The sequence below is a fragment of the Polypterus senegalus genome, chromosome 11, assembly GCF_016835505.1.
Source record: "Polypterus senegalus isolate Bchr_013 chromosome 11, ASM1683550v1, whole genome shotgun sequence".
NCBI classification, from domain to species: Eukaryota; Metazoa; Chordata; class Cladistia; order Polypteriformes; family Polypteridae; genus Polypterus; species Polypterus senegalus.
Window position 1 is genome coordinate 94,304,241 of NC_053164.1, and position 576,716 is coordinate 94,880,956.

The 576,716-nt window shown below is 38.5% G+C and overlaps 4 protein-coding genes, 1 long non-coding RNA gene and 1 other non-coding gene across 10 annotated transcripts; 5 read left to right on the forward strand and 1 right to left on the reverse strand.

Moving 5' to 3' along the window:
- Positions 1–19,277: 19,277 nt before the first annotated feature.
- On the reverse strand, positions 19,278–19,385 carry LOC120539852. The gene has a single exon (XR_005635708.1). It is a non-coding gene; the product is annotated as a U6 spliceosomal RNA (small nuclear RNA).
- Positions 19,386–111,185: 91,800 nt separating this feature from the next.
- On the forward strand, positions 111,186–376,428 carry eml3 (EMAP like 3). Of its 3 annotated transcripts, XM_039769278.1 has the most exons (24): positions 111,186–111,439; positions 271,552–271,728; positions 277,503–277,620; positions 283,340–284,029; positions 288,139–288,261; positions 296,991–297,016; positions 309,423–309,452; positions 318,073–318,193; positions 320,198–320,347; positions 329,063–329,132; positions 331,047–331,157; positions 333,075–333,170; positions 339,606–339,740; positions 341,512–341,650; positions 350,504–350,655; positions 351,891–352,016; positions 352,819–352,950; positions 353,736–353,803; positions 362,158–362,246; positions 362,760–362,857; positions 365,156–365,243; positions 366,521–366,619; positions 371,598–371,728; positions 372,859–376,428. In XM_039769278.1, the coding sequence occupies exons 1-24, from the start codon at positions 111,415–111,417 to the stop codon at positions 373,054–373,056; spliced, it is 3,192 nt and encodes a 1,063-aa protein (XP_039625212.1). In that variant the 5' UTR covers positions 111,186–111,414; the 3' UTR covers positions 373,057–376,428. The 3 variants fall into 3 exon arrangements, with proteins under 3 accessions (XP_039625212.1, XP_039625213.1, XP_039625214.1); XM_039769279.1 differs by lacking the exon at positions 309,423–309,452; XM_039769280.1 differs by lacking the exon at positions 283,340–284,029.
- Positions 376,429–397,275: 20,847 nt separating this feature from the next.
- mta2 (metastasis associated 1 family, member 2) lies at positions 397,276–464,925 on the forward strand. Of its 2 annotated transcripts, XM_039769281.1 has the most exons (18): positions 397,276–397,601; positions 412,966–413,033; positions 418,984–419,077; positions 430,428–430,545; positions 430,624–430,687; positions 432,500–432,617; positions 438,366–438,468; positions 439,372–439,471; positions 439,800–439,988; positions 440,996–441,070; positions 441,642–441,700; positions 442,623–442,723; positions 442,881–443,020; positions 443,143–443,371; positions 443,492–443,581; positions 444,480–444,598; positions 447,884–448,029; positions 462,579–464,925. In XM_039769281.1, exons 1-18 carry the CDS (start codon positions 397,574–397,576, stop codon positions 462,730–462,732), a joined length of 1,995 nt encoding a protein of 664 aa, XP_039625215.1. In that variant the 5' UTR covers positions 397,276–397,573; the 3' UTR covers positions 462,733–464,925. The 2 variants fall into 2 exon arrangements, with proteins under 2 accessions (XP_039625215.1, XP_039625216.1); XM_039769282.1 differs by lacking the exon at positions 447,884–448,029.
- A 7,254-nt stretch (positions 464,926–472,179) lies between these two features.
- On the forward strand, positions 472,180–477,826 carry cth1 (cysteine three histidine 1). Its single transcript, XM_039769283.1, has 2 exons — positions 472,180–472,464; positions 475,581–477,826. The coding sequence occupies exons 1-2, from the start codon at positions 472,447–472,449 to the stop codon at positions 476,544–476,546; spliced, it is 984 nt and encodes a 327-aa protein (XP_039625217.1). The 5' UTR covers positions 472,180–472,446; the 3' UTR covers positions 476,547–477,826.
- A 3,089-nt stretch (positions 477,827–480,915) lies between these two features.
- taf6l (TAF6-like RNA polymerase II, p300/CBP-associated factor (PCAF)-associated factor) lies at positions 480,916–507,628 on the forward strand. Of its 2 annotated transcripts, none has more exons than XM_039769285.1 (12): positions 480,916–481,053; positions 487,092–487,266; positions 490,533–490,619; positions 490,837–490,987; positions 491,205–491,255; positions 492,378–492,472; positions 492,803–492,877; positions 497,119–497,339; positions 499,839–499,971; positions 500,367–500,495; positions 502,475–502,977; positions 506,745–507,628. In XM_039769285.1, exons 2-12 carry the CDS (start codon positions 487,120–487,122, stop codon positions 507,043–507,045), a joined length of 1,893 nt encoding a protein of 630 aa, XP_039625219.1. In that variant the 5' UTR covers positions 480,916–481,053; positions 487,092–487,119; the 3' UTR covers positions 507,046–507,628. The 2 variants fall into 2 exon arrangements, with proteins under 2 accessions (XP_039625219.1, XP_039625218.1); XM_039769284.1 differs by having other exon boundaries at positions 480,926–481,053; positions 506,709–507,628.
- A 66,047-nt stretch (positions 507,629–573,675) lies between these two features.
- Positions 573,676–575,614, forward strand: LOC120539323. Its single transcript, XR_005635587.1, has 2 exons — positions 573,676–573,996; positions 574,115–575,614. It is a non-coding gene; the product is annotated as an uncharacterized LOC120539323 (long non-coding RNA).
- The last annotated feature ends 1,102 nt before the right edge of the window (positions 575,615–576,716 follow it).

A 576,716-nucleotide genomic window follows, 5' to 3' on the forward strand; every position in this document is an offset into this window, starting at 1 on the left:
CTGTGTGCGCCATAGGTGTCTTACTTGTCGGCAGCTTAGTGAATCCACGCCCCTTCCGGCGTGCTTTCCATGGGTGTCTTGCCTTTCCATGGGTGTCTTGCCTTAGTGAATTATATACAGTACAGGCCAAAAGTTTGGACACACCTCCCCATTCAATGTGTTTTCTTTATTTTCATGACCATTTACATTGGTAGATTCTCACTGAAGGCATCAAAACTATGAATGAACACATGTGGAGTTATGTACTTAACAAAAAAAAGGTGAAATAACTGAAAACATGTTTTATATTCTAGTTTCTTCAAAAGAGCCACCCTTTGCTCTGATTACTGCTTTGCACACTCTTGGCATTTTCACGATGAGCTTCAACAGGTAGTCACCTGAAATGGTTTTCACATCACAGGTGTGCCTTATCAGGGTTATTTAGTGGAATTTCTTGCTTTATCAATGGGGTTGGGACCAGCAGTTGTGTTGTGCAGAAGTCAGGTTAGTTGGACGATCATTTATTTTTCAACAGGACAATGACCCCAAACACACCTCCAGGCTGTGTAAGGGCTATTTGACCAAGAAGGAGAGTGATGGAGTGCTGTAAATGGTTATGAAAATAAAGAAAACACATTGAATGAGGAGGTGTGTCCAAACTTTTGGCCTGTACTGCATATAGATAGTATACTAGCAGGAGTACCCGGCGTTGCCCGGGAATGTATAATGAATTTCCCAAATGAAAAAAACACAACATAGAAATAGAACAAACATTTTTCTGATTCACATTTTATTGTGATAGGTAATACAAGTGGTTTTTCCAGAGCCTTTGCATAAACTATATTTTTTGTTTTCCCTTGTGGTGCGAAAATGAACAAATTCTGAGGATTGCCCACTCTAGAACATGCTACATAGAGTTGTCCGTGTGAAAAGCATGGATTTTCCAAATTGATGCCTGCAACTTGCAGTGATTGCCCTTGATCCTTATTAATTGACATAGCAAAAGCCAAACGAACAGGAAATTGTAATCAAAGGGTAAATCATTCGGAATCACCAGTATTCTTGGTATGAAAACATTTTCATGTCTTGCGCAACCTGTTTTGATAGTTGCTTCAATAATATGTATTGATGGAAAAGTTGCCGGCATTTCAAGATGTGATTCTCTTCAGAAACTCTACTCATTAGTCGGTAAGCATAAAAGTCCATTGCACAAAGTAATACCCATCTTCGCCTTGCCAAACAATTTATGGATACTGAAGGGCATTATACGACTTGTGTGTGTCTGCCACACGCTGAAGACTTTTGCTCCTTTTCTCAAGGATAATGTCCCACCTCCCAAAGTCATTGCCTCCCATTACAATGGCAACCTCATCAAGTGTTGGAGCATTGAATCGTCGGTGATGCTCTCACTGTGGCATTTTGTCAGCTCTTATGACAACTTTATAATCATCTGTTGACATACGTTCAAGTGCAGTCTTGAAAAGGGTGACATATGCGATGTTCTCATGAAGGAATTGTTCTAAATCCATCACAATGTCCAGTTTCACGTTCGATATTCTGCTGTGTCTATGATGTGCTGTTGCGGAAATATCTCCCATGAGGAAGATCTGAAGGAACTCAATTGTCCCATCAGTTAATGGAAGTAATGATCCTATTGTATGATAAACTTGACCTTGCACTTTGAATGTGGGCATGAACCCATCCTCTCGTATTTGTTTAGTTGCACCAAAAGAAGTCTTTTGAAAACAGGAATTGTACTTCCTGATGTTGTTCAAGAAATGCTTTGAAATTGGTGTTGATCCTGACATCAAAGAGTGTAGAGGTTCAGGTGGATGAAGTAGAGATGGCAGATTCTCCTTCCCATTTGAGCAACACAATCCTGGTGACTCTCCTTTCCATTTTAGAGCTCTACAATGAACACAGATATGATCCATTCGGCCAATAACAGCGAAAGGATGTTCATGATATGCAACTTGTTGGTTATATGCGAAAGCCATATTTTTTAAACATGCTGCATTTGTCTACGTGTTGCATCAGCAGCCCTTTGCCTGTTGGCAGACAGCCTGGTTTCTCTTTCTTGAGATGTTTCGTCCGCTCTTGCATCAGACATTTTTCCCAACCAAACATACCCCATGACCTCCTCCTGGTCACAAAGGAGCCCCATGCCCAGTTTGGTGGTGATTGGATGCCCAGTGCAGATTTGTATGGCGGACAAACAAACATACATTGACTCTGCTTTATATATAATAAAATAGTGATCATGCCAGTAGATGGTGCTGTTTGTTTCGTGTATACTGTATTTCCAATAGAGTTTTTTTTCTCTTGACTCATCTTGTTGTTTTTTTATGCATGTTTTGGTGCTAATTGTAATCCATAGAGTTGAGAAAATAAACTGAGTCTTTTTCCAGGATATTAATTTGAGTGGAAACTTGCTTCAGTACATAAAAGTGGCGGTGAGGAGGGCATCTCAGTGAGTAATCTGGCATGCTGCTACAAAAGAATCATAACTTTGATTCGGAGAATAAATCTATATCTATACTAATAAAAGGCAAAGCCCTCACTCACTCACTCACTCACTCACTCACCACTAATTCTCCAACTTCCCGTGTAGGTAGAAGGCTGAAATTTGGCAGGCTCATTCCTTACAGCTTACTTACAAAAGTTGGGCAGGTTTCATTTCGAAATTCTATGCATAATGGTCATAACTGGAACCAATTTTTCTCCATATACTGTAATGGAGTTCAGCTCGATGGCTGTGGGGGGCGGAGTTTCGTGTGACATCATCACGCCTCCCACTTAATCACGTGAACTGACTGTGAGCGCAGTACGTAGAAAACAAGGAAGAGCGCCAAAAAGCGCTGAAGAAAACATGCATTATACAATTGAGAAGGCAGCGAAACAATAAGAAGCGAGCTAGTGACACATACAAGCACATTCATAAGTGCATACTGCAGAAACAAAGCACGGTGTAAACCGTAAGTTTAAATTAAGTTTATAGACACGCTCCCACTGCCGTTTGTCATGCACAGTGACGCATACAAGCATTTCCATGACTGCAGCTACTTTGGAAACAAAGCACGGTGTAAACCTAAAGTTTAAATTAAGTTCATAGACAGGCTGCCGCTGGCGTTTGTCATGCCCACGACTAATGCGGGATACAAGTTTAATGAGAGGACGCAGGGTATAAACGAGAGTTTTGATCACTTTGTAACTAATTTAAAATTGCTGTTGAAGGGCTGTGCTTATGCAAATTCCGAGAGACTGTATTTGTGGGGGGATTGACAGTTGAGGCGGGTTGGGGAGTCACGTCATCCTCTCCCCTCCCATTCACCTCATTTCGCTCTGAGCTGAGCTCCGCAGCTAACGCAGTCTTACGGTAGTGACTTTGTAACGCTGCCACCAAATACTCACAGAAAAATCCACAAGTTAATACACACGCTATCTCTAGAATTTCTCCACACTCAATGTATTCCTCGCATCTCCATTACACCATCTGATCTCCCATTTCAATTCAGATGCCTCCAATTTCCAGTAAGGCTCTGCTTCGCGATGACAAGTAATAAGTCTCAGGGACAGACCCAACAAAAGGTTGCCATTGATTTCAGGCAAGATTGCTTTTCCCCTGGACAACTAAACGTTGCATTCTCAAGAGTGAGCTTGTGCAGCTTCGCCATATTACAACCAGAGTGCTGAACTGACAACGTGATATACAAAGAGAACTATAATAATCGTAATAAACAAGCAATAAAACAGCGGAGAACCCGTGGATTAAATAAAAAGGCAGCTTTCTTGGCAAAGCAAGGAAACAGGATGGCTTTATATGTCGTTCGTTTATAAAACAGCGGAGAAGCTGTGTAAACTCTGCTTCACAAAAAAACAGCGGAGCGTCTTATATGAGCAGGCAGTCAGCTAAAGAAGAGAATCAATAAATATCTCTAATCGTGATAAACAAACAAAAAATAGCGTACAAGCCGCGGATTAAATAAAGGAAATGGGTACCTGAACAGTACAGTAAGTCTCGAATAGCTACACAATAGCTATAACAATTGTAATAAACGAACAATAAAACAGTACAGAACCGCGAAGCAAGGAGAAACGACAGCCTTATATGGCATTCGTTTATAAAGCAGCGGGGAAGCTGTGTGAAGGCAGCTACACAAAAAAACAGCAGAGCGCCACACTCTGAATGTATTCCTTGCATCACCGTTATACCCTCTGATCTCCCATTTCAATTGAAATGCCTCAAATTTCCAGTAAGGCTCTTCTTCACGATGACAATTAATAAGTCTCAGGGACAAACCCTACAAAAGGTTGCCATTGATTTGAGGCAACATTGCTTTCCTCCTGGACAAAACTATACGTTGCATTCTCAAAAGTAACCTCAGTGCACAGCTTGGTCTTATTACAACCGGACTGCTGAACTGACAACGTGGTATACGCAGGGATTTTGCTATATGCAGTATATATATATATATATATATATGTAGATATATATGTATGTATGTAGATCTGTATATATATGTATATATGTGTCTGTGTTTATATATATATGTGTGTGTGTGTATGTATGTATGTGTGTATATATATGTATGTGTATGTGCGTATATATGTATATTTATCTGTAGATGTGTATATGTATATATATATAGATATGTGTATATGTAGATATGTTTATATGTATATATGTATATGTATATATGTTTATATGTGTGTGTGTCTGTGTGTGTGTGATATATATATATATATATACTGTATATATATATATATATATGACAGCAACACTCATAACAGTGACAAAACAATTACATTGTCAATCATGTTACGTTATTTTTAAAATGTTTCCTTTTCCTTTTCATAACTTCTTTAACACACTACTTCTCCGCTGCGAAGCGCGGGTATTTTGCTAGTATATACATATACAGAATGGCATTATTAGGCAATGTTGAGGAGTTTGACATTTCAAATCCGGTCTCATGGGACTCGTATGCAGAGAAACTTCTTTCTGGAAGCTAACAAAGTAACAGACGCTGACCAGAAGCACACAGTGCTGCTGAGTGTGATTGGAAGTCAAATGTCTGAAATTGTTAGGTTGCTCATTTTTCCTGCTAAACCAAGTGGCAGGTCTTACCAGGAAATTGTATCATTGTATCATCATTTTGCACCCACCCCTTCAGAAACAGTTCAGCGATTTCACTTTAACAAGAGGAATCAAAAGCCAGATGAAAGCATTGCACTTTACATTGCAGAACGTCGAAGGCTCTCTGAAAATTGCAGTTTTGGTAACAGTTTGGATTCCTTGCTGAGAATCAGACTCGTATGCAGGGTCAGAGATGAGGCTCTTTAGAGGCAACTCTTAGCGAAATCAAATTGAAACTTTGCCTTAGCTCAGGAAGAAGCACTTGCAAATGAGGTTGAGGTTGTACACACCCAACAGCTCAAAAATAGAGACCCAAAAGCAAAATCGTATTCCCTACACTGAGACACTTTGGACCCTACTCAAGGAAATTGCAGTAGTTATGGGGGGAATCACAGACATGATGTTTGTCGTTTCAGAGAAGTTGTGTATCATAAATGTAAGTGCCATGGGCATTTAAAGAGAGTATGTCGCCAGGGGACTTATCCAGTGAAAGGCAAGCCAGCAAGTGCATCTCACAAAGTAAAACAAAGAGTCAGTACAACTGAAGAGAGGTTTGAAGATGGATCTGATACAAGTGTTTATTCTGCAGAAATCATCAACAGTATGGGAGCTTGTACAACCAGACACAAGACATACTGTATACTCTTGTCATATTACAAGGAGTGCCATACAGGATGGAAGTAAACTCAAGATATGAGTATTCATTAATCCCAGAGAAGACCTACACCGCATTATGGCGAGTGAATGCTCCTCCTATTGTAACCTGTGATATTCAGCTTGAGGATTATAACAAACACAATGTTACAGTGCTGGGTCCCTGCTCAGTCAAGGTACATTATAGGAAGGACAGAGGTTATTTACACCTTATTATTGTTAAAAAGACAAAAGGCCAGCCTACTTAGTAGAGAGTGGTTTAAACCCCTAGGTATTCAGTTAACAGGAATAAACAGCCTTTTTTAGATTTTAGTTGTGTGTTTGAAGAGGGTTTGGGCAAATTTAAGGGTGCACCATTCTCTTTTCAGTTGGACCCCAATGTAGCACCTATACATTTAAAACCAAGAGCTGTTTCTTTTGCTCTCCACCCAAAAATAGAAACAGAGCTCAATTGTCTAGTGAAGCAGGGTGCACCAGTCTCAGTAACTAACACCATTTGGGCCACCCCTATAGTTCTTGTATTAAAACCAAATGGTGAGGTTTAAATATGTGCTGACTACAAATCCACAATTAATAAGACATTTCAGGAGCACCCATACTGGACTCCATCCATCAATCAGATATTTAATACATTAACAAAAGAAAGAGTTTTTGCAAAACTAGACCTGGCACCAGCATATCAGCAATTGCCAGTGGATGATGCGGCTGCAGATGCCCAGACCGTAATTATTAACAAAGAGGCATTCAGAGTTACTCGCCTGCAGTATACAGTTTGTATTGCTCCTGGGATTTTTCAGAAATTGATGGTCGGCCTCCTTTCAGGCCTCATGGGAGTGGTTCCTTATTTTGATGATATTTTAATTGGAGCAGAGACCATGCAAGCCTAGGCTGAAAGCTGCATTTATTATTACAAAGATTTGCCAATATAGACATGAGGCTAAAAAAAGACAAATGTGTGTTTGGTGTACCCAGTGTAGAGTTCCTAGGGTTCAGAGTTGATGCTGAAAGAATTCATCCAACTACCACAAAAGTTAAAGCGATCCATGAGGCTCCAACACCAAGTAATAAACAGGATCAGCAAGCATTTCTGGGACTGCTAAACTTTTTTTATTAATTTCTAAAAGATAAGGCCACTGTGGCAGAGCCACTTCACAGACTGCTGGATAAAAATGCTGTTAGGAAATGGTCAGACACCCATGATAGAGCTTTTAATGAAGTTAAAAAGTTGCTATCATCACATAGTTTTTAGTGTATTATGACTTGGAGAAACCACTTAATCTCACTTGTGATGCTTCCCTCTGAGGATTAGGAGCTGTTCTGAGTCACACAGTAAGTGGTGGCTGTGAAGCTCCAATTGCATATTACTCAAGGACTATGACCAATACAGAAAGAAATTATTCACAAATTGATAAAGAAGCATTGGCTACTGTTGCAGGAGAAAACAATTTATAAGAACCAATATGATAGGTGTTTCACAATCATCATAGAACACAAAATATCATTGTGGCTGTTTAAAGGAAATCGGCTTACACCAGGGCCATCTTAACACATGGGCATGCTGGGAAGTTGCTTGGGGGTCCCACAAGCATAGGGGCCCCATGCTAATCTATGTACAGTATGTTGTGACTTGCTGAGTGGTTGTGTAGGTAGGGGCCCCAGTTGGGCCTGGTGGCCTATAATGCTGTTAAGATGGCCATGGCTTACACCACAAATAATTTCACCTCGCATGCTCAGGTTGTCATTACTGTTAAATGCATAATACTATGAACTTCAGTATTGGCCAGGAAAATAAATTATTAATGCAGATGCATTAAACCATTTACTACTCAGGACCCCAGAATTTGAAATTTCTCTAGTATCAGAATTTCTTATGCTGGAATCTATCTCCAGATTCCCCTTGCTGGCATCTGGTATCACATGCATGATAGCAGCAGATCCAGTGTTAGCCCATGTTCTGAACTGGGTGTGAAATGGGTGGCCGAAGGAAATGTTAGAGGAGGACTTCAAGCCATTTCAAAGGTGTCAGCATGAGCTCTCTTCAAACAGGTGCTTTCTCCTATGGGGAAACAGAGTAATAATTCCACAGAAGGTGCAAACCTTAGTGCTTGCTGCTGTACATGAAGGTCACCTTGGTATGGTAAATATGAAGGCTCTTGCTAGGAACTATGTGTGGTGGCCTAAAATGGATGAACAAATAGAATGATGGGTGGCTAGCTGTACCTCATGTCAAACTAGACAGCATGTTCCAACCCAAAGTGTTAGTCACCCATGGGAGATAACCAAGACCCCATGATCATGACTGCATATTGATTTTGATGGACCTTACCCAGGACACACTTTTTTCTCGTTGATTACTTCTCGAACTGGTTAGAGGTCAGCCCTGTTTTTTCTGCAACTTCAGCCACTGTCATTCAAATATTGAGGAAGTTGTTTGCCACAAATGGACATCCAGATACAATTGTGTCTGCTAATGGTGCACAGTTTACTTCGGAGAAGTTTCAGGTTATTCTTGGGGCATAATCTCATTCATCATCACAAGAGCTCCATTTTACTCATCATCAAATGGCCTAGCTCAATGCATGATGCAAACTACTAAAGACACACTTAAAAGAATTGTGGTTGGAGACTGGCATTTTAGACTGTCAGACTTCCTGCTGCAACAGCATGTAACTCCTTGTTTCAGTACAGGATACAGTCCAGCAGAAATATTGATGAACAGGAAACGTAAAACATGCTTAGATTGTCTCCACCCGGATTTAGCATCATATTTGCAAAGAAAGAAGGAGTCTCAGTTTTGTAAGGTAACATGCAGTCCAACAATACAATTTAAAGCATGGGATTGTGTATATGCAAGAAATTATGCAACAAGGCCTCTGTGGATAACAGCAATGGTGGTGAGAGCTATGAGGTCAGTATCTTACAAGGTTTAAAACTGATTATGGACAAATCATTTTGAGACACACCAACCAGCTTAGAGGGTGAGTAACTAACTCAATGCCTCAGGAGACTAACAGCAACCTGGAAAATCATGAGGAGCATTATAACAATGGGCACGCTGGGCAGTTGACCCCATGAGCATAGGGGCCCCATGCTAATCTATGTATGTTGTGAGTTGCTGAGTGGTTGTGCAGGTAGGGACCCCAGTTCACTGCTTTGCCCCGGGGGCCTATAAAGCTGTTAAGACAGCCCTGCTATAACACACTGCCAACAAGCAAGCTAGCGATAATCCCATGACACCTGATCAGATTCAGGAGGAGCCCACTGAAGTTACTCCTGACGAAGGCCTGTCAGAGGTTGAACTGGAGAATCCTAAAAGAATAACTCGCCAGCCAGCCTCTCAGAAGGATTATGTTATCTGGGAGGGGAATGTGATATCTTGCCTTGCATTAGTTCATGCCAGTAGATGGTGCTGTTTGTTTCGTGTATAATTCCAACAGGTTTTTTCTGTTGTGTTTTTGTTGTTTTATTTATGTTTTAGTTCCGAAAATAAATGGAGTGTTTTTTCAGGATATTCATCTGGGTGGAAACTCACTTCAATGTATGTATATATATATATATATTATACATATATATATAATTCATGAATTTATAATATTCATTTGCCTAAGCATTTGTGACGCATGCATAAACTATCTCGCGCGCAGCCTTCTCAAGATTGCAGTCCTGATACAGCCTTATATATCCACAGTGGTGGAAAAAGCATTTAAATAGGAGAGTACAAGACTACAGGATTTGAAGTCCGAAATTTGGTGGTCATTTTCAATTGTTAGAGATTAGCTATGGCAACCAAGTGCCATTTGCTTGTTGCGATAAATGTGCTAACATACTGTACACTGGATACAAGTCAGGCACCTCAGGTTTAAAACCACGCGTGTGCAGTAGCGAATTATCAAACTAAACTAACAATTTTTGCCAAACCTATCTAAAATAATAACTAACGCTAAAAGCGAAGCACGGAATAAATGTGCGGATTTTGTTTGCAAGGATATTGGTCATTAGATCAGGGCTATATCCATCTTGAGCAATACCTTGTCACGACATTCAAAATTGAGAAGTCTTTAGTTTAAAGAGAGTCAGATTACATCGCGACATGTGAAAGAAAAAAAAACAACAACTAAGAAAGGATATTGATTATGACAAGCTAAAGACATCAATAATTATGGGTGCTCTGTCACAACTGATATTTGGACCGAAAACTTTAAGAAATCCTCTTTCATATTTTTTACCGTCCATTATATTAATGACAACTAGAATTTTGTGTTACGGGTGCTCTTTGCGACCTCGTTTGAAGCAAGCACAATGGGTGAAAATATTCGCGCTTTACGGTTTGAAAGCTATTAATATGAAAATGTTTTCAGAATTGACTGTTACTGACCGAGGAGCAAACACGATCGCTGTTTTACATGGCTACAGCAGATTAAACTGTTGTGGCCACATTCTTAACACGATTCTCTCAGCGTTTTAAACATGCAGGGCAACAAGGCAACTTTACGAGGTCACTCAAAACAGTCTGTGAAGTCGAGATATTGTGTTGAATTTAGTGCTGCAGCAATTTGACAAATGACCGCATCAAATAAGAGATACTCACAACTGTGGTCTCCTTTCTGAAACCGTTCGATAATGTGATGACTGATTTAGAATCACATATAACTTGTCAACAAACTGTTCAGCACCAACTCTTATCCACGTGCTCTACAAAGGAGCAACATTTCTCACTCCAAAGCTGTCTGTTTATATATCTTTTATTTAAGAGGATCGGAAAGGCGCAGGAACAAGAAGAGATTTGTAATAATTTGTAATAATTTGTAATAATTGCAATTTAAAGCAAATGCGCTAAATCAAAGAGGGCAGTAAAGTTCATAGGTTAGCTGTTAGTTTCCTCACAGAGCGTGCGAGCAGAGGTGGAGATGCCAGTAAATTCTTAGTGCTTTGCTTGGTTAAAGTGTACTTGCATAAATAAAAAGTACTGTGAGAAAGTGCGTAATGTTTGTTAAACTGACAGTAATACAGTAATTAGAAAAGTGTACGTACACTTACAGGTAATCTAACTTAGACACCATTAAAATATCCGAATACGCCACACAGTTTTATTAAGTGACTGGGAACTCCTGAAATGTACCGATAATACCACACAGGTTTCTTTAAACTGGGCGGTGAGCAAACACACAATGAAAGGCACAACAGTAATTTCAGGAAAAGCAACATTAACTTCTATTACATCAGACAATAATAAGTACATTAAAAAGATAAATGAACATTAAAAAAATCTAACAATATCAAGAATGAATTTCCTTTTTTTAAAAGGAAAACACACAGCCTACACTCTAAAAGTCCGTCAAAAACAGAATCGGAGGATACAACCTTTAGTGGTGCAGAGTCCAGTTTGTGCACTGTTACCCCAACAATTAATCGTTCAACTGTCCACTGATGCACTCTGTTCACTGGACACTCATTTCTCAAAAGAAGTTTTGTCAAATTGTTGAATCCCTGTCAGCATCTCTTCATCGTTCCTTTTTTTTCACTCTGGGCTCCTTGTGTTGCTGTGACCTAAGCACGCCTCATTTCTCGTCTGCCAGCTTTGCTCGGTCCTTTCATGCGCCTTCCCTCTCTCGCTGGACCCACAACTGGCGTCTCCTTGTGGAGTTGTCTCTTCCTCCCTGGAAGTAAGTGTTGCTGTCCTTGTGCCTCACGTCGTGCCAGCCAGGTACCCTCGTCTGCCTACGAGCCCCTGTGCTCTGTCCGAGTGTCTTGGCAGCGTTCTTAGTGGACTGTCCCGCTCTTGCCTTCTCCTGCCCAGAAGCTTAAATCTCCTTCAGTCCCTGCAATTATCAGTTCTGGACAATCGGATTAAACAATGGCACATCTACATTTCCTGGGTTTAACAAATAATGAAAACACAGGTTAACAAAATGTATTGTTACCAACCATGAATAAGTACAGATATGCTGATTAGAAACCAATAATTTCAGACATGTAATCTACAAGTCAGGTAAATACAAACATCCTCCAAGGAAGGAGCAGGTCTGTTATCACAACTTTGTATACTCAACCAGCCAAACTTCAAAGCGGTGACTCCTTTGCAAGACAGCAAATACCTACATCCTGCAGACAGCCAGAACAAAATCAGTAACTGGATTACCCAGGAAATTGAAAAAAGGTCCCCTTCTGACAGTATGTTTTAAACAAAACTTAAAAATGCGATTTATACGTAAGCAGCACCTATCGTCCATGTCCGTTCCACATTTTTGTGGAAGGAATAGCAATTATTAACATAGACTGTACTTTATTTCAATATATAATAATAAGTGTTTGCATACTTACAAAGTTTAAACAAAATATGTTGCTTAGGCAGTGTTCATTGTTTTTCCTTTCTGTGAAAAAGAAGTGCGGACTTGTGCTCAGAAATTATTATTTAAGTACCATCATCCAGAGATCTGCATTAAATACAGATACAGTAGAGTCGTCCCAAAATAGTGAAAAGCACAACTGGGCCGAAGAGGGGAAACCTTCAACCACCACCTTCAACAAGATCATGTTAAACAGGCTTATCAACTATACGTGATTTTTTTCCTTAATGTGTTTCTGCGGAAGGGAGTGGGACAAAACCATTAGGGTGCGGGACAAATGAGGCCTAGAATATGCGGGAGCGGGGCGGGTGCGGGTTTAAAAAAATGAGTCCCACGCAGACCCTTATCCCCTACTACAGAAGCGTATTAGGGCCACGGTGAAAAAAAAATACGGACACAGTGAAGAAAAAAAAAATCTAAATGTCGAGATTAAAGCCGACATGCTGACTTTATTCTCGACATTTCCACTTTATTCTCGACATTTACGTTGAGATTAAAGTCGACATTTCCACTTTATTCTCGTAGTTTATTTTGTCAGTAGATTGTCGCAAACTAAACTTCATCTTAAAATGAATGTTTAATTAACTAGATTTTCTCAAACCCCGTCATAAATTAATGTAGCACATTAAATGCTTTATATTAACTTTTCCCCGACCCAGTTGTTAATCTCTACGAGCTTCTTAAACTGACTTCCTCTTGCACTGAGGAGGCGCAGGCAGCGATCGCTGAACATTCACTTCATGATATTCCTGCTCTATGAACATTCAGAATGCTAAGATAAATACTTGATATCTTTTTCACGATGAAATGCATTAAAGCATGTATTAAACATGGGTGGCAGGGGGCACGGTGGCGTGGCTATAGTGCTGCTCTCTTGCATTAAGGGGTCCTCAGGTCTACGTTCAGTGTAGAGAACATTATGGCAGATGTGACAAGGCTCCAAAAACTGGATGTATGAATGGGTATCGCACAGGTTTAACTGAAATATTGTGTAAATGTTGGGTTCGTGATGTGGTGGTCATGAATGCAGAATTCAATGGATGTTCTTCTGAGCGGTCTTTCTTTATTGCATGCGTGCTGTCTCTATCTGACGTACTAAACCCACAGTTCCTATCCTTCCTTTTTCTTTCTCCATATAACCAATCACCATGCAATAAACGTCATTGTGAAATTAAAACTAGTTATAAACCTAGACCTCAGAGTTTTTAGAACTTTAAAAAATCTTCATTATACATGTTTAATTATGCCATACATTCAGGGTTGCTCCCATCCCAGCAAGCATTGTGTTCGAGGCAGGAGCAAATCCTGCCGGCGCCTCCTCAGTGTAAGAGGAAGTCAGTTTAAGAAGTGCGTAGAGATTAACAACTGGGTCGGGGAACACTTAATATAAAGCATTTAATGTCCTACATTTACTTATGATGGGGTATGAGAAAATCTAGTAAATTAAACATTCATTTTAAGATGAATTTTAGTTTGCGACAATCTACTGACAAAATAAACATACAGCATAATGTTCATGATTTCCAATTAAATCAAAGTTGTATAAACTTTTAAAAAAAGTATTACCCTTATAAAAATGATATGGAATGAAATTAATTGTGTCTTTCTAACTGGATACATTTTAGCAACAATCAATGTGTTCATCTGTTTTCTAACATGCTCATCTAATTCAGAGTAAGGTCAGGTTAAAGCTGGTTTAAGAATTTAATTTATTATGTTATGCTGTACTTAGATCATTAATTAAAGTTTACAAATCACTACATAATGTGTTACCATAGAAAAATGTGAGATTTAAAATTAGAATGGGGTCAGTCAGTGAAGTTGTCCTTACTTTTATGTCGACAATTAACAGGAATATGTATTATGGTCTCTCTCTTTTTATGTGTATGGCAAGTAGCATAGAAAATATGCACATCAATTATTTTAACCTTCATTGTGAGAGAAAATACAGCATGCTTACCAGCTGACATTAACAATACTGTCAATACTTCTTTTCTTTTATACTATTGAAAAAAATCTCATCTTTTTTTAGGTAAACTTTTTTTAATAAACCACTTAGCATCGTATATGTAAATATATTTATGAAAGCATCTTCTCTTTACTGCGGTGGCCTGGCGCCCTGCCCGGGGTTTGATTCCTGCCTTGCGCCCTGTGTTGGCTGGGATTGGCTCCAGCAGACCCCCATGACCCTGTAGTTAGGATATAGCAGGTTGAATAATGGATGGATCTTCTCTTATTTGGACTTTATAATTTATGTAATTTTTACAATATATCTGAATTTTATAAATCATTTAGAATTTGGTTAATATTTATTTATGTCTTTATTTATTTATTATTAATGGATTCCCTTATTTATGTCATGTTTATCATAGGGAAACAGACCTATCATTTTCAAACCCATTTAATCCAGCTCAGGATCATGGGGGCAGCATGGGACAGTTTTGCCAATCCATTACAGAACACACTCATGAAGGCTCACAGAGTCCGTTTGGAATTGCACATCACTCTAACCAACATGTCTTAAGCCGGGGCTCATTGATTGATGTGTGAGGTGGCAGTGGTACCTCTGCTGCCCTACAAATAAGCAGTCGACATGTGGGGTGTGGCACTTTGTGCAGTATGGCATTTTCATTAAAGAGTTTTTTTTTTTCTTAAATTACCAAATAATAATATACAAATGAGAATTAGGTATGAACCATAAGAGTTATATACACATCACGTGCCTAATTTATATATTGCCTTTAAAAAGTGTTAAAAACATTTTCATATTAATAGCTTCAAATACCTCAGAACCGCAGTTTGCTCTGCTTCTCCATAGTGCGGTTATCCAAGCATCAGCACATTGCATGCACATTTGAGAGCCACATGTCAGTAACTGATACTGATGTTAATTTAACTTTAACTTTTAATTGCTTTTCCAAACAATTTAACTGAGTTGATAAATAAGAAAACAAACTTTGGATGTTATGTGCTATAAGTGAGGGCCCTCATGGCAACTCTCCACTCAGAGAATAACAAATGGAAAGGAAACATTAAGCATTAACAGTGTCATTAAATAAATTCAAATTACTACAGGGAGATGAACAACAACTACAAACACACAAAGGTAAAATAAAACCTTCTATCCCTCTGGACGGTTCACCGACAAAAGCACGATAGACATATGAGCCCCGACTAAACCGTGACGGACAAATGAGCGCCGACAAACCCGCTAACCGGTTTTCGACAAATGCGTGCCGACAAAATCGCGAGAAAGACCAAGAAAGTGGGCCAAGTACGTGCGCATTATGTACACATTATGTGCTAGGTTATAACTGTTATAACTGCTGATGGCATGCCGCGAACAAATAACTCAGTCGAGGGTTGGCATAATGCGTCGTATACAAAGCGGAATTACCAGCAGTCAGGCAGCCAGCAAGTCTAAATTATAAAGACGTCTTGCTGCAATTCTTCCTACATATGCAGGGCGTGATCTTAAGGACTATCTGCGTGCCGTGTCTCATAATATTGACTTCTAAAATAAACATTATTATATATGCTTTAAACTAGTAATTCATATTTAATGAAACTTTCGCGATTTTGTCGGCGCTCATATGTCTATCACGCAAATTTCGGGTCGCACTCTGGACTTAGCAAACAGCTCTTGTATGTGCCCATTTGCCCATTACTGTACTCCAGTACCTTCAAACCTCTGGCCTCTCTTTTATGCACACTCTGCTCCTGCTATTCAGTAATTTTTTTGCTGTGAGGAAAACATCTCAGAATAACTTCTGGTCAAGCCCTGGGATCACTTCTGGTGTCACTGCAACCCTGAACTTTCAGTTGGCTTTAAAAATCGGAATCTCTAAGTCAGCTTTCTAGATGCCTTCTCCATTTGAGGGACAGCATACTTCCTTCTGCTGCCATTTCACTGTCACATTAGCCTCATATTAAACTGACTGGTCTGGCCCCAGTTACTCGAGGATGTATTTCATCACTTGTCCTGTTAGCTCTCCTAATGCAAAGTCAGGCAGCTCTGTCCCTTGTAAGCTTGCCTGTCTTTTAGTACTGTGGGACTAGGGTGTTGTCCAATGTTAGCCATTATGAATGAAGTGAGAAGCCAAGCAAAATGACACCTTTTATTGGCTAACTAAAAAGATTACAATATGCAGGCTTTCGAGGCAACTCAGGGAAAATTTTGCCTGCTTTGGCTTCAACTCTGTTTCTCCAATGCTAGTGTTCCTATCTGTCACCATTCTGGAGCAGCTGGCACACCACAGGGTTACTACTCCTTACAGTCTTGTGCTGCCATACTGGTATACTGTATACAGGACCACTCCCAATTTCCTAGAGGCTGTATGTGAAATCCAAAGTCCACCCTATGCCAACCCAGTGGTGCTCTTGCCTCTGTCAAAGTATTGCAAGAGAGGGACCCCTCTCCATGTTGTTATGCACAAGAAATAATAAATGAACATAGCAGAGGTGTACATTTTAAATATTTTTTGCAACAGTTTACAATAAAGTGAATGTGTTAGTTTGTGGCAAGGCCTCTGCCTTGTAAGAGCTTGTATGCCACTCCAATGACAGCTTACGCTTGAGTAATTGCATCCCACTTTTACTTTCAGATCACACTGCTAGTGTAATATGAGAGGGATGCCATGGTGTTTGTGCACACATGAACTAATGCAAAGACAGTTTCAAATATCAAAATGGCACATTTATTTTTAAAAATTAATTATTCTGTTTTAATTTATTCCACGAAATGCTCATACTTTAGTTCTTTATGTTCAAAATGTGTGCTATGCACATTTTTCTGGTTTTAGGTCAATTTCCCAATCATCAATGAAATAAGGTAAAGATAAAAATATACACTTCCCTATTAAAATTAGTCTTTTTAATTGCTTAACATTTTTTGTTAAGCCTTCTGGGTCGCCTTATAAAAGGGACACCCAGGAACAGCCCAAAACATGCTGAGTGGTGCCAAAGGCTGTTTCCTGGATATGCGGTTCTTTATTTCTTGTTCCAGGATATCAAGCAGGGTCAGCATCACCGGGCACTCCCAGGAAATGTGCAGTGATGTTTCCTCCTGCAGGATGCACCATGGACAGTATTAGTTTTGGCAAAGCTTCCTGAAGGACTGAAGTGGTAATCCTCCCTGGAAAACGTTCATGCCATGTCCTTGTGTCTGTCGATGAGGATGTTGGAGGCCATATTTCTCAGTGATCTTTTCCATGGTGGCAAACATGGTGAAAACCTGGCCACCAGGTTCCATGGAGTTAATGGTCATGGATGGATTTTTGGTTTCTAATCTGATCTGACTCCTTCCAGTAGGTGTTTCCTCACAAACCGTCTGACATGCAGGTTACAATCACAGAGTGTCTCACTTGTAAGTGTATGAGCTGTTTCATTTATCACAGCCAAAACTACTTCCAGAGGGACTGGAGGACATAGTAGAACATGAAGTTCTCTGTGGGCTTTTACAGATGCAGTTGCACATGTAGTGAGTTTTTGCCAACCTCTCAACCCAGGACTTTGGAGTCATGCTCTCTACAACTATACCAGATGTCTTGGATCTAGATGTAGTCTAGTCTAATGATCGTTAATGATTAATGACAGATGTCACAAGCTGACGAATGCCATGACACCGATCAGGGGGAGATCACATCAGCTTTACAGTGATGCCTCATATCTCTGGGTCCCCCTGATGTGTTCAGACAAAATAAAAGGTGGGAAATGGCAGCCTTGTCTAACCTCAGAGAGGCCAGAGGAGGATTCTGTTTTCAAGCTGTACACCAGCTCCATGCTGAAGATGTCATGACACTGTTTAGACTTTCATACAAGCAGAACATCACTTCCATCTTAAATCTGCAAGGTTTCTGGTCATGAACATGTGATCAAAAGCTGTCTCCTGGTCAATGGCATTTTATTAGAAACAGTCTTTTAAATAGAGTTTGAAGTATTTAAAAAGGGCTTTAATCTAATATTTGGGGATGAGTATACTGTATATGGGTTTGGAAACTAAATTTGGGATTAGGCACGATTTTAAAATCAACTGTTTCATTATTTGTATATGTATTTTACTTTGTTTTTGATGATGGGAATGGATATCTATGGTAACACAGACCACTCCTAGAAGTAATAAAATTACACTTTTTTACTTATCCCAATATCCATAATACATGTATCAGGCAGCATCACTCAGTATTGGTGATGGGTATACCCAACCACCCACAAAAGATTAATAGATCTGCCTTTATTAAAACATGAGACATTAAATTAACTACTCCAAACAGTGTTAACTGACTATCCAGAAAACTCGATTTGAAAATGAAGTTAATAAATGAAGCATTGCAGGGTAAGCTAGGATGGCAAGCTTTCTGACATTACACGATATTCTTGGATCCTGCTTGTTATTATCTTCTGTAACAAACAAATTCCATTGTTTATAAATTTAAGTAAACATCTCCGGATCTTCTGCAATTTTAAGAATACAGTTTAAGTTGTGGACTTATGTCACATACTGTATACCACAAATGTTTGATCCATATTCCTACTAGAGGTGTGTAAATAGATTTAAACCTCTGGTTTTATATTTACACAATATTTTTGTTATTAGATGCAAATTGAAAAACTGCCATTCACAAGTGCTATTTGTGCCTTTAAAATAACAGACACATTTAAATCAGTGAAAGTGATAGGTATTGTTTATGTGTTACATCATTATGTGTGAGATACATTTTGTAGATTTTAATTATTCACATTTTCTTATTACCTTGTATTTAGTTTTTGAAACATTTCATTTAATAAGAACTCTGTTCTTTGGTATATAGTTAGTGGAGTGAATTGCAAGACAGCATTCCTCAAAAGGAACAAAAACCTTGCACTGTGAAGTGTGTTAAACTTGTAATTCATTGCAACTAGCTGTTATGTATGTATGTATGGTAAAAAATACTCATGTTTGAGATACTTGTATTTGGATATGTTAAGTCAAGTAAAAGGTGTAATGCTGGCTTTTTGATAGATTTCGATGCGTTCACGACCGGAAGGAATTCTGATCAGCTGAAAAGTGGTGCTAGCTGTGTGTCGCACGGCTACAGAATTTTCATATTTTGATTTTGTGATTGATAGGTTTTCCTTTTATTTTTAAGGTCAAATTAATAAATTATTTTCAGTTTGAGACGAAAAAATTGGAACGCTCCACGAATTTGCGTGTCATCCTTGCGCCAGGGGCCATGCTAATCTTCTCTGTATCGCTCCAATGTTAGCGTATGTGTTGCCGAAGCAAACACATTAATTTTTACGGATATTTTTCATATTTAAGCCTAGGGGGTAAAATATCCTTTTACTGTTTGGTGTAATGATTATTTTTATTTTAAACTTTATTAGAACCAGTAAGTATCGGCTTTAGCCATATTTAGAGCATGATCGTTTATAACTGCTATATGCTCTCACACTTGTCTGCTATAATGATAAGCTGAAGTACTGTATTGCAATAATGTGTATTTGTGTGGTAATATTGCGCCTTGTGGGGGAATATGCAAATACTAAGGCTTGGTTGCATCATCCAATAAAATCACGTCCCGTTACTACGCTCTTGTGAACAGTTGAAAGATCGAGCCAATCACAACCCGAATTTGTCGTACGACTTGACCGCCCAATCCCGTGACGTTTGTTTGTGTCATTCAGTACTTCTGTCGACTGTGTTTTCACTCGTTATTTATTTATTTATTTTGCTTTTTGTTCCGTAAGTATATTTAAGCAGTTGTTTAACGTCTGTTGCGGTCATAAATTTCTTATGTCATCATTACGCATACTTTTATTTATTTATGTGCTTATTTTATCCCTAAAATATGTCATTTTTAATATTTAGATAGTATATAATAAGTATATATGTAATAAATATAATCATACTTAACAACTATCCATTATCCAACCCGCTATATCCTAACTTAAGGTGACCAGCCATCCGTCCCCGTTTTCCGGGAACAGTCCCCTTTTTCGGACAACTGTCCCCACTCAGAAACATGTCCCCGTTTTGTCCCCGGTTTCAGCTGGTTCACTTTTTTGAATGTATCTCATCACCACGATAATTTGAACTCGGCACGCGTGCGCGGTGTTTTGACGGCGGTTAAGCTTTACCGCATTCTGCAACTTTGGCGGGAGATCACGTGATAAGCTTTCGCTTTGTACTCTGTAGTGACCAGCCCCCAAACTTCGGATTAGCCCAAAAAATTCAGGGTCACGGGGGTCTGCTGAGCCAATCCCAGCCAACACAGGACGCAAGGCAAGAAACAAACCCCGGGTAGGGCGCCAGCCCACCGCAGTCATGCTTAACATTTTCCAACAATATGAATAATAAACTACAATATTAGGCTTATGTTATTGTATGGAAGTATACAGTAACGTTCTAAGCATCAATCATACAATATCTAAAAAGGACACAGCATGCTACATCTGAAAATGGCTAGTTATATATAGTTTTTTGCCACTGTTAGTTTTCTGACATATTGTTACATGAATTAAATCAATTTCACGATTCTGCCTTGTTTGTTAACTCAAATATAATCTACGTAACACTGCATTCTCAGTTCATCATAATCTGGTTCAGATTATGTGTGCAAGACAGTCCTTCATGCAACAGTCCATCACAGGGCCCACTCATGCACATAGTTACCATAACATGAATGTCTTTGTGATTCCATGCATTTGGGATATGGTAAGAACAAACCTGGGGAGAACATGAAATCTCTGCACATATGCAAGGACTGATATCGCCTTTGGTTTCCTAAGTATAAGTGTAATCTCACATAGAAAGTAGTGTCTCTTAATCCCTGCGTTCTAACTATAGAAGTAAGATAAGGAGATCACATTTTGTTCATCAGTTCTTTTAACCATCTTCTCACATGCTTATCCAGTTCAGGTTTGTGGGCTAGGAGAAGATAATGCATTTAATTTTCTAATTTTAAATTCAGAACATGAGAGGATAAAGTTATTCCTTTCTGACCTGCTCCTGCACAATTATTTATCTGGGAGAGTAAATATTTCACTCCAGTTTATACTGTATATCCATCATTAATATTTTGGAAATTTCTCTGTTCTTTTATGTATTATCGCAACAGCTGTGTTATCCATTATCCACAAAAAGATAACAATACAAAAAATAAAATAAAAAAGGGACTCTAATTACTACCAGAGATTATACAGCCTCCTTAATAAAAGTATGGGTGTATCTATGTGCCTGTCCAATTGCTATGTCTCCTTCATTCCAACAGATAGCGCACCACAATTTTTTCTTTGTGGTGCTGCCTGGGAAAGCCTTTGTTGGAGTATTTAAAGGGAAAATCCATCCAATTGTTCAACCTAGATTCAAAGCTATGCACATTTTTACATCTTGCCTGAAGAAGCGGCCTGAGTTGCCTCAAAAGCTTGCATATTGTAATCTTTTTAGTTAGCCAATAAAAGGTGTCATTTTGCTTGGCTTTTCTCTACATTCATAATGGCTAACATGGTACAACACCCTAGTACCCTGGGTACAGAAAGAATAACTATTTATTTTTGTACAGATACTTGAGCCGTTTTGAGAGTTTGTCAATCCTATCCACATGCACTTTGAGGACTTAAAAGCACATATGTCCAGTTGTATATTGTGATATGTGTTACAAGACTGTGGAGCTCTGGGGCTGCTACTGTGTCCCGTTAACTCTCTGCATTTACACAGCAGGAGTGGAGCTTCCATTTATGGTATTACTCAATATGGGTGTGCCGAATGCCGAAGGTGCATATTGTCTCCTCTCCCGTACATGGATTTCATGGACTAGATAGAAAAAAGTATCAAAGGTTTGGAGGGCATACAGTTTGGGAATTTAATGGCTGCATCTACTGTTCATCAGACGGCAATCTCCAGTGTGCACTGGAATGATTTATGGCTGAGTGTGATACAACAAGAATAAGAATTACAAATCTGTGGCAACTGGCCTTGAGAAAGGGAATGAGGCGTTCAAGTACCCTGGGGTCTGGTTCATAAGTGAAGGTAGAGGTGATTGTGACATTGATCAATCAGTGTAATCATCTAACTGGACCGTGTTGATGAAGAGGGGACTAATCTTATGTATGGGTTAAGCTGTTTATATACCGCTCAGACTACATCATCATTTTCAACCTATAGTCAAAAGCTCTGCTTAATTACTGAATGAAGTGAATAGTATTGTTAAAGAATAATATTCTTTAGTGAATAAGGTCCCTGTGCTGGGTTTCTGGGCTGACTCTCCATGACTGTGTCACGAGCTCTGCATTACAGTAGGACCACAGCTTTACAGATCAAGACGACATACTTTGTGAACGTACTACAGATACTCAACAGACATCTCCCACAAGACATGCACAAGACACAGCCCACTGGGAAAAAGGTGAGGCGAGTTCACAGAACATAATGGAGGGATTCTCTTCATTGCCCTGGGAGTATCTGGGTGTACCCGCAGGAAAATCTGGAGAAAGCTGCTGGGGATTGAGTGTCCTAAGCAACCTGTTTCAGCCTGCACTAGGAACAGTGAAATGATGATGAGGATGAAAATGATGTTACACAGGGGTGAACTAAATAATGGGAACATCACATGAAAAAATAGTTTAACTTTAATTCAATCATAATTATAAATGTAGCTGCAAAGGTAAGTTCTTTTAAGATGATAAAGATAGATAGATAGATAGATAGATAGATAGATAGATAGATAGATAGATAGATAGATAGATAGATAGATAGATACTTTATTAATCCCAAGGGGAAATTCACATAATCCAGCAGCAGTATACTGATACAAAGAAACAATATTAAATTAAATAGTAAAAAAAAATGATGTTAGCATTTACTCCCCCGGGTGGAATTGAAGAGTCGCATAGTGTGGGGGAGGAACGATCTCCTCAGTCTGTCAGTGGATCAGGACAGTAACAAAAGTCTGTCACTGAAGCTACTCCTCTGCCTGGAGATGACACTGTTCAGTGGATGCAGTGGATTCTTCATGATTGCCTGGAGTTTGCTTAATGCCCGTCGCTCTGCCACAGATGTTAAACTGTCCAACTTTACTCCTACAATACAGCCTGCCTTCTTAACAAGTTTGTCCAGGCGTGAGGCGTCTTTCATCTTTATGCTGCCACCCCAGCACACCACTGCGTAGAAGAGGGCACTCACCACAACCGTCTGGTAGAACATCTGCAGCATCTTATTGCAGATGTTGAAGGATGCCAGCCTTCTAAGAAAGTATAGTCTGCTCTGACCTTTCTTACACAGAGCATCAGTATTGACAGTCCAGTCCAATTTATTATCCAGCTGCACTCCCAGGTATTTATAGTTGGTTTATAAAGCCTTAAATAATCTCGCTCCATCTTATATATCGGAATGCCTGACACGTTAAATTCCAAATTGTAACCTTAGATCTTCAAATGAGTATCTCCTTATAATTCCAAAAGCTAAACTTAAAAGAAGTGGTGAGGCGGCCTTCTGCTATTATGCACCTAAAATCTGGTTCTGGAATAGCCTGCCAATAGGAATTCGCCAGGCAAATACAGTGGAGCACTTTAAAACACTGCAGAAAACACATTACTTTAACATGGCCCTTTTATAACTTCACTTTAACTTAATACTGATACTCTGTATGTTCAATTCATCATAATAACTATTCACAGTGGCTCCAAAATCCGTACTGACCCCTACTCTCTCTTCTGTTTCTTTTTCCGGTTTCTTTGTGGTGGCGGCCTGCACCACCACCACCTACTCAAAGCATCATGATGCACCAACATTGATGAACTGAAAGCCAGAAGTCTACGTGACCATCATCATCAAGTCCTTCCATGAAAACCCTAAATACAAAGAGGACTGTTTGATTTATGTTAGGTAGATTGCCCAGAGGGGACTGGGCTGTCTCTTGGTCTGGAATCCCCACAGATTTTATTTTTTTTCTCCAGCTTTTGGAGTTTTTTTTTGTTTTTTCTGTCCACCCTGGCCATCGGACCTTACTTATTCTATGTGAATTAATGTTGACTTATGTTTATTTTTTATTGTGTCTTCTATTTTTCTATTCTTCATTTTGTAAAGCACTTTGAGCTACATTTTTCTGTATGAAAATGTGCTATATAAATAAATGTTGATTGATTGATATAGGTCTGCACCCTCTGCACACAGTCACCTCTGATGATCACAGGGTTAATGAGGGGCCTGGGCCTCCTAAAATCCACCACCAGTTTCTTGGTTTTGCTGGTATTAAGATGTAAGTGGTATGAGTCGCACCATTTAACAAAGTCTTTAATTAGCTTCCTGTACTCCTCCTCCTACCCACTCCTGATGCAGCCCACAATAGCAGTGTCATCAGCGAACTTTTGCATGTGACAGGACTCCGAGTCATATTGGAAGTCTGATGTATATAGATTGAACAGGACCGGAGAAAGTACAGTCCCCTGCGGCTCCCCTGTATTGCTGAACACAATGTCAGACCTGCAGTTCCCAAGACGCACATATTGAGGTCTGTCTGTAAGATAGTCCACAGTCCATGCCACCAGGTGTGAGTCTACTCCCATCTCAGTCAGCTTGTCTCTAAGGAGCAGAGGTTGGATGGTGTTGAAGGCGCTAGAGAAGTCCAAAAACATAATTCTTACAGCACCACTGCCTCTGTCCAGGTGGAAGAGGGATTGGTGTAGCATATAGATAATAGCATCCTCCGCTCCCACCTTCTCCTGGTATGCGAACTGCAGAGGGTCGAGGGCGTGACGGACCTGTGGCCTCAGGTGGTGAAGCAGCAGCCGCTCCATGGTCTTCATCAGATGTGACGTCAGAGCCACAGGCCGGAAGTCATTCAGCTCACTAGGACATGATACCTTTGGGACTGGGGTGATACAAGATGTTTTCCAAAGCCTTGGGACTCTCCCCTGTTCCAGGCTCAGGTTGAAGATGCGCTGTAGAGGACTCCCCAGTTCCAATGCACAGGCCTTCAGCAGTCGTGGCGATACACCATCTGGACCCGCTGCTTTGCTGGCACGAAGTCTTTTCAGCTCTCTGCTTACATGGGCTGCTGTAATTGTGGGTGGGGATGTCTCTCCTATGCTGGTATCAGCAGAAGGATGGTTGGAGGATGCAGTACTCCGAGGTGAGAGTGGGTTAGGGTGATCAAAACTATTAAAGAAGTTGTTCATTTGGTTTGCTCTCTCCACGTCTGTCTCAATGGCGGCACCCCGCTTCGAGCTGCAGCCAGTGATAATCTTCATCCCATCCCACACTTCCTTCATGCTGTTGTTCTGCAACTTCTGCTCCAGCTTTCTCCTGTACTGCTCTTTCGCCACCCTGAGCTGGACTCGGAGTTCCTTCTGCACGCGCTTGAGCTCATGCTGATCACCACTGATTGCCAGTTTGCAGAATATGTCAGTTGTATACAGTGGATTGAGACAGTATTCAGATCCCTTCACTTTCTGCACACTTTATTTTGTTGTAGAGTTCATTTTAAATGGCTAAAGTTACCTTTTTTTCTATCAATCTACGCTCAATAACCCATAATGATAAAGAAAAAACACGTTTTCAGAGAGATGTGCAAATGTATTAAAATCAAAAACTGGATTCTTTCATTCATTAAACTATTCAGATAATTAAATCAGTGCTTTGTAGAAGCCCCTTTTGCAGCAATTACAGCGCTGAGTCTTTAGGGGCAAGCTTTGCACATCTGGATTTAAGCAGTTTATCCAATTCTTCCTTCAAGATCCTTTCAAGCTCTGTTAGGTTTGATGGGAAGCATCTGTAAACTGCCATCTTCAAGTCTCTCCACACTATGTTCTGTGGGGTTTAAGTTGGGCCTTTGGCTGAACTACTCAGGGACAGTTAGACTTGTCACAATGCCACTCTAGAGTTGTCTTGGCTGTATGCTTGGGTCACTGTCATGCTGAAAGGTGAATCATCACTCCTGTGTGAGGTCACTTACACTCTGGAGCAGGTTTTCTTCAAGTACTTCTCTCATTCATCCTTTCCTCAATTCTGACCAGTCTTCCTGTCCCTGCAGCTGTGAAACATCCCTATAGTATTATGCTGCCACAACCTTGCTTCTCTGTAGAGGTGGTATAGGGCTGGTGATGAGCAGTGCTTAGTTTTCGCCAGTCATAGTGCTTGGAGTTCTGGCCAAAGAACTCAATGTTTGCCTTGACAGACCGGGGAATCTTTTTCTTCGTGTTCTCAGTGTCCTTTAAATGCCGTTTACTGAACTCCAAGTAGGTTGTCATACGTTTTATACTCAAGAGTAGTATATTATGGTGAAGTTTGTGAGACATACCAGGTATGTTTATCAGGTTCATCTTCTCCCACACTTGAAGATCAACATACAGATGCACACAAATACACATAGCAGTCCTATCCAGACAAAGTCTCGGGTGATGCCAATTGCCAGTCACTTCTCAATATTCCATATAGAATTTTCTTCCCAAACATACATATAGAGATCCTGACAAGACAAGGGCTCTAGTGGTGCCAATTGCCAGTCACTCTGCAATACTCCTCATAAGCTTCTCTACATAGGGACTCACTATCACCAGCACTAACAAACATGTGTGTGTCATTGTAAGACACATAAAATTGCAACACTTTTTATTTTACACACTTACTAACCAAATTATGGCTTACATTTACTGTAGTTGTTCTAATTATTGAGGAGCAACCTCAATAAACTTGATAAACCCCACAGGCAATAAAGCAGCCATCTTCCCCACACTAGGTGTCCTCTTATTATTTATATCACTCCAGATCAGTGATTCGTAACCTTTTTTGAGTCACAGACCCCTTTAAGAATCTGATGAAAGCTATGGACCCCCTTCACAGAAATATTCACATAAACACAACTTTGCATGCAATGAATATAAACTATATATACAATTCACTAAGGGCACGAAAGACAGTGAGTGCAAAAGCAAGACAGAGAGCGCATGCAAGACAGAGAGCCCCGCCCACCAACTCTAACTTAGGGCAAGCAAGACAAAGAACCACGCCCGCCAACTCACAGAGCCCCGCCCACCAACTCTAAGACCATGAGATATGCTCGACAGAGCCCCGCCCACCATTTCTAATCCTACTTCCGCATCCACCGTCGCTCTCGATCAAACAGCAATAATTAGCAAACAAACAAAGATAACTGGCAGTAACAGTGCAAAATTCACAATTGGTATGCCAGTTTGAAAAGACAAATTTTGAGTGCAGTTTTAAAATGTGTTATTGAATCAAGCTGATGTGTATATGAGAGAGAAGAGAATTCTCGAGTTGAGGAGCACTATGAGAGACACTCGAGCTCCCATAGCACAGAGTTTGATGTGTGGTACAGAAAGTACAGCTGCAGATGAGAATCTGAGTGAGCGAGAGGAGTGTTGGTCTGTGGGAGATCAGTGAGGTTGTGGAGAGCTTTAAATGTTAAGAGCGGTACTTAGTATTGTATTCTGTAGTTAACAGGGAGCCAGTGAAGTTGAGAGAGAATAGGTGTAGTATGTTCAGTGGATTTAAAACAGCAGATTATTATCCTGGCAGCAGAATTTTGAATAAATTGTAAGCGATGGATACGTTTTTGTGGGATGACAGATAGAATAGCATTACAGTTATCTATACGTGAGGTGACTCGGGCATTAACCAATACTTCAGTACTGTGTTGTGTAAGAACAAGGCGAAGTCTAGAAATGTTTGAGATGGAAGAAAGCAGTCCAAGAAATGTTACTTATACAGGAAGAATTATTTAATAATTATTATTGTATAAATGGATATACTGTAAATAATTGCTTGTAAACTAATCGCCAAAATCTGTTGTATGTTAACGATACTGTTTAAAACGTTATTGTTTTTTCATCAGAAAACCCAGTTTTCACGTCTGCCTGTATTAGTTTAAATGGCACTTTTACCACTCGCCACAGTGCAGATGCGCTGACTTATCGCGTCGACTGGGCAACACGGTGAATGCGGCGTCTATCTATATATGTCCGTTTTCTGTAGCCTGCTACAGGAAGGTACTCTCTCGACCATTGGCATTGGTTTCGCTCCTTGATATTTTCGTTATACTGCGACGGTGGTTTCCTAAGCCTTTGTTATACTGAATTCCTTTCCTTCCTATTCTTACACCACCGTATGCTATGGCAGGCTTCGGCTTGTGTACTTTGTAACATACACAAAGTATTATTAAACTTTAAAGTAAACAATCTAAAAAAACACTCCTTTTTATGTTAAAAGTAACGACCACTCATTATAATTATGAAATACAATCCTCGTGTTCAAATTAAAACAGATCTACTACTACTACGTTTTCTACTACCATTACTACTCTCTAAATCAACATTACCAGGCTGTATAGTGAATATAAATGTTAAGTTTTATCTGACCCTCATGGACCCCCTGAAACCCATCTATGGACACCTTAGGGGTCCACAAACCTTAGGTTAAGAACTCTAGATATAAGGCAAAGTAAAGAAAATATGAAAGTAATGGGGTATAATAACCAGAGGCGTAGCTCGGGTTCTCAGAGCCAGGGGACAACTGAAGATTTCGCACTCCCTCCTGTTTGCCAAAATGCAATGGGGAAGGGAAAGAAAATTTTAAAAAATGTATTTAAAATAATTTTATTTTAAGAAAAAGAATTCTTATTTTTTATTTTAAATAGTTTTACATTTTTAAATATTTTACATTTTTAAAGCACTTTTCTGTGTATATATATAAGGTTTCGCTAAATTAATAAAGATAGAACGAAGTAAAATAATTAACACAACAATGAATGCATGAGGTCCTGATTATTTTATTATAATTAAAAAGTCAAATGTTTGTCCGTGTTTGTATAATTTAATGAATAAAAAGTCTCCGAAAATGATAATGCCGCCTTGTGTTAATATCTAAATCCGTTATTAGTTTTTGTAAGAAAAAATTCATTTTCCGCATTTAAAAATGATTTTAAAGAAAGTATATGGCAAATTATAAAGCAAAATAATTATTTATTTATAAAAACCATTACTTACAATTTATTTGTATGAAAATATGACGGCAAAACGACTAGACTTTTGCAGACATCTACTAGAACACTTGACCACAGCCCAATCAATTTTCTATTAAACACATAAACACAAATCATTTGGCACACAGAAATGGTGTTTGCAATAACTTAGACAATGATACACTAATGCCTCATGTCAGTCACGCGACCTGTTTAAGAACGTCAAAAATGTTTCTGGCTGGGTGTCAAGCATGTTAGAGTAGTGGAGGGGATAAAGTATTGTCTGTTGGGTATATAGAACTAATATACTCAGCAAAAAAAGAAACGTCCCTTTTTCAGGACTGTGTACTTCAACAATAATGTTTTAAAAATCCAAATAACTTTACAGATCTTCATTGTAAAGGGTTTAAACAATGTTTTCCATGCATGTTCAATTAACCATAATCATAATAACATGCACCTATGGAATGGTCGTTAAGACCTTAACAGCTTACAGAAAGTAGGCATTTAAGGTCACAGTTCTAAAAACGCAGGACACTAAAGAGACTTGTCTACCGACTGTGAAAAACACCCAAAGAAAGATGCCCAGGGTCCCTGCTCATCTGTGTGAACGTGCATTAGGCATGCTGCAGGGAGGCATGAGGACTGCTGATGTGGCTAGGGCAATAAATTGCCATGTCCGCACTGTGAGACACCGAAGACAGTGCTACAGGGAGACAGGAAGGACAGCTGATCATCCTCGCAGTGGAAGACCACGTGTAACAACACCTGCACAGGATCGGTACATCCGAATACCACACCTGCGTGACAGGTACAGGATGGCCACAACAACTGCCCGAGTCACACCAGGAACACACAATCCCACCATCAGTGCTCAGACTGTCCGCAATAGGCTGAGAGAGGCTGGACTGAGGGCTTGTAGGCCTGTTGTAAGGCAGGTCCTTACCAGACATCACCAGCAACAACGCCGCCTATGGGCACAAACCCACCTTCGCTGGACCAGACAGGAGTGGCAAAAAGTGCTCTTCACTGATGAGTCACAGTTTTGTCTCACCAGGGGTGATGGACGGATTCGTGTTTATCGTCGAAGGAATGAGCGTTACACCGAGGCCTGTACCCTGGAGCAGGATCGATTTGGATCGATGGCTAGGGCCATTCCCCCCAGAAATGTCCAGAAACTTGCAGGTGCCTTGGTGGAAGAGTGGGGTAACATCTCACAGTAAGAATTGACAAGTCTGGTCCAGTCCATGAGGAGGAGATGCACTGCAGTACTTCAAGCAGCTGGTGGCCACACCAGATACTGTCTGGTACTTTTGATTTTGAGCCTCCCTTCATTCAGGGACACATTGTGAAACATTTTTAGTTTATGTCTTATGGTGTTGACTCTTTTAGTGTTCATACAAATATTTACACATTAAGTTTACTGAAAGTAAAAACAGTTGAAAGTCAGAGGGCGTTTCTTTTTTTGCTGAGTATACATGCTTCAAAATCAGAAAGACAAAAAAAATAGGAAAAAGATATCCTTATACTGATGGAGTGATGGACCGAGTATGCGAATGTTTATTTACTTTTTAGTGCATTTAAGAATGGAAAACATTTCATTCTAAAATTTTGTAACATCAATTTGGCGCCCCTTGGATGCTGCGCTCAGGGACAGATGTCCCCCCTTGCCCCCCCCACCCAGCTACACCACTAATAATAACCCCTTTCCACTAATATGCATCCATAGCTGCAGTGCTAGATGGGTGACTGCCATTAAGGTCTCCCTTTAGTTTTCTTATCATCTATTAGCTCTCTCAGTTCTGTGATTGGCCATCTTTAACACTCTCTAAACCAACCTGTAATTTCTCCTTTACCTGTAATGTACCAGCACCAAAGAAGTTAAATGTTGCATTTGTCAATGACTACCTCCGCCATAGCCCTCACTCCAATTACGATGAAGTGCTTTGAAGGAACGGTCAGTGTCCACATAACATCCAAATACTCTCCCATACTGAATCCTCTGTAGTTTGCTTACTGTCTTGTCTGCTGCACCAATGTCACCATATCCACGACACTCCACCTAAGCTTGGCACATCTGGAAAGTAGAGACACGTATGTGCTGCTGCTATTCTTAGACTTCAGCTCTATATTCAGTACAATTATCCCTAAGCAACTGGTAGACAAACTTTCTCTCCTGGGCCTGGGAATATCCCTCTGCAACTGGATATTAGACTTCCTGACAGATAGAGCCCTGTCAGTCTAAGCTGAAAACAATACATTGAAAACTATTCTTCATATATTTTTATTGTATGAAAAAACTGCATATTTCACTGGCCAGCATTGTTATTTTATCCAAAACCCAGAGCTGGCTAATATCAATATTTTTGATGTTTCCATGCTAAACCATTTCGCCTTTATATGCTGAAAGAAGGAAAAAGTGCTTTGTTTTTTACATTGACAGAGGCTGTGTGGCTCATAGATTGAGCTGGAATTCCATCAGGCAAATTAGCAGCTTCAGTGCCATTCAAACCCCGCATTTTGTATTCAAACCTACCATTTTTACTTCCATTGTGTAATACTTTACATTTATTGGCATTAAACTTCATCTGCCACATATCTGCCTAGGCAAGTGTGCTGTCCAAGTTCCTCAGTAATGATTTAACACATTTCTCATTATCTGCCAATCCACCTATCTTGTTATCATCTGCAAACCTAACCAGCTTGTTACTTATATTCCCATCTAAATCATTTCTAAATATTAAAAACTATTAACGGTGTACTGCACGATAACATGCAGTGAATACACTTGACTTGACCATACTCCACACCTGTATGCATCCGGCACACAGCCGCCCTGCTGCCCGCTGCCAAGAGTTGATTCTATAATAAAAAAATAATAAAAACAAAAAGAGTAATAATTCCAAAACTCTTTTCTTTTAATATAAAGCTGTACTGCAGAGTTTCAACGTAGCATATGTGCACCGAATTTCAGGCTACAGGTTATTTGATTTTTGACCTTGACCTTCCTGGATTGATCTTTGAACTTAGAGGACAATCATCACCACGAAAGTGGACATTAGACGTCACGTAGTATATGTGTACAAAATTTCAAGTCAATAGGCGAAATGATTTGCAAGCTACAGGTGATTTAAAATCCTGGACAGACAAACGGACAGCCACGGTAGCGTATTATATAAGAAGATAGCAGTGGCCCTAGCACTGACCCCTGTGGAACACCACTCTTAACATCGGCCAGTTCTGATGAGGTTCCTGGCACCATCACCCTCTACTTCCTGTGTCTGAGCCAATTCTGCACCCATCTGAAAACATCACCCTGAACTCCCACTTCTTTTAACTTGATGCCCAACCTCTCAAGTGGCACCTTATCTAAAGCTTTCTGAAAGTCCAGATAAATAATACCATAAGCTCCACTTTGATCATATGCTTTTGTTGCCTCCTCATAGAATTTCAGCATGTTAGTAAAACACAACCTCCCTCTGAACCCATGCTGACTGTTCAGAATAACTCTTGTCCTTGCCATGTGTTGCTCAATCTTATCTTTCATAATTCCTTCCATTAATTTTCCTGCGATGCATGTTAAGCTTACTGGCCTATAGTTGCTTGGATCTGCCCGGTCACCCTTTTTATATAATGGGATGATATTTTTCATTTTCCAGTCCTTCAGAATCTCGCCAGTGTGCAGTGACTTCCTAAAAACATGTGTCAAGGGTTTATATATGTACTCACGAGCCTCCTTAAGAACACGAGGATAAATATTGTCTGGTCTACATTCCTTTAATGCTTTCCTATCTCCAATAATGTGTCAAAGAAAAAAGTGAATGGGAAAATGAGTAGCACAAATATTATTTTTAAAATTACAGTTTTAACAGAGATCTAGAGAAGATGGGCACGGTGTGAAACTAAAGCCAGGAGGGGCACTGCAACACAAAGAAAATGTACTTCAACCTAAAGCTGTGCAGTGTAAGATTAATGCCAGTAGGTGGCACTGCTGCACTAGTCAAAGGCAAGTAGCCAATGGTTTGTCGAAAAAATAAACTTGAAGACTTCTTTTTTCTTGGAAAATTGCTATGACCAAAAGGAATGCAGGACTTTCAGGTTGGTTATTTATTTATTATTGGTATTTCATTGCCTTTCATTTTAGTATAATGACTTTCACTCATAACCTGTTTTAAAGCTTTACTAGATGAATAGCTTCATCTTTAGATTAGGTACTACAAAAAGGTCTATAACTAATAAATTATTTGTAAAAATATCGAGTTGTTAGTATTACCACTATATGAATTACAGTGCACTTGAATGTGGAACTATTTGAATGTACATGAACTAATCATTTGTTTGGCCTTATATAATGTTTGCTCATGGCTTGTTAATGAAATGTCCATATGATAAAGTGTTATCAGTTAGTCAGAAGGCAGCAGATGTTTAATGTCATAGGAATGACGTGCAGACATTGTTCTGTTTTTTTTTCAGTCACATGAACTGAAACAGCTATGGATGGTTTTACTTGCTTTTATATCTTTTCATTAACTTTAATAACATCAAACTGTTTCTGCTCAATTGGTTGTCATGTAAATAACAACCTTAATGTATAGAAAACCTTTTTCTGGTAAGAGTGAAGGTTTGTTTTCAACTTTAGTGGTTACATTTTCCTTAAGAATAAATGGTTGGTTTTGTATTTAGTATGCTTACATTAATTATAAATTATCATAGTAATTAATAATAATAATCCAAGTAAAGGTGGCATATCTTTGTTTTTTTATTAATCTGTGGAAAGCACCTTGGGTTGCATATAAATGTATGCTAAGGTGCTATATTAATAAAGTTATTATTATTATTATTACATGATTGGTTCTTTCATATTGGGTAGCGCTGCTGCCTTGCAGTTAGGAGACCCAGGTTTGCTTCCCAGGTCCTCCCTGCGTGGCGTTTGCATGTTCTCCCCGTGTCTCCCACAGTCCAAAGACATGCAGGTTAGGTGCATTGGCGATTCTAAATTGTCTCTAGTGTGGGCTGGCACCCTGCCTGGGATTTGTTGGCTGGGATTGGCTCCAGCAAGCACCCGTGACCCTGCAGTTGGGATATGGCGGGTTGGATAATGGATGGATGCTTCTTTCATGTAACACATGGCAAAACAATATTTTGTCCAAAGTGGTCATATTATATGCAGTTTGATCCATAACTATTTGGTCACTGACACAATTTTCATAATTATGGCTCTATATGCAAACGCAATGGATTTGAAAAGAAGAAATAAATACAAGTGCCAGCTTTCAGCATTAATTCAAAGGGTTTAACAGAAATATCATAGGAGCCATTCAGGAATGACAGCCATTTTTAAACATGCTCCCCAATTTTCAGGGGCTTAAAAATATTTGGACAATTGACTGATAAGCTGTCCCATGGCCAGGAGTGAGCAGGTCCCTTGTTACTTCATGAACTATTAAGCAGGTAGAAGGTCTGCAGTTGATTCCAAGTGTGGAATTTGCATTTGAAAGCTGTCACTGTCAACTCTCAATATGAGGTCCAAAGTGCTGCGTATGCAAATAAAAAATGGTCAGCCATTCGGCCGAGGAAACAAAACAAACCCATTGAGAGATAGCAGAAACACCAGTTGTGGTCAAATCAACCATCTGGTACATTCTTCAAGTGAAGTAATGCAATAGTGAGCTCAGTAACAACAGAAGGACTTCACAACCATGGAAGACAACTGTGCTGGATGATCACAAAATTCTGTCCTTGGTGAAGGAAAAAAACTTCACACCATTTCGCCAAACCAATAGCACTCTCTGGGTAGATAGGCTGATCATTGCCAAAGTCTACAATCAAGAGCAGTCTTCACAAAAATAAATACAGGGGGTTTACTACAAGGAGTAAACCATTGGTAATACTCAAGCATGGGAAGGACAGATTAGACTTTGCCAGAAACTACTTTTAAAAAACCAGTCCCGTTTTTAAACAGTTTTCTTTGTACAAATGAAATTGAGATCAATATGTACCAGAATGAAGGACAGAGAAGATTATAGAGAAGAGAATGAACGGTTTATAATCTGTAGCATACTACATCATCTGTGAAACATGGTGGAGGCAGTGTTATAGCAGGGGCATGAGGGACTGCCAGTGGAAGTGGGTCACTGGTGTTTATTGATGATATGACTGCTGACAGAAGTAGCAGGATGATTTCTGTAGTGTTCAGGGTGTCAGAGATGGCTGGGGTGGCGACCTGGCCGGGACGCCTGGGAAGATCGGAGGAGGGCTTACGCCTTCCCCAGACCATATGGGGGCGACCGCCCTGGTTCCTTTGGGGGCCACGGGTACAGAGCTTTGAAGCTCCACCCTCTAGGGGGTGCCCCCATGCCTTTGGAGCCCTGGACCTCAGCACTTCCGCCACTCCCGGAAGTGCTGGGGGGAAGACGAGAGGGGACACCCGGAGTGCTTCCGGGGATGCAGCTGGCACTTCCGCCACACAGGGGCGTGTCCGTGGAAGATTGCCGGAACCCACCTGGAGCACATCCGGGTGGCTATAAAAGGGGCTGCCTCCCTTCAGACAATGGCGAGAGTCAGGAGCGGAGTGGACTGAGCTTGCTGGAGGAGGCAAGGAGGCGGCCTGAAGAGAAGGCAAGGCATTGTTGTGACCAGGACTTTGGGGACTTGTGGGGTTTGTGTGGCACTTGTTGACATTTTATTATTGTAAATAAACGTGTGGTGGGAAAATGAACGTGTCTGCCTGTCTGTGTCCGGGCCAGCTTCCACAAGGGCTAAACTGTCTGCTCACATTCATCTAAATGCTGCAAAACTGATAGGATGATGCTTCACAGTACAGATGAACAATGACCCAAAACATACCGTGATGACAAACCAAATGCTTTTCAAGTCAAAGAAGTGGAATATTCTTCAATGACCAAGTCAATCAACTGACCTCAACCCAACTAGACATGCATTCAACTTGCTGAAGACAAAACTGAAGGCAGAAAGTCCAATGAAAAAGCAGCACCTGAGGACAGCTGCGGTAAAGTCCAGGTGGAAAACCAACATTTGGAGAAATCCATGGTTTCCAGACTTCAGGCAGGCATTGACTCCAAAAGATTTTCAATGAAAATATAAAAAATGATCATTATATTCATGATTATGTTAGTTTGTCTAAATACTCTTGAGCCTGTGAAAATGGAACAAGCCTGCATAAAATATCTGTCTTTTCTAAATGGTTCATACAATGTTTTTGTTAAATTCCTTAAATTAAAACTGCAAGTCTACCCTTCAATTACATTATGATTGCTTCATTTAAAAATCCATTGTGGCGGTGTACAAAGACAAAATTATGAAAACTGTATCACTGCCCATATACTTATGGACCTAACTGTACGACTAATAATTTAGCACACAGTGTCCTGTCTGGAATTGGTTCTTGCTATGCACACAGTACTTTGCAGATAAACTCCCTTCCTTCATAGTCCTATATTTAACTAAGCAGGTTTGATAAATGAATTATTTGCATGTTATTTTTACCTGCTGCTTATGTTTTTTACTTTTCATTTTCAACACAAATTTCAACAATAAATTGGCTTTTGATGTTTCAGTACATCATGGCTCCTCTCTGCATCTACAATCACACCAAGACATTTGATGCCTTCCTCTTTCTCTTCAATAAAAAGCCAATGTTTGGTGACACCAAGTAGATGATCACTTCTGAAGGTACAGATGCTAGGGGAGGCAATCCTCAGAGACAGCTCTACTGATTGTAGTTGGCACAATACGACTGGTTAGAGCTACCAACATTTCATCTGTCTTCATCCTTCTAGAGCACTCTAACTCCTATAACACAGTCAACCATCAGATCCACCTGGCCACCATCTCTGACCGAGTCATCACTGGAACTGTACTGAGATGGTCTGAATCTCCTATATCATAGTATATGACAAAAATTGCTTTATAAAAATAAATGATTTACATCTAAGTACTGATACAAATAATTTATCAGTTCTTATTCTCCTGAATTGAAAGGTTTTGTTGTAAATCCTGATGAGTGTATTTAAAAAACACATAACATTGAATATGGTGTCCTGCAGGGATCAGTTCTAGGTCTGTTACTCTCTTCGCTTCAAGTTCCTTTTGGGCAGAGTATATCAAAACACAATGTAAATTACCACAGCTATGCAGATGACATGCAGCTTTATTTATCAAGGGTCTGGACTGTCTAAACAGCATTACGCAATGACTTAAATTAAATAAGGATAAGGCTGTTGTCGGCCACATTAAAAAAAGTATAGAAATTTCAAAATAAATAGAACAAGTTAGAAATTAGCAGAAAACTCAACTTATGAAATCTTGGAGTTATTTTAGATTTATATTAATTATGTCATCAGAACTGCATTCTTTCTTTTAAGAAATACAGTGGAACCTCGGTTTACGAGTAACTTGGTTTACGAGTGTTTTGCAAGACGAGCAACATTTTTTAACAAATTTTGACTTGATAAACGAGCGATGTCTTGGAATACGAGTAGTATGGATACACTTTGTCTGCTGAGCGTCATGTGATCACAACTGAGCTGATGGCACGCGTCTCTCTCTCTCTCCTTATTTCTCTCGCTGGCACACTTCTCTCTCTTATTATCTCGCTCGCACGCGTCTCTCTCTCTCTCCTTATCTCTCTCGCTCGCCCGCGTCTCTCTCTCCTTATCTTGCTCGCGCACGCTTCTCTCTCTCTCTCTCTTCTCTTGAAGGCAATTGTCTCCTATTCTCCATCTGAGTCTGTGTGCCTCACTCATATAGTCAACATCCGTACGAGCGTATATTGTTTACTAAAGTATTGTGACCGTGTGTGTGTGTGTGTACTGTGAAGTGCAAGTCCCCATCTTGCTCCCCAAAACACGAAGCTGAGTCTCAGTACTTTAACAACACCAGCTTTATTCAGCTTGAAACAGCAACAGTGCTGTTATTTATTGTAGCGGATCTTTATAATGTTCCTTGTATGACCCATCGACGGCAGGCGCTTATAGCATGTCTGCGATCTTTTTGAATGTGCTTATACGGAGAACTGCTACAGCACTGGGAGACTGCGATTGCTTTGGGACACTCTTCCGCGTGTCGTCCCATTGGGTGGAATCCTACAAGTGTTTAGAAACTCACTCACACCAGCCATGATTCTTTTTAAAGGTAAAGTGCAGATTAATTTGTTTTATGTATTTTTACTTTATATTTTGTATTAATAATTTTTATATGAATAGTTTTGGGTTGTGGAAGGAATCATCTGAGTTTCCATTATTTCTTATGGGGAAAATTCGCTTTGATATACGAGTGCTTTGGATTGCGAGCCGGAAGGAACGAATTATGCTCGCAAACCACGGTTCCACTGTATAGCACATGTTCAGTCCTTTACATCCTTAGAGGAAGCAAAAAAGCTGATACATGCATTTGTCTTTAGCTGTTTAGATTATTGCAATGCACTGCCAAAAAAGATTTCAATTGATTACAGTTGATTTTGATTCCAGCTGCAAGAATCCAAACTAAAATGAAAAAATCCAACAATGTTACACTGGTTTTAGTGTCTTTACACTGGCTGCCTGTGTCTTTCAGAATCAATTTTAAAATACTGCTAATGGTTTATATAAGGCTTTGAACAATCTTGTACCTTCATATTTGTTGGAAAGTTTGCTCCCTTGCATTCTCAATTAGAACCTTAGAACCTCAAATTCCACTTCTTTTAGTTTCTATGCTTCAAAAATATGGAATTATCTGCATATAGACATACAGTACATCTGCCAGGCACTGTGTAAATCACATCTTAACATATACTTTTTTAATGTGATGTTTTGCTGAATATGCAACTAATTGCATTGTTTCTGTTTTGTTTTCTCTGATTGATAGCCGGCTTCTGGACAAAATTCACTAAGGGTGGTGGAAGGAAGGAGGAAAAAGTGGGTCCAGTCCCTAATTATATCAACACTTGATGACACTCTTTTTTTTTCTTCTTTTTTATATCTTAGATATATGAGCGGGACTTGGTCAGATGTTTGCTTGTGGAACCCCAGAGGTTTTACTCCCAATTGACCATCACAATTAGCTTATTTTGATTATTGTTTTCCTTTGGTTCCACTTAGTACCATTTGTAAAGTACATTGAATTATACTTTCTATGGGAGAGTACTATATAAATATGTGTTGTTGTTGTTGTTATTGCTGGCAGATTTTACTGTGTGCCCTGGTATAGAGAGATGTCAAGGGTGCATCCAAAAAATCCCATGGATCATTGCTGGGTGCTGGCCACACCACACCACTACATCCTGTTAACCAATTCTCATATCAGTTCTGTGCTGATGATACATACCTGTACCTGTCTTTCCCTCCAGAGGACCACATGGTATCAGCAAGAATCTCTGCATGTCTTATAGATATCTCAACCTGAATGAAGGAGCACCATGTCCAGGTCAACCCTGCAAAACTGGGTTTCCTTGTTATTGCATCCAACCAATATAATCAACACCTTTTGTGTTTTCATTTTGGTTCATTATCAGAAGCACCTACTTAGTTAGTATGCAGCCATGGGGTCAATGATCGATGACCAGCTATCCTTCACAGACCACGTTGCAACTGTCTCTCAGTGTTGCAGATTAACTCTCTATAATATCGGCAAGATCATATCTTTATTTTTCGTGAGCTGTGTAAGACCAAGTGTGTTACTAGTTTGGTCTACTCCTGCAGTTTAAGATTAACACACACAGACACACACCCACTCTCAGACACCTAAGGATTCAACACCCTTCTGATTATTTGCCACTTACCAATAAACAGGGTCTTATTTCTACAGCATTTGTTTTCCTATAGAGGTGCAATCTCTCAGCCTTAATAAATCCTGTAGGAAAGAAAGAAGCAATCTTCCTACACCAGGTAACCTAATATTTACTTAAATCACTTAAAATATAGATAAATCTATTAAAGTATAATAACACTAATAGAAGAAAGTATAATAGAAAATAAGATGGACTGCAAAATTTCTGAAATTGTCATAGAAAAGCTTAATGAAGACCAGCAATGTCAAGGGTGGATGTTGTCCTTGGTGCAAACAATTCAATGCATCAGTTTAAGTTTGCTGACATTCACACGAAATAGTCTCTCTCTTTCTCTGATGTGTCTTAGTCCCTCAGGTTGCTTCCTATTTTAGTCTGCTCCTTCTCCTTGGTCGTTTAGATGTTGAAATTCCATGTGGAGGCTCCAGGACATGTGACATTACAAATATTTGATTGACTAGCTTTTCTTCTGATTGATGGCTCTGCTCAAATTCTTTGATCCTGAGTGTATCATTTTTACTATTAAATTGTAAACTGACTGAAACAGCTGTAGTCCTATGTGCATCTGCATTGCTTTCCGTTCCCAAGTTATAAACTGACTGAAACAGCTTTTTATCCTGTGGCATCCGTTCTGTTTTCTGTTCTCTCTACCATTGATTTATAAACTAACTGAAACATGTGCATTAAAGTTACAAATTACTGGTGCAATATAGGAAGAATGTGTCAGAAAGAACTGTGGTGGACCGGCGCCCTGCCTGGGGTTTGTTTCCTATCTTGCGCCCTGTGTTGGCTGGGATTGGCTCCAGCAGACCCCTGAGACCCTGTTGTTAGGATGTAGCGGGTTGGATAATGGATGGATGGATGGGTGTCAGAAAGAAGGCTTTCACGTGAATTGCTTCTGTAGTTCATCCTGGTTAGTTTGAGCAAAATTAAAGTTTAATATAAGCAGTGTGTAGTTTCAAAAATATGGCAGTTTTTCACTCCATGGCAGTATCTGACAGAGTTGGTAGCACAAGTCCTGGTCCAGGCTTTGGTCTTGTTACAAATGGCTGCAGAGGGTTATGAAAGCATGTGATCTGAACTGTGAGACAGCAGTATTAATCACTGCACCACTGTGCCTCAAACAGCAAAAGACTCAGACCCACCGAGTACCACAAACAAAATACAACAAATGGTACCAAATTAGCATTAAGGAAATAAAATATTGATCATTGTGCCTTCAGAGTTCCAATCTTAGAGCACACATTTATTGTGCCATGATGCGGTGAGGTGAAACTGGTTCATTCTTTTGTTTGAAGACATTTCTCCATATCCAGCTGGAATGTCTTTTTTGTTTTCCATGTATCTGTGCAGTTGCTTCAGACTTTTTTCTACTATTAAGAAGAAATGTCTTGTTAATCTTAATAAATCTTTCACTATTATTGTTATCTAACAGGGCCTTATTCTGATTTGAGGAGTGAAAGGGCTCCTTTAAGGCTTATTTTTGAGATTGGCACCTGGGCATGTGGCTAATTATACATGCAAATTAGCCATGCAGTGCTAGGTATAAATGTTATATATTCAGTGACAGTGCTCATTGTAGTTAGATAATGCACCCCTCACATGAAAATAAGTTTCTTTTTTTAACAACTTACTGGGTGGAAATCGGTCTAGAGAACTGATTGGGTTGGGACATCATGTATGCCTGAAGCAGAAAGGCAATGATCTTACAGTAGGCAAAGTGTGGACGTTCTGTACATGGCTGTTATAGTTTCATGTGGGACTGTGGGCTTGGTACAATTTGATGTTTTTTTTTTTTTTATTAATTGCACCCATTGTTGCCAGGATTGACTCTTGACTGTTGTGACCTTGAATTAGATTAAGAAAACTTTGTGTCTTCTTCTTTCGGCTGTTCCCGTTAGGAGTTGCCACAGCGGATCATCTTCTTCCATATCTTTCTGTCCTCTGCAACTTGTTCTGTCACACCTATCACCTGCATGTCCTCTCTCACGACATCCATAAACCTTATTTTAGGCCTTCCTCTTTTCCTCTTCCCTGGCAGCTCTTTCCTTAGCATCTTTCTCCCAATATACCTAGCATCTCTCCTTTGCACATGTCCAAACCAACGCAATCTCGCCTCTCTGACTTTGTCTCCCAACCGTGCAACTTGAGCTGACGCTCTAATGTACTCATTTTAAATCCTATCCATCTTTGTCACACCCAATGCATATCTTAGCATCTTTAACTCTGCCATCTTCAGCTCTGTCTCCTGCTTTCTGGTCAGTGCCACCGTCTCCAACCCATATAACATTGCTGGTCTCACTACCATCCTGTAGACCTTCCCTTTTGTGTAATATGTTTAAATTTCCCCTCATTGCATAAATTTGCATTAACAAGCAACATGGTTGGTATAAGCCATTTGTATGCCGAGCTACAGCTTTCAAGTCCATTTAAATGTATACATTTCATCCAATTTTCTTAGGTTTGGACTGAATATATATTTGGTTTTAAAAGGAGAAAGTCAAAAATTTGATACCACAAGGTCTCCAGATGTAATGTGTAATTGCTGAAATTTGTCAAAGCATCTGTTGCAGTGAATATGCTGTGTTCACCAGTGATTGAATATTTTCCTGGAAAGGCAAGCGTTTTTTTCCCAGCACACCATGATGTTTTGTAAAGTCAGCGTGAAACTGCAGGGCTATAACAGCCATGTACAGAATTTCCATACTTTGCATACTGTAAGATCATTGCGTTTCTGCTTCAGGCATACATGATGCCACATGGAATCAAATTTTAATACAGACTCTTTATTTGTGTAAATTTCCACTGTATCTGGTGGAACTGACCTGCCTAACTGTATCCAAACTGTTGTCTCCCACAATGTTTTTATTTAGCCCTTGAAGGCTCTCTTGTTCTGTGAATATCGCTCTAATTGATAATGGCTTTGATAGGTTCTTGTAACTAAGGAGAGACCCTTGTGTTCTGTTTGCTTTAGTGCTCTACACCTGTGGTGATCAATTTTGTAACCTTATCCTGTAACATTTGTTCGTAAACAGTACCTGATGTTTACTCAATTATGCTGACCTTTTTTGTAAGTCAATTGGAAAAAAGCATCTGTTAAAAGAATAAATGTAAAATGCAAATGTAGATGGGTGGCAGACTGCTAACAATAAGTCGGAGCCAATCTGAACTACTGTAGCTAGCAAATGCCTTTTCCATTAATGTTCACAAATGACTTGCTCAGTTACTCTGAGGCTGCATAGGTTAATGATACTTTCATCTTATCAAGATGAATAGCTAAATGAAACTGATATCTCTTTGGGAAACAGAGTTTTGATATGCTAATTTGTAGTAACAACACAGATACATTGTAGTCAGAAGCAGATACCAAGAACAAAAAAGAAAGCTATTGACTTAAGGACCCAATATGAGAAACTGAATCAAAATAAATCGCTAACAACAGAAGGAGATCCAGTCTATTACAGGGCACACCCACAGTGCACCAGTTTAGAGATGTCAATTAATTTAACAGGCGTGTCTTTGGAATGGAGCGAAAAAACAAACAACAGCCGTATCCAGAGAAAAGCCCACAGAGACACGGTGAGAGAATGCAGAGACTTCATACAGGCAGTATTAAGGTTTGGGATTTGAACTCCAGAACTCAGTAAAACGAGCCATTACGTCTTTTAAAATAATTAAACTCAATTATTATTTTATTATTATTGCATAAAATAGCACTCTAACACCCACTTAAATTAATTCTGGCTCACAGCAAAACTAGGACTATCCTGGCAGTAAGTCAAGAAGCAGCCCTGGACATGATGACAGTCCGTCGAATAGCACACACACATTCTCAAACAGGACCACTTTAGAGTTGCCAATTTAACTACTAAAGACGTCTTTGGTGACATGGGAGTAAAACTCACGTTTACATGAGCAGAATGTGCAGACTATGCATACATAGGTCATGACTGAAAATATCTTAATATCCTATCTGGTCTCTTTGTATGCAGTTTGCACAACTGTTCTGTCTCTGTCTGATATTCCACTTGATCTCTGGCTTCCTCTCACATTGATTTCAAGTTAACTGGTGACTTCAGATTTTCTCAGGACGTGTGTGTGAGTGAGTATGCTCTGTTATAGGCAAGCTGATCCTTGTAACCTTCTGAAAGAAAAAGCGGGCTGAAGAAAATATTTATTATGAGGAAAGTGCTTGGTCTGTTAAACGTACAGATGGTAGGAATGTGTCAGATAGTGTTCTGGTTCTCTGCTTCTTTTAGCCTCTTTTTTGAAACATTATATATTTTTGTTATTTATATTTATCGCTATTGCTATTTTGTGCGCTTGCTCTTTTAGGCACACTGCCATTTTGTGTAGCTATTTCCATAGGCACTGCTATTTTGTGTTTCTGGTTGCTTTGATGTTGCAAGCACATAATACACATTTCATGTGACATACACCATCATGATGGCCGTGATATAAAAGATGGCTGTGCATAGTAACATGCTTCTGAAATGGTTACAGAAGAAGATCCCATGAGAGATGAGCGGTTTAGCATCTAAAAGACATTAGGAAAAAAAAAATTCTGGTTTTGATTTCATTTTGGTTTTGACTCTGGTTAGCATTTTTGATCTGTAGAAGGAAATAACAATCCTACAATTTACTGACCTTAACAATTTCACTGACTGTTCTCTTGCCAAACTCATTAAAGAAACATCTGCAGATCTCTGCCACTCATTTATAAAATTTTGCTCAGTTGGACTTACCATCTTATTCAATTTCAATATATCAACAGTAAACTTTATATGTTGAATTTATAAGGGAAAATCTTTACCTTTTTCGAGTATGCCATATCTATATTTCTTTCCTCGTGGACCTTTTTTTTTCTCTGATTTTCTCTAAACACATTGTGTTACCTTGATTGACAGCTCTAATTAAGCTTGGTGCATTGGAGTGATGCCTCAAGTCACCCAGCATCCCATCCAACAAGGCCAGAATCATGACAATGGCTTCCTTGGGTTAGTGTTTAGCGGTCTACAGGTGGTAGTAAGTCAGGTCATATAAGATTACAAGCAGATGTCTCAAATATATAAATGATCTTTCTGTTGTGGATAATCATGTTACTGTACCAAAGAGTGATGACAACAGTCAAGAGGTGTTCTGTACTCCAGTAGTTCAAAAATCAGAACGTTACACTTAGTTGTGGCTCACTTCCTCTCAGATACCTATGCAAATGGAAGTACTTCAGCATGGCCTTGATGGCAGTGTGCAGATTATTGTTGATCATCTCAGTTATTGTGGTGTCATCAGCAAATCTGCCAAATGCATTTTTGATATGTACAAAACAAGTACTGTTTAAAGGCTGTGTGGATGAGATTTTATTTCCTATCCATACAACATGTGGCATTTATGTTACAAAATCCATTATTGAGTTCAAGATGAAAGTGCTTAGGCCCAGATGCCTAGGTTTCAAGAACAATTGTGCTAATGGCACAGCTATAATTCTTATTCAGCATTCCCAAAGGGAATTTGAAGGTCCATGGAGATGGTGTCATCCACTGACAGTGACGTGCGGTGAGGTTCATGGCTGGTGAGGCATTGACTCCTTCAGAGTCAGATTTACAAATATATGAACCCAAAAGAGTAGCTTATTCACTACTCAGCTGGCAGCCTGCACATTGACTACTGGTTATGTTTGATATCTCATCAGTATTCTTTACACACACATACTGTAGTTAAGGTGCATATCTGGATAAGAAAGAACATTACCTTTATAGTGGCGAGACAGCGCAGAGAGAGCTTTTTTTTTCAGTTTTTTATTCTGATGCTTTAAGCAATTTTAATACAGACTGTTCAACAAAAGGATAACAAGAAAAACAAAAGAATATTTTATTTAAGGACAAAATATTGGATTGTTTTTTTCTTAGTCTGATCCCATTTGTTTATAAAATTGAAAACCGTTTATGGTCTTACCTTTATTTGTAAGTCCATGTGCCTAGCCTTCTCCATGAAAATCTCCATCACTTTCTTCTAAAAGTCCCTCACTATTTTCCTTTAGTTTTAAAAGTCTTGATCTTCTATTTTGGCAGTCAGCTGGAACAAAAAATAGAAATAAACGTGCCGCTGCAGTGCACTTGACTTTCTGATATTGTTAACTTATTGGTGCTGAGAGCCTCTGCATAGAAGAACAGAAGCAACAAGCACCTGTTGGGCTCACATGTGCTCCCGTGTTAAGTCCGGTCAAGCAAGACAATATGTCACACACATTCATTAAAGATATTGGCCAGACTGTGGAGAGTCAGGGTGTATAATAAACGTGTCTTCAAACATTATATTGGTGACATACAGAGAGACAGCAACAGGCATGTGCCAATTGCATGCATCAACCCAATATGTCAGGGACAGTGCAGTCCGAGGTAAGGTTTGCCCCGTCGCTGATGCACCTCCTCGTGTTTCTCCCCTGTATTTGAACAGAAAATGCACAAATTCAGCGATTTTGACTATAAAAATCAAAATTATTGGAATCATACAGAAAACACATTTATAGCACAGACCAGTGGACAAATTTATTTTATGTTATTATTGGTTTTTTTACTTTTCATGATGACAGGTGAGCCCTCCCCTGACCGCACATCCCTGTCCACTGACCTGTTAATTTTAAATTCAAACTAGAATGGGCCTAAAGAGTGAGAGGTGTTGCTCCTTATTACTTTCTTAGCATCTTGTCTGTTACTTAAGATGTGGTAGTACAATAAAACAAGTATTAAATATTCCATTGTTTTGGTGATATTTTCTTAATCTGTACTATTTATCTTTTAATTCTTACTTCTAGGTTTATCAGTATTCCTTATTGGACAGTGTTCATTTGCAAAATGTGCAAGTACACAGCATTGCATTTATTACAAACAAATTACAAATGAATTCAGTGTTTCGAGGTTGTTATGTGGCCAGGTTGGTTACTAAAGAAGACTGTGTGCACTATGATCGATTTGAATGGACTGAATTTATTTGTAGTGCGGAAGAGATGAACTGATATCACTTTTTAGTTGGATCAGCTAAGCATTAGTCAATATACAAGCAGAGTGTGTTTCACTTGAAGTAGGACAGACCTTAAAACCAGAATACGTACAAGATTTAAAGTCAAAAAGCAAAACAAGAATCTTAACCAGACATGTGCCTTAAAGTAGATTTTGTTTTATTATCATGTTATTGTAAAAGTAGCGTCTTAAAGTACAGACACTTTGCAGAGTCCCCTGCCTTATTTTAAAGTGCAATAGCACCAAAGACACATGACAGGTACTGGTGACCAGACTCTAAGACTACCTTCCATTCAAAAAAGGCCAGCTGAGTTGCTTCTCGATGCAGTGTCTGCTAGAAAATGGTGTCCTCACCGCTACACTGTGTGCATGTGGCTTTACAAGTGAGGGTGCCATTTTATTATTATTATTATTATTATTATTATTATTTAAAGTCCATTATTAGCACAACCCATTACTGTTAGGATTGTATTTATGATAATTTGGTGAGTCATTTGAATTATGTCTGTGACTAGGATAGGATAGGATTAGAAATGAGGTCTTTAGAGGATCAGCTCAAGTTGGACAGTTGGGAGACAAAGTCAGAGAGGCAAGATTGCGTTGGTTTGGACATGTTCAGAGGAGAAATGCTAGTATATTGGGAAAAGGATGATAAGGATAGAGCTGCCAGGGAAGAGGAAAAGAAGAAGGCCTATGAGAAGGTTAATGGATGTGGTGAGAGAGGACATGCAGGTGATGGATGTAACAGAACAAAATGCAGAGGACAGAAAGATATGGAAGAAGATGATCCACTGTGGCGACCCCTAACGGGAGCAGCCAAAAGAAGAAGAAGAAGATGTGAATTCCATTTTTTAAATGTAAATTTTCCTATTTGTACTAAAGAAATATAGGAACACAACATTCATTTTAATGTACTTTTGCTTCTATAAGGAAATTGTTTATATCACACTTATTATTATATTTTAATTCTTCACGTGGTGTTAAATTGCATGGTCCCATGTACACATAAATCTGGTTTATGCTATGTTTTAACCCATAGATAGATTTTAGTGAGAGCAGAGTATTATTATTCAGGAGACATTTTTGGGTCAAAGCTAGACATGTTACACATGGTTTATCTGGACAACTACAACAACACCAGCATGTTTGCATTCATGAAGTAGCTCGCAGTGCTTACAATAATAATGGCCAAACAGAGTTACAAAAGAAAATAAAAATTAGAGACCAAATATTTTAATCATCTGAGAATCACAATGTCTGACTTAAAAATAAATAATGGTCAGATGGCCAGGGAAAACAGAAGAATAAAAACTCCAGTTGGTAGGATTTTGGAGAAAAAAATAAACCTGTGGAGTTCCAAGGCCAAAAGACCACCCAGCCACTCTGGGTATTCTAGTGTCCATGAGTTTGTCACCATTAACAACATACTCTTGTGGTGCTCCCTTCTTCTTCCCAACATCTCTGGCAAGGGGCAGTGGTGGCACCAACAGGGTCCTAAAAAAAAGGAAAACACACACAAGTAGTGAGTTTAGTGAGCAGGCCATAAAGCAGCAAACAAAATTACATTTTATGAGAAGCATTATGAAGAGATGCTAGTGATGACAGTAATTTCTTACGTGAAAGATTAAAGTGGTGGGTTTTTCACAGTTTATTGAAGTTTTCAACTGTACTGGCCTGGTGGATCTCTAACAGTAGAGTATTCCAGATGTTTAGTGCATAGAAACAGAAAGATGCCTCATCAGCTCTTGTATAACTCAAACAATATAATGCAGAACCTTTTATTTGTAAATTGTTTAGAAGGGCAGTGCTAACACACTGAGCAGACGGAATTTGGGAAGGACCAGAACGGTGTCAAAACCAAAACATTATTCCAAACCTGTAATCTTAAAGAGAATGACAATAATTCATAACCAAAACACACACTCAAATCACAAACTTATTTTATTTTCTTTGTATCTGCAATCACGGATGCTATGGAAGCTGCAGTGCCAGTATATAAAGCGATGCGCTAATGATGTCATGATGTGTGACCTAAAAGCCATGCCCATGATAATCAGATGTTGCAGAGTGGCAATGGAACTCTAAATTTTATCGCCCAAGACAGAAACAAAATAGCATCGTGGAAATTGAAAACATTAGAAAAATAAGTTATGCATAATTCCATAGATTGGATTGGCGATTCTATATTGTCCCTAGTGTGTGCTTGTTGTGAGGGTGTGGGTGTGTGTATCTTGCGGTGGGCTGGCGCTTTGCCCGGGATTGGTTCCTGCCTTGTGCCCTGTGTTGGCTGGGATTGGCTCCAGCAGACCCCATGACCCTGTGTTCGGGTTCAACGGGTTGGAAAATGGATGGATGGATGGATAATTCCATAGATGAATAATGACAAAAATATCAATCCATAATCATTTCCTGTTGTCTAAAAATTCAAAATTGATTAAAGTAATGCTGGAAAAAATCTGTTTAAAGAGAAATACCTTTTTAATGCAGCCAGTATCTTAATCGAGAACATGTTTTTGTGACCAAGACAGTATTAAACTATGTATAGAACTTCAGTTATAACCTCCATGTTTTCATATTAGTTGAAGTTCAAGTTACTTCAAGGGTGTCAAGATGTCTTTGTATCCTAGAATAATGACTGTTGCTTCTGTTGTTGTTTAATGTGGATCCTTTAAAAGAAGACAGCAACATATGTAAATGCAAAAAAAACATTTAAAACAGATGTAGGTTATGTGGTAGATAGGGGGCGCTCTTGCTCCCTTGAACCCCTGTCCACGACTCCAAACACCAGGTAAAAGTCCAATACTTGACTTTATTAATCTTCCACAGTGCACAAAGCACCCTCTCCTCCACAATACTCATAAACAAATCACAAATACTACAATAAACAATTCCTCTACTCCCAGACGTGTTGCCACCCTTCCACCCAGCTCAGTTCGCCGTCTGGGAGCTCTCACAGTCCTTTTATTTTCCCAGACACGGAAGTGTTCCCAATCCCAGTCCATGTGATCCTGTATCACTTCTGAGTCAGGTAAAAGTTCTTTTCTTCACCCCGGAAGCCCGACGCTCTTCTTATGACGAACTTCCGGGTCATAGGGCACAAATAAGTCTTTGGTCCTCCCTGCTGCTCCCTCTTGCGGCCCCTGTGGTATCCAGCGGGGCTGAGGATAAAAACTACAAAGTCCATGACTCCCTGTTGGTCTTCGGGGCACCTCCATACTGCAGGGAGGGCTCCATCTGGCGGCGTGGGGGTATTGGCCGGGATGACAAGCCGGCCACATCTCACAGTTGGTACACACAGCACAATGAACAGAATCACTAGAGAAAGACCAAATTGTGATCATAAGGAAAGCACAGAGCTGGTTAGCAAATAAATAGCATAAAAGCACAAAGGTAAAGCAGAAAAGATATTTGAACAACAGGGTAATTAAGTGAAACAATAAGAGGTCAAGAAGAGAAAAACAGCCAAGAAGAAAATCTAAGATTAAGCACAGGGTAGTGCGTAATTCATGCTGTACAGTATATAATACTTACTTATTTAGGAAGAGTGGATGAGTTGAGTGCATTGTGGACACTTTTGCCATTGAACTTCAGGCTTGGTGGGATAATAGTCACTACAGAAGAGAATGTCTATCTTGTGGACTCAGACCTGGACACGCACAGACGGACATCCACCACACACCGTTTATTTACAATATTTACAAGTAAATATACGTGCACACAATCCCCAGTGCCTCTTGCATCGTTCCCCCAATGTCCAGGCCTCACAGTCTTTGTGCCTTCCTGGCACAATAGGAACCCGGATGGGCTCCAGCTGCTTCCCGGCACTTCTGTGGCGGATGTGCCGGCTGCGCACCCGGAAGCCATCCGGGTGTCCCCAGTCGTCTTCCCCCCAGCACTTCCTGGTGTGGCGGAAGTGCTGGGCTCCAGGGATATTCAGGCACCGGGGCACCGCCTGGCGGTGGCCACGGGTCCCTACAGGGCTGGACTTCCAAGCCCTTTACCCGAGGCCCCCAACACAACCAGGGCGGACGCCCCCTCGCGGTCTGGAGGAGGCACAAGCCCTCCTCCAGTCCTCCTGGGTGTCCCGGCCGGGCTCCAGCCCTGGCCGGATGCCATAATCTGTATTTTAGAGTATCCTCTCTCTTGCCCTATACTTTAAAAAGTAAATACAATTATTTTCAAATTGCTGGAAATCCATTCAGCATGTCTACTGAGTGTGCTCGTGGTTAGCAAAGTTCTCAGATGACTTGATTCTTTGTTCCAGATTTCAACAGCATTTTGTGTGAGGTTCTTCCTGGATCCTGTTTTAAATGCATTGTTCAGCCCATAAAGATAGGAACCCAGTAAATTAAAGACCCACAACCCTGGTGATTAACAGGCCCAAACTAGTTTCAGGAGTTGATACAGTCTGAACCCAAAGTACAGTTCATGTCCAATGTGTGTTTAGCACACGTAATTAATTATTTCAGTTAACCTCTGGATGACTTCATGGAAAATTAGCAAGAAGGCAAAAACACTCTTTAGTTGTGCTGGAAGAATTTATCGGATTCAGCTCCCCCACATTTTTTTTCATAGAAGGAGATGCTTCAGGCAAATGCTGGCATAGCTGAAACAAGTTACATTCCATCTGATCTGTTTTTCTGCATTCTCTGGGTGACACTGAAACTGTTCAGGTTCTCACTGATGTTGTTTTGTTGTTTTCCAGCTCAGCTTTCACGTGTGCTGGCTTGTACGTGTTATTGACTCTGCACTTTTACTATTACATCATTTGTATCATTTGCCTTGGTCTTTTGTGTGTGAGGTGATTGGCTTAGTAGTTAAAGAATTAGATGTTAAATCACAATATTCAGCCTCAGTTACCCTGTGTCTGATGCTCCATGTGGCAATCTGTTACATACATCAGATCAACCATTTATTTGCTGGTGTGTCAGCCAAGTATTGAGCAAGTTTGCAAAAAGACTTAGCCACAACAGAAAAATAGGAATGAACATCTTGATATCTTCAACACATTTCACTGTTCTTTTTTGATTAATGCTATCACGCTTGCTTTTCACTTTCAAATAAGAATTGGTTTGGCTGGGACATGTTAAACAAACAGCAAACCGAAGGCATGTAATTTATGTCTATTGTGCCTAATATTTTGACTACATCTGTCACACCTCAGCTCCCATCTATCAAAATCTAAAACCAGTGAAACTTTGGTCCAAATGTTTGACATTACACCTTTTCTTACTGTGCCTTACTGCATGGTTTTTGCTTGTCCTTTGCACATCTGCCAGCTCCATTTTCTCAAAATACTTTGAATATCTGGCAAACGGAAATGACATAATTAAAATATCATCAGTTAGGTTGTTTAGTACATAAACAAGATCTTTTAAAATCGGGTGGTTTCTGCTCCTGTTCAAAGCAATTACATTTTTACTAGAGTTTTAATGCATATTTAGGGTTGCCAGATTAGAAAATTAGATCTTAAAATCTCTCTCTATATTACTATATACAGTATATAAATTTATACACGCCCCCTACACACCCAGACCAATATATTAAATAAAAGTAGAGACATCTCTCTATTATAAAAAAAATCCTGAAAAGGAAAAGCAGGGCGACAATGCATGATCTTATCGGAAGTTCTCGGAAGACACTTAAAAGGCGCAAACAATATCAAATAACACTCAGTTGTGTAAAGGGACGTAGCACACATAGATCCTGTGCTGTCAGCACATACAAAGTGTATAAGGACAATGCGTTCTAGATGAAACGTCAACAAAAGAAGAAGAAAGAACAGTGCAGAGAAAAGGGTCCCAAAAGCGTTGGAGAGAAAAAAAGGCAGATAAAAGATTATGAAAGCAGTGGACTTCGAAAGGCTCAAACAAATGATGGCGCGATACACATGCAGAGAAAGGTAAAGAATATGAAAGCAGTAAAATTCAAAAGTATTGTAGCGTCCCAGCCAGGTTGAAACCTGTTTTGTTTTAAGTGACTGTTAGGTCCGATTGAGGGAGGGCGGAGTACAGCACGGAAGACCAATAGTAGCGCGACGGCACCTCCTTAGCATGCGTTCAGCTGCCCCCTTCACAACATGAGCAGCGTTATGCGTCCTGAGAAAGAGATTTAACCATGCCTGGGGCTGGAAATAAAGGACAAGTATTGTAAAGCAGTGAGACATCATTTAAAACAAGTCCTTAGACATCTAACCTAGCAGTTGTTGGATTGCTGTTGGCGGACACGCTTCATGTGCTCACAGCTCTTAAAACAACGACAAGAGACAAGCAAAACACGTAGCTCGCCAGCAGCAAGAAGCCTGCAGATGATCAGAATGATTCACCTTAGTGTGCATTCAGCCAAACTAACCCTCGCCCACCACGCCCCCCCCGCCCCCTTCACAACACGAGCAACAGAGATGCGAAGTAGCAAAAGGATAGCTGCTTTACAGGCTTTGAAATGATCGGGCAGTGAGTCAAGCAGAACAGGCAGCTCGCCAGCAGCAGAAAGACAGCAGATGATCCGACGGCATCTCCTTAGCATGCGTTTAGCCGCACCCCCTTCACAACGTGAGGAGCGTTATACGTCCTGCGAGAAAGAGATGTAACCATGCCCGGGACCGGAAATAAAGTATTGTTTTTACAAAAGTTTTAAAATAAAAGTGAAAATAATGCATATGTAACAATTCCCATGAAACAATCTTTTTTAATTGTACAGTACAGGCCAAAAGTTTGGACACACCTCCTCATTCAATGTGTTTTCTTTATTTTCATGACCATTTACATTGGTAGATTCTCACTGAAGGCATCAAAACTATGAATGAACACATGTGGAGTTATGTACTTAACAAAAAAAGGTGAAATAACTGAAAACATGTTTTATATTCTAGTTTCTTCAAAAGAGCCACCCTTTGCTCTGATTACTGCTTTGCACACTCTTGGCATTCTCGCGATGGGCCAACAAGTGCTAAACACCTTTGGGAACTCCTTCAAGACTGTTGGAAAACCATTTCAGGTGACTACCTGTTGAAGCTCATCGAGAGAATGCCAAGAGTGTGCAAAGCAGTAATCAGAGCAAAGGGTGGCTCTTTTGAAGAAACTAGAATATAAAACATGTTTTCAGTTATTTCACCTTTTTTTGTTAAGTACATAACTCCACATGTGTTCATTCATTGTTTTGATGCCTTCAGTGAGAATCTACCAATGTAAATGGTCATGAAAATAAAGAAAACACATTGAATGAGGAGGTGTGTCCAAACTTTTGGCCTGTACTATATATCCGGTAAACAAAACCCGGGGGTGGCCGAGTTAAGCGGACAGGGGGTGGAGCCCCCTAGTAAGTTAAAAACATAAAGCAAGGATTTTAATGGGTTATTTGGAAAAAAAAAGTAAAATCATTTGAAAATTATTTAATACAAGCTAAAAAAATTCTGTAAAAGTAAAATCATTTGAAAATATTTATTTAATACAGACAACAGAGAAATATTATTATTATTTAATACATGGCAGGTAGTAACAACACACTTTGTTGACAGTGTATGTTGCAATGCTGATACAGAATTGCACAGCATCCTGGCTGGAGAGCAATACAGTAAGAGTGTCACTGTCCTCCGCCAACCATAGCAACTGAACAAGTTGCAAACAGACAGCAAACACTAGAGTCCTCGTTACGTATGGGTTATTTTCATCAAGAGAATCTGAGAAAAGAAAGTATAATTGCTTATAAAGTTACTACAAAGTGCTGTAAGAAGGTAGTAAAAATATATTTTTATTCTGAAATTTGAAAATGAACTAAATACAGGACATTTGGGTGTCCCTGAAAGGTCAGTACAGGACAGGGGACAAAATGATCAAATATGGGACATGTCCTGTATATAAGGGACGTCTGGCAACCCTAAGCATATTACACGCATCCCACAATTCTGAAAAACAAAATCCTGCTCCTGCGACTTTTATTTTGTGTTCTGCAAGTCCTGTAGGATCCCAATCCCAATGCGCACTTCCAGTCACACCTTACTCTTTAACATTCCCATTTTTTCTACTTTTACTGTTCTAACTATACTGTACAAATGATAAATAAGTAAATATGTATAATTTCTGACTCATATGAAGATTTCACAGATTATACTGTACCATAGGAATTTGCAAGTTGTCAATAGAAGTGATTCTTTAAAAGGAATCAAACAAAAGTATAAAAATCTGTTAGTAATACTCACTTTACAGTATATGTAACGTATGCCGTATTTTCCAAAACAAAATACTAAAGCAAATTTAAATACTTTAATTTCTCATTTTCAGTGATTAGGACTTGATACAGTATGCTAGTTTACATTGGGTAAACAGCTAAATTGTCCTTTTTTATACATTTATTTTAAAAACCTGTTCATTCCAATAAAGGGCCATCACGTTTTGAATGTTACCATAAAAGCACTGAGCAGAAAGCAGGAAACCTGATTTGGACACAACAAAGAAATTGGTACATAACATCTTTTTTCTGATTGTATTGTACTGTATTTAATGTAATAAAATGACACCCACAAGACAAAACAAACAATTTAAAGTTCATGGCAATTTACCTAGTTCATCAGGGGCCTCATGCATAAACAGTGCATACGCACAGAAATGTTGCATAAGAATGTTTCCACATTCAAATCACGATGTATAAAAGCGTAAAGCCAAGCACATTTCAACGTTACCTCATACCCTGTCGTAAGCAAGTTCTCTGCTCGGTTTTGCAGACTGGTGGCACCCAGCGTCAAAGCAGTACTACTGTTCCTGTGTGGTTACTCTTTATTTTCCTGATGCAGCTTTATAAATACACTGAAACTAACTGCATATTGTTTATTAGTGTAATGCATCTGATTGTAATTAATCTGTAACAATATAATGGCCCAGGAAATAGCCATAGTATTCCAAATACCATAACTGCTTTAGCGTTGTTACTCTCACTGCACATTTTTCTTTCAGCTCCTCCCGGTAGGAGTTGCCACAGCGGATCATCTTTTTCCATATTACTCTCACTGCACCACTCGGAGTATTTATATCACTGTATCTGAGTGGGGAATCACAGCAGCAGCTGATCGGAAAGAGAATTATTGGTATACAGCATCAAGGACACGCTGCCTCAGCCATGTCAAAACGCTTCAGAGACTTTCCTGTACGGACCTCACGGTTCAGAAACAGTTTCATCCCAAGAGCTATAAACAATCAATCAGTCCATCAATTGCTCCTTGTAGAACTGCTTGTACCTATAAGTACAATTACCCCACTGTAAACTTGCACTACAGTTATAATATTGCACAACCTGTGCCACTTTATAAAGCGCGTATTTACATATGATGACAATATCATTTTTAAGATGAAATGCAGCAAAATATGTTGATTATATTATATAGATAAAACTTTATCTTCATTTAAATAATCTGTATTGTTAATAATTAAACATGTGAGGACACAGTTCCGCAGCACTAGCAAGTTCACGGATTGATCCTACCTTGTGCTGTATTCTTTCTGGGGCTGACACGACACTGAAAGGACAGATGGATAGAATAATTAAACACGTACTACAAAGATATTTCAATGTTCCTTAAAAGGAATTGTTGTTGTAAGCTTACAGATGGCTTAACGTCTATTACAGAGCTGATTGTGTGGCGATTGGGTATTTGAAGAAGGAAAAATAAGGACAGGAATTGGAGATTAGTATGCTTGAAAGAGACAGTACTGCTACAATAATTTCGAAGGTCGCACACAATCACGCACCGTGTTCCCCTGTTTAATGACATGCTTTAACTCCTATCATCATGAAAAAGATATCATGCATACATCTCAGTATTTTATTTATTCAGAGAGCTGTAATATCACGAATGTAATGGATTCTGTGTCCAGTCGGAGAAAGAGAAAGTGGAAGCACGTAGTGATTCACACACATAGAGCAAAAGATCAAATACAAACAAAGCATTTAACATGCTACTTTAGTTACGATGGGATTTGAGAAACTAGTAAATTAAACGATTTTAAGATGAAGTTTATGATGTTCTACTTTAATGACAACATAAACTATGTGATTAAAGTGGAAATTTCGACATTGAAGTTAACATTTCTTGCTTTTTTCCAATTGTGTGCCTTTTTTTTTCCTCTGTACCCTAATAAACTTTCATATGACACTCAGATGGTGGGCTACGTCTCGCCTTTTCAAGGCGACTCTGATATGTGACAACTTTTTTTTTATGTCGGGCACTGTGCGACTTTGTGAACTTGAGCTTTCGAGTTTCTCCAACACGCTATGTCACTCGATCAACTTCCTTTTGCTGTTTAATCCAACAAATAGTACTTTTTTCTTTGCCTTCACTTGGTATTTACTGAATTTATTATATTTTCCCTCTTGCTTTTGCCATTGCCTTTTCACAGAACACTGAGCTTAAGGGCTATTTATATTGATTTGCTTATTCAAAGAGGCATAATTCTGGGAGGAGATGGGGTGAGACAGAAGGCACATGCACGTGCGTTACTTTTCACGCTGATCAGGATTTATGGAGCGGAAGAATGCAGAAGTGGGCGAATGCACAAATTTATGCATCTGGATTTTTCTGTGCGTAAGCACATTTCGCCTTTTTGTGCTTACGTCATGTTACAGTGCGAATTCTACGCACGGTGTTATGCATGAGGCCTCAGGTGAGACTGCTAACCTTTCCCTCCAACCAGTCCTGTCATAAGATGGAGTCTTCACAAATACAAAATGAGTGGGAGGCCTGCAAAACATTAGCCGAGAAACAGGCCTGGATCTTTTAACTGCTCGCCATAACGGAGCCAGGCCACAAATGCTACCTTCTGGCTTGAGCCGGAGCAGGAACAAAGAACGGGGAGCTGGCCAAATAACACAAATTATCCACAAATCTTTCAAAACGTTCCACAAGAAAGAGGATTACCATTAACCCCCAGCTTGTGCACATAAAGGACAACAAATAATTTAAAAGATGTAGGTATAATTTTGCTTAACTCCTCTTAGCAAAAATAGAAAATTAGGCAAAAATGTTAAAAAGAATAGAAACCAGGGCAAAATTAGTTGCTTAAAAGGCAATACATAGCAAACAAATTACTGTACAATACAGAATTCATAGGCAGAAAAACAAACAAAAATTTCACAACAAAACTGTTAATCCAAACAGAAAACAGAACTGCACAATGAATAACTGCGCAGCAGACTTTGCATGACAGGGGGAGTTTCAGTTATGCTGCTCCTCAGGTCTGGGATTCCCACGTGTATTATATCCATACTCTTCTTCCTCTTCATTTAATAAAAACACCTTAAAACTTACCTTTTCACAATTGCCTTTTCGAAGCCATAGATTCTTTTTAATTGTTCTGATGACTTGTTTTATTATATTTTTTATTATATGTGTGTTATATTTTATTTATTTACTTAGTTGTACTACTTTAAGGTTTTTTCTTGTAACATGCCCTTGAATGTCTAGAAAGGTGCAATTGAATACAATGTATTATTATTATTAGATAACCAGAGGGAGGGCTCAGGAATGGTGACATTAGGGTGGTCCTGCTTTCTGGGGCTCCAGTCATAATGAACAGGGAAAAGAGGTTTATTCACAAAGACAGTACATAATAATAGACATATTGTAAAATACACAAAAATATGATACACAATAATCCAAACCAACAAAAATACATAAACACACAAGTGCAACATTTGCACTGGACAATCCCCCAGACCCAATGAAAGGTGTCAATTCATGTTTCCTTAAAAAGTGTTATGCTGTACAGTAGAAAAGCTAGATGGCAAATGTTATTAGAAGTCAGATCACCTTGGGTAAGTGTAAAGCAGAGTGTCTGGTAAACAAACATACTTAAGAAGAGATTCCTAAAGTTGACTTGCTCTCTTGTCAGTTTGCTATTTATAGAGAAGAATATTATAAGTAGGAAAATCCACTAAGGTCAACATTGACAGTTACAATATATAGAAACAAAAACCCAGCAACTCCTGCTTTCTTGAGTTTAAATACACTATATTTACAGCTCATTGCAGATAGATAGATAGATACTTTATTAATCCCAAGGGGAAATTCACATAATCCAGCAGCAGTATACTGATACGAAAACAATATTAAATTAAAGAGTAATAAAAATGCATGTAAAAAAAGACAATAACTTTGAATAATGTTAACGTTTACTCCCCCGGGTGGAACTCAAGAGTCGCATAGTGTGGGGGAGGAACGATCTCCTCAGTCTGTCAGTGGAGCAAGACAGTGACAAAAGTCTATCACTGAAGCTACTCCTCTGGCTGGAGATGACACTGTTCAGAGGATGCAGTGAATTCTCCATGATTGACAGGAGTTTGCTTAATGCCCGTTGCTCTGCCACAGATGTTAAACTGTCCAGCTTCATTCCTACAATAGAGTCTGCCTTCTTAACAAGTTTGTCCAGGCATGAGGCTGCCTCCCCAGCACACCACCGCATAGAAGAGGGCACTCGCCACAACTGTCTGGTAGAACATCTGCAGCATCTTATTGAAGATGTTGAAGGATGCCAGCCTTCTAAGAAAGTATAGTCGGCTCTGTCCTTTCTTACACAGAGCATCAGTATTGGCAGTCCAGTCCAATTTATCATCCAGCTGCACTCCCAGGTATTTATAGGTCTGTACCCTCTGCACATAGTCACCTCTGATGATCACGGGGTCCATGAGGGGCCTGGGCCTGCTAAAATTCACCACCAGTTCCTTGGTCTTGCTGGTGTTCAGGTGTAAGTGGTTTGAGTCACACCATTTAACAAAGTCTTTGATTAGCTTCCTTTGGGATTTGGGAGATATGGACGATGGACTGCTAACTGTGAAACATGTGATGTTTAAATTAACAGGTGATAGCATGTATCACTTTGTTAATTATTCTTTTTTGGCAGTTTTAATAAATATGTCCTGGGGAAAAAATTTTAAGGTAGGCGTATGGGTGACTCACAACAGTCTAGACACAGACTTGATCCAAAGACTGGCTCATTCCAGAACATGGCATTGATATGGTATATAAGTTATGTGTGCAAAAATATATCATCAGGTACAGATAAATTACATGATGGTGAGCCAAGTGTAGCACAGTGCAAGAAACAGCCAAGGTGTAGTGCATAATTAGAACTATAACAGCATGGAAGTAAGAATTTCATGGTACTCTGTACAGGCGACAATGTTGACCCAATGAATTCATTAACCTATAATTTAAAGTACTCTCTAAATACACCCAAAATATATAGATGAGACAGCCACCCAATTAATTCTAAATTGTACTGAACTACTTGTGGATTAATAAAAATACAGAAATATAAGAAATAATAAAACTGAAGTAGTGGAATCATTTAATGGCCTCTTGAGTGCTGGGCATTAGCCTATCAAGCTACTTCATTAGACTGAAGGTGCTGGAGTTGTTGTAAGAGGCACAGCTATAAAACTGACTTTGGTAAAGTGATTTGTTACACTGTACACCGAACTGCAAGAGTCACATAAACTATTGTCTGTATAGCTTATTTCAACTAAATAGCCTTCATCAGGTGTGTTTCATTGATGATCTTTTCTATTTATTTTAGTGTGGAAATAACATTTAGCTCTATTTGTTCCCTTTTGTAGATACTGTATACTGTACATAAATGAGTAAGGATAAGAAAACCTTTACCACTGCATCTTTGGCCTCTCATTTGAAACTTTCAACATGAAAATGAATTGGGTACCCTACCAAAGACAAATGCCCAACAACAGCTACATAAATCACCAATTATGGTAGCACTTTTGAGTTTATTTTGCCAGTTACAGTAACTGCCTATTGCTCCAATACTAGAGCTCTGCCACCCATGGAGCTTTGCCTGTTTAAAAAGAATACAAATAGCAATCCTGACCTGAACTAAGTGGGTTTAGAAAATTAATAAATAGCTAAGTAGCTAAGTAGTTTGATCATTAAACAAAAAAATGCCGTATTTGCAGTTCCAACCAAGAACTTAATCTATAGACCTGTGCATGAGCAACTTGTTTGTACTTCAACTTATATTGCAAGTTTTAAAGGAATAGTGGGGTGTCATGCAGAAAGATTCATGTTTAATTTCCATTTTGCAAGGGTAATGAAATTAACTCATTAAAAGTAGTAAACACATGGTTGACACCAATGATGTTTCTTCCAGTGCTATGACAACCCTAACCCTAACCCTACCTATGGTAGGATTGCAAAGCCTGTAGCTTGAAGGAGATTATCTCCTTAGGGCTTCTCTTTGAATCTAAGGGCAGGAGTGGAAAAAAGGTTCAAAACTGAGCAGCATTCATTTCCTGTTCCCCATACACCAATAAAAATCCGTTGCATTAAAAGGCTCAAGAAGGCCAAATTAATGATAATCTATTTAGCAGTTTGGTGTATTATATTTTACAATGTCTCATTCAAATCACGCATTAATTGTCTTGAAAAAGCTGTACAGCTGGAAAATAATGACATTATACACTGAGTGTAAAGTTTAGATACCATTGAGCCTTTATGCAAAACCCATGGGAGCTGTACCCTAACCTGACAGCATCCAGTACGACTGAAACCTTTGAAACCCACACTCACTAATGATAAGCTCCTTATTAGACCATCAGAGTGGATCTTTGAGATGAAGAAGGAAACTGATGAGAAGTCAAGAATGTAAGCAAAAGAACAAATAAATTCATAACATTTAGAATTGTTTACTGTTATAATTTTCTTTTCAGGCACTTCAGATCATTATTTTGTCTTAGCAAAAATAATTGAAGATGTAGCTCTGTGGATAGTAACAAGAACAATAAATAGGATTACATTATTACTATATTGGATTATTTTGATTATACTGATTGTATGTGATATGACTGGTACAATTATATTATTTTGACAACAGGATTATGTTCTTACTGAGGCAATATGTTGTAATAATATGATTGTATTGTTATTATATTTTGTGAAGCTGTTTTACCAAACTGCAAATTACATTTAGAAATGATTTGAAAACACTTCTTATAATTTATACAATTTAAACACCTATGAATCATTTTCCTGAATTTATTTATACCTTAAATGACCTGAATTTCCTAGCTACAAAATTCAATAATTAGTGGATTCTCTTTTACATCAGACTCACCTCTGTACAACTTGACATCATATTGAATATGTGCTGCTTTGTTTCTTCTCCATCACCTCCTGACCACAACACCTATATGACCCCTGATCCAAATGTTTACTGGTTGGAATATTGTACGGCAACTCTATCTTGGTGGAACACCTTGGCGTCAAATACCACTTGACACCTTTGGAGGAGTTGTGGAGTCCATGCCTTAAGGGTTCAGAGCTCTTTTGGTGGCACCTACACAATATTAGGTAGGTGGTTTTAATGTTGTGGCTAATGTACTGTATTGATCTAATGTTGATATACTACATATATTGTTTTCCATGTTCAAAGTACCATTGCTACATTTCTTATTGTATTGCTGAAAAGTATCCCGAAAAGCTATTCCAGATTTTCCTGTTCAGATTCAACCTGAAGAGAGGGAGGTTTGGAGCATGTGCTGATACAACACAGGAGGTGATCGTCTAAATAGGGATTCTCACGTTTCCCAGCAATTGCTTTAAAACTGTTGTTTACTCTCTCTTACTTTGCTGAGGCAGCTGTGCCACAATCAGCAGAACAAAACCTGACCAATGTCACGCTGAATGTGCCTGTATATTGTATTTTTCATTTCTTATTTTCTCATAGTTAACTGATTTGGAGACCAGAAACTGTTTTCATATTAGAACATTTGAACAATATGGACGAGAAGAGACCGTTCAGCTCAACAAAACTTGCCAGGCCTATCCACGTAATTCTTCCAAAATCACATTAGCTCTACTGGCTGCCACACTACTTGACAACTTATTCCTTGTGTCTATGATTCTCTGTGTGGTATGGTCCATACAAAGTATGTAGCCACCACAGTGTACCCTCATTCTTCCTAATGTGCCCTCCAGGGAGCTGAGTGGCTGCATGTTGAGTTGTTCTTAACACCTACTCAATATTTTGAATTTAGAGTATGTTGTATCATCACATTTGAGGCACACTGTGCTGCAGGCTTGTAGAGGTCAGGCCAAATGAAATTCTCCCACCTGTAGGTTCCTGTACCTGTTAAAAAAATCAACACTTGGACAGCTGCCAGTACCTCTGGTTTCCTGTCAATATCTGTAATCAGATCTCTGTAATGTAGATGGTTTTGTAACATTTGTATACAGTGAAGATGATATGATATTTAAAATGCTGGCGGCCAACCAATGCAGCATAGAGATGCAGCCTATCTGAAACGTTCAGTTGTAAGACATTTTTGTACACACATTTTTTATCTCAGAACCCAGTCTCATCTTGTAGGCAAAAGCTAATCTTAGTAACCTAATGTTAATGTTAAATTCAAATTACCATAGTTTAGTTAGGACGAGATTAGACAGGAGTCCCCGTGGACTATGATATTTGCTGATGACATTGTGATCTGTAGCGATAGTAGGGAGCAGGTTGAGGAGACCCTGGAGAGGTGGAGATATGCTCTAGAGAGGAGAGGAAAGAAGGTCAGTAGGAACAAGACAGAATACATGTGTGTAAATGAGAGGGAGATCAGTGGAATGGTGAGGATGCAGGGAGTAGAATTGGCTAAAATGGATGAGTTTAAATACTTGGGATTAACAGTACAGAGGAATAAGGATTGTGGAAGAGAGGTGAAAAAGAGAGTGCAGGCAGGGTGGATTGGGTGGAGAAGAGTGTCAGGAGTAATTTGTGACAGACGTATATCAATAAGAGTGAAAGGGAAGGTATACAGGATGGTAGTGAAACCAGCTATGTTATATGGGTTGGAGACGATGGCACTGACCAGAAAGCAGGAGGCAGAGCTGGAGGTGGCAGAGTTAAAGATGCTAAGATATGCATTGGGTGTGACGAGGATGAACAGGATTAGAAATTAGTAAATTAGAGGGTCAGCTCTAGTTGGATGGTTGGGAGACAAAGTCAGAGAGGGGAGATTGCGTTGGTTTGGACATGTGCAGAGGAGAGATGCTGAGTATATTGGGAGAAGGATGCTAAGGATAGAGTTACCAGGCAAGAGAAAAAGAAGAAGGCCTAAGAGAAGGTTTATGGATGTGGTGAGAGAGGACATGCAGGTGATGGGTGTAACAGAACAAGATGCAGAGGACAGAAAGATATGGAAGAAGATGATCCGCTGTGGCAACCCCTAACGGGAGTAACCGAAAGACGAGGAAGAAGTTAAGATAACTGATTAATTCTTTTGCCTGGATACATTGAATATGTACAGTAAATGGGTAATAAAGTTCTGGGTTACCCTTATTATCTAACACGTGACTGGAGCACACCTGTTGCCTTGCTATAATTCTGATGTAATAGCAGAATATGTTTTCTGACTTTACTAGGAACACTCAGACCTACAAAGAACCACCTCTCATGAAACACAGCAGTCCAGGTACCTCTGATGAGATTGCTGCACTGTCCTTCACTGCGAGCCAATGTCGCTTGAGTGTACAATGCTTGCGTTGTCTGGATGACCTTTCACTTTGGTATACAATATGTATGTTTTGCAATTGCAGTGTATGACTTTTGGTAATCAGCCAGCCTGTGTAATGCACTTGACTGTCAGTGACGTGTTCACACGCAGCGGCTATTGTGCTGCAAATGATCAGTTTGCCTGTGCAATGCATTTCGCCATCAATGCAACATGAACCATTTCCTGTCAGCTACAGTGCACCGTGAGAAGGACCTGAAGCCAACTTTTCTGGCTGAGGTATCCCTCGTGTCTTGGCTTAAACTCTTAATTGAGACCTTCTCCTCTGCTGAATAATAATTCATTGGCTGAAAGCCCTCAGTGTTAGTAAGTCAGAGGGAGGATGGACCACTCAGTTTGGTTTTAATTCTCTCCTTTGCTACTACCTCCAGGGGGTCCAGAGTGTGTCTTTTAACTGAAGCTGACCTTTTAATTAGCTTGTTAATTTTGTGGGCCTCTGTTGAAGTGATATTACCAGCCCAGCCCACCACAGGGTAGAAAATTGCACTGGCCATCACAGAGTTATAGAAAATGTGAAGGATGTTATTTCCCACATTAAAGGAACACTGTCTCCTGAGGAAAAGGAGCCTGCTTTACCCTTTCTTATTTACAGTAGTTACTCTGTATTCCGAGACCAGTCTCACCTGTCACTGATGTGGACCCCCCTTGTACTTGTAGCAGTAGACCACCTCTATATACCCTCCCTGAATAATGACCAGACATAGAGGCTCTACTGTATAGTGCGGCAATAAGTCACTAACTAGTTTCTTAATTGTGCTGATGTTAAGGTCCAGACAGTTCTCTTTCCACCTGACTCCTAAACTCTCATCCCCCTCATCAATACATCTCGTAAGGGCAGAATCCTCTGTGAATTTCTGCAAGTGACATGAACTGGTGTGATACTTATAGTTTGAGGTGTAAAGAGTGAGGAGTGAGCAGTGCTCCAGTGTAACATACTTGGTTATTTAGTAAAGTAGTAACTTAAAAAATAATAAGATACAGAAGCCAGAAACTGAAGCATCATACTGTAGAAAAGAAACATTTTTTTCCTTTTCTGTGTATGCTATGGATTTTTTTCTTTTTACTTTGAATTTCATTCAGTCAGTCAGTCATCGCCCAACCCGGTATATCCTAACACAGGGTCACGGGGGTCTGCTGGAGCCAATCCCAGCCAGCACAGGGCGCAAGGCAGGAACAAACCCACTGCAGGGTGCACACACACACACCAGGGACAATTTAAGATTGCCAATGCACCTAACCTGCATGTCTTTGGACTGTGGAAGGAAACCAGAGCACCCAGAGGAAACCTATGCAGACACGGGGAGAACATGCAAACTCCACGCAGGGAGAACCCGGGAAGCGAACCCGAGTCTCCTTACTGCGAGGCAGCAGTGCTACCACTGCGGCACTGTGCCACCCACTTTAAATTTCATTAAAACGTTTAACTTTAAGACACTTAATGAGTGGAATTTCTTGTGCTATATGTCATACTCAATGTTTAAACCTTTGCCATCTCAGTAGTTGCAAAATTTGAAAACATCAAAGAAACTCCCAGCGGAACTTGGCTCATGACGAAAAGAAAGAACTCTGAGGAGGCATACGGTATTGTGCTTGTCTTGCTTGCTTGTTTGTGCATGCAGACTAGCCGATCAGAACTGAACATAAGATAGGATACAGAGGAAGTTTTAAGCTGTTAGACATAAAAAGGCAGCATGCTAAAAGGAGCAAGAATTTTCAGTCATTCTGTTGTTTTTGGATACTTTTTTACTTTGACAAGGAGTTGTTGCTATGAAGCACTGGCAACTAGTTGTGTATTGGCTGCAATTATGGTGCACTTTGGAAGTTAGGTTCTCCAAAAAGAGAACAGAGTGTATGTGTAGTCACATAGTGCATGAACTTCAATTTGATCTGCTTGCTGGCATTATGAAAGAAATCACAAGGCTTATATAAGATGAAGCAAATAGAGAAACAAGATGATTGAGGCAGAGTATCATAAAGTGCAGCTAGAATCGGAGTGGCACAATGAGAAGATATTACCTTTATTATATAAGGAAAAGGCACATAGAAGCCTGCACAAATGGCTTTGTCTAGCGTCAAGATCTTAAAAGAGTTTGTTCGGAAGACAGTTATGTTGGCTTTTGAGAACAAACCAGCAACAGAAGAACCACAATGTATTAGAAGTAGTGGTGTTTCTGCATTAAGGGGCAGTTTGGCATAGCTCCATCAGAAGTTGTGCAAAATAATAGCCTTCCGTCATAGTTCACCTTATTATTAAAGTGATTATAGAAACTTTGTCTTTTTACAGTAAGCATTTTTTCTAGTTTTCCATGATATGCTCAATGTTATTTTTTATCCATAAAAAAATATCGTTTTGAGAAATTGTCTTTGTGCCAGGACTGCAACTGACAGACTGATTCCAGCTGATGGGGGCCAGCTTACTTGGCCTACAGTGTTTTAAGTTTAGGCTTGGGTATACATGCACATGTGTAACCTGAAATTTCCAAGTTAAGTGATGCCTTTCATCATCTTTTTCAACATTAAAATGAGAACTGCAGCTTTTTTTTTTGCATGGTTACTCTTTCAGTTCAAGCTTTTCTAAGTCAAGGCTAGGCAGCACTAGTCAGCATAGACGTACAAACAGTCCAGTGCCACACTAATTTGATAAAAAGAAAGCTGATCAAAATCAAGAATGCACTGAACACAGGACATTATTCCGGTCAAAATGGGCATTTACAGTGTCATTGATTCTTACACAGTAGCAAGCAGGACCGCCTGATGTAGTTACATTTGAAAGAGCCACCAAGGAAGTCTTATATGTGCTCCTTCCATCTTATGGATGAGAAGCCAGCTGTATGATGTCACTGTTTCAAAGATGCACAGAAAACTGGTGTGGAAAGAAAAGGTAAGTCAAAAACTATTTTTCAAATGTTTCCCAGACTCACGATGTCCAGAAAACACCCAGCCGTCTGGTGGGTAGCACTCTACGAAGTCTTTTGTTCAAGTTGTGCAGTGTGTATAGTGTTGTTCTTTTTTTCTTGATATTGTAACTTGTCGTTTTTTACTTCTGAATTGTTCAAATCTAAACTTGTGTTGTTGCTGTTTCAATTTAAATAGTTCTTAGTGAATATACAGTATTTTCTTTGGTAGTGGGTGGTTAGGTGGTTAGTTTTGTTTGTTTCATTCTGTGTTTAGCCACCTAGGAATAAATAAAATGTACTGTATTATTATTATTATCTTTATTGCTGTATTTTGTCAGATGATGACAATGTCAGAGGCTATCAATGATCTAATGCCAATCGAAACAGATCAGACACCACCTTCCCATTGTTAATCTATCCATCCATTTTCCAACCCGCTATATCCTAAGTACAGGGTTACGGGGATCTGCTGGAGCCAATCCCAGGCAACACAGGGCGCATGGCAGGAAACAAAACCCGGGCAGGGCACCAGCTCACCGCAGCCATTGTTAATTGATATTTAAATTATATATATATATATATATATATATATATATATATATATATATATATATATATATATATTAGTCATTAGCAAAAGTGGTACAGATAAAATTAGTTAGGTAAGTTAATGTTAACGTTAGGGAAGTCTGCACACAAAAGAAAATTGGCCTCCATCAGGATTTTCCTCCCAAAAATATCAAAGTGTCCACTGATGCCCTAAATCAACAGCCTACAAAAAACAATTTAGCAAATTCAAATTACAAAATAGTGTTAGCTCAGAGGACAGTGTCTCTTATGTTTCTATAGCTGACCCAGGCCAGGAGTGAGAGATGGCTCTCTTAATGTCACAATGTCCTGCAGCATCACCAATCACCTCAGCTCTCCTGGTGTTTGCAAAAAGTGAAGTGCTTGCTGCAGCAATGATGAGCTTGAGATAGAGTCCGGACATCAGGTGTCTAATGTTGGTGCCAGTGCTCATACTAAAAGAAATGATCAGGACTTCTAAATTTGTGCAGTAGGAAAATTACAAAGAGTCAGAACACAATCACTGAAACATTAGTTATGCAACAAAACAAGTCCGTTCTGCCACAGAATGAAGTACCAATATTGAATGGCTTCCCATTTACCTATCTCTCTTTCATTGGAGCATCTGACCAAGCTGTCTGGAGCAAGTTTGAAAGTGATTGAGATCAATTATTTTACATGGAGCAGTTTACCAGAGGTTGGCCACAAATTGAGCTGTGGATGTAGACCACAGTAATACAATGCAAATGAGCGGTATATAGGTAGTGCACATATGAAAATAACATTAAAGAGGCTTCAAATCAAGTCAGAGCAATTATGCACGTTTTCTCATTAGCTCTTTGAATGCCATGTCTGATGTAAAGTACAAGTATAAATTCGACAATGATGTAAACATGCTTGTTGTTCTCTCAAAGCTTCCCTTCTAATTGCAGAACAACTGGAGAACAATAACTTACAGCATTGAAGAAAACGAAGTAAGATGGACAGGAATTTGTGATTTTGCTGTGTTCCTAGATCAACAGATTGAAATATCCTTGCATCCTGTGCTTGGGAGCTTTAAATCTGCAGAGAGTGAATGAAAAAGTTTCCTCAAATGAGTGGGCAGAGATAAAGCAGTTTTGCTACAAGTGTTACAGCCTTGCAAGAAAAAAAAATATACAAGACACTGCGGTGAAAAAGAATGCAGTTTTTTTTGCATTCAAGAAATTCCTGTGCTTTCTGAAGTGATAATCACATTCTCATAGAATGCAGTAAGATCAAAGAACTACCAAAGAAAGGTGGAACTGATTTTTACATGTCTAAAAGCTTGTGCTTTTGATGTATTAATCAAGGGAAAGGAGTCGTAAAGAGTAAATGCAATGCCAACTATGTTGTCAGCAATAACCAGACATTCTGCAAATGTATAAAAAGAGTGGAATTTTACCCTCTAAAGAAGATAGAAGATATCAGCAGTGATTTTGTTTCAATGGAGACAGAAACATAGATGGTCATCAGGGCCAGTGAAGTAAATTTGGTACCAGTCAAGGTTAAGAGTTAAACTGGTGAGAGGTATGTGAAAACCTGTGCTTTTATAGATACTGATAACTTTTTGCGTAGAACATCTTCAAAGACTGCTCGAGCTTCAAGGAAGAGTAACTCATATTTTCTTTAACACAATGGAAAAAAACACTGATATTCAGAAAGTAAAAAATGTTCTGTCTTACCAGACTCACAAATTTTTTGAATTGCAGAGAAAATATACATCAATCTGCCAAAGGTTAGATTAGATATACTTAATTTGTTACCAAGAGGAAATTAAAAATTTACAGAACCTCAAGAGAAGAACAAAAGTATATCTAATGTATATATATAAAAACCTAAGCCTAAAAGTGTAACGGAAGTGCAGTGATGACGTTTTTAATATCCCGTTTTTTGTCATGCTTTAAATCAGGCTTATTTTAAAACCTACATATATATATTTGGTATCATTCTTTTCATAATTTATCGAACTTTAATATGATGTTGTTAGATTTTCAGATTCTTATTCCATTTTTAAATTGTAAACTAAAAAATGTCAAGAACTCACATCCCGCGAGATGAGACTTTGTGCCAAGAGATTTAACCACGCCACACAAAGAGATTTCTTCCTCCTTACTACCTTCCGCTGAGTGTTAACCTCTGCCTCCCGACTCTGACTCAAATGAAGTGAAGCAGCGGACTCCTTTTAAGTTGGACCCAGCAATGCTTCCGGTGTTGTGTTATGTCTTCCTGGAAGCACTTCTGGGCCATACTGAAAGTAAGAAGGTTCTCTCCCGACAGCATCCTCCATTGGCACCCAGGGATGCACTTTCGAACTCCAACTCCCAAGTGCCAATGAAGGAGTTCAGATTGGGTTACCATATGAGGATTATTGTCACCCAGTGTATGGGGATGGAACCAATCCGAATCCTCGACTCTCCTCAGTCGATCTCTTAAGACATTCTGGCTGGGTAAAAATTAATTTCAATGTCCCGTCCAGCTAATGAATCATCTTCTGTCCTGGCTGGGATGCTGTTCTCCTTCTACAATATATATATATATATATGTATATATATATATATTGTGAACCCGGCCCGGACACAGACAGGCGGACATGTTGTTTCTCAACCACCACACGTTTATTTACAATATTATTTACAACTATGATGTCACTAAGACACAGTCCAATGGTCACTCAGACCCCAGTCACGTGCACAATTACCCCAATCACACAATCCTGGCCACAATGCCTTTTTTCGAGCCGCCTCCACAGCTCTCCTGAGCTTCGTCCTTCCACCTCCTGACTCCAGCCTCGAATGAATGGAGACGGCCCCTTTTATATGGTTCCCGGATGAGCACCAGGTGTTCCCGGCATTCCTCCTCTGGCCACGCCCAGCGTGGCGGAAGTGCCGGCTGTCCTCCCGGCTGCTCTCCAGGCGTCCTAAATCTTCCCCCCAGCACTTCCTGGTGTGGCAGAAGTGCTGGGGTAACAGATCCCCAAGGCATTGGGGCGCCTCCTGGCGGTGACCACGGGCCCCTACAGGGTGGAGCTTCCATGCCCTGTACCCGTGGCCCCCAGAGCAACCCGGAAGGCAGACCCACATCCGGTCCCTCATGACGTCCCGGCCGGGTCATGGCCCCTGGCATCCCTGACAATATATATATATAAATATAAAATAAACAAACAGAAACCCTCCCCAAAACACATATAATAACTTCTGACTTTGATAATGAAGAGCTACTGCTGTCAATAACAGTCATGAAAGTGAGAATAAAATGGACCTATTTAGACATATCACACACAGGTTTACATTTAAAGGCAGAAACATTTGAATACAACTAGTGCTGTGTCCACAAAGGAAACATGCTGTTTAGAAGTCAGTTTCATCCAAAGTTGCCTGGCTGAAGACACCGGCATCCCAGTGGACAGAATATTTAAAGGTAATGAAAGGTTTTCAAAGGTACACAGTATATTTACCAAATACAACAGCAGACATTGGTCTGTTATTAGGTCCCAACACCGCTAATGTAATGAAGATGTATAGATTGCAGGCTCTTTATGCTGTGAAGACTATCCAAGGATGGATGTTTAACGTGCTTCTAAAAGAAAGAGCAGATCTCGTGCAGATAGTGGAAAGCTGCAGATGCATACTAATAACTATGTGCCAATAATAGACTTAGAACAGACGTTACATCAGGAGTATATTACAAAGTTCCCGGAGAAGAGAGCTGTGGAGAGAAAGAAGACATTTCCTCAGGAGGAGATCAAGTTCGTGTTTACAGCCACATAGTCTGCAAAGCTAGTAGATGTACATTAATGCATAAGCAAGCACACCCTACAGAGACAAGATGATTAAAATGCCAATCGGGCTTCCAAAAAGACTAAAAAACCAGTCAAAGTATCCAAAAACAGCTAAAGTAGAGTGATTGCAGAATATGGAACTTTATTCATAATGGAGTATACTGTGTCACACACGTGTGCATGGGAAGCAGCTGAAGGGCTTAGGAAATACTGTTTATACATCTGCCCGGGGGGGGCGGGGTGCACTGACGCTCTTTCTGAGTTCTCTGCAGGTCTTACCCGGGAAATCCCACCAGGAGCCGCCATTTCCAGGAAGGACACATCACTTCGGTTCCGGCCCCAAGAATGAGGTCACTTCCGGTTCCGGCCCCAAGGATGATGTCACTTCCAGTTCCGGCCCAGAGGACGACATCATTTCCGCCCTCTGTGCTATAAAGCTCACTGCCTTTGCTTAGGCAGGCAGTTCTGTTTTGGACTCTGTTGTGTAAACAACTGTTAACAATGCCTCAAAGACTTTTGCAGCCGGGAAACCGTAATAAACGGGTGGCTGCCCCAAACCTTTCCACGTCTCTGGTCTCCACTTATTACAGTGGCGTAGTCGGCAGGATGGTGTCCCCGATGAACCGGGACACGAACTATCACGGAACCAGGTGGGTGAGTACCGGGGCGAGTTTCGGGCGGGAGTGCGCCGAGGGTCAGGAAGGACGGTGCAGGCTCTGCTCCATGAGCATAACCGGTGGGGACCACCCATCTCGTGGAGAACGTAGAGGGGACCCACAGGCGTGGGCTGGCTTCTGGGGAACACACACGAGTGGCTCAGTATGCTCTCCTTGGCAGGAAAGCCGAGCTGCCCATCGGGACCAAGGTCCCAGTTAACGATGGGTTGTCCCCAGGCCGGCAGGTGAAGGAAATCATAAACTGGGAGTTTAACCCAAGCAAAGGGCTGTCAGAGCAGGCTATGGCTCTCTGGCAACAGGTGGGTGAGTGGCTACGGCCATTGAGTTAACCCCTTACAAATAGTGCAGCAAGTGGCCTGTTTTCTGCTGCTAAAAGACTACCCCAGGAATTTGCCCAGCCGGCCTGGGGCGAATTCCATTCTATGGACGAGCTGCTGCAGCTCTTGCAAACCCAGAGGCCGGCTGTGAAACCTGGGAGGGCAGAACAGCCGCTCTGTGGACTACCGGGAGCTATGTCCCACTAAAGCAGTCCCTTCCACGCATTCCAGAGCTTGTTCGAAGTCGCGGGCCGTCTGGCTTGCGACCTGTCGAGGAACAAGGCGGACCGTAGGGGACAATGGCGGGGTTGTTTGTGTGCCCTTAGCAATCCCTGGCGGATAAACATACGGGGAGCTTCTTATTAATGGACATAAGATAACAGCGCTGTTGATTCCGGCAGTAGCGTGTCTGTCGTTGCTCGCCGTTTTATTCTACCGCAACAGTGGATTAAAAGAAGACCAGTCTAAAATGTATACACGGAGATATCCGCACATACAATACCGCCCGGTGTTACGTATGTCTCGGAGGAACCCTTCGACAGCTTACCGTGGCGGTGCATCCGGATCCTCCGTTTCCCGTAATCCTCGGGCGAGACTGGTCTGATAGTAACGGCGGTAGTTTAGAAAGCATTCCCCGAAAAACTTATGGCCTCGTTATAGATGACAACGATTCATCTCAAGTTGCTTCCACACCGTGTAATCAGCCGACAGGGAGTGGGGCGGTAGGCCAAGAGAGTGACGAAGACACTCCCGGACCGTCGCGGGCTACTACGTCACCCAATAAGCGCCCGCAGCGAGGGAGGAATCTCCGCCTTGAGGTCAGACCGACCCGCTCTCTGAGTTGCACTTTCAGTTTAGAGCGACGCCGGCTTCTTTCAAGAGAGAACAGTGGAATGACGACTCTCTGAAACACATAAAGAATGCAGTGGTTCTCGTTAACGCCAACGACGCATTTGCCCATGCCACAGGGACCTCACTTTGTCGTTGATAATGATTTGTTGTATCGGGTCGCTGAACATGAGGGAAGGTCCGGAAGTTGTTGCTAATCCCGCGGACCTACCGGCGGCAGGTTTGCGAAGTTAGCACACTCCCACCTTCTTGGAGGCCATCTCGGCTCCGATAAAACATTAGAGCGAATTAAGCTCCGTTTTTCTGGCCGGGATTAATGAGGAGGTTAGCGCTTTTGCATTTCCTGTCCGGAATGTCAACTGCGGCAAATTCCTAGGAGGACCGTGCTCCTCTGGTTCCCCTTCCCCTTATTGACGTTCCCTTTGATAGGATTGGGGTTGACATAGTAGGACCCCTAGAACCCTCAGCCCGAGGATATAAATATATACTCGTCCTCGTGGATTATGCTACCCGATTCCCTGAAGCCGTTCCGTTGCGCTCGGCTACCACAAAAAATATTGCACGGAACTAGTAGGAGTCTTTTCGCAGTAGGCATTCCTAGAGAAGTCCTGACGGACCAAGGAACGCCTTTTACCTCGGAAACGCTCAAGGAGACTGCCAAGTTACTGAAAATAAAGCATTTAAAGACCTCGTGTATCATCCTCAAACCGATGGCCTAGTGGAGAGATTTAATCAAACTCTCAAGCAAATGCTACGTAAGGTAGTCAGCAAGGATGGGAGGGATTGGGACCAACTCCTCCCCTTGTCCTCTTTGCATATCGGAAGTTCCTCAAGCCTCTACGGGTTCTCTCCATTTGAATTACTGTACGGAAGACAACCCCGGGGTTTATTGGATATTTTAAAAGAGGGCTGGGAAGGGGAGGCACAGCCCTCCACTAATATTTTGGAATATATCGCCCAATTGCGCGTAGATTTGATGCAATAAGACCGATTCTAAAAGTCATATAGAGGAGGCAATCAGCACAGGCCCGCCTTTATGACCGTGGCACGACTCTCCGGGAGTTCCAACCGGGGATCGCGTCATGGTATTGGTACCAACTTCTCACTCTAAACTGCTCCCATTGGCTAGGCCCCTGAAATTAAGGAAAGGAAGGGATTGGTTGACTATTTGGTGAAACAGCCCAATCGCCGACCAGCTGAGCGAATATATCATGTAAACCTGCTGAAACCGTGGAAGGAGAGGGTCCCGATCCCTCCTCCGGACAGCCCTGCTCTCTTCGCTGAAGTAAGTTCCCTTAATTTCGTGAGCAGCTATCCCCAGGCAGAAACAAGAGCTCGAAGCAGCTATCCGCTCTGTCCCAGAGGTGGTAAGTGAAAACCGGTCGGACCTCTCTGATTGCGCGACATATTGACTGACCGGGGTGATCGTCCGTGGCGACCCTACAGACTCCCGGAGGCAAAGAAAGTAGAAGTGGAACTGGAAATCAAGCGAATGCTGGCACTAGGAGTAATCGAGGAAAGTAGTAGTCCCTGGTCCAGTCCCATCGTCTTGATTGCTAAGCCTGACGGCAGTTGGAGGTTTTGCAATGACTTCCGTCGGCTTAACCAAGTTTCCAGATTGATGCTTATCCCATGCCTCGCGTGGATGACCTCCTCGAGACTGGGACCAGCCAAATTCTTGACTACACTTGACATGACAAAGGGGTACTGGCAGGTTCCTTTAACGGAGTCCGAAGGAAAAACGCGTTTAGCACTCCTAGCGGACACTGGCAGTATCGTGTCCTTCCATTGGTTACACGGGCCGCGACTTTTCAGCGTCTGGTGGACAAAGTGCTCCGGCCCCATAACTCGTTCTGTGCTGCCTATCTGGATGGCGTGTCATCTATTCCAGCACCTGGAAGGAACACATACAGCAGGTCACAGCAGTATTACGGACACTGGGAGAGGCGGGCTCGAATCAACCCCAAGAAATGTTTCTTTGGATTGAGGAAGCCAAATATTTGGGCTACCTAGTGGGCGGGGTACTGTGAGGCCACAGTGTTCCAAGTTGCAAGCCATAATGGCCTGGCCCGTCCAAACCAAGCGGCAAGTCCAATCCTTTCTCGGTTTGGCGGGTACTACCGCCGGTTTGTGCCTCGCTTCTAGAGAGCGGCGCCCTTGACCGATTTGACAAAGAAAAGAGCTCCTAATACGGTGGTATGGTCTGATAAAGCGGGGGCTGCATTCAGTGACTTAAAAAGGGCTCTGACTTCAGCACCTATCTTGATCTCCCCTAACTTCTCTCTCCCTTTTATCCTCCAGGCGGACGCCGGACACAGGCTTGGGTGCGTGTTGAGCCAAAGCGCCGACGGTGTTGAACACCCGTTATGTACCTGAGCCGGAAACTGTTGGACAGGGAGACCAGGTACGCGGCGGTGGAGAAAGAGGCTCTGGCGATCAAATGGGCGGTAACTCAGCTGCGGTACTACCTCTTGGGTGGCGTGTTCACTCTGGTGACGGATCATGCACCTCTGAAGTGGATGGCCCTTCACAGGGAGTCGAATCCACGGGTCACGAGGTGGTTTCTTGACCTGCAGCAGTACAAGTATACGCTCGTTCATCGACAGGGGTCTCTTCATGCCAACGCCGATGCCCTCTCCCGGGCCCACGACCTCTCGGTGCAGGTCGCCCGACCCGACGGGTCTGGGCTGAGGGGAGTCTTGTCACCTGCGTGTGCATGGGAAGCAGCTGAAGGGCTTAGGAAATACTGTTTATACATCTGCCCAGGGGGGGGCGGGGTGCACTGACGCTCTTTCTGAGTTCTCTGCAGGTCTTACCGGAAATCCCACCAGGAGCCGCCATTTCCAGAAAGGACACATCACTTCCGGTTCCGGCCCCAAGGATGATGTCACTTCCAGTTCCGGCCCAGAGGACGACATCATTTCCGCCCTCTGTGCTATAAAGCTCACTGCCTTTGCTTAGGCAGGCAGTTCTGTTTTGGACTCTGTTGTGTAAACAACTGTTAACAATGCCTCAAAGACTTTTGCAGCCGGGAAACCGTAATAAACGGGTGGCTGCCCCAAACCTTTCCACGTCTCTGGTCTCCACTTATTACAACTGTATCACCCAAAGAGAAAGAAGTGAGGTTTTAGAGTGGAAGGTATGATTGCACAGACACTTTGCAAGGGTAACTGCTTAAAGGTCCTAACCTAACCATCATAGTTACTGGTGTCCTAAAGAAGTAGAGAGGAGCCAGTGATAGTAATGGCAGACATAAAATCAATGTTTTACCAAGAAAAGGTCTCAGAAGAAGACACTGACCTTTGCTTCTTGTGGTGGCCACATGATAATCTGAGTAAATGCTTGGAAGAATTGAAAATGAAAAATGTTGGTGCTACATTTTTACACAGTTTCATCTCTTATGCTTCTTGAGGAATAGCTGAAGATGCAAGGGAAACCATTTCTGCAGAAGTTTCACAATTGCTATGTTAATGAGTATGTTTAAGGTCATGGACAACAGGACAATAATTAATATATTTGGCAAGAGACCTCCAAGTTTTATGTTTTAGAGAGGGCTTCCACCTAATCAAGTGAACAAGCAACAGTGTAACAGTCTTGTTATCAATACATGAAGGAAAATAACTTAAAGTATAACCTGCACCTAATAGAACACATTCTGGGTGTTCAATGGCAAACAGTAACAGACATTTGTAAGTTCGAGATTAAGGTACAAGACATACTTGTCACAAGAAGTAGAATTTTGTTTGTTGTTAGCTCAATATATGACCTTTTGGATTTTTGCCACCAGGTATTCTGCCACTGAATCTTACTGTACGTTATAATAATAGATTCCATTTCTATAGCATCTTTCTCATGCTCAAAGCGTTTCACAGAAGTTCAAAATGAACAAAAGGGAATATTCAACACTGGATACAAATAATACCACACAAAACACTAAGTAATGATAACTGCAGAAAAAGCAAAGCTTTGAATTAGAATAAGAGACACTCATAAATAAAAATACAAAACATACAAAATACTACAAGAAAATCCTGAACAAATAATATAATTTGAGATAAAAATACAAATCATCCTGTGGATCTGGACAGAGAGAGTAACTGCAAGAAGGATTAGAATGTCATGACAAGTTAAATGCCTTCCTGTACAGATGAGTTTTAAGTTGTTTTTTAAAGAAAGAACTGAATCAGCTAATCTCATTCATTTAGGGAGATAATTCCAAAGTCTGAATGCTATAGAGCTGAAGGCTCTGTCACTCATAGAATGCAGGTTAGTTTGGGGCACAATAAGATTGCCAAATCAGTGCAATTTACTTGGTGGACAGGAGCATAATGATGGAGGCGATTACTGGTATAGTTTGATGCAAGGCCATTTAAAGATTTGTAGGTTAGTAATATAATCTTATATTTAATCCTGTAAAACAGAGGGAGACAGTGAAGGCAAAGCTGGATGGGTGTTATGTGCTCGCTGTTGCTGGGGCTGTTTTTGGTTTTAAACCAGTGATAAATGATTAGAAGGGGCACCTGCCAGCAGGAGGTTTCAAATGTAATGAGTGAACACGTGATTTGCTATGGAGGTGTAAGTAAGAAAGTTTCATAATATGGGCAGAATAAGAAAGGGAAGAAACAAAAATGTCACCAAGATTCCCAGCAAAAGAAGAAGGTCTGATGATACCACCACCACAGGTGTTGATATATGAACTACACGCCACGGTGCAGCGTAAAGGGACTTCGTCTCTGACGCTGACATCCGTGGTTCGATACCCGCAAGGGGAGCAGTGAAGTGTGTATGCCTGATGAGCCCAAATAAGGGCGAAACACGTGTTGTGTACTCTTTGCATTATTTGACAGTAAACTGTAACATATATATATATATATATATATACACATATATATATATATATACACATACATATATGTATATGTATATTAATACATGTGCGCATGGTAGGCAGCTTGAAAGGGCTTGAATGAGAGTAATTCCGAGCCAGGCGAGGAGGTAGTGGAGTGCACTGACTCTTTTTCTCGATTTTCTGCAGACCATTCATGGAAAATTCAGGGGCCCTGATGACGTCATTCTGATGCAAGCCTATGGATAAAGACCCTTCTAGTTCCTGCCCCTTTGATGTCACTTCCTCTACTGGCTGTTAAAGCCGCCACCTTTCCTCCATCTCCTCAGTTCTATTCTGGACTCCAATCTGTACACATCAGTACAAACCTTTAAACCAGCGTTTCTCAACCTTTAAGTATTTTCAACCCGAGTTTTCATAACAGTTTTAATCGTAACCCCCCTAACATTTTTTGAAATGTAGATGCATATTTTATTATACCTACTTAGCTTTTATCAACATTTATCTAACTCTATATTTATTGTTCTAGCATCAGAATGTAGTTTAATTTGTTTTGGTTTTAACAGATTTTTTTTTATATTTTTGATTCTTGTTTTTTTTTTTAATCTTTGCGCCCCCCTTTTTGTTACTTCATGCCCCCCTAGGGGGGCCCGCCCCACAGGTTGAGAACACACTGCTTTAAACCATTTTGCAGCCAGGGAATAATATACGGGTGGCTGCCCCAAACCTTTCAGTATTTTTTTTTATTTTTGATATATATACAGTATACTAGCTGTGTAAGCTTGTGCTGTAAAAAGCCTAGGGTCCTGGAAACTAGTGAAATTGTCAGAAGAAAAATTGAAATGCAGAGATGTCAGGTAATTAAAAGGAACTACTTTGGGCATCTCTCTCCTAGAAGGTTCCGTTTTGCTGATGTGCTGCCCTCGCTTGTGTATATGCGGCCAAGCAAGTTTCTGTTTCCTTGGAGGTGGAGCCCTTACCCTGACTCCACCTCTCACTTCTGGGTCGGGCAGACAGACACACACACTTCCATGTGTAGATATTTATATATGCTATATATATATATGATGGGTCCAGCTCCTGTTCCCTTACCTGGCCAGGAGGCCATGGGCAAAGAAGGACCACTAGGAAGTGGAGAAATTCCCCTGCTGTGCCAGGACACAGCACAAGATGTCTCAGTAACCCTAGAATCACACACTAACTGGGCTGGTGCACCAGGTACAACAAGACAGTGGGTAACCACTTATTATAAACTCAGCATCCCCCTGTACACTGGGTTGCAGCACTCTGTCTGGAGGGCCTCAGTGTGGACACCCACAAGGCATAATGGGACTTGTGGTCCTGTGGGTCTGCCCTGGCAGGTTCTGTGGGAGCCTCCAGGGAGAGTTGTGGAATATTAATGGAACAGTTACTATTGGGGTCCTGTCTGACCTGAAAGTGCTTCTTTGTGTAGTGTATTGAGCACCAGAAGTACTCCCAGGGTCCAGGTTTAAAAGCAAGCCCTTTGCTCGACTCAGGAGAGGGAAGACTCAGTAAGAGTTGGAGTCAGATGTGAATGAGGGAATGGAACAGAGTCTGTTGTAAAAAGGTGTTGTTGCTATTAAACCTCTTTAATTGCACCTGGACTGTTGTGTGTGTGTAGTTGTGTCTGGGGTTTGGGGAGCTGTGGTGCCCCCTACAGTCCACTATATATATTTGGGTTACTTGCAGCTACTTGAAGGTTATAATATAAGCAAATCCATCAAACCAACAAGGTCTGGATATTTAAATGAAAAGTTTGGTATTTTTCAGGTAAAAGTTCATTTTCACAATCATGGCATGCATTAATTTGCCACAGGGAATTGTGTTCTCACTTGAAGCATTTTTCATGCATTTTAAAAAATAAGGCCTAGTTTTCTTATTAAATCCAGAACATGAATGACCAAAGAGACCAAATCAAATGGGTTTACTCACTGATGATGATCCAGAAATTAAAAAATGTATAGTTTGCATGACAAGTGCAGAACTCTAAATCAGTTGGTAATCTACTTGTCAAAATGGTTACATGATAAGAAAACAGCGTCATGATTTCCCAGATTAAAAGAAGTGCTGTTACACTTGAAAGATAAAAGAAAAGCATTCCAATTTAAGACTAGACAATTTTAAATATAATCCAGAAAGGCAAATGAATTTTAAGAGTATCCAGAAGCCTTGAAGCTCTACAGAAAAATGCTCATATGAAGACAAATAATCAAGTCTTCAAATTAGATCCACTCCAGCAAGCTGACACACTGAGAATTGAAATTGGGCTCTGCTATTGCATAAGAAATTAAGCTCCCCACACTACTTCACAAAAACTCACATGTCACTTCTGTTGTTTTGCTACATATCTACAAAGAGGTAGAACACTGGGTGCAGTTATATGTTTGCATAAATACTTAATTCATCAAGCTAATTCAGCCATCAAAAGAATTGTTTCTAAGTACGCAATTTAGGGATGCTCCAATACTAAAGTGGCGAGCAAAAAATGTCTGACAGGAGATCATATGTTACCTCACCAGTCACCTTACACTAATGTTAAAGTTAATTATTTAGGGTCCTTCAAAGTTAAAAGAGACCAAAATTTAGTCAAGAGACAGGGAGCCATGTTACTGGATTAACTATAAGAGGGATGCATTTAGAAAGTGCACACAATATGGACACTAATTTCTACATCAATGCCATCCATTGTTTCCTTTGCAGAAAAGTGAAACTCGTGCATTCAGTCAGTAGGATAAATGGAGCTGAAATAGAGCTATTTGAAGTGGTTAAATATATCAGCCAAGAAAAGATAAGCAACACCATCATGAAGAAGGAAATCAAATGGATTTTCAGCTCACTATTAGCTTTTTATAATGACAATACATGAGAAAAAGCAAATCAGAACAGTATGGAGATCATGGGTTTGTGTCCTGTGTCCTCTCGGTGTGGAGTTTGCAAAGCACTTTGAGTATTGAGGAAAGTGCTACATAAATGTAAAAAAATATTATTATAAAAAATGTCTAAACTCTTAACAATAACCAGATAATGAAAGCCTTCAAAAAGCAATGTGCAAAGCTGAATCCATCATCAACAACACACTCCTCACAAAGAGTCAACCACAATAGTTTGGATAGAACAGGGGTGGGCAATGTCGATCCAGGAGGGCCACAGTGGCTGCAGGTTTTCATTCCAACCCAATTGCTTAATTAGAAACCAATCCTTGCCAATCTCAGACCTTATTTAATTTTATGGCTTGTTAGTCTGCAATTCAAGGTTCTTATATCATAGATTTTTTCCTTTCCAAAGAGATCATCCAAATGATTTGAAGCCTTAAACAGATAATCTTCAGTCTGTCACATTTTTCCATTAAATGTTTTATTAAATCAAACACACACAGATGTAAATGGAAACAACTTAGATGGAGAACTGCTGGCTCCTTTGTTTTTACATCTTATTGCTAATAAGGAGCCATTGAAACAGTGAATGCAGCTGTTTAAGATTGAAATAAGCAATTAAGGTTGGGGAACCTTAACAAGCAAGACCACCAAAATGAAGAATCAAAATGTTACTTGAGCAGTGCTTCATTAGCAATAATTGACTTGTCATTAAGAAGGTGGGTTGGAAGAAAAACCTGCAGCCACTGCTACTCTCCGGGACCGACATTGCCCACCCCTGGGACAGACCCAGCCATTTGTTTCTATTGAAGAAACAGCACAACATCTCTCCATGAGTCTTTTCCAAACACATTCAATATACATGAAGACATTTGTGAACAAGCACAATAATTTACCAGGCTTTTTTGGGAATGATGGATTTGCCAGTTCTTCAAGTGTGGCCTAGACCGAGAAGGAATTAAAATACCAGACAAGTTGTTTTAATAGTAGATGAAGCTGTTCCTCAAAATTTGTGGATAATGGGTCGAGAAGTAAAGACAGTACCAGATTCAAAACTTGTAGTCAGAATACATGTTGTCACACACATGCGAATAGGAGGATGTTGTGTGGACCAAGTAAAGGTAATTCCACGCCAGGCCAGGGGAGGGCGGGGTGCATTAAACCTTCTCCTACTATCTCTACAGACCAGCCGCGGGAAAACCTATCTGAATCAAGAACGTCACTTCCAGTTCCGGTGCCTAGAAGAACGTCACTTCCGGTCCCGGCTCCCAGGCTGATGTCAGAGAAACATCACTTCCGGTCAACCCACATCACTTCCAGTTAACATACGTCACTGCCTGTCTGACCATTTAAAACCGCCATCTTTTCAAACCTTCACCAGTTCTGTTTTGGACTCTGCACTGTCATCATCATTGAATGAACTTAAAAGAATCCTTTGCAGCTAGGAATATTATACGGGTGGCTGCCCCAAACCTTTTCTACGTGTGTCGAGTCGCTTCTTTTTACAATGTACAGACTTTAACCAGCCCAGGAAGACCTGCGAATAAGCTGTCTGTTACTAAAAACAACAAGTAAGATAAATCTTTATGAAAAATTCATTTTGAGCCAGGAGGCAACATTTTGTGTGAGTACTACGCAGTTTCAAAGAACAGGGACCTCTCACTCAACCACCCATCTCTTTTCTGTGCCTGATTTTTTTCAAGTAAGAAACTGCAACTCATCCAGAGTGCAATGTTTTTCAATAAGGCTTTCTAAAGTAGGTGCTGTCACACTACATGAGTCCATCAGCGTGCTGCTGGCCATTTAACTATTGCTGTCTTTGAATTATTTCAACTTTGAAATCAAAATTGCACACAGATAGTCATTGGGCCAGGAAACAATCCCAGGAGTTGTACGTTTGTAACCCTATCTACTGCATCACCATACTGCTCCTCGGGGATTATGGTCATTTTTATATAAAATAAAGGCTGAAGCCTGTGTTTAGATTACCTGTGAAGTTTCAGCCTTGCATTGGTTCAATCTTTCTGTATTATCAATTGGACACTTAATCCTGCTCTTCCCCTTGAGACAGCCCTAAGATGAATGTTTGTACGATTTTTAAAAATACTGCATGAAAAGTTCTGACTCAGGGAGTAAAATCTGTAAGTTTGCATTTTAAAATACAGTTAACAGCCTTTAAAAATGTTTATAGTGTGAGACTAATAGGCCAGCTAAGAGCTTGGTTAACCAGCAGGAGTCATCATCATCATTCATCTGTATATGAAACATGGATATGGAGTTTGGAATTGGAAAGGGAATGGAAAAAGATACAGTGGAGCATTTAAAATTAAAAATTAAAAATCTTTAAGGAGAGGCTAAAGAAGTCAGGTTTAAAGCTGGATGCCACAGAATTGTTTTGATGACAATAGTGAAATCCCCAAAGTCCATTTTGTCTTTGTTCTTCAACTGTGAATCTGTTTGTTATTTCCTTTTCAAAATGTAGTTTGTGTTTGAGAAAACAAAGTGTGCTTTGGGCACAGATGTGTTTCAAGAGAGAAACACAATAATCTTAAAACCACAATAGCAGAAATAAATTTCATATGGGAGCCCCCACTATTCACCGTGGAATCAGAAATTAGGTGACAGAATTCACTGCTTGGTATTGTGTTTGCCTCCTCCTCCATGGTATTTTCTGTACTTGTAAAATTGCTGGGGAATCTCCAGATCAGAATATTTAATTGTTCAAGATTGCTACATTGCCTGTAGGATAGACAAGGACATCAAGGCTAAATTCTTTAAAAGACAAGAATAATTTTAGAAACAAATACCTGGCCAAAAATAGCACTATACTGGACAGCCTAGTCCATTAAATATATGTTATTAGATTCCTGTAGATTGACATTGTCTTTAGGCAGCCATACCTGATTCCCCAGGTATTCTACAGGTAGGCTCAATTTTACAGTCTCCCATTTGTCAATTCCATCAATATACAACTCTACAATGGTACTCATTTTACATTTACTGTATATTTACTCATCTAGCAGATACTTTTATTCAAAGCAGCTTACAAAAGAACTGAAAATAAACAAGTAAACATCAGTCTGGAGACTTTTTTATCAAGTGTTGCAGAAGAAGGTTACAGAAATGACCATCATAGGGGAAGACTAGTGATGAGTGAACCCCACTGAATTCTCTTCACCTCAAGTTTGCAGAAAATGAGGAAATCTTCATGGATGTTGGGAGACTCAGTGAAATGCATTCAAGTCAATGGGGAAGGAGAAGCTAAACTAGTTTTGAGCAGATTATATACAGTAGGTGCAGTAGTCTTTCAAGTGTTCCTGAGAGTTAGGTAAATATCTGCCAAATAGGCCAGACTATTTATTACAGTTAAAAATGTGAGCTGTGAGACAGCAGTGCTAGCCACTGCACCATCATACCTACTTGAGATAAAATTATACTCTGAATCCACACTCTTTTGAGTCCTGTATCGCCCTCTACATCACCCAAGTCCCTAACACTACAACTAAGTAACACCCACTGTACCAGTGATGTAATATACTAGCATTCTAGACTCAGGGTCTGTCCCTGTCACTATCTGTGCTGCACAGCAAGGAGCCTAACATGCTTAATCCATTAGTGAAGACCACAATGTACAATTAATCTTTGCAAAACAATCAGATATTCTCATAATATTTTCATTGTGGACTGCTAATGTAATCCTCAAATGAAAATACTGTTTTGTTTTTTTTTAAACTCAGGCAGGGTTCAAATCTGGCTCAAGTACTGATTGGTAGTACACTTATACTTACAGCACCCATGCATGAAAGTTCTGAGAATGTGTGATGCAAATCTGGCAGGTAGCACAGATCGGGTGCAGGTCCGGTTCTGCCGGTTGTGCAAAGGGTGCATGCACGAAGGTGGCCGAACACAGAGGGCGGCCGTGGCCATCCTCAACAAAACGCAGACTCGGCGTGGGGCTTAGCTTTTCCCGTTGCATGTTGGTAACTTGGTTCAAAGAAAAATGGGCAAGTCACAACACATGAATTGTGGCAGCTCAAGTACACAGCACATCAATCAAAAATTTTTGTAGTGTTAATCGGAATTTTACTGATTAATTAATTAAACTTGTTGCTGATTCATTAAATGCGTAAGTCAAGTTTTCTTCTACCTACGAAGAAATTTTCTTTTTTTGACATTAAGGAAATTGAGAACATTTTTAATTTTAAACACAGTTGTTTAGAAAACGATTGAAGGTATTATAGGGTGAGGGGGCGGCTGAAATTAAAAGGCACGATGGCGGCTTCGCCCCTAGAACTGGGCCTGATCGGGTGGTAACATTCCCATCAACATGGCTGCTGCAGCTCTGTGATGTCATTCTGGTCTTACAACAACAACAACAACATTTATTTATATAGCACATTTTCATACAAAAAGTAGCTCAAAGTGCTTTACATAATGAAAAACAGAAAAATAAAAGACAGTAAGAAAATAAAATAAGTCAACATTAATTAACATAGAATAAGAGTAAGGTCTAATGGCCAGGGTGGACAGAAAAAAAAAAAACTCCAGATGGCTGGAGAAAAAAAAAATCTGTAGGGATTCCAGACCATTAGACTGCCCAGTCTCCCACAAAGCATAATGGGGCCAAGGCAATCTTAACATATAGGCAAAATGGGCACTGGCTGGGGACCCCAGAAGTATATGGGCCAAAGATGTCTCTAATGCCTATGTATGTTTCTGTTTTGCTATCAAAACAGCAGCCTCAGTGCACTACTTTGCCCAGTGGCCTATGATGCTAGCAAGACAGCCTTTCATGGGGTACTGGGAAAAAAGTTAATTAAGGTGATCGCATGGTGAATTTAGGTTAAAATTTGTTAAACAAGGTTGCTGATGAACCAAGCAAATTTGCTGTAAAAAATGTTTAGGAGAATTTCACTGATCAACACTAGTGAGGAGCTCTACACCAAACAGAACGACACAAGGATAGTTACCCTTTTCTTCTAGCTGCTAAGGCTATATCCACACTACTATATTTTCATATAAAAACTGCAAACAATCTCTGTCCACACTACCGTTTTCATATCATTTACAAAAATATCTCTGCTCGTATTAAAATTACTGAAAACATATATGATGTAGCTGTTTGTCTACAATGAGCATACATGTGTGGGTGGAAAACTCCTTTAAGAGACAGTAACAGCTCTAACCAAGGGATAGATCACATGTGACTACTAAATTATTTCACTGCATATAATTAAGCAGCACAACAAGTGCCATGGAAAGCAACCCTTTTATGTCCCCTATGTTGGAAAATATCTTCCGTGAAGAGTGACCAATCAAGGAATAATATGTTGTAATGAGCAGGATGCAATCAGGGAAGGCCCACAAACACAGACTTGAGTCTGCATTCTTAAAACTCTGCATTTTCACTTATTCACATTATAATGGTGAGTCAGCGTTTTTTTAAATCTAGGATTCTAGAGTTCATTTTCAAAAGTCTCCATTTTTGCCCATTTAACTAAGACTAACGTCTGCATTTTTAAAAAAAGCAGTATGGAGGTAGCGTAAGTCTCTAGCATCAAAACCAATATCAGTTGGAAAAATATTTACAGAACAAGACAATATTCAAATGCTTCTTGAAAAACAATTTTCTAACTAAGAACAGTGAGTCCAAAAGAAGATAAACATCTAGTCAAAATTAAGGTTAGCACATCTGGCAAAGATTTGCTAGAGAAAAGAAGGTTTTTTTCCCTAGGGTAGGACAGGACCCTCAGGGCAACACGGAGACAGAGAAACCCACATTGGTGATTAGTGCGGGCACCCTAATAGCCAGTTTGTTATAGATGGAGATCTCTGGGACAATAACCCCTGTAACAGCACATCCTCTAGAACTGTTCTTAACTTGAGGTCCGTGGACTCCTAGGGGGTCCATGGATAGGTTTCAGGGGGTCCATGAGGGTCAGATAAAAATTAACATTTCTATTCACTATACAGCCTGGTACTGTTGATTTAGAGTAGATGATGTAGTAGTAGTAGTAGTAGTAGCAATGGTAGTAGAAAATGTAGTAGGAGTACATCTGTTTTAATTTGCACTAGAGGATTGTATTTCATAATTATACTGAGTGGCCATTACTATTTGCATAAAAAGGAGTTTTTTTTAGATTGTTTACTGTAAAGTTTAATACTGGTAATACTTTGTATATGTCATATATGTATGAGAAAATCAAATTTAGATAAATAAAGTACATTATCTTCATTGCATGCAAAGTTGTGTTTATGTGAATATTTCTGGGGAAGCTTTCATCTTAAAAGGGTCCGTGACTCCAAAAAGTTTAATCACTGCTCTAGTAGAAAATACACTTGGGCTGCGGAGAACTTTAGTAGATGTTCCTGAGCCTGGAAGTGGTTCCTCAAAAAGATTTTCGGTAAACTTAAGATTATGATTTAGAAGGCTGTTCCTTGTCAGTGAGAAGAACCATAGAGATAATGAAACTGCAAGATGAAAGGAAGAACATGATTAGTGCTTTGATTAGGATGGGAAGTGGAGAACCTCGACAGATAAAACCAAAACCTGTGATATGTGCACCCATTGGAGATCTTAGGTTTTGTTTTCATGTATTCATTAATATTATGTATAAAATCTGAATAAGATGTAGCAGTACAAAGAAAAGATGAAGGCAGAGAGTGCAACCTTTGTTTGTAGTGTGAGAGGTTTGCAATATTCTGATGAAGTAAATGTAAATTTATATATCAGCAATGGAGTTGTTTTCAAGAAAGCAGGAATGTTCTACTACAAAGGTGACATGTTGAGTGAAGATAAAAGTATGTGATAATGGGGTTGGAAGGTACATGGAAGAAACTGTGGAGGTTTGCCCTGATTCTGACTTCTTTAACAGCCTCTCTAGCATTGAAGGTATGCTTATGAAAGCAGTGGGATTTAGTTTTGGCTGATGAAGGCCGAACATGAAGCAAAGCTGGAAAGATAAGAGATGAAAATGATCAGGTGGATGTGTGACAGAGTGACAGGAAGCTGAATACTGAGTTAAGAAGACGAGTTGGTGTGGCGGTAATAGGTGTTGCATTGAAGAAAAAGACAGAGAATGACAGAGGATGATTTAGTAAAGAGATGCAAAATGGAGATGGAGGGGCTGAAGCCCAGAGGTCGGCAGAAGATGATATGGTTGAAGGTAATGTTGGATGATATTTAAAAGAATGGGGCTCACCTTAATGGATTCTCAGGACCAATGAGAGCAGAGGTAGACAGTTTGGCGGGACCAATTAACCTGGGTTGATGATGATGATGAGTCATGATGATGAAGAAGATGATAATGTACTATATTTGTTACTTGTACATCCCAGCTTTGTTCAACTTCCTTTGTGTTATTTTCTATTAAAAGGATATCATTTTTGAATGCAGGTTATCACTCTTTTGATATCAGTCTTAAGGAAAAGGTAACATTTGGTAAAATGGGTTGCCTTAACTTATTCTGCGAGTGGGCTCTAAAATTTGTTTGCAGTTTAAATTCTCTTGTTTTCTAGCCAACACTGCAAATAACCATATGAGTCATATGTGAATGTAAAATGCTCAGGTTTTCACTGACCTTCTTGTGTGGTTGTCATAGACTACTGATGGTCACTTTTATTCTTTGAAGACCACAGCTTTAGTTTTTAATACAACTAAACGATTAATCAGTGGCATTTTCAGGCCACTAAATGAGGTCTGTGGCTTACAGGTTTTCCGTATTTTAATTTTCACATTGACATTTTTCTTTGCTTAAGGAACACTATGTTGGTTTTCTAGCATTTTAATCACAGGGTTGTACTCAGCCTTTTAGGTTGGAGGGCGTACTCTTATTTCTGTTTAAAAACATATTATCATGCCAAAAAAAAAGACTGGCAGATATAAAATCCTGCAAACACTGCAGCCCTCCAGACGTGAAGTTGACCATTTCTATTTTAGACACTGTTGTTTCTTACGTCTGCACAAAACCTTTTGTATACTCATTCACTTTACATTTATTTTTATATCTGCAAGAATTTCAGAGTGAGAATATTAGTGAGGGGCGGCACGGTGGCGCAGTGGTAGTGCTGCTGCCTTGCAGTTAGGAGATCCGGGTTTGCTTCCCCGGTCCTCCCTGCGTGGAATTTGCATGTTGTCTGCGTGGGTTTCCTCCGGGTGCTCCGGTTTCCTCCCACAATCCAAAGACATGCAGGTTAGGTGGACTGGCGATTCTAAATTGGCCCTAGTGTGTGCTTGGTGTGTGGGTGTGTTTGTGTGTGTCCTGCGGTGGGTTGGCACCCTGCCCAGGATTGGTTCCTGCCTTGTGCCCTGTGTTGGCTGGGATTGGCTCCAGCAGACCCCCGTGACCTTGTGTTCGGATTCAGCGGGTTAGAAAATGGATGGATGGATGGATGAATATTAATGAGTTGCCCCTATGTTCAAATGGCATCTTGCCACAGGTTTTCATCATCTTTATGCTCATTACCGTCATGATAAACTCTGGTTCCCTGCAGCCACTTTCTGTAAAAAGCAGAGTGAGAAAATAGATAGGTGAATATATTTGAAAAGACTGTGTGGACTTTTAGGTAAAGAAATGGAGCTTGAAAACGGTAGGTTGTAGTAATTTTTGACTCTTTACGAGACAAAGACAACAACAGTCAAATAGTATATAATACTTAAATAAGATGTAAAATATACATACTTTTTTTATGAATGTTTTATATAGTACTAGTACTACTAGTAATGATATATTACAGTAGTATATGTATAAATATAGTACTGTACAGTACATAATACATGTTCTTATACATACAGGGTGTCCATAAAGTCTGTGTGCAATTTAAAATAGTTGTAACTTTGTAAGTATATGTGATAGAAAGAATCTGTAAAAAGGATCAGAAAGAAGAAACGCTTACATTTTTTATTGTTCTTGTTAATTTTCAACATGTCCACCATCATTACTAATACTAAGAAGGGTAACATGATTCTGTAGTTCTTGGAAAACATTTTCAAGCTGATTTTCAGTAATACCAGCAATCACATCATTTATCCTAGCTTGCAAGTCTTCTAAAGATCGAGGTTTGGTTGAATAAACATTAGTTTTCACATGTCCCCATAAAAAGAAATCCAATGGAGTCAAATCTGGTGAACGTGGAGGCCAAGAAAATGGTCCACCTCTTCCAATCCATCTGTTTGGGATTTTCTCATGTAGAAAGTGTCTAACATGCAAAGCAAAGTGACAAGGAGCACCATCTTGTTGAAACACTGTATTCTCTATCAATCTTAATTGTTCAAGTTGAGGAATAGAGTAATTTTGCAGCATTTCTAAATAGCTATCACTATTAACAACACACCCTTCAAAAAAGAATGGCCCTATGACTCGATTTTTTCCCCAAAGCACACCACACATTTACTATGGGAGAATCTCTTTCATGATCAACAGACTCATGTCGATTTTCAGTTCCCCAAATACGGCAAAAATAAAACTTCTAAAGACAAAAAAACTAGATACATCAAGCTTTCTAATCCTTTTTACAAATTCTTTCCATCACTTATACTTACAAAATTACAACTATTTTAAATTGCACACAGACTTTATGGACACCCTGTATATACATATACTATATATATTTTTACTACATACTGTAAATAGTGTTTGAGTGAGGTACAACACGAGTACAAAGAATAACTGTTAGGGTGACACTGTTTAATAATTGGTGCCAATAACAAAAAAATAGCATATTATGGTGCAAACAAACAAAATCTAGCAGGCTGCAGTATCTTCTCATAAATGCTCTGCTGTGCAGTCAGTCTGGGATAGAGCATAGGCATGTGCTAGGTCTATGTCAAATGAGATGCCATATTTGGGATGTGCCTTGGATTTATGATGCTTCAACTGGAAGGGACGAGCCATTTGCCCTTATTGGGCATCTTCACGGAGGTTTGGTAGAGAATGAGACAACGCCATTAGCGACAGCACCCCTTTGTGTCCCGGGGTGGTATTGCTTATTTTGGATGAAAATGGAAAAAGATCATCCGACATTCTTATGTGACTATATATTGTCACACACGTGCGATTAGGAGGCAGTCAAAAAACCTAAAGGTGAGTGAAATATCACGAGACAAGGGGTTGTAACGTGGTACTTACCTGAATCTCTTCCCTCTACAGAAAAATAATTACTTCTACCTCCGGGTTACAAAATGGCCACCATGATGTCACTTCCACTTCCACATCTGGCCCTCTCAACTGACATCACTTCCGGTCCCATCTAGATGACGCTGTTTCCGTCTCCTGCATTCAGTGTCACTTCCTGTCAACCATTTCCTGTCCCATAATACAATACTGTATATAAACACCATTTTGTTCCATAAACTGTATCAACTTTAACCTTTCAGGACTCTTGAAAGACAATATACGGGGACTGTCCCCTAAACTTTATTTTGGTGGAGTTTCTTCTTTTACTTTGGATAATTTCCACAATTGGCATAGCTGGCAGGATTGTTTTGAACAATGTCTGAAGAACAGGACCTTAACACCGTTTTGACAATGATCATGAGCAATTTCTGTACTGTAAAGGTGCAGATGGGCGAAACCCGGACACAACTAGCAGAGTCCAAAGCTTGTGCTGCCACGGCAGTAAGGACGGAGGCCGCTCGGTCACTACCAATGCAATTAACTAACCTAACTGAAGATGATGATATAGAAACCTATTTTTTGAACTTCGAGTGAACCTTTAAGAGGAACGCATGGCCGAGGTCGGAATGGATGTACCTACTGGCTCTCTACCTGAAGAGGATAGCGCAGAGAGCCTATTACGATCTAACTGAGGAGCAGGCCGCTGATTATGACGCTCTAAAAATAGAGGTGTTCAAATGCTACGGTATATCTCCAAAGCATCAGGCGAGAGAATGGAGGGAGTGGCAGTTCGATCCAGAACGGCCTTTACGAACCCAAGCATTCGAGGCTTGGAGTAAAGTTTGTCGATGGCTACGGCCCGATATCAACAACTCTCATAAAATGGCCGAGTTGCTGGCGTGTGAGACCTTCGTTCATGCCTTTCCTGACAACATCCAGAAATCCAGAAACAAAACTACGACAGCATGGACAACTTGATCAAGGTGGCTGAGCATCACTGAGCAGCTTGTAAATCCGGGCGATCGGAACGGTTCTCTCGACGTACCCAACAGGCATGTGGGGCAGCTCCTGAGCCCACCCAACAAGCTCCCGAGCCTGCCGTCCGTAAAAGGGATAAACCATTTAACTTTCCCCGCTGTTTCAAGTGTGGGGAGGTTGGTCATCTGTCACCTAACTGCACCTACAAACCCAAGGATTGTTCATTGGTGAAGGGAGAAAGGTATTGTGCCACTGTGATTAACCCTTTGGCTCTTCCTTATACAGATGCAGTTATTATAAATGTCCGCAAGGTAAGGGCAATGTTCGATTCTGGGAGTAACATTTCTATTGTTGCATCCCGATTCATTTTACCGCAACAGTGGTAAAAATAAAAACTAGCCGAAAATGTATTCATGGGGACATCCGGTATTATAAAACAGCTAAATGTGTGATCTCGGTGGATCACGTCATAACTAGAATGGCCATGGCTGTATTACCGGATCCCCTTTTCCAGTCATATTAGGGAGAGATTGGAAAGAAATTAACAGCGGTAAAAACGTAACTGCTCCTGAAAAGAGTTTGGGCTTAATAATGGAGAGCTCTTCTTTGACTGCCTCCACGCCGTGTTCCACAATCACTAAGACCCATACAGGTACATAATGCGAAGGAGTTGACGTCCCATCGTCCTCTGCGGGAGCTAGTACAGTTAACGTGGTGGCAGAAGCCCCTCCCATTGAGGTCGATAGAGACCCTATCCAAAATTTATCAGCCGAATTCCTAATTACTCCTTCTTCTTTTAAGAGAGAACAATGGAACGATGATTCCTTAAAATTTGCAAGGAATGCCATATTATCTACCGTGGGTCATACGACTCTAGATCCCATGCCACCGATGCCTTTCTTTGTAATATAAAATGAATTATTGTATAGAATGGCACAGGGGTGAAGTGTGAGCATTGCTGCTAGTACCGTGTAGTTTTCAGCGACAAGTGTGTGAACTAGCGCATGCTCACCTTCTAGGAGCCCATTTAGGCTCTGAGAAAACATTGGGGAGAATAAAAGATTTTATTGGCGAGGAATTAATGAGGAGGTCTGATGATTGAGCTCCTCTCTTTCCCCTTACCCTTATTGATATGCCCTTTGAACGAGTTAGTATTGGCCTCGTAGGACTGTTAGAACCATCGTTAAAAGGCTTTAAATATATTTTAGTTCTGGTAGACTATGCCACTTGGTTTCCCAAAGCTGTTCCTTTGTGCTCAGATACTTCAAAAAACATCGCACGGGAATTAGTAGGGACTAGCCAACCCGCGGCGTACCATACGCCGCATAATCAGGCCGCTTTTTAAATGATTTTTAAGCACAGAGGAAAAAATAAACATTTGAAAAATCCGTAATTTAATAATCCACCAAGAAAAGTAACATTGCAACAATGCACTCTACGAACCAACATACAATTGTCCGTGACTGAAAACCAGAGGAGCACCGTCGCGCTTTCTCCTTCCAAAGCGAAGGACAGGGTTGAATGGCGCTCGTTCAGTATGCACTGCCCGCTTATGTGCCCGCCCCCAACTCCCTACCTGAGTCGCTTTCGTCTGTGTACAGTCCACACGCACCTGTGAGTCACGTTGACTGTTAATTTTCCAAACACCGCCTCAGTCGGTTTCCACGTTGATTTTTTATTGTTCTTTCCGGTTCCAGCTGCTTTTTTTATATATATATAATCCACCAAGTCACCCGACCATGGGGGGCTTTACAAAGGGCAGGGACGTAATCAGTGCGAGCGTATGACCCACACGTACTGGGAATTTCTCGTTCGAGGGGAACAATTGAAAGCCACGGTCTCCATCACGAATGGGGTTCAACGGCTTACCCACGCCGGGTAGACACACGTTGATCCATTCAGTGTAGCGTGCGTGCAGTACCGGGCATACAAGTGCATCACAGACCTGTTAATGCTCAATCTCACGTGGCTGAAAGCCACTTGTCCCTCTAAGAATTTGGACGCCGACCGCTGTTGGGTCGTGTAACTATTTAGCAGGCGGAGTCTCGTTCGTTTTCGGAAATAACCAGCCAAATCGCTCCACCAACTAAGAACTGCCATGCACCACCACCCACAGAATCGAGAAAGAGCTATCAATCTGTCAATCCTGTCCGTGTCCGGGCTGGGTGAGGTTTCCTGTGTTGAGTCAAATGAAGCGAAAGGCTCCACACCTGGTGGTGCCCTTCCATCAATTCCTTTAAGTTTCAGCTTTGTAACCATACTCCCCCCTGAACCCAAAGACTTTGGTTACCCGGTTGGCTGCCCGGCGGATCATGGGAATGATGCCTCCGGATCGCCTGTTGCGGGGCCTGCATTGGTGAAGCAGGTGAGATGGTAATGAAACAGAGGCACAGGGCTTATTGGTTTTTAAAGACTGCTTTCTTCATTGGGTTTTAACCAATGCACGGAACGAACCAACACACAATCGTCCGTGCGGCGCTCAGGGTGGAACGGGAGGAGAGGAGAAGGACATCCACTCCGTTCCCTCCGTCATGCTAGTCTGCTGGTTTCTCGTTCAGTATACACTGCCTGCTCATGTTCCCACCTCCAACTCGTCACTCGAGTCTTTGTACAGTCCAGATGCACCTGTGACTCACGTAGACATTTCATTGCTCTGTGCGGTTTTGGCTGCCTTTCTATATACAGTATAATCCACCAAGACACCCGACCACGGTGGGAGGGGGGTGTGTACAAAGTGCAGGAGCATCTAAGAAGACGCATGTTTGTTGTGGATGCGAATTGCTGTATGTAGCGTGTAAAACAGTTTGCTATGGTCACGCGGTCGTGCGTCATAACCGAAAACTCGTTTTTTAAAAACTGCTTACTTCATTGTGTTCTAACCTCAGTTGTAAAGGAATGTTTTAAGGATCCCATGGGATACCCCTCGCAAACCATTTTACACTCTGCATATGGCGATTCACCTCCGCGAGAAACATGCCTCTGTAAACAGTCAGCGTGGGTCGGAGCTGCATGTTCCCTCTACGACAGATGAATATAAATGATGCCATTTTTTCTGTGTCGTCGCGTCTGAGTTGGTGGGCGTGGCTCTGTAAGTTGTCATCGTATCCAATGGTCTTGAGTTGGTGGACGTGGCTTCTTCCTGTGTGCGCCATAGGTGTCTCACTTGTCGGCAGCTTAGTGAATCCACGCCCCTTCCGGCGTGCTTTCCATGGTCGTCTTGCCTTATTGAATTATATATATAGATATTCGCTCGTGCAGGGATCCCCAAAGAGGTTCTGACAGACCAAGGGACTCCTTTCACATCGGAGACGTTCAGGGAGGTGGCTAAATTACTCAGAATAAAACATGTGAAAACATCCAACTGATGGATTGGTAGAACAATTTAATCAAACTTTAAAACAGATGTTGCATAAAGTAGTTAATGAGGATGGAAGAAACTTGGATCAGTTACTCCCCCTTGTATCGTTTGCCCATCGGGAAGTCCTACAGGCCTCTACTGGTTTTTTTCCCTTTGAATTATTATATGGAAGACAACCCCGTGGGCTATTAGATATGTTAAAAGAAGGTTGGGAAGAGGAGGTCCTTCCTACTTCAAATATACTTGAATATATCGCGCAATTACACAGCAGATTAGAAAAAATTAGACCTATATTAAAAGAGAATTTGGAGAAAGCTCAAGCAGCGCAGTCACGTTATCACAATAGAAACACCACCTTTCGGGAGTTTGTTCTGGATGATTGTGTAATGGTGCTTGTTCCAACTTCCCACTCTAAATTGTTGGCACATTGAAAAGGCCCTTATGAAATTAAGGAAAGAAAAGGACTTGTTGACTATTTGGTTAAACAAACAAATCATCAACTGAGTGAGCGAGTTTATCATATAAATCTGCTGAAACCGTGGAAGGACAGGGAAATTGATCCCTCCTCCGGACAGCCTCGTTCCCTTTTTATATCACATTCTTGCCATAATTTCTGACCTGATTTGACCCCAGAACAACAACAAGACCTAGAGATGGCTATCTTGTCTATACCGGAAGTTGTAAACGAAGTACCAGGACGGACTGCTCTGATTGAGCATGACATCATTACTGAGCTGGGGGTAATTGTCAGAGACAGACCTTATAGGCTCCCGAAAGTAGAGTTGGAAGTTAGATGAATGCTGGAATTAGGGGTTATTGAAGAAAGTTATAGCCCCTGGTCCAGTTCAATTGTCTTGGTTCCTAAACCAGATGGGTCGTGGAGATTCTGTAATGACTTCCGACGACTTAATCAGGTCTCTAAATTTGACGCGTATCCAATGCCGCGAGTAGACAATTTACTCGATCGGCTTGGGAACGCGCAATCAGCTACTCTCGACATGATCAAAGGGTATTGGCAAATTCCCTTAATAGCCTCCGCAAAAGAAAAAAACGCTTTTTTTAGAGGGTTAGTAGCTGACATTGGACAGTGGACATTGGCAATATAAAGTTCTTCCTTTTGGTTTGTATGGGGCACCAGCAACTTTCCAACGTCTGGTAGATACACTGCTATGGCCCCACAATTCATATAGTGCCGCCTACCTAGATGACGTAGTCATTTATTCCGGCACATGGAAAGAACATGTATTGCAGGTTAAAACAGTGCTCTCCACACTGGCGTTGGCAGGTCTTTGTACTTAATCCAAAAAAATGCTTTTTTGGATTATGTGAAGCCAAATATTTAGGCTACCTGGTGGGTGGGGGCACTGTTAAAACACAGTGTTCTAAAATTGATTCCATCATACATAAATTGGCCCCGTCTGATGACTAAGAGGCATGTTTAAGCATTTCTGGATTTGGTGGGATACTATCGCCGTTTTGTACCGCATTTCTCCGAAATTGCTGCGCCCTTATTTGATTTAACAAAGCAAAGAGTACCTATAAATGTGGTATGGAATGATAAGGCTGATAAGGCATTCAGTGACTTAAAATTAGCCCTTACGTCAGCACCTGTTTTAATTTATTTTTCTTCTCCTTTTACTCTCCAGACTGACACATCAGACACAGGATTAGGTGCCGTGTTGAGCCAGTGCGTCGATGGTGCTGAACACCCCATAATGTACCTCAGCCGAAAACTGCTGGACAGGTAGACCAGGTATGCCGCGGTGGAGCAAGAGGCCTTGGCAATTAAATGGGCTATCATGCAGTTAAGGTACTACGAATTGGAACGCGAATTTACTCTGGTGACGGATCATGCCGCTCTACAGTGGATTTCCCTTCACTGGGAGTCTAATCCCTGTGTGACTAGGTGGTTTTTGGTCCTTCAACCTTATCGTTTTAGTGTTATTTATTATAAAGGTTCCTTGCTGGCCAATGTGGATGCTCACTCTTGGGCCCATGACCTATCGGTGCAGGTCGCCCGACTCAATGGTTCTGGGCTCATATCACACACGTGTGATTAGGAGGCAGTCAAAAAGCCTAAAGGTGAGTGAAATATCGCGAGATAAGGGGTTGTCACGTGGTAATTACCTGAATCTCTTCTCTCTACAGAAAAACCGAGGAAAAATAATTACCTCTATATCTAGGTTCCAAAATGGCCACCATGACGTCACTTCTGGCGAGTCGAGATGACGTCACATCCAGCCCTCTCTGGATCCGCCGCTGTTTCCATCTCCTGCATTCAGTGTCACTTCCTGCCAACCATTTCCTGTCCTATAATACAATACTGTATATAAACACCATTTTGTTCCATAAACTGTATCAACTGTAACCTTTCAGGACTCTTGATCATTTATTTTGCAACTCTGCTTTATTTTGTCCACAGGACAATATACGGGGACAGTCCCCTAAACTTTAGTTTTGTGGAGTTTCTTCTTTTACTTTAGATAATTTCCACAATATACATAAATATATATATATATATATATATATATATATATAATATATATATATATATACTAGCCATGTGCGCCCAACTATGTTGCGCGTGTTAAAGTTGTCTGTGAATGGCTCCCTGTTTAAACGCAGCTATCTGTCATGAACTGGGCCCTTCGTCGCACAGCATTATGACTTTTTATAAGGGAAACAAAATTACAAAAGAAAACCCTTGGACATTGATCCGATAGGAACGGCCTACTTGGAATCACTGTCCGAATAGTAATTATGTGGTGGTGTAGGAGCATTTCTGCTTCTGTCCGTTCACAGTCCGTCTCGTTTTCACAACGCTATCGTTTCCTCTCACGATCTCTTCTCAACCTTTCTCCAATCTCGCAGGTTGCTTTGTGGCAATCCAAAGAGTAAGGCAATATACACGGAGCAATGGTTATAAAAGGAGGACACATAGGTATCCAGGCTCTTTAAAGCATAAATAGGAATCACCTCACTGACATGTGAGAAAGCCACATTACAACTGTGAGACGCGCAGCACTCGTCGGCTACAACGTAACAATAATAATTTCCAGAACGTGCTGTTACGTTGTCATTCATTTTACCCACTGTCTTTCTTGCGTTCATATGTTTCGTAGGCACGTACCTTTTATCTTCGGCAATCTCATTCTCTAACCAGGCCTCAGGAGCTAACCAGCATAAAACTGTCCACCACCCCTTTTGTTATTCTGGCACATTGTTGACATCCTTGAGTAACAACAACGTACTAAACTGGAAGGTGGTGTACGCATGCGTGGAATTCGCGGACAAACAAAGATCAAGATCTAAATGAAAATTATATATAAAGATTCGTTAATTTAAAGCACAACAATTTGTTTAGTTTGAATGTCTGTGTTTTGAGGTGTGACTGGAGTATTATAGTACTATATAGTATAAGTCTGGAGGAGATTCTTAATGCAATGCCTATGTTTTAGCAGTCTCTCTACTGCCATCTAGTGCTTCTCCTTCTAATTCAATCGTGGACAAACAAAGATCAAGATCCAAATGAAGATTATATATAGAGATATTATAAAAAAAAATCCTGGGAGGGAGACTAGGGAGATGAGACGTGATCTTCTCGGAAGACAATTTGACGTCGGCGCAAGAGACACTTTAATGTCACGCAAAGACAATTTAACGTCCTGTGAGACAAGGCAGTGAGAACACATTTAAAACAAGCTCAAGGACATCTAATCAAGCAGTTGTTGGAATGCCTTTGACAGACAAACATCATGTGCTCCCAGCTCTTAAAACAATGACAGGCGACAAGCAGAACATGCAGCTTGCCAACAGCAGCAGGAAGCCAGCAGATGATCCGACTGTTTTTCCTTAGCGTGTGTTCAGCCACCACCCCCCCTCACAATGCGAGTGGCAGAGACGCAAAGTGGCAAAAGGACAGCTGCAGTACAGTCTTTTGAATAATCGACGTGCAGCGCGACAAAAAGAACACACAGCTCTCCAGCAGCAGCAGCAGAAAGACAGCAGATTATCCAACGGCATCTCTTTAGAGTGTGTTCAGCTGCCCCACCCCCCCTTCACAACACAAGCAGCGTTATATGTCCTGCGAGAAAGATTTAACCATGCCCAGGTCTGGAAATAACGGACAAGTATTGTTTTTACAAAAGTTTTAAAGTAAAAGTGAAAATAATGCATATGTAACAATTCCCATGAAAATAACGATCTCTTTAAATTGTATATTTGGTAAACCAAATCCGTGGGTGGGTGAGCAAAGCGAGTAGGGGGCAGAGCCCCCTTGTATATTGTGGCATCTGGCCGGGACGCCCAGGAGGACCGGAGGAGGGCTTGTACCTCCTCCAGACCGCGAGGGGGCATCCGCCCTGGCTATGTTGGGGGCCATGGGTAAAGGGCTTAGAAGCCCAGCCCTGTGGGGACCTGTGGCCACCGCCAGGCGGCGCCCCGGTGCCTAAATATCCCTGGAGCCCACCACTTCCGCCACACCAGGAAGTGCTGGGGGGAAGACGACAGGGGATACCCGGACGGCTTCCGGGTGCGCAGCCGGCACTTCCGCCACACTGGGGCGTGGCTATGGAGGAGTGCCGGGAAGCAGCTGGAGCCCATCCGGTTTCCTATTTAAGGGGCCGCCTCCCTTCAGTCGACAGTGGAAGTCGGGTGGAAGTGGACATAGCTGGTGAGAGGACTGGAGGCGGCCAGGAGAGAGAGGCACGAAGGACTGTGTGGCCTGGACATTGGGGGATCGGTGCTGGAGGCACTGGGGTTTGTGTGCACTGAATATAACTGTAAATAAATGTGTGTTGGGTGAAATAAGATGTCCGCCTCTCTGTGCCCGGGTTCAAGTCCTCAATATATATATATACTAGCAAAATACCCGCGATTCGCAGCGGAGAAGTAGTGTGTTAAAGAAGTTATGAAAAAGAAAAGGAACATTCATGCCCTGTACCCGTGGCCCCCAGAGCAACCCGGAAGGCAACCCCCACGTGATCCAGGGTGGGTGCAGACCCACATCCGGTCCTTCATGTCGTACCGGCTGGGTCATGGCCCCTGGCATCCCTGACACTACATATACACATATATACATATACATATCTACATATATATATACATATATACTGTATATACACATAACATATATATACACATACATATACACACATACTTTGTACATACACACACACATATACATATACATATACATACACACACATAAATATACATATATATTGTACACACATACACATACATATATATATACAAATACATACATACACACACATATATATATACATATCCACATATATACAGTATATACACATATATACAGTATATATATCTACATATATATACTGTACACATACATACTTATATATATACATATCTACATATATATATATATACTGTATATAGCAAAATCCCCACGCTTCGCAGCGACGAAGTACAACAACAACAACAACTTTTATTTATATAGCACATTTTCATACAAACAGTAGCTCAAAGTGCTTTACATAATAAAGAATAGAAAAATAAAAGACACAATAAGAAAACAAAATAAATTAACATTAATTAACATCGAATAAGAGTAAGGTTCAATGGCCGGGGGGACAGAAAAAACAAAAAAACTCCAGACGGCTGGAGAAAACATAAAATCTGTAGGGATTCCAGACCATGAGACCGCCCAATCCCCTCTGGGCATTCTACCTAACATAAATGAAACAGTCCTCTTTGGATTTAGGGCTCTCACGGAAGGGCTTGATGAAGATGGTCACGTAGAGTTCTGCCTTTTAATCCATCCATCATTGTTGGAGCATCATGAAACTTTGAGTAGGTGGAGGTGGCGCAGGCCACCACCACAAAGAAACCGGAAAAAGAAACAGAAAAGAGAGTAGGGGTCAGTACGTTTTTTAGAGCCACCATGAATAGTTATTATGATGAACTGAACATATAGAGTATCAGGATTAAGTTAAATTAAGTTAAATTGAAGTTATAGAAAGGCCATGTTAAAGTAATGTGTTTTCAGCAGTGTTTTAAATTGCTCTACTGTATCAGCCTGGCGAATTCCTATTGGCAGGCTATTCCAGATTTTTGGTGCATAGCAGCAGAAGGCCGCCTCACCACTTCTTTTAAGTTTTGTTCTTGGAATTCTAAGGAGACACTCATTTGGGGATCTGAGGTTACGATTTGGAATATAAGGTGTCAGACATTCCGATATATACGATGGGGCTTAGATTATTTAAGGCTTTATAAACCATAAGCAGAATTTTAAAGTCAATCCTGAATGACACAGGTAACCAGTGTAGTGACATTAAAACTGGAGAAATGTGTTCGGATTTTCTTTTCCTAGTTAGGATTCTAGCAGCTGCATTCTGCACTAGTTGCAAACGATTTATGTCTTTTTGGGTAGTCCTGAGAGGAGTGCGTTACAGTAATCTAGTCGACTGAAAACAAACGCGTGAACTAATTTCTCAGCATCTTTCAGTGATATAAGAGGTCTAACTTTACTTATGTTTCTTAAGTGAAAAAATGCTGTCCTAATGATCTGATTAATATGCGATTTAAAATTCAGATTACAGTCAACAATTACCCTAAGCTTTTTACCTCCGTCTTGACTTTTAATCCTAATGTATCCAGTTTATTTCTAATAGCCTCATTGTATCCATTATTGCTAATCACTAAGATTTCAGTTTTCTCTTTATTTAACTTGAGAAAGTTACTATTCATCCATTCTGAGATACAAGTCAGACATTGTGTTAGTGAATCAATAGAATCGGGTCATCAGGTGCTATTGATAAGTACAGCTGTGTGTCATCAGCATAGCTGTGGTAGCTTACGTTGTGCCCTGAGATAATCTGACCTAACGGAAGCATATAGATTGAGAATAACAGCGGACCCAGGATAGAGCCTTGTGGAACACCATATTGAATATCATGTGTCTTCGAGTTGTAATTCCACAACTAAGAAAAATTTTCTCCCTGTCAGGTAGGATTCAAACCAATTTAAGACACTGCCAGAGAGGCCCACCCATTGACTAAGGCGATTTCTAAGAATATTATGATCAATGGTGTCAAATGCAGCACTCAGATCTAAGAGGATGAGAACAGATAAATGGCCTCTGTCTGCATTCACTCGCAAATCATTTACTACTTTAACGAGTGCAGTTTCTGTGCTGTGATTTGTTCTAAAACCGACTGAAATTTATCAAGAATAGCATGTTTATTGAGGTGGTCATTTAACTGCATAATGACTGCCTTCTCCAGAACTTTACTTAAGAAAGGCAGGTTAGAGATGGGTCTAAAATTTTCAAGAGCCGAGGGGTCAAGATTATGTTTCTTAAGAATGGGTTTAACTACAGCATTCTTAAGACAGTCTGGGAAGACCCCCGTATCTAATGACGAATTTACTATGTCCAGAACATTATCAGTTAGTACGCCTGATACTTCTTTGAAAAACCTTGTTGGTATTGGATCAAGGATGCAGGTGGAGGATTTTAATTGAGAGATTATTTTTTGTAAATAATAGTACTGCTTTTAAATTTTTATTAAGAAGAAAAGAAAACCTTTTTAAACTGAGGGAAAATATACCAATAACTATATGTTAAGGATTTCTTTGTATACCATGTTGTCAGTTCAGCACTCCGGTTGCAATATGACCAAGCTGTGCACTGAGCTTACTCTTGAGAATGCAACGTATAGTTGTCCAGGAGAAAAGCAATGTTGCCTCAAATCAATGGCAATCTTTTGTAGGATCTGTGCCTGAGACTTATTAATTGTCATCGCAAAGCAGAGCTTTACTTGAAATTGGAGGCATTTGAATTGAAATGGGAGATCAGAGGGTATATAGGTAATGCAAGGAATACATCCAGAGTGTGGCGCTCTGCTGTTTTTTTGTGTAGCTGCCTTCACACAGCTTCTCTGCTGCTTTATAAACGAACGCCATATAAGGCCGTCCTCACTCCTTGCTTTGTGGTTCTGTACTGTTTTATTGTTTGTTTATTACGATTGTTATAGTTATTGTGTAGCTATTTGAGACTTACTTTACTGTTCAGGTACCCATCTCCTTTATTTAGTCCGCGGTTTCAACGCTATTTTTTGATCGTTTATTACGATTATAGATATTTATTGATTCCCTTCTTTAGCTGACTGCCTGCCCATATAAGGCACTCCGCTGGTTTTTTGTGAAGCAGACTTTACACAGCTTCTGCGCTGTTTTATAAACGAACGACATATAAGGCCATCCTTTTTCCTTGCTTCGCCAAGGAAGCTGCCTTTTTATTTAATCCACGGGTCCTCCGCTGTTTTATTGTTTGTTTATTACGATTGTTATAGTTCTCTTTGTATAGCATGTTGTCAGTTCAGCACTCCGGTTGTTATATGACGAAGCTGCGCGAGCTCACTCTTGAGAATGCAACGTATAGTTGTCCAGGAGAAAAGCAATCTTGCCTCAAATCAATGGCAACCTTTTGTAGGGTCTGTCCCTGAGACTTATTACTTGTCATCGCGAAGCAGAGCCTTACTGGAAATTGGAGGCATTTGAATTGAAATGGGAGATCAGAGGGTATAATGGGGATGCGAGGAATACATTGAGTGTGGAGAAACTGTAGAGACAGCGTGTGTATTAACTTGTGGATTTTTCTGTGAGTATTTGGTGGCAGCGTGACGAAGTTGCTTCCATAAGACCGCGTTAGCTGTGGAGCTCAGCTCGGAGCATATTCTTTTCCTACCTTGTCAATTGTGTAATGCATTTTTTGAACAGGTTTGATGCATGGAAGTGATCACTCGTACTGCGTTCAGTCAGTTAACGTGAGCTGCTCTCTTGTGTGATGTTGCGATGTCCATGGCTTTATTTAATGTTAGCTAAGACCCTGCACTTAAAAGTTTCTCGCTAAAGCAATTTTAACTCAGCTACAAAGTGATCCAAAGTCTCGTTTATACCTCATGTCTTCTCATTAAACTTGTATCTCGTGAATAAAGTATTCATTGAAGGCATGACAAACGGCAGAGGGAGTGTGTCTATAAACTTAATTTAAACTTACGGTTTACAACGTGCTTTGTTTCCGCAGTAGCTGCACGCAGTAGCTGCACCTATGAATATGCTTGTATAGATTTTTTCTTCAGCGCTCTTTGGAGCTCTTCCTTGTTTTCTACGTACTGCATTCACAGTCAGTTCACATGATTACGTGGGAGGCGTGATGATGTGACATGCAACTCCGCCCCCCACAGCCATCGACCTGCAGTCCATTACAGTATATGGAGAAAAATAGGTTCCAGTTATGACCATTACGCGTAGAATTTCAAAATGAAACCTGCCCAACTTTTGTAAGTAAGCTGTAAGGAATGAGCCTGCCAAATTTCAGCCTTCTACCTACACGGGAAGTTGGAGAATTAGTGATGAATGAGTGAGTGAGTGAGTCAGTCAGTCAGTGAGGGCTTTGCCTTTTATTAGTATATATATATATATATATATATATATATATATATATATATATATACACAGTACATACTGTATACAGTATATTTATTTATATATATTGTATATATATTGTGGAACGGGACCTGGACACAGACAGACGGACATTGTAGTTCACCCAACACACGTTTATTATTTACAATATGTACAAGCTAAGTTTAGCGCACAAACCCAGTGCCTCCAGCACCGATCCCCCAAAGTCCAGGCCCCACAGTTCTTTGTGCCTTCCTTTTTGGCTGCCTCCAGTTCTCTTTCCAGCTCCGTCCTTCTTCCACCCGACTTTCGCTCTCGACTGTTGGGAGGCGGCTCCTTTTATCACACCCCAGATGGGCTCCAGCTGCTTCCCGGCATTCCTTCGCCCTCCGGGTGTCCCCTATCTTCTTCCCCCCAGCACTTCCTGGTGTGGTGGAAGTGCTGGGCTCCGGGGTTCTTCAAGCACCGGGCGCGCCTGCCGGTGGCCACGGGCCCCTACAGGGTTGGGCTTCCAAGCCCCCTACCCGAGGCCACCAACAAAACCAGGGCGGTCACCCCCTCGTGGTCGGGAGGAGGCACCAGCCCTCCTCCGGTCCCCTCTGGCGTCCCGGCTAGGCTCCACCCCAGCCGCCTGTGACAATATATATATACATATATATATATATATATAGAGAGAGAGAGAGACATACAGTACATATATATGCATGTGTCTTTTTTTGTGGTGCATGTCAATATTCTAAATGGGAATGTAACTAAGTATTGCCTTATACACTGTGCACACAAGAAAAAACTTGTATTCAGTAAAAAATATACAGAAAAATGTGCAACATTGTAAATACAAAATGTTTGAGGATTGCATTCATTACTGATTTTTTAATGGCTACCAGAATAGACCACGTTATAAAGTGTGTGTTTGTTTTTTTTTTACTGTACTTTAGCCAAAACCTCAAGATTCAGTTCTTAACATGCTTTTCCCAATATGGCTAAAGGACGTGGCTTGCGGGCCCCTCTAGCTTCTTCTCAGGCAGTATTTAATTTAAACAAACTTTTGTTGGTAGTTGGACAGCGTGGGGGATTTATCTCATTTTCTGCTTCCTCGATCTGAGGATGTGTGCATGACAGAAGAATTTAAAAATAAAACAAATGCATAAACAAAAGAAACTCAGTAATTGCATGATTTTTATGTTTAGACATAAAGAGGAACATGAGACTTATTCCAAAGCCATCTTGAATTTACAGTATAGATCTATTTTTCAATCATTGAATTTGGTTAGCAAGTGAGTTCAAATGAGCATTTGATTGAATGAGTATGCATGGAAACTATTTTTAGATTTACTGACAAAGGATATCTGGCTGTAATTTGTTTCTTAAAAGCTTATTTGATGCTTCTGAAAGGAATCGCTCAGATATGCAACACTTTCCCAAATTGATGATGCTGATTGCCTAAAATTATATTCAGCACTACAAAACTTAATATAGACTTGGCAGATGGTAAACAGTTTTCTGAAACATAAGCAATGCAATCAGGCTGTATCCCATTTTAGGCTGTGATTCAATTCAATTTACAAAGGTAAATTTTCAGGCCAAAGTGGCGGCACTGTTTTGTCTTTAGCTCAAGAAGCTAATGGTCTGCAGTAGTTACTGAGGTCAAACAGAAATCTGATCAATTTTGGGTTTGATAACTGGGTAGAACACAATTATTAGCAAAGATTGAACAATGCTAATTGGGTAAAGTTTTAAACAAACTCAAAATAATGTTCACTTAATATTATGAAGATATAGCACATTTTTTATACTGAAATACTATATGTAATAAAATATAACACCCATATGTTATAAAGAGTAGTGGCGTTTTGTAATAAAATATCAATCTGAAATTAATACTAGTTGCTATGACTGTTGAGAGCATTCCATAAAAACAGAGAGAGAGACTTAATAAACTAAGTGGTAGAAATTTACTGGATATTACAGCACATAAGGGAGATGAGTTTTAACTGAAGTCAGAAATACTAAATACTAAAGTTTAATGGAGATGTCAAATTTAAAGTCATAAACAAAATTAGAGTTGTAATCAAAAATTTTAATCAAGATAAGTGTTCAAAATCTATTTTTTTTAAAGCCATCATTTTATTTTGCAATAAAGTTCAGATGCATTTCTAACTGTGCAGCCAACTTTTTAAACATGGTACCCATAACATCAAATATCACAAAAACTATGTCCAAAATACAGTACATCAAAGGCTATTTCAAATGGAATAAAAATAAGCAAACTAGGAAATTGAAAGAAACAGTATGAGTATAAAAATGGTACCATAAGTCAAAAAACAAATCTAGTGAAAGTACCCAAAACACACAAAAAAGTCAAAGTCTCCAAAGAAATAGCAAATGGTTCCAAGTCAAAACTATACAAAGAATCTCCAGACAAAGGTTTGTAGAGCACATCATTTGTTTTGGTTTATTCAAACAGTTGGACACTAGTTACTGTGAGTTACATGATTTCTTAATCACATGACGGAAACCAGCCTAAATTACATGCAGCACGCCATGAGAAAACATCACAAAATGGAAGCAAATACAAAAAATAAAAATGAAATGCAAATTCAAAGTGTTTGCTGTTTCACTGACTAAATGTTCTAACTCAACTTTACCATTCGTAATACTGTTCACTTCCTATTTGATTTTTATTTTACAACTAAAATATTGATACATCTTTAGATCATCTTTTGCCTTTTTTGCAATATTTCTCTCCAGCTGCCTTTTAGCCTTCCTAATATAATTTTTGATGGCTGCTGTCATATGCCTTATGGTTAGCTATGGAGTAACTAGTCATATATGTCTAATACAGCTTTTTTTATTATTTCATGTTTTTGTTAGCACCTTATTTTTTGACCAAGGGGTTCTCATTAATTCCTTACTGTTTATAAATTTTGGAATAACGTGTCCTGCTATTATATGTAAAACACTTTTAAACCTGACCACCGTCTCCTCAAGTGTTTCCACTCTTAAAAGCTTATTCAAATGTATCCTATTTAGGTGTTGCCAAATAACTCTAATTTTGCCAAAGTTTAATTTAACTGTTTGAGTTCTTAAATATGCACTATGCTATAATACTGCAAAAATGTGTTGCACTTATATATTATGGTTACAAGACCCAAATCACATCTATTCCCTGAATGCTATCCTGATTACTACAGCAAAATGATTTGTAGTGAACAATAAATAATGTGAGTTGATTAATAACCCAGAGTTTGCAAAATCTTCACAGGGAGCCCAGGGAAGAATTCAGACTCATGTAAATATTAGTTAATGAAGTTTAAAGTACTTTACACCTTAGCTACTAAACATAAGAATCTTGTTAGGCATATATGTCAGTCAACCTTTAAATTCTACTACCAAGTCCTAACAGGCATCCTTTATTTTGTTGCAATAGAAAATACTGTAAACACGGAAACATATTGGGAGCCAAAACTTGAATCTAGGTCTCATCTATTGTTCAAAAATCTTCCACAACACCTAGCCTTCACATCTAAACAAACATTCATACGTAAATCAGTGGTGTTCTCTTTCACAACTGAGAATTTGTTATCTTACAGTATATGCCACAGTGGCTACAAAAACACTTATTCACTTGGGACTTGTTCACACTTTATTATCTTATAATATGGAATACTGTATTAAATTAGTAACACAAAAATTCTAAAATGGAAGGGTGAACAGAAAAGTTTTCTGCCTCTAACACATTTTTAATAAAACATAAAAATGACAGATTCTGTGAGTATACACCCTCTCAAAGCTTTCCCACATTCTGTTATTTTACTATATGGTATTTTAATATATTTTAGGAAATATTAGCATTTATTGATAACAAAAAATTTATATAAACGTGTTAATGAAACTTTTCAGATCCTATTAACTTGATTATATGTATAAAATGAGTAAATTCATAAGTATTCACTCTAATTGCAAATTGTATGTGTTTTATTGTTTTACAATGTCAACAATTCCAATCCATTAATTTCAGATTTTAGTAGGCACTGACAGGTTGAAAACCTCTAATATCAAAGTGAAAACAATATATGATTGATATTTGCAAATTATTGAAGGCAAACAAAAACAACTACATGCGTATTAAATCCTGTTATTCAACTTTCTCCTACTTTATTCTGTTATGATAAAGACCGTATTTAATGCATTTACTGAGGACATCTTTGGCATTGTTTAAAACAAAAAAAATATCAAAATGAATATTAAATAATATCAAAGTGAAAACAATTTTGCAATTGATTCTAAATTATTTATAAATAAATATTATTCAAGGAGACGCCCACATAACACCTGGCTGCTGCAGATAGAGGGACTGGACCGTGTGTCTGCCTGGGGGGCTGCCAACCAGGATCCTGAGCTGTTTCGTCATGTGGTGGGTGTGACAATGCGCTGTACCAGTGCATGCTCCCCAACCTGACCTGACTTACTCTGACTTTTTACATTTGCATTGCTTTACAATATGAAATCTTTGCATTTTTAATTGGGATATTTTGCCATTTATGAACCCAATAACTGTCATGTCAAAGAGTACATAAAATAGACAAATACACACTTTAACACTACTACACATAGATAGATAGATAGATAGATAGATAGATAGATAGATAGATAGATAGATAGATAGATAGATAGATAGATGCTTTATTAATCCCAAGGGGAAATTCACATAATCCAGCAGCAGTATACGGATACAAAAAACAATATTAAATAGCAATAAAAATGCATGTAAAAACAGACAATAACTTTGAATAATGTTAGCATTTACTCCCCTGGGTGGAATTGAAGAGTCGCATAGTGTGGGGGAGGAACGATCTCCTCAGTCTGTCAGTGGAGCAAGACAATGACAGAAGTCTGCCACTGAAGCTACTCCTCTGCCTGGAAATGACACTGTTCAGTGGATGCAGTGGTAATGTATATATATGTGTTTCTGTTTTGGTATCAAAACAGGGGCCCTAGTGCACTAGTTTGCCTGAGGGCTTTTGATGCTGTTAAGATGGTACAGCCAAGCCCTGTAAACCCTGTATGCCTAACCTGGAGTTTTCTCCAAGTGCACGGAGAAAACTCCACATTTTCATAGGGGAAACATGCAGATTGCACAAGCATTGTGGCCAGACTGAAACTCAAACCCATCTTCTCTAAGCTACAGCTCAGCAGTGTTAGCCAGTGCTGACTCGGGAAAATTTCTGCGTCCAATATACTAGCGTCTGCCCATGAAGTCCAGAAGGAATCCATGTTAACTGAAAAGAATACCATGCAGCTCTCCATCTACATAATTTAACAGCAGATTTCACCCCCAACCCCCATTTAAATCAACGCTCAAGACTCATTGCTATGTTATATTGTTTTTTAAAATTCTATTAATGGTTTTGATTCTACACTGTTACGTCTTGTTTATTTCCTTTCCTTTTTTTTCAATGTTATTGGACGTCATCGGACTGGATGCGTTGTAAACCTGTATGTGAAACTCGTTTTCAGAGTTTTGCTATCCAAATGAACTTGTGTGCCTACAAAAGTATCCTTGTCTGACAATAAGTGACCTGGGTGTGTTGGTATTTGTACTTAAACCCACCCTGTATACGTGTGCGTAGTTGTTTGCTTTTTATACACTGCATGATATTCTGTTTATGTTTCAGTATTATTCAATGCATTTATGTTTTTTTCATACAATACTTAAAAGTGGCCTCATAAGTTAACTTCATATGATAAACCGATAAGAAGTGAAACTTGTTGAGATGAAGAAGGTGAAGTATGCTCCTCTCTATGCAGGCTAAAGGTGCACCAAGGCGCGACGTGACTTGCAGTCTCAGAAACAACCAAAAAACAGCAAACCTTTTCAACGTGCATACTTTACCAACAGAACGACAACCCAGTCTTTCTGCCACTTTATTCTCTCACCAGAGGAACGACCGTTTCGTTTGCACACCACCCCCTTCCTCACCAACCCCCGCCGCTTTAAACGAAATCTTTCCTCTCAGTTCCTGGACTCAAGCGTATTTGTGAAGGCGCTGCAGTAACAGCGGACGCATCGCGGTGGCGTCTACTTTCTGCGCACTTTCGATGTGGCGAAACGCGGGTTGGCAAAAAGCAAGCTTTACTTCAGGGAAGAGCTTCTGCCTGGAAAGTTAAAAGAGAAAGCAGAAAACTAGATACTTGGGAGATATTAAGCGACCCGAATCGCATTGATCGGGTGCATCCGGCGCTGCCGCAATGGACGGACTGGGAAACAGCTTAGGTGAGTACACCAAACGAATGCATTGCACCGTACGGCTGCATGTTGTTTTCCTTTTTAACGAGCTCGAGTTACTTAATGCTAGCAGGCTCGGTGCCAGCTAAAACGTGTTCGCGATCGACTTCCCGGCTGTTAGGGTTACTGATTTGAGTGTCGCTTTTGAAGCTCTGGTTTGCCGGGTGTCGGGGAGCAGTGACATTTGAAAGGGGCAATACACAGTGGCACGCCGTTCCCAACTAAGGGCGCCAGCGAAGCGCTGGTTTTGTTTTGCCGCTCTGTGAAGGGCGCGGGGGCGAGCAGTCGCGCCTGTGTCCCGCTAACCTTTGGCCGCACTCTTCGCCTTGTCTTCTTTTCGACCCACATTTTGCAGCGGAAGATGAATCACCTGCTGTTGTAAACCGCGGACGGGCTTCGGTGCTGCGAGCGCGCACTGTTGTGTAAACGCGAGTGTTCGACTCACTTCGCGCATCGCATGAGTGCCCACGCATCTCTGCTGGCTCAGCCGTAATCTGTCAGTTCAGCTTTGCACTTTTCATTTGCAGGTGTTGGGATAACGCCTAACAAGCCTTTCTTTCTTTCTTTCTTTCTTTCTTTCTTTCAGAAAATGTCAATATTTTTCTGTGCAGGGGCACATCCCATATTTACAATTTCAGACTTAAGAAGTTCATTAGATTTTCATTAAATCTTGTAAAGATGGGACAACATGTTTATTGTGGGGAATGTTTTTGACTATTAATACTTTTGGGCGCAATATAAAATCAGATAGGTAAGGTTTGTTTTTTCTTTTTTTGGGGGAAGGGGGATTATTTCATTCATTCTGTTCCTAGCCTGCTGGAATATCACTTTCTATCCTGGCACCACTGGCTGCAAGCTGGGTGCCCATCCCGGACAGCACCCCAGGGTATTAATGCACACTTACGTTGGTCCAGTTTAGAGGTGCCAAGTAGATAGATAGATAAATAGATACTTTATTAATCCCAAGGGGAAATTCACATAATCCAGCAGCAGTATACTGATACAAAGAAACAATATTAAATTAAATAGTAATAAAAATGAAAAGAATAAAATTAATGTTAGCATTTACTCCCCCGGGTGGAATTGAAGAGTCGCATAGTGTGGGGGAGGAACGATCTCCTCAGTCTGTCAGTGGATCAGGACAGTAACAAAAGTCTGTCACTGAAGCTACTCCTCTGCCTGGAAATGACACTGTTCAGTGGATGCAGTGGATTCTTCATGATTGCCTGGAGTTTGCTCAGTGCCCGTCGCTCTGCCACAGATGTCAAACTGTCCAACTTTAATCCTACAATAGAGCCTGCCTTCTTAACAAGTTTGTCCAGGCGTGAGGCGTCTTTCATCTTTATGCTGCCACCCCAGCACACCACCGTAGAAGAGGGCACTCGCCACAACTGTCTGGTAGAACATCTGCAGCATCTTACTGCAGATGTTGAAGGATGCCAACCTTCTCAGAAAGTATAGTCTGCTCTGAGCTTTCTTACATAGAGCATCAGTATTGGCAGTCCAGTCCAATTTGTCATCCAGCTGCACTCCCAGATATTTATACGTCTGTACCCTCTGCACACAGTCACCTCTGATGATCACAGGATCCATGAGGGGCCTAGGCCACCTAAAATAAATAAAAGTTATAAATAAATAATAAAAATAAATATAAGTAAAAGGATAAGTTAATAGTTTTTTGAGCCAAAGTTATTTTTTCACAATCCTGATTTGTATAAATCAATCACTGGAAATTTGTGATCTTAAGTGAAGCATTTTATATAAATTTCAAAAATACTGTGGATGTTTTGTGCGGCAACGTGGCGCAAGGAGACCTGGGTTCGCTTCCCGTGTCTTCCATGTTCTCCCTGTGTCTGTGTGGGTTTCTTAAATACACACTGTGAATGTTTTGTTAAAAGGCAGAGATATTTAGAAAAAGTATGCCGGAAGAGCGACACAGCTGAGTTTTGTGTAACATTAAATTTAATATTATACACTTGTATTGCAGCGGTGGGCTGGCACCCTGCCTGGGGTTTGCTTCCTGCCTTACACCCTATGTTGGCTGGGATTGGCTCCAGCAGACCCCATGACCCTGTAGTTGGAATATAGTGGGTTGGATAATGGATGGATGGACACTTGTATTGTTTTTATTGTGTATTTTGTGCTTTATTGTTTTAATTCTAATCTATCAACTACTGTGTCTGTGCCTTCGCCCCCAGCCCTCGGCACCAGGACTGTTGAGTCAGTACACAAAACATTTGACTCTAACTACTCAGTTTATGTTACCACCAACTCCTCCTCAGACTTTTAAGTTTATGGTATGAAAGACTCCAACTTGTCTATTTGTGATTAGACTAATATATTTACTAAGTTGATAGAAAATGCACAACATACAAGACACAAGGCATTTTATCAGTGCCACCTCTAACCTGTTAAAAGTTTGGGTTTAAAGGTTCCAGTGATGCCATTGTGGCTTTTTTATATTATTTTTAAAATAATACTTACAGAATAAACAAATAGGCTATATTTTTTACCAAAAGGCTGTAAGAAAAAACAGTTTAATTGAATTCTTATATGTGAAATTGGATATTTTAACACATTATATTACAATTTACATTTAGTCTGACTCCAACTCCATAACCCTGCTTGGTGCTTCAGGTAGTCATTCCTGCTTTACAGGGAGCCAAGATCTGCATGAGTTTTGCATGTTCTCCCAAAGTGTTATGTGTTGATTGTTATTTGTACAAAGTGCAATGAAACTCTTACGTGCTCTTTTCACTATGCTGCCACTCAGTGTGAATCTTGAACTGTAGGCTATGTAAAATAACAATGAAGATTGTAACTGGTAAAAAGTAAGGAAATGTTTGGGGAAAAAAATTATATGATGTGAGCACACATGTCTATTATTGCAAGGCATGGCAGAACATAAATTTAGAAAAAAAAAAAATATAGAATTGCAGAGGGAAATCCGGGGTTACAAACAGAATATAACCTGGTGCTGGGGGCTTGTCATGTTGTCATAGCTCCACCTACAATGGAGGCTGTGAGCAGACAAGTGAAAAGGAAATGTATTCTTACCTAACAACAGCAGCAACATTTATTTATATAGCACATTTTCTTATAAAGAATGTGGCTCAGAGTGCTTTATAAGAGGTCAAAGAGAAACTTACAAGTAAAGAAAGAAACAAATAAGATTAGGTAAGAATAGTAATGAGTAATTTGCAAAGGAAAAAATGCAAATAAATAAATTAATACGATCATATCAAACATAGAAATATAATGAGTGGCATCCATATAAAGAATATCATATTGTAAGACTCTATAGATGAGTCTGATGAGAGATAAGATCAGATGGTTGGGAGGACAGAAAAAAACATAAACAAAACTCCAGTTAATAAGCTGAAAATAAAGCAAATCAGCAGGGGTTCAAGGCCAATAGACCACCCAACCCCCACTCATCATTATATCTAATGAAAATGTCTTTAAGTAATTCCTCATTGTTTCTAGGCTTGGTCCCAGATGATTCGCCATAGTAGGTCTCTTGGACATCAGGGGCACCTGCACAGTACTCAATAACATCAAAAATGAGTGTATTTATTAAGCTTTACACATTTTTTATTAACCTATGGACCTGTGTATCCATCACTCCCTTTTTAAGTTGCGTAGAGACAAGGCAATAATAAAATATATAAAAAACACTTTAGATTAGAATACAATTTTATGTGGCAAATTAATATATGCCATGATTGTGAAGAAATAAGATCTATTTGAAAAATACCAAGCTTTTCCTTTAGCTGAACATCATCTGGTAGGAAAACATACATAGATGTCGGGCAAACACAGGCTGGGGACTCCAGAGCAGTGAGGCAGGTAATTGTAACCACTAATTGTTTCTGCAGGAATGTTGCCAAATTAACTTGTAGAACATATTAAAAAAGGTAAATTAATCATCTCAGTTTACACATTATGAAATAACTCTGGCAACTTAAAAGTGGGTTGTTGGTTCACTTTCAGAATGGAACATTAAAACAAATTTAATAAGAACAGGCCATTCTGTCCAATAAAGCCTATATACTGTATTCCATTCCCCAAATTTTTAAAACATACAGTAACTAGCCGTGTGCGCCCAACTACGTTGCACGTGTTAATGTTGTCTGTGAAGGGCTCCCTGTTTAAATGTGGCTGCCAGTCGTAAACTGGGCCCTTCGTTGCACATCATTATGATTTTTTATATGGGAAACAAAATTACAAAAGAAAACCTTTGGATATTGATTCGATAGGAACGGCCTACTCAGAATCTCTGTCTGAATCGTCATTATGTGGTGGTGTAGGAGCATTTTTGCTTCTGTCCGTTCACAGTCCGTCTCATTTTCACGACGCTTCCTTTCTCCAATCTCGCAGGTTGCTTTGTGGCAATCCAAAGAGTAAGGCAATATACACGGAGCAATGGTTATAAAAGGGGGACACATAGGTATCCAGGCTCTTTAAAGCATAAATAGGGATCACTTCACTGACATGTGAGCAAGCCACGGTACAACTGTGAGACGCGCAGCACTCGCCGGCTACCACATAACAATAATAATTTCCAGAACGTGCTGTTACGTTGTCATTCATTTTACCCACTGTCTTTCTTTCATTCATATGTTACGTAGGCACGTACCTTTTATCTTCGGTAATCTCATTCTCTAACCAGGCCTCAGGAGCTAACCAGCGTAACACTGTCCACCACCCCTTTTGTTATTCCGGCACATTGTTGACATCCGTGAGTAACAACAATGTACTAAACTGGAAGGTGGTCTACACATGCGTGGAATTCGCAGACAAACAAAGATTAAGATCTAAATGAAGCTGTCTTTAGTTAATTTAAAGCACAACAATTTGTTAAGTTTGAATGTATGTGTTTTGAGGTGTGACTGGCGTACTACAGTCTTCAGTAGTATAAGCCTGGAGGAGATTCTTAATGCAATGCCTATGTTTTAGCTGTCTCTCTACTGCCATCTAGTGCTTCTTCTTCTAATTCATTCGCGGACAAACAAAGATCAAGATCCAAATGAAGATTTATATATAGAGAAACAGAGTTGAATTTTGAAGGACTACAGAGTCATCTGCAAACCACACTATTTGCTATCTTACTTCATGTGTCCATGGTGCTCTGTGTAAAGAATAAACCTTCTAACGTTAGTGTGAAATCTACCATTAACATGTTTCAATCTATGTTCCAGTGTGCTTGTTGAAGAATTTATTTAAAAGTAACAACTGAGATCCACTGTTTTAACTCCCTTCGTAATTTTAAGCACTTCTGTCACAAATTAAACTAGTGACACACTACAAGACTTTTGAGTCTAAAAGCATGTCAACCTTTATGACTGCATTTGCCAAATGTACAGTAATTACCTTGAGGATGTCAGATTACATGATTTCGAACTGCGGGGAATGACGAATTTCGTAACTAATGAGAGAAAAGTTTCAAATTTCCAAAGTTTCACAAAATGACCACATTTTAAGAAATAATCAACATGCAGAAAGACAGGGCTGGTGGCTGTATAAATGTTTTCCAGGTATGAGTTCAACAACTGTCTTGGCCCATATTTTTGTCTCCCCATGTTGTGATACGACAATCTTGAGACACTGGGCAAATGAGCCTGTTTCTGTTTGCATTATCCAAACCACCAGTTTTTCTTGCGGCTGCATTTAATGCATTGTACTTCCAGCTGAGGACTCATAGGTGGATTCTCACACTCAAAGTCTACCTGTAGGACATCAGACAAAATCAAACCTTTTAGATTTTGTTGTGTTGAATCAGATACACTATGATAGAGTTGCTAAGGATGTCACATTTTACAACTGACGGTCACAGTTGACTCCCTGGGATTTTATAAATGAAGGCAACATTTTATAAATTGCTGGAAAGGTCATTTTATCTCTGCTTGCTTAAGCTGAAAATGGTCAGCCCCTTAAATTCTTCTTAATCGCTCATATTTCATGGTTCGGCAATCTGTCATTTTACTCTTCTCCTTACTTTTTCTACCACTGCTATGTCTTTTTTGTAATATAGAGGCCAAAACTGCATATAGTTTGATAATGAAGCCTCACAAGTGCATGACATAGCTGAAGCAGAACCTCCCTTCACTTGTACTCCACTCATTGGGCCATGTAACCTAATGTTCTATTGTCCTTCTTACTGGCTTCTCTATACTGCATGGATTTGAACAGTGATGAGTCCACAGTGATTCCTAAGTACCTTTCATAAGCTTTACTTTCAAGTTTCAAACCTCCTGTTGTGAATTCAGATTTAATATAATAATATCCTGTTTATTTACATTGTCTGAAGGTCAGTTCCATTTACATGCACGCTCCAGCTTAAGGTAATGAACAGTGCTCCGGAAGGTGTCTTTTGATAGAAATAGAACCACACCCAGCTCACAACAAAGCGCAAATCAATCAAGTGTGAAAATGCCCTCACAAATCAGATACTATACTTCATAAATTATTTTGGTTTTCCTCTCATATCCCAAAGACGCACAGGATAGTTAGACTTTTGACTTTAAATTGGCCTTGTTTGGGTGTATGAACATTTTTTATGATCTGTAATAGACTTTATCCTGGCCAGAAGTGACTCCTCCCTTGCGCCAGATGAAAAATGGGATATGTTCCAGCACCCCCCCACTTAATTAAAGAAATTGATGAAAATAATTTTAGACTGCTTTTGTTGTACTCTGAATAGTTAAATGCCATAAAGGAGGAAGTAAAACCTGGTAAACCAGAGGCTGAATTTCTGAAAATAGTCTTGTTACCTTGTCATTCAAACTACCGTATATACTCGAGTATAAGCCGACCCGAATATAAGCCAAGGTACCTAATTTTACCTAGAAAAACTGGAAAAACTTATTGACTCGAGTATAAGCCTAGGGTGGGAAATGCAGCAGCTACTGGTAAGTTTCAATAATCAAAATAACTACCAATAAAATTAACGTACATTATTTGAGGCATTAGCTCATTAATTGAGCACACAGTCTGGAATGAGTCTCACAGAGGCTGCATGGCACCACACAGAGCCCGCAGCAGTTTTTCTACCGCCCACAGACCAAACCAGGTGAAGTGGAACCTCAGGTCATGACCGTAATTCATTCCAAAACTCAGGTCATAACCCGATTTGGTCGTGACCTGAAGTAATTTACTCCATAGGATTGCATGTAAATACAATTAATCCGTAGCAATAGTGCTACGAACCGCTCGCTAAAAACACTTTTTTTTTAAGGAAAAGGAAAAAAATGAACATTTGAAAAATCCGTAATTTAATAAACCACCAAGAAAAGTAACATTGCAACAAAACAGAAGTGAAGTGGAGGTTAAAATCCAATAGAAAAAAGTCTTCATTAAATACAACAAGATTAAAACAATGCTCGAATCTGTCTCTTTAAAAACAAGCCTGGTGCATTTTTTAACTGCCTTCTCTACTTGCCAGCTCTCTCTCGCTTGCTCGTTTGTGTGTGTCTCTCTTGTGCGCGCGTGTGTTTGTCTCTCTCGCGTGTGTGTGCCTGTCTTGTGCCCTTGTGTGTCTCTCTCTCGCATGCGTGTGTGTCTCTCTCTCTCACGTGTGTCTCTCGCGTGCGTGTGTGTGTGCGTGCGTGTGTGTCTCTGTGTGTCTCTCACACATGTGTATCTCTGTCTCGCGTGTGTGTGTCTCTCACGTGTGTCTGTGTGTGTCGCTCTCTCGCTTGCTGCACAGGGAATGTACAGGGAGAGACTGAACACATGAAGGTTGGCGGGGGCAGCGGGACCTAACTTGAATATAAGCCGAGGGTGACGTTTTTCAGCACATTTTGGGTGCTAAAAAACTCTGTTTATATTCGAGTATATATGGTAGTTATCAGGTAACACGTGTTGGTGCATATGTGCTGTGACCAGTAGAGGGCATATCTACACCCCCCCCCAAACCCTGAACACAACCTCACAGATACAGTTGTGGGTTTCAAATATTGACCAAAGTACCTTTAACAAGTTTCTTCTGTTCAAAACACAACACAGCACAGTAAAGCAATCTCTTGCTTTTTCTCTTTCCTCGACTCCCCCCAGCAGAGTGTTGTCCAACTCCTCTCCCGACTCTGACTCGCTGACTCAAGATTAAGTGACTCCTTTTATCTATGATTCGGGAGCACTTCTGGTCCTAGGGCATAGCCTGCTGGAAGCACTTCTGGGTCAAACTGAAGTCCCTGAAAGTAGGAATTGTGAATCCTGGCAGCTCCTACTGGCGGTGACCCCCACAGAACCCAAAAGGGCTTCCCTGTGGGACTACAGATCCCTGCATGCATTCCCTGTGGGAGTCATTTGGGAATCCTGACCCAGGGATGCTGTCTTCTAGCGTACTGAGAGAGAAAATATTCACCTGTTATCACCCCTCCAGGTACTTCCATTGCACTGGCCTCCTATTCAATCCTAGCAGGGATGCCAGACTGTGTGTGCCGTCCATTACAGTGCATATTTTTACACTACAAAAGTTGACTTATATTAGAGGGGAGAGTATAGCTATTATTTCTAGAGCCTATCTTGAATATAATTTTACTAGCTAACCTGCGGCGTAACATACGCCGCATAATCAGGCCGTTTTTTAAATGATTTTTAAGCACAGGGAGAAAATTAACATTTGAAAAATCGGTAATGTAATAAATTAGCAAGAAATGCAACATTGTAACAATGCACGGAATGAACCAACACACAATCGTCCGTGACTGAAAACTGGCGGACCAATCTTGTTGATGTGAGCGAAGGTAATGTAGACGCGCGCCTTCTGTTCTGACATATGCGTCGACGATGTATTGCTGGAAGAGTTTGACACTGGAATGCAAGACACTAAATGAAGATCTCATGGCAAGCCTGAAAGCATAAAATTGGAGCTGTGTGACTCGCGTTCTTTTCGCGGTTCGCTTTTACTCATCATGGGTTAATTGTATGTGCCAGCCTGGATCTCCGAAAGGGAATAGCAGTGGAAAAACCATGGGGTCACAGTTCATATGGAGAACAGAGATACGCTTGCAAGCATCTCCCTTTGGATATATGCAAATGTTGCGTTGTGCAGGAGGTTCCCCGTCTTCACCTACAAAGCAGCAACATCAGTTTGACAGGACAGGGCGTTATACCTTCTCATATCCAGACCTGGATTTTCCATGAACACCATTCGTACAGCAGTAACAGAGTAAACGTGAGTGATAATGTCATGCATTTGCATGTAAGACTTTGCGAAGGGATTAACCTGGCGTATCATGTTGTCTAGTTGAAGCAACAAAATGTCGCTGCAAGCGCTATTACATTCCTTTTGCAAACGTTGACTGGTAGCCTCAGCAGAATCTAAGATATATAGATGACCGTATTGTGGTGACGTGGCAGGATTGTAATATAAAGGAGAGACCTGGTGATAAATTTGACTGTGGATTCTGAAAGCATACGGTCCTTGTCCAGATGGTTGAGCGATGTGTGCGCACATTGACGCGAAAGCTAAAGCAGAGTTGTATTCCCTGATATGATCACAGTAATTTCGGGACAGCAGGTTCTTGCCAGTCAAGAGGTCTTCAAATAAAAGAGGGGGCTTGGATAGTGGTGGCAAAGACACTTTGCCGGCATGACAACACCTAGTGTAATTTCCAGATTTGTTGACCTCTGCTGGCTAATGAAGAGCATTGCAAGAAGCACATAGTGCGGTAGGTAGGCCAATGTTCTTGGACGTGAATGGCGGTATCTTCTTGAAAAGCTGCAGAAAAGTGAATACGATGTTTGTGCATGAACGATTTAGTGCTGTGTTGACAGTGAAGGGAAATGGAATGAGTTGTGTCGAAGCATTGCTGGCAATGTTCACATTGCATAATTCGTTCAGTGGAGTGTGTTTTTAAATGCATGTTGAGAAATCTCTGCACTTTGAACGTTTTTGAACAAATCGTGCATTCAAAGATCTTTTTGGAATGCTTTCATTCAGCGGAGCGGGTGTATAAATGTGCTTTGAGATATTTCTGGCATGTGAAGGTTTTGGAGCAGTGTTGATACTGAAAAGAATTCATCAGGGAATGTGTTTTGAGATGGTTAGTAAGGTATCTGCGTGCGTGAAAGTGTTTGTCGCAAATTTTGCATACAAATGTTTGCGTTGAATGGATCTGCAAATGGTTGTGGAGATCCATCTCACCTGTGAAGTCCTCGTTACAAAATGTGCAATTGAAGGTGAGAGTGGAATGAGTTCGTAAGTGTTTTTTGAGAGCGCGAGTTGTCTCGAAGCATTGTTGGCAATGTTCACATTGCATCATTCAGTTAGTGTTGTGTTTTTTCAAATGTGCGTTCAGATATCTGTGCACTCTGAAGCTTTTGGAACAAAAGGTGCATTGAAAGTCCTGTTTGGAATGCGTGTGTTCAGAGGAACAACAACAACATTTATTTATATAGCACATTTTCATACAAATAGTAGCTCAAAGTGCTTAGTGTTAGGAGGGTGTCTTTAAATGTTTTTCAGGAAGAGGAGAGTGGGCAGGTGACGTCACATTAGTGTGGCGAGCAAGTGGGTGTGAACGCTGTGTACTCATACCGACAGAGTCAAAAGATGTCACCAGAAGGTAATCACATGGTTATTTGAGAGGCATGAGAACCTCGTAATGCCCATGATTCAAAGGAACGCTAAAGAGCAGGGATATGAAGAGATGCTGGGCCGGATTGTAAACTCGAGGAGAGGCATGAGGACGTTCTTGAAAGTAAATGCTGATAGTAGCTGGAAGGATTTGGGACATTGCCACAATTTCAGCCTCACCATAGACTCCGAACGTATTCATGTAATCAGCGTATTGTTGAGCAGTCTGTATAACAATGCCTCTGTGACTAAGAACAACGGACACCACGTCACCGAAGTTATCCCAATGTTTCCAAACAAAGCTAACAGCCATGTTACGAAGTTTGAGAGCAACAGTTTCGTCAATGACATTTCTCCAAAAAAACCCGACTGACAGAAACAAAGTTACCTGAAGCAGGAATTTCTATAACATTGAAAGAAGTGTTGTTTCCATAAAATACATTTGAAACGGTAGCCATGGAGGGCAAAAGAATAGTCAACGTGGCGCAGAGCTGGGTTTGGACCGCTGCACAGACCAAAGAGAGTGATTATGTGTTTGATGAGCTGTTTGATTTGGCGGGCAGTGATCTGAGGGGTGTTCCTGAGCACGTGGGAGGAGGGGTAGAGTTTCTGGGCGGGGCTTCGTTGTTCCTTTCACATGATTTTTCATGGTGGATGCGGTCGGTTGTCGAAACCGAAAAGAAGAATGAAAAGTCAACGTGGCTTAGACGTGCATGTGGACTTCTAGCACAGACGAAAGGGGCTAACTGGGTCGTCGGTGAGTTTTTGCGTCCGGGCACATGGGCAGGCAGTGTGAATGCCTAGAGAGCAAGGGTAGAAGCGGGCGGTGAAAAGGAGTGTTAGTGGGCAGGGAAAGCGTCTTCCGTATTTCTGCAGGAGCATCTAAGAAGACGCATATTTGTCGCGGATGCGAATTGCTGTATGTAGCATGTAAAACATTTTTGCATGGTGCACGCGGTCGTGCGTCGTAACCGAAAACTCGGTTTTTAAAGACTGCTTACTTCATTGTGTTTTAACCTCAGTTGTAAAGGATTGTTTTAAAGATCCCATGGGATACCCCTCGCAAACCGTTTTACACGCTGCATATGGCGATTTACCTCCGTGAGAAACATGCCTCTATGAACAGTCAACGTGCAGGTGCATGTGGCCTCTACGACAGACGAATATAAATGACTCCGTTTCTTCTGTGTCGTCGCGTCCAAGTTGGTGGGCGTGGCTCTGTGAGTTATCGTCGTATCCAATGGTCTTGGAGTTGGTGGGCGTGGCTCCTTCCTGCGTGCACCATAGGTGTCTTACTTGTCGGCAGCTCAGTGAATCCACGCCCCTTCCGGCGTGCTTTCCATGGTTGTCTTGCCTTAGTGAATTATATATATAGATTTTTAATATGATTCTGAAAAACAGGTCAACATCTTTAAAGTACATTTTTTGCTGTAATACCAAAAAAAGAAAAACACAGTGAAGGATGTAATAGTAAATGTGAATGAACACAAAATTACACTTGCATTTCATCTTTAATCAGGAATAAAAACTGCATCCTATCCTAAGGAAAAGACAAGATGTGTAGACAAGAAGTGAAGCTGTCAGACTGAATAGTAATAGAAAACTACAGTTTGAAATGACAAAGCTGTGAACCCTCTGTCGAACACCAATCTACATAGTTTAACACTTCATTATTGTCATTTTAAAATATCTCTAAATGTTAATTTGGCTTGCGATAGGCCGTTTTTTTCCACTGTTGCAGTATTTAATGTAAGCATATGTTTACTTTCACTTTAATTAAAACAGATTTAACATTGTCATTACACAGCTTTACACATTTCTCAATCCACTGTTTCACTTACTTCCTGTCAGAGTCTGAGTCTGGATTTGTATTCCATGTTTGTGTTTAACCTGTGGTCCAGTGCTATCCCAAAAATGTTTTAAAGGGATTGATTCCATGCGAGTCTTATAGCTCTTTCTGTCCAATGACTTGTATATTGAGGCTTAAAGGCTATAACATCCGGAACATGCAGACAACTCCACAAGAGAGAGATTAATATGTGAATGAGTTTCTAGTCTAAATCTGTAAAATGCAGGGAGGTGGAATGTTTCTTTGATGAGTTGGAATGCACAAGGAGGAATATGGCCATCTATAGCCACAAGCTCTATCTGTATTCATAAACATTTCAATTACTGCACAAGCTTACTTGTGTGTGTTGTCATTGTGTTCTGTGGCTTGATGCTCATTTCATTGTGGTTTCACAATGTTCCTGTGTGCTAAATGCTTATCTCTAATTTTTAACACTAGCAAAATACCCGCGCTTCGCAGAGGCGAAGTACTGCATTAAAATTTTTATTAAGAAGAAAATTTAACCATTTTAAACTGAGGGAAAATATGCCAATAATTATTTGTTAAGGATCTCTTTGTATACCATGTTGTCAGTTCGGCCCTCCGGTTGTAACATGACCAAGCTGTGCGCTGAGCTTACTCTTGAGCATGCAACTTACAGTTGGCCATGTGAACAGTAATCTTGTCTCAAATCTCACAGCTTGGATTGCTACTGTCATAATTGGTTTGAGTTTCATGGTTTGTTTCAATTACAACAGTATTTGCAGGATTTGTTGTGTTGAAGTAACATTCGGCATCTGTCAAGCGTTGTAAGCACACAACCGGTTTCATCGATAAAATCACATCCAGCTTTTGAGAGTTTAAACATTCATAAACATCAAAGTGTCCACTACTGAAATTGTCACCTGTGAATCTAAGATGTTTAAGAGGCATTGGCAGTTGTCGAAAGGTGTAAAATATTTGGCCATTTCGGTATACTTGAAAGCAACAACCGAACAATTCAGCGGCAGCCATCAACTCACATGCAGAACCATAGGCGAAGGGCTTAAGCATTTCACTCTTATAGTGCTCCTGTGTAGTATAAGCATCTCCTGTACCGTCATCAGTCCACACCTTGAACCTGTCCCAGTCATTCAATACATAAGACACAATGTTCCTCCGGATATCAAGAGTGAGCCTGATATGGCCGTACAATATGTAACAAAGAGAATGGAAAAGGTAGGTGCCATCTCCGGGCATGGAAACCACTCGGTAAGTGACAGTTCTTTGATCGATGGTGATCACCTCGATAGACATGGTAATAGTGTTTGGAATGATAAAGGAAATGGGTACCTGAGCAATGTAAAGTAAATCTAAAATACCTATACAATAACTATAATTGTAATAAACAAACAATAAAACAGCGGAGAAGCCGTGGATTAAACAGAAAGGCTGTAGTTATCAGTAGGGAGACGTGAATCCCATGGTGAAGCAAGGAAGGGAATGTAGAGACCGGAGCGACGGACGGTCTTATATAGGCAGGCAGCCAATAATGTGGGAGACGTTGGGATGGGGGACCCAATGCCACCTCACATGGTGACCGAGCTGCAGGCTATGGACGGATATATATGCGTAAGTAGGATTCAGTTAGCGTTGGGAACCCGTGTACCAAATTTCTTGAAGATGGGCCCATAAGTAACAAAGACTGTTGAAAAGTTCAATATGACCGTTATGACTATTACGCATAGAATTTCGAAATGAAACCTGCTTAACTTTTGTAAGTAAACTGTAAGGAATGAGCCTGCCAAATTTCAGCCTTCTACCTACACGAGAAGTTGGAGAATTAGTGACGTTGGAAAGTTCAATATGGCGGCCAACAGTGGTGTTATACCAACAAAATAAGTATGTACATTGGTTTCGGTTAGCGCAGGGAAGCCGCCTACCAAATTTCGTGAAGATGGGGCCATGAATAAGAAAGTTCAATACGTACATCGGTTTCCGTTAAAAGTTTAATATGGCGGCTGACAGTGGCATCATACCATCGAAATAAGTACCAAATTTCAGCCTTCTACCTACACGGGAAGTTGGAGAATTAGTGACGTTGGAAAGTTCAATATGGCGGCTGACAGTGGCGTCATACCACCGAAATAAGTATGTACATTGGTTTCGGTTAGCGCAGGGAAGCCGCCTACCAAATTTCGTGAAGATGGGGCCATGAATAAGAAAGTTCAATATGGCGGACGTTGTTGACCGTTATGACCGTTCTGGCGTAGAATTTGAAATGAAACCTGCTTAACTTTTGTAAGTAAGCTGTAAGGAATGGGCCTGCCAAATTTCAGCCTTCTACCTACACGGGAAGTTGGAGAATGAGTGACGTTTGGAAAATTCAATATGGCGGCCGACAGTGGCATCATACCACTGAAATAAGTACGTACATCGGTTTTGGTTAGCGCAGGGAAGCCACCTACCAAATTTCGTGAAGATGGGGTCAGCCTTCTACCTACACGGAAAGTTGGAAAATTGACGACGTTGGAAAGTTCAATATGGCGGTGGACAGTGGCGTCATACCATCAAAATAAGTAAGTACATCGGTTTCGGCAGTAAGGCAAAATAAGTAAGTACATCGGTTTCGGCAGGGAAGCCGCCTACCAAATTTTGTGAAGATGGGGTCATAAATAAGAAAGTTCAACATGGCGGACATTGTCGACCGTTATCGACCGTTACGTGTTGAATTTTGAAATGAAACCTGCTTAACTTTTGTAAGTAAGCTGTAAGGAATACGCCTGCCAAATTTCAGCTTTCTACCTACATGGGAAGTTGGAGAATTAGTGATGAGTCAGTGAGTGAGTGAGTCAGTCAGTCAGTGAGGGCTTTGCCTTTTATTAGTATAGATTTGAACAGAAGCTTCTGTATGTTTAAAATGCATCATTCTAGCGAGAAGCAACTTGTTGCTGGATATGTTCAGTGATTTATTGACATAGGGATTGGCATATCATAGTAGTTTACTTGTCCCCAGATGGAAATTTGCCATTTTACCGAATAAATAATAAAATTCTTAGTTTTATCTAGACTAGAATTTCCTAACCTGTTGGGCATTACGGGTGATCCGTGGTCGACACCAGACATAAACCTACCCTCATTCTTCACTCCAATATATGAATTACAAAGGCAGCAGCATCACAGGTGGATTGCGACCAATCCTGGATGACCTCTTCAACCATCACTTTGATAATCCTGCTTGATTCACCAAGGAGAAAAAGTATTGGCAATCACTCCTGATTCATTTAACACTCTGAACATCTGGTGATCACACATAAAACCCATACCCCAGTTTTGACAATCTCGCTTATTTCACAGTGGGGGACCACCCCACTCGCCTCACTCAGATGATCGCTAAATTGAAAACACACTGGCATGTGAAAAACTGGGTTTTGACACCAGAAAGGTTGGGAAGCTATGATCTAGACCAAAGGTATTAAGCTTTAGTTGTGGAGTGCAGTCATTTGTGTTGCTTTTTCTGGCTTTCAGTTAATCTTTTTTGTAATTAGGCTACTCGATTTTATCCCATTACACTCAGAATGTGAGTGCAAAATTACTCCATGGTTTGTCATGTCTTTTGGAACACACATATAATTTGTCCTCTAGCCTGATCATTTTCATTGATTCATTTACCTATAAAATAAATCTGATCAAAAATTGATATTTTTTTAATTTTAGGTTCTAGATGAAGACCTGTTTTTGTTTGCCTCAAATTTGCAGTCTGTCCTACATGCTCATTCTTGTACTGCTTCAAAATGTACCTTTCTTTTAAATTTTGGTTATCTTGTAATCAGCTATATAGATATTCTTCAGTGAAGAAGTTATACTGACAATAGTTCTCCCTCAGTTCAGTTGTTTTATCTGATGTGGACTTTGTACTGGTTCTGTGTTTTTAACGTTTTATCATATGCTTGCCTTTTGACTGGGAAACATCAACAAACCTCACACTGAAAGTTTTGCTTTCAAAACTTTTTAAAATTATACAATATATGGGAGAAATGAGAATATCATAGTGCAATGAGAAAATGCATTATCATGAGCTTGTTAAATCTCTCACAGTGTTTGAGCTATGGCTTTATAACTGCTTCCTGCAGAGTGTTTATTTCACTGTGAACTTGAAAACTGTCTGAAATTATATATTGTTTGTGAAGTTCAGTTTCATACTGGCTTTATACTTTTGCTTATAAGTGGATAACTTGTACTCATTCTTTCATGTGTTTTCTATTCATTTTTGGTCTATTATTTTGGTGCAGTAGTAACATTTTAGTGGTTCATTTGCATATTTTAGGAACACCATTTTGACATGCATTGTTAGGATGGTATGTTTTTTTGAAGAGCATAATTAAAAACCCTGTTGAAATTAATTTGCAAACTCATAAGTCAAAGAAGAGTACAAGGCGAAGTTTACAATGTTCATACTTAGGTTATACAGTTCCTGAGGAGAAAAATGACTGTCCTATTTTAAATCTGCACTGTATAAATAAAATCATAGTCTGTTTGTTTACCATACATGCAAAAATGACTAAACCAATTTTCACAAAAGTTTACATGTGTGTTGCCCTTGGACCAACTTAAAATATAGGCTATATTCCATATAAGGTTTAGGGGTTGTAAAGTACACAGGCAACCTAAAAACCAGTGCCAACACAGGATCTATAGTTCCTATTTTGCAGCAGGAGTGTGCTGGGGCTGATGGGAAGACACTTTTACAGTGTGCACAAGGTTTTGTACCAAACAAATCAGGATCTCATCTAAGACTTCAGATACAGGTTTTCTTGTCAACTAATTTCAATAACATTTTCATTGCCTTGCTGAATTACGGCTTTTGTGTAAGAATATATATCATTTTGTATTATCGTGAGTTTTATTTAGCCATTTTGAATTTGTAGAAGACATTTTTCCCCATTATTTTTTCATCCAGACACCTTTCTGAGAAAAATACGACTACAAAAGGAATGTACAGTGTTGACCTCCTTTAAGAAGCAATTGTCCTTTCTATCAACCACCGAAAAAAACTTTTAAAACTCCAAAACACACTGTTTTGCAGTGCAATATAACATTTAGTGTCCATTTCTAAAGCTGCATGTGAAAAGAAAGGTGATTGTTTTGCTTAACACTACCTATTTTTAGTGATATTAAACATAATCAGCAGAGAAAAATTCGGGCTGCTGGACAAAGACATTGGCAGCGTGGTTCATGTTGGTCAAACGTGCGGGCAGGAATTTCATTGTACAGTGTACATGTGACAGTAACCTTTACGTTTTTGAAAACGCCAATGCTAAACCTATATATTGCTACTAAGTGCAATAAAATAATCCACAATGAAAAAGAATGAATTACAGTTTTTTAGCACATGATGAGTTGAGATGTTCAGAATATGGTAGAAAGAGAATGACTGAAGATGGCATTAATAACTTTTATTGTTTTTTGATGGTAAACATTTATTCAAGTCGGTTTTATGATGGAACAGTCATAATTTTAGGCTTTGATAACAGAACCACTTTGTGATTCATATTAATTTTAAATCAATATTGAATGAATCAACTTTGAATCATCTTTATAACATTACTGGATACTGTCACAGGTGCTGCCCCTGTAATAATACAGAGACCTGCAGCGATGTTTGTGAACCCTTCCCCAACCCCCACTACTGTAGATGCTTAACACAGTCTATGGATTCAGTTTTTCAAGAAGCCATCCTGCTTATTAATGTGGGATTAAACATGTATTCATAAAACTACACTAAGTGAGGAAATACAATGGAAGTAGTATTCATAGTTCCACCTAGAAAAGCGTTACCACAATTATGGAGTCCAGTCATGCACAAAAAGAACAAATTCTAGATTCATGGGAGAAAAGAAATTGATAGATATTAGAGATGTAGCTTAGACATGGGATGGGACACTTGCTTTTTAGTCAGCATTGACAAGAGGGTCAACATTTAAAAAACACTCACATTTTTACCTTCTTTTTTTAACCCATTTTACAAATAATGCCAGGCGTCACGTTTGGAGGAAACCAGGCACCACTTATCACCAGGCCAATACCATCCCTACAGTGAAGCATGGTGGTGGCAGCATCATGCTGTGGGGATGTCTTTCAGCGGCAGGAACTGGGAGACTAGTCAGGATAAAGGGAAAGATGACTTCAGCAATGTACAGAGACATCCTGGATGAAAACCTCCAGGGCGCTCTTGACCTCAGACTAGGGCGACGGTTCATCTTTCAGCAGGACAACGACCCTAAGCACACAGCCAAGATATCAAAGGAGTGGCTTCAGGACAACTCTGTGAATGTCCTTGAGTGGCCCAGCCAGAGCCCAGACTTGAATCCGATTGAACATCTCTGGAGAGATCTTAAAATGGCTGTGCACCAACGCTTCCCATCCAACCTGATGGAGCTTGAGAAGTGCTCCAAAGAGGAATGGGCGAAACTGGCCAAGGATAGGTGTGCCAAGCTTGTGGCATCATATTCAAAAAGACTTGAGGCTTTAATTACTGCCAAAGGTGCATCGACAAAGTATTGAGCAAAGGCTGTGAATACTTATGTACATGTGATTTCTCAGTTTTTTTATTTTTAATAAATTTGCAAAAACCTCAAGTAAACTTTTTCACGTTGTCATTATGGGGTGTTGTGTCTAGAATTCTGAGGAAAAAAATGAATAATCCATTTTGGAATAAGGCTGTAACATCACAAAATGTGGAAAAAGTGATGCGCTGTGAATACTATCCGGATGCACTGTACTTTTAAATTGCTTTCAACAGGGGCTGTGCATTGCCATCTTTTTAGAGCATCCTTTTTCATGTGCCAATGACCCACTTGTATTCCTCTACTGTCCTCATACTTGTAATATACCCTTTGGCTGTTAGCTCAACCCTGCTAGCTCATCTGGGCCATTGAAGCAATTAGTATGGTGTGCACTTCTTTATTCATAGTACAAAGACTGAAGAGGTTTAAGTATTGCAAATATTAAAGAAAAAAAATGACAGCATGGTGGTGCAATGGTAGTGATGCATGCCTTTCAGTAAACAAACCAGACTTCACATCCTGTGTCCTGCCTGTGTGGAGTCTGCATGTTTTCCCTATGTCTATGTTGGTTTCCTCCAGTTGCTCTGGTTTCCTCCCACAGTCCAAAGACAGTGAATCAGTGACACTAATTTTGCCTTGGTGTGTGTCTTGTGTGTGTGTGTGTGTGGATGTTCGCCCTGTGTTGGACTAGAGCCATATCCAGAGTTTGTTACTGATCCTAGCTAGGATAGTCTCTAGCCTCCCTTGACCCTGGTTTTGATTAAACAGGCTAGAAAATAACATGACAAAATATTGAAGAAAAAAAAAATTAAACATCATTTCTGAGTGAAAGAATAAATGGATCAGAAACTTTATAATTAAATCTTTCTTAACACCAAAGATGATGATAAAGAAATACATTTGACTTGATTTTTTTATTTTTACCAGGGTTGTTTAAATGATTACACATGATTTCATATTATTTTTAGTCAATTGACTGCTTGTTGCAGATGAGTGAACATTCATACACAGAATACCTTTTTTATTTCGTTGTGAAGTTCTGTGACAGTGAATTAAATTCTCCCAATTCTGTTAAGGAGTTCATCTGAACATCTTCAGCCTACTCTTATTTTTAAACATTACCTAAATCATGTCATTTTAACTTTGGCGGTGAAGAATTTCATTTACATAATCTTAGCAGTTGATGAACCGCCACACACAGGCCCATCACAGCCAGCCATGTAGTGTGACATTGTCAGCTGCTTAGTCATAGGGCACTGCAACATGGTTTGATTGTTTTTAAGTCATAGGGGTGGGCTTCTGTGTGTGAAGGATGGAAGTACAGCACATACATTGCTCCCACAAGGAACAAAGCAGGTGTTTTGTGCCACACAAACAGAAGAGAGACTTGTTTCTCTGTTGTTGCATATTTGTTGTACCATGACGGAATGGAGATGGGCCAAGACAGTTTTTTACCTGTAAACTTGGAAAACACCAATGTTGTCAGGCAGCATGCCAATTGGCAATTGTCAAAATCCAGTGAACTTGAGAAAGCTGCACTGAAATTAGGAGGGAATCATATAAACCTTCTGCAGTTCATAGTTTTGTAATGTGAAATTCTCAAGAGAATGAGATCCAGCAATGCTAGTTGTTAAGTGTGTCGTGCTGCCTGTACTAAAGTTGTGTAGAGTGTCAGTACTTCTGTTATTTTTCTCAGAAAGTGTGGAAATATGACAACTAAAGTTTACTTTTTGTCAAATATAACACCTAAATTAAAGCCAAGCTCATTAAAAGATGATGTGAGACAGTGTGCATGAAAGTCTCTGGGTCCCAGCCACCCTAAAATTAGATGTAGCAGTTCCAATCAGTGGATTGATGCTCTCTTTTTGCAAAATTATGATTGAGCTACAGCCAAAATGACGGTCTATCTATTGTGAGATGCAATTTCTCTCTCACGTTAAACAGATGCCTGCACGCATAATTAAAGTAAAATTGAACTAATAATCAAATCAGAATTGACCATATAAACCTACTCTACTTGTCAAAGGTTTTAGAACACCTTAGTTTTTCCAGTTTTTCTTCAACTTTTCTTCTACAGATGTTCTCCAGCAATTAAAGTAACAATTAAAGTAAGTAATTGAAGCAAGTAATTTGCACAGGTGTCCCAACTTCTGTTGATTACTTAAAAACCTCGTTTCGGTCTTAAAACAGAGGTCGAATAGACTGTGTTACAAGACCCTCTCCTCTGAAGTACTACTTGGACAATATTCCAGTGGTAATGGCAAGAAAACAGCAATTAACAAATGAGACAGAGCATTATTACCCTTGGAAGTGTAGGCATTTTATTTAGAGAAATTCCAAAAAAAATCAAAGTGTCAGTGAGTATGGTGTTTAACACAATCCTAAGGCAATTGGAAACTGGAAGAAACTCTGATATGAAGAGATCTGACAGACCCAAAGTCATAACCCAATCAGTAAACAAGTTTCTGAGGGTCTCCAGCTTGCGTTATAGGCACCTCACAGCACAACAGTTTCAAGCACAGCTTAACAATTGTTGAAAAAAATCAAGTCTCAATTTATACTGTAAAGAGGAGACTTTGTGCTGCAGGTTTAAGAGGGCAAGTGGCACTAAGAAAGCCATTCCTTAAAGGATAACATAGGGCTTTGAAATACTGGCTGTGGACAACTGCAGACTTGAAGAAACTCTTATGGACCGATGAATCAAAATCTGAAATCTTTGGTCCACCACACAGGGTGTTTGTACACCATTAAATTAGTGAAAGGATGGTTCCTCAGTGTGTAACACCAACTGTCAAACATGGAGGATGAAGTGTGGAGGTCTGGGGTTCTTTTGCTTGCACAGAGTGACTAGCATTCTAAATGAAATCGGTTAACACAGTTTGGCACAACACAAGGTGGCAACTTCATCAAAAATTTGAATAAAAGCTTGTATGCTTAATGAGTCTTTGACTTATTTTTTTATTTGCCATTGTTTATTTGTGCTGTGCTTTGATTTCATGAAACCTTAAGACATTAAACTCTTTTAATTTTCATAAAAACTGAAAAAACTGAGGTGTTCTAAAACTTTTGACCAGTAGTATATATACTGTCTGATTTGATACTAATACATTTGCACTTACATATACTATATTGTGAATATTTTATTAACCTAGTGTCTGTCCATTTTCTGAATCCTCTTATTTTATTGAAACATTTGCTTACTCTGTAGTTTTATTTATTTGCTTGTCAATCTTTGTTGAGCCTCCAGGAATTATTCAGAAATTCATTAGTTGATGTCTGTAGGCAGTAGATCAATAAACTGAATGCCATTTCTGTTTGAAAAATTTGAGTATGCTTCATCTGTTGGCTGTTCCAATCATTATTTTCCACCGAGTGCATTGCCAGCATGTTTCAAAATACTGAATGGAATTATTTTTCCAACAACCCGAACTGATGACTATGGTTGATATGCATCTTTCATGACATACTAATAATAAATTAACATGTTGCACTGCATCCAAAAGTAAACTGGCTTTGATTTTTAGTTTCTGCTGCCACATTTGTGAAGAGGTTTAAACCAGCTACTGCTAGCAAATGATCAATTCTTATTTTGTAGGCCCTTCAGTAAGCACTATATCCTCGAGTGTGTTAGTCATTAAGTTAAAATTAATCATCAGTAAAATCTTTGTAGAGAACATTTAGTTTTTCTTTGCTCATACTTAAAAAGCCATCCTTTTACTATTTTAGCTGCCTTCAAAATCTTTTGCCTCCTGAAGCCGGATGTAGATCCTGCAGACAGGCTTGCCAAAGCTACCACTTAAAGGATATGTTCAGTATTTTTGAAGCTAATGTCATTTTATTCACATGGGCATATTGTCATTGCCGCAGACACTTCCTTTGTTGATTGAAGCTATAATTAGTAACTTCATACATACTTCATTTATCTTCTGGAGGAGCTTACAAAAAACTCTATTGGGGTATTAGACCAAACATGAAAGAAAAACTTTAAAACTTAAGGCGGATAATGTTCATGTACATTCATTCACATCTTAATGTTGTGCATATGTTAAGTAAATGGAAGCAATAGGTGCTTTCACAAAGATACATTCAATTTTTGTAAGACTTAACAATAATTCAAAGAAGCCCAGATTTCCTCATAACATGTCTCCTAAATGTGTGCCACGCTTCCATCCGTCCACACTTGCTCATATGGGGTCATCACGTAATCTAACCTGTTTGTCTTTGGGATTTGACTGGAAAACTGCAGAATCTAAAGCAAACTCCACACAGACAGTGCCAACTGCAGTTGTACCAAGTAAAAACTAAGGCATTTTTCAAATTAAGTGACTTATTCTTTACCTGTAGATAGGATATAGCGGGTTGGATAATGGATGGATGGATGGATAGTCTACAATGGTGACATATTGAACTGCTGCATATATAAAATAAAACTTCTTTAGACATCCGTGTGGCTCAGCTGATAATGAGACAAATCTGCATAATGATATGATGTGAAATGTATTAACCAAAGCTCATAAGCACCAGTTAATGGAGCTGCTAAAACAGCATACTTACATATCAGAAACAGTAAATTTGTTTTTCAAGCCAAAGTAACATTATTAGTATAGCAGCTAAATTGTGACAACGTACACATACCTCACATATTTGAATGGTATGAGAGTGAATGGGATACAGTTACAAGTAATTACTTCAGCTCAATATACACAGACATCAGCAATAACAAAATGTAATCACTTATATGAGGCACCATGAAAACAACAGAGCTTTTAAAAGTGGTGATCAGCATGAGCTCAAGTGCATGCAGAAGGAACTCCGAGTCCAGCTCAGGGCGGCGAAGGATCAGTACAGGAGAGAGCTGGAGCAGAAGTTGCAGAATAACAGCATGAAGGAAGTGTGGGATGGGATGAAGATCATCACTGGCTACAGCTCAAAGCGGGGTGCCACCATCAAGAGAGACGTGGGGAGAGCAAACCAAATGAACAACTTCTTTAACAGGTTTGACCACCCTAACCCACTCTCACCTCGGAGTACCAGCATAGGAGAGACATACCCACCCACAATTACAGCAGCGCAGGTGAGCAGAGAGCTGAGGAGACTTCGTGCCAGCAAAGTAGTGGGTCTAGATGGAGTATCACCACGACTGCTGAACGCCTGTGCGCAGGAACTGGGGAGTCCTCTACAGCGCATCTTCAACCTGAGCCTGGAACAGGGGAGAGTCCCGAGGCTTTGGAAGACATCTTGTATCACCCCAGTCCCAAAGGTATCAGGTCCTAGTGAGCTGAATGACTTCCGGCCTGTTGCTCTGAAGTCACATGTGATGAAGACAATGGAGCGGCTGCTGCTTCACCACCTGATGCCACAGGTCCGTCACGCCCTCGACCCTCTGCAGTTTGCATATCAGGAGAAGGTGGGAGTGGAGGATGCCATCATCTATATGCTACACCGATCCCTCTTCCACTTGGACAGAGGCAGTGGTGCTGTAAGAATTATGTTTTTGGACTTCTCTAGCGCCTTCAACACCATCCAACCTCTGCTCCTTAGGGACAAGCTGGCAGAGATGGGAGTAGATTCATACCTGGTAGCATGGATCGTGGACTATCTTAAAGACAGACCTCAGTATGTGCGTCTCAGGAACTGCAGGTCTGACATTGTAGTCAGCAACACAGGAGCGCCGCAGGGGACTGTACTTTCTCCGGTCCTGTTCAGCCTATATACATCAGACTTCCAATACAACTCAGAGTCCTGCCACGTGCAAAAGTTCGCTGACGACACTGCTATTGTGGGCTGCATCAGGAGTGGGCAGGAGGAGGAGTATAGGAAGCTAATCAAAGACTTTGTTAAATGGTGCGACTGAAACCACTTACACCTGAACACCAGCAAGACCAAGGAACTGGTGGTGGATTTTAGGAGGCCCAGGACCCTCATGGACCCCATGATCATCAGAGGTGTACAGACCTATAAATACCTGGGAGTGCAGCTTGATGGCAAATTGGACTGGACTGCCAATACTGATGCTCTGTTTAAGAAAGGTCAGAGCCAACTATACTTCCTTAGAAGGTTGGCGTCCTTCAACATCTGCAGTAAGATGCTGCAGATGTTCTACCAGACGGTTGTGGCAAGTGCACTCTTCTACACGGTGGTGTGCTGGGGAGGCAGCATAAAGAAGAAGGACGTCTCACGCCTGGACACACTTGTTAGGAATGCAGGCTCTATTGTAGGAATGAAGCTGGACAGTTTAACATCTGTAGCAGAGCGACGGGCGTTAAGCAAACTCCTGTCAATCATGGAGAATTCACTGCATCCACTGAACAGTGTCATCTCCAGGCAGAGGAGTAGCTTCAGTGATAGACTTTTGTCACTGTCTTGCTCCACTGACAGACTGAGATCGTTCCTCCCCCACACTATGCGACTCTTCAGTTCCACCCGGGGGAGTAAATGCTAACATTATTCAAAGTTATTGTCTGCTTTTATATGCATTTTTATTACTCTTTAATATATATATTTTTTGTATCAGTATACTGCTGCTGGATTATGTGAATTTCCCCTTGGGATTAATAAAGTATCTATCTATCTATCTATCTATCTATCTATCTATCTATCTATCTATCTATCTATCTATCTAGAACAAAGGATGTTTTACATGAATTCTGAAAAATGTGGATTCATCTTCAATTGACAAGTTTAATTTCACAAAGGTGGTCTAATTTAAAAGAAAAAATGGGGATGAGTGATTAGAAAAATGAAAGCATCATTAGTTTGTAACATTTTAAGCTTGAAATAATTTGTCTATTAAATAATACTGCACAGTAAAGGTTATTAACAAAATAATATCACTTTCTTATACTGAAAAACACATCAGTCTCACTCCAGCAAATATCCCATATATCAGGTATGTCAAACTCACTACCATTGGTGGGCCGCTTCGACTGCCATATGTGTGTCAGCAGGCCGCACTGTAACAAATGCTATTATACTATTATACAAAGTTACTGTAGCTTTCTTTCCAATACTGAAAACTTTAAAAATGTAACACTTAAAGTTTAAAGAAAAGCAATTTATTTCCATACAATTTCTGTACAACAGCGTACAATTAGAGTCTTAGCCTCTTAGCTAAGTCCTTATATTATTATATTATATTCATTATATTATATTCATTGCTTATATAGGAGTCTTACAGTGTGAGATTTATTTCTTTTGTCCCGACACTTGGCATCTCTTGTTAGTAACCAGTTCGTCAATATCAGGCTTGAAATATTGTGCAGCTGCAACTTTTATGAGGGATGAAAGGTGCCTTGCAGTAAGTCTTGAGCTATGTGGGACTTTGGTAGCTTTCATTAAAGAAAACAATTACTCACAAAGGTAAGTGCTTCCAAACATAGACAGTACTCTCGATGCCAACTTACGGATCTGCACATACGAGGGTGGCAGGTAAGCATACAAGTGTGGCACACCAACTTCGTTGTATTTTGCCATCAAAATAGAATCTGACTGCAGTTCAATCAATTCCATTTGGATATTCACAGGCGCATTCTCAACGTTGTAAGAGTATGGTGACGTAAACAGCGCAAAGTCCTCTTTGTGTGAACTGAAATCGCGAAAACGCTCACTGAATTCATTGCTCAGTAATACATGTTGGAAAACAAATCCTCCAAAAATCTAATTTTACTTTACTAAGTTTACTTCAAAGTTTATATTGTAAAATAAGAAGATATGCAAAAAGCCCCCTGACCTACACTAATTTTACAAACTCAAAATCACAAAAATCCATTAATAAACAACTCACCACCTTTCTTGTAACTGTTCGTTACAATACTAGCGCAAAAATACATAAAACTAAAAAAAAATGTGAAAATATGCGAGCTATTACTACTCGTGATGGTCAGTTCTGCCTAGTGGCCAGTCTCAGCAGCCCAGCCAGTAGTGTAGCCCAGTGGTCCACAACCTTTTTGACACCAAGGACCGCTTTACTAGAAGCAACTTTTTCCAGGGACGGATGGGTTGTTGGAGGTTGGAGTTTGTGGGGTGATTATAGGAGGGTTAGTTGGGCAGATTTATATACAATTTACATTACATTTTTATTATTATTAAGTTATAATATAGTAATAGAAATTATACAGCTTACCATAATGCAGAATCAGTGAGAGCCCTGAGCTTGTTTTCCTGCAACCAGACAATCCTATCTGGGGAGGATGGAAGACAGTGACACGCGAAGTGTGTTGCTTATGTTCAGTCTACTCCGTAATCTTGTCTTGGTTGCTGTCACTGCAGAAAACATGCATCACAAAGATAGGATGTTGGAAATGGAAGCAGCTTCACTAGCTTCTTTCGCTTTAGTTTAATCTTCTACTGTCTATAAGTTATGATGACAAGATTTTTTCTCAGCATTTCCTTGTGATAATACACTTTCAGGGTGTGAATGATGCCCAAATCCCATGGCTGAAGCACTGCCGTGCAATTGGGCAGGAGGAATAAAACATTATCTAAATGTGGAAGCATGTTGTGGTCAGCACAGTTATCAGTCAGAAGCCAAATTATCCTTTTCTTCTTCTTCATATTGTGAGGTTTCTGAACTCTTTTGGGATCTGGGATCCCCCCCCCACCCAACAGGAACGACATGCTGAAGTGCGTCCCGAAACGCTATTGCCACGTGTGAGATTGTTTGTCCGGGTCCCAAGAGAGTTTAAAAACCTATTTTCTTGAAAGAGTGCAGCATTAATTGGAATGTTTCTTGAACAAGCATCACTGCAACCACATAAAAACGGCTTTTTCGGCGTCTTCAAATGCAGCAGTTCGCATACGTTTGCAACCCGAGATTTTTCTTCTTTTTTGCATATAGCAAGTATGCCATTTCTATAGAAGGGTGACAATGAGTTAAATTCCAATGGATGTTTTTCAAATGTTGATGAGCAATAAGGAAAAGGTATCACTTAAAACCACATAAAACAAAAACAGCAAAAAAACAGTACGAGGAATGTTCGAAGAAAGAACATTTTTTTACAGTGTTTCTGTTTGGGGATCGTTGTGATAATGTCCCATAGTGACCACAGAACTAACTGCTCTGTGGATGATAAATTCAAGCATTTCACGGTCACTTCGTTGTAATGAAAGTATCTGCTGCTGAATGTACTTCGTAGTAACAAAATTTCTGTGGACTCGTGTCATATGGGGAAACTGTCAGAAACATAAAAATACTTTGTTGTATTCTCTCACCGTGGTCTCTCTCCTCTTTCTGCGCTGCTGCAAGGCCCCGCCCGCCTAGCGTTCTGAAAAGTGTCCTCAGTTAAGAGGGCAGTCTTTTTGCTGTAGCCCTTCACTGAGTGAGTCTTGCTGGCAGTTCTCTCACGGCCCAGCCTAGCACTTCAGTTGCGACTTCGCGGCTGAAACTATACTAGCAGATGACGTTTCCGGTACCGTAATGCCATGGGAAAACGTGCTTTTGTCAGAAGGCAGAAGTAAGAAAAGTCAATAAGTAACTCCAAAGATGCAGAATGATTCAATCACAAATGATAGTAATCATTTTGTACAAGTTTAGTGCTAACTAGGATCTATCATGCGGGCCGCACAGATTTCTGTTGCGGGCCGCGTGTTTGACATGCCTGCCATACATGACAAAGTTGACTTGCTGACAAATCTGATTTAAAAATATCCTGTTAACAAAAATGTCTTAAAAGAGTTAGTGCAAATAAATATTCTGAATAATCTCTGCGTACATTGATTCTTTTGCCTTTGTTATAATAATGCTTGAATTTTTATTTTTAGTTTCGATTTTAAGCAGTTCGTTTTTGTGACTGTTTGTATATGTACTGTATCTGGAAAGGAATACAGTATTTAGTGTAGACTAATGTAGGTGTGAGCAGACAAAAAGAAGTATTTTATGTACTTTACCAATATTGCCCAGTGGTAACTTTGCCTGATTTATTCCACTATGACAAACATTAAGTTGCATGTTATTTTAATATATTAAAAGGCTGTATATTAATGAAATGTATTTCTAAATACTGTGTTTTCTCTATGAAAATTTACATATTGCTATAGCTTAATCTTTATTTAATAATTTTATTTCAAGAAACCAACATAGTATACAATCAAATTTGTACAATCGAATTTGCAGAATTTATATAACAAATAGCTTCTAAACCGAACAAAGCAAGATTTCAACGCCCACCCGAACCCGGAATATGTTGTGCATGTTTTTTTACTCAGTTTGCTTTGGTTTTCTCCGGGATCCCTTAATTTGTTGCACTGTTCAAAGATACTTTCCCTAAAATAAGTCCAAATTGCCCGGATGTTGATGTGTGTGATGTGTAATCCTGCTGCTGGAATAGACCTGTAACCAGGGAAAAGTGGATTTTGAAAATAAATGGATAGACATTTGGTTTAAAGTATGCAATGCCCTGTGTCTTATTTTATAGTTATGCATTTTACTTAGATAGATAGATAGATAGATAGATAGATAAATAACATGCATAATTTCTTATTTGGCTTCATAAAATACATAAAACAGCAATAGCATATAATATTTAAAGACTGATATGTAGTTTCAATTAAAAAGCAACACAGAAAATTGAATGTTTATGTATTTTTATTAAATACTAAATAAAAAAAAAACACTTCTTCAACATGAATAGTAAACATTCAGCCTGAATCATTTTGGTACAGAGGGCTGCTTTGCCATCATTATGAATTTTCTGTATCCCTTGCACAGCTCCGGCAACTCCTTCTCTGCAGCTGCCTAATGGATTCATGAAGGAAACAGCAACATAGCCTTATCCTACACCTAAACTCTGTCCCTCCCTCTTCGGAAATGGTCTTAACTACAGCAGAACTATTCAAAGCACAACTAATAATTTCCAGTGATAGTTATATATCATGTCAAGATTTCTACTAAACCGTTGAACTTAGAAGTGTAAAATATTTGAACAATCCAAACAAATTTAGATTGTTATTTAATATTTGATGTTTAACACCAATATACTTCACAACTTGTTTTAGAAGCAATTTAAAACTTTGCTGTAGGGACATGGGATTAAATAAATGTCAGTTTCCTTATACCATTACCACTCGTGTTACCCATGTGAATTGTCTGGGTGTGGTTCAGTTACCTGAGATGAGAAATCAGAAATAAAAAAAAAAACTTTCATTTCAAAAATCAGGTAGGAGTGCAAAACTGGAAACTTGCTAAGTGTAATTCATAAGTTGGAAATTTGGAAAAGGGAACAAAATGGACAAGTTATCAGAATCCAAGGTTCAAGGAAAATGAAAAATTCTTAATTTCTACAAGAGTTGTGTGCATAAATGGTTCACATTTATTTAAAGAGGAATAGCTATAATGATGAATTATGTAATTGAGGGGGAGCTTGTAAACATTTAAGTTAAATAGCCCTAGATTCACAATATAGGACGGAGAGGGAGGGAAAATATTTTCAAACTGGTAGAAACATATATAGGGTTGTAGATTCTAGTGGTACCAAAATAACTTGTCTCTTGGTTTGAGAGATAGTGTAGTTATCTAGAAGTAAAGGCATAGTGACTGATCTAACATTAGAGTGTAGTAATTAGTAAAAGAGTGAAGGATACTTTAGCTGTGGTGAGATAGATAGCTAGGGAAGAGTCAAGCAAATGTTTATTGCTTAGGTGTTGTTTTACCACTGAGAAGTCAATATGGTTTAACACAGGAGAAAGTTTAACAGAGTTAGGATAAACATTACAGTAGATGATCTGTTTCATTTCAGGATGAACTTTTGCATGATTTATACAGTATTTGTGGTGAAACTTAGTGTAATTTTAAGAGTCTGGGTAAGATATTTATAATGAAAAGAGCATTGTCAGTCCATTGAGTATACCAAGACTTGAAAAGAAATGTAGGTAGAGAACCAGAAACCAGGTAATGGATCCTGAATACAAAAATCAGCATCAATAAACAAAGACACAGGCAGAAAGTAAGAGTGATGGGCAAAGTAGTAAGTTGTAAAGTAGTAAGGAAAAAAGTAGTAATAAAGTAGGGTTAGAGAAAGTGTTAGCAGAATTGGTCTTTCCTTGAAGAAATCTGCAAAGTTCTGAAATGCTAGATAAGAGGATGTAGGACTTGTCCTGTTCACAAAGTAGCACGTCTAGGTGAGTTTCTTGAAGAAAACATTCAGGTTGAACTTTATGAATTTTTTTCTTCACATCTTTTCATAGATGTCATGGTTGTCCCCTCTCTAGGTGCGGGCCTGACTTGAGAATGCTTTCACTTAGGTAAACCAAATTTTGCATACAAGTAATAGGTACAAAATGAAGATTTCTATCAACTTTTGGGCTCTTTCCGCTAACTGGAAGTGGTACATTACCTTTTATTCATGCAGCTGCAGAGTCCAATTTATTCAACTTTACTTTTATAATAATTGTTCAATATATTATTAATTTGATTTGATTTGATTTGTTGTTGATGGTTCTTTAGTGTACATAATATAAAAATATAATAATTGTCTTGTGGTTTACTCCTCAAATATCCATCCCCATATCTGAGTATATGAGAAAGTTTAGGGGAGACCACTCCTGATGTTTTTATTATATTGTAAGTCAGTTTGAATTTTGGCCAGTTTACATATACAGTATGTATACATGAGTATACAGTCCAATATATGAACTCCTTTCAAGAACATTGTGGCCAAAATATTTGCATTTCCAATTATTTTGGAAAAAAAAAAGAGATTGTATGTGATCACAGTGCGAGCAGCAGAGACACAAAGTAGCAAAAAGGAGAGCGGCTGTACAGGCTTTAAAAAGATCGAAGGGCAGTGCGATAGCAACCCACCCTCCCTGCCACACCACGAGCAGCGTTATACGTCCTGCAAGAAAGCATTTAACCATGCCCCGGGCTGGAAATAAAGGACAAGTATTGTTTTTACAATGGCACGCGAGACCAGGCAGTGAGCCATCATTTAAAACAAGTCCACAGACATCTAACCTAGCAGTTGTTGGATTGCGTGTGGCAGACAAGCATCATGTGCTCCCAGCTCTTACAACAACGACATGCGACAAGCAGAAGAGGCAGCTCGATTTTTTCCCTACAAGGAATTTTTTTGGGAGTTTTTTCTTGTCTTCTTACAGGGTCAAGGCTGGGGGCTGTCAGGAGGCAAGGCCTGTTAAAGCCCATTGTGGCACTTCTTGTGTGATTTTGGGGTATACAAAAAATAAATTGTATTGTATTGTATATCCGGTAAACCAAACACGGGGGTGGGCGAGCAAAGCAAGCAACGGGTGGAGCGCCCTAGTATATATACACTCACCTAAAGGATTATTAGGAACACCTGTTCAATTTCTCATTAATGCAATTATCTAATCAAACAATCACATGGCAGTTGCTTCAATGCATTTAGGGGTGTGGTCCTGGTCAAGACAATCTCCTGAACTCCAAACTAAATTTCAGAATGGGAAAGAAAGGTGATTTAAGCGATTTTGAGCGTGGCATGGTTGGTGCCAGACGGGCCGGTCTAAGTATTTCACAATCTGCTCAGTTACTGGGATTTTCACGCACAACCATTTCTAGTGTTTACAAAGAATGGTGTGAAAAGGGAAAATCATCCAGTATGCGGCAGTCCTGAGGGCGAAAATGCCATGTTGATGCTAGAGGTCAGAGGAGAACGGGCCGACTGATTCAAGCTGATAGAAGAGCAACTTTGACTGAAATAACCACTCATTACAACCAAGGTATGCAGCAAAGCATTTGTGAAGCCACAACACGCACAACCTTGAGGCGGATGGGCTACAACAGCAGAGGACCCCACCGGGTACCACTCATCTCCGCTACAAATAGGAAAAAGAGGCTACAATTTGCACGAGCTCACCAAAATTGGACAGTTGAAGACTGGAAAAATGTTGCCTGGTCTGATGAATCTCGATTTCTGTTGAGACATTCAAATGGTAGAGTCAGAATTTGGCGTAAACAGAATGAGAACATCAATCCATCATGCCTTGTTACCACTGTGCAGGCTGGTGGTGGTGGTGGTGTAATGGTTTGGGGGATGTTTTCTTGGCACACTTTAGGCCCCTTAGTGCCAACTGGGCATCGTTTAAATGCCACGGCCTACCTGAGCATTGTTTCTGACCATGTCCATCCCTTCATGACCACCATGTACCCATCCTCTGATGGCTACTTCCAGCAGGATAATGCACCATGTCACAAATCTCGAATCATTTCAAATTGGTTTCTTGAACATGACAATGAGTTCACTGTACTAAAATGGCCCCCACAGTCACCAGATCTCAACCCAATAGAGCATCTTTGGGATGTGGTGGAACGGGAGCTTCGTGCCCTGGATGTGCATCCCACAAATCTCCATCAACTGCAAGATGCTATCCTATCAATATGGGCCAACATTTCTAAAGAATGCTTTCAGCACCTTGTTGAATCAATGCCACGTAGAATTAAGGCAGTTCTGAAGGCGAAAGGGGATCAAACACTATGTTAGTATGGTGTTCCTAATAATCCTTTAGGTGAGTGTATATTGTGACAGATTGGGGGTGCTCTCGCTCCCTTGAACCCTTGTCCAAGACTGCAGACACCAGGAAAAAGTCCAAATATTGACGTTATTTAAATGCCACAGTGCACAAAGCACTCTCTCCTCCACTATACTCATATACAAATCAATAATCACTAATAAACAATCCTCCCCACTCCCAGATGCGTTGCCACCCTTCCACCCAGCTCAGCTCTCCGTCTGGGAGCTCCCACAGTCCTTTTATACTCCCTGACCCAGAAGTGTTTCCAATCCCCAGTCCATGTGATGCTTTATCACTTCCGGGTCAGGTACAAGTCCTTTACTTCACCCTGGAAGTATGTCACTTCTGTCGTTGCTCTTCCTTCCGGGTTATAGGGCACATATGACTCTTTGCTCCCCCCTGCAGCTCCCTCTTGCGGCCCCTGTGGTATCCAGCAGGGCTGCAGATTAAAACCTCATTGTCCATGATGCCCTGCTGGTCTTCGGGGCACCTCCACACTGAAGGGAGGGCTCCATCTGGCGGCCTGGGGGTATTGGCCAGGATGACAAGGTGGCCAAAGACCACACTATATATATATATATATATATATATATATGTGTGTGTGTATATATATATATATATATATATATGTGTGTATATATATATATATATATATATATATACAGTGTATATATATATATATATGTTTGTTTGTGTGTGTCTATCTACTGTATAATAAAACACTATGTTCTGTGTATCCAGACCCTCTTATCAATATGAGTTTGGCTGTGTTGTGCTTGGTCAGTTTGGCTTTGGCGATGTGATTGAAAGAGGAAGTTCAAGTGTGAGATGCACAAGGAGGAGAAAAAGCGTATAAGGCAAGCTAGCGTCACTTTCATAGACAGCAAGTATACACTGGGCAGTTGGTGAGAAAAACACCTTGAAAACAGTGACAGTGTCTAAGAAATGGGCCTTAAGGGAACATACTTGAGACTGAGCACCAGTGAAAAACCATTCACACATGCAAATACAAAGAAAAGATGCTGAAAATATGCATAGAACAAGAGATATCAAATATTTTGTAATTACTCTATTACCTGTCTTTGACGGATACCATGCCTAATGTATATATAAATGTATTTCATATGAAAATATGAAACATTAGGAACAATGGATTTTTGGAGCAGTGGACACTGCCTCCCCCCCATGTAGTCTATAGTGTGTTGTTTTGAGGATGGACTATACATTACAATATATAAATATACATGTGTATATATTTATATAGGGCGGCACGGTGGTGCAGTGTTTGTGCTGCTGCCTCGCAGTTAGGACACCTAGGTTCGCTTCTCGGGTCCTCCCTGCGTGGTTTGCATGTTCTCCTTGTGTCTGCATGAGTCATGCAAGTTAGGTGCATTGGCGATCCTAAATTGTCCATAGTGTGTGTGCCCTGCAGTGGGCTGGCGCCCTGCCCGGGATTTGTTCCTGCCTTGCGCCCTGTATAGTGGGTTGGATAATGGATGGCTATATATATATATATATATATATATATATATATATATATATATATATATATATATATATATATATATATATATATATATATATATATATATATATATATATATATATATATATAAAACTGCTCAAAAAAGTATAGGAACATTTTGAAAACACCTCAGATCTCAATGGGAAAAAAATCATGCTGGATATCTCTACTGATACAGACTGGGTATTGTGTTAGGAATGAAAGAATGCCACATCGTTTGATGGAAATGAAAATTATTAACTGCAAAGGGCTGAATTGAAAGATACTCTGAAAATCAAAGTGAAAAAATGATGCAGGCTAGTCCATTTTACTGAAATTTCATCGCAGCAACTCAAAATCGTACTCCGTAGTTTTTATGGCTTCCATGTGTTTGTATGCATGCCTGACAATGCTCCTAATGAGATGATTGATGGTGTCCTGGGAGATCTCCTCCTAGATCTGGATGAGGGCATCACTGAGCTCCTGGACAATCTGAGGTGCAACCTGACGGCGTTGGATGGACTGAAACGTAATGTCCCATGATGTTACAGGCAGGGTAACATACTCCAGACCTTCATGAAGTCTGTTTCTGGTTGTTTGATCAGAGACTTTCACACCAGTGGCCTGCTGGAAGTCATTTTGTAGATTCTGACAGTGCTCATCCTGTTCCTCCTTGACTGAAGGAGCAGATACCTTCTATGGCCCTGTCCGTCTCTCCTAGAGTAACTGTCTGTCTCCTGGAATCTCCTCCATGCCTTTGAGACTGTGCTGAGAGACACAGCAAACATTCTGGCAATGGCACGCATTGATGTGCCATCCTGGAGAAGTTGAACTACCTGTACAATCTCTGTAGAGTCCAGGTATTGCCTCATGCTACCAGTAGTGCCACTGACCATAGCCAAATGCAAAACTAGTGAAAAACAGTCAGAAGAGATTAGAAGAGAAAAATATTCAGTGGCCTCCACCTGTTAAACCATTCCTGTTTTGGGGGTCATCTCATTGTAGCCCCTCTAGTGCACCTGTTGTTAATTTCATTAAAACCAAAGCAACTGAAACTGATTAACAACCCCCTCTGCCACTTAACTGACCAGATCAATATCCCAGATGTTTCATTGACTCGATGCAATACTCTGATTAAAAAGTGTTCCTTTAATTTTTTTGAGCAGTACCATACAAGGTATAAGAAGAGCAGAAAGTAGAGGTTCATTGGAAGGTAGACTGGAATATTCCCTACTTTGTTAGAAGGTCCTGAAATTGTGGCAGTGTGTGTTGACAGCTGGTAGAGGGCTGTCTTACTTGCATGATTGATTACTTGATTGCAGGTCTGCTCATGCCATAAAGTCATTCAGAGAACCTGCTGTGATTGTAATGTTGTATTAGCAGACACTGGAGACCTGCCTTCTCTTGGTACTCTACAGCAGGGTCGTTAGAGTGTGGGCAGGCAGCTACAGGAAGGCTATCTGATTCAGAAGTTGGTGTGCTCCCAAACTATCTATTACTTGGGCCAGTTACAAAGCACCTGGTGGAAAGTCAGGAAATAATTCACAAACTATCAAAAGGCTGAAGATGGCTCCAATATGGTGAAGATATGGGTACATTTGTGCCCATAAGTTTACATACCCTGGCAAATTTTGTGAAATATTGGCCATTGTTTGGAAAATATAAGTAATCATGCAGAAAGCTTTCCTTTTAATTTGGGAGTTCGCTCAGGCAAAGCAATTTATTATCACATGCTTAGGTTTGCCCATTCTTAAATTATAATGATAACTAAAATACCCTGGAATGTTGGGCCTGATAATATACACGGACTTTGACACACCAAGGTTCAAACTAAGGGTACTGTAGGGAGAGTGTCCACACCTGTAGCTTCTTTGATCGTAATCAGTGTCTGCGTATAAATAGTCCATTTAAATTCATGCAGAGCCCCACTGACTTTGCTAGATACTAAGCCATGAGGAAAGCAAAAAATCTGTGAAAGGATCTGCGAGAAAAGGTTGTTGAATTGTATAAATAAGGAAAAGTATATAAAAAAGATATCCAGAGATCTGAAAATGCCTGTTGGTGGTGTCCAAACTCCAATAAAAAAGTGAAAAGTTAGGAGTTCTTTTGTTACCAAGCCACAGTCAGGTAGACCATCCAAGATTTCAGCCACACCTGCCAGGATCATTTGTCGAAATGTCAAGAAAAACCCACAAGCCACCTCAGCTGAAATACAGGCTTCTCTGCAAATAAATGGTGTTGCTGTTCCAAGATGCACAGTAAGGAGGTATGTGAACAAAAATGGGCTGCATGGTTGAGGTGCAAGAAAAAAAAACTTTATTGTGAGAACTGCAAAATACAGCCCACTTACAATATGCCGAAAAGCACAAAACGTCTGCAACAAAGTCCTTTGGAATGATGAGACCAAAATTGAACTTAATGGGCACAACAATAAATGCTGTGTTTGAAGAAGACACAACAAGTTCCATGATGAGAAGTATGCCATCTGTACTTTGAAGGGCCTATAACTAGTTTGATTTCCCCAGAAACAGTCCACATTTGGAGTATAAAGCTTCTTTGGACCAAAGGTCAAGTGCACTTAGATTGGAAGAAGAGTTTAGCATGTAATTATTTAGTGGTACAGCCAAAGTATATGGACAGAAAAGTCTTCATGCTTGTGGCTGTTTACTTTCTTGAACTTTAAATTAGTGAAGAAGCTAACCCACCTAACGGACAGATTTCAGAACCTTCCACTGAGGCAATAAGGATTTTATTTACATTTTGGAGGTTTCCCAAAGATGTGTTGGTTAGGTTATTTGCAGAATCTAAGTTGTTTCCTGTGTGAGTGAGTGTGGGTGTAAACATTCAGGGGCCTGTGGTGTTATGGGTCCACAGCTCACTCAGCAAAGGCCGTTTTTAAATAAATAATCACCGCACTCGCGGCGGCTTAGTGAGTGGGTGTGGTGGCCATAGCAAGCCACGGGGCGATCTGCGGTGTGGGCGTTTCTCACCGAGTGCACAGGTGAGGAACTGCCCACATCCGTGATTGTTCCTGTGGCTAAGGTGCTGCAGCTGCTATGGCCCCTCGCTGTATAAAAGAAATCGGTTGTCAGAGAGAACAGATCGGAGAAAAAAGAAAGATCAGAAAAACTAAAAGAGAAGAAGATGGAGGTTACAGGAAGCGAGCAGGTCAGTGCAGCATGGAAGTGGGCGAGCGAGCGCTTGTAGGCAGCTGAGCAGACAGCCTGGGTGTTAGGTGACTCCGCGTGGGGCTGCGGATGGCAGCGGGAGTCAAGATTTGGGATGTGGTGTCCTCCACGTTAGAGCCTTGGCTGTGAGAGGAATTCCCAAGTCGCGGTCTGGAGGGTGTGGAACCGAAGCCAGGGATCGGGATGCCTCCAGACCAGTAGTGGAAAGAAGGTCAGCTGCAGGTAGAGTGGCTCCCCTGTTGCGAAGCCTGGACAGGGAGAAGCAGGGGAGTCACCAGTTAAAAGAAGGCACCGGGCTTGTTGTTGATTTTAAAGTCTGCTTCCTAATGAACGTTTTAACCTCGATTTTAAAGGATTGTTTTTTTTTTGTGTATTTTTTAACCTCCACGTGTTTTATTGGATTATTTATTTAATGACTCTTTTTGAATCACTGCAATTTATGGACACTTTGTTTTTGTTGGATTTTTAATAAAAACACTTTTGCACATCTTTACCATTCTCTTGCTCAATTGTTATTGCCTCAACTGTCTAGCTCATTGGTGACATTACCGACGGTGTTGGGTTGAAGGGCTCTCGAACAGCGATGGGAGCGTGGAGCCGAACCTGCATCGTCACAGGGCCCAGCTGTGGACTGACTGCCCACCCATGATTGTTTCCCACATAGTGCTGGTAGGATTGGCTTCAGCCTTTTAAGACCCTAAAATGGAGCTAAACTGAGACATTTAGAATATCATAGTTATCTTTTTCTGTTTAAGAAAAAATGCAAATTCAAAATTATGCTCAAAAATGCTTAACAAAGCAACAGATAAAACAGTACTTTACTGTTTCCATACTATATTTGTTAAGCCTAATTAACAAAAAGCAGATATTGTAAGGTAATTACATTAGCACAGACTGGAGGTCTATCTATATGTGTTGGGTACTTTCCCAGCACAGGAACTTTTTTCTGGACTCAGTGTCTTTTTGGAAGCTCTGGAACTTTTGTAGCATTTTCAACACAGAAATGTAGGCCATTTGTAGTTCCTGGTACTATTTTTTTAGCTCCTACTCCAAGGTGTTTACAACATTCAACCAGGTACTATCATGGGTAAAATGATGGCTCATGCTGATTGGTTGACCACCAGCACTGATGGAATCTTATAAATATGTTAGAAGTTTGATGTTTGGAGAATTATTGATGGAGTGGCTCACTTTACACTGCATCACTCTTCTTTGCTTGTCACACATTTTGCATAAAGGTTACAGTTCCTGTTATGCGGTGGGAATGCAACACATGAAAGTGGCCAGGGACCCCAAGTAGCACAGGGCCTGCATTGTACAAAAGCTCATTGGCTCCTGAAAACAAAGTTCCTGTGGTGTGAAAGCACCTATAATTACTCCAGAACTTCATTTTGAACACAAATTTAAAATTCAGCCTGCACCAAAAGCATAGCTTTAATTATAGATAGATTTATAATGATACATGAAAAATAGCTTGTTCTTGTAAAAGAACAGATCTAAAAGAAAACTACTTACACAGCAGTTTTCCTCAGTGTTTAACATTACCATCTGTTCACAAGCACTTTTCATAAAATGTGCCGTTAAGGACACCAAAGGAAAATAAAAGGAAATGCATTAAATTACTTATTTACACAGCCGTCAGAACCAACTATTCAGTGACGTAGCTGAAGTGGATGGTTTTAACAACTTATATTAAGAACAATATTATTACTGTATCTATGAATGACAAGACGTGGAGTGAATGATCTTCCTGTTTTCTGTAAACTTTATGTACACTCTTTGTTGCAACAGCAGTCTTTTCACAACATGCAACTACAGTATGTCTGTAATGACACAACCATATCAGGTCTTCGTGGTCCTTTGAGAAGTATCCGTTTTTTTTCTTTCTATAGGTATCCATCAGTTTCAAGGAGATTCATTTAATCTATTACAGCTCCCAAAGCACTCAAGCAATTTAGAAATAATGACATTCATTGTTCTCTTGTTTTAACAACATTAGTATCTTGTTCTCATCATAACATCAATATTCATGTGTGTGCAGATTGCAGTGCTTCAGACGTCATGGCATACATACAGACTTTTTCCAGTAATATGTCAGAATATTTAGTTGCTATTATGAACTTATCCACTCAATCTATAACTGAGTTTATTTTCCCACATAGGATTTTTAGCCATTTAGTGTGTTTCCTCTCCTTTTACTTTTTCAAACAGCTAAACACAACCAGTGGCATTCTTCCCTGTGTCAGATTGAGTTTAATTTATTTTGTCATTTTGCGCTATAATGTTTATTTTAGTTTAAAATGTTATTGATGTGTGATTCACCTGCCAGTTTTTCTCTTTTTAATAAAAAACAAACCAGAACTTTCTCCATACCTATTGTTTAAGGAACACAGTATTTATGCAATAATTTATCAGTTATTGGTAGCATATTTCTGTAATAAAAAATTACATTTCTAACTAAACAATGACATTTGAGCGTATATCTGTACAAATAAAAAAACTGTTCAAAACTTGTAACATCCACTAGGCAGGTAGCACAGAGGCACATAGTGGTTTCCCCTATTCCTAACATCTAGAAACTGCTGCATTCAAATACTGACCTGGTGACTGTGAGGAATCTGCTCATTCACTTGATGTCTGTAAGGATATTTTTTCTTGTACTATTGTGTTCCTCCCACATCCCAAAGATGTTGTAATACACTGATTGGCAGCCCTGAACTTGCCTGTTATGAGTGGGTACAGGCATGTGCTCGAGTGTGCTCCACAGTGATTTGGTGCCCTTTTCAGTGCTCTTTCTACATGCTGCAAGGATAGTCTCCAACCGTTACAACCTGGAGCCAGATTCACACATGAAAAGGTGGCTTTTGAGAGAATTTTAGAACAGGTTTTTTACATTTAAGTATGAGAACGATCCAAACAAAATACTATAATGCATTAAAAAGGTATTATTTTATTATTTTTGTAGTCTGATCTTTTTCTCTTTTCTCTCAGGCACTGTCAAGGACAAATTTTAATCAATGCTGGAAACTATGTGTTGGTGGAGGTAAAGAGGGTAAAGAACATAATGTGTTGTATTCACCAATAGTAAAGTCACTTACATATCTGACCAGGCACTTCCAGTATCATTATAAAAACACATTAATGCAATGGTAAACATACCTACTTGAGAATATGAAAATAATTCATAATACATCTTAAGTTAACTAAGCTGTGTGAAAATACTTGTGTTAATTTTGATTTAAAAACAGTGTGTCACACAAAATTGCTTGTTTACGACAGACACAAAAGAAATAAAAAGATACTGAAATGTTGCTCAGTCTCAGAAATATTGTGTTTAACTTTATTTAATATTGTAACTTAGTTTTACATATTTTCATATTACTTTTTTTGATATCAGCCTCACAGTGTCATAAATAGTGGTGGCCATCAAAAATCCAAAATTATGTGATCAAAATCAATGTACAATCTCAGGCTTAAAATCTTCCAAAATTAATTTTTTGCATTCTGAGCAATGAATTAGAAAATGACTGACATTGGGAAAGAAAAAGATTAGTTTGTAATTAAAGTTTGTTAGATTATAATGGTAGAGGGACCGTGTGCTCGCAGGAAAAAGAAAGATAGCTCTAAAGTTTCAGGAGGCAAATATATATTCATTGAGGATAGGAAGAGGAACAACACACAGAGAAATGGCGAACGACAGAGGAATAATTGATGTTAGAATTTGGAAATTCATTGAAGCTAGTGAATGACAAAAGCATACAGTAAGGCACTGGTGAAAAGCTTAAGTTCAAACAGTGCATCAGCATGTCCATGTTATGCAGGGAGACCAACACCAATTACAGCTAAAGTAGAGTGAGTGGTGAATGAGTTCAGGTCAGCAAATCACAAGTACTGGAGAAGCAATGGTTAATAAGGTAGAAAGTGTCAAAAGATGCTAATTTTTAAAAAAGCAGGAGGGGTTCATTTAGTTAGATATTAATGGCTTAGTCCTGCAATAATTATTACATTATATTACACTGCATACATTTCAAGTACAAAATGACTGTATATTATGTTGTGTATAGTGACATACTTTACATATTGTGTTGTATATGTAAGTTTGAATAGTTCATGTAAAGAGTTTTCAGAGGTAAAATATTATTGGGAAGTGGAACACTACAGTTCATTGTGTAGGCTGATGTAAAGTGTTCACTTAACTTTACAGTGTCTGTTGATATGCATCATTTAACACCTTGTTTAGGAAATTGTACATATTTTTCAATAAAGTACAAACCCACAAATGGCTATTTTGATGCTTGATTATTTGTACTAATAAAAAAATAAGTAGTAATTTACAGGTCAATTTGTGTTGCCGAATAAATCAGCATTTCTTTTTGGGATACATACCAACAGTGTTGTTATTGCTGTGAGATGTGTTTCTTTAAAGTGAGACTCATGCAAGACTCTAACCTGAGATTATTTAATAAGTCATTTCCCACCATAGGAACTTTGGTTTTCAGGAACCAGTGAGTTCCTGTAAGATGTAGGCCCCTTAGCCACTTGTGCTGTTCCTTGGCCAATTTTTTCACATGTTGCATTCCCACCCCACAACAGGAACTAATATCCACAATATGTGATGTGAAAAGAAGAGTGATGTGGTACGAAGTGCAGTGCTCCATCTTCACCAATAACTCTCCAAAGTCCAAACTTCTCTAAGGATTGTGAGATGGCTGCAGCTCTTGCGGTCAACCGATCAGCACAGTTCATTATCTGAGTCCCACCCGTAATAGTTCCAAAAGTACATACCCTAGAGCAGGGGCTAAAATAAAGTACCAGGAATTACAAATCACCTGAGTTCCTGCAGTGGGAATGCTACAAAAGTTCCTGAGTTCCTAAAAATTCCTTGGTTCCTAAAAAGTGCTGGTGTGGGAAAGTGAGTTACACTTGTAGTCTCCTCATGAACAGAGAAAGGCTCTCATTCTTTGCTTAAATTACAAACTAGGTATCAGATTTTAGCAGTATGATGTACATTGAAGAATCTTTTTTTTTTATACAAAATCCAGTTTTCATCTTATCATATGTACAGACCTATCTTAACTCGTTTCCTTCTTGTTGCATTCCATTTTGCAAGTGTGCATTCATAGGCAAATTAGGTGGCAGCTCCTATGTTACAGTTAAACATCAGTACCATATATACAATCCTGCTGTTTTGTCCTAAACACATTTTGTTAAACAAAATCACTCTCAGCATAGGTCTACTTGTAGTACATTACACATTATTATAGGTAGCATTGTACACTGTAGTTTTTGTTTAGTGAAATTTGTTGCCTTAGTCTGTTAACAAAGGTTTTGTTTCAACAATGGCAGCTCCCAAATCACTCAATCAATCTAGCGAGAATGACACACATTGTTCTTGTGTTTTTGCACCATAAGTATGTTGTTCTTATTAGATAGCAACAATATTTATGTGTATACACACTGTAGTGCTTAAGATTTCATGGCACCACGTACAGCAACTTAACTTTACTTTGTAGGCTGTGATGATATATGAAATTAATATCATCTAACTAGAATTGCAGTATCTGCTTGTGTTCCTAGGCCAGCCAAGAGATTTGATTTGTTCAATGTGTTCTTGATGCTCACCATGGTCCCATTGGGCTGGGTGGTAACAATATGAAGATATCTAATTTTTACCACTAATACTAACAGTATTGTTCTTTGGCCCATTACTAACAGCTGCCATGGCCTGAAATTTAGTAATTACATAATTAAGTAATTCCCACAAATTATATCTTTTAATGAACAGATTTCCCATGTATATTTATTTGGTAAGCAGTCTTTCTTGGTTGTTGCAAGAATATTCAATATCTTTTTAAAATCACTATTTTATAATTGTACCAAATGTGTTACTAATGTATTAATATACAGTATTTTTCATTATGTATGTTTTGTTGAGCTCACATGCATAGGAGGTTAGCTTACCTGTTGCAGTTGCTCCACACTAAAGGATGGAGTTGTGGAATTTGTCTGTTCAGGAGGAGGAGTCATGGTTTAAAGTTTAACTTTGTTAAATTGAAGGCTAAAAGTATTTTCTTGTGCTAAAATCAAAACAAAAATTCTAGAAATTGACTGGTTTCATTTAGTGAATTTGTATTCAGTTTTGTTCCTTTTTTGGATAAATCGACCACTGTCAAATTGTGGCTTAATTTCTTTAAAATGCCTTTATCTTGAATCTGAAAAGTACATTCACTGACATATACAAATAAATAAGAAAGAATGCTCATGGAGAGCTTTCAAGATATACCCACAGCTAAGGCAGCCACATAACTCTAAAAATAAAGACGTTTCAGCAGAAAAATAAGGACTTTGTAGGATGCCTTATAATATCACAATTTACCTTTATTTTCTCTTAATGTCTTTTAGAAGCATCCTTTGGTTTTGGCAACAGTTCATGGTAATCTCAAAGAAAATGTGTTATGTTCACTGGCAAATAATAATAGTCCTAGTAATTTTCAAACTCGCTTACTCCAATTCAGAGAAGCAGGGAGCAAGAGTCTATCCTGGCAGCACTTGGCACAGTGCAGGAAAAGGGCATGGACAGGGTACCAGTTTATCACAGGATCTACTTACACACTTACTAACTCTTGCACTGGGACCATTTAACTGAACCTGCGTGGCCTTGAGTATGTAGAAGGATAACTGGAGTCACCGGAAGAACAGCACAGAGAAACATGGAGAACACGCAGTCTCCATGTAGACAATAATCCATCCATCCATCCATTTTCTAACCCGCTGAATCCGAATACAGGGTCACGGGGGTCTGCCGGAGCCAATCCCAGCCAACACAGGGCACAAGGCAGGAACCAATCCTGGGCAGGGTGCCAACCCACCGCAGGACACACACAAACACACCCACACACCAAGCACACACTAGGGCCAATCCACCTAACCTGCATGTCTTTGGATTGTGGGAGGAAACCGGAGTGCCCGGAGGAAACCCACGCAGACACGGGGAGAACATGCAAACTCCACGCAGGGAGGACCCGGGAAGCGAACCTAGGTGTCCTAACTGCGAGGCAGCAGCACAAACACTGCGCCACCGTGCCGCCCTATATAAATATATACACATGTATATTTATATATTGTAATGTATAGTCCATCCTCAAAACAACACACTATAGACTACATGGGGGGGAGGCAGTGTCCACTGCTCCAAAAATCCATTGTTCCTAATGTTTCATATTTTCATAGCTACAGATTATTTATATTCTATAGGCTGTTTTGTATTACTCTACTGATGTAAATTTTCCATGGCAAGTCATGGAAAATATCTCTTCTAGCTGTTGTATCTTCTAATACATGCTGACAAATTTTCAGAGCTCACTGTGCTGGCACAAAGCCTTGGTTGATACTCATTGTTGCTTATTTGAAATGACACAAGAGAAGATAAAGATCCCATAAAAAATGATGATGTAAATACACAGCAGCTTGACATAATTGCTGGGTCAAAAAGTAAAGATTCCTTAGTCTCAAGGCAGCTATTTTCAACCTTCAAAGAACACTCTGTTAACTTTGATAATACCTTTGAAATTTGATAACTTCTTTAAATAATATCATCCTAACTGAAAAAGGAGAGTAGCTGTGATCCAAGAGATTGTGTGCATGTCTTATCTGTCAGGGTCAACACTGAACACGCTTCTTTACTTGATTAAAAAGCAATGTTTGTTTCTACAGAGAAAATTTATGAAATTGTTTTAGTTCTTGATAATCAACATTTCGGGTTGGTTTATGTTTCCCACGGTTATCTCCATTAGAAAAACGATGTCCTCAGGACATTCACAGTTGCGACATGCGACTTGGAAATAATGAAATATAATGCCCCTAGAACAAATTTCTTAAGTGTATCTCAGGATACTTTTGTGTAACCTTTGCAAATGTTTTAACAACATCATCTCTTCATAGTAAAAGTACTGTACATCAAATGACCTAGAGAATGTTGCAGTATAACACCCCATTAATTGTTATTTTGTAGGGTCCCTTAAATGTAACATAGAATGTTTTGTACATTTATGTTTCATGAATCTCCAGGGAACACAGCAAAGAGGTCTCCTTGTAATGTTTTCAGGATGTTCCTTTAATACAGTCAGTAAGCACTAAGGCATTTGAAATGAAGTCTTATTATCTCTCTGTAGTTATGTCAGCAATCTACTGTTTTAACAAGTTGAGTTAAAGGAGAGTTGTAACTAACATTCTATTTTTGAGCAACTCTGGTCATGTATTTTACCTTTTTATTAATTTCTGAAATGAGTCAGAGCTGTCCATTCCTTTGGCCCTGGCTAAGCAAAATGGTACAGGTGGTCATGAAAGTCTTGTGTTTTTGGCGGATGGATAGTGTTAATGGTGTCACAGTTTATGACTTGACTATGCCTCCTGCATGACCTTTCGGTGTTCATCAAGTATCTCTCCTGTTGTTGCTATCGCTGTTCATCAAGTATCCCTCCTGTTGTTGCTATCTACAGGATTTCCTGTGCCTGTTTTTAGGACAGTCTTTCTTCTGTCTTCTGGTTAAAGATTTGCATCAACCAAAACACATATGAAAATGTTGTTCTGCTTTGCAAATATTAGATTAAATGGCAAAATCTATTAATCCTTGATTAAATGTCAGCATTAACAAACAACTGGGCAATGGTTTGTACATTATGTTAAAATGAAAGATTTTATTCCCTGAATTAAAGAAGAAAATAACAAATGTGTTTTGCTCTCTGTAGTTACTGACTATCAAAAAAAAAACTTGACTGATCTCTGAAAAGGTATTTATTCTCTTTGTGGTCAAGTAATATACTCTTATTAATCTTTATAGCAGATATATGAATGGATCTGAATTTTTAATAAAATTAATTATAGCTGGAAAAACTGAAATTTACCTAAATGTAGTGTTGTATAAAATGCATTGGTTTAGCTTTTGCCAATGTGCAGTGTGTTTTGAAAAATGCTTGTAACTATATACAATTACTATGTATTCCACTTTCACATTTATATTTGTTTTTGTTGATTATTGGAAAACATCACAATTAAACTTTATTCCTAAAATGATCAAAGTACAACATGAAAAAGTCAAAATGGGTGAACACATTGTATGGCCTATATGTTTGCCCTGTTAAAGAGTCAGGCATATCAAATCATATTGGCTATAATGAAAAACAGCAAATACCTTTACTTGTGGATGTCTGCTTAAGTCTTAGAATAATGCAGGATTTAATGTCCTTGAGTTTACAGCATTGTGTTATATTTAGGAAGTACTTTGGCAAGCAAAACAAATATTACGTTGAGCAATAACATAGGGACGATATTTTTGTCAAGACATAGACAGTATGTAGTCACCAACAAATATTTATCCAGTTCAGCTTAAATAATTTTATTGTCATTTTAAATAATAGTACAATAAAAAGCATTACCAGTCCAATCAGTGTAACCATAATACAGTTAATACAGATCAACAACCCAGTAGACACAAATTACTAAACAAAGCAATGAAAGTTAACAGTTCATAAATATATATGTAGCCATTCCAAATTAACAAGTTCAGTAATGCATAAAAGTAAATATCAGATACACTGTAAATATATAACAGGTGGCAGACAGAAAAAAATCCAATAAATTGCTACTGTAAACTTATTTGTACAACAGGTTTTGGAATCTTGGTCCATAGTGTTGCAGATGATGGTATCAAAGGTAATTGTTTTTATTGGTCCAGGGACAGAATCTTTGTGAAGGTCTGGTGGTACAGCATTGATGTCTAGATTGCCATCAACTAGAGTGTGTTCTCAACCATTTTCAAATGTAACAACCTTAGATGTGTTTTGCCATTGCATTGATGCTTATATTTAGAGCATATTCCTTTATCTGTTACTATTATATAGTTTAGATGATTATTAAGTTTGCTTTTGACGTTGCGGGTAATCCCACCTTTTTCACATGAATCCCTCACATTTAATTTTTTTTATTTTAGTTAATATTGCAACTGCCATTTTTAAGAAGTTGTGTTACTTCAATATCCTTCCATATCTCCAATATCCATTAATTATATCCACTTAGCCTATTTTAGAATGGTGATTTGAACTGACATTTCATCGCTCCATCATTTTACACCAAGAGAAAAACTTGCAAACTACAGTGAGTGGGCTAGTACTTAAACCCTGATTTCTGGACCACTTTTTTCACTATGCGACCTTAATGTCCCATTTCATTTTGTCCTAATGGCATTGACTCCCTCCTATGACAAATAGCGTCATGTCTAATTATTACCCCACCATACATTGGCTCAACTATGTTCCTTTATCTTTGTTTATATGAAATTGTACATTGTACAATGTTCTGGCTTGGTAAAATTCATTCATAGATTGTTGTGCAAACCCTTGAATTCTATTGCATAAAACTTTTGAGTAAACATGGTCTTTTCTTTGACATAAAATGAAAATTTCAACTGATATAGGACAGAACAACTACTACATAAGAATTAAGTTGTTGATTATGATATAAAGCTGTCCTCTCAATTTGAAGTAGTTTGCATTTTTGGAACCAATAAACACATGGAACTTGTAAAAGCACTCTTAGTTTTTTATCTGTTCAATAAAATGAAAAAAGTGCAGTACAGTATAACAAAAATGTTGAACACCAGCTACAAAAAAGCATTTACTTGCAAATAATGAGCTATAAAAATGAACATTAAACTGTTAGAAATGATGTTACTGGAGAATTGATTTTCGTTAGTATATGTCCATGCTTAAATTCCAGCTCCAATATGCATAACCCACTTTACATTCATCAGAACTGGTAAATAACATTCTTTATAGAAATTATAGCCTTCCTAAATATTTTCTTCACATAGTTAAATTAATTCATTTATTTTAAAGAGAAGTTGGCAGCATGTCAACCTGTGGGCTTTGGTTTTATTGATTTCTTACTAGAGGACTTTCCACAAAGAGCTTGTGTTTTCTCCCTATGTTTATATAGGTTTAACTCCGGGGAATTTGGATTCCTCTGAAAATCCAGCTTCATGCTGTTAAGATGTGTGGTGGGACTCTATTCAAGTTCAAGTTCAAAGTTTATTGTCATGTGCACAGTAAGGAAACACATTTCCCTGTACAATTAAATTGTTTCTTTGCTGTCCACACCAAATGACAAAACCAACATATAAAGATAAACATAAATAATAAGTAGCAGATAGATAATAAGTAACAGAGGCAGCATAAAGTATAAAAACAGAATAGAAGTATAAAGTGTAATTGTGCAGGTAGGTGTATGGTGGACAAGTCAAATACAGTTGTGAGAGGTAGATAGAATGAGGTGAACCACAGTTATAAACTCCAGTCAGTTATTTAGGAGTCTAATGGTCTTGGGAAAGAAAGAGTTCTTTAGACTGGAAGTCCTGCATTTCATACTTCCTGCCTGAGGGTAGAAATGAACAGTTTGTGTTGTTCCCTGAGGATCAAGGCAGTTCTCCTGCAGACTCTGCAGTTGTAGATGCTCTGCAGAGAGGGCAATGGGGTCCTGGTGATCTTCTCAGCATTCTTTACCACTCTCTGCAGGCGTTTGCGGTCCATAGCAGTAGTGTTGCCGTACCACACGATGATGCAGCTGGTCATGATGCTCTCAACAATGCAGCTGTTGCCGAAGATCTTAATCGACATACCAAACTTCCTCAGCCTCCTCAGTAAGTACAGTCGCTGTTGAGCCTTCTTGACCAGCTGTGTGGTGTTAAGTGTCCAATTGAGGTCCTCATTGATGTAGACACCCAGGTAATTAATGCCACTCACCCTCTCCAGCTCAAGCACTTGGATGAACAGTGGCCGGTGAGGTCTCCTCTCCTTCCTCATGTCCTCTATCATTTCCTTCATCTTGTCTGTGTTGAAGGTGATGTTGTTGTCCTCACACCATGATGCCAGACTGTCCACCTCCCTCCTGTAGGCTGCCTAATCCCCACCAGGGGGTGAGGATGCATCCCTGTGGGGTACCTGTGTTTGTGATAATGGTGGCTGAAATCCTATTACCAATTCTGACAGACTGGGGCCTGCCAGTCAGAAAGTTTAGGAGCCAGTCACAGAGGGTGGGGTGCAGGCCAAGTGCAGACAGTTTATGGGTGAGTTTATGGGGGATAACCGTGTTAAAGGCAGAGCTGTAGGGAGAGGGAATAATGTAGTGTGTTTATGGATTTGAGCATTTGTCCATGCTGTGCATTTTATCTCTCTGTCTATTTTTCATCTCCCTTATGTTTTTGGGTTTTGTTTCTGTTGAAAATTAAAGACTTACATTAAAAACTTAATCACTTGCATTTATTTAGGGTGGTAGTCCATTGCAAGGCACATACAGTGGAACCTCGGGTGACCCGAAGTAATTTCCCCCATAGGATTGTATGTAAATACAATTAATCTGTTCCGGACCATACAAGCTGTATGTAAATATATTTTTTTTAAAGATTTTTAAGCACAAAAATAGTTAATTATAACATAGAATGCACAGTGTAATAGTAAACTAAATGTAAAAACATTGAATAATACTGAGAAAACCTTGAACAGAGAAAATTAAGAGTTCACGCTATAGCCTTACGAACCGCTCTCTGTAAACACTTTTTTAATGAGTTTTAAGCACAGGGAAAAAAATGAACATTTGAAAAATCTGTAAGTTATACAAAAACTAACCATAAACAACCAAGAAAACTAACCTTGCATGAGTCGAGTTCTGGCATGAAGGAAGTGAGAAGGAACTGGGTGGAGAGATTACAGTTTTGCGGTAAAGTCTGTGAAGATGTGGGTTCGCTGCATGCTCCCATCTCGCTTCCGGGAGCCCTTAAACCCGTCACCGTTGGTAATGTTACCGATGAGCACGACAGTGAGGCACTACAGTGGAGCAATAGGATGGTGCAAAAAGTGCCAAGTGCTTTTATTAAAATCAACAAAACAACAATCAAAAGCAAAGTCCAAATTAAAGAGCAGTGCTTTCAGAATCCTTCAATAAATAAATGATCCCATAAAAACAGAAGTGAAGTGGAGGTTAAAATCCAATAGAAAAAAGTCTTCATTAAATACAACAAGATTAAAACAGTGCTTGAAGCAGTCTCTTTAAAAACAAGCCCAGTGCATTCTTTAACTGCCTTCTTTAACTGCAATCTTGCGCTCTCTCTCTTGCTCGCTCTCTCATGCACTCTCTCTCGCTCGCTCGCTATCTCTCTCTCTCTCGCGCTCTCTCTTTCTCTCGCTCGCTTACTGTCTTGCTGCACAGGGAGAGACTGAACATATGCGGAAATCATCGGCACGTCTGAACCGGAAGGAAAACTGGCCTGTTCGTCACCCGAGTATATGGTCGTGAACAGATGCAAAAGTTTGGCAAACTTTTTGGTCGTAACCTGATTTGTACGTGGTCCGAGACGTTCGTGACCCAAGGTTCCACTGTACATGCAAACGGTCACTCATTTTGAAGCAGTATAGTGTTGCCAGTTCACCTAACACTCAGATCCATAGTGCCCAGTGTTCTCCCTAACATCTTTTAGCCAGGCGCTCTGCCCGGCTAATTTAGTTGAGCACCCAGCTGTCATCTCACATGACATTGTGAGATGACAGCCAAATCTACAGGCACAGGTAGATCTAATGATCTGCACAGATGGCAAGGGATGAGTGGACAGGTGGGCAATATTTTAGAAGGAGGATTGCAAGTGGCGAGGGGAGAGGCGCGGGATGGGATGCTATCACTCAATGCTGAAGCTAATAGCGGGGATGAGGCAGAGCGGTATTCACAAGCAAGGAGTATGGGGAGGTGGGCTTTCGAGAAGGGGGTGTACATGGTAATAGCGGAGGCGGAGCAGCTTAATACAGTAGCAAAGAGTATGGAGAAGTGGGCGGGCGAGAGGGGGCTGTACATGCTAATAGCGAGAGCGGAGTGGCAGTTCACAAGCAAAGAGAATGTGGAGGTGGGCGGGCGAGAGGAGGACTAATAAAGTAAAAAAAGACTAGTGGAACCAGCCTGTCAGATATCAGAAAGAGGGTGTCAGGAAGTGACGTCTCTGTTTTCAGTGTCAGTGCAGTCTGTGTAGTGCTGCTAAGCGTACAGCTGCTCTCTTCTTAGCAAACCAATATATATATACAGTTGTTTAAGCATTAGGTGTGTTCTATGTGCAAAAATCCTTGTAGCACTCACTGTGGTTCCTGTTAAAGTGACTCCCTCTGCCGTTTTTATATTTGCTCATACTGAGGGTTGTGTTCAAGTGACCCCATCTGCCGTTCTTATATTTGCTCATATTTATACCTGCGTCCATATTGCAAAAAGTGTGCAGAAACCCTTGCAGCACACCCTGTGTCCTGAGCAAAAGTTTTGTCACCGAATAGCTGGGGGTTTTGTTAAAGTGACCCATCTGTCATTCCTGTTTTGTTCATAACTTGCCCTGCCACAGTGCAAGTGTGCATTGAATATCCAACAGGCTCTCCACTTTCCCACTCAAAAGTCTTATTCATAGGTGCTTTTAATTTTTTCCCAATGTTTTACCAACATGAGCAAAAAAATGTGTTCAGACAACAACACTGTTCAGTGTCACAAGTGGCTGGGGGCCAGACCCAGCCGGGACACCTGGAAGGACCGGGAGGTGGCATGTACATCCTCCAGGCCATGAGGGGGCAACCGCCCTGGATCAGGAGAGGACCATGGGAGAGGAGCAAGGAGGCTCAAGTCCATTGGGGCCCATGGCCACCGCCAGGGGGCGCCCGAGTCTCAGAGGGACCAGGAAACATCTACTTCCGCCACACCCGGGAACATGGAGGATGATCCTTCCAGGGACGCCCTGTGTGCTTCTGAGTGCTCTCCTGACACTTCTGCCACACCAGGAAGTGTCGTCAGATGGAGCACCTGAAGCACATCCGGGTGGGAATAAAAGGGGCCGCCTCCCTACAGTCTGGGAGCTAGAGTCGGGAGTGGGAGCAGGATGAGGCTCCCGTGGAGAGAGGAAAGGCGGCCCACGGACAGTAAGAGAGAAGCCCGGAGTAGGGGTGATTGGTGCTGGGAGCACAGTGTGCTGTACGGGACTGTGTTTATTGGACCTTAATAAACGTGTGTGTTTTATAAGATGTGGTCTCAGTGTGGTGGTGTCCGGGCATGTCTCACATCAGTTATTTCAGAAAAGAGATGCCACAAAATAATGAAGGTGTGGCGTCAACTCCTGATGTGGTAATTTCAGACAAAGACATTGCAGAGGCTGGTCCATCAGGGGAAATCTCTTCAGCACACACTCTGCCAATTGATAAATCTAAGCATTGCTTATCCGGCATAAACAAACAATGGTTTAAAAATTTTGATTGGCTAATGGTCAAAGAGAATGGTATGTGGTGCTCATTGTGCATGAAATATTCAAACAAAAACACCCCAAGGAGGAAGTTACCTTGGGTAAACGTGCCATGCACAAGAATTCGAAAAGAAAACTTGCTGGACCATGAAAAAAACATTGAGTCTTCTGCTGACCTTTTAGGAAAGCGTGTACTAGAGCAAACTGGAATCGGTCAAGATGAAAGATCTGTCTCATCTCAACATCTCAATGTTGGTAAAAATGCACATTACACCTCTGAAAGAATAATGCAAGAGCTGCTGGATGTCTTAGCATCAGAAATAAAGTCTAACATATTGAAAAATATATACGCTGAAAATTTTTTCAGTATTCTGTGTGATGAAACCACAGACATCTCAGTTGTAAACCAATTAATCATTTACATTAAATATGTTTGCCAGGTCACTAAAGAGGTCAGAATTAGTTTAGTATCAACCCACAATATGATTGATGGCAAAGCGGAGACTATAACCAACACACTGAGTGAGACTATGGACACTGTAGGCTTGAAAACTGCTAATCTGGTTGGACTAAGGCAGTGCTTCTCAAATAGTGGGGCGTGCCCCGTGGCTCCGTCAAGGGGGGCGTGTTTGACCTCGGGGAACATGCTTTTTTATACTTGTACTTGTACTTATAACAATTTTATAGACAAATGATACTATTTATAGTCGCGCGGGGGTGCGAGATATTTTCTTCTTCCTAGGGGGGGCATGACAGAAAATAATTGAGAAGCACTGGACTAAGGTCAGATGGAGTGGCTGTTATGATTGGGAAACAGAAAGGTGTGGCAAAACTGCTTAAAGATAAAACATCTGGACTCTTGGTCAACTGCCATTGTGTAAACCATCGACTGGCCCTTGCAAGTGCCCAAGCAGCAGCTGCTGTACCTTATTAAACAGAACTGAACAACATCTTAAAGCAGCTGTTCTATTTCTTCCAAAATTCTTCAGTTAGGATGGCTGGTTTAATAAAAATTCAAAATATTCTGAACATTCCCCAGATTAAGCTGAAAATGGCCAGTGACACTAGATGGCTGTCTCATGACTTTGCAGTACAGTCACTACAACAGGCCACTGAACGAAATGACATCACAGCTGAAGGATTAAGCAGATGTATTAAAACGTACAATTTTGTTTCCTCTCTGATGATGCTTTCAGATGTATTACCTTTGTTGTCCAATTTATCTAAGGCTTAGCAAAGGCAAGATGTCAATCTTACCGAAATTGAGCTAATTTTTCCAGAAAATGTGTCTTTCAGCTCCACAAAATTGTCCATCATGGAGTTGAAAGACACTCCTGGGAGATATTTTCAAAGCCTTCATCATTTTCTGGCAGAAGAATGGTCAGTTTATACACAGAGTTATGTAATGTCATTCAAAACTGCAATATACTGTATAATAAATACCTAGAGACAGTTGTCAAGCACCTATTTGCAAGATTTCCTGACATGCCAATTATTTCCAGCTTTTCAAAAGTTTGCAATGCAGAAACTCACGATTCAAGTGAGTCTGCTAAAATTCTTTTTGATCATTACTACAAAAATGGTAGCCCTCCAGTTTTAAAATATGAAGGTAGCAGGCAAGAATGGACAGTTGAGTCAAAAATGATCAGAAGTCAATCATACAAAGACTTCAGTCCAAAACTGATTTTACTAAAAATGACAACAACATTAGAGCTCAAAGAGTCGTTTCCAAATTTAGCCAAACTAGCTCATATTGGGCTAGTGATCCCAGTGAACACAGCTGAATGTGAAAGGGGGTTTTCTGCCCTTAAAAGGATCAAAACATGTTTGAGAAATCGCATGAATCAAAGCAAGCTAAATAATATCATGCTGATCTCCTTGGAGGGTTCAGATCCTGGGGACTTTGATTATGGGAAAGCTGCAGACAACTGGGCCTCTAGGAAGAAAAGAAGAATAAATATTTAACTGAAGACACCTTCTGCATATGCAAGTTGGCTTTGAGGAATATTTTTTAATTTTTCTTTATTAGGTTTCCCATACTTTTTGTCATTGTTTTCACTTTTCTTCCCGACAGCGACAATACTCGTGCTTCTTGGTTTATGTCATAACAATTGTTATTTAAATTTTTTGTTAGGGTTGCAGGATCCTGAATGGGATACTTCTTAAATTTAATAAAAATATTCTGGCAAGTCTCAAACCTTAAAAAAGGAAGTCATATTGAGCATTGGAAGATAATTAATAATAATTAACTAATAAAAATAGTGCACATTTAATTTTCCCTACCACCAAATTTCCCCGTCCTGTCCTACCCAGCTACTTTTTCATGCCACCCGGCTAGAAAAAGTTCTGGGGAGAAAAGGTGCCCAGAGAAAAATTCCAAGCAGATACAAGAAGAATATGCAGGCTGCACACAGATGGTAATCAGAATGAAAATGTTGCTTTCTGGATAGTGCTTAGTGCTGCTAGTACAGTATAGGCTGGATTAGGTGGGCTAAGCAATGAATGATAGGTGGTTGGATGGATCTCAGGCAAGTTTTTTTTTTATTTTCAGTTGTGGCTTAGTAGTTGCACTAGTTGTTCACCTTAGTCCTTGCTCAAAATATGTGTTGTGCTGCTGGTAAAACATTGCTAAAAGTTGTTTGCTTTTTTGTGCTTTTTATTTTTCTTTCAATATGCTTTTGTACAAATAACAACATAACAATTTTACACCCTGTTAATCCAGTTCTGAATTTGGTGGGCCAGAGTTTATCTTGGCATGATCAGGTGCAAGGACAGAACCAGCCCATAGCAGTGCCCACTAACCTACTGTATATACTCTGCAGGGGCCAGTTTAGAGTAGCTGTTTAAAATAAATACCGGTCTTTTGGAATGTGCAAGCAAATATGGAGTGCCCAGAGAAAAATCCATGCAAACACATGAAAATGCACAGACTCCACATAAACAGTATCTGGGAGCACACATTGAGCTTAAGATACCAAATCTGAGGCAGAAGTTCTGTGATCAGTTTAGTTCTGATCACATTTATTCTTTAATTAAATATTGTTGGTTAGAAGGTCTTAAATGTAAAAGAAAATCTCACAAAATTTGACTTAATTTCAGCCTTAATATTGGCAAATGATGAAAGTTTAATAAGGGTGTGCCAACTTTTGATAACAATTCTGCATATGTTGTACAGTATCTACAAATTCAATTTTTTTAAGCCAGAGAACATTCAGTCCCAGCTTTCCACTGATCTAGGCCAGTCAGCCGCACTTCCAATGCCATGCACTTTACTAGCTGTCACATCACAGACACTTAATGATGCATTTAACAGTTTCAAAAGAACGGGTCTCTAAAAGAAGAATGAGAATAAGAAAAAACTAGTAACATTAAATTAACAGTTTCCAGGACTTGTAGAGCAATATGAAGGTCCTCAACAGCAGCAGCTCAAAGAAGAGTATGCTAAGCTAAAAAAGTGTTCTTAATGCACACACTGATATAGCCTTGTTTCTAATGTAGATGGTAAGAGCTTCTGTGGTCATTCTCAACACCTGACTCTGTTTGCTGCTACTTTTAAAGCTGGACATGGTAATATAAAAAGCAAATACAAAATGAAAACAGTGCAAATTTAATCTCTACATATCTTGAACAGCATACTCAACTTCTCAAATTGATTAATCATAAATGACTATAACTATTCAGTAGTAAGAAGTATCTGTCATTTTTCCCTTACAGGCAGGAACCCGTAAAATAAAACATATGACACTGCACTTCTTAACCTTCCTATCTTACACTTTTTGCTGCCAATACCCTAGAACTGACTTAGATTAAGTGGGAAACATAAAGACAAGTCTAGTTGTGAATTGCAATATATCTTAGTGAAATCAGACAACTGTACATGAAAGACTAGGAATACTAAGGCTGTCCTTGAGTATAAATCATGCTTCTACTATCCATCCAAAACCTTAGATACATAGATAGTCCTGAACTGGCAAATATCACACAGGTATTACAAACAAAATAAATAAATGACAGTATAGTTTTAATAACTTAAAAAAATATTATAATATCATGAAATAAATTATTAACACTTAAAAGTGATGTATCCACAGTAGAAGGCATGAAACTTAAGATGGATTGTGAAATTTGCAAAGAGACATTTATTTTCTTATTGAAACCAATTTATATTCAACAGTTGAAGAGGTAAATTTGGTATTTTGAAGTTTTGGGTATTTTTTCAGAATTATGGCTTGATATCTGTCCATAGAAATGCTTTGTTAAGTGAAACTGTATTTAGTCGTTTTATTAAGAATAAAAAGATCTCACAAAACATTGACTATTTAGTTTTGCTGAGTGTGGATTTACCTTGAGCATTTGTATTTGTTATTATTGCGACAGTTGGTTCACAGTGGGCAAGAGAAGATCCTGTTACAAGCTGAACCCATGACCTTTGATCTAAAATGTCTATGGTGACATTTACGGGGTTTTTATGTTTGATTGGCTCTGTGCTTTAATGAATAGTGGCAAGTGGTTAAACAATTCCAGCAGGAGAAAACATCTGTGGGTGTTGCAGAGACTGTGTGCATCATATGTTTGTCACAAGGTTTTCTCAGGAGTGAATGGCTTGGCTCTGGCAGGCTGTCATATTAGGATGGTTATGTAATTTTCCCATGTGAGTCTAAGAATTTTTTGTGTATGTGCTCTGTTGCTGCACCCTACATAGAAAATAATAGGGAATGAAAAAAAAAGCATTCACTTCTGCTTTGATAGCACGGAAGGGAAATATAAAACTCTGAACGCACATGAAAGTAGTATGTTTGGTTTATTGGGTGATGGTCTGTCTCTTTCTTTTAGACATTCTTTAGTAAAGTGAGGGAATCAACACAGATGTCTTTAGATCCCACCTGTCCACCGTTGCTGTAAATGCATAAGGTCATAAACTGTAAGCAATTAAAAACACTGCACATACTGTAAATAGTCAGAGAGTTTGTTTCCTAAAATTAGACAAAACAGTTAGACTACCATTCATACTGTAAATCTTTCACATTATGTAAATTAAATAATGACATTTATTTATTCTGTTAACTATTTTGTAAAATAAAGTATTTGGAATACTGACATATGAGAAAATAATTGAGATAAAACACACATTATTCCCCATTTTGGTTTGAAGTGAGCTTGGATGATAACATGTTACGTTTTCCGAAAAAAGCATGCATTTTCAAATCCTCAGAGACCTGGGTTTTGTTTTCTGTGTACTGTATGCAGAGTTGGTATATTCTTCATGCTATTGTGACATTTCTCCCACATCCGAAGACCTGCATGAGTTTCTCCGGTGATTTGCTGGTATATTGTCTATGTTTGGTTACTTCTTTGCATTTAATGCTGCCAGGCTAAGGTTTAGTTGTGTGTAAACATTTAAAAGAAGAATGTATTCAGTAAATGGAGAGATAAAAAAGATTTGCAGTTTTATTGAAAGATTTATTAGCATTACCCAAATTCTCAAACTGTGACGATAATACATTCTTTTAGTAAGTCTGGTAAATATTACACAGCAGTGCAAATTACCATCTGCATTAGAGACAAAAATAAAGTGACACTTGGCGGTTGAAAAGAAAGCTTGTAGTTAGATGGTTCTATCATTATTGCCCTTTCCTATTTATGATCTCTGAAGATGAACAGTTTATTGGTTGTGATTAACTATCCATCCATTTTCGGTCTCGTCCGATCACGAGATGGGCGTCTGAAGTGGAGCTCCGCTAGCAGTGGTGCTATTTTTCATATTATTTGCTTATTATTCTGAGATATCCTGTATTTATTCAACCCGAGAGGGACGCTACAGTATATGTAAACACATATAAACATGGCCAACAAGAAGGGGGTCGAAAGAATCGAAGACTAAAGCTACATCCAAGCTGCGATCAGCAAGCCCTAGTTCGAGATCGGCCTCTCAGAGACAGACCTGGATCAGATGGGAAAGTACAGACTCCTCGGGACCACGGTCCGCTACATCGTCGCCTGCTGAGGCGAAAAGGGGCGAAGGTGCGATCGTGAGTGCAGATGTGGATAGCTCGCCGATTGGAGAGGATTACCTGAAACTGGAAAAGGCGGGAGGTCCGCGGCTTCAGTTACGCAATCACGCGGGACTGGAGCAGCGGGACACCGGCTTCAGCAGAGTCTGCTGCTTCATCTACGGTACAAGAAGGCACATTTGAGCTATCTGAACTGAAAGTGTTGCTCGCTGACCTCAGGCAAGATATAAAGAAAAGCGAGAAGGCTAATGAGAAAGCAGCGGCAAAGGCACATGAGAGACTGAAACAGGAGATGAAACAGGCCAATGAATGTCTGCGACAGGAAATCCAACAGGCAAATGAAAGGCTCGTCAAGAGGTACAGCTTGAACCGACAGGTGCTGGGTAAAATTGAAGAGCGCATTGAGAAAAACTCGGCTAAACTGAGCACGCTTGCTGATCGATTGGAGCATCTTAGTGAGACATTCACGAATCGGATCGAAATAGCGAACATCTAGCTGCCAGTGCCGAGGAAAGAGCAGTAAATGTCAGTTGAATGTAAAAACTCGGAGAAAAACTTGGAGACAGACTGGCTGCTTTAGAAGATGGGAATAGAAGGTATAATGTCAGAATTGAAGGCTTGCGGAGAATCGAAAGTTTAAACCGGTGAAATTCGCAACTGAACTTTTTCTAAAATAATGGGCGACTTTAAAGCAGAATCTGAGATAGCAGCGGCTTACAGCGTCTGGATCAAACACCGTCAGACCCGACCAAGATCTTTTATAGTCCGTTTTGAGCGATTATCATTTAAGTTAGAGGTGATGGAACTCCTCAGGAAAAAAGGAAGATATTATATATGAAGATTGCCAATTAGCGTCTTCCCTGACTTCTCTCCAGCAACAGCTATCAAAGCGCCGCCTTCTATAATATTAAACAGCGGCTACGGCAAGCCAATGTCAAATCGGCCTCCTGTATCCGGCAAAACTGAAAGTGGAATGGCAGGGGCATTTCTATGTTTTAAGCTAGCAAGGAGGAGGCAGAAAATGAGTTAAGAAAGCTGATCCGGGACTATTCTGATACATAATTGTGAGTCATGGCGGTAAATGATAAAGCTAGGATTAATAATCTACTGTCTGATCTATTTGTTTTAAAATACGGGTTTTTATCAGCATATATTCTCATATTCTTATATTATTATTACTTACTTATTACTTATCATTACTTAGTATTACTAGGGCTAAATGTTTGTGTTTTATTGTGCTTAGTTACGTTTTCCTCCTCTTTTTTTTTTTTCTTTTCTAATTATTTCATGTGTACCCTAAATGAGACTGTTCAATATCATACCCTTGGTTTGCTGTTATTGCTATTACTGCATTAAGACTTGTTATGCTTGTTTTGGACACATCTTTAACACCATCACCTGGGTTTATTATCTGGGGATATCATCTTAATGCACTAAAATTGATGTATGTATGTATGTATATATATATATATATATATATATATATATATGTATATATATATATATATATATATATATTAAGTGCAAAATTCTTTTTTTTTTTTTTCCTCTTTTAAAGACTATATTGGTAACAGATATCTCTATCTTTTAACCTTAAAGCGCCACTGCATGGGGGCTTGATGTGCTTTGGGCGTGCTCTGTCTCTGGGTATGTCAGAGGACTGGGACTGCATGAAGTGGGTTTTAGCCTCACCTGGGGAGGCAAAAGGGAGGGTGGGGGTTAAGGGGAAGAGAAAGAGAGCAGGCTTGATCTATATCTAATCTATCATCTCAATCTTTATAATTATAACTATCAGCGTAATAATAAGCTGCATGGCAACAACTCTTGGGGAATAGGAAATTAAGACCTAAACTATTTCACTTCCAGTTAAGACTATAATATGACACCAAAAACTCAGAATCAGTGTCTCCATGATGGGACAGTTAACCGTAAGCTGGAATGTTAAAGGCCTGAATCACGAATTAAAGAGAAAGAAAGTACTTTCTCACCTAACAGGTCTAAATGCTAAAATAGTATTTTTACAGGAAACCCACTTACTAAGTAAGGATCAGTTCCGGCTGCAAAAGACTGGACTGGCCAAATGTTCCATTCTAGTTTTACAAAGAAAACTAGAGGGGTGGGAATTCTCATACATAGAACAGTACCATTTGTAGCATCAGATGTAGTATTGGATCCTGAAGGGAGATATGTGATGGTCATGGGAGACTTATCTAACTGTAAAATGATTTTGATAAATGTTTATGCACCTAATGTTGATGATAAGGAATTTATACAAAATTTATTTGCATCCATTCCCAATCTGAACACTCATAAACTTATAATGGCTGGGGACTTTAATTGTGTTCTAAATCCACTTTTAGATAAGACTTCCTCCACAGGGGGAGCGGCAACTAACACCGCAAAGATAATTACAAAGTTTATAACTGATCACAACTTATCAGATCCCTGGAGGTTTTAAACCCAAATTCAAGAACATATTCTTTCTACTCACCAGTACATCATTGCTACTCAAGGATTGATTACTTCTTTATAGATAATAACTTCTTGCCTAAGATTAAATCTTGTAAATACGATGCTATTGTTATTTCAGACCATGCTCCGATGATCTTGGAGCTGAAATTACTAAGCCCCATACACTCACCCGCAGATGGCGTCTCAATCCGCTTCTATTAGCTGGCGAGAATTGTACTGAATTTATATCCAAACAAATTGAATTCTTTCTAGAGACAAATACATCCCCTGAGATCTCTGCAGGAACACTCTGGGAAACTCTTAAGGCCTTCTTAAGAGGACAGATTATCTCATATCTTTCCCACAGAAATAAATCCGAGCGAAGAAAGTAGCAGAGATAAAAGCGAAATTACTAAAATAGATGAAGAACATGCCAGACTACCAAGCGAGACTCTACATAAGAGGAGGCAGGCTCTACATTCAGAATTAAACCTCTTGACAACTAAAGAAACCGAACAACTAATTTACAAATCCAGACATCATTATTATGAACATGGAGAAAGCTAATAAGCTTTTAGCGCAACAAATTCACAAGCAAGAAGTGCATAGCGCAATCTCGGTAATTACTAACACGAATGGAGATAAAATCATGAACACAAAAATATAATGTACACTTTTAGAGACTACTATAAATCCCTATATACTACTGAGTTTAAAGAAGACAATATACAATCTAATGCATTTCTGGATAAATTACAGATACCACAAATTGGCGCTATTAGTGTGGAGGAGCTCGATAAACCTCTGTCATTATCAGAATTACTGGATGCTATAAAGTCACTCCAAGGTGGAAAAGCAGCAGGCCCTGATGGCTACCCTGCAGAGTTTTACAAGAAATTCTCCGCTCAGCTAGCTCCCTCCTATTAGCAACATTTACAGAAGCCAGAGATAACCAATCTCTTCCACAAACCTTTAGCCAAGCACTAATCACTGTCTTTCCAAAACAAAATAAGGACTTATTACAATGTGCATCATACAGACCAATTTCACTTCTGAATAACGACGTTAAAATACTCTCTAAAATCATAGCTAGAAGGATGGAGAAAGTGCTCCCCTCAATAATATCACAAGACCAAACTGGATTTATTAGGGGCCGACACTTATCTTCAAATCTTGACGCCTGTTTAATGTAATATACTCACCAACTAAATCAAACACCCCAGAAATATTATTATCATTGGATGCAGAAAAAGCATTCGACATGATTGAATGGAAATACCTTTTACTATTTTGGAGAAGTTTGGGTTTGGCCCGAACATTTGTGCATGGATTAAATTACTGTATACTAACCCAGAAGCTTCAGTTTGCATCAATAACATTTGCTCAGACTACTTTAAACTAGAGCGTGGCACAAGACAAGGATGCCCTTTGTCACCACTGCTGTTTGCAATTGCCATTGAACCACTGGCAATACATTGTCGAAATACTGATCAGATAAAGGGGATTAGCAGAGAAGGACTGGAACAGAAAATCTCATTATATGCAGATGACATGGTACTGTATATATCGGACCCAGAAAATTCTGTGCCTGCAGTCTTAGCAGCACTCACAGAATTTCAAAAGCTCTCTGGTCTCAGAATTAATCTGAATAAAAGTGTACTCTTTCCGGTGAATTCGCAAGCATATAATATTAGATTAGACACCCTTCCTTTTATCATTGCAGAACAGTTTAAATACCTCGGGGTAAACATCACAAGTAAACATAAAGCTCTTTATCAACAAAATTTCGTCGTCTGTATGGAAAAAATTAAACAAGACTTGCATAGATGGTCAACCCTTCATCTCACACTAGCTGGAAGAATTAACACTGTTAAGATGAATATTCTTCCTAAGCTCCTTTTTATTTCAAAACATACCAATATACATTAATAAATCGTTCTTTAAGCAATTAGATTCAACAATAACCTCATTTATTTGGAATTCTAAACATCCACGCATCAAAGAGCGACCCTACAAAGACAAAAGGCAGAAGGCGGCATGGCTCTACCTAACTTCCAGTTTTATTACTGGGCAAATATACAGTCGATAAGAACCTGGACACAAATAGAAGAACATACACAGGCATGGACCGCAATAGAAGTAAAATCCTGCAGTACTTCTTTGTATTCCTTGCTTTGTGCTCCAATAAACACACGTTATCGGCAATACACTAATAACCCAATTGTGCTCCACTCACTTAGAATCTGGAACCAATGTAGAAAGCATTTTAAGGCGGAGAAGCTTCTTTCTGTGGCACCTGCAAAAGAACCACCTCTTTCAACCCTCACAAACATATGCAGTTTTAATATCTGGAAAAATTTGGAATTAACTTGCTTAGAGATCTTTATATAGACAACGTCTTTGCATCCTATGAACAATTACGTTCCAAATTTAACATTCCAGCTACAAATTTCTTTCACTATCTTCAAATCAGGAACTTTGTTAAACAGAACCTTCCAGATTTTCCTCATCTTGCACCCTCATCCACGCTGGAAAAATTATTGCTCAATTTCAAGGAGTTAGACTCCATCTCTACAATATATAAAATCCTTTTACAATCCCTTCCTTTCAAAGATCCAAGAGGACACTGGGAAAATGACCTCTCAATTAATATATCAGAAAAGGAGTGGAAAGTAGCAATGCAGAGAATTCACTCAAGCTCCATATGCAAAGCATACAATTATACAACTCAAAATTATATATCGAGCACATCTGTCTCGACTAAAACTCTCAAAATGTTTCCAGGGCATGATCCAACCTGAGCGTTGCAACCAAGCCCCAGCCTCACTAGGTCACATGTTCTGGGCCTGCTCCAAATTAACATTATTCTGGACAAAAATTTTTAATTACCTCTCAGACAGTCTTGGACTCACAATCCCTCCTAACCCATTAACAGCTGTGTTTGGGGTTCTTCCAGAGGGTCTTAAAGTGGAGAAAGACAAACAAACTGTGATTGCATTCACTACACTGTTGGCACGCAGACTTATTCTGATAAACTGGAAGAACCCAAACTCTCCTCTTTTAAGTCAGTGGGAAACTGATGTGTTATATTATTTAAAATTGGAAAAAATCAAATACTCAGTTAGAGGATCTGTGCAGACTTTTTCAAAACATGGCAGGATCTAATCAGTAATATTTTGAAATGATTTTATAAAGCACAGAGAATTTGTTGATTTAGGTATTTTTAAAAGCCTTAAATTTTACACCGTTTGGCTTGCTCTCTCTCTCAAGGGTGGGGATCGATCTGTTCTTAGCATAATTCTTTTTTTTTTTTTGTAAAACTTGATTGCTATGTATTGATTGTAATAAAATTAATAAATAAATAAATAAATAAAAAAAAAAAAGAGTTGAAGGTTTGTTTAGCTATTTGATGTTAGAAATGGGAAACAAGTTGACATTAATCAAATTGGGTATTTCGTGCTGTTTAAAATATATTTTATACTTTACATCTTACTCTTAAAAAAAACTTACAATTCTAATCTTACTTGATATTTATTTTACTTGACATCTACATTGTTTTGACTGATATTATATGTGTGTATATATATACATATACATATATATACATACTAGCAGAATACCCGTGCTTCGCAGCGGAGAAGTAGTGTTTTAAAGAAGGTACGAAAAAGAAAAGGAAAAATTTTAAAAATAACGTAACATGATTGTTAATGTAATTGTTTTGTCATTGATATGAGTGTTGTTCTCATATCTATCTATCTATCTATCTATCTATCTATCTATCTATCTATCTCTATCTATCTATCTATATATATATCTCTATCTATCTATATATATATACCTCTATCTATCTATATATATATATATCTATCTATCTATATATATATATATCACTATCTATCTATCTATCTATCTATATATATATATATATATATATATATATATATATATATATATATATATAGCAAAATATAGCAGCAGCGGAGAAGTAAGGTGTTAAAGAAGGAAAGAGAAAGAAAAGGAAACATTTTGAAAATAACGTAACATGATTGTCAATGTAATTGTTTTGTCACTGTTATGAGTGTCGCTGTGATATATATATATATAGCAAAATACCGCTTAGCGATGTCATGTGTTAAAGAAGTTATGAAAAAGAAAAGGAAACATTTTAAAAATAATGTAACATGATTATCAAAGTAATTGTTTTGTGTATTTGGTGGCAGCGTCACAAAGTTGTTTTCGGTAGCTGCATCAGAAAATGTACCACGAAGTCTGACACGCCTCCTTTTTACTGTTTTCTCACAGCTTGGATTGCTACTGTCATATATATATACACACACACATACACACATACATACATATATATATAATATACATATTACTCTGTTCAGTGCTTGCATGGACTGGGTGTTGGACAAGGTTGTAGGGTCCAGTGACTCTGGGGCATCTGTTGGTGAACAAAGATTCACTGATATGAGTGAGTGAGGAGTCTGAATATCTGGGCTTGCGAGAGTCCTGGATAAAAGCCAAGATCCAGGTCTTTAATGACCTCTTAGGCACAGCCATCAGCAGTGTGTCTGTCTGCAGAGAGAGTGTCAACCTTGTCGAGAGGTTTACTTACCTTGGCAGTGAAATTCATGTCTCTGGTGACTCTTCGTATGATGTCAGCAGACAGATTGGGAGAGCATGGGGGGTCATGAGGTCACTGGAAAGGGATGTGTGGAGATCCTGATGTCCAAGTTTTTAGAGTCCTGGTGTTTCCTGTCTTGCTATAGGGTTGCAAGCCATGGACGTTATCCAGTGACCTGAGACAAAGACTGGACTTCTTTGGTACTATGTCTCCTTGATGAATCCTTTGGTACCGCTAGTTTGACTTTGTGTGGAATGAGTTTTTGCTTACAGAGTCCCGAATGACGCACATTTCCTGCATTGTGAGGGAGCGTCAATTATGGCAATATAGTCATGTGGAGTGATACCCTGAGGGTGATCCAGCTCAAAGGATCCTCATTGTTGAGGACCCGAGTGGCTGGACCATGCCAAGGTGATGCCCACGTAACACCTTTTCCAGAGGGTGGGACTGGGCTGTGTGCCTGCCTTGGGGGTTGCAAACCTGGATCCCGAACTGTTTCTTTGTGTGGTGAGTGCAACAACGCACTGTACCAGTGCATGGTCCCCAACCAGACCTGACCTGACCTGTGATGAAACCAATTAATTATTTATACAGTGGTAGGAGAGAAACTATTATCAGATTTCTGCTTAAGTAGAATTCTGAATTAATATGTTTGTCAGATATTTCTGAAAATGTCACTGTATTTTAGTATAACAGTGTCAACAGTGCAGTACTTATAATTTATTGTTCATCATGACAACAGTAATTTTAGCAGGTTGCACTTTTGTTAGATTATGCATGTACTTTATTTTTGTCTTAATGGAACTTTAATGTATAACATATTTTTCTAACAAATGTAGTAAAAACAAGGGTAAGACCAAAATGATCATTTCTGCTACATAACATTTTATCAACTTTCTACATAAACAATGTGGTTTTATTGATAGTTTATTCCCAAAAATACAGTAAATCTATTTATTATTCTCCATTGTAAAAGAAGCATTGCCAGCTACTGTATATCACTTTCACCATGGTTCTAAAAAGTGATAGAATATGGGCATCAAAAAAGTTCAGTCAATATAATTACATCGCATTGGCCTGTGTAATTTAAAATGCTTTGTACTCACATATATAAGCTGCTAATGAAACATTATCTTTCATATACAGCATACTTTGTTTCTAGTTATTATTGTTATTATGCAAAATAGCTTGTTACCGTAACAACAACAACCTTAACAAGCCATGTTACCTTAATGTATTAAAAAGTATTACCTGACTTTAGAATCCCCACATCCACTGAACCTTGGACACTTTGGCGCACTACAGCCACTGACTTGTTCTGTAAACTTTTAACCACCAAATTCTCTGTAGACTGCAGCAGCACAGAGATGACTCAGAGGAAGATAATCATGCAGCTGATGCTCATTGAGTGCTTCTCGGCAGATTATGTCATGGTCTGCTAAATGATTCTTTAATACAAGCTAAATATAAAATTATTATTTGTGTCACAATTGTTTTATGTTGTTGTTTTGGCTATTTGGTAGTAGTTGTAAGTATGAGAGTGCACTTTTAGCAGAATTACTTTTCCACCATATATTTTCCAATATTAAACCTGTCCCATTTAAAGAGATAATGGTTAGTGCTGGATATACTGTCATATAAACTAGCTTATAGGAATTAAACATGAGTTGTTTGTGGTGACATACATATTTTTATTGTGTTCATTCATAAATTAAACAGTGTTTGTGGAAATTCTCCTTTTCCTGTAAAGTAAAATGATATATCATATTTGCCATCAAATAAATGGCATTCTCTTTACAGCCTGGGGACCCTTGTTTTTATTTTTAGTTTGGCAGAAATCTTTGACTCAAGCTGTTGATATGGTCAGCATATATTATACCTGTGACCGAAGAAACTAATGGAAAATGATCTATGCTTTCCTTTGAAACCCATTCCAAGCACTAGTTCTCTGCTCTCTGCCCCTTTTTCTGCCTGCCCATAACTCCTACTCTATAGCAGGGCCCCTACTGCCTTATGGTGTGGCCATAACAATGGCTGGCTCGAACCTTCTACTACAAGAAGTAATCTAGTACTTGACCTTAAGAGCACAAGACTTCTCATAATTGTGTTGGGCATGTGTGCCAAATTGAGTCCAGAGTTTCTAAAGGAGAAAAAGGTGCACAAGCAAGAGAGACAATACAGTCATGGCTGAAATTATCGGCACCCCTGGAATTTTCCCAGAAAATGCACCATTTCTCCTAGAAAATTGTTGCAATTACAAATGTTTTGGTATACACATGTTTATTTCCTTTATGTGCATTGGAACAACACAAAAAAACAGAGAAAAAAAGCCAAATCTGACATCATGTCACACAGAACTCCAAAAATTGCCCGGACAAAATTATTGGCACCTTTTGAAAATTATGGGTAAATTGTTTTATTTTAAGCATATGATGCTTGTTTGAACTCACCTGTGGCAAGAAATAGGTGCTGGCAATATAACAATCACACCTGAAGCCAGTTAAACTGGAGAAAAGTTGACTCCACCTTTCTGTTGTGTGTCTGAATGTGCCGCACTAAGCATGGAGAACAGAAAGAAGAGCAGAGAATTGTCTGAGGACTTGAGAAAAAAAAATTGTGGAAAAATATCAACAATCTCAAGGCAACAAGTCCATCTCCAGAGATCTTCATGTTCCTTTGTCCACTGTGTGTAACATAATCAAGAAGTTCACAACACATGGCACTGTAGCTAATCTCCCTGGACATGAACGAAAGAGAAAAATTGATAAAAGACTGCAACAAAGGATAGTCCGAATGGTGGATAAACAGCCCCAATCATCTTCAAAACATATTCAAGCTTTTCAGCAGACTCAGCGTGCAACAGTGTCAGCTTGAACTATCCGTCAACATCTGAACAAAATGAAACGCTATGGCAGGAGAGCCAGAAGGACCCCACTGCTGACATAGAAACATAAAAAAGCCAGACTGGAGTTTGCCAAAATGTACTTGAGGAAGCCAAGATCCTTCTGGGCGAACATCTTGTGGACAGATGAGTCCAAGGTAGAGCTTTTTAGTAAAGCTCATCATTCTACTGTTTACAGAAAACGGAATGTGGCCTACGAAGAAAAGAACACAGTACCTACAGTTAAACATGGTGGAGGTTCTAAGATGTTTTGGGGATGTTTTGCTGCCTCTGGAACTGGATGCCTTGACTGTGTGCAAGGTATCATGAAATCTGAAGACTACCAAAAGATATTGGGGCGCAATTTAAGGCCCAGTGTCAGAAAGCTGGATCTGCGTCAGAGGTCATGGGTGTTCCAGCAGGACAATGACCCCAAACATACCTCTAAAAGTATCCAGAAATGGTTGAAGACAAAGCGCTGGAGAGTTCTGAAGTGGCCAGCAATGAGTCCGGATCTAAATCCGATTGAACACTTATGGAGAGATCTGAAAATTGCTGTTGGGAGAAGGCGCCCTTCAAATCTGAAAGACCTTGAGCAGTTTGCAACAGAAGAGTGGTCGGAAATTCCAGTTGAGAGGTGTAACAAGCTTGTTGACGATTATAGGAAGCGCTTGATTTCAGTTATTTTTCCCAGAAGGCGTGCAACCAAATATTAAGTTGAGGGTGCCAATAATTTTGTCCAGCCCGGTTTTTGAGTTTTGTGTGAAATGATGTCAGATTTTGCTTGTTTTCTCTGTTTTTTTGTGTTGTTCCAATGTACATAAAGGAAATAAACGGGTATACCAAAACATTTGTAATTGCAACAATTTTCTGTGGGAAATGGTGCATTTTCTGGGAAAATTCCAGGGGTGCCGATAATTTCGGCCATGACTGTAAAAGCAACGTGTTCATCATGCTGAAGAAGAGAGTTGACTGATCACTGACTGCCTAGTAGATATAATTTTTATGCTAGCAGCAGAGGACCACAGTAACCTGGTGTTGTTTTACAGCATGTGGTGTGTTTTGCTTCTGAAAAATGACTTACATAAGCAGTAGTTGAGTGCTAGTGCAAAATAACTATTGTGTTTATGACAATAAATGGATGAAAGCAACACAACTCTTTGTTTCATAGTATTTGTGACTGCGTAATCCTGAAACGTTTTATTTCCATTTTGAGGTCATTGAATATAGACAATGTGTTTCTGCACATACTCAATATTTCCAGCATTTGACATTTCTGTTTATCTGAGAGACTATACTGTTTGATGTCCTGCTTAATTTTCTCATCTTATTGTTAGAACATTATTGTTATTATTGTTATTGTTGGTAGAACAAAAATATAATAGTAAACTTGAAATATTGAAACTGCATTTCCATTTCACTGCACACATTTTTATTAGAACCTAACAGGTGAATTACCACCAAAGATTCCTGTATTTTACACTTTCCCTCAAAAATCAATCTTTTTATGAAATACAGTGCTTTAGCAATGGAGCAAACTATGTATTCTGTCCTGTTAAGAATTGCAGTTATTAGGGTTCACCTCTTACTTTTCTAAATGCCTAGCAACTATTTAGTATTAGTATTTAAAGTTTTATTATAATTCTGTCCTTCTCAGGCAAGAGCAGACTATAAGAAATTGTGAAAGCATTTTTGAAAATTTATGAACAATGACTGACATTTTGAGCAAAGATGTGGGAAAATAATCAGAAGTTGGTGTCCATCATCCAATTAGTGTTTGAGAAACTAATTTTTGAGAGGAAATTTGTGTAAGAAGAGGAGACCAGAGACGTAGAAAGGTTTGGGGCAGCCACCCGTTTAATGCGGTTTCCCGGCTGCAAAAGTCTTTGAGGCATTGTTAAACAGTTGTTACACAACAGAGTCCAAAACAGAACTGCCTGCCTAAGCAAAGGCAGTGAGCTTTATAGCACAGAGGGCGGAAATGATGTCGCCCTCTGGGCCGGAACTGGAAGTGACATCATCCTTGGGGCCGGAACCGGAAGTGACCTCATTCTTGGGGCCGGAACCGGAAGTGATGTGTCCTTCCTGGAAATGGCGGCTCCTGGTGGGATTTCCCGGGTAAGACCTGCAGAGAACTCAGAAAGAGCGTCAGTGCACCCCGCCCCCCCCTGGGCAGATGTATAAACAGTATTTCCTAAGCCCTTCAGCTGCTTCCCATGCACACGTGTGTGACAAGACTCCCCCCTCAGCCCAGACCCGCCGGGTCGGGCGACCTGCACCGAGAGGTCGTGGGCCCGGGAGAGGGCATCGGCGTTGGCATGAAGAGACCCCTGTCGATGAACGAGCGTATACTTGTACTGCTGCAGGTCAAGAAACCACCTCGTGACCCGTGGATTCGACTCCCTGTGAAGGGCCATCCACTTCAGAGGTGCATGATCCGTCACCAGAGTGAACACGCGACCCAAGAGGTAGTACCGCAGCTGAGTTACCGCCCATTTGATCGCCAGAGCCTCTTTCTCCACCGCCGCGTACCTGGTCTCCCTGTCCAACAGTTTCCGCTCAGGTACATAACGGGTGTTCAACACCGTCGGCGCTTTGGCTCAACACGGCACCCAAGCCTGTGTCCGGCGTCCGTCTGGAGGATAAAGGAGAGAGAAGTTAGGGGAGATCAAGATAGGTGCTGAAGTCAGAGCCCTTTTAAGTCACTGAATGCAGCCCCGCTTTATCAGACCATACCACCGTATTAGGAGCTCTTTTCTTTGTCAAATCGGTCAAGGGCGCGCTCTCGGAGAAGCGAGGCACAAACCGGCGGTAGTACCCGGCCAAACCGAGAAAGGATTGGACTTGCCGCTTGGTTTTGGACGGGCCAGGCCATTATGGCTTGCAACTTGGAACACTGTGGCCTCACAGTACCCCGCCCACTAGGTAGCCCAAATATTTGGCTTCCTCAATCCAAAGAAACATTTCTTGGGGTTGATTCGAGCCCGCCTCTCCCAGTGTCCGTAATACTGCTGTGACCTGCTGTATGTGTTCCTTCCAGGTGCTGGAATAGATGACACGTCATCCAGATAGGCAGCACAGAGCGAGTTATGGGGCGGAGCACTTTGTCCACCAGACGCTGAAAAGTCGCAGGCCGTGTAACCCGAATGGAAGGACACGATACTGCCAGTGTCCGCTAGGAGTGCTAAGCGGTTTTTCCTTCAGCGGACTCCGTTAAAGGAACCTGCCAGTACCCCTTTGTCATGTCAAGTGTAGTCAAGAATTTGGCTGGTCCCAGTCTCGAGGAGGTCATCCACGCGAGGCATGGGATAAGCATCAATCTGGAAACTTGGTTAAGCCGGCGGAAGTCATTGCAAAACCTCCAACTGCCGTCAGGCTTAGCAATCAAGGCGATGGGACTGGACCAGGGACTACTACTTTCCTCGATTACTCCTAGTGCCAGCATTCGCTTGATTTCCAGTTCCACTTCTACTTTCTTTGCCTCCGGAGTCTGTAGGGTCGCTCACGGACGATCACCCCGGTCAGTCAATATGTCATGCGCAATCAGAGAGGTCCGACCGGGTTTTCACTTACCACCTCTGGGACAGAGCGGATAGCTGCTTGAGCTCTTGTTTCTGCCTGGGGATAGCTGCTCGCCGAAATTAAGGGAACTTACTTCAGCGAAGAGAGCAGGGCTGTCGGAGGAGGGATCGGGATCCCTCTCCTTCCACGGTTTCAGCAGGTTTACATGATATATTCGCTCAGCTGGTGGCGATTGGGCTGTTTCACCAAATAGTCAACCAATCCCTTCCTTTCCTTAATTTCGTAGGGGCCTAGCCAATGGGCGAGCAGTTTAGAGTGAGAAGTTGGTACCAATACCATGGCGATCCCCGGTTGGAACTCCGGAGAGTCGTGCCACGGTCATAAAGGCGGGCCTGTGCTGATTGCCTCCTCTATATGACTTTTAGAATCGGTCTTATTGCATCAAATCTACGCGCAATTGGGCGATATATTCCAAAATATTAGTGGAGGGCTGTGCCTCCCCTTCCCAGCCCTCTTTTAAAATATCCAATAAACCCGGGGTTGTCTTCCGTACAGTAATTCAAATGGAGAGAACCCGTAGAGGCTGAGGAACTTCCGATATGCAAAGAGGACAAGGGGGAGGAGTTGGTCCCAATCCCTCCCATCCTTGCTGACTACCTTACGTAGCATTTGCTTGAGAGTTTGATTAAATCTCTCCACTAGGCCATCGGTTTGAGGATGATACAACGAGGTCTTTAAATGCTTTATTTTCAGTAACTTGGCAGTCTCCTTGAGCGTTTCCGAGGTAAAAGGCGTTCCTTGGTCCGTCAGGACTTCTCTAGGAATGCCTACTCGCGAAAAGACTCCTACTAGTTCCGTGCAATATTTTTGTGGTAGCGGCGCAACGGGCGGCTTCAGGGAATCGGGTAGCATAATCCACGAGGGCGAGTATATATTTATATCCTCGGGCTGAGGGTTCTAGGGTCCTACTATGTCAACCCCAATCCTATAAAAGGGAGCGTCAATAAGGGGAAGGGGAACCAGAGGAGCACGGTCCCTCCTAGGAATTTGCCGCAGTTGACATTCCGGACAGGAAACGCAAAAGCGGCGAACCTCCTCATTAATCCCCGGCCAGAAAAAACGGAGCTTAATTCGCTCTAATGTTTTATCGGGCGAGATGGCCTCAAGAAGGTGGGAGTGTGCTAACTTCGCAAACCTGCCGCCGGTAGGTCAGCGGGATTAGCAACAACTTCGGACCTTCCCCTCATGTTCAGCGACCCGATACAACAAATCATTATCAATGACAAAGTGAGGTCCCTGTGGCATGGGCAAATCGTCGTTGGCGTTAGCGAGAACCACTGCATTCTTTATGTGTTTCAGAGAGTCGTCATTCCACTGTTCTCTCTTGAAAGAAGCGGTGTTGCTCTAAACTGAAAGTGCAACTCAGAGAGAGGGTCCGGTCTGACCTCAAGGGGCGGAGATTCCTCCCTCGCTGCCGGGGCGCTAGTGGATGGCGTAGTAGCCCGCGACGGTCCGGGAGTGTCTTCGTCACTCTCTTGGCCTACCGCCCCACTCCCTGTCGGCTGATTACGGTGTGGAAGCAACTTGAGATGAATCGTTGTCATCTATACGAGGCCATAAGTTTTTCGGGAATGCTTTCTAAACTACGCCGTTACTATCAGACCAGTCTCGCCCGAGGATTACGGAAGCGGAGGATCGGATGCACCGCCACGGTAAGCTGTCGAAGGGTTCCTCCGAGACATACGTAACACGAGGCGGTATTGTATGTGCGGATATCTCCGTGTATACATTTTAGACTGGTCTTCTTTTTAATCCACTGTTGCGGTAGAATAAAGCGGCGAGCAACGACAGACCGTTACTGCGGAATCGAACAGCGCTGTTATTTTATGACCATTAATAAGAAGCTCCCCGTATGTTTATCCGCCAGGGATTGCTAAGGGCACACAAACAACCCGCCATTGTCCCCTACGGTCCGCCTTGTTCCCGACAGGTCGCAAGCCAGGCGGCCCGGCGACTTGGAACAGGCTCTGGATTGCGTGGAAGGGACTGCTTTAGTAGGACATAGCTCCCGGGTAGTCCACAGAGCGGCTGTTCTGCCTTCCCAGGTTTCACAGCCGGCTTCTGGGTTTGCAAGGTTTGTAGCAGCTCGTCCATAGAATGGAATTAAGCCCCAGGCGGCTGGGCAAAATCCTGGGGTAGCTTTTAGCAGCAAAAACAGGCCACTTGCTGCACTATCTGTAGGGGTCAACTCGAATGGCGTAGCCACTCACCCACCTGTTGCCAGAGAGCCATAGCCTGCTCTGACAGCCCTTTGTTTGGGTTAAACTCCCAGTTTATTATTTCCTTCACCTGCCAGCCTGGGGACAACCCATCGTTAACAGGGACCTTGGTCCCGATGGGCAGCTCGGCTTTCCTGCCAAGGAGAGCATACTGAGCCACTCGAGTGTGTTCCCCAGAAGCCAGCCCACGCCTGTGGGTCCCCTCTACCTTCTCCACGAGATGGGTGGTCAACCCCGGGTTATGCTCATGGAGAGAGCCTGCACCGCGTCCTTCCTGACCCTCCGCGCACTCCCTGCCCTGAAACTTCGGCCCCGGTACTCACCCACCTGGTTCCATGAAAGTTCGTGTCCCGGGTTCATCGGGGACACCATCCTGCCGACTACGCCACTGTAAGAAGAGGAGACCAGAGACGTAGAAAGGTTTGGGGCAGCCACCCGTTTAATGCGGTTTCCCGGCTGCAAAAGTCTTTGAGGCATTGTTAAACAGTTGTTACACAACAGAGTCCAAAACAGAACTGCCTGCCTAAGCAAAGGCAGTGAGCTTTATAGCACAGAGGGCGGAAATGATGTCGTCCTCTGGGCGGAACTGGAAGTGACATCATCCTTGGGGCGGAACCGGAAGTGACCTCATTCTTGGGGCCGGAACCGGAAGTGATGTGTCCTTCCTGGAAATGGCGGCTCCTGGGGGGATTTTCCGGGGAAGACCCGCAGAGAACTCAGAAAGGCGTCAGTGCACCCCGCCCCTGGGCAGATGTATAAACAGTATTTTCTAAGCCCTTCAGCTGCTTCCCATGCACACGTGTGTGACATTTGATAATCATGGAGTCAACTAATTAGCATTTTCATTAAATGTAGCACTGTTTATTGAGACAATTCATAATTCAAAAATGTTATGTAAAGAAAGAGTGGCTAGGAGTCAGTACACTAAGTTAGGGACTATAAGATTTTCTTGCCAATATGTACATTGTTTTTTTAAGTTTTTTGTCTATTAAATGGTAAAAAGTCAGGAAATGGATGAATTCTGCATTGACCATATTGAATTATATGCACAACCCCAGGTAATTAAAATTGCTATTTGTTGCATGTTTTATAATAATACAATACATAGAGTAGGCCTTGGAAAATAGATGTATTGTATATTACCAAGCATTTTATTATTTGTCTACTCAGTTTTCCATATTATTCTGAAAAGTGCAGTTTTATGTACAAAAAGACTTAAATGACCAAAAAATAAACAAACTTAAATAATTACAAGCAGAATAAATGAGAATTAGTTTGCAAAAGAATTAGGTTGTCCCTTAGCTTGCTGTGCTTAAAAGATTGGAATCACATTATAAACATTAATGAAACTCTCCCTAGTGGGCTTAAATATAATGGAAGGTAAACAGGGCATTTGCGTTGTGGATTGCAGATTAAAATGTAGTTACAAAACAGAAAAAATAAGAAGAAAGCAAAAGAAAAGACTGAAAAATAGCAGAAGAAACTTTCCTTTGTAGTAAATTCATTCCCAGTCACAATGTCTGTCTCATCTCAGGAACATTTTTAATTTACTGTAGTAGATTTTGAGTGATTCCTAATGAAATGATCATGTTTATAAGGAGGTTTCCTTCAGATAAATTGATATTATAATGCAATTATGAGGGAGGTACTTGATATTCTTTTCATTAACAATTGGGCAGGCCAAGCATATTTTTTCAGAGTCGTATGTAACATTCAAAGATGGATCAATACCATTGACCTTGCATTTCAAATCAGACTCCAGTGATACCTTGCTAGTGGAGATTTCTTTCAAATCATACTGTACTATACAATTGCTTTATCAACTGAGTGAAGTTTCTTAGGTAAGTCCTTTGTAAAAGATAATGAACTACTAATTATAAATACATTACTCTATTCAAATATATAGGATTGTCTTCACAGAATGTTTTTGAAATAGTGCAGAAATGACAATAATAATACATATCTTTAAAGTAGCACGATGTAAGTCAGTTTTATTTTTCATATACTCAGTTATTAAGTTATTATTATTTACACCCTATACCTTAATTAGTAATAAACGGTAATGTTTATGAGACAAAAGCAGACTGCTGATTCAAAATAAAATGGGAAGTCAAGCCTGTGCATATTGTTTCTGGGTAAGCTGAAAAAAAAGCGTGGGAGGCTGTGCACAAAAAGAACAGGAAGTTTGGTGGTTTGGAGAGGGGTCTTGTTTGACGACTGCATTATGTACCTGTGGGACTGTATTGTCTGAAAACCATGTTGACAACTTTCATTTTTAAGATGACATACAGGGCTTCATTTTTATTTTTTTGCAGAGTGTTTACTAGGCCATCAGATCTGTTCTTTAGAATATTGTGAACTAAACTGATCATCTGTATGTATAGAAAGAATAAGAGAGAGTTAGGCTCTGTCATTAGTGACTTTTCAGTTTGAAAAGTGAGAGCACTAGACTAATAATGTTGTTGAGCCAGGAGGGTGGCCTTAATGCAGTGAGTCAGTCTTCAGTAAGTAAGGGTGATAAAATAAAACATGTGATGAGAGGCCTAGTGAACACAGGGAGATTGCAGGCAGAATAGGAGGAGCATAGGGTAATGGCAGAGGCAGGGACCATTAAAACTTTGGGACAGATAGTAAAGCAGATGTTGGCAGTAGTAGTATATGCTGTTTTGCCAGTGCAGAAGGACCAGGCATTGTCAGGAGGTAGCACACCCTGTACAGCATATGGACTGAATGCTCCATAAATGCTAGGGTCAAAAAGGTTACCTGGAAAAAATTTGCATCCACGGGCTAGATGACAGGCAGTCTAGTAGGTGCCAAATGTACCTGACACTGCTCCTTATGGTTAGAAAAAAGCCATGGTGGGCTAGTAACAGGTAAAAGGATTTTCAGACAAAGTGAAAAAGTGACCAGGTTGCCCTTTTAAGTATTTGATTGTTGTAAAGGCTGCCCTGGAGATGTTGCCTGTTTAAGAAAAGTGAGGGCTTGGGTGTGTAGAGAAGCTGGGCAGCTAGAGAAAGTTCTGTTCTTGAGTCTCTGTTTTATAAGCAATAAACATCAGGACAGAGTTTAAAACCTCCTTAAGCCCACAGGCTCATTTTGTTTAGTGTTTGGAGGTGGGTTCAACTGTCAGGGGTAAGAAGGAGGCCAGCTTATTAAAACAGAAGCAGAACGAGAGACAGAGAGATGACAGGTGAGATTTGGGGCCTCCATATACTACATTGATGGGCAAGTGAATGGCCACCAACATAGACTAGGGCCAAGAACATGCCAAGTCAGGCCAAAAGATGCTGGAGGGGTGTTTTCTATATATTTGAAAATAATTTTCTCTTTGTTCATCCTTAGCCTGATTTAGTTTTTTATTAAATCATCTATTTTTGTATATTTTGACCTCATTTGGTTAATACAGTAGCTTGTGTTTTTTTGGCATATTATATGTATAGCTGCTAAATGTAGTCTTTGATGCAGAGAAAGGAGAACAGAAATGACATGCATTTTGTGTGTTTTCCTTTCATAGATTATCTATGCATATTTTCTCCAAACATTCTTATTATAAGGTATTGTTAATTTTATTTGTGAATGTATTTTAAGCACTTTTTCAGAAGGAAGTTATTATAATATGGCAGAGTTATGGTCTCTCTATTTGCTCCCTTTGCCTTCATTGATTGTGCTCGTGTGGTTATCTGTGCTTGAGCCTCTTCTGCTTTATCTGTACGATTAGCACAAGTGTCGACACTGCATTAATGAAAAATACATATAAGTAGAAAATGCAGAGACAGACGCACTGTTCATCATCAAACATTTTCCAGTAGATGGTAGTATCCCTTATTTTCCTCAAATCTGTTTTTGAAAATAACCAGCCTACCTCATCAACTTGGTTGTCATTATCTCACAGAAAACAAAATGTGTGGAGCTATTTATAAAATAAACCAGGGTGTACTGGTCCCGAATTTACTGGAAATATCTTTTTTTATAGAACTTCAGCTTGCCACTGCTACACTGGAGCTGTAGTTGTTCATGCAGCATTAATTAGCATTTCTTAACCCAAACCAATGTATTGTCCGAATTAGTCTACTCTTTTGAAAGGCCAGATCTGTCAGCAGCTTATTTGAACCTACAGAAACTTGAGCCACTTTAAGAAATTCTTGTTTATGTCGTGTTTATTTTGAGTAACACTTTCATTTAAAAAAAATCAAAGTAGGATGTCTTTATGTTTACTTGTGTAAAAAACAGCTGAACAACAGCTACCTCATTAGAGATTACATTTTACTTTTCCAGTAAAGTAGTAGTATTTTATGTAAAGCATCTCATTATCTGTGGACTTCTTTAAATTAAAATGCATTTAATCTGCCTTGAAACCTGGGCTAAGTAAGGGTGCCTTTGTCAGAATATTGTTTCATTTAATTATATTGTAGAGAATGGTGAAGCCTTTATCTTTATTTGCAGTGTTTATAATTTTGGAGGCCATGGTCAGGCTAACATGAGACCTGCCTTTTCTCAAAACCAGGTAGAATTATATTTCTGACTTGCATTCATTCTCCATAAGGGTCTAAGCTTTAAAGGTAATGGGGCATTCTTTTGACAGATCATATTAAGAGAAATGTGTTTTGGGTATCCTCTGTCATCTATTCTAGTAGTATTGCCAATACTGTTGTTGGAGGGACTCTTAACTGGCTTATATGTAATATTTAAAAAGATGTTTTTGTAAACCACAACTATCTGACAAATACAGTATATCAATCTGTGAGAATTGCAGTTACTCCAAATCTTCAAAGAGTATTATTTGGAGTAACACTAGATAGAATAACACTCTGTTAAGACAAATCAGTAGTTACATTTTATGCTACACTGCTTGCTTCTCATCTTATCCTAAGAGGAAGAACCCTATATTTAGTATAAGTAAGTAAGAAAATGATGCCTTATTTTACTTAAAATTAGATAAGATCACATATCATTTTGAGGAGAAAGCTTATTTAGAAAGCTTTTTTGGAATCTGCCATGAATTTGTCAGTGTTGCAATAAAGTAAAAAAACACGCCAAGTTTTTTTGATGTCTCAACATTAATTGGTTTTTGCTCACATAGCTCTCAGGATTATGCAGGGGTTGGAGGCTGATATTAATTTGATTTATTTTGAAATGAACATAAATGTGTGTAAGTAGTAATTATTGAATTCTTGTATGTTCTGTGTGTGATTCATTCTACTACTTATATTTACAGAATGAATACAATTTGTTAAACTCTCTCTTTTTGTTGGGAATGATGACCACATTCTTTAAAGAGTCAGGTTTTCTAGGTTGCAGGTATTGATGGGTTTTGCAGTTCTGGGTGGTTGCACCTAACAGTGCTTAAGAAATTTGACTTTAGCTCTTTCTCACAGCTTTTTGTGTTTGCTGGCTTGAAATCTCAGACACAATCTATTTATTGTGTATGTTTTCAAATCAATGCTGATATTATCTGAATCAAATGAATCATCAGTTTAAGTTCTACAAAGAGGCTGCCACAAATTGTCTGAACAATTTCAAAAGAGAATTAGAAAATGGAGCAATTCTGGCTCACGTCCACCGTCATGCCCATTACTTCCTTCTGTGTGTTTAATGAAGATTAGTCATTTTTAAAACATGTTGGCTATGACACAGTGCATTTTCTTTGATGTCCATTAGCACTTGATAGCTTGGCAGATGTGCAAAAAGAGAAAAGAAGTATTTGGCAGTAATTCTGCTTTTCAAACTCAACCGTCAGTTTTGGGAAAAAAAAGACCTTTACCCGGATGTTCTTTTTCCTTACAAACACAAGAGCTGAGAAACCAAAGGGAGACAATTCAGTCCATAGCTAATAACTGAGTTGTCCTAAAATTTAACCCAGGTACTTAAAAACATCACCTACGTAACTTACTAGCTTGTTTAAGATTTCATACTCTTTTGTGTGAAGAAGTGCCTCTTGGTTTCAGTCTTAAGTGTACTTCTCCATAATTTTTACCATCATCTTCAACCAGTATTACATTTACAATTTAACTTTAATCTGGTAAATCGATTTAATTATGCTTTCTTTGCTTAGGCCTGTCAGAGGCTTTTTTCTGTTTTATATGCCATGGTGGTGGGCAATTACATACCTAACCTGGCATGGAAGGAAATGCTGAATTAGCCTTTGGATTTTTGCATATTTTAATGTGTCGAGTGTTATTTTTAAGGGTAATTCTGCTACAGATGCAGCTAAGCAATGTGTGAGGTTCTTGTCAAAAACTGCCCTGCAACATTACATTTAGTTTGAGTGTATTTATTTGGAATTGGTTGTGCAAGTTTATATGTATTTCAGTTTAAAAAGTGAATATCATAGCTGACAATGAGAAATAAACTTTTTATATAAATACAGTATGTACTGCATTAAATATACAGTATATGTTATTTTCATTCTTTTTTATGTCAATTGACTGTGATTTTGTGCTGATTTTGGTATTTTTTAAAGCAGTTTTCATTGTTTATTTTTGACACAATTGATATTTTGGCACTTATATGTTGTGGTATATCAATGATGTCATTGAGAAATGCATGTTATTCCATGTGCATTGTAAAAGCATTTATGGACAGATAGTGCATTACAAACATTACCTATGATTCAGAGTTTCCTATTTCAAATGTTCTATTCCTATTTTGTGTAAGTTTTTGGAATCATTTTGGCTAAATTATTTTCTATACTCTAACATTGTAGTGTTAACTTATACAAACAACTTAATAATGTAAATGAACTAGGGGGCGAAGCCCCCTGCTCGCTTCGCTCGCCAACCCACGTGTTTGGTTTTCCAGATGCACACTTTTAAGATTTTTTTTCCTTTGAATTGTTGCTATTTCATTAGTTTCACTTTTATTTCAGAACTTCTGTAAAAACAATATTTGGAATCTTTCTAGTCCCAATATGCCGAATCTTTTAAATAAGGTCGGTGAGACATGTGTTTAATGACTTTGTACCATAATTCAGGATAGGTTTCTCTGTTTGGAATTTCAGCACAGACAAAACGATCAACATCATCAGCAGTTAATAATTTTTTTTCAAAGTAATGAATAAATACATGTGAGGTAAACCACGTTTTTGAAATTCTCTGACTTAAACTTCAAAGCCTTACAATATTTACATACTTCTGACATATCACCTTTGTCCATATATTCGATCTCTATTCACCTTTTCTTATTTCTCCGAGTAATAATTTCTCTTTTTTTGTGCTAATGCGATGTTTGCTTTCTTTGTTTTGACAGTGTCGTTTTTTTCTGTTTTCATATTCTGTACCTTACTCAGCATGTCTTTCGCGCCTACTTTTTTTTTGAGTCTTTTGAATTCCAGTTTTAATTATCTCTTACCCACTCTGCATGTGTTTGGCCCCCTTGTTTTTTAACCTCTTTATGACGTTTAAGTAAGTTTTCAACTCTGTCTTTTATTTCTGACCTCGCTTTGTCCTGCTTTTTTTCAATGACACCTGGTCCATGGTGATTATTTTCCCTTTTTCGAGTAATAATTTCCGTTTGTTTGCGATACTGCAAACTTTACTTTCTTTTTTTTATACTTTCTAATTTTCCTAGTTTCATATTCTATAACTTTCTCCACATGTGTATCACGCCAACGTTTTGTTTTTTGAGCCTTTCGAATTCCACAGCTTTCATAATCTCTAACCTGCTCTGCATGTGTATAGCGCCAACGTTTGTGAACGTCTTTATGAAGTTCTACTTTGTCTTTTACTCTCTCTTTTAATTCTGAGCCCGATTGGACATGCTTTTTTTCAATTCCACTTTTTCCGGGGTGATAATTACTTTCCTTATTTTCTGAATTTGCACCTAGATTATTCTTTTTCTTTTTTTCACTTTTTTCTCTCCAATGCTTTTGAGTCTCTTTTCTCCACGCTACTTTCTTCTCCACTTAGTCGTCGACGTTTCATTTATAATGTATTGTCCTTATACGCTTTATATGCGCTGATCTGTGTGTGCTCAAAGCATTTACACGACTGAGTGTTTTGCTGCATTGTCAATAAAAAATCAAGTGCTCCAGCATACTACAAAGTAGGACTGGATTTGACTCTAACTCACAGGAGTACATGAAGACTATACTGAATCTCGGAATCACAATCAAATCAAATAAAAAATAGAGAACCAAAAATTCAATTTATTCGTGTTATCTGTTTTAGTCTGACTTTATAGTTGACTTTCTCTTTTACAATTTAAATTTCTTCTGTTATCAACTGGCCACAGCTCATCAGTTAATTAATGTTGGTTTCTATTTAATCAGTTTGCACCTTGTTTTCCATGGGTTTTAACAATTATGTATTTTTTTATGTGTACTAATTTTATATTTAGTAATGAGTATAATCCGTATTTGTATTTTAACAGAGAATTGTTCACAGAGCTTTGCTCCTGCACTTAGTGAAGAGCGCTATGCAAAAATAAGTTGTATTGTGTTGCATTGTTATATTTAGCTATAGCATTTGTAAGGTCCTCTGTATGCTTTTTGCTTCCATCATGACTGGTCAGAGTTCATTCTCTGGGCGAGCTTTAATGAAGCTCTGCCAACAAAAAAACACAAGACTAATTTCCTTATAATCAAAAAGTAAGTGGATGCTAGGTATTATGGATTTTCCATTCCACAAACCTTTTGTCAGAATTTGAAAACTAAATATTGCACAACATGTTCATCTTGTATGAAAGTTTAATAATTTACAGAACAATTACCCAGTTCATTGTCTACATTTCCCTCATGTACATTTATGTAGTCCAAGAATTTGAATTGGCCATTTGTATATATTCAAACCTATGCTTTGAGTATGAAATATTATGGTTGACACTACAGACTTAAAGGCTCCTTTAAACACTACGTGCCCAGAGATTAATTTAGACAGTGTACTGATGTGTGTTTATGTACTATAACTGAGTGTTCCCAGTCTTTCTATGGAAGTTTGTGAGATTAAAAATGGTTTAAGTAGGATGAACTGAGTGAAAGGATTTACTTATTGAATGAAATAAACTGATACATTTTTGCCTATCAGGATACATTTTCAATTTTAACTTCAGTAAACAACATTGAAATAAAAAATACAGTATTGTTGTAGCATTGTATGAAACCTAGGATTGCCCACACTAAAAAGCAATGATTCAGTATTCAGTCTTTTCCATTAATTGTAATTCCATTTTAAAACAGTGTTAATATATTAGTGTGAACACAACTCTAATTTTCATCATCTTCAGCAACATATACTGTATAACAATAAATTTGATGTGCACATTCCTACATCTCTGGGTACAACATTTTTCTTTGCACTATTCAAAGATGTGTCTGTCAATTAATGGTGTTTAAACTGTCCCAATGTAAACTAATGTGAATGTATGTGTTAGTGTGCCCTGATGTGGACCAGCATTTCATTTAAATTTTGCACGCTAAGATTTGGGGTGGACTCTGGCTCTTTGTGGTTCTAAAATAGGACTAAGAGATTAGATTTAATTAGATAAGCATTATTAGTCCCGTGGGGAAATTTAAATGTATACAGCAGCAGAAACATAAAAAACAAGATTACAGACTCACAGGTCAGGTAATGCATCCAATCAATCAATCAATTAATAAATAAATCAATAAATAAATAAACTTAATGAGTACATTGAGTGGCAGCCTTGAATTGGCAGATAGCAGTGGGCAGAAAAGACCCCCAGAGGTGCTTCTTAGCACATACTGGTGGAATAAGCCTGTGGCTAAAAGTGCTTAAAGGGAGTGCCAGCTAGAAGGGATGGAGGCGATTTTTCATGATGGGATCCAATTTTGCCATCATTCTCTTTTCCACCCAGCTTCCAGTGTGTCCAGGGTTTGCCCTGTGATGGAGCAGGCATTGTACTTCTGTTTTTCTTCATTGCTGTAAAAGGATGAATGGAATGAACTGAAAATCATATTTCTTGGTGTAAATATGCCCTGAAAAGTAATCACTTTTTACACCTTCAGTTATTTTGAAATATCATTACTATTTCCATGTTTGACATTCTGCATAATTTCAGAGAAAAGAAGTTTAAATTAAGAGAGAAATCAAGGGGTTCAACTAAGTATCATTCGAAAATATTGTTCAGGGTTCAGCTTTATCTGTAAACCTTTGACCTTTACTCACAAATCACTATTTATGCTATTTTAGGTATTTTATCTATACTAATAAAATGCAAAGCCCTCATTGACTCACTCACTGACTCACTCACTCATCACTAATTCTGCAACTTCCCGTGTAGGTAGAAGGCTGAAATTTGGCAGGCTCATTCCTTACAGCTTACTTACAAAAGTTGGGCAGGTTTCATTTCGAAATTCTACACGTAATGGTCATAACTGGAACCTATTTTTCTCTATATACTGTAATGGACGTTAGCCCGATGGCCGTGGGGGGCGGAGCTGCGTGTGACATCATCACGCCTCCCATGTAATCACGTGAACTGACTGTTACCGCAGTACGTAGAAAAGAAGGAAGAGCCCCAAAAGAGCGCTAAAGAAAAACGCTGAATACTTTACTTGTGAGATACAAGTTTAATGAGAAGACACGAGGTATAAACGAGACTTTGGATCACTTTGTAAAGGAGTTAAAATTGCTGTAGCAAGAAACTTATAAGTCACGGGTCTTAGCTAACATTAAATAACGCCGTTTACATCACGAGATCGCGCGAGATAACACAGGCACAGCTCAGAAGCTTCGATGCATGTACTCCGAGCGGCTCACGTGAACTGACTATGAACGCAGTACACAGAAAAAGCAAGACCTCTAAAGAGCACGGAGAGTTTTGCTCACCTGAACGTGTCTGCAAAAAATGACGTTTCCTGCACTGCAAAAATACTACAAAAGTCTGGCAGCCAGCGCGCGCGTGTGTAGCTGTGCTGGCCTTTGAGATGCTGACTGCGCTTCTGCCTTAAGTGAAAGTAAACACTTTTAATTTTTTTCCCCCTTCCCAGGAGCTATAGCCCAGACAACTGTAAACACGGGATCCCATTTCTAGACCACGGCAAACTAATATTAAGGCACTTAGCACTTTCTTTTACACGTATACGATTATGAGGTCGTCAGGTCGGATTATGAAGACACGCACAGGAGTGGAGGACCAACAGTGCCATCCCGGACAGTTAATGGCAGCGCCGTCTCTCCAGTCTACACGAGACCGACCCACCGAGACACTGATATCATCAGCAAAGACCTCTCTCTACACTATATTAAAGAAAAAGGCAAGTTTCCTTTCTTTACACCTTTTTTCCTTTTATCCCAAACCAAAGCCTTTCTCTCTTAACACTGCAGAGGACACAAAACTAATTTTCTTTAATTGCTGGTAATGCCGGTAAGGCACATAACCAGAGGCAGAAATTTGGACGTTCACATAGAAAATGTAATTTCTATACCACAGCCGTCGTGTAGCGCCTTTCAAAAGGGATCAACTACCCAGAGATGATCCATATACATTTTACCTGCTGTTAGTACTACTTACCTGTTATATTACACCGTCTTTAAAATTTAGTTTACCCGAAACCACTCCAGTAATGCTCAATGTAGCTTTACTTCTTAAAACGTTAATGTTTTACTGTTTAATAACTTATAGGCCAATTGAAGCTTTATGAATAATCGATTCGCTATCAATAATTGTTTTGGTAAAGCCATACTCAGTGTAATCCTATCCACAAGTTAATACACACGCTGTCTCTACAGTTTCTCCACACTGAATCCTCCAAGCACTGCTTACAAAAGGTTACATTGACAATCGTGTTACGTTATTTTTAAAATGTTTCCTTTTCTTAGCACAAGCACAGCTGAGAAGCTTCGATGCATGTGCTCCATAACGCATTAAAAAATCATGCATTTAATCACACTTTGCAATACAAGCAAAGGGGAACTTCTGTCAATGCATGATTTCCTGGTACACCGATTACATTGATCAGCATTTCCCGATTCATTTTACCCTCGCACCCCCTTGGTTTGAGAAGAAGTATGAAAAAATATGAGGTTAACACAGAAAAACAGATCACCAATTGAAGCTTTATGAATAATCGATTCACCATCAATAATTGGTTTGGTAAAGCCATACTCAGTGTAATCCTCCTTCCATTTTATAATTTTTCCGCCACTAGCCATGATTAAATGAACGGTAAAAAAGTAAGAGCGAAGCGAGGGTGACTTATTCAGGCAGGCAGGCGATGGCTCAATAGCTCGAATTTGGATATAAGTAGGTTCTATTTAGTCGCCAGAAATATCTTTGTTAGGAATGGAAGTTGAATTTAGTCTTTAAATTTCTATGGTAAAGAAAAAGTTATGCAATGATGACTAAATTTAACTATATAAAGTCAAAAGTTTAATATATAAAGTCATTCCCGAATATATAAAGTCAAATCGTGATTATATAAAGTCAGCGCTGGAATATATAAAGTCAAAACTTGAATATATAAAGTCAGCGTCGAAATATATAAAGTCAGCGCTTTATATATTCTGATGCTGACTTTATACATTCAAGTTTTGACTTTATATATTCCAGCACTGACTTTATATACTCAGAAAAAAGTTTTGACTTTATGTATACCAACGCTGACTTTATATATTAAAGTTTTGACTTTATATATTCCGACAGTGACTTTATATATTCAAGTTTTGACTTTATATATTCGGGAATGACTTTATATATTCAAGTTTTAACTTTATATATTCTGACGTCGACTTTGATTCAATGATCAATGTATTTGCCTGTTTGGCACCCCATAGCATATGTGTGTGTGTATATATGTATATATATGCCAGCAACACTCATGACAATGACAAAACAATTACATTGTCAATCATGTTACGTTATTATTAAAATGTTTCCTTTTCTTTTTACTTCTCCGCTGCCAAGCGCGGGTATTTTGATATATATCTATACTAATAAAAGGCAAAGCCCTCACTCACTCACTCACTCACTCACTCACTCACTCACTCACTCACTGACTCATCACTCATTCTCCAACTTCCCGTGTGGGTGGAAGGCTGAAATTTGGCAGGTTCATTCCTTACAGCTTCCTTACAAAAGTTGGGCAGGTTTTATATCGAAATTCTACGCATAATGGTCATAACTGGAAGATGTTTTTCTCCATTTACTGTAATGGAGATGAGCTTGAACGCCGTGGGGGCGGAGTTTCGTGTGACATCATCACGCCTCCCACGTAATCACGCAGTACATAGAAAACCAGGAAGACCTCCAAAAAGCGCTGAAGAAAACATGCATTATATAATTGAGAAGGCAGCGAAACAATAAGAAGCGAGCGAGTGACATATACAACCATATTTATGAGTTCTGCTACTGAAACAAAGCACGATGTAAACCTACACTTTAAATTAAGTTCATAGACAGGCTGCCGCTGGCGTTTGTAATTTAGTGCCTGCCCATATAAGGCCGTCCGTCAGCGGCAATCCAATAGCAAACTCCCACTAAATATTCACGGGTTAAGGACTGTGCTTATGCAGAGGAAGATGAGATGGTCAGGGTGGTGTTTGACACAAACTCAGCGAAACTGCGAGAGAAAGTTTTAAGTGCCAGGACTAAGGTAACATTAAATACAGCCATGGACATAGCACGAGATGGCACCAGCACAGCTGGGAACCTTCGATGCATGTACACCGAGCGGCTCATGTGAACTGACGCAGTGCACAGATAAAAAGCAACAGTTCCAAAGAGGGCTGAACAAAACCAATTACACAATTGAAAAGGCAGCAAAAACATGAAGCGCCTGATACATACAAGCATATTCATAAATCCAGCTACTGCGGAAACAAAGCACACGTTGGAAAAGTCAATGTCCCGCTAAAGGAAGACAGTGTAAAAAACCCGTGCATGCAGTGTGTCAGGTCTCAGATAAAGAAGAAGACGAGCTGTTTATTGATGCAGTAAGAAACGAATCAATGAATGAAACCTGTCATCTTTACAACGATTGACAAACACGGAATGTAACTTGAACACAACACATCCTACAAATACTAACCTGATTGAAAGAAATAATGATAATCAAATCCTTGATGACAGCAATACTCAGTAACACTCACAAAACAAATACTGTATATTGACAGTCATGTTACGTTATTTTTAAAATGTTCCCTTTTCTTTTCTAGCTTTTTAACACACTACTTCTCTGCTGATACGCTGGTATATATATATGTATATATATATCCCGATCTACATACTCGAATAATGGATACTTTATTCGCCATCAATGATTGTTTTGGTAAAGCCATACTCAGTGTATTCATTAGATGAACGGTAAAAAAGTAAGAGCGAGGGGAGGATGACTTATTGAGGCATGCAGGCTGTAGTGCGTCAACTCTATCTGAATTGCGCGATCACATTTGAAAAATATATCTTTTCAAGTTCTATTTAGTCCATATGTGTCAAACTCAAGGGCGCGGGCCACATCCGCCCGCGTAATTATATCATTTTATATACTGTATTATTGTTATTAATGGCCGGGTATATGAAGCGCTGGTAACACAATAAACTACAGATCCCATAATGCAGCGCTTCAGCTGCCTTGCCAACACTTACGCGTTAATCAAGTCTAGCTTATGATGCTGCAAGTTATTGCGAAGCTAGCTCACACGATGCTGAAGAGAAAAGTTGATTCTGAAAATAGAGCCTTTAAAACCGATGGGAGGCTGAGTATATGTTTACTGAACCCGTGTGTCTCATTTGTGGAGCTAATGTGGCTGTAATTACAGAATTTAATCTAAGACGGCACTATGAGACAAAACATCAGGGTAACCTGAATGCAATGCAGAAAATACAGAAAGCAGAAGAATTAAATAAGAATCTGACACTTCAGCGGACGTTTTTACCCGTGCACAATCACAAAGTGATTTCAAGTGAAGCTGCTTTTATGGGAGACACAAATGCACCAGTACAACTTGCCCCACTTTCCCTGTTGCCAAGTAATGTTGAACCAAGTCGTCACTACGGTGTTCCCAAATACGCACTTTGCTGATAAACTGAGCGCACTGAGTTTGCACGGCGCTTTGGTGACTTTGAAGAACAAAAAAAGTCCGTCTACATGCGGCTCGAACCTTGTGCATGTTTGGTAGCACATATCTGTGTGAGAAGCTCTTCTCAGTGATAAAGACTAACAAAACAGCACACAGGTGTCGCCTCACTGATGAGCACCTGCAATCCATCCTGAGAATCTCCACAACACAGAACCTCACACCAAACATAAACGAACCTGTTGCCAAAAAAAGATGCCAGGCGTCCAGCTCTAAAATGACATATGAGCAAAGACAACTGAATGATTTGATTTGTTATTGCTGAAAGGAACACATTTTATTTATATTTCCAGGTTTTGTTATGCAGCATGTTCATATTTGAATTTGTATAATTTTGACAGGATATATTTTTATGGAGAGCAAAATCTTTTGGGATATTTAAAATCTAAGTTTATTTTTATATAAAATTACATAAGAGTAAAGAAATTTGAATGTTTGTTCTTTTAACGTTTACTTTATTTCTAACTTGTATAATTTAGACAGGATATATTTTTATAGAGAGCAAAATATTATAAGTTGTTTAAGGTTTGAGTTGATTTATTCACGAATAATATTCCTGTCTGTTTTTACCATTCCTACCAAAGATATTTCTGTCGACTAAATAAAAATTCCTTCTATTTAAAATTTAAATAGAACTTGAACAAATCGATAGTTCATAATATCCACGCAGACTTGCACATAAGAGCGGAGTTATCCGTTTTAACAAGCAGCGTATTGCACTGATCTGAAATAGCTGTGTGTGTATATATGTAGATATGTATGTATATGTATATATATGTTTATATATGTGTGTGTGTATGTATATATATATATGTATTTGTGTGTATATATGTGTGTGTATGTATATGTATGTGTATATATGTAGATATATATATGTGTTGGTGTATATATATGTGTATATGTATAGATATGTATATATATATGTTTATGTGTGTGTGTGTAAATATATATATATATATATATATATATATATATATATATATATATATATATATATGACAGCAACACTCATCACTCACAATAGTGACAAAACAATTACATTGACAATCATGTTACGTTATTTTCAAAATGTTTCCTTTTCTTTTCATTGCTTCTTTAACACACTACTTCTCCGCTGCTGGTATTTTGCTAGTGTATATATATATATATATATATATATATATATATATATATACATATATATAGATATATATATACATATATATAGATATATATATATATAGATATGAGAACAACACTCATATCAATGACAAAACAATTACATTAACAATCATGTTACATTATTTTTAAAATTTTTCCTTTTCTTTTTCATACCTTCTTTAACACACTACTTCTCCTCTGCGAAGCGCGGGTATTCTGCTAGTATATATATATGTAGACTCAAACCGATTATAACAGCAGCACTCCAAGCTGTGAGAAAACACTAAAAAGGAGGCGTGTCAGACGTTGTGGTAAATTTCTGATGCAGCTACACGAAAACAACTTTGTGATGCTGCAGGCCAAATACACAAAACAATTACTTTGACAATCATGTTACGTTATTTTTAAAATGTTTCCTTTTTTTTCATAACTTCTTTAACACACGACTTTGCTGCGAAGCGCGGGTATTTTGCTATATATATATATATATATATGACAGCAACACTCATAACAGTGACAAAACAATTACATTGACAATCATGTTACGTTATTTTCAAAATGTTTCCTTTTCTTTTTCTTTACTTCTTTAACACACTACTTCTCCGCTGCGAAGCACGGGTGTTTTGCTAGTCGTCCAAATAAATAGCTTATTTTTAGAAAATGCTATTGGATCTGATGTTTAAAGAATTTGTGATTGTATGAAAATGCGTATTTGTGCATACTTATCTCCATTTTTATTGCAGAATACTGACAATTGCCCTTTTATGGTATGGGTAGGTTGGCAAACGGGCATAGTAGATAATGCAGCTATTTCACAGCTCCAAGAATAAACAGTTTTTGGTCTTTTTCTGGGTGCTTTGGCTTTATTCTTGCATTGTATGTTAGGTTAACTGGTTTTCTAAATTAGTATTGAGTGCCTGTGGGTATTGCTTCTATACCCGGTGATTTACAGGTTTCAGGGCTGGTTACTGCTTTGAGCTAAGTTCTGCCAAGAGAATTTCTGGCTTCCTAAGAGTATTGGATGAATCAGGTTAAGAAAATAGATGGTTTTAATTTTAATAAGTTCGGTTTTTAGAAAACTTAGGAAAGTGTGCATTTCATGAGCACTTTTTATACACTGCAGAAATGCATTTCATTACAGTGAATCAAATCAAAGTTAAAGCAAGTTTAAACACATTCCTGGTCCATGGTATAACCTTTAATGATATATTCAAACATTTATCCATTTCCTGCCTGAGTTTGTATACTCTCAGCATGATAATGCAGTACAATTTTTAATATAAACCCACTCGTGATTAATGTTTCCGTGCCATTTCCCTGCTATTTACTTCAGGCATGGATGAGCATCCTAGAAGTGTGCAGAAGTACATCCCAAACAGATATACATACCTTTTGACAACAGTAAGTTTTTGTCCTGTGTTTTTGTTTTGTGTTAGTGTGTATGTGTATTTCAACTCACTGAAAATAAATGGCAAAACCAGAAGTACAAAAATGCTTTGGCATGGTGGTGCAGTGAAAGCAGTGCCATCCATCATCCTGGAGAGCCTGATCTTTGTTCTTGTAGTGTTTGCAGTTTTTCTCGTCTCTGTGGTTGTCCTTTCACATCTTCAAAGACATGCTGCATAAGTTGAATGGTGATTCCAAATTCCACTGATTGTGGACCCAGTGACAGACTTCTGTCCTGTACAGGGCTGTTTCTGCCTTGCAAATAATATCATTTCTGATTAAATCAGGAAGGGGGCGCTGGCGCACACATGCTGTTGCCGCTCCTCCTAGGTAACAACACTTTTCAAGTGCCATGAGCATGGGAAAGGCGCTAAATAAATAAAATGTATTATTATTATTAGCAAGAATTTCTTAGTAGAGCATGCTGCAAGGCTTTTTTTTTGTTTGTCCTTTTGCTTAATTTTTTTTTTTTTTCAGTTTTGGCACAAAGAAAAGGCTCATTTCGTGTGGTCTCTTGGTGTGTCTTGTTTTACAGTATATGCAATCTCAATACAGCATGTCTTCAGATAAACAAGGGCTGATTAGCCAAATCTACTGATGTTATTGTAGTATAAACTGGTACTTACAGTAAATGAGAGTCTGATAATTGCTATGAGTTTTTCAGCTTGAATTTTCAAATAGAAAACTTTTAAAAGATTTATTAATTGTGATTTTGGACAAACAATGATACATAGTAAGAAGCAAGCGAACTATAAACAGCCAATGCCGCTTTTCATTCTAAACATCATATTATGCACTTTATGTGTCTTTCATGTCATGAAAATTTCTCTCAATATTATATTAAAGTAATTACTCCTGGCACTTTTAGTGTTGGGGAAACAAAATTAAAAAGTCTTTCAAAAGTAAAAACAATGAAATATTAAATTAACAAACACATAATATTACTTTCAGGAGTAAATATAAGCAAAGTGAACAGAAACATTGCACATTCCTAAAAGTGATTCTGATGTAGAAGCGATGCATTAAATAAATGAGTAACGGAGAATAAACAAGCTTGGATAGTGAATGGAAGAAAAGATAAATATTCAGCTAATGAAGGAAGTTGTGTTGTGAAAAATCCATATTAACACAAATACTGCCTGGAGAACACCATCAGTGACTTTGTCAAATTATGGTGTAGGCTATACTGTGTGACAGAATATGGCTTCATTTATGTTATAACAAATCTTATAAAGATATAGACAAATAACTTACTAGGCCAATGCAGATTTCTTTCATAGTAACAGCCTATTGTGATATTTTTGTAGCTGGTGTTAAAGTTTGCTGAACACCGAACATTTACTGAATGTGATAATGTTTATAAAATATATGACAACATCAAGAGCATTTTTCATGCCAAAGTATTTTTTGGTGTATAAATCTTCACAGTGTGGTGTTCTGTGAACCATTTGGTCACATTTTTACTTACATTGGTTTTCAATTTTACATTGTGTGAAGGCTCCTGTGTGACTGCTCTCCTCCAATTAAATGTTTCCTAATTCCTCCCAGCTCTGACTCTGGTTCATCAATGTGAGGCAGGCAGCTCCTTTTATCTAATTCCCGGGGAGTGCTCCCGGTGATATCATGCTGCAGCTATGGAGCACTTCTGGGTGAGGTTGGAGACCCACAGAATAGGGACTCCCAAATCCTGCAGCTCCCTCTGACGACCCCTGTATGTCTTTTGGGCACCCGTGTTGGGATCTGAGCCTGGGCTTGCTGCCATCTAGGGCTCTGGGGAAGATAATGCACTTTGCACATTCTCTCCCCAGTACTTCCATTCCAAGGGTGTCCAGAGTTGGGCAAGGACCCAGCCGTCCATCACAATTGCTTTATCTACAGTAGTGAAATGAAATATTTGCTCTTTCCTTTGTTATACCATAAATTGTTTGTCTAGGGATTTTGTTTTGTTATTTGCTGTCTTTAAAATTATTTTTCCCAGCTTTTCAAATTAGAGTATATTATTAGAATGTATAAAAATAATATATTAAAACAGTTAAGAGATTTTCTTCAGGTATGCTTCAGTAGGTTCCTTTTTGTAATTCCACTGATAATTGTCTGTTATGGCTACTTTAGTTGAGTCTGCCTGAAACATTAATGGAATTTGACAGAGTATCAAAGTAATACAAATTAAGGATTACATATGAATGCTATGAAATCACTGTAGATTTTTTGTCTGGCACCTTTTGACTCATTGGTACAAGAAAAGCCCCACATATGATATATTGTTCATAATGTCAAGCTATTCAGGGATATTATTATATTTTTTTTTATTATATTTTTGACCCTGTAGACCAGAAAAACCCTAAGTATTAGGCCATTTTTGGAGCATATTTTGTGCAGGAAATTGCACCCTAATGATAAAGAACAGGCCAATAGCTGTCTTCAGTAAAAAAGATCAGAAAGTCTTGTTGAAGGAAAGTTGAGCATGTCACACCTGTGGATGGCAGGGGTTCACCCCTTAATGGAATATGAGGGGTTAGAGTTACTCCTTTTCTGAAATGATTGAAAAACTGGTAATCAGTATTATAGACATGTAGAGTGTTGCTTTCTGCTGTTTTGAGGTTGTTGATCATGAAAATATTTTTGATGTGATGATTCTTTATCGGTGGTCCTAGCCCTCTAAAAAGCCACTCCCACAAGTTTAAAAATATCAGATTTCAAACATAAACATATGGGGTAACATTTTGGACTATTTCATTGTCAGTGATTACAAATATGTTGTTATTTATGATTTTTGATCCTTTACCAGGAATCTAGCCCCCTATGGACCTCTATCAGAGGATGAAAAAGACATATTTTTATTATAATCAAAAATAAAAAAAGCAACAAACAGATATCTTTTGTTCAAAAACACCAGAAGAATTAAATGTAAACAAAAACAAGAACCATAAAATGTTAAAGCAGTTTAAATCAAAGTAAAAATCAAGGTTGTGAAACCCTAGTTATCAAGTTTTCAGACCCCTGAAAGCCTCAGAATTAAACTTGTAGAGGGTCCCTGAAAATTGATTTTTAAATACATATTTTGGTGTTGTATATCATTCAGTGCCACATTTCTGGATTTTTGTGAAAACAGCCTAAAATATACAGGGAGATTCACTCGAAAGAGTCCCCAAATATTCTGTAGTAACTCTCGCTAGGACGAAGCAATCTGAACCAAACAATGTGCAGTGTGCTCCTCATTATATGGAGCTTCGAACAAACCAGGATGCCCCTGTGTCAGAGCGATGAGGTAGGCGCTGGACAGCCGTTGAGATGTTTAACCTCCGTTTGCAACTTCTGGGTGCATAATGCCCATACTCAGTCACTCGACTTCTCATCAGGATGGTGGAGTACAGTATTGAGTAGCACGTCTTCATGGTGCGAACCTATTAGTCACCAATTCATTTAAGTGAATCAACTGGATGATTGTGAGTTAACAGAAGGTTACTTCCTGCAAGATGGAGCAACGTGTCACACATTGGCAAGGAGCTTGGCAGAGTCCTTCTTCAGCAACAGGGCAATTTCAAAGGGGCTTTGGCCACCACGGTCGTTGGCTGTGAGACCATCAGACTTCTTCCTTTGGGGTATACTGTACTCAAAAGAAAAGTCTATCGGGACAAGCATCACAAGATTTCGAAGATTTGAAGGAAAACATCCAACGTGAAATTGCTGCTATTTCCTCTGAGACGCTTGCTGGTACGTGGAGCGACGTGTCGAAATGTGTCTGGCAGAAAACGGAAACCACTTTCAGCATCACATATAATGTAATCAATTATACATACGTCAAGTTATATAGCATATTTTTTTGGTTCAGATTGCTTCATCCTAACAGGAGTTACAACAGAATATTCGGGCCTCTTTGGAGTGAATCTTCTTGTAGTTTAGAAGAAGATCATTGTTAGGGGCTTTCTTTGTATTTTAGTCTCCTTTAATCATGAAATGATGTGCCTCTCTCATCCTTGGTCTTCACTAACTGTTGTAGATCTGCTGTGTTTGTTTAGCCTAAGAGGAAAAAAAAAAAACCAAAGTCCTGTATCCATACTTTTTGGATCTACTTTTAGAAATTTTAAATAAAACTATGAAAATATTTCAATTGGTGAAATTTCAACCAGAAGTAAGCTTAACAACAGTTGTGGTCAGTGAGCTGGTGGTTACTACTATTTTACACACAATTGTGCATGTGTCATCAAAGACCATTGCAGATTGTATATCCGTGTAGGATGCAGTTTGTCCAATTAAAATACATATATCCTAATTGATAGCATTATGTAGAGCTCATTGTGTATCTCAAAGTATCAGAGTATGTTTACAGACTTCAGCCAACAAAAGAGCACTAATACAATTCCCCCAATTACCAAGAATTATTTTACACACCAGTTTAAGTGTTGAATAGTGCATGTATTATGCAATACAGATTTCCATCAAAGACAAACACAAATCCAACTATAAAATATTCATAAGTAAACTGAATCTATTCCCTCAATGAACTGAATCTGTACCATGTCTTTTGCAGTTTTCACAGAGCCCTTTTCTTTGGCTAATGCTGCCTGAACAAGTTTTCTGTACAGTTGATTTAGGGTTCGCAAGACAAGATGAAAAATTAAGCCTTTCATATTCTTCATATTTTTTGCAGTTGTTAACACAAAGATGGTGAAACAAACTGGTTGTTGAATTTTTTTTAACTGCCACAACTTTCAGCATGTTTAAAAAATCTCCATTTGTTTTTTAAAACCTGTTTAGAAGCCAATCCATCTGTATGAAGGAAAACTTTCCTGTGTCGGGCAATTAATATTATAGTTATGGATTCTGAGCCAGAGTATTTTTGTGTCTTCATCTAAATTTTGTTACTTGTTGTTTATTTTTCATTTTACAAACACGCTGTTAGTTATTTTGCCACTAGGAAGACAATTTGTGGACACAGTAATTGAAAAATGAATCACTAAACAAAATTGACATTCAGACTAGTAACTACTGTTGTTCAAGTTGCATATTGATCTTGAGCAAATGCATTTTATTCTACAGGATAAATACCTGTAGAGCCAGTATACAACTAGGGAAGGTATTTTGAAATTACAGCTTTATGCAGGAGAAGTTATGTTCCGGACATAAATGGCACATGCATCTCTTGAAAAATAGCACCCCAAATCACTCAGCCAGTCAGTCAGACTGTGCAATGTCTTGCACTGCCGCCTGATGATGGCTACAGCTCTTTTCCTGACAGACATGTCGAATGCTTGTGTCATTGTTCTTTCCTTATCAGCCATGTTGCATGGCCCTGTCAATGCTTGCCATGAGAAGGAACCAAAGCCCAATAATGTGACAGAGGAAGCCAGTACCTCCAATTCATGGGTCATGTTACGCGTATCATGTCATAAGCTCTCTGTTAAGACTAAGATCAAAATTCAAGTCCCAGTGGCTCACAAGTTTTGATGCTCAATAGGAAAAAATGCTGGATATCTATACTGATATGGATTGAGTAATGTGTTAGGAATGAATGGATGCCACATAGTTTGATAGAAATGAAAATTTTCAACCTACAAGGGGCTGAATTCAAAGACACCCTGAAAATCAAAGTGAAAAAATGATGCGACAGGTTAGTCCATTTTGCCGAAATTTCATTGCAGCAACTCCAAATCATACTCAGTAGTATGTATGGCCCCCACGTGCTTGTATGCACTCCTGACAACGTCAGGGCATGCTCCTAATGAGATGACAGATGGTGATCTGGACCAGGGCATTACTGAGCTCCTGGACAGTCTGAGGTGCAACCTGCCGGCGTTGGATGGACCGAAACAATGTCCCAGAGGTGTTCTATTGGATATAGGTTGGGCGAGTGTGGAGGCCAGTCAATGGTATCAATTCCTTCATCCTCCAGGAACTCCCTGCATACTCTCGCCACATGAGGCCGGGTATTGTCATGCACCAGGAGGAACCCAGAACCCACTGCACCAGCATAGGGTCTGACAGTGGGTCCAAGGATTTCATCCCGATACCTAATGGCAGTCAAGGTGCCGTTGTTTAGCCTGCAGTGGTATGTGCATCCCTCCATGGATATGCCTCCCCAGACCATCACTGACCCACCACCAATCTGGTCATGCTGAACAATGTTACAGGCAGCATAACGTTCTCTGTCAAACGTGATCGGGGTGAACCTGCTTTCATTTGTGAAAAGCACAGGGTGCCAGCAGTGGACCTGCCAATGCTGGTATTCTATGGCAAATGCCAATTGAGCTCCATGGTGCCAGGCAGTGAGCACAGGGCCCATTAGAAGACGTCGGGCCTTCAGGCCACCCTCATGAAGTCTGTTTCTGATTGTTTGGTCAGAGACATTCACACCAGTGGCCTGCTGGAGGTCATTTTGTAGGTTTCTGGCAGTGCTCATCCTGTTCCTCCTTGCCCAAAGGAGCAGATATCAGTCAGAAAAGATGAGGAGAGAAAAATGTTAGTGGTCTTCACCTGCTAAACCATTCCTGTTTTTGGGGTTTTCTCATTGTTGCCCCTCTAGTGCACCTGTTTTTAAATTCATTAATACTAAAGCAGCTGAAACTGATTAACAACCCCCTCTGCTACTTAAATGACCAGATCAATATCCCAGAAGTTTCACTGGCTTGATGTGATACTCTGATTAAAAAATGTTTTGAGCAGTATTGAAAACTGGCACTGTGGACAGAGCAACCTATGTGATACAGTATTGTATAAGAATTCTGCATCCCACTTTTGAAAGGAGGATCTTTTTTTAGTCAGTATGTAAGTATAGTGTTCACAGTAGTGACTGTGTGGCAGTAAAGTCATATTTAGCTTAATCAGTTTTCTGTACATGTATATTCAGCAAAGTCAGTCTAGCATTTGATGTTCACGTATAAGTTTATTTTAGGTTTGAGACTGTGGAAATAGACCTGGACAATGCCCATAATTTGTACTCTTCAGCAGACCACACCATGAATAAACACCACTGGTCATCATAATATTTTAAATCATTCAAGCATACAGTCTAAAATAAGAAAAAGATGAGAAGAGATTAGAAGTAATTTGTTTTGTGTAAATTGTGTTTCTCTGTTAATTTTACTTCAATTTTATCCATAACCACAAAGTAAAATGTAGTACGTTTGACGGAAGCATTACTGAGCAGTTCAGTCAGGTACCCCTGTTCAGACTGCATATTCCATTGAATCTGTAAGTGAAAAGATGCTCACACAACATGGGCTATGCACTTATTACAGTATAAGCACAACTTAGAAGATAAAAAAATCAAACTAAACTTTTGGCTATTGTAAGCCATTACTTAGTAACACATACTTATGGAAAAAAAAAACTCTGCTTCCAAATGTTTTTGTTGTCAGCTAAAAGTCTTTCTGTTTATGCTGTGGGATTTTTGCTGTTCTTCCTTTCAGAACTCCTCAATCTCAGAAGTGTGCTTTAGTCTTCTTATATGCAGTGCAGGTTTGAGATTTCTCTGTTAATTTAATGACAGGGAGTACTGCAGGAGGAAGGCAGAGTACAGATTGCAGCAAATTAACATCAGTGAGGTGTGGGATGGTATTTCCCTTGGGATCAATAATAAATCTATCTATAAATAATAAATCTATCTATCTATCTATCTATCTATCTATCTATCTATCTATCTATCTATCTATCTATCTATCCAAGGAGGATAGAGAGCAGTAAGACTATAAGACATCCTGTAGTCATATTTTTTCCTGCAAAGTAATTCATGGTTGATTTTGATGTATATTTTTAAGTAGTGTTTTGATGAAATAGTCATCTGTTAGGTTTCAGATTCTTCACATTTGGTAGAAGATTATGGTACATTTGGTTCAGAGTGGTACTGATATCTAGTAAAGTCCATTTGCACTGGCAATGGTCAGCCTATAATAGATATGCTGTCACACTGGATAGTTCAGCTGTGTATCTGCAGATATATAGCTTTGTTCAAAAACTTATTTTTATTTTATCAGTTGATGACACTTTGCTACAAAATCTTTTTCATTTAGGCAAGTATTTTTTCATACTTAAGTTGCTGATTTTTATGATGAGATCATAGAAAAGATTTTCTTCTAGCAGCTCTTACATGCAGGCAATTCTTATGTAAGCAACATAATACTATGGATCTGTGAACCACTATTCTGTTATCTTGCCTTAACTTCAACATTTTACTTTAACCTGTTATTTTGTTTGCAAATTCCAAGTTGTAATTATTTAGATGTCTATGTTTAACCTATATCTTCCTTTGAGATGTAAACTACCTTTATTTTCAAGATCTCAGTCAGCTGCATAAATTAACACATGACTTGAAGATTTATTCAATTTTGAAATTGTCCTTGCCTGGTTTAGCTTAACCTCTAATGAGTCAATCAAGTATTGAGACCTTAAAAAGATATTACTGAATTAACCGAAAGGGCACTTAAACCTTTGGAAATGCGTCATTTACTGTTTTATGTCTTCAGTCTGCCAATTTTGGTAAATATATAGTAATTGTGTAATAAAATGTGCAGAAATATGTTATGTTTTAATACAAAGTACAACACCCTGTGGAGCACAAACTTAAACTCTTTTCAGTGAGAAAAGAAATTTGATTAAGGCCCTTAAGAGTTTGTATACACATGAGTGCTTCAAAATATGAAAAGGTTACCAGAAATGATCTGCTGTGTTGCATGGTTGTCTGTGTAGTTCAAGTGGATATTTGTTTGTTTTGATACTTCTTAAAAATAGGGACAAGTCACATTTTGGCTGTTGGTAATGTGATATTGAATGCTTGCAGACAGCATAATCATCATTTTTCCAGAGTACAAATGTACTAAAGATTTTTTCTGTACTCTGTGCACATGATATAAAATTGAACATAGACTTGAAATGTATCAAATGTACTTTTATGTGTTTAGAAGAAGCCCTCGATGTCACTTGCATGCTTCTGCCCTGTCAGGAATGTAGCCAAGATTTCCCCTTTAGACTCTGATGATTGTAGTTTTTAATAGCAAAGGCATGTGTGATTATTTAAAGTTAGTTAAAACTCCATCTATTACTTGTGATTATTTAAAGTCAGTCTAAAGTATTTTATTATGTGGAGTAATAGTTCTGGCTTCTAGATATTCTAGAATTTTGTAAGGGGGAAGGAACACTTTTGGTGCCAGCAATGGTGACTCATTTTCAGCATTGCTGAAGTTTTGTCCATGATTGAAGGGTGAGATTTTTGTTTCTTAGTTATGTATTGAACTGGGGAAACTGATGGAACACTGACGAATTATATGTGGCTGACAAGTGTGTTATGTGTTTTAGTGTTAGGTTGTGCATTGTTAAAGAATTAGCACAGAGCTACAAAGCAGCTAGTGTAATTTTGGGGTGACCTGCTGATCACTGAAGCTTGATTTGGATTACCCTCTTCTCAAAAATAAATGCACTATATACTGTAGCTTCAGTCACTGTGCTAAATACTGGAAAACAGACAATAGCTTGACTCATTTAAACACTAACACAAGTCAATTGATTAGTTTCACACTATCTTTTAAAAAGGCAGGTTGACAAAGAACACAAACAAATGCACATTTTTGCTACATTGTCTTTTTATTCTGGCAGTAGGAACCTTTTTTTAATTGAAAGTGTAGTAAATATCAATTGACAGGGCCCCTAATTATCCAGAAATATTTTTTCCTTTGCTTTACTTACCTCTGGTACTCAGTGATGGTTTTATTATATAAGCTTGTGAAAACCAGACTTTCTTGAACACATTTTATATCTATTGTTCATTTTTATGTAGCCGTCCAAGATACATAATCTTTTGAAATAAGTAGATAGATAGATAGATAGATAGATAGATAGATAGATAGATACTTTATTAATCCCAAGGGGAAATTCACATACTCCAGCAGCAACATACATAAAGAACAATATTAAATTAAAGAGTGATAAAAATGCAGGTATAACAGACAATAACGTTAACATTAACCCCCAAAACCCCCCGGTGGAATTGAAGAGTCGCATAGTGTGGGGGAGGAACGATCCCCTCAGTCTGTCAGTGGAGCAGGACAGTAACAGCAGTCTGTCGCTGAAGCTGCTCCTCTGTCTGGAGATGATCAGTATACTTTAGAGATATCAGACTGGTGTTTTTAAAGCATTTGAGTTATGTTACCATTAATAGCATTAGAGGGTTATGTTCTTCGTGTATTTCTTTTTGACATTAAAAAGTACATTCCATGAAATCTTCTGAAATTTTGTAGGTTGGATGGTTAGTCTGTCAGTGTTTTTTCAACATAATATGCTTCCATATTCATACATATGTTGTATTAATGGATAAGTTAGACATTTTACTATTTTCTAATATGCTGTCATTTGCCTTAGACACTTACAGTATATTGTTAAATGAATCTGTATTTAGTAATTTTAAGTGAAGAAATCCATCTCCAGAAGAATTTACAATTGAAGCCAGTTGGAGAGTATTCCAGACATGAAACCAGATTCTTAAACATTTTCAAATGTGTCCTGTTTTTAGCAACAAGGCTCCAGGTTTCACAAAAAATGAGTATCACTTCCTCAGTGAACTATGTAGCCGTACAACATGAGATTTTAGAATATGCCTTGTGAATTCAATGAGATCCCACATCTAGGAAGCCACATAGTAACAAGCAACTAACCAGGTAGTCATGCTGTAGCTAACATCAGAAGCACAAATCATAGTGGTGTGGGTTAAACTCCTCCAGCTGTGGTGGTAACTTAGAAAATATTTTTTTAGTAGTCATTGTTTAGAAGAGCTAGAGTGTACATTACAAGCTATAGACTGCAAATTTTCTTTTATCTGCCTGTTTAATAATATATCTTTGTTTATATTCTTGGCCTCAGTTGGCTGCAGCTGCTTCTCATTTTTCAATAAAGGTAAGGCCCAAAGGGACTGAATGTTTTGTCATAGGCACTTTCACATCAAGCTTATTATTTGTGCAAGTCAAAATTTGTTTGCATTAATGCTTAGAAAAGTAAAAAAAGAATTTTACTATATATATAGCTAAGGGGAAGAAGCACTTTCAATGGAACTTTGTAACTTTAGCCTCCAGGAAACTAGCTACCAGAAACAGTGTCTGTGAAAAAGAATAGTGCAATTCTGTGATGAGGACACCGGATCTTCTTTTAGTAAAAGTGGAGGCTCATACCATACACTTTGTGGAGTGCATTTTTATGAAAACCAATTGAATAACCACTTATTTAATATGTGTGCAATTTCAAGATGGTAATCAATATATGTGAGCATTTTCCCCTTTAGACTGGACATATTGTGTACGTTTTAAAGTTTTAGACTGATACCCATGTGGCTGCAGTTGTAAGCCATTCTGGGAGTTTAGTTATTTAACAAGATTTATAAATGCATTATCAATTTACAACACAAATATCTGGAAAAAATGACAGAGAATTACTATTGTGAAAAGTAATCCTAGCTTGGAAAATACCTAGTTTATTAGTCCTACAAGACAATAAAAAGATTATCCTATTATTAAAAAAGAACTGAACAAAATATAATTTCTTCTTGTTGTTTGCTATACTGTACATTAATATATTACTAAGGTGCAGAATAATAAAAGTAAACAGTGACAAAAATCAGCGTAACAATGTTCAATGTGAAAGCCTGTTATGATGGAGTAATTTCATTGTTCTAACAGATAGCAGTTCTTCTAACAAATTTGTATTTTCAGCTAATTAGGATTCTTGCATGTTAGCTTAGTGGCTGGAATGTGAGCATGAGGCCCAAGAGCTTAGTTTAATGTTGAAGAAGCTTTCACTAAGGGTGAAACTATTTTTCTTGAAACATCAACACTCTATACTTTATATTATCTATCCATGTTAACTAATGCCAAAGAAGTGAGTCAGAAATACCCTTCTGTCTTACAGGTTAAGTGCTTTAACACAAAACTAAGTTTTTAACCCTGCTAAGTAAGAAGCAACATAACTGTCTGTGTTATAGTCCTGTGTTGAAAGGGACTTTGCTAAAAGTCTTTGTTTTTATTTTTGATTTGATGGAAAATTTTTTGGTTTAAAGAAAGTTTAATCATCTCCATACTTATTTTAAATTATGTTGGTAACCAGTCAGGAACAGCCATTAGTAAGTACTGTTATTTAGTTATTTAGTATTTTTTAAATTATCAAAATATCAATAAGTTATCTGTTGTAGCATTTTAAAAATGGCCTCAATACTCATTTTTCATGGTATTGATTGATTATACAGCCTGCATGACAAATGCATTTATGGTTTTCACTGGCCTTTGACATTTGAGCCCCATAGGCTACCAATGGTCATGACCAGAGTTGCAGCCCTGTGTCCACCCACTCACAGGTGTTAATAAGGTGGCAACTCTAGCAGCATCAAAGCCTTTACTAGCATGCTTAACTGACAAACAGGGCAGCTGTAGTGGCATCTGGAAATACTTCAACATTGTACCAAATGGGGACAGAAACCACAAGATTCATGCAGGCCTGTATGCAATATTTGTTACCACACAATACCAATTGAAAGGGAGAAACACAAACAATTTAGCTAAATACTTAGGATTAGCACGCAAATCAAAACAAAGAATTTAGCAAGTTATATTTCTTATTTCTAATTTACAGAAAAAATAATCAGTTCAAGCAGAGTTATATATCCATCCTTTATCCATCCATCCATTATCCAACCCGCTATATCCTAACACAGGGTCACAGGGGTCCGGTGGAACCAATCCCAGCCAACACAGGGCGCAAGGCAGGAACAATTCCCCAGGCAGGGCACACACACACACACCAAGCACACACTAGGGACAATTTAGGATTGTCAATGCACCTAACCCGCATGTCTTTGGACTGTGGGAGGAAACCGGAGCAGACACGGGGAGAGCATGCAAACTCCACACAGGGAGGACCTGAGAAGCAAACCCAGGTCTCGTAATTGCGAGGCAGCAGCGCTACCACTTAGCCACCATGCCGCCAGAGTTATATACAGTATTTACTCGTGTACCACACGCCGTCGTGTAAGACGCGTACCCAAATTTTTACAAAGAAAATTGCGAAAATCGTTTTGCCACATGTACGACGCGCATTGTAATTCTATAGGAAGCGTTTAGAGAGAGAGAGCGTGAGCAAGCGACAGAAAGAGAGAGCGTGAGTGCGCAAGCGAGCGACAGAGAGAGAAAGAGAGAGAGAGAGCGCAAGCGAGCAAGAGAGAGAGAGAGCACAAGCGAGCGAGAGAGAGAGCGTGAGCAAGAGAGAGAGAGAGCGCGAGCAAGTGAGCGAGCCCAAGCAGAAGAAGTTAACATTACAGAATTACATTTCCTCATGTATGACACGCACCTGATTTTCTAATGCTACTTTTCAGGAAAAAATGTACGCGTGGTACACGCGTAAATACGGTATTTAATTTGTAATTTACAGAAACAATAATCAGTATAAGCTATTAAACTTTTGCGTTTGAAGTAGGGATGTAGTTTTTTTTTTCTTTTTTCTAAAGGTCAAAACGTTCCTTGCAGTCAGTTAAATGTTTAACACATTAAGACAAGAGTCTGCAACAATTTTTACCTGCAGCCAGTTTAAATGTGTGGTATTCATTCTGGGACAACGATCTTTACTGCTAGGGCTCCATTGCTCCCTTAATTTTTAAACCCTTGTCACACAGTGCGCTGCCATAGCACATAACTTTATTTTATTTTAATATGTGCTTTTTTAAAATTACAGTATATTTAATCACATTTACTACATAATGTAAGGTGCTATAACCTTTAAGTGTGTGTTCTCATATACTTGGTGTATTATGTATTACAGTAGAAGTTGAATTATGTGATTGAGACTAAAGTGAAAGTGGATTGGATTTGGCTGACTGTGCTGATACTGTATTGGGTATCAAAAGTGGTATTGAATTTCAATATTTTTCTTAGTATTGTATCAAAGTTTGAAATTTTGTTATTGTGACATCCCTAGTGTAATAAGGTTTAAAGTTTCTTATGTCAGGCTATTTTCAATACAGATCTTGTTAAAGTTATAGAATTTTGAGAAACTTGGTGGAACTGTGTTGCAGTGGGTTTGCACATGATATAAATTAACCAGAATAACTCAGTCGGCAATTGACTGGAGCCATTTTTTAAAACTACTAAATGTTTAGTATTAGTTTTTCAGTACAAAAGTGATAATCAAAATGTAAGCATAATTTAAGTGTGTTCGCTTTGTAACTCTATTAAATGTTTGTATGCAGATTTTACATTATTTTCACTAAGCCTATCAATGTTCTGGAGAGAGTCTTTCAAAAGAAGAGAGTATGTGTTTAAATGTTGTTGGCTAGAAACAGTCTAACACTGACACCCCACATCACATTTCTCCTGCTATTAGTTATCATCCAACCAGGTAGCCTTGCATTTTTGAAAATTACTTATTCCATTATAGGGTCATAGGAGCTTGAACTTATCTCAGTAAATTTGTGAATCAAACAAGGACCATCCTTAAATAGAATGCCAGTCCATCACACGATAAACACTTAGTCACTTAGAGGGGCATTTTGGATTTCTCAATCAACCTAACCTACATATCTTTGGGACAGAAAAAGTGGCGTCCAGGAAAAGGCCAGCACAGAAAAAAATTAGAAAGTGCAAACTACGCATATATGCTTACCTGGCCGGGAATTGGATCCAGTCTGTGATGCAGAAGTGGCAATTACAGTACTGTCCTGCTGTTATAAATAACAGTCTAATTATACTTTAAGAAGAATCATCCAAGAGGCACCACAGTGGACTAAATGTGTGGGAAAGATGTTGTTTTGAATGCAAACTTGTACCAGGGCACAGATGATCTCAGTGCACGATTGGTGTCTTGACTTCTTAGTTGGGGAATGTTTCTTTAGGCTGTTGGGTTTATGTCCTCATGCAAGAATAGAATATAGATTCATTTATTGCTCTTAAGGTTACTGCCAAGATTCAGCACAACCCCCTTCCCCCCCAAGATTTGTGTTCAAAAATGGAGAAGTTGCTTTTCAGACTTCTGACTTTTGTAGTTGCTTTGCCAGATGTCAGTGGCCACATATGACCTATGTTACATTGTTTTTAGTTTACATAAATGTGTATTAAAACAATCTGGGAAGGTGGTAATTTCCAGTTTATATAAATAATTCTGGCAAAGTTTTTTTAGCTTATTAAAAATAGAAAGTAAAGAAGAAATGTTTCTGCTGCTTAAAATATTTTCTTAGGCAATTTTATTTATTGATGTAGCTTTGCTGAGACCAAACATACCTGGGGGAGTGACAGTGAGTTAAGCTTTTCATACGTTGTTTCATCTTTTTTTACCAGAAGTGGTAATGTAAATGAAGATTTTTTTTGTATACTGCCATTGCTTGACATTCAGCATAGAGCTGACCTTGTGAAACATAAACATGCCATTCCCGTATCTTAATAAAGCGGCTCTCTTTGCAATTTTTGTATATTCGTTAATGGACTAAATGTCATGTTTTGCAACATCGTAGCTAATGTGTTGGTGTTGAATTTTTTTCCTAAAAAACAAATAGGAATTTTTTTTAATACGTTGATAATCAAAAAACCAATTTAATTAACTTATCAAAATCGAAGGTAAAGTATAAAACAAATATAGCTATGATATTTAACTTATAGTTGAAGCAGTGGTTTAACATAGGAGATAAACCCTGCTAAGTATGTAACTGATTATTTTTGCATGTCTGTTAGGCTCACAACAGCTACTAGATAGCTATATATTTGCCTCACTATAATAGACAAATGTTTGGCATTTGATCATGGTGATTTTGACATTCTTGTACTGCCCCTACCACCTAGCAATAATACCCCAACAATGCAGTCTTTAGTTGTACTGCATTATTTGTGAAACCAGGTAGATAGTCTTATGTGTCACAATACTTCTTTCCTGTTCATATAGTGTGGTAGAGTGCAACCCATTAGGAGGTATATGGGAGGCCACTGCACAGGAAATGGCAGACCCAGGGCCGTTTGAAGGAATTTGGGGGCCCCAAGCAAAATGGACATGGAGGCCCCCCGCACGCATGCACACACGCAAAGGAACCACAGCATAGCCATACTGTACATATTTCTGCTAGCCTACCTGCTGCAAAATTGCACCATTTGTACAAGACAAGTAGAGCTATTTTATGTGTGTAATTTATCACTTACCACTGTCTTGTTTTTTCTTATCCTCCTCTTCCTTTCTCTTCTTTCTTTTTTGGCTTCCTGAAGCATAATTCCGCTTCATGACTGCCGAGGAAGTTTTGTATTTTGCCGGCAGCAAAGATCGCGTGGTTGGCTGGCTGCTGTCTGCGAGGGGGGCCCCCTTGAGGGGGATCCCGATAACAGTGTCATTGCACTTTACTGCATTCACTATCAATGGGGCGCTCACACAGTTTGTTGCTGCATTTTATTCTTAACCAGTCGTTGTCTTGGGGCCCCAGGCCAGCTCGGGGCCCCAAGCAATTACTTGGTTTGCCTGCCTTGTCGCGACGGGCCTGGGCAGACCATACCACTATATAAAGATCTTAGGGTTGGCTCCAGTTAAGGCACACAGTGCGACATTTATTGTTGTTCATCAGCCATCACCAGGTGCATCTGGATTAGTGTTAGATATAAACCCGCTGCACTGCTATGTACTGGTGTTGGGTCAAGCTTTTTGTTTTGTGACCATGCCTTAAAGGATACGTTTGGTATTTTTCCAGTCAATTTTTTTTTCTTCACAAACATGGTATTTATGCATTTGCCACATAAATTTTTTTTCTAAAATTAAGTGTTTTCTATAAATATTAAAAATATCTTGCCTGCACGGACACATTACAAATAAAAGCTTAAAAACTTACCGAATACTTCAAGACAATTGTCAAGTATTGATTTGCATCTTTGCTAATACACACACATTGTAAAATAGTATTCTTGTCATTTTTGAACATATAAACTTTAATATTATGAGATTCGACCATTTGAAAGAAGGCCAGCTGTGCATGCCAACTCAGCATTTGTCTTCCTTCGCAATAACCTTTCACCTCCTGGGATGTAATTTCCTCTTGAAAAACAAAATCACAGTAAACTTTTCATGCCACGTGGTTGGATTTGTTTTGATTTACTTCTGTATTTATGTAAGAACTCACACAAACAAATAGACAATAAATCCTTGCCTGGAGAAAAATTTGTTTTGATTTACATCTGTATACTGTATATGTTAGAAGTCACACAAGTGAATAGAAATGTATGCTTGCCTCAAGAAAAATAGTACCAGGACTATGCATTAAAATGATTATTTCCAGATACCTTTTGTTGTCATAAACAAGCATGGGAAACATGAAAAGCATGTTTTTTATATCAAAACTTCTGCTGCTTCATCAGCAAATGTTTAGGCTTTTATTTTCCTGTGATAACCCATGCCCTATAGTCTCCATTGTAAAGCACTAATGTGGGCAAGATATATATTTTTTTAATTTATAGAAAACACTTAACTTTAGAACTCAATTTCATGTGGCAAATGCAAATATACCATGTTTGTAAAGAAATAACTTTGACTTGAAAAATACAAACCTTAATACTTTAAGAATATTCAGTTGCCTATCATCCACACCTTTGTGTCAGGCCTGTCTTTTGCATTTTTCAACAGGATAATGTCTGACCACTTAGTGCTGCCTATATGATATCAGCACCCTTCCTTTCTCCAATAAATCATGAGTGGAACATTCTAAGATTCTAGTTAACCTGCAAAGACAGTTAACCCCCTGTGGGAGCCATTTTACTCAGAGAACACCATTTGGCTCAAGTCCTGGAATCATTTGTTACTCATGTGTCTTCCATTCTGTATGTTGATTTCCATTTAAGCTGGATCACTGCTGGGTACAACAATTTTTTTGTCACAGAGCGTGTTTTATTAGGTTTCCCTGGTGTGGAAATTGTGACACATAAAATATGTAAAATGTATCTTTCTTTATAGCAATAGGTTATTCGTGTATCTGACAGATGCCAAATTATTACTAGTTTTTTGATGGCATGTTGCCATTTTGTTTTCTTTCCCCCAAATTCTGAGATCTTTGCAGCTGAAAAATGATTTATTGCAAGCTGTGTGCTGAAATGAATGATGATATTGGAAAACAATTATTAAAATATTTCATTTTTCAGTTTGGTTTCTTCCAGAATATTTTTTGTTTTTGCCAAACACCACTGTGATAAAATGCATCATTTGGGTATATAATGCAATCTTGTCTGGCACAGGTTTTGTAATATTTTTGGGACAGTCAGTGAGTACTGGTCCAATGTGATTCTTTTTTAACTAACACATTAACTGTACTAAAGTTTTAATAAATCTTTGTTTTATTTTACATGGTATTTAGTAAAGTGTTTTGAGGATTTGAGAATAGGTGGGAATGCAATTTAAGTTTATTTGACTACTCAGAAGAAGAATAGAAAAGTAAACATGGAAAGAAATTCAAGCAATAAACAATTATAGCTCTATGTCCAAATCTTTTCCTATGGGCCTAAATGCCAGTCAGTTTGTTTACTCTTCCAGCATTCTAGATTTTTACACCAGATTAGACTGTTTCAGAATTCTATATTTAATAACTTCCTACCCTCAAATCCAAAAATAAAGGACTCATCAGTTACATTCCATCATATACCTTCACAAGGTTAATGGAAAGTTTCAAAACTAGCCCCAATGGGTTTTTAGTGAGCATTAGTTTACACTGCACTCAGACATTTCAGAAATTTAAAAGAGAAAACAACAAAGAAACCTTTATGGTTTTTTATAATTGTCTATATTTTCTTCTTGTTTGGAAGGCTGCAGTAGTTACCTAAGCATCTTCTCTCCCTGGTACTACCTCTGTAAATAGTAGGCTATTACTCCTGTTTTCTTTTTCACCTTCACACTTTCCTGCTGCTTGTATCTCTACTTTTACTCTGTCTTGTGTTCCTTTCTTAACCTCTGTTGCTTCTTTCCACTCACAGAACTTAAGGAAAGTGACCTTAAATCAAACAAACAAACTCTGAGTACATGAATAAGTAAATCAGATATGCTTTGTTTTCATGTTATTGCCAAACCATCTTTCCTGCTTAAAATACTTCAGAAAGAAAGTAATATCCATGTGCTAGAATCTGTCCAACTACCAGTTTGTTTTCATAACAGCATTGATTTTTTTTTCACATTTTGTATTCTCAGACTAGATTTTATCTCAGAGTTTATTATTATTATTATTATTATTATTATTGACCTCACCATTGCTTTTGGTATAGTTAACCACATAAACACTTGCCACAAAGGAACAGTATGTTCTGTTTGTGTGTGTCTTCACTTTTCTCCAGCTAAACACAAGTAAATGTTTGGCAGATAATTTATTTCCCTACATCCTTTTTCCTGCAGAGTAATGTACTTTCAGGTTTACTTTTAAACCAGCTTCCCAGAATATTCATGATGCTATTGGCCACATATTTGCCAACTAGATGCCATGTTCTTCCCATCTTTGCACTCTCCTTGAATAAAGCTTGCGTTCTGACTCTGTGGTATCAATGTGTGGGTATCTACCCTCTTTATAAAGTTAACCAAATTGAACTATGTGCTATGTTTCCTCAGCAGTGACATTAATGTCTGTGGTTACTCTTCCTATGAAGTCAGTAGACGGATTGGGTGAGCATGAGGGGTCATTAGGTCACTGGAAAGGGGTGTGTGGTGCTCCTTATATCTGTGAAAAAGGACAGAGGTTCAGGTCTTCAGAGTCCTGGTGCTTCCTGTTTTGCAATATGGCTGCAAGACATGCAGTGACCTGAGACAAAGACTGGACTCATTCAGTACTGTGTCTCATCAGAGAATCATTGGGAACCACTGGTTTGACTTTGTGTTGAGCGAGCAGTTGCTCACAGAGTCCCAAATGAGGCATATTACCTCCATTGTGAGGAAGTGACAGTTACGTCTCTACGGCCATGTGGCACAATTCCCTGAAGGTGATCTGGCTCATAGGATCCCCACTGTTGAGGATATGAGCGACTGGACCAGGCCAAGGGGACACCCATGTAACATAATTTCCGGAGGGTGGGACTGCACCATGCCTTGGGGATTGCCAACCTGGATCTTGAGCTGTTTTGTTGTGTGGTGAGTGCAGCAATGCACTGTATCAGTGCATGCTCCCCAATCTGACCTGACTTGTTATGGAAGCTGTAATCCATAACAACATCATAACAACTACTGTGAACAGTAAGCACCCAGTTGCCTTCTATTGAGGACACACAGAAAGGCAGGCAGTATAATTAAAGGCCTCAGCCACCCTGCACAGCCCCTGTTCTCACTTCTCCCTATATGGTGCAAGCTGTGGTGGTGGTAGTGGTAGGGAGCATGAACTAATAGTGTGTTGCCACACCCACCACTTCACAGACCGTCTCTGGATCCCAGTTAGGACCAAAGAGCAGCCGTGCAATGGGTGACACCTTAGCACCACACTAGTTCGAATGGAATGAAAGTTTTTTACAGAGGCTAGAGTGCCAATCCTGCACAATTCTTAGATGAAGGACAGTGACCATACTGTAATTGAATGGCTACTCTGTTAATAAGTATTTGTAAATTCCATTCCGTTTATCACAGGAGGAACTGTTTGAAATTTATTGCTTCCTCTAAACAATACCAGCCCTCCAACCCTGTAATTCTTGTTAAAACAGCCTCACAGAAGGTCATATTAGTGAGAGGCATCTGGATGGTTAAGGTGACATGAATGATTAACAAATTTAGGGTGACTAATTTCGAAAAGATTCTTAATCTTAATGTGGGTGTGTAATGTCCTGTTATAAAAATCTCTAATCCTGCCACTAACTGCTTTGGTGTTATACACTTATCAACCTTAATACAAGTGATTCCCAAAGTGAATTAAGTAATTTAAATGAATTCAATTCAAATTTCTGACATAATAGTAGCAAGCCTTGATATTTAAAGGAAGCTTTTGGCCCAAATCCCATGCAACGTAAATGAAAATGTCACACAGTTTTTTATTACGTGGTAGCATTCTAATTGTCTTTTTTATAAACAATTTTTGTTGGCAAGTAAACTGAGGAGCATTAAAAAAATACAATACCACACACACAACCACGCCTTGTTTTTTTAAAAATAAAAAGCATAAAATATATCAGCACGATCACTGTCATGATCACAGTCAAAAGTGGAGGCCAGCTGGGGTGCTTACCCTGAGGTCTGAATATTGAACTCAATGCCCCAGTGCTGTGATGATGACACTGTGCTCTAAAAATGACACTGTCTTTCGGATTAGATGTAAAATCGAGGTCCAAACTCTCTGTGGTCATAAAAGATCCCTGGGCATCCTTTGTAAAAAGAAGGGTTTTTCCTGATGTCCTGGCTAATTTGCCTGTCACGGCTTGTCATTCTGGCCCTATAATCATCCTCTGTCTCTTATTGACTAACTGTCTCTCACTCCTTCGCCACCTAACAGCTATAATGTGTGGTAAGTGTACTGGTACAAAATGGGTGCCATTGCATCATCCAGGTGGATGCTGCACATTAGTGATGGTTGAAGTGTCTCACCACTCACTGTGTAAAGCACTTTAAGTAGAGAGAAAAGTGCTATATAAATGTAAACAATTATTATTATTTTCTAATCGTAATTTAAGCGTACTCTAGACCAGGGTCACAGGGTATGCTGGAGCCTATCCCAGCTATAATATGATACAAGGCAGGAACAAACCTTGGACTAGGTGCCAGTTCATTGCAAAGCGAGTACACGCATATACTCCAATCGCACACTAGGACTAATTTAGTGTTGCCAGTTTACCCAACTTGCGTGTCTTTGGTAAAATGATTGGGAAGAATTTATCTTGCATTGTCTTGATTTTGAAGCACTTTTCTCAAAGTCAGAGAACATTATTTTACCATCTGTATTGGTAAAATGTACAGATTTAATACTGTATTGTTGGAACACATAGAGTCAGTACGTCATTGCTTCAATGAAGTCATGTCATATCCTTAATAGCTGCATGTAAAGAACCTGTTTTATTAGCAACGGTACATTTTACCAGTATTTGAATGAAAGTATTTCATAATTGAGACACTTAACTCTTGTCAAAAAAACGGTATGTGAAATCTTTACACTAAACACATTGTTGCATGTGCCTTTGTTTAGGTATTTCTTTTACATTTGCAGTAGTGCAGGACAATAAAAATACATGGCTAACCAGAGGTTTAGTTTTATACCTATTAATATTACAAGTTTTTGTAACATCTATGTTTAACAGGTGGTTTAAAAGACAACATACTGTATGATACACTTATCAAAGTATTATTACGAGTGAAAGATAACAAAACTTACAGAGATGATTTTTCTCTTAAAAAATTCAAAACAGTCTTTATTGAAAACCTCTTCTTTAAGCCTAGGTTTAAAGAAAAAAAGCATTTAGTATAATAAAATATTTAGGTTTATGACATAAAGAATCATGAATTTCGCCAGAACCACTAGATGGCTGAATAGATGGAAAGAATGAAAGATACATCTATCAACAAATATAATTTGAAAAGCACATCATTAAATTAACTTATATTATAATTTGTCTTTGTCCTGTCATATCAGGAACAAAGCATTTTACAAGCAGTTCTTTGTTTTGCAGTTTCTTCTTGACTCCTGTGATAAATGAAAGCCAAGAGTCCAAGTCAATGCAATTGTCAGGAGCATCTGTCTGAATTGACATTTATTTTTTAAGGATCTTTGCCTACAGTTGTGAATATTTGTAAGTGTGTGACATTTTTTCTAACTGACAAACCTTCTTCAGTTAGAACACTTTCCATTGTTAATAGCCAATCACATGGTGTGACAGTGTAAATATTTCCCTTTATTTCTGTGTTTCTCTCAAACTTTAAGCTCAGATTTGCTTGACTAGTGATCTTGAATATTTCATCTAAGTGCTATTACTCTGGGTCATTTGAGTTTTCCTCTCACAACCCAAAGATGTGCCGACCCACTATGAGTCAGTATAGGTCAGTGCATGAGTGTGACCTGTGTGTGACTAGTGTACCACCCTGCGGTGGTCCAGCTTTCCAGGAATGGTATTGGTTTAAAAAAAAAAACAAAAGCAGTGGATGTCTTCCGTTATGCTTATATGGTGGCTAAAACATGGAAGGTAGTAGAGATATGGTATACTGAACAATACAACAACAACCAGCATTTATTTATATATCACACTTTCATACAAGAAGTACAGCTCAAAGTGTTTTACAAGACGACACAAGGATAGTTGTATGAAATGAAAAACAAAAAAGATTATGCAATATTATTGAAGGGTAAAAAACAAAGGAAAAATGTAAGATTAGATGGCCAGAAGGACAGAAAAAAAAAACAAACAAAAAAAAAAATTAGGCTGGAGAAAAAAATAAAATCTGCAGGGTTTCTAAGGCCAAAAAGACCACCCAGCCCTCAATGGGTATTCTGCCTAACATAAATTGTCATAAATCAGTCCACTTTGTTTTCAGGCTGCCCAAGGTAGTATTTGATGATGTTGGTCTTGTGGACAGCTGGGACACCCACCTTCAACCCATTAACACAGGGGGCTGTATAATGCTTTGATTAGGTGGTTGTAGTGCAAATTGCCACCACAAAAGTACCAGAAAAGACAGATGAGAATATTAGAGATTAGTACAGATTGCAGAACCTTGAAGAATATGATAATTCTATGCCCTTGTATTCTATCATGAAATACAACTAAAATGTAGCTATTAAAAAGCCATATTAAAATAATGGGCTTTTAGAAGTTTTTTTTTTTAAATAATCCACAGTATTAGCCTGGTGAATTTCAATCAGTAAAGTATTCCAGATTTTGGGTGCATAATAGTAAAAGGCCACCTCACCACTTCTTTAAAGTTTGGTAGTATTTTAAAATCAATTCTGAATGACACAGGTAACCAATGTAACAGCACTAAAACTAGTGAGATGTACTCAAATTTTCTTTTTCTTGTTAAGATTCTGGCTGCTGCATTCTGCACTAATTGTAGCTGATTAATGTCTTTCTTAGGCAGTCCTGTTTAGGAGTGCATTACAGTACATCTAGTCGAGGAAAAACAAAACTGTGAATTAATTTTTCAGCATCTTGTAAAGTTATAAGAGGTATAACTTTTGTTATATTCCTTAAGTGAAAAAATGTACACTTAGTTATCTGGTTAATATTCGATTTAAACTTTAGGTCAGAGTCAATAACTACCCCTAAATTTTTTACTTCTGTCTTGACTTTTTTTGGAAGCTCTGAACCGCACAGTGAAAAAAATTATGGGATAACCCTTATCTCGTACATTTGTGAAAATATCTTGTACGTATGAGATACTTTCATGTATGTACGAGATGTTTTCACTTATGTACAAGATACTTTCACATAGGTACAGGATATTTTCACGTACGTGTGAGATACTTTTACGTACGTATGAGATGTTTTTACGTTTGTACAAGATAGTTTCACATACATACTAGATAAAGTTAGATTAAAAAATTACAAAAGTGTGCTTCGGGGCTACCTAATTACACCTTTACCAAGGCTGACGTCACTTCCATCCCTTGTGGTGTGGTGTTATAAAAAGCAGACGGGGGGCTTTAATTATATTAATGTAGTGTGAGATGGTTGGAGATGGGTTTAACTGCAACCTCTAGTACCTACTGTATGATGTTCGTCAGGTAATGCCCCATTACACTATGGTGAAGATTAGGGCCGTGGGATGGTTATATGACTCAAAGGGTTTAGGTACGTGATTTATGTTTACAGGCACTCGCATGGAGCTCCTGAGGAGATATGGTGGTTTTTTTTTCTATTCTAAAATAATCTGAAGTTATGGATCAATACAAACATTCTCTAATATGAAGCCTATTTTTTAGGATCTTGGTTCGTGTTTGTCCTGCAACCAGATTAGTTGGAATTATAAATTGTATTCAAGGGCCTTTTGTTTTATTTATTAAATACAGCTTCACTTAACAAAAAGTGTTTGGTTCACAACAGTAAAAAAATAACCTTTATTTCAGAAATTCTCAACTACTCCATTAAGTGTATTATTATAACTTATGTTATAATATTTACTGTAAGCTTAGGCTTCAGTAATATCAATAGAGATATCTAGTCTATTTTATTATAAAAGATAAGCTTTTTATTTTTATTGTCTTGATCAGACTGCAAAAAGACTGATAAGGCATTGCACAATGTGGCTTTTTCAGCTTTTGTATGTGTTTTACACTTATTTTTAAATTAGTGGACATGTATAGTTTTTGTTTTATGCTCTGTGTATGTGTACAGTGGGGTGGTTGATGTTTGGTTGATATTGTTCTTTATTATTTATTTATTTTTTTTGGAAATGTGCTTTTCATAACTATATACTTATTTTTCATTGTCTTCTTTCCTGTTCTCATTCAGTTAATGTTATTGAGAACCTGTATATGCAGAAGGAGAGTCTAAATTGTTGATATTGTAGTGGAGTTACTATTTTGTCCCAATGCCATAAAAGGCTTTGTAATAAGCAAATATCAGATGTAATAAAATTTCTGGGGTATAGAATTTTCCATTTCTATTTTTTAACTGTCTAGATCAGTGGTTTTCAAGTTCAGCCCTAGGAGTCCCCTGTGGCTATGGGTTTTGTTCTGACCAGTTTTTCAATCAGTGCATCATTCTAGCTTTCAAATGATCTCATTCTTTGCTTATTAGATTAGATTGCATTAGATTAGATGAAAACTGTTGCATACAGCAACAGAAACACAAATACATACTGTTATGACAGGTAAAACACCCAACCAATCAATCAATCAATTAAAATACATTTAACAAGTGCATCAGGAGGAAGCATTGAATTGCCTGATAGCAGTGGGCAAAAAAGACCCCCAAAGGTGCTTCTTAGCACATTGTTGTAGAATGAGCCTGTGGCTAAAAATAGTCCAAGAGAGTGCCTCTATGAGGCGGATGGAAGGGTTTTTCATGATGGCATCCAGTTTTGCCATCATCCACTTTTCTGCAACAACTTCTAGTATGTCAAAGGTTCACCCTGTGATGGGACAGGTTCTCCTGATAGGTCTGTTCGGGCATTGGTGTTCTTTTGAGCTTAGGTTGCATTCCTCAGGAGACAGCAGTATAGATAACCACACTGGCTACTATGGACTAGCCTAATGGCCTGGAAATATTTCTAATACATTCATACATATTATTTTTCTTGCCCAGGCTTTCAATGCATACTTTTTTCCATTTTTATTTGCAATTTTCTGCAGAGTTTATTCCCTTAATTGTATCCAAATACAGAAAGTTAGCATTGAGCAGTACAGGCACCCCTGCAAACAGCATTAAATGCTAAATTAAAACAATTACTTCACTGGAATTTTCAGTTTCTTGCTTGTTAAGAAACATCTATATATATAATTTACTAAGGCAAGACAACCATGGAAAGCACGCCGGAAGGGGCGTGGATTCACTAACACGCCGACAAGTGAGACACCTATGGCGCACGCAGGAAGGAGCCACGGCCACCAACTCGGACACGACGACACAGAAAAACCGGCGTCATTTATATTCGTCTGTCGTAGAGGTCACATGCAGCTCCGACCCACGTTGACTGTTAAAAGAGGCATGTTTCTCGTGGAGTTGAATCACCATATGCGGCGTGTAAAACTGTTTGCAAGGGGTATCCCATGGGATCCTTAAAACGTTCCTTCACAACTGAGGTTAAAACACAATGAAGTGAGCAGTCTTTAAAAAACGAGTTTTCGGTTACGACGCACGACCGCGTGTACTATAGCAAACTGTTTTACACACTACATACAGCAATTCGCATCCGCGACAAACATGCGTCTTCTTAGATACTTCTGCACTTTGTACACACCCCCCTCCCACTGTGGTGGGTGTCTTGGTGGATTATATATAGAAAGGCAGCCAAAACCGCACAGAGCAATGAAAAGTCTACGTGAGTCACAGGTGCATCTGGACTATACAAAGACGACAACGACTCGAGTGACGATTTGGAGGTGGGCACATGAGCAGGCAGTGTATACTGAACGAGAAATCAGCAGACTAGCATGACGGAGGGAGCGGAGTGGATGTCCTTCTCCTCTCCTCCCGTTCCACCCTGAGCACCGCACGGACGATTGTGTGTTGGTTCATTCCGTGTATTGGTTAAAACCCAATGAAGGAAGCAGTCTTTAAAAACCAATAAGCCCTGTGCCTCTGTTTCATTACCGTCTCACCTGCTTCACTAATGCAGGCCCTGCAACAGGCGATCCGGCGGCGTAATTCCCATGACCCGCGGGCAGCCAACCGGGTAACCAAAGTCTTTGGGTTCAGGGGGGAGTATGCTTACAAATCTGAAACTTAAAGGAATTGACGGAAGGGCACCACCAGGTGTGGAGCCTTTCGCTTCTTTTGACTCAACACAGGAAACCTCACCCGTACACGGACAGGATTGACAGATTGATAGCTCTTTCTCGATTCTGTGGGTGTTGGTACATGGCAGTTCTTAGTTGGTGGAGCGATTTGGCTGGTTATTTCCGAAACCGAACGAGACTCCCGCCTGCTAAATAGTTACATGACCCAACAGCAGTCGGCATCCAAATTCTTAGAGGGACAAGTGGCTTTCAGCCACGTGAGATTAAGCATTAACAGGTCTGTGATGCACTTGTATGTCCAGTACTGAATGGATCAACGTGTGTCTACCTGGCGCGGGGAGGCGTGGGTAAGCCTTTGAACCCCATTCGTGATGGAGACCGTGGCTTCCAATTGTTCCCCAAGCGAAATTCCCGAATGCGTGCGGGTCATACGCTCGCACTGATTACGTCCATGCCCTTTGTAAAGCCCCGCATGGTCGGGTGACTTGGTGGATTATATATAAAAAGCAGCCGGAACCGCAAAGAACAATGAAAAATCAGCGTGGAAACCGACTGAGGCGGTGTTTGGAAAATTAACAGTCAGCGTGACTCACAGGTGCGTGTGGACTGTACACAGGCAGCGACTCAGGTAGGGAGTTGGGGCGGGCACATAAGCGGGCAGTGCGTACTGAGCGAGTGCCGTTCAACCCGTCCCGCTTTGGAAGGAGAAAGCGCGACGGCACTCCTCCGGTTTTCAGTAACGGACAATTGTATGTTGGTTCGTAGCGTGCATTGTTGCAATGTTACTTTTCTTGGTGGTTTATTAAATTACGGATTTTTCAAATGTTTATTTTTTCCACTGTGCTTAAAAATCATTTAAAAAGTGGCCTGATTATGCCGCGGGTTGGCTAGTTTCTTATAAACAAATAGACAAGAGAATGTGGCCCTGGGTGGTTGTGCCACATAACATTTAGTATTGTCAGCATTTGTATATACAGTAATTGGTGGAGTATGCTCTATGCATGAAGGTAGATTTGCATGAAAATGGCAAATCCAATTTAAGAATTTACAGTTTTCAGAATTTCTTGGATTAAGGGAGTAAAAACGGAACATTCACTAAACAGTGGCATCAATTAGGACTTAACTGGAGAATTACTGCTCTAGGTAAAAAGAACATATTACAGAACTGTTAGAAGTTATCAGCAAAGTATTATTTTCAAATAATGCAACTATTTTAGAATGCTAAACTAATCTTTGACCTGTTGTCACTAGGTGTTTTATTTTTGTCTGTTTTGGATGCCGTTTCTTGTTTAAACATGAATAATTAAAAATATTAAACCTTAAAAAACTATTCTCATTATGAATTTAATGTAAAAGAGTTCACATTTTTTTCTCTTGTTGATAGTCATAAATTTTATTTGAGGCATAATGTAAAATAACAAGTAGAAGATGATGTCATTTTTTAATGGGATTGCAGTTCAGAAAGTTTGAGAGAGGTGTGCTTTTCACTTTTAGATTAAGATACAATGACATTTTAGACACATATTAAGAGGTAATGTCTTAGTTTTTCACATTGTTTAAATGAGTAGAATAAATCACTTTTGCAGACAACAGGAAATTCCTACTACTGGTAGATATCCACAGCTGATATTATAGTTGAGAGAGCCATACATTCTAGAAGTTGGTGGCTTATCACAACAATCGACAATCAGCATTTAGCCATAGTGTCTTTCTAGATGGTGCTGCTGCATAACCACTATGCTCTATTGATAAGTCTGTTAATTTTTTCATTGTCAGCCACCAAATGTATTTCCTTCAGTGTGAAATGCTACTGAACAATTGACACTTTTTCCACTTTTTGTTCTGGCACACATCAATGCTTTGGTTGCCTCCTGCCATATTGCTGATTACTCAAGGTAATACTGTAGCTCTTATGCAAGTGGGTGCTGCATTTACTTGCTTAATCAACAGTCTATTAACAAGTATGATATAAGCATCTAAATGAAATGTGTGTAAAAATATTAAACCTTTTATTTTAGTGGAAGCTGCTCAGTCTTTTTATTATCCATTGCTGAAGTGCCATAAGAAATGTATCTGACTCACTCAGTGTCTATCAGCTTTTCCTAGTAGCATTCATGTTTGAATGTCATGCATACTTTTTAATTGTTAGAGGCTGCCTGGCTGTTTCCTGGGTTAATAGCATTGACACAGAAAAGTTTAATCTTAGGCATCCTGAATGTTGCTTAAAAGGTTACTATTATATTGTCTTAAAAATGCTTTTTTATGTTTGATGTGTTTATTGAATCAATAGATTTTTCAGTGTATTCAAATCACATAAATCTATTTGAGACATAAACAACACCATGAATGGTAAATTGAAAACAGCTGTACCAAATATGAAACAACAAGGTTCCAAAGGTGAATGCTAGTAAAAATTTTTATTGTTGTTTAAAGGTGGACAAAGCTTAGCTGATACCCAAAGCTCTTCCTAAGTCTCAATGGTGCTCTACTGCCATTCACATGCCTTTCCATTCACAGGAGGAAAACAGCATATGTGAAATTCAGTATGTGGTAGCATCTGGAGGTAACCTCATTCAGCAGTTTCCTTTTTTTATCTTGTATGAAGTCTAGTTCCCTTGTTTCTAAAACCCATTCAATTTCCAGACTCTTTGGAAATTGATACACTTAGAAAGGAGCTACATTGATTTTAATTTGTGATTGTTAAGTACCTTATAATTAAACTAATCACAAAATTTTTACAAGAGAATATCTTGACATTTTGCATGATTTACTCAGTAGTTTGATTGCAAAAACATTAATCCAGGAAATTTCCAGGAAAAAGAGAAAATACCAGAATTGCCAGTGTGAACGCTGGCCCGGACACATCGTTAGTTCACCCAACACACTCATTTATTTACACTATTTACAATAAATACTCATGTGCACCCCCAGTGCCTCCAGCACCGATCCCCCAAAGTCCAGGCCACACAGTCCTTCGTGCCTCTCTTTCTGGCTGCCTCCAGTCCTCTCTCCAGCTCTGTCCTTCTTCCACCCGACTTCCGCTCTCAACTGAAGGGAGGCGGCCCCTTAAATAGGAACCCGGATGGGCTCCAGCTGCTTCCCGGCACTCCTCCGCAGACACGCCCCAGTGTGGCGGAAGTGCCGGCTGCGCACCTAGAAGCCCTCCGGGTGTCCCCTGTCTTCTTCCCCCCAGGGTTGTTCAGGTACCGGTGCGCCGCCTGGCGGTGGCCACGGGTCCCTACAGGCCTGGGCTTCCAAGCCCTCTACCTGTGGCCCCCAATGTAACCAGGGCGGTCGCCCCCTCGCGGTCTGGAGGAGGTACAAGCCCTCCTCCGGTCCTCCTGGGCATCCTGGCCGGGCTCCAGCCCCGACCGGATGCCACACCAGTAATAGGCTCATCCTGGCAGGTCTTCAGTAGAGTTTCTTAGGCATTAGTGTTGGGGTTTTAACATTTCTGTCTATTATAAAAGAAAATCTTGAAGACAAGACTTTTTCCAAGATATTTTTTCAAGTCCCATGAGACAAGACTTTTGCTAAGAGATTTTGTCAAAGGGCTGCATGGTGGTGCAGTGGGTGGAGTTTGCATGTTCTCCCCGTATCTGCGTGGGTTTCCTCTGGGTACTCCGGTTTCCTCCCACAGTCCAAAGACATGCAGGTTAGGTGCATTGGTGATTCTAAATTGCCCCTAGTATGTGCTTGGTATGTGTGTTTGTGTGCGCGCACCCTATGGTGGGCTGGCGCCCTGCCCAGGGTTTGTTTCCTGCCTTGTGCCCTGTGTTGGCTGGGATTGGCTCCAGCAGACCCCATGACCCTGTACTTAGGATGTAGTGGGTTGGATAACGGATGGATGGATTTTGTCAAGTCCAGCCCTCCACTCAACCATTTACAACCACACCTACAGTCCACTCACCTCTCATTCATGTCAATGCTTTTGTCAGACACAGTTCCTGTGCTCTCAGCTCTTATAAATTTTTTATGTTTTCCTCGCTGTAAGTTCCCAATAAAATAAGACTTACTATGTCGAAATCCTATTGATGAATTTCATCCCGAAGGGTTATCGACAGTAAAAATGAGTACACGGGCAATCCTAGCACCGAGAAATGATGAAGTCAAACAAATGAACGATCGGTTACATGGCGATGACATGTAAAATTTTAACAGGCAACAAGAAAGGTAATGTACTGTAGTACATCTTATGTGGATAACATTAGACACCAAAGTAGATCTTGATATGCCATTCATAATAAAACGTTCACAGTTTCCCATTACAATAGCTTTTGCTATGACAATTCACAAATCACAGGGTTTTTTTATTAAGAGAGAAAGAAATGATATTCACTCACAGGCAGTTATACGTTGCGTTGTCACGATGTAAGTCCAAACACGGAATCAAAATTCAATGCGATATTGCCGAAAAGTTAATTAAAAAAATTGTTTTTGCTGATGTTTTACAGTAAAAATGTACGTTTAAAAAGTATTTCCATGTTAATGTTGCAGAGCCCCCTAGTCTTAATTTATAATAGAAATATGAGTTAATTATCAAATATAGATTTTCCTTGATGTGAGTGAGCATCAGTGTGTCTGTATGAGCTGGACTGCTGTCCCATCTTCTGTTGACTAGCGTCCATTTTCCTGCAGTAGGTTCCCTTTTCTTTTCTTCTGGAAAAAACAAGAAAATGTACTGATGAAAGAATAGACTTGAAATTTCAAGAGTGCACTAAATGACTTAGTAAATCTTTAGACATAGAAGTAATAACTGAATGCTATTTTCATACCAAGAAAAATATTTGGAATATATTTTAACATAGTCATTTGCCAACAGTACCATTAACAATAAAGGTGTAATGCATGTTTTCTATATTCCTAGCAGCAGCAACTTTTTACACAGAGAGCAAAGGTTTCTGGAACAGTTCCTAATGCTGAAATGTAGTCCCTTTCATCATTTAAGAAGTAAGAAGGTGATGTACTATTTAGCTATTAGCTATTTGTCATCAAGAGGGGTTAATATAGATGAGGTTAATGATCCTCTCTAATTTTCAGAATGGAGGTGCCATTTTAGCACTGCTTGTATGCATATTTGTGTGTATGATCTTTTATCAAACTATAACTGGTCAGTTATAGTAGAAAATAAAAAAAAAAATCAAAAGAAAACTGTCATCTACTGTATTTCTCTCAAATGAAAGAGAGGATGCTGGAAGTTTTTTTTTTCTTTTTTTTCTGTTTCACTTCACTGAGGTCTTTAATTGTGTGGTTTCATACTGATCAGAAGTGGGTTGCTGGACTGGATTGTGCTTGTTTATAAAGGAATTCTGGATTTGATTTCTACAGCTTGCTAACATATTGCAGCTGTTTCTTTTAGTTCCCCTGTCAGTGTATAATAAGTATGTGAAAGGATTTACAGAATTTAGCGTGGCTCTAAGACATAAAAGTAATGTGTATTTATTAAATTCAGCTTTATAAACTTGTAGAAAATTATTTAAAATGCACATAATCATTTGTGTCCAATGGTAAGAGATGAATAGATCTTTTGTAAGCCAAGAAAGAATCGACAAATATTAAATCCTCTACTTCTAAGCAGTAATGAAATGTTGGGATGTATTTCATTTTTCATATCTGACAGTCTTTGAGCTAATATTGCTAAAGTCTGAAACTCTTTGCAGATTTTGGGGTATTTCCAACATATCCTGCTCCAACAGCACAAATGAGCACCTGAGTGTGACAAAAACACATGCAATTCACTGTTTTGCAAGCACAAAGAAAATACATATGTGACTGGAAAAGTAACTGTTTTCATATTTAATTTTGGGAGTTACTTTTGGGCTTTGGAAACTGAAATGTGGCAAACGTGTCTTCAAAAAGAGAGAAATGCGTTCTTGAGGACAATGATTTCATCATTTAATACAATTATAGGCTTTGTATAAACTGACTTAGCACACCATGTTACAGGTTATGCAAGCACAGAACCAGTTTGTCCTGTTTGCAAAGTTATTGCTTACAGTAAATCTGAGAGTTTTAGCAGCACTGTCTACGTTTACTGTTAGTAAGGATTAGTGCTTTCATGGTTTAATTCTCATTTGATTTAAGGTTTTATTTACTGTCTCAGCTTAACACAGAGGCTCGTGATGTTCACCTTAAGGTTCACAGAGCCAGTTATCTTAGTAAAGAATGACAGAGGTGCAGAAGTGACAAGGAGCTTGAATAGATTTATCTGGGAAATAAATCTACTTGCAGCTGATTTGTAATATTGTATAAAATGTGTATGTTTAAGTCTTCATTTACTGATTTAGTATTTGATGGGAAAACCTTGCAAAGCAGGCTGTGATCTTGGGAAAAATCTATTTAAAAAGTTTTTACTCCATATTTAATGGGACAGCAGTAATCTCTTGAGAGGAAGCCAAATAAGAGACAGTGAAAATAAGACAGTTTCAGAAAATAATGTGGTGTACCAAAGTGCTGGAAAGCCTAAAGGATGTAGTTTGCTTGCTTAATTAAAAAGGTGTCAAACTCGTTCTGGGTGAAAAGAGCTTTGTCAGACTAAATGTGGGAACACTGTGAAGCACTTTTTCTGTGTGATATCTGTGGTTTGTGGGACGTCTCTGCAGCAGGGCGCAAACACAGTAATAGTCCGTTTTGTTCCAGGTTCTTTCAAGATATTTGGCTTGGGGTCTGAGAAGCTGGCTGGATCCTCTTGCCCCTGGAGTATAAGTCAGGCTGTTCACAAGGCTACGCTTTTAAATGAGCATTCCAGAGCTTAGAAAAAACTTTTGAAGGAATATTGATGCATGTTATGCAAAAAAAGAGAAGCAGTCTACAGTAAAGGCTTTAAAAATTTCAGAGTGACCCAGCCATTTAATGGGCAATATCATACTGACCATTCATTCTTTACTACAAATCATATTGCACAAATGTAAACTTGGTTGGCATCAAATACAGAAATAACAGATGATTTGGCTCCTAAAATGGTTTTCCCTCTTAATATTGTCTGTGTGGTTAAAAAGGCTTCTTAAGAAAATAAGTGACATATTTGGCCTGAAAGGAAAGTAAGGATAGTTGTGATTACTTGAGAGAAGCTTCTTGGTCTTAGTCATTAACTTGTAATAGCCATGTGTTTTCTCTCCTCACCGTTTTCTTTGTAGTTCCTCCATTTAAAGTGCAGTTTGCTAAAATGATACAGCCTGCAGACTAGATTCTCATAGTATTTCATGTGTGTTTGTGTTGTTAGTAAGGAAAAGGAAAGTGTAGACTATTTTCCTCCTATAATTCCGCAAAAAACTGTATTAACTAGTGCCAACACTAGAAAACAGAATTGACTGAAAGAATTAGTTTTGGGTATTTTACCCATTTTTAGCAAGAATGCTGAAGGTGCATTATATGTACATCAATTGCATCAAATTAAAGTGATGAACATTTGTTTACTTACACATACAAGATATAGAAGACATTGGTTGCTATCACATCTTGTTTTTGTTGCTTTTTAATACCTTTTTCTGTTTTTCTTCAGTAGTTTCCTGTCAAGCATGATACCTACAATTTCCAGCTTTTGTTATATTTATCTGTATAGCTTCTCATCACAAATTTTAGTTTCCTGACACACTTGAGATTCTTAACAAATTGTAAAATGTGCTTGCTCTCCATTTGCTTGTCATGATCTGGTATTTGTTTTTAATTTTATTTTAATCCTTTATCAGGGTGGCACAGTGGTAGCGTTGCTGCCTCGCAGTTACGAGACCTGGGTTCGCTTCCCGGGTCCTGTGTGGAGTTTGCATGTTGTCTGCATGGGTTTCCTTCCACAGTCCAAAGACATGTAGGTTAAGTGCTTTGGCAATCCAAAATTGTGTGTGTGTGCATTGTGGTGGGGTGGCGCCCTGCCTGGGATTTGCTTCCTGCCTTGCGCCCTGTTTTGGCTGGGATTGGCTCCTGTAACCCGGTAGTTAGGATATAGTGGGATGGATGGATAATCCTTGGTCTCAAAGAATATTTGAAATTTGTTATGGGAGGTTTGGAGACCCAGAAATTTAGTGGTTACATTTGTTTTATAATTTGATGTGTGTTCAGAATCATTAAAATTAATTTATGTTCTCCTACAGTGCAATCTTGTTTTTCTTGTAGGCTGTGATGTTAAGATGCTTCCTGACAATTATAGGTTTCACATCCTGAGTATGTTTTTCTTGATTCATTATTGTCTCTAATTGAGGCAAAGTTTTGCAAAGAATCATGTTATAATATCCAAAGCTAGGATACATCAAATAGTTTGTCTCCATCTTGCACTCCAGCAACACAATAACTTTGAGTAGCATTGTTACAAAATAGCAATGACCACTAGGAAAATAGGATTTATTTATTTTTTCAGTGTCAGCATTAGCGAATTTTTAAGAACAGGTTCAGATTTATTATCAACTTTTGCAGTTTGTTAGTTATAGAGTCAGTAGCTGTCCCCTTGTTCATGTCAACACTTTAGCTTCGGCTTTAATCTACAACAACTTTAACTCATGGAAACATGTCACGTTACCCTGATTCTGTGGCAGTGCTCCTAAAAATCTTATCTGTCTGTCTTATTGTGAAAATCACTTTCCACTATATGTTAATTTTCAAAGTTATATGGTTTTATAGATATTTTATTTATTAATTTAGTTTAGTTAAAATGTACTTTTCATTTTGAAGAATGTGTATTTTCCTTACCATTTGCATTCTGCACATGTTCCTTATATTAGAAACTGTTATAATTATTTGTCAAAAGTTATGCACGTCGTAGCTAACAGTAAATAAATATTAGGCTTAACCTTGGCTAAAAGACAAAGCTGGAAAAAGCAACTTTTGACCATAGAATTTATCTGTTTCTCAAAAGAGAGGTTACTATCAAAAATAACCCCAAAGTTCCGAACATGACGTTTACAAAAGTCCATGAATGAGCCACAGAGTTCAAAACCAATTTGAGCTTTGACAGGAGTACCAGCTATTAGCACTTCCGTTTTATTTTGATTTAAGATTGAGAAAACTGTCAGCCATCCAGGATCTTAGTTCTACAAGACAATTGTGCAGCCGATTCATTGCAGAGTTACACACAGGAATATTTAGACCCGCATGTCATAAGCATAACAATGAAAAGAAACATTAAACTTCCTACAAATAGCTCCTATAGGATAAAGATAAATAGAAAATAAAATAGGACCAAGAATGGATCCCGGGGGAAACACCACATTTAACAGGAGCAGTAGATGAAAAAGAGGAATTGAAAGTCACTGATAAGAGCCAACCAGTAAGATATGACCTTAACCAGTTAAGAGCAGCCCCTTTAAGCCTCACCAGATGCTTAAGCTGCAACAGCAAGATGTCATGGTTAATAGTGTCAGAAGCTGTAGAAATGTCTAGGAGGACAAGGACTACTAACCCACCTGAGTCACTAATAAGAGAGATGTCATTAAATACTTTCAAGAGGGCTGTCTTAACACCATGATAATGCCTAAATCCAGATTGGTAGATCTGAAATAAAATTACTGGATTAAGGTGATCAATCAATTGATTATAAATAATTCTTTGTAATATTTTAGCCAAAAAATCAGGCAATAATTAGCTTACACACTAGGATCTAATTCTGCCTTTTTAAGACAGGGTCACACCACAGCATGTTTAAAAAATGTGTGCACAACGCCCTCACTAATAGAACAATTTATAATAGCCAACAATTCTGGACCCAAGATATCAAAAGCTTCCATTAAAGGCGTGGATGGACAACATCAAGAGGACCAAAAGTAGTTTTAAGTTTTTCAATAGTACTTTTTAGCTGTGAAAATGCAGCAAAATTAAGGAATTCCAAAACAATGCCTTGATTAATAACAGGAAGTACATAACCTGTTGGAACAATACCAATGCAGATAGTATCGGTTTTGCTGACAATGAATGAAAGAAACTGCTTACATAAATGAACAATATTATTTAATTCCATCTCTGAATGGGGGTAAATAGCCACATTAATTGCATTAAATAAGGTTATGGGTTTCTTAGAATGAGAAAATACCAAATCTGAGAACTAATCATATTTATATTTCTTAACTGCCTCCTGGCAAATTGAACAGAGAAGTCCTAAAAATCTGCTTAGATACAGTCATCCCATCTTTCTTCCACCACCATTCAGCAATCCTGAAGGTGTGGTACAGCTGCTGTGTGGTGTCATTAAGCCATGGAGCAGGTCTTCCCTTTCTATTGTGTATTTTGAGGGGAGCAATTGAGTGTAAAACCATTTTACATGATGAATTTAAAGTTAAGACAGAATCATCAATACTATTGTACTGGCCTTGTAGATCAAAACTGGAAAACATGGTTTTAAAATATGATAGAAGAATTTTAAAAAGCAAGAATAGGCATGGAGCACAGCTTGCAATAGCAATGTGAACAGTAATATTCAAATCCATCATTCGAGAAAAATGATCAGTAAAAGGAACATCACATATATCAATATTATTAACTGAAATACCACGTGTAACAATGAGATCAAGGGTGTGACCAAGAGAATAAGTTGGGGCATTTAATATGCTGGATAATAATAATAAAGTTATTAATCAGATATTAGATTGACACCAAATGTGTATGTTAAAATTGCCAACAATAAGTACTTTATCATAGAAGAGCGTAAGAAATCAGAAAATTCTGAAATGAACAAATTATTAATTAAATAGGTGGCCCATATACCACAGCACGAAGCAAACAGGAAGAGCTACACACTTTGAAAGTTGCAGTTCAAAGCTTCAACACAGAAACACTTTTAAAAACAGTGGCAAGTCCCTCCCATGATGAGACAGTCGAGGAGAGTTGAAGGGTGAAGAATCTGCTGGTACCAAGTCAGTAAAACAAGAAGAGTCCTCATTAACATTCCAGGTCTCAGTGATGAAAATGAAGTCCAGTTTCTTTGAGGCAATAAAGTCTTGTAGGATAAGAGTATGCTTTTTGCAGATGATGTTGTCCTGTTTGCTTCATCAGGCTGTGATCTTCAGCTCTCTCTGAATCGGTTCACAGCTGAGTGTGAAGCGGCTCTGATGGGAATCAGCACCTCTAAATCCGAGACCATGGTCTTCAGCCGGAAAAGGGTGGAGTGCCCTCTCAGGGTTGGGGGAGAGATCCTGTCCCAAGTGGAGGAGTTCAAGTATCTCGGGGTCTTGTTCACGAGTGAGGGAAGAATGGAGCTTGAGATCGACAGGCGGATCAGTGTGGCGTTTGCAGTGATAAGGGTTCTGCATCGGTCTGCCGTGGTGAAAAAGGAGCTGAGCCGTAAGGCAAATCTCTTAATTTACTAGTTGATCTACGTTCCTACCCTCACCTATGGTCATGAGTTATGAGTAGTGACCGAAAGAACGAGATTGCGAATACATGCGGCTGAAATGAGTCTACTCTGAAGGGTATCTGGGCTTTCCCTTAAAGATAGGGTGAGAAGCTCAGTCATCCGGGAGGGGCTCAGAGTAGAGCCGCTGCTCCTCCGCATCGAGAGGAGTCAGATGAGGTGGCTTGGGCATCTGGTCAGGATGCCTCCTGGACACCTCCCTGGAGAGGTGATCCAGGCACATCCGACCGGGAGGAGGCCCCGGGGAAGACCCAGGACACGCTGGAGGGACTTTGTCTCCCGGCTGGCCTAGGAACGCCTCAGGATTCATCCAGAAGAGCTAGAAGAAGTGGCCGGGGAGAGGGAAGTCTGGGCATCTCTGCTCAAGCTGCTGCCCCCCGCGACCAGACCTCAGATAAGTGGAAGAGGATGGATGGATGGATGGAGGATAAGGGTTTTATTAAACGCTAACCTCACTTTAAGGAGAGCAGCTTTGATAGATGTGGAAAAGATTGCCATGGGTTGATCTCAAATGAGACTACAAAGATTAGCAGCGTTTACTCCATTAGAACATGCGGAGAAAAAGTTATGTCACCTTGAGCTGGGAAAATTAAATCTGGTTTTCAGCTTACGAGGGTCAGGGCCACCGTCCTATAAAGGAGAAGATTGGTCAAACTCGACTCTGAAGCATTGACAATCAAAGCCTGGCAAGATAAAATTGTGCTGGTGTTGTTTAACAGCAAAGCTGGCAGGCCTTCCGCATCGGCATCGGGAGTGTCTGTGTCTCTGAGGGGCACTCAGCTCACCCATAAAGGTGAACACTGGCATCCAGATAAAGAAGTCAGGAGATGAATAAAACAAGGATGGAGTTTCAAATACAGTCCAATCCGAAGAAGAAAATTGAGTGGATAACATGCCAGATAAGATATTAAGTAAGGAAACACTGTCATAGGCTGCCACACCAGTTAATGCCATCTTTCTTTTTGCCTTGTGATTTCCCCCATTTTCTTCCCACACTCCAAAGATGTCCATATTAGGTGGATTGTTGATGCAAAATTGGTCCTTATGTGTGTGTGCGTGTTCACCCTTCAATAGACTGGCACCCCATCCAGGGTTTGTTCCTGCCTTAAGCTTCATGATTGCTGGGATAGGCTTCAGCTTCCCTGCAACCCTCCTGTGGATAAGCAGTTTTGGAAGATGGAGGAATAAATAGGATGTATTAGTCACAGGTTTTCTTTTTATCAGAGTTTGCTTTCTTTTGAGTAGAAATATTGGACATAAAACTGAAAGTTACGAATCTTCAGCACAACCGACCACCTTTATGTCCACACATTCATGAAAAGTTTAATAAACAGAAAATTCTAACCCTTGAATAAACCCTAAATAACTCTTGCAGAAAATGTTTGAAAACATAATCCAGATATTCACCACATCTGTGGAGATGAATTGGGCTAAGTGAAGGTTAACTGCACGGCACAAGTTTTGCCACTGTCGTAAGAAATGTAACCCTATTTGATGAGACATCTTTAAGGGGTGTAGTAATATATAGATATCCGTAGCATGTTTTTCAGTTAATGTTTAAAGGGCTCATTAATGCCTGAGCTTTGTAAATTTTCTGAATTTGTTTAGTGCTTTTCAGGCTCTTTCAAGGCTTTTTCCAAGCATTTTCAGGCTTTTTTGGGCATTTTTCATGTGTTTTTCAGGTGTTTCTCACATGTTTTTCAAGCATTCTTCCTGGATTTTCAAAGAAGTGTTTTACAGGGAAAATATACTTGAGATCATTTCCATTTTGTATGTTGTTAGGTGTTGTTGTGTTGTGTGCGGTTATTGTTGTGTTTCCAGAATGTTTTCTGTAACTTTAGTGCTTTTAATCCTGGCAATCACAGTACTGAAGAGCAAGTGTCATCGGCACCATGAGCGAACATATTGGGTTCAACCTGTCCTGTAGCCAAGGTCGTGTTGAGAAGGCAATTCTGGATTCTCTAAGAAATAGGCAGCATCCTAAAAAAGTGCAGAATTACACTCAGGTATGAATCAGCATGTAAATGGTGGTATGTAGGGGAAAAAAATCATAGCATTATTTTGCCAAAAATAAAAAAAAATTACTTGCTGTTGTGAGTGATACATCATGCAAGCATGTGATCCGGTCATCTGGTAACAGCTGGTGAGGAAGGGGTTATTGTGCATAGCGGTATTCAACTGAAAAGAACTGAACATATATTGTACTGATTCATATACATTCAATCCTGCATGTGCTGAGGGGTACATTTAATCTGCAACTCTGGTTGTAAGGCAGAATAGAAAAGAGTGGGTTGTGTTCAAACTGGTAATAACAGAAACATTTTAATAAAGTAGCTGTTTAGATTTAATTCAGTCATTTGTGCAACATATTTTGAAAGTGTGATCTGATGGCAGCAGGCAATATTAACTGGGGGTAAAGATTGGGGATGGATGTTATTTACTTCAAAAAGGACTAAACAAATTTCCTTAATTGAAAACTATTACTGACACATATCCAATATCTAGTGTTAACCACACTAACTAATACCAATCAATCCAGAAATGCACAGACACATACAAATCCCATATGGTGTGCTGTGAGGAAGAGCTGTATGCTACCATTCTGCCAGTTTGTTAAAACATACTGTATGTACTAAACTTTAACCTGCTTAAAATTAAATGTTTACCTATAACTTTTGTTGAATTCTTGTCACATGATTGCAAGCCAAGTACTTTAATCTGTTCCTCAACAGCTGTCACTATAAGGCCGATGCATGCATGCATGGCTCTAGAATGCTGTCCTGGCCACTGTCTCTGTGGGAACAATCTAAGCCCCATCTCAGTTTCTGAATGGCTTGTTCTATGGCAACTTGGGCTTTACTCCACTGCTTTTAAATACATGCTGACTAAGTTTATTGGTAACTTTAAACTGGCATGGCAAAATGAATGTGGGTGTGTGTGTAAATTTGCCAGACAGACGATTGGTGCCCTATTCAGACTTTTTTTGTTGATGCCCAGACAGGCTACATTTCCTTCAAGTTTAAAGTTAGATTAGGAAAGTTTAATAATGCACAGTATAATGGAACGGAATTGCAGAGTTTTGCATAAAATTAAATGTTTACCTATAACTTTTGTTGAATTCTTGTCACATGATTGCAAGCCAAGTACTTTAATCTGTTCCTCAACAGCTGTCACTATAAGGCCGATGCATGCATGCATGGCTCTAGAATGCTGTCCTGGCCACTGTCTCTGTGGGAACAATCTAAGCCCCATCTCAGTTTCTGAATGGCTTGTTCTATGGCAACTTGGGCTTTACTCCACTGCTTTTAAATACATGCTGACTAAGTTTATTGGTAACTTTAAACTGGCATGGCAAAATGAATGTGGGTGTGTGTGTAAATTTGCCAGACAGACGATTGGTGCCCTATTCAGACTTTTTTTGTTGATGCCCAGACAGGCTACATTTCCTTCAAGTTTAAAGTTAGATTAGGAAAGTTTAATAATGCACAGTATAATGGAACGGAATTGCAGAGTTTTGCATATTCTCTTTGCCAACATTCTTTAATCAATTGTAACATCTGCAGCATAAGCAAAAAAATAAAATGTTTAGCTATTACAGTATGCTGGTGATCACTTAGTAGTCTCTTTTGTAAGTCACTTTGGATAAAAGAGTCTGGCAAATAAATGTAAATCACTCATCTTAACCGTTAAATGGGTGCCAAGTCAGATTAAAATGAGTTCTTTATATTACTCATGACAGGGTTTGTCTGAAGTAATAACTGTTCAGATTTGCATTTGGAGATTTACCAACCGATTTACTTTTTGGCAGCTTCTAATATGATATTTCATAGAATTTAAGCATCGTTTGTGCATTATAATTGTTAGCCATGTCATCAGATGGATCATCATAATCATTTAGTTTACTGCTTCCCTTTTGGCGATTGAATCTAATTTTGTGGCATTTTTCCAGTTTTCAGCCACTTCAGAATCAGTTTTGTATGTTTGTGAAAGGGAGCAACCCAGCTGCTATGCCTTGGCCAGCTGGACTCCTGCATTACTCTTATGAAATCAGTTTTTCAGAGCTGTGAAACTGTAAAGGATAGAAGACTATTGTGTCTCAATTGGATTTTTTTTTTTATTATATAAAATTTGTAAAGCCAGTACACAGACAATGCCAGCTGCCAGTATTTGAAACTGGGAATCTGGAATTATGAGACAGCAGTACTAGTCACTCTCCTACCATTCTTCACCACTAAAGAAACAGTCCTGTGAAATATTAATGACATACACTGTACATACTTAGATATTAATGACAAATAAAAAAACAGCAGACACACTAAGTACAAGGCCAGATTGCCAAGTCAGCAGCTCTTCCCCAAGTAAAGTCACTTTGGTCAATAAAATTGTTTTGTATACCTCTGCTTTCCCATATTTTCATAAACCCTCTCCACAACTCAACCTGTAACTTTCAACCTTTGAACTGAGTATAGTATATAGTAACTCAAAAGTGTAACTGCCTAGCTTTTGATACTGATTATGCATTATGTATAAGCTTTTCATTCATTCATTCATCATTTTCCAAACCCATTTACTGCATTCCAAAGTCATGGGACTTACTCAGAATATTTAGATAAATTGTCTTTCACTGTTGTTAAATAATAATATTATGATATACTGTAGCATTCTTAAATCCTTTGATTCTGTTCAGGTCTGGACCTATCCTGGCAGTGTCAGCCAGATCTGAAACTGATACAAGTACATCAAAGGGCCCACTCACGCACATATCCTCACAAGGGCTCTTTAGTGTCGCTGGTTAACCTACTGCATACTTCTTTGTGAGTGAGGGAGGAAAACCAGATTAATCACGCAAGTAAAACATGCAGACTCCACGCAGACAAAAACAAGTTGGAGATTCAAATTTGGGATACTGGAAACAGTGCACCACCCATGTTGCAGCATAATGTGGAAGTGATGTTGAATATTAAATATTGTAACAAGCTCTAATATTTTATTTTTTCTGTTATGGATGTAACACTAAGACATATTTATAGTAACTGGTACATAATTCTAATGTTTTCAATTAAAAATCAATTACAGTCATGGCCGAAATTATCGGCACCCCTGGAATTTTCCCAGAAAATGTACCATTTCTCCCAGAAAATTGCTGCAATTACAAATGTTTTTCATATACACATGTTTATTTCCTTTATGGGCATTGGAACAACACAAAAAAACAGAAAAAAAAGCCAAATCTGACATCATGTCACACAGAACTCCAAAAATGGGCCGGAAAAAATTATTGGCACCTTTTCAAAATTGTGGGTAAATCGTTTTATTTCAAGCATATGATGCTCGTTTGAACTCACCTGTGGCAAGAAACAGGTGCTGTCAATATAACAATCACACCTGAAGCCAGTTAAAATGGAGAAAGGTTGACTCAGCCTTTCTGTTGTGTGTCTGAGTGCACCAAACTAAGCATGGAGAACAGAAAGAAGAGCAGAGAATTGTCTGAGGACTTAAGAACAAAAATTGTGGAAAAATATCAACAATCTCAAGGCTACAAGTCCATCTCCAGAGATCTTCATGTTCCTTTGTCCACTGTGTGCAGCATAATCAAGAAGTTCACAACACATGGCACTGTAGCTAATCTCCCTGGACGTGGACGAAAGAGAAAAATTGATAAAAGACTGCAACGAAGGATAGTCCGAATGGTGGATAAACAGCCCCAATCAACTTCAAAAATTATTCAAGCTGTTCTGCAGACTCAGGGTGCAACAGTGTCAGCTTGAACTATCTGTCAACACCTGAACAAAATTAAACGCTATGGTGTATGGAGAGCCAAGAGGACTCCACTACTGACACAGAAAAATAAATAAACCAGACTGGAGTTTGTCAAAATGTACTTGTGGAAGCCAAAATCCTTCTGGGTGAACTTCTTGTGGACAGATGAGACCAAGGTAGAGCTTTTTGGTAAAGCTCATCATTCTACTGTTTGCCAAAAACGGAATGAGGCCTACGAAGAAAAGAACACAGTACCTACAGTCAAACATGGTGAAGGTTCTAAGATGTTTTGGGAATGTTTTGCTGCCTCTGGCACTGGATGCCTTGACTGTATGCAAGGCATCATGAAATCTGAAGACTACCAAAAGATATTGGGGCACACTGTAGGGCCCAGTGTCAGAAAGCTGGGTCTGCGTCAGCGGTCATGGGTGTTCCAGCTGGACAATGACCCCAAACATACCTCTAAAAGCACCCAGAAAGACAAAGCGCTGGATAATTCTGAAGTGGCCAGCAATGAGTCCAGGTCTAAATCCGATTGAGCACTTATGGAGAGATCTCAAAATTGTTATTGGGAGAAGGCATCCTTCAAATCTGAGAGACCTTGAGCAGTTTGCAACAGAAGAGCAGCCGGAAATTCCAGTTGAGAGGTGTAAAGCTTGTTTATGGTTATAGGAAGTGCTTGATTTCAAAATATTTTTTCCAAAGTGAGTGCAACCAAAAATTAAGTTGAGGGTGCCAATAATTTTGTCCAGCCCGGTTTTTGAGTTTTGTGTGAAATGATGTCAGATTTGGCTTTTTTTCTTTTTTTTGTGTTGTTCCAATGCCCATAAAGAAATAAACGTGTATACCAAAACATTTGTAATTGCAACAATTTTCTGGGAGAAATGGTGCATTTTCTGGGAAAATTCCAGGGGTGCAGATAATTTCGGCCATGACTGTAACAGTATATGTAAGGACAGTTCAAAATAAATTTCAAATATGGGATGGTTTCTCTGTCACTTCTCAGTACAGAGAACTTAATATAGTGTGACTGTAGGGTGATTAGGGTGCTTCATTAAGTTGCCTTAGTTTTTGAGGCATGGTATATAAACAAGCACTGAACTGGTGCAAGTTCTTTTCTGAAAACGGTCCAAGTTGGCTTCACCAGTGGCAGTAATGCCTGCCTTGAAATCAAAGCGTTCTAATTTCAGTTCCAGATTGTAATAAAAGACACAAGACTGATGGTTCAGGCAGGTCTTAAAAATAGAGCTGGCATTTTTCCATATATGATTCCACATAAGGGTTGTCCTTAAGTTAGTCATAGTAACAGGAACATAGTATTATCTTGGATGATAACTTTATATTTTTATTATTAAGGTGTGAGCAACTATATGTGTTCACTTTGACAATATTTTGTAGTCACTCTACCTTGTGAAACACAGCAAGGGCAGTAAGTCAAGCATCTGCTGGATCTTTTCAGTGCTAAAATTGCATACAAGTGGCTATTGGGAGTGGCCTTTGGATTCATGTACTAGAAAATAAAAAACTAACTGTAGTTTGAGGCTAGCTGAAAACAGATCAGAGAACAAAACAATGGAAGATTCTTAAAAATTGGAAGTATATCTAGCAACTGAGCAAAGTTGGGAGCTAGGAAGGACAATTAATTCTTATTTTTCCAATATTTGATATATAGTATTCACTGTGAGCTCTATAACTAAACTTTAGAATGTATACTGAGGAAAAAAAATAAATTATATTCTGGGATGAGAAAATTATAATTACAGATTCATACTTTTGCCAGACATGCAACAGTTCATTAGACGCACTTCCATCCAGTGCTGTGGAGTCGGTGCACAAAACCTTTGACTCCAACTCTGACACCTCAATTTATGGTACCACCAACACTGACCCTGACTGCTGTACTTGGAATTGAAAGCACACAACATATATGATACAAGGCTGTTAATCTTTCAGGTTGTGTTTGTCTGATTAATTCATTTTTATTATGTGACACAGGATATATATCAATACACATCCATCCATTTTCTAACCCGCTGAATCCGAACAGGGTCACGGGGGTCTGCTGGAGCCAATCCCAGCCAACACAGGGCACAAGGCAGGAACCAATCCTGGGCAGGGTGCCAACCCACCACAGGACACACACAAACACACCAAGCACACACTAGGGCCAATTTAGAATCGCCAATCCACCTAACCTGCATGTCTTTGGATTGTGGGAGGAAACCGGCGCCGGAGGAAACCCACGCAGACACGGGAGAACATGCAAACTCCACGCAGGGAGGACCTCGGAAGCGAACCCAGGTCTCCTAACTGTGAGGCAGCAGCGCTACCACTGCGCTACCACTGCGCCACCGTGCCGCCCCTATATTAATACACAGTCATATCAAATTTGAATCGTGCAAAATGAATTTAAACAGTCAAAAAATAACTTGGATTTGAATTACTTTTAACTGCACTCTGAAAATAACCTTAGTATCCTGTAGCAACACAGAGTCATGAGCAGGAAGTATGAAATTTTCAAATCATTTTTACTATTATGACTTTCATTCTTCTAGGACTGGCGAGACAGTTGCCCTTTTGCCTCTCCATACATATGGACATTCTTAGGATCAAAGTGGCCATTGGCCTCTCTGCATACCCCATATTTGCACACCTGTATTCTATAATGTCATACATGTCATCAGAAACAAGGGAGAGGGTCATGCAGGCAGGTATGACATGTGCCAGAACTGGTAGAAACTATGGATTAAGGAATTTCTCAGCCAAGGGAGGTCTGAGATCTGGTTGCCCTTGAGTGACATTGGAGCAGGACTGATAAATCACACTGGTTTATCTGAGTGATCATTCTGCAACTTGTACTGCTGCTGAAATTGCTGGCAGACACAATGCCTTCATCCTTGACAAGACAATAAAGAACAGGCTTCATGCAGCTGGTGTTAGAGCAAGGCAACCTGTCAGAGCGGCTTTGATCATTTCTCCTACTAGGCCTAACAATGTAGTAGGACAATGCTTGGACTCAGATAACCTCTATGGTCACAGCTATACTGATGAATGAATACTTTTTTGCAGGTGCTGCTTGGCCTGCCTTCACTCATGACCTTAACCACAAAAAACCTTTGGGATACCCTGTGTAAAAGACAAGGGGTGCCACTGAGCCCCAAAACCCCAGCCACACCACACTTAACAGTCCAAAGTATAAAAATAAAGGTTTTGTATTGCAGAAAATACCTTCTTATACAGACCAATTCCATGGCCTTTCAATGAACAGTCCTCCTTTTCCTTCTGCATGTGAGCTTTGCCTTTTGCCTTCCAACTCTCACTCACTGGAGTAGGCTGGATGGCGTGCTTTTATGTGCGACCTGGGGGTCCTTCCCGTAATGGGGTGTAGCCCAATGGAAGCACTTCTGGGTAAGACGGAAGGCTCCTGAAACAAGGACCCTGATGGAGAAGTCCCTCAGGACTCCGATTCCCATAAACCCCTGCAGGCATCCTTGCTAGGTCCACAAAAGCAAAGCACTTATACTGGGAGAGGAACTGCTCTTGATATCCCAGCTCCTCTCTACTTGCCACTAATTTATCCCTTTGCAAGGTATGTTGATTCAACACCATCAAGGCCGGGTTATGCCTCCTTCCATACTGTCCTTCCATTATGGCATCACAGCCAAGAAAATTTCCAGCACGGCATTCACACCTGCATTCCAACATCCAACAATGTGACCCTCTGCCTCCCAAAGACCAAGAGGCCCTTCAGTGGAAACTGGATAACATTCTGCAGCTGCAGATTTCAAATCTCATTGTCTCTGTGTGCCAGATATGCCAAGTAGTGGTAGCTGCAACAGACGGCCACATAAGATACGGAAGGACTGTAAGACAACAGATGTTTATGTTTACAGTTGGTATAGTTTATCCTGTTTATTTTTGTCTAATATTCTCATTTGTTGTTATTTCAAAAATGAAAGTTGAAATTTAAGCCCAGAAATATGTCCTGTTTTCTTTTTTCTATCTGTATAAAGATAGTTTACATACCATTAATTATATTTATGACTCTAAAACTGTATACCACTAGCTTTATTACAAAGAAGCAACATTTCTTGCTTTTCTGATTTTGAAAGCATCCTGCATTTCTATGACAACAAGCATTGAGTTAATTAATATATACTTACAATGTAAATGATCTTCTTGAATGCAGTCCACCAGTTTATTGATTAGTGCTGCTGCATTACAGCTCCCAGTGTCCTGGGTTTGAATACTACACCTGGTCCACCATGTGGAATTTACACATTCACCATGTACCTCTGTGAATTTTCATCTGTGACTTACAGCTATTTTCTCAAATGTGTGCAGATTAGGATAACTGGTAATTCTAAATTGGTCCTCTGCATGAGTGGTCCCTTGTCAGGTATTGTTTTCTTCTTTGCTTGGAATACTGCTGGAATAGGCTTCAGCTTCCTCTTTCCTGATTTAGGTTACATGGGTTTGAAAATGTTACATATGCTATAAGTCACCTACAGATATTCAGTAAATATCAGCTGGTTTTGCTTTTTGTACCCAAAATCCTGTATTATCTGTTCATGTTGTGCATTTATCTCCAGTCCTGAAGAAAGGGAAGCCTTTTGAAATAATACAGTAAACCATTCTCTTATTGTTTTGAAAAGGCTTTGTAGTTACAGCTGTCTGTGGTTATGCCAGAGGCCCCTTGAAGCCTCGTCCAAAACTATTGTTGCCTTCTCTGTTTTAATCATTTCAGTTGTGATATGAACGCTGGCTTAATTCCACATGAAATTGTTGATTTAGTTTCTTTATTGCTGGCACGCAACATACCATATATAAAGGTCAAAGATAAGAGAATGGTATGTAGAAGCCAACCATGAATAACTCTATTTTTTGCTGTGATAAATGGAAGAATAATATATTATATAAATTTCTTCACTGTTATATAAATATTAACATATATCTGTTTGAAAGTGTTGCAGTGAATGGTAATAGTGGTTTGCGTAATGCTGTCGCGTTTAATTAGTTAATTGATATATACACATACATACTGTACATGTAATAAAATATAGAGACGAAGATAGCCAAAGGGTTGGGGTCCAAGATAGATGCTGTATTTAATTTTGGTGAAGTAGGTAGAAAAAGGGTAGTCTGAATACGTTAGATTTTCAGTGAACATTCAATCAGTATAATTGCTTATATATCCTTTTGAAAAATCTCCCAAGAAGAATCACCCATACTCCAGTAGCTGGTTCTTGAATTAACAAAGATTTTCAGTTCAGATGTTTCTTAAATATCTGGTTGACTTGAAAGGGTGAGACTTTTGTAATCAGAGTAGAAGTGACACCAGAGCTCCCCTACAGGTGTCCTTCTCCACTCTAAGGTTAAAGAGAAAAAGGAAGTTAAAAGTTTTAACATTTGTGTCTTGTCTTTATAATTCTGATTGTACCTGAACAGACTCTTCAAAATTCTCCCTAGGTTTGTTTCTTTGACAATATACAGTATATACAGTGTAGCGGACTGCTGGGGCTGTTACCCAGCTGGGATGCCTCGATAACGGAACAACCAGGGGAGAGAGCTTAGTTTGGACACTATCTCCCAAGGAATGGGAGCATAGAAGCTCAACCCTGCTGGGGCCTGTGGCCACCGCCAGGGGTCGCCTGGACATTTCCCAAGCCCTGTTTGGGAGCACTTTGGCACACCCAGAAGTGCTGCTGGAAGAAGCTCATTGGACACCTGGAGTACTTCTGAGTGTCCAACAAAAGGAGCCAGCCGCCATTACTCGAGGAGCTAGAGTTGGGAGGAGATGAACAAAGCTTGCTGTGAGAGGAGTGGAGCAGGAGAAGAAGAAGCAGGAGTGCTTTTGGCTTGGACTGTGTTTTGGTGCTTTGTGTACTGTGCTGTGGGGAGCAGAGAAAGCAGGAATAAACATGTCCTATGTAGCAAACTCGTGTCTCTGCCTGTCTGTGTTGTGTTAGGGTGGCTGTACGCGCCCTTGGGCTTTACAATAGATAGCCAGATAGGTATAGATATAGAAATCTCTCTATATATATACAAAATCCAACGTCTGTGTGTATGTCTGTCCGCTTTTCACGAGAGAACTACTTTTTTTTTCTAGAATTTGCTTGAACATTCCGGTTGATTTTGTGACTTCTCTCATTGCGCTATGTATCATAGTTCACTTACGGCATCGATTTATTTGCACGAATCCGAGAGGTATGCAGTATATATAGTGATTGTTTTATATATATTGATATATATATATTATAATTGCTGGGGTACCACCCTGGTAACCCTGTTTAATTTTCACAAAACAAAAAAAGCAAAGCAGTGAGCGATGGCACAGAGAATAGGACCCTGACCAGAAATTCCTCTTCCCCTAAAAGTTGAAATAAATTGCACATGGGAATTATTCTTCCTTTGACTCCAGATTGCGAATGAGACGCCACATTCTGGGCCCATCTCCTTTAATGGCGTCCCAACTAGAATGGGTGGGGCCTGTTTTGAGCATCATGGTTAGGCCTGGGGTCTCTCACTGTGCATCTTCTCTGAGCTGTGGGAAAAGAAGACAATTCTGTTAGCAACAGTTCCCCTCTGTCATCCGGGAGTGGTATGGCTTAGCACAAACCTGGAAGGTGATCCCCAATCGAACATATATAGACACACATAGTCATTGTGCCGACTTACGGCTGCATTTACGACTGTTGATGGTCACAATTGGACATATGTCGGTCAAAAAGTTTACAGGTCATTGTAATTGAGGCTATGTGGATCTATTGTGGGTCTCTGGTATGCATACTTTAATTGCTATTACAGAAAAACACAAACCTATCTAATGCATAAGAATTAGCCACATGGAGAAGCTCCTATCAAAACAAACCTTGAAGTGCCCTCCAACAGTCAAAGACATATGAGACCCTGTGAAATAATAATAATAATAATTAAAGAGTTATAACTATGAAAAGGCATTTCTTTCTTTTTGATGAAAGAAGAAAGTGTGAACCATCTGAACAAATTGGAAACAAAAATGACTTGCCAACTGTGTCAAGTGGAACTGCCATGTAGCATAGCCAATTGGTGCATTGAAGACTGGAACACTGTGAGAGCAATGGTCTTTTTTTTGTTTGTGGACATTTGTTGGGTGCAGCATCAGTATTAGGGTTGCACTGTAAAAACCCACATTTTAAAATGGCACAGTACCAGCCTTTGTATCAGAAATAAACAACAACATTTCTCTTAAGTAACTCCCATATTACCCACCTCCCACTACACTTGGTAGTCTGTATTTGGTAAAACATCCATTCTGTAGACCACATGACATGAGGCTTTGACATAATCGAGACTTCACGGAAAAGCCCCACCCAAGTTATTGCTTTAATGCAACAGGGACTTCATAGCAGTGAAGACTTGACAGAGGAATTTTTTTTTTGCTTAGACAGAATCTGGACCTCACAGGAATATCCACTTATTGTTTCAACTGGGACGGGACTTCACAGAGGAACTGCCCCGTTATTGCCTTGGTGATTCTACACTTCATGCTGTCAAGAGGGATGTGGTGCATAATGCGTACAAATGGATGGTGCACCAGGGAGGCTGGAGTAAGAAGGGGAGTGTTCTGGAGTAATCCGTTGTTTGCTTTACAACTGTTTTGGTACTGGTCTGAAACTGGTATTGAAGTAAAATGTTTAGTACTGATCCATAACTAATCAGTACAGGAAGGAAGACAGTCAAGAGACTGCTTCCACTGTAGCTCCACTACCTCTTCTCTCGCTGCTTCTATACAAAGTGCATTATTCTGTGGCTGGCAGTCTGCTTTATGTTATGGACAAAAGGCACATGGACTTTGCAGCCTCTACTGGCTAGTTTTGGCAATTTCCAGAACATTATTACCCTGTTGGTTTCCTATTGCTCTCAGCTATAAGTATGAATGTTTCAACTCAGTGAGGGTAAGTTAGTGCATGACTGTATATAGAGCATGACTGTATATAGAAGTGCGTGTGTGTGTGTGTGTGCGTGTCTGTGTGTATATGGTATATATATTAGATTAGATTAGAATAGATAAACATTAATAATCCCAAGGGGAAATTAAGATGTAAACAGCAGCAGAAACATAAAAACAAGTATACAGACTCACAGAACAAATAATATATCCAATCATCAATTGATATGTAAAAATAAACAAACCAACAAATAAATAAATGTGTATTATACAGATATTTCAAAATGGTATTTCAAAGTGAACTTAATGAGTGCCCCAGGAGGAAATATTGAATTATCTGATAGCAGTGGTCAGCAAAGACCCCCAGAGGCACTTTTTAGCACACTGTGGTGGAATGAACCTGTGGCTAAAATATCTCCAAGATAGTGCCTCCTGGAGGGGGTGGAGGGGAGTTTTCATGATGACATCCAATTTTGCCACCATCCTGTTTTCTACTACAGCTTCTATTGTATCCAGGGTTCACCCTGTGATGGAGCAGGCTTTCCTGATATGTTTATCCAGGCATTGTGCTTCTTTTATACAATGTATATATGTATATACTGTATATATGTAAATAAAGCAAGCCTAGCTATTTTTGTGGGTTACTCAAGACTTTATTAAATGGTGAGAAGCCTGTGTGAACTACTTGTAACACACCTTCAGTGAGCTCAAACCATTCACAGCTGATCAGTCCCCATGCTGAAATAAAGATTATAGAAACAACTGCGTGTGTTCTTAAACTTTTCATAAACCCCAAAAGAGGTCAAAAATACGCAACAATAAAGTACTGAAAAAAATGATAATGACAACAACAAAAGGGTGAAAATAATAAACACCTGCTGCCTCCAAGGCATTTTGGAAATATATATTTTGCTGATCATAGATGAGAAACTGTGAGTATTCACAGTAAATACAGAGGACTTAACGCACTAAAGCATTGCTGCCTCAATGACCTAAAAGGGTGCAGAAGGAAGAACTTAAATTTTTGTGATATCTGTGATCATAATGTACATCACATTGTAAGAACTCAAATAAGTGTAGTTTTTGCAGATTATAATGAATTTATATCTATTGGTAAAATTTATAAAAACTTTATTTAATCTGTCTGTGGTGGGTCCACCCTGTAGGCAGCTGCAACATATGGAGCTGTTGGCCTTTTGTCAAAGTCTTTATAAATATGATGCTAATTACTGTATTGTATATTAATTGCCCGCAGGCTTCAGTTGTCAATGCTATTCCCTGTAACTCATTATGTCAAGCAATTAAGGTCTTTTGTAGACTTTCCTTCGTATAAACTGTTCATGTAACAAAGGCCTTTTCCCATGGCTAGCATCTTTAAGGCTCAAAAGAGATGGTAATCTGTAGTGGCAAAATATGAGGTGTAGGTTGGCTGGGGAAGGACAGACCAGTTGAGTTTTGTGATTACTGGCAGTGTTTTCAGGCTTCCATGTGGTCGTGTTTTGAAAAAGTAGATATCTATGGTGCCATTTCATTTCACTGTTTTATGGTCTCATTTTAAAAGTTTACATCCCCATGTTAGGATTACATGAGGGGTCAGTTTGTATCAGTTTATTTTTTTTTTTGTTTCTTAAAGATTATGAACATTTATTTTTATTCTTTATTTTCATTTTAACTTGGTGACTAAATGATTAGCCATTTGTATTTATAGGTGAGCCACACCATATTGTTGTTGGTAATCATGTACTTTACTGGACATGTACTCCAAATGCATCCTGACTCAGGGTGTCATGATTCTTCTGTTCTACCAGATGTGACAGTAAGAGGCATCCAGATTCAATAGACAAGCACAACTAAAAAACTATTGGGAAAATAGTCTGGTGTAAAAGTTTTGTTTTGATTAAACTAACTTCTGTGGCTAGTGGTTTGGTTTTGGTAACAGTCTAATGATAATCCCTGTTATAAACCCATTGCTTCAATTATGACCCTCTTGGTAAATTTCTAAAGGAAAATATTTGGACATGCCTGCCACTTTGTACAGTTGGACATTTCAGATTAAACTTCATTACAGAAGTTGTAGACGTATCCTGATAATTTTGACTGACATGTAGAAAGTGTTGCAGAATTATTTGGGGTACTCTCATATGTCTCCATACATTTATTCTTTGTTTTGTTATTTATTTATTTGTAAAGCACATTTATAAAAACAACATCAAGGCTGACCAAAGTGCTGTACAATAAAACCCAACATATAAGACACACAATAACCAAAGGGAAAAAGAAACAGAAACACATAAGAGCTGAAGAAATTCATAATAAAAAGTACACAGATAGTCAAAATATCATACCGGGTTAAAGGCCAGGGAGTAAAAGTGTGTTTTTAACACTAGAATTATCAGAGCCTACGAAAAAACTAAACAAATAAAGGCTCTTAGATACAAAGGACGGTGCCTGTGCCCAAAACAGTGTATGTGCCCAAAACATTAACATTTATATGTTACTTACATAAAAGCCAGATCTAGTGTTATTTACCTTGAATTATTTACTTACATGACGACGGTTCTACAGTACATCGGATCAAGAATGTACTTTTGCCATCTCTGTACTTTGTATATGTACATGGGAATGTTATTTACCTATTTACCTATATTTATTTACTTACTTTCTACAGCGTAAAGTCATAAATGCAGAGCTTCCCATGTACATATACAAAGTACAACGAAGGCAAAAGTGCTTTCTTGATCCGATGTAGAATCGTCGTGAATGATTTGAGTTTAACTCTGTTATAGCACGTCTATGTGAAAACAGTAGTGTCAGATGCTGGGGTTTTGTTGGTGGAGTTGGAATTGTGAATGCAGGTGAGAGAATGAAACTGAATAAAAAAAACCCAAAACTAACCTTTATAAGTATCATAAATTACACTGGCTGTTACAGACTGGAATCAAATGTATGTTTTTATTCTAAAATAGTAAGAACATGTGCAGCTCAATTCTCAAAACGGACTCGTCTGGGATCGAACCCATGAAGTTTAGATTACCACTTAAACGCTGATACCGTTGCACCATCAAAGCACTCCTAGTAAACATGCGTCAATATTGCACTCTAACGCGGGTTTTTTTTCTGCAGTTATATTTTTGAATAAAAGCGCATTTGTTCTGTTATATTTGTACATTTTGTGAAAGTGTTTCTTTGATATTTGGACTTCAGGCTTCACACATTATAAACTTTATGTCTACATTTTGTCAATTATTATTAAAAGATGAAAAACGTTTCTTTTTTAATGATGTGTGTGCATAGATCGTTGTAGACACGGAACACACATGAAATACAAGTGTTCCAAATAACGATATAGTATTTATAAAAGGTGTCATTTTGCTTGACTTCTCACTCTATACAACTCTAAGTAACTGACACGCAGGTAAACAGACTTGAGCTGAGACCACTGTGCGGGGTGGGGGGATGTGATAGTAGACTGCTTGCTGTTTGCTGCTTATCCACACATTTAGAGGACAAAAGACGCTGACGGAGAGGTGCGAAGCGTTTTAAGGTGAGATGGATCTACGAGTTTTTCGTAGGCTCTGGTAATTCTAGTGTTAAATAGGATTTAAAGGGTTTATTTATGATTTAACCATTATGACAGTGGAAGAAAGTTCTGTGTTGTCACGTAGATTGCATTAGCTCCACAACTGGAGCAGATTCAGTGTTGGGAAATGCATGTGGAAAGGCCATTTTTTGTGCAGTACTTCCTCAAAGCTACAGTGGTAGCATGATTACATTAACAAAACATATCACTGAACAAATAATACTTTTACACTTAGCTTGTATCAAACAATCATTCAGGGTACAATCCATGCCAGACTCCGCTAGCAAAACCTCATTTGCAGATTTGTCAGAATTAATTCAGTGGCAGCATTTAGGTTACTTGGTATCTCTTTTCTAATTTTCTCTGTGCTGTAAGTGCTCCAGCAATTATATTACCCAGATGCTGTTAGTGCATGCAGAAGTGTGGAGAATGGTAGGTTACAGGTATTCACTCAGTCAAATGTCCCAGAGTTGAATAGGTCAGGTTTTGAGGTGCTCAAATGTGTACCAAGTCCAGTGGTTGAGTGAGCTTAAAAAGGGCCAGGGTGTGGTAATGTTTTTTATAATGTTAATATTGTTTTGTTTTGTTAAACCAAACTGTGTTTAACTAGCAGCTTTTGTCCTTTTTTGTTGAACATCTCTGGAAATAAAGAACTTCCTCAGTGTTTCTGTTGTCAGAGCTCATTAAATACTTTCTCCCAGACTAATAGAGCATAATAGTAATGTAATTATACAATGTTATTGACTCTCCACCTTGCATTTTTTAACTTGCACTGCATTTTTATTTAATTAATATTGTTTTTATCAGTATGCTGCTGCTGGAGTATGTGAATTTCCCCTTGGGGATTAATAAAGTATCTATCTATCTATCTATCTATCTATCTATCTATCTATCTATCTATCTATCTATCTATCTAGTGAAAACATAAAACAAGAGTATATAATAAAAGGAAAAACAAGCAATGTAACATAAAAATAATATAAAATAAAATGTATATTTTATATGAAAGATATTGTTTTATTATGATTATATATACAAAACATTGTGACATACTGAGTTTTTATTGAATCTTATGGCGGATTACACAAATAAATAAACCCTTAAATTCCTACATTTAGCTGGTGAGGAGTGTCAGCTCTTGTTGGTAGAATATAAACTTTTGACTAAAATATGCACATATCCCTTTATATCATAATTTTAGCCATTGCACTAATACAGTATTAGCAGATTGTGCATCAATGGAAATGTTGAAGCAATGCGTTTTGATAGACTTTAGCCTAGTTTCGGAATGTTGAAGCAATAATTTTTTTTTTTTTTGCTTCTATTTTCCTGTAAATGTCAAAAAAAAATCAATCCTTATCCTTTGTGTATTTGTGATATTTTTACAATAAAAATACTACTCTGCTGTACTGTGTCAATTTTTTGCCCATCTTTTGTACTTAATGTATACATTTAGCTACAGTAACATTTAATTATCCAAACTCAAAATTAGTCTTAAAGGCTCGTCCATATTATTGATGCATTGTTACAGTCCACCTTGTTGAACTGAGCAAAAATTAGCATTTGAGATGGTGCATTTCTCGATTTTTTCTGTACTTGGTGTTCCTGTGACATGCAGCAGAGAGTGAATTCTGTATGTTGCAATTTATAATATACAAATGAGAAGGCTTTGATTAATGAATATAAGAATTGGTCATTGATGAGCCTTCACTGCATGATTTTGTGTGTGTGTTTTTTTTTCAATTGAAGATAAAAAGGATCTTTGAAGCAAAAGTCTGTTGAGATACTCTGGGCTGTTATACTGTGGGATTCTGAAAGAGTATTGTGTGTTTTTACATTCTGTTCCAGAAGACAAATCAATGGGGAACAGTGTTGTGGCTGGTTTTGTAGGGACAGAGCACATTCCTGAATACAGATATTGTGATATATGCTCAGTGCAAACAGAGGCACTGTTCATTTTCATCACTGCTGTTTTCTTTCTTCTAATCCCACTCCAGTTTGAAAATGTATTTCTGCTTCTTTTCTGCTTGAGCTTAACTTCTCATCAGTTGCACTTCTGTTTTTCATAGTCAGCTGGCAAGTGTGTTTACTACTAATTAACCTTTTCTCTTCCGGTTTTACATCAGTTGCTGTTACACATAGTGGTAATTTTTTTTTAGATTTGCTTCCCTCTGATATACTACTCCTGAGCTCTGTTATGAGGCATTCCTTGTGTGATTTTGGCTATACAAGAAATTAATTGTTGCTGGTGTTGGTTTGCAAAAAATGCATCCTTTCAAGAGTAATTCCAACTGTAGATGTAAGTGGTGGCTATCCTAATACGCTTTCCACCTATTGTGAGCATCTAGAAAGTCCTGGAACCTTTTTGTACTGTTCTTTTCAATCAATATAGGCTCAAACTACTTATATATGGTGTGACAGATTGGGGGCGCTATCGCTCCCTTGAACCCTTGTCCAAGACGTCAGACACCAGGTAAAACTCCAAATATTGACTTTATTCAAACTGCACAGTGCACAAAGCACCCTCTTCTCCACAATACTCATTAAACAATACAATAATTCTCAATAAACAATCCTCCACTCCCAGACGCGTTGCCACCCTTCAACCCAGCTCAGCTCGCCGTTTGGGAGTTCCCAGAGTCCTTTTATAATCCCTGACCCAGAAGTGTTTCCAATTCCCAGTCCATGTGATCTCCTATCACTTCCGGATCAGATCAAAAGTCCTTTTCTTCACCCCGGAAGCACGTCATTCCCCTTGTCCATGTGACTCGGACGTACTTCCGGGGCGTAAGGCAAATAATCGTTGTTCCTCCGTGCAGCGTCTCCTAGCGGCCCCCATGGTATTCAGCAGGGCTGTGAATAAAGATTCCAATGTCCATGATGCCCTGCTGGCCTTCGGGGCTCCACCTGGCGGCGTGGGGTTATTGGCCAGGCTGAAGGGCCAGCCATATATCACAATGGTTAAAATATGTTAACAAAAACACCACAAAACCTTAAAGTAATTACTCTGGCCTGCAACAAAATTCTTGTACACAACAGAATTTGTGTACTTTATACTTTGTAAATTTAGGTGTGCTATTGTCCATTTATCTGAATTTCCGAGAGGCATCAGATTCAGTGAAAAATGCTGTTTTGAAAAAACATTGTTGATTTTTTTTTTCATTTATAAATAATTAATTTTAAAAATGTATTGCACTTTTTCTATAAATACTGTTTTTAAACTGTCATCACTCAAAAACTGGAAGTGGTAGAGCAATTTTGGCAGTTTTAGAAAGAACTGAAACTGAACTGAATCAAGCAATACATTAGTGATGAAGATGTGAACTGATCATCAAACGTTGACACAAAAAGTGAACCTGATGCCTTATAGAGTAGTGAATGGTCAAATCACTATGATATGCCCAGTGAATTCTGCCTTGTGAAATTCGAAGGTGATGTGACAGTAGCTGCATGACAAAAAGACATAATAGTTGCAATCAAGTGCAGTCAAGTGCAAGGTCAAGCAGAACATTGTTCACAATTCAGCAACTGTCAATGTTTGTGTTAGGGATCAATGTGGAAGTCCACTAAGCCTTACACAGTGGTAGCATGCAATAATGCAAGGAGCACATCAATCGTGCAGGTTAGATTTCAGGTAGGAAATCAAGTAATGCTTCAGTTGTATATCAATAGTCTATGTTGTTGTTTAGAATAGACTTATAAGTATAACAATATCCTTATACTGTAGTTTGATGTAATGTTTTTGTTTAGATCCTACACTATTTTGGGTTTAGGTTGTGAAGTTTTTTGCAAAGTCCTGGTCAATCAAATGTAATTAAGTAACAATCAGAGATTACTTCATTAAGTGGTGTTATTAAATTTTGAAAATGAGCATTGTGATTAATACATACTGTAGATCTAATGTGTATGGTTCAACACATACTTATATCTGTTGTTTGAATATATTTGCTAAAGTTGTTGTTTTTCACATTTAAAGGGATATCAGTATTATTTTGGTCATAAGTTATGGCTTGGTAAGGAAAAAGGGTGTCAAATTCTGTCATAAATAAGTTTGACTTAGGAAGTTTGTAAATTAGTGTTAAAGTTGTACTTGATAGTTTTCGTGTATGATATGAGCATTTAAAAGGTATAAAATCAGCCACATTTTTGGTAACAATTTATTTCAACATGTGAATTATTAAAACATAGCTCCCTGAACCACTATTTCTTGAGTTAGGGAAGAAGTTAAAACTAGTGGACATTGTAAACTAAAAGAATGCCGTCAATGTTACTAAGTCAAGTCTCAGTAAGTAAAGAGAGATCTGACTTTGTACTTGATATACAAAACAACTTTACTTTCTAGCGAAATGATGTTTAGCAAACAGCATTTTACACTGCAAGAATATTTAGAGACGGATTTCATTTTTGTTTTAATATGGAGAACATTACAAATACAGGGGGATTTAATTTTAACTCTAGGTTTTTATTATACCCTCTGTTGGCTTACTGTCAATTGATTTAGATTTTATTACATGCAACTGATACTAACTGCCAAGGAATGTGCAGCTACAGCTTGGATGGTGCTGTGGTTAGTCAGTCAGGCAGTTTTGCGGCATATTTTGTGATAAAGTGTAATATCCTTTCTAGTGAAGGTAGAGACTATCTCTGTTAAAAAATGCAGACCTTTGTAAAAAATAAAATCAAATCTTCCCAATTATTTACAAACGCTGTACTTCTCTTTGCTTTCCAGGCTGCTAACCAGCAGTAAATGGAATGATTTCTTCTGTCGACAGCATGTCTTCTGTGTAATGCTTTATTTTTGAAGAGTTGTCAGTGAGTATGGGGTAGTGGTTAAGACTTTGGACCTGAGGTTGTGGGTTGAAATCTTGCTACAGATAATAACTATATGTATCTTTTTAAGTGTTGATGTCACCTGGCTAAGCGTTATTTTTATGTAATTACTGCACATGAATACATTGCATTTAAGTGTATTCATGCACATTTTCAATGTATATGGAGTATATAGTATACTGTACATATAAATTAGGTATAGGTTAAATGATGTTTGCTGCAATTTCTGGTGGTATACAAATAGCTGTCTAAGGACATTTCGCTATATGTGAAATTCCTTTGCAAGTGATGCTTTTGAAGGTACCACTTATGTAAGATGAGGTTCTTCTGTATTATATTTAAGTAAAGCACCTATATGTATATATGTATGGAGAAATTTTTATATCTCTAAAATAGAGAACAGTAAATACAAGGGTACATCAAAAAGTAATGGCAATTTGAACATTTTTCAGTAGCCATAATGGTTGGAAGCTGACACAATACAACACGTATGGGTTGGGTATGGGTAGTTCAAACATCTCACTACAATGCATTGTTCAACAAGGGTGCTATTCCACAGTGGATTTTCCATGATCATTTGACTCTGGCTTCAACTAACTGCAGAGTGCTGTGCTGCGTGTTCAAAATACACCATAAGCTATCACAAACACATTGCATGTTGCTTCTGTTTGTAGCTGTTACCACTTAATTTTCAAATTGCCTTTACCTCTTGATTTACCATTGTAGGATACATTTCTTTATCATATTTTAGGTAGAAATTTAAAAAGAGAATAGTTAGGAGTGGGCAGTGTGGCCACAAATTGCCATTACAATAGCAGAACTAGTATTTGCATGTCTCTGTGAGACTGTGATGCCACTAACATATTAAGTATAAACCAGTTTGCTTTCATGCTTCTATTTCAAAGCAGCTTCATGACCTGAGCAACTTAAGTGTTTGTCTAGTGTGTAGGTTTCAAAGCACTGAGTCATAAATGTTATGATGGAATGAATATTTTATATAGAGCACCTTATCATCGTAGCAGACACTTGGGGCACACTTGGTTGGACTCTGGTGTCATTTGTTACTTGCTGCTGTGGAGGCTGGCCCGGAAACAGGCAGACACGTTCATGTCACCCACAACACGTTTATTCAAGTGCTCCATATTTACAATTCACTAAAGTGCACCACAAACCCCACAAGTCCCCAAAGTCCTGACCACAACACCAATGCCTTACTTCAGACCGCATTCTTCTCTCTTCTCAGCTCTAGTTCACTCCTCACCTGACTCCAGCCATTATACGAAGGGAGGCAGTCCCTTTAGCCGCTTTTCCACTGCATAGTACTGCACGACACGGTTCAGTACAGCTCACTTTTGCGGGGCTTTCCACTGGGAACAGTACCTGGTACCTGGTCCTTTTTTTAGTACCACCTCAGCCGAGGTTCCAAGCGTGCCGAACCGTTACCAAAATGTGACGTGTAAACTCTGCTGGTCACTGATTGGCCGGAGAAAATCGTCATTACTGCGTCACTGGCTATTCTTTTCTTTAAAGGTACAGACACGCGGAAGTTTCGAAAGTTCTCCAGCCACTGAGTGTTTGTAAAACCGGGAACAATCACATCCCACCACTCTGAAGCACGGTTAAATGTCCAAACAGATGGTCTGTTGCGGCGACTTTTTTGCAAAATGTGGAAGATCTGTAATATACAGAATCAGCATTTTAATGTTACACTGGCAGTTAAGTTCATTTTATGCTTTGCAACAGTGATAAAAGTTAGCTAGTGATGTGCTTTTTTTAGATGCTTAACCTTGTGCGCCGAGCTAAAGTGTTGTCGTTGTCTGCGTGTTGTTGTAAAAGTTCCACGGTGTCACGGCAGTAGAGGCGGCGCAACTCTAACGACACGTGAATAATCCCACCCACTCTAAAGCGGTACTAAACTGCAGTCGAAACGCAAACCGAGCCGAACTGAGCCGAACCAAGGTGAGCTGTACTGAACCGTGTCGTGCCGTACTATGCAGTGGAAAAGCGGCTTTTTATAGCCACCCAGATGTGCTCCAGGTGCTTCCCGGCAATCTTCCACTGGCACTCCCCAGTGTGGCGGAAGTGCCAGCTGCATACCCGGAAGCACTCCGGGTGTCCCCAGTCTTCTTCCCCTCAGCACTTACGCCACACCCGGTCTCCAAAGGCATAGGGGCACCCCCTGGCGGTGACCACGGGCCCCTACAGGCTTCAAAGCTCTGTACCCGTGGCCCCCAAAGGTACCAGAGTGGTCGACCCCACATGGTCTGGGGAAGGCGCAAGCCCTCCTCCGGTCCTCCTGGGCGTCCTGGCCAGGTCACCACCCCAGCCATCTCTGATACTACTTAATTGATTCTGTGAGTGAATTTGAAGACTGTTTTACTTGGAGGGCTCAATATACATTAGCCGGAGGTGATTGTGCTATCATTTTATTTCCCTCATTCATCCTAACTTTGAATCACTAAAAGCTAAAATGATTAGCACTCAGAACTGACTGATCAAATCATCTCGCTCTGGTAGACTTAAAAAATATCCAACATTTTTCGGAAATTGTACTAAAGTATTATAAAACTGAAAATAATTTGACTTGGAAAATGCAGTAGTATGCAGAGGACAGAAGGATATGAAAGAAGATGATCTGCTGTGACAACCCCTAACGGGAGAAACTGAATGAAGAAGAAGATTTGACCTCATAATTAAGTTAGACTGTTTGGGATCTTTAGGTAAAATTGGTGATGCTCACAACACCTGAGCTGAAATGTAATTCCTGGCAGTATATTTGGCATGTTCTGGATGTAAGTAGTCTTGAGAAAAGAGTACTTCAACAAAAATTACTTTTGATTATAGAACTTTATTGTTGCTCAGTGTAATTTTATATTTCAAGCAGAGACTAATATTGGCTACTCTGAATTCACAATATACAGTCATTTTTATTGTTGGCTTTGATTTTTGCACAATGATTTATTTGTTGAGCATGTTTCATTTAAAATGATTAAAAGTGGAAATAACTTGTGTCCTTTCTGGTTTGTCCTATGGTTAAATGCAAGTTATCTACTGGTTATGGTCTTGTAGCAGCTCCTTCCACCCATTCCTATAGATGATTAATCGGCTGAGATCTGATGACAATGAACAGTGCTGCATTAAGTTAAATTAACTTTCATATTCCTAAAACAGTTTGTTCGATGGGACCGTAAACCAGCCATCCAAAGTATATAATCTTAGCCCTGACTCTGAGGGCTTGGCTGATGTATCATGTTCGTTTCCTGTGCTAATCAGGTTTTCCCTAAGCTGTAAGCAGCAAAGTAACAGTGCAGCGATATAACATTATTAAAAATTGAATTATGCCATGTAAAGCTCCAAATGAGCTCAGTTCGCAAGGCTTTTAAAATTCAGTCCATACATTTACATTAAAACAGTGAAGTTAATTAATTCCTTAGTAGCAGTGAGCTGAAGTCAGTACAAAGCTCTAACAGTTTGTGACTTATGCATCAGATGAAGAACATAATACATGACAACACCTTGAAATGCTTTATGTAAAGTGCTTCATGTGTTTCTTGTGCCTAAACCAGGGAGGTGATTGTTTAAGGCTGTAGCGATGCAGAAGCAATTGACCTTATGTAGCTAGTAAGCTATTAAACATCTGTTGAATTTGTAGTGAACTTTTATTTAATAGGAGAATTTATGAGAGTCCTTAAACATGTCTACACTGTGGTTAGATCTGCATTAATTGCTAGAACAAAACAGCTTCTCTATCTCTTAAGTAATCAAACATTCAAATACAGGCTTTTTTTGCTTGGAAATGTTACAAAGCTGACTTTTTATATTGGCAGTTCATTTTGGTATAAACTTGATAGTCTCATGAGGACAGATGTGATTTTCAGACGAGAATACACATCTGGAGAGAACTTGTCATACACTTTTTTCTTGCTTGTATTTATATTCTGTTTTTTTTTTTTTGTTATTTTTAACCTTTTTTTTTTTTGCTTTTATATAATTTCTGTTTTATTAGTTTATTTTGTAAAGTTTAGGTACTGTCTCTTTAATTGTTCATCTATTCTTTTTACTTTGTGGGTGGAACTTGAGGGGGCAGGGCCACCCTAATGTCACTGCTGCTGGGACCTTCCTCCGACTTTATATTTAGGTCAGAGAGAAAAATTCATAAGTGGATCATTTAGTTTGAAAGTGTTATGATCTTTTTACAAAACCTCTGAAAATTAGATGCATACTTTGAAAAACCACAAGCCTGGCCTATCCTTCACCCAGGAGTGGCTCCCCTGAGTAAGCCGCACTTATGGGCATTTTAACCCCAACTCGAAAGGCAGGCCTCAAACCTGTACAAGCCTAAAAATGGGAATCAGGCTTGTAATGTAATGTAATGTAAAGTTCAAAAATCCACTAAATGAAGGCAGGAACACCATAAAACCTCTGGTCCAAATGCAAAACAAAGTTCCTTTACATATAAAGATTTGTTGCAGAATTCGAAAGGATTACAAAAATAAATTCAGGAGTAAAAACAGGTTTTTCCAAAAAAAAAAAAAAAATCAGTAATTACTGAATAATAATAGTACGCTGCGGTGGGCTGGTGCTCTGCCTGGGGTTTGTTTCCTGCCTTGCGCCCTGTTTTAGCTGGGATTGGCTCCAACAGACCCCGTGACCCTGTAGTTAGGATATAGTGGGTTGGATAATGGATGGATGGATAATAGTACCTTCAAACAAAAGTGGGGATCAATTTCCAAATCCAAAAGCACAACAAAAATATTTAGAAACAATTCACAATGCGGAAACAGCCATGTCATCTACTGTTTCTCCTTAAATATCAGTGGGGTGGTTCACCAGCAGCAACATTAGGTGGTTCTGCCCCTCTGGGCTCGACATAAAAGATATAAGAAACATAATTTGAAGGACAAGGTACAAAAAAAACAAATATTCTTAAATACAAAATTAGCATTAAAGAAAGTGTTCACTAAACAATTCACTGAAAAACATTAAACATAAAACACAATGAATATAAAAATGAACATAACATCAACATCAAACAAAAAAAAAAACAACATAATCAATGATGTACAAAAAAATATTAAAGTGATAACCCAAAGATTAAACAAACAGAAACCATGTTGTGCCATGGGTAAAATCCTGGCAGAACCATGACAGCAAAGAGCTGTTTATGAATATTGCCTTTTCTTTGGATTTTCTGCTTTTTGTGTGATTTATTTATTTCTCTCTTTGAACTTTGCTTTTGGATTACGGATTAGACTTTTAGGGCAATCCTTTTGCCTTGTTTGGGCCTTTTATGTAATTTTTCTATTTTTGCCAACAAGTCCTCGATTTATAAAGATTACTGTTTGTGTCGTCTCCACAAGCCAGAGTGTAATGATTCTCTCTACCTTGTAAGACATTTTGATACATTTTGTGGGATGATTGTGTTTTAAACTTTTAAATCTAGTTCCCTATTTTGTGCCAGAGTAGGCAGAAGGCTGCAGGTAGTAGTTAAGGATTAGCTGCCTATGGGAGGCAGCTAGATTTCCTGTTCACAGTAGGTGAAAAGTAGTGCAGTTCTAAACAATCAGTTCTCAATTTTCATCGTTTAAAATTTAAAAACTGTCATATAGGTGCACTTGTGCTTTTCTTTGGGCTGTATTTCAGCATTGTCCTGATCCCTTAATCTTTTGACAAGTAGACTTTTTTCTTTACAGCCATGGATGGGTGAAGAAGTACTAACAAAGAAAATTAAATTTGGTTTTATCTATTATGACAGGCAATAATATCAAGAAAACCTCAAACCTTTTTCTGTTCCTACCAACATTCTCCTGACAAATTGTTTCTTTTATTGCATTATGAGACATGCGTACAAATAAGTTATTTATATCACATTTCTCTAATTAACATCATCATGATATGCTTATTAACAAACACATGCTGCAGAATCGTTAACATATTTTTTACATTTGGCAAAGAAATAGATTGATTGAATTGCTTAGGGTTACACAGTAAATCAGTGGTCAGTACTGAGACAGCACTTTTTTGTAAGTCACACCGACTACATTCTTATAATAAAGGATTTTAACACTGTTATGGTTAATATTGAGATATACTGCAACTTCTAAAACACGAATCTATAAATTTTAAAGCTTAAATTTTCAAGTACAGTGTCTACAGATAACATTGTATGTTTCTGTAGCAAGAGAAATATAAACTTTAAGTGTGTATCCCAGTCTGTCATAGAATGTTTTCATGTATAGCCTAATGCTATGTCCAATATTACAGCTTGCTCCTGGACGTGTTGGAGAACGCTATTGCAAACAATGGGGGAGCAATTCCCCAAATGAGGTATATCAGCCATAAATCAAAGTGACAAAGTTGGGGATTTGTGTGGCAATAACACAACCTGATGTACCTCAGTGCAACTTATTTATTAGACAGGTCCTTGTAAACCTGAATTCATTCGACTGGCATATTGAATAGGACACAGAATAGCACTTTGACAAGAGGACCGAGATTTTAGTGGTTGTCTTTTTTTTTGTGCTACAGATGATGTGTCGGCTGGCAGTAGTCCTGAATTTCTTGATCGGCTTTCTGTGATGGAGGTAAGACTACAGACACAAGAGGAAGAAATCACATTGCTCAAGTCGGCTCTGACTGATACCTTGCGCCGGATCCGTATATACGATGAACAGATACCGCTTATAAAGCAACACATCATTGCAGGTAAGTTTCTGCCCGTTTCCTTTTTCCTTAGGTCATTTTTTTATAGTTATGAAATGTAGCAGTCCTTACATTGAAGCATAGTTCTTTTTTGAATTGAAATCCTGCAATGGCTAAGGAAAGTCTCAGTTTATTGACTGTTTAGTGTATGACAGTCAATTTACTGTTCTTTGCAATAATATTATTGATATCAGTGGGCAGTAATTTCAGGACATGCAAAATAATGGTGAAACTGAGCCCCTATCTGCCATTTCATCTCTTTCAATAAAAAAAGATATATTGTGCGACACCTTGAGTGCAGTCTTCAAGGATATTGCAATTGTGATTGATGTTTCTTACAGAAGAACAATTATTACCAAATTAAGTGTGCTATTCAATTATTTTTTTTTATCTGGAGTGCTCTTCTGACTGCTGGTTTTCTTTGAAACCAATTTACTAATCTGAAGTTATGTTGCTTCTGGGCAGCACGGTGACACAGTGGTAGCGCTGCTGCCTCACCAGTAGGACACCTGTGTTCGCTTCCCGGGTCCTCCCTGCGTGGAGTCTGCATGTTCTCCCTGTGTCTCCGGTACTCCGGTTTCCTCCCACAGTCCAAATACATGCAGGTTAGGTGCATTGGCAATCCTAAATTGTGCTTGGTGTGTGTGTGTGCCCTGCAGTGGGCTGGCTCCCAGTAGTAATGTAGAAGTTTGTAAGGTACTGATTTTTGAGTCCCCCTCCCAACTGCTACCACCACAGATTTATCACACGCCCACCCACCTGTGTTAAAATTTCACCTTCTTTCTGTCCACCACATTCCCTCTTTAAAAGGCACTTGAATTGGGTGCATAGCCTAAGTGGATTTCTAAAGCAGTGGAGTCTAGGGAAAAAAAAACACAGATTAGAGTAAATCACATCAGATTAGATAGATAGATAGATACTTTATTAATCCCAAGGGGAAATTCACATTAATTTACAGATTAGAGTAAATGACTGTTTTATTTTTTTCACAATACTACTGAAGTTGATCAATTGTGTAGAAAGGAACTCCGAGTCCAGCTCAGGGCGGCGAAAGAGCAGTACAGGAGAAAGCTGGAGCAGAAGTTGCAGAATAACAGCATGAAGGAAGTGTGGGATGGGATGAAGATTATCACTGGCTGCAGCTCGAAGCGGGGTGCCGCCATCGAGAGAGACGTGGAGAGAGCAAACCAAATGAACAACTTCTTTAATAGGTTTGATCACCCTAACCCACTCTCACCTCGGAGTACTGCACCTTCCACCCATCCTTCTGCTGATACCAGCATAGGAGAGACATCCCCACCCACAATTACAGGAGTGCAGGTGAGCAGATAGCTGAGGAGACTTCGTGCCAGCAAAGCAGCAGGTCCAGATGGTGTATCGCAACGACTGCTGAAGGCCTGTGCGTTGGAACTGGGGAGTCCTCTACAGCGCATCTTCAACCTGAGCCTGGAACAGGGGAGAGTCCCCAGGCTTTGGAAAACATTTTGTACCACCCCAGTCCCAAAGGTATCACGTCCTAGTGAGATGAATGACTTCCGGCCTGTTGCTCTGACGTCCCATGTGATGAAGACCATGGAGCGGCTGCTGCTTCACCACCTGAGGCTACAGGTCCGCCATGCCCTTGACCCTCTGCAGTTCGCATACCAGGAGAAGGTGGGAGCGGAGGATGCCATCATCTATATGCTACACCGATCCCTCTCCCACTTGGACAGAGGCAGTGGTGCTGTAAGAATTATGTTTTTGGACTTCTCTAGGGCCTTTAACACCATCCAACCTCTGCTCCTTAAAGACAAGCTGACTGAGATGGGAGTAGACTCACACCTGGTGGCATGGATTGTGGACTGTCTTACAGACAGACCCCCGTATGTGCGTCTCGGGAACTGCAGGTCTGACATTGTGGTCAGCAACACAGGAGCGCCGCAGGGGACTGTACTTTCTCCAGGCTTGTTCAGCCTATATACATCAGACTTCCAGTACAACTCGGAGTCCTGCCACATGCAAAAGTTTGCTGATGACACTGCTATTGTGGGCTGCATCAGGAGTGGGCAGGAGGAGGTGTACAGCAAGCTAATCAAAGACTTTGTTAAATGGTGCGACTCAAACCATTTACACGTTAACACCAGCAAGACCAAGGAGCTGGTGGTGGATTTTAGGAGACCCAGGCCCCTCATGGACCCTGTGATCATCAGAGGTGACTGTGTGCAGAGGGTGCAGACCTATAAATATCTGGGAGTGCAGCTAGATGACAAATTGGACTGGACTGCCAATACTGATGCTATGTGTAAGAAAGGTCAGAGCCGACTATACTTTCTAAGAAGGTTGGCGTCCTTCAACATCATCAATAAGATGCTGCAGATGTTCTACCAGACGGTTGTGGCGAGTGCCCTCTTCTACGCGGTGGTGTGCTGGGGAGGCAGCATAATGATGAAAGACGCCTCACGCCAGGACAAATTTGTTAAGAAGGCAGGCTCTATTGTAGGAGTAAAGTTGGACAGTTTAACATCTGTGGCAGAGCGACGGGCACTAAGCAAACTCCTGTCAATCATGAAGAATCCACTGCATCCACTGAACAGTGTCATCTCCAGGCAGAGGAGTAGCTTCAGTGACAGACTGAGGAGATCGTTCCTCCCCCACACTATGCAGCTCTTCAATTCCACCCGGGGAGTAAATGCTAACATTATTCAAAGTTATTGTCTGTTTTTACATGCATTTTTATTACTCTTTAATTTAATTTTCTTTTTTTTTGTATCAGTATACTGCTGCTGGATTATGTGAATTTCCCCTTGAGATTAATAAAGTATCTATCTATCTATCTATCTATCTATCTATCTATCTATCTATCTATCTATCTATCTATCTATCTATCTATCTATCTATCAATTGATGCCATTTTCAAAAAATAATAAATATGTGAATAAGACAAGATGTCTTTGTTTTCCTAAAACAGCCATTTGGCTAATATTTAAAAAATCCCAAAAATTGGCTTGCTCATTGTTTAGACTGTGAAAACAAACAACAGACCTACACATTTTGTCCAATCCATATACAGTTATGGCCGAATTTATCGGCACCACTGGAATTTTCTCAGTAAATGCACCATTTCTCCCAGAAAATTGTTGCAATTACAAATATTTTGGTATGCACATGTTTATTTCCTTTATGTGCATTGGAACAACACAAAAAACAGAGAATAAAAAGCCAAATCTGACATCATGTCACATAGAACTCCAAAAATGGGCTGGACAAAATTATTGGCACCTTTTCAAAACTCTGGGTAAATCGTTTTATTTCAAGCATATGATGTTCATTTGAACTCACCTGTGGCAAGAAACAGGTGCTGGCAATATAACAATCACACCTGAAGCCAGTTAAACTGGAGAAAAGTTGACTCCACCTTTCTGTTGTGTGTCTGAGTGTGCCACACTAAGGATGGAGAACAGAAAGAAGAGCAGGGAATTGTCTGAGGAGTTGAGAACAAAAATTGTGGAAAAATGTCAACAATTTCAAGGCTACAAGTCCATCTCCAGAGATCTTCATGTTCCTTTGTCCACTGTGCACAACATAATCAAGAAGTTCACAACACATGGCACTGTAGCTAATCTCCCTGGATGTGGACGGAAGAGAAAGATTGATAAAAGACTTCAATGAAGAATAGTCCAAGTGGTGGATAAACAGCCCCAATCAACTTCAAAACATATTCAAGCTGTTCTGCAGACTCAGGGTGAAACAGAGTCAGCTCAAACTATCTGTCGACATCTGACCGAAATGAAACGCTATGGCAGGAGAGCCAGGAGGACCCCACTGCTGGCACAGAAACATAAAAATGCCAGACTGGAGTTGGCCAAAATGTAGTTGAGGAAGCCAAAATCCTTCTGGATGAATGTCTTGTAGGCAGATGAGACCAAGGTAGAGCTTTTTGGTAAAGCTCGTCATTCTACTGTTTACAGATAACGGAATGAGGCCTATGAAGAAAAGAACACAGTACCTACAGTCAAACATGATGGAGGTTCTAAAATGTTTTTGGGGATGTTTTGCTGCCTTTGGCACTGGATGCCTTGATTGTGTGCAAGGTATTATGAAATCTGAAGACTACCAAAACATATTGGGTCGCAATGTAAGGCCCAGTGTCAGAAAGCTGGGTCTGTGTCAGAGGTCATGGGTGTTCCAGCAGGACAATGACTCCAAACATACCTCTAAAAGCATTCAGAAATGATTGAAGACAAAGCGCTGGAGAGTTCTGAAGTGGCCAGCAATGAGTTCAAATCTAAATCTGATTGAACACTTATGGAGAGATCACAAAATTGCTGTTGGGAGAAGGCACCCTTCAAATCTGGAAGACCTTGAGCACTTTGCAAAAGAAGAGTGGTCGGAAATTCCAGTTGAGAGGTGTAACAAGCTTGTTGATGGTTATAGGAAGCGCTTGATTTCAGTTATTTTTCCCAAAGGGCGTGCAACCAAATATTAAGTTGAGGGTGCCAATAATTTTGTCCAGCCCAGTTTTTGAGTTTTGTGTAAAGTGATGTCAGATTTGGCTTTTTTTCCTCTGTTTTTTGTGTTGTTCCAATGCACATAAAGGAAATAAACATTTTTATACCAAAACATTTGTAATTGCAACAATTTTCTGGGAGAAATTGTGCATTTTCTGGGAAATTTCCAGGGGTGTCGATAATTTCGCCCATGACTGTATGACAGGTGTAAGTTTTGAAAGCATACACAGCGTAACTCATGTGTGGTGTGGTTTGTCAAAAAGTAACTGAGCACCAAAGCTAAAATATCTAACAAAATTCCAACTTAGGTATCATTCCTAAATTAATGACAAGAAATATATACTAACCTCTGTGTTGGAAGCACCTTTCCACCTCAACTTCTTATAATCTGGTTTTGTTTAATAATTTTCCTGAGCTCTTTGTTAAAGTTTTTAATGTGTTTTGTTTTCCATTTGGAGGTGTTTCACTGAATTCTGCAAATTATTTTTGTGCTCAATCATAGTCACCTTTTACTGCAGCACCATTTGTTTGCTATGCTTGCCACCATTTTTTGGTCGGATTGTTTACAGTTGTTACTGCATTGCTATGCAGTAAGGACTGGACATGTTCAATATATGATAGTCTCAATGTCAAGATGATATAAAGGTCAGCATCATTCACATCCTGTTTGTTAAAGATTGCGGATAAACAAAAAATTTTCTTGTGTACTTTTTTGTGATCTAGTATTCTGGTTTCAGTCTTTATGGTCTGACTTCTGAAAATGAATTAGTTTAATGTTTTGGGATTGGCTTCTCAATTTATTGATCTCTGGTTTAAAGCTTTTACTGGTTTCTTGACGATGTTTCATCTCTTAGTTCCTATTCTTGAATCCTCAGATGTTTCCCTGTATTGACATTTTGGTAAAAATGTTACTGAATTTTGAACTGTATTCTGATGTAACATATAGTATGTGTACAACATAACTAATTCTCTGAAAGAGAAATATCTGACCTTTATTTTGATGGGTAGAACATGAATATTGAGTGAAGGATGATTACCGCTAAGTTATGGCCAGTTTACAGCAGAAAACAGACAAAAATGAGACTGGGTTTAAAGGATTAAAGTACCTGCCAACTAATTATAGAAAATGAAAATTTTGCATTTTTAATATACTGCACAGTATTTTTGTCAGTTTAGTTACAAAGCTATTATTTTGATCTGATCCATAAGGCTTCTTTAAGGTTTTAGAAATAGTGAAATCATGTTAAATCTCCTTTGCTGAATGTTGCTATTTTTTTTTCCTTCATTTAGTTAATCCCGCAGCTGCGGCAGTCCTAAATCATCCTTGTTTCACTGATGCTAACACATGCCTCCGAAAAGTGCCTATAAGCTGTGGCCTTGATTGTCTGCACCGTTCTTCATGTCCAAGGTATAGTGTGGAATGGCTTTATTATAATTAATTGGTATGAGATGCTGCTTACAGTAGTATGGTACATTTTTGATAGATTGACTTGTGGCACAGAGCAGTTTAGGAGAGAATTTACAACAAGAAATAATTCAAAACCAAAGTAAACTGTATATTTAAAGAGCAGGAGGCTTGGACTACCCTGCAAATTGCTTTTCACAATGAACAATGATGTATTGTTGAATCCATGTTGTCTAGCAGGTTTTATGTTTTATTGTACTTAGAGTTTTATTATACATATATAGTTTATTAAGAGTGTTATATGTGCTTTCCTGAGTTATTTTAAGATTTTTATTGTTATTTTAATATAAAAAGTATTTTTCAGAACAGCCATTTGACAACTCTGAGGTTGTATCAATTTATACTGATTTTAAAATAGTTTGTATCTGTTGCCAAAAATGGTTAATTTGAAATATTTCAGCAAGTATAATAACTTAAATGGAGAATGTATTGCATATATTACAACAATAAATGTATTTATTTGTTGAAGAGTGAAAGCATTAATTAAACTGAGTTATTTCCTAAGTGCTAAGCAAAAATAATAATTAGAACTAAAATTTTGTCTTATTGGGAATTTTCCATTCATGATAGGATTCAAGAATTTCTGTACTTTTTTATATGTTTCTTCTTTGGTTTGCTTACAAATAAAATGTATAATTATCTTGACAAGAGCTGTATAAAGAATCTGCCCATTTTTGTCAGGTCTAGTCCTTGCTTTTTATTTGTCTTTTCATCTTCAGGGTATATTTCTTTGGGAGTGACCCTCCTACTGGAGAGCAGGTATGGAGGTCCTTCTCCCACTTCTTTGTCGCTTTTACCCGAGATGTCCAACACTGGTACAGTTAATCTGTGTTCCTTGTAATAAGTGAACCAGGGAATAGTTCTGAGTGAAATTATAACTTCTGGTGATCATGTTTGCAAAGTTTTTTACACAGTAAACTTTAAATACAAGCCATATTGTGGATAGCATGATAAAGCGCCTGCTTTACACAGTACTTTTAGATGCATGTCTTTGTGAATTATTGTCTGACTTGTCTCGTTCATTAATTTGCTAAAGTGATAATGATGCCTTGAAGATATTATGTAAAGAATAATTAAATTAATGACAAACCAAGTGTAGTTTTTTTTCACTGCCTGAAATTAGACCTATTTACAATTAAATCATGTTTACCAGGACTTAGTAGCGCTCAAAATATTCACTGCCAGTAATTTTTGATAAGATGAAAAACATGGTACAATATTTGCTAATTGGAATACATGTGTATTTGTTTATTTCTACACATTAAAAAAAATTTTGCTGTAGCTGTTGATCATTCATATGGCACCGGCTCTGTTAGGCAGCACTCTATTGGCTGTCAGAAAAGGAGGTAAGCATGTGTATGCTGGAAAGTTGGCACTCATTCAGTAAATGTAACACAGGTTGCGATTTTCAATCATTTTAATTGACATGGTCTGGTGATTAGATCCACAAATGCGGCAAATCTGACATACTCCACTACTACAAGTCACATAGTGTGACATCAGATTTCAAAGAATATCTGCATGCTATGTTTTGAGTAGCATTAAAGCCTCTAACATACTGACTAACTTATAGACAAGCACTCCTACTAGTTCAAGTTAAGTATGCTGTCATATGTTACGCAAGTTATATGCTCTTTTATCTCTACATTCTAGTTGCTAAACATTTCACAGTCCTGATTGCAATAAAGATGTTACTTAATGAAGTGATTGTGTAGATAGCTAGTTTGTGTGTTAATCATGGCCTTGAAGGCATCTTCAGCAGCTGCAGACAGCATTCAAAAATCCCCTCTTACATTAACAGTGGGGTCTGATCACTTTACTCATATCTACTCCTATCGTTTGGTATCCCACACTAATTTATTTTTTATGTTTTTTCACATTTCATCCATTTGTGCATTTCAGTATACCCTTGTTGAAGATGGGTAGAAATGAGTAGAAAATCCTCTTGACTTCAGTCTCACTATATTGGGAAGTTCAATAGCAAAAGTAACAAATATGGATGTTTTCAATAATGATATGATTTTCATCTTGTATATCTGTAATAAAATTACATACATTTTATTATGAAACCAAAAACAAATCTCATTTATGCATTAGAAGAGTTTACAAGTCAATTAGGCTGTTAAACAAAATAGGCCTTGGTACATCTGTGTTAAACCCTAAGCTGAAAGTGATTTTTTATCAGTCTCAGAATTTATTTATTTTAATTTAAATTTATGTTATTATGTTATACTCTAGTTACTTTTTTGTTTGTGTTCATATTAATTTATTCTAATTATTAATCTAAGCTGTTAATAATTTGGTGATATAAAGAAAAAAATCAGTTTTACAAAGTATAGTCTTCTTCATTATTATTATTCATAATTGACCTTCTGTGTAGTAATTTAATACTCAAGTTTTTACAAGAGTCTTGTAACTTTACAGATTTGTATTATGTACTACAGTAAATGTAAAATTCCTTTTCTAAACATACAGGCCTGGGCTGCATGGTGGCACAGTGGTAGTGCTGATGCTTTATAGTAAGGAGAACAAGGTTTACATTTTGGGTCCACCCTGAAAGGAGTTTACATGTCATGTCTTGTCTGACTGGGTTTCTTCCAGGTACGACAGTTTCCACTCACAGTCCAAAGACATGCAGGTTAAGTAAATTGGTGATGCTAAATTGACCATAGGGTATGTTTGGTGTGTAGGTGCTCGCCCTGCAATGTACTGGCGCCCTGTCCAAGGTTTGTTATTACCTTACACCCTGTGCAAACTGGGATAGGGTCCAGCACCCCCTGCAACTCTGGTCTGGATGAAGCCGGATAGAAAATGACTTATGATGACTTAGTACAGGCTACACAGTGTAAGCTTGCTATATTTATGCTCAAAAAACAAGAAATTGTTTTTCTATGTATCCAGTTTTAAAATCTTTTTTTCTGACTTTACCTCTGGCTGGAACACATTAAAAATATTTAAAACTCTGACATTCAGAGTTAGTAAAGAGTGTACACATTTTCTTAACTGCCTGCGGCTCTAAACATTTTTCCTCAGGTTTTTTTTTTTGAGAAGCATTTGGTGTTTTTTTATTATTAAAAAAACAGCAGACTACAGTGTTGACAATACTTTAAATTTCTAGTAGGTGTCAGTTCTTTATATTCTGTCTTCTAAACTTGTCTTTAATTATGCTAGATTTGAATGAACTTCTTTGTTAATGTACCCATTTTAGCAATAGTTATTTAGTTCTATGCACAGTGTTTCACACAGTACTATATTAGGTACCCAGTGGCCATACTCGAGGAAAAGTAGAGATACCTTTCTGGAAAGTGACTAAAGTAAAAGCTGCCCATGAGAAAACTACTAAAGCAGAAGTTTTTTATTAAGTGTACTTACGTTTTAAAAGTACAAGTAAATGTAGGATCTCTGCTTCTTTTAGTTATATATAATTGAATTTCTGTCTTTCTGTTCCAGTATCATGTGAAAACCATCTATTTTTATAAAACTTTGCAGCTATTTTTGCTATAGTCTAATTTGGAATATAGCCTAATACAATTTCAGATTTAGATATCTAAAAGAAAATAAAAACTGAGACAATCCCACTTAAAGTTGCCATCTTTGCTGGACCTTTGTGCCTACGTCGAGAACATAACATGAAATCAATGTGATTTTTACTTCAAAAGAAGTAGAAAGGATTGTGTAGCAAAGAAACCCCAATTTTAGATGTCTGTGTTGACCACAGTAGTTAATTAGAATTTTTAAACATTTATGACTATTGAGGAAGTACAAGATTTGTACATTTGATGCTCAGTAACTCTTTAACGGATGATTGTATCAAAAATCCATTCCCTCTTTTGTGAATGCTCATTTTTGAGAAACATAAAATGTTCAATTCATTGGTCCTCTAGTGCAGATAATAAGTGAACAAATGACCTATTTGTGATTCACGGGAGTAGCAAAAGTGTTTTGAGATGGCGTGAGAGGATGTGGACACTTTGTGGGGAACCACCAGGAGTGCTGCTCAGGGGAGGAGGAGGGTATGTGTGTGCTCAACTCTCATTTGTCTCTCAGCAATCAAGTTATACGCTATGATTGCGTGCATTCTACATACTCTATATCATTTCAATATTTTTACTGAAATATTGATATATTTTATTGTTAATGTTCTATGAATTGTTCTTTGCTGCAAAATTATTTATATTTCTTTAAATCTTACACTTAATTTCACAATAAAATTTAGCAATCTTGATCTCTTACAAAAAAAGAGCATAATAAGCTCAAAAGCACTAAATTCTAAAAATACTAAAAAAAATACATGTCTTTCTGTCACAATGAGGAAGTCACAAGTGTCAGATCTGTTTTTAATTTGCTTTCTGCATTTTATCACTCTTCTGGGCAAATCTGTTCAGAACATATTTATAGTCAAAAAACGTATTACAATCTTAAAATAATTTAGACTCTCTTCTTCTTGCATATGAGTCTTATTGCAATCACTAAATGTGAGCCAAGTAACTGCAACTTAAAGCAGTGATATTCAGCGTTAGTCAAACACCTTAATGATTGTATTTTAATTCACTGGGGGGCCCTAATAGGAAAGACATACATTCATCGCTTGCTTTAAGAAGGAACAAATTCATTCCTGAAAAACCCTTCAATAAAGTGAATTTTTTGTAACCTAATTACAATTAAACATTTTTAAGCATTCCCTGGTACCAAAAATGAACCCCATTTTTGTTCAAATAAGTTTGAAGTACATGAAAATCAAAAAAATGTATTTAATAATATCATTAATCATTATCTGTTTTGGATCTGTAATGCCCAGGATAATGTGATAAGACATGAGCACATGTGACACTGTCAATGAACCACATTATGTAAACACACAATCCCACTTCACTGCAGCCTGATTAAGCCTTGCCATGTTTGACAGGCTGCCATGAGGACAGCATCAGCTATGGAAATAGCTGAGACTGCAGATTGTGCAGCATCAAAATGTATCCCACTAATTGCACAGGCCATGGTCAGGTGTGCTGGGAATGACTAAGTAGTATGTGATTCTTCACATACACAAATTTCTTTGTAAAATTGTTGTTCCTGTTGCTGGATATATAACTGTCTGAGTAAAGCATTGCAGTAACAAATGTGTCCAGCAAAATATACAAACGTTAAAGTAGCTCTTTATGTCTGAAATTGTAAATAAGTTAAAGTGAATGTGGGCAGAAAATTTTATACTAAAGTAATCTAGAAATAATTCTTAAAACATGCTCAAATACAGCAATTAAGTATTTCTACTTTGTTACAATAAAACATTGTTTGTATATTATTCTTAGTAACATTTTTAAAATATTTGACCTTTATGTAATATTTACCGTATAATAAATACAGTGAATTTTCTCACTGTTTTTCCAAGTGTGAAAGCACAATTAAATCAAAAATAAATGATTTTTTAGGTATACCTTCCAAATTGTGTATCTGTTGCATATACTTTTCATAATATGTACAGTATACTAAGTATATTGAAGCATATGGCATCACTGTGCTCTATATTTTTATAAAATAATATGTGTCATATATTCTGGTAAAATTTATATCCTATATTACCCCCTTTCAGTTAGACCTGCTGTATATACATGGTATATATTTGGATCTTTGTAAAAGTTGTATTTTTTTACATATTTTTTTCTAGTTATGTAGGAGTTCCAGCGGAACAAGATGGATTTATTGAAAGAAATTCTTTATCAAATAAGAAAGAAAAGTCTCACCAGATTTACAGATTGGATGTAGGGACACAGACTGATGAATCCCTGGTGGATTACCTTCAGCACAGTACATTTTCCTTTCATCCAGCAACAGAAAATGATGATATGGATCTAAAGTGTAGGACTTCTTCCACAAAGATTTCATTTGCACATACCCGAGCAGTTCAAAGCTTGTCCTTGGAAGATGCCTTAATCCCTGAATCTCCATTGTTAAAGGAAAATGTAAAAAACATTAATTGTCTGCCTGAGCCAACATTAGAGAACCCCCCTATGACTTCCTGGACCAACATGGTAGAGGAGCAACCTGTTAGGCCAACTTATGTAAGTGGACTTCTAAATGACCAACAGCAATTAGATTTGCTGCCTAAGCAGGATAAAGATGCTGTAATACGAGAATACGATGAATCCCACTTGCCTCCTGTTGAAGAGGGAAAAGAAACAAATCACAAGCAGCTTACTCTTAAAGCCAACCTGGAAGATGATGTACCTGGGAAAGTAAAAGAGCCAAATCAGTTTCCTCCCTCTCCTTCACAACTCAGAAAGAACCAAAATCCCACTTCAAAAAGTGGCCATATGTCTCCTGTGTCTACAGTGACAGAAAATGAGAAAAAACCACTGTGCGTTTTAGCAATCAGTAATTTTTATAGCATGAAAAAACTTTTCTTTTAATTGTGCATGGCTTTTGGGATCTTGTTTTTAACATAATCAACCCTTTTCTTTAGTTAATTTCTATTTTGAATTTTCTATTTCTTTTGCAATGTGTGGATTCAAAAAAGTTCAATGGTTTAATCAACAGGCAGATACGATTATTAGTTAGTAGAGAGTATCTACTTATCAATCCATCCATATTATCAATCTTATGTTTCCATTTCAGCCAGACCATATACTATTGGCATTGTGGACAGGTCTGAAATCCATTATAAAGCACACCTATTTCCAAATCCACACTCGCCTATTAAGTCACACATCTTTGTGAGGCAAGAGGTAAATGAAGTAACCTGAGAGGTTCTTGGATAAAATGTGCAAACTGCATACTAAGAGTAACTATTAGGCTGCCTTCATTGTGGACTACTGCATTTTATTTTATGTAGTATAAACTGAGTCTAACGTCTAAGACGGTTTGAAATCTACGTAATCAATATAGATCTCTGCATAGTCTGAGTTAACATTTTGCAGTATAACATCTATTGGAAAATATTTTGTACTTCCAATACAGTATTTGTTATTCATTCCAACAAACACTTGTGGTAATAAAATTAATTTCATTTTTCATTTCAAAAGATCACACATTACAAACATTAGCACTGCTTTTACGAATCCCACACCAAATGACACATAACAGGGACATAGCTCCGGACAGACACACAGATACATAGACACACACAGACACTTATCCTTTTATTGTGGTGGATAAATAGTCCAGAGATCACAGGAAATAGGAGATCTGAAGTGATCTTGCTTCTTTAATATAAGACAGTTATTTATATAATTTCCTTAATTTCATAAATTGCTTACAACTACTGAAAATTTGACTATTTAAATATAACCTAGTGTAGCACAGTACTTTTATGATACTATGACTACCATATTACCACTGAAACAAATCTCTCATTGACAGACAGATTTATGTTTTGAAATTTAAGTCTAATTTAATTTAAGATTTTCCACAGATTTGGCTAAAGATATTGCTGAAGGAACCTTTATTAGTTAAACACTTTACTATTTATCAAGTAGGCATTAATTGATTAAATATGTTTTAAGAAGTGTTTGATTCCTGAACTTTAGGACTGCCTTGGCAAATGCTCTTTTTCTTGTTTAACCTCATCTTGAAAAATTTCCTAACAATTCTTAAAATCAACTTTTTCTTCATCTTCTCAATCATATAAATTGTTTATCTGTGCTTGTTTAGAAAAAAGCTCTCACATTTTATGATTAAATGTATCTATAAATCACACTAATAACTATGCTAATATATCATTGCTCTGTTTTTAATAATTTTGTGCTCTTGAAAGACTTAAAATTCACTGTTAAATATCCAGAATTTATCAAATTTAAACTCATCCTTATTTTACAAATCATCTAGCATGTGCATGCTTGTCTTTAAGAAATAAAAACAAATAATTATTTATAATGCCACTCTAAGCTGCATGGAACTGAATTTTATTTTGCTGAGCTGTGGAGGCATTTCTATAAAAAACACTCAATCATAGAATGCTTACTACCAAAAGTTCATATTAACATATAAAAGTTTATACATTAAATCTACAAATGCATGTCACTGTTTTCAGTGAATCACAACATACATATTAATGAATTCTAATGAAGATGAAGCCCACTTTTTTTGCAAGAATAAAGAAGAACTAGTGCTGTTGTGTGGGGTTTGCTTACAATCAGAGATTAGGAGCTAGCAGACTTTTAATATTACAAGTGAGCTACACTAATTCACTTAAAGGAAATGTACTTTTTTTGTAATAAATATTTATCATTTGCTTAACTAAACAGTGCATTGAACTCAATTTTCATTATTGCTCTGCATAAGTTTGTGTATTACTTTTGTAAGTACAAATTTATATTTAAGATTTATTCTCCTACTAAACATATGTGTAAATACATAAAACAAACAAACTTTATCCACAGTATTATCAGAATTAATAACTTGATATAATAACAAAGACAGAGTCAAAGAGCATTAGTTATCTATATTAATATATTTTCATACTGTATACTGTATATTATATATTATTATATGATTATAATTTGATTATATTTTTTAATTTAATTATAAAAAAGGCCAATAACATATTTCCTCAAGTGCAGTTTTAGCACTGTAGAATTCGTGACAGAGTAGTTTTTAGATTTATTCACAACATGTTGCCATCTGAGGAACATCACTTTGTGTGCTGTAAGGCTTAGACAGTAGTAAAGCAATATAATTGGCATACATTTGAAATACGTTCATGTATAAATATATCTTTTATACATTCACATTTTTATAATTAGGTGTTCAAATGGTAACATTGTTTTTATTACAATATAGTTTAGCAACTATACAGCAAGTCTCTAATTAAGAGGAAAAAGGCAAGCAACAACCCTTTAAGGACTGAGGAGGTTAAATCACTTTTTGGTTCACAGAGGTCAACACATGACACTCGGCTGAGAGAAATGTCAGTGTTATTATTTTAAAAGCCAGAACAGACAGGAGTGTCATGCAGTGTGATCATTTTGCCCTAGTAAGTAAGATAGCCCAAGGTCCCTTAAAGAGTGGTCTCAGGTGCCTCAACACAGCAGTATGATTAGATAGATAGATAGATAGATAGATAGATAGATAGATAGATAGATAGATAGATAGATAGATAGATAGATAGATACTTTATTAATCCCAAGGGGAAATTTACATATGTGGATGACGAAATTTATACACCTACTCCAGAACCAGCAGGCTGGGTTGGAAGTGACTGTCAGTTGGATTTTACAACACTTGGACAAGATTTGACCATCTATATTATTTATTTGACCAGGATGAGATGAAGAGACTTTTACAGGCATAATCACATAGTCATCTCTGATTAACGAGTTAAAAAAATAAAATATTTTCCAATTTATGTGAAAGCAACTTCTGTACTTTTTAATTGTATTTTTAAGGGGTACTCACTTTCAATTTATGCCAGAATTTACATAAAAATTACATTATAATGTAATGCATACATTAAGAATAGGAAGCATACTTGAACAATCATACAGAGATTTGTCCAAATGCATTTCTTGTAGTTAGTGCACAGGAAACAGCTGCAGAAGAAAGGAATTTCTCAAGTACTATTTTTTGCAGTTTAGTAATTCATCCTAAAGCTAATATAAAATTCTGTGCTGAGTGCCCTGTATTTGAATCAGTCAGAGGTGCTTTTTTGTAATGTATTTTACAGTAAGAGTGTTTTCAGAATTGCTTTATAGGACAAAAAACAACAGAAAGACTCAAGCAATGTATTTAATATGCTAAACATTGAAAAACAGCATTTAGTAAAAAAATATATTTCATTAGTTTCACTTTAAAATTATTCAAAATTCATAGGAAACCTGCATTTCTTATATATGAGTTATAAAGTTCAGCCTAATTGCTGATATTACATTTAATACTCAGACATGAAGAAAGAAATTCAAAATAAAGAGTTACAAGATAAGAACATAAATAAAAAATAAATCATGGGAATGATGTCACATGATCTACAGTTTATGGAAATACAGTTACTCAAAAGATTTTATTTTTTAAACACACACATACTATGTGTAAAACTGTAAGGTTTAAAGAAGAATTGTCCACACCAGTTTAGCTCTTGTTGAGCTACACCTAAGTAATATGCTTCACCTGCAGCACAAGAAGTATACTTTTAGATTTGTTAGAGCCTTTTTAAATATGTTGGTGTATAAACAACCCATTTCAAAAGTAAAACTAGAAAATACAGACATTGTGTCATTGTTTTTAATCTAAACAAAACTATATACATTACATATATATTTATTAATCAAAATTGCATTCTTCTGAAGTTCCTAAAAATTGAAATTTTCAGTATAAACAAGAACACAATATATCCTAATACTCTAATTATTTTATGTTTCTAAATTTTATGATTGAGTGTTTGAGGTTCCATGTAGCTACAGTGTAATTTGGGTTTTTGGGTTGGTTACACTCAGTTTGTACTCCATGCTTACTAATTTTTCTTATGTTGGGCAGAATTCGCAGGAATAGTTCTTCTGACAAGCTGGTGAAAGAAAATCTTGATAAGAATAAGCAGAAACTGGCTAAGAAAACAGTATCTTCTATAAATCTCCTAACACGGTCTTCCAGTTTAGAAAAGTAAGTTTGCACATTTACAGTTTTTATTTTTTATTTTAATTGCTTCACATGTGAGATGGCTAAAGATAATTATTATCTTGATTTAAGTCAGTTTAGGGCTTTTTCAAGTTTAAGGCAAAGGAAAGTTCTTAAGACCCCAAAGAAAAAGGTGTAATGAAATAGGATCAGTTTTATAGTAATACAATAAAAGTTGATTTAAATAACTGTGTATTCTGACTATGCCCTGATATTATCTATTTACAGTACCTTTCATTAACAGTGAAGGTCAGTTTGCAATAATGACCCTGATGACATTTTAAGTAACAAAGCAAACTGGAATTTTTTAACCAATTTTTTTACTGATGTCAAAACAAATAGTAAGATATTAACAGACATTTACACATTTTCATGTATAAATTTGAATTACCCAAACGTCCCCCTCACACCAGCAACCACCCAAACTCCCACCCCCAGATCCACTTGAGAAAGTGAATTAAATTAGAATTGATAAAACACGCAGGTCACTGACAGTTCCTATAGAGCCACAAGTCCAGCTGAGCAAAGAAATCTAATTGAAGAATGTCAAATTATAATCAGGAGTACACTGATCAGGGAGATAGAGTTTTCCCAGTTAATAAAGTAACAAGTTCAGGATGCTTCCATAGAGAAGAATGACACCACACAATGGCACTTAGAGGCAGCCCTTTCATCTTCTTTGGCCAAGAGATGAGATTCTTGCAAACAAATTTCTCCGTTACTGCAGGGTAATAAATCAGCAACACTTGAACACGTGCAAGTGTAAAAAAGCGACCTTACATTCCAGAAAAAGACAGATTAGCCATCAGAGAGAAGAAGAGAAAGATAGCAGCAAAGGGGAGCTGTAAAGAGAACACATTCAAGAGTATCAAATGTGTTTGTCCTGTGATTCTGCTAGTACCTGCCTACAAAGTAGACAATAGTTCAGGAATCTAACCTCCAAATCCTCTTCTATAAATTTAACAGAAAAAACACAAAGAACTGAACCGAGGTCTCTTTAACAGATAATGGAAAGTGACCTACAGGTTGTGCCCACAAGTGGCCCTACATGAAGAGAGCTTAGCGAACAATCCCACCCTAACCCCTACACCCATATGACCTCGGTCAATGTAGCAATAATTCGAGAGCATATATTTGAGGGCAAATATAATACACAGATAGATATTACATAACTATATACTGTATATAGACAGTCACGCACACAGACACACACACACCCACACATACTGTATATATATATATATATATACTATACTGTATATATATATATATATATATATATATATATATATATCTTGTATATAAAATATAAACGTCTACGTGGAAGTGTGTGCATCTGTCCGGCCCAGAAGTGAGAGGTGGAGTCGGGGTATGGGTTCCACCTCTGAGGATACGCAAGCAAGGCCAGCACATCGGCAAAACTAAACCTCCGAAGAAAGAGTCACTTGCTTAGCCGCTAATACTTTAGCGAGGCGAGCACATCGGCAAAACAAAACCTCCTAGGAGAGAGATGCCCAGAGTAGTTCCTTTGAATTACCTGATATCTGTACATTTCAATTTTTTTTTCTGACGATTTCAATAGCTTCTAGGACCCCGGGCTTTTTACAGCACGGGCTAACAAAGCTAGTACAGTCGACCCTTGACATACGACCGGCCTGACATACGAACAACTTGATTTACGACCAAAATTTTTGTTTTGATTTACAACTAACATCTTGCGTTACGGCCCGGATGCGGTCACTTGTATCCGCTTGTGCGATTGTAAACAAACAGCCGAGAGCGTTCGTAAGCGTCAGTCGGAGCCCAGATACATGTGTTTGTGGATGTAATTTCGGTCAGTGCAGTGATTTATCTATACATATAATTCACTAAGACCATGGCAAGCAAGACGCATAATTGCTAAGGAAGGAAGAGAAGGTAACAAAGGTAAAGAAAGCGATTGTTAAGGGATGTTAGGTAGTGGGCTGGCGCAGCACATGATGATGTCATCAGGCTGAGTGAGCACCGGCTTGCTTTGGAGTGTATTATTACAGCAGTTAACAACACGACCAGCTTTGAATTGAGTGCTCGACTGCTGTCATTATTAACTTGAGAAACAGCGATCACAATCGAAACGAAGAAGGAAATTGTGCGGAAATATGAGAGTGACGTTCGTGACCGATCTCGCTAATATGTACAGCATGTCGAAATCCACCATCTCGACAATTTTACAAAGAAAAGTTTTGCATAAGGAGGCTCCTTCTAAACAATAACCACCTTCCGTTTCATTCTCCTCCTCCTCCCTTCCTGCAGCCCAAAGATGTCAAATTAAATGGTGAGTACAATATGAAATTGTTGTTTCTGGTAGGCTAGGCACTTTTTATAACTTTTTGGTTAGTACATTAGAAAAATTATTGGTGTTTTGGTAAATTATGCTCATTATACAACCCTTTTTTATTTTTGAAAAGGTTAAGTAAGTGATGCTGTGGGAGGTTCGGAGCGCATTATGGGTATTAACATTATTTCTTATGGGAAAAATAGTCTTGACTTACAACCAACTTGAGTTACAACCAGCCCTCGCGAACAAATTGAGTTCGTAAGTCAAGGGTCCACTGTATATATACAGTGCATCCGGAAAGTATTCACAGCGCATCACTTTTTCCACATTTTGTTATGTTACAGCCTTATTCCAAAATGGATTAAATTCATTTTTTTCCTCAGAATTCTACACACAACAGCCCATAATGACAATGTGAAAAACGTTTACTTGAGGTTTTTGCAAATTTATTAGAAATAAAAAACTGAGAAATCACATGTACATAAGTATTCACAGCCTTTGCTCAATACTTTGTCAATGCACCTTTGGCAGCAATTACAGCCTCAAGTCTTTTTGAATATGATGCCACAAGCTTGGCACACCTATCCTTGGCCAGTTTCGCCCATTCCTCTTTGCAGCACCTCTCAAGCTCCATCAGGTTGGATGGGAAGCGTCGGTGCACAGATATTTTAAGGTCTCTCCAGAGATGTTCAATCGGATTCAAGTCTGGGCTCTGGCTGGGCCACTCAAGGACATTCACAGAGTTGTCCTGTAGCCACTCCTTTGATATCTTGGCTGTGTGCTTAGGATCGTTGTCCTGCTGAAAGATGTATCGTCGCCCCAGTCTGAGGTCAAGAGCGCTCTGGAGCAGGTTTTCATGCAGGATGTCTCTGTACATTGCTGCAGTCATCTTTCCCTTAATCCTGACTAGTCTCCCAGTTCCTGCTGCTGAAAAACATCCCCACAGCATGATGCTGCCACCACCATGCTTCACTGTAGAGATGGTATTGGCCTGGCGATGAGCGGTGCCTGGTTTCCTCCAAACGTGACGCCTGGCATTCACACCAAAGAGTTCAATCTTTGTCTCATCAGACCAGAGAATTTTGTTTCTCATGGTCTGAGAGTCCTTCAGGTGCCTTTTGGCAAACTCCAGGCGAGCTGCCATGTGCCTTTTACTAAGGAGTGGCTTCCGTCTGGCCACTCTACCATACAGGCCTGATTGGTGGATTGTTGCAGAAATGGTTGTCCTTCTGGAAGGTTCTCCTCTCTCCACAGAGGACCTCTGGAGCCCAGACAGAGTGACCATCGGGTTCTTGGTCACCTCCCTGACTAAGGCCCTTCTCCCCCGATCGCTCAGTTTAGATGGCCGGCCAGCTCTAGGAAGAGTCCTGGTGGTTTCGAACTTCTTCCACTTACGGATGATGGAGGCCACTGTGCTCATTGGAAATTTCAAAGCGCAGAAATTTTAACCTTCCCCAGATTTGTGCCTCGAGACAATTCTGTCTACAGACAATTCCTTTGACTTCATGCTTGGTTTGTGCTCTGACATGAACTGTCAACTGTGGGACCTTATATAGACAGGTGTATGCCTTTCCAAATCTTGTCATTTCAACTGAATTTACCACAGGTGGACTCCAATTAAGCTGCAGAAACATCTCAAGGATGATCAGGGGACACAGGATGTACCTGAGCTCAATTTTGAGCTTCATGGCAAAGGCTGTGAATACTTATGTACATGTGCTTTCTCAATTTTTTTATTTTGAATAAATATGCAAAAACCTCAAGTAAACTTTTTTCACGCCATTATGGGGTGTTGTGTGTAGAAAAAAATGAATTTAATCAATTTTGGAATAAGGCTGTAACATAACAGAATATGGAAAAAGTGATGCGCTGTGAATACTTTCCGGATGCACTGTATATATATACAGTAATCCCTCCTCGATCGCGGGGGTTGCGTTCCAGAACCCCCCGCGATAGATGAAAATCCGCAAAGTAGAAACCATATGTTTGTATGGTTATTTTTATATATTTTAAGTCCTTAGAAACTCTCCCACACTGTTAACATTATTAGAGCCCTCTAGACATGAAATAACACATTTTAGTCAAAAGTTTAAACTGTGCTCCATGACAAGACAGAGATGACAGTTCTTTCTCACAATTAAAAGAATGCAAATAGATCTTCTCTTCAGGAGCAGAGAATTTCAGAGAGGGAGAGAGAGAGATCGCTGGCAAAGAAAAGCAAACAATCAAAAAATCAATACGTGTGCTTTTAAGTTTGCCGTGGCATTTTTTAGAGGAGCGTCAGTATCTTCTAAGCAAACAGCCTCTGTGCTCACATCTCCTCGTCAGGCGCAGAGAACGTCAGAGAAAAATCAATAAGTGTGTTTTTGGAAGCACCGCGATAAAGCGGCCGGCATTTCTTAGAGGTGCGTTCAGTATCCACTAGGCAAACAGCTTCTGTGCAAACAGCACCTCTGCTCACAGCCCCTCCTTCAGGCGCAGAGAATGTCAGAGAGGGTGAGAGAGAGGCAGAGACAAGCAAACAATCGAGCACCGCACGGGAAGCATATCTTATAGCATTGAGGATTTTTAGTTAATATGTAATACATGCTCTTATTGGGTAGCTTCTAAGCCATCCGCCAATAGCGTCCCTTGTATAAAATCAACTGGGCAAACAAACTGAGGAAGCAAGTACCATAAATTAGAAGACCCATTGTCCGCAGAAATCCGCGAACCAACGAAAAATCCGTGATATATATTTAGATATGCTTACATTTAAAATCCCGATAGAGTGAAGCCGAAAGTCGAAGAGCGATATAGCGAGGATTACTGTATATATATATATATATATATATATATATATATATATATATATATATATATATATATAGTGGTGTGAAAAACTATTTGCCCCCTTCCTGATTTCTTATTCTTTTGTATGTTTGTCACACAAAATGTTTCTGATCATCAAACACATTTAACCATTAGTCAAATATAACACAAGTAAACACAAAATGCAGTTTTTAAATGATGGTTTTTATTATTTTGGGAGAAAAAATCCAAACCTACATGGCCCTGTGTGAAAAAGTAATTGCCCCCTGAACCTGATAACTGGTTGGGCCACCCTTAGCAGCAATAACTGCAATCAAGCGTTTGCGATAACTTGCAATGAGTCTTTTACAGCACTCTGGAGGATTTTTGGCCCACTCATCTTTGCAGAATTGTTGTAATTCAGCTTTATTTGAGAGTTTTCTAGCATGAACCGCCTTTTTAAGGTCATGCCATAGCATCTCAATTGGATTCAGGTCAGGACTTTGACTAGGCCACTCCAAAGTCTTCATTTTGTTTTTCTTCAGCCATTCAGAGGTGGATTTGCTGGTGTGTTTTGGGTCATTGTCCTGTTGCAGCACCCAAGATCGCTTCAGCTTGAGTTGACGAACAGATGGCCGGACATTCTCCTTCAGGATTTTTTGGTAGACAGTAGAATTCATCGTTCCATCTATCACAGCAAGCCTTTCAGGTCCTGAAGCAGCAAAACAACCCCAGACCATCACACTACCACCACCATATTTTACTGTTGGTATGATGTTCTTATTCTGAAATGCTGTGTTCCTTTTATGCAAGATGTAACGGGACATTTGCCTTCCAAAAGTTCAACTTTTGTCTCATCAGTCCACAAGGTATTTTCCCAAAAGTCTTGGCAATCATTGAGATGTTTCTTAGCAAAATTGAGACGAGCCCTAATGTTCTTTTTGCTTAACAGTGGTTTGCATCTTGGAAATCTGCCATGCAGGTCGTTTTTGCCCAGTCTCTTTCTTATGGTGGAGTCGTGAACACTGACCTTAATTGAGGCAAGTGAGGCCTGCAGTTCTTTAGACGTTGTCCTGGGGTCTTTTGTGACCTCTCGGATGAGTCGTCTCTGCGCTCTTGGGGTAATTTTGGTCGGCCGGCCACTCCTGGGAAGGTTCACCACAGTTCCATGTTTTTGCCATTTGTGGATAATGGCTCTCACTGTGGTTTGCTGGAGTCCCAAAGCTTTAGAAATGGCTTTATAACCTTTACCAGACTGATAGATCTCAATTGCTTCTGTTCTCATTTGTTCCTGAATTTCTTTGGATCTTGGCATGATGTCTAGCTTTTGAGGTGCTTTTGGTCTACTTCTCTGTGTCAGGCAGCTCCTATTTAAGTGATTTCTTGATTGAAACAGGTGTGGCAGTAATCAGGCCTGGGGGTGGCTACGGAAATTGAACTCAGGTGTGATACACCACAGTTAGGTTATTTTTTAACAAGGGGGCAATTACTTTTTCACACAGGGCCATGTAGGTTTGGGTTTTTTTCTCCCTAAATAATAAAAACCATCATTTAAAAACTGCATTTTGTGTTTACTTGTGTTATATTTGACTAATGGTTAAATGTGTTTGATGATCAGAAACATTTTGTGTGACAAACATGCAAAAGAATAAGAAATCAGGAAGGGGGCAAATAGTTTTTCACACCACCGGTACCGGTACCGGTATATATATTAAGTCTAGGACATTAAGAGCTTGTTGAGGATCATTGTACAGCTGGTGCCCTCCTGAAAAGGAGATCCGGATAAGTCAGGAAACCAGCGAGGCCGAGTTGTCAAGCTTTCTTGATTACCAGAGACATGGCCTTGTGTGTTTGTATGGTGTGGATCGAATAATCAGCACAGAAGTATATCTTCCGATTTTCAAGTTTATGTGCATCCTTCAGTTTTGGCAACATATTTATTTATTTGTAGGAGAAATTTAGTTAAGCTTGTTTATCCAATAGGCAATGTAATCTTAGTCATATTGCAGCTGAGAAAATTACCTTCACTTTTAGATTTCTCACCCCATCCCACAAAGGCTTTGAGAATGTGGGCTGCTGTAATGTTCTATGTTAACTAAACTAAACTAAAGATCTTTCTTTCACCATCACTTCAAATGATTTTACTAATATTTAGATTAAGATACAAACAATAACTTTGTTTTTTGGTGGTTTTATTAGCGTGCTGCATAGTTTAAGAAAAAAAAAACTTACTGCACACAGAAAGTGGCAGTCACTGGCACACTGTTTTTTGTTTCAAACAAAACCAAAAAACGGAAATCAACATGGATATCTGATCTGGCACCTTGTCCATGCTTTCCTGCCACTGCTGTCATTTCTTTTTCATGTGACACACGTTTAATAAAGTTTTTTCTTTAGGTTTTACAAACCTAAAATTGATCACTTAATCAGAGGGTGGTTTCTAGCTTTAAGTAAACTTAAAATGTAATTTTTAATTTTTGATTTTTTACTCATCCTTGGTCAGAGGTACTTTTTGTACCCAAATATTTAATTATAGAGTAATACCTCCTTTGAACTAATCTCTTTGGTTCATAAACAGCTTGCAGTCTTATATTTGAAAATTTGAAATTAATCAAAATTGTACTATGACGAGTATATTGTCTTGAATTATAGTACAGAAATGGAGATGTATCAGTTTTCCTACTTTTTAAGTAAAGATCTATAGTTCTTTACCAAAATGTTTTTAAGTCATGTGTGCATTAAAGGATAATGGCTGTGACAGCATAGATCCTCTGGAAGACAATAAATTGTGATTTACAGCTGTAAAGGTTCTGTTAAATTATTCCACTTTTTCAAAGCTGTTTAAAAGGAATGAGAGTCCTTAAACATTTGTCAAACAAAGTCCTGAAAGGACTAATTTTGTCCAAATGTGTATGGCAGTTTGTTAGTGGGGTGACTTAACTCTGACCAAGAAGTGCAAACATAAGTAAACAAGAAATAGTTAAATAAACTCAAGCTTCTGATTAAGAAAATTATTACAGAGAATTTTGTATTTACTGGGGTGCTCCAGGACCAAAACTGAGCATTAAATTAATAGCAATTTAAACATGCAATAACAATTTTCTCAAACTTTTTTTACATATACAGTAATTGCACTTGTGCTGCATTATCGTCTTTCAAGCTTATTAACTTTTTAAATAATTAAATAATTTATTATTGTAAGACTCATTTTTTTTTTAATGAAAGATAGCATATTATGTTCCTCTTGAATAAAGCCAATTGTTATGCAGTTAATGTTTAATTTTTTTCTTACATAATATTTGTCCATTTATTAATTACATGAAGCCCTGTTTTAAATGTGTCTATCTTGTTTTAATGCAGTAGTTACAATATTGCAAAAGTGACTCCAGAATATTATCTTTCACTGAACTTATATTTAACTTGGTTAACTTGTTTATTGCTCTTTTTTAAACCAAGAAGGGCGATAAAAATATAAAAAACAAGATTTTAAAAAAATTAAATGAATATATCTTTTCCTTTTTTGCTCACACTAGATGTTTATTGTATTGTCTGTTTCATAAGATCACTTTAAAATGTAATTCTTTTTGTGTACTTTATTTTGTTTCAGCCGTAAAGATCTTGTTTCCAATTCAAGTAAGTGTATTTTTAAGTAATAATATGTAAAGTTTAATTCATACAGTGCCATCAAGTTGAAAGCCTGTGATTTGAATTATTTAAATCAAAATTCTAAGATCAACATTTTCAACAGTTTGCTGGAAATTGCATTCTGTGACTAATCTCACCTCATCTATTTCTCACTCTCTTAATCCCTTTAAAGGTTGATTTCTTCCATCACAGACCCCACTTACTCTGACACCAACACTGACACTCACACCACAAAGACATGTTTAGATTAACCAATTACCCTGACATCCTCCTTAAACTGTTAACACAAAAGAAGAGTAAAATGTTTGTAGATATTTGCATATTTTTAGTTCTAAATCAATTTTGCAAAAGATTCACTTGCTTGTTCAGTGAATTAAATGTGATTTCTCCACTGAATGCCTTTCTTGCAGTCATAGCAGTCCCTCAACTGTAAATTCTTAGGAATGAAATTGAAGAAACTAAAACATTGTTATGTAGAGCATTGATGTTTTTTGTAATGTTTTTGGAAATATTTTCCCCTACAAATTCTAATTGGAAATATTGCAAAATATACTTACATGCATCTGTGAATAACTGATTTTATTTGTAAAGTGTGGGAGGCATATCTTCCCTTGGATATTATGCTTGTCGTTAAGCATACCAAAACAGCTAAGCAAGTATTATATTCATTCTTCCATCCATTATCCAACCCGCTATATCCTAATACAGGGTCATGGGGGTCTACTGGAGCAATCCCAACCAACACAGGGCGCAAGGCAGGAACAAGTTCTGGGCAGGGTGCCAGCCCACTGCAGGGCACACACACACGCACACCAAGCACACACTAGGGACAATTTAGGATCGAAGGTGCCCCTAACCAGCATGTGTTTGGACTGTGGGAGGAAACCGGAGCACCCAGAGGAAACCCACGCAGACACGGGGAGAACATGCAAACTCCACGCAGGGAGGACCCGGGAAGTGAACCCTGGTCTCCTTACTGCAAGGCAGCAGTGCTACCTTATATTCATCCTAGATTTTTATATTTATTTTTATTATTAAAGTGGACTGTCTTATCAAGCATTGCTATATATTGTATTCATCCAAATTTTGTAAGCAGCATTTTGAAAAAGACTTTTACCAGAAATTGATTGATTAATATTTTTAATCTGCTTTTAACAGTAATTGGTTAACATTAATAATAACATTAGCAATAATAGTAATACATAACTATATAATTGATAGTGGGCATCAATAGTAAGGTTTTAATTCTCTTATTCTTGAAGTTAATATATCCTATATGCAGGCATTTACATCTAGTAATCACAGGCTTCAGTTAATGAATTATTACATTTTGTCTTTATAACAGTATGTTATGATTTTGAATTACAATTTAGGTTAAAAATGTTATAGCATATTTTTGTGGCACATACAATACATGAGGTAAGGTCATGTGTAAGTGCAAAACTTAAAACGGTGCCATGGAACAAAGATAACAAATCCTACTACTTGTGTAAAAATTTTGTTTCTAAACTAAAATATATTATTATTTAAAACCAAATGGCCCAAATTGTAAAGCTGATACAATCAAAACAGTCTTTATGGTGGGTTACTATGCTGACAAACATGAACAGTTTCCATCAGAGGACTTGATGTATTACTGCTGTGGGAGGAAAATATTTACTTCCACAATCCTTTTAAGACTTTTCATGCTAGTGATGTACACACTTTTATCTCTCCAGCCATTTACTAATATTAATCATTTTGGTGTAATCCAAATTAATGTTATCATTGAATTAAAATCAAAACCTCCTAATACTTTGATCAGAAAACTGTAATTAATATTTTGATTGGCTGTTGGAGTTGGTTAATGCAATTTTTAAAAACTTCTAATTATTTATTGTTGTTTGTTATTGGAAAAGTACAAATTGTGCAGAGCAGCTGTTAAGGATTTGTTTGCATTGTCACAAGTTAGCATCTTTTGTGAGGGATACTGTAGGTATGTGAGTGTGTGTAGCTGTGTGTGTTTCTATTGTTGCATATCCATTGTATTTACAGTTTAATGACAGAGATAATAAACTATAACACTTTATAATGGAAAATTTATATGATCTGTTAGATGAATGGGATGTAGTGATGGAGTGCTTCATTATCTAGCAACTTACGTTTTAACAATAATTGTTACTAGTAAAATTAATATCATTTTACAACACTCAGTGTAATATAAAGTAAACAGCATTAAAGTGAAAGGAAGGACAGGCAGTAATAACCGCATTAAAGAATGACCATGATAATAATTTTCAAGTTGAATGAACAAATACATCAAACTAAACGCTAGTGAAACTCAGTTAATAAGTCCCACATGACCTCAACAAGGAAGGGTTGGATACTGTATATAGTCTTTGTTATTGTTTCCTTTGATCTGCTCTCTTATGTACAATCCTTAATTCTCTCCTGTTTTAAACCTCACTCCTTATTATAAAAGTTCTTCATTTGGTTGTCTACATTTAAGACATCTGTGCCTTTTTCCCTGTACCAACAAAGGGGAACAAAACTAAAAGTAAGTCCTTACAATGATGCAAAAAAAACATAAATAAACAAAAACACAAACATTTAACTGGCATGTTAGTACCCAAACTATAGACACCAATAACAGCCAACGGTGAGCAACAACGTCAAGTGAATGTTTTTCTCTCTCTCAAGGTCTCTCTCAGTGCAGCCTTAACAAACCTTAACAAGCAGTAGGCCTATTACTAAAGCACACTATGGGAATCAAACACATGATGTATAAAAATAAAAGTCAGAGTCTGAATCACAAGATCCCAAGTCTATTGTCAGGTGGTATGCAAATAATTTTGTTTGTCAGTATTAATATATTAATATTCAGTTTCTATTTTATGAAATAAATAACATTACTTAGTACTGCATTGAATTGCCTCCTTGATTATTCGTTTTGGTTATTTTGAATGCTTATAGTTGCAGGAGTTGTAGAATGCCTAGTAAAAGAATGCCCTTTGTTATCAGGGTTACTGGTGTTACATTACAGATTTAGGCACCACAGCATTCTCAGCCTTTTTAATGCATGGTTGGAGAAGTGACAAATATGGGATTATCTGAGCTCATAGTCTCATCATAGTCATGCAAAGGCAAATGAAATGCTTCTCAAAATTTCACACAGTTTATTATTCTAGACAGGATGTGTCGATTTTTGGTCAACTTTTCATTGTACCTTCTAATGTGAATCCTGTAACCCGCATGTAGCTGTTCAGTAATACTAAGTCTGCCAAAAAAATTTAGCTTCATGCTATTGTCTAGATGACTGTGGCTACTTTCATGCCACCTGCATTTTTCAGAAAGATGTTTTAGATCTCTTAACTCTGTTGTTGTCCACAACACTTTGGTACCAACTCTTTGAAACAGCAAGCAGGGAAAGCAGACAAATGCATTACTTACACCACACCCAGTTAGCCAACTTCGTTTGTCATAACAAGAGCTGCAAAAAGTCAGTATGTAAGCTTGTCCTCGATCACTTGCCTGCTGTTGAATTTTTAAGTCAGGTCAGCCCAGTCTAAGATCCTTTATGTTCATTTTTTTCTTCAAGTGAACGATTTATGAAGTAGTGTTTCATTAAAGAAATAACCACATTTTCTTTGATTTCAGAAGTTCCTTTTTAAGTTGCCAAGTAGTGCTTGCTTATCTGTAGTTACGAGGTGGATGTGAACTGTGCACCATTAACGTCAACATGACATAATGTGTCGATGATTGTCCAATCACATTAGATTAAAAAATTTTAAAACAATACTAATTCTCTGCTAATAAATGTGGGAGTCTGGAGTGCACAGAGCTGCGAAAAATCTGAAAGCAACCAATTAAAGGGCAGCCTCAGATTACCTGCTTGCCTAAAGATCAAAGACTTACATAGAGTCCCATTTGGCTGGTGTCCTTTACTCCAGAAATATAGGTATTCACACAGTTTTTTTTTTATCACACAGAAATTAAATAAATACTCACCAGAACCAATTTTTGATGGATGTTGATTTACTGACCCCAGGCACATTGTGCAAATAAACACATTTATTTCATGTTTATTTCACATACCTAATTAATTTAAGTAGAGTTTTAAAATATTTGGGGGTGGGGGAAATCACGGCACCCCACTTTACAAACAGCCACTGTTTCAAAGTCCTAAATGCTTGTGCCAAATTTTTTGAGCTTCTAAGCAGTGGTTTGGCTGTTGGAATTGGTTTAAAAAAACTTTGAACTTTCAAAGTTTCAGGATGAATAGTTGGAATTCACCCAAAACCTAATCAGCTCTTGAGACTAAAGAGTGAACATTATCCACAAATTTCCGCTTTACTTCCTAAATATGTGAAATATGGAGAAAGTTAAAATGTTGTCTCTCTATAAATGATACTGAGAATAGCTTTCCCACTATCACTCTTGATCTAGGCGCATCTTCCTCTTGCCAGATCTTTCTTATAACTGCTGCTCTAAATTTGAATGTCCAGACTTAAGGTGAAATTTATACAACCCCAAATCAGAAAAATTTGGGAATGTAAGGAAATTGCAAGTAAAAAAATCTTAAATTTACTTGGACTTTTATTTCATAGCAGACAGAGCGAACCCAGGATATTTCATATTTTGTCTGGTCAGCTTCATTTCATTTGTTAATATACATCAATTCCTGCATTTCAGGCTTGCAACACATTCTGAAAAAAGTTGTGACCGTAATATTGGGACCACTTTGTAATGTTGCCATTTTTTCTCACATTATGTAAAAGATGTTTCGGCACTGAGGATAGCAAGTGATGAAGAGTTTAAGGTGTTATTTTGTCTCATTCTTCCTGCAAACATATCTTAAGGTGTGCAACATTATGGGGTTGTCATTGTTGGAATTTTCACTTCAAAATTTCCCACAGATTCTCTGTTTGGACTGCAACTCACTTCTGACAGGAGTACCAGTATGTGCTATCAAGCCACTGTAGATGGTCCAGAATGCAATGGCCCATCTTATATTTAACCTGCCGAGGTAGGCACATGTCACTCCTCTCTTCAGGTCGCTACATTGGCTCCCTGTAGTAGCACACATTAAGTTCAAATCCCCGATGCTTGCCTAAAGAGTAGTCAAGGGTTAGCACCTGTGTATATGGAGACGCTAGTGAAGTGCAATGCTGCTTCTCACCCAGTCAGATCTACCAGGGAACAGCTTCTCATGATAGCACCTCTGCGTGGTATCAAGTCTTAGTCCAGACTCTTTTACTGTGTAGTTCCTAGTTAATGGAATGAGCTACCCACCTTCATCCAAACTGCTGACTGCCTCAATGTCTTTAAGAAGTAATTAAAGACCCATCTATTCTGTAAATATATGTCTAATTGATTAAAAAAATTACCCTGTGATCTTTCATATTATTGGTTGATTTGTTGTTACATTAAGTTTAATTGCTTCATCATTTGTTAGTCTATTAATGTAAATTTATTAGTTATTACATCTTTTCATTTGTGGCAATCAACTTTTGTTACATGTTCTACTACACTTGGTGAGCAAACGGGCCCGAGGATAATGTTACTCAATTATGTTACCTCTTTTGTAAGTTGCTTTGGATAAAAGTGTCTGCCATGCAAATAAATGTAAATGTCTTGGGGACAGGTCAGGCCAGCAGGCATGTCAGGCCAATACCCATACCCACTTCTTCCGTAGCCATGTCTTTATAATGTATAATGTATTTATAATGTAATGTAAGCAGAATGTGGTTTTGCATTGTCTTGTTAAAAAATGCATGGATGTCCCTAGAAAAGATTTCGTCTGAAGGCAGCATATATTGCTCTAAAATCTCAGTGTACTTTTCTGCATTACTGCTGCCATCACAGAAGTATAAATTACCTTTACCAAGGCCACTAACACAACCCCATACCATGATAGACTTTGGATTTTGGACTTATTGCTGATAAAATTCTTTATGGTACTTTTCATCTTTGGCCAAGACCGCACAGCGTCCATTTCTTCCAAAAAAGACTTGGAATACAGATTTGTCAGATCCCAATACACGTTTCCACTGTGTGATGGTCCATCCCAGATGCCTCTGAACGCAAAGTACTCGACGGTTAGACTAGTCATGATTAACATGAGGACTCTTATTTGTACAGTAAAGTTTTACGTGGTATTTGTGACTATAACTTGGTAATGTAGTGCTTGACAAAGGTTTGCCGAAGTAATCGTCCCTTGTCCATGTGCTTATATCAGATTGAATGACGGTGTTTAACTTTGGCTTGTGCCCTTGTCCTTTACGAAGTGAAATTCCTCCAGATTCCTTGAATTGTGTAAAAACATTTTGCACTGTAGAGGGCGAAATATGCAAATCCCTTTAAATCTTTCTTTGAGGAACATTGTTTTTAAACATCTCAGTTATTTTCTTATGCATTTGTTGACAAACTGGAGATCCTCTGCCCATATTTGCTCCTCAAAAACTCAGCCTTTCATGGATACTGCTTTTGCACCAAAACATCATCTCATTTAATTGCTTACCTTATTACTGGCCCTAATTTGCCCCGTACCGATTATTTTTGTGTTGCAGTCTGAAAGTGCAGGAATTAATATATATTAACAAATAATATAAAGTTGACCAGACAAAACATGAAATGTCTTGGGTTCACTGTCTACAGTAAAGTCAAAGTAAATTTAACAATCACTGCGTTTTTTTTTTTTTTTTTTTTTTTTGCATTTTCCATTCCATCCCAACTTTTTCTGATTTGGGGTTGTATTTCTACCTAGAGGTTCCAAATCAGAACCAGATGTAGTTCTCCATCATTTTTCACTCTGTGGACCAAAAGATGCTCAGACCCACTAGATACAATGAAATTCTGATCCTCTAATGTTGCTAAAGATCCAGGTCTCACAGTGACAAGTCTTAACATTTCTTTGGCTTAAGACTCATCTTCATGCTTTGGATCTTTTTGGAAACATGGGTTGTGATCATACCTTATATAAGGTATACCTAATATATACTGTATATATTTTTAATATTTGTCCTTTATTTCAGAAAGTTAATGTTATTGTATTTATTCTCTTTTCAATGTTTTTATCACTTACAGTTTGTTCTTTTGTGACGGGGTGCATTGTTGTGGGGTATCATAGTGTAGAATCCTATGCACATCTTCCATTCAAGAAAGATAGAGAATGAGAGAGAGAGAGAGAGAGAGAGAGATGGAGAGTCACTAGGTTGACAGGACTGGCAGGTAGCAAAAATACTCTGTTGTTGAGGTTGTCCTGGAAAGTAACATCTATGGAATCCAGAGAGAAACAGCAGTACTGGGGTTGTAAGATGGCAATATTTCTCCAGTATTCTAGAAAGCAGACCGCCTCTACCCAGCCACTAGCACGCTGTATGTGGTCCCTTAGGGTGGGTTTATACTTCACGTGACACGATGCATGCTCAAGTGGATGCTACTGCTACACAAGTGGTGTATCAATCCCTGGACGGGGCTTCAGCTCATTGAAAGGTGACCACACACACACACTAGCGTCATTTTAGCATCACCAAATCCCCAAACCTTCATGTCTTTGGAAGGAAACCGGAGCACACTGTGGAAAACCACTATGAAAACATGCAAACTCCAGGCAGGGAACACCAGGGACACGACTCCCTGCTAGGCAGTAGCACTACCACTCCGCAACTGTACCGCCCCCACACTCATAATTATTAACAGTATTCATTATTTAATTGAAGTTAACGACTTATCTGTAAAATGTAAAATACATGCTTTAACACGTTTCATCATGAAAGTGATATCAAGTTTAAACCTAAGGATTCTAACTGTGCAGAAGGCTGGAATATCATAAATTGAATGTGTTCTGTGTGGCAATTGCTGCTTGCCGGTGCTGTCAGTTCAGGAGGAAGCCCTAGAAGCACATAGCAATTAATAACTGGGTCGGTTTAAAGATAATGTTTACGATGGGCTACTTTAATGATGAAATAAACTAGAAGATTAAAGTGGAAATTTCCACTTTAAACACAAAGTACACCTTTTCACTGTGTCCTATTTTTTGTCTCTGTGGGTCAAATACACTGCCGTACATTCTGATTCTCTTGTGAAGGTGCAAAAAAAAAAAAGAGACCTTTAAAATGTATTGTGTCACTACGTTGGGGAATATGAGACACTTGAGTATAAAACACCACAAATTCATTTGTATGTTGGCGTTTTGCTTCACCACATCGAACTGTTCATCAAATATTGAAGCATGCACATCGATCCTGTAGGATCTGCAAAGCAGCTTGCTGTCACATGTAGACAGTAAACAGAAACTCTGATGTCACGTTCCGGCTTGATCACACTACGACCCCCGATTTTTTGCTGGTACTGCAACGCGTCACGATAATTTCTGAGGACATGCTCACAGGACGCATCAAATGAATGCTGGGAACGCATAGCAGCCATGATGCGTACGCGTTCTGAGCGTGAAGTATAACCCGGCCCTTATGAGGATGAGTGGAATTGTATAACCCCTTTAGAATGTGCAACTGGGGAGCTGCCTTTTAGACTTGGCTGTTTGAGAATATTTAGGGTTTAGGGGTTGAGAAATACTAGGGGCCCATCAGAGTGAGCTGTAGACTGCCTCGGTAGTTATTCTGTGGACTGATATGCAGAAATCTCATTGGGGGTTTTAAAGTCATTTTATCATAGAGAAGTAAAAGTCTTATGCTGTGTTCCATTTACCTCAGAGGTCATATGTTGGAGCTGGAAATTACATCATACCTGAGTTGACCACATTAAAGTAAAACATTAGTGAAACAAATATGGATACCTTCCGGAAAACTTATGCTGTGTTTGCTTTTTCAAAATAAATATCATTTGATAACAATGCATTACGTGGTATTTTGAGCATCCAAACACCATTGCAGCATTGGCACAGATAAAGGTTGGACAGCACTGTGTGTACGACTGATTTATTGAGATACAAATTGAAGTGCTAATAAATGATACTAAAGCTTTCACTAAAGTTTGTAGTGTACTTCACCATTTTGGATTGATGTCATGATCTGAAGTCGAACAAACTCTGGTTTGACAGACCAGCCTCACATTTCTTAGTAGGAAATTTGATTTATAAGGGCATTCCAGTTGAAACTTCTGACTAGGGAAATTCAGAAATTCTGACTTCCCAGTTTAAATGTAATGCAGCACTAAACTAGCTGGAGCCACACTGAGTGGAGAAAAACACCCTCCATTGAGAGAGAGAAAGGCAGTGTAGGTGAGAAGGTTGTGGTTCTCATAGGTAGTTGGAAAATTCACGTGGATATGTCAGCTTACCTAAGAAATAACACAAATATCTGTAGAGTAATGTCCAGTTAGACGACAGAGCCTTATTTTCAATCTTGAAGTATTTCCTGTTTATCCCTTCCAAATTTGTTGCATTAGAAATATAAGCACAGGTATTTTAATTGATACATTTATCATGGTAAATAGATAAGGAAAATCACAATGAAAGCACTTTCCAAATCTACTCAAAACTGCTGAATACAGTCCAGCCAGGTTACCATAGGTTTAGAGTCAGGTGATTAGATAGGTTTATACTGGAAATACTGTATTTGTTGGTATTGTACTCTGTGGTCTATTATTATTGCACACAATAATCTGTTTCCTCACTTGACAAGGTAACCAACAAAGAAGACCTTTGTCTAACTTGCTATTATTTACTGCTTGGAAATGTAACATATAAGAGAAAGTCAGTACTAATATCTTTCCAAAAGACAGTAAAAGAGAGTTTTTCAGCCATTTTAGATAAAGTAGCATATTATTCCCAATGAGAGTTAAAGTAACCAGGATCCAGTCAATTAACTTCTCCAGAAAGTGCAAGAGTAGGATGATACCAAGTAAAGTCATGTGTCTGTAGCTGGGTAATACTTCTGTGGAGCTCTTCAAGATTATTAAAATTCAGTCAAAGACATACAGGGTCATGTAGAGAATGGTCGTGGTTTAAAGCTGGGCTTCACATTTGTTAAGCTTTACAACTATGTAAAGAAGTTGCACTCAGATTCTATTCATGTAAAACACATAGCTAGAGGCTGTTGAGAAATACTCAGTTCCCTACATTTTTAATAGTTATCTTGATATTTAATTTAAAAAGGAAAATAACAGTTTCCCTTCAAAAAATTGTAATAGTAAAAACTTTGCAATGCATACTTGTTGGACGTGTAGAAGCAATCTTCCTGGGAAAATGCATTTGGCAAACATGTTGGTATTTTTTCACCCCAGGATTAACATTGGCAAACTTGATAAGGAACCTGTTACCCTGCATTGCAATAAAGCACTCCATATGGGCGGAGTCAGGTCAGTGCTGGATAAAACCGCTCCTTTAAAACATAAGGAGGTTTCCTTTAAACGTTCAGCTCCTTGGTATAATTCAGAATTGCGATCTATGAAAGCAGCTGGCCGACGCCTTGAGAGAATGTCACGTAAGACTGACCTCACCGTGCACATCCAGGCTTTCTCTGACCACCAGAGAGCTTACAGAGAAGCACTAACTGCTGCCAAGAACACCCATTATGGCAGAATAATAAAAAGTGGCCACGATAACCCAAGGGTTTTGTTCTCTGTAGTTAATAAACTAATCAAACCCGCATCTGGCCCACTCTACCTCTTATACTGAAGTCTGTGAGGAATTCCACCACTTTTTCTGTAACAAAATTAAAGATCTAAATAATTCAACTAACATAAATACATCATCTGTTTATATCTCTCCCTGTTTTCCCACTCCATCCATCTCCTTCTCTAAGTTCTCACCAGTCACATCTGCTTTTTTTAATGACCTGCTTTGTAAGAGGAGGTCGACTACTTGTGTACTGGACCCCATCCCCACCACACTTCATAAATCCTTCTTTCATGCCATAATCCAAGACTACTACAAAAATAATAAACTGATCTCTTGACACAGGCTTTGTGCCAGTCACTTTTAAAATCACTTCTATAACCCCAATGTTAAAAAAGTCTGGTCTTGATGCTGACAATCTTAACAACTTTCAGCCAATTTCCCACTTACCTTTTCTGTCAAAAGTTCTTGAGTGTGTTGTAGCTTCACAACTCACGAATTACATAACCTCTAATAATTTGATGGAACCCTTTCAGTCTGGTTTTAGGGCGCAGCACAGCTGTGAAACAGCCCTGCTACGGGTAACCAATGATTTGCTTATGGCAGCAGACTCTGGACAAACAACCATATTAATTCTATTAGACCTCAGTGCAGCATTTGACACTGTCAGACATGACATTCCTGACTTTATTACCCTTCTCTCAGTTTACCTCTCTGTCAAGCTGCTCATGTAACCTGTATGTGTGTGTGCTAGACCATCAATTATGTTGTCTGTTAGGCTTTTTCTCTGAATTCACTGTCTTAATCTTCTTTATTTATTCATCTGGTTTGTACAATGCTATATACTGTATACCCTGCCCTTCTATCTTAAACTCTGTGAAGTGCCTTGAGCATGGGAAAGGCGCTATATAAATAAAATGTATTATTATCATTATTAAGAAATGTACACCATTCAGGACTATAATTCCGGACATCAAAGTGAAAATAAAACTGTATTTAAATGGGAGCTACTTTATCATCCCTAGTATACACTTAAAACACAAAAAAGCATGATACATCGGAATTTCACAGTTATAATTAATTGAAATAAGTAAAAAATTTAGTAGAGTATTAAATAATGAGGAAAAAATCTCTAGATACAGTATACAATAGGCAAATTGAAGCAAAATGCACTGAATAAATGTGGTACACCTAATAGATCACTTAAGTGGATTAGTAAGTAATTAATATATAGATAACAAAACCATTACAGTAGCAAAGAAAATTGCCAAAAAATATCTGGAAGGCAAATAAAACTGTGAATTCAACAATTAAAAGTGAGGACAAGTATCAAAAGCTACTGAAGAATGTTGCTAATAACAACCCTAAGATGTTTAATAAATACAGGAACACTTGAGGAATGATGTAAATAAAATAAGTGTATAAAATATATTGATAAACAAATAGAAAATACAAGCAATTAAAAAAATGTCGGCAATATGCATTAAAATAAATTTGACCTTTCACATACATTACTAACTAATAAAAACAATCTACCACATATTGTCACTAGCTTAACGGACATTTTATTTTTCTGCTAAATTTCAAATCCCATTTGTCCTTTTATTCTGATAGATTTATGAGTTGAGAACTGCAGAAGTAAAAGAGAAATGCACACTGAATAGTAGGATGCCCTTACAGATGTATTAGCATCCTGGCTTTGTCAGTGTGTGACCACTAAAAATAAAAACAGAATTACACTTATATCTTAAGAGTTTAAATTTGCCCAGAATGTATATACTAAGGATAATCTCTAAAATAATATAATCTCTATAGATAAAAATTATGTCATTTCAGGCTCATTTGTGTCCAGGCGATTAAATCAAGGTAAGGGTGTTTTTTCTTTGTAAGATTAATGATTTGTTTTAATGGAAACTATTAATTTATTCAAATATGATATATTATCTTTAATGGGAGGAAATATAATTCCTCAACAATTTGACATGTGCTGAATGTACAACTTAATAAGACATTTTACTGCACGTGAGATTCATTTTAGATACTGTATTTCCAAGAAGAGGTCATGGCTCACATAAGGCATTCTGGTAATAAATAGTTAAAGCACCTGTTGCTGCGCAAGTACGGAATGAAAACAGAAGGATGTCAGTGTCTTTGTAAAGAAAATCATTAAATTTTACTGCCTTAGTATGGAAGAAATTCTAACAGTTTATTTATAAAACCAATAGCAAAGTTTTGTTTTCAGTGCCTCTAAAATATTTTTTCTTGAAAAATATCAGCAGTCAATCTCAGCTTTGTGGTGTCTTTCATTGTGTTTCATTTTTCTATACATAAATAACTTTAGTTCTTCAAATTCATAATCCAGCTGTACTCTATCCTGAAATATTAAAAGATTTAGTGTGATATGATTTGACTGTTAAAATTCCATTGCTTCCTCGATGTGCTATTGTGAAACATTTAAAGGAACAATCTATTCAAAAAATGATATCTTTTAATGTTACTCACTCTATGTAGTTTATAGTAATGGTTGTGAAAAAATGTTAATGTTATGTTTTCATGCAGCACAAACAAAAAATGTTTCTGATACAAGTACTGTATATGGTGACCAACACTAGACAACAGCAAACAACAGCCCATGAAAACAATCTCACATTATTTGTGTCACATATATACATTTCAAGTGAATTATGAGCTGAGATAGTTCACTAGGGTGTTTTCCAGATGTGTCTTATTTAACAATATTTCAGTAAAAATACACGTTTGGGACATTGTGAGCATGCAACTGGATGAACTGACGTGTGGTATTTATGACATATATAATCTGTTTGCAATAATTGTCTACCTGAGTGCATAGTAGGTGTTTATTTTAAATACAAACTTGTTCATTCACAGTACAATTGACAAACATTAAAAAAATTAAGTAATTGAGAACTTTGCAATATTACAATGAGGGGCAAATTATAAAATTCTAAAATATTTCCAATAGCATATTTAGTGTTCTTTTATAAATCATTGCCTTAAAAATAACTTTGAGTCTATCTAAAATATTATAAACATAATAGTAGCATATTTATTTCTTGATGAATAAATATGGAGGAAATAAAAAATATAAGAAAGAAGAATATATTGATTGTGCTTTATAAACTGAATATTTGTAAAACTCTATAATCTGAATATTATGACTGTTGCCTTATTAATGACATTTTTCCTTTCCTAACCAATTCCATATGTGGGTTTGTGTTAAATTGTTACATGCAGGTACTGCCACCTGGTGGTCATTATGTAACTTTACTTAACAAACCCATTTATACAATGTCAAGTGTATCCTGAAACTCTACTTTTAGATGTTTCTCATTGGTGCCTCTGGTCTTTAATACTGGATATACTTACTGTTATCCCCATGAAGAATGCTGCTGACTGAAATGATGCCACAGTGATACCTATCTTGTGTCAGAAATTTAGATTTGTTATTCCTTTATCAATCAATCTAAAAACTTTATGTAGCACATTTCATACATTAAATGCAGCTCAAAGTGCTTTACATATAAAAAAAATATTGAAAAGAAATAAAACAGCAGCATGTACAGTAGGCAAATAGAGATACAGTTACAAGACATGTATATCAAATAAACTAAGGGAGACTGAAATAATGAAATAAATAAGTAATAGAAGAAAATATAACTAAAAATCCAGGATAAAACAATGTGTCTTTAATAGTTTTTTTTAAAACAATGAAATGAATCAGCTTCTCTAATTGTTACAGGTAATGTATTTCCTAGTTTTGGAGTTTAATGATTAAATGCTTGCCTCCACACTATGTTTCTTGTTAATGCTGGGTATGTGAAGAACCTCAGAATTGAATGATCTTAGGGAATGAGGGGGAGAGTAAATAGTTAAAAGATCAGTGATGAATGAAGGTACTAGGCCATTAAGGGCTTTGTAAACTATTTCAAGGAATTTTAAAACCTGTTCTAAAAGATACAGGTAGCCAATAAATTTCACACAAATATGGTGTATTATGATCTGATTTTTTTTGTTTTCATAAGTGTTCTAGCTGTAGCATTTTTAAAAATCTTTAATTTAATATTTAAGAACTGCAGTAATTACAACAATTTGTAATTTAAGCATGCATCAACTTCTCAGCATCTTTTTTTGATAAAGAAGGTCTAACTTTAGCAATGTTCCTCAAATGTAAAAAAGATGTTTTGCTGACATATTGGATGTGAGTTTTAAAATTCAGGTCACATTCCAGGATTATACCAAGATGCCTAACCTGTGATTTACTTTAGTAAACTACTAAGCCTTGATTTCAGCTTCCCCCTCATTCCCTGGGGCTGTAATAATCATTTCTGTCTTTCCTTTATTGACATTTAAAATATTAGCAGACATACATTTAATTATAACAGATAAACACGGAGATTGTTTGTTATATGAAGATCTGTAGGTTTTCCTGCTACATACATCTGTATAACAATAAATATCTACAGTATATTTTCTAAAAATGTTCCCAAGAGGAAACATCTAAAGAGAGAAAATCAGTTGACCAAGGATGTCACCTTTTGCTATTCTATTGTCAATTATTTATGATTTTTAATTTAACGTGAAACTTCTTACTGCTCTATAGATAGATAGATAGATAGATAGATACATTATTAATCCCAAGGGGAAATTCACATAATCTTGTTTCAGTTTAGGAAAGTACCAGAGAATCCTATTGATTTAAGATGGTTTAACAGGATGGAATAATCAATCGTGTCAAAATCAGCAGTTCAGTCTAATTAAAATTCGGTAATTAGCCAGTTGGGTCACTCAATCATAGTTACACATTGAGCCAGTAGTGGTGCTTGGACCATCAACTGTGTAAATTAAGCCTAACATAACTCCTTTCTACCAAGAAGATCTACTGGGAACTGCAGACTTAACCAGTTGCATTTTTGTAATACAGTACTTTAAAGCTTTATTTTGAAAAAGTATAAAACTACATCCATATTAAAAAGAAAGCACTGTTGTGATTAATTAAAAATGTTTTGCCATTCATCATTATGGATTAGCCTTATTTTAATGTTTCTATTGTATAAATTAGTTAAATATTACAGCAGTTGACAGCTATGTAGGGGAATCTAATTGTTGCATTACTTTTCTTAAGATAAATTTCACTGTTGGAGCAGACAGTAAAAAAAAAAAGAAAGTTAATATTCCTGTTGAGAACTGTCTGTCTCCATTAAACTTTATAGTACTTTAGCTATTTACTTGAAAAACATTAAAACCATAATACACAGGATATTGAAAATTAGTGGATGACATACAAGATGTAACTAAGTTATTCTTGTATTTAAATGATAAAACTGTGCAATAGGTTATTGAACTAGGCAATGCAAATGGTATCAACTCCCTGGGATAGGATGGCTCCCTGGTCAGGGATTTTTTCCTGTCTTGTATGGAATGCCTGCTGGGACATACTCCAGCCTCCCTATGATCCTACTCAGAATAAACAGATTTAAATAATAGATAGATGGATGAGATTATATCAGCATTCATATTTTAATATAAAAACCATGTTGACAACAGATAGATGGGACAATTGTCCAAGCTTAAGTAAATTTTGCATATAAACCATTTTCTGGTTACCATGCAGAGAATCTTGGCAATGCAAATGTATAAATAGTAAGTGATTAGTAAATGAATAATACATTTGCTTTGATTTTTATATATTGTGGCAAATGGCTGGGATCCATGTCCGGCCCAGACGCCCCTTTGATACTGGATCCGGGGGAGCAGCCATGGGGAACATTTTGGTGGCAGCTCCCCTGGGTTGCATCAGGGCCACAATGGTGGAACACTAGAGCTCATTCCTGTTGGGCTGCATGGCTTAATGAGTCAATGTGGGCTGGACTGCAGCCACATCCAGAAATGCAGCCTGAAGTAGGTCAACAAGCACTTGCAGCACTTCTGGGGGTGCTATAAAAGGAGCCTCCAGCCACTAGTCTAGTTGCCAGAGTTAGGCTGATGCCAGGGAGAAGTAGTGAAGGAAGAAGAGTGTGGTTTGGGGCGATTTACTTTGGGTTTTTTGGGACTGTGTTGGGCTTGTGGGACAAGGGGAAGACGTGCCCCATGGCTGAAAAAGAATTAAAAGTTCTTTTTTGTTTATTTTATACGTGCCTCCATTGTCAGTCTGTGTTGGGTTGACGCCTATATAGCACCTTTGCCACAATATTTAAATATCATGGTGGGTACAATAAATGATCTAATTCTGCCATGAAACCCAAATTTAATTTTTCCTTTTTTTGTAAAATAACCTGAAATATTTTCAAAAGCCTACTTTGTAGATGTTGTGAGATTTAAAATATTTATCTCTGTTGACAGAAGATGAATTAGGAGACATTAATGTGTTGGGGTTCCACCTATTCCTTCTTATATTACAAAATCAAACAACATAAGTAAAGTTGCGGTGTAAAATGTCTGCCCCCTGCCATATGAAATACTGGGGATCTCTTTCAAAGTGCACCAGAACTTGGGCTTCTATCCATTAAGTCGTTCTTTCAGAGTGGCTTCAGTTTCCCTGGGGAGGATCAAAAAAATATTACACTGGTGACATGATGATTAATTAGTAGTTACTCTTTTGGCACTTGCCAGAATTTGGCTACTTGGTTTAAAAATTTGCTTGTAAACTACACAGATCATAACCAGATCAAAAGTCATGTTTTGACTTTTGGCACTTGTAGAAGCTATATAGATGTTTTGAAGTCCTTTTTTTACTTTTTACAGTAAATTAGTAGCTTTGCTTTGATTGCATTAAGAAAACTAATTGTGCTGGTGACGATTTGTCACAAACCGTTCCGAAATATATACATGGTTTAACTAGGAGAGTTGGAATCTAGAACTAATATTTTTCTTTTTCTCATCTCCAGAGTTATAATTTGCATTAAGAAAGTTATAAGTAGTGATGAACAAAACAGCAAAGGTCTGACTGCAAAATTAGAAAGACACAGTAGAAATGGACTTCATTGGAGAGTAGCAAGGTTAAAGCTACATATAATCGAGGAGGACATAAATTCTTTTCTCTCATTTGCTATGAATCACCTAAATAATTTCAAAGCCTTTTCGGAGAACATTCCATTGACAGAACTAGTTTATTGTTATGTTTATTTTTTAATATTTATTTACTGCCTTTATAAATGTTCATTCATTCCCTGTGCTTTGTGGGTGGCGTTCCAGGAGGCGGGGCTTTCCTAATGTCACTACTATTGGATCCTCCTTCCAATAAAGGGCTGTAAATAGGAAAGAACCAATAGAGGTTCATTGAGCTTGGTTGCCGTCAGTTTTGGGAGTATTGTTATTTCTTTATATATCCTGTTTTTGGTGATTTATTTCCTCTGTCTTTAGGATTTGCCATTGTTTTTTGTATTGGGACATGTTTGACTCGGACAATTTCATTTTTGCTCAATTGAGCATTATTTTTTACACTTATTTAAATAAATAAGTCTTTAATTTATAAAGTTATATCGTTTGTTTTGTCTTTATAAGCTAAACTTTTTCGCTGTTTCTCCTTCTTGTGAGGCATTTTTAGTATTTTGAGATTCTAAAGTGTTCCTTGAAGACCAGTTTCACCATTTTTGGTCTAGCTTAGGCAGAAGCATCAGCTAGTACTTGAGGACTGACTAGGTTGGAATGAGTTTTTCCGGTTCTTACCGGTGAAGATCCTGGTCTCCTTTTGTAGCACTTTCGGGGCCCTCACATCCCTTTCGTCATGTTCCTGATTCCTGTTTACAATGGGAAGAAAGCATGAATTCTGCTCCTGAATTTCTATCGGAAGTTCCTTTAAGAAGAACATCTAGTCATCTATCTGTGAGCAAAACTGAAGCTTTTCTGGTTCATGCAAGAAGACGGTGATCAAACACAAAAGCAAGGCCATATCAAAATGTCTGAAGCCAAATTAAAGTTTTGGACTGACTTAATTAAAGTCTGAATCTAATCCAACAGAAATACCTCAGTTGGTTCTAAATTAAATTAATTCTACAAGGACGATTAGACTACAGTTATTCCGCAACAATTCGAAAGACTGATGATTATAGGAAGCACTTATAGGAAGGTTATAGTCATTATAACTAAACGTGGCCTTGATGAGTGAGGTTTGTGACATTGTAAATTTTTAAATAAATAAAGACAGTGTGGCTCAAGTTCCATACTGGTACAGGTGTATGCACCTGCAAAAGTGTGCACAAACAGGCCAGGGTTTAATGGGGGAACTAAGTGGCTGTGCATCCACATGCAGATGTGTGTGGTTCAGTCTGTTTCCTGGGCAAGAAATGGAAAAAAAAGAAGAGGAAGGAAAGAAAGAAAGAAAAAGGAGAGAAGATCCAGGATAAAACAAAAAGGAGGAGTTGGTGAAAGCAGGGAGTGAGAGAGAGGAGCCAGTGCAGTGCTGAGTAGGCAGCCAGCCAGAGAAGTGAGCCCAACGGAGGAGTGTGTTGCTGGCCTCGAGAAGGTTGAAGAGGGTCACTCCATCTGAGTGACCTTAAGTAGAAGGAGTGAGTCGGTGCTCGAAGAGGGCTTCTGCTTAAGGCTGAGGAGTGGCATCAGGAGTTGAAGGAGCGAGGCTCAGTGTGACAGGCTACTGCAAGCCTGGGGTGACAGCAGGGACTCGGGTCTGTGATTAAAGGTTGGCTGTGCCTGTCAGAATTACATCTCCTCTGCTTACACCAATGAGGGAAGCATTGTGACTCATTTGTTTTTAGATATCTACTTTTGAGACTTTTAACCTCGTTTTAAAGGATTATTTGTTTTTTATTTTATCATCCACTGATCACTTGATTTTATTAATTATTTATTTATTTATGGAAAAGACACTGCACTTTCTGCCACTTTGAGGATTTGAACTACTGACTTTGACTTTGGTTGAATAAAACATTTAAGCACTTTTACACCTACCTCTTGCTGACTATGTGTGTACTCATTTGCCCGACTCTATCCTCGGTATAAAACTATTGACAGTTCAGGGTTCAAGCTGCCAGGAACTGTGGAGCTATACCCGGACCATCACAATGGCAAGGCCAGTTAATACTTATAAAGAACAATTACTCTTTCACACAGTGCCACTTGGTGTTGGCTAACTTTGTATACTCAATACATGGCACAAGTTAAGAAAATAAAAATGTTCACTAAGGCGCCCTTTATTCCGTATAATATAAAATTTTGGTTGAAGACAAGAAAACATTCAAAGTTTTCAGTAACATAGTAGTTGGTATTTTATATTAAACCCTGTTTTGTATACTTTCAGTGTTTTTCATGCAACTTATTTTAAATTTAAATGCATGTATATAATGTTATGAATAATGTATGATTGTTGGTCATACAAGTGAAAGCAAAATTCCTTTCAATAAAATAAGACAAGTTTCAGTGTTATAAAGTGATTAATGAAGTTTGTCAAAAATGCAAGGCCCTGTACAAATGAAATTTCCTTTCATGCAATTTGTATGCTCTTCAGTGTCACAAATGTGAACTATGAAAAACACCACAGGACTTTACTATGCAAAATCAGTTCCTGTAGTTTTTAACATGACTTTGTGGTGTTTCCTGGAGAATAATCGCACACACATCTCCATTGGGACAATAGGGGTTTGCCATTGAACTTAACTGCCTGTCTTTGAACTCTGGGTTATAAATACCACATACCTCATGTGAACCTTCAAATGGCACACAAAGTGCACCCAGCTAGTATCTGAACCAGGGCTCAAGTGTTGCTGTAGCACCAACATGTCTTCTGCATAAGAAAATCTGCTGTTGTACAACTTCCAATAAATTTGGGAGAATAACATCTGTAAGCAGTTTGAAAACAACTACATGAAAGGTTATTACAAATTACAAAAATTACCCTCAAATCAGTAATTTACTGTTAGGGACTCTCTAGGATGCTTGAGAGCTGTTTTCAAGCCCAAAGTGACGACCTGAGGTCAAAAGTAATAAAAAAGTGGGATATATTAACAAAGCAAGTGAATTGCAGGAGCGCAAGGAAAAGACATACACAAAGCAGTAAAATAACCAATAACAGACCCTAAGCCTTGAGGCCCACTTTAAAAACAAAGTGTCTGACTACTCAGTCCACTTACACACTGCTCTCACCACAAATTACTATTCTCATTAGCGTACTGGCTTTTCTTTCTCCTGCCAGTTGAGTCCTCAGCAACAGCTACCTCCCAACTCGAAGACCAGCAGTATACTGACTACAGGGGCTTCTAAGCCTCAGGCTGGGACCATAACATGGATATGTTATGAGGCCAAACCACACAGCCTTCTAGTGACTCATGAAACATTTCACAGTATCAATAAACTCACTATCATGCATTTCAAGGTAAATACCAATTCAGCATACACTAATTTAATAAAGTCTGACTTACTGGAATCCATTATTTCAGGTAAACATGGCATTTTGTTTTCTAGAATGAACTATAGTCTAGTTTGTTTGTAATTTTTGTGCTTTGTTTTTGAATAGATATTCCCATCAAGATGTTTATTCGAGGACGTCCAATCACTATGTACTGCCCTTCTAATATTCAGAACTATGAAAACCTGAGAGTGGAGCAGCCAACAGAAAAGCTGGATCTCGAGTGGGCGTATCCTTACCTAGATTTTGTAGTACTAGTAAGATATATTTGTCAATGTATCACAAGTGTTTTTCATTGTAAGCATAACTGCAAGCTTCGGGCCAGATACAATACTTAACCTACAGTGGTGTGAAAAACTATTTGCCCCCTTCCTGATTTCTTATTCTTTTGCATGTTTGTCACACAAAATGTTTCTGATCATCAAACACATTTAACCATTAGTCAAATATAACACAAGTAAATACAAAATGCAGTTTTTAAATGATAGTTTTTATTATTTAGGGAGAAAAAAAATCCAAACCTACATGGCCCTGTGTGAAAAAGTAATTGCCCCCCTTGTTAAAAAATAAGCTAACTGTGGTGTATCACACCTGAGTTCAATTTCCGTACCCACCCCCAGGCCTGATTACTGCCACACCTGTTTCAATCAAGAAATCACTTAAATAGGAGCTGCCTGACACAGAGAAGTAGACCAAAAGCACCTCAAAAGCTAGACATCATGCCAAGATCCAAAGAAATTCAGGAACAAATGAGAACAGAAGTAATTGAGATCTATCAGTCTGGTAAAGGTTATAAAGCCATTTCTAAAGCGTTGGGACTCCAGCGAACCACAGTGAGAGCCATTATCCACAAATGGCAAAAACATGGAACAGTGGTGAACCTTCCCAGGAGTGGCCGGCCGACCAAAATTACCCCAAGGCGCAGAGACGACTCATCCGAGAGGTCACAAAAGACCCCAGGACAACGTCTAAAGAACTGCAGGCCTCACTTGCCTCAATTAAGGTCAGTGTTCACAACTCCACCATAAGAAAGAGACTGGGCAAAAACGGCCTGCATGGCAGATTTCCAAGACGCAAACCACTGTTAAGCAAATAGAACATTAGGGCTTGTCTCAATTTTGCTAAGAAACATCTCAATGATTGCCAAGACTTTTGGGAAAATACCTTGTGGACTGATGAGACAAAAGTTGAACTTTTTGGAAGGCAAATGTCTCGTTACATCTGGCGTAAAAGGAACACAGCATTTCAGAAAAAGAACATTATACCAACAGTAAAATATGGTGGTGGTAGGGTGATGGTCTGGGGTTGTTTTGCTGCTTCAGGACCTGGAAGGCTTGCTGTGATAGATGGAACCATGAATTCTACTGTCTACCAAAAAATCCTGAAGGAGAATGTCCGGCCATCTGTTCGTCAACTCAAGCTGAAGCGATCTTGGGTGCTGCAACAGGACAATGACCCAAAACACACCAGCAAATCCACCTCTGAATGGCTGAAGAAAAACAAAATGAAGACTTTGGAGTGGCCTAGTCAAAGTCCTGACCTGAATCCAATTGAGATGCTATGGCATGACCTTAAAAAGGTGGTTCATGCTAGAAAACCCTCAAATAAAGCTGAATTACAACAATTCTGCAAAGATTAGTTGGCAAAAATTCCTCCAGAGCGCTGTAAAAGACTCATTGCAAGTTATCGCAAACGCTTGATTGCAGTTATTGCTGTTAAGGGTGGCCCAACCAGTTATTAGGTTCAGGGGTCAATTACTTTTTCCATACAGGGCCATGTAGGTTTGGATTTTCTTTCTCCCTTAATAATAAAAACCATCATTTAAAAACTGCATTTTGTGTTTACTTATGTGTTATATTTGACTAATGGTTAAATGTGTTTGATGATCAGAAACATTTTGTGTGACAAACATGCAAAAGAATAAGAAATCAGGAAGGGGGCAAATAGTTTTTCACACCACTGTATGTAAGAAACTACATTTAGACTGGTACATCAGTTTACATATTACAGGGGAGTTTATAAAACTTACAGAGATAGTATTTCACTTTTTAACTTTAGAAAATCTGGCAACAAATAATTAATTTTGTTTTTGAGTTCTACTTAGAGAAAACTTGTCATCTTAATAACCAGATTACAGTATTATATTTTTAACTATGTTAAAGTAACTTTTTGACACTAGCACTGGATTTGCTTTCTCTTTGTTCCCTTTTTGTTCTTAACAAGCAGCTTCTAGATATGGGTATCGTGGACGTGATTGTCGCTCCAACCTGTACTTGCTACCGTCCGGAGAAGTTGTGTATTTCATTGCTTGTGTGGTGGTCTTGTACCACATTGATGATCAGACTCAGAGACACTACCTTAAACACACCGATTGTGTGCGATGGTAAGTCAGGCTTAGAGAAGACACCATCTTTCCAACCCCAAAGATACTTTTCAAAGGTGGTGCACTTGTTTTGTGAATGTAACACATGTTGAGGTCTCATATGCAAAAATTAATTATTACAATTTTTAGAGATGCCTTTCTCAGTGATAATGTCTCAGTGATAAAAGTTCACATTGGATTATGTGTATTTTTATTAGGACATAAGCCTTAGATTTTTGCCTAACAAGATTCCATCTGCCAGGCTCATTTGAGTAACTAATTGCATTGTTGCTCTAGCATTCCTTTCATTTTTGGTCAAGATTTCCATTTCAACTATTTAACTTGGTAGATGGCTGCCGATTTCCACAACCCTTTGTATGAAATGCTTTGTAAATTCCACATTGACAAAAAAACACTTAATGTTTATTAGGATCCCTGAGTATATAATTTTAATATGCATATCTAAATATAATCTTCCTACCAAGTCCCCGTAGTATTGGGGAGTTAAGGTAATATACTGTACTAGCAAAATACCCGTGCTTCGCAGCGGAGAAGTCGTGTGTTAAAGAAGTTATGAAAAAGAAAAGGAAACATTTTAAAAATAGCATAACATGATTGTCAAAGTAATTGTTTTGTCACTGTTATGAGTGTTGCTGTCATCAAGGATTTGATTATCATTATTTCTTTCAATCAGGTTCGTATTTGGAGGATGTGTTGCATTCAAGTTACATTCCGTGTTTGTCAACCGTTGTAAAGATAACAGGTTTCATTCATCGAAGTGTTCACTACTCAAATCGCTATGCGAGTATTTAGCGGCAGTGTCTCTATTAAGTTGTGGATTTGCCTGCGAATATTTAGCGACAGTGTGTCTATTAACTTGTGGAAATTTGCTGCGAGTATTTGGCGGCAGCATCACAAAGTTGTTTTCATCTAGCTGCATCAGAAAATGTACCACAACGTCTGACACGCCTCCTTTTTAGTGTTTTCTCACAGCTTGGATTGTTGCTGTCATAATCAGTTTGAGTCTACACATATATATATACTCAGCAAAAAAAGAAACGTCCTCTGACTTTCAACTGCTTTTACTTTCAGTAAACTTAATGTGTAAATGTTTGTATGAACACTAAAAGAGTCAACACCATAACACATAAACTAAAAATGTTTCACAATGTGTCCCTGAATGAAGGGAGGCTCAAAATCAAAAGTACCAGACAGTATCTGGTGTGGCCACCAGCTGCTTGAAGTACTGCAGTGCATCTCCTCCTCATGGACTGGACCAGATTTGTCAGTTCTTGCTCTGAGATATTACCCCACTTTTCCACCAAGGCACCTGCAAGTTCCTGGACATTTCTGGGGGGAATGGCCCTAGCCCTCACCCTGCGATCCAACAGGTCCCAGATATGCTCAATGGGATTGAGATCCGGACTCTTCCACTGCGAGGATGATCAGCTGTCCTTCCTGTCTCCCTGTAGCGCTGTCTTAGGCGTCTCACAGTGCGGACATGGCAATTTATTGCCTAGCCACATCAGCAGTCCTCATGCCTCCCTGCAGCATGCCTAATGCACGTTCACGCAGATGAGCAGGGACCCTGGGCATCTTTCTTTGGGTGTTTTTCACAGTCGGTAGACAAGTCTCTTTAGTGTCCTGCGTTTTTAGAACTGTGACCTTAAATGCCTACTTTCTGTAAGCTGTTAAGGTCTTAACGACCATTCCACAGATGCATGTTAATTAATTGATTATGGTTAATTGAACATGCATGGAAAACATTGTTTAAACCCTTTACAATGAAGATCTGTAAAGTTATTTGGATTTTTAAAACATTATTGTTGAAATACACAGTCCTGAAAAAGGGACGTTTCAGCAAATCCACCTCTGAATGGCTGAAGAAAAAGAAAATGAAGACTTTGGAGTGGCCTAGTCAATAGCAAATAGTTTTTCACACCACTGTATATGTGTATATATATATATGTATGTGTCTATATGTGTGTGTATATATTATATATATATACAGTGGTGTGAAAAACTATTTGCCCCCTTCCTGATTTCTTATTCTTTTGCATGTTTGTCACACAAAATGTTTCTGATCATCAAACACATTTAACCATTAGTCAAATATAACACAAGTAAACACAAAATGCAGTTTTTAAATGATGGTTTTTATTATTTAGGGAGAAAAAAATCCAAACCTACATGGCCCTGTGTGAAAAAGTAATTGCTCCCTTGTTAAAAATAACCTAACTGTGGTGTATCACACCTGAGTTCAATTTCCGTAGCCACCCCCAGGCCTGATTACTGCCACACCTGTTTCAATCAAGAAATCACTTAAATAGGAGCTGCCTGACACAGAGAAGTAGACCAAAAGCACCTCAAAAGCTAGACATCATGCCAAGATCCAAAGAAATTCAGGAACAAATGAGAACAGAAGCAATTGAGATCTATCAGTCTGGTAAAGGATATAAAGCCATTTCTAAAGCTTTGGGACTCCAGCAAACCACAGTGAGAGCCATTATCCACAAATGGCAAAAGCATGGAACAGTGGTGAACCTTCCCAGGAGTGGCCGGCCGACCAAAATTACCCCAAGAGCGCAGAGACGACTCATCCGAGAGGTCACAAAAGACCCCAGGACAACGGCTAAAGAACTGCAGGCCTCACTTGCCTCAATTAAGGTCAGTGTTCACGACTTCACCATAAGAAAGAGACTGGGCAAAAACGGCCTGCATGGCAGATTTCCAAGGCAAAACCACTGTTAAGCAAAAGAACATTAGGGCTCGTCTCAATTTTGTTAAGAAACATCTCAATGATTACCAAGACTTTTGGGAAAATACCTTGTGGACTGATGAGACAAAAGTTGAACTTTTTGGAAGGCAAATGTCCCGTTACAACTGGCGTAAAAGGAACACAGCATTTCAGAAAAAGAACATCATACCAACAGTAAAATATGGTGGTGGTAGGGTGATGGTCTGGGGTTGTTTTGCTGCTTCAGGACCTGGAAGGCTTGCTGTGATAGATGGAACCATGAATTCTACTGTCTACCAAAAAATCCTGAAGGAGAATGTCAGGCCATCTGTTCGTCAACTCAAGCTGAAGCGATCTTGGGTGCTGCAACAGGACAATGACCCATAACACACCAGCAAATCCACCTCTGAATGGCTGAAGAAAAACAAAATGAAGACTTTGGAGTGGCCTAGTCAAAGTTCTGACCTGAATCCAATTGAGATGCTATGGCATGACCTTAAAAAGGCGGTTCATGCTAGAAAACCCTCAAATCAAGCTGAATTACAACAATTCTGCAAAGATGAGTGGGCCAAAATTCCTCCAGAGCGCTGTAAAAGATTAATTGCAAGTTATCGCAAACGCTTGATTGCAGTTATTGCTGCTAAGGGTGGCCCAACCAGTTATTAGGTTCAGGGGGCAATTACTTTTTCACACAGGGCCATGTAGGTTTGGATTTTTTTTTCTCCTTAAATAATAAAAACCATCATTTAAAAACTGCATTTTGTGTTTACTTATATTATATATCACTAATGGTTAAATGTGTTTGATGATCAGAAACATTTTGTGTGACAAACATGCAAAAGAATAAGAAATCAGGAAGGGGGCAAATAGTTTTTCACACCACTGTATGTATATATATATATATATATATATATAAACTCAGCAAAAAAAGAAACGTCCCATTTTCAGGACTGTGTATTTCAACAATAATGTTTTAAAAATCCAAATAACTTTACAGATCTTCATTGTAAAGGGTTTAAACAATGTTTTCCATGCATGTTCAATTAACCATAATCAATTAATTAACATGCATCTGTGGTAACAGGTTGGGCCACCCTTAGCAGCAATAACTGCAATCAAGCGTTTGCGATAACTTGCAATGAGTCTTTTACAGCGCTCTGGAGGAATTTTGGCCCACTCATCTTTGCAGAATTGTTGTAATTCAGCTTTATTTGAGGGTTTTCTAGCATGAATCGCCTTTTTAAGGTCATGCCATAGCATCTCAATTGGATTCAGGTCAGGACTTTGACTAGGCCACTCCAAAGTCTTCATTTTCTTTTTCTTCAGCCATTCAGAGGTGGATTTGCTGAAACGTCCCTTTTTCAGGACTGTGTATTTCAACAATAATGTTTTAAAAATCCAAATAACTTTACAGATCTTCATTGTAAAGGGTTTAAACAATGTTTTCCATGCATGTTCAATTAACCATAATCAATTAATTAACATGCATCTGTGGAATGGTCGTTAAGACCTTAACAGCTTACAGAAAGTAGGCATTTAAGGTCACAGTTCTAAAACGCAGGACACTAAAGAGACTTGTCTACCGACTGTGAAAAACACCCAAAGAAACATGCCCAGGGTCCCTGCTCATCTACGTGAACGTGCATTAGGCATGCTGCAGGGAGGCATGAGGACTGCTGATGTGGCTAGGGCAATAAATTGCCATGTCCGCACTGTGAGACACCTAAGACAGCGCTACAGGGAGACAGGAAGGACAGCTGATCATCCTCGCAGTGGAAGACCACATGTAACAACACCTGCACAGGATCGGTACATCCGAATATCACACCTGCGTGACAGGTACAGGATGGCCACAACAACTGCCCGAGTCACACCAGGAACACACAATCCCTCCATCAGTGCTCAGACTGTCCGCAATAGGCTGAGAGAGGCTGGACTGAGGGCTTGTAGGCCTGTTGTAAGGCAGGTCCTTACCAGACATCACCAGCAACAACGCCGCCTATGGGCACAAACCCACCTTCGCTGGACCAGACAGGAGTGGCAAAAAGTGCTCTTCACTGATGAGTCACGGTTTTGTCTCACCAGGGGTGATCGACGATAAACACGAATCCGTCCAAGAATGAGCGTTACACCGAGGCCTGTACCCTGGAGCGGGATCGATTTGGATCGATGGCTAGGGCCATTCCCCCCAGAAATGTCCAGAAACTTGCAGGTGCCTTGGTGGAAGAGTGGAGTAACATCTCACAGCAAGAACTGACAAATCTGGTCCAGTCCATGAGGAGGAGATGCACTGCAGTACTTCAAGCAGCTGGTGGCCACACCAGATACTGACTGGTACTTTTGATTTTGAGCCTCCCTTCATTCAGGGACACATTGTGAAACATTTTTAGTTTATGTCTTATGGTGTTGACTCTTTTAGTGTTCATACAAATATTTACACATTAAGTTTACTGAAAGTAAAAACAGTTGAAAGTCAGAGGACGTTTCTTTTTTTGCTGAGTATATATATAGCTGATTACCCATTGGCTTTGGTCACTGAGTGCAAGGGAAAAAAAATAAAATGTAGTCTATAAGTTATTAAACAATAAAACATTAACGTTTTAAGAAGTAAAGATACATTGAGCACTACTGGAGTGGTTTCGGGTAAACTACATTTTAAAGACAGTATAACACAACAGTTAAGTAGTACTAACAGCAGCTAAAATGTATATGGATCATCTCTCTGTAGTAGATCCCTTTTGAAAGGCGCTACACGACGGCTGTGGTATAGAAATTACATTTTCTATGTGAACGTCCAAATTTCTGCCTGTGGTAATGTGCCTTACCGGCATTACCAGCAATTAAAGAAAATTAGTTTTGTGTCCTCTGCAGTGTTAAGAGAGAAAGGCTTTGGTTTGGGATAAAAGGAAAAAAGGTGTAAAGAAAGGAAACTTGCCTTTTTCTTTTATATAGTGTAGAGAGACGTCTTCACTGACAATATGAGCGCCTTTTGGGGAGTGTCGCGGTGGGTCTCGTGTAGACTGGAGAGACGGCCCCGCCATTAACTGGCCAGGATGACACTGTCTATCCTTCACTCCTGTGCGTGTCTTTATAATCCGACCTGACGACCTCATAATCGTATACGTGCAAAAGAAAGTGCGAAGCGCCTTAATATTAGTTTTCCGCGGTCTAGAAATGGGGTCCCGTGTTTGCAGTTGTCTGGGCTATAGCTCAGGGGAAGGAGGAAAAAATGAAAAGTCTTTACTTTCACTTAAGGCAGAAGCGCAGTCAGTGTCTGAAAGGCCGGCACAGCTATGCGCACGTGCGCCGGCTGCTCGACTTTTATAGTATTTTTACAGTGCAGGAGACGCCACTTTTTGCAGACACGTTCATGTGATCAAAAGTCTTTGCACTCTTTAGAGGTCTTGCTTGTTCTCTGTGTACTGCATTCATAGTCAGTTCACGTGAGCCGCTCGGAGTACATGCATCGAAAATTCTGAGCTGTGCCTGTGCTATCTCATGCGATCTCGCGATGTCCACAGCTTTATTTAATTTTATCTAAGACCTGGCACTTAAAAGTTTCTCTCGCAGTTTCGCTGAGTTTGTGTCAAACACCACCCTGACCATCTCATCTTCGTCTGAATATTTAGTGGCAGAGTGTTTCTATTGGATTGCCGCTGAGTGACAGCCTTATATGGGCAGGCACTCAATTACGTGGGAGGCGTGATGATGTGAGACGCAACTCCGCCTCACATGGTGACCGAGCTGCCCGCTATGGTCGTATACAGTATACGAAAGTAGGTTCCAGTTATGACCGTTACGCGTAGAATTTCAAAATGAAACCTGCCTAACTTTTTGTAATTAAGCTGTAAGGAATGAGCCTCCAAATTTCAGCCTTCCACCTACACAGGAAGTTGGAGAATTAGTGGTGAGTGAGTGAGTCAGTCAGTAAGTCAGTGAGGGCTTTGCCTTTTATTAGTATAGATATTCTTTTTATTTCTTAATATAAATCATAAAATGATGGCAAAAACTGATAAATGGGCACCCTGTGATATCTTAAATGATGCTTCATGTATATGGGTTCCTGGGTGAACTCCTGGGTAGCATTCAATCTCTATATTTGCATACTGTAGTAAGAATTCGATTTACTCATTTGAGGTTCTGAGGATTGTATCCTTGCTATTTGCAGATGATATTTTCATGTTGATTTCCTACCTTTAGATTGTAGATCATGGTCCCACCCAAAAAAAGTTTTAACTTTTCTGTGTAAAAGAGTGAGGGCAAGCTACCCATAAGTGATATGTAAGACATGGATCACTGTAAAATGATTCAGGATATGCTAGAGAAGTTATACCTCTTAGATGGCATAAAAGAGACTTCTCCAGAAGAATATGTGGAATGTTGCTGGGTATGGGAACTTTTGATCTAAACAACTTATTGTCTTGCTACCAACCTGTAGTTTAAGTATGACATTACTGTTTTTCCTCATATATTGTCTCTGGACATTTTTTTCTGTTTTATTACTATATAAATATGCAGACTAAGTTATTTGAAGTGTTTTTTTAATTTGCTTTTCGTTTAATTTACATGATAGTAAACACTGTTTTGTATAGCTTCTGTTTATTTCAAATGCTTAGCAAAACAAACACATGGACTTTTTTAGGATTTATTTATTTTGTAGCATGAAGAGAACATTGGTCATGACCCTCATTGCCCACAATGACTGAATGACTGAAAGAGGCCAAAGTATAATCAAATAATCTATTTCTTATACAAAATATATTATCTTGTTTGAGTGACTGAAGGAGGCCAAAGTATATTCAAATAATGCATTGCTTATACCAAATATATTATCTTATTTTATTAGTAGAAAATAAAAATACAATAAAAACAACAAACTGTACAGCCTCTCCGGCCCTACCTTAATGGCTATGGTTCCCTATTCAGCGAATGGAATGGCTTGTCCAACTGCCCAGCTCAAAGTCCCACTAAAGCACTCCCCTCAACTCCTGTCTTTCACACCCTAACTCTGGGTCAACTGGTCTTCCTCTTACCCCAGCTTATCTTCTGGTTTTGAGTTCAAAAGACCAATGGCCTGAAGTTGTTTTAAATCCCTTCCTATTGTAATTTCTGGCTAAGTCTGAAATCCTCGAAAGACTATTGAGGCCACTCCATCCCTGAACCTTCAATAGACTTTAAAGAGCCAATACTCTTATGCAAATTAGGGGACCATGTGCTTTCAGCTAACTGGCTGGAGGGTAAAGACCATCCTTATGTCAGTTTTTCCTCCTTTAGGTAACTTTACTCCAGAGTCATGGCATTGTACTGTTCTCTTGCACTTGAACTCGCTATTATATTTGTGGCACCCTTGCTAGCCCTTCTAGGACCTCCACTCCATTTGCAGGATGTGTTGCCCTACTGTAATTTTCTTTCTCCTGCACTGGAATTTTGGAATATGGTACTTCTGCCTGGCAAATCTTTGCCCGCCAGCAACACATCACAATTCAAATGTAATTGCTTTTCTTTTTTTTTCTCTTTACAACTATTATAGCAGAAACGTTTTAACATATGAATCATTTTTTAACATAATGATATATTGGCAAGTTATGTCTTGTTATTATTAATTTTCAATGTGATTGCATTTGATAGTCTTAGGTGGCAGATAGGTAGGTGACTGTATATGCTGTTCAGCTTTGAGAACCCCTCGTGATTATGTAAATACAAGAAGAAAATCCATAATGAGAAAAACAGTAAAATTATTAAGAAGAGAGATGGAACAAAACAGATTCTCAGGTGTTTGAATGACAGTATAAATTTAAAAGAAAAGGACCATATTTAGCACCTGTGTGTTTCTTTGCTCACTGTGTCCTCAGACACTGAGTAGATAGAAAGTCACATTTATTATTGAAGTCTTCAAGTCTTTAAGCCTGTTGATTCTTGCTAACTTGTTAATTACCGTTAAATATGTTTAAAATTATTTTTGTACATTTCTTAAAACATTCCTTTGCCTTTTTTAATAGTCTTGCTGTCCATCCAGATAAAGTGCGTGTGGCTACAGGTCAGACGGCTGGAGTTGATAAAGATGGAAAGGTAATTGTTTGTATTTTTATATATAATCTGAACCTCTCAATTTAATTTTAGTGAGATAGCATCACAGAATTGCTGATTAGCAGTCACTTGTATTTTTGCAGACAAATATATGTGTTTTGACTGGGAGTTCCAAAGCATGTAACTCCCAAAAGTACTTACAGAAATGCTCACTACAGGGGGAAATCCTGTCAAAAACACTGGCTAGATACAAAAAGGGCCACACAGAAACTTTGTAAAATAAAATATTTATTTTCAAAGTCTCAAGCAGTGAGGCTCTGTAGAGCACAAAAACAGTTGCTGAAATTCTTAATATGAAATCCTAATCCCAGTCAAAATATAGAGTGAAATGTCAATAATCCAGTAAATCACTAACCAAGCCACATTCACAAAAAAACACAAGAGCTCACCACTCCTAAGTGTATTCGAATGAACCGCCTGGAACTGTGGAAGACCCTCTGTTTTATAGTGCGGAGGGCAGTTTCTGTTGGTGATTGGCAGGTGGTCCCACCTCTTGAGGAACCACCCATTAAACACATGGAGCATAACAAAGGCAGCTTACATACATAAACAAAATCAAACATGAAAAAAAGAGACTTAAAAAGGAATTTGATCCTCAGTCAGGGATGGAGACATGAGACCATAACATGTGAACTAGAAAGTGATGTCAAGGTTCTGAGATCAACAAAGTTATAGGTCTCTCCACAAAATTGTGTAAATGGATCACAAAAACATATCTTTTTTAGTTTTTTTAAACTAACAAGTTTTGAAATTTTTCTATAATATTTCTTACGACAATGGCATGTATTGATGTGCCATCCTGGAGAAGCCTGACTACCTGTGCAACCTCTGTAGGGGTCCAGGTATTGCCTCATCCTACCAGTAGTGACACTGACTGTAGCCAAATGCAAAACTAGTGAAAAAATAGTCAGAAAAGCCCCTCTAGTGCACCTGTTGTTAATTTCATTAACACCAAAACAGCTGAAACTGATTAACCACGCCCTCTGCTACTTAATTGACTAGATCAATATTCCAGACGTTTCATTGACTTGATGCTATACTGTGATTAAAAAGTCACCTGAAAGTCCTTAGTGAGGTTACTGATGTCTTCACAGGATTTACATTCCTCTTCAGCTGATTTTGATTTGAATTCTGTGTTGGCTATTTTTTCCATTTTGACAATTCACATCCCACATTTGCCACTCTCAGCAAATGTATTTGTGTTTGTGACTAACCAAGTAGTGCACAGTCTTGACTAGAACTGAATTGTACCCTGGCTGTTTTCACCCTGGCCTCCGAATTCACTTTTTCAAAGTCATTCTTTCTGCAACTAAGATGCTACAACCAGAGAAATCCCATATTATTCAGTCAGATCAGCTGAAGTGTAATAATCTTATATTCAGACTGATCTTCAAGAATTTAGATGTAATCGTTTTTCTTTAGATTCTGCACAGGTGGAATTGGTTTTACCCCTAGGAGTTTTAGATAGTTTCAATAGCTTCAGTTCCTTTCAGGTCTATTGCTCTTGAAACATGAGGGCACTCAAAAAAAAGCTTACACATATCATGCAAAATTCTGAATTTTGTTGATTGAATGCTGTAGTTACTGAATTGGAAACTGAACTGACATCTTGGTGTTGTGATGTTGACTACACTATCTTTTGTTTAACCAAGATGAACAAAATAAAGGGATTCCATTTCTGCTGAAAAATGTGTCCCCTTATCCCATGTTCTTTCAAAGAAAGCAATGCCACCAGAGATATGATGTAATTTAGTATTTATTTTACTCATACTCCTCTTTAGTAATAGAGTCAAATCATAATTTAATATTCCAGTAATAATCTCTTATAAGGTCAGTGCAATTGTTGTAACAAATATAACTGATGTCTCCAGATACATCTAACATTTATTCCATCAGCCTTTGCAGCCTTTTGTCCATATCTGGAGTTCATCCACCCTACTGACCCTTCAACAGATTGGGCTCGGTTGTTTCGAGCGAGGAGTTGGTTCCATTTCTTTCTCATATGCAGTGAGTATATCATACTGTTTTTTATGATATAGGACTAAAAGTTCCCCGCATGCTTTTTATGCCATTATTAAACATTGTTGGTAAGGCTAAAATGAGTAGGAAAAGTCCTCCAGCTACATGCTGTAATAGTTGAATATATTATAATATAATATATGGTTCTGCCAATGGAGAGGTAAAACACTCTGTGGCAGGGGTATTGAGCTTTAGGCCCGGGTTTATACTTCACACGACACATGCTGCAGCGGACGCTCCTGCTACGCAAGCGTTGTACTGTTCATACTTGCCCGCATACTTTACGTAAATCTGGAGGAATCCACCAGGTGGCAGTGCGAGATATCATCACGTTGAGAACAGGTTCGGCTTCGCTGTGTTGTGAATTGCCTGGAACACCCATTAAATTCCGATGACACCTTACCGCAATATCTCTGAAAAGGATGTTTAATGATTAAATCCATCAGTCCAGGGATTTGTCCATTTCAGCTAGCATTGGGCACGAGGCAGAAACAATCCCTGAATGAGGCATTAGCTCATCACAAGGTGAATACAAGCACATACATACACACTGGTGTCATTTTGTGGAAACTCAGCAGGAAAACATGTAAACTTCAGGCAGGGAATACCAGCGACGTGACTCCCTGCGAGACAGCAGTGCTACCGCTCTGCCATCGTATCAACCCCATGTGTGTAATTATTAACAGTATTCATTATTTAAATGAAATTACCACTTTATCTGTAAAATGTAACATACATACTTCAATGCATTTCATCACGAAAGTGATATCAAGTATAAATCTAAGGATTCTAAATGTGCAGAGAGTTGGAATATCATACATTTAATGTGCTCAGTGTGGTGATCTATTGCTGTTTGCCGTGGCTGTCAGTACCGGAGGAAGCCCTAGAAAAAAAGATGGCACAGAAGAGGGTATGTGAGACTTCTAAAATGTATCATGTCATTACGATCGGGAATATGCGACGCTTGAATATAAAAGCACCACAAATGCATCTGTATGTCGGCATTTTCCTTCACCTCTTCGAACCATTCATCAAACAGCGTGCACACCGATCTCGTAGGATCCGCAAAGCGGCTTTCTGTTACATGTAGATAGTAACCAGAGACTCTGATGTCACATTCCAACTTTTAGCATACTGCGCCCCCGACTTTTTGCTGGTACTGCAACTCGCGCACGTGTCGCGTTAATTTGACACATCAAATGAACGCTGGAAATGCGTGCCAGCCATGATGTGGGTGCATACGCATTCTGAGCGTGAAGTATAAACAAGCCCTTAGTCTTGGAGGTCCACAGAGGCTACAGGTTTTTGCTTTAACCACATTTTTAATTAAATCACATTTATTTCCTACTAAGGCAAAGTGTTTTTTAGGCTTAGTTTTAGTTAACCTTTTTGTTATAATTCAGAACACTTAATTGCCTATTTTAGTTTTAAACGCTATAGTAAGCTTTTAATTGTTGCTTGTTTTCTTAATCAACCATCAATTAATAATGAGGTGCAATTGACAAAGGAACCACCAGCTCTCCAGCTAACATGCTTCCATTTAAACCTGTGTATATGTATCATGAAGTATCTGTGTTAACATAAAGTTGTGAAATAAATGAGAGAGAAGGGAAAGGAACAAGAGGTATCTGATTCAAATTACAAAACATATAGATAAAGTCGCAGAAAGCAAAAATTGTACAATGTGATAAAGATTTGTTTTGGAAGAATGAAGGCACTAACAAGTCATATAATTAAATACCAAGATTCATTATCTTCTAGGCCTAGCTTTTAATTATGAAACTGTTGGAATGAAAACCTGCAGCCATTGCGGACCTCCAGGACCAGGGTTGAGTACCCCTGCTATATGGAATTTTGTGTCTAGAGACCTGCTCCCTAAACTCTTAATGTGTACCTTTTATTTAGGATTTTGGGTCACTTCTCTGTGTGGTTGATGATTCCAATGAACACATGTTGTCTGTGTGGGACTGGAACAAGGGAATCAAGCTAACTGAAATAAAGGTATCCATTAATAAACATACTTTTTTCATATATTCAAGCCATTTTAGAAGTATCCTGTTAAATTAAGAAATACTGCAATTGCAGTCTGTTTTCTGAAGAATACTTTAGTTTATCTGCACACAGGGCTTTGTGTCTTACTTACTGTATTAGTGGTCAAAATATGGCTTTGATATTTGCTGCAAATGTAATTACACATCTTGTGATATTGTATTATGTAGTTTGTATCTTTTATATAATATGTGTTGTGATGTCATTTACTGTTTTTGCATAAAATGATATACTAAATGGTATGGTATAAGAGATATTCAAAAAGTTGCCGCACTTTTTTTTTAACTCTGTTTATTAAGAATTTCAAAAACAAATTACATCTCTTTTCTACATAGTCATCTTTGTTTGTGATGCAGTTTTCCCAGCATCGTACCAACTTTTTAATGCCCAATCTACTACTCCTTCCGCATTCACCGTTTACAATGAAAATATAAAAGTGCAGAAACTTTTTGAGCGTCCCTCACATTTTATGGTATTATAATAGTAATGTCTGCCAATTAGGAGAAATTTCCATCAACCAAGTTTAGCTTGCAGTACAGTTTCCTTTCATTTATGCATAAAGAAAAAACATTTCCTGCAATATAAAACCTACAACTAAGAAATCTGTATTTTTTTTTTCATTTCAACAGACATATTTTTTACATGGCTTAGTGTAATAGGTTGTCTGACTGGCAAGAATTTCCCAGGGGCAGAAAAGGCAAAAGGCACAAAAACATGAAAGGGGTTGGGCCTAATTTGGTCCTTCAGGGCCAGATGTAATTCTCAAAAAGTATATACAGATTCAACTTGTTAGAGACATTAATCTTGAAATATAAATAACAAAATAAAAATCACTCTCAGATTAGCACCCATGTGGTCCATATAGAGGCCTTTACTTCACTTCCCGTCTAATATTAGGCAAACAAACGCTTCAGACACAGGGGAACAGTGCATTGAAGGTATGGCCACTAACTGCAGGTTATGAAGCAGCTGACTAGAAACAGCTGAAAGCACTGAAAATGAACATTTGTAAGACCTTTTACTTTTCTATTACTTTAATGTTAAACATTTTTCCAAAAAAAGGACCTTGAGTTTTCCAGTAAAAAACAAAATTAACGAAAACCATATTGACCACCAGATTTGTTTGTGATCATCTAACGGGATGAATTATTAGCATTATTTTTAGCAAAAGAAGATTAAGAGGAGACATTAGTTTAAAATCATGAAGGGAATTAATACAGTGGATTGAAACTGTTATAAAATTAGTTCAACATGGGAACACAGAAAATTTTGCATAAATAATAATACATTTTTCTTTACACAGAGAACCATAGAAACTTTTAATAAGCTACCAAGTAGTGTGGTAGACAGTAGGACTTTAGGGACTTTCAAAAACTAGACAATGCTTTTTAGAAGAATTAGGGGACTGGCAAGCTTATTAGGCTGAATGGCCTGTTCTTGTCTAGATTGTTCTAATGTTCTGTTCTGGTCATGAGTTGTGGATGTCTGAGACCCCACATGTACATAGCCAGACATCAAAATGGCCCTATCAAGTTTAGAGATACTAAAAATGTTTACATTTGTCAAACTGTATATAGAGGAAGATGATAAAAAAAGAAAATAGGGATTGTTTGTTTTTCTTAGTTTTGCATCATTTCTGACTTTTATTTTTAGTTATATGGTCACAGAGCAAGATATGAGACTTGGTAAAACAACAACATTTATTTATATAGCACATTTTCATACAAATAATGTAGCTCAAAGTGCTTTACATGATGAAGAAAGAGAATAGAGACAAAGTAAGAATTAAAATCAGAGAACACTAATTAACATAGAATAAAAGTAAGGTCCGATGGCCAGGGAGGACAGAAAAAACAAAAAAACTCCAGACAGCTGGTGAAAAAATAAAATCTACAGGGGTTCCAGGCCATGAGACCGCCCAGCCCCCTCTAGGCATTCTACCTAACATAACTGATCAGTCCTCATTGTATTCAGGGTTGTCAGGGAAGGACTTGATGATGATGGTCATGTGAACTTCTGGCCTTTAATTCATCAATGTAGGGACATCATGGTGCTTTGATTAGGAAAGAACAGAAAACCGGAAAAAGAACAGAAGAGAGAGTAGGGGTTAGTACGAATTTTGGAGGTACCATGAATAGTAATGATAATTAATTGAATATGCGGAGCATCAGGATGAAATTAAAATGAAGTTATGAGAAAGCCATGTTAAAGTAATGTGTTTTTAGCAGTTTTTTAAAGTGCTCCACTGTATCAGCCTGGTGAATTCCTATCGGCAGGCTAATCCAGATTTTAGGTGCATAACAGCAGAAAGCTGCCTCACCACTTCTGTTAAGTTTAGCTGTCAGATGTCAGACACTCCGATATACAGTATAAGATGGAGTGAGATTATTTAAGGCTTTGTAAACCATAAGCAGTATTTTAAAGTCAATTGTGAATAACATAGGTAACCAGTGTAGTGACATCAAAACTGGAGAAATGTGCTCAGATTTTCTTTTCCTAGTTAGGATTCTAGCAGCTGCATTCTGCACTAGTTGCAGTCGATTTATATCTTTTTGGGTATTCCTGAGAGGAGTGCGTTACAGTAATCTAGTGGACTGAAAACAAAAGCGTGAACTAATTTCTCAGCATCTTTCAATGATATAAGAGGTCTAACTTTTGCTAGATTTCTTAAGTGAAAAAAGACATCACTGGTTAATGGCTACATTTAATTGCAAAACCAATAATGGCATATATGTATATTTTTATTCCTTGATTATTACCTTAAAAGTAGTGCATAAAATTAGTTTGGTATGATCTGTAAAAAAATAGTAAAGACTGATAATTTTTGATAATTACAAAATACTGTATTCACACTAAATATTGTATTGGAAGAAAATACTGGAAGCAGTGTGTAGTGTACAGTTCCCTGGCATAGTAGATCACCATGAAGTTTGAATGAAAATGTGTTTTTAAAAGAAGGTGAATTCTAAAAGGATGCCCATGTTTAGATATGGTGTGTACAAACTAAAATTGTATCTCATTCTATATCTACACTATGTTTCTTATCTGCCATATTGAATGCCTATTCATTTCATTTTCTTATGAACGGGTTTTAGCATTTATGGTGGTCTCCTTAGCAATATTGTAAATATTTGGGAAAAGGTCTGTATAAGAATGATGAAATCTTGTTCTTAGTAAATGGTTTCACAATGCTGGTTCTCTCTAATGAAGCCTTTTAGCCAAAGGAGATTACATTTGTCAAAGTGAGAGATTTCTTTGATGGAAACTGTTGTTATTTTACATTCCTTTACTGACATTCACAGTAGCAAGCACTTTTTCCAGGTAACTGGCAGTTATTTGTATATATAACTTCCCATTATACTCAGTAATGAAGAGGAAATAACAGACACCATGCTAGATTAACTTGGAAATATTTTATACTTTCCTCCTGATTCTCTGTTGGGAAACTAATTTTAAAAAGTGTAGCAGTTTCTATCAATAATTGAAAATAAAAGAATGATAGTATTACTGATTTGAATACCAATACTAGAGGCCATTCAGCACAGAATAAAAGATAGACATGCACGGCAACCTGCTATGAACTGGCACCCCATTTAGTCTCTATCTCCTTGCAAGCCTATCAAGGAAAAGGCAGTTATAGAAAATGGATAGTGGCATGTTCTCTGCCCCACCTCAATCTTTTTTCCTTTAATTATCCTTAATGTCCTTTTATTTATTGTTTTTTGTCCTTTTGGATTTTATATTTAAAATTGTTTTGGTGTTATTAGCCTTAATATTTGAAAAATTATAATACTAATAATTAAATGATATGATATTTCAAATCAAAGTTATTTTTTTCACAATCATTGTATAAATTAATTTGCCACTGGCAATTGCATTTTAATTAAAGCATTTTTTATAAATCTAAAAAAATACCTTTCCTATTCTTGTATTTTAACATGGGATCAATCCAAATGTAATCACTAAACCAACTGTGTTCTCGGGTATTGATCCACATGTACAGATTGCACACTATTGTAAAATAGTGTACTGTTATTTTTGGGGGAAAAATTAGTTTGTAAGATTCCTCCATTTTAAAACAAATGCGGTGGTGCTCTTCACTGCATTGCCTGTCTCCCCTGGTGGCAGTCTTTAACCCCGCAGGGATGATCATGTGGCTTCCTGTAGATTATTTTGTGAATATTGCAATGGTTAATTGATGCTTTTACCATTTTGTTAGTGCAAAAACTCAAATTTCATAGTGAAAATAAACTTGTGCAGAGAATAAATTTTGAATTCACTGTAGATACTGTTGATTGGAATCTTTAACTAAGTTCAAAATGTATTATTTTGTTGTCCAGAATTTTTGATATTTGCTGCTACCATTTTTTCCATATTTTTTACTAGTGTTGATCTGCAAAATTCACTAAAGTACATTTCACAGCAAGTATGTTGTGTTCGCCTGTGACCTTGTTCTACAAATATTTTCCTGGAAATTTGCCTTGGGCTGGCCAAGTCAAACATTTTTTTCCCAGTGGCCCATTATGCTTTGCAAGGTCAGAGTGACTTCATGGAGCAGTAGCAGCCATGCACAGAACTTTCACACAGGCTTATTGTAAGAGTGAGAGTGATTGACAGTTCTAACTTTCACAAAGGGGTAGCCCTAACCCCACTCTTCTAGTCGCTCTCATTTCACCAAGCAGGAACCCCCTCCACTCTTCCAATCATGCTTGTTCAATCAAAGGGGCGTTTGCATTGGCTGTTAGTGGGTCATTAATAAATATAAAAAATCAAAACTGGGTTGCAGAACCATAAAGTGTGAGAACAACACTGTATTAGCTGACCATAATTAAAATATTATAAATACTGCCACTGGATATGTAACACTTCAGTACCACATGGCTGATCTCAAAACAAGCATAGAGGAATCCCTCCCCCTCCCCCTTCTCAAGTCAAAATGAAACCCCATAAATGAATAAAAATAACCAAAGATTTATTACTATTTTAAAAGGTGTTTCTTTCTTCTTGGTGAAAGAAAAACGTGTGAAGTATCTGCACAGAGACATGGGAAGCTGTGCCCGGAGCCATAACTTCTTACAATGGAATGAGCCAGGACCATGCAGTTAATTTGTGTCCCAAGATTGCAACACTGTGAACACAATGATCTGTATTTTATCTACTTATTGCTAGTTTGTGGCTGTTTGTTGCATTTTGTTTGTAGTATTCATTCCATCTGCTTGTTAGAGGCATAGTAACATGGGGGTTAGCACTTCTGCCTCACAGCCCATATCATCACATTTCTGCCCACAATAATCAGTCCAGCATAGTTGGCAGATGCCTCTGTAGCCCTCAGTGACACTTAAAGGACCATTGTAATCCACTTAAAACTAGTCCAGTACCTCCTCTCCTAGTGACTTCAAATAATTCTGAGAAGTTTAGAGGAGTACCAAATCATTTGCATAACTCTGCTGAACTCATGGCAAAGCAAGCGGCAAGGGATTCGCTAATCACTAATCTTCACAAATCTTTTATGCCAGGTGTAGAGAAGCATTCCCATAGAGTATGGGTGCTGCTAGTATGCTTTACAATGGAGATTGTTTTTTTTAAATGTGCGGTATAACAAAATAACAGCTACAGTGTGTCCTGATGAAGGCTAAATATTATCTTTAACTGTATATTTATTTTCTTAGAGACAAATAACCTTAACTTTATACTATATATTCAAAGTTTCTAGTCTGCTTGGTGGCCTACTGTGGCCAATGTCTTTCTCATCCAGATGTTCTAGTTTGGAGGTTGATCTGTTTTACCAAGATTAACAACTATACCTTAGTTTCTCAGTTTCCTTAGAATCTTCTTTTAGATTTCCCTCAGTACCATTGATGCTTTTAAACAATCTTAATCCATTGTGTGACACTTGATTTCCAAGCACTGTTGCAGCCAAGAGGTGAAGATGGGTGTGTTTGTAAGAAATGTGTACATAAGAGGAGATTGAAAGTGCTTTTCTGTTAGCGTGTTAGCATACACTTTTTATATATAATTAAGCAAAAGCATCTGGACCTGAGTGACAGGTGTCTAACATGACTTTCATGGGCAGGTGGTTGCACTAGCACTTATTTTCAGTACATGTGCCATGGAAGATAAGAGAAATCAATTATATAGGTTTTTTTGTTTACTTTAGGAGGAGCTGTTGAACTTTCATTTTCACTTTGGCATTGTAGTATTCTTGAGTTGATTAGAGGCAAATGATCCAAAATAAGTCCATAAAGCTTTCTTACTGTATCATAAAATGATTACAGCTATCCACAGGAATATATTTAATACCTGCTGTATGCAGCACTTAACACTGGAGTGTTGTCTGCTAAACTTAGCAACAAATTTTTTCTACCTTTGCATTTTCCTGTGTTTCAGAGCACCAATGAAGCTGTGTTTGCTGTTGAATTCAACCCTGCTGATAGCAATAATATCATTAGCTGTGGAAAGTCCCATGTGTATTTCTGGACTTGGAACGCTGGCACTCTGACTAAAAAACAGGGCATTTTTGGGGTAAGAACCAGTCTTGGCAATGCCATTTGTTTGTTTTTTATGTAACTGACGACAGTGGTCATTCTTTATAAAATGTTTGTACATGTGAGCAGCAAGCATACACAGCCACACGCACAGCTTTAATTACTGATTCAGTAGACAGAGTCTGCACTCCATTTAATTTTTCTGTGAAATAATAAATCACACTTCGCCCAGGCCTTTGTATGAATGTACATAATCATGTAATTAACATAACAATGTAAAAGCAATGTGTATATAAAGTATTACTTTTAAAATCATCCATATTAGCAACTATTATCTACCACAAAAACACAATTGTAGTGAAAAGTAAAGTTTGTTTTTTGCCAATAATTTGCAAAATACATTCACAGCAGTGTTGTCGATTTGCTGAAGTCAAGTTTTACAGCAAAGAGATATTCATTTCTGTTACTTCTAGAATATGATTATGTTTCTGTAATCAATCAATGATGCCATAATGTGCAGAATGAATTGAGATACAATGGCTCTTTTCTGCAACAGAAAAAGGAGCTGATGCTAAGTGAGAACTTAATGATTTGCTTAATGATAAATGCAAAACTTAGTGTAAAATTCAGCTTAGATTTTCTTCTTAAGTCAAGATCATGGGTACAAATTAAAGTGATAATATTGTTCAGTTTTAAGTGTATTATGTGTGGTTGAATAAATGAAATGATTGGCTCTCTGTTAGAGACACACTGAAATGATGCAATGCCATTATAATTGTATTGAACATTCCAGCCAAGACATTTGAAGGAAACTGTTTAGTGAGGCCTAAATAAATTGCAATTTATTGACTAGATAATCCCTTGCCAGGCTGGACTTTCTTGTAGTCTTTGAATATTTGGTTGAAAATTACAAGAAGTTAAGTTTTTCAGCAGTGTTAAAGTGTTTGACAGAACTTGCTGAATCAAAGTGTTTTAGCAGATAATCTGAAAAATTCATTAAAACCAGTGGAATCTGAATTTTGATCTTGTCTTTTGCCACTTTAACAATCAGTTATCACAATATTAATTGAACCCATCAAAGAAGGTAGGAAAAAACAATACAATCTGAATATTCTCAAGGAACGCAGACATAGTTTTGACTAAGACAACAGAAGACAAAGAAACATAAAGAGAAATCGGATTCAATTGGTTCCACTAGAGAAGAACAAATTGCTGGCAGATATTTGCTAAACAGACAATTTTAAGATGATAGTGTAAGTTTATCTGCGGTTGTCTGGCAACCTGCCCTGGGTTTGTTTCCTGCCTTGTGCCCTGTGTTGGCTGGGATTGGCTACAGCAGACCCCCGTGACCCTGTAGTTATTATATAGCGGGTTGGATAATGGATGGATGGGTGGGTGTTAATTTGTTTGGACCAACATCTGTTTCAAGTGACTGAAAGCGTATAGAGGCAGATAATATTAATTATTTATAAATATTAAAATTGTTCTCATTAGATATCTTAACAGATGTCTGATTATGAAGGACATTCAAAAATAGAATAAAAATAAAATCCTGAATTCAACTTTAAGTGTAATTTGTAAATGAAGTTGTATATATCTACGCAATCCACACCTGATTGGAAGAGTGGGTCCCACATGATCAGATAAAATGCTGTTTCATTGTTTTATTTGAATACTGAGAATATAAGAAGTTGCTTACATCCAAGATCATACATCCAAATTTTAATACAAATGTTTGGAGCAGTTTGTTTTTCTTGCTCTAATAATACTTAGAGGTTAAGTGTGATACATTCTTCCTGCATTTTCAGAAATACAAGAAGCCGAAATTTATCCAGTGTTTTGTATTCAACGAGAATGGTGATGTCCTGACAGGTGATTCAGAAGGAAATATCCTGACTTGGGGAAAAACTGCTGCTGATACCAAAACCTTGGGTAAAGGAGCAAAAGGTACACATTAAATGATAATATTTAATTATCTTAACTGAAACGTGTATTTTACTATTTGATTTACATTAAAAAAGATGTAAACAAGCCTGAAGCAGAATAAAGTTAGGGGTATCAAGCAAATTCATGCGTTAGTACATTGAAAAATTAGGGCATAGATTAGCCACACAACCATACTCTCAACTGGCACTATTTTAACCTCTTTGCCATTGACTTTTATTGTTAAGGATGGTTTTTGTTCCCCCATTCTGTTAGATTTTGCTCACCTCCTCTTTTACATGTAGCATGTTCTCACTGCCTCCTCAGTGTTGTAGTGAACACTTGTTATAGATGAGCTAATAGTAGAGTCAGGATGAAAATAATGCTAATTTTGTGTAGGTTTCTGGAGTAACCATTCATGATGTCACACAATCCAACCTTGTTCTGTTCATATGTATTTCTGGTTGAACTTTTGAGGGGAATGCAAGGCTGCTGATGGTTTCTTGTTTGATTCATACAAAAAGCCTGTCACGATCAGATTTTATTTTAATAATTTTTAATAAGCTCTCCTTGACATCAAAAAATATTTAGACCTTATTCTAGGAAATCTAGATGTCAAGGTGTCTTGTGGTCACATTTATTTCTATGCCTGTGATTTTTTAACAATATTTAAAATAAGTAACTTTCTCACACAACACCACTTTGATTTCCTTGTGGTAACTGCCATTTTGAGGAGTTTTGTTTGTGGTTGATGTGCTTGCTGCTAGGCAAGGTTAACAGGAAGTGTGAGAAGCATAACATATCCAAGTCAAGAATATAAAGGTTGCATTGTGCACTTCCTAGCTGACCTTTATTGGATTCTACTCAAACCAAAATGTTCCACTGAAATATTTCTGGATCATGAATTCAGGCTTTACCTTTTTTCATTGATTTAAGATTATCTTTTTGGCTCTGGTTTGTGTGTGTCAGGGACAAATCTACTATGAAACTAATGAAGTTTATGCTTCAGTGCCTGTAATCCCAGAAGGGGCCCCAGAAGAGACTTTAGTCTACATCGTCTAAACAATTTGGGTGTCTTTATGAGAAGGGGATTTTTAAAAATGAATAATCTATACTAATAAAAGGCAAAGCCCTCACTCACTCACTCACTCACTCACTCACTCACTCATCACTAATTCTCCAACTTCCCGTGTAGGTAGAAGGCTGAAATTTGGCAGGCTCATTCCTTACAGCTTACTTACAAAAGTTGGGCAGGTTTCATTTCGAAATTCTACGCCTAATGGTCATAACTGGAAGGTATTTTTCTCCATTAACTGTAATGGAGTTGAGCTGGAAGGGCGGAGTTTCGTGTGACATCATCACGCCTCCCACGTAATCACGTGAACTGATTGTCAACGCAGTGCGTAGAAAACCAGGAAGACCTGCAAAAAGCGCTTAAGAAAACATGCATTATATAATTGAGAACGCAGCGAAAAACAATAAGAAGCAAGCGAGTGACATATACTACCATATTCATGAGTGTTGCTGCCTCGGAAAGAAAGCAAGGTGTAAACCTAAACTTTAAACTAAGTTCATAGACAGGCTACCGCTGGCGTTTCACATGCCCACAGGTAATGCGGGATACAAGTTTAATGAGAGGGCGAGGATATAAGCGAGAGTTTTGATCACTTTATAACTAAGTTAAAATTGTAGGTGAAGGGGTGTGCTTATGCAAATTCCGAGAGACTGTGTTTGTGGGGGATTGACAGTTAAGGCGGGTGGGGAGTCACGTCATCATCTCCCCTCCCATTCATCTAATTTCGGTCTGAGCTGAGCTCTGCGGCTAATGCCGTCTTCCGAAGCAACTTTGTCAGACTGCCACCAAATACTCACAGAAAAATCCACAAGTTAATACACACGCTGTCTCTATAGAGTTTCTCCACACTGAATCCTCCAGACACTACTTACAAAAGGTCACATTGACAATCGTGTTACGTTATTTTTAAAATCTGTCCTTTTCTTAGCACAAGCACAGCTGAGAAGCTTCGATGCATGTGCTCCATAACGTTAAAAATAATGCATTTAATCACACTTTGCATTACAAGCAAAGGGAGCTTTTGTCAATGCATGATTTCCTGGTACACACGATTACATTGATCAGCGCATCCCGATTCATTTTATCCTCGCACCACCTTAGTTTGAGAAGAAGTCTGAAAAAATATGAGGTTAACACAGAAAAACATCACCAATTCAAGCTTTATGAATAATCGATTCGCCATCAATAATTGTTTTGGTAAAGCCATCCTCCTTCCATTTTATAATTTTTCCGCCAATAGCCATGATTAAATGAGCGGTAAATAAAGTAAGAGCAAAGCGAGGGTGACTTATTTAGGCAGGCATATATATGACAGCAACACTCATGACAATGTCAATCATGTTACGTTATTATTAAAATGTTTCCTTTTCTTTTCATTACTTCTTTAACACACTACTTCTCCGCTGCGAGCGGGATTTTGCTATATATATAATATATGAATGACCTCCAAAGAGCGCTGAGACTTTTGATATCATGAGCGTGTCTGCAAAACTGTGGTCTCCTGCCCAGCAAAGTCGAGCAGCCAGCGCGCATAGCTGTGCCGGCCTTTGAGACGCTGACTGCGCTTCTGCTTTAAGTCAAAGTGAGCACTTTTAATTTTTTCATCCTCCCCTGCGCTATAGCCCAGACAAGTGCAAACACGGGACCCTTTTCTACACCACGGCAAAATAATATTAAGGCGATTCACACTTTCTTTTGCACGATACGATTATGAGGTCCTCACCTCGGATTATGAAAACACGCACACGAGTGGAGGACTGACAGTGCCATCACAGCCGATTAATGGCGGGGCGTCTCACCAGTCTACACAAGGCGATCATAACGTCAGCGAACACATCTCTATACTATATAAAAGAAAAAGGCAACTTTCCTTTCTTTACACCTTTTTTCCTTTTATCCCAAAACAAAGCCTTTCTCTCTTAACACTGCAGAGGACACAAAACTAATTTTCTTTAAATGCCGGTAAGGCACATTACCACAGGCACAAATTTGAGCGTTCACATAGAAAATGTAATTTCTATACCACAGCCGTCGTGTAGCGCCTTTCAAAAGGGATCAACTACCGAGAGATGATCCATATACATTTTAGCTGCTGTTAGTTACTTACCTGTTGTGTTACACAGTCTTTAAAATGTAGTTTACCTGAAACCACTCCAGTAGTGCTCAATGTACCTGTACTTCTTAAAGCGTTAATGTTTTACTGTTTAATAACTTATAGACTATATTTTATTATTTTTCCCTTGCACTCAGTGACCAAAGCTATACACCTAGATAGGTATATATATATATATATATATATATATATATATATATATATATATATATATATATATATATATATATATATATGTGTTTGTGTATATGTAGATATGTATATAGATATGTAGATATGAAGATATGTATGTGTATATATATATGTATGTGTGTGTGTGTGTGTGTGTGTTTGTGTGTGTGTGTGTGTATATATATATGACAGCAGCAATCCAAGCTGTGAGAAAACACTAAAAGGAGGCATGTCAGGCGTTGTGGTACATTTTCTGATGCAGCTAGACGAAAAAACTTTGTGACGCTGCCAAATACACAAAACAATTACTTTGACAATCATGTTACATTATTTTTAAAATGTTTCCTTTTCTTTTCATAACTTCTTTAACACATGACATCGCTGCTAAGCTGGTATTTTGCTATATATATATATATATCACAGCGACACTCATAACAGTGACAAAACAATTACATTGACAATCATGTTACGTTATTTTCAAAATATTTCCTTTTCTTTCTCTTTCCTTCTTTAACACACTACTTCTCGCTGCCAAGCACGGGTATATATATATATATATATATATATATATATATATAGAGATAGATAGATAGATAGAGATATATATATATAGATAGATATGAAAACAACATATATATATATATATAGATATATATATATATATAGATAGATAGATAGATAGATATGAGAACAACACTCATATCAATGACAAAACAATTACATTAACAATCAAGTTACGTTGTTTTTCAAATTTTTCCTTTTCTTTTTCGTACCTTCTTTAACACACTACTTCTCCGCTGCGAAGCGCGGGTATTCTGCTAGTTTAAAAATATAGTGTAACTCAATACAAAATAATAGTTAAAATAAACATCTCTATATATAATCTTCATTTGGATCTTGATCTTTGTTTGTCCGCGAATGAATTAGAAGAAGAAGCACTAGATGGCAGTAGAGAGACAGCTAAAACATAGGCACTGCATTAAGAATCTGCTTCAGGCTTATACTACTGAAGACTGTAGTACTCCATTCACACCTCAAAACACAGACATTCAAACTAAACAAATTGTTGTGCTTTAAATTAACTAAAGAGATCTTCATTTAGATCTTGATCTTTGTTTGTCCGTGAATTCCACGCATGCGTAGACCACCTTCCAGTTTAGTACGTTATTGTTACTCATGGATGTCAACAATGTGCCGGAATAACGAAAGGGGTGGTGGACAGTGTTACGCTGGTTAGCTCCTGAGGCCTGGTTAGAGAATGAGATTACCGAAGATAAAAGTTACATGCCTACGTAACATATGAACGAAAGAAAGACAGTGGATAAAATGAATGACAACGTAACAGCATGTTCCGGAAATTATTATTGTTATGTTGTAGCCGGCGAGTGCTGCGCGTCTCACAGTTGTACCGTGATCCCTATTTATGCTTTAAAGAGCCTGGATACCTATGTGTCCCCCTTTTATAACCATTGCTCCGTGTATATTGCCTTACTCTTTGAATTGCCACAAAGCAACCTGCGAGATTGGAGAAAGATTGAGAAGACATCGTGAGAGGAAATGATAACGTCGTGAAAACGAGACGGACTGTGAACGGACAGAAGCAGAAATGCTGTTACACCACCACATAATTACTATTCGGACAGTGATTCCAAGTAGTCTGTTCCTATCGAATCAATATCCAAGAGTTTTCTTTTGTAATTTTGTTTCCCTTATAAAAAATCATAATGCTGTGCAACGAATGGCCCAGTTCACGACTGGTAGCCGCGTTTAAACAGGGAGCCCTTCACAGACAACTTTAACACGCGCAACGTAGTTGGGCGCACATGGCTAGTTGTAAAATAATGAGTCTCAACACACTAACAAAGGTTTGGGGCAGCCACCCGTATATTGTTCCTAGCTGCAAAAAGAGTTTAAATGAACAACTGATGTTGTTGGATTGAGTTCCCAGTATGAACTAAACTTGGTCTGGCAATATGGAGGATTTATAGTCTGTGACCTGGAAGTGGCTTCAGTCTGGGGACTGGGACCGGAAGTGATGTCAGTCTGGGAGCCAGAACAGGAAGTGATGTCGAATCAGGCAGGTTTTCCCGTATTTGATCTGCAAAATTAACATAAACAGGTTTAGAGCACCCCGCCACCCCCTGGCCAGGCGGGTAATCACCTCCACTTGGTCCATTCAGCTCTATCCTAGTCGCACATGTGTGACAACATTAAAAGGCTATTAAAGTATCTTGTAGGCTAGTCGTAAATGAAAATAATGTTTAGTTAAAGAATTTTCCTTCCAAATATATTTAACATAAAATAATTATAAATAATTTAAAACACTATTAACATTTATGACAGAAATTAAAATTTGTAATAAAATTATTTATCTTAGGCGAGCTGCAATCAAAAAAATAAAAGTGTATTTCGATGCTTGCTGTCAGTCATTGGAAAGGACAACTTTTCGGCAACTTTTATTTACACGAATAATCTTATAAAACATTAAAATATACTAAACATATAATTCTGTTATAATAAATGTAAACATTTTTACCTATTTACAATAAAATACAGTAACAATTAAAGATAATAAAAAATATGTTCTTTGGTAGATACAAACAGTAGATGACATGTAGCAGCAAAAAAGGGAAGGTGCTGAAAAGGCAATCAAAATGCTAATATGATTCATTTGATTGCCTTTTCAACATGATACCAGTCATGATAGTAATCAGGATTTTTTTCAATGAAGTATTAATTGTACAATTAAACCTAATCAAAAATAAATATAAATATATTTAGAAACATAAGGCAAGTAATAAAGGTGAAATAGTGTTAGATTAGCCTAAGCCTATTGTTTTTATGAACAGTTGTTGCAATCACAAATAATGTTATTTTTCTGCATGAAATTCCGCATTAAGAACTAAAGACAGAATAAAAAACATCATGATTGTAATGATTTATGTATATTAGCTTACAATCTAAAACAAGCACTTGTTCAGGGCTTGACAATAATCACGGAAATGACCATCCATTGTATCCAAAGCTTTTCATGAAAGGGCAAAAACAAGATCTTTATAAATATAAGATTTATTAAAAGGTGCTCTTTAGCAGTGAAGCTCTGAAGAGCATAAAAGGCACAGTAGGTGTTGCATAAAGGCAACATCCCAATACACAAACCCAGGAAAAGAGCTTGAAAAGCAGAGCAAGGGTTTAAAATTCAGTTAATCCATAAAAGAAAGGCACAATCACTAGAACTCACCATACCACCAACTGTATTCAATGAACTGCAAGTGATTCTGTATATTCCTAAGCCTTTATAGGATAGTCCATTGGTGAAGAAATAGAGAAAGATGTATAGACATAAAGAAACTAAATAATCAAAAATATTAACATATAAATGAAGAAAACACATCCTAAATGAGAAATTTGAACCCCAGCAACAGGGGAACACTGGAACTATGTGCTTCTGTGCCTTTCTTTTTGATCACTTCACTTTGTAAATGTGAAGATTCTTAAATTTGTCTTTGCATAGCCATGGATTGTCCCCTAAGTGCTGTTTAATTCATTAATGTCAATTCACTTTTAGATGGACCGCCTTTTTGATTAGGTAGGCAAACATAGTGATGGAAGAAGACTGAATAAAACCCACATTTTCAAAAATATTTCCAAATTGACGTGGTTATTCCCCGTGTCCCAAGATCTATTGTATGGCTCAAGGCGTTGACACTTCAGATATGGTGATGCCCCAGATCCACAGCTATTTGAATTACACTCATTTCTGGGACATTGGTAGTCATGAACCGAGATGGGCCAGGGTGCGAATGACCAGACAAGTGGGGACTTTAAAATCAGAACAGAGTTTATTAAAACAAGGAATCAAAGTGCAAAAATATTATAAAACAGTGCATGCCAATAAATAAATTAATAAATAGTTTGAATAAATAAATCCACTAAAATCTGTGCCATAAAAGCAACAAAGTTTCTTTGGGGTGCAAATAATCAATTAAATAGAAATTCCCAATAAATAGTTTAAAATACTGAAACAGAAATATAAAACTTTTTTTTATCTGTTTCTCTCTTCCTTACACTGTCCTCGTTACTCTAGGAGTCTGCAATGATGCATCCCGTTCACATCCTTAGTACATCACACAGACCCGAACTGCAACCACCTGCAATTGTTTTTCAAATTGATAAATATAGAAGTTTAAACTGGAATTATCTTACAACATTTTCCAATCATCTCTTGTTTATGGAACGCCAAATCAATGTTTACATATTTGGATATGGAAAGCTATTACATAAAGCCATTATTGCTTTTTTAGAGTCATTTAAATTTTTACTTTTTGTCTTGAGAATAAAATATTCTGTCATAGGTAATCATATTTAGTTAAAATAATTAAATACAAAGCAAAAACTTTATCACATTTCCATATTGAAAGCTACAATAATTCATGCAAACTGAGCTAAAAATACATATTTACCATTTGTTGCACTGAAAATGTCATAAATGTGTAAGTCTGTTATACAGTAGCTACTCTTCTGTAAATTTTCACTTTTGTTGCTAAAAAGTAGCTCTTCTTTTTCTTTATTTACCGTGGTTGCAACAGTTTGTGACACTAGGGGTCGCTGTTGCCCCGTGTAACCTGCAGACAACACGTCCAGACACCAGGTAAAAATATCAGAAGTAATTTTAATTTCTTCTACACTGTACACAAAGCACCTCCACCTCCACAATACACAATAATAACCAATAAGCAATGCAATAGCACTAATAATCAATCCTCCTCTCCATCCAGCAGCTCCGTCACGCTCCCTCCCAACTCCGGCTCCGTCTGCTGGGTTTCCCATTGTCCTTTTTATAGTCCTTGACTCGGAAGTGCTTCTGTCCCTCAGTCCATGTGATTCCATAGCACTTCCGGGTCAGATGAAAACTCTTTATTTTTATTTAGCCCGGAAGTACTTTACTTCTTCCGTCCCTGTAACTGGTAAGTACTTCCGGGCAATAATAGAAACAATCTTCGTATCTCCCTGCAGTGTTCCCTGGCGGCCCCCACGGTATCCAGTAGGGCTGTGAAGATGAACTCCATTGTCAATGATGCCCTGCGGGCATCCGGGGCACCTCCGTGCTGCAGGGAGAACTCCATCTAGCACCCTGGGGGTGTTGGCCAGGATAAGCTGCCATCCATCTCTCACAAATTACATTTATATTTAGTTGTTGAAGAATACAGTATGTCTTACTTATGTTTCTTACTCTGTTTTAGTAGTTTAAATATTAATAAAGTAAATATTCCTAGATAATATGGCATATTACCTTTCAACCGGCTTTAAAAAGCTGCCAGCATTGCGAATATATGAAGGCTTTAACAGTAGTTGTTCAACAGCAAATAAAGACCAGTCTGCTAAGCTTTATGTTTACATTTAAGTTAATACAGTAGATTGCATACTTGTAAGTTTTATTTGAATTATGTTGAGTAGAGCGAGATGCTCATGGAATGGTATTTACAGATTATTGTATTTCATTTTCTTTTTCTCACAGAGACTTACCAGATAGTGAGACAGACTAAAGCGCATGAGGGCAGCATCTTCACTCTCTGCCTTCTCAAGAGTGGTGCTCTGCTTAGTGGTGGCGGCAAAGATCGAAAAATTATGTGGTGGAGCAAAGACCTGACTCTAGACAGGGAAGATGAGGTATGTCTTAATGCATTCCGCTATTTAAGTTTCAGCTGGTCTCATCGTTGTGTATCCCAAAAAATATGGTGGCACCTTTAAAATACACAATGTTATCTTCTTGGTGTACAATATGAAAACTTATGCTAAATGAGGAACATTTTATACACAACAATTAAAGCAAAATACAAGTGTGAGCAACAAGAGTGACTCATAGTATAATATAAATGTACAAGAGGCACATCTAAAATCAGTTTGATACATGTTAAAATACTAATAAGATGTGTATAGTAAAGCTTGGCATCCTCATAACATTCTTTATTTTTGTATTGAAGGAAGCATGGGAGGAATGACATCTGCATTTAATGCATTTGCAGAATTTCAGGCTTTGTAATATTGTTTATAAACAATAAAGTAAATGTAACTAAAAAGAAAACAAGACTACTGAATGTCTTGCCACAAATGTTCTGTACTGGTTCTCTCATGTTACCGAATCACCTGCACATTTTGCTCAGGATCTTATGAAGATGACTCTATGTGCTTTATTCAGTGGAAAGCCATCTTTCCCCCTCCCATTGTCTTCATTCTCCTCTCACACATAACGACATGTAAATCTGAGGTCAAAGGCTCATAAACAGAGTAACAGTGACTACTTTGGAAAATTAAAAACCTTACTCATTATAGGAAATATTTTAAAGTGCTCATTACATTAACATACCATAAAATATTTTGACAAGAGATTTCTGTTCAATACAACTTTCTGTACTGTATATTTCATATAATTAATTCCAGCATTTCCATTATGAAGAGATAAGTGGCTCCAGATAGCAATTAATATGTTGAATGACATTTCTATCTTTTTTGACATCTGTGGAAAATGTCTGTTAACAAAGTTCAATTTGTGTTTGATCTACCGTACATGTTTGAATAATATCTGGTTTTTATCCATATTGTGTTAATAATACTTTTAAACACATGCAGGTTATGTAATGTGGTCTCCACTGAGAGCAAAAAGATTTGGCTTCACTTGGTGTAAATTGTATGCATTGGCTAATCTCAGAATTATGTGAAAGGTAATGAGATAATCATGTTTTCTGTTTTACATTCTTTATTGGTGATTAAAGCAGTGTGGGAACTACAGTAGGTTAAACAAGGAGATTACAATTTGAATCAAATATTCAGGCTGGAGAAAAAAAAACAAAACATATAATCTATTCCATATTGTAGAAATATTTTATTTGTTTATATATGTGCAGATTCCAGAACAATTTGGAGCAGTGCGAACTATAGCTGAGGTTAAAGAGGGGGAGCTTCTCATTGGTACCACCAAAAATGCCATTCTACGTGGGAAATTCTCAGATGGGTTCACTCCAATAGTTCAGGTACATTTTTGAAATTGCAATCTATTAGCTTCTTGCATCTCAATTTAGAGATAGTACCTAAAGTAATTTCACATGATCATAAGAAAGATTCTTGGAAGGCTTTATTCCATGTAATTAAACTTAAAGTGCCTTTGCATATGCTTTGCAAAGCTGATTTTTCTTAGGATGCGAACAAAGTGATTTGCTGCTATTTCCTATTAACAAGAGAACAAAAGCTCCACGCTGTTACTGTCACATGGCAAATATAATTATTTTAGTTAAAACTTACATATAACTGTACCTAAATAAAGCATGTTTTAGGGGATTTGTGTAGCTTGTAATGTATTTTATCTTTTCTAGTCAGGTTTCAGGTAGCTCTTCATATTGTAGTAATATATCCAGTTTCATAACTAGCTGGCTAGTTTACACACTTTATTTGTGAAAGTATTTTACAAAATTCTGTAGAGTTACTGTTGATTTTTTACTTAACACATTTTTAATTCAAACAATGAATATTGACCAGGCAAAGCGAGAGGTGCATCTACTGTACATGCTTTTTAAATATAAAAATGTTTTAATGAATAGAAACTCTCGAGGAATAATTTCAAATATAATACAGGTTGAACTAAAACAAATGTTTTATTGAAATATTCACTTCAGTTTTGAAAAAAAAAAACACTTATGAAATTATGAATAAGATAAATAAATAAGAAATCCATCTGAAAGTAAAATTGTCTGAATAAGAAACTGGAATGAACAACAAGCAGCAGAAGAGTCTGTGGACAATAAAGATAAAAAATGACACAATGTTTTGTGCCTACAGGGCCACACAGGTGAATTATGGGGTTTAGCAACTCATCCATTTAAGAACATGTTTCTGAGCTGTGCTCATGACAAGCAAGTGTGCCTATGGAATGGTGTGGACCACTCACTGGAATGGAGCTCAACACTAGAGGTAAGGAGAAATTGGATTCTTGTTCTTTAGCTAGATAACGCAGTGTTTTCTTGTGTTGTATTAAAATTCTGAACCTGATGATGCTTTTCTTCAAATGACTACAGCGGTTCTTCACATTTATTAACTTTATTTTTGTGTAACTGACTGTAGTATGGTACCATGTTAGCTATTATGGATGGAATGAGCAGTCAAGCAAAATGACACCTTTTATTGGCCAACTAACTTAAAATTTAAAAGTGTGTAACACCTTAAATTATACAAGACAATATTAAAAAAAGTTAAACATCTTGGTGACATTTGGCCTTATCCTTTTTAATAGCTCCTTCTCTTCTGATGTATTCAGTTTTTATGGATGTGAATTGCCTTTAATCTTCTAAAATTAAATATTAAATATGTTAGTAAATATATTATGCATTAAATCTATTATGTTTATTTCTTTCAAACTGATCATATATAGAAACTACTGAATAGCATAGTCTTACTAAATACAAGAAGTACTGAAGGTTTAATACCATATCATTTTTGAGTAGATTCAGTATCTACATTTTATATGAAATTGTTAAAATGTTTATTTTACATAGACTAACCATTTTCATTAATGGAATAATGACCCTTGACTGAATAATAGTTTTGGTCAAGGAACCAATTTCACCTTGATTATTGATGCAAAAAAGTAAAACTACTTAAAGTATTGCACCATTGTACTGCTATATGGAAAATCTGATATATTTCTGACAGTAGATCTGTACTTTTCTAAGGTTTGCTTTGTAATGTTTGTCTTATAGGAAACTGGTCTGTGTGCAGACTTCCACCCTAATGGAAATGTTGTTGCTGTTGGTCTTAATACAGGAAGGTAAATTCCAAGTGTATGTTTTTCAAAAACAAATTCCATACATATCCCTTCAAGCTTATCTAGTACTGAGAATATCATTGTGCAAGCCCTATAAGAGTATTTTCATTGTTCTGTTAGGAATGTCAGATGCTTTCATTAATATAAACCATTTCTGTGTTTGGCACAGAATGAGAAGTAGGACTGGATTCCATTCTTACTTTTGAACTTTGACTATACCAGTATTTTTTATGCAAAAACCATATAGATCAAAACTCAGTGTTACATTTCAGAGGGTTATATACTGTATTTCTTTTGACATTGGTCAGATTCTGGGCATGGGTAGACATTACCTGAGCTAATTAGTGGTGGATGAAATTGAGGCACAGACCAAAGAATGTATAATCAGCACTTCCTTTTTATTATATATGTGCCTGAACTATGACAATTCAGTGTCAAATACTACTAAAACACAGATCCTTTGCTGTGACACAGAACATATACATACATACATACATACATACATACATACATACATACATACACACACAACAACAAAAACAGAAAAACAAGCAATTGATTCTTCTAACTCCTTCCCTCTGAACAAAATCAAAAACTGAAAAAATAATCACTCTTAGTTTCTGCACCACACTCTCTCTGCAGATACTCATGCCCAAATCCAGTCAAAAGACAACCCAAAGTATCTGTCCTTTTGAGTTGTCAATTTGTAGAGTATATCTCTTCCTGGAGAACTTTTTGATGAATAAACTCCTTTTTCCTTAGTACTTTGGACTCTTCTTGGAATTGTCCTGAGTTGGGAGGTGCTCCCTTCCATTTACTGCCCAAAGATATAGTATATATGCAAAGAAATGGCCCATCTCCTATCCTTCAAGTTTCTGAACTCATTACTGTAAAAAACAGAAAATTAAATGTTGTCTTGTACATTTCATGATAAGATTGTTAACTATTAATGTTACTTAAAACCTGTAAGAGATCCTCCCCAATTTCAATTTAGACTTTCCCATAAACATGGCACTGTGCTAACAGACTCATTTTAACAACTCTTTGAAATAAATCAACATCTCTACTTACCATCTCCAGCTCCACTTTCAAACACAGCACTGTGAAGATTTTCACTTTCAAAGCTGTCATATCATCCTTAAACAGTTTTCTTCTTGTTCAAATGCTTACTCTCACAGCACAGCCTAATTTTGTTACAAAAGAATTCCTTTGCCCTTGTGAAATATGGCAATAAATCTACTAAATGAACATTTTCCAGTTTAATTTCTGGAGTAGCAGTACACAAATTCAATGGTTTTGTTCCTGCTTTGTTTTTGTTTTTGGTTTGGTATATATCTTGTTTTGTAAAGTGAAAAGAATTAATAGTTGAGTAATAAACCGCAGAAAAAAATTATCATGTGGGATTTAGAAGACATCAAGGAAAAGCTGGGAAGTAAATATAACTACTTAGATGACACGCATACTTATTTAAAAGTAATAAAAAACATTTTTCAAACAGATGTTACATTTTTTTGCTTATATATAACATACTATCAATTAAATAGTTGGAACAGCATGAGACATATTTAAACTGTTCCCTGAAGCAAAGGTCTAGATGCCACTTGCTTTGACATGACCATTTGTGTTATTTCCTTGGCCAGGCAAATTAAAAACCACAATGCCTCTTATAATACAGCGTTACATTACATTCTCAGGCCTGCCTAGTTCTATTCACAGTGGTGGGGAGCTGAAGTCTGTGATGGCTACATTGCACATAGAGTAGGAACCAGCTTGGACACCAGTCCATCTTTGGGTCCACTCACACACACACACACACACTGTCACTGACACTTACATGATGCCATTTTAGACTTGCCTATTAATCTTCCATAAAAAAGTAGTCGGAAGTGCTGAAGGGAAACCACCCCAGACACAGGAAGGAAGGAAGGAAGAAAGAAGTACAAAGACCAGGCATGGAAATAAAACCCAAGGGATTAAAATCCAAGAGACACCAGCTTTAAACACCGTCCCATATTTTCCATTTGCCTTTAATGATACGAGTGTATAACATTTTGGAGAAGATAAGGTCAGACTTCTGTTCTCAAAGTACAAAGACAGTCTTGCAGGAAACACTGTTATTGAGGGTCACTTTAATGGTGGTCTAAAAAATAGGCAAATTAGCTTTCCACATTCAGCAGCATTTGCTTATCAAAATGAACAATTTATTGATTTTGCAAAGTCATGGATAACTGGAGTGAATTTAGCCTAATGAATAATAATGAATAATGAATGGCCACAGATTTGTGTATTTGTTTTATTCGGTAGGTTTATTCCAATCTGTAGGTTTAATTTCTGCCTGTGTTGTCTATGTTTGTGTTACCAATCACTATATACATTGGCTTATAAACTTATAAAAACTATTTTAAACATAACTTAGATAATATTTGTGTTCAGTTCAACTTCTTAAGTGGACACATTATCATTGTTTTGTATTTCTTCAAAATAAAAAGAACCTACAAACTATCATTTATTGTCATTATGTCTTACAATACCTAAAGTCTGTAATTTCTATATTTTGTTTTAGATTTGAAAACTTGAGTTTGATCCTTTCAGATACAGATGCACAAATTTAAAATGGGTTAAAGAATCTGCATTAAAGAATGTTTTTGCAAACGCAGAGGCAACGGTTCTCCCCCTAGTAAATGACATTATTATCATCAGTAGTGGGAAGCATTTTAATTTCTAGTAAATAATTTAGTAATAATCTGAACTGCTATGAGAACATTGCTTCTTTTATATAAAAGTGCTCATGTTTTTTCCTTTCCTAACCTAAATTATCACATGTCCAGCAATAGGACAGCCACTGAATGTCAATGTAATTTATTTATATAGCACATTTAAAACAGTATAGGAATGTTGTGGCCAAACTGCTTTATAATAACAGAATAAAAGAATACAAACAAATAACATAAATAGAAATAAAATATATGAACATAAAATAAAATACATAATAAATAGAAGTAATGTTATATAATCACAAAGAGGAAACCATCAGTATTACTGAAGGTCACAAAATACAAGTGAATAGAAATGAGTTTTTAATCTTGTTTTAAACTGTTCAATTGTAGACGACTCCTTTATATGATGAGGTAGAGAGTTCCACAGGCGAGGAGCAGCAGCTGCAAAAGCCCTGTCCCTCTTAGTTTTACACTTGGTATGAGGAACAACAAGAGACAACTGACCAGAAGATCTAAGCACTCTGGATGGCTGGTGTAAAACACACAATTCAGATAAATAGGCAGAAGCAAGCCCATGAAAAGATTTAAAAACTAGCAACAAGATTTTAAAATCAATTCGAAAACTGACAGGCAGCCAGTGTAAAGAAGCTAAAATAGGAGAAACAGAGTCATACTTTCTTGCCCCAACCAGAAAACGAGCGGCAGCATTCAGGACCAACTGTAACCTGTGTATCAGGCATTTGTTAATCCCAGAATACAGGGAGTTGCAGTAATTGAGGCGAGAAAAAATAAAAGCATAAGTAGCTTTCTCAAGATCCCTAGAAGATAAAAAAGGCTTGATCTTACCTAACAGACGAAGCTGGAAAAAGCAACTCTTGACAACAGAATTTACTTGTTTCTCAAAAGAGATGTTACTGTCGAAGATAACACCTAGACTGCGGACTTGAGGTTTGCAAAAGACAGAGAAAGAGCCGAGAACTCCAAGACCAATTTGGGCTTTAGCTGATGGACCCACTATAAGCACCTCCATTTTATTTTGATTCAGATCAAGAAAATTATTAGCCATCCAGGATCTTAGTTGAGAAAGACAGTTGTGGAGTTGATTTATTGCAGAGTTGCAGACAGGAATATAAACCTGAGTATCATCAGCATAGCAGTGAAAAGAAATGTTACATTTCCAAAAAATAGCTCCAAAGGATGAAGGTATATAGAGAATAAAATAGGACCCAAAATGGATCCCTGAGGAACACCATATTTAAGAGGAACAGTAGACGAAAAAGAGAAATTTAAAGTCACTGAAAAGTGTCTACCAGCTAAATATGTCCTGAACCAGTTAAGAGCGGCCCCTTTAAGCCCAACAAGATGTTCAAGCCGCATCAGCAGTATCTCATGGTCAATAGTGTCAAAGGCAACGGACAGGTCAAGGAGGAGAAGGACTGATGCGTCACCATGATGAGTCAGTATATTATTGAGAGATGTTATTGAATACTTTCAGGAGGGCCATTTCAACACCATGATAACGCCTAAGCATGATAACTGAAAGCATCCCTCCTTCCTCCATGACTGTCTGATTTATTGGTGAGCATCTCTTCACTTACAAAATAAACAACGAGTCGCTGAGAGAGCAGAAGGACCATAGGGCTAAAACTACAGCTGTCCTGCAATGCCTCAATCTTTCCATTAAAGTGCAGACATGATAAATTAGTAAATAAATTGAATGAATGAGAAGGTGGAACTCAGACATTGACTGGGCCAAAACAAGAGAAGGCCATAGATTGACTGTAACATTTAAGAGAGCTTATAGATTAGCATTTAAATTTTGACACTATGTTAGTCTTGTGGCCATCTTAAATAGCATGGCCACCATGTGAATTACTTGTGTATCATGTGCCCAGCAACCATGTAGTGTTCTAGCAACCATCCACTCAAAATACAAACAAAAGTTGTGACACCCAATAAAAACACAAAGTGGTATATTAGTATAGTACAAGTAATAAAAAACTAATGGAACACAAGCAGTCCTGGCTGCACTGTGTTCAGGACTTGGGTAAAGGCATAAGCAGATGAAATAAGTACAGGACACATTTTTTCAGCCAACCACAACTTTCAGTTATAACCATTGGGAAAATGTTACCGGTCACTCAAAGCAAGAACCTTTCAGCATGTCAGTACATCATAAGTGACAGACATGCATTTTTTATATTTTTATTTCTGAACTAATTTGAGTAAAACTGGCATTAATGGTAGGGTTTCATTTCAGGGTTTTTTTTTCTTGAAAAAGCAGCAGATTTTTACCTATTTATAAAGTTAATCTGTGTTGGAATCTTTAATTAAAATGTATGGTGCTTACATTTCTGGGCTGAAATTCAAGCCCTGTAGAAGAATTAACATCTAGCTTACATTAGATCTTAATTCTATAAACAGAAAATGATTTCAGCAATAAAAGCCTAATCATACTGTAAGTTGACCTGGTTAAAAACGGCAAAAATAAAAATTTTAATTATTAAAGAAAAGTATGTGGAAAACACTGTAACATTATGACTGCAGTAAATTTGATTTTGTGCCAAATTGTTCTTATTTTTATCTTGGCTTGTGGTTACCCAGAAAGAGTGTCCCTCTGTGGTTTTGTACATTTTGTGGATGTTCATTGGAGCAGACTTGAGGTTCCTGTAGTCATTTGCAAGAGAACATTCCAAGGCTATAATTGAACCATTTAAATTAATTAAGATTAAGAAGAGAACTATTGATGTCTTTAATCTGTATTCTAAATATTTGTTTATCCATCCATCCATTTTCTAAACCTGTCTGCGATTGGCTATGATAAAATCAAACATGTCAGGGGGCAAACTGTGTATGAGGGAAAGCTGACAACCAATGAATGCTTATCCAAAAGTATATGTGATTTCAACTTTACAAATGAAAGAGAAGCTCATCTGTCTGATATCTTGTGTTTTATGCGCTAAAGAGGAATGGGAAAATAACAAAAAAGGGCAGAGACAGTGACTGAACGCACTACAGCCATTAACCTTTTGTACAGTGACGATACAGCACCGGCTGCATTAGGCAGCACAAGGGCTGTGAACTTCAAAAACAGAAGAGAAGCTTGTCTGTCTAATGCCTCATATTTTACATGCCATAACAGAATGAAAAAAATAAAAATCAGAGATTGCTGCAGAATTCACTGTAGATGTTAATCCTTCATACAGGACCTGCTCCGTCAGTCAGCACCCTATTGGATGTGAGAAAAAGGGGAGTGCATGAATGCACTGGAAGTTCTACACTCATTCGGAAAATGTGACATGGACTGTGGTTTTCTGTTGTGGAATTATACATAATGCAGTGACAAGACCAGCAACTGTGAGAAGCCCCACACAAGCATGGGTAAAAAATGCAGAGTCCACCTGAACAGTGACAGGACAGAGATTAACACCCACGTCCCTTAAGAGTACTATTATATACTCCAGTCATCCTTCCATTTTCCGAGATATCCTATCTAATTCAGAATTACAAGAATTTAGAGCCTATCCGGACAGCTTTTAATTACACCCACTATGTAATGTGCAAAGTACTTGAAAACAATAAAGGTTGTTTCACAAGATGTTTCTCACTTTGCCCATAAAGTATGCTTTAGTCAAGTCTAAGTTTACTGTTCCAATGACAGATAAATATTCTACTTGCAAATCTCAATTAACTGATTCCAGACCGTATTACACGCAAAATTAGAACAACACATAGTCTATTAGCTATGAATATGGAGTGTTACAGGAAAAGGATAAAAGCACTGAGAAAATTAAAGCTTTGCGCTGAATGAATATGGCAATATACAGTATCAGCCCTTTGACTAAGGATAATCATCAGATGCAGGTATTGTCAGAGCTTGCCTTGGCATATAGCTAGAAACTGAATTCATTCAATTTTTACAATATTTAAAACACCACAACTAACCATTATATAATATTTTCGTACAGAAAAAAAAACAGATCTAGTCTTATCATTATAATTAATTATAATATTTATGACTTAACATTTGATTATTTCATTTCCAAGTATTGCTTTGCCTAAAGATGTTTCATTTAAGATTTTATTTAATGTGTGTCGTTGCACTAAACATAGTTGTGACAGAAAAATGGTTAGCACTACTGCCTCACATCTACAGGGCCCTGGGTTCAAATCCATTCTCTCTATGACTGTGTGGGGTTTCTTTTGTCACTCCAGCCTCCTGTCACATCTCAAAGATGTATGAGTTAGGCTGACTGGTGATTGTGAACTAACCCAATATTAGTGAATGTACTTGTGTTGATGCATGCAGTGCAATCAAGGGCTTCATCCTGTCATGTATTGGATTTTGTGTGTTCAGAAAAATAAACAAATGCGGTATGGTAATATTGCCCTTTGCAATATTTCCAATATGCTCTTAAACTGTACAGCCCTTTCTTAAATTTGCTGTCAAATGTTTAGTGAGCAACTGCTAAAGCAACTTTATCTTGTTCAAGTGCATTAATGGGGCACTGGAACTTGCATATGCCCTCTAGTGGATGGCATGGAATCTGTAGCATAACTGACAAGCAGGCATACAAAAACAGATGCTTGCTTTTACATTACCTTATAAAAGACTTTTAATACTTTATAATATTCCATTGTAGCTTCTGAAAGGTATTTCACAACAAAAATTGTTATTTTAAAAAATTATTCTCCTATTAAACAAGATGTTTTAAATGCATGTGTAAAAAAACAGAAAAAGATGGCAGTTATCTTCCAGCTTGCATAATCCTTTAAGGGGTCATAGGGATGGATTCACATATAGGATCAAAAACAATGGTGGGGCAAATGTTAAAAAATTCTTCAGGTTCACTTAAATATAATACATTCATTCTAAGACTGAATGTCTGTCTGACTCAAGAGTAAAATTGATCTTAATGCTGAAACAGTGTTTGTTCTGAAAGGCAGTTATTGTGACATTTCATATGCGGTTTGATCTCACAATCTATAAACTTTTTGAAAAAAGTTGCTAAAGGTTATATTCATAACAAAAATAGATAAGAGGGTTAGAGACATTTCTCTATTCTCATTTCTGTTTTTTCAGAGTGGGAGTAACATTTACTGTTTGTATGTTTTGTAGTTGTATGCAGCTCCTCAGTAACTCCTGATGAAACTTTATTACTTTTCTTGATCCTACTTAATCCAATTCAAGGTTACAGGAAGATTAGAAACTGTCCTAACAGCTCTTGGTGCAAGGCACAAGCCAACACAGAATAAGATTTTTGTGTACAGCAAGGCATGTATTCACACTTTCACACTCACTCTTATTGGGCCTGCTGATAGAGAATGATAAATTTAACCTGCACATCTGAGATCTGCAAGGAAAAGTAAATATTACTGAGCAAACCCCTTGCAGAGTGTGCTGCCAATGTCCAGATCAGGATTCAAACCCTGGCCCTTGGAGCTGTGAGACAGCATTCATTACCAGTACACTAACATGCCACCCATGAATTATAGCTGTCCATATTAAACATTTATATTATGTATTTTTTGTTTTAATAAGTTAACTAAACGAAATGTAAGTGAAAAAGCATTGAAGAAAAATTGATCTTGTATTGTACATGTTGTGTTTTAAAACACTTTGTTCTTGTCACTCCACAGATGGGTAGTATTAGATATTGAGACCCGAGAGGTTGTGTCTGACTTTACCAATGGCAATGAACAACTTTCAGTAGTTCGCTACTCACCAGGTAATGTCTACATGTAAAGCTAAAAGTACAGACTTGTTTTAATAACTTCTCTCAGATGTATCAAACATGCTGTTTCTTGAAAGCTCAAGTTGATATTTGGGGAGAAAAAGAAAGTTCTGCGTTACTTTATTTCTAATGGATATTATACTTGGCCTTTCTTTCAAGAGCTTTTGTCTGTGTCAATTTTTCACAATGATCATAATTTGAAATTGTTTGTTTTCATGTATTGTATTTCATGTATGGGATGATACAGCTGTTAAAGTTAGACTGTTAAGGATTTAATGGGATTTGTGGTTAAATTCAGTTGCAGAAACAAAACTCCATAGCTGACAAATGATAACCTGTTGTTGAGTGTTACAAGCTTTTACATTTTCTTGTTTTACTATGGTAATTTGGAAGTGTTTTAGATTTTGAAAATATTCAGTATATAACTTGTAAACTGAACTGAAGGTTATAAACTACAGCCAGAAGTCATTTTATCCGTGTTAACAGTCGTTATTTTTTTTTTTTAAGATGGTGTCTATTTAGCAGTAGGCTCTCATGACAACTTCATATATATCTATATGGTCACTGAAGCAGGGAGACGCTACACACGCTTTGGCAAGTGCACGGTAAGACAAAAAGTGCAATTTAATATGAGCTAATGTTTTATAATGGTGGGTTTCAGCCATACACAAATGATGAAGGGGCTCCAGGTGTTGTGTTTTCACCTGTTGTTTGGCTTCACTATTGTCGTTTCTATCCAATGCACATGAGACAGCTTCCCAAGTGAGAAAGCAAACAGCTCTGAAGCTGCCTTTGGGGCCTAGTGTTTTTAAAGGCTGCTCAGAACTCGGGTGCAGTTTCTAAAATGTGTTCTAACTACAACTATCAGGTGTGGTATAGAGGGCCCAAAAGCTCATGACTGGGTTTAAACGGTGAACTCTGCCAATACTAAAAGGAGTCTGGAGTTAGGAGCTTAGGTGAATGGAAGCTGATGGGTGGATCGGGTCGAGGCAGATGGAAGATGAGAAGGAGAAGTGTTTTATGGTAATTGAGAGGTAGGCAAATCAAAAACATCCTACTTTGACTGCCTGGAAACAACCCGCATAACAAATCAAAGAGGGACAGTTAGGTTTTGTGTGTTTGTGTGTGTTTTTATTTTCTTTGTTATTTTTGTGGTTTCCATTCATTCCTTAGCCTTTCGTTTGTTAAAATGAATCTTCTGTTCAAAATAATGTGACAAAGTTGATATTTCCTAATCTGTAATTCTTTCACAGTCTGCTGCATTAGAGGTTTAGAAAGCATTCTCCAGCAGTCAAGAAGTCTGAACCCTGTTAGGTTAAATGGCCAGAGGTTCTCAGCTCAGATGTCATTCTTAGGCAGTTACATAAACATAAGTCACCAGGTGACAGTAGTCATAGTGTGATCATGTGTACAGAGAACAGTAAGGTTCTTGTTTGCATGTCCAATCCAATATGCAAAATGTCAGCACTCTGCAGCACCGTGTTAAACACAAATGTATTCAAATACATAACTTCATTATGGACTTGTTACCTTTTAATGGAACATGGGAGTATAGAACATGAATGGCTGGACATTTTAGATATTTTAGCTCATTTTAGATCATTTAGATAGATAGATAGATAGATAGATAGATAGATAGATAGATAGATAGATAGATAGATAGATAGATAGATAGATAGATAGATAGATAGATAGATAGATAGATAGATAGATAGATAGATAGATAGATAGATAGATAGATAGATAGATAGATAGATAGATAGAGTTCTCCCTCCCTCCCTACCTCTATTTGTCCTATTGGGTTATATGTAGCTTTTACAAAAGTTCTTTAAATAAATATACACAGACACTATGGTCTAAACACACACCTGAATTGCTAAAAAGGAAGAAAATTAAAAAGAAAGATAAACTTCTGAATTGGCAGTCATAGTCACGGTAAGGCATTATACAGAGATATTGCTGTAGGTATGAAGGGGCCCCAGTAGCGTTTCTTGACACACTTCCACTGAATAATTTGTCTACTGTAGGATAGTAGTTGAATGGTATACTGTACAGTATGTAATAAGTACAATTTCATGGTTCAGTTCGCACTCTTTGTGCTATAATTACTGGTGTCACCTACGGCTTACTTGTGTCAATGTAAGCGTGAGCAGGCATGTGTGGGTATTGGTCTGTTGTCCAGAACTGTATCTCGCTTTGTACCTAACACTCCTATGATAGGCTCCAGATTCCCATGACCCTTTTTTGGGTTACATGGGTTATGTTATAATTGTTGGTGCCTAAAAATTCTTGAATTACTTTTTATTACAATATCAATTATTTACAATTACACACTTATTATACAATTACTTTCACAATTATTAATTAATTTCAGTTTTACAGCTTGGAATATAAATTATACTCTGAAGACTTGTTAAAATGAAACCTTGTATAGAATGAAAAATCATTTTTTACATTACTTAGTATACCTAGTAAATCTTGTTTACACTCCTCTTTAGAGAGAAAGAAGTGAGATTGCTTTTAAGGGTGTCTTCAGCGTTCTGTTTGTGATAATTGTCAATAAATACACTTGCTTGTTTTTGTTTATTTTATTAATAGCAACACATGTTCCCCCCGTGGAGTTTTGTACATTCTACCTATGTGTGTTTAGGTATTTCAAATTTACCTTCTTAACCCTAGGACGTTCATGTTGGGTAAAGTGTTGATTCTAAATTGGCCCCACATGATTATGGATGTGTACTTGAGTGGGGTTTGTGATACACTGGAGCCATGTCCAGTGTTGTCTTCTGCTGCCTTGGGCTGGATTAAGCATATTTATAATGTTATGTCAATTGTTTTATACACCCAAGAACCTAGAAAGTAAATTAATATGTTTAACCTCTGTGTACTTGCTCCTCTTGTAGGGTCACTCTAGTTTCATCACTCACCTGGACTGGTCCAAAGACAGCAAATTCATCATGTCCAACTCTGGAGATTATGAGATCTTATATTGTAAGTTCAAACGAAACAGAACACTGCAACAGAGCTTAGTTTCATTTTGAAACAATACTTTTTTTTTAATCTAAATAAAAAATTATGTGCCAGGAGGTTATTCGAGATCATATTTGTTTAAAACTAGCTTGTATCAGTTGAAATTTCGTAATTGCTGAATTAGTTTTATGCCAGTCTATTTGTCAATTAAACCTAAATATGCAGCTTTCGTAAGCAATCATGGGAATCATCTTAACATTAAGTGGAAGAAAGTGTTTGCCAGCTCTATATAATATTTGGAAGATGTCTCAAGTTAGTTTGACAACACCTAACGAGACCAAATTTCTGTTTTTTCCAATACCATTCAATAGATTTGAATTGTCTTCTTTATTTGTGAGATATGTTATGAAACTTTTATTACTTTTATAAGAAAAAGTTCTGTAATGTCCATCCATCAATTTCTTGATCCTACTTAATCCAATTCAAGGTTACAGGAAGATTAGAAACTGTCCTAACAACTCTTGGTGCAAGGCACAAGCCAACACAGAATAAGAATTTTGTCTACAGCAAGGCATGCATTCACACTTCCACACTCACTCATATTAGGTCTACAAGTAGAGAATGATAAATTTAAATTGCACGCCTGCAATCTGCAGGGAAAATTAAAGATTACAGAGCAAATCCTATGCAGAGTGTGCTGCTAATGTCCAGATCAGGATTCAAACCCTGGCCCTTGGAGCTAAGAGACAGCATTCTTTACTAGTTTACTAACATGCCACCCATGAATTGTAGCTGTAGATTTTAAACATTTATATTATGTAAAAATTCAGAGTCACCAATTCACTTAAACTACATGTATTTGGAATATGGGATACCTGGAGCCCCTTAAGGTAGCCCACACTGACAGAGGGAGAACATGGAAACTCCATGCAGGAGGACATGACACAACTGGCTTGAGTGGCACAGACAAATGGGCTTAATTGCATAGCTCCTTCTTTTGTTTTTTTATTTTGTGTTTATGTATGTAACTGATGTATGCTTGAGCAGTTTACTGCCATTGCATTATATTTGTAAAAATGAACCTGTATTTAGTAATAAGTTCTATACAGGGAAAAAAAGTTTTATATTAGGGAAATTGTTTTGACGAGAATGTTTGTTGTTTATTCATTCTGAAATATTCTTAACATAATCTGTCTGCAGTTACTTCTGTTATAAAATGTACTGAACTGCATTGATATTGTCGATTTTTGGACCTTTTGATGAATATTTATCCTCAACTCTTGGTAATCTGTTTTTAGGGGATGTAGCAGGAGGATGTAAACTGATACGGAATCGTTTTGAAAGCAAGGACCGGGAATGGGCTTCTTACACTTGTGTGCTTGGCTTCCATGTCATAGGTGAGTACAGATCAGAGCTCTTACTCTTCATTACAGTTCAAAGTGTTGGCCACTAGATAGGTAACGCTTTAATTATCCATTTCTACTGTATATTTAAGTTCTACAACCTGCTTATACAAAACACAAGCAATACAGTGTGTTTTTCTTTACTTCAGCTGTTCTGCTCTTCCATCACATAACCAGAGGGCATTAATCTACACCTATACTATGATTTTGTTGCATGTCTTTGTACATATACTATATTTAGCAGAATACCTTTGACTCATTTTTATTAATATGGTGATGGGGTCAAAAATTCACTGTTGAGTTCAGATTCTGATTCTTTGATGTTCAAAACGTCAAGAAAAGTTTATTTTAGCATTGGTGTCTAAACAAGTATGTGTGTCTGTGGAAATCCATGTACAATGGTAAACTGTGAAAAAATGTTATATCTTTTTCAAGCAATTTGCACCATTTTTGTCTTGTTACAGGCTCCAATACTTACCTCCATATCCTTCAAAAATAGTTTAACTATTTCCAATGATAACTGCCACAGAAATTGTTTAATTTAACCAGGATTTTTACAGTTGGCACAATTTAGTTATAGGTCCAAGCTTACTCGATTGCAAAATCTGTGCACATTTTTCAGATGTGTAATTTGTATAAATCAGGTGTGTCCAACTCTGATCCTGGAGGACTTCAGTGGATACAGGTTTTTCTTCCTGACACTTTTTTAATCAGTGGCCATTTCCCAGTGTTAATTGATTTCTTTCCCCTTTATTTTAAAAGCCTTGTTCTTTAAGACTCACCCCTATGTATTGCTTCTTTTTACTTAATTAGCAGGCAAACAAAAGTGAGTTGTAAAGTGAGCCGACTAATGATCAGTTAATTCAGGCCTCAAACTAATTCCACTCTAACCAGTTTTTCAATTAGAAGCTGATTTCTGTTTTTATTTAAACACATTATTTAATTCCATGGCTTGTTGGTACTCTCATTCTACACAGCAGACATTTCCAAAACTGTTAATTTTCTTTTTTTCTAGAGCTCCATCAAAATGAGCAGATCAATATTATTGAGACCTTTACCTTTCTTTATCTTTAGATATTCTATAAAATATAATGTATAATTTTGCTCTACATTCATTTATTGAAATATTATGAACACAAATAAATGCTATATAAGTTAACATACTTGATTGTATATTATTGCACAGTAAGCCTGGATAAATGGGGAGGGTTACGTCAGGAAGGGCATCCAGTGTAAAATTTTGCCAAATCAAATATGCGGACAACAATACTAATTTCTATACTGGATTGGTCGCGCCCGGGGTTAACAACAACCGCCACCAGTACTGTTAGTCAACAGGGTGCTGGAGGAAATTGGGCTACTGTTGGCCGAAGAAGATGCAAAGGACAGAAAGATATGGAAGAAGATGATCCGCTGTGGCGACCCCTAACGGGAGCAGCCGAAAGAAGAAGAAGATGATTGATTGTACTGTATTGTAAAATCTTCCATTGAGTGATATCCAGCAGTATCACTAAAGTGAGATGGAAGTACCGTATGGACCATTCCATACCGATTTTTTATAATTTTATATTTATTACTTCACTGTTATTTTGAAGGAAATAGGTGAACAGAATGAATGACTTGTACTCATCTCTGATATTCTGAAATCAAAGATTTTTTTTCTTCAGTGGAGAGTTCCTCAACAATCTGTTAATTCTTTTTTCCTTCCAGTGCTCATCACACATGAAAAAAGTCATTTGGTATTCAGTTAGGAAATTTCTACTTGAAGGAATTTCAATACTAATCCATGTCTCTATCAAACCCCTTAGCCCATTTCAAAGTCATAGTAAAGTGATTTGATCTGGGTAGAAAAGCAGGAACCAATCATGAACATGAGTATTTAATAATATTATTAAAAAACAAAGTATGGAAGATTTCAAAGCTATATATAGACTTAGTAGGTTATGAGCCACCCCATGTTTTCAGTACAGCTATTCTCAAAATATGTCATTTTTGATTAACCATTTCATCCATCCATCCATTATCCAACCTGCTATATCCTAACTACAGGGTCATTGTGGTCTGCTGGAGCCAATCCCAGCCAGCACAGGGTGCAAGGCAGGAAACAAACCCTGGGCAGGGCGCCAGCCCACCACAGCCATTTCTTTATCCAAAAAACATAATTACAAACTATGATTTTGTTATATTTTAATGTATGTTTGCTGAGATTGGGGGTATATAGTTTAGTTATATGATCTATTTTATTAAATGCAACAGATCATAGGCACTGCATTAATTACATTATCATTATTCAATATAAATCTTTTACCTTTGGATCAAAATGTATTGTTTTATTAGAGCAATTCAGAAATAAAGCTGTTCTACTTAAACAGAAAAAAGTACAGTATTCTAATAAAAAGAAAAAAATGTTCTGCTGTCCATTAAATGACCACTGTTTCAAATGCAATAGAAGGTCAAGAAGATTTGAATTTACAAGCAGGCCTTTGCCACTGGTTGGTTAAATGCAAAACCTTCTGCAAATTTGGCCAACCAAGACAATGTCTTATCTCTGCTCTGTATGAATTGCTAACATAAAAAAATCATAACATATAACATAACATATAAAAAATCTATAAAATCTATAATCTATAAAATCCTGTCATATTTACTATTTGTTTATACTTTACTTAGGATGTACACTCATTTATTTAATAATTGTATGGATCATTTGCAATCTCCCCCACAATATGGCCTTTAAATGGTGACATTTACACAAAAAATGATCAACAAATAATAAACAATTACATTTTTGAGCTTTAGCAGTAATTATTTACATTGATCCAAGTTAACCTCAGTGTTCATCACTATTTTTACATAAATTCTGATATTTAATTTAACAGTAGCGTGCAAATTGCTAAAAAGACAATGCTCAGACGCCTGAAACTATAACAATAGATATATTTATAATGTTTATGATTAATATAGGATTGGGGTCATCAGATAGGTTTCACTTGGGGCCACATTCTCACAGACCAAATATTATTTGGACCGGGTGAGAACAGGACAGGCAGACACACACACATACCTCACAAATTTTAATATAGACACACACATTCATTCACTCCTGGACAACTCATCCAGTCACTCACTCACTCATATCACACACACGTTAAGTCAATTAAAACTTTCTATCTCTGCAAGTTAAGGAATCATCAGGCATAGGTTTCACTGAATTCATTATGTTATTATATTCTAAACAAGCAGGCTTTAATCATTAGATTTTTTTTCTGTTGAAATCCATCATGATTCTACACAATCACTTAACATTTACCAATTAACCAAGAAGAAACATTCAAAATTCACATTGAAAATTAGCTGTGTCAAAATGTCTTAAGTGCAAAATTGATAACGCGTACCATTATTTCAGTAATAAAAGGACAAGTATGCTTTTATAATGACACAATGTTAAATCAAGCCTTTCTGACCTGCAATGAAATGGTCACTGTCATAAAATAGCCCATTGTGAGGCACCACATCTTCAGAAGCATGGCACTTTCAGTTAGTCCTATCCACCACAGTCTAATGGCAGGTGCAGAAAGATTGAAAGCAAGTGACAGTCACTTAACTCAACAAAATGAGTGACAAGTGCTTCTATCCAAACTACATAGATTCTGGATAACAAGACAAAATATGATTGTATCTTTGACTTTCTCCAGCATTCACCATCCTTAACAGATTCTCTGTATTGGAACAGCCTGGGTGTGGTGGAGGAAGGACTGACACACAGACACAAACAATAGTTACAGGGTGAGAGGGTAAGAAGCTAAGCTAAACATGAGGATCTCGGAGTAGAGCTGCTGCTTCTTTGGATTGCGAGGACCCAATTGACCCAATTAAGATGGTTTGAATATTGGGGGTATATAGTTAAGAAGCCCCTGTGGGCATCTCACTCAAGAATTGTACAAAGCACAACTCACTTTGAGAAGACTAAGAGGTAGATCCAGAATACACTGGAGGGATTAAATCTTGACTGTTTTTGGACCATGTGAGTTATTTCCCGAGAAGCACTGGAGAAATCTGTTGGAGACAGGAAGGCCTGGTCAGCCAAGTACAGCATGGTGGTATGGCAACTATTAACTATTAGAAAATGATGGTGGTGAACTATTCAGTGAGTGTGTTTACATGCACACACAAAACTGGGACAAGGTGAATAACTTGGTTAAGGCAGAAACCCATGTCATTAAAATGTGCAAAATAAAAAAAAAATGATTAAACATTATCAACGGCCACTATTTCAATATACAGTGTATCAACTTGGCTGAGCAAAGGAGTGATGTACTGGTGCATTTACACCCAGTGCACCTGGATGATAATAATAAAGAAAATATTTTTACTTCAGTAAGATTAGTATTGTATGACGTTACTCATTACTTTAAAAGGTAATTGGATTTTGCTGCTGTCCGTTCAGCTCATCCAAATAAATTTAGCGATTTCTGAAATTTTCAGACACATTTTTACAGCCAGGAGAAGTAATAAATCAATCACCTGAGCATTTGCCTCAGAAAAATTATGTTTATGGCTGCTGGATGCATGTGTGAAGCTGAGACTATTGGCCATGGACACACGCAGAATACAAACTACTTAACTGTAAACCTGGTTAAAGGTTTATATGGCCAAGTATGGTTAGATTGTTGTTTGCAGAGAAATCTATGTGTATTAACCTGGTTTCTCTATCTGGAAAAAGGGTGTGTATCGCATTTTAGAAGTCAGATTTATGCGAATAATCGGGTGGTTAAAAGTATATGTTAGCACACTGAATGATGGTGATTTATTTAGAAAAAACTTTTATATACCTATATGTAAGTATAAGTTAAGTACTGTACATAAAAACTTAATTGAAAAGGGGTGTCTAAGTCATATTATGTTACTAGAATATAATGGGTGTGAATTTCACCCACTACTGTTGCTGATTGTCTGCTACTTAATTTTCTAGGTGTATGGCTAGAGGGTTCAGATGGAACTGACATCAATGCACTTTGTCGTTCACACAATGAGCGAGTTGTAGCTGTGGCAGATGACTTCTGTAAAGTTCATCTCTTTCAGTACCCTTGTCCTGTTCCCAAGGTAATTTTCCATTTTAATCTTTCTAAATACATTGTTCTAGTGATTTATTTCTAAAACATATCTCATCAAATCAAAGCAAAAGAAGAAGTCAGCGGTTTATTTTTAACATAAACTGACAACAGATGGAAATGCAAAGTATTGCTTTATTTCTACTGTTTGTTCTTATTCAACACCATATCCATTAAATTCTTGCCCACTACTGTCCTGGTGACCCAAACTCAGCAAGCCTCTGGTCATAAGGTGTCTTTAGGGCATTCCATTTACTTAAGGGGCACCAAACTATAAACAGCTTAGGCGGCTCCTAATGTCTCTTTTTATATGTCCATTATACTTAAAGGCAGAGAGTCTTGCAATATCCTGAAATGTTTGAGAGACAGTGTAGCCTAATACTCTTCCTAATCTTATGGAACTGTGCACAAATTCACGCTTCTAGTTTTTTGCTTGTGGTCAGACTCCCTTTCTTTGTGTAAGTCAGGCACTGGGATGTCTGTCCTCTAGTGTTCTGATAATATCTAGTGTCAGGGAGTCACTCTCACTCATAGCTGTTTGTCGTCCCTGAGGTGGCAGTAATGTGATGTGAGCTCAAGCCACTGGACTTACAAGCAGTAAGTTCTACTGCTCTGCTAATGGTGATCTCCATTCAGCCAGCAGCCTGTCTGGCTCCTTGTGCAACAGTGGGCTTTCCGTTTAGGCAATCCTGATCATGGCACTATTTGTGTTTGCTAAGGCTATGACTGGAAATATAAGGGGACAGGTACTCCAACAAGTAAGAAGGAGAAAGATTATTCAATGCTTTGTATACCATTAAGAGTATTGATTCTAAAGGACATAGGTTACTAATGTAACAATGCTAAGACTCTGCCCAAGTTTGTGCCTTGCCTCTCTGCTGTGACAGTAACCCTATGGAACTGTAGGACATTTCCTCTCATGGAATAATGTGAAAAATCCCTGGCCATTTTCTTAGTTTATCTAACTCTTATTTATTCCAAGTATTTGAACTTTAGCTACTTTTCTAAATTAAGAAGTCTTCCTGAAATAATAAAGTGATTGCCTCCTGCTAACATTCACAATTTTCAAAGTAATTCATAAAACTAAATTCCTGTGATATATCTACATCCATTTTTTTACAGGCACCAAGCCACAGATATGATGGACATGGCAGCCATGTGACAAATGTTCGCTTTACATACAGTGACAGCCACTTGATTTCCATGGGTGGCAAAGACATGAGCATTCTACAGTGGCGCTTGGTGGGTGGAAGCCTGGACCGCAGTAGTTCCGTCTCCTGCACATCTATTGGTTCTTCGGAGACAGGAGGCTGTGGCTGAATATCAAGAAACTACAAGTGTGACAGTGCCATTGTAAAATATTTTTTCTTATGTTGTTCAGCTTGTAGCTGGACTTCTTAAAGAAGCAAGAAAGTCTGTGTGCATTTATTGTGACATGGTAAACTCAAAAAAACACTGAGCAGCGATTCAGTCCACACACACACACACACACACACACTCAACACAGTTGTTTGAATAGACTGGTTCCAACAAGAATTGAGTAATAATTTGGTGATGATCCTGTTTATGAATGGCTAAGTAGATGCTGAATGAAGATGCACTACCCAATATATTTTTATAACCATGAGTGTGTCAAGTGAATGCAGTTATTACAGTTTTCTTGTTTATAATAATCTTCAGTTACTTGATTTTCTATTATTCTATTCTTGATTACAACTTCAGATTTATAAGATCTAATGACTCTTGGCATTAATATTGTTAGAATTATTATTGCGACATTTTCTATGATGCAGAAATTGATCTATTAACAATTTTCCATCTAATCAGACCAAATGAAAAATTCATCTTACAAACTAGAAAGATCACTTGTACAATGAGCAGTATTTTTTTGTAATACATTTTATATATTTTTGGAATTCTTAAGTAAAATTGGTGTTGTGCTCAGTCTTGTATGAGCCTCGGAGGAGAATGATCCCTGTCTACTTGACCAGCCTTTGCTCTCATTTCTTTCTTTTTTCATTTTGTGTAGTGTCTTATGCAACATATTTAGCATGTTCTTCATGACTTTAGTTTCCACAAAGTCTTATACAATATTTCTGCATGTCTTTACTGTTAACCACCATACATATATACAACATTATGGACCTTTGCCACCTGTAATGTGACATTCTTGAGCCATTAATGTTGAGACTTCATGTTTTTTTGCTCTGGTCCTGTGGGAAGGGAGGTCCTTTATTACCTGCTTTCACTACTACAGCGGTGATCTTATTCCAAATTCTATTTTTTGAAGTCTCAAACAAAAGTGCTGCTCTCCTTCAGTCTCATGACATAAATTTAGTTTGACATGTATCATTATCGTAACTGTATCACTACCTTGCTTCAGTCTAGGCGTTCTATTTCTGAGAAAAAACTTGTATTGCTTTGGATAAGTTAAAAGTAAGTTATTTTTATATGCACTTTTGTAAAATGCCACTGCCATTTGTAAAGTGAATCTAATTAATTAACCTTTTTCAGTAACATGATGCTGATGATTTCAGAAAATGTAATAATATTCTCATGCCAGAAATAATTAACAACCAAAGTAGCTTGAATTTTACTTAAAATGAAATATAACCAGTTTTTCCTCATTTCGCAGACCGAAATGGAATATTGGCACCTCTTAATTTTCCAGTGGCTTCTGTTATCGAGCTAGATGGGGCAGTAGCATTCTCTTCTCCCTCTGGAGTCTTTACTCAGGCTCATCCAAATTTAAATGTGTGTTAAATGTAATATTATTTATCCAACCAGACTCCTTTAAACTCTAAAGTCAATTCTTCTATGATATAATAATGAGCTCCTTGTCCTGTAGTTAAAGATGTTTCCATCCTGTCTGGATAGGGCTGTTTCTCTTTAATCGTAATATGTCTGCATGGTTAGGGTGCATTGTGTGTTGGACTCGTTGTGCATGTATGAGTGAGATGGTGTGGGATGGTCCTGTCCTGTGCATGTTGCCTCCAAGATGGATGTTGATCCCTGTGAGGCAAGTTTGATAATGGATAGATGGACAAATGTTGCAGGTGACTGACATTAATGATTGTGTTAAGGGTGGTCTCTGAGTAGCTAATGCATTGTCTAAATGAATGATGGTGATTATTCTGTTAAAGCTTGTTTATTTACTTTTTCAATCCTTTTTTTATTTCTTATTTTGTTGTGTTTCAGCAGAGTAAGAGTGAATCGTATCTTTGTATTACAGAGTATCAAAGCTCAAACAGCATACATTGTATGGTCTTTTTTTTTTAATGATTAATTTGTTGATTGATTATGCTAGTGATACATACTAGTGATTACGTTTATTAGATGGTTTATTCAAATCAGACTTCAGGTTGCTTCTGTATTCATTAACAAATACAAATATAAAATTGTAATCATATATTTGTGTTGAATGATGGTGCAGCTTCTCTATTATGACAATGAAGAGGTCTTTTTTATTTTCCCTTACCTTGATTATTGGTAGCAGACAATTCCTGTTAGTGAGTAGAAACGACAAGAGTTGCTGCCTGCTCCTAAAGTGCATGTTGGCTTTATACAGCATACATTTATAAAGACAAAAACTGGTCCAAAGTTTGTCTTACAACAAGAAATCAAAAGTAGTACTTTATAAAGTAAATTGTACTATTTAGAACCAAATACAGAACATTTCATTTCACATTCTGTCTCTTTGTCCCTTTCATAGATAATTATCAGTGGGCAGAGAGGGAAGGCATCTGCTGACTGAACACCAAAGAAATAAAAAAGTAGACCAGTGCAGTAATACAAAGTCATATCTCTATGCCATCTGTTGTGTTTTGAACTCAGATTCTCATAGTAAAAATTCTTACAAGGATTTATTTTATAAATAATATATAATAATTTATTACATAAGGTGAAGAGTATTATAAAGTGTGAATATTTTTCCATTAATCCAGATCTAGTTGATTGACGTACTGAAGCCAAAAATACCTGAAGAAATAAAATGTTTTTGACAATAAAAATGAAACATTTAGACTTTGCACTCGGTTAGCCCTTCCTTTGTAATGGTACAGAATATTTTAAGCCTCCTTAAGTGGGTGCAGCTCAGAAATGACTTTTGTGAATGTAGTGTCTTTAAAGAAATGTTCTTTTGACTTGTGAAGCAAAGGCCCACATTGTGGACTTTTAATACTGTAGTGTATTGTTACAATCTTAAAAAAATATACAAATGTCAGAAACATTATTTTTATTCTTTAAGTAGAGTCTATGTTTTTATTTTGTATTTTGTGTTTGTGCTTTCATTCTGTTTTCTTAGGATAAGTAATTGTGTACAAAAGTGAAAATACTAGAATTAATAACTGTGAAGATGCTAAATTCAGTACCAAGATCCATCAGATCTCACAATTTTCTATGAGATTTTGCTTTTATTATTTAGCATTATATATTTTATGTATACAAATTTGTATGAAAAGTTATAAATACATTATGTTTAACAAAGAACAGTCAGATGCAAATCGTTTTAAATATGTAACAAAGTTTAATTAATGATACAAAAATCAATTTTAAGTCATAGATTGTACACAATTTGTATCTCAAAGCTTTTATAACTTCACATTTAATATTTACCTTAGGACAGTGTTTCCCATGCTTTTTAATGTGGACTAATACTGTATTCTTATAATAAAGTCTTTGATTAGTTATATATTTCTGTGTATTTAATTTTGTAGCCTTTTCTGATTGCTGGGTTTTATGATTTAAAAAGAAGACGGGTCTATAGAACACTTCTAAAATAAGGCATCTTTCCTCAGTCCTTTCCAGATGAATCCAGACATCCTCACTAAGATGAGACTCGTCATTTAACTCAATAATACTTGCATTTAAATTCTATTTTACTTAAACAGCAACCCACTCTACATTTCTATTCTGTCTTCCTAAAAAAATGTGTACTCATCTTTGTTATACTCCTCTCCATCTCCATGCTATAATATCATAATTATTGTCAGCTACATACAACTCACTTGTTTTATTTTTGATACTTCTAACATTAAGGAAAGTAATTATGTATTCTTTATATTTTTGTACAAATGACTTACAGAGATGCAGTATACACAGCTAATTGGCAGCTCTAGTCAGGGTATGCTAGAATAAAGTAGTAAGTCTTCAGCCTCTATTTAAAAGCTGAGACTGAAGGTATACCTCTTATATTAGCAGGCAAATCATTCCACAGCTTCGGGGTCCTGTAACTAAAAGCTTGACCTCCCACTGTTATTTTATTAATTTTTGGAATCTTTTGCTGGTTGGCATTTTGAGATCTCATTTAAGTCTTTATAAGTTAAAGGAGGATGTTTTAAATCAGCCATAAACTTAACTGGGAGCCAATGCAAAGACTCCTGTACTGGAGTTATGTGTTTGTACAATGTTTTCTGATTTGTGTAATAATCCTTACAGCATCGTTTTTAATTAACTGAAACCTGCATAGAGAACAGTTTAAACAGACTTTGAATAATGTGTTTCAGTAGTCAATCCTATTAAATGCACTAATTAATTTCTCAGTGTCTTGTATATGTAGAAAACATAATCTTCCAACATTTTTAAGATGGGCAAAAGCACATTTTGGATAGTTTTGTAATGTGTGTTTTAAATGTCATGCTAGAGTCAAAGATAACACCTAAGTTGCATGCTGATTCAGTAGAACTAAAGGTGGCTCCATCTGTTAAAGAGTTACAGAATGTTGTTAAAATCAGCATCATTTCCCCCAAAAATAACATTTCTGTTTTTCCTGTATTCAGAGACAAATAATTCTCGTCCATCCACCCCTTTAACTAACTAAACCAGGCAAGGACAGTACCTGAGAGTCCAATATAATTTTCCAGCCTTTGTAATAGAGTAGAATGGTCAATGTCATCAAACGCTGCACAGACACATTTGCAAAACGTGCTAGTGCTGTTTCTGTACTATGACCAGAGTGGAAGCCAAACTGGAATTTCTTAGATACAGTGCATCCGGAAAGTATTCACAGCACATCACTTTTTCCACATTTTGTTATGTTACAGCCTTATTCCAAAATGGATTAAATTCATTTTTTTCCTCAGAATTCTACACACAACACCCCATAATGACAACGTGAAAAAAGCTGTTAAAAATAAAAAAACTGGAAATCACATGTACATAAGTATTCACAGCCTTTGCTCAATACTTTGTCGATGCACCTTTGGCAGCAATTACAGCCTCAAGTCTTTTTGAATACGATGCCACAAGCTTGGCACACCTATCCTTGGCCAGTTTCGCCCATTCCTCTTTGCAGCACCTCTCAAGCTCCATCAGGTTGGATGGGAAGCGTCGGTGCACAGCCATTTGAAGATCTCTCCAGAGATGTTCAATCGGATTCAAGTCTGGGCTCTGGCTGGGCCACTCAAGGACATTCACATAGTTGTCCTGAAGCCACTCCTTTGATATCTTGGCTGTGTCCTTAGGGTCGTTGTCCTGCTGAAAGATGAACCGTCGCCCCAATCTGAGGTCAAGAGCGCTCTGGAGCAGGTTTTCATCCAGGATGTCTCCGTACATTGCTGCAGTCATCGTTCCCTTTATCCTGACTAGTCTCCCAGTTCCTGCAGCTGAAAACATCCCCACAGCATGATGCTGCCACCACCATGCTTCACTGTAGGGGTGGTATTGGCCTGGTGATGAGCAGTGCCTGGTTTCCTCCAAACATGACGTCTGGCATTCACACCAAAGAGTTCAATCTTTGTCTCATCAGACCAGAGAATTTTGTTTCTCATGGTTTGAGAGTCCTTCAGGTGCCTGTTGGCAAACTCCAGACGGGCTGCCATGTGCCTTTTACTAAGGAGTGGCTTCCGTCTGGCCACTCTACCATACAGGCCTGTTTGGTGGATTGCTGCAGAGACGGTTGTCCTTCTGGAAGGCTCTCCTCTCTCCACAGAGGACCTCTGGAGCTCTGATAGAGTGACCATCAGGTTCTTGGTCACCTCCCTGACTAAGGCCCTTCTCCCCCGATCGCTCAGTTAAGATGGCCAGCCAGCTCTAGGAAGAGTCCTGGTGGTTTCGAACTTCTTCCACTTACAGATGATGGAGGCCACTGTGCTCAGTGGGACCTTCAAAGCAGCAGAAATTTTTCTGTAACCTTCCCCTGATTTGTGCCTCGAGAAAATCCTGTCTCGGAGGTCTACAGACAATTCCTTTGACTTCATACTTGGTTTGTGCTCTGACATGAACTGTCAACTGTGGGACCTTATATAGACAGGTGTGTGCCTTTCCAATTCATGTCCAATCAACTGAATTTACCACAGGTGGACTCCAATTAAGAAACAGCTCAAGGATGATCAGGGGAAACAGGATGCTCTGAGCTCAATTCTGAGCTTCATGGCAAAGGCTGTGAATACTTATGTACATGTGCTTTCTCAATTTTTTTATTTTTAATAAATTTGCAAAAATCTCAAGTAAACTTTTTTCACGTTGTCATTATGGGGTGTTGTGTGTAGAATTCTGAATAAAAAATGAATTTAATCCATTTTGGAATAAGGCTGTAACATAACAAAATGTGGAAAAAGTGATGCGCTGTGAATACTTTCCGGATGCACTGTATGTTGTGATAGTGGTGAGGTGAGGTGGTGACTGCTTTTTCAAGTACTTTAAAATGAATAGTTAGATATTAAATAAGAATGGGTGCTGCCAGAATAGCCATTGAGCTTTTCACTAGCTTTGTTGGGCCTGAGGCACAGGTAGTAGGTTTTATTTTAGAAATGAAAGTTACGACTTCCCTTTCTTCTACTAAGTTAAAAGTACTTAAGTGTTGTGCATAATTCAAGACAGGGATTGCCAATGTAGTATTTAATTTATGCAGTGATGCTGAATTCTAGGATCATAAATTGTCTAAATGAAGGAAAGTGTTGAGTTTATTGAATATTGTCCACAAGCTGTGCAGCACAAACATAAGACTAGTAGGATGTAGTCCAAATCTAAATCAAAAACACATAATAAACTATAACATTTGCACTGAATTTCATGTAGGCATAACAACATAATTCCTGGTATATCCCAAGGAAGCTATTAAGAGAGCACCAATGAAAGCATTGACAGTTCACTAAAAGATTAACTAAATTCATATCATTTTTTGAAACTCAATAATGGCTCCTAGTGCTACAGTACAATGAACATGATATCAATTCTTTGAAATCTGTTCATCAACACCCCTCAAGGTGTATTTTCTTCAGATATTTCAAACAGTGGATTATAGGTCTGCACAGCATGAAGGATCAAACCCATGTTCTACATTGAGAAACGAGGTTGCAATCCTAACTGGATTGCCAAGGAAGAATACACAGTTGGTTGGGGATGAAACATTTCTAATAGGTTTCTATAAATTCTGAAAGGCACTAAGTTAATTTCTCTGAAAAGGAAATTTGGGTCAAAGACATACAATGCACTGTCATTTTATATCAGCAATAATAGGGAACTGAAAATGACACGGCACTAGACTGTACCTACGACCATGTTTAGGATTACCAGGTTTCGGTCCACAAATCGGAATTGAGGCAGAAATCCAATATGTAGTCTGTGGGGTTCATATTAAGCAGTCCAAATGTGGCCTGAAAGCCAACAAGCACATTCACCTTGACATGGGTCACACCGGGCTGTTTCCTTGCCTCAAGTTTATTCTTTACTCATACAGTCTTTTGCTATTTTTAAACTATTACTGCGCATGTTATCAATTCTGTTTGTGTTCTGTCTGTGTTGTATAGATGTAGTATTGTGTTGTTTATAAATTATTTGCCATTTTTTGTATTATGTCAGTATTATAGCTATTAGTTTTGTTTCTTTCTGCCCAGCCCCCTTTATGTAGATCCTAAAGGGGCAGGGCCACCAGGTGATGTAGCTGGGGTCTGCCCCCAGCACTGTAAATGGAGATACTACTGTATCGGCCTTGCATTGTTTTTAATTTTGATTATTCAATTATTATTTAATTTTGATTATTCGATTACTTAAATTTGAATAATTGCAATTATTTGGATTTGTTTGTTTAATTTCTGCCTTTTCTTTGCTCTTTTTGAATTCTTTAATTACAAAGGACCATTGTTTGTTTGTCCTTGGACCAAAGGTTTAACAGTTTTTTGCCACTTCTGGACATTTGGAGATGTTGTTGTTTATAGGCCTTAGCCCCCATTTTTAGGTCTGTGCAGGCCAGACGCCTACACAGTGGGTTCAAATCCGCTGAGAGGGCAGATCTAACTTTTGGTTATTTGGAAGCCTGCATCTCTTTTTTGACATTTTGAAGTGGCAGGAATCACAGTGCAGTTTTTGTGGAATGCATACTCTACTCAAGGTTACAATGCAGGTAAGGTATTATTATTATTACTGTTATTATTATTATTATAAACAGGATTCCTTGTGTGTTTTTCCTGCTTTCTGCTAATGCTCTTTAATTTTCTAAGCAAACTAACAGAGCTTAAGCAGTTTTGGAAAGATGAAAAAACGGGGAAAATTTGCACTGTCCAGATGTATAAAGCTGATAGTAGCCTGCAAACAACAATGCAAGGGTGTCATGGCTGCCAAAGGTGCATCGGCTAAATAAGTCGCAAAATCAACCGGAAAGTTAAAGCAAATTATGGAAAACATCCAGATCTAAATCCGTTAAGTAATTCTCTTATACAAAGTATACAGACAGAACAACAACATTTATTTATATAGCACATTTTCATACAAATAATGTAGCTCAAAGTGGTTTACATGAAGAAGAAAGAGAAAAGAGACAAAGTAAGAATTAAAATAAGACAACACTAATTAACATAGAACAAGAGTAAGGTCCGATGGCCAGGGAGGACAGAAAAAACAAAAAAAAAATAAACTCCAGACGGCTGGAGAGAAAAAAGTAAAATCTGCAGGGGTTCCAGACCACGAGACCGCCCAGCCCCCTCTGGGCACATAAATGAAACAGTCCTCTTTGTATTTGGGGTTCTCATGGAAGAACCATGATGATGGTCATGTAGACTTCCGGCTATTAATCCTTCAATGTAGAACGCGCTTGGACCACAAAATTTTTTAAAATCATTTCTTAGCGAGCTCCTATGGGCCAAGGGTAACCTACATTCCAAATTTCAAGTCCTGAGTCCTCATGGTTCGGGAGATTCTGTGATGAGTGAGTCAGTGGTATTTGGCTTTTATAGACTTTTATATATAGACTAACAAAATACCCACGCTTCGCAGAGGCAAAGTACTGCCTTAAAATTTTTATTAAGAAGAAAATTAAACCTTTTTAAACTGAGGGAAAATATACCAATAATTATTTGTTAAGGATCTCTTTGTATACCATGTTGTCAGTTCGGCCCTCCGGTTGTAACATGACCAAGCTGTGCGCTGAGCTTACTCTTGAGCATGCAACTTACAGTTGGCCATGTGAACAGTAATCTTGTCTCAAATCTACTGTCATAATCGGTTTGAGTTTCATGGTTTGTTTCAATTACGTCAGTATTTGCAGGACTTGTGTTGAAGAGACATTCGGCATCTGTCAAGCGTTGTAAGTATACAACCAGTTTCATCGATAACTTCACATCCAGCTTTTGAAAAAACATTCATAAACATTAAAGTGTCCACTACTGAAATCGTCACCTGTCAATCTAAGATGTTTAAGAGGTATTGGCGGTTGTCGAAAGGTGTAAAATATTTGGCCATTTCGGTACACTTGAAAGCGACAACTGAACAATTCAGCGGCAGCCATCAACTCACATGCAGAACCATAGGTGAAGGGCTTAAGCATTTCACTATTATAGTGCTCCTGTGTAGTTTAATTATCTCCTGTACCGTCATCAGTCCACACCTTGAACCTGTCCCAGTCATTCAATACATAAGACACAATGTTCCTCCGGATATCAAGAGTGAGCCTGATATGGCCGTGCAATATGTAACACAGAGAATGGAAAAGGTAGGTGCCATCTCCGGGCATGGGAACCACTCGGTAAGTGACAGTTCTTTGATCGATGGTGATCACCTCGATAGACATGGTAATGGGGGTACAGTTGGAATGATAAAGGAAATGGGTACCTGAACAATGTAAAGTAAGTCTAAAAAACCTACACAATAACTATAATCGTAATAAATGAACAATAAAACAGCGGAGAAGCTGTGGATTAAATAAAAAGGCTGTAGTTATCAGCTGGGAGACGTGAATCCCGTGGCGAAGCAAGGAAGGGAATGTAGAGACTGGAGCGACGGACGGCTTTATATAGACAGACAGCCAACAACGTGGGAGGCGTTGGGATGGGGGACCCAATGCCGCCTCACACGGTGACCCCGCTGCAGTCTATGGACGTATATATGTACGTAAGTAGGATTCAGTTAGCGTTGGGAACCCACGTACCAAATTTCTTGAAGATGGGCCCATAAGTAACAAAGACCGTTGAAAAGTTCAATATGGCGGCTGACAGTGGCGTCATACCACGAAATAAGTACGTACATTGGTTTCGGTTAGCGCAGAGAAGCCACCTACCAAATTTCGTGAAGATGGGGCCATGAATAAGAAAGTTCAACATGACGGACGTTGTTGACCGTTATGACCATTACGCGTAGAATTTCGAAATGAAACCTACTTAACTTTTGTAAGTAAGCTGTAAGGAATGAGCCTGCCAAATTTCAGCCTTCTACCTACACGGGAAGTTGGAGAATTAGTGATGAGTGAGTGAGTGAGTCAGTCAGTCAGTGAGGGCTTTGCCTTTTATTAGTATAGATTTAGTAATGGAGTATGCTGTTTTGCTTGTCCTGCTAAGTGTGTGTTTCAGTGATTACACATAGTACATGTCATAAGAATAAGGACCTGTCCCTGGTCCTTCGAAGCGTCCAAACACTAAATACATTTTAATTTAACAAATGGAGCAACTCATGTCATTGCTGGTGTAGACAAGCCAAATAGCCACATCATTGCTTACTACAGCTCTTGTAAGTGCTGCCAGTCCTTCCATATCCCACAGCTTGTTATGCGTAACACGGGCTAGAACATGGACATCTGTAGAAGTGCTCATTACAATAAGAGGAAGAATGCAAAGTCTCTGATTTTCATGTTTCACCCAGGGTTTCTCGCCTGTATGCGGTACAATGTCGTGTTTCTTGTCTTTGTTGTTGATTTTTGTGCCATTTATTTATATTAATGTTACGTCTGTTCATTATCTGTTTTTTGCCAATGCCTGTGTCGTGTTCCTTGTATTTTAATCATAATAGTAATAATAATTTCTACTTATATAGCACATTTCTCATGATTCAAAGTACTTTTTATAACGAGTGAGGAGCCACTTCAACTACCACTAATGTGCAACATCCATTTGGAACATATGACGGCAACCATTTTTGCACCAGTGCGCTCACCACAGAGAGGTGGTGACAGAGAGAGAGACAATTAGAGACAGGGGATGATTAGGGGACCAGAATTACTAGACTGTGGTGGGCAATTTAGCCAGGACATCGGGATCCATCCTGTTCTTTATAAAGGATGCCCAAGGATCGTTCATGACCTCAGAGTGTCAGGCTCTCGGTTTTATGTCTTATCCAAAGGACGGCCCTATTTTTACAGCACAGTGTCCCCATCACTGCACTGGAGCTTTGGGATTCACATTCAGACCACAGGGCAATTGCCCCCTGCTGGACTTGCCAACACCTCTTCCAGCAGTAACCCAAGCTTTGCCCAGATGGTCTCCCATCCAAGTACTGGCTGGGCCTGAACATGCATAGCTTCATGTGGATGACCTGTTCTGAAATGAATGTGGTAAGGTAGTTTTGTGGGTGGTTCCCCAAGAGATGGGACCACCTGCCAGTCACCACCAGGAACTGCCCTCTGCCTTATACATATGGTGGGTCTCCCATAGTTCCTGGTGGTTCATTTTGAATGTGCTAGGGAGTGGAGGGTTTACTTGTGTTTTTTTCTGTGCTTGGCACCTTTTTTGATTACTGGATTTTTGAACCTGTGCTTTCTTTTGGGTTCTCCATTGGGACTGTGTTTGCTGGGGATTGTCCTGTCTTCTCAGGTAATATCTTTCTTTTGTTCCACTGAGCTTCTTGTGCTACAGACCATCAACATTTTATTTAAGATTCTTTGAGGCCCTTCTTCTGTCTAGCTGGGCTTTTGTATGTAAATCCACCTCCGGTAGTGAGCAGTTTTGGAAGTTTTTTGTGGGACTTTTGTGCTTTGTGGACTCCCAGTTCATAACAACTATTTAGTGGGGCTGTGTAGGGGAATATTAAAAAGCAATGAATCTCAACCTCTTTTCATCTCCTCAAGCTAAATGATTATACCTCATTTGATCACTACTGCTGCTTCAATCTCGAAGCAGATACAAATCTGTTTTTGAATGAACTCCATAATGGTATAAAGGTGGCAGTAACAAGCCCTTTGTGTGTGTTTTATAAGTGACAAGTTCAATTCCTGCACTTGCATGCCAAAATTCTGTTCCATGAACACAAAATCATTTCCAGACCTGACCACTGCTGTTTTTCTCTTTCACATATTGTTGCAGTGCTGTATCACCAATACAGTGACTCACTTTCACATGAACGTTTTACTCAGTTTTGCTTGTGCAATATTGTTACTAATTTGTAATTTGTTACCCATGAGTGCAGTAACTGTATGCATCCTGTCAAAAAGCTGGTACTGTTATGATTTCAGAACTTTAGTACCAAATTAGTACCGAAGTATGAGGTTTTTGTAACTTTCCTACTCACTGTGAAAGCCTCCGACCGAGTTAAGTGAAGTTGCTGTTTTGTTTTGCCTGCCTTTAGATTTGTTGTTTGGATACTTCTGCCTGTGTTTTGTCCACCTTTTGTGCTTCTGACATCCCGTTCTGTAGATTACTTATCTGTGGGGCACGGCATTTTCTCACTGTTTTTACCTGCTGATGGCACTCATGTGCTGGGTGTGCACTCCCACATTGGCCAAGTGTCATACTGATTCATCTCTCTATATATAAAATTCAACATCTGTCTGTCTGCATGTCTGTCTGCTTTTAACGAGAGAACTACTAAAGAGATGTAGGGCGGATTTTTTACTATAATTTGCTTGAACATTCCAGTTGATTTTGCGACTTCACTTATCACAGTAAGTATCATAGTTCATTTGCAGGAGCGATATATTCGCACTAATCTGAGACAGAGGGGGAAGCGTGACATCAGGAATGGGAGGCCGGACGGGGCCCTCCTCACTCACGCAGCAGCCTCTGTTTGAGTCGGTCTACCTCTCACGACGTGTTAGAGCGTACCTTGCCTCCGCTTAGCTAGTGTTACCTGTTTGTTTATTGACAAGGGGTACAAGCCAGATTGCAATTCACTGTGACCAATGCTGCTACACCTGCCCACCGCCACACAAAGACAGCATGGCCACTAGCTTGCTGTGCATTCCTGGCGAGCTGGCAGTCACTGCAAGCAGCAACAGACATTTTAGGTTACTTTTTGTGCTTTTCAGAACAGTTTTTTGGAAAAAATCTCTTTCCCTCAAAGAGATAATAGCATCAGAGCGCTGTTTTAAGTCAATAAACAATATTAAACATCAGAAGAACTTAAAGATTGCGCTTGAAATACAACAAAAGAATCAAATGTTGCAATAAAGACAACACGTCAGAAGAGACAGCAGGAAATGCAGTGGCACCAAGGTCATGAGTGTAGAATATTGTAATGCCAAGAGAGGGGGGCGATCTTCTGCCAGACAGGATGATCCAGAGAGCTGAACTTAAATCTGAGTTTACTGAAAAGAACTGGAGGTACACCGTGTCATGTGGAGTCAACCCAATCCAGCTCTGGCCATCTTCTTATCATTTGCAGTAGCAACAGTTACCTTACAGGTAAATTACATATCATTTTGAAGAGGAGTGATATTAATGTAGCACTTGATAAAGAAACCTTTTGCTAAAGACAACTTGTTTCAGAAGTAATTTATTATTAGCATCAGAAATAAAGACCTCACTGTTTTCCAGTCATTAGTAAGGAAAGGTGAGCGCATAACGTTTTGCTAAAACATACAAATCTTGTCCCTTAAGGAAAAGGGTTTTGGGAAAAGATGCGCAGAATGAATGTAACTGGCCGGATTTTGAGCTTAAAGGAATATTCCACCCAGAAATGTGTTATTTACCGCATGTGGTTTGTAGTGATCTCAGAAGACAGGACTTCTGCCAACAAATGGCAGGCTGTTTTTGTTCAGGCCAGTCTCAGAACCAGTGAAGTGGCACACCTTTAATTCATCTCAGTGCTTAATTAGCGCGTCTTTTTTCATGTTTCCTTATTGTGCATTCAGAAAAGAGCAGGAGTGTGAGATTTATAGCCATAAAAATATAAATATTTGTACTGTTGCCATAGTTTTTAAATCTCAATTCTTTTATCACTTTAGTATTAATTTACTGCCTTTTGCACCTTTAATTGTGTCCTAATAATGACAATTAACAATGAACGCTCCCGGGCAAACAACAATAAAGGCTGAAAGCCTGCAGACCTGCTAGCACAGTCACTAGCAAATAATGGCCTAAATATCCAAGACAAGCAGAATGAGCATCGTAATGATGATGAAAATCATACAAAACGGGATAAAAAACAATAAAAATCTCTTATGGTAAGATTCCAGCAAATTTGAAAAAACTTAGTTTGGAGTTTTCAAGTCCTGCGGTGGGCTGGCACCCTGACAGGGTTTGTTTCCTGCCATGCGCCCTGTGTTGGCTGGGATTGGCTCCAGCAGACCCCCGTGACCCTGTGTTAGGATATAGCGGGTTGGATAATGGATGGATGGTGTCAAGCCTTTCACCATACTGTATCTATTGTCCTGCTGTCTACCCTGTTCACTGTTAATTATCATTATTAGGATACAAAGATACAGCAAACACCAAACTAAAAACGTTAACAGGAAAATCCACCAAGTGCCAAAGACATGCAGATTAGGTAGGTTGGTCATGTCAGATCGGCTCTTGTGTGTGTGTGTGTGTGGTCACCATGTGATGGACTGGCGCCTGTCCATGGGTTGTTCCTGCCATGCTCCCTATTGATTGCTGGGATAAGTTAAAGTTTCCCTGTGACTGACTCTGCACAGGATGAAGCAGATTTAAAAGATGGAAGGATGGATGACAGAAATGAGTTATCAACTTAAAACTGGGAAATAAATGAATACTGCAAATGTAAATCTCACACTACTGCACTATTAAGAATTGAATTTATAATAGGAGCAGAAATAAAGACCAGGTAATTAAGGAATGAGATCACTTAAAGGTAAAATGAGTTACTGCTTGTGAAACTGATTGCAACTAAAACCTGCAGCCACAGGGATTCCCCAGGAGCAGGAGTGGAAGCCACATTAGACTTCACCTCCAGTCAAGCCCTGAAGTCACTTTAAGTGTCAGGGCGGCTGATTTTGATATGCAAACACCAAGCTAGAATCTTCTTTACTGTTGTTTGGTCATTTCCTCATCGGTTTGTCCTACAAAGCCTTTTAACAGGCCGATTCTTTTGGGCATCTTCTGCACTGCATGTCCTCATTTTAAGACCATTTGCTGCCCCCTAATGGCTTAAAGGGAAATTACTCCTCGTTTCTTGCTTTTTTTCCCTTTAGTAGGGCAACTTGATCTTAGCCTTGCTGTTGCAGTGTGACAGTTGTGGAACGTGACCCGGACACAGACAGACGGACATCATTTGTTCACCCAACACACTCATTTATTTACAAATATTTACAATAAACATTTCCGTGCACAAACCCAGCGCCTCCAGCACCGTTCCCCCAAAGTCCAGGCCTCACAGTCACAAGTGCCTTTCTGGCTGCCTCCAGTCCTCTCTCCAGCTCCGTCCTTCTTCCACCCGACTTCCGCTACTGAATGAAGGGAGGCGGCCCCTTATATAGGAACCCGGATGGGCTCCAGCTGCTTCCCGGCATTCTTCCGCAGACACACCCCAGTGCGGCAGAAGTGCCGGCTGCGCACCCGGAAGCCCTCCGGGTATCCCCTGTCTTCTTCCCCCCAGCACTTCCTGGTGTGGCGGAAGTGCTGGGCTCCAGGTTTCTAGAGGCACCGGGGCACCGCCTGGCAGTGGCCACGGGTCCCTACAACCAGAGCGGTCACCCCCTCACGGTCTGGAGGAGGTACAAGCCCTCCTCCGGTCGTCCTGGGCGTCCCGGCTGGGCTCCACCCTCAGCCGGATGCCACACAGTCCAGGTAATGTGCTGCTACTCAAGATCTCCTGTTGGAACTTCTCCCTGTTTTTTGCTATATTATTGTCAGGTCTGTCCATGGTATCTTCTTGCCAGCTTGGTAAACCTTCACTGCATATCAATTTTCATCTTTACTGCTCAAATTGGCCATACGTTTCTTAAAAAGTCAGAAATCAACAGTTTTAATAGACATGGTGGTGTTTACTGCATACAGCACATCTATCTATTTATCTATCATATTGTGTACAGTAGAGTGCTCTTCTATCTATCTAGCTATCTAGCATTCTACAGTATCTATCTGTGGTGTATGCAGTACAGTACATACCATGTAATGATTACCATCACATCACAATAAATAGAAATAACTATTGATACAATAAAAAGTAACTAAAATGTGTTGTGCTTCTCAAACAAGTAACTAATGTATGTGCCCTCGGTTGTCCAGCAGGGACAAAGCGCCAGGTTCAGTGTTGAAAGTGGAAGGGTCATTCTGCTTACCTCCCTGGTCACCTGACTATAGTATCAGATTCTGTCTTTACCCTTATAACCATTAAAGACTTAAACACTGTCCTAGCTAAAAATAATTTAAGTATTTGTATTGTTTATATGTATGTATGTAGTTTATCTATTGTTTTTAATGTTATTTTTATTGTAACACAATTTGAGCTACCCTTTCTGTATGAAAATGTACTATATACAGTAAATAAATGCTGTTGTTTTTACTGTGCTTCTTCAAAGCTGCAACAAAATACACCATTTACAACAAACATAATAATCTTGTATTTTGTTAAAGAATCACTCAACCTACAATCCATGAGCGGCTCTGTTGGGAGAAGCCCAGTGCACTTTGACAAAGTTGAATGCAGCTGCCAGCTGCGGTGCTCTCTGTACTTCAGGCCTTACCCTTCCCTGAGTGCTGTCAGAGTATTCACAGGTCTGGACGCTGGATGTTCTACGCACGTGGGAGTGCCTAAGGATTATTGTGAGAGTGAAACAGACTAGAGGGTGATAAGTGAAGGATACAAGACATAGACAGAAGGGCAAGAGGTCAAAACCAGAATAGTACAAAAACTACACATCAAAAGTTAAACCAAAAGGAGAAGTCTTTTAATGACGCCAACATCAAAATCTGAAATGGACCTCGCTACTTGTTTTTAAAGGCAAAGCTAATCGAGCGATAGCACAGTGTGCCATCAGTGCCATATTTACAGTATTCTGTTACATCCAGTGACATTGTCAGAGGCAACAATTGCAGTCGCGAGACATGAAACAAAATGGGACTGTGAGCTCAAATAGACTAGTATGGATATGATTTTGGAATACACAAGAGACTTTTATTGTAACAACTTACTGTTTAGTTTAGTGCAAGCTGTGGACTGAAATGAAATGTAACATTGGAAAAAAATTATAATTTTTTTTTAAATTTTGTTTCTTTCAGAAGCAGAATATGATAACATTCATCATTTGGTTACATAATGCAGTCTTACCTAGTGCACATTTGCAATATGTTGGGACATTCAAGGAAAACTGGTGATGTGATTTTGGTTAACTGTACTGTACCAGTATGTTATAAATATAAAACTAAGATGAAAACACAATGAGTTAGTCAAAGACAAAGTACAGAGGATTTCTGATGCCATGATTACCTTTCAGGTAGTCGGCTGCAATTCTTTACTCAGTGGCCATTCTACCTGAAACAGCAACTCTGTGAACCATATGATCTAAGCAACACTGACCTGTGAGACACCCTGAGGCCCTCTCACACTGACCCTCCTTTTGTTCCAAGGCCTTGTTGTGAAGCTCCTAGTCGAAGTTTCTCCAGGTCTGTGCTCTTCACTCTCTTAATATGAGAGGTGCAGTGGTCCTAATGTTCAAATCATAACCACAGAGCCACTTTGTTTCTGTTTCTTTTTAATCATTCGTCAAATATGTGATGCTTAATACTTTTATCTTTATCGTTTACTGGCCAGCTGATTGTCATTTACAAATAACCAAGTGTAATATACTACCACTGATGAATTCATCATATAATGCTGTCACGCATATGTGTGACGGGGGGACATCTTAATGGTTCAACTTAGGTAAGCGATGCCACTCCGGGATGAGATGGCGCGTTGTCACTAATGATATCTTCTCTTTCACCCTGACAAGACACCCAGTGGGGGCCACCAGCCCCCACTGTGGCACCCAGAGCTGACCCAGAGCCTTCCAGTTGGGGGGCACCATAAAACCGGACAGCCCTGGAAGGTGACATCTCATTCACAATCAGGAGTCAAGACTGAAGGAGCTGTCATGGAGATATGAGAAAGAGAAAGAGCAAGAAAGAACTCTATGTGGGCTGATTTTTCAGTCAGTCCTCTCTTCTGTTGTGCCGCTTTTTGTTTCTTTCTCAGTTGACGGTTGGTACCCCAATGATTTCTGCTGCTTTGTTTTCCTCAGCTCTGTCCACCTGTCACAATGCATTGTTATATTTGTCATAGTAATGATATCTACTTTATTAAGCAACCTTTGTTGTGCTTGCTATGAAAGGTACAATATAAAATAAAGATGGTTTTAATCAATCGATCTGCAGCTGTTTGTTTTGCATGTAGTATGACTCTCGTTCTTAAGCACTGTTGGACTTTTTTTATTGATGCTAACTTTAAAGCTTGATTAGTTCACCTTTCTGCTTTGTGACATGTTGTTTCTTTACACTTTTTTTTTTCATTTTTACCATTATTAGTGTGCTGAAACAGTTAGGTGCCACCTACTGGTCCATATGTAAAATATAAAAAAATTAAAACAAAAGTACTGTAATGGTTTGATTAACCCAGCCACAGGGGATGCACAAACCAGTGCGTTTCTTTGTGCCCGTCCCAAGCCTGGATAAATTAGGAGAGTTACATCAGGAAGGGCATCCAGTATAAACTTTTGCCAGATCAACATGTGGAAGACAGATTTCCATACCGGATCGGTCGAGGCCCAGGTTAACAATGACTGCCACCAGTACAGGGGGCTGGCGGAAATTGGGCTACTGTTGGACGAAGAAGGAGAAGAAGAGGTGGGGAGACGTTTCTGGAGGATGTGGTGAGAGAGGACATGCAGGTGGTGAGTGTGACAGAACAAGATGTAGAGGACAGAAAGATATGGAAGAAGATGATCCGCTGTGGTGACCCCTAACGGGTGCAGCCGAAAGAAGAAGAAGAAGCAATGGCTTTATTAACCCACTGAGGAAACTGATACAAGATATTCAAAAATCTGTCCTGGATTATACTCCACCTGTAACAGATACTAGGAAATGTCTGCATCTCTTGGCCGGATATGTTTGTTACTATATGTTCTTGGCCATCTCTGCTTATTTACCAGACACTTTAGAGTTCCTCATCCTCCTTTGGTCTTTTTTGGTGTATTAGCAGGGTCATTCTGAGTAAATCATTGTGAAAACGTTTGTTTCAAAAAGTCTCATTTTAACAAACTAAAAGAACCTTAAGCACCGCCACCCTTCACCCCAAACTATTTTACAATCAATGTAAAATAAGAAAAAAACATGAACTCTCTCAGTAGAGAACAACTCCAAAAACAGTTCAGTGTTTGGCACAACCCTTTTTTAACACATTCTTCAGCCAGCACCCTTCCATTAAGTGCAAATCATATGCAAAAGCTCCAAGCCCACCGGCCAGACTTCTGACCTTTGGGCCAACCTAGAATCTCAAACTCCCTTTGAGAGAACCGGACTAAGACGTTGCACCAAACTAAATGATGATCTTGATTTAACTGAGCTATAACACACTGTACTGTTTTCTCTGATACTTAATGAAAAAAATATGTAAACAAAAAATATAATATAAAAGCCAAAGTAATTAAACCTAAAATATCTTGAAAAGAGGGGCCTATATATGGACCTAATTCATTTTGGCTATGTGTAAACATTTGTTGGGTTCAATGTGCTTAATGTCCTTCCTGACTGGAAGCCAGTGGCATTACAGTTGTCACCCTTTTGCAAGGTGAGCATAGTTGAGGGGCCTTCATTTGTTTATCAAATGGGCAAACTCTCTGAATAACCCAAAAGACGTCATGTGTCCTAGAACTGGTCCCCTGCACTCACCCGTTAGCTAAGCCCCACTTCCCACGCTACTTGCTTCTTCCACTGCTCATTTCCATTTAGCCATACCCAAATTAAAGGCACTTCCTTCTCTTTCTCTGTGTACCCTCTTCCTTTCTTCTGTTCTAACTTCAAGCAGACCTGACCCCGCTAGAACCTGCCTACAAATCTCTAACAGCCAAATACAACAGGAAGATTCCAAGAGTTGCAGCCTTTCTGTGAGCATTCATGATTGATATTGGTCAAGCTTCTGCTTGTGGGCTTCCTCCATCCTCTCCTCCTGTGAGGTTATGAGTTCCATCAATAGTGGTGGCTTGTAAAACGTTATCTTTGCAGGGAATATCAGCTTCCTCTTTATGTCTACTCACTTCTACTTGGTGCGTCATAAATCAACCCCCTTCTTATTTTTTCTTTTTAAGTGGCACCTTCTGCCCTTATAAAAGGATCAAGTGGAATCCCTTCAGGGCTCATCATGAGTGTTTTCTTCAGTTTGCAAACCTGAAACTGATTGTGTCAAATATGATCATGCCTATATAAGTAACTGCTATTTAACGTTCTTATCTGACAGATCACTGCATAGTGACACCCATACTGGAGGACACTGGTATAAATCAAAAGGAACTTTCAAAAGGAACACTTCTTAAGATGTAGGCTTGTAAGAATAAAACCCGTAAATCATGTAGTCAAAGTGAAAACTCTTGAGGCTTCTACTAAACATGTTACATGAAATACTGCAACAACTTAGAGCTGCTCGCTAACTAAATCAATCTCTACCTGTCTGGCAAACTGCAGTTTGTGAGACTCAAGGACTGTGTTTCTGATAAGGATCTGAGCAACACCAGAGCACCACAAGGAACTTCTCCTTCTCCCCTTCTTTCTCCCTCTAGAGCTCTGAGTTCACTTCTCGCCAGCCCAGTGTTGTCTTTTTTTCTTTCCTTCTGCCTCACTGATAGGTCTCCCTATGATACTTTTTGGAAGACAGGGACATTCCTGTTCCCTCTAGAACTCCATGGTGGATCTGCACCTCTGAGCCTTTATCAAAAATACTTGTTTTATTTAACACAAATAAATAACAATGTGGGATAAACACAGGGATAACACACACACCACTCAAAGAAACAGAAATGAAGCAAAACCTATCTGCCTATCTAAATGGGTCGTGATCCTCTGTCTAATACATGGAATGCCATCAAAATGTCCCACACCATAACACCTCACACCTGTCAAATGTTTGTCATTCCACCTTTCTTGTCTGCACACTTAGTAATGGTATGCCCGCATTTCTTGTGCCTGCATTCTTCGTCCTGTACTTTATGGCTTGTGCAATGTGCCTGACTGTTGCCGGTGGTCACAGATGTATCTTATCTTCGAGTCATGATGGTGTGCACCTCACGGAGGTCAATGTGGCCGCGTCACTGTGTGTTTTACAGTCTTTGACATGGTTATCAGCAGTCCCGCAGGCACATGCGATTCTGTTTTCTTGCCTGACATGTGGTGTGATTGCTTGGCAGTCATTCTTGTGTCAGCTAAGTCCCACATGCTGCCATGAGAAGGAGTCACGGCTGAATCTCCTGGGTAACCACAGGCTGGACATCCAATGTATGGGTCAGGTTGCGTGTGTCAAGGCATTTAAGTGCCGATTAAGACCAAGATGAAGTTTCAGGGCCAGGGCTGTGTGAAGTCTTGCGTGACATATAGCTTAGATAGATAGCAGGTTTTAGTATAATAATATATATAAGTATTTTGAAACATTAATAGATTGATGGCTGACTTGAACTTCATTACAATAAGTTTCCTGTGATTCAAAGCATAGCTGCACACAGGCCTACAATCAACTGTTTTTGTTAATGGTTTATACTAAAAGCAAATACTGTATGTTCTGATTTTGTCAGCTCCCTTTCTCATTTTCACTCTTATCTATGTATTTGGCATGTTGACGGGAGCAGCAACCTCAAAAAGCAACGTGCTCTTCAGCATGTCAAAGACATTTAATTTCCTTTCAATTTAGACAGGTGTCAATATAACTAAAAGTAAAATGCAAAATTGGAAAGTTGGTTATGGTATTAGGAATATTAACAATAAAGTATAATGATTTAATGACAATGTAAATACATTTAGATAGATTTTCCAACAAACAAGTCTTAGTTGTAGTTAGTTTATTCTTCATTCATATTCTTTATCTGTTTTTTTTTTCCTTATGGGATGTGCTTGTGGAGGTAGAACAACAGGCTTCACAAATGGCGTACAAATATGTAATATTTGACAGTTGACAGTAATACAATACCAATAAACAAAACAGAAACACATAAAGCATGCAAGATATACTGTATATACACACTTATATACAGTACAATACATATTTGTTTATATATGCTTGTATATACAGTATGCACATACGGTACATATATACTGTATATATTTCCAGACATGGGTGCTTATGGGTTGTTTTCAGGGCTCTACAAATGTAAGCCCAGTGACTCCATGGCGACAGGTGACATGGTTGCTAACTCCTTCCATTTCGACCTTTAGAGCTGAAGACGATCAGTCACATGACGACTGACCTCACTCCCCCTTGGGCTTGAATGTCTCACCTCCACCAATATTTAAGAACACTTAAGAATATGGAAGTAGGCGCTCACTCATGAACTCGTACCTCTCAAGAAGAGATCTGTTGAACTGCTAAGCATTGTCTTTGGACAGCAACAATTCCCGTAATTTATTTTGGTTAATTCTTCTGACCTTTTTCTTCTTTTTATTAAATACGCTTTTACTGTGGAGGTACCCTAACTCTTCAACTTGTCTTGTTTGGTTATGTTACAAAAAAATATACTGTGTATGCATACACACACCCACCCACATATGTGTATATGTATATGTGTTTGTACACACTGTTGCTCAGTAACCACATAACCAGTGGATAGAAACTCTCCCTGAGTGTCCTGGCAAGTACATTTCAGGGTCCTGAAGGAAGGAGTGAGATAAACAACTGTGCGGGTTGGCTCAAGTCTTGAGTAATACTGTTAACCTTTCTAAGTCAGTGAGTGTTGCATATGGCCTGAACAGGAGGAGGCAGGATGCTGATAATATTCTGGGCTGTCTTCCACACCCTCTCACAGGAGATAAAGCCAGAATTCTAACACTGCAGCCTTAATACTACTTTCTGCATTACTTTTCACCAGATGCCTCAATTCCAAATAGCAGTGTTTTGATATTTTTCCAGCACAATAAGGGTTAAGTGGATTGGTGATGCTAAACTGGCCCTAGTGTGTATACATGTGTCTGTGTGGTATGTGCATGTTTGTTCACCCTGTGACGGACTGGTATTCTGTCCAGAGATGGTTTGTGCCTTGTGCTGTATGCTTATTGGGAAAGGCTACAAGTACCCAGGGTCCCTGCTCAGGATAAAACAGTTTTAAAAAGGAATGAGTGAATGAAAAAATGGTTGACAGTGTAATTGGATGAATACACAACAGCCTCCAAGCCTGACTCAAGAGAAGAATGGTATCTGTGACACACTCAGATTATGCCTTACTGCAATATTTTGATCCATTTAGCTATTGATTGACTTTGAATCACTACAGGCATCTGGAGTCAGCATTAATAGGCACAAGGTGCATACCACTACTGAAGTCCATCTTGAATAATAACATTTAACAAAGCCGCTAATTTTTGTATTTGAGACGAAGCTGGAGTAAATTGTTTAAAAAAGAAATCCAGAACGTGCAAATTCGGGAAACAAATCGAAGACCTTGGAACAGAGTTATTTAACCACCTTTTGTTATTTTAGTCAGTGCCGTTTTGCTATTACATCTAATAGGAATTTTTCTTTTCCATATTTTATCTTCAGTTCGTTAGGTGTCTTAACCTACCTTTCTAGCCTTCCGGGGCTAAACTTTGCTGCTTTTCTTCTGACGATAAGCAACACGGGCAAGTGACAGTTAACCTGAAGGCGGCGTTCAAATTGTGACCGTGTTCGGCATTGCTCAGATGTAAGCCACGCCTCCACTGACGTGCTTTTCACGTTACCGGGATAGCCGATGGTGGTTCCCCCCGTCACTTGCAGAGGGACTCATTGATGACGTCGAACAGCGGCCTTGTCGCCTTGTTCGAACAACTTTTCCGGAAATACCCGAACGTGACGTTGAGCATTTCAGCGGAGATGACCGAAGATGACGACTAGGCTGGCGGCTGGGGAGGGGAAAAGTGGAGACAGCGCGACGCACGTGAAGAAGAGGAGGATGAAGCTGGGAGCGGAGGATGAGAGGAAGAGCGGTGTAAGAGCGAGCGAGTGACTGAGGGAGAGAGAGAGAGAGAGAGAGAGAGAGAAAAAGCAGGCGGGATGTGCTGTGTGTGTATGAGTGAGTGAGAGAGTTTGTAACGAACCCCGCGACAATAATAAAGGAAAACACATCTTAAGTGATAAAAAGCAGGAAACACTTTAACGGAAACTAACTTTTTTTCTCCGTCGCAACTTGATGTGCATGGTCTCCGCTCGTTTGTAAACGACGTGGCCGCAAAAAAGGACGATTCGTCAGGCTTTGAATATAAAGGGGATTCCCTGGCCTGGAGAAAAGAAGAGTTAATACACGAAGCCGAGAATGGCGGCCAACATGTACAGGGTCGGGGGTAAGTCGATTCCGGCAGCCTATTGTCGTTTTTTTCTTTTGATATATGATGGTTATGTCTTAATGGGAAGGCATAACGTTGTATTCATAATTTTTCAATTCTTCTTGAGGCTAAGTTCAGCTGGTTCAGTTTAATCAATGGGTCGAGGCGTGTCTTTTTTAATAGAATTTAGGCCAGATTTTAGTCGCATGTGACTTTTATTCTGTCTGAGTGTCTTATTGTAACGTGTATTTTATTTCTTTATAGAAATTATTAGTTTATTTTTTTCAAAAACGGGAGAAAGATTTCAGCCACCGGCATCGGTACAGTTGGACGGTGTAGCCGAAAGCCGGCCGGTTTAATTCTTCAACCTTGCTTTTTTGTAAAAGCACTTAATACCGCCATATATGAATAAAATAGCGTGCGTGCAAGGTGCACGGAAATAAAAGTTTTAAAGGTTCATTTGGATTTTAAATAATTTTAAAACGTATATGATCGAGTTGCAATCGGACAGATGCAGCGTTTCAGTGTGTTTGTGAACTAAGACAGAAGCAAATGAGTGGTCGGACCGCGCCAGCTCGCCAGAATTTATCGTACGGCAGCTGAGCCTTCCTACCCATCACCCAGGTCTTTATTCTTAACTTTCACAACCAGATGGTGGTGGTTTCAACCGATCCACCGTCCGGCATTTAGGTCATCTTAGCGGAAGGGGCTGATTACAGACAGAGAGAGAGATATGTCAGTGGTCTTTTTTTGTGTGTGTATATTGAGATCCATTACTCTGAACACCTATTGATGTGAACGATTATGGCGTTGATATGGTAGCTTTATGTTTGCACTTGGGTTATTCTTTTCTTCGTCCAGCGACATTTGAATTTTGTTTTCCTTGTCATTTCAAATCGGAATATGCGAGTAGTCGTGGGGACCATCACGAATGCACCATACTGCATAATGCGTGCGGGGTTTGAGCCGATCTTGATTTTAATACCTGGTGTCATTTTAAGGCCCGATTAGCACATTCTTGCTTCGTCTTACCCCGTCTTAGATTGAGGATATTGTAAGGGCTTCGCAAAGCACCTCACATTGTGCCCCCAATTTTATACAGACATACAAATCGACTAACCTTGTCAATGTCGGAATTTCGCAATGATTGAGGAGTTTTAGCTTTTTATGCATAAGTAGAATAAGTGATTTAGATTCTCCTTTGTTGACTAGACAGATTTGTGGTGGAATGTGCTCAGTAGACTTTTGTTACTGTACTTCCTGTTTCCTCCTCATGGTTGTGTTCCATAAAAGCCCGAGTGCTACACAAGGGCATCGTTCTCTCCTGCTCAGTAGCCTCACCGGAGGATGGTGGCACTTTCTTGATGTAAAGGCAGCCCTTCAATTACTTGTTTGACACAATTTCACCAACTCCAATTCACAGAGCAACACCATCATCTGGTGCTTTAAAATGGTCATATTCAATTCAGAGCATTAAGGTAAATGCAATAAAAAATAAGTAAAGAGACGAAGCTTCCGCTAAAACAAGTCAATAGATAGGATCCTGCAGGGCTGTGGTTGGCTTCAGATCATTGTATTGCTGTTATTCTGCTGACAGAAAACCAAAATGAACCCTTTTCCTAACTGGACTCCTTGCTTGATGTGATTTTGGTTGTGGTCTTCTTAGAGATAACCGTTTAAACAAGTGCTTGAATGATGGCCTTGTATTTGAATCAGACTTCCTTCTTAAACTCTATAAAATTGCAGAATCGGACTATTTTATTTGATAGATCACACCTTTACAAACATCCCACAAAATAAACATCGAAGCAAAAAAAAAAAGCTAAAGAGCAGTAAATAATAAAACTCAGGGTTGTAAACAAAATGAAACAATAATACATTACACTGATAATCTCATATTTTCAGTACAGTAGTGTCAGAGATGAAAGTGAACACTTGCATAACTGATGTATAATTATGATAGCGAGTTCTGACTTTAGGGGTATCCTCAGATTCTCCTAAGCACCTGCAATGCACTCTGCTGGTTCAGAGAATGTCCAAAGAGGCGGGTATCCTACACAAGGAACCCACTTTTAACAATTGGTAGTTAAGGGAAACTGGCCTGGCAACGCAGGTTGCAAGACAGGAACTGGCCGTGGACAGGGTGTGATTCTACAGTGGGGTAGGTACACTGACACAATCCAGTCCTGCAAGCAGATTGATTTGTGTTTGTTAATCAGTCTCATTTCACGTCTTTGGACTGAAATACTGGAAGCGTATTCTACCTGTGTTCACGTGATCAAATACACCACACAAATAGGGCACCTAGTGGACTATAGAACCTTGGCGTAAGAACCCTGAGGCAATAAAACTGACTACAATTTAACCCTTACTTTGTGATGTTCTTTAAAATGTAATAATTCTTCTCGACACGGTCACAGAGTGCAGGTCAAGTTCTCCAAATAGGTTTTTTTTTTTATATTTCTGCCATTCATTTTCGTGTCAATGGTTAGCACCACATAGAAGAATAAGAAGGTGCTGCAGAAGTGAATAAAAAAAAAAAAACGGATCTACTTTGACTTTGTGAATAGTATCTTACTTTGGTGAAGCAAATATTTACTCTGAACAAACATTTTAACCCACAAGGTTGTCCTTTCTGTGTCTGCCGTTATCTGATTCTAATAAGTTCATCTGTGTTTGCTTTAATGTTAAAAATAGTTATGATATAAATAAAACCTCTACTAAATTATGTATAAGCAGAAGGCCATATATGAAATTGCAAGCCAAATCTGTAGTGGACAGCTGTATTCTATCAGTAAATGTGTCTGGCATGGTCTGGTGGCTAATTCTTTCAACTTACACCTTTAAGGCTGCCAGTTCAAATTCACACCTCTGACTTGTTTTGTCCTCCCAATTCCTAGAAGGAAAACCCCAAGTTCGTAAAGTGCTGAGATGATGGTTGGTAGGGAAGGATAGAAAAAATAAATAAATAAAGGTTGCTTGCCTACCTGTAGTAAAACATTTTGTAATAATTAGATGCATAAAAATGCAGGTTGTTGTGCAAAATAAAAAAATAATTAAAAGGAAAGATTATTGTATAAATAATCGGCACATTTTTGTTATTATGGAAGTCTACAGGTGCAACAAAAGAATTACTAACTCTGCCATGGATGCTAACCACACAGATGTACAGCTTGGAATTGGTGCTTAACATGAAGTATTAGCTCAGTTGCACAAATAAACCTTGAGCTAAATTGATGTTTCTCTTTTGCAGTATCAGTAATGTCATGTACCGCATATACAATTTAATTTAAAAAGAGTGTTGTAAAAGCGTAGTTTAGGTAATTCTAAAATGGAAACTAGAGTACATCCAGAATCATGTTGCAAATTTGCCTGCCTGTACTGCAACAAGAAAAATGCTGAAAATTGAACCGTACTTTTCCACTTAAATTATTGAGACTGGTTGATCCATTTTAAGGTCACGGGAACCTGGAGAAGGGGAGAACTCTTTATGCATGTTTGACTTTTAGCTTCAAACAAGTTACTCTCAGATTACTTTTACTGACTTTGCCTTTTAAATTTTGTCACTCTTCCCCGTTATGTTAAGACTATCAAAGAGTGCTTCATTCAAACCTGTAGAAAGGTCTGAAAATGCCACCACATTTATTTTGGTAAAATTCTTTGTTGTTGTAGTGTCAGAAAATATGTTGGATTGAGGCTCAGAGGTGATACTCGAGTTTTAATGTAGCGTTTATAAGTTGAACGTGTGACATTAGTGCTGAATCGGTCAGTTGGTGATATGCACTTTAAATTTACAATGTCAAGGTCACCTGGACACAACATCTTAAGAGAGGCCTGCTTTGGTCTGAGCAGTTATGGGCTGCACAATGAAGGGAAAATATTGACCTTCTGCTTGATGGTGAATGCGAATGTGTTTTACAAGGTGCTTGCAAGTCACATTCCACCGTCTTTTAGATGTAAAATATTCAAGTTCACATTTCTCGTGTGTGTGTGTGTTTAACAAATGTCCAGCTTCACCCAATTAGTCCTTCTGTCAGGATGGCATTAAATACATTTTGCAGGAAGAACAAGCGTTTATTTGATACATCAGTTTATTTTCTATTGATAAATATCTGAGTATGTGTTTCAGGCAGTGTGTGTCCAGATCATTCCTAGATCAAACAGAATTCTTCTAACTGGAACCCTAACTACTTCATATGCTTCTGCAATGATCACATTTTTATCCTCTACATGTTTTGCTGACGTATGGTAGGTTTAAAAAAAAAAAAAAAAAAAAGAAAAGAAAAAGCATTGTAAATAGAAGTAGCACAGTCTTTTTTGCTAATTCTGTTCAGAAGGGGGAACCACAAAGTTGAATATTTTGATGTATTGCCCTAGGACAGTTACCTTTGTATTCAACATCACCACAGACCACTACTTTGCGTTTTATAGAACATTTGCCCAGCCTTGATTAAATTTACCTTATTGACTCTGATGTATTTATTATTTGTTTCCAAAGCACATCATAATGGAATGAAACTAAGTTTTTGTAGGTAGTTTTTGGCAAGCTCTCTACTCCATTTTGGCCCTTAACCTGCAATTGCTTTGTCCTGGGTATGACATTAAGCTGTATCCAGCCCTGCAAGCAGGACCTCCAACTTATCTATCTATTTAGATGTTTTCAAATGCACAGTATCTTAGAATATGTCATTTGAATTACAAAGTAAATCTCTTTCTTAACCTTGAAACTGAATGGGTGGACATATTCGCATGATAATTTGCAATAGATGTTGCTTATTTTTTTTGGTTCCAATATAATATAAGCTAATGTAGGGTATGGGAGGTAATATACAATTAATCAAACAATAACAGCAACATGACATGTCTGCTTCGTTCTGTTTCATCCGCTCTTCAGCTGCTCAGAAGTGAGCAGCACCTGCAGCCTACTGTTTCAGGTCCGATATCTCTCGGGGACAGGGCTGACCCACTGACATTCTCTCTCCTACTCCGATGTATATCTTGACACACTTGAATTAGCTGATATCACCAAAGTAATGTTTACAGTTCATGCATTGTCTTGTTCTAGATGTTACACTTAACTGTGCAATGTGATGCTCAGGTCCAGTTTATACTTCATTCTCAGAATGCATATGCACATGCATCATGGCTGCCACGTGCTCCCAGTGTTCTTTTGACACATCTTCTGAACAGGTCGTGACAGATTGGCGTGACACATTCACAAGTTGCAGTACCAACAAAAATATGGAGGGGTGTGTGTGCTCAAGTTTTGGCATGTGAACTCCACATCTTTGTTTACTATCAACGTGTGATAGTAAGCCGTAGTGCTGCTCCAACATCCGCGTGCTTTAATGTTTGATGAATGGTTCAATGTGGTGAAGCAAATCGTCAGATTTAAATGGTGACATACATACAGATGTGTTCATGAATTTTTCATCCATCTCTCGCATGGGCAATACAAGCGTGCGCATATTTCCCTTTGTAATGACTTAATACTTTTAAAGGTCTTACATACCATCTTTTTTTTGCACCTTTGCAACAGCATCAGAATGCAAAGAATTTTTATCTTCAACATCTTTCTTCCCTAAACTCATAACACAGGAAACCGGACATTGTTTCTCACCATGATGATTTCTCACCTGGTGGAATCCTCCAAGTACACACACAAGTCTAAAAACACACTGCTTGTGTAGCAGCAATGTCCTTAAGCGCATGTATTGCATAGCGTTTTGTATATCCCTGCCATTACAACTCCCCCCCCGCCCCCTCCGCACAACTCTTGCATGCAAACGAAGCACACAGAGCTTGAAACTCATTCACTGCGCATGTATAACTCTTTCGATTTTACCTATGTGTATGTATGTATATACAGTGCATCTGGAAAGTATTCACAGCGCATCACTTTTTCCACATTTTGTTATGTCACAGCCTTATTCCAAAATGGATTAAATTCATTTTTTTCCTCGGAATTCTACACACAACACCCCATAATGACAACATGAAAAAAAGTTTACTTGAGGTTTTTGCAATTTTATTAAAAATAAAAAAAAAACTGAGAACACACATGTACATAAGTATTCACAGCCTTTGCCATGAAGCTCAAAATTGAGCTCAGGTGCATCCTGTTTCCCCTGATCATCCTTGAGATGTTTCTGCAGCTTAATTGGAGTCCACCTGTGGTAAATTCAGTTGATTGGACATGATTTGGAAAGGCACACACCTGTCTATATAAGGTCCCACAGTTGACAGTTCATGTCCGAGCACAAACCAAGCATGAAGTCAAAGGAATTGTCTGTTGACCTCCGAGACAGGATTGTCTCGAGGCACAAATCAGGGGAAGGTTACAGGAAAATTTCTGCTGCTTTGAAGGTCCCAATGAGCACAGTGGTCTCCATCATCTGTAAGTGGAAGAAGTTCGAAACCACCAGGACTCTTCCTAGAGCTGGCTGGCCATCTAAACTGAGCGATCGGGGGAGAAGGGCCTTAGTCAGGGAGGTGACCAAGAACCCGATGGTCACTCTGTCAGAGCTCCAGAGGTCCTCTGTGGAGAGAGGAGAACCTTCCAGAACGACAACCATCTCTGCAGCAATCCACCAATCAGGCCTGTATGGTAGAGTGGCCCTACGGAAGCCTCTCCTAAGTAAAGGGCACATGGAAGCCCGCCTGGAGTTTGTCAAAAGGCACCTGAAGGACTCTCAGACCATGAGAAACAAAAAATTGAACTCTTTGGTGTGAATGCCAGGCATCCCGTTTGGAGGAAACCAAGCACTGCTCATCACCAGACCAATACCATCCCTACAGTGAAGCATGGCAGTGACAGCATCATGCTGTGGGGATGTTTTTCAGCGGCAGGAACTGGGAGACTAGTCAGGATAAAGGGAAAGATGACTGCAGCAATGTACAGAGACATCCTGAATGAAAACCTGCTCCAGAGCGCTCTTGACCTCAGACTGGGGCGACGGTTCATCTTTCAGTAGGACAACGACCCTAAGCACACAGCCAAGATATCAAAGGAGTGGCTTCAGGACAACTCTGTGAATGTCCTTGAGTGGTCCAGCCAGAGCCCAGACTTGAATCCGATTGAACATCTCTGGAGAGATCTTAAAATGGCTGTGCACCGACGCTTCCCATCCAACCTGATGGAGCTTGAGAAGTGCTCCAAAGAGGAATGGGCGAAACTGGCCAAGGATAGGTGTGCCAAGCTTGTGGCATCGTATTCAAAAAGACTTGAGGCTGTAATTGTTGCCAAAGGTGCATCGAGAGTATTGAGCAAAGGCTGTGAATACTTATGTACATGTGATTTCTCAGTTTATTTATTTTTAATAAATTTGCAAAAACCTCAAGTATACTTTTTTCACGTTGTCATTATGGGGTGTTATGTGTAGAATTCTGAGGAAAAAATGAATTGAATTCATTTTGGAATAAGACTGTAACATAAAATGTGGAAAAAGTGATGCACTTTTTTATATATATATATAATATAGAATTGAGCATTATGTACAAAAATAAGGGACATGTCGGTACTTTATGTTCTAGTACGGGATGATCTCATTTTATTAGTAGCGGTTGGTAACTCTAATGGTGTGTGTGGATGAAGATTATTGAGAAATAACATAGAAAATGATCAAGCGCTGGTGACCCATAGCTTTTGACTTGGATTCATTTGATGCTGCTTCATTAACAACATGTGAAGTGCTGTCAGATGAACCAGGTCAAGTTAAAGCATTCAGGAGTTAGTTAGAAACATTAAATCACAAACATTTTTAACACTTTATTTGCACACGTTCATGGCAATTTAATAAGCACCTTTAAAATATTTAAAACTATAAATACAATATTTTTCTTTTAAAATTAGTTTAGCTGCCAATGTCAATTAATTCAATATTTTAAAATAGTTCTCACCATTTGTCCAAAAAAAGAGATAAAATACTTTTATAAATGAAGCTTTGTTTCTGATAAGTACATTAAAGAAGAAATTAAACAATATGACAGCTTATATTTATTAGAAGCATTTTTTTTTTATGCAATATTTATTATGCCTAAATTTTCTGTAAATATTTAGTTAAAGCAAGTATAAAGGTAATTTTATTTATTTTAATATTTTTATATTCACTAAATAATTAAGCCTACAGAATTGCATTTTGTCAATTAAAAAAAACAGGTAACACTTGTATTTAGTTTAATGATGAAAATACAAAAGTTAACACTTTTTATATAGAACATAAAACTTCTACACATCTAGTTATGTGGGAGCTTGGTGTAAAAGGTTTTTTAAAAAGATAAAATAAAAAATGGAACCCTCCAGTTCAGTCGCATGAAATCAGTGGCGGGTTATATGTTCTATAAAAACCTGATCTGGGAATCTCTAGCAAAAAGAGACCATGCAATAAATGCAATGTCATCTGAATTTTTACTAATGTGAATATAATAATTTATTAATAAAGTATTGTCTGGGATCTCGCTTTTTTGAAAACCAGATACATGCAGTTGCAGCAGCTTGAAATTTGTGTGATCTAACCACAATACTCAAAAGTTAAAAGTGTCTTTGTATCTTAAAGATGCATTGGATGAGCTCTCTCTGTAGCTTGTTGTAGAGCTAGCCCTTTTAAAGGCTCTGCTTATGATGCTGGAAATACGTCTCAAAACCTTTATACAACATGTTGGCTACTGCAGCAAAAAATGCAGCCAACATTTATACAGTTCCTTTGGCTGTCTTGTGAAGATCCTATAGAGTTGCTTGACGTGTTGTAGATAGTGTGGAAGTTCTCAAACTTTTTAAATACTCATCTTCAGCATTCTAAACATGCTTTGTTTGTCCGTGCTTAAATGCTTAAAGTCTGGATGTGCTTCATCATATGTTGCTGTTCTCTGCAGTAACAATTTGCAATAAAGAGACACCAAAGTATGTTGGCCAGTGAGGGTATTTTGATGTCTTAAGGAGAGAAACTTTTTCATCACTGTTGCTGCTTGCCCAGTTTAAATGTTCAACTGAGTACTTAAAAACCTTAGTGACGGAAACAGACCTCTTAACCTGTGCACATCTTCACTAAATGTCGGACTGCTCCAAGTTTCTCTTACTTTAATTGCAAAGAATTTGCAGAACAAAAGCATGGTCTGCTGTTGATATGGTTTTCCCAGTAGGATACAGAATTTTGGCATGCTTTTTGTGTATTGGAAACCCATATAAGGTCTTTATCACTTTGAATTGATGATTAAGTTGTTTGTGTCATTACTCTTTAAAGTATAAATGTGAACTAGCACTCTCTATTTTTTTGTGTTTAATGAGCACCAAATGTGAATTTAATCTTAGTCTTGTTGGCTTACTGATTTTGTAGGGCTACTACATGATGGTATTATTGTTGGTTTAAGACTTGGCTTTAAAAATATAAAACCATTATTGTGGCTTTAGCAAAGCTTAATATGTGCATAAATGTAGTGATATCATAATTTCTATTTTGTTGCCATTTTTGTTCAAGTGGGCAATATCATGGCTTCTCCTGTAACAGAATATAAAAGTACTTATAACAGAAAATTTAAAATAGTGTTATATCAGACAAGTAGTTACCCAGGTATCAATTAAGTAAACTAGCATTAACATTCATAAATAAATAAAATCAAATTACAATGCAAGACTTGAATTTAATGTGTGATTAACGTGGGAATTCTCCTAGTGTAACAACAAGAGATGGCGATGTTTTTAGCATAGGGATTATAAAGAATATTATTATGGACTACCTGATTCATTTTACTGAGTGCACATTGATTTTATTCTGACTTTTTCTCATCTGTAACGGAAAAACAAGTGACAAAATAATGTTAAAAATAAAAGCATTAAGTTTATACTGTTGAAATTGGGAATTCCAAAATTGTTGTATTTATATTTGCATCATTAGCTGGTGAAAATGAATTTCCTAGAGATCTGATTCGCATCTCCTGGTGCTTTTAAACTGTCTCTTTTTTATGTTTGTCCCAATTTCATGGTTTCCTATGTAAAACCGTACTTGCCAGTTTTACTTTGAGTGATCAGACAATTTCTTGGCTTGTGTTCAAATCAATAATTAGAAAAAGCACTAGACTAGCATTACTTATATTCAATGAATTGTACTTAAGAGACTGCATTACACTATACACCGTACACATATAGATATTCTAGATGTCCTTTCAGTACTATCCTCACATGTTAGAAGTTATACTAATGAACATTAGTTTGCCTTCAAAACCCAAAGAAGTGATAGTAGATTTGTATTCAGTATGCTGTTTTATAACTGCGTGTCTTGGCGATGTTAACAGAAATGCACAGTGTCCTGTATGTCCTAGCACGAGAAGGATGAGCTTAAAAGCATCAAAACATTACATTTTATTTTGGTATTAACAATTGGAGCAGCTCATTTCACTTTCATTGTGAACACGAAAAATGTCGGCATTTAAAACCTGTTTCGATCCCACAGTCCAATATGTTTGACCCTGACACCGCTTAGAAAATAGATGGATTCTGAGACGCATATCTGCAAGCAAAGTATCAAAGAATGAATGCAAAGCCTCTCCATTTATTGAGCGAATCAACTCACCATCTACCATTAAACAATTACAACTTCCATCTAATCGATGACGTCACGTACTGTCAAAGCACCCACACACACGTTTCTGACCACAAATGCTCTCCCCTCCTATTCTTTTTTTATTTTATTTATTTATTTATTTATTTATTATTATAAATAAGCATGATTTTGCCAAATCACACACTGAAATTAAATTTGCGGACATTACTTCTGCTGCTTTATCTAAGTATGTACAGAAAATATATGCATAATAAATATTGCATAAAAAACAAAATGCTTGTCATAATTATAAGCTGTCGTATTGTTTAATTTGTCTATAATGTACTTATCAGAAACAAAGCTTAATTTATAAAAGTATTTATCTTTTGTTTTCAAAATGTGCTAATACAGTGCTGTAGCACCCTAAGCCATTTCATAATGTAGTTTTTACTCATGCTTTTATTGTATAATATAATACTTCCAAAGTAACATGTCTGCTTGCAGTCAGTCATCATTGTGGTACTAACTGTCACATTAGCAGTGATACTGTGGATTGTTTTTTTTTTTTTTTTTTGAAGAAAGCTAGTAAAATTAAGTTTTTTCCACTGTAGTACTCATTGGTCCCAAAAAATCAATTTGTGACATCCCTTTCAAATAATATGATACAGTTCTCATGAAAATGAGCACCCTTATTTAAAGGAAACAGACTCTCAGCAGCTACTGTATCCTGAGAGCAGTCTCCTTTATATCTAGAGAAGGATACAGGGTGCAGTGGTTCACTCTTCTACACAGCCCCTGGGCACTGGGTACAGGACCTAGCTTAGCCACTGTCATTGCAGAGTTTGCATATTCTTTCTGTGTCTTAGTGGGTTTTTTCCTGGGTACAGTGCTAGCTTAGTTGGTTATTCTAAGTGGACTTTGTGAGACTAAAAGTAGTCTCGTATTGAATTGACTCAACTTCCAGGGTTGGTTCCTGCTTTGCGCATAAGCTTCTGGGATATGCTGCAGCTCCTTGGCATTCTAAATTGGAATGATTAGGTTTGAAAATGAGCCGATGGGTAGTGATCTAGAATGTTTATGCTAATGATAGCTGGGTGTGGATACTTAAGACATGTTTACCGCTCTCTCAGTAACCAGGTTTCCATCCAAGGAGTTTTTGCGAAAAAATATTTAGCGCTTCAAATTTTAGCTGATGGAAATGCTAATTTTTGATAAAATGTTGTACATGTCAACATATTTTTCCAACTTTAGCGCATAAATTCCATATCGATACTTCAGATGTCGCAAAAACTACATTGGAAACACTTTTTGTCGGGGAAAAAAAAGGGCTTTAACGCAAATAAATGTGTCACATGATACATTTTCATCACGTGCAATCAAAACGAGAATAGTGGAGCGGTTCGCATGGTCTGATGAAGAGCCTCGTTATTTCTCGTGATGAGCCAATGCAGTAGTGGATAGGCTGGGTCTCCTGCTACTAAAAGGGGTACCTGAACTTCCTCCACATCAACTGTAGCCTGGGGGTGTCTCTCAGGATGTCTAAATAATACAAAAACCGCAAAGGTAATTTACTGTGCCAGTAAAAATATTTAATAAACCGTGTGTTTCATTATCTAAACATTTTTTTCTTATTATTAAATGGCAGATGTTTTAGCATATATGAGAAATTCTCTCATTAATATTAACTTTAGTTTTTTTTTATTAAACGTCGTTATTTTGTATTAATTCAAATTTCAGTTTTAATTAAAAACCTTAAGGGAAGCAGGTTACAGTACTAATTCAGTTGTTATCGCACTGAGAAGGGATGTTGAAAGGTAGGCTCACCTGTACAGATCCGATGCTGCAAACACAGCTGCATCATGGGCACTTCCAGGAGTGCCAACGCAAATGTCTCGTTTCATGCACCTGTCATCAACAAGGGCCTGGAGAACAATAGATGGCCACCCTTTGCGATTAATGTAATCGCGGTAGCCTTCCGTCGGGGGAAGAATAGGCACATGCTTGCCATCCAGCGCACCGTAAATCTGTGGCACAAGATGCACCAAGGAATTGCGATATGCAATTTCATTGGCCTCCGCTACAGTCGGAAGTCTGATATAACGCCGCATTAATTTTTCTTTAATAGAGGTGCACACAGCATATACACATCAATTGACGGTAGTTTTACTAACCCCGAAAGTTTCTCCAACTACTCTATACTCCGCTTGTAAAGGGCGATGGCAATCCGCTTTTAGGTTGGAAACGGTGGTCGGTGACAGGACTGATGAATCCACACAACATCTCAAACGTTGGCCGTATCATTCTAAAATATTGCAGCCAGAGATTTTCTGTGAAGTGTCTCCCCACCACCTCCTTCCAGAAGGTCTTATTCCGTCGTCTCTCCCATACCTGCACTGGGGTACTTTCTTCGAGTTCTAGGGCTATCAGACAAGCAACTGCTTCATTCTGCTGTCGTCTTCGGATATTATGTACAATTCCAATTATTTGTGAAACTGAAATAACAGTAAACTGGCAAATAAAAAAAAAAACAGTCTGAATAATCTCTCAATTTTGTTGTTTCTTTGTTTAGTGGAGGGGGTGTAATGTGGAAAACGAAAGGTAGATAATTTGCGACATACACAAAATTATGTATGGAAACGGCTCAAGGGCAGATTTTTTTCGCGAAACAACAACACTTATGCGACAGTTCGTTTTGGAGGGGATGACTTCATCACGCACACCATTTTATCGATAAAAAGCCAGTTGGATGGAAACAGGCTGAAAACAGCAAATTTCGCACATTTTTTTACGTATATTCTGCTTGTCGATAACAAAACGTCGCAAAAATCTGGATGGAAACTTGGCTTGTGTCAGAATGAATTATTTTTAAGACCTGTTTTGATAGCCTAATACACCATATTGAGTTATTTCATTGACCTTCACATTGACTTCATCTGTATAACGTAAATAAGACTTAAATGAATACTCCATCTAAAATTTATAGAATTTTTGTTATTTACCCATCACACTTTGTACTGATGCAAAAAAAAAAAAAAAGCTAATCTCCTACTTTCATGCCAAATGGAGAGAGAAAAGTTTGACATAACAGAAGTAAATAGTGACCAGTGCTGTGCCACACGGCATGTGATACAAAAAACGTCTATGGAAAAAAGATAAAAATGTTAGCATTACATTATACACATGACTGTTGCAAGACACTTGCTCAAAATGTGTGAAACAAATGCTTCTTTTTGCTGAAATATTGTTAGTTACTTCTGGATTTATTAGCACAGACATACGCAGGAAACCAAAAGATTTACACGAGTGACTTTGATTTGGAGACCTGCTGTCTCTCCCTGTTATTTGTTGGTCTAGAGCTGTGTTCAAACAGACACAAGGATTATTCAAAATGAGTAATGTGAAAATTTTTTGTTTTTTTTATTTCATATTTTTCACATTGTATGCCTTTTGTTTAGCAGTGGTCACTATTGACTTCTATATGCCGTAAACTTCTTTCTCTACATTCTGCATGAAAATATGAGAATTTTTTTTTTTCTTGGCCACCACTATAAAGTATAATGGGTAAGGTACATAAAAATATATACATTTTGAATGGAGTATTCCTTTTAAGTATTTGACTTCATCTATATAACATAGTAAATAATGTGGTCAGTGAAATAACTGAACAATTGCATTGGGCCAGTGTTTCTCAACCTTTAAATATTTGCAACCTAAGTTTTCATAACAGTTTTAATCGCGCCCCCCCTTAACATTTGTTTTGAGCTGTAGATGCATATTTTATTATACCAACTTAACTTTTATCGACATTTATCTAATGCTGTATTTATTTTTCTAATATCAGAATGTAGTTTAAGTTAATTTGTTTTGGTTTCAACAGATGTGTTTTTTTTTTTTCATATTTTTGATTCTTGTTCTCTTTTTTTCACATGTTTGCGCCCCCCTTTTTTTGTTACTTCGCGCCCCCCAGGGGTGCCCCACAGCTTGAGAACCAGTGCATTGGGCTATCAAAACAGAGGATTCCAAGCTGCATAGGAATTGAATGTAATTTTTGAAAGGGCAATCAAAGCTTTGTGCACACATTTGGTTGTTGTCTCATATCTGATGAGAGCATTTTGTAAAAATTGTACTCTTACAGACCTCTGGCTGGAGTTGTTATTGTATTTGAAATTCAATTGCTCACCTAGAAAATTTTTCAGCATACTTCAGACATAAGCAGCAACCTGGAGGGTAGCATTTCATTGCACTAGGTACATTAAAATTCTTGGATAGAAGTGGATTCTACTTGTAAAATAAGTCTGTAAGACAGTTTTAAATGTTGGAACGAGTTTTCATGTTGTTTTTGGCTATAGCTCTTACAACAAGCCAAGTTCAACAGTATTCCTAGAATGAAATTCAGTAATTTCACTGAAGGTTTTGGTAACATGGCTTCCATTTTACCACATTTAATTTTTTTCTTCTTCTCATTTTCCTTATTCTGATGTCGTCCATTGTTCCCATTGCTGTGCTGTCCAATCAAGAGAGACGCTTATTATCAGTTAGTGTTTGCATGCATTCGATATAGGAGGTTCTGACTGACCCATTGCCCTACTTTCAAATCACAATTTATAGCTTTATAATACAGAAAAGACATTCCTAACTGTCCCTATTGCATTTGTGCTGCGAGAGTAGATCTACAGAGTGCGTGAATGAATGAATAAACAAATCCACCCATGTGGGTACATCCATTTTACAGAAGGCTTGCTACCAATATGCTGTACAAACTGTCCTACTGTTTTACGAGCTTGTGTGTGTATTCAAATATCAGAACTGTCTACTCACGTGTGTCTTTTTCTTTTTTTGGTCTCTAGATTATGTATACTTTGAAAACTCATCTAGTAATCCCTACTTGATTCGCCGGATAGAAGAACTGAATAAAGTAAGTATTTTGTATTGCAGTGTTTGTCCAAATGCATACACTTTTATAGATATAGTACAGACAACTTTAATGTATTTTCCTTTGATGCCTTATAATGTTTAATTTCATGGCTTTGTATTCAGATTTATTCTACATTTAACTAAAGTTGATTTTGACATGTATGTGTATATGTTCAAATGTATAATTGCTGCCATTAAAGTAACTTCATCCATACTTCAATGTACCATGGGTCATGTATGTAGTTAAAACTTTGTGCTGTAAATCGTTAAATCTTAGTAAAGAAAGTATTGAAATAATAGGAAGATTTACTTAATTAGTACCAACATATTTTTATTATGTATTATATTGCAGTATTCACCTAATAGCTGCGGTCATCTCCAATAGTAAAAGTGTACAAAAGGATTGGTTATAATGAACTGTTTAATATGTGTACTGTGTGTGTGTACAGTTGAAGTCCGAAGTTTACATACACTTTTGGTTAATTTTTCAAAACTCTTTACAATTCCTCCACAGATTTTATACTTAGAAACTATATATTTGGCATAATGTTTGACATGTGCTTTATGCAGTGCAAATGTAATTTTTTTTTAAACAATATTCACAGACTGGTCACTTTTTATTGATTATATCACAATTCTAGTGCATTCTAGTACATACACTATGTTAACTGTGCCTTTATATAGCTTGGAAAATTTTCAGAAAATGTTGTCAAGCCTTTAGGCTATTAGACAATTATCTTCTGATAGTCAATTAACTTAACTGAAGTTAACATATGTTAAGGCCTACCATCAAACTTACTTCCTCTTTGCTTGACATAATGGGAAAATCCAAAAGAAATCAGCCAAGACTTCAAAAAAATTGTGGCCCTCCACAAATCTGGTAGATTCTTGGAAATTGCTTCCGAATGCCTGAAGGTTCCAAGTTCATGTTTTAACTTTGTATCATACTTGTACTTGAGATAAATACAGAATTGTATGTTGAACTGAATAACAGATCGGCTAAAAACAACACCTTAATGTTTTATAAGTATCAGAAATTAAAAACATTGAATATTATGCAATCTAATTTATTTAAAAAAAATTTTTTTTTTAAACGATCAGGGTGGTGAGGTTATTAAATTTTGATTTCGTCGTGGTGTGAGATAATGTAATGAGAAGCTGGTACAGCCTTAGGCTTTTCTGAAATTATTTTAGTGCACTTGGCTGCTGGGGTATGGTGTTCTCAACACTTATTTCTGGCCTATATTTTGGTTGCAGTTTTTGGTTTTATTGTGCTTCAAACATGCAGGTAATAACAGGTGTGTGCTACGTAAAGTGCAAGTGTGTCCATTCTGTTTTTACCTATGTAGTTATAAATACACTTAGAACTCTTATCAAGGATTGTCGTTTGTAACAGACATAGATAATGATTGCATTTTGTTTTCCATGTGGGACATCTTCCTGGTATAGTTTATGAAATAAGCTTAAAAATAATTTTACTATGAGAAAGGAAATCAAAGGCAAATATTTTAAGATTCTATATAAATTAACTTTTCTTCCCTGGTTACCAGTTATACACTAATTAGTCACAACAATGGGGAAGTGAGTAACACTGAATTTCTCATTACAGTGGCACCTGTCAAGGAGTGGAATATATTAGGCAGAAAGTGAACAGTCAGTTCTTGAAGTTGATGTGCTGGGAGCAGGAAAATTGGACAAACATAAGGATCAGAGCATCTTAGACAAGGGCCAAATTGTAATTGGTAGATGACTGGGTCAGAGCATCTTCAAAGCAGCAAGTCTTGTGGAGTGGTTCCAATATGCAGTGGTTAGCACCTACCAAAAGTGGTCCAACAAATGACAACCGGTGAACTGGCAACAGGGTCAGGGCATCCATTGCTCATTGATGCACATGGGGAGCAAAGGCTAGACCACCTGATCTAATCCCACAGAAGAGCTACTGTGGTGAAAATTGTTAGAACACACAGTGAATCGTAACTTGCTGTGTGGCTACATATCATTCAGAGTGCCCATTCTGACCCCTGACCACCACCGAAAGCGTCTACAATGAGCACACGAGCGTCAGCACTGGACCATCGAGCAATGGAAGAAGCTCGTCGGTTCTAATGAATCACATTTGCTTTTGGGTCATGTGGATGGCTGGGTGTGTGTACATCATTTATCTGGGGAAGAGATAGCTGCAGGGTTGACAATGGGGGGAAAATGTACCACATACCTAAAGATTGTTTCAGATCACCTATACCCCTTTATGGCTATGGTAGTGGTCTCTCTCAGCAGGATAATTCAGGAATGGCTTGAGGAACGTGACAAAGAGCTCAAGGTATTGACCTCCAAATTCCCCAGATCTTGATCTAAGCAAGTATCCTTATGTGCCAAAAAAACAGTCTGATGCATGGAGGTCCCACCTTGCAGCTAAGGATCTACTGCTAACATCTTGGTGCCAGATACTACAGGACACCTTCAGAGGTCTGTTGAGTCCATGCCTTGATGGTTCAGAGCTGTTTTGTCGGCACGAGAGGGATGTACACCATATTAGGCAGGTGGTTTTAATGTTGTGGTTGATCATTGTACAGTCTTAGTTGGTAAATACTTTGAACTATCCATACTAATTGGCCCTTTTTTCTGCTGGGAAAGACATCTAAGCAGTCCAAAGAGGTGTATGTGCTTGTGTGTGTGTGTGTATATGTATATATAGATATAGATATATATAGAGAGAGAGATTATTTTGAAACTGCATGTGTTACCAATAGATTGCCATTGATTTGTGTCATAAACATAACTACATGTAAATAAATTTGAATAATTTATTATTAATTACTTCTCTAGGGTGGCTACTTAAAGAAAAAAATCCTTAATTGCTAAAATATCTTAAAATATGTAGCACTTTGGAACAGTCTCTTTAGTTACATAAACTAAAGAGTCTTAAGTATCAAACTGTCTATTGAGTGAACATAAAATTGTCATGCATATCATCCTTAAAATATGTTTCCTGTTATAGACATAAGGATTGGTTCTTTTCAATATCAATATAGCAAAAGACACCAAAGAGATGGTATTGCTGGAGCTGTAGGAGTTGTGTGGCCTAGAGGCAGTAGTAGTTTGAAGTGTGTGTTTAACAAGATTGTAAATGAACATGCAGCGGCATCAATGAGCGGTGTTGTAGTAGCTGCTGCCATTCAGCTGAAATATACCTGGGAGACTCCACAGTTTCTTGTTTAGACAAACCACTTAAGTACTGGTCGGTTAATAAAGGGTGGTTCCTGACATTGTTGCAGATGTCAAGCAAATACCTTTCTGCCCCATGCAGTAGTGTAGAGAATGAGTAATTTTATTTAGTGCACTGACACCTATTGTTAATGAAAGTAGAAACAAGCTTACGGCTGAACATGCACAAATGCTTTTGTTCATCATAAGCGAATCTGCCACTTACTTTCTTAAAAGAGTCGTAGACCCGTCTGATTGCACTGAGCTAGCTATCTTAATAAATGGGATACCAGTAAGAGAGATGTTCTTGTTATGTTTAGCCAAATTCTTCTTAACACTGTCTTGTACTTGCATCCCATATTGAAAGACTTTAAACAATGTTGGTTTGGTTTACATATATTAATTGTATGTTATTTTTGATTTTTATTTTTCTGTGAAATTTGAGCCATTTTATAAATGGTTTTGTAATCTAATCTACACTGCTCACAAAAATTAAAGGAACACTTTAAAGAAACACATTAGATACATGAGATCTCAATATGAAGTTGGATATCTATACAAATAACGACAGGGCAATGTCTTAGGAACAAAAGGATGCCAAGTCTTTTAATGGAAATAAAAGTTTTCTGCCTATAGAGGGCTCCATTGTGTAGACACCCTAAAATCAGAGTGAAATGAAGATGTGGCAGGCTAGTCCATTTTTTCAAAAACTTAATTTCTGCTACTCAAAATGCTTTTCAGTATCTTGTGTGGCCCCCACGAGCTTGTATGCATGCTTGACAACGTCGGGGCATGCTCCTAATGAGACGACGGATGGTGTCTTGTGGCATTTCCTCCCAGATCTCTATGAGGGCATCCCTGAGCTGTTGAACAGTCTGAGGAGCAACCTGGCGGCGCCTAATGGACCGAAACGTAATGTCCCACAGATGTTCTATTGGGTTTAAGTCAGGGGATCGTGAAGGCCATTCAATTGTTTCAATTCCTTCATGCTCCAGGTACTGCCTGCATACTCTTGCCACATGTGGCCGGGCATTGTCGTGCATTAGGAGGAAACCAGGACCTACTGCACCAGCGTAGGGTCTGACAATGGGTTCAAGGATTTCATCTCGATACCTTATGGCAGTCAGAGCACCATTTCCTACGCAGTAGATGTCTGTGCGTCCCTCCATGGATATGCCTCCCCAGACCATCACTGACCCACCACCAAACCTGGCATGTTGAACGACGTTGCAGGCAGCATATCGTTCTCCTTGTCTTCTCCAGACTCTTTCACGTCTATCACAGCTGCTCAGGGTGAACCTGCTCGTCTGTAAAAGTACAGGGCCAGTGGCGGACTTGCCAATTCTGGTGTTCTTGAGCAAATGCCAGTCGAGCTCCACGGTGCTGGGCAGTGAGCACAGGGCCCACTACAGGACGTCGGGCCCTCAGGCCATCTTCATGAAGTCTGTTCCTGATTGTTTGGGTAGAGACATTCACACCAGTGGCCCTCTGGAGGTCATTCTGTAGGGCACGAGCAGTGCTCAGCCTGTTCCGCCTTGCACAAAGGAGCAGGTATCGGTCCTGCTGATGGGTTGAGGACCTTCTATGGCCCTGTCCAGCTCTCCGAGAATAACAGCCAGTCTCCTGAAATCTCCATGTTCTGGAGATTGTGCTGGGAGACACATTAAACCTTCTTGCTGCAGCACGTGTGGATGTGCCATCCTGGAGAAGTTGGACAACCTGTGCAACTTCTGTAGGGTTAAGGAATCGCCTCATACTGCCAGTAGAGATGATTACTCAAGCCAAAACTAGCACGAGTGGAAAACCAGCCAAAAAAGATCAAGAGGGAGAAACTTGAAATGACCTCCACATGTAAAACCAGTCCTGTTTTGAGGGTTTTCTAATTGTTGCCACTTTAGTGCACCTGTCGTTCAGTCCATGAACACCAATACAGCTGAAAGTGATTAACAATGACCTCAGCTGCTTAACCAACCAGAAAATTATCAGACAGGTTTAATTGATTTCATGCCAGGCCCAATAAAAAAGTGTTCCTTTAATTTTTGTGAGCAGTGTATGTAATGTACCCTGAGTTATTTGTTCAATTTTGAATTATTTTATTCCAAAGTATGAGTCTTATATTTGTTAACAGTGAAGTTGACAATTGACGGACATAATGAAATCTTCCAGCTTAATTACAATCATACTGGTATCATCAAATACTAAAAATAAGTATTTGTAGTTGTACTCGGTCTGAGAAAAATGGCATTGATGCATCCCTATATTTAATGTGTATTTGTTGAGCTCCCCTGCAACAATAATCTTTCAGAACTGTAAACATTTTTGACAATGTGTTATAATTATCTTGGTGCAATGCTGGTGTTTACCTTTGGTGAGATGTAGAAAGTAATCACAAAATCATTGGAGAACTCTCTTGTAAGATAAAGCAGTTCATATACTCCAGATCAGGTGAGCAGTTTTTAGATGAAGTCAAACTCCACCTCACCTACAGTTCTGTGACAATTCAGTCCTATCTATTTGGCATAGGTAAAGGAAATCCAAAACTTGCAATCCATTTAGTTTTTTTCTTCTTAAAAAAAATTACTTAATGAAAATGTTGCAGGAGCTGTCTATGTATAGTTGACATTTCTTATGTTGAACCTTTCTAACATTGGTAGCATACTATATGGCATATTGAAACAGTGTAGCATTATTCTTTTCCTTTATTTCACAAAATATTCACTTTTTTTCCCTCTTCTGTGACTCTCCAGACAGCCAATGGTAACGTAGAAGCAAAAGTTGTTTGTCTGTTCAGAAGAAGAGATATTTCCAGCAACTTGAATGGCCTTGCGGACAGCAATGCACGTAAGTCAAGCATTCTAACTACAAATGGAGTGATGCTGTATGCAATCATTACATAATTAAAACCTTAATATATTCAAAATGTTTTAAAAAGTTAGGTATGCATTTTTATGTATGTTTGTATTTATGTATACAGTGGTGTGAAAAACTATTTGCCCCCTTCCTCATTTCTTATTCTTTTGCATGTTTGTCACACAAAATGTTTCCGATCATCAAACACATTTAACCATTAGTCAAATATAACACAAGTAAACACAAAATGCAGTTTTTAAATGATGGTTTTTATTATTTAGGGTGAAAAAAAAAATCCAAACCTACATGGCCTTGTGTGAAAAAGTAATTGCCCCCTGAACCTAATAACTGGTTGGGCCACCCTTAGCAGCAATAACTGCAATCAAGCGTTTGTGATAACTTGCAATGAGTCTTTTACAGCGCTCTGGAGGAATTTTGGCCCACTCATCTTTGCAGAATTGTTGTAATTCAGCTTTATTTGAGGGTTTTCTAGCATGAACCGCCTTTATAAGTTCATGCCATAGCATCTCAATTGGATTCAGGTCAGGACTTTGACTAGGCCACTCCAAAGTCTTCATTTTGTTTTTCTTCAGCCATTCAGAGGTGGATTTGCTGGTGTGTTTTGGGTCATTGTCCTGTTGCAGCACCCAAGATCACTTCAGCTTGAATTGACGAACAGATGGCTGGACATTCTCCTTCAGGATTTTTTGGTAGACAGTAGAATTCATGGTTCCATCTATCACAGCAAGCCTTCCAGGTCCTGAAGCAGCAAAAGAACCCCAGACCATCACACTACCACCACCATATTTTAATGTTGGTATGATGTTCTTTTTCTGAAATGCTGTGTTCTTTTTACGCCAGATGTAACAGGACATTTGCCTTCCAAAAGTTCAACTTTTGTCTCATCAGTCCACAAGGTATTTTCCCAAAAGTCTTGGCAATCATTGAGATGTTTCTTAGCAAAATTGAGACGAGCCCTGATGTTCTTTTTGCTTAACAGTGGTTTGCGTCTTGGAAATCTGCCATGCAGGCCGTTTTGCCCAGTATCTTTCTTATGGTGGAGTCGTGAACACTGACCTTAATTGAGGCAAGTGAGGCCTGCAGTTCTTTAGACGTTGTCCTGGGGTCTTTTGTGACCTCTCGGATGAGTCGTCTCTGCGCTTTTGGGGTAATTTTGGTCGGCCAGCCACTCCTGGGAAGGTTCACCACTGTTCCATGTTTTTGCCATTTGTGGATAATGGCTCTCACTGTGGTTCACTGGAGTCCCAAAGCTTTAGAAATGGCTTTATAACCTTTACCAGACTGATAGATCTCAATTACTTCTGTTCTCATTTGTTTCTGAATTTCTTTGGATCTTGGCATGATGTCTAGCTTTTGAGGTGCTTTTGGTCTACTTCTCTGTGTCAGGCAGCTCCTATTTAAGTGACTTTTTGATTGAAACAGGTGTGGCAGTAATCAGGCCTGGGGGTGGCTATGGAAATTGAACTCAGGTGTGATACACCACACAGTTAGGTTATTTTTTTAACAAGGGGGCAATTACTTTTTCACACAGGGCCATGTAGGTTTGGATTTTTTCTCCCTAAATAATAAAACCATCATTTAAAAACTGCATTTTGTGTTTACTTGTGTTATATTTGACTAATGGTTAAATGTGTTTGATGATCAGAAACATTTTGTGTGACAAACATGCAAAAGAATAAGAAACCAGGAAGGGGGCAAATAGTTTTTCACACCACTGTGTGTGTGTTTTTATATGTACATGTACAGCCAATTCCCACTATGTGGAGTTGCGTTCCTAAAAAAAAAAATACACAAAGAAAATGTGGATACTGAACCATTAACTCTGTGGATCACATTGGTTAAGCTCTGGCAGGACACCTGCTTGGGGGAGGACAGGTGGGGGTGAGACAGTGTTGGGCTGATGCTTGAACCCTCTGATTTTTGCCCCCCGATGCTTGGTAATGGTCCTTCCATAAAGAAACCTTGTTATGTCTTTTACTTCCTCTATAATCAAGTTTGATTGCCTTCTAGGTGCGTTGATCCTTTCAGTGTTGCACACATACTCGGACATCTAAGAACATGACATGTCACTCGTGTGCAAAAGTTCCCAGCCCCAAACCCCAAGAACCAACCCCCGCTGCGCATGACTGCAAATACAACCCCTTAATGTCAGTCCATGGCCCACCCTGAGGCCTGCAGCGAGGACAAATGGGCTCAATTAGACTGTAGATGTCACGAAATGGGTTAAACTTTTATAATAACAGATAAGCAAATCTGTCTTAACGTAATCTACAAATAGATGATTTATTGTGTGTGTTTGTATCTGTGTGATGAATTTATAATTGTGGCAAGCAAGAGCGGACAAAAATTTAAACACAAGTAGCTATATCAGTATATGTTGCTAATCTGCTATAGTGGTAAAATGAGTTTCACTTTATTTTGAAAAGATGATCAGAGACTGAAGTGGCTTTGAAGCAGAAACATGACATGTTCTAATCATATGGTACGATTATCTGATTGATTATTTATTTATTTTTTTTTGTGGCTCGGTCCCATTCAATACTACAATTTATGTGTAGGCATAAAGTCTTAAGTTCATCATTCTCAAACAGATAAAGGTGTGTCAGATGATATGTAAGCACATTTGTACTTCATAAATTTTGGTAGGGTTTTTATTGATTACAAAAGAGTTTTCAAAAATATCACAAGGAGCAGAGAAAAAATAATTGAGCTGTGACAATTTGATAAATCAGATGAAGCATTTCATAAGTTAGACCTTTGGTTGAGTAGTTTGATTTTCATGATGGCAGCTGAGAAAAGGAGGGAGCAATTTTGAACATGAAAGAATCATTGGATGGAGACGATCAACAAAGTCAGTAGTGTAAACAATTTTTTAGGAGTTGATGAAAGTGAAAATACAGATGTATAGATTTTAATTTTGTTTGAATTGATTAAACATTTTTCAGTTGCTGATTAGGGAAATGTTAATGAATAATTTAGTATGTGCATATTTTAAGATGATAGATGATTATCATGTGTTTTTAAATCTAAACTTCAACCACTTCAGAATGTTTAAAATCTCTTATTTGTGTTTGAAAATCGCTACTTCTGTCAGAAACTGTTGGCACTCCAGTGTACTTTATATTTTGCAAAGAATTATGACAATAATAACCTTGCACTTTTCTTGAATATACCCAGTGCTACCCAAAGTACATTGTATGTGTACAGTGAATATTTATTAAAATTTAGCTATTTTTATTTTCATGTACTGTATTTCTTTAGATATCATACTAATGTAAGCATTTTTTGCATGCACTTCTTAATTCTATGTAGTGTCCACACATTAAGAAATATCCAAAAAAAAGACACTACATTTTTTGGTAAAGTGACAAAACATAGGAATTGTTTAGGGCACTGTGAGTTCAGTCTTGTCAATCATTAATTTACTGGTCAGTTAGGTAATTTTCCCAGACTCCTTGTCACCCTGAGCAAATCACGTAACCTGCATGTGCTTCAGTTTTATGTTAAATAGGGAGGGAGGGAGGGGTATGGGAGTTGCCACACGCACCACACAACGAACCACCTGGATTGGGACCTGAGCACAATGGGTTACACCTCAACACCACACTGGAACAATGCAAGGTGTGTGTTTTTTTTATGGTTGTTGGAGTGCCAATCCTGCCATAATCCCCCAAGTTTTCCCTGTAAATTGGAGGACCTGCTTTCAGGGCTGGATGCAGATTGTCATACCCAGATTGGAGCAATTACAGGTTAAGGGTCTTGCTCAATGGAGTAGAGTCACTTCTGGCATTTACAGGATTCAAACCAGCAACCTTCCAATTACCACACAGATCCCTAGCTAATGTTATGTTAAAGAAATAAAATGAACAATTGTACTGGACCTTTGTGTTTGTAAAAGCACTTTGAGAGAGTTTTCAGATGTGGAAAGTGGTATATAAAATAGTTTTCTTGCAGCTGTTGCTGATTAAAACCCGCCTCATCCCCCAAGTATAGTTTAATTGTACCATGAATTTCAGATCCCAAGTTTAACTGGTATGCAGTATTTCTGAGATGAAAATCCAATTGAATGTCCATCCATCCATCCATCCATCCATCCATTATCCAACCCGCTATATCCTAACTACAGGGTCACGGGGGTCTGCTGGAGCCAATCCCAGTCAACACAGGGCACAAGGCAGGAAACAAACCCCGGGCAGGGCGCCAGCCCACTGCAGGGCTCCAAGTGAATGTGTGTGATGAAAATTATGTAAATTTTCATACTATATGTGGCTGTTGGCCTCATTGTGTGTTGCAAAATATAATGCCTGTAATCAGATTTGTTTACCAGTTTTATCTTTTCAGTGCTCAGAATGCAGAAATACATGTTGATTCCTGTGTGATGTATACAATAATATCTAATGTAAAGTGTAAATCATAACTTTTTTGTTGTCTGCGTTTTACTTAGTAGCTCTCTTAGATGAATCCTCTGAATGTATTGTTTTTCAGCATTTCATATGCAAATACTACAGGCAAATGTAAGCCATTTAGATTTTTGGCTCAAATAGATTAATGATGGCTGGTAATAGTTACTTTTTATTGAACTTGACCTTGCCCTGCTAATAAATATACTATACTTTTAAATTGGGCAACTCTTCATTATAGCAGCTATATGTGAAGTGGAACTGCTTGCCATTTTATCCTTTTGTTGAATGTTTAGAAGTAGGGCTGGGTGCTATGGCTCAAAATTCATATCACAACATTTTTGGACCAAATGTCGATATGTGATATGCAGCTATATTTTCCTATCCAGGTTTACTCAAAGCTATGCAATTATATTGTTCTTATATTTAATTTGGGTCTAATTGCATAGTAATAACTTTGTATGATTTACTTTATAATGACATAAGTATAAACAAAATACACACCTTATCTTAAGAAGTGCATGTAAACATAAAAGCAATTAAACCAAAAAGTGTAAAATTGTTTTAATATGCTCATTTTGTTTTACGCTATGTTTTGTTGATGTCTCAAATTATGGCAAGAACAAGCATTCAAGCAACTTCACAAAGTTTGTGCAAGAATCACAAGTCTATCAACTGCTTCTGGCTTTAAAGATGCCCTGTGCCAGTTAACTACGTTGACCCTGTTCTAAGCGTGGTACTCCAGGCATTGGGGAATATATCTCACTATACAAAACTAACTTATTCTGCACTGAAAAAAAAAATCAATAAGATCTAAAAATGAATTGGTAATTGTAAGAATGGGATAGAAATGAGGTGCCCTTGCACACCCTGTTTACTCAGAACTAACAAATCAAAACCATAATCTGTTAGAAAAGTCATAATCTAGGTCTGAAATTTTTAGAGAGCCATATTCAAATAAATCTAGTGAGAAATCTGCTGTTGCTTCTTTGCAAGGAATATGGTACTTGATAATTGTGGCTGTGATGTTGCCTCAGAGTCAAAGCTGCATTGACATCCATTCGGTTTCTCTGTTTATGTACAGTGGGGCAAAAAAGTGTTTAGTCAGCTAACAATTGTGCAAGTTCTCCCACTTAAAAAGATGAGAGAGACCTGTAATTTTCATCATAGGTATACCTCAACTATGAGAGACAAAATGAGAAAAAAAATCCAGAAAATCACATTTTCTGATTTTTAAAGAATTAATTTGCAAAAATATGGTGGAAAATTTTAAGTATTTGGTCACCTACAAACAAGCAAGATTTCTGGCTCTCACAGACCTGTAAACTTCTTCTGTAAGAGGCTCCTTTGTCCTCCACTCGTTACCTGTATTAATGGCACCTGTTTGAACTCGTTATCAATATAAAAGACACCTGTCCACAACCTCAAACAATCACACTCCAAACTCCAATATGGCCAAGACCAAAGAGCTGTCAAAGGACACCAGAAACAAAATTGTAGACCTGCACCAGGCTGGGAAGACTGAATCTGCAATAGGTGAGCAGCTTGGTGTGAAGAAATCAACTGTGGGAGCAATTATTAGAAAATGGAAGACATACAAGGCCATTGATAATCTCCCTCGATCTGGGGCTCCACGCAAGATCTCACCCCGTGGGGTCGAAATGATCACAAGAACGGTGAGCAAAAATCCCAAGTGAATGACCTGCAGAGAGCTGAGACCAAAGTAACAAAGGCTACCAACAGTAACAGACAACGCCGCCAGGGACTCAAATCCTGCACTGACAGACATGTCCCACTGCTTAAGCCAGTACATGTGCAGGCCCATCTGAAGTTTGCTAGAGAGCATTTGGATGATCCAGAACAGGACTGGGAGAATGTCATATGGTCAGATGAAACAAAAATACAACTTTTTGGTTAAAAACTCTACTTGTTGTGTTTGGAGGAGAAAGAATGCTAAGTTGCATCCAAAGAACACCATACCTACTGTAAAGCATGGGGGTGGAAACATCATGCTTTGGGGCTGTTTTTCTGCAAAGGGACCAGGACAACTGATCCGTGTAAAGGAAAGAATGAATGGGGCCATGTATAGTCAGATTTTGAGTGAAAACCTCCTTCCATCAGCAAGGGTATTGAAGATAAACGTGGCTGGGTCTTTCAGCATGACAATGATCCCAAACACACCGCCCTGGTAACGAAGGAGTGGCTTCTTAAGATCTCAACCCCATAGAAAATCTTTGGAGGGAGTTGAAAGTCCGTGTTGCCCAGCGACAGCCCCAAAGCATCACTGCTGTAGAGGAGATCTGCATGGAGGAATGGGCCAAAATACCAGCAACATTGTGTGAAAACCTTGTGAAGACTTGCAGAAAACGTTTGACCTCTGTCATTGCCAACAAAGGGTATGTAAAGTATTGAGATGAAATTTTGTTATTGACCAAATACTTTTTTTTTCCACCATAATTTGCAAATAAATTCTTCAAAAATCAGACAATGTGATTTTCTGGATTTTTTGTTCTCATTTTGTCTCTCATAGTTGAGGTATACCTATGATGAAAATTACAGGCCTCTCATCATTTTAAGTGGGAGAACTTGCACAATTGTTGGCTGACTAAATACTTTTTTGCCCCACTGTAACATAAAATGGTATACGGCTTAATGCAGTTCAACTGGACAAGCTCCTTTTTTTAGTTATTAAATTGTTTTGTGATACGGTACTGTATTTATTAGGCATTTTATATGTAGTTTATTAGATTGTTTGGCTATTGTATATGTTCCTGTGTTGTTTTCTTCTCTTGTATTTATATCTATGACGTCAAGACCCTGTCGTTTTGTGTGTACATTTGTTTCTTGGGCAAATAGGATGCTAAGAGTAGGGTTTTTGTTTTCGTTAAAGTTCCATGCTGTCAGTGGCATTTAGGAACAAGTAGAGTTAATGCTAAGGCCATATAACCAGTTGTATGGAGCTTGTTTAGAAAATAATACCAGATTCATAGCAGCAAAATCTGAATATGTAGGAGTTTTCAAAGGGTGGTGGCTAATTACCATCGCTTTGATTCTAGTATTTGTAAAATTTCTATTTTACTTATCTCCGCTTGTAATTTAAGCTGTTTTGTATTTTTACAGTGCATGTTTGTGTTTAAATACTACTTGTTGCTGTCTCTGCATTTCCTCCCATTTCCTTTTTTTATTCTAGTAAAATCAGGTGTTCGTTAAATGTACTATAGCCAACAGTTGGCATATTTTTATGGTATGGTTTTTATAGTATTGCACTCAAGTAGACTATCATCAAATTTTACTGGTAAAGACTTCCGCTGTCCATTGCACTGAATTAGAAACAGTTTATGCTAGGCCTACACATCTAAGGTTTTAAGCTTTTTAAGTTATTAATTGAAATTTATTTAAGTATTAGGCTTTTAACACACCCAGATTACACAAAAGTAAAACCTATGCATCACAAAAGATCACGGATCTTAAGAAGAGCAAATATAGTGAATATCTTAACAACAAAAAAAAAAAGCAGATGTTTAAAGAGGTAAAAATTAATCCACAAAAAAGGTCTCAAGAAAGCCCAGTGACACATTGAGTACTTGGTACCCCGTCCACCCCATGAATGACATAACTTCACCAAAAATAATTGGGACAAATTGTTTCTTTATAATCAACAAGAAAATAATCACAATTATCCAGTAAGAACTACTCAAGGTTAATTGAAGATCAAAAGTCCAAATCTGCAAAACTGTCATTTGTTGAACCTGTAAATGGTGAACTGCGTATCTTTCAAAACATTCTCCAGGAAAAACAAACCTCACTTATTTGACCGCACCCTTCTTCCTCAATCTATCAGCTTCACCACGATTAATATTCAGTCCCTTTTGGAAGTGCCATCAAAATAAACGGTCTAAGCTAAGGGGGTGATCATATAGCATCTTTTGCATCTTTCTTACCCTTCAGTTACTGACGTTTTCCAGTCACATATGACCTCTTGTATCCATCTAATAAAAGATACAGGATAATAATCAAGTGGATGCACTTTTGAAAATTTACTGTCTGAGGTCCATTTGAATGATGTTGCTCCAAACTGGTATTTTGAAACATGCCAAATCTCAAAAGCGCAAACAAATGAAATTTCTCAATAATCCAGTTTCTCCTTTTTAAAATTTACAGTTGAAAATGATGAAATCCCAAAGCATGCAGCTGTCCACAACTCAGACTCCTCCATACAGTGGTGCGAAAAACTATTTGCCCCCTTCCTGATTTCTTATTCTTTTGCATGTTTGTCACACAAAATGTTTCTGATCATCAAACACATTTAACCATTAGTCAAATATAACACAAGTAAACACAAAATGCAGTTTTTAAATGATGGTTTTTATTATTTAGGGTGAAAAAAAAAATCCAAACCTACATGGCCTTGTGTGAAAAAGTAATTGCCCCCTGAACCTAATAACTGGTTGGGCCACCCTTAGCAGCAATAACTGCAATCAAGCGTTTGCGATAACTTGCAATGAGTCTTTACAGCTCTGGAGGAATTTTGGCCCACTCATCTTTGCAGAATTGTTGTAATTCAGCTTTATTTGAGGGTTTTCTAGCATGAACTGCCTTTTTAAGGTCATGCCATAGCATCTCAATTGGATTCAGGTCAGGACTTTGACTAGGCCACTCCAAAGTCTTCATTTTGTTTTTCTTCAGTCATTCAGAGGTGGATTTGCTGGTGTGTTTTGGGTCATTGTCCTGTTGCAGCACCCAAGATCGCTTCAGGTTGAGTTGACGAACAGATGGCCGGACATTCTCCTTCAGGATTTTTTGGTATACAGTAGAATTCATGGTTCCATCTATCACAGCAAGCCTTCCAGGTCCTAAAGCAGCAAAACAACCCCAGACCATCACACTACCACCACCATATTTTACTGTTGGTATGATGTTCTTTTTCTGAAATGCTGTGTTCCTTTTACACCAGATGTAACGGGACATTTACCTTCCAAAAAGTTCAACTTTTGTCTCATCAGCCCACAAGGTATTTTCCCAAAAGTCTTGGCAATCATTGAGATGTTTTTTAGCAAAACTGAGACGAGCCCTAATGTTCTTTTGCTTAACAGTGGTTTGCGTCTTGGAAATCTGCCATGCAGGTCGTTTTTGCCCAGTCTCTTTCTTATGGTGGAGTCGTGAACACTGACCTTAATTGAGGCAAGTGAGGCCTGCAGTTCTTTAGACGTTGTCCTGGGGTCTTTTGTGACCTCTTGGATGAGTCGTCTCTGCGCTCTTGGGGTAATTTTGGTCGGCCGGCCACTCCTGGGAAGGTTCACCACTGTTCCATGTTTTTGCCATTTGTGGATAATGACTCTCACTGTGGTTCGCTGGAGTCCCAAAGCTTTAGAAATGGCTTTATAACCTTTACCAGACTGCTAGATCTCAATTACTTCTGTTCTCATTTGTTCCTGAATTTCTTTGGATCTTGGCATGATGTCTAGCTTTTGAGGTGCTTTTGGTCTACTTCTCTGTGTCAGGCAGCTCCTATTTAACTGATTTCTTGATTGAAACAGGTGTGGCAGTAATCAGACCTGGGGGTGGCTACGGAAATTGAACTCAGGTGTGATACACCACAGTTAGGTTATTTTTTACAAGGGGGCAATTACTTTTTCACACAGGGCCATGTAGGTTTGGATTTTTTCTCCCTAAATAATAAAAACCATCATTTAAAAACTGCTTTTTGTGTTTACTTGTGTTATATTTGACTAATGGTTAAATGTGTTTGATGATCAGAAACATTTTGTGTGACAAACATGCAAAAGAATAAGAAATCAGGAAGGGGGCAAATAGTTTTTCACACCACTGTAAATAACATGGCTTCTGCACTCTTTAAATTATAATTGTCCTCCCCTTTAGCTGGAAATGTATTAAAGTGCATCAGAAAAATACCAATGGATGATGTGCAAGTGTGATGGTGTCATCAAAAAATATTGTCATAGAGACCAACTGGTGGGTGTGTGTGTTAAATTATTATAAATAATTTAGCTGCACCTCTCACTACAACTGGTTGTCAAAGTGTGCTGTGTGAAAGGAATTGCGTTGACTTGATGAGGTATCAAGAAATACATACCTTTTTTCCAGTTGGAAAACTGATAACATCTTAATTATACAATATACTGTAACATTGCAGAGTGCCTTTAATATCTCTTTGCAGTAGATTGTTTTATATAATGAGCACTATAAAATGTAACAATAGCATTTGCAAATAAATCAAATGCAGTATTTACCCATGTTAGCAGAAGTTAGAATATGTTTACTAACAGAAGGCTAAATTAGATTAATGAAGCAGTTTTGTCTCCTTCAAACTTATTTCTTGGTTATGTGCAAGCACAACCCAGTTCCACAATCACAAGCATCTTTCAGAATTAAGTAATAGCCATATATTGTGCCAAAAATGAATTATTCATTTTATTGAAATGTTTCAGACAATTTGTGGATATTAACAAAGTCATTGTTTAATAACATAGTCAAGCTTTTTACTGCAATATGATGTACTTTGCAATGAAAACCTTGGTTAATAATGAGGCTACAGCTATATTCATTAATGTACCAAGTAATATTTATCTATTAATTAAAACACCTATTATAATAAGTAATGAGTGTGATATATAAAATTTAAATGGAATTGACAGTGTTTAAAAAAAGCACTGTAATTTAGAGTCAATGCTTGAAAGGCAGTTTAAGTGTTATCCTGAAAAAGTGTCCTATTATTTTAAACCTAATGTATACAGCAAAATAGCATTTAAAATGGTATTTGTTAAGAGTAGCCAATCAGTTAATAAACTTAAAACGAAATATTAATCCACAAACTGAAAATTAGCCAAATACAGTAAATGAAGACTGACTTTGTCTTTCAGTAGTTCAAAAATGTATTATTGTGTGATTTTGAATTTCAGGAGAATTTGAGGAAGAGTCAAAGCAGCCAACATTGTCAGAACAGCAGAGACACCAGCTGAAACACCGTGAACTTTTTCTGTCCAGGCAATTTGAATCTCTACCTGCGACACACATACGGTTTGTATTTGGCCATTAAAGGCTTTTTATTCAATATTAGCATTTGCCGGTTGTTAATTTTTTTTTTCCTTTCTTTAGAGGCAAATGTAATGTTACGCTGTTGAATGAAACCGACATTCTTGTGGGATATTTAGAAAAGGAGGTAAGTAATTTATACTGTCAATATGTGGTCCATTTTTCTGGGATGAAATATAAAATTAATAATTTGTAGTAAACACTTGCTAACATAAATCTAGTTGAAAAATTTGGTCCCAGGCAATAAAAGACCATGTTACATTGCATGACTTTTCCAGTGATTTCCAGTTGCAGATTTCATTTACATAATATTTATAAGTCAGAAGCAGTGGCTGGTAGTCGTACAGTCTGATATACCCAGAGCTGAGCTTGCGATACTTTGGAACTGTGAAAACTGTTCTGGAGTGTTGATACGTGGTCAAGTAATCTGACCCAAATTCCCAGTGATGGCTATATAATCTGAGCTACTAAAATGGAGAGATCAGCAACTGCATTTGTCAAGATTGACATACTTGGAGTAGAAATCGTGTAATCTGATACTGAACATCAAGTCAAATGTTTTCAGTCTTTTAACTTCAGAAGTAACTGCTGCTTGATTGCTCATATTACAAGAGGCTTCACTGATACTTATTTGTCACTAACAGGAAATTCAAAATATTGATCATTTTTGTGACACATCAATTTTTATGATTTAATTTCATTATGCTGATGCTTTTTTTGACAGCACTAATAAAGTATTTGATGCTGACAAATGCTAGGTGTATATACTTTAACATGTCCTCATTTCATCGTTAAAATAAATAAGGTTTGTGCAACACTTTCCAATCAAACTCTAAATTGTTTTTAAATAATTCACTTTCTTTGCTCGCTTAGTAGGGTCTGGCTTATAATAACCCTGTATATTCTAGCCAGGATCAGGCTCATGGCAGAAATCCATCCAGCATAGCTTTGAGAAACTTTGTACATTGCCAGTTAACAATTACAAGAGACAAAAAGTAACAAAGCATTTGGGCTTGGACATGCTGCTCTGAGAAATCAGAGAATGAACTTCAGCTCTGGTCCTTATCCACTCAGCTCTGACTATTACTTACTTTAGCAACAGAGAGATTCATTAGGTGGAAAGATGATTTCATATTGATAAAACACCTTTAAACCAGTGTTAGGTTTCACATTACAAGTTTTTAATATTAACTGTGAATGATTCTTCTCTTTAAAGATAATTTTCGGTTTAGTCAGTTAAGATAATTTGTACCATCTAGCTACACCAAAATAAAATTCTCTTCAATGTTTTGAAATCCCCGGTAAAAGACTGAAAAAAAAAATCAGGAGGACAAAAAATAAACGCTGTAACTGATTCTAGAAATGTTACATCCTAGATTACATTGATAGTACATGAGATATGTGTTAGAAAATGCTCACAAATATTGCATGCTGAGTTAAAACTTGTCCGCTAAAAATTCAGGGAGATTTGTAGGATCTAGCCAACTTTGACTTGATTAAGCATAGATTTCTAACTTCTTGATGCAAAAAATGTATACATTTATCAGCTTTCAAACTTTGTTCTAAGTTATGCATCGTATAAAAGTTTTAAAAGGTATGAGAAAACAAACATGTATACTGTAAATCATCTGATTCTAATATTGCTCCTTTTCAAAATGTAGATTTTTAAAATTTATCTGAACAGAGTTCCATAGAACAATGATTACCTGCAAATGGATGTTTTTGTTTAAACTGGCAAATTGAAGCAACTAAAATTTCAAGGCATGTTAAAATATAGCATATTAGCTTTTTCCATACAAGTTATTTCTTCTTGAATATTTTGCCATGGTCAAAAAGATGACCGAGTTGATTTGATTAGTGTGTCATTTTTTTTGTTTAATCTGTCTGTAGATGTTGCTTTGGCATAATTGTATTTCTAATTTCTTTTTCTGGCTTTTAGGACTGCTTTTTTTACTCCCTTGTGTTTGACCCAGTACAGAAGACATTGCTTGCAGATCAGGGTGAAATTAGAGTTGGTTCAAAATACCAAGCTGATATTCCTGACAAGCTGGCCGATGGTAAGGAGAAATGTGGACTTTCTGCTTTTATTTGTATCTCTATATAGTCATCTGGTAGTCTGTATCATGTAATCAATGGTTAATAGAAATGACTGATATCTAGTTTTTTTTTTAACCAAACAATGCATAGTAAAAAAAAATGTGAAGAGTTATAGAGATGGGATGTTAAAGTACTAAAAAATTGCTAGAGAGCACAAATAATGATGCATTTCTTACTTAAATTGCAACCTGGATAAAGGATCACTGTCTCCAGGTTAACTTGGCACTTGATGCCACCTCTGCATGGTAATTAATTCTCAATCTAGACTCTTCATTTGTATCCCCTAGCTGGTGGAATGAGCTGCCCATTTCCATTCAGAATTCTGACTCCCTAAATGTTTCGTTTGAAGATTCTCTTGTTTGGTGAATTTTTGTCTAATGGATATTGGATGTTACAGTATGTTTTACTGTGTAGGAATTGCAACTGGCTTGTGTTTTTGATCAGAGGTTTTCTCCTGTGATGTTGAATTTTGTAACCCTGTCCTGTAACACTTGTCCCAAAACAGTTGCCCAGGCTGATGTTACTCGATTATGTTGACCACTTTTGCAAGTTGCTTTAGATAAAAGTGTCTGTTAAGCAAAAAAATGTAAGGTAATTACATGCATACTGAACCACTTAAATGCTACCACTCCAGTATGGGTTCTAATTCACCTTTTTCAACCAAATCCTTGTCCATTTTGGTGTTTCATTTTGCATAATTTGAAAACATGTTTGGCTGTTTTTAAAGCACATAGAAACCATAATGACTAAAATGAAAGCATTTATGCAGAGAACATTTTACTAAATCATTTGTAATTAACCTTTGGATTTCTATTTATGTCAAAACATTTTTCAAATATGTTAAATCAAAGGGATAATAATAACAAAAGGTAAACCTAAACTGACATGATTTTGTATTTAGACTTGACCCTCTTCTAACCTATTTGATCACATTCAGACTATGCAGATCTGCAGCATTAATTGGGCTGTAAAACATTGACTTCCAGCCAGTTTGGTGCCCTGGTATAAACTCATAGGTGCACTTGCCATTCGAAAGTGAAGAATTTGGGCTCTCAGACATTCTTCATGCATCTAGCTTCTTGACAGTGTTGATGATGTGTTTTTGGGGGCATTGGCCAGTACAGTATGCAGCAAATCAACCAGCCTGGAGCTTTTCTTTTCCCTTAGTTAGTTCTGGAGTAGTCTATGCATAGTCAAGCATTGTGTAATATATGATTGGATCAAGTTTGGTTCAATTTTTGATGCAGTGAGCTTGATGACTCCCTAATAAATGTTCTGCTTTAAGCCATCTTGTCCATAACAACCTTTTTTTTTTCTTTCAATGGGTTATTTTTCCCCCATTCGTTTCCATCCATCCAATCATTGTCTGTAGTTTCAATGTTTAGTTTATGGAGAGCTGGCGCCTATCCCCAGCACCTAAGGCACCCCCACTATATGTGGGTAAGTGAGGTCTACTTGCTTCAAAAGGCTAATTCAAAATTATTTCTAACATAAATTTTTTAGTTTGCCTGTTTATACATTAAAATAACTAATGCATTTACTTTTAATGATTTTGAAATATTCTTTGTTCTTACTTTTTAATTAAATTGTTTGAGAAATCTCTGCCCTTAACTATAATTGCATCTCGAAGTGCATACAACTTATGTAACAAATTTTCCTATGTAACAAGAATTTAATGGATAATGTACCATATATTGCAAAAAACATTGTTTAGTAAACCAGATTGTAGCATTTCTTAATTATTCATCCTTGAGATTATGTAAAATCATATGTAAAAAAATCACTCATCCTCTGAACTGATATGCAGTAAAATTTGACTTGATTAAAGAAAAAATAGAGAGGAGAAATCATGCTGCTAAAATACAGAAAAAGTTACCGTCTGCCTCACTACAAGTCCAGCCCCACTGGCGCACTCATCCTATTGAATGGAAGTCTTTTTTTTTCAGCAGAAAGTCATCCAGAAATATGCAAGTGCTACATTTTTTGGAGATATGGCTTCAGAAAATAAAGAAGGGGAAAATGGGGTGTATGTCTAGATACTGTGTATTTTCTTTAAAAATGTTCTTTTATTTTAAAGCTTACCACTTCTAATTTTTGCTTGTGACGAACAATGCCGCCTATGTAAGTTTAAGTCAGTGAGACAGATACACGACAAAAGTATTACTATTAACCCCTGTTAGTACTCTTATGGTATTTGGAAGTCTGTGACCATACAACAAGTGAAAAAGCCAATGTCATTCTAGCATATTCACAATAAGCAATGAAAAAACCAAAGATCTGTATCTTATGTGTGGATAGGTTACCTCATGACAAATGGTTATTCTGTGTATTTCAGAGTAATCCTTTGAGACTAAGTGGAAACTGTAATGTTGAGGCGTTGGTGTATTAATATGTCTTAGCATACAGTACATTGCGTCAAAAAGAGCAAGATTTGGCATAAAGCTTTATGAATCTAAAATGGGATACATTTGGAATTCGATTCTGTACTCGGGTTAAGGGACCATGTTTGATATGAAATACAATCCGTATTGTATTGCTACGTCATCGGTGCTGACTTTAATAAATGCTGTGCTGGATCAAGGTTACTGTGTAACCATGGACAATTTTTGCACTTCGCCAGAGCTGAAAAGAAAGACTGATGCTTTTGGAACAGTGTGTCCTAACCATTGTGGCATGCCTGAAGACTTTGGCAAGGTGTGCTAGTAGCTTGACAAAAAGGTAAAGTGATTGCACAGAAATGGAACGACAAAAAGGTGCTTGTCATCTTAACACTGTACATAATGCAGCCACAGTCACTGTACAGGCAAAATACAGCAAGCAGGTTACGAAGCCTTGTGCTGTGGTTGACTACAGTAGCACAATGGGTAGTGTAAATCATGCGGATCAAGAATTGACTTTCTATCCCGTTATGCGGAGGCAACAAAAGAAATACTACAAAAAAGATGTTTCGTCATCTGGCGGAACAGTGCTTATGGAATGCATTTGTGTTCTACAATCAAAATGCTGGCATAACTGTATCTCATGCAAACTTTACATGACCGCTTGTAGAATAAATCATTGCCACACGTCCACCATCCACACTACCACTAAAGTGACCCGGTCGACCCAGCACATCGCGGATCTGCTTACTTGACTTGCAACCTTGCTCTAAAAGCAGTAATGAACATCAGAATTGAAAGGAGTAAGTTGATGAAATCCATGGATGAGTATTAAGGAATGAGCAATACTGGACATACTTTGCAAAAGAAAAGATTATAACTGTGTGGGGATCCTGGAGGCTGAAATTTCCCTTACAATGGTGGAATGTAAATGAAGCTAGCACTCTCACTTTAGCCAGGCTGACCAAGTCCTACTTGTGTTCTTTGAACCTTGCGCCATCACAGCTGCTGTCCATTGTAGCAAGCAGCGTCATTCTTCATAGGAGAGCCAGCTTTGGGCTGGGCATATGGATATACAGTATACTAGAATTTTTTTAATGCAATTTAAATCTCTTGAAATATTTTCTCACCTATATGATCTAGTATTTTTACTACTGGTGAAATTTAACCTGTGAGCTTTGTGTATATTTGTTTTTTTTTTTTTTCTTTTTTTTCTTTCATCTTTGTTCACTATAGAAATCAAAGTAATATTTGCCTATGAATTGATTATTGAAATAGCTATTGCACAGAGTCTGACATTTTGGATTAATATTAAGAACCGGTTTGGTATGGCAATAGTTCCACTTTTGCAGATTTATGGACATTTTTGTCTTAATGATATAACTGTGATATATAGAAATATTTAGTTTTCATAGTAAAACCTAATGACACCCATATCAGTTATATCACAAGTATTTCATATACTAAATAGGCCTGCACAATATTGGAAACAAACTAACATTGCAATATTTTTGCTGTAATATTTTTTGCAACATGGAAATATAATATCATTATATATCATCATTTTCACCAGGTGACCTGAATAGTCTGATTTTTTTTTTTGTAATTACTATTGCTATAGATTTGCCAGTATGCAGGAAAAAGTCCTATTGTTCTGAAGAGTAAAAAGCCAAAGTGCTGGTACGGTGTACCAATGAATACTGGCCCAATTCAAGCAATGAAGAAAACCCAAACATTTGAATTACATGTGGTCATGTTAACATTTAGCAGTCCCCATCTTGCTTTTTGAACTAATAACTTTACATTGATTTGTTATTTAAACCATTTATGCAAAATAATGTGATTGTTGGTAAGCGAATAAAAACAAAAACGACATAAAGAACCAAAACAAGTCTATTTTGTGATCTCACAGTTTTAGTAATGTTTTATACACGTCTCCAAAGATGTGCAGGATAGCTTAACTGTTGGCCATGTTGACAGAGTGTTATAGTGGTCTTGAGTAGGTCCTGTGATAGACTAGTGGGCTCTCCTGGGTTAATTTCCTGCCTCTAATCCAGTGCAACACAACTGTAGCTCCTGTGATCATTAGTCAGATTAAGTGGGTTTAATAATGGTTTTTTTTTTCATGTTTTAATGCGACGCAAGAAAGTTCATTTTGACATTTAAGGTTTAAGGGATGTTCAGAATCAATGCATTTTGATATACAAGTTTAAAAAAAATACTATAGTTGCTAAAGCCTCCCTGAAGAATTTCCAAGAATTGTATTTTTAAATATTGTTTTTGGCTTTTAAAATGGAAAGTTATATTAGATATTATAGGCACTGTATCCATCATAATACAAATTTTTCAGTAATTAGATAACTAATTTTTCAAGTATTACGTGGACTGTGCTTTTTCGTACAGTATACACTATATTGAATGTATGTGGTGTCACTCCCGAGTTTCCTGTGAGCATGAAAGTATATCTGTTTGCTTTGTATATAAAATTTCCGGATATTTTAATACTTAGAAATGTTTAAGTTACTGAGAACTAATCAATAAAATAAAATGAGTAAACTTTGAACACACCAACTATAAAATTTGAAAGCCTCCATTCTTATCTCATTTAAAATGTTTTTCAAAAAGAACATTATAATGATATTCTACTCAAACAAGTAATATATCTGGTACAACTGCTTACTTCAAAAGCAAAGTAAAAATAGAAATACAAAAAATCAACTAATGATTCAACCTTCACCCAAAGAAAAAGATTCAGTTTTTAATTTTGCCAGCTACAGTGGTGTAAAGAAGAGATGTCTGGACAAAAAGGGGTTGCTGACTATTGGTGCATGTTTGGCAGAGAACAGAAACAGCTTCTCAACGTACTAGCCTGATGACTAAAGTGACATTGTTAGCAAATTTTGAAAGATAAAAGTGCAAACTCTTCCACTAGCATGATCAAGCTTTGACTCAGAATGCAAGGTGAACTAACAAAGACGCTTCCAATCGGCTGACTAAAGATGTCTGTCTTGGGAAGGGCGTAAAATTTTCCTCAAGAGCATCTGATTTTTTTTTTAGCAGAAAAGGCTATGATCAGGTTTAGATGTATAAGCCACTTGTATCATTTCTTACAACTTAAAGGTAATTTGTCCAATTCTAGTATCCGAAGTATGTTACTAGGCTTGTTTGTTAGGGGAACGCCTCCATCCCTTTAATGATAAAGCTGCTGTTCTATTCCATATTTAAAGTCAGAGGTGTGCTCAGTGATACATGTTTTATTTAGAGGTTTTTACTTGGGAAATTGTGTACATTAAAGCCTTAATGTGTTTCCTTTTTTCCTCCCCTCACCAGTAAAACTGGATGAACGGAATCAGCAGAAACTGGAAACAAAAGTATGGGATCCAGACAACCCTCTCTCAGACCGGCAGATAGACCAATTTCTTGTGGTTGCAAGGTGAATGTAAATGAAGAATGACATTAGTAAATAATTCATCAAAAGTTGTTAACAAATCATACAATGCCTTAAAACATTTTCACTTAAACATTTTTATTCAAGGCTTCTGTTGCATTGAAATGGGTGCACACACATAGTACTGTACATAATGTTAAAGTTAAAGGCCAAAACTAAATAACAATTAAACTTAAATAATATAAACAGAAAATAAAATTAATTTCCATTTATTTAATGTATTTATATACTGTAGAATATACAGTTTAATTGATGGAATGAACATAACTGTTTAGCAGGACTAAAATGTTTTAATGACTTTAAGCAAACAGAATAATTTATTGAAAGTATTTGTTGCAGACAGGACCTCCTGAGATGAAAAGAGGAAAATTATAAGTTGAGGGTCAAAAATAATATTTGCATATGTAGGAATATGATATTAAGGAACAATAACATTTGGTCAAGAATATAAGTAGCCAGTGGCAATCCTTGTAAGGTATATAATGTGTAAAGTTCTGTGTATTGTGTGTTATAACATTTAAGCAGAGAAAAATGGAAAATGTAAAAAAAAAAACAGGCACCAAGATTTGAAAGACTGAGTAATGAGGAAGCTGTAAATAGAAGTGTTGTGCAAGTTTTTTGTTTGTTTGTTGTTTTTTTTTTTGGTGGGGGTCTAAAAAGAAATGAAAGTTTCTGTTTATACACATTACACAGGTGGACCATTTGAAATTATTTTTTTATTTATTTATTTTTTTTTTTTGTGGATTTGCTTTTTTACCTGGGGTTAATAGGTGTTAAATTATTTGCTATTTAATGATACTTCCTTTCTCTTCAATAACTTGTATTGATTTATTCAACCAAAGCATACTGGAAAAGTCTGAACAATTTACTAATTTGTTTCCTTTACAGAGCAGTAGGTACTTTTGCTCGTGCTCTTGATTGCAGCAGTTCCATTCGACAACCCAGCCTACATATGAGTGCTGCCGCCGCCTCCCGTGATATCACATTGGTAACTAATTTTATCCCTTCAAATTACTAGAATATTGCGCATAAATCATTTTAAACCCAGATTGCATTTCACCTTATAATTAGAAAATGCTTAGCCAATCATCCCACCTAGCACTGTGGGTTAAGTTAAGACTATTAAAGATCTATAGATGAGCATACAGGGCAGATAATGCAACATTTACTCTCTAAGCAACAACTGTTTAAATTACCAAACTGGAAGTTGTTTTCAGATAAATGTGATTCAGTACAGATAGTGCTCTATGTAGTTGTCTGTTTGTTTGTTTGTTTGTTTGTTTATTTATTTATTTATTTATTTATTTATTTTAAAGTTTCATGCGATGGATACCCTTCAGAAAAATGGCTATGATCTAGCAAAAGCTATGACAACCTTAGTACCGCAAGGTGGACCTGTTCTGTGTCGTGATGAAATGGAAGAATGGTCTGCCTCGGAGGCCATGTTATTTGAAGAGGCTCTAGAAAAGTATGGCAAGGATTTCAATGATATCAGACAAGACTTTGTAAGTGTATCTGTAATTTCTAGGTTTTATAAATATATAACATATAAATGTTTTTTTTTACCAAATACAAGAATATTATAAAGGTTCAGGAACATTTGAACAAAATCATTCTTCCCAAATTGGCCCGGCTTTGGTTTTCATCTTTCAATTGATGACACTGAAGTAGTCACTAGCACTTTGTGACCTTGTAAAGGAACAAGGTCAGAAAAATAATATCTTTTATACCTTGCTTCTTTCCATGCTTCTCACCTGATAAGTTGAAGGAACAGAATAGAAACCAAGTTTTCTTTAACACTTTAAAAAAGAAAAAAAAAAAAGTCCTCTTGTCAGAATGTAATTTATGGTGATAGTGCACAAGTCACTTCTGGGGGACTTTTGAAGGTTAATCTTACTGTGTTTTTAATTTACAAGGTATTTCGACTTTATAACAAGGAAAATATTATCTTTAAATGCTTTTTACATCCTGAATGGTCCAATTTTATGTAATTGAAAATGTACGATATTAATCAAAGTGACTAATCATAGACAACTGTTCATTATTGGAATGTTCTGAACCTTACCTATCCAGTAGTAATGAGCATTTCACTGTAGGCGGCTCGATGTAGATGGCATCTTAAATAAAAGCAGATTCACTCAGCTGTGATGCATTGCTATTATTTGTTCTTGATTGAATAAGGAGGTGCCCATACACTCTGCATATTATGAGTCAACCTGACAAATAGATCTTTGAAATGAGGGAGATGACACACACATGCAGCAAGAAAACCAAATATCACCAGCTCGAGCATAAAAATGCTACACAGTATGCATTGTAGCTAATATACCTAGATCCAAAGCAATTTGAATTGTATCTTTGGCTTCCCCCTTTGCAGCTGATCCACAGTTGGCATTTGAAAAGGAATATTTACTATTATTATAACCAAAACCTCTTGCTTTTCACTTGGATAAATTCAATTAAAATGTATCTTGTCAAATGTCTAATACCTGCATTAACTACTCTTCCGTAGCTTCCTTGGAAGTCTTTGGCCAGCATTGTACAGTTTTACTACATGTGGAAGACTACTGACCGCTACATTCAGCAGGTTTGTTATTGTTCTAAGACACTATTTATATGTTGTTTAATTTATAATCACTAAGACAACATTTGAAAAACTAAACTTAGTTTTTTATCTATACAAGTTAAGGTGTCTGTGAGATATCCATCACTAGGTGAGACCTTAGATGAAGTTTTACCAGTTCATTTTCAAAACAAATGTGCTTTTTTGACAAGTTTGGATTTTTCTGTTTTAAAGCATGATTGGTTTAGTGAATTACTTAAATTGAAATCTAGTTTACTACAGTAATTGTGTTTGATTTATGTCCGGCATTATTTAATAAATTGACGTATACATGTTTTAATTTTTCTGTATGGAACGTTTGGGTATGACTACCTCAACCACTCTAACTTTTATAGCTGTAAAATTTTACTAATCTTTATATAATAGATAAATTCCTGACAGTTTTTTGAAGAGAAGCCTCATAGCATTACAAAGATGTATGCATTTATGTGTCACTGTTAGAATTAATAATTTAATAGTACTGATACATGTATACATACAATAGAGTCTGAAAATAACTCTATTGTACTAAAAGGTGAATACAAATTTCTTTCAGAAACGACTAAAAGCAGCTGAAGCAGACAGCAAACTGAAGCAGGTCTACATTCCAACATAGTGAGTATTAACCTCCATTCTCTACTTTTTTGTAATGAATGATAGATATATTGTAGAAATGTAAGTTATGTTTGGTTTTTGAGAATTTAGGTTAAGGTTGAATTAATGAAAACATTAATGCTGTAATCTTGAAGCTATAAGTCTTCCCTGTACCTAAATATACTCACTTTAACATACAAAAAACGAGATAACAGACTTGTGTCCAAAGTACTAAACTTGTGATATGTTTCTACGTTGTTCACATATGTTCAGTGTGTTGAGAAATATAATACTCATTCTTTCAGAACATGCTTTTCTTAATACAGCACTGTATGCACAGTTTTGTATAACCCTGGACTGATGTAATTTTGGGGCACTCTCTCTCCTGTATACTTTCATAGTTAACAACTTTAGAGTTGCAATTCAGTCCAGTCCACATGTCTTTAGAATGAAGGTAAAAGTGGAGCACTTGAAGGTAGTAACCCACTCAACAATGGTGATAATATAAAAACTCCACTTTAATGGTGCAGTGGCCAGTGTTTGTGGCTTCAAAAGCTTTAATTCAGTGTAGCCGCACTAACCTTTATACCATTGTTCACCCTGTAAAAGGGCAAGATAGAAGTAAATAAGTAATTTTCTTGGTCTGGGGTGTTGCATTTGTTTGACAAAATCTGCTATTAACATTGCACCTGCAATAAAGTCCCATTTAATCTTGCTTTGCTTTAATTTTCTCATAAAACTGAAATACAGGTTTCTTAAGGGTTGATTTGCATAAATTGTCACACAGTGCTGTAGTGTCTGAACGTTTTCAGCTGCTAATTCTTACATAGAAGTATTTAATGAAAAACATGCATATATTGCTTTTACTTCTTCTGAAAAGGGTAAAATTTCAGCCTTTTCAGTTGTCATTGATTTTTTTTGTTTGTTTTATTGTTAATTCTAGCACAAAACCAAACCCAAATCAGATTGTGTCAATGGGATCTAAGCCTGGAGTAAATGGTGCAGCTGGTTTTCAGAAAGGGCTCAACTGTGAGAGCTGTCATAGTAAGTACATTCTCCAATTAGATCTTCAGTGTTTAATTTTATTACATTTTTCCTGGTTTGTTTTGCCCAAATGTATTGAATTGATGTAGGTCACAGAAAGTACTATGTGTTTGGTACATAAAATACTTTGTTTTCCTCTTCTCTGAAATTTTTTTAGCATCACAGTCAGCGCAGTGGTATGCTTGGGGACCTCCCAATATGCAGTGTAGGCTTTGTGCTTCCTGCTGGATCTATTGGAAGAAGTATGGTGGCCTCAAGACACCTACACAACTTGAAGGTGCAACTCGAACAGGCAATGTATGTAATCCGCTTGATTTAATGTTTTTGGAATATGGGGCAAATACATACGCACAAACTTAGGCTTAGTTATTTTCAAGTGCAATTGTTCATCTTGAACTTTTCTTATACATCTCTTGTAGGAAGCTCCTCTGCGAGGTCACTTGACAAGGCAAGAAGTCCAGGGGCTTTCTCCCTTTGCCAGTAGTGCGGGACGCGCAAAGCTACTGGCCAAAAATAGACAAACATTCATCTTACAAACCACAAAACTTACTCGTATTGCTAGAAGAGTTTGTAGAGATATACTACAGCCACGACGTGCAGCACGAAGGCCCTACGCACCTATCAACGCAAATACCATCAAGGCTGAATGTATGTAGTTGTGCTAGTAAATGAATTTTTAAGATTTTTATCTTGATGTTGTGTATTTAAATTATTATTCTTATTTAAAATATATAGACTGATTTCCTCTGTTTCCTAATTTTACCATAGGTGTGATTAGGCTTCCAAAAGCATCAAAAACACCACTTAAAATCCAGCCTACAGCAAGACCAACTCTATGCACCATTGTAACGGAGTTAGGTAAGGAATAATCTGTGGATGTCAAAAGGACAGCTAATGCTGTAGTGTAGAGTGTGATATCTCTTAATCCGGAGTTAATTCTTAAGTGAAATTGTACATCTGTATTAGGTTTATGCTTTGTTTTCCTGGTTCTGATCTCTGCCTCTAAATTTAGAAAAATTGCAGGTATATATGGAAGGCTGTACTGTGTGGTGAGAAGTTGGTCTTCATGGGATCATTAGTATTGTGCTATTCATTTTATAGATAGCAGTCGGTTTAGCACTAAACATGCTCCGGTAAGAGTTGACAATTATGCAACTCTAATGCAGAACTTTTTTCTTTCACTAAACCTTTCCTTTTTAGTAATACTTAAAATAGATATATCAAGGAGCATGAAACAATTATCTATCAGTTTGATGTCTGCTTAATAACTGTGTTTGGGTTTAAGAGAGCTAGAGCCTGTCCTGTGAAGAGTTGCAATTCAGATGACAACCCTGATTATTGCCACTTGTTCCTGTGTAGTGTGATCACGTAACTAATTACTAATTGGATATATCTGAAGAAAAGCACACACATAGTGAGAACATACACACGCCACTATGGTGCTCCAAGAGCTATTCTAGTCTTTCAGCATGCCACAAAAATTGACTTTGTAAAATTCATAACTAATGATCAAGTTTACAAAACGTCATGTCAGAAATATTTTTAATTGTAAGCTTATCCAGAATCATAAATCTAAAATCAGAAACTCAAATTATTACTTACTCCTGATGGCTGCCAAAGTACTCTGATTTATGTCAAACTTCACGTTAGATTAAAGTGATACAGTGACTGTTCAGAAATGCTTAAATTAAATTTGACATCCTCATTTTTTTAGGTTAAATGTTCATGCGGTTCTGAATGTTCTTTCTCTTTCAAGCTGTACAGGCACCTCTGAAGCTGAAAGCACCTAGGGGAACTCCAACGCCAATTAACCGTAACCAGCTAAACCAGAGTCGGGGCTCTGCCAATCTTTTAGGGAAGCGACCATTTGAAAATGTAAGTCTTAAGCTCCCATTTTCATCTTACTATGTATTAATTTCTTTTGTGGGGTGTTTAAAAGAAAATCCATACTGGTTTCTACAGGCATCTTCTGAGGTACATTTTTGATATTTATCTAATAAAGTCTGAACTGTATTGCCAGGTGTGAAAAGAGTCCTTTGCCTTTCCTTCTTGAAATCCCAGTCAGCAGGTTTAGTAACTAATTATAGAAAAATGTGTGAAGTTGGAGGTTAAGAAAAAAATCCTTTTGTATTTAAGAAGTTCAACATTTTCATCAAGATAATTTCCCAAAATATGAATGGAAACTGGTAAAGTATAGAAGTCTTGCTGCTGAGGTAATAAATATCCTATGAGTTATGCAAAATATTTATGGAAATATAATACTTAAGTTCCTTTTTAACAAATTGCAGAAAGGCTCTGTAATAAATACTTTTTTCCTTACAGAAGGCTTTGTAAGATATTTTATAGCTATATCAGAATACTTTATAGTCTTTCATGCAAACATAGTTGTATTCCAAATTCTACTTGTACTACTTGTCTCTGATGTGTGATTTTTATGTGTTACAAACTTTCAAGTTGAACTCTTTAAAAAAAAGTCTGCAATGATCATAAGTTTTTCTGGAATTTGTGTCTGATAGGGCAAATACCCTGTACAGTAGCCCCATCTTTTATTTATTACTGCATGTATTTATTGTATAATATATATCAAACATTTAGAATGCTTTGTAATTTTTGATATGACTTTTTTGCTCAATAGTAGGGAATTTTCCTATTTTTTTGCAACTGCTTATGAGTATGCAGCGGGGGGGGCCTGCAATGGACTAGCACATTGTCCAGGACAGTTTCCTGCTTTGCTGCATTTGCTCAGCCGGAAATGGCTTTGGTCTCCCCACCACCCCTGAACTGGGTTAAACAAATTTAAAAATGTTATGTTATCAAAAGATTTACAGACACAAGAGGTCATCAGTGTGTTTTTGTTTTTTGTATACGCAATAGTTGAGTTTCAGTGCCATGACCTCAGACCAAGTGTGGAGTGGGTAGACTGGAGGAATAAACTAAATATAGATTTTTAGGTGTATCAATGGTCCTTTTATAGAAATTTATTAACTGTTTTAAAAGCTTTGTTTGAATGAGATACTGCTGTTTAATTTGTGATAGAATGATGCCACAGTCAATTTTAGCACGTAAACATTATAGATTACTGTGTATTAGACAATTTATTAAATTATTATATGTAGTTATGTATATTGTAATTGCTTTAATGTAGTCCTTTTATAGCAATATGATGTGTCTGCGTTGAAAGCAATGTTAGATGAAGCTAAGTTAAATTTACCTTAAATTGATTTCATACTGTCATTTTCTTTTTAATACATTCATTGTTTCTTACTTTTATGGTTTTGTATCTCTCGGGAAGTAATATTTTTGTGTTAAAAATTGTGGGGGCAGTTTGACATTTCAAGATTGAGATTCCTCTGAGAAATAAACTTGCTTTAATATATTTAAGAATATGTACAAATATTACTTTGACAATTTTTCTTTAAGCAGGGTTAAAACCTTGCGTCTAGGTTTTGGTAACTGTTATACTAAAGGCAGTTAGGTAATTGCTCATTTGCAGTGCTAATTTCATTTACGTGCCTTAAAATAGTTAAAATGTGCCTACTGAGGCTTTTCCTTTCCTGGTAGATGCATCTCTTAGGTCATAGCTACCTTTCTCCTAGCATATCCTTTTTACCCTTTCTTTCATTCCTTAACTCCTGTTAAGGTTGTATAATGGGGTGCACATCCTGAAATTATGGCTTCTGTTACTCATTTTCTATGCAATTCTGTTTTAGTTTCTTTTATAAATATTCAATAAATAATAGATCACTAGTAATGTTTAGTACTGAGGGGTGCTTAGGCAGGCTTGTTCCTGGATTGTATGCCATTGATGTTCATAGTCAGCTCTTTGATCTCTGATGTTTTTGGGCTTTTATCAAGTGGGTCAGAACCCTTGAACATATTCATAATTCAAATAAGTGAATTAGGTTAATTCAGAGTTGTTCATTTAGAGAAATAAAAGAGTATATTTTCTAATAAACACTAGATTGTGAAATTCAGGATTTTTTATTTGCTGTATAATTAACTTTTTGTTTGATAAATGACACAAGGTGTGAGGCAATATATTCTTGATGTTGCCTTTGCTTTTCCAGTATCTTTAAGTTTACTTCCTTCACTTCCTCTAGCATCTTTTCTTGTTTTTCAATGGTATTAGATTAAAATCTTGATAAGAAATAATAAATAAAATGCAAAAAAAGTTACAAAAGGCAGAAAAAAATTACACAAAAAAGTGTTAACATTTAATCATTAATTGTCATGAAAATGAAAGAAAGTTGATTTACTTGATTCTGTTTGCAGTAATATTTAATACTGATGGCCACATTTTTTCTTTTTAAAAGCCTGATTTTTTTTTTTCTTTATTTTTTTTTTAAGAAATTGTAGCTGAGATCAATATACATTGATGGCATCCCTACACAGGGTTTAAAACCTTAATGCTTCACAAAGGCTATTAATCAAATATATAGAGTATATGATTTAATTTTCTGCTTAAATCATACATGTGGCAATCCGTTTTTTCTGTTTGCATTGTTTCTGATTTGGACTTTACAATTATATTTAAAGGATTTTACTTTTGAAATTTAAATTGTTCAGCATGTGATTTAGTTTATAGGTATTTTTGGATAAGTAAGCTAAGCAACATATTTGCTTATTTATACTTTTGGATATCCTCATACCTATGTAAGGATTAAACATTACAATTTAAACAAAGTGATACTTTGTGAATACAATTACTTAAATTGTAATTTTTAATACTAATTTTCCAATAATAAATCTTATCTTCAATAAAAAAAAAAATCTACCCTGAAAATCCACATTTGGTCAGAGGTTCTGTATGGTGTATTATATTTGTGGGGGAGAAAAAAAGTATTTCTGAAAGTAAATTTCATTTTGTCATTGTAGAGTTTTCTCACAATAAATTTTAGGTATTTGATCAATTTTTGCCAAATTTTCTAGGCTTGATTGTATATTCCTTTTAAGCACTTGTTTAGTTGGTCTGTGAGAGACCTCATATAACCATTCAGATCTGATTTTGTGCAGCTGCTTCCTACACACTTATATTCTCTATAATGTAGGTCTTTTGCTTTGAATATTCATTGAGCTCTGCATGTATGTAGGATACATAAACATAAAAGCAGATTAGAAATAACAAATGAGTCATTATGGCTATATTTTGGTTGGTTTCAGGTGGGAGGTGGGCTCCAATATTCAGCCAATGGCAGGCTGTTCACTTCTGGAATGAGGACTACATCACAATCTGTAATTAAAAGGCAAAAGGTGAACCCAAGTGACGCACCCAACCCCGTGGTCTTCGTTGCAACAAAAGATACCAGGTAAATATCTGAGTATCTTTCCTAGCCAGCTTTAGACAGGTGCTAGGTCTGTCTTCTTTCTAACAAATCAACTTTTTTTGTTTTGTGCTGATGACATCAGTTTAGTATATTTTCACAGAAGACTTTTATTCTATTTATGTGTTGTTCATTTTAGTTCAGTTGTACAAAATACATTGGATGTAGTATTGTTCTCTCTGAAGATTTTTGTAAGATGATTTTAAGACTATTGTGTGAGTGCATTTACATGTAATTACCTCTGGATAGCTGATGGACAGTTTAACAAAATTATAAAAGGTGTGAGGTGTATGATTATTCACTTTTGCAAGTTCTTGTAGAGACTCTCCTGGTAGACAGTAATCAAATACCACTCTTCTATTAAAAGAAATGAGTCAAAATAGTTAGCCTGGATGGTCTTCCTTTTAGGCTTTACCCTGATACTGCTTTTAACAAAAAGATTAACACCTCCTGACCTCCTCAGTTGACCTTCTCATTATAGGTGTGTTTGCTGTATCAATACACTTTAATTCTCATTAAAAAGTATGGCATCTGCTGATTCCAGTAACAAGGCACGTTAGTCTATTGTATCACTGCAGAGAAATCTCTGTATAATGTATAGCCCATATTTCCCAAACAATTATTAGCTTTTCATAAATGAGCCACAGTTTTACTTTGGCTTTCTTGATATTTAGATCAGCTTTCTGTATCAAGATATTTCTATTTTCATGTGAAAATGGTGAATTTGCTATTTCCAATTAAATTTAATGCTTGTCCCTTGGCCATATCAGAGATAGGGATCCTCTGTTATGCCTGTTTCTCTATTAGGCTGTCAGAACATTTTTACCAGCTTTACTTATTATAAATTGATTCAAATTTTACATAAAACTTGGACATTCAGAGCTTGTCAAAGATCTACTACAACCACTGCCATTTGTTGGTATGGCGCATTCATGCAGAGGCAACCTTTTTATGTTGCTCAGTGTTTTCAGCAATTGAAATGCCTTTTTTTAATCCACTCAAGGGATGTAATGGAGAAAACTGTTTTCTTACCAGTCCAGATACAAAAAAGACATTTGGGAAATGACCCAAGGTAATAGCAGAGTCTCTTAAGCCAGTTGGCTGCTGTTAATATGACTCCTCTGTGTTTTGCAATTTATTGTTAGCAATTTCTTTGCATTTCATAACACAATCTGCTGCAAGAGAACTTTCACAATGTCAGGAGACATGGAAATGCTTTTAAATTAAAGCATCCTTTTTGCCAGTGTTTCCTTGACAGTGACTGCAGTCCAAGATGCAGATGATGTGTGTGTGTGTGCCATATATATTCGTGGGGTTAAGCCTAGAATTTTAGGATCCAAAGTAGCCCCAAAAAGTGTTTGATTTATCCGCAGGCCGAAGCTTAATGTATTATTTTAATGTTACTCACTTTGAGTGTATGAATTATCTTAAATCCCTATATAGACAGTAGTGAGGATGAGATTTCCTGTACACATTAGAATCATATCTAAAGTACAATTCTTACACTGTAACTAACTTTGCTAATTACTTAGATAAGCAGAAGAATTGTCATTTATTATGCACCCAGCTTTTCTTATAAATAAATTAATCCAACAGTCAGAAAAGTGTATAATATACCTTATCAGAGACTAGACAGCAGTACTGGCACATGGGGTGAAGTGAGAAGGCGACTTAGACACTTTAGTCAAGGAGGCATTTTCATTTAACTTTTTTTTTTTTTTTATAAATATCACAACATAATACAAAACGTTTAGGTATGAACCTTAAGAATTACACATCCATTCTGTGCTTTATTTATATATACTCCTTTTAAAAATGGTAAGAAATATCTTAATTTTAAAAGTTTCTAATCTGGCATAATGTACTTCACTGCACCTCGGCACAATAAGGGTGCCTGGTAATCAAAATGGTGCATTTGCATTTCAAAGCCACAGCCCATGGTATTGTCAGTGATTTTCTTGATATCTATCCTGAATATGCAAAATTAATTAAACAAAAAAACAATCCTCAGACAGATTTGACCTTAAACATGAAGCCCCTACAAACTGACTTCAAATTCTTTACAGCCTAGGATGTGTGCAAATTGATCAGCAAGCGATGGCCAGTGTTTAAAGATGCTTTCAATGGAATAATAACTGCCAAATGTTTTTCTCAGAAAATTGCAATTTTGAAGTGTAACATTTCATAAAACACAAACTTTTTTGTAATTCACATTTCTGAAAAAAAGTATCAAATTGGTGCAAGTAAGAACAAATTATATTAAACTGATGTAGTAATACACATGCTAATATTATTGAGCACTCAGTGTGCAAGGTGGCTTACAGTAATGCTTATAGGACCATTAAAATATATATTTTTTCAATTTGTGGACCCATAAACTGTAACCATGTAAATTATATTTAAGCCTTTCAGCTAAACTGTCTAGCCTACTATCCTCAAAAATTCAATGAACTTGAATTAGAATGATTATTACTTGTATTAACCCATGATTCCTCTTTACCCTTTAGTTACTAGTATATGCAAATAACACAATGTTATTATCTAATGAATGCACGATGTTAGTTTTTCATTGCTATTGAGAATTTTTTTAGCATGGCAGGAGCTGAAGCAAATGTAAAGAGTAGAATCATCAAGTCAGTGATGGTGAAAAAAACAGAGAACTGGGTTTATGGAGTTTTACTGTTAGCATATTGGAGAGATGCTTATACCGTACTTCAAATTAAATCTGTCTTTAGCAGTGCATATAAAGTCTACATATGTAGTCTTGCTGAATTTGACTTTGCCATCTTCTACACTATTTTGCAGGTAACTATATTGATTATTATTGCTGGATCTACATGTTGTAGCCTGCAATTTTTTCCCTCCTCATACCCAATGCATGATAGGTCAGTGCACATGCATGTCGCATTGTGTATATTCTGATTATACTGTTTTGTTATTCAGTCATTTTCCAACCCGCTATATACTATTTTGTAAAAATTTTTGTATAAGTTTGCACGGCGTCTTTTAGATTGGAGTTTAGTTTGAAACAAACATAGGTGTTTAGACAAGCGTGTGGGACAAGTTTCACATTAAACATTTGAATTGTTTTTAATGCCTATTTTGCATTTTATTTGTTTAAAGCCAGTCATCTTCTATTCTATATTTTTTTCCAAAAGTATTTATTTTTTCGTCCATTGTTCAGGGAATGTTCTATATTGTGAACACTGTGTAGCAATACGTATTCTGTGAATTACGAGTATTGCCTCATGCCTAGTTAAGGATAAATCTCCGATGTAGGGGGCTGGAGGTTAAAGTGGCAAAAATGAATTATGCCTCAGGCAGCATTATTCTACTCGCCTGGCCCTGCTCAGCAGTATTCATGAAGAATTTCCAATCTTGGTATAGTTTTCACAATAGTACAACCTTTATATAATACATATTGTGAAAGATCACAGAACTGGGGGAGACTTGCAATGATATCTCCATGACACTCCAAAGTAACATACAGTAGCATGAAAGAAGCTGCCAGCATCTTTCAGTGTGCATTTCCTAACAATGGGTCAAACAATTTCTTAATCAAACTTTGTGGTTTTTTACTGAAAAGGGTTGGTTATATGTGGACTGTTATGCACTGGTATGGGATACTGGCATTATTCCATTTTTTGGTCCAGTGAACCAGCATCTCCTCCTGTGACCTCAAAGGGAACCTCCCTTTTCTGATCTAACATACATATATATTGATCAAAACTCTGAGGGGGACCCATGCACTTCATTAAGAAATCATGTAAATTATGCAGTGCCAGTTGTTTGTTTCCTGTGCAGATGATTAATGGTTAAATGTATGTTGATCATGTTTTTCTATTTAATTTAGGTAAATATATTTGATTCAGTATCACACCATACTTCAGTCCAAATGTAAACATAAAACATGATTTCTATATTTCTAATGGTGTATTAGTGCTTTTTTCATGTCGTAACAGTCTGCTTGACTGATCTATTTCATAACACTACCTACCAAACAAACTTGCTCACAAGGTGGTCTAAGTTAGGGCACAGCTTTGTTCCCCTTCTCTGACTCCAACATGCACACTGCAACTGTGCTTAGTCTTAGTTTTCATCCACTGCAGCAGTGGGGCAAACGGCAACAAAAGTAGGTACTAACACCAGGCGGGTAATTTTTGTACGTGAATTACTCGTTTAGCCGGATGTAATTGTTGATGATTTGACCTGATCCTGGATCTTTCAGTTTTTCGAAACTCTTGCTTGGATGTGTTGTCATAGCAGCACATCCAAATCCTCAAACCTGCTCGGAGCAGGTTTGTTCTGTGTAAACAAGGATTAGCTCACACACTTAATCAGTGTCTGTGCATGGAATTCATCCAGTCATCTCTTCACCGTTCATGAATGAGCAACCAATTGATATTGGTGCGCAAATTATAAGAAGAGAATTTCATACAGAGAGGGTTTTGCGCGATTGGCAAGATCCTTTATTGCTCCCAGAGGAAATTCTTTTGGAAAGATACCAGTTTAGCCGAGTAGGAATATTGAACCTCAAAGATTTATTAGCACCTTATATTCGAAGTCAAACTAGGCGAAGTCGGGCTCTCACCACCACACAGTATGCATTGCTTTGAGGTTTCTTGCAAGCGACACTTTTTTATATACTGTAGGCAATGCGGAAAATCTATCTAAAAGTGCAGTTTGCCAAACAATTCGTAAAGTCTGTTTGGCTCTGAAATATTTCCTTCGGGGTTTCATTGTGTTTCCTGGACACCTGCGTGTGCAGAGAATAAAAGAGGCGTTTCATGCCGTTGCAGGTAGGTAACACACAACAAAAACACCCACAGTTCCATAAAGAATCTCACAACCAGCCTAACATTCTCATTACCCAGGATTTCCAAATGTGATTGGGGCACATGGGACTGATCAGAGTGGAGTTTGATCAAACATTATTTGGAAAATGTACCTCTCCTCCTGATGAATAATCAGACAGTGTCTTCATCAAATATTTTACCTTCGTCAATAACTCATTGGTCATACACAAGTTCTAGGGATATGACATGCCCTGCAACTGACCCAACCAAAAAAAAAAGGGCTATATGGAACATACCTATGGCACACATTGAGGACAAATATATGCAATGATCATCCTTTACCTGAAATGAAGTGACCACTGCATCCTGCCACTGGTTCTGAGGAGGAGCTTCTCCCTGGAATGCCCTCAGAAACAGGGCGATGGGCATTTTGCTGGAGAGCCAACTCTTCTGCCTTCTTATTAGCTTTAAAATTTATGTTTTTTTTATATATATATGATTCTTTGTCAATTCCTTAAATAGTTATATAGTTTTATTCTGCATAAAAACATGACATTAATTTTTCTTGGCCATCACTACAAACTACAGTGGGGTAAGTCACATATTAAAAAGATATTTTTGGGGGTGTAGTAAAGAATTAAATAACAAATTGAAGAAAATTTGAAACCTCATGTTGGGTAAAAGTAACCAGAAATGTTTATAAATATTACAAAAATCCTAAAGACTCTATCCGTAAAAAATGTTTACTGAACAACTGTGGAGCTAAGATGAAAGAGTGCCAGGGTGTTTTAAAAAAGGCAAAACTGACAAAATAGATGCTTAAATTGATTAATGGTACTGCAGTCGAACTCCAAAATATTGTCAACTATAACAAAGTATTGTAGTGCCATCTTTGAGGTTAAGGGCAAGGAAAATACATGAGCCAGATAATGCAGTTAAGTATTGTATTAGGTTCAAAATGGGGGGGAAAGCAAGGATGGTGCAGGATAGAACTGATTTTAAAGGAAAGTGTATTAAATTATGTACCGTCTTGCTCACTTTTCTGGCTATGGGGAATGCCTTTTACAAGCTGTGCTGGTTGCTGTTAGTTCAAAGTAGAAGGACTGTTATTACACAATGGCTGAAACCAAGTCTCTTGCCCAATCTGCTCTCTCACGACATCACTTTCCGCCTGTTCTCTAATCCAGAAGACAAGCTTAGCCTTCTGTTTCTCTCTCTTACACACCAACTTTTGGTTGAAACGACAGTTGACCATGTTAGTGCGCTCCTGCTTCAAATTGACCACTGTCCTGCTCTTCTCTCCTCCTTCTTCAGTTAGTGTTGGCTGCTCATACTATCCACCATTGCTTTTGCTAGTGGTCCTCTTCTCTATAGCCAGCTCGCCCTGTCACTTTCCTAGCCCATCCCAGCACTGCACCACTGCATGCATGGTAGTTCATAGCCAAATGAACAGTGCCGTTTCATAACACAGTTACATTACTCACAAAAACTAAAATGTTACTGAGTTAAATATTATAAAACCTAATATGTTACAAACTGTGTGTTACTTTTTCTTTTTTGTATGGAAAATTGAACATTTAATTGGCCAGCAGTTGTCATTGAATCCTAAGTCAATATAAGAAAACTCATGAACCTGACCCAGAAACACAGCCAGATCTGATCATTTGCATGTGCTTTATAAACTACATTTAGTAACTTGTACGTCGGCAATTAAATAACATTCATCCCCTTTTTCTATCCTCAAACGTGAGCCCCCAAAGACTCGTAGTATGAACACTAGCCGCTCCACTGACAGATCACAGTTTCCAAATGGCCCTAGTCTTTCTGTAGCACCCTTCACTGGACATAACATCAGAAGGCACATCTTGTTAAATACACAAATGCCGTTCAGAACAACACGACAAATTCAGTGTTTTAGCCAACTGATGGTTTTAATTAATTTAAGGAAATATGTGGAAAATAAAGCATTGTTAAAAAAAAAAAAAATTAAAAGGAGCACTTATTTAAAAGATGTTTTTTTTTTTAACATTAACCCTTTACTACCTTTTCAAAATTGTTTTAAGTTTCGATCTGGGTAGAAGGAGTCATAATCTTTAGTTATGTAGCCCAAAGATTTTGTAACTGGTCATGTTAATATATGTTAGAAAGACTGGGGAAAAAAAAATTGTTTCTCTGCTGACACCTTTAAAATTGCCATAACAATAAAGTGCAAATCCATTATTTTCATAATTAATCTTTTTTTCTTTTTTTTTTTAAATAAATAAAAAAAAGACAGTTTCCAAGTTAAAAATTCCATCATGTTTAACCTAGATTAACTTCTTCATATGTGCCTTGGTAATTTTTAGGGAAGACAAACCCACACACACATTTGCAGACAAGGGGCAGAAATCCTAAAGGATCCACACATTTAATGTTCTTTTAAAGAAAATGTGTTGCCATGCAGCAGAAGTGGTGAGATACATTCATTATGTTTAATGTGTTTAATAAAGTAAGTGTTTGACTCATAAAGGTGCAGTTGAGCATAAACATTAGTGTATGGGGAAAATGAAAAAAGAGAGCCAGTACAAAGCATCAGCAATGCAAAAGCATACACTCTACAGGTATAACTTCAAAAATTCTTAAAACAAATTTTTTGTCAAAGTATTATTTTTGGTGCAAAATATGAAGCAACCAAATGATGCCAGATGTTTTGCAAACATGTTCAGCTGTGCCTTTTGAGCATTTACATATTAGGGAGATGGTGTCAAAGGCACAGTAGCATGCAAAAGCTTGGGCCCCATTGCTTAAAATGTCTGTTACTGTGAATAGTTAAGCAAGCAGTAGATGAAGTGATCACCAAATGGCATAAAGTTAAAGATTGGTGTGTTGTTTTTCTTTTGTACAATTATACCGTGGGGGGAAAAAGGAGCACCATGCAAAGGTTTGGGAACCCAAGTATCTGAGGTCTCAGTTAACTTTTTACCAAAGTCTCCGACCTTAACTAGCTTGTCAGGGCTATGGCTTGTTCACAGTCATTGTTAGGAAACCCAAGGTGATACAAATTGCAAAACTGTATAAATGGCTCATACTCCTCAAGCCTTGTCCCAACAATCAGCAGTCATGGGCTCCTCTAAGCAGCTAGCTGCCTAGCACTCTGAAAACTAAAATAATTGATGCTCACAAATCGGGAGGAGGCTGCAAGAAGATAGCAAAGCATTTTCAGATAGTTGTTTCCTCAGTTCGTAATGTTAAGAAATGGCAGTTAAATGGAGTGGTGGAGGTCAATTTGAGGTCTGGAAGACCAAGAAAACTTTCTGAAAGAACTGCTTGTTGGTTTGCTAGGAAGACAAATGAAAACTCCCATTTGACTGCAAAAGACCTTTAGGGAAAAATTTAGCAGACAGTGGAGTGGGGGTGCACTGTTCTACTGTGCTGCAAAACCTGAACAGCAACTGAAGTTTGTAAATGAGCATCTAAACCAGCCTGATTCATTTTGGAAACAAGGCATGTGGACTGATGAATTCAAAATAGAACTTTTTGGTCACAATGTGCAAAGGTATGTTTGGGGGAGGGTTGGGGTCAAGGATGCTGAATTCCAGGGGAACAGCAGCTCTCCAACTATTAAGCATGAGAGTGGATCGATCATGCTTTGGGCTTGTGGTGCAGCCAGCGGTACAGGAATCATGTCATTGTTAGAGGGAAGAATGAATTCAAATAAATACCAGCAAATTCTGGAAGTAAACTTCACGCCATCTGTTAAAAAAAAAAAAAGAAATTAAAAGGTGCTGGGTCTTACTAAGTACTGACCATGTCAGGTACCTATTGCTTCAGGCCCTTTTAATTGTGTTTGGTACTTTGTACTTGTGAATGATGGAAAGAAAAATGTAATCTTAATTAAAATAAAATATTTAAGAAATGTGTCAACCTTATGCTTTTTAGTGATCAGTTCATCTTTTGCTCACTTAACTACTCACAGTAAACAGACATTTTAAGCTAGGGTGCCTAAATGTTTGCATGCCACTTTATATGCTCTTCACAGACATTTATGAGAAGAATAGGTGACAGAGAGACGCAATCCTGAACTTGTGTTTTGAAGGGCTGTTAGGATGATCATCTCATGGGCCGATACAGTTGCAAATGCCTTAATGAAAATTTGGTTTCATTTAAAAAAAAAAAATATGAATTAGTAAAATACGAAACTTGTCCTTCATTCATATTTCATTTTTCTTTAATGTTAGCTAACAATTATGCACAAAGTCCCTTGAGCTGTTAAACATTTTGGTCAATTAATTTTCTGTTGAAGGTGAAGTAAAACATTTGATGTCTGTTCTTATGGATACTACAAAAGAGAATGTGACCCACCTCGAACCCACCTCTGTGTGTGTGTGTGTGTGCATGACAGAGAGCGCACAAGAGTGTTTCCTCCTTTATTCTCTGTGTCTCTTACCAGCAGCACAGCAGTGTCCACAAGTCTAAGTCAGAACTGTTGTGATGAGAACAGGCCATTTAGCCCGATGAGCTCATCTACACTGTTAATCCATATTCTTCAAAATAATATCAAATCAAGGTCTGAAGGTTAGCATTCTAACGCTGCTGTGAAAGCTACCCTTAACAAGTTTCCTTCATTAATTGTAAACACTGTGATCATGTTACCTCTTTCTCTCTGTCTGCTGAAACTGAAAACTGTTCAGCTCTTTTGGGGTCCCATAGCTCATACCTCTGTCCTAGAATCAGCCTAGTCACTCTTGTCTGGAGTTTGTCTAGCTTTGCTACATGGTTTTTGTAATATGGAGACCAACGCTGTACACAATGCAATATAAACAACACTGTACAACAGGGGGGGAGTGGTGGCTCTCTGGCTAAGGATCTGTGCTGGTATCTCGAAGGTTGCTGGTTCGAATCCCCGTCACTGCCAAAACTCTGCTGGGCCCTTGAGCAAGGCCCTTAACCTTCAATTACTCCAGGGGTGCTGTAGAATGGCTTACCCTGCACTCTGACCCCAAGGGGTATGTGAAAACTAACAAATTTGTAATACAAGAAATTGTATAAGGCGAAGTAAAGAACAAAAGAAAAATAAAATATTGCAGGTGAGGCCTTTCTAGGCTGTTCTATAATTGAAGCTTAACTTGTCCAGAGGCCCTAGCACTTGATCCTAAGACATTTCACTTCTGACATCTGAAATAGTTTCTTCTACCATAAAACTTTGCTTCCTGTGTTAAACTAGTTTTGTACCAACTTACACACCATGCCTTGAATTCCCTGTTTTACTTTCTCTCAGTGGTATCTTATCAAAATCCTTCTGAAAATTGAGATGAGTATCATATTCACCTTTGCTTTGCAGAATACTACGTTGATGGCTGGAAAAGCACATGAATCTATAATCTCAAAACTCTGGAGTGTAAGGAAGGTGGTGCTTAAAGACTTATTATTTTATGGATACGTATATCTCAGTTGATCCATGCAAATAACTGTTATAATTGGAGAACTTAATACTTGGAAACCTTTAAATATATTCTGTATTTTTTTTTTTTTTTTTAAATTACTTCATCAGGGCGGCACGGTGGCGCAGTGGTAGCGCTGCTGCCTCGCAGTTAGGAGACCCGGGTTTGCTTCCCGGGTCCTCCCTGCGTGGAGTTTGCATGTTCTCCCCGTGTCTGCGTGGGTTTCCTCCGGGCGCTCCGTTTTCCTCCCACAATCCAAAGACATGCAGGTTAGGTGGATTGGCAATTCTAAATTGGCCCTAGTGTGTGCTTGGTGTGTGGGTCTGTTTGTGTGTATCCTGCGGTGGGTTGGCACCCTGCCCTGGATTGGTTCCTGCCTTGTGCCCTGTGTTGGCTGGGATTGGCTCCAGCAGACCCCCGTGACCCTGTATTCGGATTCAGCGGGTTAGACAATGGATGGATGGATGAAATTACTTCATCAGTCGCAGTCTTTACCAAAACGTATTAAAAAAATGCTCAGTGAAGAATGTAATGAACATTTATGAAGGTACACTTATACCAACGATTGACTGATTCCATGAATGGATACATACCCATAATGAATATAATTCAAACATTCAGATGCAATTTTTTTTTTTTTTTTGCCACAAAACTTAAGGTTCATTATTAGTTTGAAAAATAATGTCCTTTCACTTTTTTTTAAAGCTGTGAAAAGATATTTGTGACCCAGGCAGTATTTTCACATGGACATTCTCCGCTTCTGCTTTTGTGGTATGTCTTAACCTGCAGAACAAAGCACCACTTTTGACGTCTGTCTCGGCTATTTGGGGATCACCCTGTTATCCTACAGCCCAAACATGAATAGTTTTCTTTTTGTTGAATATATTGGGGATAGGCCTCAAGTCTTTTTTACAAATGCTTACACAACTAAGATTTTTTGCAAGGAAATGTTGCTGAGTCTGCTTCATAGTACAGTACACCCCCAAAATTCTTGAGGGTTACGTTCCTAGAGCACCCGCGAATTGTGAAAACCGTGACTTTTGGATATGGTTCAAAAATGCCTTTTAAATATCTATTTTTTATAGTTTAAACCCTAAATACAGTATGCCCCCAAAGCGATTTAATTTTGTTGCAAACTCCGCTGCTTAAATGAATACATTACCTAAAGAAATTACCTTAATAAATTACCTAAAAACAGAATGTGAAGGTAAACCCGTATACTGTACAGTACTGTACTGCAATGTCTCCTGCAGTGCTAGAATATAAGATACCGATGTTACCGCTATACGTACTAATTCATCCAAGCACATTTTTTTTGGTATGCACTGTCATTTTTTTTGTTATAAGAGTAAATACATAATAACTTAATGTAATTTAAAATACTGTAAAATGTACGGGTACTCAACAATGATGAATGATCTTGATGATGATGAAGTAGCTGTGCAGTACGATGCAGAGGATTTAAAACTCCTCGGATGTTTTTCTTCCTGCAGTCGGTGATGCACAATGCCAAGGCAGATTCCATCCTGACGATATTTTTATTCCTTACGGTCGTAACCTTTTTGGCACTATCACAGAAACTCACAGATACGGTACTCCGGATCGCTGCCTCGTTCTTCATGTAGCATACAGTGCTTTCATTAATGCCATAGTGGCACGCTACTGCAGCATAACTTTTTAGTTCCTGGAGCAAATCCAGTAGTTGATCCTTCTGGAGTGTTTTAAATTGCTTCTGGCGCTTAGAAGGCGCAGGGCGTTTCACAACAAAATGGAAAACACAAGGACACTCAGTTGGAGGTGCGTCACAGGGCAGCAATCGGCAGCAAGGAGAAATGAATTAACACTCTCAGATTGGGTACTTTCACCATCCCAAACTGCGTTTCCCTCCGCGGTTACTTCCTGTTCTCTTTACAGCACAGTATTGCCACGAAAAAAGCCATAAAAAATTGCGGAGGATATTTGCGCTTTCCGCTAACAATTAATAGTTAGGTTCTAAGGAAAAATCCGCAAATGACTGAGTCCGCAAACCCTGAACCGCGACTTTGCGGGGCTCTACTGTATGTTCTTTTTTCCCCCAGTGTAAGCTGTACTACAGTAAATGTCACAATACAAAATCTAGTTGAAATTGCACTCATTGATTTTTTTTTTAATAAGTTTTGTCTGTGCACCATTGTATTCAGAAAGCGTTCAGAGAATACGCTGTTAAGAAAATTAATTTGTATGGAAAATGAGGCGTTAACAATCTATGCACCTTAGCAGTGTTATCTAAAACCGATGTCATATTACATCTAATCAAAGAGTGTGTCGTTCTTGATTACTGCATTTGCTGATCTTATCACCTAAGTGAGTGAGTTTATACAAATGGAAATCCCAGGTAGAGAGTCCAGCCCCTCTCAAGGAGATTGGTTCCAGAGTCCAAGGTGTGCGTCGAGGTGAGTCCGACTATCTCTAGCCGGAAACCTCTCGACCTTGCGCACTAGCTCAGGCTCCTTCCCCTTCAGAGAGGTGACGTTCCACGTCCCAAGAGCCAGTTTCTGTAGCCGAGGATCAGACCGCCAAGGTCCCCGCCTTCGGCCCCCACCCAACTCACACTGCACCCAACCTCCTTGGCCCCTCCCATACGTGGGAGTTATGGGTAGTGTACCCGAAAGAACGAGATCGGGAATACAAGCGACTGAAATGAGTTTCCTCCGCAGGGTGTCTGGGCTTTCCCTTAAAGATAGGGTGAGAAGCTCAGTCATCCGGGAGGGGCTCAGAGTAGAGCCGCTGCTCCTCCGCATCGAGAGGAGTCAGATGAGGTGGCTCAGGCATCTGATCAGGATGCCTCCTGGACGCCTCCCTGGTGAGGTGTTCCGGGCACGTCCAACCGGGAGGAGGCCCTGGGGAAGACCCAGGATACGCTGGAGGGACTATGTCTCCCGGCAGGCCTGGGAACGCCTTGGGATTCTCCCGGAAGAGCTGGAAGAAGTGGCCGGGGAGAGGGAAGTCTGGGCCTCTCTGCTTAAGCTGCTGCCCCCGCAACCCGACCTCGGATAAGCGGAAGAGGATGGATGGATGGAAATCCCAGGGAATGTCAATTGCGCGACTGCATGATGATTATCCAGCAGTTTTACACTTTAAAGAATTACGTGGTCACCCCTTTTCCTGATGGCCATTTACATGCTACCTGAAGGAGTTGGTGCTATACAAAGGGTTTACAGGTCTGGCATGTTCTGTCACAATCTCGCGCTCTTTTTCTTTAGTCCATTCTGTCATCAGACAGAGGAGCCTCTCTCCAGTTTGCGAAGTCCAAAACCACTGCTTTCCTTGTTATTGGCTGTCATGAAAAAAGAGCGGGCTTGGATGACAGCTGTGAGGTGTTAAATAATATGTCGCTGCCACTAACAGTCAGTTAAGCATGCTGCAATAAAAGTTGCCTGCTTTTGATCCTTCCAGCTTTTAAGCATTTTGCCTTTATGTAAATGGAAAAATTGTTTCCAGAACACAATGAAGGGTAAGTGTTGGAAAATCAGCCACCCATCGCAAACACAAATGCCAACCTTACAAGACCGCATGGGTTCACTGCTGAATACTTCAACTTTTCTAGCAGCGGTTGCATTATTTTACATTTCCCAAATGTGCACCGCCAGACAGCCTTGCCGTATAGCAGCTCATCATCGGGGTATTCTAGCTTAGGGTTCAGCAACATAGCCAAACATTTGGTTATTATTTCATTTGGATACATCTTTGGTAGAAGTAACTTTATTGTAAAAAGTTAGAAAAGTTTAAACCTCTAGAAAAAAGTAAAAGCTTGAGGACTTGATCACTCTCGCAGTATGACCGAAATTGTAGCATTCTGTGAAGCCAGCTATCAGTCATCGGATCCTTAGGGTCACTTATGTTTAGAGGGAATGCAATGAAGTGGGCAGCCAGAAATCTTTAATTTAGCAAAAATTCCTTTTTCTGATGTGTGCAGTATGCGATACCTTAAGACATTTTCAGCTTTCAATTATTTGCAGTTGGTAAGTTTAAGGGTTTAGCTTCACACGTCTCCTTGATCTGTGCTGGAATTGGCCTTCTAAATCTGTGTTAATTCTATTTGTTTTGTTTGAAGTTCTAAGTGGTTAGCAGTAAAAGTAGATTTTAGACATTTAACTGATCAGGGTTGAGGTTACGCTTCACTGCATCCAAACACGGGCAGGATCAAAATGTGTTTAACTAAAATGAATGGAGACCCTTTACGTCACCTATAGCTGATGTACATAAATTCTTGTTGTGTTTTGGTTGAATGTCTTGATTGCTCATTGCTAGCATTCATTCTTGTTCATTTCTTTTTCAGAGCTCTTCGAAAAGCTCTTACCCAGGCAGAGATGAGACGAGCTGCTCGCAAACCCCATTTGCCTGTCCGAGTGAAGGTGCCCATTCCTGTGCGGCCTCTAGCAGTGCCAACTTTGTCGACCAGTACATTGGAGCCAATTGTCCTTGAAGACTGAGCGATGGCAGTAAAGTGTGAAATAGCCTGGCCTGTCTTCATCCACGGAGAACACGTGGGTGACTAAACTCTTGTGCATTCTGGCCAGGCATTTCTAGGGTGGAGTTAAAGTTTACTACCCCCCCCTCCCAAACCCCCACCCCCCCGACTGTTCACTTCCATTTTAAGCGTTGTAGTCTTATTTGTCTGACATCTACATCAATGGTCATGATTAAAGAGAAGAGAAAAATGTTGGAATGCACTTTACTAGTGGACTTCTGTCATAGGAATAGAAAGGGGGTTGATTCCTCATGTTTTTAAAATATTTGGTTGTACACACAAGTAAATAATTTTATAGATTGTCATCTTGAATTAAGATAATGAGAATTGATTACTGCCAACTTATAACTTTTTAATCACCTGTGTGATTTTCAACATTATTTCTTCTGTCAAAGCAAATGAAGCACGTGGCATACCTCCGAAGTACGATAGTGAGAAGTGATGCCACCGAATCAAGTCGGGTTTATTGTTGGGTTGCCATTGAGAGTTCATTGCCGCCAATAGAAATCTTTGCTGTTTTGCATTTGACCCGTTTAGCAATCCTGTTAGCTTTCTAGAATCCCCGTAGCTATTAGTCAAAATGGCTGATTTGAAAAACTGTACTACATTTCTCTTAATTTGTAACCAAATTTGTCATAAACTGTATACTTACACAAGAGTGCCTTTAGTAATAGTCTTGGGGTTCCTCTTCATGACCTAAAACATGTTTATGCAGAAGTTGTATCCTTATTTTAGACAAATGCTTCGTTTGTTCATATGCCCTGAATCTTGTGACTGACCATATTGTTTCTCCTCTGATGCCCAGAAATCTGCACAATTTAAGAAGCCGTATACTACATGTAAATATGATGAACATCAGTACGCTTACTCGAAAGAATCATTCTTCCAACATTCCAGTGTGGGTCATTCTCCTTTATCCCAATGAAAACTGACTGCGGCCATGTTACGTTGAGGATATTTTTGTTTTGTTTGCATCTTAGTTATAATTGCTTGAAACATGCACTTGCTCATTTGATTATTGTTTTGTTTCTTTCCCCAGCACTGCGGTGTACGTTAAGTACAAAGCAGTAAAGGCACCGTCTGGCTGACCAAGCCGCGTGCCAAATCCTCGAGTCTTCCTGTCCTGATACGTCTTCAATAGGTAGTCCCCACGAATACACACCGTGACACGGACAGTCGTGTCCATTCCTGGGTTCCATTGTTGCCAGTACTGAAGGATGGCAATCTAATCTTACGTGGGTGGAAACCCGCTGGAGTTCTAAAAAAGCCAAGCACACCCAAAAAGATGGTACATTGACGATTCACATATTCTTATGCTGCTCCACTATACTGGAAAGCTGTTTTAGTTGCTAATTTTCAAATCAGTTTCTGTTCATTCTACTTGTCTTTTTATTATTAAAATAGTAATTCATTTATAATGATGCTCTTCAAATTGGATTCCCACCCTCTCCCAAAATTGCTGAATATGAAAAAAAGTGTTTTCCTTTGGGTTAATATTGAAAGAAATTAAACATGAACGTGTATCACTTTGATAAAACTTGTATGAAAAATTGACAATCAGTCCTTTCTTTTTTTTTCTTTTGTATACTAGATTACATATTCTCCTTTGTTCAAGATACAAAGCCTTATCAACTATGCTATCACTGTCATTGCATTTGGAGCGCTCGAAAGGTCATCAGAATTTCAAAATCACCTTCAAATACATAAAATGCGGTCTTTATTGAAATGTAATTTGAACACGTCCAAGCTATTTAAAGACCTTTCTCCACCTTGGAATGCAGCATTGCAAATCCTATATAGCCGCCCCCCCCGACCCCCATCTGAAACACAAGGACAAGCCATCTTTTAGGTACCACAATGCATTTTGAATGTGTACGTTGAATATTTAATATTTATGTAAACTAAAGAAATGTACCATTTGAAACTGAGGATGATAACTACTTAGCCATCTTGACCAGCTAGTCTGAAATAAAATGTGTCAAAGGGTGGGTTGTATTTTAGGGAGGGCTGCAGTTCTTCGCAAGTTCCTTGGGTGCTTCTGGCTACTCCATGCTGTGCGCTGCTTTCTTAATAATTTTGAGGTTGAAGTGCAGGAAACGCCCAAGAGGCCATGCAAATGTCTGGGGAAAAAAAAAAAAAACGAACAAGAATTACATTAGTGAAATTATGCAATATATTTCGCTAACTTGTATAGTTCCATTTTAATCCATCTTCTCATTAATTTTACAGAAACAAAACCAATATCTCAGGATGGGAATTTGATGTTCCTTTGCATTTGAAATTGCCATCTCAGCCTTCAAGATGGCGCAAAGAGTTTTGTAAATATGTTGTAATAGAAGGACGTTTGTGATCAGGGGCTTCATCAAAAGGGGCTGGGGCTGTTCTTGTGTGTGTGGGTTTTGGTTTTTTTTAATTATTTAAACAAAGATCCATGTTTGAATATAAGTTGTATAGTATTTCTATACTGTTTTAAGTTGTTTTTGTTTTTATTTTGGCTCTCAAATAGAGATCACATTTAATGTCATGTCTGAGATTAGTAATAATCTCTGTATTAAGAAATTTAAAACCCCAGCAATACAACTTCTTTTTTTAAACACTAGGTTTAAAAAGGGAGAAAATACTATTTTTTAAAGCAGATGCTGTAATGGCCTCTTCCGAGTCAGGGAGCGGCCTGACATACTGTAAATGTGTTTGTGCTTTGTTTTAGGGGAAGGGTGGTGAGGGAGGGCATTGGCATTTTGTATGTGGGGGATAGCATTTCTTGCTTTTTTATAAATCTGTCTGTAATATGTTAAATGTATCTTTGAAAGCAAGAATAAAAAATTTTCATTTTCTGTGTATTCGGCTGTGTGAGTTTATATTTTTTTAATGTCATACATGATGTATCAATCATGTAAAATGAAAAGATGTGATGGTGAACTTTCTGTTTGAAATGTCTGGGTGCCGACTGGGTACCTTTTCATTTTGATAAATTTACATGCACATGAAAGGCTATTGTGTGTGTGTGTGTGTGTGTGTGTGTGTGTGTGTGTATAGGATACCCTTGCACACATGTTTGGAGGCTTTCATAAAGCAAAGCTCACATTATGTCGTAGGAAGGGATGGTTTGTGTTTCAACAATAGCAATAATGGAAAAGAAAAACAGTTTTTAGGTATTGTAGCCTTTCCTGGTACTGTTAGAAATAAGGCAGGAGCCATTATAGTTCACACTTAACTCTCTCATGCCACCAGACAGATTTGCTCGAGTATACATAAAACAAAAAAAAAAAAAAGTATTTGGAGAGTACGCTTACTTGACACAAAGTGTAACCCTCGTATAAATGAGTAAAATTCACAGCAACGGGGAAAAATGTACCAACTTCACACCGGGAGTGGCCAGGCTGGGGTTTGACTCGAGGTCTGTTAAGTTGTGAAGCAATGGCACTAACCACTGCGCTGTTCACTAATGTTATATGGTGTGATAGATGGGATGTCGGGATGTATGGGGGCTGTATCTTCACCAGGATGCAAGAGGGCAGCCTTTCTGGATTGCATGGGAGCTTGGAATCTCAACCCTGTGTGACCACCACCGGGTTCACCTGGATGGCTCCAGAGCAGGGGTCCTCAATCCCAGTCCTGGAGAGCCGCAGTGGCTGCAGGTTTTTGTTCTGACCTGGTTGCCTAATTAGAAAGCAATTCTTGCCAATAAAGCACTAACAAGCTATGAAATTAAATTAACTCTGCTATGTCAGGTCATTCTCATATCCTAGATTTTCTTTCCCTTTCTTAATGCAAATGATTTGAAGGCTAAAATGGACGAGTAATTCTCAGTCCTTCACTTTTTTCTCTTCATTTTTCTTCCAAGTATTTAATTAAACCCAATAGTGCAGATAAATACACACAGGTGTAAATGTAAATAAGCTGAATGGAGAAATGCTGCTCTCTCTTGTCATTTGCATGTTATTGATAATAAGGAGCAATTAAAATAGCTGTTTAAGACAAAATTAAGCAATAAGGGCTCAAAATCACTAAAGTGAAGCAGAAGTGTTACTTTAGCAATAAGTGCTTTTTATTAAGCAACTGGGTTGGAGCAAAAACCTGCAGCCACTGCGGCTCTCCAAAACCGTGATTGAGGACCCCTGCTCCAGAGCCATGGACTGCAGCATACTGGGTAGGTCATCAGGGAGCACCTGGAGCTCCTCTGGGTGCATTATAAAAGGGGCCGCCTCACTCCATTCAGGGGGGATAGGAGTGGAGGCGGCAAAAGGAGTTTGGGCTGTTTGGTGCACTGTGCTGTGTGCAGGATGAACTGTAATAATAAATGTGTGTGTTTTGGGACATTCTGAGTCCGTCTCTGTCTGTGTTCTGGGCATCTTCCACAATGGTAAACGGAAAAAGTGCTGCTGGTATTGGGGAGAAAGGGGGCTTTCAGGAGTCTTGGGTAACCTTACAACTGCACAATTAAAAGGTGCAAAATGTGTTGGCCTACCATATTTGTACACAAGGTACAAGTGGTGAGTGTATTTGTGAAACCTGCTCAATTCCTTGATGCGAGGCAGAAATCTGCTCCTGGAGGAGTGCTAGTCCATCGCAGGGCCAGTCAGTCTAACCTGCACGCGTTGGGGACTTGGGACAAATGAATCATGACAGCTCCACACAGACAACACCCACACGTAGCTTTCAAGTGCAGGGCAGGTAGTATGTGAGGTAGCACTGCTTTAAATGAATTAAAGGGAACGTGTGTTTGAGCTGTGCTTAAGGAAAAAGTGCATCCCATCTGTCAATCGTGACTCTCTTTTATGTGTGAAGATTTAAATATTGCTGAGGAGCCTGATTAGGTTTTGATTAACTGTGTACTCGAGTCCCCATTAAGGGCAACAATGTTTGCTTGGCAAAATATTCATAAAGATAAAACTGAAAAAGGAGATGTCCTTTAGATATAGATAGGACTACTTCATATCTATAATACTGAACAATCAGATTGTGGCCTGGTCGATATCTGGGTGGAGTTGGCGCCTTCTCCGCTTATTTATATTTAAAGCAGTGCAGGCCAGGTTAATAATAATAATAATAATACATTTTATTTATATAGTGCCTTTTTCATGCTCAAGGTTAATTGGCACATGAACCAGCTCTAGACCCTTACCATGAACGGGGTGATCTTTCCATGTTTGCTTTGAGCCTTGCACCCAGAATAGGACCTTGCATTGATGTGGATGGGCAGTTTTTAATACAGTGCTGTGATACTAGGGTGTCATCCCGTGTTAGCCGTTATGAATGAAGTGAGAAGCCAAGCAAAATGACACCTTTTATTGGTTAACTAAAAAGATTACAATATGCAAGCCTTCCATGCAACCCCGGCCGCTTCTTCAGGCAAGATTACATCTTTTTAGTTAGCCAATTAAAGGTGTCATTTTGCTTGGCTTCTCACTATGAAAATTTGTGAATTTCCCCTTGGGATTAATAAAGTATCTATCTATCATATTGTATACAGTAGAGTTATCTATCTACAGTGCATCTGGAAAGTATTCACAGCGCATCACTTTTTCCACATTTTGTTATGTTACAGCCTTATTCCAAAATGGATTAAATTCATTTTTTTCCTCAAAATTCTACACACAACACCCCATAATGACAACATGAAAAAAGTTTACTTGAGGTTTTCAAGTCTGGGCTCTGGCTGGGCCACTCATGGACATTCACAGAGTTGTCCTGAAGCCGCTCCTTTGATATATTGGCTGTGTGCTTAGGGTCGTTGTCCTGCTGAAAGATGAACCGTCACCCCAATCTGAGGTCAAGAGCGCTCTGGAGCAGGTTTTCATCCAGGATGTCTCTGTACATTGCTGCAGTCATCTTTCCCTTTATCCTGACTAGTCTTCCTGCCGCTGAAAAACATCCCCACAGCATGATGCTGCCACCACCATGCTTCACTGTAGGGATGGTATTGGCCTGGTGATGAGCAGTGCCTGGTTTCCTCCAAACGTGACGTCTGGCATTCACACCAAAGAATTCAATCTTTGTCTCATCAGACCAGAGAATTTAGTTTCTCATGGTCTGAGAGTCCTTTAGGTGCCTTTTGGCAAACTCCAGGCGGGCTGCCATGTGCCTTTTACTAAGGAGTGGCTTCCATCTGGCCACTCTACCATACAGGCCTGATTGGTGGATTGCTGCAGAGATGGTTGTCCTTCTGGAAGGTTCTCCTCTCTCCACAGAGGACCTCTGGAGCTCTGACAGAGCGACCATCGGGTTCTTGGTCACCTCCCTGACTAAGGCCCTTCTCCCCCGATCGCTCAGTTTAGATGGCCGGCCAGCTTTAGGAAGAGTCCTGGTGGTTTTGAACTTCTTCCACTTACGGATGATGGAGGCCACTGTGCTCATTGGGACCTTCAAAGCATCTTCTATCTATCTATCTATCTATCTATCATATTGTATACAGTAGAGTTATCTATCTATCTACGGTGCTCTGACAAACATCTGTCCCCTTCTTGATATTCTTGGTTTTTCTGTATTTGTCACCAGGAATGGCTTCCAATCTTTAGACAAATAAAGGGAACGAGAGTAAATATTATAAAAGTAAAGTTATCCAACACCTGTTATGAAAAGGTAATTACCCATTTAGTTTCTCAAACAGCTGAATAAGGATACTTGATAAATCGACAGAGAATCTCACCACCCTTATTAAGTCAGTGAAGTAGTCACCGCAAGGTTTCTAGAAGAACAACAGGCCTCAATCGAAGGACATTTCAAGAGAGGTGAAGTAAAAAGTTGAAACTTGCTAATCATGAAAGGTTTATTATCTCCCCAGGAAAGGCCAGATGGCTAAATACACCCAACGGCACAGCGATGACAAATTGAAGAAGTCACAGATGATCATTCAAAGAACTGCAGGCCTCTCTGGCCTTGGCTCAAGTTGGTGTTTGTGATTCCACAATAAGAGATTCATGAGAGATTAGGAAGGCAGAAACCTCTGCTATCCAAGAGTAACGTCGGTGCTCCTCTCATATTTGCAAAGAAACGCCTGAATGATCCCTAAACCTAATGAAGTAACGTCCCTGGGACAGAAGAGTCAAAAGGACAACTCGATGGACAACACAGGTCTCATTTTGTCTGGTGTAAAGCAGATACTGTACAGTGTTTCGACAGTAAGAGCACCATACCTACAATAAAACATGGCGGCGGTAGTGAGAAGGCGTCCCAGGACCTGGAAGATTTGCCGTTATTGAAAGAGCTGTAAATGGTGCAGTTTACTAGAATCTTCCTAAGGACAATGTCTGGTCGGCTGTCTGTGACCCGAAGCGTCATTGGGTTATGCAGCAAGACAAAGACCCAAAAACATACAAGTAAGTCTGCAGCTGCATAGTTCAGAAGAAACAAAATTCAAGGTCTGGAGTGGCCTGGTCACAGTCCTGACCTGAAACAAGCAGTTCATACTTACAAGCCTACCCCTGTGTTTCTGAAGTACACTAAAATTGTGAAAGACTGATATCAAATTGTATAAAGTGTTGGGATTATTGCTGCACATTATTATTGTGTTGAAATTGAGGGGGGCAATTACTTTTTCACATAGGTGATAAGGTAACCTCGTTCCTGGAAATTATTATTTAAAAGCTGTATTGTATTCTCACTCAGGTTTCTTTCCCCTAGTATTGCATTCTGTCTCTAGGCCCGAAGCCATTCATTGTATGCAAAATCCCAAAGGGTATCAGGAAGAGGGCAAATACTTTTTCACAGCCCTGTAGATCCCTGTAAATATTATCACATGGAAAACAGAAGAGTAGCAAATGGCAAACGGGCCTGGTGCCACCGCAAGAAGTACAAAACACACTCTAGCTTGACTCCCGAGCCCCCGCGCTGGCACTCTCAGGAGCGTTAAGGTTAGACGTGAGTGTCTGTCTATAATCTCGCCTTCTGTGACGCCATGCTACATAAATAAGAGAGGCTTACTGGCCAGGATTTAAAGTGGCATTCAAAAGAACAAGGGCAATGTACTAAAAGCTGGCTTATGTGATCGACTGTAATTATTAACTAAAAATGTATAAAAGATGGTGAGGCGTAGTGCACAAGCAGACCTAACAAGAGTGGAAAAGCAACAGAGCTGCGATCATTTCATTACAGCGGTTCTTGAAACAAGGAAGGGTGGAGTATTTGTTTGACAACTACTGTTCTTTTAAGGATGTTCAAAAATAGCTTTTTAATATTCACTTGATACGCACTTAATTTTCTCAGGTTTACGCCACCAAATTAAAAGTATGTGTCACACAGAGATGAATATTAAAAGAGCCCTTCATCTCACAAGGTCACACTAATATAAAATAACATTCTCAAACCCCATTAATTCAATTTACGGTCACAGGGAGCTGTCCTGGCAGTATGCAGCCCTACACGGTTCCTCAGCCCACTGTAAGGCCCACCACAAAGACACAAGGAGAACACAGAAGCGTCACATGTACAAGACAGCAGCCCAGCTCGCTGTGTCACCTTGCATGAGATATTAAGCCTAATTTACGCGGAATCGTTTTCTACCACTTTATTAAACCGGGTGGGCAAGTTGTTAGGGCCACTGGCACGGAGTTTCAGGGTCCCTGGATCAAATCCCACCCCAGTTCCTTTCCGCCTATGTCTGGCTGGGCTTTTCTCCGGGGGATGTGGATTTACTGGCGCCCAGTTATAGGCGCTGCATCAATCCCAACTCGTAAGTGTGCCTTCATCAGACAGAGCGGGTCCAGAAGACAAACGACTCCGTAGACATTACATTCACATACCGTACGACATACTTGATGCATTTATCCCACAAAAATATGCCCCTTAAAAATTAAAATTGAAAGGATTAATAAAGACGTCTGTCAATGTGTGCGACTTGAAAGCGTCCGATTTTTTAAAGTGAATTAATTAAAATAAAAATGTCGTTTATTTCAAAGCATTTTAAGATATAAGTATCATCTTCAGTTATTCAAGTTGCAGAAACTACTCCGGTGCTACATTTTGATTGGGAACCAGCGGGGTCTACAGACATGACAATAGATTTCCTCTACGGCAGAACAAGGTTAACATATGCAACACGTTCACACTTAGGAGGCTACTTTAAAAAAATAACTGCTAGAGTAACACTGGTGTTTGGGGGAAACAATGCAATATACACCTGTTTGTATTCTTCCAGCTTCAAACTGCTAGACGGCTCGGTGGATGTTGATTTATTTAACGAGGTGCCAGTAAGGCAGCTGCTGTGCCATTGTGTGCTCATTTGTTCACGTGACTGACACGTCTCCGACCCAAGCATTGAGGGCCACACCTCCGTATGTATGTCATCCACCTCTTCGAGTTACTTGATTGGCTATTACGGGCTCTCCTTTTAAGCCCGCCTATTTTCTTATCAGTGTCTCGTTCGATGATTGGTGAATTTGAATTCCAAGAATTGGGGCGTAACGTGTACAATGGCGGGTTTAATTAATATCAATGAAGCGTGTGGTGTTTTATCTACTTTATAACGTGAATGATTAGAAGCTTTTTAATGCACTGCCCCAACGTAAATAGCACAGTACTGTGTCTTCTTAGTAGTAGCAAACAACAGAAGAAGGACGCCCTTTAATACATTAATGCCTGGTTTATAAGTTGCTGTAAGTGGATCTTGAATACATTTTGGTTTTCAAATAATCGCGCCGAGATAGAAGACACGCAGGGACCGTTTGAAGTTGAGAAGATGCTGTGCGACGAGCAGGTGAGGGGGTAGATTTATTTTTGTCTTGCGTCAAATGTAGTGTCCTTTGTTACAACGTGGTGGTATGTGCAACTTTTCATTCTTTTCTGACCGATAGTTATTGGGCAGACTGTCGAATACTTGCATACTTCCTCGGTAGTCCTGTTGTTGTTCAATTTGGTCATTTTGTGTAACTTGTTGTTCACTAGCCAAACGCCTCCATGTTGTGCTACATCGTGTCAGCTGCTACTTTGATGTGCCTTGCCTCGATTTTCAAGAAGAGAGTTTGGCGCTAGTGCTCAGCTCATCGAATGGGATGTGTATTTAAAAATAGCGAAGTGTGTGTATTTTCATATATACTAATGTATATAATATAGTAATGTGAGGCTGACGGTGGACCTGGACATCCTGGAGTTCACCTGCGTACAGTCGTCCGCTTTACGATCGTGGCAGAACAAACGCTCCGTTGGCATTGAATCGGAAATTTAAATACAAGTTCCTCTTGTGGGTTTTCTTCTTGATTTCGCATAAATCGCACGAACGGATTGATCATAACCTCCTGGGTCATCAGTATAGGACTTGGTTGGACCTCTTTCCATAATGTCTGTGGTGTACCCCGGGATTCAAATTCCATAGGAACACGAGGATTTTGATAAACTAGACCACGGGTGTCGAACTCCGGGCCGCAGTGGCTGCAGGTTTTCATTCTAACCCTTTCCCTAATCGGTGACCAGTTTTTACTGCTAACTATAACTTTTCCCTTCATTTTTAATAGCCCTGTTTTTTAAGGATTAATTGCAATGAATTAATTCTTTTCTGCATTAAATTGCAGCTAAACTGGGGCTTTAAACTCCAACCCGTTCCTTTAATGAGAAGCCAATTCTTGCTATTAATTAAACCCATTACTTAATTCCAATGCTTGTTGCAGCTCTCATTCTGCCACAGCAGACATTTCCAAAACTGTTGGTTTTTCTTACCCACCCCCAGGAATCACTGTCAAAATGTTCTGGTGACCTGAGAGATCAACCTCACTGAGGCCCTCACCTTTATGTTCAGATCATGTGGTTAGCTGGTGATGTGGCAGCTTGTTTTGTGTCTCATTATTGTTTGGCTCCTCCATTCAGGAAAAAGAGCACTAGGGGATCTGAGTCAAGTTAATTAAAACAAAGACAAAAGAAGTTTAATTTGCCAGCAAAAACTGGTCACTAATGAAGATGGTTAGAATGAAAACCTGTGGCCCTCCAGGACTGGAGTTTGACACCCCTGAACTAGAGGAAACAGTCCGTTTAGTACAACAAGCTCCTTCGTTTACCCAATAGTGAAACTGTCCAAATACCTTATCCAGATATAAAGGTTTCTGTTTAAACTGCCATTTCTCGGTGGATAAAGTCTGGGATGAGTCATTGGGAGGCACAATAAATATTAGTTTCAGTATATCCGCAGCTTAACGTCCAATGATGGTCCGTGCCTTTAGTCTTTTAATGAACTGTAGGTCTGGTATCGACGAGCAGTTCTGTGAGACTTCAGTCTGAGATGCTTGCCATTGGCAGCAATGGGTCCAGAGATCCAGTTAAGAGTGACGTGCTTCCTCTAGCCTGCAGATCATTTGAACAAGGTTGCTAAAAGTAAAAATGTATCCTTGTGCTTACCATAACTAAGGTGAGATCTTCACTAGCATTTGCAAATGTGCATTGACCGAAAGATTAAATGCTAAAAAAGACAATTTAGTCTCATGAAACAGTAAGTAGGCCAAAGAATCTGCAAAAGATGAATCAAGTTCTGTGTGTGGTGATCTTTTAAATGATGCCAAAATCTTTCAGTTTGCATTATTTAACTAATGAATTCTGTTTCGTGTCGGTTAAACATCATCAGTTATGTCTTTGTTTTGTTTTTTATAGGTTTTATGGATTGTTTGTACATGTAAAAAATATTGTACTATAATTTCAATGCTCTAATTTTGTAAAGACTTTGGGTAACTCTTGTAAGTCTGTTCTGTAGAGCAGTGTTTCCCAACCTCGGTCCTGGGGGCCCACTGCGGCTGCAGGTTTTTGTTCCAACCAGCTTCTGTTTTTAATTGAACTCCTCCGCTAATTAAGTAATCTGTTATTTCCCGAGTTCTGTGTTTTTTGGAACAATATAGAAATTAGGAAAAAAAAAAATACCAAGCTTTATGTACCTACCAAGCAGTTATAGTGAAATGTGTTTTCCTACCAATATTTTCATCTTGATTTTCATTCTACTTTTCCAGTTCTAATTGTTTAATTACTTTTATTTACTAATTAGTGGCTCTGACTCTAAAGTAGTTGCAGCCTTTGATTATTCAGTGTTTGCCAGCGTGTCTGATCTGCTTTATTTTTAAATTGTCATTTAAGATACAACAAAGGGGGGGAAAACTGCACCGAGAAAGGGCAAAATATAATGAAATCGGCAAGAGTTACACATTTAAATCTTTAGCAAAATCAAAAATATTTGTCTGTCTTATAATGTACAAATCATAAAAAATACCAGCTAATTAAATGAGCTCCGTGTTATCACGGATTAGGAATCTGGTTGGTGGGCCCCCAGGACTGAGGTTGGAAACACTGCTAGAGTATTTTATTTGCATGGTTGTCCTTGATAGATTGATACAAATAACTCCTTTAAAGCTTGGTAAATGTTGGAGAGAAGTATTGAATAAATCTGTCGACTTCACATTTCCAAGCTAATGCACTGGGGAGAAGGTGCCATGCTGCCACTTCTAGCAGTCTTTCCTGCAATGTACGCGTGGGTTTTCGGTTTTGTTCTGAACATGACCCAAAAAATGACCAAAGTGCAGTGGATGCTTTTTATCCCTGATAGCTCCTGCCTTGAGCTGCTCTCAAAGGTTAAAACCTTGATTTGAGAATTCTGTTTTTAATAAGTTTAAATATTCTAACTTCCAAGCAAGATTGCCTCCTAGCTTCTGATGATATCAATTATATTGATGGTTCTCAGAACATTACTCTTGGTTCAGCCATCTCAGGTTTTTAATATGTAATTGGACTGAATTTTAAACTGGAGATGATCCCTTGAAGAGTTGATGGTTTTGCATTGCTATACTCCCCACATTTTACAATTAAATGCTTTCCTTTAGATGATTCTTTCTTTGTCTTTAACAGACTGAGGACCTTGTGCTGTATCCATACCCTGAAGAGGAGGATCACCTGTTTTCTAGTGATGACAATGCTTTCCCTGAAGGTAGCTCCCTTTCGGAGGCATTGCTTACTTTAGTGGAGCCTTTGTCTGAGCATACCCAGCAGCCTTTAACTTCCTGGCCCTGCTTTTTGCGTTATAAGACTGAGCTATGCAGCCGCTATGCTGAAACCGGCAACTGTAAATATGCAAGGAAATGTCAGTTTGCTCATGGGCTACAAGAACTTCGTGTACCTTCACGCCACCCAAAGTACAAGACTGAGTTATGCCGGTCATTTCATACTGCAGGCTTCTGCCAGTATGGAGTTCGATGCCTGTTTATCCATAATCTAGAGGAAAGGAGAGATCCTGATGAGCAGAAGCAGCCCATTAGCAAATACAAGACGGAGCCATGCCGCACATTTCTCCTGTTTGGAATCTGTCCCTATGGTAGTCGCTGCAATTTCATTCATGTAGAAGACAATGGTGAGGCAAGACCGCAATTGCCTGCAGAGTCTCCAACTACCTCTTCTTTCACTCCAGGTAAAGGGCGTCCCACATTTCAGTCCTGGAAGAATCGTCCGTCTGTAGCGTGTCGTAATTTTGCTGCTTTTGGGTTCTGCTTGTATGGAAACCGCTGTCGTTTTCAACACAATCTGGAGAAAAGACATTTAGAACTTATGCCAACTGCAGAGTCCTCGGACTACTACTTGAATTATCCTTGCTTGATTCAAACCCGTAGTCGAGCTGCATCTCCGGTTTCAGATGAGGCCTCGTCCACTTCAGTCACTCCTGATTATCGTGATGATAGCCCATCTCCAGGTCCTGTTGACAAGCAAGCCAACAATGCATTCAGCTTTTCTGATTTGCTGTTGCCCCTAACATGGAGACTACAGGACTTGGAGAATGGCCATCAAGGTTTAACCCCGGAGTCTGATGTCTTTAATCTTTAACACCAAAAATGGTCTTCCTAGCCGTGTTTGCTGCTATCTGTACATTTTAGGCATACCTGTTTAGGTTTGTAGCTGAAAGACCAAACGTTGTCTTTTCTTAATTTCTACTTGGCTAAATTTTTATCTTTATTGAGATGTAATTTGCATGTGGGGGTTTTTAATATTTATATTAAGTTTTAGTTTCTTACTAAATTAGGTTGCTGGTCATCCTGATCTGTTTGATCACTTTCATATTTATCATTTTAAAGAGGAGTTTAATATCCTCGATTACTGGATTTTTATTTTTTTTTTCCCGCTTTATTGGCTCATGAATAGGGAAGGTTTTTTTCTTTTCTCAGTTTGACCTTTTTGAATACAGAAATCAAATTTGCCAAATAACCGCTTCCACTTCTAAAGTGAACTGATTTTCATTCAAGCCTAACTAGCTGTGATCACTGAACAGCAGACTTGTGAATCCTGCCTAATCTCTGCTACGCTGGAGATGGAGGGCTTCCTGAAAGGCTTAAATTTAAATGGTGCGCTTGGGGATGGAGACTTGCTTCCTTAAACTTTTTTTTTTTCATTTTTTTTAAATTTTAGAATTTTAATTTTGTTCTATAAGCATTTCATCAAACTTGGCTATGGTTTGCATAGAAATCTGAAGCTGTTAATTGTGAAAAATGCTGCCATGCATAGGTGATGGCCGACAAATTGCAGTCCATAGTCTGTCCCACTTCAGTTCTCCTTTTTTTATATGAAGTATAGCCTTGCTGCTGTCTTAACCTTTTTACTTTTTAAGATGTCTTCCACGCCTGCTCTCCTCTCTTGAGAGAAGTCAACCTGTGTGGAAATGGTGACAGGCTGCTAAGTTTGCAAGGACTGGACTGCAAGTCCCCTAGTGATGAGCTCCACTGGCTGTTTCAGATCCTGCGTATTGGAGTCTGCATGCACTCTGTACATACTGTAGATATTAAAATTGAATGGTTAATACTAAGTTAATTATTTATCTTGCAAAGTATTGGGTGTTTAATTCAGCTTACCCGAGTTAGAGTGCTCTTTTGTATGGATAATTTATTTATTTTTCACCTACTAATAAACACAGTAAATAAAGTGTGTTTTGCTTTTTGAAAACTGGAATGTGTGTGTGATTTTTGTTATAAATTTTGGAAAGTGGCAAACCTTAATGCCTGTGAAGAGTCGGGTGAAATTTTCTCATCTCCAGGGCCCCCTCCAAAGGTCAGGATAGTTGGTTCAAGTACGTTTCTTTTATTACCTTTTTAACCTTTTGATTTATATTTTTAAAGCAGACACATTTTATTGAATTTAAATTTTAAGGTAATTGACTTAAGATGTTGGGTTTATGTAGTTAGCTATTCATTACAATACTTATTTTGCTGTTGTACTGGATGGTTAATTTCTAGTTGCATTTAATGCAGAAAACTCACAACCAAGAACAATTACATGTGCCTTGATAACTTTAACTTCAAGTTTCATACTTCAGCAGATATTAATTATGTAAGGATTTCTTGCAGCACATAATGCATGCATTTATCTCACAAGCTGTTCAAATGCATGCTTGCTGTTACATAGCTGTTTTAATATTTTATATTATATTTTTGTACCACAGTTCTGCAAAATAAAGCTATTGGAATAATCAATATATTGAATAACTTGTAAGGGTCAGTGCATTAGTGACATTTAAATGGCATTTTTATATAATGGAGGGTTCTACATGAAAATGGAATGAGGAGTAAAACTACAGACCATCTGTGAAAAATGGGAGTTTAGTCATTTATACAGTAGCTGCATATGAAGACCATGAGAGCTGGCTGGATAAAGAAGTCTGCAAAATCCCTCCAGACTCTGAATGTCCACCGGTGGGGGGAATAAAAATAAACCTGAGCCAGCTCATCCAAAGAGTTCATGGCTGATGAGATGGCAAGTTCACTTTATTTCAAAATTAACAAAAGTAAATCTGCATTTTGACTACTGAAAATTCTGGTGCGAGTGTCTGCCCACAACACAGGTTTCGATTTATTTTTAATCCCTTTTGGGTCTGTGTGCTTGTATGTATTTGAAATTTTTTGCCATATTTCAGAATGCAGTGCTTGAAATCTGTCAGCTCCAGCACAGAAATACCAGTAAACCTCTCCACAAATCAAAGTACCTGTTTATGGGAAAGGCGAACCACAAATGTTAGTGTTTTGCTTTCATTTTTAACTTTATTTTTCATTTTTGTTTTTCTAGTTTGACTGTCAATTTTGTTTGGTGTGGCGAGACAAAAGTTCATCTGCTCTTAATAAAGGATTGAGTCAGCAGGGGTGTTTGGTTTAAAATTAAGACCAAGCAGAGTGTGGACAAAGAACAATGGCAAGACTGGATAGGAGTTATCAATAAAAGTCTTTAATTCATGAATTAGTGTGATACACTGAAGAGGAAGAGTATTGTCTGAAATACAACTTGTGAAACAATGCTAGTGTTGATTGGTAAAACATGAACGTATGAAGCTGCCGTAGAAATGTACAATTTGGAGATTATCAAATGCAAGATTTAATTAACAAGTGTCCTCTGTTATGAGCGTCTCTCCATTTCTACGAGGGATAAATGGAGAACATTCGGCATTAACTGCTGCTGTGCCCCCCAAGATGAATTTATTCGCTTATCAAATTTAACATTTTCAAAACTGGATGGGTGGCAGCACAAGCCACAAGTGGGGTTGTTTGAATTTATATTCCAACTGCCTTAGTTTTCTTTCAGCCTTGATGGATCTTTAAAATTCAATTCCTGCAAGAAGGCTATTTTTTACTTTTGAGTGGTGAGCTGTGATGACGCTGTGAAATGAAACCATTTAATGTATTTATTGATTCTTTCTCTATTATATGCGAAACCTCTGCTAATTTGAATAATGCCACAATGATATCCGATTCCTAGTCAGATGCTCGAGCATTATTGTTTCATGCTCCATTTTTTAAAAAGTCTCCTTTGTTCTTAGAAGTGTTCCTTTTTTTACCTACTATGTTATGAAAAAGAATGTAAGTTTGTAACTTTAGTTGAAACACATTTTATCAGCTACTTATTATATTTACATTCCATATATATTCACCAATATACACAGTCTGTCAAAGTTTTTGCAAATATTTAATTTGATAGAGACTACCCGTGTCAATTGAGAAACCTACAAGTTACCTTCTATGTTGAATTAATGTTTTTTTTTTTAATAATACTATTAATAAATCTAAATAGACAAGCAACTATGTAACTACATAATACGATCAGTAACACCTGCATCAAATCAAACATCAGGTATAAATGTAAATACCATATCTTCTATCTCGCATGACCACCGTAACTGCTGCGGACTCATATCACGTGATGAAGTACTTGTTAGCTTCAAGGCGCTTACGTCCTAATGCACATGCACAAATTTGATTGGCTGTTCCCTTGCATGGTGAAGCAGGGTTCTCGGCTTTGAAGTCGTCTGGTTATTCGATTGACACCTCCTTTACTATTTCATTCAAGGGAAACTTATTTTAAGTTTGAAATTCTCAGTGACATTTATTCTTCAAATTTTTTTGAAAAAATATTTACAAAAATCACGAATGTCATCTTTGCCAAGCTCCGGTGTCACTCTTAAATGTTTGAAAATACTGATTTTTATAAAAATATTGCTATTAATATAGGGATGTTGTTTGCGAAGAGTTGTCAGATGTTAATACATGATCATAAAAGCTGTTCTTTTGATAGCTAAACTGTAATGTACATAAACGCAGAGTAAACAAAGCACTTCCCTTTTTCATTGAGATCTTGAATTAATTTTGCCTTGCGTTCATAATCACTTGACCTATGCTGAAGTATGATGATTCGAGACGTTTGGTAATTTAGTTTTCTGTAATGTAACTAGGGTAGACTAAAACAAGGCTTTCTTTATTCCCATTTGTCCTCTCGTCATCACATTGTTACTACAAACGTTAAGTTGAATTATAAACCACTTTTCTTTTAAACTGTGTATGCAATTGTGTAATTTCCCTGTTCCATTGTTCATGGGTGTGATCTGAAATATGATCTTATGGTATGTTATCTTTATAAAGCTACTGTATTTGGACACAATAACAAACTGGTAAACGCCTGGTTAGTCGATGCGAAGAACGACTTCATTTGTTTTACTTATATGTGAAAAGTCTTGTAAGAAAATACACCACGAAAATCGTGATTGTTATGAATAAATTTAAACAGCAGTAATCTTTGACATCACACTGTGTTAACTTTCTTCGCAATTTGATATACTTGCGTTACTTCAACATTGATACGTAGAAAACGTAGCGAAAAGTGAACCTTCACGTCAGGGTAGGGCCTTCTCACTGATTGACATCTCTGCTCACAAATGGAAGCTGCACGTTTTGAACTGCGGACCAATCATTCTTTTCTAGGGATGAGTCGGCGGAGTTCCGGAAATGGCGGTCGGGTCTAAAGTGGGGCTTCTCCGCAGAAAATCAATGGAGTCGAGCAGTTAACGAAAAGAACACAGAAGGTACGTTGACAGGGAAGCTGTGCTTTAGAAATGTTAGCTTTTACTTTTGTTTCAGTCTTGAAATTCCATATGCATTCACAGTGCCTATAAAACAGAACTGTTTAATGATCTTTAGATTATTTTGCATCTGCATGAAAGGATGGCAACTGACTTGAATCATGTGTACTCTTTGCAGTGTTTTTAATGAGATTTAATTAGCAACGTTAAAAGTGAATTTTAAAGTGCAGTGAAAGCACATCCTGATTTCCCATTATATTAAATCCTAGTTTTAAAATAAAGGGCCATAAATTCGTTTATAATGTGTTCAGGGCTGGACAGCACATATTCAATGCACTCTTTTTCGGTCCTGATGTTAAGGACTCAAGACCGTTTACCAAGTATTGAAGACTATTTCAGTTGTTTCATTTAGAATACGTTATGTCATTTTTATTATCATACGTATGTTAGGGACTTTATTATTATTTCATCTTCGGTTTTAAATTCTATGGAACGAAGGGCCCTGCGGTGGGCTGGCGCCCTCCCCGGGGTTTGTTTCCTGCCTTGCTCCCTGTGTTGGCTGGGATTGGCTCCAGCAGATCCCCGTGTTAGGATATAGCGGGTTGGATAATGGATGGATGGAATGAAGGTCACATTTATGAAAATCTGAAAGTCGTGCAGCAGAGTTCTCTGTTCGTTGCCATATTTACTGTGCCTTGGGTAGGATAACTGGCATTTCCGTTTATTTTTGTGTGGTACTCTTTGTGGAGTGCAGGTGCCGAGCACTGTGACAAGTCTTCAGGTAAAAGGCATTTTACAAACTACTAAATATAGAATTAATTCACATGAAGGCACATATTTATTAAAGCAAACAGAAAACAAAGTGGGAATTCATTAACATACATTGAAACCAGAAATATCTGTACTTTACTTATTTGTCGAGCTATGCCAGTTGACAGTGAAGAAGAGGAAAAAGTCATCATCAGTCAGCAGCACTGATGGAGAAAACAAATACCTGGGGGTCTACGATCAATCGTAAGAGAGAAAATCAAAGGAAAAAGTCTGAAGCAGACTTGTCCAGTCCTGTAGGCCTCAGTCAACTAGCTCATAACTTTATTTTTAACTGTAAAGTATGAGCTCATAAAATGGCTAGCATCAGCTTTTTATTATTCTCTTCGCAGTGTAAATGGTTCTCTTAATGTCTTCTCTAAGCCTTGCTTGCTAAGACTGAAAATATGTACCTTGGTCAGTCTATCCTGCAGTCCCAGAATAAGACCACCACCTCTCCTGTGGATTTTATGTCTTCCTTATAATCAAATGGAGTCCCGGTATTCAGCAAATGACCTCATAATTACATCACAAAGCTTAAGTACAAGCTGATTCATTTTTTATTCCATAGACTAGGGATGCTTAGATTGAAATTGGCCAATTTCCACAAAAAGGATGATCACAAAAAACAATATTTTTCTCTCCCTGCTTTTCTAACCTTTAAGGTAATTTAGCTGTAGTGCTCCTTCATGCAAGGTATTATGGTAGTTGAGCCGTAAATGAGCTTATGGATTAAATCTAATTTCTTAAAAAATGATTGGTTAATGTATATGAGAATGATTGAAAGGGGAAAAGAATCTTGGGAAGAATGGTCATCTTAACAATGTTGTTCTTAATTGCTGATGTGAGAAGGAGGGTGGACCAGCTATTCACATCTTGTTTCATTTTCTCCATGCAGTATGCAAAATTTTGTTGGAAAAGAGCTTTATATTTACTTGTGATATTTACCCCTAGATATTTAAACTGATCTGTTATGATAGATGGGAGGGTGTCCAGTCTAGCATTGTGCGCTAGAGAGTTCACCGTAACTCACTGGAAAAAGCACAATTTTATTCAAATTAATTTTGAGTCCAGATATCTTCTGAAAATCAACTAGTGGTTTTAGGACTGCAGGCGCAGTGTTTTGTGGGTCAGATATATACAGTAACATATCATCTGCATATAGTGATATTTTCTGTTCAGGTGTTTCTCTGAAAATCCGCTCCATCTCTGATGTATTTTGAAAATAAACAGTCAATGGCAGTTGCAAAGAACAGTGGTGATAGTGGACATCCTTGTCAAGTTCCACGTTCTAGTAGTTGAAGTAGTCTGAAAAAGTGCTGTAAATACAAACAGAGAGCGCTGGACTAGTGTACAGTAGTTTGATCCATGAACAGATGTTTGGGCCAAACCCAAATTTGTGCAACATGGTGAATAGGTAGACCCATTCATCTATATCAAATGTTTTTTCTGCTTCTAAAGATAATAAGATCTCTGGGGTATTAGATGTAAAGGGTGAATGTATTATATTAAACAAATGTCGAAGATTAGAAGTTAAGTGTCTGCTTTTAATAAATCTGGTTACGTCTTGTGATATTACAGAAGGCAGCACTTTCTCAGTCCTTCTAGCTAGAACTTTGGAGAGCATCTTAACATCATTATTCAAAAGTGAGATTGGTCTGTATGATGCGCATTGTAATAAGTCTTTGCCTTAGGAAAGATGCAAATTAAAGCCTGGCGAAAAGTTTGAGGTAGAACTTTGTTGTCTTTAGCTTCTGTAAACGTTGCTAATACTAAATAATGGAGCTATCTTATGTGACTTTTTTTATACAGCTCCACTGGGTAGCTATTAGGACCGGCTGCTTTCCCACTTTGAAGTGAGTTTATAGCGTCTAGTAATTCTGAGAGTGTCAGAGGTTTAACCAGGTCCACGGCACTAAGTGTCTAACTGTGGTATCTGTAATGAGTCCAAGAACTCATTAGATTGAGCCTTCTCCTCTTTAGACTGAATGGAATATAAGGACTTATAGTACTCTCTAAATGTGTGGGTTATGGTTTTTATGATCAATAATTTTATCGTCGTCTGTGTTGGTCATTGCTGCTATTGCATTGTGGACTTCCTGCTTGTGGAATGGTTGAGCTAAAATCTTATTGGCCTTCTACCGGTGCTCATTATAATGATGATGTGATTTAAAGATAAGCTGTTCCATTTCTTTAGTGGCCAACCGGTTAAATTTGAATTGCAAAAACTGTCTCTTCCTATAGAGTGCCTATTTTGGAGACCTGGTGTATTCTAGATCTGTTCTGGTAATTTCGGTCATTAAATCGGAGGTCTTCCTGGTTTTATTTTTGTAAGAAGGTTATGAAATAATCTGTCCTCTTAAAAATGCCTTCAGAGTTTCCTGGAGTATTCCTGCAGAGACCTCTGGGGATGCATTTGTCTCTAGAAAATAAATCAGTTTGCTTGGAGATGAATTCTGTATAATGCTCATCAGCCAATGAGACGGGGTTAAGATGCCAGCTACAAGAGGAGAGTGTAGGGCATCACGCTCCATGATCAGATGGGCATGGTCAGAGATAACAATAGTATTGTACTTACAAGATTTGATAGTGGGCAACAGATTATTGTCTATGAAGAAATAATCAATTGTTGAGTAACAATGATGAACTTGTGAGAAGGAGGAGTATGCTGTTAGGTTCGGATTTAAAAACCTCTGTGCGTCTGACAAACTGTGTAATTAGTTTTGCAGGATTAGATGTTATCACTGGCAAGAAAGACTACTGCAAGAAATTCGGACCTTTATTTTGTCCTTTAAATTAAAATGGACACCACTTGAGTTTGGAAAGGCAGTTTGTTTAAAATTCAGGAGCTTGGACTTTTAATTGAGTAAAAAAAGGTAAATATGAAGTTGCTGCTTATTAAACATAAGGTTTTTTTTTTTTGTAAAGATTTGTACACTGTGTACTGTATTTGTTCCTGTGTGCCATACAGCATAAGTTTTGGTAAGAAACAAGTACTACATAATTAAAGTGGTAATCCATATTTTATAATGTGCCCGAATGAGGCACCTTACCTGCATCATGGCAGAGCGTCAGTTACGGCACTACGGCCATGTGGTGCGACTCCCAGAGGGTGAACCGACTCACAGGATGCTCATTGTTGAGGACCCGAGTGGCTGGACTAGATCAAGGGGATGCTGCCTGCAGTAGATAGAGGGCCATTTCCGGAAGGTGGAACTGGACTGCATGTCTGGGGGGGGGATGGGTGGGGGCGGGGTGGAAGGGGTGGTTTCAAACCAGGATCTTGAGCTGTTTCGTTGTGGTGGGTGCAGCAACGTGCTGTACTAGTGCATGATTTCTGACCTGACCTGACCATATTTTATAATTACACCTCAAGAACTCTGAATTTCTACTTGATACACCGAAGGAAAAAAACACACCAGTGTAAATATAGTAAATGTATTGGGATTGGCCCAGCAGACCCCCGTGAACGTGTAGTTAGGATATAGTGGGTTGGATAATGGATGATGGATGTATTTTAGTGCAATTAATGATTTAAAACAATGAAAACCTATAAGTGCATGTATATTTACATTTAACCAGCATTTAATTGGCAGTATCAATTAATTGTGTCAGAATTTTTTTTTTAAATTTTGGTATTTTATGCTCTTTAAACAATTAGCCTATAGAATTTCATTTTGTTAATAAAAATGAATATTTAACACCTGTGGTCTTTATTATATCAATACACTGTATCTTTCTTCTTCTTTCAGCTGCTTCCGTTCGAGGTTGTTACAGCGGATCATCTTCTTCCATATCTTTCTGTCCTCTGCATCTTGCTCTGTTACACCACCACCTGCATGTCCTCCCTCACCACATCCATAAACCTTCTCTTAGGCCTTCCTCTTTTCCTTTTCCCTGGCAGCTCTATCCTTAGCATCCTTCTCCCAATATACCCAGCATCTCTCCTTTGCACATGTCCAAACCAACGCAATCTCGCCTCTCTGACTACGTATCTCAACCTTCCAACCTGATTTGATCCTCTAATGTACTCATTTCTAATCCTATCCATCCTCATCACGCCCAATGCATATCTTAGCATCTTTAACTCTGCTACCTCCAGCTCTGTCTCCTGCTTTCTGCTTAGTGCCACCGTCTCCAACCCATATAACATAGGTGGTCTCACTACTGTCCTGTAGACCTTCCCTTTCACTCTTGCTGATACCCTTTAATATATGACATAAAACTTCTACATGACTGATTATGCAGGAGATTGGCATAACATTTTTTTTAAAGGGATAAAGTTAAAAAAACGGAATCTGTATCGGAATCAGCAGATAAAGTAACATGAAATCGGTATCGGCCTAAAAACAATCCCGATCAGAGCATCCCTACCACAGATCATGCAGTGCTGACGAAGCCTAATTTTTCATCCACCTTTTTAATGGTATCTGCAAACCGTCTGGAGTATTTATTATAAAATATCATTTGGGTGTTTAACTGTGTCTTTGTCTGTCTTAAGCAGTTTAGTCAAAGATTACAAGTTGAATATCCAGATGGGCCAGTGTTAAACTCTGCTTTCCATTACTGCAGCATCTGAAAAGTGTTACAGTTCCCCATAACTGCAGTTAAATATAGTAATGTATCTTTCTTTGTCTCGCACAAATGAATTACTGAATTCTGAAAGCATGGTTACATATCCATGTGTTTATTATTAGTAGTCTAATCATTGCTTATGACTGCTTAACAGTGCACTCCCCAAACATTGAGGGGTGTAGGAAGCAACATTTCATTGGCCACTAATTAGTGAATAGTACATTTTTATATATAAAGTATAGTCTTTATTATTTTTTGTAATACCCTTTAAGAGTAATGATATCTTTCTGAATCTCTTTTCCATGGTATCTGTTTCTTGTACTTGTTCCAGTTGAGAATTCTTAAATCTTCTTTAACAAAGCTGTGGTTTGCTTTTTGTTAGACTGGAATGCAGAGAGCACTTCACTCACTTTCCTCTCCCTGTGTCTTATTTTTTATGAGTTGTGTTGTGTTGTATTTTTTTTTAACCTTCAATAATATAATTTAGTCCCCTTTTGAGAGATTATTTTTTTCACAGTGTGAGTCACTGTCAAGTCTCGTTGAACTTTGTCTCTGATTTGTCAGTAACAGACTGCTAAAGTCTACAAGTAGTAATAGAGATTTAAAAAAAACAAAAAACTTTTGAAATGTATTAAAAAAAAATGTATTTTCCTTGGCAGATCTTACTTGCTTTGTGCCATTACCAAGATGGCAGACCGTGAGGAACGTAAGTTTGCTGAGTTACCCAGAGATTCCATCAAGGTGATGGCAGAGGCCATTGGGGTGGATCTGAGTGATGATATTGCAGCTGTGCTGGCAGAAGATGTTTGCTATCGACTAAGGGAAGCCACCCAGGTAAGATATATATATATATATATATATACATATATATATATATATATATATACACACACACACACACACACCAGGGGGCTGTGCCCTCTACTTGCTTTGCACCCCCACCCCCGGGGGCACGCTTCACATTCGCCACTTCGCGTCTCTGCCGCTCGTATTGTGAAGGGGGGAGCTGAACGCACGCTAAGGAGATGCAGACGGATCAGCTGCTGGCTGTCTGCTGCTGCTGTGTGATATGCATGTCGTGCTGCGCGTCAATCATTTAAAAGCCTGTACAGCAGCTGTCCTTTTGTCTCACTTCTTTGTCTCGTGGGATGTTAGTGTCTCCGAGAAATTGTTTGTAAGTAGGGCGTGACATGCAAAAAGTCTCGAAGGACTTCAAAGGGTCTCTCCGACATGATCACGTCTCGACCAAAGATTTTTTTTATATAGTAGGTAGATATATATCTTCAGCATGCATCATTGTCATATATGGTGGAAAAGTACAACTTTAGTATTACTTGTACACAGATTCTAAATTTTATTGACACATGGACCCTTTGAAGTTTGCATCTTTTTCTTTATATGCCAAATTCAGTAAAATAAGACCATTCCTGTAGAATTACTGCAGGGAAATACAAATTATTTTTACTCTAAACATGAAAATGATACATTATAAAGCCACATAACATTGAATCTGCTTACTCAGACCTTCAGTTTATTTTGAGATACCCTGACGTCTGTGGGCTGTCATGTTTTGTGCCGTATGTACTGTAGATACTGATAGTGCACCAGTAACATACAGGATAGTTCAGACGTGACATTCTGTGTTATAGAAATGTGCTACCGATGGTATGCCTAATGGTTTTTATTATTAATGACCCTTCAGATTTGCCTTTCCCAACGATTACTCAGTAGTCAAAGATAGCTCATTGCTAATACATTTTAGATGTTCTACGGCTAAGCCTGCACTGGTAGACGGGTAAGTATCTGACTGCAGCGACCCCTACCTTTATTTATATAAAATCTAACTTGCTGGCCTGTATGTATGTATGTATGTATGTATGTATGTATGTATGTATGTATGTATGTATGTATGCAGATAGCAATATTTGAACATTGCATTGATAAAATGTGATGAGCAGGTATGCACGTTTAACCCCTTACCCCCCTCACATGGACTTTTCACACTTCTGCCATCCAAGAAAGATACTGCAGCCTCAGAGCCAGATCTGCCAGGCTGCAGGAGAGTTTTTAACCTCAAGCTGTTAGACTCCTTAACACCGTGCTGCCCCCTGGGATCTTCCACACTGCCTCAACCACCTCTTTTATACATGCAAGCCACTTTCCTGTAAAGACTAGTGTGCATGGAGAAAAGAACTGAAAATTTCATACTGACCTTTAAGGATTTGACACTCTTGATATCCTTATGCTGTGAAACATTCTGACCTGTCATTGTTTACATGTCTTAAACAACTATGATCATACACTGATAATTTCTGTATTATCTATATTTATTATTTATTTATTATATTACATGTATATTGACTAGATTTATGTATCTACAGTAGATTGCATAATACCATACATTGCATTAATGTTCATATTGCTTGCTGCACGTCAATATTGCTGCTACTTCTTTATTAGTCTTGTTTGTGTTTTAATTTTAAATTCTAGTTTTAATTTAATTTTAATTTATTTTTGCATGTTGTTACACTGTGGACCCTGAGCTTTGCAATTTCGTCTATCTGCGTATAGTTGAGATGACAATAAAGTTCAGTATTAAAACGCAGTGACACTGAAGATAAATATCATTTTAAAGCCAAATATACGTTCCGCAGTTTGGATTCACTTTGGTTTCAAACCAAACTATAAAGGAGAGCTAGAAATGTTAAAGGTAGCTGCTTGCTTCAAATAGTAGTTGATAATGAGTAAATACAAGCAATTTAAAACACAAGGGGCTCAATTATTTTACTCATTTGATGCCCTCAGCTTCTTTGTCATGTTGTCAGGGAAATTTGTTAAATATCTGATTGTACTTTTCTTATGTTTTATTTTTATAAATAGATGTAACTTTGTTATTTACTGATTATTTATAGACCACCATTTGCGAAGAAGTGTTTGTTTAAACTTGTACTGTTTCTTTAAATATAAAAATCCCATCCATTGTTTAAATGGAAACTACTGTGGGTAGGGAAGTAATTTACAATGTTTTAAGTAAAACCACCCTTCCTTCAAGTAAAAATAGATTTGTACTGTTCGTATAAATAAAAAATGGCAGCATAACCATCTACTGTTGGTATATTTTTGTTTGTTTTTTGAATAATATAAATGGGTTACTGGTGTACCACTCTATACAGTACAGCCCACTGACCTTTGAATTCAGAATTTCTAATTCATATAAACTGCACTATATTAAACTAATACATCTGGTAAATTATATTTTGAGGTTTAATATTACCATTATTATTCAAAGAGTGAGAATTGTCATTATTGACCATTGTTAGCATTTGTTTCAGAATTTACTAAGCTTTGCCAGAACTTTATTTTTAACAACATAACCATTGCTTACTGTAATAAGTCCTTGATGTTTTGACTGAGTTTCAAAAGAAGTTATGCTTTATGCTCAATTAAAAATAGTTCTAAACACTATCTAGTCAGTCACAGGTGATAATGCAGACGGCCTCTCTTCCTTTGTGTTCCTCAGTAATTGTTTTGAATGCTATATCACAGAAAGCCTTTTTTCACCAAAAACGATTAGTCAAATTGAATGAACATCATTTTATAAGCAATTTGAAATATGTGAGTCTGCAGAAGCCAAATATTTCATTGAGGTCCAGACATATATTTGTTCAAGTCTGGTTGCAGACAGTTACTTTGAATGAAACCGTGAGTGACTAAAGTACTGTAAGAGGTGTAAGAGCTACAGCCCAAACAATAGCGAAAAAGCACCAATTTGAAGTGCAGTTTTATACTTTATATTCCATGACATGTCCTGTCCTAAGGAAGTGTGTGTGCATTAAGTATTGATTTATTGTGTCTGGTTGTTCAGTTATTAGTGTTTGTTTTAGAGCTAATCTGACCGCATTATTTTAAAACAATAGTAAAATTATGCCATTGTTTTTTTAAATCCAATTTTTACCAGACTCTGGGCTATCAAAATACTAAAACAGAAAATCAAAAGTGGTAGAATGCTTGTCATGCATCAGTATTTTATTTGTTTAAGATATTTTTATTATCATCATTTGGTTTTAAATCTGAACCATTTCTATTTTCTTTTTCTGCAGAACAGCTCGCAGTTCATGAGACATGCAAAGCGTCGCAAGTTAACAGTGGAGGATTTCAACAGAGCCTTGCGTTGGAGTAATGTTGAGGTGAGCTACTTTTTCCAGACATTTCTTGTGGTAAGCTGTCTTTCAGCTTTGTGGAGACTACTCTCTAGGAAACTCTTTCTTTGTTAAATCCATTCAGCCACGGCATTGAAATTCTCACCGATTCTAAAACACTGCATTATTTAATTTATGAAACTTACTGCACTAATTGTAATTTGTTTTTTGTGAATTTAAAATTGTGTTGATTTTTTCTTGCCAGGTGGTTTGTGGGTATGGTTCCCAGGACAATCTCCCTTTCCGTTCCTTCAAGGATGGAGAGCTGTTTTTTGTCGAAGATCGAGAGATTAATCTTGTTGATCTTGCGCTCGCCACAAATATCCCCAAAGGCTGCGCTGAGACTATGGTTCGAGGTAACTTTACTTTGTCTCCTGACATCGATTGTTTCTTAAAGTTTACAACGTCATGCTGTAACTGGAATAGTGAGCTTAGTTTTAAAAGTGTTCAAATTGTCATTGAAATCTAAAATATATGATATATATAATAAAAAAAAAATTCTAATAGAAAATTATTTTGTATTTAAGAAAATTTTCCTTGTAAAGTTGATTGTGTATGCTTGTTATTTTGCAGTCCAGATTTCATACTTGGATGGAAAAGGAAATCTGGAACCTCAAGGCACAGGTATTGGAACCACTGCACTGCGTTATTTTATATATTAGTGTGGAACAGACAGAAAAGATTTGTTGTGTAGGCTGTAAGATGTGATGTGAAAAAATAAGTTAGAATGAATTTGACGTGCTTTGGGGGGAAGTGATCAATGAGTAATACATAGGAAAGGAAAAAGGCTGAAAAACATGTGAATAGAAATGATGGAGGACATGAGGAAATTGAGTTGTAACTCGAATGATAACCAAGATCAATTCTGTTGTGTTTCTTCTTGTATATATACTAGCATTTTAACGTAACATAAGTATTTAAAAAATGTACTACAGCTAAGAGACCAATTTTCTGTCCTTTTTTGTAAAGTAAGATTTAAGTAGCTGTTTTCTAGTCCTTTGGTAATCGTGTACAACTGACTTTCAGGAGTAATGAAATCAGAGGTTCACTTGCTTTGGCACATGATGTCATTTATATTTATTTGTGCAGTTATGGAACACTGTGAACAATTTCAATAGGCAGACAGTTTATTCCATTTTCAGCATAAAAAAAGAAAGATCTCTACAGTCATCATCCTGCAAAATGCCCCTACAAGTAGATCAAAGCTGATCTGAAGTGTAAGAGCAGTGGCAGTGAAAGGGAATCTGTGATAAAAAATATTAATTAATTTTAACAGAGGTGCCCAAAGAACTTGGACTTTCTTGGATGAATGGAATTTACATGGCGGAAAATGCACATTTGTACTGTGTAAAATTTGGATACATAAGCACATAGAATGGAGACGTGGCAGCTTAAGAGTCATGTCAGCCTTGAACTATTAAAACCTGGTACAGTAAGTGTCTAAAAAAGGAATTTGAGGGGAAAAAAATGATTCCACGTAGACACAGACATAACAAGCATGCAGGGCCTCCACAGAAAGCAGCAGGCACTCCGCATTCTTCTGGCAGCGTTGTAACAACATAGTCTCAGTGACGGCTAGCAGAACAAAACAAAAGAATTAAAAAACCCTGGAAATGTACGAGGTGCTGATTTCACTGGGTACTTGTTACTTAGTTTTGCAGCCCATTATTTTTTACTGTGGCACGTGTATTTTTGTGAAAGAAAACAACTGTTTTACTAATTCCATTTTGTTTTGTTAACTTGTAGTTCCAGCAGCTGTCCAGTCCCTGACTGAAGACCTCCTCAAGTATTACCAGCAGGTTACAAGGGCTATTCTAGGCGAGGACCAGCATCTTATGAAGGTGCATAGAAAATATCATTTCATAGCTCCAAGCATATACATATATATTTGATTTAATATTGAATAGATGACTTTTCTAAGTAAACAGGTATTATTAAAATCTTTTTTTGTGTTGACTTTTTTAAAACTCACATATTTTCAGCTTGCTCAGATTTACTGGGCTGTGTCTTTCCGAAGTACGTGTCAAACAAATGCTGTGCAGTAAATAGAAAAAGCTAAGCTATTTGTGAACTATGCCATTAGTTATAGTGATGCAACTACAGTATAATATTTTAATGTAATCTTCTCTTTCATGTTTCACATGATAAAATGTCACTTCTTTCTTTTTCAGGTTGCATTACAAGATCTTCAGACTAATTCAAAGATAGCAGCTTTGCTCCCTTATTTTGTATATGTTGTCAGTGGGGTATGTTGGATTCAGTTCTTTTTTCTATAAAAATGTGGTTTTATATTTGGCATTACTAAAATATTATTAATGATTTATGTCGTATTCAGGAGTTTAAACTCTATTTTGGTAACAACTTTAATCTATACTAATAAAAGGCAAAGCCCTCACTCACTCACTGACTCACTCACTCACTCACTGACTCATCACTAATTCTCCAACTTCCCGTGTGGGTGGAAGGCTGAAATTTGGCAGGTTGATTCCTTACAGCTTCCTTACAAAAGTTGGGCAGGTTTTATATCGAAATTCTACGCGTAATGGTCATAACTGGAAGCAGTTTTTCTCCATTTACTGTAATGGAGATGAGCTTCAACGCCGTGGGGGGAGTTTCGTGTGACATCATCACGCCTCCCACGTAATCACGCAGTACATAGAAAACCAGGAAGACCTCAAAAATGCGCTCAAGAAAACATGCATTATATAATTGAGAAGGCAGCGAAACAATAAGAAGCGAGTTCTGCTACTTCGGAAACAAAGCACGATGTAAACTTACACTTTAAATTAAGTTCATAGACAGGCTGCCGCTGGCGTTTGTAATTTAGTGCCTGCCCATAGAAGGCCGTCCGTCAGCGGCAATCCAATAGCAAACTGCCACGGGTAAATATTCACGGGTGAAGGACTGTGCTTATGGAGAGGAAGATGAGATGGTCAGGGTGGTGTTTGACACAAACTCAGCGAAACTGCGAGAGAAAGTTTTAAGTGCCAGGACTAAGGTAACATTAAATAAAGCTATGGACATAGCGAGATGGCACCAGCACAGCTGGGAACCTTCGATGCAAGTACACCGAGTGGCTCACGTGAACTGGCGCAGTGCACAGATAAAAGCAACAGTTCCAAAAGCTGAACAAAACCGAATTACACAGTTGAAAAGGCAGCAAAAATATGAAGCGTCTGATAAGCATATTCATAAATGCAGCTACTGTGGAAACAAAGCACACGGTGGAAAAAGTCAATGTCCGCTAAAGGAAGACAGTGTAAAAAAACCCGTGCATGCAGTGTGTCAGGTCTCAGATAAAGAAGACGAGCTGTTTATTGATGCAGTAAGAAACGAATCGATGAATGAAACCTGTCATCTTTACAACGATTGACAAACACGGAATGTAACTTGAACACAACACATCGTACAAATACGACCCTGATTGAAAGAAATAATGATAATCAAATCCTTGATGACAGCAACATTCAATAACACTCACAAAACAATTACTGTATATTGACAATCATGTTACGTTATTTTTAAAATGTTCCCTTTTCTTTTTCATAACTTCTACTTCTCCACTGCGATACGCGGGTATATATTTAAATGTATATATATACCCCTATCTACAGTACATACTCTCGCATAGACAAGCCACATGCTGTGGCTCAATTGTAGAGTCTTAAGCCTCTAATGCCGACATTCGAGGTTCGATTCGAGAGGGATGCACTGAGTATGTCGCGCTACTGATTCATTTTACCTTCGCATCTCCTTGGTTTGGGACGTATGAAAAATATTAGGTTAACGCAGAATCATGTTACGTTATTTTTAAAATGTTTCCCTTTATTAGCACAAGCACAGCTGAGAAGCTTCGATGCATGTACTCCATAACGCGTTAAAAATAACGCATTTAATCACACTTTCAATTCCAAGCAAGCGGGAACTTTTGTCAATGCATGATTTCCTGGTACATCCATTACACTGATGCACACATCACAGCTACAAAAATGTTAGAGTCGGAATAAAGCGTGTTCCTACGACTGATCATTTCGACTTCCGAAGCCTTGATAAAAGCATGGTTTTGTGCACACTGAAAAGCAAGCAAAATTAGATGCATTACAGAAAGCGGACTTTGTGGCTCTTACTGGGGATCATTGGACTTCCGTGACCGTTAGTAATTCTAAATACATCTAATTACAAAATGTTCAATGATCACACTGTTTTAGCCTAATGTACAAAATAATTTTGGCTAAGGTTACTCAGAGTTTAAAGATTAAGTTGGTCAAATTACCTTTTATGTTTCTGACTTATTTTTTAAGAAGAAAACTGCACTTTATGTTGAAATTTTGGTTATTATTATTTAAAGACAATACTATTCTGAAAATCTACTTAAAGTACTTAAACTACCACTTTATTTTTAAGTCTGCCCAATTTTAACCAGGGATGATATTTTTGTTTCTGTTTTGAATTCAAATGCAGTTTAAAGGCTTTTTTTCAGAAATTAAAACAGCTTCAGTTTACAATATTCATGTACATGTCTATTATTTGATTCTGTAAGCCCACTAAAACACTTTTAAATTAAAAAAAACATTTGCGATTTGGGGCAAATTTACGTGTGCGATTACATACGATTAATCAAGATTAATTCTTACACAGCCTCTAATTAATTGGATTAATTTTTTTAATCGAGTCCCACCCCTAATATATATATATGTGGATATATATATGTAGATTTGTATATATAAATGTGTATATACAGTATATACAATATATGTGTATATACAGTATGTATATATACAGTATGTATATATGTATGTGTGTATATGTATATATATATATATGTGTATAGATACCATACCATACCATATTTATTTGTTATAAAACACAGCATTACAACTGATAAATATATTTATATATATATATGCCAGCAACACTCATGACAATGACAAAACAATTACATTGTCAATCATGTTACGTTATTATTAAAATGTTTCCTTTTCTTTTTACTTCTCGCTGCCAATCGAGGTATTTTGCTATATATATATATATATATATATATATATATATACACAGATATATACACAGATATATACAGATATATATATATATATACAGATATATATAAATATATATATACAGATATATATAAATAGATAGATATGACAACAACACTCAATATCAATGACAAAACAATTACATTAACAATCATCTTACGTTATTTTTAAAATGTTTGCTTTTCATTTTCATAACTTCTTTAACACACTACTTCTCCGCTGCGAAGCGCGGGTATTTTGCTAGTCTGGTAATAAAACTTAATGACAATTACATTTCATTGACATGTACTATTTGATTATTAATTTTTGTTAAATGTTGTGTAGCACTGTAATACAGGTAATTTATTTGGAGGATATTTGTCATTAGAAGTTCAGTTAATAATTTTGTTCCAAAAAGTTTGCAAATTAAAGTCATTGTTAATAAACTAAAAATAAAAGATGAGATTGTGTCGCCTATAGAAAAGCTGATGATAGTTGAGCGAATGTTATGTGCTGGTGACTGACGAATGATACGTTTTGTATTTTGTACAGCTGTAGTAGCATTAGTTGTAATTTTCAAGGAGCATATAATATATATGACGAATTGTGCATAACCATTTAGTGTTTAAATATTAGATGATATGACAAAGTAGAGGGAGAAAGAATAAGAATACTGTTGAAGCAATAAACCATCCAGCACTTAAAGAAACGCATTGTCTTCAGTGAGTGTCCACTAATAAGTAGCAATACCTTATCACACTTATGAAACCAGTGCCACTATAAATTTAATTCACCATGTGTTTGGTTCATTGGATCTCAAAATTTATGAGCCTGGTACATTGAATGCCAAAATGTTTTCATCTAAATTTACCGAAAAGTTTGAGAATAACGTTTTTTTTCTGACAAGTGCACAATTTTTACTGCCCTGTAGAGATGCAGTTACCTGCTGTACAGATGTTCTATTTAATATTTTAACAAAAATTAACTGCTTTCTTTTTCATCTGTCCTGATTTTTTTTTTTTAATTTCAGTGTTTATGAGAAAATTAAGAAAAAATCTATTCTTTTTTTTTGTCAGATTAAGAGGGTTAATTGCTGCCTTAACTTAAAAATAATTATAGAGTATCTTTGAGAAAATTACTATATTGGAAAATAAGCGGTTCCTGTGGGTGTAAATTCTTAAAGCATTTGTTGTGTGAATGCAACTAAATAGTATAATGTAGGTTGATGCCATGCACAAACCTCTTAACAGATGTGAATGCGATCCTCATACATTTACTTTAAGGGACCCATAGTATTAATTTAAGCAAATAAGAAACTGTGCTGATGCTTCAGGTACAGCACTAGAGACAGTCTGCTGTTTTCCGAGGTATTAATGTAAGATTGAAATATTTTTTTAGTTTAGTTTTATAATGTGAACATTTTATAAGCAGTGGTACTGTTGTTTCATAGAGATGTTGTATGCTTGTTCTAGGTGAAGTCTGTGAGCCATGACCTGGAGCAGCTAAACCGCCTGTTGCATATCGTGAAAAGCTTGATTCAGAATCCTTACCTTTACCTGGGGTCCTACATTAAGAGTCTGGTGTCCAGTGTCATGTATTGCATCCTGGAGCCTCTTGCAGCCTCTATCAACCCTTTTAATGATCACTGGACCCTGCGGGACTATGCTGCCATGCTACTCAGTGACATACTCTGGTAAAGAGAAAACAATTACAACCAATGTCTTGAGAGTGGATTTACACCTTTCCTTTTTCTCCTAGATCATTTTAGAACAGAACCCATGTTTTCTGCAGTTTTTAAGGGCTTTTTAAGATGTGTGAATGCACATTCTTAGGTTGTTAATACAGTTTTTACACTGCTCGGAGACTTGTATGTCTGCAGTACTAGGGTGTTGTGCCATGTTAGCCATTATGAGTGTAGTGAGAAGTCAAGTAAAATGATGGACATCTTGGCTGAAGAAGGGGCCTGAGTTGCCTCGAAAGCTTGCATTTTGTAATCTGTTCAGTTAGCCAATCAAAGGTGTCATTTTACTTGACTTCTGACTGCTAGGAGAGAAATGTAAACCTGAATTGCATTTATTAAGTGCATGAAATATACTTTCAGAGACCTTGATTTCATTTTTTTTATTATAACAAACAGTTAAAAGAGAGTATAACATCCCACTTTTCGTCTTTATTAACAATATATCAGTTTTTTTATGTTGACTGTATAGGCAACTACACAGGACAAAGTCAGAGAATGCTACAGTTTTTACAGGTTTAATCTTTTTTCACCCTCAGTTTATACTTTTTTCCTTTTTTAATTCTGCCTTTTTATATTCACTAGCTGTACCCCGTGGCTGCGTCCACACAGTAATGAGACAGGACAGACTTTTAAAATCAATAGACATTGACACTATATCTGCTCTGATGGGAGAGCGTTCCCCGTCTCAGGCAAAAAGCATATGGCCGTGATATCTCCAGCAATCTGCAGCTACCCTCTAAAACACATGGAGCTCTGATCTCTCTCTCTCTCTCTCAAAAACGTCAAACGTTACTCCTTAACAATCCATAGAAGATAATGTCTGTTGAACAAACAGGTATCATTAGCTAAGCGGAGGCAAGGTGCACTCCAACATGTGGCGAGATGCAGACCAACATGAACAGAGGCTGGCAAGTAAATGAAGAAGGCCCTGCAACCCCTGCTCTCGGCCCACAGCCACTGTGTTGGATTTGCATAAATACATCGGTACCGCAAGCCAACTATGGCACTTCCCACGATGAGAGAAGTTTCAAAATCAATTGGAAAGTTCAAGCAGATTATAGAAAACAACCAGATCTAAATCTGTTAAGTAATCCTCTTGTGAAAAGCGGAGAGACACACAGACAGAAGACGCTTGGATCATGAAATTTTTTAAACCGCTTCAAGCTCCTATGGGCCAAGTTTAACCTACATTCCAAATTTCAAGTCCTAAGTCCTCATGGTTCGGGAGATTTTTGTGATGAGTGACCAAGTGGTATTTGGCTTTTATGTATGGATTAAGGTGATTTTAAAATAGCATTACAATTAAACATGAAGTTTACCAAGAAACAAAGACACTTTGAGCAGCAATGCTAAAAACTAAATACAGGGTGACACAGAAAAACGGGAACTTTTGAAATGCGTAGTGGCAGCATGTACAGTTGGCAGCACTGCGGAACAGGGACCTTGAGCTGTAAACAGTCTCGCCATTTAGTAATCAATTGCAAGGCAATCGATGGCAACTGTGCGAGAATTGTTCGGTAACCGTGTCATCTCAAGATTCGGTGACATTCCCTGGCCCTCAAGATCACCGGATTTGTCCGTTTGTGATTTTTTTTCTTGTGGGGCTACTTTAAGAGTTGGGTCTACATGACTCGGCCAAGGACACTGAATGAATTGAAACAAAGAATTCAAGGAGAAATTCGTGGTATCCCAGCTAAGATGTTGCAGCGATCAATGTGGAACCTCAACAGCAGATGCATACGTACAGGAGGACACCATTTACAGGATGTAATTTTCAGACATTGATAATTTGGATTACTGTCTCTTAAAAGGCAAGTTGTAGTGGTTCAATTGCTGTCAATAAATTTTTTTGTTGGATTTCTTCTATTTTTATTGGGTTTTTCAAAAGTTCCAGTTTTTCTGTGTCACCCTGTATAAAGCAGATTCATGATTTTTTTAAAAAAAAACAACTCCTGGTGCCATAATGGCTTGAAATTATCAAATGCTGTATTAAATCAGTCACTTTGTGCAGTGGCGTTCGTCTGTTCTCCCCATGTTTTTTTGGGTGTTTCTCTACGTTCTTCGGTTTCCTTCTCATATCCCAATGACAAGTGAGTGTTTTACCTTAAACTTTGTCTCTTTTCACTTGACTGATGGATTTAGAGGGCTCAGTAAATGGGGACATGGCCGTATATACTTTCATAATTGGAAGACAGTTAAAAATGTTAAATCAAGAAGTAATGAAATTAAATGCAAAATGCATATTGTAAATGGCAGACCAGCCTTTGGCACTTTGAACCAAAGTTGCACATATATGTGTTTGTTTGAAATTCAAGGAACTGGTCATAGGCCATCTGCAGTCCCTGCCAGTCTTTGAGATCCTACTAGCATTTATCTGCTTGTTCTAAAAGCTCAGATAAATGTGCAGAGCGCTTTCTGATATCTTGTATTTCTTTTTTGTTGTGTTTCTAGGGCTCATGGAGACTTGGTGAGTGGTCTGTACCATCAGATATTGTTGTCACTCCAGAAGGTTCTGGCCGACCCAGTTCGTCCTCTTTGTTCACATTATGGAGCTGTAGTGGGACTGCATGCTCTTGGATGGAAGGTAATATACACCAGTAAAGTAAGTGAAGCAGTGATAGAGATCTTCACTTTCAATACATGTGTTTTAAGTGCCACTTATATGATATGATATAATGCATTTTGTACACTTTTTGCCTGCATTTTGTAGTTTATTGTTGGCTTCCAGAAGAGTCTTATCACATGTTTGTTAATTCAATGCAATATTCAAATGTAATGGACATATTTGCCTGTAGTCAGTTGAGGTGCATTGAGGTACATGTTTCCATTTGACTTCAATTATTTCTGATGTTGTTGGAAACCAACATAAGACTACAGGCACCATTCATCCAGTTCTAGAAACTGGTAAGTGCAGATTACATGTAATTATCAATTTATTTAAAATGTCTCATTTTTTCTTTTTTGTGTATTTCACTGCAGGCAGTTGAACGGATTTTGTATCCTCACCTCTCTGCCTATTGGTCCAATTTGCAAGCTGTTCTTGATGACTATTCAGTTTCCAATGCTCAAGTCAAAGCTGATGGACACAAAGTTTATGGAGCTATCCTGGTAGGTGTGGTGGAGAAGCCGTAGTTTAAACGGTTCTACCGTTAGTACCATATATTACTGCTTTGCCAGTTGATTATATTTACCCGTAAAGGTAAGGAGTGTAAACAGGAAGATAATTTCAAACTTTGGATATAATGTAAAATTCTTACCTGAGGTATCTTCAGACTTCTGTATATAAACTCCATAAATTACAAAAGAAACACACCACCCTACTACTCAGTTTGTTATGTAAATTAAGTCAGAAACATTAAGTGAATAACATAATATGTAATAACCACATTGTCCAGAATTGTTTTTTCTGGCTTCTGTCTTTCGTTCTTTTTGGTGTCCTCATATTATTGCTGTTCTTTCATGTTATATTAGGAACCTAAAATGAAAACACACAAATTTAGAGTTAGTTATGGTTCATTAATAGGACTAGTCCATTCAACGTAGCATTTTAATTTTACTATGTTGAGTGCAAATTGTTTTTTTATAGATTACATCATTGCCTGCTCACTCCATGTTACATTTATTGCGGTACAAAAGGATTGTTGTTTTGTCATGTTCCAAAAATTATAATCTTGTATTGCTGTATCTTGAGGGACTCCTGACACCTTGGGTTAGTTACATGGAGGGCTCCACTAATTGAGGTCCTTGTCCTCTTTATGTCTCATAAGTGTGACATGCCCTATTTAGAGGAGTATCTTGTTTTCTGGAACAAATAACTTATTTGTGATATGTATTTTTCTAATAAGTGAGATCAGTCAGTCATTGTTATATCATTGGAAAAACATTCAACTGTAACTTGAGAAAGTCGTCTCAAAACAGCAAAAAAGTTCGCTTTAGTAGCTGTTATCTCACTTAATTTTGTTTTCCTGGATTCTTCCATATTTCTATCTTTTCATTGTTGTCAATGCATTTTCAGACAGATTTCATCACGGCTTGTGTTTTTTTTCCCTCTCTCTATGTATCGATTCTGTTCTTTGGGACTCTGTGTTAAGAATCACCTTGGACATCTCACAGAAATAATGTTTTGTTTTAGATATATGTATTATATATACAGTAACTCACCAAAGTGAGTACACCCCTCACATTTTTGTAAATATTTTATTATATCTTTTCATGGGACAACAATGAAGATATGACACTTTGATCCAATGTAGTCAGTGTACAGCTTGTATAACAGTGTACATTTACTGTCCCGCTCAAAATAACTCCACACACAGCCATTCAAGTCTAAAAGATATAATAAAATATTTACAAAAATGTGAGGAGTGTACTCACTTTTGTGAGATACTGTATATGTTTTTGTTCTTTTAAAACTTTATTTTCAAACTAAATGACCATGAGTGTTTTGGATTTATTCTTTAGTTTTAGAAGAATATTATTTTTCTTTTTTTTAATTTTATATGTGTCACACTGCCATCTTACAATCAGCATTTTATTAGTGAGCTGCTAGAATGCATTTCACCGCTAAGGAAAGCCTCCCAAGAAGCACTAGGCGTCACATCACTCCGCTCTCTGTCTAAGGTTACAGATTTAAAACTTGAGCAGTAATAGTCTTGAGCTGATAGTGTCAAGTATTTGAGCTTCCCACCTCTCATTCTGGTTCATTGCTATGCTGTGCTCCTATTCTTCTTGGAAGCTGCTGATTCAGCTTTCTATGCTGTTTAGGTGACTGGACACCCAGGAAACCCATGGGTGCTCTCTTCCTTGGCACTTGCTGTATGACGGTTCATGGAAGGTTCTGCTTATGGACAGTTCTTCTATTATCAGTATTGATTCCTCATATTTTAGGCCATTCCCTTGCCTTTTTCATTTGGGACCACCACATGAGCCACCTGGAAGCATATGTTGTTCCAAACATTTTACTCACTTTTATTAGGTCATGGCTTACACTGAGTCATTTAAAATCCCATAATTTAGTAGTAAAATGTTAATGAATCAAAGAGCTGTCACTAGAAATAAAGGTGGTGTATTATTCTTATATGTTGCAGGTAGCAGTGGAGAAACTCCTGAAGATGAAAGCACAGTCCCATGCTGTGCCAGCAGAGTGCAGCGCCAGTGAAGGCAGAGCTGAAAGGGAGGTCTCACCGGGGCTAAGCCCATTACAGGAGCCCCTGTCAGAGCTGGGTTTTGGATTTGCCAGTCACATACTACAGGGAGGGCCAGGAGTGCCCTCTGAGAAGCCAGTGCCTGTCCCTTTGCCAACGATGTACAATGAATTATATGACTTCTTTGGGGACAGCCTTGCAGTGCGCTTTAGCACTGGACCTGGCATCAGACATCCAGATGGCAGAGTGACCATCAGTGATCGATTATTCCAGCCTTCAGATATTAAGAAAGAAGGCTGCGGAGCTGGGAGTGGAAATAGTAATGTAGAGACAACTCGCAAAATGCCTCAGTTGACTGCTAGCTTGTCCATTAGCCCCCGGGATGATGGTAGTCCTAAACTAGATCCGACACCGCAATCCTGCTCTTCTAATTCCATCTCTGCGAGGTAATTGAATTATTTTTATATTGCCTAAATGAGATATAATTATCACTACCATAGCAATAAGACATGCGACATGCTGAATGTGAAACATTTATTTGCAGTGATATCTGCCACCTATAAAAAGTAAATTATTGTTTCATTTGTATTGTACTGCATGCAAGAGTTTTATTATGTTGCTATAATATTTGTAATCTGATTGTTGATTGTTCTCTCTCATATATATTACATTAATTGTAACCTAATTCTTCTTTCTTTAGCAGCTAGTGGTTCAGCATCAGTGTTTCTATTGAAATATATATAGTCATGCGCTGACTTGGCACCGATATGCTGGTCACACAGTGTTACAGGTCTTTTCAGTTGAGGCTCTGTGGATGTGGTGTGTGTCACCGGTATGCGCACTTAGACTGCTGCTTAGCACAAACCGATATTTCAGTCTCTGCGGCCTCTAGTTCCGGGTGTGGCACAGCACTTTTGAACTGCCACTCAGCTGTTATAATGCCGCTCACTTCCCCCTAGTTTGAAAGTGTGGCACAGCTGTGCTTCCGAAACTCCACAGGGGATCACTCTCGTCATTTATATGTCGGTGCTTCAAAGCGATCACTCGATACTTCATGGGGGACTTGCAACCTGCTTGTTGTTCATGTGTTGGTGCTTCAGGGCGATTGATTGATATTACATGGGGGAAACATAGTGTGGTGGGATTGAAGAAATCAGTCATAAAATAAAAGTACCAGCTCATCTAATATTCACACCCGCTACTCAGTAAAATAATTAGTGGGAACATTGGCTGTAAGTACAAATGACCACAACTCATTCAGCCGTAAATCATCGCATTACTGTATTGTATTTGTCCAAGTGTTTGCTTGTACAGTTGTGGCCAAAAGTTTTGAGAATGGCACAAATATTCATTTTCACAAAGTTTGCTGCCTCAGTTTTAATGGTGGCAATTTGCATATACTCCAGAATGTCATGAAGAGTGATCAGATGAATTGCAATTAATTGTAAAGTCCCTCTTTGCCATGAAAATGAACTTAAACCCAAAAAACTCTTTTCCACTGCATTTCAACCCTGCCATAAAAGGACCATCATTGCTTTGCATAAAAAGGGCTTCACAGGGAAGGATATTGCTGCTAGTAAGACTGCACCCAAATCAACCATTTATCGAATCAATTAGAACTTAAAGTAGAGAGGTTCAATTGTTGTGAAGAAGGCTTCAGGGCACCCAAGAAGGTCCAGCAAGCAACAGGACCGTCTCTTAAAGTTGATTCAGCTGCGGGTTCAGGGTACCACCAGTGCAGAACTTGTTCAGGAATGGCAGCAGGCAGTTGTGAGTGCATCTGCATGCACAGTGAAGCAAAGAATTTTGGAGGATGGCCTCGTGTCAAGAAGGGAACCCCAAAGAAACCACTTCTCTCCAAGAAAAACATCAGGGACAGACTGATATTCTGTAAAAGGTACAGGGATTGGACTGCTGAGTACTGGGGTAAAATCCATCCCCTTTCCAATTGTTTGGGCCATCTGGAAGATTGTCCGGAGAAGAAAAAGTGAGCGCTACCATCAGTCCTGTGTCATGCCAACAGTAAAGCATCCTGAAACCATTCTTGTGTGGGGTTGCTTCTCAGTCGGAGTGGGCTCACACAATTTTGCCTAAGAACTTAGCCATAAATAAAGAATGTTACTAAAACATCCTCCGAGAGCAACTTCTCCCGACCATCCAAGAACAGTTTGGTGATGAACAGTCGCTTTTCCAGCACGATGGAACATTGTGCCATAAGACAAAAGTGATAACTACGTGGCTCAGGGAACAAAACATCAAAATTTTGGGTCCATGGTCAGGAAACTCCCCAGAACTTGTGATCAGTACTCAAGAGGCAGGTGGACAAACAAAAATCCACATATTCTGACAAACTCCAAGCATTGATTATGCAAGAATGGGCTTCCATCAGTCAGGATTTGGCCCTGAAGTCGATTGACAGCATGCCAGGGCAAATTGCAGAGGTCTTGAAAAAGAAGGGCCAACATTGCAGACACTGACTCTTTGCATAAACCTAATGTAATTGTCAATAAAAAAAGCCTTTGAAACATATGAAATACTTGTAATTATACTTCAGTATACCATAGAAACATCTGACAAAAAGATCTAAAAACACTGAAGCAGCAAACTGTGAAAACCAGTACTTGTGTCGTTCTCGAAACTTTTGGCCACGACTGTAATGTTAGTACACCTTAGTATGTGAAACAGGTCATATTTGAATTTAGTCAGATATGTAAATGGTAGATTTCCCCCCAACATTTCAACCACAAGGTTAAAAATTACAGTGATGCCCTTAAACGTCTTGCTTCATTTTTAGCACTTGCAAAGTATTTACCAAAAGTAAAAATGAAGTCTTTTAGAATGTGTTTATTAATCTGTTCTTTTTGTACTGTGCTTTCTGTACGTTGGGGATTTGTCTGTGTGGTTTGAGGAACTGACGTCAATGTAAGCTGGCTATGTAAATAGTCCTTTCAGCTTTATCCATTTAAAAATATTTCACAGAAAGTATGCATGAATACATAATCAGGGACTGACAGTCAATTTAAAAGAGGCAGGTAGTAGTAGTGTGGGGGCTTCACATGCTGTTATTTTTCATTTTGAAAACATAAATGTATCACTTATTATATCCGAGTCCATCACACACGTATATCTGCAATACTGATAATTAACTCGGTCATTTTAACATCTTTAAGAGAGGTAAAAACTTGCCTTGTGCTCAAATTAAGTTCTCCTTTACTCACGTGTGTGAGATAATGAAGTCTAAGTAAAAAGCTAATGAGTTAATTGGTGACTCGAAACTGTGAGTGCGTCCTGTCCTGGAGCCCTTATCTTCTGCCAGGGCCTTGCTTGAGCCTCCTGGACCATCAAGTAGATTAAGCAGATATGACTGGATGGACACTGTTTGTCTTTAGTAGGGCCAAACATTGGGAGATGTCGTCGTCTGATGAGACAAACTGGAGATGCACCCTCAGCTGTCCCAAAGAGGCCGAGACAGCTGTTCATGAAAAGCGCTCAATGCTAACAGTACGCATTGACAATGACAACATTTTAGCTTGTGTCACTCTGTGTTGCAACAGATCATTTACTATTATCAGCTACACTTTCATGATGCATGTGAATTAAAGTTAATTTTTAATCTTTGACTTCTGGGGTACAGCACTATGCTAATGTTAATAATTTTATAGATTTTTTTGTCTGCTTGTAATAAGTTAAAGCTTGCATTTTGAAGGTGTTTGGATAGAGAGTTGCAGTGTGTGTGACTTGCTTTTGAAGCCAGCACCATTAAAAGTAGAAGTCTGAGGAGGCTAAATCTTTACACATGAACATTGTAGCTGTATTGTAGTTGGTAGCCACCTCTTTATTCTTGTAGGTGCATTCTGTAATGTCCTGTGGCCTCTGAGGCTGTTGTGTGTAAAAGAAAAAAAATGCTTGTCCTAACAATTTGAAATCATTGTTCTGAAAGTATTAATAAGTAGTTTGAACGTGAGACTTGTTGCAAATATTGTATCAAATAACACTTTTACCGAGACAGTGTCAAAAGGAAGAGTTTTTCATGATATTGTTTTAACTATAAATGGTAATCTGTTAAGTTTGAGTAATTGTTCGGCATTGTAAGTGTGTTTTTTGGGTAAGATGCTATATAAGAATAAATGCTATTTAATTGAATCTATATATAAAAATATATAATTTTTGGCTGCAGGTCTGCTTCATTCCATTGCTCTTCCTCTCTTCCAAGATCTAAGTCCTCATCTTCTTCAAGACAAGGCCAGCGATCAGCACCAAGAGACGTCTTTCAGAAGAGCCGGTTCACACACTCTCAGGCAACAGTCCCCCACCTCTCATTTCTGATCTCTGGCAGACAGATGGGTCGGAGATGCCAAGGCCGCCGTTTTCAGACCAGTTTCCCTCGGCTTCATCCCGCCAGCTCTTCCCAGGCTGCACGTGGTTATGCGCACAAGCTCCCTGTAATTGGGCGCATGGTTAAACCAATAAAGAGGTGGGTGTGTTCTGAATACTCCCTGCATCTGCCATTGTGAAACTGGAGCTCTGTGTCCTTTTATCGTTAGGCGCATTGCAGGGTTCAGCAGCAAAAAAAATGTTGATTTTGAAAGGAAGTGCTGGCGACAAAAAAGCTAAAGCAGGAGCTATGAGGTATTTGTCATTATTGCCAAGGAAGAGCGTTACATTTTTTCTGAGACGTGTCGTCTTTGTTGGACAATCAGAGGCTTATAAGTAGACTCTGCATGTTAACGCTTGCAGGCCACCATGTGTAATATCCTCTGTGCAGGTGCTCCCGGCCGATTCTGCTACTCCACTTTGTAGTGTTCCTTTTCACTCACAGCTGCCATGCTTGTCTACGTGGCACTAGAATGCCTATTTAAATAATAAGCAAAGTTGGAGAGTGTATTTGTATTATTTAGGGTTTAAAAAAGAGCTGTTGATTGCATTAAAAAATGCTTTAGCGTTTATGGGAGAAAAGACTCCGTAGAGGGCGTTTAATATTTAGGGACACGCTTGGAGAGTGTTAGGTCCTTTACTTTTGCAGTTTAACGCCTGCTGCACTCTTGTTGACCGACCGACACTTTAAGAAATTCACACTAATGTTCATTTGGAGGCTGTCTTCATAGAAAAATAACCCTCTTAATCATAGCTCTGTCCAAATATTTTTGTGCCCTTTGATTAGATTTTGTGTTTTCGTTTGTGTATATTTTGACATTCTTTCACACTACCTTAAATAAAGTGACACATTTAATGTTTTTTATCCATTATTATCCATCTATCCATTATCCAACCCGCTATATCCCAACTACAGGGTCACGGGGGTCTGTCGGAGCCAAACCCAGCCAACACGGGGTGCAAGGCAGGAAACTGCACCACCGTGCCACCTATCCATTATTATTGTTTCTGAATTTTCTTTTAAACATCAGGGAGAAAAAGCAGAGCTCTACTTTTTTAAGAATTTCAACAAGGGCGTATTTATTACTGTACAGTTTACATTAAATGTGCACCTCAAATGTCCTTAAATTGGACAAAGAGTATATCATGAACAGTTTCAAGTGTTTTGTATATTGTGATGTGCCATATGTCTTTACGAAACTGTGGATTTTTTCAGCAAAATAACAGACAATTAAATTGTGGAGACCCAAGCATTACAATTGAATTGAAGCTGCTACAAACATCTCGAGCACTTCAGATGGGGCGTTATTCAATCGCGAATGGTAAGAGTTTTGCTACTTTTGTAAAAAGCTTTGATAGTAAAAAGATGCAGCCAGGCTCAGGTTTAACTGAAGAGGTACACATTTTGGCTTCCTATTCCTAAAACAGAAACCAGTGTAGGAACTTAAGCATTTGCTATTTTGAGTGATTTTTATTTATGTATCTGTTTTTTGGATGCCAGATTTTTTGTAAAACAGTTAAGTTTTCTATCAGAATAACCTTCCTATTTTTGTTAAATAAAATGTTTTATACTGAGTATTGCCATGTTTGTTACTCATTTGTATATTACATAACAATCTTTGTTTCAGAACATTCCCATTGAGCCTTCTGTTTCTTGTGATGCCAGAGACCTGGTGACAATGAACACAAGGCAAGGAGCCACCGTGGACGGGGCGTTGGCCCCACAGCAGGACCCCTGTGTTTTATACCAAAGGATAGCGGGGTCAAATATAAACACGGCCCCAGTTCCAAAAATGGTGGGACACTGTATAAAATGTTAATAAAAACAGAATGCAGCCCATATTTTATTCCCAGTGGAACATAGAAAACACATCACATGTTTAAACTGAGAAAATATACCATTATAAGAAAAGAAAAAGGTCATCTTGAATTTGATGGCAGCAACACATCTCATAAAAGCTGGGACAGGGCCGTGTTTACCACTGTGTAGCATCCCCTCTTCTTTTAACAACAATCTGAGGAAGACTTTTGGGAGAGGAATGTTGTCTCATTCTTGTCTGATATAGGATTCTAGCTGATCATCAGTCCTGGATCATCTTTGTTGTATTTTTCATTTCATGATACGCCAAATATTTTCTATTTGTGAAAGGTTTAGACTGCAGGCAGGCCGGTTCTGCACCCAGGCTCTTCTACTATGAAGCCATGCTGTTGTAATAGGTGCAGTATACGGTTTAGCATTGTCTTGCTGAAATATGCAAGGCTTTCCCTGAAAAGGACGTCATCTTGTGTTGCATATGTTGCTCTAAAACCTGTATGTACCTTTCAGCATTGATGGTACCTTACCAAATGTGCAAACTGCCAATTCCATAGGCGCTAAAGCACCCCCACACTATCAGAGATATAAGATTTTGAATGCAGTGCTGATAACAAGCTGGATAGCCCCTCTTCTTTTTAGTACAGAGGATGCAGCTTCCATGTTTTTTCAAAATGAATTTCAAATTTCAATTCGTCTGACCACTGAACAGTCCATTTTAAATGACCTTTGGCCCAGAGAAGATGGCAGCTTTACTGGATCTTGTTCACATATGGCTTCTTCTTTTCATGGTAGAACTTTAACCTGCATTTGTGGATGGCACAGTGAGCTGTGTTCACAGACAATGATTTCTAGAAGTGTTCCTGAGTCCATGCAGTGATTTCCATGACACAATCAGGCCGGTTCTTATTGCTGTTGCCTCATCATTACCTGAAGATCACGGGCGTCCAATATTGATGTTCAGCCTTGTCCCTTGTGCTCTGAGATTCCTTCAGATTCTCAGAATGTTTTGATGATATAATGTACTGGAATTGGGGTTGTAAACAAAGCCAAATGTAGTCTGAATTGAAATCGTACTCATTTTAAAATCTGTATTCACTTGTTGAAGGATTCCTGCTGTTCAGTTGCAGTAGTTGTACTTGAAGTTCCCAGTGTCCTATCCGAAGACATTTTCTTCAATACCAAATTGAATAACTGATGAACAGATGGATAAAATAAACCTCTGTCTAGTACTGCGTGTATTATGATTGATTTTTATTTGCATACTAGTAAAGTTGCAGTGTGGGCATCACAGTCTGTGTGGTCCCTGCACACTTGACATGTTTAGTTCCCTCACTTGGACGTGCTCTTCACATGAGTTTACTTCTGCCCCCTGTAAGTGGATACTTTGTGCTGCTGTCCTTACCCAGAATGCAGTGTTTCATGTCTACAGGCCCCTCTGCCATCACCTGGGGCCTCATGTATAAACAGTACGTACGCACAGAAATGTTGCGTAGGAACGTTTCCACGTTCAAATTGCGATGTATAAAACCTAAACTTGGTGTAAAGCCACGTACATTTCCACGGTACCTCATACTCTGTTGTACGCAAGTTCTCTGCTCAGTTTTGCATACTGGCGGCACCCAGCGTCAAAGCAGTGCTACTGTTCCTGTGTGGTTATCCTTTCTTTTCCTGACGCAGCTTTATAAATACACTGAAACTAACCGCATATTGTTTATTAGTTTAATGCATCTGATTGTAATTAACTCGTAACAATATAATGGTCCACAGAATGGTCAAACTATTCCAAATACCATAAATGCTTTAGCGTTGTTACTCTCACTGCACCTTCGTTTTCTGTTTCTTTCAGCTCCTCCCGTTAGGGGTTGCCACAGCGGATCATCTTTTTCCATATTACTCTCACTGCACCACTCGGAGAAGCTGATTGAAAAGAGAATTATCGGTATACAGCATCAAGCACACGCTGCCTAAGCCATGCTGTCTACTGAACTGCTCTCGTACAACAAACGCTTCAAACCTTTCCTGTACAGACCTCGCGGTTCAGAAACCGTTTCATCCCAAGAGCTCTAAACGCACTCAATCAGTCCATCAACTGCTCCTTGTAGAACTGTTTGTAATTATAAGTACAATCACCTCACTGTAAACTTGCAATACAGTTATAATATTGCACAACCTGAGCCACTTTATAAAGCGCATATTTACATTTGATGACGATATCATTTTTAAAATGAAATGCAGCAAAATGTTTATTATACAGATGAAACTTTAACTTCATTTAAATAATCTATATTGTTAATAATTAAAGGACACGGTGTTGCTATGCTAGCAAGGATCTGGCGCTCCACTCATGATTGTTCCTGCCTTGCACTGTATGCTTCACTGGGACTGGCGTGAAGGATAGAATAATTTAACATGTACTACAAAGATATTTCAGTGTTCCTTAAAAGTTTTGAAGAATCAACGTAAGCTTACAGATGACTTAACGTCTATTACAGAGCTGATTGTGTGCGGATTGGTTACTTGGAGAAAGGAAAGGAAGGACAGGAATTGGAGGTTAGTACGTTTGAAAGAGACAGTACTGCAGGGGCGGCCTTATGCATGTGCAAACTGTGCACCTGTACAGGGCCGCCAAATCCCAGGGGCCGCCACACCAATATATATAACAGAAAGAGAACATTACGACACAGCTAAAAACGTTGCGGCAAATTTTGGCAAAAGTTAAACGCTAGTGTCATGAGCACGAGGTTGCTATGCATTGTCCGCAACGGACATGGCCATTCGCCGTGCATAAGATAACATATTGACATTGGCGGGTGAAAGGGCCACCAATTCTTTCTCTGCCCAGGGCTGCCATGAGCCTAGAGCCGCCCCTGAGTACTGCTGCAATAAATTATTTCATCGAAGGTCGCACACAATCACTGTGCCACTGTTTTCCAATGTTTAATAACATGCTTTAACTCCTATCATCATGAAAATATCATGTATGCATCTCAGTATTTTAGTTATTCAGAGAGCTGTAATATCACAAATGTAATGGATTCTGTGTCCTGTCACAGGTAGAGAAAGCCGGTTTAAGAAGTACGTAGTGATTCACACACATAGAACACACAGAAGATCAAATACAAAACAAAGCATTTAATGCACTACTTTAGTTACGATTGGGTTTGAGAAACTGGTTAAACGATTTTAAGATGAAGTTTATGATGTTCTACTTTAATCTCTAAATTTCCACTTTAATCATGTGGTTTATTTTGTCATTAGTTGACATTTCCTGCTTTTTCCCCACTGTGTGCCTTTTTTTTTCTCTGTACCCTAATAAGCTTTCATATGACACTCATACGGTCGGCTACGCCTTTCATGGTGACTTTGATATCTGACAACTTTTTTATTTTGGCACTGTGCGACTTTGTGAACTTGAGCTTTCGAGTTTCTCCGACACGCTACAGTGGTGTGAAAAACTATTTGCCCCCTTCCTGATTTCTTACTCTTTTGCATGTTTGTCACACAAAATGTTTCTGATCATCAAACACATTTAACCATTAGTCAAATATAACACAAGTAAACACAAAATGCAGTTTTAAATGATGGTTTTTATTATTTTGGGAGAAAAAATCCAAACCTACATGGCCCTGTGTGAAAAAGTAATTGCCCCCTAAACCTAATAACTGGTTGGGCCACCCTTAGCAGCAATAACTGCAATCAAGTGTTTGCGATAACTTGCAATGAGTCTTTTACAGCTCTGGAGGAATTTTGGCCCACTCATCTTTGCAGAATTGTTGTAATTCAGCTTTATTTGAGGGTTTTCTAGCATGAACCGCCTTTTTAAGGTCATGCCATAGCATCTCAATTGGATTCAGGTCAGGACTTTGACTAGGCCACTCCAAAGTCTTCATTTTGTTTTTCTTCAGCCATTCACAGGTGGATTTGCTGGTGTGTTTTGGGTCATTGTCCTGTTGCCGCACCCAAGATCACTTCAGCTTGAGTTGACGAACAGATGGCCGGACATTCTCCTTCAGGATTTTTGGTAGACAGTAGAATTCATGGTTCCATCTATCACAGCAAGCCTTCCAGGTCCTGAAGCAGCAAAACAACCCCAGACCATCACCCTACCACCACCATATTTTACTGTTGGTATGATGTTCTTTTTCTGAAATGCTGTGTTCCTTTTACGCCAGATGTAACGGGACATTTGCCTTCCAAAAAGTTCAACTTTTGTCTCATCAGTCCACAAGGTATTTTCCCAGTCTTGGAAATCATTGAGATGTTTCTTACAAAATTGAGACAAGCCCTAATGTTCTGTTTGCTTAACAGTGGTTTGCGTCTTGGAAATCTGCCATGCAGGCCGTTTTTGCCCAGTCTCTTTCTTATGGTGGTGTCGTGAACACTGACCTTAATTGAGGCAAGTGAGGCCTGCAGTTCTTTAGATGTTGTCCTGGGGTCTTTTGTGACCTCTCGGATGAGTCGTCTCTGCGCTCTTGGGGTAATTTTGGTTGGCTGGCCACTCCTGGGAAGGTTCACCACTGTTCCATGTTTTTGCCATTTGTGGATAATGGCTCTCACTGTGGTTCACTGGAGTCCCAAAGCTTTAGAAATGGCTTTATAACCTTTACCAGACTGATAGATCTCAATTACTTTTGTTCTCATTTGTTCCTGAATTTCTTTGGATCTTGGCATGATGTCTAGCTTTTGAGGTGCTTTTGGTCTACTTCTCTGTGTCAGGCAGCTCCTATTTAAGTGATTTCTTGATTGAAACAGGTGTGGCAGTAATCAGGCCTGGGGGTGGCTGCGGAAATTGAACTCAGGTGTGATACACCACAGTTAGGTTATTTTTTAACAAGGGGGCAATTACTTTTTCACACAGGGCCATGTAGGTTTGGATTTTTTTTCTCCCTAAATAATAAAACCATCATTTAAAAACTGCATTTTGTGTTTACTTGTGTTATATTTGACTAATGGTTAAATGTGTTTGATGATCAGAAACATTTTGTGTGACAAACATGCAAAAGAATAAGAAATCAGGAAGGGGCAAATAGTTTTTCACACCACTGTATGTCACTCGATCAACTTCCTTTTGATGTTTATACCACTGTTTAAACCAACAAATAGTACGTTGTTCCTTGCCTCCACTTGGTATTTGCTGAAATTCTTCCATTTTCCCTCTTGCTTTTCCCATTATCTTTTCACAGAACGCTATTCTGGGCTATTTATATTGATTTGCATATTCACAGAAGCATAATTCTGGAAGGAGTTGGGGCGGGACATAAGGCACGTGTACATGCATTACTTTTCATGCTGACCAGGATTTATGTAGTGGAAGAACACTGAAGTTGTAAAACGCACAGATTCCTACATCTGGATTTTTCTGTGCATAAGCACATTTCGGCTTTTGTGCTTACATCATGTTATAGTGCGAATTCTACGTACGGCGTTATGCATGAGGCCCCAGGTGTGTTAGACTGGCACATACCCAGATAGCGTACTGTACATCGTGAAGTCGTGCCAAACTGTTTTAACAAAGATCTGGAACAGTGGGATGGAATTCCTGCTAACCTTCTGGGGTTTTTGGATTTTTTTTTCTTTTTCAAACAAATGAGAAAAGACAGCACAGCACCTTAAAATTAATGGAGCTTTATAGTGTAAGCCTCACACCATCTTCAGGTCACATCTGGTCCATTTCTGTGTTTGAAATCGATAAAAAGCCCCCTAAATTTCCCCTGTTCAGGATGTGCAGGTCACCTACAAAGGGGGCTCAGAATCGGGCCAAAAAACCTGGAAGGCACAGCATTGGGTCAGCACTTGAAGACGTTGTGAGGCCTGAAAAGTCTTTTTCTTAAGAGTTGCTACCTTTGTTATAATTGAATTTTTAAAGACATGCATTCATGAGTCGGTGCAGGATGATGTGAAGGTTTATTCTGAAACTTTCACTTTTTAAATGCAGAATGTTTGTTTTCTTTCATATTATTACCAAATGCACAACTGGCTTCTCCTGCAGTTGTCTTTCAGATGGGCTTGGTGTCTCAGTTAGTTGGGAATGTCATTTGTCATTCTCTTTTCTAGATCGGTGAGGATGCAGTCAGTAACAGATGGACTTTCTCTTCTGTGTTGTATTTCGTGTACGCATCACTAATCGACTGATAAAGTCTAGGTGTGGCTCTGCAATGCCTTTTGAAGGTAAACATTTATTACCAAAGTTATGTTTAAAATAAAATTACAGTAAACACTCTCTTCAAAATAAATTCTAGTTTGCACATTTTTAAGGAGTGCATTCTCTTTACTTGAGAGAACACAGGTTCATAGGTTTGCTTTATTCTGTTGAACACTTTTTTAAAATACTAAAAGTACATCTGGTATCTTTTCTAAATCCTTCGTTATTTTTTTAGGCATATTTTTGTGTAGCATTCTTCACCAAGTGCAGCCTGGGTGAACTTGCACAAGTTTCCAGCAATAAGAGAATTTTAAAAGTGATTGTTTATATACACTGTGTGCACAATTATTAGGCAAGTGAGTATTTTGACCATATCATCATTTTTATGCGTATATTCCAACTCCAAGCTGTATTAACTTGAATGCTTATTGGATTTAAGCACGTCAGGTGATGTGTATTTGTGTAATGAGGGAGGGTGTGGCCTAAGGAGATCAACACCCTATATCAAGGTGTGCAGAATTATTAGGCAGCTAGTTTTCCTCAGGCAAAATGGGCCAAAAAAGAGATTTAACTGACTCTGAAAAGTCAAAAATTGTAAAAAGTCTTTCAGAGGGATGCAGCACTTTTGGAATTGCTAAGATATTGGTGTGTGATCACAGAACCATCAAACATTTTGTTGCAAATAGTCAACAGGGTCGCAAGAAACGTGTTGAGAACAAAAGATGCAAATTAGCTGCCAAAGATTTGAGAAGAATCAAACGTGAAGCTACCAGGAACCCATTATCCTCCAGTACTTTCATATTCCAGAGCTGCAACCTACCTGGAGTGCCCAGAAGTACAAGGTGTTCAGTGCTCAAAGACATGGCCAAGGTAAGGAGGGCTGAAACCCAACCACCACTGAACAAGAAACATAAGTTGAAACGTCAAAACTGGGCCAAGAAATATCTGAAGACAGATTTTTTCAAAGGTTTTATGGACCGATGAGATGAGAGTGACTCTTGATGGACCAGATGGATGGACCTGTGGATCAGTAATGGGCACAGAGCTCCACTCCAACGTGGAGGTGGGGTACTGGTATGAGCTGGTATTTTTAAAGATGAGCTAGTTGGACCTTTTGCATTGAAGATGAACTCAAAATCAACTCCCAAACCTACTGCCAGTTTTTCGAAGACACTTTCTTCAAACAGTGATACAGGAAAAAGACCATGATTTTTATGCAGGCCAATGCTCCATCACTTGCATCGAAGTTCTCCACTGCGTGGCCAGCCAGTAAAGGCCTTAAAATGAAGGAATAATGACATGGCCCCCTTCCTCATCTGACCTAAACCCTATCGAGAACTTGTGGGCACTTCTTAAACGCTAGATTCACGGGGGAGAAAAACAATACACCTCTCTGAAGAGTGTCTGGGAGGCTGTAGTCACTGCTCCACAAAAAGCTGATCGTCAACAGATCAAGAAACTGACAGACTCCATGAATGGAAAGGCTTATGACTGTTATTGGAAAGAAGGGTGGCTATATTGGTCATTGATTGATTGATTTATTTATTTTTTGAAATGTCAGAGATGTTTATTTGTAAATTTTGAGGTGTTTGTTTATTATTCTCACTATAACAGATGAAAATAAACAAGTGAGATGGGAAAATTTTCATTTTTCCTTTAGTTGCATAATAAATCTGCACACTAATAGTTGCCTAATAATTGTGCGCACATATGTATTCCCCTGATGATGTTCACACTCACATTTCCGTTGTGAAACATTCAGGTTTCAGGTTTATTAACATTTTGGATTGACTGATAGCACTGTGTTTGTTCCATATTAAAATTAATCCTCAAAAATACAACTTGCCTAATAATTGTGCACACAGTGTACATTTATCTAAGTACAGTGTGACAGAGCAATTTCCACTTAGGTTAACCTAAATCATGGCAGGATTTGTCCATTAATATTATGATTTTGATATGGCCAGTGTATAGGTTTATAAACATTTATAACAACAACATTTAATCATATAAAGTACTAGGTGGCTCCATCCCCTGCTCGCTTCGCTCACCAACCCCTGTGTTTGGTTAATCGGATAAACAATTTAACATTTTTTTTTTATTTGGAATTGTTTCAATTTCATTATTTACACTTTTACTTTAAAGCTTCATTAAAAACAATATTTTTGGAGACACATTGTGACAACGCAACGTATAACTGCCCATGAGTGAATATTGTTTCTGTTTCTCTAATAAATAATCCGACTTTTTCTAATGTTTGTCCCTGTGATTTGTTGAATGTCATAGCAAAAGCTATTCTCACAGTAAACTATAAACATTTTAATACGAATGGCATATCATGATCTCCTTTGGTGTGTAATATTATTCGCGGCATATATACATTACCTTTCTTGTCGCCTGTTAAAATTTGCATCTCTTCTCTGTGATCATAAATATACACCTGACCGAATTGTGTATTCTTTGAAATTCAACTTGTCGTTGCTTTAGCTGTTCCGGGACCACAGATTCTCATAGCGTATGGTCTATTATTGTGTAAATCCACGTTTTGTGCAGTGAATGATGCGAATGCGAAAAGACTTTGTTGTCTACTCTTTGCCTTTTATTTATGAATTTGACTTGTCCTGCTATTTTTTCAATTACTCATAGTTCTGAGGATTAATCACCTTTTGTTTGCGCTAATGCGATCTTTTCTTTGATACTGTAGCGACTGACATGATAAAGTGTCACAAAAGTTTTACTTGAACAATCATCGACTTTGTAACCCCAAACACAACTGTCTAGCACCCTCTTCAACCCCTTCTCCCCCAGGTCTCGCCCCCCCCTTACCGCATCAATCAATACCCTGCTATCAGTCTTCCATGCTGTACTCCGCCCTCCCTCAATTGGACCGAACAGCCACTTAAAACCAAAAAGGCCTCAACCTGGCTGGGACGCTACAATACTTTCAAATTTTACTGCTTTCATATTCTGTACCTTTCTCTGCATGTGTATCGTGCCATCGTTTGTTTGAGCCTTTCGAATTCCACTGCTTTCATAATCTCTTACGTGCCTTTTTTTCTCTCCAACGCCTTTGGGTCTCTATTCTCTGTATTGTCCTTATACACTTTATATGTGCTGAGAGCACAGAATCTGTGTGTACTACGTGCTTTTTACACGACTGAGTGTTTTTTGATGTGTGTGCTCTTGTATGATATCTTTTGTAAGTAGGGTGTGTCTTGCAAGAATCTCTTGTTCCACGTCCCTGCAAGACGGCCTTGGGACAAACTCTTGGCACCAAGTCTCATGTTTACGGCCCCCGTGAGATGCTCCGCGGCAAGTCTCTTTTGTCTCGCGGGTCTTTTAAATGTCTTCTGAGAACTTCTGAGAAGATCACGTCTCGTTGCCCTGCTTGTCCTTTCCAGGATTTTTTTTTATAATAGAGAGATACAGTTGGCTATAAAGTATAATTTGGGGTGCTTTACAAATGGTAGTGAGAGGGAAAAAAGAAAACAAAAATCAGAGAAACTAATCGACTATACTAAAGGTCACATGGTCAGCGGAGACAGGAAAAATAAAAACTCCAGTGGAGAAAAGCCAAAAGCCCACTTAGGACCTGCTCAGGACCCTCTGGGCATTCTACTGTGTCTGTATCTTATATACAAAAATAAAATAAAAGAGAGCACCAGCCTGTGTAGACATCATCAGGGAAAGGATCTCGGTGTTGTTCATCCTTTCACAATCTTCAGAGCGTTTTATCCAGAAGGTGGTGACACAGGGCTACCACCAGGCATCGAGAAGAGAAAACAAAAGACAACGTGATTAATTGCAAATTTAACAAAAAGACAGATTTTAAAAAGGTAAGTTTTCAGATGTGATTTAGACACATATTGACACACATATTTTTAGGAAGTCACTGCCCACTGGAGAGATTCCGAAGGACTGGAAAATGGCAAATATCATCCCATTATATAAAAAGGGTGACTGGGCAGATCCAAGCCAACTATAGGCCAGTTAGCTTAACATGCATTACAGGAAAATTAATGGAAGGAATTATTAAGGATAAGATTGGGCAACACCTGGTAAGGACAGGAGTTATTCTGAACAGTCAGCATGGGTTCAGAAGGGGAGGTTGTGTTTTACTAACATGCTGGAATTCTATGAGGAGGCAACAAAAGGATACAATCAAAGTGGAGCTTATGATATTATTTGTCTGGACTTTCAGAAAGCATTAGATAAGGTGCCACATGAGAGATTGGGCATCAAACTAAAAGAAGTCGGAGTTAAGGTTGTTTTTTTTAGATGGTTGCAGAATTGGCTCAGACACAGGAAGCAGAGGGTGATGGTGCGAGGAACCTCATCAGAACTGGCTGATGTTAAGAGTGGTGTTCCACAGGGGTCAGTGCTAGGGCCGCTGCTATTTTTAATATATATAAATGATTTAGATAGGAATATAAGTAACAAGCTGGTTAACTTTGCAGATGATACCAAGATAGGTGGATTAGCAGATAATTTGGAATCCGTTATATCATTACAGGAGGACTTGGACAGCAGACAGGCTTGGGCAGATTTGTGGCAGATGAAATTTAATGTCAGTAAATGTAAAGTATTACACATAGGAAGTAAAAATGTTAGGTTTGAATACACAATGGGCGGTCGGAAAATCGAGAGTACACCTTATAAGAAGGATTTAGGAGTCATAGAGGACTCTAAGCTATCGACTTCCAAACAGTGTTAAGAAGCCATTAAGAAGGATAACAGAATGTTAGGTTATATAGCACGATGTGTGAAGTACAAGTCCAAGGAGGTTATGCTCAACCTTTATAACGCACTGGTGAGGCCTCATCTGGAGTACTGTGTGCAGTTTTGGTCTCCAGGCTACAAAAAGGACATAGCAGCTCTAGAAAAAGTCCAGAGAAGAGCAACTAGGCTGATTCCAGGGCTACAGGGGTTGAATTATGAGGAAAAATTAAAAGAGCTGAGCCTTTACAGTTTAAGCAAAAGAAGATTAAGAGGTGACATGATAGAAGTGTTTAAAATTATGAAGGGATCGAGAGTTGTATTTGAAAATGAGTTCATCAAGAACACGGGGACACAGTTGAAAACTTGTTAAGGGTAAATTTCGCACAAACATTAGGAAGTTTTTCTTTACACAAAGAACGATAGACACTTGCAATAAGCTACCAAGTAGTGTGGTAGACAGTAAGACGTTGGGGACTTTCAAAACTCAACTTGATGTTTTCTTGGAGGAAATAAGTGGATAGGACTGCCGAGCTTTGTTGGGCTGAATGGCCTGTTCTCGTCTAGAGTGTTCTAATGTTCTAACTCTACCGTGCCGGTTTGATGTCTCTATATGTAGTTATGGAGTATGGAAACTAAAAGTAGTCTCACCACTCTTGTATATTGTACTCTAGACAGTAAGCAAAGCAGAACTTTAGGATCTAAGGTTGTGATTGGGAATGAAGGGGATAAACACTCCCAAGAATGAAGGTTTGGCATTAGTCAAACCCTTGTAAGATAAGCAGACCAGACAAAGTAAAAGGTTTGGGGTAGCCACCCTGTATACTTGACAGAAGTGGTCTTCACAGATGCGAGTCCAATATGGAGCTGAGGTACACATGCAAACATGGCCGTTATAAAGCAGGCCGTCATTAGGAGGCATGGTTAGCTGGAGAGGAAGTCATTTTTTAATCTGTTGGTCAGCAGAGGGAAAGAGGAGAAGGATTTAGAGTACAGTGCCAACCCCTGGCCTGCCAGTGAATTAGTTATTTGAGTCCCATTCACACATGTGTGACACCTTATAAACAGTTAAAAGTATTTTAATATTGATTCTAAAAGACACTAATACCAGTGTAATATAGTTAGACGACTTCTTTTTAGTTTGGCTTCTTATAGCTGCATTCTAAATCGCCTGTAAACAACTGAAATCTTCCCAAATATGCTTGTATGCATGCCTGACAACGTCAGGGCATGCTCCTAATGACACAACGGATGGTGTCCTGGGGGATCTCCTCTCAGATCTGGACCAGGGCATCACTGAGCACCTGGACAGTCTGAAGTGCAACGTGGCATCATTGGATGGACCAAAACATAATGTCCCAGAGCTGTTCTACTGGATTTAGGTCAGGCAAGTGTGGAGGCCTGTCAGTGGTTTCAATTCCTTCATCCTCCAGGAATTGTCTGCATACTTTCGCCACATGAGGCCGGGCATTGTCGTGCACCAGGAGGAACCCAGGACCCACTGCACCAACATTGGGTCTGACAATGGGTCCAAAGATTATATCCCGATACCTAATGGTGCCATTGTCTAGCCTATAGAGGTTTGTGTGTCCCTACATGGATATGCCTCCCCAGACCATCACTGACCCACAACCAAGCCAGTCTTGTGGAGTGATGTTACAGGCAGCACAACGTTCTCCACAGCTTCTCCTAACCCTTTCATGTCTGTCACATGTATGCAGGGTGAACCTGCTCTCATCTATGAAAAGCACAGGGCGCTAGTGGTGGACCCGCCAATTCTGGTATTCTATGGCAAATGCCAATCGAGCTCTACAGTGCTGGGCAGTGAGCACAGGGTGCATTAGATGACGTTGGGCCCTCAGGCCACCCTCATGAAGTCTGTTTCTGATTGTTTGGTCAGAGACATTCACACCAGTGGCCTGCTGGAGGTCATTTTGTAGGGCTCTGGCAGTGCTCATCCTGTTCCTCCTTGCCCAAAGGAGCAGATACTGGTCCTGCTGATGGGTTATGGACCTTCTATGGCCCTCTCCAGCTCTCCTAGAGTAACTGCTTGTCTCCTAGAATCTCCTCCATGCCCTTGAGACTGTGCAGGGAGACACAGCAAACCTTCTGGCAATGACACGTATTGATGTGCCATCCTGGAGAAGTTGGACTACCTGTGCAACCTCTGTAGGGTCCAGGTATCGCCTCATGCTACCAGTAGTGACACTGACTGTAGCGAAATGCAAAACTAGTGAAGAAACAGTCAGAAAAGATGAGGAGGGAAAAATGTCAGTGGCCTCCACCTGTTAAACCATTCCTGTTTTGGGGGTCATCTCATTGTTGCCCCTCTAGTGCATCTGTTGTTAATTTCATTAACACCACAGCAGCTGAAACTGATTAACAACCCCCTCTGCTACTTAACTGACCAGATCAATATCCCATAAGTTTCATTGACTTGATGCTATACTCTGATTAAAAAGTGTTCCTTTAATTCTTTTGAGCAGTATATTTTGATGGACCATAAATTGCTATTAATTGAGATGGCAACTTAGCTTCAACAATTAAAGTCAGGTATTTAAAATCAGTAAAACAAAATACCCAAATTGATTTACTTACAACCTAATTGGTTTGAGCAAGTGTTAGCCGTACCCCTGCCCTTTTCCCCTACACAGGCTGACTGTGAAAGTTAGTTTGGTGGGGCCGTTTTAGCTAACATGGGGGTTCCATTAGCATCAAGCCAGCTTTCACAAAGAGTGAAAAACAGTCAGTTTACTTATTGCTAATAAGATCATTCAAGAAGAACATATTAACTCATTATGTATTATCATTCACTTATTTGGAAACTCTTCTTTATGCACGGCAACTTACAACATCTCAGATGCAGTTGGCTACAGTTGGAGCCCAAGCAGCTGAAGTGACTTGCTCGTGGTCACACAGTGTCAGTAATCGCATTTGAAGCCACATCTGCAGGGTTTGATTCCAAATTGTTCACCCAACAATTAGTGACGGGGATATTGATCAAACTGTGGACATTGATCTCTGGTTGTGTAGCTTTCTTAATGCATCTCTTACTACGAGGGATGTTCAGAAAGTTTCTGCACTTTTATATTTTCATTGGAAGTGGTGAAGGCGGAAGGAGTAGTGATTGATTGGTCATGTCTGAGAGTGTCATGTGACTAGTTCTGTCTGGCAAGCCGGCTGCCCTTGCAGTTTAGTGTAAGAGTTGTCACCCTGTAGTGAAACTTCTAAATTGCACCAAAGAGGAACAGCGTTCTGTCGTATGCTTTTTGTGGACAGACGGTGTGCTGAGAGCACAAATTGCTTTTTATAGGTTCATGACTAGCACAGTGAGTAGCTAATGTGTATGCGCACTTTCTGGTGCCATGATTAGTGATATGTAACAAGCTGCTTGGAAACTTCAGGCTTTCTCTCCTTGAATACAGTTTTTGACAACAGAGGACAATAAGCTCCAGTCAGCTTCTCTCTTGGATATATTATGGGGGGAGCTGTGGATTAAGGAGGCTAAGGTCAGTTTTAATAAAGTCAGGCAACATCATTGTTTTGGTGATCTCGGCCAACTGATTGCCTCTCCAGGCCTAATAATTCTGCAACATCATCAGTAGGTGTTGGCCAATCTGATAAGAAGATGAAATCTTTGATCTTTGGATTCCAAGGCTTTCAAACATCTCTGGTATTACCTCTCATGGGTAAGAGTAGCAACTTGGCAATGTAACAGAGGCACAAAGTGTTACAGCGGGATACGAAAGAGGAGGAATGAGAAAGCTCATTCTGAGTGTCACACGTCTGTGTTTGAGCAGTTGACGAACCAAAGTGCAATCCAAACAACTAAACAGCAGCTCTAATCATGGTGTACTGAACTAAAGAAGTGAGTCTTCAGCATGGATTTAAATGCAGAGACCAATGGAGCATCTCCTGAAAAAGAACACAGAGCTGTCTGCATTTTCTTGTTCAATTTCTACGACATGGATGTTCTTGTTGGCCACAATGGCAGAATGATTGGTTTTAACATTTGTTTTTGTTCCCCATAACCTCTTTTTGCAGTGTAGTCCATTTGGAACGCACTGCATCTTGGATTGTAAGGTCACCTCGTGCCAGCAAGTGGTCAGTTGCATGGTTGATGCAGTGAGTTCCTTTCCTTTTTTATTTGAAGTCGTCTTTGGGGTCTTTCTGTGGATATGTCATATTGAGCCATTTTCCTTTGTGTTTCATTAGATATGGTTGTTATTTCATTGTCTATATTAAAAAAATGAGAAAGATAGAACTTCCCATGGAAAAAACCATAACCTCCCACGACTGCTTTCTTAATCCTTGGGCTCTTTTAGCAGACTAGTATCTTGTGTGAGAGAATTGACAAAGTCAGACATGTAAGTGGGCCTGTAAGTCATTTAAAGCTGTTTTTATAAAGAGAAGGATTTTGAACAGAACCGGGGAGCAAAGACCTGAGTGCAGGAGTAACGTGATGACACTGTCAGATTATGAAAGCTGCAAATGGACTCGTTTAAATTGTGTGTAAAAAACAAAGAAAAGCACAAATGAACTTTGTTGTGCCTTTAATTCTTGCAAAAAACAATTATTCAATATTTTTTACTCGGAAATTCAAGTTTTTAAATAGTATTGTAATGTTTTTGGTAAAAGAGAGGCTGATGTCAAAGATTATGTCTAAGTTGCCTGTGGATTCGATAGAAAATAATGTTTAGAGCTTCTGAGTAAAAGGTGCTGTCTGCATCATTATTACCAATTATTAACAATTTTTCCTTGTAGTGAATGAAAGTAAATTGTTGTTTACACATATTGCTGTTTCTTTAGTGTAAATAATTCAGTATTGGGTGACACAGACAGAGTTGCCCTTTTGCTCTCGGTCTTCACAATGTTATTTCTGAGTCTGTGCTGACATAAGTGTATGATATTTCTTTGGTAAACAGTCAGCTTGAGGTGTTAATAAGAATCGTTGATCGTGAATAGCAAGTTAGAAAACCATTAGGTGACTGCTGTGTAGTGCCTGCATAACTGCTACTGACCAGCAGGTGGCAGGTGATGTTCACGAATATCCGAGTATGCTGCGCCTTCAGAATTCAAAGATAGTAACTGGGTTGGGAAGCCATTTGATTGGTTCTTTCAGGTTCAGGGTTTTATTGACAAGTCTTCAAGGGCCTGGAATTTTCATACAGCATGTTAAACCAGTAGAAGTCAAAAGATGCATTTAAACACTCAGCATGTTTCATTTGTTTAAATAGTATAAAAAAACATTGTGTGTGTGTATATACAGTATATATATATGTGTGTGTGTGTGAATGTATATATATATATATATATATATATATACACACTAGCAAAATACCCGTGCTTCGCAGTGGCAAAGTACTGCCTTGAAAGTTTTATTAAGAAGAAATTTTACATTTTTTTAAAGTGAGGGAAAATATACCAATAATTATTTGTTAAGGATCTCTTTGTATACCACATTGTGAGTTCGGCCCTCCGGTTATTATATGACCAAGCTGTGTGCTGAGCTTACTCTTAAGCATGTAACGTACAGTTGGCCATGTGAACAGTAATCTTGTCTCAAATCTCACAGCTTGGATTGCTGCTGTCATAATCGGTTTGAGTTTCATGGTTTGTTTCAATTACGACAGCATTTGCAGGATTTGTTGTGTTGAAGTAACATTCGGCATCTGTCAAGCGTTGTAAGTATACAACCGGTTTCATCGATAACTTCACATCCAGCTTTTGAGAGTTTAAACATTCATAAACATCAAAGTGTCCACTACTGAAATCGTCACCTGTGAATCTAAGATGTTTAAGAGGCATTGGCAGTTGTCGAAAGGTGTAAAATATTTGGCCATTTCGGTACACTTGAAAGCAACAACCGAACAATTCAGTGGCAGCCATCAACTCACATGCAGATGCATAGGTGAAGGGCTTAAGCATTTCAATCTTCTAGTGCTCCTGTGTAGTATAATTATCTCCTGTACCATCATCAGTCCAGACCTTGAACCTGTCCCAGTCATTCAATACATAAGACACAATGTTCCTCTGGATATCAAGAGTGAGCCTGATATGGCCGTGCAATATGTAACAAAGAGAATGGAAAAGGTAGGTGGTATCTCCGGGCATGGAAACCACTCGGTAAGTGACAGTTCTTTGATCGATGGTGATCACCTCGATATACATGTTAATGGGGGTACGGAATGATAAAGGGAATGGGTACCTGAACAATGTAAAGTAAGTCTAAAATACCTACACAATAACTATAATCATAATAAATGAACAATAAAACACCGGAGAAGCCGTGGATTAAATAAAAACGCTGTAGTTATCAGCAGGGAGACGTGAATACTGTGGCGAAGCAAGGAAGGGAATGTAAAGACTGGAGCGACAGACGGCCTTATACAGGCAGGCAGCCAAGAACGTGGGAGGCGTTGGGATGGAGGACCCAATGACCCCTCACACGGCAACCAAGCTGCAGGCTATGGACGTATATATGTACGTAAGTAGGATTCAGTTAGCGTTGGGAACCCGCGTACCAAATTTCTTGAAGATGGGCCCATAAGTAACAAAGACTGTTGAAAAGTTCAATATGGCGGCCGACAGTGGCATCATACCACTGAAATAAGAACGTACATTGGTTTTGGTTAGCGCAGGGAAGCCGCCCACCAAATTTCGTGAAGATGGGGACATAAATAAGAAAGTTCAACATGCCAGACGTTCTCGACCGTTATGACAGTTACACGTAGAATTTTGAAATGAAACCTGCCCAACTTTTGTAAGGAAGCTGTAAGGAATGATCCTGCCAAATTTCAGCCTTCCACCCACACGGGAAGTTGGAGAATTAGTGATGAGTCAGTGAGTGAGTGAGTGAGGGCTTTGCCTTTTATTAGTATAGATATAATATATACTAGCAGAATACCCGCGCTTCGCAGCAGAGAAGTAGTGTGTTAAAGAAGTTATGAAAAAGAAAAGGAAAAATTAAAAAAATAACGTAACTTGATTGTTAATGTAATTGTTTTGTCATTGATATGAGTGTTGTTGTCATATCTATCTATATAAACTGCTCAAAAAAATTAAAGGAACACTTTGAAAACACATCAGATCTCAATGGGAAAAAGAAATCCTCCTGGATATCTATACTGATATAGACTGGGTAATGTGTTAGGAACGAAATTATGCCACATCGTTTGATGGAAATGAAAATGATCAACCTACAGAGCCCTGAATTCAAAGCGCCCCAAAAATCAGAGTGAAAAAATTATGTGGCAGGCTAGTCCATTTTGCCAAAATTTAATTGCAGCAACTCAAAATTGTACGCAGCACTTTGTATGGCCCCTGTGTTCTTGTATACATGCCTGACAACATCGGTGCATGCTTCTAATGAGATGACAGATGGTGTTGTGGGGGATCTCCTCCCAGATCTGGACCAGGGCATCACTAAGCTCCTGGACAGTCTGAGGTGCAACCTGGTGGCATTGGATGGACCAAAACATAATGTCCCAGAGGTGTTCTATTGGATTTAGGTCAGGAAAGTGTGGTGGCCAGTCAATGGTATCAATTCCTTCATCCTCCAGGAACTGCCTGCATACTCTCACCACATGAGGCCAGGAATTGTCGGGCACCAGGAGCCACTGTACCAGCATAGGGTCTGACAATGGGTCCAAGGATTTCATCCTTTGGCCGAATGGCAGCCAAGGTGCCTTTGTCAAGCCTGTAGCGGTCTGTGTGACCCTCCATGGATATGCCTCCCCAGACAATCATTAACCCACCACCAAACTGCTCATGCTGAATGATGTTACAGGCAGCATAATGTTCTCCATGGCTTCTCCAGACCCTTTCACTTCTGTCACGTGCTCAGGGTGAACCTGCTCTCATCTGTAAAAGCACAGGGCACCAGTGGTGCATCTGCCAATTCTGGTATTCTATGGCGAATGCCAATCGAGCTGCATGCTGCTGGGCAGTAAGCTCAGGGCCCATTAGAGGACATGGGGCCCTTGGGTCACCCTCATGAAGTCTTTCTGGTTGTTTGGTCAGAGACATTCACACCAGTGGCCTGCTGGAGGTCATTTTGTAGGGCTCTGGCAGTGCTCATCCTGTTCCTCCTTGCCCAACGGAGCAGATACTGGTCCTGCTGATGGGTTATGGACCTTCTATGGCCCTCTCCAGCTCTCCTAGAGTAACTGCTTGTCTCCTAGAATCTCCTCCATGCCCTTGAGACTGTGCAGGGAGACACAGCAAACCTTCTGGCAATGACACGTATTGATGTGCCATCCTGGAGAAGTTGGACTACCTGTGCAACCTCTGTAGGGTCCAGGTATCGCCTCATGCTACCAGTAGTGACACCGACTGTAGCCAAAAGCAAAACTAGTGAAGAAACAGTCAGAAAAGATGAGGAGGGAAAAATGTCAGTGGCCTCCACCTGTTAAACCATTCCTGTTTTGGGGTCATCTCATTGTTGCCCCTCTAGTGCATCTGTTGTTAATTTCATTAACACCACAGCAGCTGAAACTGATTAACAACCCCCTCTGCTACTTAACTGACCAGATTAATATCCCAAGTTTCATTGACTTGATGCTATACTCTGATTAAAAGTGTTCCTTTAATTCTTTTGAGCAGTATATATATATATATATATACTCAGCAAAAAAAGAAACATCCCTTTTTCCAGGACTGTGTATTTCAACAATAATGTTTTAAAAATCCAAATAACTTTACAGATCTTCATTGTAAAGGGTTTAAACAATGTTTTCCATGCATGTTCAATTAACCATAATCAATTAATTAATTAACATGCACCTGTGGAATGGTCGTTAAGACCTTAACAGCTTACAGAAAGTAGGCATTTAAGGTCACAGTTCTAAAAACGCAGGACACTAAAGAGACTTGTCTACCGACTGTGAAAAACACCCAAAGAAAGATGCCCAGGGTCCCTGCACATCTGCGTGAACGTGCATTAGGCATGCTGCAGGGAGGCATGAGGACTGCTGATGTGGCTAGGGCAATAAATTGCCATGTCCGCACTGTGAGACGCCTAAGACAGCGCTACAGGGAGACAGGAAGGACAGCTGATCATCCTCGCAGTGGAAGACCACGTGTAACAACACCTGCACAGGATCGGTACATCCGAATATCACACCTGCGTGACAGGTACAGGATGGCCACAACAACTGCCCGAGTCACACCAGGAACACACAATCCCTCCATCAGTGCTCAGACTGTCCGCAATAGGCTGAGAGAGGCTGGACTGAGGGCTTGTAGGCCTGTTGTAAGGCAGGTCCTTACCAGACATCACCAGCAACAACGCGCCTATGGGCACAAACCCACCTTAAGCTGGACCAGACAGGAGTGGCAAAAGTGCTCTTCACTGATGAGTCACGGTTTTGTCTCACCAGGGGTGATCGACGATAAACACGAATCCGTCCAAGAATGAGCGTTACACCGAGGCCTGTACCCTGGAGCGGGATCGATTTGGATCGATGGCTAGGGCCATTCCCCCCAGAAATGTCCAGAAACTTGCAGGTGCCTTGGTGGAAGAGTGGAGTAACATCTCACAGCAAGAACTGACAAATCTGGTCCAGTCCATGAGGAGGAGATGCACTGCAGTACTTCAAGCAGCTGGTGGCCACACCAGATACTGTCTGGTACTTTTGATTTTGAGCCTCCCTTCATTCAGGGACACATTGTGAAACATTTTTAGTTTATGTCTTATGGTGTTGACTCTTTTAGTGTTCATACAAATATTTACACATTAAGTTTACTAAAAGTAAAAACAGTTGAAAGTCAGAGGACGTTTCTTTTTATATATATATATATATATATATAGCAAAATACCACGCTTGGCAGCGGAGAAGTAAAAAGAAAAGGAAACATTTTAATAATAATGTAACATGATTGACAATGTAATTGTTTTGTCATTGTCATGAGTGTTGCTGGCAATATATATATACACACACACACATACAACTATCGTTTCTGTTCAAGTTCTATTTAAATTTTAAATAGAAGGAATTTTTATTTAGTCGACAGAATATTATTCCGAATAAATCAACTCAAACCTTAAATAACTTATAATATTTTGCTCTCCATAAAAATATATCCTGTCTAAATTATACAAGTTAGAAATAAAGTAAATGTTAAAAGAACAAACATTCAAATTTCTTTACTCTTATGTAATTTTATATAAAAATAAACTTAAATTTTAAATATCCCAAAAGATTTTGCTCTCCATAAAAATATATCCTGTCAAAATTATACAAATTCAAATATGAACATGGTGCATAACAAAACCTGGAAATATAAATAAAATTTGTTCTTTTCAGCAATAACAAATCAAATCATTCAGTTGTCTTTGCTCTTATGTCATTTTATCAGAGCTGGACGCCTGGCATCTTTTTTTGGCAACAAGTTCGTTTATGTTTGGTGTGAGGTTCTGTGTTGTGGAGATTCTCAGGATGGACTGCAGGTGCTCATCAGTGAGGCGACTCCTGTGTGCTGTTTTGTTAGTCTTCATCACTGAGAAGAGCTTCTCACACAGATATGTGCTACCAAACATGCACAAGGTTCGAGCCGCATGTAGACGGAGCTGGAGCATTTCTGCGGGAATGGAGTGAATAAACTGTGCGGGCCGTGCAGTATCGTACTTTGCCTTCAGTGTGCCATTACACTGCAGCTCAATCACCTCCATCTGAATCTGCACAGGTGCAGTTTCCACATCGACAGCAAATGGGTTGCGAAACAACTCAAAATTCTTTTTGTTCTTCAAAGTCACCAAAGCGCCATGCAAACTCAGTGTGCAGTGCGCTCAGTTTATCAGCAAAGTGCGTATTTGGGAACACCGTTGTCCTGACTTGGTTCAACATTACTTGGCAACAGGGAAAGTGGGGCAAGTTGCACTGGTGCATTTGTGTCTCCCATAAAAGTAGCTTCACTTGAAATCACTTTGTGATTTTGCACGGTAAAAACGTCTGCTGAAGTGTCAGATTCTTCTTTAACTCTTCTGCTTTCTGTATCTTGTGCATTGCATTCAGGTCTTTCAGGTTATCTTGATGTTTTGTCTCATAGTGCCATCTTAGATTAAATTCTGTAATTACAGCCACATTAGCTCCACAAATGAGACACACGGGTTTACCGGCAATGTCAGTAAACATATACTCAGCCTCCCATCGGTTTTTAAAGGCTCTATGTTCAGAATCACCTTTTCTCTTCAGCATCGTGTGGGCTAGCTTCGCAATAACTTGCAGCATCATAAGCTAGACTTGATTAACGCGTAAGTGTTGGCAAGGCAGCTGAAGCGCTGCATTATGGGATCTGTAGTTTATTGTGTTACCAGCGCTTCATATCCCCGGGCCATTAATAACAATAATATATAAAATGATCTCGCAGGCGGATATAATTACACGCCGGGCGGATGTGGCCTGCAGGCCTTGAGTTTGACACATATGGACTAAATAGAACTTGAAAAGATATATTTTTCGAATGTGATCTCGCAATTCAGATCGAGTTGACGCAAGCACTACAGTACATCGAGCCCGCGTGCTATTGTGGTTTTGCCTGTGTGCCTCAATAAGTTACCCTCCCCTCGCTCTTACTTTTTTACCGTTCATCTAATGAATACACTGAGTATGGCTTTACCAAAACAATCATTGATCGCGAATAAAGTATCCATTATTCATAAAGCTTCAATTGGTGATGTCTTTCTGCGTTAACCTATTTTTTCATACGTCTCAAATCAAGGGGATGCGAGGCTAAAATGTATCGGGAAGCATGCGTACATACTTAGTGCATCCCTCTCGAATCGAACCTCGGAAGCGCGCTAGAGGAAGCCTCTACTATTGCCACAGCGTGTGGTTTGTCTATTTGAGCGTAGCAGTGTAATTCGGTTTTGTTCAGCACTCTTTGGAACTGTTGCTTTTGTCTGCGCACTGCGCCAGTTCCGTGAGCCGCTGAATATGGTTTTATATGTCACTCGCTTCGCTTCTAATTGTTTCGCTGCCTTCTTAATTATATAATGCATGTTTTCTTCAGCGCTTTTTGTAGCTCTTCCTGGTTTTCTACGTAATGCGTGATTACGTGAGAGGCGTGATGATGTCACACGAAACTCCGCCCCCCACGACTTTCGAGCTCAACTCCATTACAGTAAATGGAGAAAAATAGCTTCTAGTTATGACCATTACGCGTAGAATTTCGAAATGAAACCTGCCCAACTTTTGTAAGGAAACTGTAAGGAATGAGCCTGCCAAATTTCAGCCTTCTACCTACATGGGAAGTTGGGGAATTAGTGATGAGTCAGTGAGGGCTTTGCCTTTTATTAGTATATTGCAATATTTGTGCAATCTCAATACACACATTATATTTTATATATATATATATATATATATATATATATAATATAATGTGTGTATTGAGATTGCACAAATATTGTAAAATAGTGTATCCAGCTTGCTTTACAAAGGAATTCATCACAATATTCTTTTAAATTGCCTTAGTCGATGGGTGGGCCTCTCTGGCAGTGTCTTAAATTGGTTTGAATCTTACCTGGCAGGGAGAAAATTCTTTGTTAGCTGTGGTAATTACAACTCGAAGACACATGATATCCAATATGGTGTTCCACAAAGCTCTATCCTGGGTCCGCTGCTCTTCTCAATCTACATGCTTCCGTTAGGTCAGATTATCCCGGGGCATAACGTGAGCTACCATAGCTATGCTGATGACACACAATTATATTTATCAATAGCGGCTGATGACCCCAACTGTCTTGATTCACTGACACAATGTCTTACTTATGTTTCCAAATGGATGAGTAGTAATTTTCTCAAACTAAATAAGGAGAAATCAGAAATCTTAGTGATTGGCAAAAATGGATATAATGAGGGTATTAGAAATCAACTTGATCCATTAGGCTTAAAAGTCAAGACAGAGGTAAAGAATTTAGGGGTAATTATTGACTGTGACCTAAATTTTAAATCGCAAATTAATCAGATTACTAGGACAGTGTTTTTTCACTTAAGAAATGTAGCAAAAATTAGACCAATTATAACTTTGCAAGATGCTGAGAATTTAGTTCACGCTTTTGTTTTCAGTTGACTAGATTACTGTAACGCACTCCTCTCAGGACTACCCAAAAAAGACATAAATCGGTTGCAACGAGTGCAGAATGCAGCTGCTAGAATCCTAACTAGGAAAAGAAAATCCGAGCACATCTCTCCAGTTTTGATGTCACTACACTGGTTACCTGTGTCATTCAGAATTGACTTTAAAATACTGCTTATGGTTTACAAAGCCTTAAATAATCTCGCTCCATCTTATATATCGGAATGTCTGACACGTTATATTCCAAATTGTAACCTCAGATCCTCAAATGAGTGTCTCCTTATAATTCCAAAAGCTAAACTTAAAAGAAGTGGTGAGGCGGCCTTCTGCTGTTATGCACCTAAAATCTGGAATAGCCTGCCAATAGGAATTCACCAGGCTGATACAGTAGAGCAATTTAAAACACTGCTGAAAACACATTACATAACTTCATCTTAGTTTAATCCTGATGCTCTGTATATTCAATTAATTATCATTATCATTAATGGTGGCTCCCAAATCAGTGTTAACCCCTACTTTCTCTGCTGTTCTTTTTCCGGTTTTCTGTGGCAGAGATCTGTGCCATCACCACCCGATCAAAGCACCGTGCAGTCCCTACATTGATGGATTAAAGGCTAGAGGTCCACATGAAGCCTGCAAACCATGAGGACTGATTGAGATAATTTATGTTTGGTAGAATGCCCAGTGGGGCTGGGTGGTCTCTTGGCCTTGGATTCCATCCAGACTACTGCCTTATTACATCCACTTACAACTCATTTTGCACCCTGGTTAAAAGGACACTGCGGCCGTAGATCTTATATTCCTTTCCTACTTTTTAAATAAAAAGAATCGTAGCCTCATTGAAGCAGTAGCAGGAGCAGATCGTTGATGCTGAATGATCAAGACGAGACTTCCTGGTTAACATCGCATTCAGCACACAGGAACTTAACTGCATGCTCTTATTGGTTAGCTTCTCAGCCATCCGCCAATAGCGTCCCTTGTATGAAATCAACTGGGCAAACCAAGTGAGGAAGCATGTACAGGAAGTAAAAAGACCCATTGTCCGCAGAATCCGCGAAGCAGCGAAAAATCCGTGTTATATATTTAGTTATGCTTACATATAAAATCCGTGATAGAGCGAAACCGCGAAAGTCGAAGCTCGATATAGCGAGGGATTACTGTATTCGAACAGGATTGCGGCATGATCGAACACAGTGGCCCCTCTCTCTCCGTATGTAGTACCGGATGTGTGTTTTAGTGAATGTTTGTGTTCATTATGTTCTTGCGAGTGTTTGAGTGAGTTTGAGCATAGTCAACCGACAACGTTGATTACAAGATACGGTCGCCATTGCCTTTTAAGACACAAAACCAAACATCACATTTTGGACCAGAGAGTTACAGAGATGCTTCGGGGCCTGGGACTTCTCTGCCAGACTATTACATCACCAGACTCGTCTGCTGTATCTTACCCAGAGAGGAGGTGCCGGAAGTGGTGTGAGAGAAAATGGAAGCGGGGCAAGCGTGGAAGCATCCGAGCTAACATCTCGATGCCATCTCTCGTCTTGGCCAATGTACGTTCACTAGACAATAAAATAGATCATGTTCAGCTTCTGAGATCTGCACGGCATGACGTGAGGAACTGCTGTGTTTTTATTTTTACGGAATCTTGGCTTAATGACAACATCCCAGACTCTGCTATCAAGCTAGCTGGGCTAACATGCTATCAAGTCAACCGAGTCTTTATGGAACGAGGTAAGACTCGCAGCAGGGGAGTGTGTGTTTACATTAGTGACGCTTGGTGCAGAAATACTATTGTTGTGCATAGATACTGTTCTCTGCTGGCGGAGTTTATTATTATTAAGTGCCGACCCTTCTACTTACCGAGAGAGTATGCATCGATTCTGCTGGTTGCTAACACCAGCGATAGGAGCGAGGCACCTAATGAACTCTACCAGGCCATTAGTGAACAACAAACAGCGCACCCAGATGGATTCCTCATCACAGCAGGAGATTTCATCCACGCACATTTGCCCAAATTACACCAACATGTGGACTTTCCTACAAGAGGAGACATCTCACTGGATTTGGTGTACACAACCTGAAAGGGAGCCTACAAGGCCTCCCCCTCCACCTCTGAGGTCTCTCTGATCACATCACCATCATGATGAGACCTGCATACAAACCCAGAAATTGAGAACCATCAGACCAACACAAAAGCAGATATGTGTGTGTGGCCAGAGGGCGCCTCCAGTGCTCTGTTTTAGCACTACAGACTGGGACATTTTCAAACAAGCAGCCATTTACAATGACCACACAGACATTGAGGATTACACTGATGTGGTTACAGCATACTTTGCAAAATGTACTGATGTTGTCACCCATAACAAAAAATATCACTGTTCGTGCTAACCAGAAGCCATGGCTGTCAGGAGAGGTCCACAGGCTTCTGAGGATCCGTAACGCAGCGTTTAGGATTAGCAACAGCCAGAGTCAACTTGTCACGTGGCATCAGAGAAGCAAAAAAGCAGTACAGCAAGAAAACATCTGGACACTTTAGCAACACCATAGATGCACAGTCTCTCTGGCGTGGCATCCAAACCCTCACTAACTACAAACCCCCACCACAGAAGTGTGAAGGTGACATTACACTACTTAACTGCCTAAATGGCTGGTTCGAGACGCAAAAGAGCACACCGGCACAGAAAACCATTCCCCCCTGGCCGAGCAGGCCATACATCTGGCCCCTTTCTAGGATCAACCCATGGAAGGCAGCCGGACAAGACAGCATACCTGGTTGTGCTTTGAAGGATTCTGCTGAGGAGCTCAAGAATGCCCTTGCTGACATCTTCAACATCTGGATCAAGGCTGTTGTTCCCACATGTTTTAAAGTCACAGCCATAATTCCTGTCCCTAAGAAGCCCCTCCCATCTAGCTATAATGACGATCGGTCCGTAGCACTGACTTCCACCATCATGAAATGCTTTGAGCGGCTGGTTATGCAGGGCATTAAGTCCATTCTTCCCCCCTCCCATGACCTGTTTCAGTTTGCATACAGGTCAAACAGGTCCATAAAGGATGCCATTTCTGCTGCTCTCTATCCAGCTGTTGTTCTTAGATTTTAGTTCAGCATTCAACACATTCATTCCCCAGCAGCTAATACAAAAACTCAGCCATTTGGGACTCAAGACCTCTCTCTGCAACTGGGTGTTGGACTTTCTTACAGGGAGAACACAAAATGTGTGAGTTGGCAATAACACCTCTAAGACCATTACGTTGAGCACAGGGGCCCCCACAAGGGTGTGTGCTCAGCCCATTGCTTTTTACTCTGCAGACCCAAGACTCTGTACCAATCTACAGTTCCAATCACATTGTCAAGTTTGCGGATGATACAACCGTGGTCGGCCTCATCACCAATAACGATGAAGCCAACTACAGGAATGAGGTGAGCCAACTGGTCCAGTGGGTAAAGACTACAATCTCTAACTGAATGTGGGAAAGACCAAAGAGATTGTGGTTGATTTCAGGAGAGGTCATTCACAGCACCCCCCCACTGACCATCAATGGTATAGCTGTGGAAAAGGTGGGTAGCATCAAGTTCCTGGGGATAGACATCTCTGAGGACCTCTCCTGGTCAGATAACACCACATCACTGGCCAAGAAAGCTCAAACCCACTACTTCCTACGTAAACTGAGAGCACAAGTTCCACCCTCCATCATGTGCTCTTTCTACTGGGGCATAATCAAGAGCATCCTCACTAGCTGCATCCCTGTGTGGTATGGAGGCTGCACTACCTCCTGTAGGAAGTCCCTGCAACGCATAGTGAATGCGGCCAGTAAGATCATTGGTGCCCCACTGCCCTCCCTCAAGGACATTTTCCACACCCACCTCACCCGTAGAGCCATTAGCATTGCTGGGGACTCTTCCCACCCCTTTCACTCCCTTTTTAGCCTTCTCCCATCAGGGAAAAGGGACCAGACCCTCCGGGCCCGCTCCACAAGACTGTCTAACAGCTTCATCCACCAAGCTATCAGGGTACTGAACTCTGTCCACTACCTTACCCCTTTGCCCCCTGCCCCTGGACCGTAACAAGAGTCATTATCTACCAAGTACCCTACCTCAGCTGGTATTATACAAGGACTCAATATTACATCTGCTGCTAACTGTTTGTCTTTTTGTACATCTCATAAGCTGCTCTATAATATGCACCTTCTCATTTTTTTATTTTTATTTTTTTTTTTACTGTAATTGGCTTTTGCACTAAAGACTATTGCACATTGTACACAGGTCTACTTTAAAAGCTCTAATGTTATTTATCTTATATGTTATACTTTATACTTTTTATATTTTATTGTATAAAGAAGTTGAGAGAGAAACAGTATTTCGATTCTCCTGTATGTTCTGCACATATAGTGAATTGACAATAAAAGGCTATTTGATTTGATTGATTTGATTTCTGAGATTCAGCCATACAAAAAGAAAACTGGCTGTGCACCTCATCTCACCACAGCAGTGTGTGAAAGGCAAGAAATGAGGGCTCCAGCCCATCACGAGAACTGACACACACACAGCCATGCACAGTCCCATTCATACTAAACTAGAATCGCTATTTCAAATTAACTTTATGGCTTTGTAAATATGGCCAAGAGACCACTACGCTAAGTCTGGTGAGAACTTGCCATCTCCACATTGACCAGACCCCTGATTCAGATCAACAACACGAGATTTGTAAAGCAGCACCAGTAACTTCATAAAAGCTACTCACATATACAGTATGCAGTTTGCTAGTAAATGACATTCCTATTGTTGATATTCTATGGCTCTACATTTCAGCCCACATCACTTGCAGCTAAATAAATATGTTTGGAACTGTAGTTCGCTTCAATAATTGGTGATCAGGAACGCAATTTCTATTTTTTTTGTCTGTAGGTACTAGGTAGTCATTAATGGAGAAATTACCATCAGAAACGCACAGGCAGGTCCTCTTCCAGTTGGTCTTCAATTTAAGTGTTTACATCCAATCAAAGTGCTAAAAAACAGAACTTTAATGTATTGTGATTACCACAAGGAAGTCGATAGAAACTGGAAATGCTTTGATTCTGAAGTTTTTGTTTATATCTTTAGTATGTGCATTTTGAAACCGTTTTCTTCAAAGACACAATTCCTCTACACCGACATGCGTTTGGTTTTAGGCTGATCAACTTATTTACGTTTAAACTTCACTCACAACGGTGGCTGTTAGTAGGCAGGCGAACAGGAAATGTATTCTTACCTCAAGGAAAACACTTCCAAGAATACAATATATGATAAAATAATTACAGTATTTCTAGTTTTCTTTCATTATCACAAAGATGCCTGATAAACGTGGAAAGCGTGTTTTCTTTAATTAAAACCTTTTCTACTTCAAAGTGGACATATTCAGTAAGTTTTAAGGCTTTTTTATTCACTTATGTACCCTTCTGCCCTACTGTATAAGCTATAAGAACAGACTGGATATATTTAAAATATATTAAAAAAGCTTAAGTTTAGAACACAGTTTTATGTGGCAAATTACTATACAGTGGTGTGAAAAACTATTTGCCCCCTTCCTGATTTCTTATTCTTTTGCATGTTTGTCACACAAAATGTTTCTGATCATCAAACACATTTAACCATTAGTCAAATATAACACAAGTAAACACAAAATGCAGTTTTTAAATGATGGTTTTATTATTTAGGGAGAAAAAATCCAAACCTACATGGCCCTGTGTGAAAAAGTAATTGCCCCTTGTTAAAAATAACCTAACTGTGGTGTATCACACCTGAGTTCAATTTCCGTAGCCACCCCCAGGCCTGATTACTGCCACACCTGTTTCAATCAAGAAATCACTTAAATAGGAGCTGCCTGACACAGAGAAGTAGACCAAAAGCACCTCAAAAGCTAGACATCATGCCAAGATCCAAAGAAATTCAGGAACAAATGAGAACAGAAGTAATTGAGATCTATCAGTCTGGTAAAGGTTATAAAGCCATTTCTAAAGCTTTGGGACTCCAGCGAACCACAGTGAGAGCCATTATCCATAAATGGCAAAAACATGGAACAGTGGTGAACCTTCCCAGGAGTGGCCGCCAACCAAAATTACCCCAAGAGCGCAGAGACGACTCATCCGAGAGGTCACAAAAGACCCCAGGACAACGTCTAAAGAACTGCAGGCCTCACTTTCCTCAATTAAGGTCAGTGTTCACGACTCCACCATAAGAAAGAGACTGGGCAAAAACGGCCTGCATGGCAGATTTCCAAGACACAAACCACTGTTAAGCAAATAGAACATGAGGGCTTGTCTCAATTTTGCTAAGAAACATCTCAATTATTGCCAAGACTTTTGGGAAAATACCTTGTGGACTGATGAGACAAAAGTTGAACTTTTTGGAAGGCAAATGTCCCGTTACATCTGGCGTAAAAGGAACACAGCATTTCAGAAAAAGAACATCATACCAACAGTAAAATATGGTGGTGGTAGGGTGATGGTCTGGGGTTGTTTTTCTGCTTCAGGACCTGGAAGGCTTGCTGTGATAGATGGAAGCATGAATTCTACTGTCTACCAAAAAATCCTGAAGGAGAATGTCCGGCCATCTGTTCGTCAACTCAATCTGAAGCGATCTTGGGTGCTGCAACAGGACAATGACCCAAAACACACCAGCAAATCCACCTCTGAATGGCTGAAGAAAAACAAAATGAAGACTTTGGAGTGGCCTAGTCAAAGTCCTGACCTGAATCCAATTGAGATGCTATGGCATGACCTTAAAAAGGTGGTTCATGCTAGAAAACCCTCAAATAAAGCTGAATTACAACAATTCTGCAAAGATGAGTGGGCCAAATTTCCTCCAGAGCGCTGTAAAAGACTCATTGCAAGTTATCGCAAAAGCTTGATTGCAGTTATTGCTGCTAAGGGTGGCCCAACCAGTTATGAGGTTCAGGGGGCAATTACTTTTTCACACAGGGCCATGTAGGTTTGGATTTTTTTTCTCCCTAAATAATAAAAACCATCATTTAAAAACTGCATTTTGTGTTTACTTGTGTTATATTTGACTAATGGTTAAATGTGTTTGATGATCAGAAACATTTTGTGTGACAAACATGCCAAAGAATAAGAAATCAGGAAGGGGGCAAATAGTTTTTCACACCACTGTATACAATGAGTGTAAAGAAATAACTTCGACTTGAAATGGACTTCTTGTAGTGACGATCTTTCCTCATCTGAGATTACACATTGAAACAACGTTTTTTGCTACCAAAATTCAGCCTAATAGCTTGTTTTGGTTTATAGTCTTTTTCCTCTGAATCTCTGACTGTTTCACTTTTCAGTTTTGATGAAAATATTTTTGACTCCCCCAACTACGACTTAACTTACCAAAATAAGATCTTCCTCTTTTCTCATTCACATATCGATTAGTTATGTTTACACTCTGGTGGGTTTCTGCCCCACCATGCCGCCCATATTCATAGCCATCATGTTCTTTTTATATGTGCACTCCACTTTATCAAACACCCATTCACCTTCTGCATTATGGCCACATCATATTCCAGCAAATCAGCTCTTGACTTTAACTCTTTGAGGGCTGAATATTATTTTCCCAAACAATGCAGTTTTTTGAAAAGCACACAAAACAATGATTTCACACACAAATCAACATACGGTAAAACATCTGTTGCTTCATGCAGTGGCCACCAGTTCATTATCTCTTGTGGCTTGAGCTGCTCACAGGTAGCAGGCTAGCTGCCAGGCTGTCTTCATGTGGCGAGGGTTTTAGCAGCAGCAGCAGTCGCGGTGCAACGCAGTCTGGTTTGACCCCTTGTCATTGTAAGTGGCGCTCCTCCCAGGCGAACATTGTCATAGGCGCGTCAGCTACACAAACCTGTTCAGCACCACAATCAGCTGAAGCCTGATCAGCTGATGCCAGTACCTCACATTTGCTTTCGATCTCTGGTAGTGACATCTGAGTCTGACAAGTCAGAGTCCGATTCAGCGATGATATGCAAAACATCATCCACGCAGTATTTTTGTTTACACTTTCTCTTTGCTCTCTCACCAGATGTTGATACCATTTTTGCCGTTCCTTACTCCTTGCAACTCACGCAAGTGCAGGGAAATGTCGGTCAAACCAACACAGCTAACATTCCTTCTACTAAACGGAGTGGAACAAAAACGTAACACCAAGGTTTGTCACCGATTACAGCTGATTACTGCCATCAGCCCCTCCTGTTGACAAAAGTCGACATCCGCCCTCAAAGATAATGTGGTCCTAGTTAGGGAGGCCAGGTAGACCTCCATAATCTCTTGTGCCTTTCAGGTAGTATCTATTGGGTTTCATGTGTCTGATAATGCCTCTCCCAACAAATGTATTAATTATTCCAAATACAATATGAAGTTTGATTCCTGTCTTGAACCCAAACCTTGTGTACTGGGCTTTGCTTTCCTACAACCACATTTTGCACTAAGTAGACATTAGAAGATGAGTGATTTTATTTATTTTTCTTTCTTTAAAGCACAGGTAAAAATAACTGATTGCCATTTCTCCTGTTTATTCAATTCAGGGTTATAACAAGAAAGAGCAAATCCCATCGACAATGGGAGCATAACGGACCCTCACTGGATGGGTCACCTGTGAAAGAAGCAACATTCACTTTGAAGAGTGACGTGTGCTTGGCATGCTGACACAGACACGGGGTTACATATGCAGACATCCTGCTGGGGATTAAACGGTGTTCAAAATGCAGAGACCACAGAGCAGGAGGGAAAAGAAGAGAATTTGGGAATGTGAAACAAAATGCTCTCTCCATTCAGTGTAAGACGAAGAGAAGAGTTACAAAGATTATGGAAAGAGTCCTCAGTAGCTTTCTCTTCAAAGGAGGGTGTCTGACATGTTTACTGAGGTTTAGCACACTTTTTGAAGCATAAAAAAAAAGTCTGCGTCTCAATTCCTGCAGGAATCTTAAAATAAAGATAAATGGATGAATATATGAAACGGACCAAAATGTATTTCAAGTGATTCCAGAAAAAACAAAATTGAGTTACACAGGGCTGGGTAAATAAATACGCAGCCAGTGTTCCCACTGCTTTGAAACAGGATGGCTTCCCAGAATTGTCTGAGAAACAATGATGCCCGGTAATCACAGCAACGCAGAGCCCTTTCTGGAGCTTGCATCTCAACAAAGAGAAGGATAACAATGAACTGTTTCCAGGGAAACACCACACCAGTCGATCTGACCAGACGGCTTAAGGCCAAAGAGCAAACGAGGACTCTGGGACTGTGTGTGCTACTTGTGCATCACCAGCCAAACAGCAGCTCTGAAGTTTAATGGAACCACCATTGTGTCTCAAGGCGCAGGTGGTGTGGCTCAAAGGTTAAACGACTGAACTGTAAACCACAAGGATGCCCGTTTGAATCTCCGTCTCCGACTTTCTCCATGGAAAAATCTGGGCTAGGGTTACACACTTGCAAATCTCGGTGTGATGGCATTCTACACTGCGTGGTTTTAATTGCAATAAACAGCATTCACAGAGTGCAACTTTGTGAATGTTGTGACGGATGGCCGAGGTTTTTTCCGGCCAGGATGCCTCCATAGTGGATGGAACAGGGCACTACCTTCACCGGAGCACTAGAGCAAGCCCCCTCGGTTGCAGTGGTGCCTCGGATTCCAATAGGTATCCATGAGAGTTTGGCACAACCCTGTTAGGTTCCGTCGCTGCAACCGGATTGTGCTGAAGGGACTGCGGAGCCCTACTTTGTTGGGCTTCCACCTCACCTGGAAGTGCTTCTGGCTGCCAGAAGTACTCCTGGGTGCAGCATAAAAGAAGCCCATTGTCTTAATTTCAGGAGCCAGAGTCAGAAGGGAGAGGATGCTAGCTGGGAGGAGTGTAGCCGGAAGACAAAGAAACTCGGAGAGAGAGTGAAAGACAGAGAAGACAAAGGGGTGCAGAGTGTGCTGCTTTGTGCTTCTACTACTGTGTTTATTGTGCTGTACTATGCTGTGGGAAACAAAGGAAAGAGTTTTCCATAGCGGAATAAAAAGCCTGTGTATGTAAACAAACTTGTGTCGGGTTTGGAGAGCTGGTGTGGCCACTGCAGGCCACAGTGTATATCATCTGGCAAACATTCATCCCTCCTTCCTTTTTTAATTCATATTGAAGAGACTGGGATTGTAATGCCTACAGGCTGACCAGACAACTCATTCATTCAGCAAGTGTGCTAGTCGAAAACATTAAGTTGAAGAGATGGGCGGGTTTGTCTAATGTGCAGTTTCATGTCCCTTGAAAAAACGTAAAGGAAAGCGACCGGTAGGGGTCTATTTTATTAAATTTGGGACACGATGCAAAAATACGGGACCTTTTTGGAAAAAAAATGGACATCTGGTCAGCCTACTTAGATAGGAGTTTTCGGTTGTGAGTTGCACGTTCTTCTGCACTTAACCCCTCCTAAGAAGAAAGAAAATGATCACCCATACAAATAATCAAACTGAAGTGGCTCCACTCTTTAGGTATTCATGCCATTGAGGAAGCACTTTATGGAATCCACACTGGCAGCTACATCACACTTTTGAGAATATTCAACCCTCTTGGATTGCAAAATTTCTCTTACCCTGTAAAATTATTTGGGGAGAGCAGATTTCAGATTTTCAATGGAATTAAAGTCTGGAGTCTGCTTTCCACTCAGTGATATCCATTGTGGTCAAGGAAAGCACTATAAGCTTCACGGATAAATGTAGTAGTAATCCTTCCAAGAAATATTTCGTCAATGTGATGGGAGTTTTTTCTGTTGTGTATTTAGAGCTGTACTCGGTTCTAAGATATGTTGAAACGTTTGATCTGCTCCTCCGACACTGTTTTCTCTTGAATTTTTGTTTTTGCAACTGAAGTGTTGTACTCAGAAGTTTGTCAAGAGACAGTCATTTAAAGCAGACTGTCCACTAAACTGCCACAGTGAATTGTGAAACATGTTGAGCTAACAATTATTATCTGTGCAAAATCCACATTTTCAGTTACAAAGATTTGGAAGTCCATCTATGAAAACAACAACTTTGTGCAAGTTGTCACTTCTCCTCTAAGTTTGTTGATCTTGCTGTCTGACTCAGTGGTACGATGAAGCTATGCTAGAAATGAGCGCAAATAGTTTACCTTCAATTTGAGAATATACATAGTTAGATTCCACTGTAAATGTTTCGTCATCACTGTTGATTATATTGTATATGGTTCTCATTATAATTTAAGGATTGTGGTCACGTGAGGTACGGCATGAATCCCAAAATAAATGCTAGGGTGCGAGCTGGGTCACCCTGTTTAATAACAGTGTCAGACACGACAGAAATAAAACTTGGTGTTTCAAACAACAAATATGAAGCACTAGGCTGCAGTGCCTTTCTTGAGCAGTCAGGCCTAGCGTAGAAATCCATCCTGTGCCGAGACTACGGCCAAATGAAGCGCCACCTTCTGGGCGTCCCTTGAATTTATAGTCACCTGACTGAAAGGGGCAGAATCAGTCACCCTCACTGAGCATGTTCTTGGAGCTGTGAGGTAGAGAAAGAGACGATACTGTTAATCACAGCGCCCCCTCTTGTCCCAGGGTGGTATTGCTTACGTTAGATGAGCCTGGAAGGTGACCTTCTGATGCACGTGTGTCACAGGATGTATGGCAAGGGAACCAAAAACCTGGTTGGTTGCTCTGCCAGCCAACACTGCATCTTCCTCTCCTCCACTCATAAACGGTATGAGTAGCCTTTCAGAAGCAGAAGCTGTAGACAGAATGTAGAGAGGCCGCCTTTTCTATTGTGCCGTCCAAAGTAACATAACACCATTTTAATATTTCAGCATTGCAGTAGGTTTAATCAGATATTCCCAGAACACTGACCAACACTAGAAGTTATGTGCTGAACCCTCTGAATGGAACAAAGCAGGCAGCCCCCTGACCCCACTGTTTATGGCGTGTGTTTCCAGCTTTGTGATCAGAGCCCCAGTAGACTCCTCACCCCAATGACAATTCAGTTTATGTATGCGCATGTAGGCACAGGGCCTGTCATACAGTCAGTGATATACACCAAAAACATCTGAAGGGCCATAACTGATAAACTGAAGGATCTCATTGAAGAAAGAATGTATCTGGGGTGGAAAGACTGGCATTTATTAACATGTAATAATTTTTACAAGAAAATTTCTTCAGGATCAATCTCATTCAGTTCATGAAGTACCTTGTGATTGTCTACATACAGGGTGGTCCAGATCTAATTATGCAGATCCAGATCGTCCGGATGACTTTGATTTATGCGGGGACGATTCTAGTTCAGCGCAAAGACGATTCTTCATGTCGTCAGTTCGCACACTTCTCGATGGTCTGGGATTTTTCAAGTGATTTTCTATGTAGTAAACTTAATAAGTTATAGCGTAATGAAAATTGCATAATTAGATCTGGCCCACCCTATATATATGATATAGTAAACACTGGATTCTTTATTTGATTCGAACAGTGGCAATGTAGACGTCCACATGGCCCTTTACCAACACTAACCAGGCAGCAGCGGTGTCAGTGATAGCGGTGTAAGTGAATGATCAGCAAGCCTTAAAATGATAAAAACGACTTGTATCGCACTGTAGGGGATATTCACTCAGAGACGGACATTGATTTCCTTCTGCTCTGCCTGCCTGCACTGCCAAGTCTGGTGAGGATTTCCGGCCTACAGGGTATGCTCTCAGTTTAAAGTACATTTCCTTTATAGTTTTTGCCTACCTGCAGTGGAACAAAGTCTTTTGATTGTTTCATTCAATGTATTTCAAACTATGCCAGGCAGCCATCATTTTTACTTTAAGGAAACGTTCTGCTGTTTTCAGGAAAAGAAAATAAATGTGTTTGGCAATTAAAAAAAATCAACAGCATTTCTTTTAAACCTTTTTTATGTTCACATATTTTTGAACAGTGCTAAATAATCATCAAATCTCCTTCAGTTTATAGGACCATTATTGGCACATGCACTAATCAACATGGAACACGTCGACTCTCTCTGGTGCCGCGATTAGTTGGTAGAAAAGGTTTATGTTGAAATTTTGTCATCCTTACCTGAAAAATCAGGGAACAAAATTGTTACTGGCAATGCAAATTAAACTCATAATGCCTCAGTGGATGGACAGACAAGCCACAATATAATAAATAGATAGATAGCTAGCTAGGTAAGGCACTGTATGATAGAAACAATATCTAAGCTTAAAACCTTCTTCTGCTGTCCCTTCCTGCCTTGGATCACCTGAAGTTCTTTGCCTTTCTTTCTTTTTTCATTTTCTCCCCTTTATTTGATAATTATTTCCCCCCGTTCTTCTTTAGGACCACGCTCAAGGGGACACCAATTGTTAAGTCGATGGACATAATGCGAGTTACGTCGGAATCTTATAAGAGAAGCTGCCTTGTTAAGTAATCTAAACATTTTAAAGTTTTGCTTATTGATATTTTTAAAATGATTTGGTCATTAGTGAGAAACCTTGAACAATACCCCTTCATCTTCAGGCACCAGCGCCAAACAGAAGTTTTGTTGTGTTTAGTTCTGTCAAGTGTGCATTGATGCTGGTTTTATTCCTTATAAATGGGGCCCATGGAGCATAGATGTGCAGATAACAAGCTTAATCACAGTACTGAGAAAGCTGAGTGACCTCCTGCTCAAAAATGGATCTTTGCAGAGAACAGGTCAAGGATCAACAAACCAAGCAAATCTGAAATTTGAAAAGATTTTTCTCACAAAATCCATGAACATGATAGTGCCACTTGGGCACTAAACGGACAATGAAAGGCTCTTGAAATTCACATTTTCATCTTCTTTGTTTGCCAACAATTACATGGCTCTGCTTGGCCTTAGACAAAGGGTCACATAAGCACTGTTGCTTCTCCATTTTTGGTGCTTTTTCATGGTCAGATTATAATTTCATGACAACATTTCAGTCCCAGTTCTATTTTTACTGCAGCCAAACATTCTCATATGAGTTCCCTAAACAGGAAAAGCTGTGATTGTGTTATTAAGTAATCATCTCTTTTGGCCACCCAGAAGAAGGTTTAATCTCTGTGTTCATCATGCAGGAGATAATTGGTTAAGATAACAAATTAAAAAAAATGTAAATTATTTAGAGACTACCTCTTTTTAAGCAAATCAGAGAGAAGCTAAACTTGATTTATTCAAGAATACATTTTTTAAAAAGCTAGTATTTAAGGGAAAGCTTTGCACCTCACTTACTGAGAAGCGTGGCCTCTGGAAACCGTCTGCTCCTCTGGTGTATATTAATGTAAATGTATCAAGAATTTTTAACATAACATGGCAGCGTGTGAAATGAGGACAAAAAACGTCTTCCTCCTAGAGTGAACCTCCACTTACATACAGTATATTTAACCGCACAAAAGAGAAAGAACGCTACAAATACACACAGTGTGTCCGACTTCAGCTTTAGGAATAACCTGGAGAGTTCATCACATTATGTTTTAACGAATATTTAATTACATTTTTTAAGCTGTGTGGCCTGTTCATTTTAACTCAAATTTTATACCAAGAAGACATTCGAGAGGACATGTGTCCGAATAGTGCAAACCAAAAACATTAGCAGTAAGACAACCTGTTTAGATTCTGACGCCATGCAATAAAATGCAGCAAGAATTTCAAATGGCAACTTAAGGGGAAAATATAATACGGCTAATCTAGACTATTTATTTTTAATTACAAGGCCTGACTTTGCAATGATGTAATATTTGCTATAAACTATTCTTTCAATTAAAATTTTGCATTCCTGCTTTAGAGTTTAGAGTGGCATCAGAAGCAAAGCAAGGACCCAAAATACAACGGCAGTTGGTCACGGAAGGCAATTATTCGTATAGCGCCAGTTAAAAACGGTCACTTTACTCTTTAGCGCAATTCATTTCTGACTACTCTTCTCTCTCGTCCTTCAAAGCTGAACTAAAAGCTTTTCTTGTCCTATAAACATTTTCCTCCCAAGTTAATTATCTGTATTTTTTTGTGTTTTGTACATTCTTGTAGTTTGCCATCATTTGTGTTTTTTGATTCTGTTAATTTTTACGTCATTGTTGGCCTCTTATTTCATTGTTTTCTTGTTAATGCTATGGGAAGCAAGAAAGGTGCTATATAAATAAAACATTATTAGTATTACACCTTTAGGATGTTAAAGTAAATGTGGAAAACCACATGAAGGTACAGAAAGCAGTGCCAACTCCACACAAGCCATAAACCCCAGAGTGTTGAGATATGTGGCCGCAGCAGTAATTCACCCTCAAAATGTACAATATAATTATACTAAATAGGAGTGAAAAACTTGCATAAAAGATATTGATATACTGTATATAGGGTAGCTAACTCCAAAGAATTACACACAGAATTCAGAAACCGTGAACTGTTTTGTTCAAATATGTCATCATTTTTTAAATTTCTTGTTTTCATGGTTTTTTTTTTTTATGTTTTTGCATATTTTTCAATGGACTTCAGTTTAGCCTTTAAATAAGAGGGTCAGGTTTTATGAGACTGATCAGAAGGTAGTTTTTTTTGGGGAGTTTTTCCTTATCTGCTTAGACAGTCAAGGCTGGGGGGCTGTCAAGAGGCAGGGCCTGCTAAAGCCCATTGCGGCACTTCTTGTGTAATTTTGGGCTATACAAAAATAAATTGTATTGTATTGTATTGTAATATGTGGTTGAAATGTAGCAAAAAGTCAAAAACCATGAGATCATCAGCACTGCCGACCAAAGCTGAGATGTGAGCCAAAAGTGAAAGTCAAAAAGTTCACAAAACAAGATCGATACCGGAAATTCCAGGGGGAATTTTAAATCTTTAAGCATAGGAAAGGTGTTATATAAATGAAACGTATTATAATTATTATTATTAAACAAGCTGTGCAAGCCCATGCTGTAAAAAGTCCGGGGTCCTAGAAATCGTCAGAAAAAAATTGAAATGTAGAGATGTCATTTAATTGAAAGGAACTATTCTGGACATCTCTCTCCTAGGAGGTTTTGTTTTGCCGATGTGCTCGCCTCGCTTGTGTATTAGTGGCTAAGCGAGTGTCTCTTTCTCCAGATGTTTCGGTTTGCTGACGTGCTCGCCTCGCTTGTGTATTAGTGCTAAGCGAGTGTCTCTTTCTCCAGATGTTTCGGTTTGCTGACGTGCTCGCCTCGCTTGTGTATTAGCCGGCTAAGCGAGTTTTCTGTTTCCTCGGAGGCAGAGCCCTTACCCCGACTCCACCTCTCACTTCAGGGCCGGACAGACAGATACACACATTTCCATGCGTAGATGTTTATATAAAAGATAGCAAAATTAAGGCTTATCCACAAACTTGGATATGGAGGCATTAAAAGGGTGATCTTTAAACCCATCGTAAATTAACTCAAGAGTCACGAATTACGTAACCAAACCTCCAGCAACTGTGATGTCATCCCATACAATGGGATCACAGAATAACAACTTCCATAGAAGACAAAATAGCTGTGAAAATGGCTCAAAATAAAAATATAAAATTCAAAAGAAACATTAAATAACAATAGAATAGAACAAATAGATTCCTTCAACAAAAAGAGTTTAATTCGATACTAATATCAATAAACAGTGGAGCAAAAGATAATTTTGTGGGTTCAGACATGGCATGTTGTTGGACAACATAGCATGCATCTGTGTGGCACGCAATGTCCATATGATTGTAATTTAAACTTTGACTTACAAATAAAATAGCTTTGTGGGAGATTTAGTGTTGCAACACCAAGTATTAAGAAAGGAAAAATAATAACAGAAAGAATGAACTTTTTTGACTTGTGTTTCATTTTGTGGTTGTGAACCTGGTTTAGCGTGTCCAGTTTAGTAACACTTTCTATGAAGTGACTTAGCTAATTGTCCCAACTAGACTTCTGTCTACTGTTTAAAGAGCACCTCTCTGCTGCTCACTGTAACACTCGCTCAATGGACCGTCTGGTTAGCCTCCCAAACACGAGTTAGCAGACATGCCCATCGTCCTGCCTTTTCCATACGACTGCTCCCCGTGCTGGTTATTGTGAAACACATTAGCTATGAAGCCGTCACAAGATATGTTGAGGTTCTCTTTTTATTTTAATACCAGCTTCATTAAGATCTAGCGCCAGTTTGGTAACATGAATCCATAAATTAAAATGAGCCCCAGCAGCATTTCTTATCTTTCTGCATAAGGTCCTTTAACATTTTCTTTATCAGTTCTTTCAGGCTGCTGATATTCCCAAGTTTATTTTACAAGATAAAGATGCAGGAGGTTTAGTAGTTAATTGCTGTTGCTTGACATTTGTATAAATAAAACAAATGGTAAATAAAGTTAGCTTTCCTAAACCAGTGGAAAAGCCGATTATCTGTTAGTTTGCTTTTACAGCTTAGCAGGTTTGATGCTCAATAGACCAAGAAACTAATATTACACTCAGTGTGATGCATAGGAAAAGTCAATTTAGTAAAAACTCAAAAGTAAGTTAAAATGTACCTGTGTAGTGACAAAGGGTGCAGGTCTGGGGTAACGTACAGCCTGCAATTTGTGATGACGGAGCTGATGACTGCCTTGTGCTCTTAATAATTAGCTGAGCAGTTGCCTTTTTTAGTGGGAAATAAAGGAGTCAGTCGGGTAGAACTGAGATGGAAAATATCTTCATCTTCACACTCAGGACATTCCCAGAAAGCAACCACTTGTTCATATAGCCTATAGTTTTTCCTGCAGTCCAGGTCTTTAACCACCAGTGGTAAGAATTCAACCTACTAGAGCCTATAATTTCCTCTATATAATCTTGATTTTTTTTTTTTTGGAGTGAATGTTGAAATTCTCATTAATGTTGAGTTGTGAAAATGTACTGTTTATTGTTTATAAGTTTGGTGAGGCTATCTTGTTATCAGATACACTGTACCATGGGAAGCATTTCATTTGGGCTGCTGGCTTTTCAAAGGCAGGAATTTTGGTAAGTTTTAAAAATAAAAAATCAGCAGATTTTTTTTTTTTTTTGAGTACTAAATACTTAATCTAGGAGTGGACTGTTACTGAGATGCCAGGAGTGCAGCTTTTGATGTCTTAAACTGTATGACTTTACTCCTGTAAATAAATTGGTGCTGCTGGTGACTACAAGGCCTACAATGACATATTAGTTCTTATTGATCTTTCTCCATACTTAAATATTCTATTTACTCATTTAAATGAAATTGAAATGCATTACTATGTAATATGGGAAACTGTAAAGAAAGGAACTTGTTAGTCTTTAGTATCACAGGTTTTCTTGTGTTGTGCTATATTAGATGGTTATTACATCAAAATTATAAAGTACTAGCAGAATACCCGCGCTTCGCAGCGGAGAAGTAGTGTGTTAAAGAAGGTACAAAAAAGAAAAGGAAAAATTTTAAAAATAACGTAACATGATTGTTAATGTAATTGTTTTGTCATTGATATGAGTGTTGTTCTCATATCTATCTCTCTCTCTCTCTCTCTCTATATATATATATATATATATATATATCTATGTATCCATACATTATATATGTTGTTCTCATATCTATCTATATATATATATATATCTCTATCTATCTATATATATATATATACCCGCGCTGGCAGCGGAGAAGTAGTGTGTTAAAGAAGAAAAGAGAAAGAAAAGGAAAAATTTTGAAAATAACGTAACATGATTGTCAATGTAATTGTTTTGTCACTGTTATGAGTGTCGCTGTGATATATATATATAGCAAAATACCCGCGTTTCGCAGCGATGTCATGTGTTAAAGAAGTTATGAAAAGAAAAGGAAACATTTTAAAAATAATGTAACATGATTGTCAAAGTAATTGTTTTGTGTATTTGGCGGCAGCGTCACGAAGTTTTTTCGTCTAGCTGCATCAGAAAATGTACCACGACGTCTGACATGCCTCCTTTTTACTGTTTTCTCACAGCTTGGATTGCTGCTGTCATATATATACACACACACACACACACACACACACACACACACACATACACACACACACATACATACATACATACATACATACATACATACATACACATATATATACACATACATATCTTCATATCTACATATCTATATACATATCTACATATACACATATATATATATATATACATACATACCTATCTACATCATATATACACACACATACATACATACACACACACAAATTATATACATGTATGTATGTATGTATGTATGTATGTATGTATGTATGTATGTGTGTGTGTGTATACATATATATACACATACATATACTTGTGTGTATGTTTGTATGTGTCTATATGTGTGTGTATTGGTTTGGTCACTGAGTGCAAGGGAAAAATAATAAATTATAGTCTATAAGTTATTAAACAGTAAAACATTAACGTTTTAAGAAGTACAGGTACATTGAAATTACATTTTCTATGTGAACGTTCACATTTGTGCCTCTGGTAATGTGCCTTACCGGCATTTAAAGAAAATTAGTTTTGTGTCCTCTGCAGTGTTAAGAGAGAAAGGCTTTGGTTTGGGATAAAAGGAAAAAAGGTGTAAAGAAAGGAAAGTTGCCTTTTTCTTTTATATAGTATAGAGAGATGTGTTCGCTGATGTTATGATCGGCTTTTGGGGACAGTTGCGTGGGTCTTGTGTAGACTGGTGAGACGCCCCTGCCATTAATCGGCTGTGATGGCACTGTCAGTCCTCCACTCGTGTGCGTGTCTTCATAATCCGAGGTGAGGATCTCATAATCGTATACGTGCAAAAGAAAGTGTGAATCGCCTTAATATTATTTTGCCGTGGTGTAGAAAAGGGGTCCCGTGTTTGCACTTGTCTGGGCTATAGCGCAGGGGGAGGATGAAAAAAATTAAAAGTGCTCACTTTGACTTAAGGCAGAAGCGCAGTCAGCATCTCAAAGGCCGGCACAGCTATATGCGCTGGCTGCTTGACTTTTGCTGGGCAGGAGACCCCTTTGTACACACGCTCATGATATCAAAAGTCTCAGCGCTCTTTGGAGGTCATTCATATATATATATATAACAAAATACCTGCGCCGCAGCGGAGAAGTAGTGTGTTAAAGAAGTAATGAAAAAGAAAAGGAAACATTTTAATAATAACGTAACATGATTGACATTGTCATAAGTGTTGCTGTCATATATATGCCTGCCTAAATAAGTCACCCTCGCTTTGCTCTTACTTTTTTACCGTTCATTTAATCATGGCTAGTGGCGGAAACATAATAAAATGGAAGGAGGATGGCTTTACCAAAACAATTATTGATGGTGAATCGATTATTCATAAAGCTTGAATTGGTGATCTGTTTTTCTGTGTTAACCTCATATTTTTTTATACTTCTTCTCAAACTAAGGTGGTGCGAGGGTAAAATGAATCGGGATGCGCTGATCAATGTAATCGGTGTACCAGGAAATCATGCATTGACAAAAGCTCCCTTTGCTTGTAATGCAAAGTGTGATTAAATGCATTATTTTTAAGCGTTATGGAGCACATGCATCGAAGCTTCTCAGCTGTGCTTGTGCTAAGAAAAGGAAAGATTTTAAAAATAACGTAACACGATTGTCAATGTGACCTTTTGTAAGTAGTGCCTGGAGGATTCAGTGTGTAGAAACTCTAGAGACAGCGTGTGTATTAACTTGTGGATTTTTCTGTGAGTATTTGGTGGCAGTCTGGCGAAGTTGCTTCGGAAGACAGCGTTAGCATGAGCTCAGCTCAGAGCAAAATGAGGTGGGAGGGGAGATGATGACGTGACTCCCCCACCCGCCTTAACTGTCAATCCCCCACAAACACAGTCTCGAATTTGCATAAGCACACCCTTCACCTACAATTTTAACTTAGTTACAAAGTGATCAAAACTCTCATTTATATCCTGCGTCCTCTCATTAAACCTGTATCCCGCATTACCTGTGGGCATGTGAAACGCCAGCGTAGCCTGTCTATGAACTTAATTTAAAGTTTAGGTTTACACCGTGCTTTCTTTCCGAGCTGGCAGCACTCATGAATATGGTAGTAAATGTCACTCGCTCACTTCTTATTGTTTCGCTGCCTTCTCAATTATAAAATGCATGTTTTCTTAAGCGCTTTTTGGAGGTCTTCCTGGTTTTCTACGCACTGCGTTGACAGTCAGTTCACGTGATTACGTGGGAGGCGTGATGATGTCACACGAAACTCCGCCCCCCCACGTCATTCCAGCTCAACTCCATTACAGTTAATGGAGAAAAATACCTTCCAGTTATGACCATTAGGCGTAGAATTTCGAAATGAAACCTGCCCAACTTTTTTAAGTAAGCTGTAAGGAATGAGCCTGCCAAATTTCAGCCTTCTACCTACACGGGAAGTTGGAGAATTAGTGATGAGTGAGTGAGTGAGTGAGTGAGTGAGTGAGTGAGGGCTTTGCCTTTTATTAGTATAGATAACATTTTATTCAGCTTTATTCACACATGCCTTTTATGCCTGGATTGAAGAACAATCTTAAAATGTTTATAGTTATGTTGTATCATATAATCTGTAAAGCAGCTGATGTAATAACATTAGTATGGAGACAATGATTTTATCAATTATTGCCTATTTACCCCCCCACCCCAGTACGGGACTGTTACATAAAATTGTTAACAGTAACACATTCTGCTTGCAGAAAGAAAAATGTTCATCTGCAAATATGATATGGGAATCGTATTTGATATATTTGGTATTTATTATAATAATTGAAGCCAGAGAACGTAAACTTACCTGTTTTGACTTGCTAGGTGAACAGAGTTTGATGTTGATGGAAGATGAAATAATTGTATAATATAACTGTCAAATGCCTTGCAACACAAATGATCACTTCCATTTTTTGAGATTGACAACTGATCTGATTCTTCTACTTAAAGTTAATTTGATACATTTTAAATGTTTAAAGTTGCTGTACTACACAGTATGCTGGATGGAGTACAAGGCTAGAGGCTCAGTGCTAAAGATGTATAACTGAATTGTGTGACTATATTAGGACGTAAGCGTGGTGAAAAAATCTACTAATAACATAATAAACAGCATGGCCTAAGTTCACCTAAATCTGATCTCTTGAAATCTTCCTAAATTTTATGATATCTGGCCCATTTCATAGGTTGCATGCGTTTTATTCTACAGTATATGGTGGTCTTCTGAATTATTCTTCATTCGTTTCTGTGTTCCTCATGATCCAGACTTGTAGTAGGTTAGAAAATGGACAGGTGCTTTTCAGCAGGTTCCAGTGTGCCATCTTAGCAAGCTTCCCTGATTCTCACTCTTTCTTTCAGTTCTGTACAGCGTGACCTCCCTTCTCCATCAGTCATTCCAGTATAATCACTGGGTTTTTTTTTTACATTTTTCCCCTCAGTGTGGGGCTTCAGTAAAGTTTTCTAAAATCTTGATGGAGAATATATGCAGTCTAGTTTTCCTGCTTCTTTCTCACTGTATCAATAAGTAAGCACTTGAAAAATCTCCAGTTGTATTTACAGTATGCAATGGCCCATCTAGTCGATATTCTCCTTTCTTTGTTCTCCTACATTTAAAATGCTTCTAATTGTTTAATGGCTTCTTTTCTAATAATGTATTTTTTAGCACATAACACAATCTACTCCATGCTAGCACCTTCAATATCCTCTTCTTCAGATTTTTTTTTTTTTTTTTCTTCATTAAATATGTTTGCATATAACGCCTTTCTGTTCCGCACACTTCGAACATCTTGACTCCCAGTGGACCAATTTTGTTAACATTTAGCACACTTATTCTTCAAGGAAAGTCAAGGAACTTCAGTTTTTGTTGCAATATCCCAAATAGAGTGTGCTCTACCAATTTTTTCAAATTTCAAACCCTTCGATGGAAAGGGTTAATGAATTTTTGCAATATCTGTCTCAAACAGGGAGTGTTCTGTTTGACTTCAGTTATGAATTACGTAGTTCACTATTTCAAAGGTCCCCTGAGAGACGTTACTTCAGCTTGTATGTTTTGTATAATTTTACTACAATTTTTACTTTTACTTGTCCAACAGCTGATCATCATGGCAAAGTGGAACCCCAATGCAAGTTAGTCAAACTCCAGGAGAGGCGCGAACACTCGAGCGACTGGTGCACCAGGTCATATATATATATATATATATATATATTGTGGTCCCCGGCCGGGACACCCAGGAGGACGTGAGGAGGGCTTGTGCCTCCTCCAGACCGCGAGGGGGCGTCCGTCCTGGTTCACGGGTCGAGGGCATGGAAGCCCTACTCTGTAGGGGCCCGTGGTCACCGCCAGGCGGCGCCCCGATGCCGGTTCATCCCATATGGCCCTCGGCCGGGGATGGAGCCCGGCCGGGACGCCTTAGAGGACCAGAGGAGGGCGTGTGCCTCCTCCAGACCGAGTGGGGACGTCCGTCCTGGTTAGACAGGGGCCCTCGGGTACAGGGCTTGGAAGCCCAGCCCTGTAGGGACCCGTGGCCACCGCCAGGCGGCGCCCCAGTGCCTGTTTATTCCGGGAGCCGGAAGACACGGGGAGACACGGACGGCTTCCGGGTGCGCAGCCGGCACTTCCGCCACACAGGGGTGTGGTCACCGTTAAGTGCCGGGGAGCAGCTGGAGCCCATCCGGCTCCCCATAAAAGGGGCCGCCTCCCTCCAGTCAGCGGTGGACGTCAGGAGGCAGTGTTGGCGAAGCTGGAAAGAGGACAGGAGGAGGCCAGGAAGGCACAAGAGACTGTGGGCCTGGACATTGGGGAAATCGGTGCGAGAAGGCACTGGGGGTGCACGTGAGCCATTTGTAAATAATAGTAGTGTAAATAAACAGTGTGTGGTGCAAAATATGTTGTCCGTCTGTCTGTGCCGGGGCCAGCGTTCACAATATATATATATATATATATAATTAGAGACTCATGTAATGATTTTGTATTTCTCAGACACTACAGAGGCAGCACGGTGGCACAGTGGTGGCGCTGCTGCCTCACAGTTAGGAGACCCGGGTTCGCTTCCCGGGTCCTCCCTGCGTGGAGTTTGCATGTTCTCCCCGTGTCTGTGTGGGTTTCCTTCCACAGTCCAAAGACACGCCAAAGTCCAAAGGTTTGGTGCATTGGTGATCCCTAGTGTGTGCTTGGTGTGTGGTGTGTGTGTGTGCCCTGCGGTGGGCTGGCACCCTGCCCGGAGTTTGTTTCCTGCCTTGCGCCCTGTGTTGGCTGCGATTGGCTCCAGCAGACCCCCGTGACCCTGTAGTTAGGATATAGCAGGTTGGACAATGACTGACACTACAATTTATTGGTGAAACTCCAGACCTGCTCTCCATCATGATTTAAAGCTGCAAACAATTTTTACCTTGAGACTTCAACAGAGATTTTAAATCTTTATTGGGTGCTTCTTTCGAAAATGTTATGTTTAAGAAACCTGAACTCCAATTAATCACAGAACCTCCACAACCAGCAATTAGCAATGAGACCTTAATCGATGGCAGTTTTTCATCATTTGCATTGGGCTCTTCTGCTGATGAAAGCTACTAAGCCGCAACACACCTATTTGGGATATGTTTTTAACTACATGACATTACAAAGTCCTGTTACAAAGCACATATTTAATGTAGCCTGCTAATGCACTTAAGTGCATTGGATTATTGCCGTTATTTTTTAATATGACTCATTGTTACAAAATGATTTAATAAATAAAAATGTAGTAAGTGATTCTCTGTTGAAGTAAGTAAAAATGTAAAATGCAAAATGCTTCAACATTCATGTCCACTGTTTTATAGCTTTTGAAGTTCATTGCATTCAATTAGTAAGTACACATGTGCATAAATAGGAACATTATTATGCACACGTGTACTTACATATACATCCTGTACTCTTTGTGTCTGGTAAAAGTGTTCCCCCGAACCCCACGACAAAAAAGCCCTCTGTTTCAATCACACTTTGGCTGTAAAGGTCTCATGCAGTTTTCAAGAAACCTCTGTGCTTCCAGCCATACTTTGTTTATTACTCTGTGTCTTTAGGTAATTATGCTTTATTTCATGAAAAAAGATAAGTGCATTTAGTATACAGAAACACAATTATGCATACAGATCACAGTGGTGTTCTGTAATCTTGTTTTTCTGGATGTGCTTAAGGATACGCTGCACACTATGAAATCTGGAGGTTTTGGAGTTGTAAGCTACCAAGTCCTGGTATTGTTCGCCTATCCAGACATCACTGGACAAGGGTTGGAACCAACCCTAGTCCATCAACGAGAGCAGAGAGTCCACACACAACTGTAATGGCCATTTCATACATTCACAGTTCTTTAACAACTGTTTTGTGATTTCACTCTCTGTAAAGAGCTGCAGCCTCAAAGAAATGTGGAATTTGTTGTATTCCCAATCTTTCTGAAAGACATAAAGAAACAAAAAGTTTGTCAGCAATCTATTTTCTTCTGTGGTGACTTTAATTAAACAACAACTTAGGATATCTCATTTTTTTATACAATCTGTCAAAATCATTTGGAACCACTAGCACTGTATCTCACTAAAGCAGCATTTGATAGAGAAACAAAATGCAAAATAGAATTTCAGGGAAGATTTCAAGAATAACCCCATGTTTTTGGCCGTTCTCAAAAATGTTTCATGTTCTTTAACATACAGCCACCCTCTTTTTTATTAATGGCCCTAACACATTGTTTAATGAAAGTCCAAGCAGGAATGTAAGGTAAAACAAACAAAAAAAAATGACGTGAATTGTTGTAGGCGTACAATATAATTCCTGAAATGGAAGCGTCAGAGTTGGTGGAATCGTCAGTTTCTAGTTGATAAATCAAATTAAAGGTTTGAACATGCCCAGATCTTGGAGTTTTCAGTCATCGAAAATGAAGACTTTTGAAAATGCTCTCAAGAGCCGTACACTTCTTAGCATCTTGGTGAATAGGTGACAATGCAGACTCTAATTGTGCTCTGTTTTGTTTGTGCTTATTGCATAACCCTTCTTCCCTGGTTGGATCCTGCTCATTACAATGTCTCGCTCCCTGATTGGTCGCTCTTCACAAAAGAAAAATATTTTCCAAAATAGCGGACATATAAGAGTCACTGTCAATGGCGCTTGTTGTATTACTTACCTGTATTTATGTAAACTGCTCAAAAAATTATAGGAACACTTTGAAAACACATCGGATCTCAACAGGAAAAAAAATCATGCTGGATATCTATGCTGATACGGACTGTGTTAGGAATGAAAGGATGCCACATCATTTGATGGAAATGAAAATTATCAACCTACAAGGGGCTGAATTCAAAGACACCCGGAAAATCAAAGTGAAAAAATGAGGTGGCAGGCTAGTCCATTTTGCCGAAATTTCATTGCAGCAACTCAAAATTGTACTCAGTAGTTTGTATGGCCACCACGAGCTTGTATGCATGCCTGACAACATCAGGGCATGCTCCTAATGAGACGACGGATGATGTCCTGGGGGAACTCCTCCCAGATCTGGTCCAGGGCATCACTGGGCTCCTGGACAGTCTGAGGTGCAACCTGGCGGCGTCGGATGGACCAAAACATAATGTCCCAGAGGTGTTCTATTGGATTTAGGTCAGGAAAGTGTGGTGGCCAGTCAATGGTATCAATTCCTTCATTCTCCAGGAACTGCCTGCATACTCTCGCCACATGAGGCTGGGCATAGTCAGACACTAGGAAGAACCCAGGACCCACTGCACCAGCATAGGGTCTGACAATGGGTCCAAGTATTTTATTTTGATACCTAATGGCAGTCAAGGTGCCATTGTCTCGCCAATAGAGGTCCGTGTATCCCTCCATGGAAATGTCTCCCCAGACCATCACTGACCCACCAGCAAAACGGTCACACTGAACGATGTTACTGGCAGCATAACGTTCTCGGCGGCTTCTCCAAACCCTTTCCCGTCTGTCACACATGCTCAGGGTGAACCTTCTGTCATCTGTGAAAAGCACAAGGCGCCAGTGGTGGACCTGCCAATTCTGGTATTCTATGGCAAATGTCAATCAAGCTCCAAGGTACAAGGCAGTGAGCACAGGGCCCACTAGAAGATGTCGGGCTATCAGGCCACCATCATGAAGTCTGTTTCTGATTGTTTGGTCAGAGACATTCACACCAGTGGCCTGCTGGAGGTCATTTTGTAGGTTCAGGCAGTGCTCATTCTGCTCCTCCTTACTCAAAGGAGCAGATACTGGTCCTGCTGATGGGTTAAGGACCTTCTACGGCCCTGTCCAGCTCTCCAAGGGTAACTGCCTATCTCCTGGAATCTCCTCCGTGCCTTTGAGACTGTGCTGGGAGACACAGCAAACCTTCTGGCAATGGCACGTATTGATATGCCATCCTGGAGAGGTTGGACTACCTGTGCAACATCTGTAGGCCACATGTATCACCTCACGCTACCAGTGGTGACACTAACCATAGCCAAATGCAAAACTGGTGACAAGACAGTCAGAAAAGATGACGGGGGAAAAATGTCAGTGGCATCCACCTGTTAAACCATTCCTGTTTTAGGGGTGGTCTGCAGTGCACCTGTTTATAATTTCATTAACACCACAGCAGCTGAAACTGATTAACAACCCCCTCTGCTACGTAACTGGCCAGATTAATATCCCACAAGTTTCACTGACTTGATGCTATACTCTGATTAAAAAGTATTTTTTTTCCAAAAATAATCTACTTTTAACACAATTTTATTTTTAGTTTTATTTTTACTTTTTGTTAGACATGATTATATGTTGTGTTCTACAAAATTGATCATTTAAAAAAAATCACTAACTTCAGAAGTGAATTTCTTAAAAAAAATAGCATGGTGATAATGTACTCCTTTTTATCTTTTTTATTTTTGATTTTTTAAACCTACATCCTTTAAAATGTGTATATCGGGTTAATCGGAGAGTCCAGATTCAGCCAGTTTAGGTCTGTGCATAAATGAGCCTTCTAATGGACTGGTGTCTCACCCAGGGCCGCCTCACCTCAGTTCTGCCAAGATCAACTCTGCCCTTTCTTGACCAATGGGATTAAACATGTTATCTTGTAATATTGTGCTCCTTTCACAAGTGTTCTTCTTTATCATAATACAGTATATGAAGTTAGTTTTGGTAGGACATAAAGTGAGGTTTCTTTTTGCGTCAGTTCAACTCAGGCCACTGTGTAGTTACAAGGCTTTGTTTCTAAAACTTGCTGATAATGGAGTACTCATACTCTGGGAGACTGTTGTTTTAATATTACTTAGGCTTTGTTTGCATTTTGCAATCATTCCTACTCCACCCTTACATTTAAAAAAGAAAACAGTTGACAGATTTATTTAGTTTGTATTTTCCATTAAATGTACATTCCAGAAGATTTTTTTTTAAATTGCTGTATGTTGTGCTGCCTGGCTAACACACGGACATTTTATAGAAGCGATGTCTTGTTTGGGTTTAGGGTTGGAAATGAGGAAACGATTAGAGCCATCAATAAGCCGGTAATGGCCTGGGATTCAGCCTGGAGAGGGTTTGGCAGGGGGAGTTTAGTCTGATAAGGCAGAAATTAATCACAATGACATTGTTGCCTTGAAGAGACCAGCCAAGAATCATAAATCATCTGCTGTCACATCACAATTAGAATATGCACCCTGGCGGCAAACATGTTTGGCTTCTTCTGTCATTTTGAGATTTTTAAGAATAATAAAATCAAAGAACAAACATTTCACTTTCTGCAAGTGCAGCCCTAGCATGAATAATGAACTGCAGATGATGTTGATCCTCAGGTTCTCACTTTTTCAATCAAACTTGCTCTGCTAATTAAATATAAAAAGATCTAACAGGTTCAATGTTTCTATTTTATATTATTTTACATATAGCAAAATCTATAGTAGTGCTTCTGTACATATTCATTTATTTACAAACATACTCCGTGTATTCTTGTCTTGATGAGGTCTGCAGTGTCAGCAACGTGGCAAGTTGAAAGGACTAGGCTTATATCCCTAGAATCGGCCTCCACATTGTCCTGGAAAAATTTCCTGGCCTGACCGATATAATCTCTGGATCTTCTCTGAGTGGTTTATACCTGGAACAACCCTAATTTCAAGTACAAATCACCTCAACTGGCTCATAAGGATTTGGAGGAGGAGCAGCTCTAATCTCAGGTTGTCCTTTATCACTGAATTACAGAAACTAAGTGCAGTAAACCTGCACAGGAAATTTATTTTAACCACTTACATTCACAATCTCTTTCTTTCAGTTAGTACCCACATCCAGGGTCATAGGTGGGAACGAGAATGTAGATTATCCAGAAAATCAAGATCTTTGCTTCAGTGCTAAGCATCTGTTTCACCACCATCTGGTTCAGTGTTCACAGATTTGCTAGTGCTGCTTTGATTAATTTGGCCAGTCTTGCAATTACTTTTACCCTCCCTCTTGAACAAGACCCTGAGGTACTCAATACTGCTAAGACTGATACAGCCACTCAACCCTTACTAGCACCTTCAAGCCATTCAGAGATGACACCCTGAAGAGGTCCAGAGAAGAAAAACATCCAATATTGTTAGAGGAGCAACAATGAGGTTCATAAGAGGTTTGCTAAGCCTTGTCTGTGCCTTGATTTTCTGTCTTTGGAAATTGCAAAAAGTAGAGAAGATGAGACAAGATTCACTCGTGGTGGAGTCTCTAACTAGCAATAAATCTGAATTAATTTCAGGTATGCAGACACAACCCTTGCTCTAATAATCCAGGGAGTGAATGGCGTTCAGTAGTGGCCCAATAACTCTGCAGCCATAGGACGCCTTTCAAAAGATGCTACAAGGTACATGATCATAAACCACAAATTCACTTTGACAGAACTGGCAAACTCTGTGAACCTTCAGATTAATTAATAGAATACACTCTTTTGTACATCTTTTTAAAAATGGTGGCCACCACTTCACTCTACCAGTCCCAAGGTACTATACTTACTTTTCTTCCAGCACAAAGCCGTCACATTATTCTGTACTTTTCATAATTTCTAGCTGGATCTAATTAGCTCTCACAGTCTTGCCACAACAGAATGTTTTAATCGTTGCAGTGATCTTGACCACCAAAAGTGACCACACTCAGTGGAAGGCCAATGTAACTTATTCAAAGTGGTCTTTGCACCTCAACTACATCCCCAGGTGAGTTAAATATTTACCTTCTTGAGGTGCCAAATGTTTAGCCAGAACCACTTTTAGCACCAATGGAAGGACATTCTTGATGGTCTCACAAAACTCTTCACATACTAGCGACAGCTGTTGCTGACTCCTTCATGGTCTGCCAGTACGTTTTGGACAAACGAGGAGACTCTTCTGTGAACACTGCATACCCCTATTCCTGATGTCTTGAACATTATGTCCCTGGACTCTCCTGAGATGCAGGAGAATGTTTTCCAGAGGAAAGAGTTGAACTTATTCTAAAAAGAAGCATCTGTTAGGCCTTCCCAGGACACCCTTATTATAAGTGTGCTTGTCCATGCCTGTTTTGCAGATGCTGCCATCATCAAAGGCAGGTCAACCATAAATGGTGATCTGTTGACAGCTCAGCACTTCCATTTATCCTAGGCCCAGGGTTCAAAATATGCAGCCTTAGATCAGAAAATGTAGGTCTATCATTGACAATTGGCCCAAAGTATGCTGTTACGAGGGAAGTCTTATAACCATTTTTGTGTTCAACATTACAATCATTATAGACAATCCAGGACTAGCATAGAAATCTGATAACATTTCACTACTTAGATTCAGATCAGGCCGAGTGTGCCTCCCACTTTATTGATCACTAGTCAACACGATGTAGTGTGTTGCCAGGGCTCTTGCCCGTCTGGGATGCCTCCATGCTGGGTGTAGCGGGGGAGCAAGCATGGCCCGGGACGCTAGATGGCAACCCCCCTGGCTTGCAGTGGTGCCTCAGACTCACGCAGGGCTTCATGGGAGTTGGAGTGTGGTGCAGCCCTGTTGCGATCTGCAGGCGCCGCCAGGAGGTGCTGCAGCAGGAGCTGCTGAGCCCTTATGGGCAGTTCTTCCACCAAACCCGGAAGTGCTGCCGGAAACAAGTAATTAAGTATCTGGAGCACTTCCGGGTGCCTTATAAAAGGAGCCAGCAGCCACTACTTGGTGAGCCAGAGTCGGGAGGAGGAGTAATGAAGCTTGACTGGAGAAGTGAAGGTGGAGAAGGAAAGAGTGAAGAAAGAGACCTGTGGTGTTGTGCTGTGCTTGTGCTTGGACTGTGTCATACTTGTGGGGAACGGCAAAGGCATTTCCCACAAGGGAAAAAGAAAATAAAATCAAGAGTTTGCATTGAACTTGTATCCCACACGTATCTGTGTCGGGTTCAGCTGGCGGTGCCAGCCCGGTGGGCCACAACAATCAAGGTCTGACTACATGAATGGGCTTAAATAACCATGTTACAACAAGTTTTGCATGTATTTAGTGCTATTATAGCCATCTTATTATTGAATTGCTTTATTTTTTCTTTTTGTATTTAATCTGATGATTATCTGATTACGAGCACATGGCTCCTTACAAAGACACAAGTCCCTCCACAATGTCAAGGTCATAACTGTAGGAGGAAACATTATATTTCATGATATATTTTCATTTGTAATGGGAAAGTTGCCAATGCTTAACCCTACTATTATTTCCTGGAAGCCTTCACAGAAATTTATGGGGATGGTCTTTTCCATCTCCATCCACTTACCCATCCATATTGGTAAAGGTGTCCTTGTATTGTGTTCTTTACAATGCAACAGAAATGACATACTATTGAAAAGTGATGTCGTAACACCATGAGTTATGATCCATGATGGTTTTTTTTATTAATTTTCAAAGGTTAACATGGAACTCTGGCATTTAACTATTAACATGATGAAATCACAGTCATTCATCTTTACGATTTGGAGACGGGAGGAAGGCCAGAGCCTTTTAAGAGCAATTGTAAAGTAAGGAAGTCCAAGTAAGTGACTATGTTCCTTAATAAATGAGTTGCTTGGTTTTTCCATGTAAATGGTTTAGCTTTCCCCATCTGAGGGGGGAAAATGATTACAATACAGACTTCCCCTGTTTTGCAAACATAATCTTTTACTGAAAGCCTCCTTTATAAATTGAATGTTTGTGACAAGAACACATAATTGCCAATACTTTAAATGAAAACACTTTTAAGTGTTCCCTGGCCCCAACAATGACCTCAATTTTTATTTAAACAGCACCAGAATACAAGAAAATTGACAGAACTGGTTTAGGAATAACGAAGCAAAGCAAACCCTAATAAGACCCCTTGATTAAATACAGCAGTTAGTTCATCTACATATTATCACTTCAAGTTGCACATTCAGGGGGAAGGCCTTCCGATCCTTCTGGGGCTTTTGCAACTTTTTGTACAGACATGATGTTCAAGATAATGCAAGAAAACACAAGGGGAGACACCGAGTGGGAGTTCAGCACCAGCTGTGAGAATGACAGAGACGGCACCTCAGCAACATCCAGCCCTGCTCTCCTTCACAGGCAGCCAGCGAGGTCTACTTGGAATGACTGCAAAGATCATCAGGATTTAGGCTAGAAAATCAGCCCAGACCTGTCTTAGAAGTCAGCTTCATTGTAATTCACATGATAAAAAGGCTATTAAATGACTTTCTTTGTATAAACACAATTTCTTAAAGTTGTTGTTTGCAATACAGGGGCAGCCGGTATAGCAATTGAAAAAGTATTTGTAATTAAAACATTAAAGTTTGTAAGTCTAGACTGCCAAAATGTTAGTATTCCTGGTATTCCTTAGCCCAGTGGTTCTCAGACTCAATTCTGTGGACCCCCTGTGAATGCAGAATTATGTTCAGTAAGTTTCACGATCAGTGGGCCATTTCTCTAATTCTCTAATTAATCCCATTTAGTTACCTGGATTTTTTGTGTCTGTTCTCTTGATTTCAATTAAAAAGCACAGCAGTTTGATTTCCACATTTGTAAGACATTTAGAAATATTTTTTCGACAGCTTTGAATGCTTAACTCTCTTTAGTTGTTTTCCTATTGAGATGACCTTTATTTTGCAGTTGACTCCCTTGATTGTTTCCTACTAATGACAATAAAGAGCGAGCAGTGCAGACACCTGAGCACACAACGCCTGTGATTGTGCTCGATAGTAAATGACAGATTAAATAACCAGGAAAAGCAATATGAAAATCTTCAAATCATGAAAAAAAGACACAACATTATCCCTTTGTAAAATATATTAATGCTTAGTAGATTCTAATCAAAATTTACCTGTGTTTTTTAACCCCAAAACATTGAAATCATGAAATAACCGCACGCTTCATTAGGCTAGGAGGCAATTAAAAGGAGTAGTTGGTTGGAACAAAAACAGCCACAGGAAGGTGTTTGAGAACCACAAACTTAGTTAGACAACTGGAAAGTGGACCTCCGTATACCTTTGTGTAAGTGGGCTCCTCTTTCTCTCCCTGTTCATTGTGAGCAAGCAGCAGATTCGGTTCTATGCATCAGAGCAGATGTGCATGTTGGACTGCCATCAATTTATTTATCACCAGATGGAATACGGGTCTTACTTTGTTAAGAACAACCAAGTAGAAAACAGGTAAGGAATGTGGCAAATTTTATGGAAGACTGAAGTAAAAATGAGCAAGTTCACAATATGTTTGGTATAACTGGTGGTTGTGCTTCTGTCGATGCTGGCAGTGGAGTGTTGCATTTGTGCGGTAAGTGACTGCATAGGTTGATCTCCACCACTGTTAGCAGTAATCATTGTTACTGGAAAAAAAATCATTGTTTCTAGTGACTTTCATAACGTAAATATTTTAGAGCCTGAAATAAAGTTAGAATATAGTTTTGGGCTCCATGTTTGCTTATTTTTCAGAAAGTTTGGAAAAGTATCTAAGAATCTCAGATTTGATCAATTTGATAATTTTCAGCCCTTCTCCTTAAGTGAATCTGGAGGCCGATTTCCCTTTCAATAAATGTGTTTAATAGATGAATGCTGCTGCAGGTGAAGGGCAATTTTAGTTCATTTACATTCAATCTGTTAGGTTGCACAACACAGTTACTTGTGCAAATAGTGTGTATTTTAGACATGTTGCATTTATTTTATTTTGAATTACTTTGACTTTTTAGATTCTCTCAGACTGACTGACCGATATTCCCAGTGTCTGGCAGCTATTTGCTTTTGTTTGTTGCTGGCTCAGGCTTTGCATGCGGAATTGGGAATAGGAAGCATAGCAATGGCTCAGTTCAAATCTCCTCTTATGCCTTCCGGTCCTCTTAATAAAGTATCTATCTATCTATCTATCTATCTATCTATCTATCTATCTATCTATCTATCTATCTATCTATCTATCTATCTATCTATCTAACCCTAGCAGGAAGTTATCTGCAATAATAATCCACCTGGATAGAGTTTTTTTTAATAAAGTAGATTTAAATTTTTCCTATATTAATATTTGCAAAATGTTGAACACTTTCAGCCTGAAATTGAAAATATTTGAACGAACAACTGTGCAATGTCTTATTAGAGGATAGCAAATAACCCAAAGCTTAAGTGCACAACCACAATGAAAAATTAAAGTGCCATCTTTAAACCTTTTTTGTTCAACTGCTTCATTCAGTTTCTTTCCTTTGAACCTTTTTCAGTAATGTCAAGTGTAGAATAGGGATTTGGATTCCTTGGGCTTCATTTCCGACTTTTTGTTTCTGATTAGTTTTCATAATGTTACTTTTTTTTTTTTTTAACAGATCTCCTGCAACCTTCATTTTGTTTTTTCTTGGGCAGCACCATTTTGAGAAATTTTTGTTGACAGCTGTTGTTAGGCAAGGTCTACTGGAAGTTTGCTGCGCGTTACATCACGGGGTCAAAGGTAGAAAGAACAACATCATACATATCCTGGTTGTCTGAGATTACATATACAAATTGAAAAGAATCCTCACTGTGCTTTTTCTTTAGTCGTTTTTCTGGTTAATGCTTCATGTTTGTTATGATGAAGAATTTTGGTTTAAAGTTTGGAGTTGGAGTTGGATGTCATGGTTTATTTATTTATTTGTATTGAATTTAGCCAGGCTTTTTGACAACATTTCATCTCTTGGTCTTTCATTCAAAAATTCTGTCTAACTTTGTGTGGAAGAACACAAGCATAACTCTTAATGGTTGAATATACTGTGGTGGCCGTGTTCCTATCTTCAAAAAAATACATTGCTCTCTTTAAAAATTGAAAGCATTAAATTTTAATTTAGGCATGGAAATGATATACAGTTATCTTTAATTTGTATGGGGTATCTAAGGGGGAAGAAAAGATCTCATGATCGTTAAATACTAGCTTGCACTGCTACATCTAGTAATGTCATTTTCACTGAGCATTCCTGTGTAAAGTTAGCATCACGACTCTTAGTCGCTGGGTGTATTAGACTTGCTGACTGTACTTGGCGATCGGTTTACATAACTAAAAGTCTCTGGCTGTGTCACATTTTTGAGACAGACTGCTGACCTTCCAGTGCTGTCATGCGTGCCCTTTTTTCTGACAGCCAATAATGTGCTGCCTGCTGAAGCCTGCATTATAAAAAGGGTTAAGAGATATGGGGGAGTTCAGCAGCAGTCTGGCACTTTTTTTTTCTTCCATTCTGTCATGGTACATCAAACACAAGACACCCGACAGATAAGCGTCTCTTCTGTTTGTGAGGGCCAAAACCCCTGCACTCCTTATTCCTGTTCTCCGCATTATATGCATTGTACTTCCAGATGAACAATCAATCATTGGTTGTCGGCTTTCATGCACACACAGGCTGCCTAATACGACTAAAGACAATATCAAACCTGTTTGATTTTACTTGAGAGAGTCGCAGATTAGTTCGGGCGAGTGACTGGATAAGTCACATTATGTGATACCAGATTTGTAGAAGCGCCACACTAACTGCCTTTGACTCTCTACAATTATGTAAACGAATGCTCTAAACAGAAATCACGTTTTTTAACATAACCTTAATGTATAATGTGAAATCTAGAATAGAAAATACTAGAATGCCCTTTATTGTCATTGCATAGATCCATCCATCCATCCATTATCCAACCCGCTATATCCTAACTACAGGGTCACAGGGGTCTGCTGTAGCCAATCCCAGCCAACACGGGGAGATTCAACTTATGCTCTTCATTTTAAATTACACATATATGTTAATATAAATCAATAAAGCATTAAAGGTGGAAACATATAAATAATAAATAGTGGAGTGATTGCACTGTGATGTTGCACTTTTGACCCATTGATGCCATGGGTGACAGTGAAAGACATAAGATCAAAAGCACTTAAAATGTTCAGAAATGTAGTTCTCTAATAGTGCTCAAGTAAAAGCTTTTCAGTAGCTTGGAAGTCTTAGTAGGACTATACCGCCTTCCAGAAGTAGTGACCTCTACTTTGTTAGTTGCTCTATGAATGCTATTCTCCCCTGGTTTCCCGTCTGCATTCAGATGTTTGATAACTTCTGTTCTGACCAGCCAAATACAGCACAACATCGCTTCTTCATTGCTTACGGTACACAGCCTTGCTAAAATCCGTATGACACAATCTTTCAAAAAAACCAGAACACAAATTAAAGACGGTGGCGGAGGAGATGAGATTTTTAGGAGTGTCAAAAATGGACTGGCGTTTTGTTGTCTGTGGCATTAGTGTAGTGCAGAATATCCTCTTCCTACACTACAGTTTGCTTATCCTATAGTGCGTTAAGCAAAGAGTAATATTTAATATTATAAAATGTATACTAACTTTGTCTTATTAGCAAAAAATGGTAAACAATGTTGCATTTCTTAAGTGGTTGACTGTTTCAATAGGGTGAATATCTCATTTGTATAGTTGAGGACCCTTGACTGTGCAACATCCGATTCTCTAATGTGTTATTAGCTGAGAGTGCAGACGGCACAGTGCGGCATCACAGCCCGGGCTCCAGGGTTTGGCTCCCCTTATATGTTCACATGGGGGTGCAGGTTCTGTAACCTGCATAACTGGAGGATATTACTTAATGTGGTTAGAGTAGCCGTCTGCTGTGACGAGCTTCATTTAACGCAAGAACGATGGGCATTCTGTGTTTAGTTTTTTTTTCTAGTTTTTGAATCACAGTGAACTATTTGCTTTCTTCACTTTTGCATACAAATATATTTACAATTTCTGCATTGTTTACCACTATAAAAATGTATGTAGGATTAGGTGGTTTCATTCTTGTGAGAACTGTTTTACTGTATGAAAAAAGTGATCATGTTGAAATGTTTAGCAAAAGGCTCTGTAAAAAGGTGCTGAAATCTGCATTCATCCTAATTCTCAATTTCAGATCCTGTTATTTGGACGTTGAATATTGTTAACTTTTACAAGAAAGAATAAACTATCAGAAAGATCTATCTTAACCTAAACTGTAGGGGGCTATAAATAATCCTACCTTGGCACCTTGAGTACGTTTTTGTTTTTTTTACTTTGCTTGTTGACCTTTTTCTCAATATAAAACGTAGCCTAGGATCTGATCTGTTTAACTTCTATCTGCAAAGGATTAACAAAAGAATAATTACACTTGTTCTCTGTAATTTAATCTCCCAGCCTACAACCCAAATTTGAAAAAAGTTGGGACAGTATGGAAAATGCTAATAAAAACAAAAGAATGTAAATTTTTACTTGAATTCAAACAAAAAAAGTATAAAGACAATGTATTTCATATTTGACTTAATCGATTGTGTTGTTTTTTTGAAGATGTAAGTTTATTCTGAAATTGATGCCTGCAACACATGGAAAAAATAGTTGGTACAGGAGTAATTATTTTATAATGATTTGATACAGCAACAACATTTATTTATATAGCACATTTTCATACAAAAAGTAGCTCAAAGTGCTTTACATAACGAAGAAAATAAAATAAAAGACAAAATAAGAAATTAAAATAAGACAACATTAGTTAACATAGAAAAGGAGTAAGGTCCGATGGCCAGGGTGGACAGAAAAAACAGAAAAAAAAAAACTCCAGACAGCTGGAGAAAAAAAATAAAATCTGCAGGAGTTCCAGGCCACGAGACCACCCAGTCCCCTCTGGGCATTCTACCTAACATAAATGAAATAGTCCTCTTTGTAATTAGGGTTCTCACAGAGTCACTTGATGTTGATGGTCAGCTGAAATAAAAAGTTGACATGAAATTGGTGAGGAAATTGTGCTCTATGGAGTCTCGTAAGAAAGGGCCTATCTTTCAAGAGTAAGGATAAATCAAGGTTTGCCACTTTACCAATGGATGCATCAGCAAATACAGCACCTTAAGAATGACGTTCCCCAAAGACAAACTGGGAAGATTTTGGGGATTTCACCCTTTACGGTACACAGTTTAATTACAAGATTCAAAGAATTCAGTCAAATCCTGATGTGTAATGGGCAAGGCTGAATACCCTTTCTGAATGTATGTGATCTTAAAAATCATCACGTGTCTGTAATGGATATTTATGATGTGGGCTCAGATATACTTTAGTAAACCTTTGTCAGTCAACACCATTTGCCACAGAATCCACAGATAAGGCAAGTTAAGGCTTTACAATACAAAGCAAAAGCCATATACTGTATCTACACTGTCGTGAAATGCTGCCAACTTCTCTGGGCTCAGTCTCATCTGAGATGGAAAGTAGCACAGTGGAATTGTGTTTTCTTGTCTGACAAGTCAACATTTCAAATAGGTTTTAAAAGAAAAAAAGCAGCCATCATGCTTTTTGGGTCAAAAAGGAAAAGGACCATCCAAGCTGAAAAATTAGTTCACGCGTTTGTTTTCAGTCGACTAGATTACTGTAACACACTCCTCTCAGGACTACCCAAAAAAGACATAAATCGTTTGCAACGAGTGCAGAATGCAGCTGCTAGAATCCTAACTGGGAAAAGAAAATCCGAACACATTTCTCCAGTTTTGATGTCACTACACTGGTTACCTGTATCATCTAGAATTGACTTTGAAATCCTGCTTATAGTTTACAAAGCCTTAAATAATCTCGCTCCATCTTATATGTCTGACACCTTACATGCCAAATCGTGACCTTAGATCTTCAAATGAGTGTCTGCTCATAATTCCAAGAGCTAAACTTGAGGCAGCCTTCTGCTGTTATGCACCTAAAATCTGGAATAGCTTGCCAATAGGAATTCGTCAGGCTAATACAGTGGAGCACTTTTTAAAAAAACTGCTGAAAACACATTACTTTCTCATGGCTTAATTTTAGCATAACCCTGATATTCTGTATATGCATTTAGTTATCATTTTTATCATGGCTTCGCACTCCATACTAACCCCTACTTTCTCTGCTGTTCTTTTTCTGTGGTGGAGATCTGGGCCACCGCCACCTCATCGAGGCACCATGCAGTCCCTACATTGATGGATCGAAGGCCAGAGGTCCACATGACCATCTAATTCTTCCATGTGTTGCCTGTAAACCATAAGGACTGATTGAGATCATTTATATTACGTAGAATGCCCACTGGGGGCTGGGGGTCTCGTGGCCTCAGAACCCCTGCAGGTTTTGTTTTTTTTTTTCGCCAGCCCATCTGAAGTTTTTGTTTTGTGTTTTTCTGTCCTCCTTGCCATCAGACCTTATTTTATTCTTTGTTACTTAGTATTGCCTAATCTTATTTATATATTATCTTCATCTTGTAAAGCACTTTGAGCTACATCATTAGTAAATAAATGTTATTGTTGTTGACCTGCCTGCAGCCCAGACTTATCTGCAATTGAGAACATTTAGCACATTACGAAGCACAAAATATGGCAGCAAAGACCTGCATAATGGATGAAATTCCACTTACAAATCATAACCAACCTGTGTCTTCAGTGCCCAGATGCTTAATCTGTGTTACGCAAAGAAATGACGGCGTTACACAGTGGTAAACCCTCAACTGTCTTGGCCTTTTTGCAGTGTGTTGCAGTCGTCCGATTTGACACGAGTATTTATTTTCAGTAATTTAAATTCATATAGTAAAACATCAAATGATGTGGTGTTGTGTTTAATATAGCACAGGGTGAACAGAATTTACAAAATGTGTTTTAGTTTTTTATTTGCATTTTTCATATTGTCCAACTTCTTTTGGAATGAAGTTTGTATATATTGTAGAGTTTTGCCAGGTCAAGAACGGACAACTTTTTCATATTACAGACCTCCATTGTAAGGGGCCTTTACAAATCTTTGTAATTTTGTAATCTTTGATGATGATGATAACTAATATACATTGCAATCAGAGTCTCTTCATCCCAGCAGAGTACAATAGAAGGAAGAGGCCATGGTTATATTACTCATTTCATTAGGCTGGTGGAGCAGTTATTGTTGTCATTTTGGCAGTAATGCTTTTAATTTAGGGCTGGGGCTCTGTTTTGAATTGTATTTCACCATGCTGATAACCAAGAAAGGAGTATTTTTATAGTTTAGTGTGTGTTCAAGAATACAATAGCAGAACTATAAATATGTAAAAATATCTCATGGTCACAATTTTTACAGTTTGGCGGAAATAGGCATGGAACTGGTCTTAGTACTTGCAGGTTTCTTTGTTGTGATATGGATTGGGTTTTAGAATATATTTTTATTGATGTTTACAAATTTAATCATGATATCAATCAGAAATCTGGCTCCGGGCCCTCGCATATGCTATCGATTAGTTGTCAGTTGTTTACTTGCTGTCATCCTTTGCATGGAATGAATTTGGCAGTCCTCTGAGGGAGGTTTTTCATTCATTCTTTTCATGTGAAACTACTACTTTTCATTGCTTTTTTTTAGTGTTCATCTCTAAATTTTGGGACATGCATATTGTTAGCTGACTTTGAAAGCCATCTGATACAAATAAATATTTATATTTACCCAATTGCGCATTTTGAATTTTTTTTTTTTTGCTCTTTGACCAAATTAAACCATATTAGTGCTGATCTGTTCTGATAAGCAGTGACCATATAATAATGAACAATTTCTGCACTATTTTTGATGCTTTTAGCAGATGAATCAAAACAAAATTCCACAGCGTTTGAAATGTGCATAAACTTCATGTCTATTAAAAATAGCCAAAGTCATAAATTAAAACCTTTCTTAATTTCTGCTATTGTACCAAAGTGCTCTCTGAAATAAGAAAAAGCTTCATTAAGAAATGTGTTTGTCGGGAGCAGAAACTGCGAGCGAATGAAAATGGGAGCCAACCACAGGAAGTAAATTTCAATAAATCACCAGTACTTGACAACTTTTGGGAAGGCAAAAGGCCTTTCTCTGCTGCCTGTTGCCACATACCAGGCTGCTGTGTTGAAAGGGAGAAAGGAGTAAAAAGCTGGAAGGAAAAATGCTGGACACAGGATCTTCTTTTTTTTAATTATCTCTTTTAAAAAATGGATGCAAAATGTCAGGACAGACACTCTGGATTATCATTTGTTTGCTTCAGAAAATAAAGAATGGATGTAAGATATCTCTATCTGTATGTGTTGTGTATATGTAATATACAGGATGATTGAATTCTTTTATTATTATGGAAAGAAATGGGGACACAGTGTGATTTTAATTTTTTTTTTTCGTCAGTACAACGTTGTGAGGCAGGATGTCCGTGGATCTTCATGTTTCTTTGAACCAAAAGGTGAATATTTATCGAAGATCATAATCTATCAGTAATGCTGTTTTGTACAATTGATTCATCACAACAAATTGCAACTGTGCAAATCCAGAAATATCTGGCTTATGCTGGGGTCTTATGAGGAGGGGTCAAGCACTGGGGTGCCCCAGAAGTGAACTACATGAGAAAGGAGAATGGGAACTAACTTCAAAGCATTTAAAAAAGAAAAAAGCAAGTGGATGTTAAAATGAAAATCCAGGATGTAGACCAGAGAACAAAGCACCTAGAACCTTCCTTAAGAAAAGAGGCCTGATGTTCACTTAAATGACTTCAATTTCATGGGACTGGAATTCAGAATGGAATTTTGTTAACAATGATTCTAGATGAATGGCTAATTTAATATTTGCGTAAATGTTTATAGAAATACCTAATTCTTTTTTTTTATTATTTTCATAATGCATAATTTAAGCTTCCAGAAGACATTTTTGGGGAAGCGCAACGTTCCCCTTGGGCGGCTGGCACTAATCCCATAAAACATTCACATTCTCAACATACAGCACAATCCTCTAATATAATGCATTCAATAAATTATCCTTTAAGTTATCTTTTTTAACTGAGGTAAGTGCATCTAGTTGCTACAAACTGAGCATTCGTTTTCTGCTAATGCTTGAAATGGCAAGAATGATCAGGTCCGAGCCCACCCTTCCAAGCACAGCTCACTGATGTTTAAGACTTTCTTCTTTTCAGTATACAACATATATTCTGATTTTTCTGGCATAGCAAAATTTTGCAGTTACTTAAGATATTTATGTATGTGTTGTTTAATCTGTGGCAATAGACATAATGTATGAATTCCAAATGCTGACAGAGAAAATGTTTTTTGTCTTTTAATGTAATTAATTTTAAAAAGCATTTAAATTGGGTAAATATTTCAACAGTGATACACCATTACAAATTTCTTCTGTAGTGAGAATTAAAAGCTAATACTGCTTCTCTAGACAAAATGAAGGTCTTATCTTTTGGGGCATTTCAGTGTGAAATCTGAACTGAAGCAACTGTCAAAAAAAAAACAAGACCCAGAGTCAAGCTTCCTTCCTTGTTTTTATAGCTGTGTGGATGAGATTTGTCCGGGTCGCACAGCGTCCATGTTCAAATGAACACTCAGCCAATCAAACCTACAGTACATCTTTTCTTCACAACACCTCTCACATGACCCTAAAAGCTTTTACACTGTACAGAAATGGAAAATGTGCTTCCTTTCATTTGAGCAGAGTGAATGATTTGGCACTTGGATGGCTGTTCTGTTTTATTCTTGAAAAACAAGCTTGAAAATTCGGGACACACTAATATCTCCCGCTGTGACCTCTGAATTTGATAAAAACTTCTACTTATGAGAAATTTTTTATATATTTGTCATTTTTTTTTTTTTACAAAAAGCTAAGTTTTGAAAATAAAATGATTGGATTCTACAGTGGGCAGTTTGTTATGATGTCCAGATTTACATTTTAAATACAGTAGCACTGGTTTTAAGTATGGATTTTAATGTCATGGAATTCTTTGAGGTACTTTAGATAAATGTATTTTTCCGACCATTTTTATTCAGCCTTAAATGATACTAAATTTTAATACTTTTAACTCTGTCTTTATTAACATTAGCCTCTGCATAACACCATTAAATGGAGACAATTCAGATAAGGCTTAATGTTCAAGGCTGAACTGCCTTATTTCTGCCAGGTGCTTCTCCAGAAGAGGGACAGAAGTTGTAGATGTCTCCAGCACCATGTCCTTCTCCAATGATCACGAGAGGACACATTCTGTATTTTTGTTCCTATATATTCTGTACCTTGGAATCAAAAACTTTTCTTGTACCTTTTTAAAGTGACCTTGTAAGAATGACCAGTGAGTTCTCTCATGTGCTCGTGACTTGATAGACTACTTGTATGGTCTGAGGAACTAACCTGTCGTTCTGAATCTTCTTACTTAGATCAGAGCTCTGGGAAACGAGTGCCTATCCTATACAGTCCAGTGCAAATTTTTATTTTTTTGTAAAATGTCTCCACTTTTGAGCTCTGGTGTTCCGTGAATGTCAAACCTTAGTTAATAATGATAATGGCTGGATGGAGGGCTAACCTCTCCTCGCTTTACTCAGTGAACGATAACAAATGTTACAATGTAAAAGACACATAACTCGATATGTACACTAATTGATTTCTTTGTTTATACAGGCTGATTAAAATAAATTGAACATTTCCAGAAATGTATTATTCTGTAACTCTCTAAATATGTAATATGCATCAAAAGGTAGCATTTTTACCAGATTTTAGGGCTTGAGAAAATCAAGGAATGCATTTTGGCTGTCATGTCAACCAGTGAAAGTGAAAGTGAATGTTACAAAGGGTCTGAGATGAATTTGACTACAGGATCGATGAACTGTATGCTTTGTGACACGAGGGGCGCAGGTCGGGCATTTTTGAGGTTAAGCAAGAACTGTGAGATTTATTTTACAAACTGGTTAGACAGCATGCTTGTATGATACTTAGTTACTGAGTTCAATTCATTCTTGAATCGCCC

Bases quoted from the DNA above. Each gene is read 5' to 3' on its own strand.
- taf6l (XM_039769284.1), top strand. From the start codon at position 487,120: ATGGCAGACCGTGAGGAACGTAAGTTTGCTGAGTTACCCAGAGATTCC. The intron at 492,473-492,802 runs GTGCATAGAAAA...TTTCTTTTTCAG, and splicing joins AGGACCAGCATCTTATGAAG to GTTGCATTACAAGATCTTCA. The intron at 500,496-502,474 runs GTAGGTGTGGTG...TATATGTTGCAG, and splicing joins AAGTTTATGGAGCTATCCTG to GTAGCAGTGGAGAAACTCCT.
- mta2 (XM_039769281.1), top strand. From the start codon at position 397,574: ATGGCGGCCAACATGTACAGGGTCGGGG. The intron at 419,078-430,427 runs GTAAGTCAAGCA...TTTGAATTTCAG, and splicing joins CCTTGCGGACAGCAATGCAC to GAGAATTTGAGGAAGAGTCA. The intron at 443,582-444,479 runs GTAAGGAATAAT...TTCTCTTTCAAG, and splicing joins CACCATTGTAACGGAGTTAG to CTGTACAGGCACCTCTGAAG.
- eml3 (XM_039769278.1), top strand. From the start codon at position 111,415: ATGGACGGACTGGGAAACAGCTTAG. The intron at 320,348-329,062 runs GTAAGTCAGGCT...CTTTTTTAATAG, and splicing joins CACACCGATTGTGTGCGATG to TCTTGCTGTCCATCCAGATA. The intron at 366,620-371,597 runs GTGAGTACAGAT...TTAATTTTCTAG, and splicing joins GCTTGGCTTCCATGTCATAG to GTGTATGGCTAGAGGGTTCA.